This window comes from Aquarana catesbeiana, linkage group LG10, assembly GCF_042186555.1.
Source record: "Aquarana catesbeiana isolate 2022-GZ linkage group LG10, ASM4218655v1, whole genome shotgun sequence".
NCBI classification, from domain to species: Eukaryota; Metazoa; Chordata; class Amphibia; order Anura; family Ranidae; genus Aquarana; species Aquarana catesbeiana.
In genome coordinates, this window is record NC_133333.1 from 167564289 (window position 1) to 168134143 (window position 569855).

At 44.0% G+C, this 569855-nt stretch overlaps 2 protein-coding genes and 1 pseudogene across 11 annotated transcripts; 1 reads left to right on the top strand and 2 right to left on the bottom strand.

Moving 5' to 3' along the window:
• Nucleotides 1–63397: 63397 nt before the first annotated feature.
• On the bottom strand, nucleotides 63398–108437 carry LOC141111012 (taste receptor type 1 member 2-like). The gene is made up of 6 exons (XM_073602906.1): nucleotides 108135–108437; nucleotides 103034–103331; nucleotides 86922–87680; nucleotides 81419–81625; nucleotides 76388–76508; nucleotides 63398–64964 (listed from the first exon to the last, which is right to left on the bottom strand). The coding sequence occupies exons 1-6, from the start codon at nucleotides 108338–108340 to the stop codon at nucleotides 64036–64038; spliced, it is 2520 nt and encodes an 839-aa protein (XP_073459007.1). The 5' UTR covers nucleotides 108341–108437; the 3' UTR covers nucleotides 63398–64035.
• Nucleotides 108438–200186: 91749 nt separating this feature from the next.
• On the top strand, nucleotides 200187–440836 carry MIB2 (MIB E3 ubiquitin protein ligase 2). Of its 10 annotated transcripts, none has more exons than XM_073602907.1 (22): nucleotides 200187–200466; nucleotides 206088–206243; nucleotides 216012–216212; nucleotides 262780–262850; nucleotides 301199–301545; nucleotides 302735–302906; nucleotides 329642–329748; nucleotides 368776–368970; nucleotides 380652–380794; nucleotides 381229–381348; nucleotides 387552–387656; nucleotides 393580–393742; nucleotides 394176–394309; nucleotides 395333–395481; nucleotides 396116–396272; nucleotides 400233–400387; nucleotides 411293–411419; nucleotides 413620–413838; nucleotides 417285–417463; nucleotides 420200–420384; nucleotides 426865–426930; nucleotides 440401–440836. In XM_073602907.1, the coding sequence occupies exons 5-22, from the start codon at nucleotides 301299–301301 to the stop codon at nucleotides 440640–440642; spliced, it is 2865 nt and encodes a 954-aa protein (XP_073459008.1). In that variant the 5' UTR covers nucleotides 200187–200466; nucleotides 206088–206243; nucleotides 216012–216212; nucleotides 262780–262850; nucleotides 301199–301298; the 3' UTR covers nucleotides 440643–440836. The 10 variants fall into 10 exon arrangements, with proteins under 10 accessions (XP_073459008.1, XP_073459009.1, XP_073459010.1 ...); XM_073602915.1 differs by having other exon boundaries at nucleotides 200188–200466; nucleotides 381229–381336; XM_073602908.1 differs by lacking the exon at nucleotides 262780–262850.
• An 80124-nt stretch (nucleotides 440837–520960) lies between these two features.
• LOC141111589 (U2 spliceosomal RNA) lies at nucleotides 520961–521057 on the bottom strand (annotated as a pseudogene).
• Nucleotides 521058–569855: the final 48798 nt, after the last annotated feature.

Sequence of the window (569855 nt, forward strand, 5' to 3'; positions counted from 1 at the left end):
AGGAGAAGGACCAATACTGGCTGGCAACCCTCCTTGATCCAAGTTACAAGGGTAAGGTTGCGGACCTTATCTTGCCATCGCAGAGGGAGCAGAGGATGAAACATCTTCGGGAGGCCTTGCAGAAAGGTCTGTGCAACGCGTTCCCAGAGACTGGGAGGTTACAAACTCCTGTTTCTGGACAACGTGTTGCTGAGGCTTTGGTCAGTCAAAGAAGGAGCGGTGGAGAAGGTGGCCGTCTGACCGATGCGTTCAGACAATTTTTTGGTCCGCAGCCCCAAGGTATGATCGGTTCCAGCAACCATCGCCAGCGTCTGTTTTACATGGTGCAGGAATACCTAGGGGCAAGATCAGACTTGGACACCTTTCCCACCGAAAATCCTCTGGGTTACTGGGTCTTGAGGATGGATCACTGGCCAGAGCTTGCACAGTATGCAATTGAGCTACTGGCCTGTCCTGCATCCAGCGTTCTTTCGGAACGCACATTCAGTGCTGCTGGAGGCGTGGTAACCGATCACAGGGTGCGTCTGTCCACTGACTCGGTCGATCGACTGACCTTCATAAAAATGAATGAGTCTTGGATCACCACCAGCTACCAAGCACCTGATGCTGATGTAACCGAATAATTTTTTTTGAAATCTCAGATCCCTTCAAAGACTGCCTATGCTGATGCTGAGTGACTATCCCTGAGTAATTATCCTCTTCCTCCTCAATCATCACGCTGATAGCTTGTAAGAACATTTTTGGTTCTGGGTGCCACCACCAGTGCCTAAGGCACAATTTTTCAGCCCCTGTTTAACAGGGGCGTGCAATTACGATTTTTGATGTAATACTTTGCAGCAGGGCTCGTTCCTGCATTCCAACTAGAGTGTCTGTGAGGGGTTGCAGTGTTGTGGCACCAGCACCAGTGCCTAAGGCCCAATTTTTCAGCCCTTGTTTAACAGGGGCGTGTAATTACAATTTTTGATGCAATACTTTGCAGCAGGGCTCGTTCCTGCATTCCAACTAGAGTGTCTGTGAGGGGTTGCAGTGTTGTGGCACCAGCACCAGTGCCTAAGGCCTAATTTTTCAGCTCCTGTTCAACAGGGGCATGTAATTACAATTCTTGATCTAATATTTCACAGCAGAGCCCTGTGAGGGCTTACAGTGTTGTGGCCACAGCAACACCTAAGGCCCAAATTTCTCCTGAGTATATAGGGCAGAACCCTACTTTCAAACAACTAACTTACAAACGACTCCTACTTGCAAACGGAAGGAGACAACAGGAAGTGAAATCTACCCCTAGGAAGGGAAATTCTCTCCTGTAAGAGTTAATATGGGAAAAACATTTCTCCTTTCCACTGATGCTTTCCAATCCATTGGGACAAAAAGTGAGGTGAAATCTTCTGAAGAGGAGGAAAGACAGCAAAACAAATGTCACAGGGGTGATAACCCTTCCCTATGTTTTCCAAAAAGCTTAAAAAAGATTTTTTGGCTGGAGCTAAACACGTTAAAAATGTACCCGTTCAAAATTACAAAGAGATTCTACTTAACAACAAACCTACAGCCTGTATACTGCTGTTCAGAGTATATAGGGCCTGGTGGCCCCACACCTTTCCTTATTTTAATTTGGGTGCGGGGTTCCCCTTAATATCCATACAAGACCCAAAGGGCCTGGTAATGGACTGGGGGGTACCCATGCCGTTTGTCTCACTGATTTTCATCCATATTGCCAGGACCCGACATTACATTAAACCCGCAAGCAGTTTTAAATGAGATTTTTTCCTTTAAAAATGACATTTGGTGCAGGGACTGTTCTAAACACGGGAAACACGCGTCACTTTACAGGCATACTATAGACACCCCTCAGGTACGATATTTAAAGGAATATTTCACTTTTTTTTTTTTACTTTAAGCATCATTAAAATCACTGCTCCCGAAAAAACGGCCGTTTTTAAAAGTTTTTTTTGCATTGATACATGTCCCCTGGGGTAGGACCCGGGTCCCCAAACCTTTTTTAGGACAATACCATGCAAATTAGCCTTTAAAATGAGCACTTTTGATTTCGAACGTTCGAGTCCCATAGACGTCAATGGGGTTCTAACGTTCGTGCGAACTTTCGGTCCGTTCGCAGGTTCTGGTGCGAACCGAACCGGGGGGTGTTCGGCTCATCCCTAGTCATGATGTTTCACCCTATTCACTAAAATAAGGGAAATCCCTTTTGCAAAGTGAATCTGCGCTTTCAAAAGTGAATATGCTCTACTCCTTTCAGCCCCACCATCTAGAAAATACAATTGTTTTAATTCTACACTCATTTTTTAAACTTCCCAGGTAGTTGAATTATCATATATTGTGCTTATGACTTATTTAGAGAAAATCGGTAATTTCTGATTTTTCATAAATTGTTTTTTTTTTTTGTTTTTTTTTTTTATACATAGCTTTTTTATTGTTAAAAATACTTCCTACCTGTACTGCAATAATAGATCCATCTGTGAAATTTGCTGCAATTCAAAATGCTATAATTTCTAATGTACTTGATTGATAGCTAGTACGCAATTTCTCAGTAAGAGTAGAGAAGAAGTCCTACATAGCAATTCACCTTTCTTTATTTCTGGAGCTATTTTACATTTATTTGAAAAGGCAAATACTTTGTAGAAAGGACACAGCACTCACAGGATGTTTTTAACCTAGGAGGATAAAAATACACAGAGATTTATAGTTTTTCTCCTGCTGCCAAAAAAGTGACAACAAATAGGCTGGATATTACAGCTCTTAAAGAGCATCAGAGAGGGAAAATAGATTGTGAGGGTATTTACAACCTCTTTAGTTTAGTACAGCTCACTAACCACAAATCATACTAATCATTACAGAATGTTCTTAGCACAGTGTGTGATCAGTGAACCTTATCAAAATAATATGCACCACTTTATATTTGAAAGCTACTGAATTCTTTACAATTTATAGATGGCTTTCATCTTTTTTAACTCTTAAAGCAAACAATTTATTAATTTCAAAATTAATAAAATGGCCACTGAGGTAGCCTCATCAGACAGGAGGTTGATAGGGAGATAATAGTCTGGGTGCTTAACTGTAGTGATGGTAGATTTTTGCACAGACAACTTATACTGCATATACCTAAGGGTTCCAGACTGCAGCACTGTCTACCCATGCAAATGTCTGGGTCCTTATTGTTACTATTCCTAAATAGTTTGATAACATTTTTTTTGTTGAAATAGTGCACCAACTCTAGTTTTCTACACCCTGAACCAAGCTGCTAATGGAGAACTATCACAGTTTACTTTACTCTTCTAGTTGTCTATTTGGTGTGTTTTTTGTGGCGGTAACACCTGCTCTTGTTAGGCCCATTTCACACTGATGCAGTGTGATTTCCCCCCACCACAGTGCAACATCTATTGCATCAGGCAGTTTTGGTGTGTTTTGTGAAAGCGCTCCAAACTGCCTGGTGCAATAGAAGTCTACGACAAAGTAACCCGCACGAAACCCATGGGTATACTGCACAGCCTAATGCGTGTTCTTAAGAAGGTTTTAGTCCCTGTGCTTGCCTTATTACAATTTCAGGGTATCTCCATTGTGGGATATCTGGACAATCTTGTGTTCAGGGAACAGCAGCATAGGCCCTGATCAACAACCAACAATAGGACATAGATGTTTCAGACCTTGAAAAGATTTGGTTGGATCCTGCACTTTCAGAAGTCTGTGTTATATCTGACTCACTTGGAGTATCTGGGTATAACCCTAGACACAGAGGGAGATTTTTTTCCTCCCTAAACAAAAAAATTAAAACTCTCCACTCCAAGACAAAGACTGTACAGTCCAAGAGTCAACAGACTCTTTGCTTTTTAATGAGAGTCATGGGGCTGCTGGTAGCCTGATTTGAGGAAGTTGCTCATTTTCCCTCCAGACCTTTACAACTCCTGGGCAGAACTTTATGTTCCAGCCTTGTCTGTTGTTTACATCCCAGGCTTGGACAAATGGCAAGCAGACTACCTCAGCTGGCAGCACCTGGATCAGGGAGAATGTTCATTGCACACAGAAGTTTTCCAGGACAGCACACAGGGGGCGTGGCTTAGCGATGGCGCTGTGAGGTTGCCTGAATGGGAGCTCCATGCTGCGATCGGGGGAAGAACCATCCCGAGTACACAGACCTAACGGTTCTCACATGTCTGGGACAGATAAAGCCCCAGGGACACCCACAACACTCAGGGGAACGGACATAGCAGCTTATTTTTTTAAGGAATTTGGTGACTCCGCCCCAGGTCTTTGGTCACAAGATGGCGCTGCCACGCTCAAACACGGCTGGTGCGGCCGCACTAAAGAAGGCAGGCAAAAGTATACCAGGCACTGTTCAGGAGGCACAGCAACCCCTAGATCGAGCGGACTCACGATCCCTTCACCTGACCTATGTGGAACAGACATGTCTCAGCTCTCACAAAGGATGGAAATGCAGGGTCAGCCATTGGTGGACACATGGAGGGACATCATTTCACTTCTCCCTACTAAGCAGGACATAGCTGAATCAGCTGCAACAATAATGAGTACCCTTTCCAGAGAGATTCATGATCTCAAAGAATAGACACGGTAGACTCACGTGTGACCATGGTTGAGTCCGCATCAGATGCTATAGAATCTAGCATGGTGGCGTTGGAGGAGACACAATCTAATTATAAGCGTCGCCTGATTTTGTTGCAGCTTTCCGTTGATGATGGGGAAAATCGCAGTCGCAGAAACAACATTAGACTGCGCGGCTTGCCGGAAACTACCTCTGGGGGGGACCTCAGGGCTACAGTCACAACTATTTTTAATCGCCTTCTGGACAAACCGCCTACAGCAGCGTTGGAACTGGACAGGGTACACAGAGTACAGGGTCCCAGAGGAAGAGAGGCTCCTCTACCTAGAGACGTCCTGGCCAGAGTCCATTTCATTTTTATGCTGTTAAAGAGGAAATAATGCAACAGGCTTGGACCAAAGGCCCGGTGGACTTTGACGGCGCAGCTGTGCATTTATTCCCAGATTTATCACGGCTCACGCTTAGGATGAGAGGCATGTTGCTCCCCCTACTGGAAGCCATTAGGAATGCGGGAGCTACGTACAGATAGGGCCACCCTTTTCACCTTGTAGTGCTCAAAAATGGAGGTTCCTTCTGTGACAGACTCACCCGGGACAGAGGCTTTTGGAGGGGACTGAATGTGAGCCTCTTGCCTACAGATTATGGGCCCTGGCATTTGGGGTACCCTTGAGGTGTTGTTACTTTGGTTTCAGGTCCTTGTCCCCCAGGACACACAGACTCTGGGGACCCTGTATTTGCCATATTAGCAATAGTGACTGAGTCATACTGTTGGGACACATAGTGTGAGGCGATGCTAATATCAACTCCACTCACCTGTCTGATGTCTGCTATAATGTGTTTAATGTAAATGAGTCTAGTCTGGCTTACCACAGGTTTTAAGGGTATTCCACTCATTGTTGTTTGTTCTAATTAACCCTGTGTTGATGTTTATGGTAATGAGCTAGGAGACGTAGTCACCTAGTCTGGGTAAATGATTTAGTAAACTAGCTCATGTTAATTAGGTTACAGTTGTATTTGTAGCAAGGAGTTAAATTCTGTGTTACATTTATTCATAGATTCATTTATATATTTACCCTTTTAGATATGTGGTCAGTAAATGCAATGATTAAAACACACAAAACAAAGAATGTAATAAAAGAGATTTACTTAGCTTTGATTAAAGATGTATTACAGATGATACAATACAGGATAAATTCAGCATTCAATCCAGGGAACCCCTCAACTTCTGAATTTTCAGATAGTTCTGGAAGCCGACAGCCTGTTCAAGATCTGGGACCACTAACGTCCCTCCACGAAGTTCACCGGTCTGCTCTATTGTCTGACCTTTTAAAGGCTAGATGGAAGGCGCGAAAAATCTGGTTTTATCTGGTACTAACAAAGCCTATCCCAGGACAATGTGACCATCTGTGAATGACCGTCTGTGAGCTCAGAAACATACATTATACATATATAGAAATATATATATATATATATATATATATATATATATATATATATATATATATATGTGTAATCACCTTAAAACTATTACTAAGTTTCTTGTAATTCAATAACTAAAGTTATATATGACCCATACTACAGTATTGTTAGAGTAATATGAGCAGGAGGGGGCAACCTCCTCTAACAGCATATAAAGTCTTGTAAATTTGATTCTAAAAAAAACAGTCCATGTTAACATCTAAGCAAGTCTCGCCTTGTTTTATGCTTGGGAGCAGTTGGAATATCTGATATCTGTATCCAGACTGGGAGGAAGTGGTATACCGACGGAAGCACTCAAGCGGAGTGTGGGACGTTCCGTGACACCTTCATCCTGCGATGGCCGGACCAAATATCAGATTTGTTCGCCTTTCTGGACATCCCGGCGATATCCATTCCTGATTGGTTGGACTTTTAGCTCACATTTGGCATCACTCGGCCGGCGTCCCCAAGACCACAAAGACGCAGCAGAAGACAGCAACGTTCCAGATCAGAAGCTGAATCTAGGGACAATCCAATATCTCCTGAACCATAGCTGGAGATGGCATCTTAAGCAGACACCCGCAAAGAGATTCCTCCACATCTCAATATTTTTGTAATGACACGGACTGTCGGTATCCTTTTTGTCCTTTAAGTAGGCCTTAGTTTGTTAAATTTCTGGTCATTGAATTGTTTGATCAAAAACAATCCTCACTGCCCTGTCCACCCCCATTTAGGGCGGTCACCCGATTGGACTTTTTAGTGCTAATCGGAGGTCCAGAGAGTAACTGTCTTGCTAGATTGTTCTTCCCTTAACCCCCCCCCCTTCTTTCCCCCTCCCCCCTCCCTTTCTTGCTTGCTCTCCCCCTTCTCTACCCCTTCTGTTTGCTCTCCCCCTTCTCCACCCCTCTCTTGTTCCCTTTTTCTTTTCGTCGGTGGTGTTGCCCCCTGGTTGGGTGGGGACTGGGACTGGAGACGATCACTTACCTCACATTATTGTCCCTGCTTACCGGATTGATAGCTGGCGCTATGGGTCTCCTAAAGGTCACCTCCCTTAATGTACGTGGTCTCAATGTACCAGAAAAACGCTCCCAGTTACTAACTGATCTGCGTAAAGGCAAAACTCAAATTGCTTTTTTACAGGAAACACATTTCCATGGTGACCGTATTCCTAAATTGACTAATGGAGCGTTCCCGGCGGCATACCACAGCATATCGCCCATCTCCAAATCTAAGGGGGTCAGCATCCTTATAGCAAAATTGGTACCGTGGGTCTTTGAGGCGCAGCGGGTAGATCCCCAGGGTCGTTTTCTCCTCCTGAAGGGAAGGGTGTCTGATGTGCAGGTCACCTTCGCCAATGTCTACTTCCCCAATGTTGACCACCCACAATTCCTGCGGAAGCTGCTACCTCAGCTATTGGAGTTTTCGGAGGGGGTGCTTGTCTTTGGGGGGGATCTCAACTTTACAATGGATCCCTTACTAGATGCCTCACGCGGCTCGTCCCATCTCTCTTACGCACGCCTCAAGCGAATGAAAGCAGACCTCCATGCCCTACGCTTAATAGATCCCTGGCGTCTGTCACGCCCTCAGGATAGAGACTATACATATTTTTCCTCAGTTCACCACTCTTACTCGAGACTGGACTATTTGCTGATTACACACAAAGATCTAGCTAGGGTGGTGAATACCTCCATAGATGTCATTTCCTTCTCGGACCATGCACCGATTCATATGACACTTCGGCTGGGGCCGATGACCCGGACTCCACCCTCCTGGAGGCTTAATGAAGCCTTGTTGCAGTCAGAGGAGATCTGTTCAGAAATACAGGTCAAGTTGCGGGAATACTTCTCTGTCAACGAAGCCTCAGTCCCCAACCCGTTAACGGTTTGGGAGGCCCACAAGACAGTTGTTAGGGGCACTTTAATTAGCATAGGTGCCCGCCTTAAACGGGATAGAACACGCCGCATTGATGAACTCTTCGCTCAAATCCGTACCCTAGAGGGTGCCCATAAGGTCAGTCTTGCTTGTTCCACCCACCATGACCTCCTTAAAGCCCGCAAGGAGCTTCGTGAACTTCTGTTCCATAAAACGAAACAAAAACTGGCATGGGCACGCCGAACGATGTACGAGTACTCCAATAAACCTGGCTCGCTCCTAGCCAGAGCACTACGTGGCCCCCGCACCAAAACCTACATTTCCCACATCCTGTCATCCTCTGGTCGGAAGATGACTGCATCCTCCGATATCGCAGCAGAGTTTCGATCCTTCTATGAAGGCCTCTACAACCTTGACAGGCAACCACCTGAGGACCCTAATTCTGCTGGGGGATTTACCCCCCGATCTTATATAGCCTTGTCGGGTATGCCCTCACTCCCGACTGCGGTTCAGGAAGAACTAGAGGATCCCATTACCTTAGAAGAGTTAGGTGTGGCACTAGCGAACTCAAAACCTAAGAAAGCCCCAGGCCCGGACGGGTTTACACCGGCGTACTATAAGACATTCTTTGAGACGCTTTCTAAACCCCTGATATCCGCACTTAATTCGATCACTGAAGGCAACTCCTTTCCCATTGACACTTTAAGAGCCTATATTTCCCTTATCCCTAAAGAGGGGAAGGATCCCTTGCGGTGTGGAAGCTATCGGCCGATGGCTCTCCTAAACACTGATCTGAAATTGTTTGCCAAGATACTGGCCAATAGGCTAATTTTGCATATGCCAAGCCTGATCCATAAGGACCAGGCAGGTTTTGTGCCACAGCGAGAACCCCGCGATAACACCATCAGGGTAATCAATTTAATCCATGCAGCTAGGACGTCACGGTGACCCCTTCTCCTGCTGTCTACAGACGCGGAGAAGGCTTTCGACCATGTAGATTGGTCCTTCATACAGGCCACCCTGGAGCACATCGGTCTTCGCTCATCAATGCTCAGCTGGATATTGTCCCTCTACTCCCATCCTACAGCAGCAGTTAAGGTAAACGAAATAAGGTCGAGCTACTTTACCATACGCAATGGCACCCGACAGGGTTGTCCTTTGTCTCCGCTAATCTTTATACTCACTTTGGAGCCCTTCCTTTGTAGGATAAGGGCAAACTCGGGCATTATCGGTTATCACAAATCTTCCGGGGCACACAAGGTAGCCGCTTTCGCCGATGACCTCATCTTTTTCCTGGCAGACCCACTGGCCTCACTTCCTACTTTACTTCACTCCCTCCAAATTTATGGAGATCTCTCCCAGTTCCGAATTAATTTAACAAAATCCTCCTTACTTAACATCACGGTGGGCACAGACATAGTACGCCGTCTGCGCGCAGAGTACCAGTTACATTGGGCAACCGATACTATCCCATATTTGGGAGTTGACATTACCCCTGACCCTGCCAATCTATACCAAGCGAATTTCGCTCCTCTACTCCTTCGTCTCAAGACGGATTTGCTTTACTGGCATTCCCTGACCCTGACGTGGTTTGGTCGATGTAATGCCATCAAGATGACAGCCTTGCCAAGGGTGCTCTATCTGCTACAGGCCCTCCCCATTCGTCTCCCTCCTCCCTTCTTCAAGCGAATCCATTCATTGTTCCGCGATTTTATTTGGTCACACCGAAAGCCGCGTATTAAACTGCAACTTCTCCACATGGCAAAACACAAAGGTGGGGTTGGTCTTCCCGATGTGGAAGCGTACTATAGGGCAAGCCACCTCACCAGGGTAGTGGACTGGCACTGTCATGCGGAGGCAAAGCAGTGGGTGACGATGGAGTTAGAGGACTCCGAAGGCACGGCCAAGAGCTGGCCTTGGACCACCACTCCCATTCCGAAGGCCATCGCTGCCCACCCCACTCTAGGAAGCACAATTCAGGAGGCGAGAGATGCCTTCAGGCATTCCTCGATATCCCCAATACCCTCACCTATGGTGCCAATTTCGGGCAACCCTGATTTTCCACCGGTTGCGGGGGTCCTGTATTCCGTCACTTGACGAAGAAGGGCAGGTGGCCACACCTCCACGATTTCCTAGGCCCGACTGGACAGCTCATGGCGGACGCCGGGATGGCAGGTTCTGACCCTCCATTAGACTTTTTGAGCGGCCTTCAACTTCGCACCTTCCTACGCCGTTGTGCACGGACTCCGGGTATATCGCGCCAGCTTACAGAGCTGGAACAAATCTGCCATCGCAAAGAACCGACCCGCCATTGTCTATCATTGATATACTCTTCACTAATATCACCAGCAGAAGGATTCGTACCCCCTTTCTCTCTAAATGGGAAGAAGAACTAGTTGTACAATTCACTGAACCACAGAGAGAAAAGATCCTACATTTTGCCCAGAAATCATCCCTGGCCACCAGGGTTCAAGAGACATGCTATAAGATTGTGACTCGCTGGTACAGAGTGCCTTCTACTCTGCACCGTTTTTTCCCGCAGGTTTCTAGCTCATGTTGGCGGTGTGGGGAGGGAGAGGTAACGATGCTCCATGTTTTCTGGGATTGTCCCAAAATCAAACCCTACTGGTTGGAGGTGGCACGCACAGTTGAGCACTTGACTGGTGTTGCTGTGGAGGGGGACCCTGGGGCCTGCTTGCTGCATCTCTCTAAACGTCCGATCAAGAAATATAAAGCCTCTCTAACCATTCAACTATTGAATGCAGCCAAGGCATGTATACCCTTATGTTGGAGATCGGAGTCCCTACCTACAAAAACGCAGTGGTATGCTAAGGTGAACGAACTTCAAAATATGGAGGATCTAACTGCCACGCTGTACGACAGGGAGGAGGCTTTTCGGGAGACTTGGCGACCTTGGCAGACTTTATTTACTCTGAATCGTACCTCCAAGAGGTAGCTCAGGCTGAATGATTCTGGGGCCCGGGCTGCCTGCCGGACTGGGGGGCGCCACCGCCGCTGTTTTCTCTTCCTCTTCCTCATATCCCCCTCCTTCCTCCTTTTCTGCCCTCCCCCTCTGTTTCCCCCTCAATCCCTTCCAGTTGTGGGGAAAGTTTAGCCAGATACTGAGAATATCTTGATACATATTACCTATCTATGCATCCCACGACTGGACCCAGCTGGTCGCATGGGAGGTATTCCTTCCAACCAGCTGGGGAATTTTTAATTTTATTATCACTGGTCAGTCTTGGTTGCTATGCAGACTCAAACGTGTTATTAAGATGATACTTGAGAAGTTTTTTTCCTTTTTTTTTTTTTTTCTCTGTTTATCTCAGGCTGGGTTCTCAGACTGCCCCACCATAAGGTTATAACCCTCCATACGCTACACTAAACATATAATTAAGGGGCTTGTTCGTTTGCCACTTCTGACTTGGTCTGTAACCCTTTATGTGACATGCCTATGACTCAATCATCTCTGTATATGCTGTCATTTGTTACATCCGTATTTGTTAATTAACATGTGATGTCTTTGAAAGAAATAAAAGAATTACAAAAAAAAGTAGGCCTTAGTTCTACGGAACCACATGGCTGGCCTATACAGCCCTGAACTTACAGAACATAAGGTTTAGATAGTTTTAAAGTTTAGACGGAAGGACCATGTAGTATGAGCACGATCTGGAGTCGGATGGGGATGGGCCCGCGGCCTCCCCCCCCCCCCGCCACTACTTCCTAGCAGTTTTACTTTTTTGATTTTTCCTGGAATGTGGCTGGGGCGCATTGTGGGTCCTCTCCCAGAAAGACAGAGTATTGGTAACTGTAAGCTCAAGCACACAAGTCCATATATAACAGGAGATATAAAGGGCTGAGCAACTTAGTCCATAGGGGACAGGCTGGAAGTTCAAGGGTTAAGTGGTAACCGGTAATGTAATGGTTAAAGTAGGCTGGTAGGCTAGGCGGCTGCTGTCCTCAGAGAGCTGGCTCTGTGATGGATGAGAGAGGGGTAGAGAAGGAAGCGCCACCTGAGTGTAGTATTAACAAATGATGTTTAATGACACCAGGTAAAAACACACTTACAGGATAAAAACATATAAAAGGCTCATCTGTATAGGTATGTGGTCCTCGGTGTTCCCTCTGATCCTGTGGTGGTGACACTGCAGGGATGCTGGGCTGCAGAAGGTGGATTACCAGCCAGGAGCTCTTTCTGTGGCCATCAGGAAGAGACTAGGGGCCGGCGTGGACCGCACGTGGAGCGTGCCTGACGTCACAGGTCGTCCGTCCGCAAGAGGCCTATTGAAGGAGCAGTGGCTCCGGGCGCGTAGCCTTCTCTCAACCGCCCTGCAAGCCCTCCACCCTGGATGATCCCTCCCCTGGATACCAAACCCGGAAGTGGACGGATGACCTGTGACGTCACGCACGCTCCAAGTGCGCTCCACGCCGGCCCCTAGTCTCTTCCTGATGGCCACAGAAAGAGCTCCCGGCTGGTAATCCACCTTCTGCAGCCCAGCATCCCTGCAGCATCACCACCACACGACCAGAGGGAACACCGAGGACCACATACCTATACAGATGAGCCTTTTATATGTTTTTATCCTGTAAGTGTGTTTTTACCTGGTGTCATTAAACATCATTTGTTAATACTACACTCAGGTGGCGCTTCCTTCTCTACCCCTCTCTCGGTCCTCTCCCAGAAGGCTTTGGAACACAGAGCTAGCGGATTTTGAGGTTTGGTATCATAGTTTCCGTTTTGTTTGTTTAAATATGTTTATAATTTTTGTTACTAATGAATACATGTGTCCTCTCATGGTGAAGACGGGTCTCCATTCAGTTGCCTTTCAGAGCAGTTACCCTGATATGAAGGTGTTTGCTCCACTGGGCTACCTCCATATGAGGTCTCAGTTGGGTTTTAGCATAATACAGGTTTCAACCCAAGGGCACGTCTCCCACTGCTTTACAGAGTCGAGCTTCCACTCCCCGCTTATAGGCGGCGCACATTTGCGCAAGGATTTGCATAGAAAATATTAGAGCACCCTACTAACTATCTTTCTTTTTTTGGTGCGTGTTCCTTACTTAATTCTTTTTCTGATCTCGTTCCTCTCCTTTCCTCTTTTCTTCGCCCTCTTTTCCTCCCCGCCCCTCCCCCTTTTTTTTAGGTTTTTTTTTTTTTTATCATGTCAGTTTTTTATCATGTTAGTAGGGTTCCTCCGCATCAGTTGACACAAGGGATTAAATTTCAACTCCATTCCCAAATTTGTGGTGTCCCGGGAAATGTCCCGAGAAATCCGGTTCTTCACTATTTTTGCCGCCGCAGCCGCCGCTAGAGGTCCGCGGCTGGCGGAGACATTGTCTCTGCCGGCCGCCATCTTAAAGAAGTTCAGAAAGATGGCTGGGGGGGGCTAGATGGAGCTCCTGCGTCGCCGCCCACCCTCCGCCTCGCCCCGCCTACCCCCCGCCCCGCTGCCAGTCTGTTATGGAAAGGGGCGGGGATTCTAGCCATGTGGCCGGCGGACACACTAGGACACCTCTGAGGTGGGGGGGCGCACCGCTGTGGGAATCTGATGTAAGGGGGGCTCCACTGGGGACACCTGATGTAAGGGGGGCTCCACTGGGGACACCTGAAGTGAGGGGGGTTCCGCCAGGGACACCTGATGTGAGGGGGCTCCACTGGGGACACCTAATGTGAGGGGGGGCTCCACTGGGGACACCTAATGTGAGAGGGGGGCTCCACTGGGGACACCTGATGTGAGGGGGGGCTCTGCCGGGGACACCTGATGTGAGGGGGGCTCTGCCGGGGACACCTAATGTGAGGGGGGCTTCACTGGGGACACCTGATGTGAGGGGGGGCTCTGCTGGGGACACCTGATGTGAGGGGGGCTCTGTCGGGGACACCTGATGAGAGGGGGGGCTCTGCCGGGGACACCTGATGTGAGGGGGGCTCTGCCGGGGACACCTGATGTGAGGGGGGCTCTGCTGGGGACACCTGATGTGAGGGGGGCTCCACTGGGGACGCCTGATGTGAGGGGGGGCTCTGCCGGGGACACCTGATGTGAGGGGGGGCTCTGCCGGGGACACCTGATGTGAGGGGGGCTCCATTGGGGACGCCTGATATGAGGGGGGCTCTGCCGGGGACACCTGATGTGAGGGGGGGCTCTGCCGGGGACACCTGATGTGAGGGGGAGCTCCGCCGGGGACACCTGATGTCAGGGGGAGCTCCGCTGGGGACTCCTGATGTGAGGGGGAGCTCCGCTGGGGTCTCCTGATGTGAGGGGGGGGCTCTGCCGAGGACACCTGATGTGAGGGTCGGCTCCACTGGGGACACCTGATGTGAGGGGGGGGCTCTGCCGGGGACACCTGATGTGAGGGGGGCTCTGCCGGGGACACCTGATGTGAGTGGGGGCTCTGCCGGGGACACCTGATGTGAGGGGGGCTCCGCTGGGGACTCCTGATGTGAGGGGGGGCTCCACTAGGGACACCTGATGTGAGGGGGGCTCTGCCAGTGACAGCTGATGTGAGGGGGGGCTCTGCCGGGGACACCTGATGTGAGGGGGGCTCTGCCGGGGACACCTGATGTGAGGGGGGCTCCACTGGGGACACCTGATATGAGGGGGGGCTCTGCCGGGGACACCTGATGTGAGGGGGGGCTCTGCCGGGGACACCTGATGTGAGGGGGAGCTCCGCTGGGGACACCTGATGTCAGGGGGAGCTCCTCTGGGCACTCCTGATGTGAGCGGGGGCTCCACCGGGGACTCCTGATGTGTGGGGGGGCTCTGCCAGGGACACCTGATGTGAGGGGGAGCTCCGCTGGGGACACCTGATGTGAGGGGGGGCTCTGCTGAGGACACCTAATGTGGGGGGGGCTCCACCGGGGACTCCCGGTGTGAGGGGGGCTCCGCCGGGGACTACTGGTGTGAGGGGGGGCTCCGCCGGGGACTCCTGGTGTGAGGGGGGCTCCGCTGGAGACTCCTGGTGTGAGGGGGGGCTCCGCTGGGGACATCTGATGTAAGGGGGGCTCTGCTGGGGGCACCTGATGCAAGAACGGACTCTGCTGGGACATCTGACGTAAGGACGGACAGCTGGTGGCAGGCGACGTGGCTAGTGACACGCTCAGGGATCCCACTGATTCTGCATTATGGTGAGTTGAATGATTTCATTTTATATTACAATGTAATAATAGAAATAATGCACTTCAATCATCCTGACACCATAACAACCATGGTGCCGGGATGATTGAAGTGCTAACACCAGGTGCTTGGAGAATCTTTATCTGCTGATTGTTAAACTTTCTAGAATACACATATTTTTATTGTGTAGGATCTGGGGCGGCTGTCCCATCATTTCCCTCTCCCCCTTTCCCCCTCTCCCCCTCTCCCCCTTTCCCTCTCCATCCCTCATTCATCTCAGACTCTAACCACACCCTCTTGAGCCATGCCCATTTAAGCTACGCCCAGTATGTCGCGTAAACCACGCCCACTTTCGCTGCTGCGCGCTTCAGACCTTGAAAAGATTTGGTTGGATCCTGCACTTTCAGAAGTCTGTGTTAAAGCTGACTCACTTGGAGTATCTGGGTATAACCCTAGACACAGAAGGGAGATTTTTTTTCCTCTCTAAACAAAAAAATGAAAACTCTCCACTCCCAGACAAAGATTGTACAGTCCAAGAGTCAACAGACTCTTTGCTTTTTAATGAGAGTCATGGGGCTGCGGGTAGCCTGTTTTGAGGAAGTTGCTCAGTTTCCCTCCTTCCCTCTGGTAGCTGTGTGGGATCAGTATGACCTGACCTAGGCTTTTTGCGAGGTGTGTTTCTGAATTGGCAGCCCTGTCCTATAATGTTTAAATGACTATATCATATAATAAACCCCTCACATTTTTGTAAATATTTTATTATATCTTTTTACTGAAGAAATTACACTTTGCTACAATGTAACGTAGTGAGTGTACAGCTTGTATAACAGTGTTAATTTCTTGTCCCCTCAAAATAACTCCACACACAGCCATTAATGTCTAAACCACTGGCAACAAAAGTGAGTACACTCCTAAGTGAAAATTTCCAAATTGGGCCCAAAGTGTCAATATTTTGTGTGGCCACCGTTATTTTCCAGCTCACCAGAGCTTCTCAGGTTGCCACTGGAGTCCTCTTCCACGCCTTCATGATGACATCACGGAGCTGTTGGAAGTTAGAGACCTTCCGCTCCTCCACCTTCCATTTGAGGATGCCCCACAGATGCTCAAAAGGGTTTAGATCTGGAGACATGCTTGGCCAGTCCATTACCTTTACCCTCGGCTTCTTTAGCAAGGCAGTGGTCGTCTTGGAGGTGTGTTTGGGGTCGTTATCATGTTGGAATACTGCCCTGCGACGCAGTCTCTGAAGGGAGGGGATCATGTTCTGCTTCAGTATGTCACAGTACATGTTGGCATTCATGGTCCCCTCAATGAACTATAGCTCCCTAGTTCCGGCAGCACTCATGGAGTCCCAGACCATGACACTCCCACCACCATGCTTGACTGTAGGCAAGACACACTTGTCTTTGTACTCCTCACCTGGTTGCTGTGACACACACTTGACACCATCTGAACAAAATAAGTTTATCTTGGTCTCATCAGACCACAGGACATGGTTCCAGTAATCCGTGTCCTTAGTCTGCTTGTCTTCAGCTTCCTTCTGAGGCTTACTTCTGGGACGACAGCCATGCAGACCAATTTGATGCAGTGTGCGACATATGGTCTGAGTACTGACAGGCTGACCCCCCACCTCTTCAACCTCTGCAGCAATGCTGGCAGCACTCATAAGCCTATTTCCCAAAGACAACCTCTAGATATGACGTTGAGCACGTGCATTCAACTTCTTTGGTCGGCCATTGTTGAGGCCTATTCTGAGTGTAACTTGTCCTGTTAAACCGCTGTATGGTCTTGGCCACCATCCTGCAGCTCAGTTTCAGGGTCTTGGCAATCTTTTTATAGCCTAGGCCATCTTTATGTAGAGCAAGAATTCTTTTTTTCAGATCCTCAGAGAGTTCTTTGCCATGAGGTGCCATAGTTACATAGTTACATAGTAGGTGAGGTCGAAAAAAGACACAAGTCCATCAAGTCCAACCTATGTGTGTGATTTTACGTCAGTATTACCTTGCATATCCCTGTATGTTGTGGTCGTTCAGGTGCTTATCTAATAGTTTCTTGAAACTATCGATGCCCCATGCTAAGACCACCGCCTGTGGAAGGGAATACCACATCCTTGCCGCTCTTACAGTAAAGAACCCTCTACGTCAGGGATATGCAATTAGTGGACCTCCAGCTGTTGCAGAACTACAAGTCCCATCGAGCATAGCAAGATTCTGACAGCCACAAGCATGACACCCAGAGGCATGATGGGACTTGTAGTTTTGCAACAGCTGGAGGTTCGCTAATTGCATATCCCTGCTCTATGTAGTTTAAGGTTAAACCTCTTTTCTTCTAATTTTAATGAGTGGCCATGTGTCTTGTTAAACTCCCTTCTGCGAAAAAGTTTTATCCCTATTGTGGGGTCACCAGTATGGTATTTGTAAATTGAAATCATATCCCCTCTCAAGCGTCTCTTCTCCAGAAAGAATAAGTTCAGTGCTCGCAACCTTTCCTCATAACTAATATCCTCCAGACCCTTTATTAGCTTTGTTGCCCTTCTTTGTACTCGGTCCATTTCCAGTACATCCTTCCTGAGGACTGGTGCCCAGAACTGGACAGCATACTCTAGGTGCGGCCGGACCAGAGTTTTGTAGAGCGGGAGAATTATCTTTTTATCTCTGGAATTAATCACCTTTTTAATGCATGCCAATATTCTGTTTGCTTTGTTAGCAGTAGCTTGGCATTGCATGCCATTGCTGAGCCTATCATCTACTAGGGCCCCCAGGTCCTTTTCCATCCTAGATTCCCCCAGAGGTTCTCCCCCCCAGTGTATAGATTGCATTCATATTTTTGCCACCCAAATGTATTATTTTACATTTATATACATTGAACCTCATTTTCCATGTAGTTGCCCAGCCCATTAATTTGTTCAGATCTTTTTGCAAGGTTTCAACATCCTGCGGAGAAGTTAATGCCCTGCTTAGCTTAGTATTGTCCGCAAATACAGAGATTGAACTGTTTATCCCATCCTCCAGGTCGTTTATGAACAAATTAAACAGGATTGGTCTCAGCACAGAACCCTGGGGGACCCCACTACCCACCCCTGAACATTCCGAGTACTCCCCATTTATCACCACCCTCTGAACTCGCCCTTGTAGCCAGTTTTCAATCCATGTACTCACCCTATGGTCCATGCCAACGGACCTTATTTTGTATAGTAAACTTTTATGGGGAACTGTGTCAAATGCTTTTGCAAAATCCAGATACACCACATTGGCTTTTCTCCAATCAGCTGGTACCATTCCAGTCAGTAGACTGTCAGTAAAAATTAGGAACAATGGTCTGCCAATTACTTGACTGAGTTCCCTAAGTACCCTCGGTGCAAGCCATATGGTGATTTATTAATGTTAAGTTTCCTAAGTCTAATTGTAATTCTGTCCTCTGTTAACCATGGAGGTGCATTCTGTGATGTGTCATGAGGATAAACACTGCAGTTTTGGTTACTGAAGCCCCCCGATTCCCTCGTGAAGACTGAGGAGAATAATAAACTTACTACCTTCGCCATCTCCTCATCCTTTGTAACCAGATGTCCTTCCTTATTCTTTATGGGGCCAATATGGTCTGTCCTCCCTTTTTTACTGTTTACATACTTAAAGAATTTCTTGGGATTTTTTTGCTCTCCTCCGCTATATGTTTTTCATGTTCTATCTTAGCCGTCCTTATTGCACCCTTAAATTTCTTGTTGCATTCTTTATAAAGTCTGAATGATGATGATGATCCCTCAACCATGTATTTTTTGAAGGCCTTCTCCTTTGGTTTTATATGCATTTTTACATTGGAGTTAAGCCATCCAGGACTTTTGTTCGCTCTTTTAAATTTATTACCCAATGGGATGCATTGGCTAATGCCCTTATTTAATATGCTCTTAAAGCAAACCCATCTCTTCTCCATGTTCTTTGTTCCAAAGATTCTATCCCAATTTATGCCTTCTAGTAAGGTTTGTAGTTTAGGGAAGTTGTTTTTTTTTAAATTCAGTGTCTTTGTATTCCCCTTATGTTTATACTGAAGACAATTGACCTGTTACCTAAATTGCCCCGTATTTCCACATCCATGATCAGGTCTGTATTGTTGGTAATCAGTAGATCCAGTAACGCTTTATTTCTAGTTGGTGCGTCTACCACCTGACCCATAAAATTGTCCTGCAAGACATTTAGAAACTGGCGAGCCTTAGATGAATGCGTGGTTCCCTCCGACCCAGTCTTTATTTGGATAATTAAAATCCCCCATTATGAAAACACTTCCCATCCTTGCTGCTAATCCAAATTGTGATAGGAGATCTGTCCCCTCTTCTTCCCTCGGGTTAGGGGGCCTATAGCATACTCCCAGTATTATTTTCCCCTTAGCTTCATACCTTTGGAGCTCTACCCATAAGGATTCCACCTCCTCTGTAGCTCCCTTAGTAATATCATCTCTCACATTCACCAGTACGTTATTCTTGATATATAGGCATACCCCTCCCCCCCTTTTTACCTTCTCTATCCTTACGATAAAGGGTATACCCTTGAATGGTTGCCAGCCAATCATGAGAGCTGTTAAACCAGGTCTCTGAAATTGCCACAAAATCCAAATCCTCCTTGTACAACAGTTTCTCTAGTTCACCAATCTTGTCCGCCAGGCTCTTGGCATTGGTGAACATGCCATGTAGTTTAGACCGGTCGCATATTATCCTCTTATTGGGTGTTACAAGATTGCAACTAGGACTTACTACTATACTTACCTTGGGATTATGTGCTTTGGTCAACCTACCACTAATGCCCCCAATACTACCCTCTGGAATATGTTTCGCACTGACTCTCTCTACCTCTGGACCCTCCCCCCGTCGCCTAGTTTAAAAACCCCTCTAACTTTTTGGCCATCTTCATTCCCAGCTGATCTGTACCCTCCTCATTTAGGTGCAGTCCATCACTGGTTATCGACTGAGAAGTCAGCCCAGTCCTCCAGGAACCTAAACCCCTCCCTACTACACCAGCTCCTCAGCCACTTGTTTACTTCCCTAATCTCCCTCTGCCTTTCTGGTGTGGCTCGATGTACCAGTAGTATTCCTGAGAATACTGCCTTGGAGGTCCTTTTCCTCAATTTAGCTCCCAAGTCTCTAAAATCGTTTTTTAGGACACTCCATCTGCCTGTGACTTTGTCATTGGTTCCAACATGCACCATGACAGCTGGGTCTTCCCCAGCCCCTCCCAGTAATCTCTCCACCAGATCCAAGATGTGCGCACGGTAGACAACATACAGTTCGGCGTTTCAGGTCTTTGTTACAGATTGCCCTCTCTGTCCTTCTAAGAACTCTAATGCCCCGTACACACGGTCGGATTTTCCGATGGAAAATGTCCGATCGGAGCGTGTTGTCGGAAATTCCGACCGTGTGTGGGCTCCATCGGACATTTTCCATCGGATTTTCCGACACACAAAGTTTGAGAGCAGGAGATGAAATTTTCCGACAACAAAATCCGATCGCGTCAATTCCGACCGTGTGTGGCCTGTTCCGACGCACAAAGTGCCACGCATGCTCAGAAGAAATTTCGACACGGAACAGCTCGGTCATGTAAAATTTGCGTTCGCAATGGATACAGCACTTTCGTCACGGTGCAATGTTAAAAATGGTTTAATACAGCGCACTCTCTTCTTCTTTATAATGTGACAAGAATTAAGTAGTTTTGCTGCTCATATTCACACACACTTCTCACAAACTTATTTTTTTGTTTTTTTCTTGGGATTCCCTGAATATATTGTTATTTGTCACATCTGACAGAATTTTTTTTTTTTTTTTGTTTTCTTTTTTTTTGATTTAAAGACATTTTTGGTTTAGATTTTATGTTTGTATTTTTTCCAAGGCTGATCTTTGTTTAATGTTATTTTTAGTTTTACTCCAGACTATTTTTGTGTGTGTTTTGTGTGTCAAGTTACCACAACACCATTGATATCTTTTATTATTTAATCTCAAGGAGATTGTTTGGTGTTGGTGTCCCTTGTTAATTTCACATTGTATTTTTGAAATGTACCTGAATCCTCACAAACCAACTGTCCTTTTTGAAGGAAAACACACATAGGCAAGTATAATTCAAAACAAAATTCCTTTATTAAGGGCTCAGAACCAAACAAAGAGGGAGGCAACACTGGATAAACATGAGAAATTAGCGAAGCCTGGGACCCCCAGGGCAGACATCAATTCTTGAACATCAAAATTGGTGGCCTGAGGAGTCCATATGTAAGGGAGGCCAGTCTGGTCCAGAAGTCCCAGAGATCCGGAAAGCAGCAGATGACATCTGTGTCCCCAGGCTGTGGTACCACAAGAGGCTGCATATTTTGGCCGACCAGACTGGATCCAGGGTCCTCACTTTCTGGTCTTCCTTCCACGCTTCATTCCGGGCTGTGGCTGTGCTGTTGGAGATGTGGCAGGAGGAGGAGTAGGACCTGGAGGAGGAGGAGGACTGGTAGGACCTGGAGGAGAAGGAGGAGGAGGACCTGCAGGAGGAGGAGGAGGACCATCTGTGAGTTCGCAAAGGTGTGTCTGAGATGTAATTTGGCCCCTCATACCTTTATTAAGAGCCTCCAATATGAGAGATTCACACATGAGTTGTTGTCCCTCCTCCATCCTCTGCATTTTAGAGGCAATGATGGCAGCAATGTCCTCCTCCACGGTGTGTGGTGCTCCCAGGGCCTCTGTAGCCCTCCAAAAGAGGCCTATGGCAGCCTCCTCTAGGGCACTCCTCCTCCTGCCACTTTCTCTTTCCAGGTGTTGGGGAGGGACCGGCATATCAGGCAGCCGGCTCGGCCCGGCCACCTCCTGGCTGAGACTTTCCTGTGTATGAAAAAGGGACATGGTTTTAGTTTTTGCATCATCAATCACAATCCTAAATTAGTACTCCAAACTAACATCTAGTTAACATCATTGATTGGACAACCTGAACTATTTAGAGGAATGCTATACCTGGCTTAAGCTGGGCTCCTCTACATGTTGTTGCCTGGAAGGCCCAGGTTGGGCGTCAGAAGCCTCAGCTGGGAGGGAAGGAAGCGTGGAAGGAAGACTGGAGAGTGATGGCCTGGGTTCAGTCTGGCCTGCCAGAAAATGCAGCCTGTCATAGTACCACATCCTGGGGACATAGATGTCATCTGCTGCTCCGGATCTCTGCGAATCTTGGACTTTCTGGCGCTCCCTTACATATGTGCTCCTCAGGCCACCAATTAAGATCTTCAAATATGTGATGTCTGCCGTGGGGATCACCTGCTTCACAATTTCCAACAATTGATCCAGTGCTGCCTTCCTCTTTGTTTGGTTCCTGTAATGTGGGTGGTTGATCTCCCACAAACAGGGCAGCTCCCTGAACATGTCAATGAATATTGACATGAAGTCATTATCTTGTAATAAGATATCCATGTTCACTGCAAGACACAACACAAGACAAAGCCTAATGTCAGACCCAACTCTCCTAATCTTGTTACAATATAGGCCTCAATCTAGAAGCAGTATAGGCACAAGTTTGTCTCTTACCTTCGTTCTTATGATCGGCGCGTCCAATGCTCCTTCCTCCGCTCACAGATCGTACGTAATACGCACGTGTGTTACGCTTTATACACACTGCGCATGCGTGTAACTCCGCCCGCCCCTGACGTTCTTTCTAGTCTATTCCCCGCCCCTTTTCCTTCGGCGCAGTGGGTGAAGAGCACATGGCGGAGTCACAGCAGGTGCGTGCTAATTATAGCAACGAGGAGGAGGAGAAGCCCGGAGACAGAAACGTCCCGATCCAGAAGGAGAAGATTTAAGGCCACAAATATGTCCTTTGGGGAGATGGTGGGCATCCTGAAGAAGGCCGACTATGATGGAAAGTATGGGCCTTACCCCAACCCCAATATCAGAAAGGCCAAGATCATGGCGAAAGTGGTCAAAAGTCTGCACCGGAATTTTGGGGTACGACGATCGAAAGATCAGCTCAGGAAGCGGTGGTCGGACCTCAAATTAAGAGAGCCCGAGCAGTACCGAAAGATCCGGAGAGTGCTGCAAAAAAGTAAGTAGTTGTGCTGTGTTCCTATTATTTTTGTCTTTATTACGTTCGTGCTGCTCCATATGCTTTTCTTAATTGTACAGTTTAAAATGTAAATTTTAATGTTCATGGGCCCATTATTCGTTCGTATCAAACATTTTTTTTTCGCCCTCTAAAACACCATTGTTTAGGCCATATGCATTTTCCTACATTTTTTAGGGCCTACTTGGATGCAAAATATTTGGTTGTGTAGATGGGTTTGTTACTAGAATGAAATGCAAACTAGATTCTGTGTAAGGAGAGGACACTCAGCAGCTGTTTTCACATCTGGACACTGGAGCACTAGTGTGGGACACAAGAACACCATTTTTATTAGGGGCCACACAGGTGCTCCAGTGTATACTATAGGGGGGGGCTACATCTGTGAAGCTTGTACTAAACAGGTAAAGTATTGCAGGTTGACAAAGGACAATAAAAAAGCGACATCTTGGAACTCTGCTAAAATTGACAATTGTACCCCACTTCCAAGCAATGTTTCCTATTTATAGTTCTGCCATCAAATATCTGTGTGCTAATTATACCATTTTTGTTTTACATATGGGAGAAAAGATTCGGAGGACACCCCTCATCCGAGGAGACCAGAGACCCCCCACCTCTGGAAGAAGGTGAAATACCCCCAACACAAGTGGAGCAGGAGGAGGAAGAAGATGTGGTGGAAATTGGCACCACAACAGGTGAGTGTCTGCGACGACAGACTCAGGTAAGAGATGGATGCTGGCAGATTTTTGATACCTGTTTTTGTTTGTTTTCTCTCTTTTTAGGTGATCGTGAGGTTAGGGATCAAGATCCTTTCACATCAGAAAGTGCCCAGATCCTGATCGGGGAGATAATGGGGTGTAATTTAGAATTGGAAAACATCAAGAAAAAAATCAATGATGTGATTCAAAAAAATAATAACATCATTGATGTTTTGGGGCGAATTCAAAACCCCACAAAATCACTTTTGTTTTTGTGTGGTACAATGTTTTAAATTTTTTAGCAATGTTTCAAAAAGCCAAATTTGGAGGATGCACACAGTGTGCCAACATGTGCTATCTGCCATCACAGGAGATCAATGGATGTGTTTTGGGGGTGCAACCCCTTCCTCAATAATAAAGTAGTGGTGAGGAAGGGGTTGCTCCCACAAAACACGTCCCTTGATCCCCCGTGATGGCAGCTAGCACATGTGTACATTCGTAAATTGGTGTGCATCTTCCAAATTTGGCTTTTCAAGGGGTGATTTGACCCCATCTGAACGCAATATCAAACACAGTTCCTAAATACTCATGTCTGATATTGCCTTCAAGTTTTACCAAATGTGAACTTTGTAAGTTCAAGTTTTTTGTCTTTTTTGTTGGTTTTACACAGGCCTGTTTTATCGTAAATGGACATTTCTACTTTTGATAATGCCACCCCAAAAATTGTTATACAACAAACATGTTGGTTTGTTTTAAAAACCTTTTCTAAATGCACATGTGATTGTGCAGGTATTAAAAAGTTTGTTAATCAAGAATGTGTGGATTATTGTCTCAACGCTGCAACACTTTTGTGGTAATGTAATTGCTGTTTTCTGAGAAAATGGTGGTTATTTCCTAAGGGCAAATCCTCTTTGCACTACAAGAGCATTTTCATTGCAGTTTCAAGAGCACTTGTAGTATAAAAAGTGTATACGCCTTTAGTAAATAACAACCAACAGTGCTTTGTATAAGGTTACACAATCACACCATTTTCTGGACTCAACACATTTCTGTCAGGGTCAGCTAAAACAAACACAAGCAGTAAATGTCCACAAAGAATTTCTTTTTTTTGCTTTTTTATTTGAAAAAGGCTTCACAAATTTGCAGGCATATTGATGGCCCCCCTACCCGCAAAGAACTCCAGGTATCGTAACCGGACATCACGGGCACTCAGGGAGGGCAAGCCAGGAGGGCCGCTTTCAAGTGCCGTCAGTGTTGTTTCAGGTATCACTCCGGCCTCAGGCCCAACTGAGCCAGCATAGTTGGCCGAATGTTTCCGTAAAAAGTTATGGAGAATACAGCACGCCATGATTACATGATTAAGTTTATACTCCGCCATATGGATAGGTGTCAGAAATAGGCGGAACCGGCTGGCCAGGATTCCAAATGTGTTCTCGACCATTCTTCAGGCTCTGGCCAGCCGGTAATTAAAAACCCTCTGTTCCGGGGTGAGGGTCCTCATCGGGAATGGCCGCATAAGATGGTCCCCCAGCGCAAACGCTTCATCAGCAACGAACACGAATGGGAGTCCTTCCACATTGTCCTCTGGAGCTGGCAAGTCCAAGCTGCCATTCTGGAGACGCCTGTAGAACTCCGTCTGGGCGATGACTCCACCATCGGACATCCGGCCATTCTTCCCCACATCCACATACAAGAAGTCATAATTAGCCGACACCACCGCCAACATCACAATACTATTGAAAGCCTTATAGTTGAAATAGTGGGTGGTGGGATGATGTGGACGTGTTTCCCATCAATTGCCCCTCCGCAGTTAGGAAAGTCCCACCGCTGGGCAAAGTGGGAGGCCACAGTCTGCCATTCCTGTGGTGTGGAAGGAAACTGTTGAGGAAAAAAAATAAAAATTAATATTTTTGCTCAGAAACATGGCAAGCAGAATAGGCCCAAACATTCTGGGGCAACCTCCAGATAGCATTTATTAAGGGGAATTTAACAACACCAAAGTATAAGGTACACCTATCATATTCCCCCCCCCCCCTCTCATGGGCCATTTCTAACATTATGGGGGGTGGGGAAATCTTGGACAGGTAACCCTCTCCACTTCATTGAGAGATGAATGCCTAAATACAGGGTATTACTTGGAACAGCCCCTCCTTAGTTACACTATTGGCAGCCCACTGGACAGGTAAGAAGTGTCATAATACAAAGATATAAATACACACTGTACACATTTGAGCACATTTGGACATTCTGCTATTACCTATCAAGATAATAATAGGATCTAAAAAGTTTAAACAGTACCATTTGAAAGTATACAGGCAGGCTCTTGCACTACATGCTTTGGGGAATTCATCCATAAATCTGACCACAAAAGAGATGGGTATAGTGTGTATGGGTTTGGCAAAGTCAGCAGATAGATGATTGAGGATAGATAGAGAATTGGGATCAGCTGACTTAGCAGTTGGGGGAGGGAGGGTTACTAAAAATGATTTGGGGACACCACAAAAAAAAAGCCTCTGCCACTCTGCCTGAATTTAAAGCTGAAATAACATTTCAAAACATTTTAGGGGGTGTTTGGGGTAAAGCACTACTATGGAGCTGATAAAATACATTGTTTTAAGTGACTACATGAGGTGAATATAGGGCCCGTAGAGCATGCTGGGGAGGTTAGTGAAGGACAATCTGTATGAAGGACCTAAAAAATTAATTACATAAAAATCCAGCATGCATGAGGACAAAGGGGACATTCACAGCATATTACAATCATGGTAATTAGGGAATGAGGAGAGAAATACAATATATTATCAATCATTCAATACAATAAAATGTGATATTAAAGGATAAAAATCTTACCTTCATATACTCCTTCTGCAGGACCTGTATGATGGCAGAACAGGTCTCTGGGATAATGATCCCCAGAGCCTGGGGGGAGATGCCTGTCGAGAACTTCAAGTCTTGCAGGCTTCTCCCTGTCGCCAAGTACCGCAGGGTAGCGACCAGCCTCTGCTCTGGAGTGATGGGTTGCCTCATGCAGGTATCCTGCCTGCTGATATAGGGGGTCAGCGAAGCCAACAGACGGTGAAATACGGGGTCCGTCATCCTGAGAAAGTTCCTGAAATCATCAGGATTATTTTCATGGATCTCACGGAGCAAAGGCATATGAGAGAACTGGTCACGCTGAAGCAACCAATTCTTGGTCCATGAACTCCTCCCCACCCTGTTCATGGACTGGACTTGTGTCAAGGTCAGGACCCCAACACCAAGCCCCCGCACAGCACGAACTCTACGAGGAGTACGCATACGCAACATGGCTAGAAAACGGTTGGCTGCTCAGAACGAAGTAACAGGACGCACTGAAGAACAGCAAGGCCTGTGAAGAGCGACCTGAAAAACAGTAACGAACGCACAAGAACAAGTCAATGGTACTTGCTTGCACGCACTGAAGAGCAGATACAAACCCACAAGCACAAACCGAACGGCAGAAAACGATCTGAAAACCACGAGTCTGAAAAAGCGCGAATCATCTCTCACCAAACTTTTACTAACACGAGATTAGCAAAAGGAGCCCAAAGGGTGCCGCGCTTGGTTCTGAACTGGCCTTTTCTAGTCTCGTCGTACGTGATGTACGTGACCGCATGGTTGGCGATCGGAAATTCCGACAACTTTGTGCGACCATGTGTACGCAAAACAAGTTTGAGCCAACATCCGTCGGAAAAAATCCTAGGATTTTGTTGTCGGAATGTCCGAACAAAGTCCGACCATGTGAACGGGCCATAAGAGTCCCCTACCACCAGAATCCGTCTTTCCTTTCCCTTCACTCCCCCCCCCCCCCCCCCGCACTCTCACTGGAGGAGTTCTTCCCCCGGCAGCTAGGAGAGTCCCTCAGCTCCAGTAGTGCTGGTCTCTGACTGGTTTCACCAATGTCACTCAATGGAGTGTACTTATTGGGATGCTACAGCCCTGGATCGGCCTCCCTGGCACTTCCCCCTCTGTTGCCATGTTGAACTTCCAGTGACCAGTATGAGAGTGTGAGAGTAATAACACCAAATTTAACACACCTGCTCTCCATTAACACCTGAGACCTTGTAACACTAATGAGTCACATGACACCGGGGAGGGAAAATGGCTAATTTGGCCCAATTTGGCCATTTTTACTTGGGGTTGTACTCACTTTTGTTGCCAGCGGTTTAGACATTAATGGCTGTGTGTAGAGTTATTTTGAGGGGACAGTAAATTGACACTGTTATACAAGCTGTACACTCACTACTTTACATTGTAGCAAAGTGAAATTTCTTCAGTGTTGTCACATGAAAAGATATAATAAATATTTACAAAAATGTGAGGGGTGTACTCACTTTTCTGAGATACTGTACATTTAATTGATATATATTGAAGTGTTGCACTGCACTATAAGATATAGCCATTTAAATTCAGATTTGGGTGGAGTGAATACACCTGAGTAGTGTTATAGCTTGCAACACAGGACACTTTATATTTATTATTTATTTTGAATATGTTATTTATTTAAATGCTGTGTGAGTAATACACAGTGTATGATTGATAACAGATTAATAGTAAGATAGAAACACTCATTCTGTCCTATAAAGTACTCTTTATGATCTTGGTCCAGTTCCAGTTAATAAAAAGGAGATTTCCCTGCTCTGTATGGATGTAGTTCCCAGAGTGGAGCTTTAAGGATCAGATTCCACCCTTTCCTGTCAAGGCTCACTCTACTAGACACGTGAGTGCTTCTTGGGCTTTTCGGCACCAGGCAAGTGTTGCCTAGATTTGCAAGGCTGCGACCTGGTCTTCTGTTTACACATTGTTCAGGCCTCTTCTAATGTAAACTTTGGGCAAAAGGTCCCTCATGCTGTTCTTGAGCAATTTGTTTTTAGTTGAGCCTGTTCCTTAGTTGGACTGCTTTTTTGGACATCCCAATTATCTCTGAATGTTGTGTCCCTAAATAAATGAGAAGGAAAACTGAATTTTTGTTCTCACCGTAAAATCCTTTTATTGGAAGTTTATTGAGGGACTCAGGCGCCAACCCTCTGTGTTTATGGTCTTACTCTTGTAGACTGCTTTCTTATAAAACTGAGGCCACTGGTCACTATTTTTTTGTTTGCCAGTGTCCAAATCCTCATGTAGGCAGTAGTATAACCCAATTGTCTCTAAATCCTGTGCCTCTTCCAAGAAAAGAATTACAAGAATCTAATGTTAATTCAAATTTAGGTACTTACTTAATTTCTATTTAAAACACATTTATGTTTGTGTAATGAATGCACAACTGCATTTATTGGTACAATGATATTGACAGACATTGTATCACTTCTATTTCCTCTGACCTCACCTCTGTCTCTGTCAGATAACTCCATTCAGCATATGGTATTTCCTCACAATTAAATCACTCCACTGTGTCTATTTTACTATCAGGCCACTACATTCTACTATGTAAAGTCATCATCAGGAAAATTTTAGCCTTTGTAAATGTCACAAAATGCTACTTAAAACAGAACTTCCCTCTCTCAATCAACATTGACTACTTTTGATCCTTATGCTGCTAGTATTGGTAAATTGATAGAAAGGTACATTATATTTATTCGTTTTTTTGTATTTCTTCAGTTATCTCCTGGTTTCCAGGCCTGGTTTTCGTTCCACCTGCTGGTCCTCCTGGCCGACAGGTATGTGCTAGGAGTATTACCTTGTGGTCCTCCGTCCGGGAGGCCCACGTCGTTGCAGCGTGTGGGTGGGCCCAGAAGCCTGTCTGGGGCCTACCACAGCGGCAGAGGAATGGTCCTGGGCTGTCTGTCCTATGGGAAGAAGCTGAACAACTGAGAAGATCCCAGGGCAGGACCCGTCATGGAAGGATCATGCAGAGTGCTGGTCTGGAGAGGGGCCTGGTGACTCAGTTGGAGGACGCATCCTAAAGTAACCCTACCGCATAGTACTGCCGGGTCGGCTTAAAGGTTCTAGTGCTGTGTTTGCTGTTCATCGTAAACCATTACATCCTGTGGCAGAGGATCGTACGGGTTTTGCTCCAATCAAGTCTGTGGCAGAGACTTTTGTTCGTGCTGTGTACTGGCTGCTAGGTTAGTGAGAGAAACCTATCCAGGCAGGCAAAGATTCAACTATAAAGAGAAAGTACATTCTTCTACGAGTTCTCAATTCCTAATACTACACCAAAAAAAGGTATTTGAACTTCCCTGCAACTCTCCTTCTACCTCTTTCCTGCCACTTCCTTCAATTTACGTTTATTAAAGCATTGGAAAGATACTCAAGTGTCCGGCGCCTACATTGTCTGGTATTAAACCCAACGGGACCCTAGACCCGGTTCTGGTGAAATAGAGGTAACAAAGGTGACGGTAACAGCCCGCTTTAAACCAGCAGCTCCACCGAGAGTTATTGCTACAGATGGATGGGTGAGTTTGCTTTTGTAGCACCCTCTAGCTTAAAGTGGATGTAAACCCTCACATATACCCAGTGAACAGCCTTAGATGACACACAGGGAAGAAACAAATCTCCCTACAGAAGGTTTACATGCATATCTTCTGTCTTCAACTTTATATATTCTTTACAAAGTTCAGATCGTGTTAGGACACACCCCCTCTCCTCATAGGTAGAGACTTTCAGAACTGTTCGCTGAATAGTTCAGCACTCTGCTAATCGATTTATAGCATCTTCCCAAACACAAAACTCAGGCTGCTTTTATCTTAGTTGACGGAGAACTTGTCAGAAGTTATCAGGCTGATAACAGAAGTACGGAGCAGGGGAAAGGCATGGAACATAGTGCTTTAAAGAGAGATAAGAAAACACTGCAGATATATGTGCCCAGCTCAAATTTCATGAATCGGGTTTACATCCACTTTAAAGGGGATGTAAACCCTCATGTTTTTTCACCTTAATGCATCCTATGCATTAAGGTGAAAAAACTTCTGACACTGACCAGCCCCCCCCCCCCGTTTTACTCACCTGAGCCCGTTCGTTCCCTCGGCGGAGATGCAATCTACCTCTCTGCCTGTTGTCTCGGCTCTTCATTAGCTAGATTGATAGCAGCGCAGCCATTGGCTCCCACTGCTGTCAATCAAATCCAATGATGTGGGCACTGGGAGGGCAGGGCCGAGTCTGGCATTCTGTGTCTATGGACGCAAATGCTGGACCCGGGAGAGCGCCCGCACAAAAACCCCAAGGGAGAGCGCTTCTCCTAGGGGGTTTACTGATGCGGGAAGGAACTGATAGCACCACCGGGGGACCCCAGAACAGGTGGATCGGGGCCACTCTGTGCAAAACAAACTGCACAGTGGAGGTAAGTATGACATGTTTGTTATTTAAAAAAAAAAAAAAAAGGTTTACAACCCCTTTAATTCTGCTAATGTATAGATGTTGTTTTTGTTTGTAGGTGAATTGTCAGGCTTGGTTGGCAGCTAAGCATGTGTGTTTTTTCCTGGGTTGGGCAGAGATCCAGGGAGGGCTGGATGACTCACAGGCAGCATCAGTGAGACCTCACCCCTACTGCTAGAAGAATGGGAGGGGAAGTAAGGTAGAGCTGCCTGGAGTATTCATGAGGACCTGGACCAATCCCCAACAGATGGGTTGGCAGGGGCAGGCCTCCTCAAATACTCAGGGTGCTCTGCGCCCAAGCCCAGATTAGGGGGGCCCAGATTAGGAGTAGATTAGATTAGGGGCTTGGCGCATGGATTAGGGGGGCGGCACCCCTGCGCCCTGCATGAGCGACCGCCACTGTGCAACCTAGCCCGCTCCCACTCTTAGGTCAAGCTAAAAGAGCATTGCCATGTCATGACAAATCCAGTGTGGACAACGGCCCCGCAGGTCTTGCCCAGGAGGTGCAAAAAGTTATCAGTGAGTGTAAGCATTCCTCCTCCCCTGAGCGCTAACAGCGACATAAGGGTAAGAAGTGCTGGGCCTGTGGCACAGGCCTATTAACAGACTAACAAAATGAAAAAAAAATGTTGCCTTTAGTTCTATTTTAAAGGAAATTTAGAGAATATAGAGATTGTCATTGCTGATCTACTTTGCTGAAAATGCTAGTTGCTTGGCTGTCATGCTTATCCATTGCCTCAGTACTGTGGGGGACTGACCTTGCATAAGTGTACACCATTTGCAAGATTGTAAGTTCTGACAGTATGCTTTTTTGGCTCAGTAGGTCAGAAAGTAGTGAAGCCAGACAACTAGCATTTTAGAAGATAAGCAATGGAGGCTCCCTTAACGTGGCAAAACGCCGCTAAACGTGGCATTTAAACGCAACAAAACAGACATTTTAAATGCAGGTTACTATCTGTCAAGTTAAATCGTTCAGGAGAGGTTGTAAAAACGTCCCGTGTACATTAAGCCTTACTCAGGACATGTTTCCTATTACCTCGCAAATGTTAATAAATGCACGCACTTGTTATCTTTTGCAGCATTCATTTCAAAATTACTTTTGTCCAACAGTGACCAGTCCTCCACAGAAAGAGGTGCAGCATGTATAAAGATCTGGTAGGTGGTAAACATCCCTGATGCACACGAATTTGAATGAGAGGCAGGTATCTCACTGCCCACCAATGTAAGTGAAATTGTATTACTGTTCAGCCAGCCTTACATATGCCAGCATTGTATCAGAATTATAGGGAAAAAAAACACACTGCCACTTCCCTAGCATTAGGCAGGAAATAAATAGAGCATAAAATAGTCAAGAGTGCCCAAGTGACTTTGCAGCCATTTGCAGGGACTCCAAAATCTCAACATTCAATATTCCAAACATGTATCGTAAATCGTTAGAGGGCCCTGCACTCACAGTGAACAGCATTCCCTTATTACATCTTTGCTGGTTGCAAGTACAAAGATTCTCGGTTTCATTTCCAGTAGAAAGATTTAAAGATTTGGTATACAATTGTACACAAAAGTAGAAGCCACCCGCTGATTGATAAAGTATATGTGAATGAAACAAATATCAGCTTCTCAGAATGTTTGTACTTGCATTGAACATTGAGTCATAAAAGTGACTATACCCACTGTGATCACAGGAAATTCTCTGTATTACACATTTCTGAAATATACAAATAAACATACTTCCCAAGTTTTGAACTTCAGAATGAGTACATAGTGCGTTGAGGCAAAATGTTGGTGTTGCCAAACCCTTGGAAGTGGGGGGGCCTAAGGGTGAGGGGTATGCTGTGTACAAACTGCAGGGTTGAAGAGTGCACTATGTACAAATAGCAGGGTTGAGGGGTGTGCTATGTACTGAGTGCAGGGTTGAGGGGTGTGCTATGTACTGAGTGCAGGGTTGAGGGGTGTGCTATGTACTGAGTGCAGGGTTGGGGGGTGCGCTATGTACTGAGTGCAGGGTTGAGGGGTGCACTACATAAAGAGTGCAGGGTTGAGAGGTGTGCTACGTACAGTGTTAAATATATATGCTGTTGATCATATACCCCTGCGCCACACCTATGTGATTATATATTATATATTAAGGCAGCTGCTGTTATAACTAAAAAGTAATGCTTGATAAACACACTGAATAAAATCTGTGACTAAACAGCGCTTGCTATGTTGGATGCAATCTTATTATACCGTGATAATTTAATAAACCATATATTATTGAAAAGGTGTCAATTTGTGAATTTAAATAAATAAATAAATAAATATAATCCTGTGACTAATAAAATAATACAACAAGAAGTGTTCTAGTCCATGTATCAAACAAACTCTGTGTAGGGATATTGTAACCAACACTGATGGGATCTAGTATGATAAGGTAACAATGAAAAACAATGTAGGATGGGGGTTGGTTGATCAAGCTGTTTTTCTTCTCGTGTAGATGAATGCAACAGGTGTAACAGGAGTCCTGACCGCACACACCCTCAGGCTGGGTTCCCACATGTGCGGTGCGAATTGAAGCTCCGTTTTCACAGCTAATTGACAAAGGAGTTGTTCAGCATTTCATGTCAGTTTTTGATCAGGATCGGGTCAGGATTGCATCAGTATCAGGTCAGGTTTACATCAGGATCAGGTCAGGATTTTATCCTGTTCACAACAGAATGCATCTGCAAATCAGATGCGTTCCCATAGAAGATAATGTGCTTGTAATTCGCACCGCAATGCCCAGAAAACACACACGTTTTTTGGGCAATGCAGAGTGCGAATGCAACGCACATATGTGAACCAGCCTCATTCAAATGAACGTATTTTAAAATGTCATGCGAATTGGATGTAGTGTAAGCCACATCCAGTTCGCATAGGTGTGACCCCAGCCTCACCATTCACACATTTTTTTGTTGTGCATGACTTCCAAAAAAGACAAGGCAAAAAAATGGGATCTGGGTGCCTACTCACCAGACCCTTTTGACCCTCTCTGCCTTACGACAGGAGGAGTCAAATTGGGCTTGTATGGTCACCGTGATCAAATGCAGATCTTCAGCCGGGATATCTTGTCCTCCCTGCACACCAGGTTAGGTATGGGCTTCCACCAACGCTCCTTCTACTTCCTGCACCTTCCTGTACTGAGTGCAGGGCTGAGGGATGTGCTGTGTACTCCAAATTACTCCCCAAGTACAGAGCTTTCTTCCCCACACATCCTCTGAAAGAATGGGGCTGCTGCAAAAGAGCAGCTACAACCTACCCACCCCCGCCAGCAGCCTGCACGGATATTCTAAATTAAGAAGCTTTCACCGTGGAGCTGACAGTGGCCGTGGCTTGTGTAGATTCCCCGCCCCGTCCCTCCTCTGCTTTGCTATAGAAATATGCAGGGGGGGGCAGAGGGGGTTCTGTGCGGCTGTCACTTGTAAATATGGATTACAAGTGACAGTAGTAAGCAAGGAGAAAGGTGAACAGCACCGGAGGAGGCAGAACTTTCCGGCTGACAAAAAACTCTGCTGGTGCCTGCGCTAGCACGCCCCTGCAGTGCACAGTTGCTGGAGACACTTGGCTCCACTCTGGGACTCGAGCCTTGATTTGCCGGGACTTGTATCAGATCCGGGGACGGTTCCAGAAAATCTGGGCTGGTTGGGAGGTATTATAAGATGGTAAATTTAAGTAACCGTGACAGAAGTAGGCCCCATGGTGATCTGCTAACAGGGCAACAAAGTATTCCTAAAATTATTAATCTCAAAATCTTCAGAAACAGCACATTATATATACTGTATATAGTAGATATATTGTAACATGGTCAGGCTCAGCTGTAGTGGCAGCAGTAAACCATGCACAAGACAGGGACACCCAAGAACAGTCCAAGCAGAATTGTCCTGCGCTTATATCCAGCAAGGCAGCAAACAAACAAAATTCAGTGCAAGAATACACATACACATACACAACCCTGACAACCCTGCCATATAAACTGCATAAATAAATATATATGTAGCGCTACCCCCCCAGGAGCCGCTGGTATTTTGCCCCGGTCTTCCCCACTTTTCCTTTGCAGCCAGGCACAACGTAGATTTAAACAGCCGGGTGCACACACACACACATTTCCACTCATTGTCTCCAATCACCAGTCTTGGATTTTTGTTTTGTTATTTTATTGGAGAACTTGGATAGGGAAGAGATATACTGTAGTAGGATACTCCAAATTGAACTATTCACACTGAGGACTCTAACTTCCTTTTCTAGTGAAACTTAGCTTGCAGAAGGCAGATATAGACTCCTTCACGGCTGCAGCACACTGATTGTAGAGCTGAGCAATGTCCCTTAGTAAAGTAGTGGACAGTCCTTGACAAAGCTCTAAGAACTGGTTTGAACTAGAGATGCTGTTGTATGATGGGTGAACTAGAGATACTGTTGTACAAGGAGGATTTGGATTTTGTGGGAATTTCAGAGACTTGGTTCAACAGCTCTCATGATTGGCTGGCAAACATTCAAGGGTATACCCTATACCGCAAGGATAGAGAGGGTAAAAAAGGGGGAGGGGTATGCCTATATATCAAGAATAATGTACAAGCGAATGTGAGAGATGACATCACTGAGGGAGCTAGAGAGGAGGTGGAATCCTTATGGGTAGAGCTCCAAAGGGATGAAGCTAAGGGGAAAATAATACTGGGAGTATGCTATAGGCCCCCTAACCTGAGGGAGGAAGTAGAGACGGATCTCCTATCACAAATTGGATTAGCAGCAAGGATGGGAAGTGTTATCATAATGGGGGATTTTAATTATCCAGACATAGACTGGGCGGAGGGAACCGCGCATTCATTTAAGGCTCGCCAGTTCCTTAATGTCTTGCAGGACAATTTTATGGGTCAGATGGTAGACGCACCAACTAGAAATAAAACATTACTCTATCTACTGATTACCAACAATACAGACCTGATCACGGATGTGGAAATACGGGGCAATTTAGGTAACAGCGATCACAGGTCAATTAGTTTCAGTATAAATCACACAAATAGGAAACATGAAGGGAACACAAAGACACTGATTTTCAAAAGAGCCAACTTCCCTAAACTACAAACCTTGCTAAAAGGCATAAATTGGGATAAAATATTAGGAACAAAGAATACGGAGGAGAGATGGGTTTGCTTTAAGAGCATATTAAATAAGGGCATTAGCCAATGTATCCCATTGGGTAATAAATTTAAAAGAGCGAACAAAAATCCTGGATGGCTTAACTCCAATGTAAAAATGCATATAAAAGCAAAGGAGAAGGCCTTCAAAAAATACAAGGTTGAGGGATCATCCTCAGCATTCAGACTTTATAAAGAATGCAATAAGAAATGTAAGGGTGCAATTAGGACGGCTAAGATAGAACATGAAAGACACATAGCGGAGGAGAGCAAAAAAAATCCCAAGAAATTCTTTAAGTATGTAAACAGTAAAAAAGGGAGGACAGACCATATGGGCCCCATAAAGAATGAGGAAGGACATCTGGTTACAAAGGATGGGGAGATGGCGAAGGTATTGAATTTATTCTTCTCCTCAGTCTTCACGAGTGAATCGGGGGGCTTCAGTAACCAAAACTGCAGTGTTTATCCTCATGACACAACACAGGAAGCACCTCCATGGTTAACAGAGGACAGAATTAAAATTAGACTTGAGAAACTTAACATTAATAAATCACCGGGACCAGATGGCTTGCATCCGAGGGTACTTACGGAACTCAGTCAAGTGATTGCCAGACCGTTGTTCCTAATTTTTACAGACAGTCTATTGACTGGAATGGTACCAGCAGATTGGAGAAAAGCCAATATAGCACCAATATTTAAAAAGGGCCCAAAATATTCCTGGGAATTACAGACCAGTTAGCCTAACATCAATAGTATGTAAACTCTTGGAGGGGATGATAAGGGACTATATACAAGATTTTAGTAATAAGAACGATATCATTAGCAGTAATCAGCATGGATTCGTGAAGAATCGTTCTTGCCAAACCAATCTATTAACCTTCTATGAGGAGGTGAGTTGCCATCTAGATAAAGGAAGGCCCGTAGACGTGGTGTATCTAGATTTTGCAAAAGCATTTGACACAGTTCCCCATAAACGTTTACTGTACAAAATAAGGTCAGTTGGCATGGACCATAGGGTGAGTACATGGATTGAAAACTGGCTACAAGGGCGAGTTCAGAGGGTGGTGATAAATGGGGAGTACTCAGAATGGTCAGGGGTGGGTAGTGGGGTTCCCCAGGGTTCTGTGCTGGGACCAATCCTACTTAATTTGTTTATAAATGACCTGGAGGATGGGATAAACAGTTCAATCTCTGTATTTGCAGACGATACTAAGCTAAGCAGGGCAATAACTTCTCCGCAGGATGTGTAAACCTTGCAAAAAGACCTGAACAAATTAATGGGGTGGGCGACTAAATGGCAAATGAGGTTCAATGTAGAAAAATGTAAAATAATGCATTTGGGTGGCAAAAATATGAATGCAATCTATACACTGGGGGGAGAACCTCTGGGGGAATCTAGGATGGAAAAGGGGGTCCTAGTTGATAGATGATAGGCTCAGCAATGGCATGCAATGCCAAGCTGCTGCTAATAAAGCAAACAGAATATTGGCATGCATTAAAAGGGGGATCAACGCAAGAGATAAAACAATAATTCTCCCACTCTACAAGGCACTGGTCCGGCCGCACCTGGAGTATGCTGTCCAGTTCTGGGCACCATTCCTTAGGAAGGATGTACAGGAAATGGAGCGAGTACAAAGAAGGGCAACAAAGCTAATAAAGGGTCTGGAGGATCTTAGTTATGAGGAAAGGTTGCAAACACTGAACTTATTCTCTCTGGAGAAGAGACGCTTGAGAGGGGATATGATTTCAATTTACAAATACTGTACTGGTGACCCCACAATAGGGATTAAACTTTTTCGCCACTCATTAAAATTAGAAGAAAAGAGGTTTAACCTTAAACTATGTAGAGGGTTCTTTACTGTAAGAGCGGCAAGGATGTGGAATTCCCTTCCACAGGCAGTGGTCTTAGAGGGGAGCATTGATAGCTTCAAGAAACTACTAGATAATCACCTAAATGACCGCAACATACAGGGACATACAATGTAATACTGACACATAAGTTTAAGTCATAATGTACTAGTATGCAACGCCGGACGCTGAGACGTCAGAGTCACATTCCCAGTTCAGTGGTCTGAACTGCGAATGCATGGTCTCAGATCACATTCCCGCTAACAGGAAAGGGGAGATTAGGACAGAAGAGACCTCTAGGGTCTCTTATGTTATATAAACCCTGCCTGTCAGCGGATTTTAAAATTTTTACTTTACTTCCACTTTAAACAGACAGCAAATCAGACATCCCAATTCTCCCGCATTTGGCTGCAGGCTCCCGGACACCTGCAAGCGCAGGGTAATCTCCTGGCTGGGCCTGTCACTCAGCCCGAGCGGCTTAATTGGGTAACTTAAAAGGAAAAGAAAGGCACCTCTAAGTGCAGTATGCAAAATTTAATAAAGTGCACAAAGGGTTAAAAGCAGTTACAAGATTGTTGAGTGTTAAAAGACATGATAAAAATAAATAAAAGTCCTCATCTGTGGCATGTGTCCATCCTCAGCATGATGGTAGAGAGCAGTGTAGAGCCGACCAGCAGCTATAAAGCGTTCTCATGCGTGTTGGAAAGAGGAGGCAGCAGGGAAGCCTGTATTCACTGCGGGACACACAAGACTGATGGTGTCAGTGTAGAGAAGGGGGCGGTAGCGCATTTCGCAGCATGTGCGGCTCCTTCGTCAGACCTTAACACGCATAGGGGGGGGACATCCCATACTGCTGTCCCCAGCCTGCTTTGATTGCTGCATGGGTACTCTTTTTTAAGGTCAGTTCGGGTCGGTCCGGCCAATTCAGCAGGGAAGGAGGGGGTGGGCCGAGGCAGAGAGAAGACTGTGCGCCGGTCGTGATCTGCAGACTGTAGCAATTAAAAGAAAAAGAAAACTTTACCCAGTCAAGCGGACTCTTTCTCCACTTTCAGGTGCCGCCACGCAGTGATCTTCTGTGCAACAAGTACAAGACAGTCCCTTCTATATCAATCCGCCGGGCACCCGAAAGTGGAGAAAGAGTCCGCTTGACTGGGGAAAGTTTATTTTTCTTTTAATTTCTACAGCCTGCAGATCACGGTGCCCAGTCTTCTCTCTGCCTCCACCCACCCCCCCCCCCTTCTGGGAAATTCTCTGACTGGGATGGCTCACCAGTCCCATTGCAGCCAGACCCCAGGCTCCAGCTCCAGCAGTCAGACCCCCATCTCCAGCAGCCAGACCCTTGGCCCCAGCAACTGGACCCTTCGCCTCAGCAGCCCGACACTTGGCCCCAGCAGCCAGACCCCTGGCCCCAGCAGCCAGACCCCAGGACCAGCAGCCCAGTTCCAGCAGCCAGACCCTTGGCCCCAGCAGCCGGACCCTTGTCCCCAGCCCCAGCAACCAGGGCCCAGCTGCCAAACCCCTGGCTCCAGCAGCTGGACCCTTGGCCCCAGCAGCTGGACCCTTGGCCCCAGCAGCTGGACCCTTGGCCTCAGCTGCCTGACCCTTGGCCCCAGCAGCCAGACCCCTGGCTCCAGCAGCCAGACCCCAGGACCAGCAGCACAGCTCCAGCAGCCAGACCCTTGGCCCCAGCAACTGGACCCTTGGCCCCAGCAACCAGGCCCCAGCAGCAAGGGCCCAGCAGCCAGACCCCTGGTTCCAGCAGCCAGACCCTTGGCCCCGGCAGCCAGACCCTTAGCCCCAGCAGCCAGACCCTTGGCCCCAGCAGCCGGACCCCTGGTCCCAGCAGACAGACCCCAGGATCAGCAGCCCAGCTCCAGCAGCCAGACCCTTGGCCACTGTGCCCATCAAATGCTGTCACTGTGCTATCAAATGCTCCCACTGTGCCATCAAATGCTTCCACTGTGCCCATCGAATGCTGCCACTGCCACTTCTTTGAGGGACATCTTAATTTCAAGTTTGCGGTAGATAACCAGACTTTGTCCCCTGGTTCTAGACTCGTTACCCCTTTTTTTTCTTGTCAAAAAATGTTTTATTGTTTGCCTGGGCTTTAGCAATGGTGCCTTGTAGTAATTGATTATTGGAACTGAAAAAACTCAATCTGTCTTGTACAGCAGGTACGGAAGATTCTATAGACAGCTCAGGCAAAAAGGAAGGGTGATACCCATAGTTGGCAAAAAAGGGTGACTGTTTGTGCAATTTGATGCAGTGTGCGGCGTATGGTCTGAGCACTGACAGGCTGACCCTCCACCCCTTCAACCTCTGCAGCAATGCTGGCAGCACTCATACGTCTATTTCCCAAAGACAACCTCTGTATATTTCGTTGAGCATGTGCACTCAACTTATTTGGTCTACCATGGCGAGGCCTGTTGTGAGTGGAACCTGTCCTGTTAAACTGCTGTATGGTCTTGGCCACCGTACTGAATCTCAGTTTCAGGGTCTTGGCAATCTTCTTATAGCCTAGGCCAGTGATGGCGAACCTTGGCACCCCAGATGTTTTGGAACTACATTTCCCATGATTCTCATGCACTCTGCAGTGTAGTTGAGCATCATGGGAAATGTAGTTCCAAAACATCTGGGGTGCCAAGGTTCGCCATCACTGGCCTAGGCCATCTTTATGCAGAGCAACAATTCTTTTTTTCAAATCCTCAGAGAGTTCATTGCCATGAGGTGCCATGTTGAACTTTCAGTGACCAGTATGAGAGCATGAGAGCGATAACACCAAATTTAACACACCTGCTCCCCAATCACACCTGAGACCTTTTAACACTAATGCGTCACCTGACACCGGGGAGAGAAAATGGCTAATTGGTCCCAATTTGGACATTTTCACTTAGGGGTGTACTCACTTTTGTTGCCAGCGGTTTAGACATTAATGGTTGTGTGTTGAGGTATTTTAAGGGGACAGCAAATTTACACTGTTATACAAGCTGTACACTCACTACTTTTACATTGTAGCAAAGTGTCATTTCTTCAGTGTTGTCACATGAAAAGATAGAATAAAATATTTACAAAAAATGTGAGGGGTGTACTCACTTTTTTGCGATATACACTACCGTTCAAAAGTTTGGGGTCACCCAAACAATTTTGTGTTTTCCATGAAAAGTCACACTTATTCACCACCATACGTTGTGAAATGAATAGAAAATAGAGTCAAGACATTGACAAGGTTAGAAATAATTATTTGTATTTGAAATAACATTGTTTTTACATCAAACTTTGCTTTCATCAAAGAATCCTCCTTTTGCAGCAATTACAGCATTGCACACCTTTGGCATCCGTCCACAACACTTTTTTCCAGTCTTCCTCTGTCCAATGTCTGTGTTCTTTTGCCAATCTTAATCTTTTTCTTTTATTGGCCAGTCTCAGATATGGCTTTTTCTTTGCCACTCTGCCCTGAAGCCCAAAATCCCGCAGCCGCCTCTTCACTGTAGATGTTGACACTGGTGTTTTGCGGGTACTATTTAATGAAGATGCCAGTTGGGGACCTGTGAGGCGTCTGTTTCTCAAACTAGAGACTCTAATGTGCTTATCTTCTTGCTTAGTTGTGCAACGCGGCCTCCCACTTCTTTTTCTACTCTGGTTAGAGCCTGTTTGTGCTGTCCTCTGAAGGGAGTAGTACACACCGTTGTAGGAAATCTTCAATTTCTTTGCAATTTCTCGCATGGAATAGCCTTCATTTCTAAGAACAAGAATAGACTATCGAGTTTCAGATGAAAGTTCTCTTTTTCTGGCCATTTTGAGCGTTTAATTGACCCCACAAATGTGATGCTCCAGAAACTCAATCTGCTCACAGGAAGGTCAGTTTTGTAGCTTCTGGAAGGAGCTAGACTGTTTTTAGATGTGTGAACATGATTGCACAAGGGTTTGCTAATCATCAATTAGCCTTCTGAGCCAATGAGCAAACACATTGTACCATTAGAACACTGGAGTGATAGTTGCTGGAAATGGGCCTCTATACACCTATGTAGATATTGCACCAAAAACTAGACATTTGCAGTTAGAATAGTCATTTACCACATTAGCAATGTATAGAGTATATTTGTTTAAAGTTAGGACTAGTTTAAAGTTAGCTTCATTTAAAAGTACAGTGCTTTTCCTTCAAAAATAAGGACATTTCAATGTGACCCCAAACTTTTGAACGGTAGTGTATATATACACACATACAGTATATATTTGCTCATGGACTAGCAGGCTTACCATGAACAACTGATGTAGTGTTGCTTTGCAGAGCAAACAAGAGATTTAAGCTAATTTTAATAATGTACACGTGCTTATGTAAACAGTCATAATTTGCATGCTTCACTGATTCTCATTTTCCTGTATTTTCCTAATTCCTTGTAAAACATGGAACCTGAGAGTAATGTTTTTACACAAAACAAAATATCCATACTCTATATCAATGGCAATGGCATATCAATGGCATGCTTCCCCCTTGAGATTAGCCCACTTGAATTTCTGACTAATTTGCTTTTTCTTTTTTTTTTTTTTTTTTTTTTTGCCACTTCAGTTAACTTTGTCCAGGGACTATCGTCAGAATGTTATTCACGTGTGTCCCACATCCAATCACATCATTGCGGCCTTTCAATGCTTACCCTTTTTTTTTTTTTTTTTTTTTTTGAATCATTAAGCTGTGTAGATATTGAGTTACAATATAAATTTCAATATACAAAATTACAATAACACCGCCTTGCAAGATACATAGCTTGCAAAGCCGATTAACCGCCTGTTCCCATACAGCTATTATATGTATCTATATGTGCAATACTTTTCTATCTAGTGAACCCCCCCACCCACCCTCCTATGTCCCCCCCTCTATTGACCCCCTATATGCCCAAGGCACATCTGACAACCGACCTAGGTTCCATACATTATTCTTTACTCGGCTCTAACATCTGGGCTGCTCTTAGCTCGACCCGCCCCATTGGTAGAAGGCGGATAATCTCGGCTCTAGGATAAAATGGGTGACGGGCACGGCATTGTTTGAATCCACAGGTTCCACATTCTTATAAATTTATTGTAGCTACCTGACCTAGTGTGGAATGTTCTCTCACTCCACACTGTGGAGTTAACAGTTCCCAGCCAGTCTTCCAGGGTGGGAGGAGTTTTTGATTGCCAGGACTGTGCGATTAGTTTTCTGGCTTGGAACAGGCATCTTGCTACCGCAACCGCCATGTTCCTGTCTCTTGGTTCATTAGTAACGTGCCCCAACACGCAAGTCCGAGGATCTATCTCTAGGTTGGTTTTAAACGTAGTATTTATCTTCTTTACAATCTCGGACCAGTATCTCACTAGTTTTGGGCATCTCCAAAACATATGGATCAGATCTCCTGTTCCCCTGCATCTGGGGCACTCGTCATTGGTTCGACGACCAAACATAAAGAGCTTTTTTGGTGTATAGTAGGATCTATGCAATAGCATCAGATGGGAGGCCTTTTGTGAGGGAGAGACCGACACCTCCGATCCTAGTTCCAGAATCCTTTTCCACTGTATGTCAGTTATCTCCCCCACATCGGCCGCCCATCTGTCCCTACCCCCGAAAGAGCCTACATGCGTATTCATTTTCTTTGTTAATTGAGTATATATCTCTGTGATTAACCCCTTAGAGGTCTCTGATTTGATTATTGTTTGTAATAGAGGGATCTTGCACCATGTGGGGGGTAGGCTTCCAAACTGCTTGCTTAAGGCGTGTCTGATCTGTAAGTAACTATAGAATACACGGCTTGGTAGCCCGTATTCGTGCCCCAGTTCCTCAAAGGATTTCAGGGAATTCCCCTCATATATCTGAGTCAGTCGACGAATCCCGTTCCTCTCCCACAGTTTGTTCCTGTCGACGGGTAATAGTTCCTGCAGGTTCTTGTTATTCCAGATTGGTGAATATTCTGAAAATCCCTTATATCCCATTATTCGCTTAGCTGACTGCCAGACCCTGGTAATCATTTTGAGTGTCGAAGTCTCTCCCTGAAATGAATCTGCCTCCAATGCCTCAACCAGTGAGCTATGTGGGCTTCTCTGCAGAACAATCTGGGCGCTCTTACTTCCCCCCCCGTCAATGGCGCATCCCCCAAGTTGCTGTAACTGTGCTGCCAGGAAATAGGTAAACGGGTGGGGAACCCCCAGTCCCCCCTCCGTGGCGGGGCACTGTAACTTTTGTAGGCTTATCCTGGCCTGTCCTTTTTTCCAGATTAATTCCCTAAAAAGGGATTGAATTTTTTGGAACCACTTCTCCCCAATCCATACTGGAGAGTTATGGAGCAAGTACAGTAACTGGGGCAGCCATACCATCTTGATCAGGTTAACCCGGCCCGCCATAGATAGGGGGAGTCTACACCAGATGTCGCATTTTTTTTTAAGTTTTGATAGGAGGGGGACCAGGTTGTCTTCGATAAACGTGCCAGGGTCCTTGGACAGCACGACACCCAGGTACTTCATTTTCCCCGTAATTCTCAGTTGGGGTAAACTCATTGAGATAGAATTGGCCAAAGGATCTACCGGCAGGAGAGATGATTTCTCCCAATTGATAGTCAGCCCTGAGAATTTTCCAAAGTCTTCCACTAGGTGCATTACTTTCTCCAGTGAGGAGGACGTATCCCCAAGGAAGAATAGGACATCGTCCGCAAAAAGCGCTATTCTCTCTTCCTCGCCTTTTCTATGGAAACCCTGTAGTTCAGGTGATGATCTCACCGCTCCCGCCAGTGGCTCCATAGCCAGGACGAACAACAACGGGGATAGAGGACAACCCTGTCTTGTCCCTCTTTCGAGGGGGAAGCTTTCCGAATAGTCATTATTTATTTTGAGTCTTGCCGTTGGATGATTGTAAAGAATTTTTAACCAGTTAATAAATACGGGGCCGAATCCAAACTTCTCCAGCACCCACCAAAGATATTCCCACTCCAGGCTATCAAAGGCCTTGGCGGTGTCCAAAGATAGTATGGCTCTAGGCCCCGCGTTCTCCGTTGGAACCTGGAGATTCAAGTATGCCCTTCTGATATTGGTGCTGGTAGACCGACCGGAGATAAATCCCGATTGATCTGGGTGCACAAGTTTTGCGATATACTTATTTAATCTGGACGCTAGCACCTTTGCTACAATCTTGGCATCCGAACACAGTAGTGATATTGGTCTGTATGAGGAGACTTCCAGTTGGTCTCTTCCCTCTTTTGGTATCACCACTATGTCAGCCTCCAACATTGATGAGGGCAGCCTCCCATCCTTAGTCGCCTGTTCCAGTACTTTTAGCAGCTCCGGAAGTAGGACCTCCCCATACTTTCTATAAATCTCCAATGGCAGACCATCCGGGCCAGGGGATTTCTGGCCTGACAGCTCTGCAACAGCCTTTTGCAGCTCCTCCAGGGTCAGGGGAGATTCCATCTCGCTCCTGTCCCCTTCCAAAAGCACGGGCAGATCCACCCCCTCCACAAACCCCTCCATATCACGCCTGTCCGGTCTCCGGCACGACCTATACAGGTCCCTATAGAACATGGTGAAGGTCTCTAGGACCTTGGCAGGGTCAGAAGTAATCTCACCAGCCGGTGTCCTAATTGAGAGAATGGCCGTTGGGGATAGGTTAGACTTAGTTATAAGTGCCAGCATCCGACCTACTTTCTCCCCTTCGCCATAGTAATTTTGCTTTTGGAACAGTCTTTTATTTTCTGCTCTTCTATTGATTAATTCCCTGTATTCTTGTTGTTTACTGAGCCAGACCTCCTGCTTTGCGGGGGTTGGATCCGCCACATATTGTGCTTCTGACTCCATAGCCTCCCTGCTAGCCCTCACCTCCCGTTCCCTTGATTTTTTCTTTACTATGACAACCTGTTGGTGTAAAAGTCCCCTAAGGAACGCTTTTAAAGTGTCCCACACTACCCCCACAGGGGCTGTGCCTACATTGAACGTTACAAACTCTTTTAGTTTGAAAATAACTTCTACTGGGCTACTTATTAAATCCAACCATAGTGGTTTTATTGTCCACCTTTTCTGATTAGATCTAGCACTTAGATTCAGGGTCAGGATCAGGGGGGAGTGGTCTGAGATACCCCTCGGCTTGTACTCTATGTCCCCTATTATTTGCAGGGCTTCACTGTTACCTACTGCCATGTCTATTCGTGAAAGAGTAGAGTGTGATCCCGAATAACAAGAGTACTGCCGGATTTTTGGGTTATGGGATCTCCATAGGTCGCACCACCCAACTTCTACCAGAAGTTGGCCTAGGCGGCCTTCCGATAACCTTTCCGCCCGGTTTATAGGTGGAAAGCGGTCCATTTTGTTGTCCAAAACTGCATTAAAATCCCCCACCAAAATTATCGGTACGTCTAGCTTACTCTCCACAAATTACAGTAGCTCCAGAATGATCTCTGTTTTAAACGGGGGAGGGATATAAATATTTGCTATTACCAGAGGCTTGTTTTCCACGACGCAACTCAAAAAGACATAGCGACCCAACGCGTCGATTCTGGCTTCCCTGCAGGAGAACGGGATACCTCTCCCCACCAATATGCTCACACCTCTTGAGTATGAGGTGTGGACTGAATGATACTGTACTTGATATTTATGGTTCCGAACATGCAATTTGGTATCATTAGTGAGGTGAGTTTCCTGCAGGCAAGCCAGTCCAACGCCATGAGCTTCCATTGTTGCGAAAACTGCTGCCCTTTTAACTGGGTCACCCATACCCCTGATGTTCCACGAGCCTATCTTTAGCATTTTAAAAGATGTTTTGATAGAAAAGGCAAGAGCGCATCAAAGAAAAAGGGAAAAAGAAAAAAAAGAGACAAGGAAAAAAAAAAAAAAAAAGAAAGAGACAAGAACCAAAGAAAGGAAAAAAGAAAAAAATGTCCAAAAAGAGAGGGCGTTTCATTTGTGTGCTAGTAAGTGCCAAATTATTCGTGAGCACTGTGGTTGTAAAAAAAAAGACAAAGAGTAAGAAATACATAAGTTGGGGGGCGGGCGGAGGGCCCCCGCGTCCGGGGGCACCCCCCCCCATATTTCCTAGCTGCAAGTGTAAACTCCACGTGCTGATATGCTTTACATTTATTATTACAAGCCCACCCTTCGTGATTATGTGTACCTTGTATTTACCCCATTGCCTAACCCTATGTCTCGCTATAGACCCCCCTCCCCCCCCACCCCCAGCTTTGTGCATCCCCCTTGTTACCACCCTTGTTTGTGACCCCCCCCTCTGCCTAATTAGGCTAGCCCTAGGGGCTGTGCTTGTGACCTTATTCCCCCCTCCCAACCATACAGAGAATACCTCCCCACGCATATGCTGAAAAGATATATTGTGACTCGCTACCACACTCTTACCCCCCTCCCCCCCGCCTTTCACCCTCTTCCAAAACCCCGAGACAACATTTAGAGCATACAAAACTAGTGAAATCACACCCTTCCTCCGTGCTTCCATCTCACACCCCCCCCCTTCCCCCCTCCCGCGTCCCCCGTGACCATTACTGGTTGCTATGGAAAAAAAAGAAAAGAGAAAAAAAAAAAAAAAATAAAGTTCACAGTGTCCTTTTTTCCTATCCAGGTTTAGCCTTGATTGAACCCTAGCTCTGCAGGTCCGCTTTATTGTCATCTAGCCACTTTGTTGCCCCCGCTATAGTGTCAAAGAAGTGAGTGGACCCCAAGGCAGTGATGCGCAATTGTGCAGGGTACAGCAGAGCGTATTCTAGATTGAAGGACCGCAGACTGCGCTTGACGTCCCTGAATTCAGCCCTCCGTTTCTGAAGGTCTGGGGAATAGTCCGGGAAAAGTAAGATCTTGGCTCCATTGTGTAAAATATCCCCCAGCTCTCTAGCCTTACGCATCAATGTTACCTTGTCTCTATAGTTGAAGAGCTTCATTATTATTGGCCTAGGGTGTCCTCCAGGTGCTGGGGCCCTAGTTGGAACTCTGTGGGCTCTTTCAATAGCGAAGAGGTGGGAGAAGGTTTCCATCCCAAACACTCCCCTAAGCCACTTCTCCAGGAACTCCTCAGGGTGGGGACCCTCGCACCGCTCCGGCAGGCCTACCAACCTCACATTGTTCCTGCGAGACCTATTCTCCATTTCCTCTATTTTGCCTTTATGCAAGCCGATCTGTGATTTTAATAATTTGAGCTCTTGCTTCAATGGGGTTAGTTCGTCCTCAGCCTGACTAACTCTCTCCTCCAGTGCAGTTGTTCTAACAATAGTCCTTTGCAATTCTTGGTTTAGCGTAGTTATCTCTTCTTTTAATCCCATCAGCTGGTCGCACAGGTCGCTTAAGGAGGCTTTACAAGAATTCACAGCACATAGGACATCTTTTAGTGTAGGTTCGGCTTCTACTGGGGTGTCATGCGCCGAGGTCTTGCTAGCTGCTGCTCCCGTGGACTCGCCGGCGAATCTATTGCTGCTCGCCGTTTTTGTTGTGTATGATGCCGCTGGCCCTTTTCCTAGGCTCCTCCTGTCCCCTAAACCCCCTGCATGCGGCCCATCCTGCTGCTGCTGGGTGTTTTTAGATGGGGATGAGGTAGGGAGATGCGAAAATTTTTCTAGTTTAGCCGCGGCGGCGGCTGCTGCCTGGCTCGCCTTTTCCTTTGATGTGCGGGTCGTTTGGGAGCTGGCGCTGTCCTGTTGTTGCAGTTCCTCTCCCTTTTTCCTGGTCATGGCTTATTAGGTAAGTCAAGGGGGTGTGTGAAAGGATTGAACCGCTCGCGGGGTTGATGCTTTCCTTTCTCCCTCTCTTCGCCTTTACCTGTTCGCGGGTATTAGTTAGGTGGTTATCCACTATTAGGACTGGGCGATATTTCAGCTCAATTCAGTCAGTGTAGCGTGGCGAGGGGTTAGCGTCGCTCTTTTTGACGCGACCCTTCGCTAGCCACCAGGGGGTGTCCTCTTCTCTTACAGGCACAGGTCACAATGAATCAGAGTGTCAGATAACCCAAGCCTGCCTGGATGCCAAATTAATCATTGAGTGACAGTGTGTCAAGCTGCCTGGGCCCACCTGAACCGCCCCCTCCCCCTGTCCGTAGAAAGAAACTGGGGAACTGAGCCTTAAAGGAAAAAAAAAGGGAAGAGATAGTCCATCCCTGGTGTAGCTGTAAAGGATGGTACCTTGATGCTGCCAAATACCTGGGCAGCGCAGGGACGCCTCTGGGGGTTAATCCTCTTGCCGATGGTGCACGCCGTCCACGCTGCTTCTCCCCGCCGACGCCGAGGCCGTTGCCCAGGCAACTGTCACACGCAGGCAGCCAGAGCTCCTCCACGCCGCTCCATAAGCTCCGCTCTACATACTTTCCCGAGCGGCTATGTCACTACGCCGCCGGGAAGGCAGAACTAGGGGAGCCAGGCAGCCAAAAAAATGCCGAGGTCTGCAGGGTGAGGGAGGCTCCGACAGTCAGGCTGGGACGCTGACGCTGACTGGATCCAGTGGTCACGGAGGCATCGGGCTGGGGGAGGCTCGCTCGCTCGCTCTCACTCTGACATCCGGTCACGCCCCCCGAATTTCTGACTAATTTAGTTGTGTCATTTGTTGAAAGCTGAACTTCAGGAAACCAGCTAAATACACAATTGAAGTATATATCTGTAAATGTTTTACCCTATGAATACTTTGTAATTTTCTGCAGACAATCTTTTGATCTGAACACCCCTGCCAAAAGCATAGCCAGGTCCTTAACCTTACACTAAAACAACAGTGGGACAGCTTGGTCAATAATATGCCCCCATCCTGCTGACTGGACAAACAAGCTACAGCACACAGACGAAGTAACTACTGTGCTCTTTTCTTATGTTAGCAGGTTCTGTGTACATGTGCATGACAGCAAATACTTATTGGTTAAATTTAAATTAATATATAAGTGCATAAATTGTCAATTGTTGTCTTATTTTAATCAATGTATTGAGGAATTGGCAATTGGAGAGGCGATATGGACTTTCATGGTGCAGTATAGACTTACACAGTTGTAATACAAAAATATAAATTTATTAAACAACACATAATTGTTAAAAATAGGCAGATATACAGTATACAAAGGATGTTACTCATAACAGAAGCTCCCTATTCTCTCACACAATCTGGAAAAGAAAGATGGACAAATTCCCACAATGGATTTTCGGAAACAGAATTCCAGTTTCAAACTCAACATGTATCGCGTTGAACCCACTTCTTCAGGATATACTTTCAGAGAATATTTAATCTAGAAAGGAAACATATACAGTAAACCAACATATACAGTTGTGCTAATAAGTTTACATACCCTGGCAGCATTTATGATTTCTTGGCCATTTTTCAGAGAATATGAATGATAACACAAAAACATTTCTTTCACTCATGGTTAGTGTTTGGTTGAAGCCATTTACTATCAATCAACTGTGTTTACTCTTTTTAAATCATAATGACAACAGAAACTACCCAAATAAACCTAATCAAAAGTTTACGTACCCTGGTGATTTTGGTCTGATAACATGCACACAAGTTGACACAAAAGGGTTTGAATGGCTATTAAAGGTAACCATCCTCACCTGTAATCTGTTTGCTTGTAATTAGTGTGTGTGTGTATAAAAGGTTAATGAGTTTCTGGACTCCTGACAGACCCTTGCATCTTTCATCCAGTGCTGCACTGATGTTTCCAGATTCTGAGTCATGGGGAAAGCAAAATAATTGTCAAAGGATCTGCGGGAAAAGGTAGTTGAACTGTATAAAACAGGAAAGGGATATAAAAAGATATCCAAGGAATTGAGAATGCCAATCAGCAGTGTTCAAACTCTAATCAAGAAGTGGAAAATAAGGGGTTCTGTTGAAACCAAACCACGGTCAGGTAGACCAACTAAAATTTCAGCCACAACTGCCAGGAAAATTGTTCGGGATGCAAAGAAAAACCCACAAATAACTTCAGGTGAAATAGAGGACTCTCTGAAAACATGTGGTGTGGCTGTTTCAAGATGCGCAATAAGGAGGCACTTGAAGAAAGATGGGCTACATGGTCGAGTCACCAGAAGAAAGCCATTACTACGCAAATGCCACAAAGTATCTCACTTACAATATGCCAAACAGCACACAGACAAGCCTCAAACTTTCTGGCACAAAGTCATTTTGAGTGATGAGAGCAAAATTGAGCTTTTAGGCCACAACCATAAACACTACATTTGGAGAGGAGTCAACAAGGCCTATGATGAAAGGTACGAAGGTGGATCGCTGATGTTTTGGGGATGTGTGAGCTACAAAGGCACAGGAAATTTGGGCAAAATTGTTGGCAAGATGAATGCAGTATGTTATTAAAAAATACTGGAGGAACATTTGCATTCATCAGCCAGGAAGCTGCGCATGGGATGTTCTTGGACATTCCAACATGACAATGATCCAAAACACAAGGCCAAGTCGACCTGTCATTGGCTACAGCAGAATAAAGTGAAGGGTCTGGAGTGGCCATCTCAATCTTTTGACCTCAATATCATTGAGCCACTCTGGCGAGATCTCAAACATGCAGTTCATGCAAGACAGCCCAAGAATTTACAGGAACTGGAGGCTTTTTGCCAAAAGGAATAGGCGGCTTTACCATCTGAGAAGATAAAGAGCCTCATCCACAAATACCACAAAAGACTTCAAGCTGTCATTGATGTTAAAGGGGACAATAAACATTATTAAGAACTGGAGTATGTAAACTTTTGATCAGGGTCATTTGGTAGTTTCTGTTGTCATTATGATTTAAAAAGAGTAAACACAGTTAATTTATAATTAATGGCTTCAGCCAAACACTAACCATGAGTGAAAGATACAATTTTGTGTTATCATTCATGTTCTCTAAAAAAATGGCCAGGAAATTATCAATTCTGCCAGGGTATGTAAACTTATAAGCACAACTGTAAATATCAACACATAAAAACAATGTATGTATATGATCAGGCTGCAGAGGACTGAGGAAAATCACCAAAATGACTGCCATCCTGGTGAAGCACCATAAATCTACAGTCTGGATACATAGTATGTATATTCAGAGAACCCAGGGAAAGAGGTGGGGCCAAAAAGAATGTTGATGAGGCCTTGTGATGCCCAAGATTATTGATGTTGGCAGTTTTGGTGAGTATCATTTTGCTCTTGTATCAACATTCTTTTTGGCTCCAACTCTTTCCCGGGGGTTCACTAAATATACATACTATGTATCCAGACTGTAGATTTATGATGCTTCACCAGGATAGCAGTCATTTTGGTGATTTGCCTCAGTCCTCTGCAGCCTGATCATATACTGTACATACATTGTTTTTATGTGTTGATATTTATATGTTGTTTTACTGTATATGTTTCCTTTCTAGATTAAATATTCTCTGAAAGTATACTCCTGAAGAAGCGGGTCACCGGGAAACATGTAGAGTTTGCAACTGGAATTCTGTTTCCGTAAATCCATTGTGGGAATTTTTCCATCTTTCTTTTCCAGATAGTGTCAGAGAATAGGGTGCTTCTCTCATGAGTAGCATCCATTGTATACTGCATATCTGCCTTTTTTTGTTAGGACGTTACTAATTGTTTAATCAATGTATTGGTGATTTTAATAGCAAAGTAGAGTTCAGCTTTAAAGGGTAACTCCACTTTTGTGGGAAACAATTTGTAAATAAAAAAAAAAATAATAATATAGCGTATACAATTGTGACACAAGTCATATTGTAAATGAATGTTATTAAAAATTATGTGTACAGAATGCCTCCCAGAAACATAATTTCCTGCTTGTGTGATTGGCTCACTGATTTTCCCAGAAGTCTGCACTAAGATACAAGTCAGATTTCAGGCATCCCCTGCAACAAAAATGTCATTTTGGTGAGATACTCCCAATAAGGAATCACATCTAAAGGGATGCAGACCCTGCAATTTTACTCATTAGTGCCCTGCAGGCACAGCAGCTGATTGATAATTATAAAACTACTCCCATTAGATTTACTTTCCACATGGACCCAGACAAACAAACAGCTCTTTCTTCAGAATAACACAAGGTAGGAATCTGTAACAGTTTGTTCAAATCCCTACAATGTACATAGATCACCCAGAAGGAAGTGTTTTTTTTCTCAACAAAAGTGGAGTTACTCTTTACATTCTGTGTTGTGTTAAAAGCTTTTAATAAGTATTTGTGGAAAACGTATATTTTAACAACATGTAAAACATTTTTAGAGGCGAATTTTCCATAAAATTAGACATGAAAACAAGGCTAAGTGACTTGACTGTACATGAAAACATAGGAACTGAGGTTCAGAAAAATGGCAGCAGGTGTTCTGGATTGATGAGTCAAAATCTGAAATATATGGATGTAACAAAAGGCAGTTCATTTGCGAAGGGCTGGAGTGCGGCACAATTATGAGTATTTGCAGGCAACGGTGAAGCATGGTGGAGGTTCCTTGCAAGTTTGGAGCTGCATTTCTACAAGTGGAGTTGGAGATTTGGTCAGGATCAATGGTGTCCATAATGCTGAGAAATATAGGCAGATACGTATCCATCATGCCATTCCATCAGGATGGCCCCAAAGTTATTCTGCAGCAAGACAATGACCCCAAACATACAGCCAATGGCATTAAGAACTATCTTTAGGGTAAAGAAGAACAAGGAGTCCTGGAAGTAATAAACTGTACAGAGCGAGACAGAGGAATCAAATTAAACACAACATCCCAATAAACTAGAAAAGAAGAGGGGGAAATAGAGGTAACAAACCTCGGGACTTAGATAAGATAAAAAAACATGAGAACAATATTTCTTCCATATCCAAAATCAATTATTCTACAGAAAGGCACATGTACAGACACTACCACTCAACATGTTTCGCTTTAAAACAAAGTTTCTTCAGGAGATTCCGGTGTGACGTGTTATATGCTACAGACAACAAAAAGATTGGAATAAGTACTCATGTTGGTTCGATATACAAAACATATTTAACAATTGTGTTGGCATAAAATAAATATGCAAATATTCAAAGATAATATGGTCAATATCATTCAAGGGCATTGAAAATGTATAGATGTAAAGAAAAATGAACCTTACCCAGACTGCTATAGGTCAATATATAGCTTGAAAATTTAAATTTGGATAAAAGAATACATGTCCCATATATGCGCAGAACGTCCCATTAAAAAATGTCGTCCGTTGTTTGCAAAAGGAGTATAAACTAATAATGAACTATCCTGGATAGGAAACAAAAAATATGAATATAATATATAATATGGTAGATGTAAAAAGGATCAGTTTATGATGCTGAGGTAGAAAGACATCCCAGCCAAACAATTATTCATATTGAAATTGTTGGGGTGGATTACCTTGATAAAGCTGGAGAAGATTGAATCCACTTATGACTTGTTATTCCTGCTGGTGAAAGTTAATGTCCAGCATGACGTGTCAAAAATAAAAAGAATGAATATCCAGCTGGAATGCAGTTCATACACACACAGCAAGATGGACTCAAGGCAAAATGGAGTAGTTGAAAGACTGATGCTAGCAAAGGGAACCTGAAAAAAGTACATCACCATCGGGTATATAACCTCCTAAAGGCAGTATCAGAAAAACATAATATTACTGGGGGAATGAGCGCACTTACCAGCATGGGGAGGACGAAAAGAATAGAGAGGAATGAGAGAGATGTTTCCTCTCCCTCTCACTGGACGCCTCTGACAGATTGTGGCGGTGCAATGCTGCATTCATAGATTCCTTTCGACCCGGCGGTGTCTGATGTCACCGCCGGGTCGCGGATGTAAGGTGGAAATGCCCACGTTAGGAGCGCGTCATGTATACGGCAGCCATTTTGGAAGATCTTATGTCCTTAGTTTCATGGATGAATATTAGACAAAGCCTACAACAGGCAAGGGGGAGTAGCAACATTCATTTGCATATTCACATACCGCACTAATTATGACGCTTAAGCGCGTCATGTATACGGCGGCCATTTTGGAAAATCTAATGCCCTTATTTGATGGATAATTTTGGACATAGCCAACATAGGCAAAGGGAAGCAGCGACATATTTATTTTATGAGAACACAATTATTAAATATGTTTTGTGTATCAAAACAAACCAACATGAGTACTTATTCCAATCTTTCTGTTGTTTGTAGCATATAACACCAGAATCTCCTGAAGAAGCTTTGTTTTAAAGCGAAACATGTTGAGTGGTAGTGTCTGTACATGTGCCTTTCTATAGAATAATTGATTTTGGATATGGATGAAATATTGTTCTCATGTTTTTTATCTTTGTAATAAATATTAAATTTTATCTATTTTGTAATTGTTTACTACATTTTTCATACCAAGCACCTTAAAAGTCCCAAGGTTTGTTACCTCTATTTCCCCCTCTTCTTTTCTGGAAGTGATAGTTTGGCCCCCACATTGATCTCAATATCATCGAGTCTGTCTGAGATTACATGAAAAGACAGAAGGATTTGAGGCAGCCTACATCCACAGAAGATCTGTGGTTCTCCAACATGTCTGTCAGGAGCCAGGGAGCGTCTCCGCTCGCCGGGCTCCGATGCGCATGCGCGCGGGACTGGTGCTTCGCCACACACCCGTCCGCGGCCTGATGGTGACACCGACGCGCTCGCCGGGCAGGGAGACTATTTCTGACGGCTCCAGCGCCCAGTCGGGTTGCTGATTCGTCGTCAGCTCTCCCTGATTCCCTGTGCCTGTGATACCCTGATCTCTGCCTGTCTCTGTGTACTGAACCTTGGCTTGTTAAACCATTACTCTGCCGGATTGCCCCACTATCTGCCTGTCTCTGTGTACTGAACCTTGGCTTGTTAACCACTACTCTACTGGATTGCCCCATTATCTGCTTGTCTCTGTGTACTGAACCTTGGCTTGTTAACCACTACTCTACTGGATTGCCTGATACCCTGACCTCTGCCTGTGTAACGGACTTGTCTCCACCCGATTGCCTGATACCCTGACCTCTGCCTGCATTAACGGACTTCCTACTGTTTTATCTGCCTGCTACACACCTGACCCCTGCTCATAATTACAGTCCTGCCTCTGCCTATACTCAGTCCTTATCTCTGGTCCCTCCTACAGATCCCAGAGCACCCGCTTCCGATCTCCGGACCTCCTACCTCCCGGAAGCCCGTGCCTCCGCGTGCCCCCAGCTCTCTGTACCCACTTCAGGGGTCTGGGTGCGCGTGGTCGTAAGGGCGAGCCGCTCTCGGCATCTCGGCCTCGGTGAGTATTAGTCCGTGACAGTACGAACCAGCCAGATGTCCGAGGCCGACAGAGCGCGTTCTCCTCTGGAGATCCTGTGCCAACAGGTGTCTACTCTTGCTGACTCAGTACAGAAATTGCAGGAAGGTTATACCCAAATTGATAACTGTCTTCAGCAGATCACAGGGTCACTACCCCCTGCAGCCGCAGCTCCCGCACCCAGCAGTGGGGGTCCGCTCCCTCAGGCTTCCGCCAACCCTACTGTCGTCATGGCACTTCCGGAACCCAGGGTTCCTACACCTGAATGGTTCTCAGGGGACCGTAAGAAGTTTAGGGCCTTCAAAAATGCATGCTCCCTTTACTTCGCTCTCCAGCCAAGAACCTTTTCTTCAGAAATCGTTAAGGTGGGATTTGCGATTTCCCTACTATCCGAAGAACCCCAAGCTTGGGCCCACGGCTTGATGGAACAGAGCAGTCCTGTTTTGAACACCATCGAGGCCTTCTTTGAGAGTATGTCCCAGCTCTACGATGACCCGCAGCGTATGGCTACAGCTGAGGCCATCCTGCACCATCTGTCCCAAGGAAGAAGACCTATTGAGGACTATACTGTGGAATTCCGTAAGTGGGCGGCCGATACAAATTGGAACGAGCCGGCCCTACGCTATCAGTACCACCAAGGCTTGTCCGAGTTACTTAAGGACGAATTAGCTAGGATGTAAACCCCTGCTACCTTGGAAGAACTCATTCAAGCAGCCACGAAACTAGATAGGCTACTGCGGGAGCGACGCTCAGAGTGTTTCCAAGGTCCACGCCCCACCTGGGCGTTACCAAGACCCCACTCCGCACAGACCCCGACCTCAACTTCGGTTGCTGCTACACCGGTCCCTGAGGTCGAACTCATGCAGCTCGGCCTGGTCCGGGGCCCACTAACCTCCGAAGAGAAGCAACGCAGGCGACAGTCCAACCTATGTCTCTACTGCGGAGGAACCGGACATTTCCTGCGCAGCTGTCCGATCAGGCCCAGTAAGTCTCCTCAGCCAGATGTGTTAAATTATCCAAACAATAATATTCCCAAGACTTATGTGATGTTGTTTATCTCCCTACAGCTTCCGGAAGGGGAGACCCGCTTGCAGGCCATCATTGATTCCGGAGCGTGCAGTTGCTTCATAGACTCTGCCTCGGCACACAGCTTGAATATTCCCATACAAACTAAAGTTCAAGATTTACGGGTGCACCTGGCCGACGGATCCCTTCCTAGCTCAGGTCCCATCACCCAGGAAACCCAACCTATTCCGGTAACTACTGATTCCGGCCACCGGGAGTTCTTACGGCTCGACTTGATTCATTCACCTATCTTTCCCGTCATACTAGGCTTGCCCTGGTTACAGGCTCACGATCCACAGATTAAATGGAGCACCAAGGCAGTATCCTTCTCCTCTCAGTATTGCTCTCAGCATTGTCTGCTCCCGGCTCCCAAAGTTTGTGCCACAATGGCTGCGCCATTGGGCAACCTCCAACATGTTCCCTCCGAGTACCTTGAGTTTCAAGAGGTCTTCAGTAAACAGATGGCTGACCGCCTACCACCTCATCGGTCCTACGACTGTCCGATCGACCTCCTTCCCGGATCCGAGATTCCATTCGGTCGGATATTCCCTCTCTCAGAAACCGAGCTAGAAGCTCTTAAACAATATATAGACGAAAATCTCAAGAAGGGCTTCATCCGTCCTTCATCTTCACCCGCCGGAGCGGGTATCTTTTTCGTTGGGAAAAAGGACGGTTCCTTAAGACCCTGTGTAGATTATCGACAGCTCAACAACATCACGATTAAGAACCGGTACCCGCTACCACTCATTCCTGAGTTATTTCAGCGGTTCCGATCAGCTAAGGTGTTCTCTAAACTTGATCTCCGGGGGGCCCACAATCTTGTCAGGATCAGGGCTGGGGACGAATGGAAGACGGCTTTTAGGTCCAGATTCGGGCATTTCGAGTACTTAGTGATCCCATTCGGACTCTGTAATGCCCCGGCCACCTTTCAACACCTGGTGAATGACATACTCCGAGAATACCTGGATGACTTCCTTGTTGTATACCTGGACGATATTCTTATCTTCTCCCCCACACTAGAGATACACAAGAGACATGTAAAGAAGGTTCTTACCATACTTCAACAGCACAAGCTATACTTGAAAGCTGAAAAGTGCGAATTTGAAAAATCAACCATACAGTTTCTGGGATTCATGCTTTCAACCAATGGGGTCGCAATGGACCCACAGAAGATTCAGGCAATTCAAGAGTGGCCGGCTCCATCTAACAAGAAAGGGGTACAGAGGTTTATAGGGTTCGCCAACTTCTATCGAAAATTTATTGTTGGATTCTCGGCCATCGTGGCACCTATTACCCAATTAACCCGTCAGCACAGTTCTTTTCAGTGGTCCTCAGCCGCTCAAGAGGCTTTTCTAACATTGAAGAAGTTGTTCAGTTCCGCCCCGATTCTCTGTCATCCTGACCCGACTCAACCCTTCGTATTAGAGGTAGACGCATCGGAGATCGCAACTGGAGCAATTCTCTCCCAGAGACAGGGACCTAAGGCCATTTTGCATCCGGTAGCTTTCTCCTCTAGGAAACTCAGTCCACCGGAACTCAACTATGATGTGGGTGACAGGGAGCTGTTGGCTATAAAGTTCGCTTTAGAGGAGTGGAGGTATTTGCTGGAGGGTGTAATACACCCGGTCATGATCTTTACAGATCACAAGAATCTAGAGTACCTCCGAACAGCAAGATGACTAAAACCCCGCCAAGCCCGTTGGGCCCTCTTCTTTTCCCGTTTCAACTTTCATATAGCCTACAGACCTGGAGCAAAGAATGGGAAAGCCGATGCTCTCTCTCGGATGTTCTCCGCAGACTCTCAAACGTCAACGCCAAGTACGATCCTCTCTCCACAAAACTTTCTTGGACTAACTCAGGCGGATTTAATGTCATCCTTTAGATCCTCATCTAGCTCGTGCACAGAACCAGTAGTGCACTCCTTGAGGAAATATGAGGACCTTTTTTGGATTAAAGGAAAAATATTCGTTCCACAAGGGACTCGGTCCTTAGTCCTTAAGATGTGTCATGACCATAAGATGGCAGGACACTTCGGGAGTAAGAAAACGTCTGAACTGCTTTCTTGTTCTTTCTGGTGGCCAGGATGGAGACGGGATTGTAAAGAGTATGTGGCGTCCTGTTCTCTGTGCCAGTGGAACAAGGGCCAAAACACTAGGTCCTGGGGCCTGCTCAAACCTTTGCCCATCCCGGAACGGCCATGGGCTGATGTGTCCATGGATTTTATTGTCGACCTACCTACCTCGGAAAATTTTTCTACCATCCTTGTCATTGTCGATCGCTTCTCTAAGATGGCCCATTTCTTGCCCATGAGGGGCACTCCATCTGCTGTAGACACAGCCAATGTCTTCCTAAAAGAGGTCGTGAGGCTCCATGGTATACCAAGAAGCATTGTGTCGGATAGGGGCGTACAATTTACGTCCAAATTCTGGAGGGAACTCTGCAAGTCCCTGGGCATCAACGTTTGTCTCTCTTCAGCTTATCACCCCCAAAGCAACGGTCAAACGGAGAGGACAAACCAAACGTTAGAGCAATACCTCCGTTGCTTTTGCTCAGGTTCTCAGGATGATTGGGCGAGTCTTCTCCCCTACGCTGAATTTGCATACAATAATTCAATTCATGCCTCTACCAACCAGACACCCTTCTGGGCAAATTGTGGGTTCCATCCCACGTCCTTTGCTAACGACATTCCCGAAATGACAGTCCCCGCAGTTCAGGACAGGATAACCTCATTGCAATTCAACTTCCAGAAGATCCAAGATATGTTACACAAGGCGCAGGAAGACTACAAGAAACAGTATGATCGGGGCAGAAAGGCGAACCCAAAGTTTGACTTAGGAGAAGAGGTCTGGTTGTCCACCATTAATCTTAGATTACCATTGCCATCTCGAAAACTTGGACCCAAGTTCATCGGTCCTTTCCAAGTCAAGAGGATCATTAACCCTGTGGCTGTTGAGCTAGCACTCCCCAAGACATATCGGATCCATCCTGTTTTCCACGTGTCATTGTTGAAGCCTGTGGTGCCTAGCCCTTTTCCGGGAAGAAGAGAGCCTCCTCCTCCGCCAGTCAGAATCGATGGCGAGAATGAGTTCGAAGTGGAGTCCATTCTGAGCTGTAGGAAGAAGGGCAGGCAGCTACAGTATCTGATTCAGTGGAAGGGTTACCCACTTGAAGATAATTCTTGGGAACCCGCTAGGAACCTGCATGCTCCACGGCTAATCCAAACTTTCCACCAAGATCATCCGGAATTGATGGCTAGCCTAGGCTTCCAGTGTCTGCCCTTAGGAGGGGGGCACTGTCAGGAGCCAGGGAGCGTCTCCGCTCGCCGGGCTCCGGTGCGCATGCGCACGGGACTGGCGCTTCGCCGCACACCCGTCCGCGGCCTGATGGTGCGGCGTGCGCGGGTGCACGTCGGTCACCGTGTGCGCGCCGGCGCCCGTGCGGGTGCCCGGTAGCGCGTCACACTGACGCGCTCGCCGGGCAGGGAGACTATTTCTGACGGCTCCAGTGCCCAGTCGGGTTGCTGGTTCGTCGTCAGCTCTCCCTGATTCCCTGTGCCTGTGATACCCTGATCTCTGCCTGTCTCTGTGTACTGAACCTTGGCTTGTTAAACCACTACTCTGCCAGATTGCCCCACTATCTGCCTGTCTCTGTGTACTGAACCTTGGCTTCTTAACCACTACTCTGCTGGATTGCCCCATTATCTGCTTGTCTCTGTGTACTGAACCTTGGCTTGTTAACCACTACTCTACTGGATTGCCTGATACCCTGACCTCTGCCTGTGTAACGGACTTGTCTCCACCCGATTGCCTGATACCCTGACCTCTGCCTGCATTAACGGACTTCCTACTGTTTTATCTGCCTGCTACACACCTGACCACTGCTCATTATTACAGTCCTGCCTCTGCCTATACTCAGTCCTTATCTCTGGTCCCTCCTACAGATCCCAGAGCACCCACTTCCAATCTCCGGACCTCCTACCTCCCGGAAGCCCGTGCCTCCGCGTGCCCCCAGCTCTCTGTACCCACTTCAGGGGTCTGGGTGCACGTGGTCGTAAGGGCGAGCCGCTCTCAGCATCTCGGCCTCGGTGAGTATTAGTCCATGACAATGTCTGAGTTCCTTCAAAAACTGTGTGCATGTGTACCTACAAGAATTGGTGCTGTTTTGAAGGCAAAGGGTGATCACACCAAATATTGATTTGATTTTGATTTCTGTTCATTTACTTTCCATTTTGTTAATTGATTAAAAAAGAGAAACTAACACTTCTATTTTTGAAAGCATTCTTAATTTACAGCATTTTTTCACACCTACCCAAAACTTTTACATAGCACTGTATGTTAAAGCAATGTGCAAAAAAATATTCAGTGGAAACAAATTAACCAATAAAAATTATCAAAAAAGCTATAAAACAAATATTTCATGCAATAGTGAAAAATTCTATTGCATCCATTTTCCATGGCGATGTGCCAAGTCATTTGTTGTGGTGACAAATAAAAATCAATATGCAGTTCAGTGAAACTGATGCTTCTAAAAGTTTGTGATGATACAAATAAAGTATGCTGAATTAGTCTTCCATTTACTAAAACTTGCAAAATCTGGTGCAGCTCTTCATAGAAACCAATCAGCTTCCAGGTTTTATTGTTAAACCTTACTTAAATAAGCTGAAGTTAGAAACTAAATGGCTTCCATGAACAGCTGCTCCAGTTTTAGTAAATCTACCCCATAGTGTCCAATAATAAATCCACCGAAAAAGAATGCCTAGAAATGCAAGCACAGTGGACCAAAAGTGTGTATTCTACTGGGGCGGAACACTGAACCTTGGTAGTTTTGTAAAGGAGAGAGAGCTATCCTGTGGCATCTCTGCTTGAGGTTTTTAAGAAAAACAGGGGTTGATTTACTAAAACTGGAGAGTGCTAAATCTGGTGCAGCTGTGCACGGTAGCCAATCAACTTCTAATGTCAGCTTGTTACTAAACCCAGGAGCCTACATTCATTATATCTGGTCTCCCACAGTACACAAAACAAGGAAATGCAATAGTTTTGGTAAATATAAACAGCTAAATAGCTTTTTTCATCAGCAATTAGAGCAGTCTTGTGACTTCTATCAGTGTCTGGTTAAAGCTTGTAGGAGGAGTTTTCATTCTGCTCTGACTGTCCTATCAGACTACAAGACCCCTGGCCCTCTGTCTGGACAGTGCTGATTGGCCCTGTGCTGATCACATGCACTCTCCCAAGAAAAGAAAAACTCTCTAGCAATACACACCAAACTGAGCATGTATAGCTTGTCCCCTATCCTCTGTTCTATCAGCAGATAGATTGGGGACATTTGAAGAAGGGGAGGATCAGAGAAGACAGGATCAAACAGCCTTTTTACACAATGCATCGGAGTAACCTCTTAGGTTCCACAGTGAGTATAACAAACTTGCTTTACTGCATACACAGACTGATTGTACTGTTGTGGGTTTAGTAACACTTTAAGCTTTGACAAGAAAAACTGGAAGCTGATTGGTTTCTGTGCAGAGCTGCACCAGATTTTGCACTCTTCAGTTTTGGTAAATCAATCCCACAGAGAGCACTATGTTCTTTCTTTCTCTTTTCGCCTCATGCACACAGGGCGTTTGCCCAGATCTTCTGAATGCCTTTCTGCTGCCAGGAGAAAAGCAGCATTAAAAACCTGCCTAAAGCCGCATTTTTGTAAACGCATTTAAGCATGTCAAATGCTTGGGTGTTAATTCATTTTATTGGCCAGAATAATCATTTATTTTGCAAGCTCCAAGTGATAGACCGACATCACTAAAGTAGAGAACCTGATTGGCAGCTAGTTTTGGCCCTGCTTCTCCCAGTCCTGATGTGTCTGGGAATCAAGAAAGATGGAATAAAGACACACTTAGGTCCTTTTTTTAGATTCATTTTAAAATACATTTAATATATAGAAGTACGGTTATTTTTTCATACATACACAAATGCTTTTGAGCTTGGTGATATTAAAGTGGTTGTAAACCCTGTTACACCACTTGTACCTACAGGTAAGCCTATAATAAGGCTTAACTGTAGGTACTGTAAATATCTCCTAAACCTGCACGGTTTAGGAGATCATTACCATATACGCTTGCGCCGACATCATCCGTGCATGCGCACTGAAGAAACGGCTCGATCGTGACGTTTCTAAAGGGCCCATGCCGTGACCGCGGGAGTGACATCATCACAGCACCGGAGCCCACGAACCCAGAAATAACTCCAGGAGACATGTCGCCAGTCACAGCAGGGTACTGGGACCGCTGCAACAGCTTTTCTAAGGTAAGTATTTCATTATGAGCTAGTATGCGATGCATACTAGCTCATTATGCCTTTGTCTTTTTTTTATTGTAATTTTTTTCTTTTCATATGGGTTTACATTCACTTTAATATCTGCTGACAACTTGAAAGATCTTGGTGGTGTCACTATTTAAATATTCTGGATCTATTTGTACCCACACACATCCTTAGTCCCAAAGGCACATTTGCCACAGCTAATTCACCAATACACATTTCCACTTCTAGTCGGATTCCTTATGGTTTTATTATTTTCATTAGAAGAAAATACATATTTTGTTAATAATACACTTTGCACACAAACCCCCTTTTGAAATTCTTTAGTAGTCCCTGATAAAGTGGAACATGTCCCATCTAGCTTGAACAACTTAGTGTTATTTGGTGCTTCCACTTCCCCTTTTCGTGTAAGACTGGATGGTTGTTTGGAAGTACTTTGTGGTGTTAAATTTTGGATGGCAGAAAATTATGTAACATTTGGGGAAGAAATACCCACCTTTAATTCCCATCAGACTGAGCCAAGCCAGGCCTGCATTAATTGCAGTGATGTACTCCCCAACATCAATTAGTTGGGCAGTAAAGAAAGAGATACAGACCACAAAAAAAATCAACATGGCAAACGTGATACATTTGGCTTCACTGTAGTTTTTGGGTAGCTCCTTGCCCATGTAAGAAAAGGTAAAGCACAGAAGGCTTAGAATAACATTGTAGCTAAACTGGAAGATATTGTACACAGAGCCAAACTGACTGCATTCCAACAGAACTTGGTCAGAACTCAGCTCTATGGTGGTAGCAGTAGGTGGGTTGATGATGATCCAGATAATAGACATAAAAACCTGCACACCACAAAGGAAGCCCAGGCAGATGTACTGCCCATTCTGTTTTACCCAGTAATCAAAGGTTGCTGGGAGCTTAGAAGCCATCTTAAATATACAGACTATCTGAAAGGAACGTATGGAAATATAGGAGAAACTGACAGTGAGAGCAATACTGTATATGGGTAATCTAAAGATGCATTTCACCGTTCCAGGCTCACCCAGGTAGGCCAGGATGCTGAGATAGGAGACTGTCAGTGAGGAGAGCATGAGGAAACACATTCTTCCTCCTGCAGCTTTGACCACTGGGCTTGATAATTGAACAAAAAAGGTCACCATGATCACAATATTGATCAGTATCCCCAAAATTGTTATAGATAACACACTTATGGTTATAGGGTTACTCCAAGTCATAAAAATTCTAGTTTTTTCCAAGCAGACGGTGCTCCTTTCCTTGGACCATTGATCTTCTCTACAAGCCACACAGGTACCTGCAAAAGAAGATGATGATGATGTCGTACTTATGGAATTGTTTTTATGTTATACTATCTTTATATTAAAGTATTTTGTGATATAATGAATCAACTCTGATTCTGATTTCTAGGGTTCCAATTAAGGCTCTTTCCCATCAATTTATGACATGCCACTGAGCCTGCCAACGGATCTCCCTTTGGCCCTGGCACTAAGACCAAGTTTATAATATGCAACATTTTTAGATAACTAATTTGAGTATCCTCATAAGTAGGTAGCAATTAACTCATGAATGCTTTTGAGAGCCTTGGAAATGCAGACATGTTGGACAATCTCTGTAACGGGTCAGAACAGAGTGTTAAAAAAATCATTGTTTTTGTTTTAGCGGTGTAGAAACATCAGACAACACCACTGTCAGAACACTTCAATTCATAAGAACACATTTGTGGGTTGCTACCAATCCTTTAAGCCCCTTTCACACTGGTGTGCTTTTACCGCGCTTTTAAAAATTATTCCCCATTAAATCCTATGTAACCGTTTACACTGCAGGTGCACTGCACTTTGAACAGCCCTGCATGCTGCATCTTTAGTGCTGGTTTTCAAAAGCCCACCAAAAAGGCACCTTCCATTGTAAGTCAATGATAATGCAACAAAAGTGCATCAAAAGCACTTCAGTGTGAAAGGGCTCTTAAAGTGGTTGTAAACCCTTTTGTGTGACATTTACCTATAGGTAAGCCTAGAATCATGCCCTGTACACACGACTGATTTTGCTGCCGGAATAAACTCTGAAGGTTTTTCGGATAGAGTTCCGACGGAATTCCGCTCAAGCTGTCTTGCATACACACGGTCACACCAAATTCCAACCGTCCAGAACGCGGTGACGTACAACACGTAGGACGGGACTAGAAAAAGCAAGTTCAATAGCCAGTAGCCAATAGCTTCCGTCTCGTACTTGCTTCTGAGCATGCGTCGTTTTTGGTGCGTCGGAACAGCATACAGACGAGCGGTTTTCCCGATAGTAATTTGTTCCATCAGAAAAATATAGAACATGTTCTCTATCTAAGTCCGTCTGAATTTTCGACAGAAAAAGTCAGATGGGGCATACACACGGTCGGAATATACGATGAAAAGCTCCCATCGGACTCTTTCTGTCGGAAATTCCGCTCATGTGTGCGCGGCATAAGGCTTACCTATAGGTAGTGGAAATATCTCCTAAACGTTCACCCATTAGGAGTTATTTCACTTGTAGTGCGCCAATGTCATCATCGGCGCATGTGCTGTGAAGAAACGGACCACCATGCTGTTTCTTCCACCAGCGTGTGCCATGACTGACAGGTCCGTGCACATGCACAAGAGTGACGTCAGATGGCTCCGGCCAGTCACAGAGCCGGAGTCCGCGGCCTCGGAAGGAAGAGGGGCAAAGATGGAAGCGGCCTGCACAGGGGACAGAGTGGGCTTCGTTTGCAGGTAAGTGTCATATAATGGGCTAGTATGCGATGCATACTAGCCCATTATGTTTTTAATTTGCAGGACTTGCAGGGAGCAAAAGAGGAAATAAAACCCATCAGGGTTTACTTCCACTTTAACCACTTTAATACCGGGTGCTTACACCCCCTTCCTTCCCAGGCACGATTTTCAGCTTTCAGTCATGTTGCATTTTAAATAACAATTGTGTTGTCATGTAGCACTGTACCCATATGAAATTCTTTTGAGACAGATAGAGCTTTCTTTTGCTGGTGTTTAATCACCACTGGGCTTTTATTTATTTTTTGCTAAACCAACTAAAAAAAACTGAAATGTTTTTCTTAGTTTGTTATAAAATTCTTGAAAATTAGTATTTTTTCTCCTCTACTGATGTGCACTAAGGAGGCTGCACTGATGCTCACTGATGAGGTGGTACTGATGAGGATGCCCTGATGAGGCTGCACTGATAAGCGGCACTGATGGGCACTAATGGGCTGCACAGGTGGGGCTGCACAGTGTATGAGGAAAGGACTGCCAATAACCGGCAAGTTTGTCTAATCACAGCTGATCACATGGTAAAGGGCCGCTGTGATTTAGCCTTTCTGCTTATAGGTGGCTCTGTGTCATTATTACATGGGAAGGGGAGTCTCATAGGGGAACTGAGCCCTTAGAGATTCCATACAGTGCCTCGAGAGGAGAAGTAGTCTGATTGGACACTGAAATCTCGAGAGACTTTAACTGCCATTTTGAGTGAGGAAACCTATTAAATAACAGAACCCCACATCACTTTGGCGCGCTTCTGGTGAGTGAATGGTCAGGGACAGGAACCCACTTGTGAGGGAGACTGCAAAGATTAGGGAAAGGTTCTAGTGGAGGTTGGACAGCTTAGCGCAGGCTCCTTGGTTATTACTGATACTCTGGTATCTGGAACACAGGCATGGAACTAGTGTGAGATGCTATCTGGTCCCAAATACATCTTCTGCTACCCCTGTCAACCTACACGGTTTAGGAGATATTTGCAAAAAGACAGACACCGCTGTCTATGGCGCATGCGCCGTAGACAGCGGCGCGGAGGCGCACTGAGCATGCTACTACTAATGGCGATATGCTGTGTGACATCATCGCGGCTCCGGCCAATCACAGCGCCGGAGCCACGATACCCGGAAAGAAGATGGACACTCCGTAGCAGAGGGGACAGCGGTGACATTGCAGGCTCCTCTGTCAGGTAAGTGACACATAATGGGCTACTATGCGATGCATAGTAGCTCATTATGCTTTACCTTTGCAGGGAAACAAAGAAGGAAGTAAATCCATCAGGGTTTACTTCCTCTTTAAGTGAGGCCAGCCGCTGGTCACCAATGCATATTTTTGAATTTCCAAGTGACATTTACAGAAGCTGGAATGGTCCTCCCATAAAAGAAGTGTTCTCTGTACCTGCAGCGACCTTATACACTAAGGGCTTGTTCACACCAGCTACTACATTGCAGAGCAGCAGCAGGTGTGCGGTGCGATCTGGTGGAGATCAGCGCAGGAATTATTCACTGAGCTTGGCGGATAGCACTATTTCCTTTTTTTTTTTTTAAACTTTATTGAGATGTCACACACACACCTCATAAAGTTCAATTGCCAGCCTTGCACTGCATTGGCATATTCTGGGCACTGAAATTAAAGTGGTTTTAAAGGCTCAAGGTTTTTTACTTTCATGCATTCTATGCATGAAGGTAACAAAGACTTCTGTGTGCAGCAGCCTGGCCCCCCTAATACTTAACTGAGCCCCATCTTGATCCAGTGATGTGCACAATAGCAGTGACTCTCCTGGGTCTTCCCCCTCATTGGCTGAGACAGCAGCGGGAGCCATTGGCTCCCGCTACTGTCAATAACAGCCAGTGAGCTAATGAGGAGAGAGTGGAGCTGAGCTGCGCTCGGTGTGTTAATGGACACACAGAGCAGCAGCGACTTGGGAGTGAGCCAGCTTGGGTGCCCCTATAGCAACCTGCAGGGGGCAGGAGGGAGGGGCCAGGAGTGCCGGTGGGGAACCCGAGAAGAGGAGGATCTGTGCAAAACCATTGCGCAGAGCAGGTAAGTATGACATGTTTGTTATTTTTAAAAAAGTCTTCCTGTAATATCAGTTTAACGTTCAAATGCTAAACGTGCCTAGTGTTAATGCATGTTTATATGCGTTTACACGAACTAAGCATTTTTTCTGCCAAAACGCTGCTGCTCCTGAACACGCTAGTAGTGGGGTTTTTTTCTGCCTCTAAACTCCTTTAAATGCCTAAGTGTGCATGGCTAACATGCAGGGGCATTTAGAGGCAGAAAATAAAGCCAGACGCCCCTAACAGCAGCATTAAAAACATCCAGTGTGCATAAGACCTTAGGGTCCCTACACTTTGATAAAGGGGTAAGGCAGACACCTTTAACCACTTCCCGCCTGCCCTATAGCGGATTGACGTCCAGGAAGTGGTTCCGTTATCCTGACTGGGCGTCATATGACGTCCAGCAGGATAACATGCCACCGCGTGCCCCCGGGGGCGCGCATCGCGACGATCGGTGGATCGCTGTGTCAGCCTGACACACCGCTACACCGATCTTGGTAAAGTGCCTCCGGCGGAGGCTCTTTACCACGTGATCAGCCGTGTCCAATCACAGCTGATCACGCTGTCAATGGGAAGAGCCATTGAACGGCTTTTCCTCACTTGCGTCTGACAGACGCGAGTAGAGGAGAGCCGATCGGCGGTTCTCCTGACAGGGGGGGTCTGCGCTGATTGTTTATCAGCGCAGCCCCCCCTCAGATCACCACACTGGACCACCAGGGATCGCCACTAGGACCACCAGGGAAGGGGCAACATGTGGATGGCCAGATATGTACCCCATGGCCATCCACATGTGCCCAATGTGCCCAATCTGTGCCAATCAGTGCCCACAAATGGGCACTGATTGGCACCATTATGTTCCAGATCTGCCCAGCAATGCCCCCAATATGTTTGATCAGTGCCACCTGTCATTGCCCATCGGTGCCACCTGTCAGTGCCCGTCAGTGCCAACCTATCAGTGCCCATCAGTGCCACACATCAGTGCCACCCATAAGTACCCATCAGTGCCACCCATATGTACCAATCAATGCCACCTACGAGTGCCCATCAGTGCCTCCTATGAGTGCCCATCAGTGCCACCTATGAGTGCCCATCAGTGCCGCACACCAGTGCCACCTATCAGTGCCCATCAGTGCCGCCTATCAGTGCCCATCATCAGTGCCAGTCAGTGCCACCTCATCAGTGCCACCTCATTGGTGCCACCTCATCGCTGCCCATCAGTGCTGCCGTATCAGTGCCTGTCAGTGCAGCCATATCAGTGCCGTCATTGAAGGAGAAAACGTACTTATTTACAAAAAATGTTAACAGAAACAAAGAAAAACTTGTTTTTTTTCGAAATTTTCGGTCTTTTTTTATTTGTTGCGCAAAAAATAAAAACCGCAGAGGTGATCAAATACCACCAAAAGAAAGCTCTATTTGTGGGAACAAAATGATAAAAAATTTGTTTGGGTACAGTGTAGTATGACCACGCAATTGTCATTCAAATTGCAACAGCGCTGAAAGCTGAAAATTGGCCTGGGCAGGAAGGTGTCTAAGTGCCTGGTATTGAAGTGGTTAAACAGCAGCATTGTCAGTTTGAGGAGAGGGTCAGACTAGTAAATTTAGATAGACTTGACTAACAAACTAAAACTGAACTCCACCTAACACTTTATAATTAGTTACAGCATTTTTTTTTCCTTTTGGGATAAAAGTTTTACAGAAATGATTAAAAGATGACTATTGTAAGCTCCCCTGTCAGTGTTAAATGGGTTGTCTCATCCCTCCCACTGCTAATTTGTCTGGACAGCTCAGTTTGTTAAAGGAAATTGAAAAATAAACTTACTGACCGGATCACCAGGTGAAACTTTTGGAAACAATCTTAAAAATAGAAAACTAATGCAGCTATCACATCTAATGCTGCGTACACAAGATCGCACATTCCAACAACAAAATCCATGTTTTTTTTCCAACGGATGTTGGCTCAAACTTGTCTTGCATACACACGGTCACAAAAATATTGTCGGAAATTCCAAACGTCAAAAACGCAGCGATGTTTTTTTTTTTTTGCGCTTTGTTTTTTGCAGCAAGGGTTGAAGGGGGGGGTGGGTTGATGGAAGGGTGAAATGAGAGTTGGGAAGGAGTGGTGTGTTGTGGACGTCTCTTATTCGAGACCACTGAGGCATGAAACTTGGGTAGGGGCTGTGGGAGGGATGGGGGGGGGGGAGTACATTTGGATAGGGGGAGGGAATGTCGGTTTGAATATAGAGTTGGGGTTAATATGGTCACAAAGCAAGCCCCCAGGGCGTACCAAGATAGGTTTGGGGGGAGGAGGGAGGGAGTACACGAGGGCAAGGGAGCACAGGGGGTTAATTTTAAAATAACTAAAAAGAAAGTTCACATTACACAGGACCAAAAGTTGGGGAGTGAAAAGATTAATAAGATTTATAGTATGTTGAGATGCACAAATATAGTCTTGAAACACCAAGTAACGGAGTTAGAGGAGGGAACTAGTGATACAGGAACGAGTGCACAAAAAATAGACACTTTAGAGAGGGTGAATATGACAGAGGAGCTAGGAACACCTTTTTCCCTTTTTTTTTGGTTTCCTGATGGCAGGGGCTGAATTTCCTTTAAATGTCATTTAATATCGTAGGTGTTAGTTCATGGAACGTTAGGGGTATGGGCGACCCTGTTAAGAGAGCAATGCTATTTGCTGAGTTGGAGTCTCATGGTTCCGGTTGGTGTGCCTCCAGGAGACCCACCTGACCAATGAGACTATACCACTAACCAGAAATAGGAAACTTCAGGCCCAGTTCCACTCAGTATACTCGTCTTATTCAAGGGGGGTTAGTATTTTGGTCAAAAAAGGTACGACGTTTTTTTGTAAAGATGTTAAGATTGATACATTAGGCTGTTATGTGTTTTTGTATTGCCTTATAGAGGGCTACCCATTTATCATAGCCAACTTGTATATTCCTCCACCTTCCAAGCTGGAAATCCTATATCAATTATTGGAGTATGTGGAGGATAAAGCTGATGTCCCGACTATAATAGTGGGAGACTTCAACATGGTCCTTGATGGCTGCCTGGATAGGTTTCCACCTAGGCCCAGGTTGATAGGAGTGTCTGGGGGGCGGCTGGCCCAGTTTCTGGAGGAGGTTGGGTGGTGCGACCTTTGGAGAGCCCGAAACCCAGGGGCTCGGCGGTACTCTTGTTTCTCAGAGTCGCACCACACACTCTCTAGGATTGACTTAGCGATTGGTAACGGGGAGGTGCAGTCCCTCGTGACCAAGATAGAATATCAGCAGAGGGGGATCTCAGACCACTCACCTCTAACGCTGAAGATAAAGCTACACGATAGATACATCCATAGGGCTTGGGCGCTGAATCCGGCTTGGCTGGAGATTATGGGTGGAACAGAAGATATTTCTGGGAAAATAGAGGGGTTCATTGAAAAAAACCAGGGCACAGCGTCGGAGGGGGTGGTCTGGGACTCCCTAAAAGCATTCCTAAGGGGGGTGCTTATACAGCAGGTAGCATGGGCCAAGAAACAATCAAAAGCAAATAGTGAGCAAATTAGAGATGAGGCGTCAAATTTGGAGAGGCAGTATGTTAAAGACCCAAACCCGGAAAATCAGGAGCTATGGCTAAAAAAGCAACAGGAATATAGGATGGATACAACTAGAAAGGCCAAGAACAAGAGACTATTTCAGAAACAGAAGTACTTTGGAGAGGGGGAGAGAGTGGGCCGAACGTTGGCAATGTTGGTCAACACCAACACTTCCTCATCATCACTACCTATGATTAGGACTCCTAATGGAGAAAATTCATTTGACCCCCAGAAAGTCAAGGAAGCATTTTTTAACTACTATAAGGATTTATATAAATCACAGGGTAGGCTAGAACAAAAGGTAGCGGAAAGCTTCCTAGAGAATGCCAAACTGCCGATTCTCCCAGAATCAGATAGGGCTGGCCTAGAATCCCCCATAACCCTTGAAGAATTAAAGCAAGCAGTAGCAGATATGCCTAACCAAAAATCTCCAGGCCGGATGGACTGCCTTTGGAAGTCTATAAACACTTCGGGGCAGTACTGCTCCCATTTCTTTTGAAAACATTGAATTGGGCAATTATAGAGGGAAGGCTGCCCTCTTCGATGTTAGAAGCCAACATAATACTGATACCGAAAGAGGGGAAAGACCACCTTGACGTATCATCATACAGGCCAATTTCACTGCTCTGCTCTGACATCAAAATCCTGGCCAAAATAATGGCAACTAGACTAAAAAAATGCATTTCAGGCTTGGTACACCCGGACCAGTCGGGATTTATTCCGAATAGGTCTGTTAGCGTAAACATCAGACGGACGTATTTGTGTCTCCAATCTCCAACAGGGGAAAATGCCTCTAGGGCAATATTATCCTTGGATATTGCCAAGGCGTTCGACAGTATGGAATGGGACTACCTTTGGACTACTGGAGAGATTTGGGTTCGGCCCCACGTTTACAAGATGGGTGAAAACTCTATACTCCCACCCAAGAGCTAGAGTAAAGATAAACAACGAATTTTCTGAATGGATGCCTCTTGAGAGAGGGACAAGACAGGGGTGCCCATTGTCACCCCTGTTGTTTGCCCTGGCTATGGAACCGTTAGCGGAAGTAATTAGAACAGCAACTGGAGTGCAGGGGTTTAAGAGAAGCAATGGGGAAGATAGGATAGCGCTGTTTGCAGATGACGTGCTATTATTTTTGGGAGACACTGGTCCATCATTAGAAAAAGCGATTCAGCTGGTGGAAAGGTTTGGCAACCTATCGGGACTGGTAGTGAATTGGGGCAAGTCCACGCTCCTACCCATAAATTCAACTGTTAGTGTCCCGATTGGCTGTACGCCTCGGCTAAAAATGGCCGAGAAAATTAGGTATCTGGGAATAACGGTATCTAGTGACCCCCATCAATACATTGATGATAATTTGGCCCCCCTGCTGGAAAAATTCAAAAGAAAAAGTGATATTTGGGGAAAACTACCCCTATCTATGGCAGGTAGAACTAATCTAATCAAAATGATATGGTTGCCACATCTTCTGCATGTACTCCATAATTCCCCAGTCTGGATTGGGAAGAAATGGTTTCTAAAAATCAATACCTTGTTTAGAGAACTAATCTGGAGAAAAGGGCAGGCAAGGATCAGCTTGCAGACACTACAGCGTCCTACCAGGGAGGGGGGACTGGCAGTCCCCCAACCATACAACTACTTCCTGGCTGCCCAGCTGCAACATATAAGGGGATGCGAGACCAGGGGTTGGAAAGACACTAGCGGAGAAATCATGCTACAGAATTGCCCACATAAGACTCTGATAGAGGCACTGGAGGCCGGGTCATTGCAGGACGGGCCTCCAACAAGTAGACTAGTAAACAAAGTTTGGCAGTCGACTAAACAGATTATGGATTACAGAGGGTTCACTGAATTTTCACCCATATGGCAAAATAAATTTTTGCAGGAATTGATGACCCTGGGAAAAAATAGGTTTTGGGAACTCAAAGGAATTAGTAGGCTAGCTCAACTATACGGAGACAACAAAATGCTAAAATCCTTTATCGAGCTCAGGACTGAATATGGAATTCCCAAAGAAACATTCTACTATTACCTACAGGTTAGGCATGCCTTGGATAGCCAATTCAGGAATTGCCCACCTGTGTGGTGCAAGGTTTCTTTCCTTGAAAGCATTGCCAAAACAAATAGCACCAAGGGTCTGATAGCAAAGACATACGGGCAGCTGGTTGAAAAGCTACTTACCCCACAGTCGTCTATGAGAGTCAGGGCAGGGTGGGAGATAGATGTGGGGGAGATTACAGATCATCAGTGGGCAAAGATATTGAAGTATTGCCCGTTGGTGTCTGTTTCTCCATCGCAGCAGGCCTCGCACCTTCTTTTACTACATAGAGCCTATTATACCCCAAAAAGACTACATAAATTTGGTAGCAGGCTAGACGATAAATGCCCTAGGTGCCTGGACACAGGAGATCTTATCCACATGATGTGGAGATGCCCAAAACTAGCAAGGTATTGGAGAGAGATAATAAAGATCATAGAAACTAGGTGGAAAATCAAACTAGTATTGGAGGCCAGGGTATGTATCCTCGGCCTGATAAGCGAAAATATAGGGTCTATCAGTACTAATATCGCCGTGTGGAGGTGCCTCTATCAAGCAAGGAAGTTGATAGCTCAGTCCTGGCTTTCTGCTATACCCCCAACTCCGGAAGACTGGGTCGAAGTAATGAATAAATTGGTGTGGGCAGAAAAGACAACATATACTAGAAGGGGTAGCTTTGGTAAATTTGTAAAGATATGGAGCCCATGGTTAGACTGGCTTGGTGTTCCCCCTTAAAACTTAGAGGAAGCTAGACGATAAACTGCACTGACGTGAACGTGGGAATAGAATAGGAAAAATACTAGTTGGATTTAAGATACTCTGGGTATTCTTATTATTTGGGGGAGGAGGGGGGAGGGTGACTCTGGGTGGGCCAAGAGGGGGGAGAGGCGGACGATAGGGGTGGGGAGGGTTGGGGAATAGAGGGGGGGGAGAAAAAAGGGTGAAAAACTAATGTAATTGGGGTTTTATACCTAGTCACGAGGGTGCTTACTAGTTAACAATCCAAATAATTTTTGTAAAATTGTATGTCTTGGGCTCGTGTGTTGTACACCAAAATTAACTAAGAAAAAGTACAAAACCAGAAGGGGAAAATGTATACCACAATGATGTGAACTGGTGAAGGCGACAGTTAATGAACGTTAATCTGATTCAGCCCTCTAGTGATTTTCGCTGAAGTGGTAAAAAAAAAAAAAAAAAAACGCAGCGATGTAAAACAAGTACGACGAGCCGAGAAAAATGAAGTTCAATGGCCAGTGTGGCTCTTCTGCTTGATTCCGAACATGCGTGGAACTTTGTGCATCAGTATTGTGTACACTCGATCGGAATTTACGACAACAGATTTTGTTGTCGGAAAATTTGAGATCCAGATCTCAAATTTTGTTTGTCGGAAATTCCGACGGAAAAAGTCCGTTGGAGCCTACACACGGTCGGAATTTCCGATAACAAGCTCCCATCAAACATTTCCCATTGGAAAATCCGACTGTGTGTATGTGGCATAAGAATTGGTAAGCTGCAATATAATACATTTTTGTTTTGGGGTTTAATACCACTTTAAGAAGTGAATCATAAATAATTATCCATAGACAGCTCTACCAGGAGTGGTGGTCTGAGGTTGTCTATTTGCTCAAATAAAGCCTGGGTGTGCAAAAAATAGGTTCTTCCCTCCTTGCACACCCAGTGTCTAGTTGAGATGAAGAGGACAGGAATGCTGAGGGGTGAACTGAAAACACTAAGAAGTTTGGGTGCAGAAGAGAAGAACAGTGGCAGTGAGAAAGGGAAAGAAAGGGTGCCAGGGGATGGATCAGAGAACAGGAACAAAGTAAAAGTTTGGTGAAATAAAAACCACCAGTGGAAGAATGGCCACATGGCAGATAAGCTGAGATGCTAGGGAAAATAGGGACAGACAGAAGAAGACAACCAAAGGTGAAGGGCCACAGTGGAGGGGAGAACATTGTTAACTCCAGTCAAGAAAAGAGTATACCATTTGAAGCAGAATTTACAACGATGGAATGGGGCACTGAGGAGAAGAACAGAGAGGCAGAGGAGTTGCACGCATCCAAACATGTAAAGCTGAACATCTGCAAGAATCTTCTACAAACAAGCAATGCCCTTCCCTGTTTTTATATCATATGGGAAACCCTAAGGACGGTCAGATCTTGCACATGACTGCTCTTTCAAGTCCATTGTCTCTTCCAAACTAAAATGTATTCATTTTTATGTGGCTATATAACAACATGGTATATATTATGATCTACAAACCATTTGAATAGAGGAAAGTCCCAGCTGCACAGCTGATGCAGGAAAAACAACATTTATAGTATCCTTTTGGCTGTTTTTCCTGCCCAGGTAGGCATTCAGAAGAACACACTGATGATGGTACCTAATAACATAAATACAATTTTATCAAAACAGTTAAAAACCAGGCTTCATTTCATAACATGGTAGAAAGATCAGTGCAGTGCAGATTTATAGCAACCAATCAAAAAAAAAACATTTTTGAAATCTGAAAAAGCTAAATCCGGACAGACCTGGGAATTTGTCAGCATTTGATTGCAGAGACCAAATAAGCTTCCTGTATATGCCACTTTTTTACCCTGCATATGCCAGCTGTCTGCTTGTATATTCCAGTGATCTATTAGTATATACCACTAATGTACCATTATATGCCACAGATCTTCTAGTATAAATAACTGGGTTGCCTGTATATGCCACTGATCTGGCTTCACAGTGGATATAAAAAGTCTACAAACCCCTGTTAAAATGTCAGGTTTCTGTGATGTAAAAAAATTAAAACAAAAATAAATAATTTCAGAACTTTTTCCACCTTTAATGTGACCTATAAACTGTACGACTCAGCTGAACAACAAACTAAAATCTTTTAGGTGGAGGGAAGTCAAAATTAAAAATAATATGCATTAGCCCTGGTTCACACAGGGGCGGCACGACTTGCAGGTCGCCTCACCGAGGCGACCTGCACACGACTGCCACGGCGACTTGCAAAACGACTTCTGTATAGAAGTCTATGCAAGTCTATGCAAGTCGCCCCCAAAGTAGTACAGGAACCTTTTTCTAAGTCGGAGCGACTTGCGTCGCTCCTATTAGAACGGTTCCATTGTACAGAACGGGAGGCGACTTGTCAGGCGGCTAGGTCGCCTGACAAGTCGCCCTTGTGTGAACCGGCACTAAGTGTGCACACTCTTAACCTCCCTGGAGGTATGATTTTGTCTGATTTTTGATGCTGAAAGCAGTACAATTCTTTTGCATGGAAATTTGGCGTTTTATATTGTAGGCCTGTAATTCTTAGGAATAACTCACCTAAATCTGTCCAAACAAGAGTCTAGTAGATATCCCGGGTATGATAAAGTTTTAAACACAAAATCATAAATTAGAATATAATAAATAACAACAAATAATAATATAATAATAATACATTTTGTTCAATACATTTTATTCAATAATATAATCAAATCAAAACACTGAAATTTGTCCAAACAAGGGTGCAATATTACTAGTCACTGCATATTGGTTCAGTAAACATCCCGGGTATGAACATTTTTGAAACATGGGACTGCACAAAGTCGGACATCACAATCAGGACAAATCCTTTTGGATTTTCTTTCCACTGTGATCTCGCTTCGAGCAACAAACCACGCACATCCTTGTAGGTGCTGACTTTTTTCAGTTGGTGAGATGTGGTCCATGAAGTGACGACCAGTCAGGCGTTCCGGCTTGATAACGCCAGCAGCACGACGTCTAGCTCTATTCAAAGCCATTGGTGTTTGCTGGTTCATGAAGATCAGTTCGGCAACTTTCCAAATAAAGTCAGAATGGATCACAGGCTTGTCACTCTTTTTTTTTTGAGCAGAATGTAGGCATTCCACAAGCATTGCTCAAGAAGATGCCTCATTGCTGGATAGAATGTCATTGCTTGGTCGACTCTGACAACACCTCCCATGATGTTATTATAGTCTATCACTACTTGTGGCTTCATGATTTCTTTCCCACCTTTTGTGTGTACCATAACAGTGGAGGTATTATGGACTGTACTTTCTTTTTTGTCACGCCATCGCAGTGCCATCATTTTGCCTTTCTGCCAGGCAACTATTTCTCCAATCTTCAGCTTCCTACTGCCAAACATTGGCGGCATGTCGTGGCGGTTAGCCCTAACGGTTCCATAGGCATCTGTTTTGTTCTGCAGAAGAAGCTCATAAAGTTCAGGAGATGTATAAAAGTTGTCGGTAGTTACGCAATAGCCCTGATTTAGCAATGGCTCAATCAGTGAAAGAACGGAAGATGTTGCCACTCCATAGTTGCTCTATTTTGGGTTGAATTTTGTTACTTTCCCAGTGTATATGACTGAATTCCAAATGTAGCCAGTTGACGATTCACATAGCATGAAGGATTTTACGCCAAATCGTGCTCTCTTTGATGCAATGTATTGTATCCAGCTGAGCCTTCCCTTGTAAGCCATTAGACTTTCATCTTTGCTAATATCTTTATCTGGCACATAGCTCTGTTGGAAATCCTTCAGAATCATATGATATACTTCTCAAATTTTCTTGAGTTTTGGTGCTGGATGAGTAGTTTCATCAAATTCTTCGTTGTTTTCAAAGTGCAAATATTTCATCATCAGGGAAAATCTGTACTCTGACATGAACGTGCCAAAGAATGGATTGGCAAGTAATTTGTTAGTTGTCCAATACCGCTTCTGCAGGGTTTTCCCCACCACTCCCTGAAATATTATTAGGCCCAGAAATTTCCAAATGTCATCTTTGGTCACTGGTTCCCACTTTCTACTTCTTGGAAACCTCCGATGCATAGTAGCTTGTTGCTCTTGGTACAGGTTTGTCTCCGTAACTATTTTTTCAATAACCTCATCGGTCAGAAATAGTTGTAGGTATGACAGGGGGTTGTCATCTTCAACGTCCACTTTCATACCAGGTGCTCCAGTAAATGGGAATCTTGGGGGCGCTGCATGATCCGTACCACAGTCAATAGAGCACCAAGTCTGCACATCACTGAGCTCAATTGCAGAATCGTCGCTGAAATCACTTTCTGTGTCTGATGACGAATTTCCCCACAAATCACTATCACTCAATTCTGCAAGTGATTCTGAATTGTTATCGCTGTTTTCAAGCAGGTCATAAACTGCTTTTGATGTAGTGGCACGCTTTTTGGATGCCATGGATGTTCTCCAGTTTCCAGGCAGAAAGAACAGTAAAACTGCAGGCAGGGCACTGGACAAAGCACTGGGGACTAACTGAGGTCAAATGATTTGATACAGTAATTTAATCCAATGAGATTACAATGTATTGTGTATGTGTTGTGTTTTATACTTTTTTAAATTGCCACCAGTTCTGCCCCCATGCGTTGCACCGTTCACAGGGAACGGAGCCGGAACACACAGAGGAATGGGCGGAAGATCAGGCAGCTGGACACAGCGGTAGTACATCGCGGGATCATGGGGACAAGGTAAGTAACCTCTTCTAGAATTCTGCAATGCAATCCCGAGTTGCATTGGGTTACCGCTAATGGTACTGAAATTTCACCCAGAGCCACACTTGGGAATACCGCGAGGGAGGTTAAACTAATACTTTGTTGAAGCACTTTTTGATTTTATTACAACGCTCAGTCTTTTTGGGTATGAGTCTATCAGCATGGCACATCTTGACTTGGCAATTCTCTTGACTCTTCTTTACAAAAACACTCTGAATCTGTAAGATTGCAAGGGTTTCTCCTGTGCACAGCCCTCTTCAGATCACCCCACAGATTTTCAACCAGATTCAGGTCTGGGCTCTGGCTGGGCTATTCCTAAACTTTAATTTTCTTCTGGTGAAGTCATTCCTTTGTTGATTTTGATGTATTCTTTGGGTCGTTGTCATGCTGAAAGATGAAGTTTCCCTTCATGTTCAGCTTTCTAGCAGAAGCCTAAAGGTTTTGTGCCAATATTGACTGGTATTTGGAACTGTTCATAATTCCCTCTACCTTGACTAAGTCCCATGTTCCAGCTGAAGATAAATGGCCCCAAAAGCATGATGCTGCCACCACCATGCTTCACTGTGGGTAAGTTGTTTTTTTGGTGATGTGCAGTGTTTTTGCACCAAACATATCTTTTGGAATTACAGCCAAAAAGTTCAACCTTGGTTTCATGCGACCATAACACATTTTCTCACATGCTTTTGGAAGACTTCAGATGTGTTTTTGCAAAATTTAGCTGGGCTTGGACGTTTTTCTTCGTAAAAAAAGGCTTGCCACTCTACCCCATAGTTCAGACATATGAAGAATACAGGAGATTGTTTTCACATTTACCACACAGCCAGTACTTGCCAGATATTCTCCTGACTGATACCTTTTAACAATGAGATCCTTCTGATGCTTTGGAAACTCTCTGCAGACCATGGCTTTTGCTGTAAGATACAACTAAGAAAATGTCAGGAAAGACCTACATAACAGCACAAGCTTATTTGGGGTTAATCAGAGGCACTTTAAATGATGGCAGGTGTGTACTGTCTCCTATTTAACATGAGTTTGAATATGGTTGCTTAATTCTGAGCACACATACATCTCCAGAGGGTGTACACACTTATGCAACCACATTAAAAAAAAAGATTTCAGTTTGTTTTTCAACTGAGTTGTACAGTTTATAGGTCACAATAAAGGTGTAAAAAGTTCTGAAATTATTTATCTTTGTCTCATTTTTTTACATCACAGAAACCTGACATTTTAACAGGGGTGTGTAGACTTTTTATATCCACTGTATGTGTCTCAATTGCCTGTAAATTGCCACTGGGCTGTCTGTATATACTACTGTACTATTTATATATTCCACAGTTGCCCATCTATTGCCAGTGAGATACCTTTATATTGTCAAAAGATTGGCATGGCTTTTTTGCGAGAGCCCACCTTTTGCCCCCCTTGATTTCATGCCCATGAGCCAAAATTCCAAAAGCTTCCATGTATACATGCAAGATGTTGTGGGCTAACTTTGCGGTACATATAGTACACTCAGTCAGGAAATCTCTGATTCCCTTGTATAAGTTTGGCTAATGCACAAAAGCTTGATTAAAAATATGATTACCAATTTGCTAGATGATTAGTGCAGCCAGGTGAAGGGGCTTTTATACAATGCTGGCCTCTAAAAAGATGTCTGTCCAAAGCTCATTATCACATTATTTTTATTTTATTGGCTGAGGTCATTTCACCAATGCAAGTTGCTCTGTTTTTGTTTTAGCTGGATCTCTCATTGTATTTGCCTATTTAATAACACCCCCTCCCCAAATCATAACTAACCACATTGTTTGAGGTTTGCCAAATAATATTTTGGAAATTGATATCAAGTTTTCCTAAGCTGGGGTAGGACCCAACATTCAGAAATGGAGTATGACCAAACCAGTTCCAGAAGACAATATCATATCCTGTTGGAGTATCACCATGCTTGTTGAAGCTTATTTCATTGTTCAGTAGTGAAATGTTCACACGCTTGAGCGCCTCTGTGACCTGAATTGAAGAAACGAGAGGTGCATTAGTTTGACTTACTTAAGTCCCAACAGGCCCAACACAAGTGAGGTCACCAAGGGATGTAACTTGATAATGCCTTTTGTTGTGAGCCCCATGGCATTGATATAATGAGAAAACATAGGCATTGTACAACATACCAGAAAAGTTCAAAAGAAATACAAATGTAGAAAGACATCCAGCAAGGAGGTAAAACCCTTCACACATTGTAAAGGCTTGCCCACAAAACAGTGCAAGATGGAAAGAGCATGCTAAATCAAATTGGGTCATACTGTATATAATACCATTCACAATCCTAGGAATGTCTAACAGAACCTATATCAACCTATCTATCTAAAGTCCTAATAATCTAATTCCGGGGATGCGAATATCAAGTATAAAAAATAAAACAAAAAATTGCTGGGCCAGGATAGTGAAATGAACAGGATTACTACATGACATGGAACAAAATGGGTATTTCAGCAGAATAATACATCAAACCCATCCACACATACCTAAAATTGTCCTGTTTGTTTTTAACTGTGTGTATTCAGCATTCTGCTTCTATTATATCATTAGCCTTCTGTTTCCAATTGGTCAGTGAAGAACATCTAGCTTGTTTCCAAAATCTGGGGATTAAGGATTTCGCAGTGTTTAACAAATGGGCAGTGACACTCTTCTGATAGGATTTAAATGATGGGACATCATGAAACAGAAATTGTAGGAGAGGGTTCTCTATGGGCCCGAGGGTCATTTTCTAGATCCACGGAGTGATTGCTTTCCAGAAAGGTTTGACCACAGGGCGGGTGAAGGAGTGAAGGAATCTGCCTTGTTGGCCACAACCCCGGCAGCATTGAGCATGTGGGAACATCTGGGCCAGGCGGGAGGGGGTTTTATACCACTTTGTGTAAAATGTATAAGACGACTCTTATGCGAGTGCTAATGGAGGATGCATGAGTCAGTTTAATTATTTTCAGGGTTTGAGAGGGGGTTAATTCCAACCCAAGTTCCTTTTCTCATTCCCTAATGTAATACAGAATAGAGCCTGCGTGTATGCTAAGGACGAGTTTGTACATCTGGGAGAGGAGATGTAGGGACCTGACATCTTTGTGAAGAACACAGGGATATAGGGATCAAGGGTAAAGAAAGCCATTTCTTTTTTTAAACAGGTTGTAGGGACATGGGCAATTAAAGAATAACTCTATGCACATTAAAAAAAAATGATTGTAGTTATTTTTTTCTGTAACACCCTTGTCCTAAACAATGCTGCTCGTAAATTTAGTTGTGCTAGGTGGCAACTAGTCTGGCTAATTTGTAGTTTGATCAAATGGTTTTCTCCTAAGCTTGAGTTGAACTGCGATTCTCTCTCTTGTCAATAGGTGGCACTGTTACCTTTGGCATTAGTATGATAGATTACAGTTAATTCAGATTATGAGTGAATGTGCTTTCTCAGCCAATCAGTAGGAGTTTCTTTGGCCGCCGAGGCTCCTGGGATGGGCTATTTATTTGTAGAGAGTCGGGTGATCAGGCTGCGGCCTGAATGGATGTGTGTGGCGCAGCAGCAGAGGTTAGGCCTGAAGCCTGGGGCCTAACCATGTGTAAAGGGGCTCGACCCCTGGGGAGCCTGAGGCATAGAAGAAGTTGCCAGAGGGTCAACCACTCTTGTTGCCGGAGGCAAGTGTCTAAGGGATGGAGTTTTGAAGGAGTACCAGAGCAGACTCTTCATCAGCCGGGACTGTGAAGTGCTGGGAAAGCTTCAGGAAGGAACTCATCCAAGATGTACAGCGGGTAGCTGTGAGTAAAGCTTGAAGGAGTATAGTAGGTAGTTGTAAGTAAACCTTGAAGAGAAGTACAGCAAGTAGCTGTGAGTAAAGCTTGAGGGATCCAGTGGGTAGCTGTGAGTTTGAGGAACCCAGCTGGTAGTGGTGGGTGAAGCTTGAAGGACACAGCGGGTAGCTGCGAAATGAGCTCGAGGGATCCAGCAGGTAGCTGAGAGTCCAACAAGTCCAGTGATACTGTAAGTGAAGTTGTTGCTATAGGAGACAGCAGTTGCTACAAGATACAGATCGCTGCATTCAGCTTAAAGGCCCTTTTTCTGTATTGCTGTCTGCCTAGTTCTATTCTTGTCCAAGAAGTCTGCCAACTTGCTATTGCATTTGCCTAAGGGTGTCCTGTGCCCCACCTCCCTCTCCAACCGTTCCTGTTAAGAGAAATAAAAACCTCTTTGTTCATTTTTTAAAGTGACTGGCACCCATCTTTCCATCTTGCACAACACCCACCATGCCTAGTAACCTGCACCCTGAGGAGGAATATCAGCCCTCTCTGATTCTAGGGGTCACCACCAGGCCTCTGGAGGTCGGGGAGACTGCTACATTTCTAAAAAAAAAAAAAAATAGAAATCTCAAAATGTATATTTAAAGAAAAACTGTACTTTTAGTCCTTTACCTGACCCCTTTCACTTAGCACCCCCAAAATTCTATACATTCTTGTTCTTTTTGAGCTGCCTGTGAGAGATTTTGCAGTGGCAGTTGTGTGGCTCCCAATAGGTGCACAGATCTGGCCTGAGTGTGAACAGGTGTGCCAGTATTAGTACCTGAATTTGTCTTCTATCATATTTTGTGATTTGCTTTACAGGAGACTGGACCAGAAAGGGCCAATACTAAGTAACAATGCTAGCTGCTTGCTGACAGGAGGAAAAGCAGGACAGACAGAATGTTAATTTGTCAGTCTGCTGCTGCTTCTTTACACGAGGGGATGTCCTGGACCAAGCTGTACTGCATAACTTCAGTGTTGGTCCAGTAACCAGGTTATGTAGTGTAGCTAGGGTATTTAAATCTCAAGGTTAACTGAACAGAATTACAATTCCTTTGGCAGATAAAACATTTTAAAGGAGTTGTAAAGGCAGAAGGTTTTTTATCTTAATGCATTCTATGCATTAAGATAAAAAAATCTTCTGTGTATAGCAGCCTCCCCAGCACCCCCCAATTACCCCTACCTAAGGTCCTTCTCTCTCCAGCGATGTCCACGATCCAGAGGCGTAACTAGAATCTTCAGGGCCCCGGTGCAAAAAACCATGAAGGGCCCCCACCAGGGGCATTGCTAGGTCTACAAAAGATCTTGGGCTAGAGCCCATAGCAGCAAAGTAAAGAAAGGCGGGCATACACATGTATATAATATACATGTGTGTGTATATATATATATATATATATATATATATATATATATATAAAATATTGTTACATAGTATGGATCCCCCTTACATCAGGGTCCCCAGAGAGCCCCCCCCCCGTACATCAGGGTCCTCAGAGAGCCCCTCCTTACATCAGGGTCCCTAGAGAGGTCCCCCTTACATCAGGGTCCCCAGAGAGTCTCCCCTTACATTAGGGTCCCCAGAGAGCCCCTCCTTACATCAGGGTCCCCACCCCTCCTTACATCAGGCTCCCCAGAGAGCCTTCCTTACATCAGGGTCTCCAGAGAGCCCCCCCTTACATCAGGGACCCCAGAGAGCCCCCCCTTACATCAGGGTCCCCAGAGAGCCCTTCCTTACATCAGGGTCCCCAGAGAGCCTTCCTTACATCAAGGTTCCCAGAGGGTCCCCCGAGGCCCCCCCTTACTTTAGGGTCCCCAGAGAGCCCCCCTTACATCAGGGTCCCCAGACAGTCACCCCCCCTTCTAGAGGTTCCCCTGTACCTGGCTGGACTCCGCTGTGGACCTTGGACCCCCAGCATATCTCTGTACCCCCCACCTGGGAGGAGGCGGCGATCGGCAGCTCTATAGTGTCAACGGGCGGCGGGATCTCCCTGGGGCTTGTAGTTCTCTCTCCGAATGTATCTACTGGAGAGGGGAGGGGCCTCTGACCCGGCATGTATCATCAAGAGTATAGAAGCAGAGTGACTGAAGAGTGAAGCCAATGCATGCCCGGGTCAGAGGCCCCTCCCCTCTCCACTGTATACATTCAGAGAGAGAACTACAAGCCCCAGGGAGATCCTGCGGCTTTCGGGTACCATAAAGCTGCCGATCGCTGCCTCCCACCTCCCCCCCTGCATGTTAAACGGACAGCCAGGGATGCAGGGGAGATGCCGGGTCTTGGGACCCCCCACAGAGGCAGAACGACAGGGCTCAGTTGCAAGTGCGACTGCAGCGAACCCTATAGTTCTGCCACTGCCACGATCCCTTCAGCCATCCAGTACACTCCTCCTGATTGGCTGAGACAGAGCAGCGGCACTATTGGCTCCCGCGGCTGTCAATCAAAGTCAATCTGCCAATCAGGGGAGAGGGGGGGCGGGCCAGGTCAGGGCTCTGTGTCTGAATAGATATACGGAGCTCTGACCGAGCTTGCAGCAAGCTACTGGCTGAGGGGCACTCAAAGGAGGGAGGGACTAGGAGCAGCAAAGAGGGACCTGAGAAGAGGAGGATCCGGGCTTCTCTGTGCAAAACCAACTGCACAGAGGAGGTAAGTATAACATGTTTGTTATTTTAAAAAAATACAAACAAAAAAACAAGCCTTTACAATCACTTTAAATACGGTGTATGATTTTAAACATTATATTTGTTTGTCTAGAGAATAACAGATGTGTGCAGTTAGGCTTTAGGATCACACTGAACTAATGAAATGAAAATTGATATACAGTTCTTCAATTCAATTAGAGGAATTTACAGCAGTAATCTGAGATCCTTTACAAACTCACAGTCCAAGTTCATCATTTAACAGGTTTTTGGTGGGCTCTTTAACTGTGGGGTCTATAGTGATCAGTTCCAGTCTGGCACTGATGCAAGGTGGCAAATAAAATAATGTAACAGATTAGGGCTCTGCATGTGGCAATCAAATCCTATAGAGGTAAAATAGCTTATAACCTCATGTACATATCTCTAGGAATCTATGTGTCCTTCTACAGTATGTTAAACCAACCTGTATGACCTTTAACATCAGGCAAGTGTTTCAAAACAGGTATAGTTGTTGAACAAGGGAAAGGGATGGTTGCTTTATTTCCAACTCGTATCACAATGAACAGTTAAGGGGCGCAAAGGTCCCTTTTACCTGTTGTTTGGAATTCGTTAGTAGGAATCACTAATGGAAGCTGAATTACCTGCACCTCTTCCTGGGCATTGGAAGTGTGGAGGAGCTATATTTGAAGGTTTGAAGTATGAAGGTCTGGATTGGCATGCATCACACTGGGAGCCTACACACTTGCAAACCTCTTGTTATGGGTATTCCAAACTATTTTTAGCATCTTTATTTCTCAATGAGATAGCTATGATCTATGCTTACATATAAATATACAAAAGCAACACCACCTACTTGCCATGGGTAGACGTCCTTTTTGTCACAGTAGGTTTTATTACAGCCAAGTACATCATGTAATGCATTAGCCACAGCATAAACTGCAGCATAGATGCTAAAGCTGCTTCTTTGTTCTGAAAAACCCAGAAGGTTGCTTAGTGAGATGTTGTAGCAGCCATCACAGTTCTGGTTGCAGTTTTCTTCAAGCCTTGACCCTCCAGAACTGTTTCTGCTTTGATTATACACTTTTTTAAGATTTTCATCAAAGCCCGGAATCTTCACATGTTTTAGGGCAATGCCAAATATAACCCCTAGCCTGTTCATTTTAGGTAAGCCATATATGTCTGTAGACAATGACCAAGTTTCAGTTGCAAGCCAGATTTTTGAAGGAAAGTTCATATCCACCAGTTCATTAAAGAAGTCAACAAGAATGATGTCCGGTGAAAATATCAAGATCACATTAACATTGGTAAAGATGATATTGTTAGCAATCTGGCGTATTCGGCTTTTCCACATTGCTTCCTGACCAGAAACTTTAATGGGTATGACGTCTTTATAGGCAAGACAAATATTAAGATCTGAGGTGGCTTCTAAAAATTGCTCGACTCCATTCATCCCATATTCATCAAAACTTCCCAAGACAGCTATCCAAGTCCAATTAAAGTAACTTAGGATGTCTACAAATGCTTGTTGTTGCACCCTACTGCTAGGGATCGTCTGAAAACAGGCCGGCAGACTCAGTGAACTCATCCTTTTACTGGTGGCAAAAACATTGATCTGTAAACATAAAAGGACAAATATTTATATTTACTGAAAATGTTTATCTGTAAAGCCCCTCTCCAGGCAAATGTGTTCCCACCCCTAATCCCAACTTTTCGCCATCCTCCCATCCAATCCAATTTTTTTTTAAATCCCTCTAACAAAGTTTTCTACTTTGTTAGAAAACTTAAGGTGGTTGTAAACTCTGCAAAAAAAAAAAAAGCAACCTGCAATACAAAGGCATAATGAGCTAGTATGCATCGCATACTAGCTAATTATAAAATACTTACCTTAGAACGATGCTGTTGCAGCGGTCCCCGTACACCCCTGTAACGGGCAACATGTCTCCGGAATGTTACTTCCAGGTTAGCGGGCTCTGGTGCTATGATTGGACAGAGCCGCGATGATGTCACTCCCGCGCATGCATGCGGGAGCCGCCAGTCACGACACAGCAGCTAAAGGAACGGCACGTATGAGCCGTTTCTTCAGTGAGCATGTGCTGATGATGTCGGCACATTCGTATACAGTGAATATTTCCTGAACTGTGCAAGTTTAGGAGAAATTCACGGTACCTACAGGTAAGACTTATTATAGGCTTACCTGTAGGCAAAAGTGTTTGTAAAAGGGTTTACAACCACTTTAAGGGATTACCAGTGTTCCACTGCTGAAGCCTAGGCATTTCCCCAGATGGCCACTGCTCATCATAACATATCCACACCACCACTGAAGACTTCAGGACCTGCCAGGACCAATCACAGGTCCCGAAGCTAAAGGAATGCAGCCAGGTAAATATGTGGACACCTAAAAGAGGACATTCCTAATTTCAGTCTAAAAAAGAAATGGATCTCCTGTATCATGTGACCAGGATTTAGGTGAATATTTGCCCCCCTCAACTTAATTTTTTATATTGCTGTGGTGTGCCAGAGTGGGGTGTTGTTTATGTGGAGGGAGTCACCAGACAGATTTCAACTTTAACCCTGTACTCCACAATTCATCTCTTACAAATTCCATAATTACTTACAAGGCACTTTAAGACATGGGCAGCACAGTGGCTTAGCAAATCCGCCTGGCAGGACTAGTGTTGTCGGTTCAAAACCTGCCAGGAGTTTGCATATTCCTCCTATGCTTGCATTGGCTTCCTCCAGTTTCTTCCCACATTCCAAAGACATGCTGGTAGGTAAACTGGCCCCAGTATGTATATGAATGTGAGTTAGGACCTTAGATTGTAAGCTCCTTGAGGATAGGGACTATATAAATATGAAAAAAGAAGGACAACGCCCATCCAGTCTCCATGAGAAAGGTGATTAATCTGTGCTCTGGTTAATGGTCATTTTCCTAGCACCCAGGTGCAACATGAAATCAAGATGAATATCCGGCAACTTGCCAATATATAAATACTTGTAATAAAATAAAACATCTTCCTGCTCTGCCTTGCTAGAAGTCTGTAGATCTGATGGCAAAGCATAATATACAGTATCTCACAAAAGTGAGTACACCCCTCACATTTTTGTAAATATTTTATTATATCTTTTCATGTGACAACACTGAAGAAATTACACTTTACTACAATGTAAAGTAGTGAGTGGACAGCTTGTAAAACAGTGTAAATTTGCTGTCCCCTCAAAATAACTCAACACACAGCCATTAATGTCTAAACCGCTGGCAACAAAAGTGAGTACACCCCTAAGTAAAAATGTCCAAATTGGGCCCAAAGTGTCAATATTTTGTGTGGCCACCATTATTTTCCAGCACTGCCTTAACCCTCTTGGGTATGGAGTTCACCAGAGCTTCTCAGGTTGCCACTGGAGTCCTCTTCCCCTCCTCCATGATGACATCACGGAGCTGGTGGATGTTAGAGACCTTGTGCTCCTCCACCTTCCGTTTGAGGATGCCTCACAGATGCTCAATAGGGTTTAGGCCTGGAGACATGCTTGGCCAGTCCATCACCTTTACCATCAGCTTCTTTAGCAAGACAGTGGTCGTCTTGGAGGTGTGCTTGGGGTCGTTATGTTGGAATACTGCCCTGCGGCCCAGTCTCCGAAGGGAGGGGATCATGCTCTGCTTCAGTATGTCACAGTACATGTTGGCATTCATAGTTCCCTGAATGAACTGTAGCTCTTCAGTGCTGGCAGCACTCATGCAGCCCCAGACCATGATACTTCTACCACCATGCTTGACTGTAGGCAAGACACACTTGTCTTTGTACTCCTCACCTGGTTGCTGCCAAACTTGCTTGACACCATCTGAACCAAATAAGTTTATATTGGTCTCATCAGACCACAGGGCATGGTTCCAGTAATCCATGTCCCTAGTCTGTTTGTCTTCAGCAAACTGTTTGGGGGCTTTCTTGTGCATCATCTTTAGAAGAGGTTTCCTTCTGCGACAACAGCCATGCAAATCAATTTGATGCAGTGTGCGGTGTATGGTCTGAGCACTGACAGGCTGACCCCCCACCCCTTCAACCTCTGCAGCAATTCTGGCAGCACTCATACGTCTATTTCCCAAAGACAACCTCTGGATGTGATGCTGAGCACATGGACTCAACTTCTTTGGTTGACCATGCAAGGCCTGTTCTGAGTGGAACCTGTCCTGTTAAACTGCTGTATGGTCTTGGCCACCGTGCTACAGCTCAGTTTCAGGGTCTTGGCAATCTTCTTATAGCCTAGGTCATCTTTATGTAGAGCAACAATTCTTTTTTTCAGATCCTCAGAGAGTTCTTTGCCATGAGGTGCCATGTTGAACTTCCAGTGACCAGTATGAGAGAGTGAGAGTGATAACACCAAATTTAACACACCTGCTCCCCATTTACACCTGAGACCTTGTAACACTAACGAGTCACATGACACCGGGGAGGGAAAATGGCTAATTGGGCCCAATTTGGACATTTTCACTTAGGGGTGTACTCACTTTTGTTGCCAGCGGTTTAGGCATTAATGGTTGTGTGTTGAGTTATTTTGAGGGGACAGCAAATTTACACTGTTATACAAGGTGCACACGCACTACTTTACATTGTAGCAAAGTGTCATTTCTTCAGTGTTGTCACATGAAAAGATATAATAAAATATTTACAAAAATGTGAGGGGTGTACTCACTTTTGTGAGATACTGTAGCTATTTTTTATTTTTATTCTGGAAGGAGCTCTTGAAGAGCACCAAGCATTACTGCTGTCTGAAACTTTAGAATGTATTGAACAGCTGGTTTTCTGCTAGGAGCTGTAGTTCCTCCTGACAACTATATATCACTAAAAGGTACAATAGCATCGTAGAGGTCTACAACAATAACCACAGCACTCAGCAGGTAAGAAGTATTTAAACACACCCAGAGGAGACAGTTATGCCCAATATTGCCAGATACTATTTTTACTTACTTAGGTGACACAGCTTTTCTGCTGACCAACTGTTCATCTCATCATTCGTCTACTACTGCTGGTTGCTGTGCTAGTGTCATTTTTATAGAGGCCAGTGTTGAATGTTAAATGGTCCTAAACAGGGCTTTTTATTTTTCACAGAAAATAGGTGCAGGACCTCAACCACGACCCCCCAAAACCGCCCACACACACACACCCTCCAAACTGCATAAAATATGGAGTGTGATCAAATTTCCCTAACAGAAGGAGGATCTTAAAGGGGCACTAAATACCAGGAGTGCATTATTTACCAAGTTCAGAGTTTGGGGGGGGGGTTAAACACAGAGTGCGGAGTTCAGAGGTGTGCTACATGCAGAAATCGGAGGAGCTCTATGTACATAGTGTAGAGTTCAGGGGTTCACTGCATACAGAGTGCAGAGTTCAGCCTTCTTCCACAGCTGCTTTCCCCTGCATCCCCCATCCACATCTCACTTTCACCCCTCTTCAGCTCAGACATGCAACAACCCCCCCACACTGCCCTCATCTTCCCTCCCCCTCCATAAAAGCTCCACCATCTACTAGAGCTTCACGATTAATCGTCAAGAATCGTTATCTCGATTTTTTCCCCATTGTGATCTTGACAAAGGGTTTCCTGATCTTCCCAATCTTTGGCATGCAGAGAATTTGCTCTCTGCTCTCTGCTCTCAGCCCTCAAAAGTCAAAGTCTGGGCAGACTGCCAAGTTTTAAAACATTCTATCAGTGGAATGTTAAGTCTAAACATTGTATCAATTTGTCTTTTACATCAAAGGAATAGACTTCTGTATGTAAATTAGGAACGTTTAACCACTTAAACACTAAGGCCTCATGCACACAGGCTGTTAAAATAACGTTATGAAAACACCAGTATCTTTGCAGTGATTTTTTTTAAACTTTTTTCATCTTTTTTCAACGTTTTTGCAATAGCGTTTTTTACCGTTTTTGAGCGTTTTTCCGCGTTAGCGTTTTTTAGCGTTTTTTTTAATATTTTTTTTTTTCCAATGGATCAAAAACATTAAAACACGTTGGTGAATGACGTTTTTGAGCGTTTTTGAGCGTTTGAGCGTTTTTACAGCTGAAAAACATCTCTCAGAACCCACTGGTCCTGGGTTTTTTTTACAGCTTAGAAACGCCTATGCCATTTGTAGCTCAAAAACGCCTAGGTGGGCATGAAGCCATAGACTAATATAGACATGCCTTTTTAAGCTGAAAAAAAAGCTCAAAAAAGCAGTTGTAAAAACGTCCGTGTGCATGAGGCCTAAACCTTTTTCTGACAGTTGTTGTTTTCAAGTTAAAATCTTTTTTTTTTGCTAGAAATTGCTAGACATTACTAGAACCCCCAAACATTATATATATATATATATATATATATATATATATATATATATATATATATATATATATATATATATATATATATATATTTTTTTTTTTTTTTTTTTTTTTTTTGGAGAGACCCTAGATAATAAAATGGTGGTTGTTGCAATATTTTATGTCACACTGTATTTTAATGAATTAAAAAAAAAAACAACTAACCAGTAAAGTTAGCCCAATTTTTTTTTTTGTATAATGTGAAAGATTTTACACTGAGAGAATCGTGATCTTTTTATTCTAAGCATAAAAATCCTGATTCTCATTTTGGCCAGAATTGTGCAGCTCTACCATCTATACAAGTCTTACTTTTGTTGCTTTATTAAACTGAAGCACCCACCTGGTTCTAGTACCTCCCTGCACACTGTAGGTCGCTCCGCCTCTCACTTGCAGGGAGTTCATCCAATAGAGGTGTAGGCATCCATGTAAGCTGTCACTTGTAAACACAGAAGCCGGTCTTCTATGTTTACATGGGATAGTGATGAGCAGGGAGCAGAGGGCCTGAGCCAGAGGTGGTGGAACTGAGCTGCAGCAAGTTTCAGCTGAAAAAAAGCCCTGCTCCTAAATCTATTCTTGTGAAAACGCTGGTCAAGAGTGCTCCAGATTCATGCTCCATTCTCTCTCTGCACCCACCACATTCCCATCCGGAAGCATATTTTAGTATGAAAGTGAGTTTGTACTGCTCAGAATCAAGTCACAAGAAAATTGAGCAATACATTTGTAAGATAATTTCCTATTCTATACCCAAATGATTTCAGCTTTCCCACTATAGTAAACAAAATCTTGCAGTCTTCAAAATTTATCCATAATCAGTAAAAACAACAGTGACATCTGGTGGCTAAACAGAGAAAGGACGCAGCAATAATATATACTCACCGGCCACTTTATTAGGTACACCTTGCTAGTACCAGGTTGGACCCATTTTTGCCTTGAGAACTGCCTTAATTCCTCATGGCATAGATTCAACAAGGCGTTGGAAACATTCCTCAGAGATTTTGGTCCGTATTGACATAATACCATCATGTAGTTGCAGGTCAGCTGCACATCCATGATGCGAATCTCCCACTCCACCAAATCCCAAAAGTTCTCTTTTATATTGAGATCTGGTGACTGCTGGAAGTAGACATCAGAAGATGGGTACACTGTAGTCATAAAGAAATGGACATTGTCAGCAGCAATACCCAGGTAGGCCGTGGCGTTTAAACGATGCTCAATTGGTACTAAGGGGCGCAAAGAAAATATCCCCCACACTATTACACCATCACCACCACCAGCCTGAACCATTGATACAAGACAGGATGGATCCATGCTTTCATGTTGTTTACACCAAATTCTGACCCAACCATCTGAATGTCGCAGCTGAAGTTGAGACTCATCAGACCAGGCAAGGTTTTTCCAATCTTCCATTGTCCAATTTTGGTAATCCTGTGTGAATTGTAGCCTCAGTTTCCTGTTCTGAAAAAAGAGACAAAGGTTCCCCACCATGGGACTTTTTAGACCAATAAATATCAAAATCCAAGAATCTTCTGTTAAAAAGTCTTAATACAAATTTTATTGGAAACAAAAATGAAAAGAGTGATAAGGCTGATATCATACAACACGACTAGAGTACCACAGAGGACTCCCGCTTAGTATGTTATACCCACATAAACCTCCAAAACGTATGACTATAAGCACATGACGAATGACACCCATTTGGAGAAAATTTGGCCATGTTGGCCATTTATTAACAAATAAACAAATTGACATTCCTTAAACAGAAACAATAAACATGATCCAGTACCCGTAACATGAAGGTTGCCGGTCTTGGGAGGCACCAAAGAACCAAATGCAGGTTATGTATCTGCATTACTATTTAACGATCCTCAGCCGGGCAACACCGACTCGGGGACAAACACACTTCACCACAGATACCTCCTTGTTACCACTTCCCAGTTAATCCACCATTAACTGGGATCAAACAGAGGGTCACACACTGAACTGTAACAAAAATGTTAACGCCTCCAAACCGCCAAAACTTGAATGGCCACGGGTAGACCAATGTACACAGGGCGGGAACATCCAGGGTATGGTTCCAGAGGGAAAGCAGGGATGTCTGATATACCACCCACTTCCCTGGAGCTGGTATTTGGATGCACTAACCACTTGCAGATACTTTCTATGGGAAACTCGGCCTGACACCCGCCTGTTCCTGGGCTATCCCTGCTATGTTTTTCCCAGATATGGATACAGGGTTATACCGTCCCCCTGGTTTTTGGATGGATACTGCTACAAGTTTTTCATTTCTCTGGCTGCTATTACTTGTACACTGAACAGTATAAGTGTCTCTGGTCCAACCTGCTCCATACCCCTGATGAAAAAAGGTAATCCTGAACGTGTCGGGTGCCTGTAGGGGACTACTATTGGACAGATCTCTGTTGATCATACTTTGTCATGAATTGACAGTGTACAGTATTGTCCATGTATACTATTGGTTATTGTGAATGTTGTATGATATCAGCCTTTTCACTCTTTTAATTTTTGTTTTCAATAAAATTTGTATTAAGACATTTTAACAGAAGATTCTTGGATTTTGATATTTATAGGCCTAAAAAGTCCAACAGAGGGGAACCTTTGTCTCTTTTTTCTGTCTATATTGGGATGTTGGCCTATTCCCTCACTGACCTGACCATAATCTTACAATTCATATATAACAGTTTCCTGTGCTTAGCTGACAGAAGTGACGCCCAATGTAGTCTTCTACTGCTGTAGCCCATCTGCTTCAAGGATCAATGTGATGTGCGTTCAGAGATGATGCTCGGCATACCTTGGTTGTAACGAATGGTTATGAGTTACTGTTGCCTTTGTATCATCTCAAACCATCTACCATTCTCCTCTGACATCAAAAAGGCATGTTTGTCCACACAACTACCGCTCACTGGATATTCTCTCTTTTTCAGACCATTCTCTTTAAACCCTAGAGATGGTTGTGCATGAAAATCGCAGTAGATCAGCAATTTTTTAAATACTCAGACCAGCCCATCTGGCACCAACAACCATGCCAAGTACATAGTCACTTAAATCTCTTTCCTTTCCCATTCTGATGCTCAGTTGGAACTTCAGCAATTCGTCTTCACCACATCTAGATGCCTAAATGCATTGAGTGGCTGCCACGTGATTGGCTGATTAGCAATTTGTGCTGCCAAGCAATTGAACAGGTGTACCCAATAAAGTTGTCGGTGAGTGTATATAGTAACCTACTTCAGAGTATTGAGGCGAAGATGAACCCTGACTGTTAAGAGTTATTACATTTTATATGACTGTTTTTTTCCAGGATTTCCAGGATTTGCATGTCTTTAAAACACTGAGCCCGGGTTCACACCATAATGCGCTGCGGACCGCACAGGAGCGCTGTGCGTCCCTGTTCACCTTTTCAGGGACGAATCAGGGCCGATTCTATGCCTGAATTCGGCCCTGAAACGCAGCCAAAGACGCACAGCGTTTTTGTGCAGTGCGCACCGCAGCCGCCCCGGAGATATGTGAACCGGCTCCATAGGGAGCCAGTCACATTCTCCTGCTATGCGAATTAGATGTGTGGAAACGCACATCTAATTCGCATAGGTGTGAACCCGGGCTGAAAGTACAGAAAGATACCTTATTTATCTGCTAGAAATTTAGTGTGCTTCTAACTTCTTTTTTGAGCAGACAACACAGTGTGTTTACTGCCGTGTTGTCAGCCCTGCCTGCTAGACTACAGATTTCCACCAATCCCCGTCCCTCTGTGTCCTCTCTCACATGTATATACAAAAAAGAAATCTTCTATGGGACTTTGAAAGGCAGAAACTCCTTAGTGATCACGCAGTATAGAAAACATGTTTATACTTTCTTTGTAAAGTTAAAAACATTGATTGTAACATATCAAATAAAAAACTGGATGCATATACAGCTGAGGTGCGATATCAAAGATTATACAACCAATGGACTCTTTTGATGGAGAATGCCCCCTTTCACATGCATACATTGATTTTTTCCTATCAATACAATGGTGTTGCCTTGATTCCTAACAAACTGTTCACTTACTATGTGTAGGGAAAGGGCACTTGGGAGATATAATTCTCGGGACATGCCTATGGTCAATATACAGTAGCAGCCAGCCCTGCAATAATTTTGCAAGAATGACATTGCAGGGACTAATAAAAGCGGTTTCTTCCTACAGGAACAAGGTAAAAGGAAACAATAATGCTGTGACAGGGGATAAAATGGTGTAGGGTTGAATATGGGTAATATCTGCACATACACCACTTGCCAACTGCCCCGTAGCACATTTACTGCTACAGCAGGGTGACCAGATGTCCCCGGGTTCCAGGAACAGTCCCTGGAATGAAGACACTGTCCCTGGACCAAGTCTGTCCCTGGTTTTGTCCCCGGATTGGATTTGAACAGGGACCCGAGCAATTTCAAAGACAGTTAGTGCTGAATAAAAAAAAAAAAAATTACAAACCCCCGCTCCGCAGATCCTACTAGCTTAGGGGGGTGTATTTTTTCCATTATCTGTGCCCCTTTCTGATGATCATGTGCTGGTCGGAGCGGAGGGACCATTTCTTCAGTTTCGGGTGCATGACCATTCCGCTCCCGCTTGCATGTTCTTCTGCCTTGGCTCAAGTCCCGGCCAGCCGCCTGCCTATCTCCTTGCCTTCCCCGGTGGAGTGATCTTCCTCTGCTCAGCTCCGCTCCCCACCCAGTAGTAGCCGGGGCCCGGAGAGTGAGATTTGAGAGGCTGTGAGGTGGGCAGGGGGCGGCGTCAGGCAGAGAGGCAGCTGGAACTCTATCATGGCCCTGGCTGGCAGTGCACTGTCACAGTGTGACATGGCTACTGGGTGCTGATTTTGTTAACGTATTGGTCATATGTATCAGCACCCAGCAGCCATGTCATGTGACACACTGTGGCAGAGCCAGCCAGAGCCATGATAGAGTGCCTGTTGCCTGCGAGTTATCATGATGCTGATGATATTAACCAGTTGCCGACCACCCCATAGCAAATTTACTGCGCTGCATGGGATCATGTATATATACGTGATCTTGTATTTCTAGGTATCGGAGCTGATCAGCAGGTCCAGCAGACTCGACATCCACTGGTGCCCACCGATCGTTCTGTACACAGGCAGAAGGGCGGGCTGCCTATGTAAACAAGGCAGATCGCCGTTCTGTCAGTATGGAAGACATTGATCCTGTGTCCCTGCAAAGCAGAGATAGGGATCTATGCTTTCCCCTAGTGAAAGAGCCTCCCCATAGTGAGAAAACACCTGTTAGGCACATATTTCACCCTTTGGTTGCCCTAGATGTTAACCCCTTCCCAGCCAGTGTCATTAGTACAGTGACAGTGCATATTTTTAGCACTGATCACTGGTTCCCACAAAGTGTCAAATGTGTCACTTGTTGTCTGGTTTGTCCACCGCAATAGCACAGTCCCGCTATAAGTGATTGATTGCCGCCATTACTAGTAAAAAACAAGTATGTCCCCGGATTTAATTTTTAAAAAATCTGGTCACCTTATGCTACAGGGCGGCTGCGCTGCGCAGGATTATGTAAATATACATATCCTGTACTTCTGGCTATCAGGCATGAGGGCGCACCGCCGTCAGATCGCTCCTCCTGTGATTTTACACAGAGGGAGCTGATCAGCGGGTCCCGCAGACCCAATCTCTGCCGGCACCCGCTGATTGTTCAGTACATAGACAGAACGGCAGTATGCCTATGTAAACAAGCAGATTGTCATTCTGTCAGTACAGAAGGCGTGGATCCTGTGTTCCCATATAGCAGGAACACCGATCAATGCCTTCCACTAGTAAAAGCACCTCCCCCACAGTTAGAAAACACATTTTAGGCACACATTTAACCCTTTGATCGCCTCCGATGTTAACCCCTTTCCTGCCAGTGTCATTAGTACAGTGACAGTGCATATTTTTTAGCACTGATCACTGTATTAGTGTCACTGGTTTCAAAAAAGGTGTCAAAAGTGTCAGTTAGGTGTCTGAATTGTCCGCCGCAATATCGCAGTCCTGCTATAAGTCCCTTGTCGCCACCATTACTAGTAAAAATAAATAAATAAAAATTCAATAAACATATCCCATAGTTTGTAAAGATGCAACCCAATCAACATATGCTTATTGGGATTTTTTACCAAAAATATATAGCATATTGTCCTAAATAAGTAAAAAATTTTTTTTTTTTCAAAATTGCCGGGCGTTTTTTGTTTATAGCGCAAAAAAATTATTTGGATACAGTGTCGCACGACCGTGCAATTGTCAGTTTAACCACTTAAGGACCGAGCCCATTTTTCAGACTAGATGTTTACAAGTTAAAATCTATTTTTTTAAATAGAAAATTACTTAGATGAGTAGAGTTACAGAGGAGTTCTAGAGCTAGAATTATTGCTCTCGCTCTAATGATCGCGGTGATGCCTCACATGTGTGGTTCGAACACTGTTTTCATATGCGGGCGCTACTCACGTATCCGTTCGCTTCTGCGCATGAGTTCATCAGTACGGGGCAGTTTAAAACATTTTTGGGTCACTTTTATTCCTATTACAAGGGATGTAAACATCCTTTGTAATAGAAAAAAAGCATGGCAGGTCCTCTTAAATATGTGATCTGGGGTCAAAAAGACCTCAGATCTCATATTTACACTAAAATGCAATAATAAATAAAAAAATATAATTTGAAAAAATACATTTTCTCCTTTAAAGCGGTTGTACACCCGCACAACATTTTTAATTTTTTTTTAACACCTGTCAGGCAAAAGGGATAATGAGCTAGTATGCACCGCATACTAGCTCATTATGAAATACTTACCTTAAAATGCGGTGTCGGCAGCTGATCCCAGTCACCGCCAAGTGAGCTGACATTTGCCCTTGGCGGTTCGTGGCTCCGGCGCTGTGAGTGGCCGGAGCCACGATGTCGTCACTCCCGCTTATGCACGTGGGAGACTTCTTTCCGGACCTTCAGCGACCTTCACAGCGCATGACGTCAGCGGCTGCATGCAAAGTGAATATCTCCTAAACTGTGCAGGTTTAGGAGATATTCATTTTACCTACAGGTAAGCCTTATTATTATCTCACTCGGCATCCAGGCAGTGGGGTGACAGGATGCGATCGTCTCCGCCGGCGGGTCCGGTAAGCAGCAGATACGACCGGAGCGCGGTGGGAGGGGGGTGGGCACCTCTCCTGCCACCAATAAAAGTGATCTGGCGGTGAATCTGCTGCGGAGACCACTTTTATCCTAAAGAGAGACACACGGCGTTCCCGAAAATACCGAGGTTATGGCAGCTAGTTCTCCCATTGGAAGATTCCCCCTCTTTTACTTTTCTGGGGAAAAAAATTTGAGGTTTTCTTTTACTTTCACTTTCAATGATAATGGTAAACAGGACAAATAGAGAGGGTGAATCTCCTTAACGGGGGCACAGACAGCAATAAAAACTGAAAGGTGTTCTAATCCCTCTCCACTCTATCCAAAACTAAAGAAAAAGTTTTGCCTTTAGTTATACTTTAGGTGACAATTTTTCAATACAGACATGCATAGCATGCCACAAAAATGTTGTACTGTTATGACTAGCAGATCACATTCTATGGTTTAACCATTTGCCACCGAGCGTACACATATATGAGGCCTCACTGAAGTGGGTCTTCTACTGTGAGGCCGCACATATGTGTACATGTATATGTGCTGGGAGCGCTGCATATCGAGAGCTCCGATCTTGTACTAATGATCAGAAATTGAGAGTCCCAGTTCCCAATCAATCACTGTGGTTTTTTTTCTACTTTGAATAGAGAAAAAGACACATCCTGTTTGTTAGAGGAGAAAAATGTAAACAAATGAAAGTGCGAGTAAAAAACTAAAAATAAAGAAAAAATAGCTACATCGGGGTTTGATTAAGGTCAGTGCCAGGTTTAGGATCAAGGTCTGAGGCAAGGTCAGTGTCAAAGGCTGGGGTCAAAGGTCAGGGTCAGTGTATTTTAGGTAGAATAAAAAAAAAAGCATTTTTAAAATAGTATCAGGGCCAGTTAGTGTTAGGTAGGATAAAAAAAAAAAGAAAAATGCACATTGTTGTTTCTGGGCCCTACTACAAGTACAAACACATACTGTATGTGGTATCACTGCGATCATGAGGGCAGTATAATTTATTTTTGATTGTTCTTTGGTGGTAGATTATTGTAATAGCAAGAAATACACAGCTACATTAAAAAAACGATTTTGTTTTTACTATTTTGGCCTAGTTTTTCTTTGATAATAATAAAAAAAAAAAAAATCAGGAGATATCCATTAACAATTACCAAATGAAAGCCGATTTGTCCGGAGAAGAACAAGGTATAATTCACCTAGATACTCAAAGTAGTTGCGATGATATGTACAGTTTTACTAACACATGTCAAAGTTGCAAAATTGTGTTCAGGCATTAGGATTTGTTGTTCTCTCCATCATGAAGGGGTTAATACACTTAAGAATTGGCATATCTAAAAAGTAGTTAGTCACATTCAATTGAACTTGTTCAGTTCACTGAAAAAGCTAAACTGAAGAAGTGGTTTATAGAAGCTACGAAGCGTCTTCATCATTACAGAACAAGTCCAGTTGAATGAGACTGAATGTGACTACTACTGGATACACCATGACCTCGATAAATGAGAACCTTAGATAAGAGATTTACTTTAAAGCGGTAGTAAAGCCCGCTTTGTGATTGTTACCTACAGTGAGGGGAAAAAAGTTTTTGATCCCCTGCTGATTTTGTACGTTTGCCCACTGACAAAGAAATGATAAGTCTATAATTTTAACAGTAGGTTTGTTTTAACAGTGAGAGACAAAATAACAACAAAAAAATCCAGAAAAACGCATTTCAAAAAAACTAAAAATTGATTTGCATTTTAATGAGTGAAATAAGTATTTGACCCCTATGCAAAACATGACTACTTGGTGGCAAATCTCTTGTTGGCAATCACAGAGGTCAGACGTTTCTTGTAGTTGGCCACCAGGTTTGCACACATCTCAGGAGGGATTTTGTCCCACTCCTCTTTGTAGATCTTCTCAAATTCATTAAGGTTTCGAGGATGACGTTTGGTAACTCGAACCTTCAGCTCTTTCCACGTATTTTCTATGGGTTTAAGGTCTGGAGATTGGCTAGGCCACTCCAGGACCATAATGTGCTTCTTATGGAGCCACTCCTTTGTTGCCTTGGCCATGTGTTTTGGGTGATTGTCATACTGGAATACCCATCCATGACCCATTTTCAATTCCATGGCTGAGGGAAGGAGGTTCTCACCCAAGATTTGATGATACATGGCCCCGTCCATTGTCCCTTTGATGCGGTGAAGTTGTCCTGTCCCCTCAGCAGAAAAATACCCCCAAAGCATATTGTTTCCACCTCCATGTTTGACAGTGGGGATGGAGTTCTTGGGGTCATGGGCAGCATTTCTCCTTTTCCAAACACGGCGAGTTGAGTTGATGCCAAAGAGCTTGATTTTGGTCTCATCTGACCACAACACTTTCACCCAGTTCTCCTCTGAATCCTTCAGATGTTCATTAGCAAACTTCAGACAGGCCTGTTTATGTGCTTTTTTGAGCACTGCAGGATTTCAGTCCTTCACGGTGTAGTGTGTTACCAATTGTTTTCTTGGTGACTATGGTCCCAGCTGCCTTGAGATCATTGACAAGATTCTCCCTTGTAGTTCTGGGCTGATTCCTCACCGTTCTCTTGATGGGCTGATTCCTCACTGTTCTCTTGATCATTGAAACTCCACAAGGTGAGATCTTGCATGGAGCCCCAGACTGAGGGAGATTGACAGTTTTTGTGTATTTCTTCCATTTGTGAATAATCACACCAACTGTTGTCACCCTCTTACCAGGCTGCTATGTGATGGTCTTGTAGCCCATTTCAGCCTTGTGTAGGTCTACAATCTTGTCACCGACATCCTTGGACAGCTCTTTGGTCTTTGCCATGGTGGAGAGTTTGGAATCTGATTGATTGCTTCTGTGGACAGGTGAGTGTGCTCTTAATCTCAGCTCGTTACCTGTATAGAACACACCTGGGAGCAGAAATCTTGCTGATTGATAGGGGATCAAATAATTATTTCACTCATTGAAATTCAAATCAATTTATAACTTTTTTAGAAATGCGTTTTTCTGGATATTTTTGTTGTTCTGTCTCTCACTGTTAAAATAAACCTACCACGACCTACCTATAATAAGGCTTACCTGTAGGTAAAATTAATATCTCCTAAACGTGCACTGTTTAGGAGGTATTCACCCTGGGTGCAGCCAGTGACATGCGCTCTGAGGCTCACGCGTGCATGCATGGGAGTGATGTCATCGCAGCTTTGGCCAATTTCACAGCCGGAGCACGCAAAGAAAGACTGGGGGAAGATGTCTGCCCTCTCAGCAGTGACATTGCGACGCTGAAAGGCTTTGTTGTAAGGTAGGTATTTAATAATGTGCTAGTATGCAATGCATACTAGCCCGCTATGTCATTGTCTTGCTGGTAATTTTTTATTTTTTTTAAACCAGCTGCGGTTTACAACCACTTTAAAGGGTTTAAAATGAATGTTTACGTTTTTATACTTATATTAAACCACTGTCTTAGATGGCTACTTACCTGTGGAAGATGCAGCAGGTTGAAAATGTCAGCAGTAGTTTCTGCCGCATCGCTGTTGTCTGGGCCAATCACAGCAGACACAGTGGGGATGTAGCTAGTATAACTTTTGTCAGTGTCAATAACATCATCTCTTGATATGAATTTCAAAGCTGGCTGAATGTTGTTATGTACGTAGCAGGTATCAAAGATGTTATACCCCAGAGTAACGTTCGGTAGTAGGGAGCTGCTGTTGTTGATCTCTTCCACTGCAAACTTCATGACTTGAAAATAGAGATACCCTGCCAGGCTGATATTAAAACTGAAAGGAGAGAGAAAAACAGATACATTTAATGTCTTTAAAGCTGAGCATCAGACAAATATAAAGCCATCATTTAATATAGTTATTTATTCATTACAATATAATTAGTGACATGTTTTCTGTTTTTTTTTTTTTAACTAGGATAAATATCTGAAATTGTTCAGATATTAGCCTGCTGCAGAGTATCACTTACACTGGGAGAAGGGGAAACACTATATAGCACTCAGGTCTTTTTTACTTTGCATTCTGCCATTCATCAACAGTTTGCACATGTACAGGGGATGTGAGAAAAGTGATGCTTCTCCTTCATTTTTCAAGTTCAACTATAGTGTGAAAAATGTGGGTGTCTGATCTTGCTATGCTGTCTGGCAGGAGTGCCTGGATCACAAGACTTGTTTAACATATTTACCAATCATTTGGCACTTAAAGAATATGTAAACCCAACATTTCATATTCCTGATATGTGCCTGCACTACCGTATACTTGTATGAAAAAGTCTCCTGTTCTCTTTGTAGTGTTTCCTAGTAGTGCCCCCTTCACCCTCCAGTAATGTCCACCTCTGCCCCCTTCACTCCCCCCTCCACCATAAATGTCATCCTCTGCCCCATCACCCCCCCCCCCCACAGTAATGTCCTCCCCTGCCCCCTTTACTCCCCCCCTGTAATGTCCTCCTCTGCCTCCCTTAACATCTGTGTCCTCATCTCTGCTGTGGTGAGACGCTGCCACCGAAACACCCACATCAGTGTACTGCTACTGTCCTTCTGCTCTCTGCTGTGGCGAGGCTCCCCGGCCACCAAGACCCGAGACTGAGAATTACAGCCTTTCATTCAAAAACGGTGCGAGGCGCCATTACATCACTGCGCATGCGCCCGCCCGGCCCAAAATGGGCACTCATGTACAAGCTTTGCAGGCTTCAGAACAATGCATGCGCGTGTAAGCAGCTGTGTGCAGGGCAGCCTAGCTGGCTGCAGGAGGTAGTGGGTTAACAAGTGTATATTCTCACTTCCAGCCTCTTTGATATGTTTATTATGTGTACATAGGTTCAGAGCTGTTTGGCCTCTATATTGTCTTCAGCACCATTTTGGAGAAGTCTGGTATCCTGATAGGACAAGCAAATCTCGAGAGATTTGGTTGGCCATTTTTGGGTGGATATCTTATATAGGAAAGCTCAGCCATGTTTAGTGTAGTTCACGTGTGTATACAGACAGGGTGAGTGAAGCTGCTTGTCAGGGAGAGTTAGGAGAAGTTAGGGAGAGTGTTCCGGCCTGTGAGGGATAGCTCAGGGTTCCTCCAGAGTCCTGTATCAACAATCCTGGTCGGATGAAAGACTCCCCATTGTGGATAATAAATCCGGTGCCCTCGCTGTGAGGGAGGGACAAGTGTATCAGATGCCTATATCCATCTGCTGAAGGAATAGCGCTGTTACCGGGTAACGTGTGTGAAAATCAGCCCCTACAGATACGCATTGTGTACTTGGGTTTATACTGTGTCAGTCAGTGAGAAGTGACTATAGTGCTGACGAACACAATTACCGCTTACATCAGAAGTGACTGTGCTGTGTATCTATGCCTCCATGTCTGGAGTGAAACTACTTGCGTTACTGCTGTAAATACTCTTTCTACCACCACCTCTCCGGTAATAAATGTTGCCTGGTTATAAAGTCAGTACGTGTGATTACCTCTGTGAAGCCATTATACCCTACACCCGCTTACACGCGGTTGTGCTGTCGACCCGCAGCCATGTTTTTTATGGGCGCCCTAGCGGACATTTACGGGCAGCCTGAAAATGGGTGGAAATTTACAGGCTGCCTGTAAATTAACCGGGCGGTTGGCAACACTGACCTCAATCAGTGTACGGCACTCACTATTGCGAGCTGTGTCAGCGGCTGCTGGTGAAGGGCCTGCCACACAGCTCGCATACTACAAAGGCCAGTCCTGCAGGACATGGCTGCTAATGGGAACAGCATTCCTGCTGTGGAAAAAGTACAGGAACGCCGTTCCTGCAGGACTTGAGCCCTGCAAATCTCCCTATATAAATTTTACTTATATCTGCTGTCTTCAGCTTTCTATATTCTTGAGAATGTGAACATCGTGTTGGAATTTTTACTTCCTCTTCCAGCACTGGGAGGGGAGGCTGGGCATACACTGTGTGACAGATGATTGGGAAAAAGGCATACCCCTCCCACCCCCCTCCACGTAGGCAGAGGAAGAAAGAAACATGCAGAGTTGTGCTATGAATAGACCAGCTCTCTGCTAATCTATTTATAGCAACCTCCCCAACACAAATTTTCAGCTGCTTTTATCTCCTGTGTTGGAGAACTTGTCAGAAGTTATCATGCTTATAACAGAGGAATGAAGCAGCAGAAAGACACGGGCCTTAGGGCTTTGGAGAGAGCTAAGTAAACACTACAGATATATGTGCCCAGGTCAAATTTTAAGAATCGGGTTTATATCCACTTTCAGGCTGCTTTCACACTGAGAAGTTTTCAAGCGCTTTTGTATTAAAAAAAGCACCTGAAAAGCTCAAGAAAAATTATTCCTTTTAAAATTAACCAATATGTTCACACTGGGGCGATGTGCATCCGTTGCGGTGAAAAGAATCCTGACTGCAGCATTTTTGAAGCATGTTTGAAGAGTTTAAAAAAAAACGCCCCAAAAACGCTCCTGCCCATTGAAATGAATGGACACCACATCAAAACCACCTCAAAAATGCCCCCACTAAGCGTTTTTGGTGCAGTTTTTGAGTCACATGTCCACGGCAAATACTGCAAAAGCGCAACAAAAATGCTCCATACTGGCAGTTTTGAAGCAATCCAGTGAAAATTTATGTGAAATCTCTGGTGTTCCTGCCAGTCCCTCTGCTTTTTTTAAAAAAAACTGACCACACTAAGCAGGAGACCACACCATGGTCAGCTCTCTATCTCTGCTGGGAACTCAGCCTGCTCTCCTCCAATGATCAAACTTGTCTTGACACCCCCCCCCCCCGCGCAGCCTTTTACTGGGAAGCTCAATGTACTGCTGTTTCTCCTCTCCCAGCTCTTATGCAGCTGAGAACAGAGGGAATGTGAATCTTTATCAAAAAGGGGGGGGGGGAGTAATTATAATGTTTTTTTTCTTTAAACATTTAATACATTATGCATCATAGTCACCCAATTTGCAAAGCATGCTGGGCTTTTAAATAAGAAAGCAGCACTGCTTAAACAGTTGTTAGCATCCTCTATATACCTGACTAAGCCAGTTATCCCGTTTAGGAGAATCGGGGTGTGTGTCTGAATTTTGTGTTATATGATCTCTTATATTGTTTAGATCATTTTCCTCATAGCAAAGATTCTCCAGAATACTGCTTTGCGCTCACCACATACTTACTGAAAGTGGCAATCAGTAAAGTGGACCTTCAAAAAGTGAAGATTTGCTTTGTTAAAAGGTACATTTAGAAACGGTAATTGTATGTAAGCAGATAATGGCTTTTTCATACTGGCATACTGGAATGTGAGGGTGCCTCTTCATTCCTGTGCCTACAGCCTTGTAGCTGTATATCTGCCATATGAGATGTAAGGCACTACTGCCTCTGACTGCTAGTCCCAGGCGATTTGGTGATGTCATTAGTTTGCTGCATACTGTTTTACATGCTAAAGGCTCCGACATGAGGAAGTAAAGCCCTGCCTCTACCAAGATGGCCACTTCCACACAGAAACACAGCGCAGATCAAGGCATGGTAAGTCAGTAATAGGTAAAAGATTAGCTGCAAGGAGACAACAGGCAATACTGGTGCCTAGCCCTTCATCCTCTAGATGTTTTTTTTTTTTCTGGGGGGAGCACAGCTTTTAGAGTTCAGTTCCACCTTAAAGTGTTACTAAACCCAGTAATATGAAAATAGTTCATCCACCCTCCCCCGCAGTGCCCACAGCATATGAATCTTCTTTTTACATAAAAATCCTGCCACTATATACCTTTTTGGCTGATCTGTATACCACGGTCACGTGATAAACTGCAGGGTCCACCTGAGTGCTAAGTGTTCGGGTAGGAGGAGATTTCCACTACAGCCTGTGTCCTCATGCTGTTATGGGAGGCGGATCATCCATGAATCAAGATGTGACATTCCACCCACTGTGTTCTTTTCTAGTTACTGGCCATGGAGGAGGAGGGGATGGACTGGGCTGTCATTTAGGATCTGTATACACACCAACATGTGTAATGTCATACCATGTGACCTGAAAAGCTCAGCTCTACAAGGAAATGTTCTCTCCAGCAATAGAGACCAAACTGAGCATGTGCAGCAGTACTACCCTCACTGTGTCTTATCTGGCCTTGCCAAGAGAGACCCTGCAGGAGGGGAGGATCTGTCTATACAGGATCAAAGAGCCTTTTTACACAATACAGAGGATTAACCCCTTAAGTTCCACAGTGACTATAACAAGCATGCAATTCTGCATATACAGACAGATTTTACTGTTGTGGGTTTAGTAACACTTTAAACGTTCATATGCAATATTTCATATTTGCCTGAAAACATGTTTTACAAAGATATACTGTATATAAGGAATAAATATATCTGTACACTCTATATTACTGACCAAACTTTACCCCAATATATTCAACCACATTTAGTAATTTATTGACCTTGCCCAAAAAATGACAAGCAAAAATTCCACATTTTTGAGAATCTGAGAATCTTGAAACAATGTAAACCGGAAGAAGAGAACAATTGTAACTTTGCTCAAAGCAACCATGAATGTTGTTATGGACAATACCAATACATTCCTGCAAGGGTTGCTGTGCCCATTGAATAGAAGATATATCTCACCTGGGACAGCTGTCTACCACTGGGGTATAGCGAGGAGAGCGATCAGCTCCAGACGCATGAAGACTGAACAGACCACCAAGATTGTAATCTCCTTCATAAAAATATTCTGAGTGAAAATCATCATGACAGCTGGATCCAATATGGGCAAAAATTACAACCAGACCAAGAACAAACATGTGATGCCTCATCCTTGTACTTTTATCCATCTGTGTTCATTATCAGAGCTATCCCTGCTCCATGTACTCTAGTAATGCTGTAGTATGAAAATGTTTCCCCATTCTGAATGAAGCTCTGCGTTTTTGCATGTTTACTTGAGTAATGTTTATTGTATACTCATGGGAGCTTAAATATGTAAAAATAATTGGTTAGTAAAATCTTTTGTTGATGAAACCATTCATTTGCATGATAAGAGAAAACAGCTGCAAAAGAATCTTTAGTTCTATAACATTCTAAGTAACTAAAACTACTTTTTTTTTCTATATTTGAAAACCTTAATAAAACAAAATTGAAATAAAAAAATAAATTAAAATAAAAATACAATCAAGGGTTTGTGGAGACTGGGGACCCTAATTAGCCCCAGTGGTAGGAATCGGCTTCCATGAGAAATGGAGTCTAAAGAGAGTTTGGTCTTCACCAGAGACTCCAGACGGGGGATTCGATTTTACTAAGTGACGCTCCCAGGTGGCAAATCTTGGGTCTATCTCAGTGAAAACAGATGAGGTTCTGACAGGCAACTGATTGAACTACTGAGGGAAAACCATAACTTGTAAGCAGGTGGGGGTCAAGTTGCTTCAAGCTACAGCTGGCTATACCATTAGATGTTTTTGTTTAGCCTGCAGGCTGAACAAAAAAAAAATATATTTTCACAGAGTCGTCCATCTATGCTAAACAGAGTGGATGGATGTATCTCCCTTGCTGGGCTTTTGTATTCTGACAGTCCCCAGTTATCAGAATAACCAAACAATGGCTGCATCTGATCTGTACTGCTGACAAATTTCTGCCCTGCTTTGTTGATTGAAAATTGTCAGGCAGGAGGGGCCAACAGGGCCACCCATTAAGCGAATCATTAGGAATCAGACAAAATTCAAACCGTGTGTTGGGAGGTAGAACAGGTATATTGCCTCTAGGGGCATCTCAAGTACACTTACTCTACAAAAGCTCCCAATAGACACTTACGTCAAGTGGCATTGACATTTTTAGGCCAGGTGCCCTAATACAGTTACCATAGTACACTCTACAGAAGGACCTGGACTTCTTTCTTTGTCCAGCTAATAAATATCTGGCTCCTACCTGTTCCTGCCTGGCCCAACATGTGACTCTGAAGCATTTTGAGAAAGTATTACTGAGCAAGTACTTCACCAGCCTGTCTCACATCTTAACTCTGCACCATTTACTTTATTTCATCCTTGGGTATACAGGGATGCCACTATAATTCACTTTGCAAGGCCTTGCAGACTGTGACTCCAGGCTCTGTTCCTAGGTAGGCCCTGTACTGCAGCAGGCTCCAATATGGAAGCCCTGCCACTAACTGGGGAACATGAAGCACTAAGTTGTTCCTTCACTACCAGGACCCCCATCCATCACTACTTCCTCTGTCAGTTGGCTGCTTCTTCTTCTGGAAATCTTCCACTACCATAGTACATAACCTTAATGGTTGGCTAGGACAGTGTTTCTCAACCTTCTTTCAGTCAAGGCACCCTTTAAATTATGGACAGTCTTGAGGCGCCCCATTCTAAAATGTAAAAACTATTCTAATAGTTTTACATAATGCAGCTACATCAATAGACGTAGGAGACCCAACTTTAGAGGTAATTTATTCTTCCAAAGCAAATACACTTTTGCAAACTGGTACTGACTGATATTACAATGTTTCTTTTCTCCTTCAGTTTTTCTCCATCAATTAGCTAATGAGACCCCAAAGCTGATAGAGAGAGGCAAGGGTGGGTCAAACAAGGATGATATGCAGGCAACTGACATCCTCCTTATCAACTGATGATGTCATTGGTCGTTAGAAAGTTGGCAGCTAGAAGGTTGTAATGGTGTACAATGAAAACCTGTGGCTTTGTGTAACTAAAAGGCAGGTTTCATCCACCTACTGGCTTGTTACAATTTTCGGGCAATTTTGTCGAGGCGCCCCTGAAGAAACCTCAAGGCACCTGGGCACTCTGGTTGAAATAGGCTGCCATAGCAAAAGAAGTCCATGCAACAAGTCCATACACGTAGTTGCCCTAAAGAACTTGTCCCATTGGAGGGGAATGTGGCCAGAAAAGCAGATCACATGGCTTATTGGCCCTCACTATGCAGCTTCTACACCAGACTCCTCAGCCACAAGGCCGATTCCCCTGTATACAGTATCTCACAAAAGTGAGTAGACCCCTCACATTTTTGTAAATATTTTATTATATCTTTTCATGTGACAACACTGAAGAAATTACACTTTGCTACAATATAATTTCCCAATTTGGACATTTTCACTTAGGGATGTACTCACTTTTGTTGCCAGCGGTTTAGACATTAATGGCTGTGTGTTGAGTTATTTTGACGGGACAGCAAATTTACACTGTAATGCCCCGCACACACAGATGGATTTTACGACAGAAAATGTTCGATGGGAGCTTGTTGTCGGAAATTCCGAGCATGTGTAGGCTCCATCGGACATTTGTCATTGGAATTTCCGTCACACAAAATTTGAGATCTGGATCTCAAATTTTCCGACAACAAATTCCGATCGTGTGTACACAATTCCAACGCACAAAGTCCCACGCATGCTCGGAATCAAGCAGAAGAGCCGCACTGGCTATTGAACTTCATTTTTCTCGGCTCGTCGTACGTGTTGTACGTCACCGCGTTCTTGACGTTCGGAATTTCCTACAAGATTTGTGTAACCGTGTTTATGCAAGACACGTTTGAGCCAACATCCGTCTGAAAAAATCCATGGATTTTGTTGTCGGAATGTCCGATCGCGTGTACGGGGCATTATACAAGCTGTACACACACTACTTTACATTGTAGCAAAGTGTCATTTCTTCAGTGTTGTCACATGAAAAAATATAATAAAATATTTACAAAAATGTGACGGGTGTACTCACTTTTGTGAGATACTGTATATGCCCTAAAAACAGAAAGTGACACACATGCAGGGGAAACCATGTCACAAAGCACATTAACCCCCTACGTGCATCAGCCCAATATTTAAAGGTGCACATACAGCACAAAAAATGCATAATAAAGTAGGCATCTGCCAACAAGTATATGGCCAGCTTTAACTGAATCACAGGTAGAACGAAAAAACAATGGCTGAGGCAAGAGACATAAAGACAAACAACAGGAACCAAATGGCAGGTCATGCTCAGAACCAGAATAGCAGTCGTAATGAGCTGGAGTGTGCCTGCCCTGCAATGCAACATTTTAACCTACATAGCAAACTAGAGAAAACCTATAGCACACCAAGTCACAGAGGAGGAAGAATAATAGCTACCAACATGAGATGGGCTAATGCTTCCAGTTTCTTTTGACCACATCTCGCAATGTGACCTTACTGCTGAACACGATCATTATACAGTTCAGTAATATGTGTGACAGTATGCGAGGTGAGATACACGATAATAGGTACATTTCACCTCACATTCGTTCCATTGTAAGGGACTGAACCGAAATCCGCCCCGGTTTTTCCAGCCTCTGTGGCAGGCTGGGTTCCGGTCCGAATGTTCGGGTCCACTGGAGTTCACAGTCAGCTGGACTTTAACCACTTCAGCCCCGGAAGGTTTTACCCCTTCCTGACTAGAGCACTTTTTACAATTTGGCACTGCGTCGCTTTAACTGCTAATTGCGCGGTCATGCAATGTTGTACCCAAATGAAATTTGCGTCCTTTTAAACTCCATTTTAGTCATACATTTAGGCCAAAATGTATTCAGCCACATGTCTTTGGTAAAAAAAAAGTTAATAAGTGTATATTTATTGGTTTGCGCAAAAATTATAGCGTCTACAAACTAGGGTACATTGTCTGGAATTTACACAGCTTTTAGTTTATGACTGCCTCATTTCTTGAGGTGCTAAAATGGCAAGGCAGTACAACCCCCCCCCCCCCCAATGACCTCATTTTGGAAAGTAGACACCCCAAGGAAATTGCTGAGAGGCATGTTGAGGCAATTGAATATTTTATTTTTTTGTCCCAAGTGATTGAATAATGACCAAAAAAAAAAAAATATTTTACAAAATGTTGTCACTAAATAATATATTGCTCACACATGCCATGGTTATATGCGGAATTGCACCCCAAAATACATTTTGCTGCTTCTCCTGGGGATACCACATGTGTGGGACTTTTTGGGATCCTAGGGGCCCCCGAAAACCAATCACCGCCTTCAGGATTTCTAAGGACGTAAATTTTTTATTTCACTCCTCACTACTTATTACAGTTTTGAAGGCCATAAAATGCCAAGATGGCACAAACCCCCCCAAATGACCCCATTTTGGAAAATAGACACCCCTGGCTATTTGCTGAGTGGCATGTTGAGTCCATGTAATATTTTATATTTTGCCACAAGTTGCGGGAAAATGACAAACTTTTTTTTTTTTTGCACAAAGTTGTCACTAAATGATATATTGCTCAAACATGCCATGGGCATATGTGGAATTGCACCCCAAAATACATTCTGCTGCTTCTCCTGAGTATAAGGATACCACATGTGTGGGACTTCTTGGGAGCCTAGCCACGTACGGGGCCCAAAAACCAAGCACCGCCTTCAGGATTTCTAAGGGCGTAAATTTTTGATTTCACTCCTCACTACCTATCACAGTTTTGAAGGCCATAAAATGCTAAGATGGCACAAAAACTCCCCAAATTACCCAATTTTGGAAAGTAGACACCCCAAGCTATTTTCTGAGAGGCATGTTAAGTCCATGGAATATTTTATATTTTGCCACAAGTTGCGGGAAAATGACAAACTTTTTTTTTTTTTGCACAAAGTTGTCACTAAATGATATATTGCTCAAACATGCCATGGGCATATGTGAAATTACACCCCAAAATACATTCTGCTGCTTCTCCTGAGTATGGGGATACCACATGTGTGGGACTTTTTGGGAGCCCAGCTGCGTACGGGACCCCGAAAACCAATCACCCGCTTCAGGATTTCTAAGGGCGTAAATTTTTGATTTCACTCCTCACTACCTATCACAGTTTCGAAGGCCATAAAATGCCAGGATGGCACAAACCCCCCCAAATGACCCCATTTTGGAAAGTAGACACCCAGAGCGATTTGCTGAGAGGCATGGTGAGTATTTTTCAGCTTTCATTTGTTTTTGAAAATGAAGACAGGAAAGAAAAATGTTTTTTTTTTTTCTTTTTTCAATTTTCAAAACTTTGTGACAAAAAGCGAGGTCTGCAAAATACTCACCATACCTCTCAGCAAATAGCCTGGGGTGTCTACTTTCCAAAATGGGGTCATTTGGGGGGGGGGGGGTTGTGCCATCTGGGCATTCCATGGCCTTCGAAACTGTGATAGGCAGTGAGGAGTGAAATCAAAAATTTACACCCTTAGAAACCTTGAAGGTGGTGCTTGGTTTTTGGGGTCCTGTACGCGGCTAGGCTCCCAAAAAGTATCACATTTGTGGTATCTCTGTACTCAGGAGAAACAACAGAATGTATTTTGGGGTGTAATTTCACATATGTCCATGGCATGTTTGAGCAATATATCATTTAGTGACAACTTTGTGCAAAAAAAAAAAAAAAAATTGTTTTTTTCACGCAACTTGTCACAAAATAAAATATTCCATGGACTCAACATGCCTCTCAGCAAATAGCTTGGGGTGTCTATTTTCCACAATGGGGTCATTTGGGGGGTTTTGAACTGTCCTGGCATTTTATGCACAACATTTAGAAGCTTATGTCACACATCACCCACTCTTCTATCCACTTGAAGACAAAGCCCTTTCTGACACTTTTTTTTTTACATGAAAAAATATTTTTTTTTTTTTGCAAGAAAATTACATTGAACCCCCAAACATTATATATTTTTTTAAAGCAAAGGCCCTACAGATTAAAATGGTGGGTGTTTCTTTTTTTTTTTTTTTTACACAGTATTTGCGCAGCGATTTTTCGGGAAAAAACACACTTTTTTTAATTTTAATGCACTAAAACACACTATATTGCCCAAATGTTTGATATAATAAAAAAGATGATCTTAGGCCGAGTACATGGATACCAAACACGACATGCTTTAAAATTGCGCACAAATGTGCAGTGGCAATACACTACATACATTTTTAAAAGCCTTTACAGGTTACCACTTTAGATTTACATAGGGGGTCTACTGCTAAAACTACTGCCCTCAATCTGACCTTCGCGGTGATACTTCACATGTATGGTGCAATTGCTGTTTACATTTGACGCCAGACCGACGCTTGCGTTCGCCTTTGTGCGAGAGCAGGGGGGGACAGGGGTGCTGTTTTTTTTTCTTTTTTATCTTATTTTTAAACTGTTCCTTTCATTTTTTTTTTTTTTAATGATTTTTATTGTTATCTCAGGGAATATAAATACCCCCTATGATAGCAATAGGTAGTGACAAGTACTCTTTTTTGAAAAAATTGGGGTCTATTAGACCCTAGATCTCTCCTCTGCCCTCAAAGCATCTGACCACACCAAGATCGGTGTGATAAAATGCTTTCCCAATTTCCCATTGGCGCTGTTTACATCTGGCGAAATCTAAGTCATGAAATGCTCATAGCTTCCGGTTTCTTAGGCCATAGAGATGATTGGAGCTATTCTGATCTCTGATCAGCTCTATGGTCGAATCACCGGCTGCATTCTCGGGTTCCCTGTTGGGATAGGAGAGCCAGAGAAAACCATAAAAGATGGTGGGAGGGGGGGGGTCATTCCCTCCCACTGCTTGTAAAAGCAGTCTAGAGGCTAATTAGCTGCTAGGATTGCTTTTACATGAAAGCTGCCCGCTGGCTGAATAGAATGATACCAAGATGATACCTAAACCTGCAGGCATCATTCTGGTATAACCACTCAAAGTCTAGCAACATACCAGTACGTTGCTGGTCCTTGTTGGGCATATATTGTAATCTTTTTTTCATGCAGCCTGTGGGCTGAACGAAAAAAGAGATTGATCGGTGGGTATGCCCACCAATCGAATACCTCCCTTGATCCACCCACTTCTAATGATGGGCATACATGCACCATTTATATATGCCGAAGCATGGGGGCATCTGCCCCAAAAGTTAGGAGCAAATCGCTCCTCCGCCCCTGCTGCCCCTATGCTTCTGCATATATGCTCTTTTTTTTAACTCTGGTGGTGAAATCACCCCCTACAGCACTAGAGTCATGGCTTTATGTATCGTGGGAGCAAACGCTGTTGCTGTCAAGATAAATAAATCCGCGCTGCAACTGAATGGTGTACCTGCTAAGCAAATGATGGTTAACAATAAAAAAAAGTAACATTACAGTATAACAGTAAGACATACCATACCTGCAAAGCAAATACAAAAAAAGACATAGTAAAAAATAAAACATTTTTTAACGCAACCTGTGCCTAAAATATATATATGCCAAAGCATGGGGGCATCCACCCGCAAAAGGTAGGAGCAAATCGCTCCTCCGCCCCTCCTGCCCCCATGCTTCGGCATATATGCTCTTTTTTTAACTGTGGTGGTGAAATCACCTCCGACAGCGCTGGAGTCACGGCTTTATGTATCGTGGGCGCAAAACGCTGTTGCTGTCAAGATAAATAAATCCGCGCTGCAGCTGAATGGCGTACCTGAAAACAAAAAAATGGTTAACAATAAAACACAGTAAACAGTAAAGTATAAAAAAATTACATACCTGAAAAGCAAACATGATAAAACGTAATAACAATAAAACATTGCAGAATAGAATACAGTAAAAAAAAGAGCAGAACAATAGAGAGAGAGAGAACAATAAAACGACAACTATTTTTGTTTTTTTTATTTTATATTTTTTTTGTGTATTTTTTTTTTTAATAACTGTAACTTTTGTAACTGTAACCGGTTCCAGGTTTGGGTCTCTCAAAATGCGATGGCACCTTGGGAGACCCTGTAAAAGTGTGCCTAGTCTGTGCAATGTTGTACCCTATGCTAAAACTTAACTAGTGAATGGTAGCGCTCAAAACATTCACCAATGCAAAGACCAGGATTGTCAGGACAGGAGGGACAATAATAGCGGGTGTCACGCCTATATCCGCGCTTTCTACAGACACAACATTTTCTTTGGGGGGCTCGTTGGGGGTACACGGGAGGACATAAGGAAAATGCCTCTCATGCAGCCGGCTTACTGCATTTGGTTGGGGAAGGTGAGGTGGAGGACCGTCTGGAAACAGAAGGGCTCTGACGATCTCTTCCTGGAATTCTGGAATTTAAGGAAGGATCCAGTCCGTCCTGAAGCTCTGTATAGCACATGAGCGTTCAGCAAAGCCAATAGAAATAAGTATACAGACACTTTTTTATACCAGCGTCTGGCCCTTACGGGCAACTAGGTACGGCGCCAACAACTGGTCGTTGAGTTCCACCCCTCCCATATTTTGGTTATATTCGTGGACACAGAGGGGTTTCTCCACAACACCAGTTGCCGTAGTAATTTGGACAGTCGTGTCTGCATGAAGGGAGGCAAGAACGAAAACATTCTTATTATCCCTCCACTTCATAGCGAGCAAGTTATTACACTTCAAGCAGGCTCTCTCCCCCAGCCTAAGACGGGAATCTACAAGCCGCTGGGGAAAGCCCCGGCGATTAGATCGCACGGTGCCACATGCTCCAATCTGATGATCAAACAAGTGACTAAAAAGTGGCACGCTCGTGTAATAATTGTCCACCTACAAGTGGTACCCCTTTCCGAATAAGGGTCACACCAAGTCCCACACAATCTTGCCAGCGCTTTCTATGTAGTCAGGGCAGTTTGTGGGCTCTACGTGACTATCTCTTCCCTCGTAAACCATAAAACTACATCATGTATAGCCTGTGGCCCTGTCACAGAGCTTATACATCTTGACCCCGTACCTGGCACGTTTGCTGGGAAGGTACTGTTATGCCCTGTACACACGGTCGGACATTGATCGGACATTCCAACAACAAAATCCATGGATTTTTTCCAACTTGTCTTGCATACACATGGTCACACAAAGTTGTCGGAAAATCCGATCGTTCTAAACGCGGTGACGTAAAACACGTACGTCGGGACTATAAACGGGGCAGTAGCCAATAGCTTTCGTCTCTTAATTTATTCTGAGCATGCGTGGCACTTTGTGCGTCGGATTTGTGTACACACGATCGCAATTTCCGACAACGGATTTTGAATGACAAGCGGACAGAAAACTTAATCAGGGACTCATCAACGCAGACAACTTGATGGGGAGTAAAAAGTCTGCAAAACGTTGGTCGAAGTGGTATACGAGGGGTCGAATTTTGTAGAGCCGATTGTATCCAGGGTCTCCACGAGGATGACAGAGTTCATTATTGTTGAAGTGCATGAACCGCAAAATCTGCTCGTATAGTGCCCTGGCCATGGAAGCAGAGAACACAGGCATATGGTGAATTGGGTCAGTGGACCAATATGACCGCAACTTACTCTTTTTGGTTATGCCCATGAGAAGGGATAGGCCCAGAAAGATCTTAAATTTGGAAATCGTAATTGGCCTCCAATCTCTGGCAAGGGAGGACTGGGTAATAGTGGTGTTGACCAGCGTACAAATTGCTTTGGTCCACAATAGATCTATAGAGATCTTGGGTGAAAAACAGCGAATAAAAATCAAGTGATGTAAAATCAACTGTTTCCACCTGAATGCCGGGTTGGCCAGTGAATGAGGAAAGTACGGGTGCTGCAGAAGTGGTGGGTTCCCAATTCAGATTGGCGAATGCAGCAGATAGGGCACTATGGGCACGACGGGCCTGTGTTCGTCTTCTTCTTGGTGGCAGCGGGACACTACTAGTGCTTGCCACCTCGCCAGCTTGAACTGCACTTATGGGACTCGCCACGTCACCAAGTGTTACTGCAGTGCTGGATGTACGACCAGGGTGTACAGTTCACCAGAAGGAATAGCGGCGCTAGTACTTCTCTGCTCCATACGAGAGCCCTGCGGTTCTTGCACCTCAACAGCAGAAGAAGAAGATTGGGGTCTGGTTCGCCTGAGCTTGGCAGGGACCACAACTCCGTCATCAGAGCTATCTGTCATGCTGTCTACAGGTTCGTATTCAGAGCCTGAATCTGACAGATGAGTGACTTCCTCTTCACTATCTGTCATACTCAGAAACGTGTAGGCCTCTTCACTACTGTACCTTCAATTTGACATTTTGGGCTCTAAATTTAGTGGTACAGTAGTGAGACTCACAGGTAAAAAAGCTCCTGACTGTTAGCGATTGTATCAAAACGCTACCAAAAAACTGTTATGCCCCGTACACACGGTCGGACTTTGTTCGGACATTCCGACAACAAAATCCTAGGATTTTTTCCGACGGATGTTGGCTCAAACTTGTTTTGCCTACACACGGTCGCACAAAGTTGTCGGAATTTCCGATCGACAACCACGCGGTCACGTACACCACGTACGACGAGACTAGAAAAGGCCGGTTCAGAACCAAGCGCGGCACCCTTTGGGCTCCTTTTGCTAATCTCGTGTTAGTAAAAGTTTGGTGAGAGACGATTCGCGCTTTTTCAGACTCGTGGCTTTCAGATCGTTTTCTGACGTTCAGTTTGTGCTTGTGGGTTTGTATTTGCTCTTCAGTGCGTGCAGTCAGTTCATATCGGAGTTTTCTGTGCGATCTTGTCCGCTCGTTGCTGTTTTTCAGGTCGCTCTTCACAGGCCTTGCTGTTCTTCAGTGCGTTCTGTTACTTCGTTCTGAGCAGCCGACCGTTTTCTAGCCATGTTTCGTATGCGTACTCCTCGTACAGTTCGTGCTGTGCGGCGGCTTGGTGTTGGGGTCCTGACCTTGACACAAGTCCAGTCCATGAACAGGGCGAGGAGGAGTTCATGGACCAAGAATTGGTTGCTTCAGCGTGACCAGTTCTGTCATATGCCTTTGCTCCGTGAGATCCGTGAGAATAATCCTGGTGATTTCAGGAATTTTCTCAGGATGACTGACCCCGTATTTCACCGTTTGTTGGCTTCGCTGACCCCCTATATCAGCAGGCAGGATACCTGCATGAGGCAAGCCATCACTCCGGAGCAGAGGTTGGTCGCTACCCTGCGGTATTTGGCGACAGGGAGAAGCCTGCAGGACCTCAAGTTCTCGACAGGCATCTCCCCCCAGGCTCTTCTTTGTGGACATTTACTGCTTGTGTTTGTTTTAGCTGACCCTGACAGAAATGTGTGGAGTGCAGAAAATGTCGTGATTGTGTAACCTTATACAAAGCACTGTTGGCTGTTATTTACTAAATGCAAAGACACTTTTCACTACAAGTGCATTTGCAACTGCACTGAAACTGCACTTGTAGTGCAAAGTGGATTTCCCCTTAGGAAATTACCCCCATTTTCTCATCAAACAACAATTACATCACCCCAAAAGTGTAGTAGCGTTGGGACAATAATCCACACATTCTTGATGAACAATCTTTTTAATACCTGCACAATCACATGTGCATTTACCAAAGGTTTTTCTGACAAACCAACATGTTTGTTGTATAACAATTTTTGTGGTGTTATTATCCAAAATCAAAATGTGCATGTTATAGAAAACAGGCCTGTGTAAAACCCACAAGAAAGACACAAATCTTGATCTTACAAAGTTCACATTTGGTAGAACTGGAAGGCAATATCAGACATGAGTATTTAGGAACTGTGTTTGATATAGCGTTCAGATGGGGGGAAATCACCCCTGGAAAAGCCAAATTTGGAAGATGCACACAAATTTCCCAATGTCAACATGTGCTAGCTGCCATCACGGGGGATCAAGGGACGTGTTTTGGGGGAGAAAGCCCTTCCTCACCGCTACTTTATTATTGAGGAAGGGGTTGCACCCCCAAAACGCGTCCATTGATCTCCCGTGATGGCAGATAGCACATGTTGGCACACTGTGTGCATCCTCCAAATTTGGCTTTGGGAAAAATCACAAAAACATTTCGCACATTGTAGCAGACAAAAGAAGAAAGTGATTTTGAGGGGCTTTAAACTCGCCCCAAAACATCAATGATGTTTTTATATTTTGGAATAACATCATTGATGTTTTGCTGGATGTTTTCCAATTGTAAATTACACCCCATGATCTCCCCGATCAGGATCTGGGCACTTTCGGATGTGAAAGGATCTGGATCCACAACCTCACGATCACCTAAAAAGAGAGGAAACCCAAAATAAATTAGGTCTAAAAAAAATGCCGCCATCCATCTCTTATCTGAGCCTGTGGTCGCAGACACTCACCTGTTGTGGTGACTACTTCCACCACGTCTTCTTCCTCCTGCTCATCTTGTGTTGGGGGGATTTCCCCTTCTTCCAGAGGGGGGGGGCTCTGGTCTCCTCGGATGAGGGGTGTCCCCCAAGTCTTTTCTCCCCTATGTAAAACAAAAATGGTATAATTAGCACACAGATATTTGATGGCAGAACTCTAAAGATGAAACATTGCTTGGAAGTGGGGTACAATTGTCTATTTTAGCAGAGTTCCAAGATGTAGCTTTTTTAGTGCCCTTTGTCAAGCTGCAATACTTTACCTGTTTTGTACAAGCTTCACAGATGGAGACCCCCCTATAGTATACACTGGAGCACCTGTGTGGCCCCCCTAATAAAAAGGGTGTTCTGGGGTCCCACACTAGTGCTCCAGTGTCCAGATGTGAAAACAGCTGCTCAGTGTCCTCTCCTTACACACAATCTAGTTTGCATTTCATTCTAGTAACAAAGCCATCTACACAACCCAATTCTTTGAAGACAAGTATAGGGCCTCAAAATGGTGGCCAAATGCATATGGGCTAAACAATGGTATTTTATAGTCCGAAAAAAAAATGTGTGATCCGAATGAATAATGTGCCCATGAACATGAAAGTTGCCATTTTAAACTGTACAACAGTTCCTAAAAGCACATGGAGCAGCACGAACGTAATAAACACAAGAACAATAGGAACACAGCACAACTACTTACTTTTTTGCAGCACTCTCCGGATCTTTCTGTACTGCTCGTGTTCTCGTAATTTCAGGTCCGACCACCGCTTCCTGAGCTGATCTTTCGATCGTCGTACCCCGAATTTCGGGTGCAGACTCCTGACCACTTTCGCCATGATCTTGGCCTTTCGGACATTGGGGTTGGGGTAAGGCCCATACTTTCCATCATAGTCGGCCTTCTTCAGGATGTCCACCATTTCCAACATCTCCCCAAAGGACATATTTGAGTCCTTTAATCTCCTTCTGGATCGGGACGTTTCAGGCTCCGGCCTTTCCTCCTCCTCCTCGTTGCTGTAATTAGCACGATCCTGCTGTCTATCCGCCATGTGCTCTTTCTCCACTGCGCCGAACAAAAAGGGGCGGGGAATAGAATAGAAAGAACGTCAGGGGCGGGTGGAGTTATACGCATGCGCAGTGTGTATAAATCGTAACGCGCGCGTCTTACGTACGATCTGTGAGCGGAGGAAGGAGCATCGGAGACGCCGATCGTGCTAACGAAGGTAGGATCTAAACTTGGGCCTATACTGCTTCGAAATTGAAGCCTATATTGTAACAAGATTAGGGGAGTTTGGCCTGACATTAGGGTTTGTCTTGTGTTGTGTCTTGCAGAGAAAATGGATGGGTTCAACGACCACAATTTCCTGCCCCTGTTTATTGACAAGTACAGAGAGCTGCCCTGTCTGTGGCAGGTCAGACACTCCCACTATAACCACAAACAGAAGAGGCAGGCAGCGCTGGAGAAACTGCTGGAGTTGGTGAAGCCGGTGGTCCCCACAGCAACCATCTCTTATTTAAAAGCTAAAATTGGTGGCCTGAGGAGCACATATCTGAGGGAGCGCAAGAAGGTCACAGATTCCCAGAGATCCGGAGCTGCAGCAGATGACATTTATGTCCCCAGGCTGTGGTACTATGAGAGACTGCGATTTCTGTCAGACCACACTGAAGTCAGGGAATCCCTCTCTACTCTTCCTTCCACTCTTCCTTCCACACCAGCTGAGGCTTCCAATGTCCAACCTGGGCCTTCCAGCCAGGAAGAAGTGGAGGAGCCCAGCTTGAGTCAGGTATAGCATTCTTCTACAGATTTCTGGTCAATAAATAAATGATGTTTACTAGATGTTATTATTGATCACTAATTGCTGCTTGAAAGTGTTTTACATATCAATAGACAGTAGTGGGCATCCAAAATTGGGACAAGAATGCAAAATGCTGGGCTCAGAAGGATAGTCTGTTATATTTGTTAACATTGAATTTGCAGCAGTCAGGAGGTGAAAATTGTGTGTGATTGATGAAAACAATACTAAAACTATGTCCCTTTTTCATACACAGGAAGACCTCAGCCAGGAGGAGGCTGTGGAATGTGGCAGTCAGGAGGAGGCGGGGATTATTAGTGTCAGCCAGGAGGAGGCGGGGATTAGTGGCAGCCAGGAGGAGGCGGGGCTAAGTGTCAGCCAAGAGAAGCCAGGGACAAGTCGCAGCCTGACTGAGTCTCAGGTCCCTCCCCTCCGCCTGCCATAAAAAAAGGGCTAGGAAGGCCACTCCCAGTCCTGTGCAGGATTCAGCGTACAGGCTGATCCAGGAGGCTTCGGCGTCCCTCAGAGCCTTCCCCAGTCCTGAAGAGGCCTTTGCCTGCATGGCTGCCACCAAATTGCAGGGCATGCAGGAGGGCCAACGCAAGATTTCTGAGGACCTGATTTATAAAGTCCTTCGTAAGGGGGAGAGTGGGGAACTGACACCCAAGACGGATGTCATTGAGATGGACCATCATCCTCCTCCTCCTCCTCCTCCTGCTGCCACAACTCCACCACCACAGCCAAAGGCTGGAAGGAAGCGGGGAAGGAAGACCAAAGAGTGATTGCCCTGGGTTCAGTCTGGTCTGACAGAAGCTGCAGTCTCTCGTATGACCACAGCCTGGGGACACAGATGTCATCTGCTGCTTTCCAGATCTCTGGGACTTCTGGACCAGACTGCCCTCCCTTAGATATGGACTCCTCAGGCCACCAATTTTGCTTTTAAATAATTGATGTGTGCCCTGGGAGTCCAAGGCTTCGCCCACTTCTGCAGTTTCTCCAGCGTTGCCTCCCTCTTTGTTTATAGTTGTGACCCCTTAATAAAATATTTTTAGGTAAATTCTACTCTCCTGTGTGTGTTTTCATCCAAAAAGGACAGTTTGTTGGTGAGTATTCAGGTACATTTCTAAAGTACAATGTGAAATTAACAAGGGACAACAACACCAAACAATCTCCTCCTACAGATTAAATAGAACAACATATCAATGGTGTTGTGGGAACTTGTCACAAAAAACACACAAACATTTTCGGGAGTACAAATCAAAATCACCAAAAAAATAAAAATAAAAAGAGAAACACAAAAAAAGATTCTACATTAAAGTAAAAAAAAAAAAAAAAAAAAATATGTTGTCAGATGTGAGAAATCAAAATATATTGAGGGAATCCTGATAAATAGTAACGAAAAAAGTTTGTGAGAAGTGTGTGTGAATATGAGCATCAAAACGACTTAATTCTTGTCACATTATAAAGAAGAAGAGAGTGCGCTGTATTAAACCATTTTGAACATTGCAGCGTGACGAAAGTGCTTTATCCATTACGAACGCTAAGTTTACCAGAACGAGCTGTCCCGTGTCGGAATTTCTTCTGAGCATGCGTGGCACTTTGTGCGTCGGAACAGGCCACACACGGTCGGAATTGACGCGATCGGATTTTGTTGTCGGAAAATTTTATCTCCTGCTGTCCAACTTTGTGTGTCGGAAAATCCGATGGAAAATGTCCGATGGCGCCCACACACGGTCGGAATTTCCGACAACACGCTCCGATCGGACATTGTCCATCGGAAAATCCGACCGTGTGTACGGGGCATTAGCGATCGCAGGGATCAGGCCTGACTCTGCGAACGCTGCAGTTATGTGCTTAGTGTTTTGTAAGTGACAGTGATAGATCGATACAGCACTTGGGTGGGCTGAGGGGCAAAACGCAGGTGCTAGCAGGTATCTGGGCTGATCCCACTAACACTGCGTTTTTGGGAACCCTAAACTGCTGGGGATGCTAGTATAGATCTGATCGGATCAGATATTGAACCGTTCAGATACTATACCACTAAGGGAGGTGTATGTTGCGTGCATGGGTGTTAGCGGTACTGGCACTAACCTGACACTGCCTGGGGCGACGCAGACCCTATCTGATCTTAAAACCTAACTTATATCACCCGCCGGGCGATTAGGGGGTTAAAACTTTATTAGGTAATAAATGGCGGGTGCCCTGACACTATAAAACACTAACTAACCAGCGTCACCCGTAACAGTTATACGGTGATCACTGGTGAAAGGGTTAACTAGGGGGCAATCAGGGGGTTATTAGGTAGTATATGGGGGTACCTGACCCTATAAAACACCTGACGGCGAACCTAAATACTTACCTGCCAAACTAGCATCACCTGTGACACTAATACAGCGATCAGATAGACGATCGCTTAGTGACACTGGCGACGGGAGGTAATTAAGGGGTTAAAACTTTATTGGGGGGGGGTTAGGGGGGTAACCTAGACCTAAAGGGGCCTACCACTAACTGCCCTACTACTTATAACTGTCACAAATGACCCCAATGCAATAATCAGAAAAAAAACAAACTGCTATTGGTGTCACTGTGACATGGGGATGATCGGGGGGTGATTGGGGGGTGAAAAGTGTGCCTGCATAATCTGCTGGAAGTGTAAACTTACTTGATGTCTTCTCTCCTCGGAAGCCGGAACAAAAAGGCTTCACGAGGAGCGATGACATCACTTCCTCCTCTTCTGTTTACATTACAGAAGCCGAGGAAGCTTGTCATTCGACAGGAGCGATCGCGAGGGGGTGGCTATGAATCAGTGGCCACCCCCTCAGCTCGGATCGCTTCTGACGCTAATACGACCGCCGCAGGCACTGGGGGGGGGGTCCGATCGGCCCCCCTGCCCGCGTGTAGGCAGGGACGTACATGTAAGCCCTTATGCCTGCCCGTGCCATTGTGCCGACGTACATCGGTGTGCGGTGGTTGGCAACTGGTTAAATATCCAGGAAGAGAGCACAGCAGGTCTTTCTGGTTTTTGAGGCTCAGGAAGGAACCTGAGTGAGAGGAGCTCTGGGAGTTGGACTAAAAGGTTTGCTTTTCCGCATGTTTTGTGGGTGATGGGGACCAGCCCCGCACTGTATAGAGAGGAGACTATTTGTTGAGTTAGCGCAGGATGGCAAGGATTTCATTTACTGTTTGTTTGTTTTTTCATTTTGCAAACCTCCTGCAAATAAACCTGGCATCCGCCAGATTTTTAAGAAAGTGCCCGTTTGCTGACTGTCATTCAGAAGAGGGTGATCCCCACAAGCTAATTCCCCACACGTGGTGGATTCAGCGGGCAACTTCTGAAGATGGAGGAAATGATAAAGTCCCTGCTACAGGCCAATGCAGCTCAGCGGGAAACCAACCGCCAAGTTGCAGAGGCCACTGCAGCACAACAGGCGGTCGCTACAGCACAACATGCCGCCCAGTAGGAGATGAACCGCCAAGTCGCAGAGGCCGCTGCAGCACAACAGGTGTTGGATGCAGCACAACAGGCGACCCAGCAGGAGATGAACCGGCAGTTCGCAGAAGCTCTAGTGGAACTGAAAAAGGGGTCCCCACCTCCTGTGCCAGTGGAACCAAAGATGGTACGTGCCGCCTATAACCTACAGAAAATGACACCTGCCGATGATGTCGAGGCATACCTTGCGACTTTTGGGAGAGTTGCTGTCCACGAGGGATGGCCAAAAGAGCAGTGGGCGGGTGTGTTGGCCCCATTTCTAACAGGAGAACCCCAAAAGGCCTATTTTGATCTAGAACCAGATAAGGCCCAGGACTATGAGACTCTAAAGACAGAGATACTTGCACGCTTGGGTGTCACCATGGCAGTCCGGACCCAGCATCAGTGGTCCTACTCCAGCAACAAGCCACCCAGTTCACAAATGTTTGACCTGGTCCACCTCACCAGGAAGTGGTTGCAGCCAGAGACCTTGACAAGCCCTCAGATCATGGAGCTCGTGGTAATGGACCGGAACCTGCGTGCGCTCCCTGCTGCCCTGAGGAAGTGAGTCGGATAGGGGGACCCCAAAACTGCAACCCAGTTGGTGGACCTAGTGGAGAGGTACACTGCCACTGAGGACTTGGTGAAACCATCTACGCCCCACTCTGGTGTCTCTAGGGGTACAAGATCACCCAGCGGTTCTGGTAAGACTGTTCCGGGGTTCAAGAGCATGGGGAAGGTGGATAAGACTGTTGTTACAGCTGATGAGACTGTGAGTCCTAGACCTGGAGACTGGCCAAAGAAGCCAGGAAGGTCTTTGGGGCCATTAAGAGGACTGGGGGTAGGCCACATACCGTGTTTTCGTTGCTATGCATTAGGGCATATTGCTGCAAACTGTCCTATAGATGATGAACCTATGCAATGTGATTATGCTTTAATGAAAAGACGCATTTCTCTGTTTGCACAGGTCGCATGTACTGCATCATGTTGCATTGAAAAACAGATGTGTGTTATTTCAGTGGATGGAAAGCCACTCACAGCCTTGCTAGACTCTGGTAGTGTGGTGCCCCTAGTCAGGAATGATTGTGTGAACCACACAAAACTACACCCCAGTACTATTGGGGTAATTTGCATCCATGGGGACACTCGGGACTACCAGACAGACAGCGGTGGTTGAGGTTGATACCCCCTGGGGCAGTGTAACACATTCAGTGGGGGTGGTACCTTCACTGCTTCATGAAGCTTTAGTGGGGAGAGGATTTTCCCCACTTTTGGAATTTATGGGAGAGCAAAGGGAGGCTGATAGATAGAGCTCCCCCTGTTGGGGAAGCACGGGAACTCTCACCAGACCCTTTTTTTTCCAAAGGGAAGGGGATGCCGTTGGTGGGATTGAGGAAGCCAGAGATCCCCTTCCTTTCCCTGTCATGGCTGGGGAGCTGGAGGACCTAGAAGCTAGCTCTCAGCCTGAGGGTAACGAACAGGAGACCCCCTCTGATCCTGACATTGAGAGTAGCCAAAATGTCATACCCGAGTACACATGGTCGGACTTTTCGACCGGATTGGTCCGATGGAGCCGATGGACAAAATCCGGCGGACAATCCGATCGTGTGTGGGCTGCACCGGACCGTTAGCGGACTTTTCCAGTCGCAAATCTGACGGACTTTAGATTTGGAACTTGCTTCAAATCTTTACGTCGTAACTCCGCCAGACCCAGAAATCCGCTCGTCTGTATGCTAGTTCGACGGACAAAAAACGATGCTAGGGCAGCTATTGGCTACTGGCTATCAACTTCCTTATTTTAGTCCGGTGTACGTCATCACGTACAAATCCGTCGGACTTTTGTGTGATCGTATGTAGTTAAGGCCGTTCGTTAGAAAGTCCGCCGCAAGTCAGCCAAAAGTACGTCGAAAGTCTGTCGAAAGTCTGTCGGACGGGCTGTCGGACTTTTGTAGCCGAAAAGTCCGACCGTGTGTACGCGGCATTAGAGGTCAGGAGAGAGGATTTCTGTACAGAGCAACTGTGAGAGACCACCCTCATGAGAGTCAGGGAAAATGTTAAGATATTGGACGGGGAACCGGTGGATCCTGATTGGGTGGTGTCTTTCCCCTACATGGCCATTAAAAACAATTTATTGTATCGAGTGATAAAACATGGAGAGGACGAGGTAGAACAGCTACTGGTTCCCAAACCCTTCTGTAGGGTGGGGCTAGACTTGGCCCATGGTCATGTAATGGGGGGACATCTCTGTATCGAAAAAACCAGGGAGAGAATCGCCCAGAGGTTTTTCTGGCCCGGGTTGCCTGCAGATGTCAAGGAGTACTGTGAATCATGCCCCGAGTGCCAAATGTCGGCACCGTCGCCCCAGTTTCGCAGCCCTCTTGTCTCTCTACCAATAATCGAGGTCCCCTTTGAGAGGATTGCCATGGACCTGGTGGGGCCGGTTGTGAAATCTGCCCGGGGTCACCAGCATATTCTGGTGATCCTAGACTATGCAACGCGCTATCGTGAGGCCATACCCTTGCGCAATACCTCCGCTAAGGCTATCGCCAAGGAATTGGTTCAGGTGTTTAGTCAAGTGGGGAACCCAAAAGAAGTCTTAACCGATCAAGGCACCTCATTTATGTCTAGGGTTACCAAGGAACTGTGTAGACTATACAAAAGCTCCCATCTCTGTACCTCTGTCTACCACCCCCAAACGGATGGTCTGGTTGAAAGATTTAATAAAACTTTGAAAAGTATGCTGAAAAAGGTGGTCGACAAAGATGGGAGAAACTAGGATTTTTTGCTACCATATCTCATGTTTGCCATACGTGAGGTTCCGGAGGCATCCATAGGCTATTCCCCCTTTGAGCTTTTGTATGGTAGATATCCCAGGGGGCTGCTAGATGTTGCCAAAGAAACGTGGGAAGGGGAGGCCACCCCATATAGAAGCATTATAGAGAATGTCTCCTTGATGCAGGATCGAATCACAGCTGTTCTGCCCCTGGTGCGAGGACATATGGAGCGAGCCCAGGAGGCCCAGAGGAGGATCTATGACCGGAGTGCCAAGGTCCGTACTTTCAGCCCCGGGGACAGAGTGTTAGTACTGTTTCCCACAGTGGAAAGTAAGTTCCTAGCCAAGTGGCAGGGTCCCTTTGAGGTGGTCGAAAGGGTGGGGGAGGTATACTACAAAGTCTACCAGCCAGGGAAAAGGAAACCACACCAAATTTACCATGTGAATCTCTTAAAGCCCTGGAAGGACAGAGAGACTTTACTGGCCACGTCCACGCCTCTAACAGACCGGGTACCGGTGACACCTGACATCCCAATAACAGATACCCTGTCTGTGGCTACAACAAAGTGACGTTAGGGCGTTTGTGCATAAAAATAGAGACTTTTTCTCCCCCTTACCCGGACTGACCAACATGATCCAACATGACATAGTGACGGAACCAGGGGTTCGCGTAAATGTAAAACCGTATAGAATCCCAGAGGCCAGACGAGAGGCAGTGGCAAAGGAAATAAAAAAATGTTAGAGTTGGACGTGATAGAGTCCCACAGTGAGTGGTCGAGCCCCATAGTGCTGGTCCCAAAACCTGATGGTACTATCAGGTTTTGTAACGACTTCAGGAAACTCAACAGTGTGTCCAAGTTCGATGCGCACCCGATGCCCCGGGTCGACGAACTCGTGGACAGGTTAGGACAGGCTCGCTACATAACGACCCTAGACCTAACGAAAGGCTATTGGCAAATACCGCTAACTGAATCGGCCAAGGAGAAGACTGCCTTTTCCACTCCAGAGGGCTCTTTTCAGTATAATGCCTTTTGGTCTGCACGGAGCCCCTGCTTCATTCCAGAGAATGATGGACAAAGCCTTGAGACCACATCGCCCCTATGAAGCTGCATATTTGGACGATGTGGTCATCCACATCCCAGATTTTGAATTGCACCTGCTCCATTTACAAGCGGTGATAGATTCCCTTAGGGAAGCAGGTCTTACAGCTAACCCAAAAAAAATGTGCCATAGACCCGAAGGAGGCCAAATACCTTGGGAACATTATTGGCCGGGGAGTGGTCAAGCTGCAGACCAATAAGGTTGAGGCAATTCAAAAATGGCTCCAACCAATCAATAAAAAACAAGTGAGGGCCTTCCTGGGCATTACAGATGGTGCATACCCAACTTTGCCACCATGGCCGCCCCTCTGACCGACCTGAAGGGTAGAGGGTCGGTCATGGTCAGGTGGAATCCCGAAGCCGAGGAGGCATTTCAGAATTTAAAGCAGACCCTTTGTGGGTTACCAGTACTAGTGACCCCGGACTTCAGCAAGGAGTTTGTCATACAGACGGACGCTTCTGGGGTGGGCCTAGGGGCTGTACTGTCACAGAATAGAGATGGTGAGGAGCACCCAGTTGTATACCTGAGCCGGAAGCTGAACAAGCACGAAAAGAACTATGCCATCGTAGAAAAGGAGTGTCTCGCCATTAAATGGGCCTTAGACTCCCTAAGGTATTACCTACTGGGGAGGTCGTTTAAACTGGTCACCGCCCATGCTCCCCTAAAGTGGATGTGTGGCAACAGTGAGAAAAATGGCTGTGTGACAAGGTGGTTCCTGGCTTTACAGCCCTACGGTGGAGCACAGGCTGGGAAGATTCCAAAATAACGCAGATGCCCTGGCTTGCGTGCACTGTATGGTTGGGTCAAGTGCTCAGCCACAGGGGCTTGAGCAGAGGGGGAGGATATGTGATGGTATGCAAGGTGAGATACACGATAATAGGTACATTTCACCTCGCATTCGTTCCATTGTAAGGAACTGAACTGGAATCCGGGCCGGTTTTTCCAGCCTCTGTGGCAGGCTGGGTTCTGGTCTGGATGTTCAGGTCCACTGGAGTTCACAGTCAGCTGGACTTTAAATATCCAGGAAGAGAGCACAGCAGGTCTCTATGGTTTTTGAGACTCGGGAAGGAACCGGAGTGAGAGGAGCTCTGGGAGTTGGACTAAAAGGTTTGCTTTTCCACATGTTTTGTGGGTGACGGGGATCAGCCCCGCACTGTATAGAGAGGAGACTATTTGTTTAGTTAGCGCAGGATGGCAAGGATTTAATTTACTGTTTGTTTTTATTTTGCAAACCTCCTGCAAATAAACCTGGCATCCGCCAGATTTTTAAGAAAGTGCCCGTTTGCTGACTCATTTAGAAAAAGGTGATCCCCACGAGCTAATTCCCCACATATGCTATACAGACATACTCATCCAATATGACTGACCTCTGGATGTAATAAAACTACAATAATATTGCAACATGGAATGGTACACCTATGAACATAATATGACCCTGGACATTATCATAATAGCATTCTGTTACACAAAACACTTTCAAAATGACCTGATCACTGAACATGGCTATAGTACAATTTCATTACATTCTACGCAAACATATGTTATGCCATATTTTATGCTGGCCATACACTAGAAAAATTTCTTTCGAATGATTAATGGGGTCAAATGGACATTTGTTTTTGCATCAACGAAAAACCTGATTTCTTTTTATGGGGAGGTAAGTAAAACCTTGGACAGAGGGGTGGCTGTGGACGTGGTATACAGTACTTAGATTTTGCAAAGGTGCTGCTTGACACAGTTCCCCACACACAACTAATGTGTAAGGTACCGTGAGCGTGCCCATGGGTCCCGCGGACTTGATGTCCACCGGCGGTCTACTGCTCCCAATGATCGGCAGGAATGATCTCTGTCATGTTTCAGCAAGCCCATCCCCCCTACAGTTAGAACACACTTAACCCCTTGATCGCCCCCTAGTTTTAACTCCTTTCCTGGCAGTGTAATTTTTACATTGATCAATTCATTTTTATAGCACTGATCAATGTAATAATGTCACTGGTCCCCAAAAAGAGTAATTTGGGGTCAGATTTGTCCGCTGCAATGTCGCAGTCCTGCTAAAAACTGGAGATCGCTGCCATTACCAGTAAAAACATCTATCCCATAGTTTGTATACGTGATAACTTTTGCGCAAACCAATCAATATACGCCTATTGCGATTTTTTATTTTTTTTTTATACCAAAAATATGTAGAAGAATATATATCAGCCTAGACTGATGAATAAATGTGTTTTTTTTTTTTTATAAAAGTTTGGGATTGGTATTATAGCAGAAAGTGAACTTTTTTTTCTTTTTTTTCAAAATTGACGGTCTTTTTTTGTTTATAGCGCAAAAAATAAAAACCGCTGAGGTGATCAAATACCACCAAAAGAAAGATCTACTTGTGGGGAAAAAAGGACATCAATTATGTTTAGGTACAACGTCACACAACCGCGCAATTGTCAGTTAAAGCAACGCAGTGCCATATCGCAAAAAATGCTCTGGTCATTAAGGGGGCAAATCCTTTCCGGGGCTGAAGTGGTTAAGAGAGGTATGGACTCCAGAGAGAGAGATATCATTTTGCCCCTGTACAAATCAATAAGACCTCATCTGAAATATGCAGTTCTCAAAAAGGATACTAGAGAAAGTGCAGAGAAGGGCAACCAAACTGATAAGAGGCATGGAGGAGCTCAGCTATGAGGAGAGATTAGAGGAACTGAATTTATTCTCAGTTAAAGAAGAGGAACTGGAGTCTGCTCACATAATTTGTAATAAAACATCGTTGCCATTCTGAAGCTTCCCTCCAACCACTTTGCATATTATTTTATATATACTGTGATTCTGTACTTGCCAAATATGCTACAGAAAACACCCTCCACTGAGTCTGGCTGCAACCATTTTAACTGTGGGCAGCTGAAGCTGCTGCCTGTTCACTTCCTGGATTTACACAGACACACAGAAGCACACCTCCAGCCCTGCAGCTCTCATTGGCCCTCTTATGACTCATCCCCCTCCCTTCCTGGCATACTCTCAGGAGAGTGAGAGAGAGAGAGCTGTGCATGAGGTAATAAGCCTAGGCTTTTTATCAGACAAGAAACAGGAAGTGGGCTGTATAAGGTATTTACTGGCAGAAAAAAAATGTTTTACTATCCATAGTTAAAACAACAAGGGCAGAAGATTTAATAGATGGAAAGTTGAAAAAAAATTACTGAAGTTCCGCTTTAAGGGGGGATTTGATCAACATGTACAAATACATAAGGGGTCCATATAGTGAACTTGGTGTTGAGATATTCACCTTACCCACTTTAACCACTTGCCGTCAAATGACAGAGGGGCAGTGCGGCTCTTGTTCTGGGACGACGTCATATGACGTCGTCCCAGAACGGCTGCTCTCGCACACCTTGTCCAATCACAGCTTTGTCCAATCGGCATTGTCCAATCACAGCCAGTAAACACGGAGATGCCGGTAATAGGCTCTCCTCGCCTCACACTGACAGAGTGTGTGGCGAGGAGAGCCAATCAGCAGCATCTCCTCGCAGGGGACATCCAGACATGTAATCAGGCCACTGATCAGTGCCCTGATTACAATACAGCGCCACCAGGGCCAGCAATCAGTGCCCACCAGTGTCAGCAATCAGTGCCCACCAGTGCCAGAAATCAGCGCCCACAAGTGCCACCAATCAGTGCCCATAAGTGATGCCAGTCAGTGCTGGCTATCAGTGCTGCCCATCAATGCCCATCATTGCTTCCCATCAATGCCCATCAGTGCCACCCATCAGTGTCGCCCATCAGTGCCCATCAGTGTCGCCTATCAGTGCCACCCATCAGTGCGGCATATTAGTGCCTTCTAATCAGTGCCACATAATCAGTGCCCACAATTGCCTCCTCATAAGTGCCCATAAGTGCCACCGAATAAGTGTCCATCAGTGCAGCCTATCAATGCCACCTCATCAGCGCACATCAGTGAAGGAGAAAAATTACTTATTTAAAAAATTTACTTACAGAAACTAAGTAAAAACAATTTTTTTTTCAAAATTTCCAGTCTTTTTCTTTTTTTGTAAAAAATAAAAAACCCAGCAGTGATTAACCACTTCAGCCCCGGTAGATTTGGCTGCTGAATGAGCAGGCTATTTTTTGCAATTCGTCACTGCGTCGCTTTAACTGACAATTGCACGGTCGTGCGGCGCTTCTTTTGGTGGTATTTGATCATCTCTGCGGTTTTTATTTTTTGCGCTATAAACAAAAAAAGAGCGACAATTTTGAAAAAAAACCCCACAATATTTTTTACTTTTTTGCTATAATAAATATCCCCATTTTTTTTAAAAAAAGCTAATTTTTTTCTCAGTTTAGGCCAATATGAATTCTTCTACATATTTTTGGTAATAAAAATCGCAAAAAGGGTATATAGATTGGTTTGCGCAAAAGTTATAGCATCTACAAAGATAGAGGATAGATTTACAGCATTTTTATTATTTTTTTTTTTTTTTACTAGTAATGGCGGCGATTTTTTTTTTTTAGGGACTGCAACTTTACTGCAGACACATCGGACACTTTTGACAAATTTTTGGGACCATTGGCATTTATTTTTGGTAATAAAAATCGCAAAAAGGGTATATAGATTGGTTTGCGCAAAAGTTATAGCATCTACAAAGATAGAGGATAGATTTACAGCATTTTTATTATTATTTTTTTTTTTTACTAGTAATGGTGGCGATTTTTTTTTTTAGGGACTGCAACTTTACTGCAGACACATCGGACACTTTTGACAAATTTTTGGGACCATTGGCATTTATTTTTGGTAATAAAAATCGCAAAAAGGGTATATAGATTGGTTTGCGCAAAAGTTATAGCATCTACAAAGATAGAGGATAGATTTACAGCATTTTTATTATTATTTTTTTTTTTTTTACTAGTAATGGCGGCGATTTTTTTTTTTTAGGGACTGCAACATTACTGCAGACACATCGGACACTTTTGACAAATTTTTGGGACCATTGGCATTTATACAACGATCAGTGCTATAAAAATGCACTGATCACTGTAAAAACAGTGTTGCATGACCGGGCAATTGTCATTCAAAATGCGACAGCGTTGAAAGCTGAAAATTGGCCTTGGCAGGAAGGGGGTGAAAGTGCGTTGTAGGCAAGTGGTTAAGTTTATCACAGAGGACAAGGGGGCACTCTTTATGTCTAGTGAAAAAGAGATTTCATCTCCAAATACGAAAAGGTTTCTTCACAGTAAGAGCTGTGAAAATGTGAATTAGACTCCCTCCAGAGGTGGTTCTGGTCTGCTCAGTAGATTTCTTCAAAAAAAGCCTGGATCCTTTCCTAAATGTACAGTACATAATATAACTGGGTACTAACATTTATAGGTAAAGTTGATCCAGGGAATATCCGATTGCCTCTCGGGGATCAGGAAGGAATTTTTTCACCTGCTGTAGCAAATTGGATCAAGCTTTGCTGGGGTTTTTCACCTTCCTCTGGATCAACTGTGGGTATAGGATTGTGTATATGAGATTGTATGATTTTTTTTTATTTAGATTTTTTTATTTGCTGAACTAGATGGACTTGTGTCTTTTTTCGACCTGACTAACTATGTAACATGGACAGTAGTAAATACAATGTTGTTTGCCATCATTGTTGACTACTATGTGATCTCTGTGATCAGTCACAGAGATCACATAGTAAAGGGCCATTCACAGCAGCCCTGTAACATGTGATAGCTGTGACCAATCACTGATAGCTGTGACCAAGCAGAAATGCAGCTGGAGAGAGTGAGAAATTGTTGTTTTTACAGCCATCATGGAACAACTCTATGAAATTAAATAATAGGTGTCCTCTTCTGCTCAGAGATTGATTGAGATTGATTGTCTGCAAAGAAATCAATTTGCAAATCTCCTGCAAACTTCCCTCAATCCCAGCCCAATCAGTTAATTTGAAGACATTTTGTGATAGAGCTTAGAATAGAGCATCATTTTAGTATACAGATAAGCTCAAGGACACATGTTCTGCTCCTAGGAGTTTTGTTACGTAATATTATGCTAAAAGTCATAAGTCCTTAAACTCAAATATTTCCCTAACTAAATCAACATTTCCTGAAATAAACTTTGTTAAGTTCAGTACTGGATATATGGGAAGCAACTAGGGCTGAATGTTATGATTCAAAGTTTGGCTCATCTTCTAAATAGAGACCATAGTGGTGGAAATCTTTTTTGTCTGCAATTCTGTTTTGTCACATTACTTTATGTGCAAGCCTGCCTGCCTCTCTGTGTGATTGCTGACTCACAACTAATATTGTTATATTTGTCATTATTAGGCTAGTAGGAAGATGGATTGGAAAACCTAGAGTGGCCCTTGGTGCTCACCAAGATGATTTTTTGCTACCATATAATTGCCAACATATTAAAATTGTTTGCAAACACTCTGTACTGGTGAGTTTACATCTTATGCCCCGTACACACGGTCGGATTTTCCGATGGAAAATGTCCGATCGGAGCGTGTTGTCGGAAATTCCGACCGTGTGTGGATTTTCCGACACACAAAGTTGGAGAGCAGAAAATAAAATTTTCCGACGACAAAATCCGATCGTGTCAATTCCGACCGTGTGTGGCCTGTTCCGACGCACAAAGTGCCACGCATGCTCAGAAGAAATTCCAAGACGGAACAGCTCAGTCTGGTAAACTTAGCGTTCGCAATGGATACAGCACTTTCGTCACGCTGCAATGTTAAAAATGGTTTAATACAGCGCACTCTCTTCTTCTTTATAATGTGACAAGAATTAAGTAGTTTTGCTGCTCATATTCACACACACTTCTCACAAAGTTTTATTTTTGTTTTTTTTATTGGGATTCCCTGAATATATTGTTATTAGTTGTCACATCTGACAGTATTTTTTTTTTTTTATTTAATTTTTTTGGGGATTTTAAGCCTTTTTTTTGGATTTAATGTTTGTATTTTTTCAAAGGCTGATCTTTGTTCAATGTTATTTTTATTTTTCCTCCAGAATATTTTTGTGTGTGTTTTGTGTGTCAAGTTACCCCAACACCATTGATATCTTTTATTATTTAATCTCAAGGAGATTGTTTGTTGTTGGTGTCCCTTGTTCATTTCACATTGTATATTTGAAATGTACCTGAATCCTCACAAAAATACTGTCCTTTTTGAAGTAAAACACATAGGAGAGTATAATTCAAAACAAAAATCCTTTATTAAGGGATCAGAACCAAACAAAGAGGAAGGCAACACTGGTTCAACATGAGAAATTAGCGAAGCCTGGGACCCCCAAGGCAGACAACAATTCTTGAACATCAAAATTGGTGGCCTGAGGAGTCCATATGTAAGGGAGGCCAGTCTGGTCCAGAATTCGCAGAGATCCGGAAAGCAGCAGATGACATCTGTGTCCCCAGGCTGTGGTACCACAAGAGGCTGCATCTTTTGGCCGACCAGACTGGATCCAGGGTCCTCACTTTCTGGTCTTCCTTTCACGCTTCATTCCCGGCTGTGGCTGTGCAGTTGCAGATGTGGCAGGAGGAGGAGTAGGACCTGGAGGAGGACTGGGAGGACCTGGAGGAGAGGGAGGACGAGGAGGAGGACCTGCAGGAGGAGGAGGAGGACCATCGCAAAGGTGTGTCTGAGCTGTCATTTGGCCCCTCATACCTTTGTTAAGAGCCTCCAATATGAGCGCCTCACACATGACTTGTTGGCCCTCCTCCATCCTCTGCATTTTATAGGCAATGATGGCAGCAATGTCCTCCTCCACGGTCTGTCATGCTCCCAGGACCTCTGTAGCCCTCCAAAAGAGTCCTCCGGTAGCCTCCTCTAGGGCACTCCTCCTACTGCCACTTTCTCTTTTCAGGGGGGGTGGAGGGACCTGCAGATCAGCCAGCCGGCTCGGCCTGGCCACCTCCTGGCTGAGACTTCCCTGTGTATGAAAAAGGGACATGGTTGTAATGTTTTGCTTCATCAATCACAATCCTAAATTAGTACTCCAAACTAACATCTAGTTAACATCATTGATTGGACAAGCAGAAATATTTCGAGAAATGCTATACCTGGCTCAATCTGGGCTCCTCCACATGTGGCCTGGAAGGCCCAGGTTGGGCGTCAGAAGCCTCAGCCGGGGGGGAAGGAAGCGTGGAAGGAAGACTGGAGAGGGATGGCCTGGGTTCAGTCTGGCCTGCCAGAAAATGCAGCCTGTCGTAGTACAACATCCTGGGGTCATAGATGTCATCTGCTGCTCCGGATCTCTATGAATCCAGGACTTTCTTGCGCTCTCTTAGATATGTGCTCCTCAGGCCACCAATTAATATCTTTAAATAGGTGATGTCTGCCGTGGGGATCACCTGCTTCACAATTTCACACAATTGCACCAGTGCTGCCTTCCTCTTTGTTTGGTTCTTGAAATGGGGGTGGTTAATCTCCCACAGACAGGGCAGCTCCCTTAAAATATCTATGAATACTGACATGAAGTCATTGTCTTTCACTAAGATATCCATGTTCACTGCAAGACACAACACAAGACAAAGCCTAATGTCAGACAAAACTCTCCTAATCTTGTTACAATATAGGCTTCAATGTAGAAGCAGTATAGGCACAAGTTTGTCTCTTACCTTCGTTCTTACGATCGGCGCGTCCAATGCTCCTTCCTCCACTCACAGATCGTACGTAATACACACGCGTGTTACGCTTTATACACACTGCACATGCGTGTAACTCCGCCCGCCCCTGACGTTCTTTCTAGTCTATTCCCCGCCCCTTTTCGTTCGGCGCAGTGGGGGAAGAGCACATGGCGGAGTTAGAGCAGGTGTGTGCTAATTATAGCAACGAGGAGGAGGAGGAGGAAAGCCCGGATCCGGACACGTCCCGATCCAGAAGGAGACGTTTTAAGGCCACAAATATGTCCTTTGGGGAGATGTTGGAGATGGTCGACATCATGAAGAAGTCCGACTATGACGGAAAGTATGGGCCTTACCCCAACCCCAACATCAGAAAGGCAAAGATCATGGCGAAAGTGGTCAAAAGCCTTCACAAGAATTTCGGGGTACGAAGATCGAAAGATCAACTCAGGAAGCGGTGGTCGGACCTGAAGTTAAGAGAGCCAGAGCAGTACCGAAAGATCCGGAGAGTGCTGCAAAAAAGTAAGTAGTTGTGCTGTGTTCCTATTCTTTCTGTCTTTATTGCGTTCGTGCTGCTCCATATGCTTTTCTTAATTGTACAGTTTAAAAGGGCAACTTTAATGTTCATGGGCCCATTATTCGTTCGTATCAAACATTTTTCTTTCGGCCTCTAAAACACCATTGTTTAGGCCATATGCATTTTCCCACATTTTTTTTCGGCCTACTTGGATGCCAAATATTTGTTTGTGTAGATGGGTTTGTTACTAGAATGAAATGCCAACTAGATTCTTTGTAAGGAGCGGACACTGAGCAGTTGTTTTCACATCTGGACACTGGAGCACTAGTGTGGGACACCAGAACACCATTTTTATTAGGGGGCCACACAGGTGCTCCAGTGTATACTATAGGGGGGTCTCCATCTGTGAAGCTTGTACTAAACAGGTAAAGTATTGCAGCTTGACAAAGGCCAATAAAAAAAATACATCTTGGAACTCAGTTAAAATAGACAATTATACCCCACTTCCAAGCAATGTTTCCTATTTCTAGTTCTGCCATCAAATATCTGTGTGCTAATTATACCATTTTTGTTTTACATAGGGGAGAAAAGACTCGGAGGACACCCCTCATCCGAGGAGACCAGAGACCCCCCATCTCTGGAGGAAGGTGAAATACCACCAACCCAAGCTGAGCAGGAGGAAGAAGAAGATATGGTGGAGATTGGCACCACAACAGGTGAGTGTCTGCGACCACAGGCTCAGGTAAACGAGATGGATGGCAGATTTTTGAGACCTGTTTTTGTTTTGTTTCTCTCTTTTTAGGTGATCGTGATGTTGTGGATCCAGAACGTTTCACATCAGAAAGTGCCCAGATCCTGATCGGGGAGATCATGGGGTGTAATGTCGAAGTGCAAAACATACAGCAAAAAATCAATGATGTTATTAAAAAAAATAATAACATCATTGATGTTTTGGGGCGAATTTAAAACCCCACAAAATCACTTTTTGGATTGTGGTCCAATCTTTTAAATTTTTTTGCAATGTTTTGAAAAGCTAAATTTGGAGGATGCACACAGTGTGTCAACATGTGCTATCTGCCATCACGGGAGATCAATGGACGCGTTTTAGGGGTGCAACCCCTTCCTCAATTATAAAGTAGCGTTGAGGAAGGGCTTGCCCCCCCAAAACACGTCCCTTGATCCCCCCTGATGGCAGCTAGCACATGTTGACATTCGTAAATTGGTGTGCATCTTCCAAATTTGGCTTTTCCAGGGGTGATTTCCCCCCATCTGAACGCTATATCAAACACAGTTCCTAAATACTGATGTCTGATATAGCCTTCAGGTTTTACCTAATGTGAACTTTGTAAGTTCAAGTTTTTTGGCTTTCTTGTTGGTTTTACACAGGCCTGTTTTATCTGAAATGGACATTTCGATTTTTGATAATGCTACTGCAAAAATTGTTATACAACAAACATGTTGGTTTGTTTTAAAAACCTTTGGTAAATGCACATGTGATTGTGCAGGTATAAAAAAGTTGCTTACTCAAGAATGTGTGGATTATTGTCTCAACACTACAATACAACACTTTTGGGGTGATGTAATTGCTGTTTTCTGCAAAAATGGGTGTTATTTCCTAAGGGCAAATCCTCTTGGCACTACAAGTGCAGTTTCAGTGCAGTTGCAAGTGCGCTTGTAGTGAAATGTGTTTTTGCATTTAGGAAATAACAGCCAACAGTGCTTTGTATAAGGTTACACAATCACGACATTTTCTGGACTCAACACATTTCTGTCAGGGTCAGCTAAAACAAACACAAGCAGTAAATGTCCACCAAGAATTTTTTTTTTTTTATTATAAAAAAAAAGGCTTCACAGATTTGCTGGCATATTGATAGCCCCCCTACCCGCAAAGAACTCCAGGTAGCGTAACCGGACATCACGGGCACTCAGGGAGGGCAAGCCAGGACGGCCACTTTCAAGCGCCGTCAGTGTGGTTTGATGTAGGATTCCGGCCTCAGGCCCAACTGAGCCAGCATAGTTGGCCGAATGTTTCCTTAAAAAGTTATGGAGAACACAGCACGCCAGTATAATATGGTTCCGTTTATACTCCGCCATATGGATGGGTGTCAGAAATAGTCGGAACCGGCTGGCCAGGATTCCAAATGTGTTCTCCACCACTCTTCGGGCTCTGGCCAGCCGGTAATTAAAAACCCTCTGTTCCGGGGTGAGGGTCCTCATTGGGAATGGCCGCATCAGGTGGTCCCCCAAAGCAAACGCTTCATCAGCAACGAACACAAATGGGAGTCCTTCCACATTGTCCTCTGGAGCTGGCAAGTCCAAGCTGCCATTCTGGAGATGCCTGTAGAACTCCGTCTGGGCGATGACTCCACCATCTGACATCCGGCCATTCTTCCCCACATCCACATACAAGAAGTCGTAATTAGCCGACACCACCGCCAACATCACTATACTATTAAACCCCTTGTAATTATAATAGTATGACCCCGAGTTGGGTGGTGGGACGATGTGGACGTGTTTCCCATCAATTGCCCCTCCGCAGTTAGGAAAGTCCCACCGCTCGGCAAAGTGGGAGGCCACAGTCTGCCATTCCTGTGGCATGGAAGGAAACTGTTGATGAAAAAACAATAAACATTACTATTTTTACTCTGAAACATGGCAAGCAGATTATACACATACATTATGGGGCAACCTCCAGATAGCATTTACTAAGGGGAATTTAACAACGCCAAAGTATAAGGTACACCTATCATATTCCCCCTCCCCCCTCTCATGGGCCATTTCTAACATTATAGGGGGTGTGTGTAAATCTTGGACAGGTAACCCTCTTCACTTCATTGAGAGCTGAATGCCTAAATAATGGGTATTACTTTGAACAGCCCCTCCTTAGTTACACTATTGGCAGACCACTGGACAGGTAAGAAGTGTCATAATACAAAGATATAAATACACACTGTACACATTTGAGGACATTTGGACATTCTGCTATTACCTATCAAGATAATAATAGGATACAAAAACTTTAAACAGTACCATTGGAAAGTATACAGGCAGGCCCTTGCACTACATGCTTTGGGGAATTCATCCATAAATCTGACCACAAAAGAGATGGGTATAGTGTGTATGGGTTTGGCAAAGTCAGCAGATAGATGATTGAGGATACATAGAGAATTGGGATCAGCTGACTTAGCAGTTGGGGGAGGGAGGGTAACTAAAAATGATTTGGGGACACCACAAAAAAAAGCCTCTGGCACTCTGCCTGAATTTAAATCAAAAATAACATTTCCAAACATTTTAGGGGGTGTTTGAGGTAAAGCACTACTATGGAGCAGATAAAATACATTGTTAAGTGACTACATGAGGTGAATATAGGCCAGGAGACACCATGCTGGGGAGGTTAGTGAAGGGCAAATATGTATGAAGGACCTAAAATAATAATTACATAAAAATCCAGCATGCATGAGGACAAAGGGGACATTCACAGCATATTACAATCATGGTAATTAGGGAATGAGGAAAGAAATACAAGATATTAGCAAACATTCAATACAATAAAATGTGATATAAAAGGATAAAAATCTTACCTTCATATACTCCTTCTGCAGGACCTGGATGATGGCAGAACAGGTCTCTGGGATGATGATACCCAAAGCCTGGGGGGAGATGCCTGTCGAGAACTTCAAGTCCTGCAGACTTCTCCCTGTCGCCAAATATCGCAGGGTAGCGACCAACCTCTGCTCCGGAGTGATGGCTTGCCTCATGCAGGTATCCTGCCTGCTGATATAGGGGGTCAGCGAAGCCAACAAACGGTGAAACACGGGGTCCGTCATCCTGAGAAAGTTCCTGAAATCATCAGGATTATTCTCATGGATCTCACGGAGCAAAGGCATATGAGAGAACTGGTCACGCTGAAGCAACCAATTCTTGGTCCATGAACTCCTCCCCACCCTGTTCATGGACTGGACTTGTGTCAAGGTCAGGACCCCAACACCAAGCCCCCGCACAGCACGAACTCTACGAACCATACGAAACATGGCTAGAAAACGGTCGGCTGCTCAGAACGAAGTAACAGAACGCACTGAAGAACAGCAAGGCCTGTGAAGAGCGACCTGAAAAACAGCAACGAGCGGGCAAGATCGCACAGAAAACTCCGATACGAACTGACTGCATGCACTGAAGAGCAGATACAAACCCACAAGCACAAACTGAACGGCAGAAAACGATCTGAAAGCCACGAGTCTGAAAAAGCGCAAATCGTCTCTCACCAAACTTTTACTAACACGAGATTAGCAAAAGGAGCCCAAAGGGTGCCGCGCCTGGTTCTGAACCGGCCTTTTCTAGTCTCGTCGTACGTGGTGTACGTGACCGCGTGGTTGGCGATCGGAAATTTCGACAACTTTGTGCGACCATGTGTAGACAAAAAAAGTTTGAGCCAACATCCGTCAGAAAAAATCCTAGGATTTTGTTGTCGGAATGTCCGAACAAAGTCCGACCGTGTGTACGCCCTATTAGAGTTTACAGTTCTGTCTCTGAGGACCACGTTGCTTTAAGTGGCCAATGATTACTTTCTTTCTGTCTTTAATTTCTACCTATCTGGCAACTTCGTAATTGTAGAGAAACATTTGTGGTTGAGACCAGAAGTAGACGCAATGGGGTTGATTTACTAAAACTGGAGAATGCAAAATTTGGTGCAGCTGTGTATGGTAGCGAATCAGATTCTAACTTCAAATTGTTCAATTAAAAAGGAACTGCAATCTGCTCACATAATTTGTAAAAAAACCTCTTTGCCATTCTGAAGCTTCCCTCGAACCACTTTGCATATTATTTTATATATACTGTGATGCTGTACTTGCCAAATATGCTGCAGAAATCTCCACTGAGTCTGGCTGCAGCCATTTTAACTGTGGGCAGCTGAAGCTGCTGCCTGTTCACTTTCTGGATTTACACAGACACACATAGACACACCTCCAGCTCTGCAGCCTTCATTGGCCCTCTTATGACTCACCCCCTCCCCTCCTGGCAAACGCTCACAAGAGTGAGAGAGAGAGCTGTGCATGATGTCATAAGCCTAGGCTAATGACAGACAAGAAATAGGAAGTGGGCTGTATAAGCTATTTACTGGCAGCAAAAAAAAAAAATGTTTTACTATTCAAAGTTAAAACAGGGGCAGAAGATTTAATAGATAGAAAGTTAGAAAGTTGAAAAAATGAGTGAAGGTGTGCTTTAAGTGTTGATATAGGATTATACAGTGAGACATATAACACATCTGGTGGGGTTATTGAAAGTTCATTCTCCCAAAGTCGCAAATCTGTAATCCTTGAAGTTAGTTAAATCTTATTAAGATGAGGAGGGTTGATTTAACACAGCTGGGTGCCATACTGTCTCTACACAGGTGTTTTTAATTGGACAAAACCAGTTATAAATCATTTTAATGAACATATAGGAATTCTGGGAATGAGTAAGTTTGTCTGGTTGTAGAACAGGTGTCTGATTTATGGATAGTTACATTGACGTCGATTTTAGCAACCAATCATATCTAGGAGAGATGGCTAGATAAGGCTTGTAAAAGGGTATATAAATGCAAGTTCTACAATTGTTAGACAGACAAATCAGATAGGAACTCATAAGGCTGAACTCTATTTATGCTGCCCTATTGCATGGGTCAGAGAGGTCAGAACCAGTGGGCAATTATCTGTTCAGATAGGCATCTATCAGGCTGACTGTTTGTCTATGCAGCCCTATTGTACGGGTGGCAGGCAGTCAGAACCAATAGGCAAATATCTGTCCTTTTGTTCTAACTTGTCTCCTCGTACGAGTCAAATAAAGAAAACTTCTTAACTTGATCCAGAGTGTGGTCTCAGGTGAATTTCGCTCACAGTAATCCTTGACTCTGACCTCTCCTTCAGCCCCTACATCCAATCACTGGCTAAATCCTGCCGCCTTAACCTCCGCAACATCTCCAGAATTCAACCCTTCCTGACTAATGACACCACAAAGCAACTTATTCACTCCTTGATTATTTCCCGCCTTGACTACTGCAACTCTCTCCTTAATGGCCTACCCTTACTCAGGCTATCCCCCCTTCAGTCTATTATAAATTCTGCTGCTAGACTAATACACTTCACTAACTGATCCGTGACTGCTGCCCCTCTCTGCCAATCCCTTCACTGGCTTCCCCTACCCCACTGTATAAAATTCAAAATGCTGCAACAGGCACTACAAACAATTTATAAAGCAACTAAATGCTCTGCCTTATGGGAACTAGCCCAAAAACTATCTCTCTGATGGTACTTAACCCCAGCAAAAATGGCCTTGTTTAATAAAAAATTCCCCAAACTTAATGTTGGAGATGCAATTTAACTAAAGGCGACATACTGCACATTTTCTGGCAGCCGTCTCAAAAATTACTGGAAAAATAACGGACATCACGACACAACACATCCCTCTGACACCCGACTTGGCGATCTCAAACCTGAATATAGATTCTATACCACAAACCTTCAGACATGTAACAACACACATCCTACTAGCAGCAAGACTAAGTATAACAAGACTTTGGAAATCTGATAAGATTCCTTCAGTGGAACACACACTCGAACTGGTAAACATACATTATAGCTATGAACTAATCATGGCTTCCAGTGGAAACCGATTAATGAAAGAAAAAAAGCTGTGGTTACCATGGGAACAATGGGTAGGTGCTGAAAAATTCCTATGATGAAAAATTTCTGTGATGAAAAATTTCTGTGATGTAAGAACACTAATAACTAAATTAGTCATGATATAGTACCGAGTCAATACGGTAAACTCGAATATTTACTCATCCTAATATATGATTACTGTAAAACATTTACTTTGGTTACCCAATACCAACAGGTTTAACCCTTTCCCCCTAGGAGACAAAAGAGGTCCCAGTAGGGGTCACCTAGGGGGGTAAACATCAAAAATCACTATTCTAGAGTAACCATCTAACTAATCATTTCAGTATACCAGATGTATAAGTTTCTGCTTCTCATTATCATTCGTTATCTATTATATGTTAACACAAGTTATACAATATATCTTTATGTATTTTCATGTACACAATTCCTTGTACAACGTCTTACAATGTCCACATTGTATTATTTTCCCTAAAACAATAAAATTTATTGAATCAAAAAAAAAATTAAAAATGCTAACCACAACATACGAGGCCATCTACAACATCGCCCCCAGCTACATCACTAACCTCATCTGCAGATATCGCCCTAATCGTCCCCTCTGCTCCTCCCAGGACCTCCTGCTCTCTAGCTCCCTTGTTACCTCCTTTCATGCTCGCCTTCAGGACTTCTCCAGAGCCTCTCCCATCCTCTGGAACTCCCTTCCCCCCCCCGGTATATCAGATCAGCCCCTAACCTGTCCACCTTTAGGAGATCCCTGAAAACTCATTTATTCAGGGAAGCCCATCCCACACCCACTTAACAAATGTCCCGAGCCACCCCATCAAATCATTCCCCGCATCTATTACCTTTTGTACCACCACTCCTCTCCTTTTAGAATTTAAGCTCTATGAGCAGGGCTCTCCTGTCCCTTCTGTATTGTACTGTAATTGTGCTGTCCCCCCTCTACATTGTAAAGAGCTGCATAAACTGTTGGTGCTATATAAATCGTGCATAATAATAATACTTCCAAATTGAACTATTCACACCGAGGGCTCTAACTTCCTTTCCTAGTGACACTTGACTTAAGTCCTTGCAGAGGGCAGATAAAGAAATCTTCACAGCAGCAGCAAACTGACTGCAGAACAGAGCAATGTCCCTTAGTAAAATAGTGGACAGTCCTGGACAAAGCTCTTAGAACACTAGCTAGTGTTTTTCTTTGTGTGGTCCCTCAGGTGAGCACAAGAGGGGATAACTGTTTAAGGATCCTTAGGATGTCTGTACTCACAAGGCTCCTGAAGCACCACCGGCAGCCTTCTCTCTCTGTGATACCAGATCAGATGCACTGTAGATTCTCCCACTGTCAGCTATAGTACACACTTATTGTACAATTATATGTACACTTAGCACTGTATGTGAGCGAAATGGTATTATATATCTTTGGATATACATACTGCAGCAGGTGGAAAGAGGGAGCAGATTAATAATATACACAATTGCCTATTAAATTGAATGGGGCTAAATTTACTTTAGAGTGCCAAAGCAAGCGAAGCAGAGGGCATATTTGTACAGCATAACACTTTACTTTATAAATGTCTTTTTTTTTTTCAACTTTAGTACAGTCACTGTATCCTTCAAATGGATCTCAGAGTTTGTGAACCAGAGTTTAAAAGACACCCTGTTCTGATAAAAGAGTCAGTACTACCACCAATGGTTGTGGGGTTCTCATGTTATTATCAATTAGAGAGCTTTGTGTCTACACTAGTAGAATTTGCTTAGAAAACGTTGTTTTTTACTGAAAGTTAATTTCTCTAATGGTAAGTGGGGTCAAAATTTTTTGACTGTAGTGACAAGAAAATCTGAAGGAGTGGTATAGAGCATTTTTCTTGATTGAACAAAATTTTAACCATGCTATTAAACAATATCCAAGGGCTATACCATGCACCACAACCCCAACGCTCAATAGAAAAATAGTGTCATAGTACTATGGGACTTTTTAGGTGCAAAAATATTCAGGAATGGACACACACAACCAATAAAATCACCCCATTTTATTATGTATAAGCATTAAAAACACATAAACAACGGCTACTGTGTCATCAAACGCATATGTAATTTTGGACATCATAACACATCCAGTACTCTATGTATGACAAATTAAAGACTTCCAGAATTGGAGAGGTAAAGATGAATCTTTAACACAGTTCTTTTATCTGGATGTGAACTCTCAACACTTTTTTTCAAATAGTGAACATTAGGAGAAATTCTGGTGCTGATAATATAGAAAGAATGAATCATTGAATGATTATTAAAATATACATATTTAGATCCAAACATAAATCTTCATTCTTCCTTACTGCTGATACATACAGTGCCTTGAAAAAGTGTTCTTACCCCTTTAAATTATCCACATTTTGTCATGTTACAACCAAAAACGTAAATGTATTTTATTGGGATTTTATCTGATAGACCAACATAAAGTGGCACATAATTGTGAAGTGGAAGGAAAATGGTAAATGTTTTTTAAATTAAAAAAAAAAAAAAATATCTAAAAAGTGTGGCGTGCATTTGTATTCAGCCCCCTTTACTCTGATACCCCTAACTAAAATCTAGTGTAACCAATTGCCTTCAGAAGTCACCTAATTAGTAAATAGAGACCACCTGTGTGTAATTTAATCTCAGTATAAATACATCTGTTCTGTGAAGCCCTCGGAGGTTTGTTAGAGAACCTTAGTGAACAAACAGCATCATGAAGGCCAAGGAACACACCAGGCAGGTCAGGGATAAAGTTGTGGAGAAATATCCTAAGCTTTGAACATCTCACAGAGCACTGTTCAATCCATCATCTGATAATGGAAAGAGTATGGCACAACTACAAACCTACCAAGACATGGCTGTCCACCTAAACTGACAGGCCAGCCAAGGAGAGCATTATTCAGAGAAGCAGCCAAAAGGACCATGGTAACTCTGGAGGAGCTGCAGAGCTCCACAGCTCCGCTGGGAGAATCTGTCAACAGGACAACTATATTAGTCATGCACTCCACAAATCTGGCCTTTATGGAAGAGTGGCAAGAAGAAAGCCATTATTGAAAGAAAGACATAAGAATTCCCGTCTACAGTTTGCAAAAAGCCACGTGGGGGACACAGCAAACATATAGAAGAAGGAGCTCTGGTCAGATGAGACCAAAATTGAACTTTTTAGCCTAAAAGAATAATACTATGTGTGGTGGAAAACTAACACTGCATATCACCCTGAACACACCATCCCCACCGTGAATCATGGTGGTGGCAGCATCATGTGGGCATGTTTTTCTTCAGCATGGACAGGTAAGCTGGTCAGAGTTGATGGGAAGATAGATGGAGCCAAATACAGGATGATCTTAGAAGAAAACCTGTTATGCCCTGTACACACGATAGGATTTTCCGACAACAAAACCGTGGATTTTTTTCCGAAGGATGTTGGCTCAAACTTGTCTTGCATACACACGGCCGCACAAATGTTGTCGGAAATTCCGAACATGAAGAACGCGGTGACGTACAACACGTACGACGAGCTCAGAAAAATGAAGTTCAATAGCCAGTGCGACTCTTCTGCTTGATTCCGAGCATGCATGGACTTCTGTGCGTCAGACTTATGTATACACGATCGGAATTTCCAACAACAAGTTTTGTTGTCGGAAAATTTGAGAACCTCCTCTCAAACAATTGTTGGTGGAAATTCCAACAACAAACGTTCTATGGAGCATACACACGGTCAGACTTTCCGACAACAAGCTCACATCCAACTTTTGTTGTCGGGAAATCCTATCGCGTGTACACGGCATTAGGGTCTGCAAAAGACTTGAGACTGGGGTGGAGGTTCACCTTCCAGCAGGACAATGATCCTAAACATACAGCCAGAGCTCCAATGGAATGGTGTAGATCAAAGCATATTCATGTGTTAGAATGGCCCAGTCAAAGTACAGACCCAAATCCAATTGAGAATCTGTGGCAAGACTTGAAAACTGCTGTTCAGACGTTCTCCATCCAATCTGACGGAGCTTGAGTGTCAGGGCTGGGCTCAGCCCTTCCTTCTCAAAGCTAGCTGCTCAGCTGTCGGCTAATTGCCAGCTCCTTTCTCTCCACAGTGACTCATCTGTTGATATCCTGCTTGTCAGTCCTGCCTACTTAAGCCATCCATCCCAGATGATCTTTGCCTTAGCCTTGGTCCCATCTCTAGAGACGCTCTCCTATGTTCCTGTTAAAGACTTGCTTGGCTGACATTCCTTCTTGCTCCAGATCCTGCTTGCTGTTCTACTGTGCTCATCTCTGGCTCCCTGACGTTTTGGCTTGTCTGACTATGTGTTCCGGTTCCTGAACTCTGGCTATGTTTTGACTACGTTTACTCTGTTTACCTTTTTATTATTATTATTCTCTCTCCTTGACTACTGCAACTCCCTCCTCATTGGCTTACCTTTAAATATCCCCCCTTCAGTCCATCATGAATGCTGCTGCCAGACTCATCCACCTAACAAACCGCACAGTGTCTGCTACCTCTCTGCCAATCCCTCCATTGGCTGCCTCTTGCCCAACAAATTAAATTCAAAATACTAACATTAAGTTACAAAGCCATCCACAACTCTGCCCCCAGCTACATGACTAGCCTAGTCTCAAAATACCAACCTAATCGCCCTCTTTGTTCCTCCCAAGACCTCCTGCTCTCTAGCTCCCTAATCACCTCCTCCCATATCCGCCTCCAGGACTTCTCCCGAGCCTCGCCCATCCTCTGGAATTCAAATTAATAAATTGGGGTGAATGGCGCTACCTATTCATAATTGATATCAAGACATGAACACAGAAAGGGTGGGGGGGGGGTTGAATGCTGCACCACTAGTATGTGTGCTACACCTGTACCTAATGTATATAATCCCACCTCATGTGTAATACCAGTGAGTTAGATATAGGTGTGTCTATGATCTGTCACTGAGTGTTAGGTCAGCATCCGGTGTAATAAATGTAAACCCAAACTCAATTATACCACCATTATTTCAAGAATAGATAAATCTGTGATATATATTACCAATCCATGCCCCATAAGGGTATGTGCATGTGTGATCTTGCAAAAGTGTTCAAACTCTTAGAGCAAATAAAGTGAACTGAGCTAAACGTGATCCGTGACAAATGTGTCCCAAAAGATTATTTTTAGGGAACATACATACATTAGCCTATTATTGATTTCCTAGTGGTTCCCTGGTACTAATAGCCAGAGTGTAAGACCTGATACTAAAAAATAAATAAATTCATTAAATTATAAACCACACTCATAAACATATCACCATGTGTGTATCCAAAGTCCAAATAGCAAAAAGGATGAAACCGCACTAAGCGGACACACTATACTTCCGTGACAAGTATAGAAAAAGTTAATATATAGATGTGCAAATAACAGCCCATAAAAAATGTGCATTTAGTATTCTTCAAACAATGTGACAAAAATCAGATGGTGACTTGGGTGCTTGCAGTATCCTCTGGTGACTTTGTGCTCCCCCTCAAGTTACAAAGCCATCCACAACTCTGACCCCAGCTACATCACTAGCCTAGTCTCAAAATACCAACCTAATCGCCCTCTTCGTTCCTCCCAAGACCTCCTGCTCTCTAGCTCCCTCATCACCTCCTCCCATATCCGCCTCCAGGACTTCCCCCGAGCCTCGCCCATCCTCTGGAATTCCCTACCCCAATCTGTCAGAAGGTCTCCAAATTTTTCCACTTTTAGGCGATCCCTGAAAACTTTCCTCTTCAGAGAAGCCTATCCTGCCTCCATCTAACAACTGCACTATTTTCTCCATTAGCTCATCCCCCACAGCTATTACCTTTTTGTATAACTTGACCCTCACTCCTAGATTGTAAGCGCTAAAGAGAAGGGCTCTGATTCCTCCCTGTATTGAATTGTATTGTAATTGTACTGTCTGCCCTAATGTTGTAAAGCGCTGCGTAAACTGTAGGCGCTATATAAATCCTGTATAATTAACCACTTCCTTACCAGGCCAATTCTGACATTTCTCTCCTACATGTAAAAATCATCATTTTTTTGCTAGAAAATTACATAGAACCCCCAAACATTATATATGTTTTTTTAGCAAAGACCCTAGAGAATACAATGGCGGTTGTTGCAACTTTTTATCTTACACGGTATTTGCGCAGGAATATTTCGAACGCGTTTTTTTGGGAAAAAAACAGTTTTGTGTTTTAAAAAGAAAAGAAAACAGTAAAGTTAGCCCAATGTTTTTGCATATTGTGAAAGATGAAGTTATGCCGAGTAAATAGATACCTAACATGTCATGCTTCAAAATTGCACACGCTCGTAAAGGGGCCAATGTTCGGTACTTAAAAATCCCCATAGGCGACGCTTGAAATTTTTTTACTGGTTACATGTTTTGAGTTACAGAGGAGGTCTAGTGACAAAATGATTGCTCTCGCTCCAACGTTCGTGGCGATACCTCACATGTATGGTTTGAACACCGTTTTCATATGTGGGTGGGACTTGCGTATTCGTTCGCTTCTGCGTGCGAGCACACGGGGACAGCGGTGCTTTAAAAAATTATTTTTTTTTTTTATTGATAATTATATATTTTTTTGACACTTTTTTGAAAAAAAACCCATTTTTGATCACTTTTATTCCTATTACAAGGAATGTAAACATCCCTTGTAATAGGAATATAACATGACAGGTCCTCTTAATAGTGAGATATGGGGTCGCCTCCCATAGGAACGATCAAGCGGCAGAACGGCCGCTATGATCGTTCCTATGGTGTAGAGATTCGCCGGCTGAAACCGGCAATATCTGAATGATGTCTGTAACTACAGGCATCATTCAGATATACCCGCCCAAAGCCAAGGACGTCATATGACGTGGGCGGGCGGGAAGTGGTTAATAATAATTATTATTATTAAACAAGTGTGATTTAACTGTACTTCTGTCTCAGTCTGATTCATGGTTCCTGACATTGAGCTATTTTGCAAAGAAGAATGTGGAAAATGTCACACTCTAGATATGCAAAGCTGGTAAAGACATACCCAAAAAGACTTGCAGCTGTAATTGTTGGTAATATTTTTTCCAGATTGGATGAGCAGGATCACCGCATGGATCAGTTTGCCATGGTGTTACATGGTGTTGCTCCTGAGTCGCACGGCTCACCTGGAATCTCCCACTGTGGCTGCTCCGGTACAACCTGTGTTGCAGGCTGTCCCTGCTGCTGCTCCAGTCTCTGTGCAGGCACCTGCCTCGAGTATTACCTCTATAAGAGGTATGTCTGGTTCCACTCTGCTTCCCCAGCGATTTAGGGCCGATCCAGTCCAATGCAGAGGGTTTCTCAACCAGGTTGAGGTATACTTTGAGATGCTGCCCCAGGCATTTCCCACGGACAGAAGCAAAGTACGTTTCGTGATATATTTGCTTTCTGAGAGAGCCTTGTCCTGGGCAAATCCTGGGAGATGCAAAAACTGGTTGTCTTGAGTTACCCAGAGTTTGTGGCTTCTTTTAAAAGGGTATTTGACGTTCCGCTTCTGCTGCCAAGTGCCTCATGTCCATCAAACAGAATACGAGAACTGTTGAATTCCGCATTCTGGTAGCAGAGGTTGCTTGGAACAATGAGGCCCTTGTGGCTTCTTTTTCTCATGGTATCACAGATACCATCAGGGATGAGTTAGCAGCCTGAGATATAACCACTGAGCTGGAGAAGTTGATCACGTTTGCCATCCTCATTGACTCCAGACTCAGAGAAAGACTTCCTTTTAAGGAGCGCTTGCGGAAGCCTCCTGTACATTTGTCTCAGAACTTTGCAGTCCCACCCTTGCCTCCCTCACCTCCTAGTACCGAGTCAGTCTGTGAACATGAACCCATGCACTCGGGCTTCACGCGTCTCTCTGCGGATGAGAGAACCCTTAGGGGGAGGGAGAGATTATGCCTTTATTGTGGCCAGGCAGGTCACTTTTTGAAGTCTTGTCCTACCCGTCCAGGGAACGCCCAAATCTTGAGGTCCTGTCACGGACAGACCTTAGGTGGCGTTGTTTCGTCCCCAGTTATCCAGAAGGATAAGCCCCTGGTTTTGGTTACCCTTTCTTGGGCTGAGATACAGGCTCTAATCGACTCTGGGGCTGCAGGTCTGTTCATTGATGTTGCCTTTGTATCGAAGCAATCGATTCCGCTGCAGCTGCGTGACACTCCACTTGCCAGTGAGGCTCTTGACGGGAGACCTCTACATCCTGCCCATGTGACTCATGAGACTGTTCCGTTGTCCATGGCCGTAGGGGCTCTTCACCATGAGATAATCCAATTCTAAGTTATTTCCTCACCTAAGTTTCCACTGGTTATTGGTTGTCATTGGTTACAGAGGCACAACCCTTCTTTTGATTGGCTACGTGCTGAGGTTCTCCCTGGTCGCCACTATGCAGTAAGACATGCTTCTAGAAGGTATCCAAGGTCCTGTGCACCTCTTCACTCTCCTCCCTGCCAGAGGAGTATCGCGATTTTAGCGATGTCTTTGACAAAGGTCAAGCCAGTGGTTTGCCTCCACACCGGTCGTATGATTGCTCAATTGACCTTGAACCTGGTGCCATACCCCCTTGTGGCCGGGTTTACCCTTTGTTGGTCTTGGAGGATAGGGCCATGGAAGAGTATGTTGCAGACGCACTTTCTCGAGGTTTCATCCGCAAATCCTCGTCTCCTGCTGGTGCTGGTTTCTTCTTTGTGCAGAAGAAGAGTGGTGAACTGAGACCTTGTATTGATTATAGGGGTCTCAATCGTTGATCCATTGATTACTGAGTTATTTGACCGCCTCAAGGGAGCAATTGTTTTCACAAAGCTTGATTTGAGAGGGGCATACAATCTCGTGTGGATTAAGGAGGGCGACGAGTGGAAAAATGCGTTTAACACCAGAACAGGCCATTATGAGTACCTTGTAATGCCTTTTGGTCTTTGTAATGCCCCGGCAGTTTTCCAGGAATTTATTAACGATCTCCTCTGAGATTTGTTGCAGTTATGTGTGGTGGTTTATCTCGACGATATCCTCATATCTTCCGAGTCTCTGGAGAGCCACCACACAGGTGTCTGTTGTGTGCTTCAGAAACTAAGAGAGAACAATCTCTATTGTAAATTGGAGAAGTGCGAATTCTATCGTGAACAGGTTACATTCCTGGGTTATGTCATTTCCACTGCTGTTTTTTTCGATGGACCCAGAGAAACTTTCAGCAGTCCTACAGTGGCCCAGACCCGTGGGTTAACGTCCTCTGCAGCGTTTTCTTGGCTTTGCCAACTATTATCTGAAGTTTATTCGTAACTTCTCGTCTCTGGTCAAGCCCCTGTCTGATATGACCAGAAAGGACGGTAACCCACAGAGTTGGTCTCCGGATTCCATTAAGGCCTTTGAGAGTCTCAAGGCTGCCTTTGTTTCTGCTCCTGTGTTGGCACATCCTAATCCTATGTTACCTTTTATCCTTGAGGTTGATGCTTCTGAGACTGGAGTTGGTGCCCTTCTGTCTCAACGTCCTACCTCTGAGAGCGCTATGCATCCTTGTGTCTACTTTTCCAAGAAATTGTCACCTGTGGAGTGCAATTACGAGATTGGTGACAGAGAGCTGTTAGCGATCATTTTAGCCCTGAAAGAATGGAGACATCCCCTCAAAGGTACCACTGTGCTGTTTCTCATTCTTACTCACTATTATGCCCTGTACACACGGTCGGACATTGATCGGAGATTCCGACAACAAAATCCATGGATTTTTTCCGACGGATGTTGGCTCAAACTTGTCTTGCATGCACACAGTCACACAAAGTTGTCGGAAAATCTGATCGTTCTGAACACGGTGACGTAAAACACGTGCGTCGGGACTATAAACGGGGCAGTAGCCAATTGCTTTCATCTCTTAATTTATTCTGAGCATGCGTGGCACTTTGTGTGTCGGATATGTGTACACACGATCGGAATTTCCGACAACAGATTTTGTTGTTGGAAAATTTTATAGCAAGCTCTCAAACTTTGTGTGTCGGAAATTCCTATAGAAAATGCATGATGGAGCCTACACATGGTCGGAATTTCCGACAACAAGGTCCTATTACACATTTTCCAATGGAAAATCCTATCGTGTATACAGGGCATAAGAATCTCACATTCTTGTCTGAGGCTAAACGCCTCTCTTCCAGAAGGGCGTGATGGGCTCTTTTCTTGTCGAGTTTCAATTACATTGTCTCATTCTTACCCGGTACTAAGAATGTAAGGGCTGACGCTTTGTCACAACAATTTTCCTCCACTTCCAAGATGGAGTCGGTTCTGATTCCTGTGATTCGCACCAGTCTCACTTCTCCTTTGGGTGACAAATATCTTGCCGCTCAGGTCCATGCTCCTCCTGAGAAACCTTGTGACTGCTGCTTTGTCCCAGATAGTCTCCGTACTGCCATGCTCCAGACTTACCATTCTCCCAAGGCTGCTGGCCACCCTGGGAAGAATCAACTCTTTTGGGCCATTTCCCAACAATTCTGGTGGCCTAGTCTATGTGCTGATGTGACCACCTTCGTAGCTGCCTGTTCCGGTTGTGCTCAAAGACTCCACAACACCTTCCAGTGGGCCTCCTACATCCCATACCCATTGGAGAGAGGCCCTGGACCCACCTGTCTATGGATTTCATTGTGGAGTTACCCAACTCCCAGGGCAACACAGTTATCCTTATGGTGGTTGACCGGTTTTTGAAAATGTCCCATTGTATTCCACTTAAGAAGTTGCCCACTTCTAAGGAACTGGCTTCAATTTTTGCTCGGGAGATCTTTCACTCGCTTACATGAGCTACCCAAAGTGATTGTCTTGGACAGGGGTAGTCAGTTTGTGTCCCAGTTCTGGCGAGCCTTTTGTGCACAGTTAGGAATCCAGCTTGCTTTCTCCTCTGCGTATCATCAGTCTAATGGGGCTGCAGAATGAGCCAATCAGTCTATGGAGCAATTCCTACATTGCTATATTTCTGAACATCATAATAACTGGTCAGACCTCTTACCGTGGGCGGAGTTTGCTCACAATAGTGCCTTGAATCCTGCTTCCCGATTGTCTCCGTTTATGGCGAACTATGGTTTCCAACCTTCCATGTTGCCTGACTCTTTTGTTCCGCAGAGTATTCCTGCATTAAAGGAGCATCTTGGTGGTCTTCGTTCCACTTGGGCACATATCCAGGAGGCTTTGCGACATGCTAATGATAGGTACAGACTTCACGCTGACAGCAGACGCCTGCCTGCGCCTTCCTACCACGTTGGGTCTGGCTGTCATCTCGCAACCTCTGACTTCCTGTGGAGATGCTTTTCCTCAGCAGGGACAGGAAAGCTGGTTAGAGTTGATGGGAAGATGGATGGAGCCAAATACAGGGCAATCTTAGAAGAAAACCTGTTAGAGTCTGCAAAGACTTGCAACTGGGGCGGAGGTTCACCAAGACAGCAGGACAACAATTCTAAACATACAGCCAGAGCTACAATAGTTTAGATTAAAGCATATTCATGAGTTAGAATGGTCCAGTCAAAGTCCAGGCCTAAATCCAATTGAGAATCTGTGGCAAGACTTAAAAATTGCTGTTCACAGATGCGCTCCATCTAATCTGACAGAGCTTGAGCTATTTTGCAAAGAAGAATGGGCAAAAATGTCACTCTCTAGATGTTCAAAGCTGGTAGAGACATACCCAAAAAGACTTGCAGCTGTAATTGCAGCAAAAGGAGGTTCTACAAAGTATTGACTCAGGAGGGCTGAATACTAATGCACGCCACACTTCACATATTTATTTAAAAAAAAAATTGAGAACCATTTATCATTTTATGTGCCCCTTTGTGCTGGTCCATCATAGGAGTCGGCAACCCGTGGCCCGCCACCACTAAATCTCCGGCCCGTCAGTGCCCATGATTAATTCACGGGCACCCGGCCCATGGAGAAGTGATTGTATGTTTAACCACTTGCCGACTGCCTCACGACGATATACGTCGGCAGAATGGCACGGGCAGGCAGAATCACGTACCTGTACGTGATCTGCCTCCCGCGGGCTTGGTGTCTGATCGGATCCCCCCCCCCCGGTGCCCGAGGCAGTCGGCGTTTGTCCCCCGGCGATCGGAGGTGAGGGGGAGGCCATCCATTCGTGGCCCCCCCTCCCGATCACTCCCAGCCAATGGGATCATTCCCCTGCCTCTGTATAGTACACAGAGGCAGAGGAAATTATGTCATCTCTCCTCGGCTCGGTATTTTCCGTTCCGGCACCAAGGAGAGAAGACTGCAATGTGAGTGCACAAACACAACACATCACAGTAGAACATGCCAGGCACACAATACACCCCCCTTTACCCCCCCCCCCCCGTCACACTGACACCAAGCAGTTTTTTTTTTTAGGTCTAGGATACCCCCCTAACCCCCCAATAAAGTTTTAACCCCTTCATCACCCCCCGTCGCCAGTGTCGCTAAGCGATCATTTTTCTGATCGCTGTATTAGTGTCACTGGTTACGCTAGTTAGGGAGGTAAATATTTAGGTTCGCCGTCAGCGTTTTATAGCATCAGGGACCCCCATATACTACCTAATAAATGTTTTAACCCCTTGATTGCCCCCTAATTAACCCTTTCACCACTGATCACCGTATAACCGTTACGGGTGACGCTGGTTAGTTTGTTTATTTTTTATAGTGTCAGGGCACCCGCCGTTTATTACCTAAGGTTTAGCCCCCTGATATGCGTTGCCCCAGGCAGCATCAGGTTAGCGCCAGTACCGCTAACACCCACGCATGCAGCATACGCCTCCCTTAGTGGTATAGTATCTGAACGGATCAATATCTGATCCGATCAGATCTATACTAGCGTCCCCAGCAGTTTAGGGTTCCTAAAAACGCAGTGTTAGCAGGATCAGCCCAGATACCTGCTAGCACCTGCGTTTTGCCCCTCCGCCCGGCCCAGCCCAGCCCACCCAAGTGCAGTATCGATCGATCACTGACACTTACAAAACACTAAACGCATAACTGCAGCGTTTGCAGAGTCAGGCCTGATCCCTGCGATCGCTAACAGTTTTTTTGGTGAACTGGCAAGCACCAGCGGCCTAGTACACCCCGGTCGTAGTCAAACTTCAGTAACACTTGGTGACGTGGCGAGTCCCATAAATGCAGTTCAAGCTGGTGAGGTGGCAAGCACAAGTAGTGTCCCGCTGCCACCGAGAAGAAGACAAACACAGGCCCGTCGTGCCCATAATGCCCTTCCTGCTGCATTCGCCAATCCTAATTGGGAACCCACCACTTCTGCAGCGCCCGTACTTCCCCCATTCACATCCCCAACCAAATGCAGTCGGCTGCATGAGAGGCATTTTCATTATGTCCTCCCGAGTACCCCTACCCAACGAACCCCACAAAAAAAGATGTCGTGTCTGCAGCAAGCGCGGATATAGGCATGACACCCGCTATTATTGTCCCTTCTGTCCTGACAATCCTGGTCTTTGCATTGGTGAATGTTTTGAACGCTACCATTCACTAGTTGAGTATTAGCGTAGGGTACAGCATTGCACAGACTAGGACACACTTTCACAGGGTCTCCCAAGATGCCATCGCATTTTGAGAGACCCGAACCTGAAACCGGTTACAGTTATAAAAGTTAGTAACAAAAATAGTGTAAAAAAACAAAAAAATATATAAAATTAAAAAAAATAGTTGTCGTTTTATAGTTCTCTCTCTCTCTATTCTCTCTCTATTGTTCTGCTCTTTTTTACTGTATTCTATTCTGCAATGTTTTATTGTTATTATGTTTTATCATGTTTGCTTTTCAGGTATGCAATTTTTTATACTTTACCATTTACTGTGTTTTATTGTTAACCATTTTTTTGTCTTCAGGTACACCATTCACGACTTTGAGTAGTTATACCAGAATGATGCCTGCAGGTTTAGGTATCATCTTGGTATCATTCTTTTCAGCCAGCGGTCGGCTTTCATGTAAAAGCAATCCTAGCAGCTAATTAGCCTCTAGACTGCTTTTACAAGCAGTGGGAGGGAATGCCCCCCCCCCACCGTCTTCCGTGTTTTTCTCTGGCTCTCCTGTCTCAACAGGGAACCTGAGAATGCAGCCGGTGATTCAGCCAGCTGACCATAGAGCTGATCAGAGACCAGAGTGGCTCCAAGAAACCAGAAGCTACGAGCATTTCATGACTTAGATTTCGCCGGATGTAAACAGCGCCATTGGGAAATTGGGAAAGCATTTTATCACACCAATCTTGGTGTGGTCAGATGCTTTGAGGACAGAGGAGAGATCTAGGGTCTAATAGACCCTAATTTTTTCAAAAAAGAGTACCTGTCACTACCTATTGCTATCATAGGGGATATTTACATTCCCTGAGATAACAATAAAAATGATTACAAAAAAAAAAATGAAAGGAACAGTTTAAAAATAAGATAAAAAAGAAAGAAAAAAAAAAAAGCACCCCTGTCCCCCCCTGCTCTCACGCTAAGGCGAACGCAAGCGTCGGTCTGGCGTCAAATGTAAACAGCAATTGCACCATGCATGTGAGGTATCACCACGAAGGTCAGATCGAGGGCAGTAATTTTAGCAGTAGACCTCCTCTGTAAATCTAAAGTGGTAACCTATAAAGGCTTTTAAAGGCTTTTAAAAATGTATTTATTTTGTTGCCACTGCACGTTTGTGCGCAATTTTAAAGCATGTCATGTTTGGTATCCATGTACTCGGCCTAAGATCATCTTTTTTACTTCATCAAACATTTGGGCAATATAGTATGTTTTAGTGCATTAAAATTTAAAAAAGTGTGTTTTTTCCCCCAAAAATGCGTTTGAAAAATCGCTGCGCAAATACTGTGTGAAAAAAAAAATGAAACACCCACCATTTTAATCTGTAGGGCATTTGCTTTAAAAAAATATATAATGTTTGGGGGTTCAGAGTAATTTTCTTGCAAAAAAAAATAATTTTTTCATGTAAACAAAAAGTGTCAGAAAGGGCTTTGTCTTCAAGTGGTTAGAAGAGTGGGTGATGTGTGACATAAGCTTCTAAATGTTGTACATAAAATGCCAGGACAGTTCAAAACCCCCCCAAATGACCCCATTTTGGAAAATAGACACCCCAAGCTATTTGCTAAGAGGCATGTTGAGTCCATGGAATATTTTATATTGTGACACAAGTTGCGGGAAAGAGACAAATTTTTTATTTTTTTGCACAAAGTTGTCACTAAATGATATATTGCTCAAACATGCCATGGGAATATGTGAAATTACACCCCAAAATACATTCTGTTGCTTCTCCTGAGTACGGGGATACCACATGTGTGAGACTTTTTGGGAGCCTAGCTGCGTACGGGACCCAGAAAACCAAGCACCGCCTTCAGGCTTTCTAAGGGCGTAAATTTTTGATTTCACTGCCTATCACAGTTTCGGAGGCCATGGAATGCCCAGATGGCACAAAACCCCCCCAAATGACCCTATTTTGGAAAGTAGACACCCCAAGCTATTTGCTGAGAGGTATAGTGAGTATTTTGCAGACCTTACTTTTTGTCACAAAGTTTTGAAAATTGAAAAAAGAAAAAAAAATTTTTTTCTTGTCTTTCTTCATTTTCAAAAACAAATGAGAGCTGCAAAATACTCACCATGCCTCTCAGCAAATAGCTTGGGCCTCCGAAACTGTGATAGGCAGTGAAGAGTGAAATAAAAAATTTACACCCTTAGAAATCCTGAAGGCGGTGATTGGTTTTCGGGGCCCCGTATGCGGCTAGGCTCCAAAAAAGTCCCACACATGTGGTATCCCCATACTCAGGAGAAGCAGCTAAATGTATTTTGGGGGTGCAATTCCACATATGCCCATGGCCTGTGTAAGCAATATATCATTTAGTGACAACTTTGTGCAAAAAAAAAAAAAAAAAAATTTGTCACATTCTCGCAACTTGTGTCAAAATATAAAATGTTCCATGGACTCAACATGCCTCTTAGCAAATAGCTTGGCATGTCTACTTTCCAAAATGGGGTCATTTGGGGGGGGGGGGGTTGTGCCATCTGGGCATTTTATGGCCTTCAAAACTGTGATAGGTAGTGAGGAGTGAAATCAAAAATTTACGCCCTTAGAAATCCTGAAGGCTGTGATTGGTTTTCGGGGCCCCGTACGCGGCTAGGCTCCCAAAAAGTCTCACATATGTGGTATCCCCTTACTCAGGAGATGCAGCTGAATGTATTTTGGGGTGCAATTCCACATATGCCCATGGCCTGTGTGAGCAATATATCATTTAGTGACAACTTTTTGTAATTTTTTTTTTTTTGTCATTATTCAATCACTTGGGACAAAAAAAATAATATTCAATGGGCTCAACATGCCTCTCAGCAATTTACTTGGGGTGTCTACTTTCCAAAATGGGGTAATTTGGGGGGGGGGGTTGTACCACCCTGCCATTTTAGCACCTCAAGAAATGACATAGACAGTCATAAACTAAAAGCTGTGTAAATTCCAGAAAATGTACCCTAGCTTGTAGACGCTATAAGGTTTGCGCAAACCAATAAATATACGCTTATTGACATTTTTTTACAAAAGACATGTGGCCGAATACATTTTGGCCTAAATGTATGACTAAAATTGAGTTGATTGGATTTTTTTTATAACAAAAAGTAGAAAATATCATTTTTTTTCAAAATTTTCGGTCTTTTTCGGTTTATAACGCAAAAAATAAAAACCGCAGAGGTGATCAAATACCATCAAAAGAAAGCTCTATTTGTGGGAAGAAAAGGACGCAAATTTCGTTTAGGTACAGCATTGCATGACCGCGCAATTAGCAGTTAAAGCGACGCAGTGCCAAATTGTAAAAAGTGCTCTGGTCAGGAAGGGGGTAAATCCTTCCGGGGCTGAAGTGGTTAATAGTGTCTGCATTATAAGTGACTGCGTTATATAACAAAACTGCAGCTATATTACCTCATTAAGCGCTCCACTCGGCGCTCCGATTACTCGCCGCCTTTCTCCTCCCCTCTTAACTGACGTCATTCTTGGTTTTGCCCGCTGAATTGTCAGACAAGGAGAAGAGAGAAGCGGCGAGTAATCTGAGCGCCGAGTGGCGCTCTTGATGAGGTAATATAGCTGCAGTTCTGTTTTATAACGCAGACACTTTGGCAGATAACACTATTAAACATCTTTAATTGTTTGGACCCAGTCCACAGCCCCCACTGTCCCCCCCATCCACAGCCACCACTGTACCCCCCCATCCACAGCCACCTTTGTACCCCCCCATCCACAGCCACCACTGTACCCCCCCAGTGCAACACCTCTGTATACCCCAGTCCACAGCCCCCACTCTACAGCCACCTCTGTATCCCCCAGTCCCCAGCCACCTCTGTACCCCCCAGTCCACAGTCACCACTGTACCCCCCCAGTCCACAGCCACCTCTGTACCCCCAGTCCACAGCCACCACTGTACCCCCCCGTCCACAGCCACCTCTGTACCACCCAGTCCACAGCCACCTCTGTGTTCCCCCCCCTGTCCACAGCCACCTCTGTATTCCCCCCTGTCCACAGCCACCTCTGTATCCCCCCGTCCACATTCACCAATGTATCCCCTCCCCCCTGTCCACAGTTACCACTGTATCCCTTCCCCCCTATCCACAGCCACCTCTGCATCCCCTCCCCCTGTCAACTACCAACTCTGTATTCCCCCCCTCTGTCCACAGCCAGTCAGCCACCTCTGTATCCCCCCCCTGTCCACAGTCACCTCGGCATCCCCCCCCCCCCGTGTCCATAACCACCTCTGTACCCTCTGTCCTAATCCACCTCTGTATCCCCCCCTGTCCACAGCAACCTCTGTATCCCCCCCAGTCCACAGCCACCTCTGTAGCCCCCAGTCTACAGCCACCTCTGTATCCCCCCCTGTCCACAACCAACTCTGTATCCCCCCTGTCCACAGCTACCTCTGTATCCCCCCCCAGTCCACAGCCACCTCTGTACCCCTAAGTCCACAGCCACCTCTGTACCCCCCAGTACACAGACCTTCTGTACCCCCCAGTCCACAGCCACCTCGTCCATCGGATCAGGTGCCGGCGACGCCATTGCAACTAAGGGAAACCAGCAGTGGAGCCTTGCAGCCACCTTTGTACCCCCCCATCCACAGCCACCACTGTACCCCCCCCCCCCCAGTGCACAGTCACCTCTGTATACCCCAGTCCACAGCCCCCAGTCTACAGCCACCTCTGTATCCCCCAGTCCACAGCCACCTCTGTACCCCCCAGTCCACAGTCACCACTGTACCCCCCAGTCCACAGCCACCTCTGTACCCCCAGTCCACAGCCACCACTGTACCCCCCCCGTCCACAGCCACCTCTGTACCACCCAGTCCACAGCCACCTCTGTTCCCCCAGTCCACAGCCACCACTGTACCCCCCCCTGTCCACAGCCACCTCTGTACCACCCAGTCCACAGCCACCTCTGTGTTCTCCCCCCTGTCCACAGCCACCTCTGTATTCCCCCCTGTCCACAGCCACCTCTGTATTCCCCCTGTCCACAGCCACCTCTGTATCCCCCCGTCCACAGTCACCAATGTATCCCCTCCCCCCTGTCCACAGTCACCACTGTATCCCTTCCCCCCTATCCACAGCCACCTCTGCATCCTCTCCCCCTGTCAACTACCAACTCTGTATCCCCCTCCTCCGTCCACAGCCAGTCAGCCACCTCTGTACCCCCCCCTGTCCACAGCCACCTCGGCATCCCCCCTCCCCCGTGTCCATAACCACCTCTGTATCCTCTGTCCTAATCCACCTCTGTATCCCCCCCTGTCCACAGCAACCTCTGTATCCCCCCCAGTCCACAGCCACCTCTGTAGCCCCCAGTCTACAGCCACCTCTGTACCCCCCCCTGTCCACAACCACCTCTGTATCCCCCCTGTCCACAGCTACCTCTGTATCCCCCCCCAGTCCACAGCCACCTCTGTACCCCTAAGTCCATAGCCACCTCTGTACCCCCCAGTACACAGCCACCTCTGTACGCCCCAGTCCACAGCCACCTCGTCCATCGGATCAGGTGCCGGCGCCGCCGTTGCAACTAAGGGAAACCAGCAGTGGAGCCTTGCAGCTTCACTGCCTGTTTCCTACTGCGCATGCACGAAACGCGCAGTGCTTTGTGAATGGCCTCGTCATCAAGACAACAAGAGAGCTCGCCGAAGAGGAGGAAGTGACGGAACAACTCCGTGGACTAGGAAGAGGCAGATTAGGAAGACTGCCTAGCAACAAGGGTTTCTGGTAAGTAAAAAAAAAATTTTTTCTATGTTTTTTAATTTATTTCAAAAGAAAATTTTAATATATAAATGTTTTTTAGGGTGGACCTGCACTTTAAGTGGAAAAAGGTTGCTGGCCCCTGGTCTATCACATAAAATCGTATGGATAAATAAAAAACAAGTGAGCATCCACTACTATTCAGTTAAAAAAAAGTGAATAAGTGAACAATTGAAAAAGTAATATAAAAAAAAGTGTTGCAAGTCTCAAACCAAAAGACATTCAACAACAAAACAAAAAAAAAATACATATAAAACAATTAGTGAACTGATCAGTATAAAAAGTGATCAAAGAAAATATAGCATATGCTCAAAAGAAATAGCCCATATAAGTGTAATGACCGTGATATGAGACAACGTATATCTTCCAATATTCTGAAGTCAGGAAATAATATCAATGCCTATTACCAGATTCGTAGGATCTCAAATCATGGAGATCAAAGACGCCTGTGCACAAGCCTGCTGGCTACGATCCTCCTGTGGTTCTTTTCAGAGGAAAATACTCCTTCTGTTACAGCAAGATATCCAATTTAGAGAGAAGGCTTCCAGATGAGAATCATCCTATATTTTCAAGTAATCCTGGATGATCTCATTAAATAGAGGATAGAAGAAAGGTCTTCATTATTTTATTTAAAAAGGTAGCAACGCTTACATCCAAGAACATGGTAAGAAGATTTAAAAACAGCCGTGGCTAAAGCCAGCTGACTGTTAGCGTGATGACATCAAGGGCTAGTGCTCCACCTGACGCGTTTCCCCATACAAGGCATCGACTGGGAACGGAGGCTCTTTAATGTAATGCATTTTTACACAGGGGGAGGGGCAGGATCTGGGGCCCCCTTATCAAAGGGGGCTTTCAGATTCCGATAAGCCCCCCGCCCGCATACCCCCACAACCATCAGCCACGGTTGTGGGGATGAGGCCCTTGTCCATCAATGTGGGGACAAGATACTTTAGGGTGGGGGGGCTGGGCAAAGCACCCCCCCATGTTGAGGGCATATGGCCTAGTATGGTTCAGGAGAGGTGGCGCTTGCTCACCCCTTCCCCTTTCCTGATCTGCCATGCCTGGATAAGGGTCTGGTATGGATTTTGGGGAGACCTCACGCCATTTTTTAAAAAGATTTTGGCATGGGGTTCCCCTTCAAACCCATTCCAGGCCTGTCATGGACTGGGGGAGGGGGGGAATGACACCCACGCCGTTTTTTACTTTATTTTTATTTTTAAATAGCCAACCGTGAGTCAATTTAAATGTGATTTGACTCATTTTTTTTTCTTTAGAAATGTCATTTTTTGCTGCAGCGTGTTCTATACATACTACAGATGCGCCACTTTACAGACAGACTAAGGGACCCCCCCAGGCACTTTATTTAAATGAATTTTTCATTTTTTATTGTTTCCCTTAAAATTCCCGCTTTAAGCAAAAAAATGCATGAAATTACATTTAGATTGCCGGCAATAGAATACCATTTCCGCCAATAGAAACATTTTTTAAAAATGGGGAGGGGTTCCCCCCTAGTCCATACCAGGCCCTCGAGTCTAGTATGGATTTGAAGAGGAACCCAATGCCAAGATAAAAAGAAAAACAGCGTGGGGGCCCCCCCAAAATCCATAACAGACCCTTATCTGAGCATGCAGCCCGGCAGGTCAGGAAACGGGGGGGCCGAGGACGAGCAAGCGCCCCCTCCCCCAATCCAAAACACATTCTCCCCATGTTGATACATATTTTTTTTTAAATAAAAGATTTGTCAAAAACTTGTCTCTTGTTTTTTGTTACTTTTTGTACACTTTTTTGGTGAATGGGTAGGGATACTATGCACCTGATACACATTCACATGGGGGGGTGGGATCTGGGGGCTTCCAGATTCTGATAAGCCCCCGCAGACCCCCACAACCCCTGGCCATGTGGGGATGAAGCCCATGTCCCCATCAACATGGGGACAAGGTGCTTTTGGATGGAGGGGGCCCCAAAGCACCCACCCCCCCATGTTGAGGGCATGTGGCCTAGTATGGTTAAGGAGGGAGGGGGCGCTCACTCATCCCCCCCCTTTCCTGACCTGCTGGGCTGCATGCTTGGATAATGGGTCTGGTATGGATTTTAGGGGGACCCCACACCGTTTTTTAAAATATTTTGTCGTGGGGTTCCCTTTAAAATCCATACCAGACCCGAAGGACCCACATGCTGGGTTTTTTTTACATTTTTTATTGCCGGGCAATGCCAGCATTCTTTTCTTTACATATATCTGCCAGTGGGGAAGCCAGCTGAAAGCTGATGAGTCATCAGTTGTTAAGGACGCGGAGGTCGGCTTCTCGGCCCGCTGCTTAACAACCAGCTATTCTTCACACGGAATTTTAATCGGTTAATCGTTTTTCAAACGATCCAAATTCTAATCGTTCTGAAAAGTTGAAATTCGTTAGAAAATTTATAATAAACGAAATGAATTTTAATGAAAACAAAACTAAATTGGTAACATAACGAATCTATGCGAAACAAACAAATTTTTCCGTTCTGCATGTCTAATTGGGCTCCATTCATATTCAGGACCTCTTCTTTTTAGTATTCTTCACACAAAATTCTAATTGGTCAATAGTTTTTTGACCAATCCAAATTAATCATTCTGAATCATCTGAATCATCAAAGTTGGAATTCATTAAAAAACGAATAAATTAAACAAATTTTAATGTATTTCAACGAAATTCGTTACTATTTCATTCGGAGATTTGGAACCAAAAATTTGTCCGAATTTGTATTCGGACCGAAAACGAATTGCACATGTCTAATGCCAACTACATCCACCATTACAATAGGTAATACATACTGTAGTATAATATTCTATTCATGAACAGTGGCAGCCTGTCCCCCTATATGCAGTGGATAGATTCACGCATAGCATGAATCTATCCACAGCTGCCGCGGCCAACCCCTTTTCATGTGTCCGGCCCCTTTTGGGTCACCGAGCACATGAATTACAGCGGCCAGGGTTTTTTTTAAAGCACCTGATTATAGCCATAGGCTCTAATAGGCTTCAAAATAGCTTGAGCTATGATCACAGAGCATGCGTCCTGAGCCCACCCATGTGTGTTGCAACAGAGAATGAATAATCACTGTTGCAACACTGATCCTCCTCCCGGCCAATCGGGAAGCAGGCATGAAACCCGTTTCCCGATTGGCCAAAACGTTAGGCAATCCTATTGGATGCCTAGCGCCAGGAGGAGCAGAGAGGAGAGGGCTCCAGGAGAGGACACCGGAGCCTGCCACGCTGGAAGGTGGCCACAGCAGCTCCGACCACTGCCCGCATCCACAGAAAGGACAGCGGTGGTGGAGGGGGGTATTAGTGCCAGCAGTCCGGGGGGGTTATTTACTGCCCCCCCCCCCAAAAAAAAAAACCCACCAGCCGCCACTGACAATGAATGTGGTTTTCTTTTGGGAAAAATTTTACATACTGTAGTACGCATTTACCAGACAAAAAAAGAAACCTGTTTAATACTTTTGGGATTCTATTCATGTAAAAGGTTAGACAAAATGTGAAGGGCTTTTAAACAAAATTAGTTGACCCATCGATGGCAAGATCAAATGCTCTAATGAACAATGTTTCAGAATTTCCATAGGAATTCTTGAGGTGATGGTAGCCGTATTAGTGTAATTGTGACAGAGAAAATTGAGTACTATCCGTGATACTTTTTTAATTTGCACTAACATATCATTTTTCATGGATGAGCTTTCGGGGTATGTCCCCTCCTTCAAGGTCCAAGCAGTATCTTATGTATGACACTTTGCTACAATGTAAAGTAGTGAGTGCACAGCTTGTATAACAGTGTAAATTTGCTGTCCCCTCAAAATAACTCAACACACAGCCATTGATGTCTAAACTGCTGGCAACAAAAGTGAGTACACCCCTAAGTGAAAATATCCAAATTGGGCCCAAGGTGTCAACATTTTGTGTGGCCACCATTACTTTCCAGCACTGCCTTAACCCTCTTGGGCATGGAGTTCACCGGAGCTTTACAGGTTGCCACTGGAGTCCTCTTCCACTCCTCCATGACAATATCACGGAGCTGATGGATGTGATAGACCTTGCGCTCCTCCACCTTCCATTTGAGGATGCCCCACAGATGATCAATAGGGTCTAGGTCTGGAAACAAGCTTGGCCAGTCCACCACCTTTACCCTCAGCTTCTTTAGCAAGGCAGTGGTCATCTTGGAGGGGTGTTTGTGGTGATTATGTTGGAATACTGCCCTGTGGCCCAGTCTCCGAAGGGAGCTGATCATGCTCTGCTTTAGTATGTCACAGTACACGTTGGCATTCATGGTTCCCTCAATGAACTGTAGCTCCCCAGTGCCGGCAGCACTCATGCAGCCATAGACCATGACCCTCCCACCACCATGCTTGACTGTAGGCAAGACACACTTGTCTTTGTACTCCTCACCTGGTTGCCACCACACATGCTTGAAACTATCTGAACCAAATCAGTTTATCTTGGTCTCATCAGACCACAAGACATGGTTCCAGCACATGCACTCAACTTCTTTGGTCGACCGTGGCGAGGCCTGTTCTGAGTGGAACCTGTCCTGTTTAACCACTGTATGGTCTTGGCCACCATGCTGCAGCTCAGTTTCAGGGGCTTGGCAATCTTATTATAGCCTAGGCCATCTTTATGTACAGCAAAAAACATTTTCAGATCCTCAGAGTTCTTTGCCTTGAGGTGCCATGTTGAACTTCCAGTGACCATTATGAGAAAGTGAGAGCGATAACACCAAATTTAACACACCTGCCCCCCATTCCTACCTGAGACCCTGTAGCACTAAAGAGTCACATGACATCGGGGAGGGAAAATGGCTAATTCGATCCAATTTGGATATTTTCAATTAGGGGTGTACTCACTTTTGTTGCCAAAAGTTTAGACATTAATGGCTGGTTGTTGGGGACAGCAAATTTACACTGTTATACAAGCTGTACACTCACTACTTTACATTGTAGAAAAGTGTCATTTGTTCAGTGTTGTCACATGAAAAGATATAATAAAATATTTACAAAAACGTGAGGGGTGTACTCACTTTTGTGAGATACTGTATGTATGCTATCATGTAGTTGCCAGGAAAGTCAATTGAGCGGGAAGAATTTTCCTGGATAGTCACTATTGTTTGCCCTTTGACAGGCCACACCTTTATCCCTTCCTCCTCTATAGGCAAAAACAAGAACCTTTACCCAATACAAATTTGTATGTTTGCAGAAACATTCAGCTACCGGGTCATGCATGCATGGCAGGCCAGCAGCATGTAATGCTTCTAGGCAGCTTTGATGCTGGGTTAGTTGTAAAAACAAGCCTTTGTTTGAGCAATACTCCACAGACCCCAATGCTTTAAAAAACTGTGAAAGCGTGACCTAGTTTGAAAACAAATGGTATATGAGAGATAAGTGTTCAGTAACAACATAGTATTTCTTTTATTTGCACTACAGATAATCCTCGTTTAACGACTTACCTGTTTAACGACCACTTGGACTTCCAACCAGCTCTCCCCACCCGAACGACGCGCTGTAATCATTGTATTGTACAGTACAGTGCAGAATTTTCATTTGTGTTCTGTACTTATGCAAATTAAAACAAGGTTATTGAGCTGGAGTTTGGTGTTTAGACCTTTTTTTCACAATACAGTACAGTACAGTAATTTGGAATTAAGGACGGAGCCTCTGAGATTTGGTGTTTACAAGTTAAAAACTGTTTTTTTTTTTTTGCTAGAAAATTACTTAGAACCCCCAAACATTATATATATATATATATATATATATATATATATATATATATATCGAGATATATATATATATATATATATATATTTTTTTTTTTTTTTATTTTTTTCCTAACACCCTAGAGAATAAAATGGTGGTTGTTACAATACTTTCTGTCACACCGAATTTGCGCAGCGGTCTTACAAGCGCACTTTTTTGGAGAAAAATACACTTTTTTGCATTAAAAAATAAGACAACAGTAAAGTTAGCCCAATTTTTTTTTTTATATTGTGAAAGAAAATGTTACGCTGGGTAAATTGATACCCAACATGTCACGCTTCAAAACTGCGCTCGCTCGTGAAATGGCGATAAACATTTACCCTTAAAAAATCTCCATAGGCAACGTTTAAAAAATTCTACAGGTTGCATGTTTTGAGTTACAGAGGAAGTCTAGGGCTAGAATTATTGCTCTTGCTCTACCGATCGCGGCAATACCTCACATGTGTGGTTTGAACACCGTTTTCATATGCGGACACTACTCACATATGCGTTCGCTTCTGCACGCGAGCTCGGCATCGGGGCGCGTTAAAATTTTTTATTTCTTATTTATTTTACTTTTTATTTATTTTTTTTACACTGTTTTTAAAAAAAAAAATGTGTCACTTTTATTCCTATTACAAGGAATGTAAACATCCCTTGTAATAAAAAAAAGCATGACAGGACCTCTTAAATATGAGATCTGGGGTCAAAAAGTCCTCAGATCTCATATTTACACTAAAATGCAATAAAAAAATAAATAAATAATGTTGTCGTTTGAAAAAAAAAAAAAAAAGTCCCTTTAAGAGCTATGGGCGGAAGTGACGTTTTGACGTCGCTACCGCCCTGCAAAGGTATGGAGATGAGTGGGGGCCATTTTCCCCTCACTCGTCTCCATACCCAACACTTAGAAGGATCCGATAGCCTCTGCCGGCGGCTCCGGTAAGCAGTGGAGGGCACCAGAGAGCGGTGGGAGGGGGGGATTGCTGCGATTCTGCCGCAGAGACCACTTTTATCGGAAACCGGACCGCTCACTGAAGAAGAGGTAGATAGCTGCTGAAGATATCCCTCTTTAAAGTGCCGATGTATATCGGTGTGAGCCGGTCCGGAAGTGGTTAAAATATTGATTACTTGTGGCTCCTCGTTTAACAACCAATTTGTTTAATGACCTGATCGTTGGAATGGAACCTGGTCGTTAAGTGAGGAGTACCTGTATCTGGATCTGTCCAATCAAAAAACAAGCTCTGCTTCACTTGTCTACTTTCCACAGCTCAAAGGCTATGGTTTGCCCTGTACACTACTTTGTATGTTGTAATGCAGAAGAAATCTGCATGAACCAGGCCGTTTGGGATACTGTTGCACATTACATTTAATCCTGATCACCAGGGGAAAGCTTGGATCACTTTTTCATTACATACATACTGTAGCTCAGGCACATCAACAGTTTAGTATGCTGGCCGTTAGGGATGAGCTCAGGCACTAGTCTGCTCTCGTGCCAGGAAGCTTTTCTAAAGGACCGCCAATCATAGGTGTCCAAGGCATTCCCTGCAGCCGCATGTATACAAGGAATATGTATGCACTTGACTGTGGCATGTGGAATGCCTGTGTCGCTTATGATTGTCAGTCTTCCTGGTAGGATGGTTCAGACAGGATGGGGATTGACTGCCGCTTTAATGAAAGCTGCGAATTTAAACATATTTTGAACATAATTGTTAAAATTACACGCTAGAGTTTACAGTATATATTTTTAGTCAGCTTACCAATTCTTAGATGTGATGGCAGCATTCATTTTCTTTTTTAGGATTTCTTTCTTCTATTTTCATCTGGTGATCTGCCCAGTAAGTCTGTTGTTTTTCCAAAGAACAAGCTCTCTTGTAGATTGTATCAGTTACAGGGACGAGAGAAACTATTTAACACTCACATGGGTGCATACAATTATCAGATTTTATTTATTTATGTAAAACCTTTATCCCAAGGAGGAAAAAAATGTTTCTGTAACTGCTTACAAAGTGTTAGCAGGAGTAATGCCGCGTACACACGGTCGGACTTTCTATCCTACTTGGTCCGGCACACTTTCCGACGGACTTTGTCCGCCAGGTGCGCCGGACTTTAAAACGGACGGACTTGCCCACACATGACCGGACTTTCCGGCGGGCTAAGTCCGCCCGTCTTTCCGACGGACTTTCGCCGGAGTTACGGCGGACTTTCAGAATGAACGGACTTGCCCACACACGGACAAGTCCGTTCATTTTGAACGTGACTCAGGTGTGACGGGACTAGAAAAGGAAGTCAATCTTGCCGCTTTTATCGGTGAGATTGACACCTTGCGAGCCCCGTCGCGGGGCATACCAGGCCCTTAGGTCTGGTATGGATTATAAAGGGAACCCCCTACGCCGAAAAAACGGCGTGGGGTCCCCCCTAAAATCCATACCAGACCCCGATCCGAGCATGCAGCCTGGCCGGTCAGGAAAGGGGGTGGGGACGAGCGAGCACCCCCCCTCCTGAACCGTACCAGGCCGCATCCCCTCAACATGGGGGGTGGGTGCTTTGGGGGAGGGGGGCGCCCTGCGGGGCCCCCCACCCCAAAGCACCTTGTCCCCATGTTGATGAGGACAGGGGCCTCTTCCCGACAACCCTGGCCGTTGGTTGTCGGGGTCTGCGGGCGGGGGCTTATCGGAATCTGGGAGCCCCTTTAATAAGGGGGCCCCCAGATCCCGGCCCCCCACCCTATGTGAATGAGTATGGGGTACATGGTACCCCTACCCATTCACCTAGGGAAAAAGTGTAAGTAATAAAACACACTACACAAGTTTTTAAAATAGTTTATTAAACAGCTCCGGGGGGGATCTTCCTCTGGCTTCGGGGGTCCCTCCGCTTCATCTTCTCCCGGCGTCCGGTTGGTTCTTCTCCCGGTGTTCCAGTTCTTCGGCCGGCTCCTCTGCTGTCTTCAGGTAGCTCTCTTGCCAGCAGAGGTCCGGACTCCTGGGCTTCTGGGCTTCTGGGCTTCTTCTCTTCTCTTCTCTTCTCCAGATGTTGACACGACGCTCTCTCCGGCTGGACTGCTCTCCGAGGGCTGCGTTGTGACTTATATAGGCGGAGACCCCGCCCCCTTTTGATGTCACAGTCCCTGGGCATGCTGGGACTGTGACGTTTTAGGGGGCGTGGTCAACATCACCCAGTGACCACGCCCCCTAAAACGTCACAGTCCCAGCATGCCCAGGGACTGTGACATCAAAAGGGGGCGGGGTCTCCGCCTATATAAGTCACAACGCAGCCCTCGGAGAGCAGTCCAGCCGGAGAGAGCGTCGTGTCAACATCTGGAGAAGAGAAGAGAAGAGAAGAAGCCCAGAAGCCCAGAAGCCCAGGAGTCCGGACCTCTGCTGGCAAGAGAGCTACCTGAAGACAGCAGAGGAGCCGGCCGAAGAACTGGAACACCGGGAGAAGAACCAACCGGACGCCGGGAGAAGATGAAGCGGAGGGACCCCCGAAGCCGGAGGAAGATCCCCCCCCCGGAGCTGTTTAATAAACTATTTTAAAAACCTGTGTAGTGTGTTTTATTACTTACACTTTTTCCCTAGGTGAATGGGTAGGGGTACCATGTACCCCATACTCATTCACATAGGGTGGGGGGCCGGGATCTGGGGGCCCCCTTATTAAAGGGGCTCCCAGATTCCGATAAGCCCCCGCCCGCAGACCCCGACAACCAACGGCCAGGGTTGTCGGGAAGAGGCCCTTGTCCTCATCAACATGGGGACAAGGTGCTTTGGGGTGGGGGGCCCCGCAGGGCGCCCCCCTCCCCAAAGCACCCACCCCCCATGTTGAGGGCATGCGGCCTGGTACGGTTCAGGAGGGGGGGGGGGCGCTCGCTCGTCCCCACCCCCTTTCCTGACCGGCCAGGCTGCGTGCTCGGATCGGGGTCTGGTATGGATTTTAGGGGGGACCCCACGCCGTTTTTTCGGCGTAGGGGGTTCCCTTTATAATCCATACCAGACCTAAGGGCCTGGTATGCCCCGCGCTCGCCGCAATAGGAAAATGTGTTTTTCCTATTGCAGCGAGCGCGAGATGCAATACCCTGCCCTCGTGTCGTATCTGGTCCGTCGGACCAGCATACACACGAGCGGGCTTTCCGTCGGACCAGCACACACACGAGCGGACTTTCCGCCCGAAACTGAGTCCGGCGGAAAGATTTAAAACTTTCTTCAAATCTAGGTCCGGCGGGCTTTTGGGAAAAAGTCCGCCGGAAAAGTCCGCCGGCGCCTACACACGGGCGGATTGTCCGGCACACTCTGGTCCGCCGGACTAAGTATGCCGGAAAGTCCGACCGTGTGTACGCGGCATTAGGCTTCGATTTTTTAGTGTATTAAAATCTGCTAGTACATCTAGCATTTCTCTACCCCCAGATTGACAATTCTGCAGGCCAAAGGTGCCCCCTGTGATCCTTCACCCAGAGTAGGGGCACTCTAAGACAGGAAGTGTTTTACTGGCCAGATCACCAGGTGAAATGAGAGGGAAAAAAAACAAATGCAGCCACCACATCTAATTGGTAAGCTGCAATATTTTTGGTTTTAATACTTAACTTTGCTATAAGACACACGCAGATACACTCCCGCCTTGGACCATGCATCTCACATAGAGGAGAAACTGCTGACGTGACACATTTTTCTGGACAGGCTGGTCAGCATAGTGTCAGAAGAGCAAGAAACAAATCAGGATGACATGATGCAGCATTCCTCTGCCCTTGTGCTTGTGTGCAAGGTGATCCCCACATTTCCATAGTTATAGTGCTCTTGTCAAAGTTTGTTTGCTGGCCCGAAGAAATATTAGTATTGATGTTATATGTTGTAGACTTGGCTTTAGCCCAACAGGAATGGATGGCCCCATCTCAATCTTATTGCAAGTTAAAGAGAAATTATGGTGTATTTTCAATGAGAATATAAAGCAGGTTTTGGGGTAACGCTTTTTTTTTCATTTTTGCTGTGCTAAGTTTTGATTAATGTATTACATGCACAGGTTTCTCGATCTAGTATATATATATATATATACACTGTATATATATATTTTTTTTTTTCTTTCAACATGAGGAGAATAATCCTGAGTTAAGGAGGCAGCTTCCCAAGATAGAGATAGAGAAAGTACTTACTAAGACTAAGGCAGAGCAAGATCTTTCACCAATGCTCTAGATGCTCTTCGATAGCACCCCAAGGCACTACAAGTTCCTAGACCGCACACAGAGGCGGCTCTCTAATTAGGCAAATTAGGCGGTCGCCTTAGGCCTCGCCCCCCAGAGGGGCCTCGCAGCCACCTAATTTGCCCATACCGCAGCCTCGATGATTCGCCGGGACCGTGCTGCAGTATGATCCGTTCTCGACCCGGAGTCCCGTCGAATTAGAGTACTGCAATGCCCGCGGCTTGTGCGGGGTGTCTTCGATCCTGCACGCCATGAGCTCCACTCCACTGTGCCTTGCAGCTGGCCCGGCATCTCTCCCCAGCTGCCTGACACACACACACAGTACAGTGAGTGTACTGTGGAGCAGAGCGAACTGAACCCGCCCATCCTCCTCCTGTGCTGTAATGTTTTCCTGTGCACAGAGGTCAGAGGAGGAGGAGGAGGAGGGAAGGAGGCACACCACCTGTACCGTGAGGTGAGCGCGCTGGTCTGAGGTCTGTGTAATCTAAAAGTCAGTCTTATGCCGCGTACACACGGTCGGACTTTCTATCCTACTTGGTCCGGCACACTTTCCGACGGACTTTGTCCGCCAGGTGCGCCGGACTTTAAAACGGACGGACTTGCCCACACACGCCCGGACTTTCCGGCGGGCTAAGTCCGCCCGTCTTTCCGACGGACTTTCGCCGGACTTTCAGAATGAACGGACTTGCCCACACACGGACAAGTCCGTTCATTTTGAACGTGACTCAGGTGCGACGGGACTAGAAAAGGATGTCAATCTTGCCGCTTTTATCGGTGAGATTGACACCTTGCGAGCCCCGTCGCGGGGCATACCAGGCCCTTAGGTCTGGTATGGATTATAAAGGGAACCCCCTACGCCGAAAAAACGGCGTGGGGTCCCCCCTAAAATCCATACCAGACCCCGATCCGAGCACGCAGCCTGGCCGATCAGGAAAGGGGGTGGGGACGAGCGAGCGCCCCCCCCCCCTCCTGAACCGTACCAGGCCACATGCCCTCAACATGGGGGGTGGGTGCTTTGGGGGAGGGGGGCCGCCCTGCGGGCCCCCCCCACCCCAAAGCACCTTGTCCCCATGTTGATGAGGACAAGGGCCTCTTCCCGACAACCCTGGCCGTTGGTTGTCGGGGTCTGCGGGCGGGGGCTTATCGGAATCTGGGAGCCCCCTTTAATAAGGGGGCCCCCAGATCCCGGCCCCCCACCCTATGTGAATGAGTATGGGGTACATGGTACCCCTACCCATTCACCTAGGGAAAAAGTGTAAGTAATAAAACACACTACACAGGTTTTTAAAATATTTTATTAAACAGCTCCGGGGGGGGATCTTCCTCCGGCTTCGGGGGTCTTCTTCCGGCTTCGGGGGTCCCTCCGCTTCATCTTCTCCCGGCGTCCGGTTGGTTCTTCTCCGCTCTCTTCTCTCCAGTTCTTCGGCCGGCTCCTCTGCTGTCTTCAGGTAGCTCTCTTGCCAGCAGAGGTCCGGACTTCTTGTCTTCTTCTCTTCTCCAGATGTTGACACGACGCTCTCTCCGGCTGGACTGCTCTCCGAGGGCTGCGTTGTGACTTATATAGGCGGAGACCCCGCCCCCTTTTGATGTCACAGTCCCTGGGCATGCTGGGACTGTGACGTTTTAGGGGGCGTGGTCAACATCACCCAGTGATGCTTTGGGGCCCCCCTCCCCCAAAGCACCCACCCCCCATGTTGAGGGCATGTGGCCTGGTACGGTTCAGGAGGGGGGGGGGCGCTCGCTCGTCCCCACCCCCTTTCCTGACCGGCCAGGCTGCGTGCTCGGATCGGGGTCTGGTATGGATTTTAGGGGGGACCCCACGCCGTTTTTTCGGCGTAGGGGGTTCCCTTTATAATCCATACCAGAACTAAGGGCCTGGTATGCCCCGCGCTCGCCGCAATAGGAAAATTTGTTTTTCCTATTGCAGCGAGCGCGAGATGCAATACCCTGCCCTCGTGTCGTATCTGGTCCGTCGGACGAGCGGGCTTTCCGTCGGACCAGCACACACACGAGCGGACTTTCCGCCCGAAACTGAGTCCGGCGGAAAGATTTAAAACTTTCTTCAAATCTAGGTCCGGCGGGCTTTTGGGAAAAAGTCCGCCGGAAAAGTCCGCCGGCGCCCACACACGGGCGGATTGTCCGGCACACTCTGGTCCGCCGGACCAAGTATGCCGGAAAGTCCGACCGTGTGTACGCGGCATTACAGAGGAGGGGAGGGGGGCATGAAGAAGTGGGTGGGTGAGGGAGGGGGGACAAGCAAATAGTTCACTTGGAGTGATTTGGGGGAGAGGATATCCATCCATCCCCCCGATCCAATCCCAGCTCCACCCCCATTCCATCCCAGCTCCACCCCCATCCCATCCCATCTCCATCCACCCCCCATCCCATCCCGACTCCATCCACTTCACCCCAATCTCATCCCAGCTCTATTCATCCCCCTGATCCAATACCAGCTACATCCATCCCCCATACCAACCCAGCTCCATCCACCCCTCATCCCACCCCGGCTCTATCCACCCCACCCCAATCCCATCCCGGCTTCATCCATTTCCCCAATCCCAACCCGGCTCCATCTACCCCACCCCAATCTCATCCTGGCTCCATCCATCCCCCGATCCAATCCCAGCTCCATCCACCCCCATACCATCACGGCTCCATCCACCACCCATCCAACCCCGAATCCATCCACCCCACCCCAATCCCATCCCGGCTCCATCCATTCCCCTCGATCCTATCCCGGCTCCATCCACCCCACCCCAATCCCATCCCGGCTCCAGCCATCCACCTGATCCAATCCCAGCTCCATCCATTCCCCCATACCATCCTGGCTCCATCCACCCCACCCCGATCCATTCCCAGCTTCATCCATTCCCCCATCCCATCCTGGCTCCATCCATCCCCCTGATCCCATCCCGGCTCCCTCCATCCCCCCGATTCTATCCCGGCTCCCTCCATCCCCCGAATCCATCCCGGCTCCCTCCATCCCCCCGATTCCATCCTGGCTCACTTCATCCCCCCGATTCCATCCCGGCTCCATCCATCCCCCGATTCCATCCCGGGTCCATCCATCCCCCCGATCCCACCCCGGCTCCCTAGATTCCCCCCGATCCCATCCCGGCTCCCTCCATTCCCTTCAATCCCATCCAAGCTCCATCTACCACCCTGATCCCATCCCAGCTCTATCCATCCCCCGATTCCATCTGGCTCCATCCATTCCCCCGATCCCATTCCAGCTCTATTTCCCTTCTCCCTCAATCCCATCCCTGCTCCATCCATTGTGGCAGGTTAAGGGGGGAGAGCCACACCAACGCACTAACCTGCTAAGTGCCGGGGGTGATACCACGTTCTGCCGCACCAGGTGACACCCACCCTAGTGACGCCACTGTGTGCTAGAGGGAACTTTAGGACTTGTGCTACAAGAGGGCTTGGATATGAAATCCACCCCCCAGCACATGTCTTCTCCCTTCCCAAAGCCGCCCTAGAACATATCCCCCCCCCCCCCCCAATGAAACAGATGCTGTCTGCCACAAAGGGGATGGCTCTAGGCACCCCACAAGAGATGTGGCTGTATTTGATGGGCACAGTGGCTGCATTTGATGGGCACAGTGGCTGCATTTTATGGGAAAAGGGCTGCACTTGATAGCACAGTGGCTGCATTTGATGGGAACAGTGGCTGCAACTGATGGCACAGCGGCTGCATTTGATGGGCACAGTGGCTGCTATTGAGGACACAGTGGCTGCATTTGATGTGCACAGTGGCTGCATTTGATGTGCACAGTGGCTGCACTTGATGGGCACAGTGGCTGCACTTGATGGGCGCAGTGGCTGCATTTGATGGGCACAGTGGCTGCAATTTATGGGTTTTTTAAAAGAATTTTTCAGTTTGTTTGCACCCCATCCCCCCCCCCCAAGAATTGTGAGCACCAGTTGCCACTGACCATCTCCTGTATCAAGTCTGCAGTCTCTGATCATCTCTTTTACTATGTCTACAGTCTCTGATCATCTCCTGTAGTATGTCAAAAATAAAAAGAAAAACTGCGCTGCAGAGCAAAAAAGGTCAAAGGTAAAAGCTGCACACAAAATACACCAATATCTGTGTATACCATGAAAAATAAAAAATAAATAAAGTGCGCTAATTATATGAAAATACACACATAGATGTGAATACATGTGGGTGGTAGTAAAAACCCCAATCTACTGAGAGCAAGTAAATGACTCCATGAGTGGTAGAAATATATAAGTGCAAAACATAAAAACTCAAAGAAGAAACAAAAAATGTGTACATGTGAAGTACAATGATATTAATAGCGTGAAAATCTGAAAATCAAACAAACTCAGTCCATGGGTTCAAACATAAAAAGTTCATCAGTGAAAAAAAGCTTCCATCCACTATACAGCTCAGCAGCAACTAATCCCCCTATGAGTGGATTGACAAAGGAGAGAGATGTGCAGGATGGTGCAAATCCACTGACGGTGACTCCAATAAGTGAGAAAGTGATAAAGGTGGACTCTTACCCTCCGTGTTGGACCCCCTCCTTGGCAGGGTCTATCAGGCATGCAGATTTTTGCCCTCTGCAGGGACCGTGTAATGAGAAGATCTCCCCAGCAGCTGTCAGGAATGTTGTCTCCGATCCGGGCTGGTCCAAGTGAAACGCCTGTGCCCTGCTACATGTGGCTTGTAGCTGCATCCATGAAACAGGAAGTACGTCAGCATAGACTCTGCCCATCTCTTGTATCGTGTCTGCAGTCTCTGACCATCTCTTGTATCATGTCTGCAGTCTCTGATCATCTCTTGTATCATGTCTGCAGTCTCTGATCATCTCTTGTATCATGTCTACAGTCTCTGACCATCTACTTTATCATGTCTGCGACTCTCTCACTCTGCGGAAGGTGCTCCAGAGCCCCCTCCACATTAGAGTTCCCATTTTAAATGCAAGTTGGAACTCTGTGATGTAAAGGGGAATACAGTGGACTCTGATATAAAGGTAATCTTTGGTCACCAGAGCCCCCCTTCCCTTACATTAGAGTTCCCCTTTACACCAAAGTCTGCAGGTTCCCCCTTAGATCAGAGTTCCTTTGCACTGTAAGGGGGAATCCTGCAGACTCTGATATATGGGGAAACTCTGTGCTGGCTGGGTTATATTAACCTGACCTTCATGTAAATGGAGAAATATGCGTGTAATATATAATATATATGTAATATATATATTTCATTAAATAATTGGTTTAGACAATTATATAAACGTTGAATTCATAGTTCATAGAATTTAAAACTCTTAATATATACAATTTATACAGTTAATTTTAATCGCTTGAATTTATTTTTCCCATTATGGATGTGAGTGGGGCCTCATGTCTCATATTTGCCTAAGGCCTCACAAAGCCTAGAGCCGCCTCTGACCGCACATTAGACAGTGTACCCTTGCAGAAAGCCTTCCTCTGCCGTCTTGGAAAAAACCTCAGTTTTAAGCTTGCCATGCACTAGTATATTTTTTAAAATATTGTTCATATGACTGTGCGTATAAAAATTCTCATAACTACAATCGATCACTTGACAAAGATCATGCAAAGTACTTTAAAAAAGTTTGCTTTTAACATTTAATTTTGGATTAACCTTAACTAGTAGAAATTTGTTCATCCTGCTCCTTTAAAATTTTCTTGTCAATGCAGTCACAAATGAACGTCAATTTGACCCCACTATTATAATATCGAAACTAGATTTTTCTAGTGAAATTTTACTAGTGTGTGACCAGCTTTTGGCTTATCACAACCCAATTTGTGCCTCTCCAGTTGTTGACAAGGTGGAGAAGAGGGGCAATGTCGTCATGATCTCCATATCGTCAGAGAACATCTTGTATTCACTGAAAAAAAAACATGTCAATGGCAGTGACCCCATGTCAGGGCCATCTTTAATATTTGCAAACAAAGCCTGGGGAATGCCCAGGAAAAAACCAAAGCCTACTTACCACCAACTCGCAGACAACCAAATTGACCTGTCTAACAGTACGCGTTAAAAACAGGGGTTTAGTCCGCACGCATTTGCAAATGCATGCGTAAGCCACAGAGCCTCGTCACGGCACCCTGATATCTGTGGTCCTAACACTAAAATATGAGTGTCCCCACAGTGGAGGCACATGCATTCTGATGGATAAATGCTGGCAGGTGGACTGAAGGGCAGCCCATCCCTTCTTAAAGGTACAGAAGCACACCAGACACCCAGCAAATAGCACCATGGCTGCAAAGGTGCTGGTGCGTTTCTGGACCAATAAACACACCAAGGTGTTCTCAAAAAACTTGCCACCGCCTACATTTATAGCTGGCTATACCGTCTTTAATATTGATTGGACCCTGGGAAAACATTTTCTTGGGCCCTCCCAAATCCACTTATAAACTATTTGCAGGCAGTGCAGGCTCAAGGGGAAGGTGCCTTGGGCCCCACAACAATGACTGGGCCCAGGGTAGCTGCCCATTTTGCTCTGTGTTAAAGACAGCTCTGCCCCAAGTGGTCAGTGTGCAGAGGGGAAGCTGCTCAGCACAAGAAATAAAAGATTGCGGCTATCACTGTATAGGCACAGACAACGATAGTGATTGTCAGCTTCCCCAGCGGCCCCTCAGATATGAGATATACATATTTACATTGTGCCAAGCCGGACCATGCAATACTTATGCAATACAGATCCTACCTGATGTTTAGATTTATACTTACTGAATATTATGTGCGGCCCTGTGGTGATGTCAGGGCCACACTTGAGGCTCCCTGTTTTAGGTAAGTTGACCACCGCTGTCATTGACAGAAACCAGGACGTTCAGGTTTTAGCAGAACCTTGGCATATATGGCACAGACATAAGATCACAGACAGAAATGTAGATCTTAAAAAAATGCACACTGTTGTGATTTAGGTCCACAGTCCATCGTTCTTTCAGTTTTTCTTTTAGTTTACACAATCTTATCTTTTTTTGGTATAAAATATCACATCATTACAGGCTAATTAGCACCAACAGTTATACAAATATGTTTATAATTAATACCCATAGGATTGTTTCATGAGGCTTCAATCACCACAAAACAAGGACTCATATGGAAGGGGAGAAAATTAATTATCTGTTTATTAATCTACATTACTTCAAATGTGTTCCCTTCTCACAACCTCTTCACACATGTTAATGAGGATGTTTAAAATGTAAATAGAATTTTTTGTGTTTTGTGTATATTCTGTGTATTTATTATGTTCATGGCTAAAGAAATACATTTACAAAAATGTTTTTCAATTTAGTTTTTAATCAGGTAAATGTGAAATATGTCATATTTTAAATGTATCATGTGCAGGCTGTGTTGTAAAATAGACCTGAATAGTAGGTGAGATCAGATTCCACTCACTGCAAAAAGAGTATGAGGATAGAAACACCCTTCTTTTCTCACATAGCAGAGATAGAACTATCTGGTCTAGTCCATTATACACAGGCTGCCAGCTCCCATGCAGATTTTTGTGGGATGAAAAGTAAATGGTCTTAGTCCTTTTTGTAATAATCATATTTTGTTTTATTGCAAACCTTCTAGCTGCAATCAACAACGATTTTCAGGTGCCAGTTTTTGTAATGGTACAGAAGCCATTTCCCAGTTTTTTTGTAGTTGCTTTAGCATGGTCTGAGATTGCTCACTGGAAGGTCTTGCAGGATGTCCAGGATAAAGCAAATGTAAAGGAGGCAAGTTGCACCTTGACTATATATATCAGGATATTTTAGATGACATGATTGGAGTGGTGGTTTAACAAAGACAGCTCGCAATGTAACACTCTCCAGCTGGGGCTCAGAGATGCCTGGTCTAGTAGTGATGGTTGGGAACTCTGTAGCGAGAATAGGCAGTGTAGGTGCCTATGTAGTCACTAGAAGTCTCAAGAGTAGTGAGTGGGGTGCTTCATAAATAATACGGAAGTGCCAGCCCTGCTCCTGCCAGTGTGAGGCACCTTGGGTAAAGGGCTCTGAATACTGTATATAGCCAGATGGGAGTCCACCTGTGGTCGGTTGGTTATGAGAAGCAGTATAAGGACCACAACAACAGAGATGTAATCAAAGAGTGGGAAGCAAATAAGATCTGCAGGAAAAATGGAAATACTCACATCCCTTGGATATGGGATGTAGGACTTTGACAAAATTCTGTAAAGGCGTGGATTGCATCTTTAGTTGGCTCTCTGCTCTGTTATCTGTTTGTAAATTGTTGAACCATTGTGTCATCAACATATTTGATGACTGAAGCATATAACTATATAATCAATTGTGTTTCAGTAAAGTGTTAAAAGGCTGTTGTTGTTTTTCCCACTCCAAACCTCTGATGGAAACGTCTTCTGGAAACAAAACCTATTCTGGAGTAGCTGCTGCTGGGGTCCATCGCCATAAAGCCTAATGAAGTAAAGAATAGGCTACTGGGTGGTGCTGGTCAGCCTAGGCTGGAGGGGCTTTTGGGAGATGCCTTTGTCATGGTATTCAGGGGAGGATCCTGTGCCCATAGTGCCTCAGGTAGCCTAGAGGGCCAACCTATGCTGGGCTGGAATGGGTTAAAGAATACAGGTGCTTCCTCACTATGAAGGCTTACACATTGAGAATATGCAGCCAGCGTGGCTACACAATACTGGTAAATTATTTTGACTAAACAAGAACTTGACACTTCAGCGCTCAGAAATAATTGAGACACCTACCATGAAGACCATCTTTAACAGAACCACTGAGCAACCCAGACTGCAAGAGACAAGCAATGCAGCCCTCCTCATAGCAGGGAAATCAACGCTGCACAAAAACAAGAAAAAAAGAGGGCGCAAACACCTAGTGCATTATAAGCCAAGTAGACTGATAGCAATGACATAGGAGTAGTAGCTATGAACATGATGATACGGTGGGGCAAAAAAGCATTTAGTCAGCCACCAATTGTGCAAGTTCTCCCACTTAAAAAGATGAGAGAAGCCTATAACTGTCATCATAGGTATACCTCAACTATGAGAGACAAAATGTGGAAACAAATCCAGACAATCAAATTGTCTGATTTTTGAAAGAATGTATTTGCAAATTATGGTGGAAAATAAGTATTTGGTCAATATCAAAAGTTCATCTCAATACTTTGTTATATATCCTTTGTTGGCAATGACAGAGGTCAAACGTTTTCTGTAAGTCTTCACAAGGTTGTCACACACTGTTGCTGGTATGTTGGCCCATTCCTCCATGCAGGTCTCTCTAGATCAGTGATATTTTGGGGCTGTCGCTGGGCAACACGGACTTTCAACTCCCTCCAAAGGTTTTCTATGGGGTTGAGATCTGGAGACTGGCTAGGCCACTCCAGGATCTGAAAATGCTTCTTATGAAGCCACTCCTTCGTTGCCTGAGCGGTGTGTTTGGGATCATTGTCATGCTGAAAGACCCAGCCACGTTTCATCTTCAATGCCCTTGCTGATGGGAGGAGGTTTGCACTCAAAATCTCACGATACATGGCCCCATTAATTCTTTCATGTACACGGATCAGTCGTCCTGTTCTCTGTGCAGAGAAACTGCCCCAAAGCATGATGTTGCCACCCCCATGCTTCACAGTAGGTATAGTGTTCTTTGGTTGCAACTCAGCATTCTCTCTCCTCCAAACACGACGAGTTGTGTTTCTACCAAACAGTTCTACTTTGGTTTCATCTGACCATATGACATTCTCCCAATCTTCTTCTGGATCATCCAAATGCTCTCTAGCAAACCTCAGATGGGCCCGGACATGTACTGGCTTAAGCAGGAGGACACGTCTGGCACTGCAGGATCTGAGTCCCTGGTGGTGTAGTGTGTTACTGATGGTAGCCTTTGTTACGTTGGTCCCAGTTCTCTGCAGGTCATTCACTAGGTCCCCCCCCGTGTGGTTCTGGGATTTTGCTCACCGTTCTTGTGATCATTTTGACCCCACGGGGTGAGATCTTGCGTGGAGCCCCACATCGAGGGAGATTATCAGTGGTCTTGTATGTCTTCCATTTTCTAATTATTGCTCCCACAGTTGATTTCTTCACACCAAGCTGCTTGCCTATTGCAGATTCAGTCTTCCCAGCCTGGTGCAGGTCTACAATTCTGTTTCTGGTGTCTTTCGACAGCTCTTTGGTCTTCACCATAGTGGAGTTTGGAGTGTGACTGAGGTTGTGGACAGGTGTCTTTTGTACTGATAACAAGTTCAAACAGGTGCCATTAATACAGGTAATGAGTGGAGGACAGAGGAGCCTCTTAAAGAAGAAGATACAGGTCTGTGAGAGCCAGAAGAGGGAGGAGCTTGAGGGTGTACTAGCCACTGCTCCGACGAAGCGTACAAGCTCCCCGAAATGCGTAAGCTGGGATTTTCATTCGCATGTTCATGAGATCAGAAAGCAGACTTCTGGATTCTGTGTTTTATATGCTATCAGTCTACTTGGTTTATAATGTGCTAGATGTTTGCGCCCTCTTTCTTTCTTGTTTTTATAGGAGGTAAAATAACTTCTGGTGGCTATATTCTTATCACATTGAGAACAATGTCTTATAACTCACCTAAACATTACCACAGTAGAGATGAGAAACAAAGGCGCCACTCCAAGTGAAGTATGTAGCATAAAGTTTAATAAATCAGTAAAGGTGGTACACAAGGGTACAAAGTATACAAGCATGTGTGGCAAGAATCTGCCGTATATCCTGGAAGGTTCAGTCCATTTTAATTGACATCGACACTCACTATGTAATCTATTCGCTTTGGTATCTGATATATTTGTACCAGTGAGTTACGGTAGCATCTGATGGTAGCATCAAGCACCAATCAGCGTCACTCACTGGCTGTATAAGGTTTGTCCAATCCCAGTTCACGTTAGGCCTGAGGAAGGAGCGTAGCTCCGCAAACACGTCGCCTATTTGTTGCCGATCCCGGAAGTGACCTCATCTCCCTGGTTGTCTACGTGCGCTCCAACGATGGGAAGTGTCGGCATATATCGGAGATCAGCGCCATCCAGCATCCAGATCAGTCCAACCTTCCACGATATCCGGCAGATTCTTGCCACACATGCTTGTATACTTTGTACCCTTGTGAGTACCACCTTACCACTGATTTATTAAACTTTATGCTACATACTGCACTTAGAGTGGCGCCTTTGTTTCTCATCTCTACAGTGCCCAGAGGATTCCTTCTTTTCCTTGAACGGGGCTGCCTTCTACAGTTGCTTTACTTATATGAACATCATGGACATTATGATTATAGCCCATATGGACACTATTATAGTTCCATTTTTATGTCAATGCCTGTTTTAAATCCATTCCTCTTAGCCTCTTGTTTTATCATTTTAATTTTCTATATGACTTCGGTTTCCATACAGTTCCCTACAGGGAGCAGTAAGGTTGGGGGTTATAATTGTGTTGGGCTCAGCGCTCACTCTCCCATGTTGCTAAACATTACCACAGCCAAAATTAAAGGTAAAGCAACACACAATATGTCCAGACCCTGTGAAGCTGAAGACGTATCATGGGCATGCAGCAAACACCACAGCATCCTGCAGAGAAAAAAAAATAATAAGAGGGTATAGTGGCCCTTAAAACATAGAAGCATTTTTGTACACTTATTCTTTTCAACATCCCCTCCATAACATTAATGCTGCAAACATGTATTTGGCATCAAGGTGTATGATCTTTTACCTGGATACATACAGCTATAATCACATCAAGACAACAAATCGTCCTTATAACAATGGTAAACAGAACCAGGGTTTGTATAGATATCAGTGTATGTTTCCTGTGGTCTTTGATCAATTAAAATGTTCCTGTGAATAGTACTTGCATAAAGTAGTGCTTATATAACATTCTTCAAACACATTCAATGCCCTCTTGTGGAGAACATGAAAAATACTTCAATAAGGCCGCTTTACATTGAAATTACTTACAAGTTACATCAGCCTGTAATGCATTTTTTCACCCAGCTTTATCTATTTGCGTAGTTACTGGAGCGGGTGAAACAAATTTGAATCTAAGTGCCATAAAATTCAATTCTATAGTACTATTATAAAATGCAAGTAAAGTACTAGCATACTCCACTGAATCAAGAATAATGTTTATAATTTATTTTAGAACACTATCAGTTTGCAGTAATCTTCATATAGATGTGTAAATGAGACACTTAATTGAATTATGTATATCTATTGTTGCTAAATTGACATCCCACTCAATAAATTCTTCTCCTAAGCGTCTTTAATAGTCACAGCCTCTGTAGCTGGTCTTGTTTGGGTGGCTGGCAAAGGAGAGAAGTGGACAAATAGCCCTTTGGGCCATTCTTGCATTTATAAATGAAGGTAGGTGTGGGGGGATTGAGACTGGAGAAGGGTGTATTCATTTTTGTTAATACTTAAGGGCCGTACACATGGGCCAAATATCATGTGGCATCGGCCGGTTCAATATAAAGCCTGTGTTTGGCCCGTGTATTCGCTCCGTGTGTTTGGCCAGCTTATGTCAAAGGAGCATGACTGAAAAAGATCTGCCAATCGGTGCCCGATCAGTGCTTTCAGTCAATGGATGAGAGCGCTGACTGGTGTGTTCTGGTGGCTGGCACCCCCTTCTCAGAACACACCAGCTCAGCAGGGGAGATTGCTGTACTAACATTGGATAGTTAGTACAGTGGTTCCTCCTCAGCTCAGTCTGCTGGGTTGAACGAAAAAAAAAACTGTTTGTGTTTACCAGGCTTTAGACAAAAGAACAGTAAACAGCCATTGTAGGTGTCATTAATATGCGCTAATTGATGTAATTGACTATGTGTAGGATGCTGAACCATTATGCTTGCTAATCTTGTAATTTTCCCATTATTCCCTTATACTGTAAGATAGTAGCTCGCACTGCAATAATGTGGGTTTCTGAACTCTTGTTTCCTGTGCCACAAAAAGCTAGCCCTCCACTGAGCTGGTCCTTGTTTTAGCCACCATGCTCTGCCCTGATGTCTGAGACTCCCATTCTCCCAGGCTATAATTATTCAGGAATGGGAAACCCTGGAGAGATAGAGATGTATCTGACTAACCTGGAAGTAATCAAAGATCACCATGGTGCAACATGCCATTTTCAACGTAGCTAGGTCCCATTAAAAAGTAAGGAAGGTTCTAAGAGTCCAGGGGTCAGTAGTAAGTAAAGTAGATGTCAGGGACATGGCATGCGCAGACGTGCATTAGCAGGTGCCCGTCTTGGCTCAAGCCTATGCGCAGGAACATTAGCGCTAACAGGCAAATGCACATTAGCGCTAACAGGCGAGCGCATATGCACATGTGCAAAAGTATGCACACATGTTAGCCATTAATGCTGGCGCCAAATGGCCTATATAAAGACAGCAGGTGCACTAGTGCAGTGCTGTCTGATCTGCAGCTTTACCTTGTGTTCTGATTCTGTGCCTGTATCTGATCCAGTATTTGACCCGGCTTTCTGACCATGCTGCTGTCTCCAGTCCTGACCTTTGGCTTGCCTTGACCCTGATTATTCCTGCCTGTCTGCCTGATTTCCTGTTGTCAAACCCAGCTTGAACTCTGACCATTCTTTGCCTGCTGTTTATGATAGACTGTTCCTCCATGTATGACCTGGCTTGTCTGACTCTGCTCCAGTCTTTCTGCTTCCAGCCTGCGTGGCTCCAGTACTGCCATCCTGCATCTACACCTTACTTGCATCCGCTGTTCCTGCTACCTTCTGCTGCTCAGCAATCCAGTCTGATCCTGCTACTCATCAGCTGCCACTACTACTACCAATGGAGGACTTTTCAGGCGCTCTTATCTCACCATGCTCTCGTGGCCACTGTTGCAACTCCAGTGGTCCTTGAGCCGGGGCTGTACGAGAGGTCTCCCTTTACTCGACAGGCTCTCCCAGACGGTACGTAACAGTAGAGTTCAGCAATCAGTAGTATATAACGCAGAGTGCAAAGCTCAGTTTTATGTAACACACAGGGTAGTGGTCAGTAGTATATAAGGTAGAGTGCAGGAGTCAGGAGTAATGAACAGTGCAGGGGTCAGTAGTTTATAATGCAAGGTGCAGGGGCAGGAGTGGGTAAAGCAAAGTGCACAGGACCCTAGTATACAATGCGGAGTGCAGGTGTCAGTAGTTTGTAATGCACAGTGCAGGGATTAGAAGTAATGCTGAGTGCAGGGGTCAAATGTATATAATGCAAAGTTCAGAGGTCAAGAGTAAGCAAAGCAGAGTGCAGGGGTCAGCTCAGTAGCAAGTAACATAGAGCTTAGAGGTCAGTAGTATGTTGTAGTGAAAGGTCATTAGTATTTAAAGCACAGTGCAGTAGTCAGTAGTATGTAACAAGCAGTGCCGTTTTTGCAGAGTTAAGTAATGAGTAACACACAGTGCAGAGGTCAGGAGTAACCAACACACCCCCTATCAACAAACAAAAATACTCTTCTTTCAGTACAAATATCTACACCCCCAAAGCTAAAATTGCTTAGAGCACAAATTGCCCTCTCCCTCTGTAAAATTCACCCACCAGACCTCAGGTGCAGCCATGCCTAGCAGAGTGAGGGACATCCTGCCAGGTCTCTGCTCTGTGTGTTATATGACAAGTCAGAGCTAGGACCTGCCTCAGCCTACTGGAGCCCTGATCTGAGGTCTGAGAGACAGAATGGCCACTTCTGATAGTAGGGCGGCATGGCAGGATCGCAATCTACCTGTCATATGGGCGCAATCAACAGATAGATCGCAGTCATCTTGCTGCTAGCCCCATTCTTGGGGGGTATTAGCCAAGCCCACTGAAACCCACTAAGTATAAGTGCATGAAAGATTATTCTCCCTGCTTTGTGTATTTGCAAATATAGCTCATATTTATATATGAGTGTCAAACACACAAGCATGCACTGTGTGCGTGTCTAGGTTAATCAGTAACACAAACTATTTGTTTTTGATGCAACAGTTAAAAGTACAAAACGGTACAAAAATTATAGCTTTGTGTACTGTGTATACAGATACAACAATATATAAAGCTCAAAGTGGGAGGAGCAGACATTATTAAAAACATGACAGCTTACACCGTAGCCAGGGCTTTATCCCATTCCTCCCTCCCTACACCCTCCTTTTCTTTTCTTTTTGCTATTGCTTTTCTCTTCCAACGTTTGTATACCCAAATACACCAATGCAGCACCCCTGTAATAACTATGCGAATCCTCATCTTTATATTTACACTAAAAGGTAATTCTGGTTTTCACATACAGAATGCCAAGTCTCCCCCCTCACAAAAAAGAGAGACTCTGACAGAGAGTAGTAAAAAAGGGGTGTGCCACATCCCATGAGTCTAAAAGAGACCAAAGCATTCCCCTATGACGGGATTTTTAAGGCACTACCATGAATGATACAATATAAATACAAAAATAAATTTTATTACAAAAATCGAAAAAAGACAATAAATTAACAAAATATATAAATCAAATACAAACAATATGTACAATTGGATACATCAAAAGCAAAAACATGTAGTTAGAGAGAGAGAGAGAGAGAGAGAGAGAGAGAGATTTTAGCAGAGGCCCTATAGAATAAATTGATGGGTGTTGCAATTTTTTTGTCACATGATATTTGCACAGTAATTTTCCAAACTCAATTGTTTGGGAGAAAATACAGGCACACAAACACAATATAATACCATTTTTTTTTTTGCTAAAATATAAAATATGATCTTATGCCAAGTAATTTGATACCTATCATGTCACGCTTTAAAATTGCGTATTCCTGTTGAATGACACCAAAATACGGTACTTAAAATTCTCCATAGGTGACGCTTTAATCGCCTTTCAGGTTACAAGTTTAGAGTTACACAGAAGGTCTGGCACTAGAATTATAAGGATGGGCTCAGGCTTGTTCGCAACTCCACGTGCCCGCACCTGCCAGGAAGCTGACACTCTGCAGCGCTAATCACAGGTAGTGAGACATTTCCCGATCTGTGCAGCCGCAAATCTGGAAATGTCTCACTGCCTGTGATTAGCCATGCGGAGTGTCAGCATCCTGCCAGGCGCGGGCACGTGGAGTCAGGGCCGTTTTTAAGGCAGGGCAAAAGGGGCAGCTGCCCTGGGCCCTGTCATTGTTGTGGGGCCCAAAGCAGCTGCCTCATCTTTGCCAACTAACATCCTGGTTTAAATTCCCTCGTCCCTTGAGGTTTTAGTCCTGTGTTGTGTCCCAATATCTCAGTGTGAAGTGCTGCTACTAATGCTGCCCAGCTCTGCCCTATTGTTGTGTTCAGATGACTCACCTGCAGACCCTGTGTTTACATGTAAATTACCGGCATTCATATGTAAATAGCGGCGGCATTCATATTTAAATAGCAGCGGCCGGCGGCATTGATATGTATATCATGCTCCCCTGAGATCATATCCACAGTAATCTCTAGCAACCAATCAACAAGCAGAAATTATGTGCTGTAACCTCTAGCAACTAATCAGTGAGCCGTAATGTGTGCTGTAACCTCTAGCAACCAGTCAGTGAGCGGTAATGATACACTGTAACCTCCAGCAACCAAACGCAGTAGCTGCCTGATTCAGTAAACTGATTTTGAGTCTAGCTGCTATTTATTGTATGTCTCAGAGCAGGTGGAGAGCAAAACTGCATTGGGGGGCCCCCAAGAAAAGTTTTGCCCGGGGTCCAATCAATATTAAAGATGGCCCTGCGTGGAGTTGCGAACAAGCCTGAGCCCATCATATAAAATTATTGCTCTCACTCTGATGTTTGTGACAATACCTCACAAGTGTGGTGTGATCACCGTTTACATATGCATGTGGGACTTGATTATGTATTAACTTTATTGCTATCACAAGTGATGAACATCCCTTGTGACAGCATGGGCTGTGACAGGTCCTCTTTGTGGAGAGATCTGGGGTCTATTAGACCTTTTATCTTTTATTGTTAACTTTGACACTCTGCCGAGCTCAGTGAGAGCTGACTGGAGGGAAGATGCACACTCCTTTCACACAACACACAGGAACAGAGCTAAGGCTGTCAATAACAACTGTGGCTATCCTGCATTTTTCAGTGTTTCTGAACCATAAGCTTTTGTGGGAGTGTAATTGTGCTAAAAAACACTACAGCTAAAAAAACACTACTGCAAAACTTATTCTACAGCGAACGCTACTGGTGTTTTTATAACATCCACTGTGCATGAGGCCAGTGCTCTGGATTGAGACAAGTACACACTATAGAGCAGTGATGGCGAACCTTGGCACCCCAGATGTTTTGGAACTACATTTCCCATGATGCTCATGCACTTTGCAGTGTAGTTGAGCATCATGGGAAATGTAGTTCCAAAACATCTGTGGCGCCAAGGTTCGCCATCACTGCTATAGAGGGATATGCTTTGTTCATATAAGAGGCAGTTTGACTGGCTTCTATTGAACAGTCCTGCTGGAAAACTAGCATTTGAGCAGTGCATGTAGACAATCAGCTGCAGCGCTCACTTTAGGCCTCATTCCCACAAGGCGGATCTGTTTGGCGGAGTTCCCCATCTCAGCAGGAGATCACTCCGTTGATCTCTGCTGAGCCAGCGGATGACAGGTCCGTCTCTGCTCACCGAGCAGGGAGGGGCCCTGTCAGAGCGCCGCTGATTCCTATGGAGAGATCGGACGATTTCCATTTGCATCAGAACTCATCCGATCCGATAAGACAGATGGCGAGCGTACCGCCATACATCTGATTTTAGTGGTTGGGATGGCAGACGGGTGTCAGCAGACACATCTCTGCTGACATCCGTCTCCCCATAGGAGTCAATGGATGGCCCGCTCGGATCTGCCTGAAAAACGGACAGGTGGATCCGAGCGGGCTTGCCATGTGAAAGGGGCCTAAGGGGTTTATTTATAAAGCAGTGACATTCACCAAACATAATCTGGTGGTGAATCAATAACTGTCATTTAAAACACATGGACCTGAAATATTCTCCACCAGAGAACATTTGCTGAAAGTCACATTCACTTCTCCCTACATAGCCCCCCAGGCCTCATTCACATGGGCGATTAACTTCTCTGCCAGCAAGAATCTGCAGTGGAGAAACTCTGATCCAATGCACACATTGCACACAGCAGCTGCGCACCCAGATTTGTACCAATCCATGATTGGAGGTGCTGCTGTAACCACCCAGTAGGCAAGTGGTTAAACTGATTGTAAACCATCAACTTGTAAAACAACCCATTCAGTTTAACCACGTGACGACCACCCACAGTACATTTACTGTGGGCAGTAAGCACGGGCAGGCTGGATGACATACATGTACATCATCCAGCCTGGTCCAGGTTAGGGGTGCACTGTGGGGGACTTCGGCAGCTGGGGGATCATGTGATCGCTATGGGATCACATAATCACGTGTCAACAGAGCTGTTATGAATGACTTTTATTAATAACAGCTGTGTTTCCTGCAGAGTGATGCTGTGATTGGCCCACAACTACCACAGCCAATCGCAGCACCCTGATCCATGTGACTAGCTGTAGCCAATCACATATCACTAGTAATCACAGCTGTCATAAATGTACAGCATTCATGACAGTTGAAAACATTGCTGTTATAATAATTGTCATTGTAACAGCAATCAAAGTGTGTAAAAAAATAAATAAATACCTGATACCCCCCAACATACTGCAGTGTTACTATGGTGACTCTGATGAGGAGTATGTAAAGAAATTTAAAAAAAAATTAAATGTCTAAAAATTTTAATAATAAATAGGGGGAGCATGTCAGCTGTGCTATGATTCGTCAAAGTAGATGCCGATCAGTGGGTGTCGGCCAATGGATGTCTGCCGGAACCCGCTGATCGGTGAGGCGAGACACAGTGAGGTGAGACACAGGAGGGAGCTCTGCCTATGTAAAAAAGGCAGAGCTTCATCCTGACAACAGGGATGTGGTGGATTTTCTTTCCCTGCAAAGCAAGGAATAAAAATCCATCACATCCCTTAGCAAAAACACCACACTGTGTACACATAAACACTGGTTAGGCACACATTTAGTCTAGGTTCACATCTATGTGGCTGTGCTTCATGCATTTTTTAGGCTCGTTTTGCAGTGCATTTTGCGTTTTTAAACCCTCTTTTTTTAATGCATTTTTGCATGCAGTTTTTTTTTTGGGGCCCCCCCTCCCGCCACGCTCCTGTACCCTTCGATGCGTAGCAGCGGAGGCGATCAGGTCCTGTTAAGCATGGAGATGAGTGAGGGGAAGATGGCCAGGCCCGGATTTACTCCCTTTGCCGCCCCAAGGCCGGGCCCTTCAATGCCGCCGCCCCCCCCCCCCCCCACACACACACACACACACACACAACACGTCCTGATGACTTCTACACTAGATCAATTAAAAACATATCTCCACACACGAGAACACTGAAAATAACTGGCTTTAATTGTACAGACTAAAAATACTTCAGGGTAAGCGCGCGAGGGGTAAGGATTTTTCGCAGGCAAATTTTCAAGGCAATGGCTTCAATCATCCCCGGCACCATGGTTGTTATGGTGTCAGGATGATTGAAACACATTATTTCTATCATTACATTGTAATATAAACTGAAATAGTTCAACTCACCATAATGCAGAATCATTGGGAGCCCTGAGCGTGTCACTTGCCACCATCTCTTGTCACTTGCCACTATGCCTGCCACCAGATGGGGATGTCACCTGCCACTATGCCTGCCACCAGATGGGGATGTCACTTGCCACCATGCCTGCCACCAGATGGGGATGTCACTTGCCACGCTGCCTGCCACCAGATGGGGATGTCACTTGCCACCATGCCTGCCACCAGATGGGGATGTCACTTGCCACGCTGCCTGCCACCAGATGGGGATGTCACTTGCCACCATGCCTGCCACCAGATGGGGATGTCACTTGTCACGCTGCCTGCCACCAGATGGGGATGTCACTTGCCACGCTGCCTGCCACCAGATGGGGATGTCACTTGCCACGCTGCCTGCCACCAGATGGGGATGTCACTTGCCACCATGCCTGCCACCAGATGAGGATGTCACTTGCCACTCTGCCTGCCACCAGATGGGGACGTCACTTGCAACGCTGCCTGCCACCAGATGGGGATGTCACTTGCCACGCTGCCTGCCACCAGATGGGGATGTCACTTGCCACCATGCCTGCCACCAGATGGGGATGTCACTTGCCACTCTGCCTGCCACCAGATGGGGTGTCACTTGCTACGCTGCCTGCCACCAGATGGGGATGTCACTTGCCACGCTGCCTGCCACCAGATGTGGATGTCACTTGCCACCATGCCTGCCACCAGATGAGGATGTCACTTGCCACGCTGCCTGCCACCAGATGGGGACGTCACTTGCAACGCTGCCTGCCACCAGATGGGGATGTCACTTGCCACGCTGCCTGCCACCAGATGGGGATGTCACTTGCCACGCTGCCTGCCACCAGATGGGGATGTCGCTTGCCACGCTGCCTGCCACCAGATTGGGGATGTCACTTGCCACGCTGCCTGCCACCAGATGGGGATGTCACTTGCCACGCTGCCTGCCACCAGATGGGGATGTCACTTGCCACGCTGCCTGCCACCAGATGGGGATGTCACTTGCCACGCTGCCTGCCACTAGATGGGGATGTCACTTGCCACGCTGCCTGCCACCAGATGGGGATGTCTCTTGCCACGCTGCCTGCTACCAGATGGGGATGTCACTTGCCACGCTGCCTGCCACCAGATGGGGATGTCACTTGCCACGCTGCCTGCCACCAGATGGGGATGTTACTTGCCACCAGATGGGGATGTCTCTTGCCACGCTGCCTGCCACCAGATGGGGATGTCACTTGCCACCATGCCTGCCACCAGATGGGGATGTCACTTGCCACTATGCCTGCCACCAGATGGGGATGTCACTTGCCACCATGCCTGCCACCAGATGGGGATGTCACTTGCCACTATGCCTGCCACCAGATGGGGATGTCACTTGCCACCATGCCTGCCACCAGATGGGGATGTCACCTGCCACCAGATGGGGATGTCACTTGCCACCAGATCGGGATGTCCCTTGCCATGCTGCCTGCCATCAGAAGGAGGAGGGCGGAACAGCGGATGTCATCTCTCTCTCCCGCCGCCGCACCGCTGACATTACTACCTACTCTCGATTTTTTCAAAAATGGCGCCGGGTGGCGCAATCATGCTACTGCGCATGCGCCGCTCGGCCAAGCGCTTACGAGCTTTCCAGAGCCCGGCCGGCTTCGGAACGGCGCATGCGCAGTTGCGTGGTCGGCTCGCAGCCATCTTTTCTATGGGCACTGGTGCCCATAATAGACTTTCATGGGCAGCACGAAAGGGGGGGGCGGCCGCGAAGTCGCTGCAGGAGTGGCGCCGCCCCTACACCACTGCCGCCCCGAGGCCTGGCCTCGGTGGCCTTGTGGCAAATCCGGCCCTGAAGATGGCCCCCACCCGTCTCCATACCACTGCAGGGTAGAAGCGTCAAAACGTCACTTCCGCCCTTAGCTCTTAAAGGGACTTTTTTTTTTTTTTCAAATGATATTTAAATTTTTTTTTTTTATTGCATTTTAGTGTAAATATGAAATTCTTTTTTACCCCAGATCTCATATTTAAGAGGTCCTGTCATGCTTTTTTTCTATTACAAAGGATGCTTACATTCCTTGTAATAGGAATAAAAGTGACACATTTTTTTTTTTTTTAAAGAACAGTGTAAAAATAAAAAATAAACGGTAAAATAAATAAGAAAAAAAATGTTTTAAATGCGCCCCGTCCTGCCGAGCTCGTGCACAGAAGCAAATGCATACGTGAGTAGTGCCCGGATAGGAAAACTGTGTGCACACCACACATGTGAGGTATCAATGCGATCAGTAGAGCGAGAGCAATAATTCTAGCCCTAGACCTCCTCTGTAACTCAAAACTGGTAACCTGTAGAAATTTTTGAACTTCGCATATGGAGATTTTTATGGGTAAAAGTTTGTCGCCATTCCACGAGCGGGCGCAATTTTTAAGGGTGACATGTTGGGTATCCATTTACTCGGCGTAACATAATCTTTCACAATTGAAAAAAAAATTGGGCTTACTTTACTGATGTCTTATTTTTTTATTCAAGAAAAAGTGTATTTTTTCCAAAAACAGTGCGCTTGTAAGACCGCTGCACAAATATGGTGTGACAGAAAGTATTGCAACGACCGCCATTTTATTCTGTAAGGCGTTAGAAAAAAAAAAAATAATGTTTGGGGGTTCTAAGTTATTTTCTAGCAAAAAAAAAAACTGTTTTTAACTTGTAAACACCAAATCTCAGAAAGAGGCTCGGTCCTTAAAGTGGTGCTCCGGCCGAAATTATACATTTTAAATAAAAATACCCCTATAATACACAAGCTTAATGTATTCTAGTAAAGTTAGTCTGTAAACTAAAGGTCTGTTTTGTTAGTTTATAGCAGTAGTTTGTTATTTTATAAACTTACAGCAGGCCGTGGCCATCTTAAGTGTGGGCATCTGAAGCCAGACTGTATTTCTTCCTGGATCTCATCCTTGCAGATCTCGCACATGCTCAGTGCAGCACAAGCAGTGTAATAGGTTTCAGGTCAGGTTTCCATAGCAACGGCAGTGTCAGAGGAAGTTGCTGCCCCTTCCCAGAAGGCATTGCAAACAGGAAATGATGCTATGGGCCGCGGCCAGGGAGGAGGAAGTGAAAAATGAATACAGCAGATATATAGTAGGTGCTGAGAAAAAATGTTTTAAAATATCCAATTCGTTTACAGTGCACAGTTTAGTAAGGGATGCTGAAGAAGTGTAAAAGTGGGTAGAACTCCACTTTAAATGGTTAAATGTACTGTAGAGAGAGTGCTGGGAAGTTGGCCGCCAGTTCCTTAACATCCGATGAGTCATCAGCTGTCAGCGGAATTCCTCGCTGACAGCTGGATGTAGAAAAAAAATAAATTGTGAAATCAGCGTGGGGCCCCCTCCCCCCCAATTTTTTTTTTTTTTTTTAATCCCCCCGAAATCCATACCAAACCCTTATCGGAGCATGCAGCCCGGCAGGTCAGGAAAGGGAGGAAGGGGTGGGTATCAATGCAAAGTTAATGTCACCAACAGATCGGTTCACAGGTTGCAGTGCGAACTGTCAAATGGTGCAGAACGCGGATCACATGGGTGTAAAGACCGATGCGATCCGATTCCAGTGCAGACCAAAAAAAAAGGGTCCTGTATTATTTTGGTGGATGTGATTTCAGCCATATATTTTGTATAGCTGAATTCGCAAGACATCGCATGTGATCTGCAAAGCAATTCGGTGAGAATCACATGCGATGTCTGTGATTGCACTAGTGTGAACCCAACCTTTGTCATAAATTCCTGCAACTGCTTCAGAGTTTCTGTAGGCCTCTTTGCTCAGTTTCCTCCTGGCTCATTCATCCAGTTTGGAGCGACGTTCTGATCCAGGGAGGGTCTGTGTTGTACCAAATACCTTCCACTTCTTAATAATAGATTTCACTGTGCTTCTAGGCATTGATAAAGTCTTTGTATCCACCTCCTGACTTGTGCCTGTCCACAACTTTATCCCGGAGACGATGCCTTGTCACCCATAGCTGATTGTTTGCTTCAGTTGCACTACCAGGGACTGAAATGCTCCAGGAAAGCTCTTTTCCTGCTGAGCTAATCAAAATGACCACATCTGATCACAATTAAGGTTTGGCTCACACTGGTGCGATGTGGGAATCCAGTGTGGGTTCCCACATCGCACCTGAATCGACTGTGGGTGTCACTATAAAGTTAATGACCCCCCCAGATTGGTTTGTAGTGTGAACTGTGAATTCGGAGAGGAATCGGATCGTATAGGTGTGAAAACCTGTGCAATTTTATTCTGGAGCGGACCAAAAAAAAATAAAAAAGGGTCCTGAATGATTTTGGTGTGAATGCGATGCGAATTGAGCCATACAATCTGTATGTATGTGATCTGCACAGCAGTGCGAATCACATGTGAGGTCAGACATCACACGAATGTGTGAACCGGCACTGAAAGTCACACGGCCTTGTGTGCTATTGAGAAGAGGATTAACTACACCTGATTGAGTTTACAAGTCATTTTTAGGAGGGGGTGATCCTTTTTCCAACTCGGTGATTCTGTTTTTGAATTTTTTTGGTTGTCTGACGTGTTGGTGTTCTATCTTTCACTTGGATGTTATAAGTAGCACTAATAAATACAGCTGGATAAAACAAAAACTGTGTCTGTCTTCATATAAGGCTGCAAAAACAACAAAATGTGATTATTTTAAAGGGGGGGGGGGGTGTGGGGTGATTCTCCAGGTGTGTTATCCCTCCTCTCACTTCCTGTTATGTAAGAAACACCGGAAGTGGAAGGAAATCTCCCCAATGGGACAGAGACAGCAAGAATACAACCCTGGCAGGGCTCCTGACCTACACTCCAGCCCCTGACATGGAGATGTATGTACAATGTATGGGGCCCTATAGAGGAGCTCAGTCCCAGCATTGCCAGGCTTGTTTGGTGTCACAACAATCCCTGTGACTGAGATAACCCCGGAGAGTGTGTACATAATATACACTGTGTGCTCCCCCCTCCTCCCTTCTTATCTCCTCCATACACATCATAGTACACCCCACCGAGGGAGCTCCTCTATGGGATTCTCCGTCCTCCCCTCACACACATCAGTCCGGACTTCTCCGCCACCGCACACTGCAGAGCTCCGGGGGGCCCCGACCCTGAGCGCTACTAAAGCCTGGCCGGCCGCACTGCATGCCGGGATTCGTAGTCCTCCCCCCACCTCCGACCAGCAACCTTCGCAGGAGAAAACTACAATCCCAGCAGGCTGTGCGGGACCGGGGCTCAGCCGCCTCTACTGTCACTGAGATGGGAGAGGGAAGGGAAATGCGGCTGTGAGGAGGATACGTACCGGGAATACACGTCTCCCCTCCCCCACCGAGCCGGTAAGTGCTCTCTACGTTCTACAACTACGGTGTATACTATGTGTATGGGGGAGGGGGGACATCTACTGACCTGGGGATACATACTGCCAGGTCACTGACACACTACACATATCTTACTGACACCTTCCACACCTCTCATACCTTACTGACACCTTCCACACCTCTCATACTTTACTGACACCTTCCACACCTCTCATACCTTACTGACACCTTCCACACCGCACACACCTTACTGACACCTTCCATACCTCTCATACCTTACTGACACCTTCCACACCTCTCATACCTTACTGACACCTTCCACACCGCACACACCTTACTGACACCTTCCACACCTCTCATACCTTACTGACACCTTCCATACCTCTCATACCTTACTGACACCTTCCACACCGCACACACCTTACTGACACCTTCCACACCTCTCATACCTTACTGACACCTTCCACACCTCTCATACCTTACTGACACCTTCCACACCTCTCATACTTTACTGACACCTTCCACACCTCTCATACCTTACTGACACCTTCCACACCGCACACACCTTACTGACACCTTCCATACCTCTCATACCTTACTGACACCTTCCACACCTCTCATACCTTACTGACACCTTCCACACCGCACACACCTTACTGACACCTTCCACACCTCTCATACCTTACTGACACCTTCCACACCGCACACACCTTACTGACACCTTCCACACCGCACACACCTTACTGACACCTTCCACACCGCACACACCTTACTGACACCTTCCACACCTCTCATACCTTACTGACACCTTCCACACCGCACACACCTTACTGACACCTTCCATACCTCTCATACCTTACTGACACCTTCCACACCGCACACACCTTACTGACACCTTCCACACCGCACACACCTTACTGACACCTTCCACACCTCTCATACCTTACTGACACCTTCCACACCGCACACACCTTACTGACACCTTCCACACCGCACACACCTTACTGACACCTTCCATACCTCTCATACCTTACTGACACCTTCCATACCTCTCATACCTTACTGACACCTTCCACACCTCTCATACCTTACTGACACCTTCCACACCTCTCATACCTTAATGACACCTTCCACACCGCACACACTTTACTGACACCTTCCACACCGCACACACTTTACTGACACCTTCCACACCGCACACACCTTACTGACACCTTCCACACTGCTCCATCCTTACTGACACTTTCCACACACACCTTACTTACGCCTTCCACACCACTGCATCCTTACTGACACCTTCCACACCGTACACACCTTACTGACATCTTCCACACCGCGCACACCTTACTGACGTCTTCCACACTGCTCCAACCTTACTGACACCTTCCACACAGCTCCAACCTTACTGACACCTTCCACACAGCTCCAACCTTACTGACACCTTCCACACCGCACACACCTTACTGACACTTTCCACACCACTCACACCTTCCACACCACTCACACCTTACTGACACCTTCCACACTGCTCCATCCTTACTGACACTTTCCACACACACCTTACTTACGCCTTCCACACCTTACTTACGCCTTCCACACCGCGCACACCTTACTGACGTCTTCCACACTGCTCCAACCTTACTGACACTTTCCACACTACTCCAACCTTACTGACACCTTCCACACCGCTCATACCACTGACTGACACCTTCCACACCGCTGCATCCTTACTGACACCTTCCACACCACACACACCTTACTGACGCCTTCCACACCGCACACACCTTATTGACACCTTCCACACCGCACACACCTTACTGACGCCTTCCACACTGCTGCATCCTTACTGACACATTCCACACTGCTCCAACCTTACTGACACCTTCCACACCGCACACACCTTACTGACACCTTCCACACCACACACACCTTACTGACGCCTTCCACAACGCTCCAACCTTACTGACACCTTCCACGACGCTCCAACCTTACTGACGCCTTCCACGACACTCCAACCTTACTGACGCCTTCCACGACGCTCCAACCTTACTGACGCCTTCCACAACGCTCCAACCTTACTGACGCCTTCCACACTGCTGCATCCTTACTGACACGTTCCACACTGCTCCAACCTTACTGACACCTTCCACACTGCTCATACCACTGACTGACACCTTCCACACTGCTCCAACCTTACTGACACCTTCCACACCGCACACACCTTACTGACACCTTCCATGCCGCACACACCTTACTGACACCTTCCATGCCGCACACACCTTACTGACACCTTCCACAACGCTTTAACCTTACTGACGCCTTCCACACTGCTCTAACCTTACTGACGCCTTCCACACCGCTCCAGCCTTACTGGCACCATCCACACCACTCATACCACTGACTGACACCTTCCACACCTCACTGACATCTTCCACACCGCTCATACTTTACTGATACCTTCCACACCTCACTGACATCTTCCACACTTCACTGACACCTTTCACACCGCTCCAACCTTACTGACACCTTCCACACAGCTCCAACCTTACTGACACCTTCCACACCACACACACTTTACTGACATCTTCCACGCTGCACACACTTTACTGACACCTTCCACACCGCACACACCTTACTGACACCTTCCACACCGCACACACCTTACTGACACTTTCCACACCACTCACACCTTACTGACACCTTCCACACTGTTCCAACTTTAATGACACCTTCCACACCACTCACAGCTTACCGACGTCTTCCACACTGCTGCATCCTTACTGACACTTTCCTCACACACCTTACTCACTTACTCATGCCTTCCACACCACTGCATCCTTACTGACACCTTCCACACCGCACACACCTTACTGACATCTTCCACACAGCACACACCTTACTGATGTCTGCCACACTGCTCCAACCTTACTGATACCTTCCACACCGCTCATACCACCGACTGACACCTTCCACACCGCTGCATCCTTACTGACACCTTCCACACCACACACACCTTACTGACACCTTCCACACTGCTCCAACCTTACTGACAGCTTCCACACCGCACACACCTTACTGACACCTTCCACACCACTCATACCCTACCGATGCATTCCACACTGCTGCATCCTTACTGACATGTTCCACACTGCTCCAACCTTACTGACACCTTCCACACTGATCCAACCTTACTGACAACCTCCACCCCGCTCCAACCTTACTGACAACCTCCACCCCGCTCCAACCTTACTGACGCCTTCCACAACGCTCCAACCTTACTGACGCCTTCCACAACGCTCCAACCTTACTGACGCCTTCCACAACGCTCCAACCTTACTGACGCCTTCCACAATGCTCTAACCTTACTGACGCCTTCCACAACGCTCTAACCTTACTGACGCCTTCCACAACGCTCCAACCTTACTGACGCCTTCCACAATGCTCTAACCTTACTGACGCCTTCCACAATGCTCTAACCTTACTGACGCCTTCCACAACGCTCTAACCTTACTGACGCCTTCCACAACGCTCTAACCTTACTGACGCCTTCCACAACGCTCTAACCTTACTGACGCCTTCCACAACGCTCTAACCTTACTGACGCCTTCCACAACGCTCTAACCTTACTGACGCCTTCCACAACGCTCTAACCTTACTGACGCCTTCCACAACGCTTTAACCTTACTGACGCCTTCCACACCACTCATACCACCTCACTGACATCTTCCACACCGCTCATACTTTACTGACACCTTCCACACCTCACTGACACCTTCCACACCGCTCATACTACTGACTGACACCTTCCACACCTCACTGACACCTTCCACACAGCTCCAACCTCACTGACACCTTTCACACCACTCCAACCTTGCTGACACCTTCCACACAGCTCCAACCTTACTGACACCTTCCACACAGCTCCAACCTTACTGACACCTTCCACAAGTCACTGACACCTTCTACACTGCTCCAACCTTACTGACACCTTCCACACCGCTCATACTACTGGCTGACACCTTCCACACCGCTCATACCAGTAGGGCTCCACTCCTCCCCTCACCGCCTGAACCATACCAGGTCACATGTCCTCAAAACGGGGGGGGGGGGGGGTGCTTTGAGGCAGGGGGGCTCTGCCCCACCCCCAAACCACCTTGCCCCCATATTGAGGGCTTCTTCCCCACAACCCTAATTGTGGGTGTCAGCAGACGGGGGGCTTATCAGAATCCAGAAGACCCCCCCCCATGTAAATAAGTATGGGGTACTCATTCACCCCAAAAAAATAAAAACACAGACCGTTTTTTACAATTCCTTTACAATGGATCCCCAGGGTGGATCCATCATCGATCAAGATGAACGCCGATCGGACAAAAAGAAAAGAGGTCGGCTCCCGCAGTCATATAGGATTAACATCAGGGGTGATCAAGGGGTTAACTGTGTGCCCAGTTGTTTTTTTACTGTGGTGAGGGAGGTGCTTGTACTAGGGGAAGGCATAGATCCGTGCCCCTGCCTTGCAGCAACACAGGACCCATGCCTTCCTTACTGACAGAATGGTGATCTGCATTGTTTTACATCGGGAGATCGCCGTTCTGCCTGTGTCCTGAGCAATTAGCGGGTACCGGCGGAATGTAGTGTAGAATCACAGCGGGGACGAGCTTTCGGCGGCACGCACTCGCTGATGGCTCCATAGGACCCTGCAAGACATTGGAGCCACCCTAACACAGGAAACCTGCAGTTGGGACCTTTGGATGTCCTCATTTAGGAAATAGTGCAAGATTTTAAAGCAGATGAAGCCGCAGATAAGGTAACATCAGCTGCTGTAATCGTTTGAAAAATTTGGGGTTTATTAACACTTTATCACCTGAATGCCTTTTATACGTTCTGTCAGTAAAACTATATATATCTGTGCTACTACTTGCTGCATCCAGATAGATTACCTAATTGGGCCTTTATTTGGTGGCACGTTATTTGTACCCACAGTAGGGCCCAGGAGCAATAGTGGGCATTTTCCTTTTTTATCTTACCTAAAAAAAACACTGACACTAAATAATGAACCTTTTTTCTATGCTGCCTAAAACACATTGAAATCAAGCCCTGGTCAAACTATTTTATTTCAACTATTTATTTTCAGGGACACACAATCACACCCATACAGAGGTCAGATTGGGAGCGGCTGCATTGTCTGTGAAGCTGCTGCATCCCAATTGACACGAATGGGATTACCTGAACATGGATGCATGGAACGCCTGTGCATTCAGTGCAGGCAAAACATGGACCTCACAGGAGTGGACAGGCGGGTAAGTAACTTTATAGCAGTATTAAACCCAAAAGTCCAACTTCTCAATTCTTAGATGTGATGGCTGCATTCGTTTTCTTTCTTTTTATTTTCATGTGGGGACCTAGCCAGTAAGTCTGTCGTTTTTCAAGCTCTTTTCCAGATGTATCAGTTTACATGGATGAGACAAGCCATTTAGCACTGACAGGGGTGCATACAATCAGCTTTTATTTCTGTAAAACTTTTATCCCAAAGGAAAAAAACAGTTTTCTGCAACTAATTATAAAGTGTTAACTGGAATTTGGCTTCAGTTTTGTTAGTGTATCTAAGTGTGCTAATACATCTAACGCTCCTCTCCCCACAGACTGACAATGCTGCTGTCCAAAGGTGCCCCTGTGCTCCTTCATCCAGAGTGTAGCCACTCTAATACAGGAGATGTGTTACTGGCCAGATCACCAGGTGAAAACAGAGGAGAAACCCTAAAAAAGAAAACTAATGCAGCCACCACATCTAATGATTGGTAAGCTGCAATATATAAAATTTTTGGTTTGGGGTTTAATACCACTTTAAAGCTTCATTACAAATTCTGCCAGTTCACAGTTTTTTTAATTTTAAGTTAAAAGTTTCACTTTAAGCCCTGGTTGACACTATGAATCGCACGGGAATCGCACTGCATTCCTGTGAATTATCATGTGATTAATTACAGTGCGATTTGGACCCATGCATTTTGAATGGGTTCTCATCGCACCAGAGTAGTACATGCACCAGTTTTGGAAACAAACTGCAACCGGATCACATGGTTGTTTTGTACCATGCAGTCCGATGCAGGCAAAAACACTGCGTTTTGGGTGTCGTTAACATTGCAATGACCCCCGCTGCAGATCGGAAAGGGCAGTGTGGGAAAGGTGCAGGGATTGCGAGTTTCCAGCACCGTGTTCTAGTGTGAACTGGGGTTAAGTACGCCCCTGTGAAAGGGGCCTTACTCTACTAGTGAGCCTCCACAAGGATATAATGGGGTTGGTTTACTAAAGGCAAATGTTCGTTTCACTGCAAGTTCTCCTGCAAATACAGTTGCTCTAGATCTGAGGGGAAGCTCTAAAATTAGAGAAAGCTCTGCTGATTTCTATTATCAAATCATGTGCAAGCAAAAATACGGTTTTCATTATTTTCCTTGCATGTTCCCCTCAGTTCTAGAACAACTGCACTTGCAGTGCACAGACTGTTCGCCTTTAGTAAATCAACCCAATGTATCTTTATTTCCCCAGAGAGGAGAGGAGAATAAAATACAGGAGGCTTCTAAAACAAGTAATCGCTGTGATTGGCTGTCACAGCTATCACATGAACAACTGGCTCCTGATTGCTACTCTGAGACCAGGATCTGTCAGTGACAGCTCAGTCTCCATGTTAGGGGCGCACAGTTGCGCACACCCCCCAGTACAAACACGGGTAGTCATATACAGTGCCTTGAAAAAGTATTCATACCCCTTGAAATTGTCCACATTTTGTCATATTACAACCAGAAATGTAAATGTATTTTATTGGGATTTTATGTGATAGACCAACACAAAGTGACACATAATTGTGAAGTGGAAGGAAAATTTTATAAATATTTTTCCAAATTTTTTACAAATAAATATGTGAATAGTGTGGCGTGCATTTGTATTCTGCCCCCCGAGTCAATACTTTGTAGAACCGCCTTTCACTGCAATTACAGCTGCAAGTCTTTTTGGAGATGTCTCTACCAGCTTTTCACATCTAGAGAGTGACATTTATGCCCATTCTTCTTTGCAAAATATCTCAAGCTCAAGCACATATAGCATTTTGCTTTTAGGCCAAAAAGTTAAATTTTGCTCTAATCTGACCAGAGCACCTTCTTACACATGTTTGCTGTGTCTCTCACATGGCTTTTTGCAAACTGTAGACGGGACTTTATATGGCTTTCTTTCAACAATGACTTTCTTCTTAAAACTCTTCCATAATGGACAGATTTGTAGAGTGCACGACTAATACCCCATACACACGATCAGAAATTCCGTCTGAAAAAACTTGGATGGTTTTTCCGACGGAATTCTGCTCAAGCTTGCCTTGCATACACACGGTCACACAAAAGTTCTCTTAACTTTTGATCGTTAAGAACGCGGTGACGTACAACACTACGACGAGCCGAGAAAATGAAGTTCAATGCTTCTGAGCATGTGTTGAATTGTTTCTGAGCATGCGTGATTTTTTGCGCGTCCAAATTGCATACAGACGATCGCATTTTTGGATAGGAACTTTTTCCGACCAAAAAATAGAGAGCATGCTCCCAGTCTTTTGCTGGCTGGAATTCTGCCAGCAAAAGTCCGATGGAGCATACACACGGTCGGAATTTCTGACCAAAAGCTCACATCCGACTTTTGCTGGCGGAATTTCTGATCGTGTGTATGGGGCATAATAGTTGTCCTGTGGACAGATTCTCCCACCTGAGCTGTGGATCTCTGCAGCTCCTCCAGGGTTACCATGGGCCTCTTGGCTGCTTCTCTGAAAAATGCTCTCCTTGCCCGGCCTGTCAGTTTAGGTGGACGGCCATGTCTTGGTAGGTTTGAAGTTGTGACATACTCTTTCCATTTTCGGATGATGGATTGAACAGTGCTCTGTGAGATGTTCAAAGTGTGGGATATTTTTTTATAACCTAACCCTGCTTTAAACTTCTCGGCACAGTGGTGTAGTGGATGGGCAGCACAGTGGTGTAGTGGTAGCACTTTCACCTAGCAGTAAGAAGGGTTGCTGGTTTGTATCCCAACCATGACACTACCTGCCTGGAGTTTGCATGTCCCCCTGTGTCTGCGTGGGTTTCCTCCGGGTACTCCGGTTTCCTCCCACACTCCAAAGACATGCTGGTAGGTTAATTGTCTTCTGTCTAAATTGTCCCTAGTATGTATGAATGTGAGTTAGGGACCTTAGATTGTAAGCTACTTAAGGGTAGGGTCTGATGTGAATGTACAATGTATATGTAAAGCGCTGCGTAAATTGACGGCGCTATATAAGTACCTGAAATAAATAAAAATAAAAAATATCCCTGACCTGCCTGTTGTGTTCCTTGGCCATCATGATGCTGTTTGTTAACTAAGGTTCTCTAACAAACCTCGGAGGGCTTCACAGAGCAGCTGTATTTATACTGAGGTTAAATTACACACAGGTGGACTCTATTAATTAGGTGACTTCTGAAGGCGATTGGTTCTACTAGATTTTAGTTAGGGGTATCAGAGTAAAGGGGGCTGAATACAAATGCACTCCACACTCTTCAGATACTTATTCGTAAAAGAAATTGAAAACCATATAAAATTTTCCTTCCAAGGAAAATGTCAAGGGGGTATGAATACTTTTTCAAAGCTCTGTATGTGACAGCACGGCATAAGGCCCAGTAGTATTTTTTTAGTACTTGTAAAAACACAACCAAAATAAAACCCACTTAACACTATTCTAGTTTTCCTTTAAAATCCCTCCAACGATGGCAGCCAGCCATATGTCTGACGTGAGTTCTTTTCATTTTGACCTTGATGTAAGTTTGCCACATTAAATCTTACTGTAGCCAAGCAGGAGAGATTGGATGGATATTTGGCATCATCATTGCCTGCTGTACATGGGTCATTTTGTTACTACGTAAACAGCAAAAGCTAGGCTTCCTAGATAGATAGCATCAATGAGAAGTTTGTACATTAACCAGGGTAACCCGATCCGTTCTGTACGGCCGTTATCACAATGATCTCTCAGTAATCATATCCATAGTGATGTACTGTATGATCAGTATGCTGATAGTGATTAAATGGCAGTTTATTTCTGTGGAAGAATAAGATATGAAGTACTGAGGGGCTTAAAAATGTTAACTGATTTTGTTTTCTGTTTAAAAAAGAAAAAAAAAAAAGCTTCCTTTCTAGCAAAATTATTTTAAAGAATAGTAAAATGATCAACTTGGCGACTAGTGAACTAGACCCTCCTATCTTTTACTGCCAAGGAAGCTGCCATCTTGGCCTCTGTTTGATCTGCCATGGTACTGCACATGTGATCAGCTGTGACACCAACCATTTGATGGGCTGACAGTTTAATTAAGTGCTAACATAAGCACAGTATAGTAACTGTAAGAACCTAGTCACACTATGTAGCGCATTGCCCATTAGCATGTTTCACACATAGGGCAGCCTATTCATTTCAATGGGCTACCCCACACAACTCAAAAGCAACAAAAAAAGTTTGTCTCTTTTTGCACAGATTTTGGATGCACTTTTTTACTTGCAAATTTGTGTCTTACTTTCCGTGTTTGGGGTGCCATGAACAAGAATAAAGACTGATGTCTTTATTCAACCTTACCAGCTATGTAACAAGAAACAACGCTGCAGACATGACACTATTTTTTATTTTTTGTTTGCAAATGCAAGCAAACACACAATTTTGTGCACATTCACACACACACACCTATGTAAATGCAACTTAAAGCAGATCTACACTGTATCTGAACACCACAAAACAAAAACACTATTCATAATTCATTGTTAGTAATCAAAGAAAACTCCCCCCATCCATTCATCTATGTCTCTATGCTTTATTTTGCTGAGAAATCATTTTGAGAAACACTCCCTAGCTTTTCTAGCCATAACCATCTTGAGTAAGGGTAAATGATTCATGTAGCATTTACTTCCTGGAATCCATATGCCTTTAGCTCAGGCATACAGGCAGGAGGGTGTGCTTAGCTGAGAGCCCCTCCGCCCCTCCTTGAAGATTCCTGGGATGGATAACATAATTTTAACCACTTGCCATCCGGGCCGATTCTGGCACTCCGCTCCTACATGTAAAAAAAATCATTTTTTTTTTTTTTGCTAGAAAATTTCTCAGAACCTCCAAACGAATGAGTTATTATTTTTTTTTTTAAATCAGAGACCCTAGGGAATAAAATGGCGGTTGTTGCAACTTTTTATGTCACATGGTATTTGCGCAGCAATTTTTTCAAATGTGTTTTTAGAAAAAAAAAGTTTTATGAATAAAAAAACTCACTAAAGTTAGCCCAATTTTTTTGTATAATGTGAAAGATGATGTTACGCTGAGTAAATGGATACCTAACATGTCACGCTTTAAAACTGCGCATGCTTGTGGAATGGCGCCAAACTTCGGTACTTAAAATTTCCATAGGCAACGCTTTGACATTTTTTACAGGTTACCTGTTTTGAGGTACAGAGGAGGTCTTGGGCTAGAATTCTTGCTCTTGCTCTAATGTTCATGGCACATATGTGGGTCGAACACCGTTTACATATGTGGGTGCGACATGCATATGCGTTCGCTTCTGTGTACGGGGGCACTTTAAATTATTATAATTTTTTTTTTTTTGTTCTATTTTCATTTTTTTATTTTTACAATTTCCCTTGAAAAATGTTTGATCACTTTTATTCCTATTACAAGGAATGTAAACGTCCCTCGTAATAGGAATAGGGCATTACAGGTCCTCTTTATGAAGAGATGTGGGGTCATTAAGACCCCACATCTCTCCTCCAGGCTGGAAAGCCTGAGAAAAAAAAAAATATTTTGGCTTTTCAGCTGAGTACACGGAAATATTTACAACTGCCAGGCCGGACCCCTGATGTCATAAAGTCACGCCCGGGCCTCCGAGAGTCATAGAGACTGCCGGGGACCATGTGATCACCGGTATTCTTTATGGTGAATTTCCGCCGGTGGCGGATTCCTTCTCTGGCTCGCCGATCGGACGGGCTTGCTGGTAGAAGCACCGGAGGGCAGCAGGAGGGGGTGACGTCCCCTCCCTCCGCCTGCTAGAACAATCAAGCGGCTGAACAGCCGCTATGATTGTTCTTACGGTGCAGGGAATCGCCGACTGAAAAGATCATTACCGATTGATGCCTGTAGGTGCAGGCATCAACCTGATATAACCACTGAAATGGGAGGACGTCCATTGATGCCCTCCCGGCGGGAAGTGGTTAATAATCTTCCTATCTATTTATGAATTATAGCAGCATAAGGATTAAAAATAGTCAATGTTGATTGAGAGCGCAAATTTCCAATTTATGTTTTGGGAAAAAGCTAAATAGGTGGGTTTAGTTACACTTTAACTGCTATTCAGACTATCTGAGTTCTGATATCCATGTAGAGCAGCATCAAACCTGAAAGCAGAAGGTCAATGGAATGAGTGCAGACCATGTCACTATGACAGCTCATCAGGTTTAATCTCACATGTGTGGGACGATTGCTGTATGCATGCATGTGGGACCAACAAGTGCGTTCACCTTTGCACGGGGGGACTGGGCACTTTTTTTTTTTTTTTTTTTTTTAATACTGTTGCTTTAAAAAAAAGTTTTTTATTTTTTTTAAACACTTTTATTGCTGTCATAGGGAATGTAACCATCTCTTGTGACAGCAATAGGCATATGGCAGGTACTCTTTATAAAGCAATCTAGGGTCTATAAGACACCAAATCCCTCCTCTGCCCTTAAAAGCATTTGATCACACAAAGATTGTGTTTTTCTAATGCTTTTGATTTCTGAAAATGGCGCCGTTTTACATCTAGGTTAACCAGAAGTGATGTCAGGTCATCGCATCTGGGTTACCGTAGCCGAGAGCCAAACAAAGCCGATCCCGGTCTTTGTTTGGCTCTTTGATCAGCCAGAGGAAGCACTGGCTGGTCGCTCGGGTCACCCAATGGGATGGGAGAGCCAGAGAAAGCTGTGAAAAGCGACAGGAGGGTGGGGGGGACATCCAGAGGCTAGTCAGCTGCTAGGATTTCTTTGACAAGAGAGCCGACTGTTGTCTCAAAATGGTACTGTCTAGCGATGTACGGTTATGTTACTGGTCAGCAAGTGGTTAAAAGATGTCTGTTATGTGTAATCTGCATAGATGGTAGCTAAGAGCAATTTGAATGGTATTATCCAGTGGGATCCTATTTAACATTTGTAACATTGATGGCAGAATGAAGCCTTGTGGCACCTCATAATGTAATAGAAGTGAGGAAGTGTGTATTCCTGCTGTGATCCTTTGTGATTTATGAAATTTGCAAAAAACACGCGTTGCACTTAAAAATGCATACAAATGTTGCAAAAAGATGCAATTTTTGTGCAAAAAAGAAAAAGCATACCTAATATGACAAACCACGCAATACTCAATGAAGAGGAGGAATTGCTAGTTTACAGATGATCGCCTATAAGGAACATATTCTTCTGTGCAGTTTACAGAAAGTGACAAGGACACTGCATGTCTTGCAAGATCGAGTATTTTCTGTATTTGCTGAAAATATTTTTGACTTGGGAAAAAAATCGAAGGCAGTCAATATATTACACATTTGTTCTTATGCTATCATTTAAACTGTGAGCTTCATCAGGAGCATGAATTGATTTTAATAATTCCATATAATAATAACTTGAAAATGATTACTGCATTATTACTGAATCACATCCCTACATCCCTACTGACTGATATAAATACTGGGACTTTTCAGGTGCTAGTTGATATGCAACATGTACACAAATATTTTTTTTTCTATTACTTTAACAGAATTTATAAAACTATATTAAACATAGCCCAGCGTAATCCATATACTGTATATTGAACTACAAAGATCTTCCCTTTGAATAAATGTTGATATGGTAAGGGTAGGGTTGTCCCGATACCAATACTAGTATCGATATCGGTACCGATAGCGAGCATTTGCCCGAGTACTTGTACTCGGGCAAATGCTCCGATGCTTCACCCGATACCTGGACAGTCAGGGTGATCGGTGCGGAGGGGGAGTTACAAGCACCAATTTCAGTAAAACCTGACAGCCGTTTCTCCACTTCTCCCCCCCCCCCCCATCAGCTGTTTTAGTGAAATCTACACAGCGGTAATCAGTGCTTGTAACTGCCCCCAAAGCTGCACCGATCACCGCTGACTGTCCCTGTATTGTCCCTTCAGTCCCCCTCTGTTCTGCTGCTGTCCCCCTCAATGTCCCCCTCTGTGCTGCTGTCCCCCTCCGTTCTCCTCTGTGTCCCCCTCCCCCCCTCCGTTCTGCTGTCCCCCTCTGTTCTCCTCCATTCTCCTCCTCTGCCCCCTCCGATCTGCTGTCCCTCTCCGTTCTCCTCCTCTGCCCACACCGTTCTCCTCCGTTCTGCTGTCCCCAACCTTTCTCCTCTGTGCTGCTGTCCCCCTCCGTTCTCCTCCTCTGCACCCTCCATGCTGCTGTCCCCCTCCGTTCTCCTCCTCTGCTCCCTCCACTCTCCTCCGTGCTGCTGTCCCCCCTCCGTTCTCCTCCTCTGCCCGCTCCGTTCTCCTCCATGCTGCTGTCCCCCTCCGTTCTCCTCTGCCCCCTCCATGCTGCTGTCCCCCTCCGTTCTCCTCCTCTGCCCCCTCCGTTCTCCTCCGTGTTGTTGTCCCCCTCCGTTCTCCTCCTCTGCCACCTCCATGCTGCTATCCCCTTCCCGTTCTCCTCCTCTGCCCCCTCCGTTCTCCTCTGTGCTGCTGTCCCCCTCCGTTCTCCTCCTCTGCCCCCTCCATGCTGCTATCCCCCTCCGTTCTCCTCCTCTGCCCCCTCCGTTCTCCTCTGTGCTGCTGTCCCCCTCCATTCTCCTCTGTGCTGCTGTCCCCCTCCGTTCTCCTCCTCTGCCCCCTCCATTCTCCTCTGTGCTGCTGTCCCCCTCTGTTCTCCTCCTCTGCCCCCTCCATTCTCCTCTGTGCTGCTGTCCCCCTCCGTTCTCCTCCTCTGCCCCCTCCATGCTGCTGTCCCCCTCCGTTCTTCTCCTCTGCCCCCTCGATCTTTCAGGATGGAGAGCGGAGATAGGAGCCAGTAAATCTGGCTCCTTCTTTTCCGAATGAACAGTCAGTGATAACTGACTCTGTCCATTCACATAACTGAAACATCATAACCTATGTTTACGATGCTTCCGTCTATGAATGGAGAGGAGCTTCTGTCTCCTCTCCATTCATTTTCAGTGCAGCTGAGAAGGGGACTGGGAAACGTGTCCTCAGTCCCTTTCCCTGTCTCAAAGGGGAGATGTCAGGGGTCTATTAAGACCCCTGATATCTTACCAAAGCCCCCCAACAGGGCTAATAATAATTAAAAAAAAAGTATTGCAATAAATAATAAAAAGAAATTAATTGTAAATAAAAAAAAAAATAAAATAAAAAAACACACTGACACTGTCCACTCCCCCCCCCCCTTTAAAAAAAAGAAAGCATTGTAAAAAAAAAACATAACAAAATAAATTGTAAAAAATAATTAAAAAAATTAATTGTAAAAAATTAAATTGTAAAAACAAAAAACTACTGAGACACGTGCCACTGTCACATGACATTAAAAAAACTATCAGTAATCGGTATCGGCGAGTACTTGAAAAAAGTATCGGTACTTGTATTCGGTCTTAAAAAAGTGGTATCTGGACAACCCTAGGTAAGGGTGATGTTGGACCTTTCTCCCAAACTGATGATTCAGCTTTCTCAGGAAACTGTTTTGTATGTTTTAACTAATATTATTAAAACAGGGACATTTTTAAAGAAAAGTATTGTTTTACGTGTGGTTTATCATTTTAGTAGCGCATGAAATGTCACAATGTCCTGGTGTTTAAAACAGTAACTTGAGGTATTTAAAGTACAGAGTCAGCAGGTCAGCCAGGCAGTTAGCATTTTCAAGATGAGAGGCAGCCTTCACTTTACTTTCATTACAGTTTTACTTTAATTGCATTTGTTTTGTTTTTTGTTTTTCATGACAAAGCAGAACTATAGGCAAAACTTTTTTTTTTTTTTTCCGTTTTGGATAGAGTAAGGGAGACCCGTCAGATTTATTTTTAATTTTTTTCCCCATATGTGTCTAATTTCAGAGATTTCCCTTCACTTTGTGTCCCATAGCCAAACAGGAAGTGAGAGGAAATTCCTCAGAATAAAGGAATTCCTTGGGGACTCCCAGGTCACCAGAACTAGTGTCCCCATTGGAAGATTTCCCCTCTACAACCTTTCTGGGGACACCCCAAAATTTGATTTTCTTTTACTTTTGCTGTCAATGATAATGGTAAACAGGACAACGAGGGGGAATCTCCCTAAAATCTGACAGGAGTTCTAATCCATCTTCCCTCTATCCAAAACGGAAAAAAAAAGTTTTTGCCTTTTAGTTATACAAAATAAAAAGTTCATAAATGTAGCTTATTGTGGATGAGAAGTTCCAATGAACCATCAGTCACTGAAAGTGACTACTGGAGCTATTCAAGGTAATCTTGAATTAAAAAAAAAAAAAAAAAACTTTTCACACGGATACATATTCATTTTTCTTCATTTTTATTTATTTTAGGGGCATAAATCCATTTCACTGACAGGGGATCCCATACCTGAGAAACCTGAGCAGAAGACTGTATAGTTCAGACAATATATTCCTATTTCTGATGGTAACCGTTGGCTGATGTGAACGCCAGTTATCAGGCCAACGCCTTAGGGACTTTCCTTACCAGCTACAAGCCTCTTGCCAAGGGCAGCATCGGGTTTATAAATAAAAGTGAGTTCCTTGTTTTATTTGAATCTTTCCTTCCACTGCAGATTTATTGTCTTCCATATTGAAAAACGGGTTGAAATGTAATTCAGATTCAGCTGTAATTCAGCTCTTTGAGCTAAAAGGACAGCATGCATGCTGACTATGACCTTAAAGAGATGTTATGATTCTTGTTATATAGTATAAGGATAGAAGACAATTTATGGATTTCAGCTAAGATGCTGCTACCAGTGATGACCATAGCCCAGACACTGGTGAGCTTGTCCCCAAACCTGACTTCCTGCAGAGTTTGACAATCCAGCTTTAGTTTATATCGGATATTTGCCTGAAAGTCCATTTGCGTCCCTTTCAGGTCCTGTCAGGGGGTATCTTCTCTCTTCCAGTTTGTGTGTACACCAACTCCCCTCTCTGCTCTCAAATCTTTATCCATGATTCTCCTCTGTATAGATTATTCCACTTCTATGACCTACTGCCTAGTGTGTGTCTTCACTTCTACTTGCTGGAGCTTTGTCTCCACTTTGCCCCCCTCCATTGCCTAATATTTCTCCCCTGCTCAGTTCACTTTCATCTCTTTCTACCCATGAACCTTTTTCCTGAGGCTGACCATCTGCTCTCTTTCCTTCAGTTCATTGAGTTGCTTCCTATTATTATCCACTTACTGCAGTTATAAATCTCTATCATCTATCCCTGTTTGTCACTAAATTCACATTTGTGTGTGAGTTAGGTCCATGTCGCACTAGCAACACTTCTCACTACCGGTGGGATGACTAAAAACTGCAGAGAAAATACTTGCCTACCTCTATGTGTCATTCACCATCTCGGTGAGCAAGGCATTCCACCCTCGTAGACAGCAGAAACACTCCAGAATAAAGCAAGGGAGCATCCTCTCACTTATCCAGCTGGCGAGGGAATGACAAATGGAGGAAGTAGGTGAGTACTTCTTCTACCCTTTTGACCTTTTGCATAGTGAACCTTATTGGCAAATTCTGGAGTTTTGATAAGATTGCTAGTGTGGCCTGGCTCCTATCCAGACAGTATTGAAAAACTCTAGAACAAAAATATTGCAAATTAATATATAAAATATATTAATATAAATAAATTGTATAATAAAACAAATAAATAAAAAATAAAATAAACTCAGAACGAGTACTCGCAGCGCGGTCACAAGGCGCGCTGCGGCTCGATCCTGTGATCATTATGATCACAGGATCCAGCTGAGCGGAGATCAGGATATGGGTGCTATGGTTGGCCCTCCCGATCACCTGACGGCTGTGTCCAATCACAGCCGTCACAATGTAAACAGAGACGCGTGTCTGTGACAGTTCTCAGTGGGGGGGGGGAGAATCTGCAGATCTGTGACAGCTCTCTTTGTGAGGATGATTTTACACAGAGAGCTGTTACAGATCACCCCACAAAGTACACCAAGCACCACTGATATACCCCTGTCCCTACACATTTCAGTGTCCCCATAAAAAATATGTCTGTCCCCCATCAATGCCAACACCCAATAAACACTGATTTGGGTTATTTTTTTTACCAAAGAAATGTAGCAGCATCATTTTTGGTCAAAATTTATCAAGAGAAATTACTTATTTGCAAAATTTTATAACAGAAACTAAGAAAAATGCATTTTTATTTTACATTTTTGGTCTTTTTTTATTTGTAGCGTAAAAAATAAAAACCCCAGTGGTGATTAAATACCACCAAAAAAAAATGTGTGAAAAAAATGATAAAAATGTAATTTGGGTACAGTGTTACATGACCGCACAATTCTCATTCAAAGTGAAAGCTGAAAATTGGTCTGGGAAGAAGGGGTGTGAAAGTGCCCAGTATTGAAGTGGTTAATATAACATACGGGGTTGTGTTCTGTAGTACACAGAGAGACATGATAATACTGCTGTTTTCAGTACAGCATGGGTACAGTTCAGGATCTTACAAGATGACTGAATTTTTGGCAGAATGAACAGATTTTTGTTGCACTAATTGAACTTGTATAAGAAAACATAAATATAGATAGTACGTTTATTTAACAGACCAACTTCACCATTCACAGTGCTTCTATTGAGAGAAAGGCATACATTTGTGGCCAAATAAAGCTTAAAGCGTTTGTAAACCCTAAAATGAAAAACCCATATATGCTTTCTATTATGCCTACTGATTAATGAGTGTTGTCTAACTTTTTTTTTATTGAGCAGGTTGCTGAAAAATACCTGCTCATTCTGACAGTTTCCTGAATTCCTGTTTCAAACTTACCATGTTAGCCATGATGGCAGATCCCTCATAGCGTGGTCAGTTTGCGTTCCTTGTGTGCCAGCTAGGAGATAGAGAGGCCAAACCTATGCTCGGCATCCTCTAGTTACTGTAGTCTGTGTAGTGCCGCGCCCCCTCCCAGCCCTGCTCTTCTTCTCATAGACAGCAGAGACTCACCAAAGTGCTTATGCATACACTGGAAATGTTCTTCTCCTGTGTCTGAGTTGTCAGTCCATAATCACACATCTCCCCTCTAGATGGATTAGGATGAGTTAGAAGCAGTTGTAAAGTGTAGAAAGTGTGTTTTATACTGTGTGTGAGAACCACTACAGGAAGCGATTGAAGCAGTTGTGACAGATAAGGAAGGACTGCAGACTGGCCAGACTCTCTCTGAAGTGAGTGTAATTAGGATGTAACAACATATTCGGCGACCCATCGCAGTTTGCTACAGAAGTGACGTTCCGTCGCCGCCATCTTGCTACACCCCACACTCGTCCACAGTAACGATACACTAAGAAGGGGGAAAGCGGACATGTTGTTACACCCACCAGAGTTTTGCATTTTGCAGGTATTTATAACAGTAAAGTGAGTTTCTATAGTGAAATACAGTACTTACAACTCCGTCTGACTGCTTACATGTTGAATTTTAAAAGCAGCGAACTTCTGTCAGATTAGCAAACCTGTGAGATGAGCAGGGTTGCCGCATCTTTTTAAAATTCCAGATCTAAGTAGTCAGACGGATGTGTAAGTACTGTATTTCACTATATAAACTGACTTTACTGGTATAAATACGTGTAAAAGGCAAAACTCCGCAGGGTGTAACAACATGTCCACTTTCTCCCTTCTTAGTGTATCCTTACTGTGGACGAGTGTGGGGTGTAGCAAGATGGTGGCGAAGGAACGTCACTTCCATAGCAAACTGCGATGGGTCGCTGAATATGTCGTTACATGGGCACTGTGTGAGGAGGAGATCGTCTGCAGGAGTTGAAGAAAGAGCTGGATTGCAAGTGATTGGAGATAGGGGAGGGCTGCAGACTATCAGAATACAGTGTATATTGGGGCACTGTGTGAAATGGGGTGGAGATTGGCTGCAGGACAGGAGAGAGGAGCTGGCCAGCAATTGATTACAGAGGGGGTATACATACAGTGGGGACGGAAAGTATTCAGACCCCCTTACATTTTTCACTCTTTGTTATATTGCAGCCATTTGCTAAAATCATTTAAGTTCATTTTTTTCCTCATTAATGTACACACTGCACCCCATATTGACAGAAAAACACAGAATTGTTGACATTTTTGCAGATTTATTAAAAAAGAAAAACTAAAATATCACATGGTCCTAAGTATTCAGACCCTTTGCTGTGACACGCATATATTTAACTCAGGTGCTGTCCATTTCTTCTGATCATCCTTGAGATGGTTCTACACCTTCATTTGAGTCCAGCTGTGTTTGAGTATACTGATTGGACTTGATTAGGAAAACTACACACCTGTCTATATAAGACCTTACAGCTCACAGTGCATGTCAGAGCAAATGAGAATCATGAGGTCAAAGGAACTGTCTGAAGAGCTCAGAGACAGAATTGTGGCAAGGCACAGATCTGGCCAAGGTTACAAAAAATTTCTGCTGCACTTAAGGTTCCTAAGAGCACAGTGGCCTCCATAATCCTTAAATGGAAGACGTTTGGGATGACCAGAACCCTTCCTAGAGCTGGCCATCTGGCCAAACTGAGCTATCGGGGGAGAAGAGCCTTGGTGAGAGAGGTAAAGAAGAACCCAAATACCACTGTGGCTGAGCTCCAGAGATGCAATCGGGACATGGAAGAAAGTTGTAGAAAGTCAACCATCACTACAGCCCTCCACCAGTCGGGGCTTTATGGCAGAGTGGCCCGACGGAAGCCTCTCCTCAGTGCAAGACACTTGAAAGCCTGCATGGAGTTTGCTAAAAAACACCTGAACGACTCCAAGATGGTGAGAAATAAGATTCTCTGGTCTGATGAGACCAAGAGAGAACTTTTTGGCCTTAATTCTAAGCGCTATGTGTGGAGAAAACCAGGCACTGCTCATCACCTGTCCAATACAGTCCCAACAGTGAAGCATGGTGGTGGCAGAATCATGCTGTGGGGGTGTTTTTCAGCTGCAGGGACAGGAAGACTGGTTGCAATCGAGGGAAAGATGAATGCGGCCAAGTACAGGGATATCCTGGACGAAAACCTTCTCCAGAGTGCTCAGGACCTCAGACTGGGCCGAAGGTTTACCTTCCAACAAGACAATGACCCTAAGCACACAGCTAAAATAACGAAGGAGTGGCTTCACAACAACTCCGTGACTGTTCTTGAATGGCCCAGCCAGAGCCCTGACTTAAACCCAATTGAGCATCTCTGGAGAGACCTACAAATGGCTGTCCACCAACGTTTACCATCCAACCTGACAGAACTGGAGAGGATCTGCAAGGAGGAATGGCAGAGGATCCCCAAATCCAGGTGTGAAAAACTTGTTGCATCTTTCCCAAAAAGACTCATGGCTGGATTAGATCAAAAGGGTGCTTCTACTAAATACTGAGCAAAGGGTCTGAATACTTAGGACCATGTGATATTTCAGTTTTTCTTTTTTAATAAATCTGCAAAATGCCAACAATTCTGTGTTTTCTGTCAATATGGGGTGCTGTGTGTACATTAATGAGGAAAAAAAAATGAACTTAAATGATTTTAGCAAATGGCTGCAATATAACAAAGAGTGAAAAATTTAAGAGGGTCTGAATACTTTCCGTCCCCACTGTATATGAGACTGTTATGCAGACAGACAGGGAATGTATGTCCCTGTTGTGTGTAACATCAGACGTTGCCTGTCCACCCACTTACTAGTGGGACACCCCCCCTCTAGAGGGAGAGAGAACTGAAGGCGGACGATGCAGACACATGATCACAGGATAAAACCTCATAAAAAGGTACAAAACATTTATCTTTCACACAGCTACATTTAAACAAACAAAGAGCAACAAATTTGAAAAAAAACACAATATTTTGAACTTTTTGTTATAATAAATATCCCAAATTAAAAAAAAAAAAAAGTCAGTTTAGGCCAATATGTATTCTTCTACATATTTTTGGTAAAAAAAATTGCAATAAGCGTATATTAAATGGTTTGCGTAAAAGTTATAGCGTCTACAAAATAGGGGATAGATTTATGGCATTTTTATTATAATATATATATATATATATTTTTTTTTACTAGTAGTGGCGGCAACCTGCAATTTTTATCGTGACGGCGGAGGACAGATCAGACATTTTTGACACTTTTTTGGAACCATTGACATTTATACAGCATCAGAGCTAAAAATAGCCACTGATTACTGTATAAATGTCATTGGCAGGGAAGGGGTTAATACTAGGGGGCGATCAAGGGGTTAAATGTGTTCCCTCAGTGTGTTCTTACTGTGGGGGGATGGGACTGACTAGGGAAGGAGACCGATCAGTGTTCCTACTTAGTAGGAGCACTCGATCTGTCTCCTCTCCCCTGAGAGAACCGGGATTTGTGTGTTTACACACACAGATCCCGGATCTCGCACTGTCATGAGCGATCGCAGGTACCCGGCGGTCATCGCACCCGCCATGCACGTGCCTTGGTTTTGGGCTTTAAGCGTCTTAAAGAGCCAACGTACAGCTACGTCGGCTCGCGCAGGGGAGCCAACCTACCGCAGTATAACTGCGGCGGCTGGTCGGGAAGGGGTTAATTGAACAAGCTGAAGTTAGAAGCTGCAACAAAAGTGACTAAATGGAATGAATAGTATCCTATGGATGGTATCTGTGGGAGAAATAGTGTCCCACTGTTGGTATCAATGGGAGTAATAATGCTACATCGTTGGTGTCAGTCGGAGGAATAGTGCCCCAGGGGCTAGTAAGCAATATGCTGCATGCGACCTGCAGGCTTCAGTTTGGGGACTCGTTAAAGAGACCATTAGGATGACATAAACTAGTTTAATTTGAGGGATTCCCTATATACTATATAACACTGGTCTTTAAAAATGTCCTGTAAAATGTAGCAGTTGGGCAAAAAGCGTTTTGCAGATCATTCCTTACAACGTATTGTTTGCTATAAAAATATTGGTTGACTACAAAATCGGTCCATTCATCAGATTTGCATGTTCTGTTCTGTATTGCTGTTTCTTGGCAAGAATTGAAGAGCGTTTTGTAAGACAGATTCACGTTCAGTTGTTGAAAGTCAAGTTTAATGCCTGGGCAGACAGAACATAACTAATGCATCTAATTTGACGTGAAACACTAGACACAGCATTCTTTGCATTGAAATACTCTGGAGCTACATTCCGAACATTGTTTGGGGCTTTTGAAAGACAACAGCAATGTCATTCTTCCATGCTGTCTGCTTACTGCATTGAAATAATCGTCTCTAATGTAAACAGGCTACTGCTTAGTCACACAAATAATTTCATTTTATTACCTGCAAGCCATTAAGATTGACCTAAAAGGGAACAGCTGGGGAAAAAAATTATAAAGCACATTGTACAATACCAACAATATGGGCTTTATTTTAAGAATGTCAGTCTTCTCTCCATGAAGTCACCACATAAAATAAATAACACCATATTTGTTTAAAGTGGATCACAAAGCATAGTTTTGTCACTTTCCTGACACCTGCAGGTCATCCTTTAGACTACATCTCCCATCATTTCTTTCTGCTGCCGATATTGTAGGAGGTAAGGTCTCATACCACTCAGTACAGAACCGGGGCAATGCTGGGTGGGTCCAAACTATGGTGGATGGATCCAAGCTGAGGTAGGTGAGGTGGTGGTTCTGATTTGTAGCGATAAGGCTGGGCAGGTCCAAGCTACTGTTACAATGCTGCCCAAAACAGTACAGGTGGCTTGGTGATGTTGCTTTGTATTCAAGCACAGATACGCTTGAAGGATGAGTGACAGTGCTGGAAGAAATTGGGAAGCTGTTTTCCAGTGTTGTCACCTATCTGTCTATATTGGGTTGAATATGTGCATATTGATTTTGAAAAACAATACGATGGCTTAGAAAATGTCATAATAGACATAATAAAATGAATGGCTCCACATTAAATAAGTATATCTTAATACAAATGTAAAGAAGTAAAAAATAGGCATGCAGTGAATGCTAGTACAAAAAATTATTTTCAAATGTAACTAGGTCCTCAGGGACTGCAAGGAAACAGCAGCCAATATAAACCGATAATAGACAACGGGTCCTCCTGGAGCCCAGCTTGGAGCTGGGGGAAGCAATACTAAACACCGAAAAAAGAAGGAAAAGAGAGAGAAGGAAAATATGAAAAGAATAAGAGTAATAGAAAAGGAGAGGGAAGAAGGAAAAGGGAGGGGAGGGATGAAGGGAACTGGACTGGCAAGCAATGATCTAGTACATGACATACAGTGCCCTGAAAAAGTATACATACCCCTTGAAATCAGCCCCCCTGAGTCAATACTGTGTAGGACCACCTTTCTCTGCAAGTCTTTTTGGGAATGTCTCTACCAGCTATACACATCTAGAGAGTGAAATTTTTGCCCATTCTTTGCAAAATGGCTCACGCTCTGTCAGATTGGATGGAGAGATGTCTGTGAACAGCAATGTTCAAGTCTTGACGTAGCTTCTCAATTGAATTTAGGTCTGGACTTTGACTGGGCAGTTCTAGCATGTGTTAATGCTTTGATCTAAAGTACCATTCCATTGTAGCTTTGGCTGTATGTTTAGGGTCATTGTCCTTCTGGAAGCTGAACCTCCACCCCAGCCTCAAGTCTTTTGCAGGCTCTAACATGTTTTCTTCTAAGATTGCCCTGTATTTGGCTCCATCCATCTTCCTATCAACTCTGACCAGCTTCCCTGTCCCTCCTGAAAAAAAGCACCCCCACAACATGATGCTGCCACCACCATGTTTCATGGTGGGGATGGTGTGTCCCCCACATGGCTTCTCGCCAACTGAAAACGGGACTTCTTATGGCTTTCTTTCAACAATGGCTTTCCTCTTGTCACTCTTCCATAAAGGCCAGATTTGTGGAGTGCAGGACTAATAGTTGTCCTGTGGACAGATTCTCCCACCTGAGCTGTGGATCTCTGCAGCTCCTCCAGAGTTACCATGGTCCTCTTGGCTGCTTCTCTTGTCTTGGTAGGTTTGCAGTTGTGCCATACTCTTTCCGTTTTCGGATGATGGATTGAACAGTGCTCCATGAGATATTCAAAGCTTGGGATATTTTTTCATAATCTAACCCTGCTTTAAACTTATCCACAACTTTATCCCTGACCTGTCTGGTGTGTTTCATGACCTTCATGATGCTGTTTGTTCACTAAGGTTCTCTAGCAAACCTCTGAGGACTTCACAGAACAGCTGTGTATATATATATATACTGAGATTAAATTAAACACAAGTGGACTCTATTTACTAATTAGGTGACTTCTGAAGGCAGTTAGTTCCACTAGATTTTGGTTAGGGTTATCAGAGTAAAGGGGGCTGAAAACAGATGCACGCCACACGTTTCAGATATTTATTTGTAAAAAAATTTGAAAACCATTTATCATTTTCCTTCCACTTCACAATTATGTGCCACTTTGTGTTTGATCTATCACATAAAATCCCAATAAAACACATTTGTTTTTGGTTGTAACATGACAAAGCGTGGAAAATTTCAAGGGGTATGTATCATTTTTCAAGGAACTGTACATGATCACTGATAGTCAAAACAAAAAATGAAATGAGAAGGTGCCAAGTGGGCCCACCCGCAAACAGCGTGTGGTCCTAAGCCCAACAAAAATAGTGTGCAAAAGCCAGTGTCCAATGCTCAACAACAGAGGAGAAGCCAAGGGAGTTGGCCCACACAGGAGCTGACTACAGGAGAGGCAAGTTTTTTGAGTTTATTAGAGGCTGAGTAGTGAATCCATATGTACCACAAAGTGGTAAATTTATCCCCAGTGTCAGTTTCTCGTGCCTGCATCTACTCTATCAACATGGTGTTAATAACTATGCCCACCCACAGGGATAGGGGAGGTGTGGTACCGGACTTCCAGAATCTGGAAATCCGTTGCTGTGCGGCAGAAAGAAAAAAAAAAAGCAGCAAACTTTTTTTTTTTTTTTTGTGGGATGTAACCAAGCACCTGTCTGTCTATATTAAAGATGTCAATTTATTATACAGTTTCAATTTCACAATAGACCATATTCTGGTAGTTGATTAAACCTGTGGTTGGTAGATTGTGGTTGTTTGAAATTTACTAAAAATCAGTGTTCCTGAGCAGCTAAAATCTTGTTAATGAATTGTAGAGTTGGTTGAGTTCCTGCACCCATTCTGGAAAAATGTATATAGTCTTAAAGATACAACCGGCCCTTTGAGGGTAACCATAATGCTGATGCGGCCCACTGTGAAATTGAGTCTGACACCCCTGATCTACTGCTTTGTAAATCAACCTCAGTGTTTTTTTAGTGACTGTGGTAAAGAAAAGGTTGTCTGTGTATGCCTAGATGCTGCATGCAGTAGTCTGAGAGCACAATATCATAACTACAGATATCTGTACTGTACTATTACCCGAAATGGTGCAGAATAGTGGACTCCTTATACATGTAGAGTGCAGGTGTGGAAAAACTGCACTACAACTCTGATATATTAATCAAGCCCTCAAAGTTTATCTTTAGTAAACATTATAAAATACTTATTAATTTCTGCATCATATTTTTTATTATGTCTACCCAACACCTATTAATCTTAATAATCTTGAAATTTGTAAACTTACTTGAACTTACTGCACTTACTACTTTGAATTCTGTTACACGTATTCACAATGCCCTGTGAGTAGACACAACTGTGTCACGCATCTCACAGAGCCTGCCTTCGAAGAGGAGGAGTTTCAGGAGGCGGAGGCGGTACAGAAATCACGGCTAGTAGACAGCAAGGTACCATGGGATATGTAGTCCTTAGACATTGAACGTAAACAGCAAAGGAGAAGCTGCAAAGTATGCAGAGAATCCGGGAGGTTGTTGAGAAAGATCGTCAGCAGGCAAAACTCGCAACATGAAAGGAGATTTTTCAAGTAAGCTTATATTGGATTGTCAATAATGACAATTCTTTGTATTGCCGTTACGATGCTGATGTTTATAAAATGAAAGTTATGCTGTGACCATAGATCTCCTTTAATGAGCCTCTGGCTTGGAGCAAGTACAGTATGCATGCTGGTTCTGAATCCACTGGCTACGTGTTTATAGTCCATAACTCACCGAGTCGACAATAGCATAACACATACAGTATATCTTTTATGACAGGAGCCCTCTAAGGACAGGTGCCGTTTTATATTTAGGATAGTTTTGTTGCACATAAAAATGTTCAGATGGGATCAAGCAATCTTTTTAATTTTTGAAATGATTTCTTTCTTTGGAGATGACTGCCAGCTTAGGTTTGAACTTTATTTCAGTTACCGTAATTGCAAAAACTTTGTTTTATGGAGTTAGTGCATTTGGGCAGAAAGTTTGATCAAAATATGTTTTGACTATTTGTAATTCATGAGGGGGATGGAACGTGATGCTGTGTGTGTGTGTGTGTGTGTGTATATTTGTGATCTTGGGGAATTTTTTGCTCAATGGTAGTAGCAATTTTAGTGAGATCCTGCCAGTCCAAATTTCATTTTAGGGCTTGTTGGCTCTACTGGCTTGTTGATCCTGACACTAAAGACAATATCAAAACAAGCAACAAAATAATGCCAAGGCACCTGGCTCCCTCTTCAGAAGCACCGCTGCTCTTTTCAGTGGTCCTTCAGACGGTCACACCCAGCTCTCCGGGCATACTCAGCCTGTAGTTGCAGCACCCTGCTGCATGGGCCTATCGAAAGGGGATTTCCTGGCACCCTGGGCTTTCATACTCCTCCAAGACCTCCAGATTCCCACAGTCCCCTGGACTCACTTAGTCCCCCAGACTTAATCAGTCTCCTGGACCTGCTTAGCCCCCTCTACCCTCTGTCATGTGGGTAGGGAGTCTCTCCTCCAGCCTGGAGTGCTATCTCTCGAGTGGAGCATCTCTCGGAAGCCCAAGCCTGCCCCTTGACAGGAGTATGCCTGTCTCCTAGATGGAGTACACATTTGTCTCTAGAAGATAGTCCTATGGCCAGCCTCGCTTTAAACAAATGTGCACACATGTGCAGTCACACAGCTTGCAGGTCTTCAATAAGACTTGGACACAGGATTGAAGACTTTGTTTTTACCCAAGACTCTTTGAAGCATTTGAACTCCAGACCGTGGTTCGGGATGAGAAAAAGTGAAAGCTCAGGCTTCTCCGCTCAGACACAACACTCCGGAGCCCCTGAAGCCGTATTCTTGATAACCTTATGTGTCTTCTGCTTATACTCACACGGCGGCAGGGCCTAGTTCTGCCACAGTGTAAATATAAAATATACAAATTATATATATATATAAACCTTTCATATAAAATAGAATAATTTTGACCCTTAATATTAAATATATAAACCATTATAGTTTTCCTTAAGGTCACATGCACACTGAACGTTATAAAAATGCCAGTAGCTTTACCTGTAGAAAGCTGTAGCTGTAGAATGAGTTTTGCAGTAGCGTTTTTCCAGCTAATTTTTTTTTTTTTTTTTTTTTTTATTGCTAAACTATATGCCCACAAAAGCTTATGGCTCAAACGCTGACACCGAATAGCTGTGTTTTTCAGCTTTTGTAAGCTGTTATCAGATTTAGAGAATTTTTTACAGCTGAAAAAACACTAGTTCTGGGTTTTTTTCCAGCCAGAAAACGCCCCTACCAAAAAACGCTCATAACAGCCCATGTGTGCATGGACACAGGATAACATGCTGGGGAGTTTACTGGCTGCAGAAAAAAACACCTGAAGCCAAAAACAGCAGCTGTAAAAATGTCCAGTGTGCATGAGGCCTAAGGATGACTGAATGGTTATACACAATATGCATGCATGGTTCCTGCGGTTAATTCAGTATCATATGTCTATTGTCTATTTTTTGGAAGAAGTACCATTACGGTTCCTGGGAAGTTCTTTCATAGGAAAGATTGTTCATAGAAAAGATCCTTCCCAAATAGACTGTACACCCCCTAGTGCCTGTGCTAGTCATAAGCAGACAGGCAGATCTGATGGGTAGCTGCACATCCTCAAAACAGTCACACTCTGGTATCGTTGAGTTGTAAGGACAGAGTTGTAAAGACAGAAGGTTTTTTTTATCTTAAAGCATTCCATGCATTAAGATAAAAAAACCTTCTGTGTGTAGCAGCCCCCCTAATACTTACACTGATCCCCTTCTCTATCCAGCAATGTCCACGATTCCCTTGGCCGTCTGGGACTCTCCTCCTGATTGGCTGGGGCACAGCCGCTGCGCCATTGGCTCCTGTGGCGGTCAATCAAAGTCAGTTAGCCAATTAGGGGATAGAGGGGGCGAGGCCGGGTTGGGGCCCCGTGTCTGAATGGTTACACAGAGCTCTGACTGAGCTCGGTTGCCCCCATAGCAAGCTATGGGGGCACGCGTCAGGAGTGAAGGGCCAGGAGCAATGAAGAGTGATCTGAGGAGGAGGATCCGGGCTGCTCTGTGCAAATCCACTGCAACAGTTGCAGGTAAGTATAACGTGTGTGTGTGTTTTTGTTTTTCTTTAAAGCGATACTTTTCAATCACTTTAAAGTGTTACTCAACCCAGGAGCCTGCATTCACTATATCAATATATCTCTCAAGGAAAAAACACACTCCAGCAATACACACCAAATTGAGCATGTGCAGAGTGCCCCCAAGGCTCTGTTCTATCAGAAGATAGATTGGGGACTGTGGAAGAAGGGGAGGACCAATGAAGACAGGATCGAACAACCTTTTTAAACAATGCAGATGATTAACCCCTTAGGTTCCACAGTGAGTATAACAAGCATGCTTTACTGTATATACAGACTGATTTTACTGTTGCGGGTTTAGTAACACTTTAACATTGACATCATACCTGTAAATGTGCATTTCAGCATCTTTCTTCTCTGTCGCTATTCAGTCTTTCCTGAAGTTCCAACCCCCCGCCCTTGCCCTTGTGACATTACATATTATCTGAGTACAAAAAAAAGGGGGAAAATGTCTCCTAGAAATCTTGCAAGATCTCCAAATGTGTACACACAATTTCCCAGGAAGGCACTGGGGGGGGGGGGTGGGGGGTCAATTCCTCCTGTATTGAATCGTATTGTAATTGTACTGTCTGCCCTAATGTTGTAAAGCGCTGCGCAAACTGTCTGCGCTATATAAATCTTGTATAATAATAATAACTAAGAGATAAATACAGCATGAATTTTTGAGTTAAACTCACTCATGCTGTATTTATCTCAAAAGTAGTCAATTCACTAAAAAACATTAGTTATTTACTGAATGCGTTTAAATATTTGTTTTGTGATATTTATCACTTACATTTTGTGTTATTTTTGACATTTGTTTTTTCACAATTTTTTTTTTTTTTTTTAACATGCTAACACTGCACCAGAGGAAGAAATACATGCACACTGAAATACTATGAAACTGTGAAACCATTCTAGTGTACTTTCATTTATAAAGGATCTCCCTCTGGTGAAATTTTACAATTTATTTTCAATTATGAGCTCAGGGCAAAACATTTTCACATTGATACATTTTATACTTTTAATTTAGTGGCCACTGCAGAGTTCCTCTCATTGTTTTTTTGTACTTTTTAAAAAAAAAATACTGACTGCCTACTGGCAGGTGATAAATTACAAATGTGTGTGTTCTTTTGTGAATTGACTTTAAGCCCCCATTCACACCAAATCTGACTTTGCCAACAATAGGGTGCGACTTGTCATGCAATTTGAGGTAGCCTTTCCCAGGATGCATCTGTGAGGCCCTGGCTACATCACCAGTGCCTATAGAGGCCAAGGTGTTGATTTACTGATGACAAGTGGGCTGTTGCATGGAAATGTTTACCAGAGCTTAGTGAATGTGGTGAAATTTCACTTTGCAAAGAATACCCAATCACGTGCAAGGCAATTAAAAAAGACAGCGTTTTTGCTTAAACATTATTGAATAATGGAAGTCAGCGGAGCTTCACCGTATTACAGTGGGGATCGTAAGTTTGGGCACCCCAGGTAAAAATGTGTATTAATGTGCATAACGAAGCCAAGGAAAGATGGAAAAATCTCCAAATGGCATCAAATTACAGATTAGACATTCTTATAATATGTCAAAAAAAGTTAGATTTTATTTCCATCATTTACACTTTCAAAATTACAGAAAACAAAAAAATGGCGTCTGCAAAAGTTTGGGCACCCTGCAGAATTTATAGCATGCACCGCCCCCCTTTGCAAAGCTGAGACCTGCCAGTGTCATGGATTGTTCTTAATAATCGTCTGGGAAGACCAGGTGATGTCAATCTCAAAGGTTTTAAATGGCCAGACTCATCTGACCTTGCCCCAACAATCAGCACCATGGGTTCTTCTAAGCAGTTGTCTAGAAAACTGAAACTGAAAATAGTTGACGCTCGCAAAGCTGGAGAAGGCTATAAGAAGATAGCAAAGCGTTTTCAGATGTCATTATCCTCTGTTCGGAATGTAATTAAGAAATGGCAGTCATCAGGAACAGTGGAAGTTAAAGCAAGATCTGGAAGACCAAGAAAAATATCAGACAGAACAGCTCGCAGGATTGTGAGAAAAGCAATTCAAAACCCACGTTTGACTGCACGATCCCTCCAGAAAGATCTGGCATACACTGGAGTTGTGGTACACTATTCCACTATAAAGAGATACTTGTACAAATATGGTCTTCATGGAAGAGTCATCAGAAGAAAGCCTCTTCTACGTCCTCACCACAAAAATCAGCATTTGAACCTTGCAAATGAACATATAGACAAGCCTGAGGCATTTTGGAAACAAGTTCTGTGGACCGATGAGGTTAAAATAGAACTTTTTGGCCGGAATGAGCAAAGGTACGTTTGGAGAAGAAAGGGCACAGAATTTAATGAAAAGAACCTCTGTCCAACTGTTAAGCATGGGGGTGGATCAATCATGCTTTGGGTTTGTATTGCAGCCAGTGGCACAGGGAACATTTCACGAGTAGAAGGAAAAATGGATTCAATAAAATTTCAGCAAATTTTGGATGGTAACTTGATGCCATCTGTGAAAAAGCTGAAGTTAAAGAGGATGGCTTCTACAAATGGATAATGATCCTAAACACACCTCAAAACCCACGAGGGATTACATCAAGAGGCGTAAACTGAAGGTTTTGCCATGGCCTTCACAATCTCCTGACCTTAACATTATTGAAAATCTATGGATAGACCTTAAAAGAGCAGTGCGTGACAGACAGCCCAGAGATCTCAAAGAACTGGAAGACTTTTGTAAGGAAGAATGGGCAAAGATACCTCAAACAAGAATTGAAAGACTCTTGGCTGGCTACAAAAAGCGTTTACAAGCTGCGATACTTGCCAAAGGGGGCAGTACAAGATATTAACTCTGCAGGGTGCCCAAACTTTTGCAGACGCCATTTTTTTGTTTTCTGTAATTTTGAAAGTGTAAATGATGGAAATAAAATCTAACTTTTTTTGATATATTAGAAGAATGTCTAATCTGTAATTTGATGCCATTTGGAGATTTTTCCATCTTTCCTTGGCTTCGTTATGCACATTAATACACATTTTTACCTGGGGTGCCCAAACTTTCGATCCCCACTGTATGCAGATATAGGAACATAATGACATACTAAGTGGTAGGTGAGGAAAGCCTGACCTCTGAACTGGGAAGCTTGCAGAGCTGAAGCAAATAGGTCATAGAGAATCCCATAGCAGTACTGTACAGCAGCTGGGAGACCTGGAGAAGCCTCAAGACACCTATCCGTCTATCTATTACCAAAGCTTTCACTCACAGTTCATTCAACACAAAATTTTGCACATTTTTCTAATTCAGGACAGAAACAGAATTTTCTGTGTGGTATTGCTGCAAAGTGCATTGCCTTTGTTAATGTTTTGCAGTACTATCAGTTTTTAATGGCACCCCAATACACTAATGCAATGCAGCTCCAACGCACATGCATGGCAGTGCACTGCAACACACAATAATACACTACTGCCCAATCTGGTGTGCTGGGTTGCCAAAAATATCTGCAGATCTGTTTAATTGGTTTTGGTGCATTGTGGCCAATTCATTTGAATAGGCTGCCTAAATGCAACGCACAGTGTGTAAAAAAAAAAAAACACTTGATAATGCAAGAGGACATCTAGAAACCTGCAGTTTCAGAGTGTTTGCTTGAAAAAAAAAACAATTTTAGTGTTGCTTGAAATTGTTTGGTTACTCTTCAAAGCTTGGCTTTTACTTTTTATACATTTGTTGAAAATACCAGTTCTAACAGAGGTGTCCCTTTTTCAGTGTAACTTGTGTTTTTTTAGATTGTTTCCCCGAGTAGTATATGTGTGAGGAGACTCAGATAATATACTTAAATAAAGCTTATTGTTCTGCACTATTTATAGAACGTGTACTCTCTTAATCATTTCACCAAGACATTTGCTTGCAGTCACTCTTAATTCTCTTATGGCCACTTGAATCCTGATTTAGCCAATAGACAGACAGCAGATTTTTCTATCCTGTTAAATCCTATAGAGGGATTTAATAATCTATGTGAAGGATTATAGACATGCTCTGTCTAGAATAAGACCCAACTCAGCACAGTGTACCATTTGTGTCTGTGGTAGAAAGTCTCAAGCCGCTTATAATGTATGTGACTGGACAACCGAGACAGAGGGAAGAGCAGGTTACCTGCCTGTTCAGCTGTGTGCGTGTGGTGAAGGCATTTACATATTATGCAACCATTCTGCTGGCCTGTGTTACTGAAAACCATTGCAGTGACCATTCTAAAGTCTAAGGTCACCTGTTTACTTTTCCACCTGTAACTTAATTGCTCTTTGTTTTCTCAGTTTTCTTTAAAGCGGAGCTCCTCCTTAAAAAAAAATGATTAAAAGCCAGCAGCTACAAATACTGCAGCTGCTGACTTTTAATAAATGGACACTTACCCGTCCCAGGGTCCAGCGATGTCGGCAGCCGAAACCGATCGATCGCTCGTCTCTCAGCTGCCCCTGCTGTCATCCTTGGTCAGGGAATCAGGAAGTGAATCGTTGCGGCTTCTCTGCCCGGTTCCCTACTGCACATGCGCGAGTCGCGCTGCACGTCACAGGTCCCCGTTGTGGGAACTGTGTGTTTCCTAGAACACAACGGGGGGGGGGCGGGTATTTGCGGCTATCTGCGGCTAGGTATTCCCGGAAGTGGGTGCAGATACCTGTAATATACAGGTATCTGCACCCTCCTCCCCCCTGAAAGGTACCAATTGTGGCACCGGAAGGGGGGAGGAATCCGATGAGCAGAAGTTCCACTTTAGGATGGAACTCTGCTTTAATTACCTTTCTTCTCCTCCCCTTCCTTTTTTTTTTTTTTTTTTTTTTTTGCATTGTTGAACGGATATAACAAACAATTTACATACACCTATGCTCCCTTTCACGCCAGTTGCACTGGGACTGCGCTGGGAACCCCCAGCCCAGTGCAGCCCCAATGCAAGGCAGGACAAAAAGCATTGTTCCCTAATGCAGGGCTTGACAAATTTGCTTTGAATCTAGCAGTCAGCTAAAAAGGTTAGGAGCCAGTTTGTGAGAGTGCATGGCAATATGTATCTTAATCAATGTTTTCATGCGTAGGCGCTCCAACATGTGTGTTTACATATATGTGGGGGGATGTTATGTGCTTAGGTGTAACTTAAATTTTTTACAATTAAAACAAAAAAAAAAACTTTTTTTATCACATAGGGGACAAAACGTCCCCTATGTGGTGATTTTTTTTTGGTGACAGATTCTCTTTTAATGAGACATGCACTCTCTAAAAGACCCTGCATGTCTCCCGTGTTCCACTGTATGTAATACAGTGCAGATCGCACTGCATTACATTCTTTCCCAGCCATGCTGGGCAACTAAATGGTCAACAGGGACCCGGAAGTGACATCATACACGTCGCTACCGGGTCGGGAACAAGATGGGAAGGAGAGTGAACACACTGCCCTCTACCCTGCGACACCCACTTTGCCGGTCCCGCAGATGGGCAAGCGTAGCCTGGGATACATAGTGTGGGGGGCACTTTACCCGCATGTGTGGAAGCAATTAGGCAGCAGCGGAACCACCCGAATGCTTCCACCTGACAAGTGAGCCCTGCTGTTTGTCCACAGCAGGGCCAAATGTAGAAAAAAACGATCTGTGTAGGGCAATAAAATTGTGCATCCCTGCAACAGTGATTGGGCTGACAAAAGCCCAGGTGCCAGAATGCAATTTCTAGTCACCATGGAAACCTGGCACCTGGGATTTTTCCAGCCCTGCCCTATTGACTAGTTCGCACCACTGTGCTGTGGTGTTGTGGGCAGAAAACAAGCACAGCATGTAGTACTTTTTTCCGTGCGATTAAGTACAACCAGGGCTTTTTTTCTCAGAAAATGGGTGCAGGAACTCAACCACAACTTCTCAAAAAACCCTCCCCCACCCCACACAAACCCTTCAAACCACATCAAATAGTGAGTGTGGTCAGATTTCCACAGCTGGTTACCTCTGCATCCCCTATCCTCCTCACTTTCACCACTCTTCAACTCTGCATGCAACCCCCCTTACACTGTCTCCATCTTCTCCTTCCTTCCTTAAAAGGTCTGCCATGTTCCACATGTCTTACTTGTGTTGGTGTATTAAGCTGAAGAACCTAGCCAGCTCTAGTACCTCCCCGCACACTATAGGTGGCTCTGCCTCTCTCACTTGCAGGGGGATCATTCAGTTGGGGTGTTGGGATCTGCACCTGCATCTCCCTTGTCCCCATCCTGCACTTAGTGGCAGTCACTCAGGAGATCAGATCTATGGGAGCCGTTGGGAGACGAGCTTTCACTTGTAAACACAGAAGCCGGACTTCTGTGTTTGCAAGAAATAATGGTGAGCAGGGAGCAGAGGGCCTGAGCCAAAAGTGGTGGAACTGAGTTCCACCAAGTTCCAGCCGAAAAAAAGCCCTGAGTACAACACAATACACGGCATTACACCATGCTGCGGCCAGAGGAACTGCGAACAGCTGCGAACAGAGGAATGTATTTTCACTTCCAGCATACACCAGTGGCCATGTGTTCAGTGCAGCTGCTGGTATTAAAGTGCCCATAATCATAGACAAAATGATGTTTCCTGCTGCACTGCATTTTTGCCAGCACCCCGGTACAGCTCCATATTGACAGTGCTTAGTTTCCGCTATGGTTCTAGACTGCAAAATTCAATGATGTACAACCTGCTGAGCAGTGCTCTGAGCTGTGCCATAGCTTATGCTGAGATTTGTGTTGTGTGCAATTTACACATTTAGAGGAAGTGTATGAACTGTCATGGCTGCCTACAGAAGGGAGGAACGGTAGTTTAGCCATGAGCCATGATTTATTTGCTAGAGATCATATTGACCTCATAGAAAATTTAATTCACCTCTGAGATTTACAAACTGCCAAATTATTGTTTCATTCACCTGGTTTCTCCAAGTATGTGCCCAGTTATGCCCATTTCCTGACTTATTTCAGGCAAACCCATAGCAGTTGGATATAAAATTTGCGTCTTTGTAAGTAACCCTGTAATGCTGACTTGCTTGCTTGTCCTGTTGCTTTTTAAGATCAACCTCATATGGTCACCTGTAGATGGATGTCAACTGCTAATCATACATGCATCTTCCTGCAAAGTTAGTATTTTACTTTTAATATTCTATAACTAACTCTCGGACTTCCAATTCCCAATACACATGACCTGGTTATCTCTGAACATCTGGAATCTCTTCTCCAGCATTATGCATACATTTCCTTGTAAATACTTGAAAATTTCTGTAGCACCAAATAATTTTTTTTTTTCGCAAAGCCAGAGCTACAAAGTAGGTCTTGCCAAATAACATCTATGAAATTCCTATAGAGATGCGTATTCCTAATATAGCTAGGAAGACATCAGTGGAAATTGAAAAGCAATAATGTTTTTGCACCACACGTTTCCAGAGGTGCCATAGGTCTGTTTTTTTTTTTTTTTAACTGGACGATCATCTTTAGGCCTTGTTGCTTATTTTTCTAATCTTTGTTAAGCTCTTTCTATTTGTAGACTTGACATGGGGAGGGACCCAGGTGTTTGTGCCTGCTTTTTCCTTTCTTCATAAAAACAGCAGTGCCATTGTTTAAAATGTGGTGAGAGGCCAAGCACTGTATGGTGGCAAAGCAAGGCTATTCTTGATTGAAAGCAATGTATGCACAGTGATGATAACTTCTGTCTGGCAGCACAGAGTCCAGAGTGTGCCCTGGAGGAAGGAGAAAGATGTTTTTGGGAAGGGGTTCTGGCTTTTATATTTGGCACAACATGATATGAAATCATTAAGACATGGTATAAAGACTTCATTCAGATTCTGGCAATCAAGCACAGTTCAGAAGTTTGGTAGAATGGCATCATTCAGACACTGGTAAAATGCCCATGCCTGGCGTCAATCAGTATGAGCCATACATTATCTCTCCTGTCTACGTTATTTCCTGTAGGTGTCTGGTTTTGGCCATGATAAAATATAGCACTTCAGACTTGCTAGAATGCCACAGAGATTTGACAGGAGCATGTTGAATAGTATAAATGTAAAGCCTCAGGAAAAGGTTAGATAATCAGTTTTTACATCCATGGTAAATTGGCTAACTTTCCAGAAAAAATAGGACAGACAGTAGAGCTTGTTCATACCAAATGCAGCTAAAAATATATACATTATTGCATGTAAGCAACATGTGTTGGCATGCTTTTTAAACTGGACTTTCTTTTGCTAAATCACTGTGAATCATAAGCCATTGCTATGCTTTTTTCTTTTGGAAAATACTGCTGCTTTTAGCTCAGTGCTGCTGATCTCTTGCAGCTCCTTTTGCAGCTACTTTGTGTCTCCCCAGCATGGGTTTCCTTTTGGTGACAATGGTGGAACATGCCTGTGCAATGAGCATCAGCACTGCGACTTATAGTATCCACCAGAAGCACGTTTGACAGGGTAGCAACTGACAACAGCAATTGAGAGATAGGGACAGAGAGTTGCCATCCCATAACAGGAATTGCCTGCACAAAAGCCTTCCTTACAGGATTACCAGCAATTATTTTAATGGAAGCAGATGATTTAAAAAGATTGAAAAAACTATGTATTGCCTACATCCTACACCTCCAAATTTTGCGCATTAATATCAAAACATACATATGTCCAATTAAATCAGGCACTTACAGGTCATTTTCAGAAGAATTTGGAATCGTATAACTTTTATTAGTATTACTACATTTATTATAAATAGGTAAAACAGTACAGCAGTGCAATGTGATACATACAGTTATCTTCAAAGTGGTCTAAAGGTCCAGTGCAGTGGTGATCTGAATTCTGCTAGTTCCAGTCCTTGAAGACCCTCTCTATGGAGGGGAGCGTATGCCCTCCTGAAGTGGGTAAAGCTGGGAGTTTCCACCTAGTGGGTTTTATTTTGGGAAGATGCCTGTAACCTGGAGGGGTGAGTGGAGGTGTGTGCCCTTCCACTGTGGGATCCCCCCCCCCCCAACTTTTCTCACTGTCCAGCCCAACTCCCTTAACTTAGTAAATAAGGTGAAACTTTGTTTACTTTAAATACCCAATCAGCTGCAAAGTGATTACATAAAAAATACAGATTACAGATGCTCCCATTTTATGTTAATTTTTATTTACTTATATACAACATAAGTTACCGCCCTAAATAATTTAAGTGAAACAAGTATAAAATCAATGCGCAAACAAACAGTTCATGTGATGCTCCAAAAAAGTTGCAATATTGATAATAAGCAAAAAGTCTCTTGCTGGGTGTTCAAATGAGTGAATGGGATACTGTATAAAACTTCACCCAAGTGCACCTCCACCATGGATTATACGAAGTTCTTGCTTACCAGATCACTAGACTCCAAATTATAAGAGTCTAGACATGCAGTAGATGGTAAACCAATGATCAGAGCAATTCCTTCTGCTTTAAGTTGAAGAGACCTGCAGTAGATGGTAAACCAGCAATTACCTCTGCTTTAGAGGATGGTGTCATGGTTGACAGTGTAAATCGCTCCAATTCACATAAAGAAATTGCCCACATAGTGTAAAACTGTATGATGTTTACTGAGACAAAGTGATGCTAAGAACTTATAGAAATTCAGGGTAAAAGTCAAACATTCCTGGGAACTGGTCTGCTAGTCAACAGGTTCGACTTGCGTAGTCACATTAGACATGGACTTCGCCCTACATGTTTCGTCAGTGATGTCATTGGGAGCATGGAGTCCATGTCTGTCACCACGCAGATATATATATTGTCCGGAGCAGAAAGCGCGCAGCTGTCCCCACTAATGCAGTCAAGCAGCCAATCAATATGGCAGCCTTATTGGCTGGTCTAGATGGCCAAGCCTCATTCTGAGAGTAATAAATGGCTGCCATTATAGCAAGCCAAATAGCCAAGCCTCGTTTTGCAAACAAGATGGCCGCCGTTATATCGGAATGGATGGCCAAGGTTCGTCTTGGAAACAAGATGGCCACCGTTATATCGGGATAGGTGGCCAAGCCTCGTTCTAAAAGTTAAAAATGGCCGCCTTTTTATAGCAAGCCAAATAGCCAAGCCTCGCTCTGAAAACAAGATGGCCGCTTATGCACCGAGATAGATACCCAAACCTTGGTGTCAAAATATGGAAACAGTCGGACCTCATTCTTAATGGAGATACCAAAGTGTCACCCCAGGACACAAATCCCGCTAGATAGGTGCTCTAAAATGGACAAAAAGCAAACATAAATAAACTAATTGGTCCAAATAAGTATTATGGCCAATAAGGTAATCATAATGATTTATTATTGTTTTTATTATTATGTCCCAAATAGACTGGAAGATATCGAGTATGGTTGGATGTAATATCTATGAAAAAAAAGTTAACAAAAAAGGGGAAATAATAAAAAAAATATATATATATATATATATATATTAAAATGTTATTGTATAAAAATTATAAAAATATGCATGAAAAAAATATTAAACAGTATATTTAAGAAAGGCAAGGGGAGGTGACAGTCCTCTTTCTGCAAGGAACTCCAACATAGTTGATGGAAATATTGTCCAAAACAAAATATTAATAAACAACGCAGATACATTTCTGTAGTATGTGGAACTAAGCCATACATGAGACCTATCAAGAGTTATTGATGAAAGCATTCATGTCTCAATCCACGTTCATACCATGGGGAACACAAGACTTTAGTGAATAAATCCACCTGACCTCCATCTGAGACACACCCCTTTTGGTGGATCCACCTCTCTAAGGTGGCATGTATTTATCTATCGCCACAAAGGAGGTTCCCCTGGGGTTTCTGTTGAGACAATGTGTGAAGTGTTTGGGTACCGTATGTTCCTTTTTTCCTTTTCTGATATTGTTGATATGCTCGTTCACCCATATTGAAAAGGTTCTGGTTGTTTTCCCCACATATTGCTTACCACATTGACGTGATAAGATATACCACATTTTTTGTTGTACATGTAATAAAATGCTTGATAGGATGACATTTGGCTGTTATAGTGGGGGGGGGGGGAGGTGCATGTTTTATGTTTACCACTGATTTTGACTTGGCATACTGCACATTTTTTGTAAGGGTAGTATCCTGTAAGGGTAGTATCCCATTAAATTGTGAAAAAAAGTTGTCTGTTTTAGGGGGCTCCATAATGTTGGGAGCTATGCTTGCCTGTAGGGAGCGCAGTCCCCTAAAGACAAACCCTGGTTTGTCTGGGAGTATTGGACCCAAAATCCGATAATTTTTCAAAACGGACCAATGTTTCTTAAAAATCTTTTTTAGTTGATAGGGTTGCCTGGAAAAGGTTGTAAGGAAAGACCATTTACATTTCTGAGTTCCATTGGGTTTTACCTTGTCTGCCTTTAGAGAATTCCTATCAAGACTTCTAACTTGGCTAATTTATTGGTCCAAAATTGCTACATTGTAGCCCTTTTCAATAAGTCTATTCTTTAAAAGGGGTACTTGTGTGTCAAAGTCACTGACCATGGTGCAGTCACGTCTCAGTCTGATGAACTGACTTTGAGGTACTGATTCAAGCCAAGTTTTATGATGGCAAATATCTGTAGGTATATAGGAATTCCGGTCCGTGGTTTTTAAAAAAGTACTGGTGACCAATTTACTATCCTCTACTCGAATCTCAAGGTCTAGAAAATGAATACTCTCCCTATCGGCTTCATAAGGGGGGGGGAAATGCTTCACTCATTTGTGTTGAAAAAAATCATCATTTGTTCTAGGGAGTCCGGACTGCCCTTCCAGAGGAGGAAGACATTGCCTATGTACCAGAGCGAGCTCTGGTCGGGCATAGCCATAGACCACATCCTCCACCCACTTGGCCATGAACAAGTTGGCCAGGCTGGGGGCGATCTTAGCCCTTATGGACACATGTAATATTGATGATTGAACCAAAAGTAGTTGTGAGTTGTGGCAAATGTAAGCAAGTCAATGATAAAATCCTTTTCAATTTGTGGTATATCTAATTCCTTGGACAAGTAATATTTAAATGCTTCAGATCCCAAACTATGCAATATACATGTGTTAACTTAGCTTAGTAAATGAGGTGAAGCTGTGCTGACTATAATTATCCAGCCATGTGCAAACAAAAAATGAATGAGTATTCTTTGCAAAATGGCTTGGCTTTAGCTCATTCACTAAGCTAAGCTTATTTTACAATGAATATTGCTTTTCAATGAGTTTGTATTTCCTTTCTGTTTTGGACCGTACAGAACCGCTCGGTATTATACATATTCATTATTGTGACGAAATATAAGCTTTGCTGGTTTATATTTGTATAAGGGAATAGCAGACTATTATAGCTAAATATGGTGTCTTATTTTCAGTTCCTGTTTCTCTTGAGTGTAGTCTCATAGGACTGAAAATAGGTGCAATCTTCTTCTTCTTAACTTTGTTCTTTAACTCTTGCAGATCTGTTCCACATGAAGGGAGAAACTGGCAGACATCTAATTGAGCATGGTTAAGGCTAATAGCTGGTTATATAAGATAAGCACTTATATCTATATCTTATTTCCGATTATATTAGAAATAGGCATTTCACCATAACACTCATAATTACATTCCATTAAGGACTTTTTCACACCACAAAAACCCACTCCAGATCCGTTCCGGATGCGTTTCTGCATGCATGATTTTAACACGTTTTGGTGTGTTCTGATGCGTTTTACCGCGTCACAGAACAGTCCAGTGCAGGAAAAATGCAACATGTTCTACTTTTTTTTCTGGAACTGGAAAACCCTGGAACTGACTGCACTGGTATGAACTTTGCCATTGGTAACCATACAACCTACTTTCCATGCATTTTTGATGCAGAAAAAAAACCCCCACTGGACTGCATTTGGTGTGAACTAGCTGAAAAAGAAATCTGTACCAAGAGAATTGTACAGGCTGCCGTTGCTGAATTTCTGAAAATGCTAGTTGCCTGGCTGCCTCAGCCTTTAATACTTTGAGTCACTGACCCAGTGACTCAAGTGAAATAAAAAATCCTGCACACTTGTTCTGGGTCAGTGACTCAAAGCATTGAAGCTAGAGGATCGGTATGGTTGTTCAAGTAACCAGCATTTGCAAAAAGAGACGCCAGCAGTGGCAGCGTACATATTTTTTTAGTACAGGTTTCCTTTAAGTTTGCTGATTTAGATTATGTGGGCCTTGCTGACTGTGGGTTCACATGGAGCAGTTGCATTGACATATGGAAGCATTTTATATTCATGAGCACAACCGCCCACATCTTGATCTGAAATTAGACCACAGTGTACCAGGAAAAGCGGTAAAGATAGGCACAGACACTCATACAGAGCCTTAGGACAGTTATCTATTAGCTTCCTGCAAGGGGAAACAAATGCTGAACAGTAGTGCCAAGGTTCTCGTTTTGTAAGAGGCAGACACAGTACATGGGATTTTTACTTCTGCAATATGGTTGTACTACTCTGTCATAACCGACAGCGATCCTATCCCAATGGTAACTGCGGTGGAGACAATGTATTTTTTTCCTTTGCTCCAAAACAAAGAGGATGATTGGTGATGGTCATAAGGTATCTTCTTGCATGTTGGCAGATCACCCTAGGCCAGGGGTCGCCAAACTGTGGCCCGGGGGCCATATGCGGCCCTTTGCTTGCTTTTATGCGGTCCTTGGGGGAATGTTTCATCCACTGATACTAACAAAGGGACATAATCCCCCCACTCACACCAATGAAGGGACACAATTTCTCCCAATTACACCAAAGATGGGGCACTTTTCCCCCAATGACACAAACAATGGGGAACAATTTCTTCCAATGACACCAATGATAGGGGACAATTCCTCCAAGTGATTCCAACAATGGGGCACAATTCCTCCCATTGACACTAATGATGGGGCACAATTCCTCCCAGTGACACAAATGATGGGACACAATTTCCCATATTGACACCAATGATGGGGCACAATTCCTCCCAATGACACCAACAATGGGGAACAATTTCTTCCAATTACACCACTAATGGGAGCCAATGACACCAATGATAGGGGACAATTCCTCCAAGTGATTCCAACAATGGGGCACAATTCTTTCCACTGAAACTAATGATGGGGCACAATTCCTCCCACTGAGACAAACAACCTTTTCTACTCCCAATGGCCACAGTCCGGCCCCTCTAAAATCTGAAGGACAGTGAACCAGCCCTTTGTTTAGAAAGTTTGGAGACCCCTGCCCTAGGCGATAGTGATCATTTCCAAAGGCCTGGGGCCCTTATCGCCCTCTTCAGTCCAAAATAGCCTGATAACAAGCATTTCTGCTAACCAGGAGCAAATCTTGTAGTTATTAAAGGGTAACTCCACTTTTGTGGGGAAAAAAAATAGCAAATAAAGAAAAAATAATATAGCACATATAATTGCGACACTAATCATGTTGTAATTGAATGTTATGACCTTTCCTTTTCAATCTGCAGCCACTGTAATTTTTTGAGAATGCATTGCAATATGGCTACCTGGAGGTTAAGGATGAGCTCCGGCGTGTTCGCACAGCCCACGTGCAGAGCCTGCCAGGAAGTCGGCACTGCGCTGCTCTAATCACAGGCAGTGAGACATTGTCCCGATGCGTGGCTGCAGAGATCTGGAAATGTCTCAATGCCTGTGATTAGCGCAGTGCCGTCTTCCTGGCGGGCTCTGCACGTGCGCTGTGCAAACACGCCAGGGCTCATCCTTACTGGAGGTGTTCTGTACACAGAGTGTGTACTGACCACTTCCCAGAAAAATCATTTCCTGCGTGTGTGATTGGCTCCCCAATTTTCCCAGAAGTCTGCCTAAGATACAAGTCAGATTTCAGGCATCCCCTGCAACAAAAATGTCATTTTCGGAGAGATACTTTCAATAGGAGCACGTCAAAAGGGATGCAGGCCCAGCATATTTCCTCATTAGTGCCCAGCAGCTGCACACCTGACAGTTAATTATGAAACCACTCCCATTATACCCACTCAGTACAGAGGCACAGAGAAACACTCATGGATTACTTCAGAATAACAAAAGGTAGGAATCTGCAACAAAGGTTGTTATAATCCTTTATGTATTACTAATATGGTACACAGGTAATTCGCCCCTTCCTGTGTGCCAAACACTGCGCTCATGGGACTAAAGCCTCGCTCTCAGCAGCCACTTAAATACTCAAAACTGTGCAAAATAATAAATGATTCACTATAAACCCGCCCTCACCAATAGTGAAATCAAATAGCGGCGCTAAAAAAACTTAAATTGCCTAAAAAAAATGTGTATGGACAATTAAATGTGACTAACTAATTAACAGCTATTTTTTAACAACACAATATGATCTTGTGTTTATAATAAACAGACATTATGTGAACCATCTGTGTAATAAACTTATATCAAAAACTAATAGCAAACATATAAAGTCCAATAATCAGTGAGACGTAGTGATGTAAGTGATGGTACATAACATCATATGATATGATATAAATCTTCAGTGATAATATCTTCCACCACACCGCTGTGTTTTGTGACTTCCACTCCCCTTCAGCGAGCACACTCACCAGCTCTTTTTGCCTTACACTCTTGTGTTCGGCTCACAGGCTTTTCCCACACAGTAGGGGGCAAAGTAATAACCTCCAATCAATCCCCGTTTAGTATCCAGAGTATATATGCAAGCGCTCTCTCCACATGAAAAAAAGGAAAAGCGATCCAATAGTGCAGTAACGCAATAAACTTTAATAAAAATAACACTCTCCTCCACCATTGAACTCACATTTCACAAATTTCAATCAAGCAAAAAGGCACAGCAATCACGGTCATCACCAATAAAACTCTCCAAACGATAAAATGGACGTATGGTGGTCACGGCGGACCCAGGTAGCCTGATAGTCGATGACACTCTCACCCGTTCCCTGGAGTCTGCTAAAGCCGCTCCCCGCTTACTCGTATGGCGCTCCCTGTCACAGCGTCCTACGTCAAGCACGTTCGATTGCCGTATAGCCACGCCCCGACATGTTTCGTCACGGAGGACTTATTCATGGGATTATAATCCTTGTTATAATCCTTGCAATATACATAGATCACCCAGGGGGGAATGTTTTTTTTCTCAATAAAAGTGGAGTTACGCTTTTAAGCCATCTATGGCTAGAATATGGCTAGTATAATCTTGGATAGACTGTAATATTTGGCCTAGTACAACTGAAATCAGCAGATTACAGTAACTCTCTCAGGTATGGTGGGCCAGGAGATGTCTGTGCTAGTCATGTAATTGTATCATCTCCTGATCTGACCCCAACTTGCTTGTTTGAGCAGTGACCTTTGCATGACTATAGCCTACTTTGTGTCCTATTTTATATCTATTCCCTTTTTAGAAATAGGAAACAAAAAAGAGAGTAATACTGCTGAAATAACAGTGGAGTGCTAACATACACTATATTTCTGCTGCTTGTTCCTGTTTCATGAAATTAATTGTATGTATATATTTGAACAAATTTACTATTAGAATCTATAGAAAAAATACAGTGCTTTTAGTCTTGCATAAAGACAATCACAGGAACCCTCAGTGGGTATGTGTCACTTTAGATTGACATGTACCATACCAGGTGAAACGTTTCCAATTGCATGATCTCCTAACACACGGTTTAGTATTGGACATTCCTCAGTGTGTTGCTTTCTTTCTTCTAAAGCAGTGGTTCTCAACTCCTGTCCTCAGGACCCACTAACAGGCCAGGTTTGCAAGATAACTAAAATACATCACAGGTGATATAATTTGCTGCTCAGTGATTGCAGTATTCTAGTCTGTATCTCCCCAAGGTAATACTTAAAATCTGGCCTGTTAGTGGGTCCCGAGGACAGGAGTTGAGAACCACTGTTCTAAAGGCTGAAGTTTTTTACCTTCATGCATTCTATGCATGAAGGTAAAAAACCTTCTGTGTGCAGCACCCCCAGCCCTCCCAATCCTTACCTGAGCTCCCTCCAATCCAGCGATGTTTACGATGGCCTCGGCTGTCTCGGGTCCCTCCCTCATTGGCTGAGACAGAAACGGGAACCCATTGGCTCACAGACAGTGAACCAATGAGGAGAAAGTGGGGGGGGCGGGGTCGAGCCACAGGCTCTATGTGTCTTATTGACGCAGAGAGCCGCGGTTTGGGAGCAAGCATGCAGCTGTGCCATCAGGGCAAGTGGCTTTCACTGGAGGCACTGCTCGAGGGGGAGGAGCCAGGAGCGCCAGCAGGAGACCCAAAGAAAAGAGGATCAGAGCTGCTCTGTGCAAAACCACTGCATAGAGCAGGTAAGTATAACATGTTTGTTAAAAAACAAAAAAACAAAACCAAAAACAAAGCTTTAATACCACTTTAAGACCATACATGGAGTTTAAAAATGGCATGCTAAGACAATGTTTTATGGAGCTTTCTTACACCGTTTCCCTCTTCTTTGCCTGTAGATATGGAACACATTAATATTAATGAAAAGCCAAAAGCAAAATGACATGCTAATTCTTTTTTACAATGTGAGACTGCTCTGCTTGCAGAAAGAGATGGGCTATGGAACATCTATATAAGCCACAGTTATCTATTAATTACTCAGGTGACTGGGTAAACTATTCCTAGAAGATTGTTTGCAATCAGGGGGATTAATAAAGATTGACATAGAGAAAAATGCACACATTTTTATATCGTGTACATTTTATAATAATTTTTAATGTAGAACATTTGTGCAAGTGCTTGATCATTTTGATGAACACTATGGGGCAATAATACAGTGCCTTTAAAAAAGTATGCATACCCCTTGAAACTTTCCACATTTTGTCATGTTACAACCAAAACATAAATGTATTTTATTGGGATGTGATAGACCAACACAAAGTGGCACATAATTGTGAAGAGGAAGGAAAATGATAAATGGCTTTCAGGTTTTTTTTTTTACAAATACCACATATAGGAAAAAAAAAGGGGGTATGTGAAAGGCCTGCAGTGCCCCTACTCAGCGCCAGATCAATCCTACAGCTCTGATAGCAGTACACACACTGAAAAAAAATGTATATAAAAATAATACTTTGAAATATGTTATGAAAAATATTCAAAAGTACTCAAAAGATACTGAGCAGCTGTTAAGATAAAATAAAATGGAGGCAAGTAGTATAGATATAAAAACAGTCCAATCCCTGAATCATATAAATACTAAAACAGCGCTGGAAATAAAATGATAATATAATAATATTATAGACCAGTGGCAAAACACTCCAGTTGTAAACAGATTTGTAGCACATGGTCGTGGTGAGTAGTCCAAAGCATTTAAAGCATTCAAGGTGTTAGGAACAGTTCAAAGTATTCAAGGTGTTCAAGGTTTTCAACAGTAGTTATCATCCTAGCATGCACCTTCCACCAGAAAACAGTAAAATCTGTATTCCACCACGTGTAACACACTCCCATAGGTGGTCAAACTCACCAGACGCCTCTAATGCCAGGTATCAGCTGCTTTGATACCTGGTCCTCAACATCCCAGAGATCCACTGTTGCAGGGGCTCAAACACGCATCATAAAACACAAGAATGGTAGTACATAGCGTAATCCTGTTTATTATGACACAATTCCCCATACATCAGAAGCCCCCTTAATACTAGCTACGTACATTAAAATAAGCATCAACAAGCGAAAAAAAATCACCCAGAGGGCGCTATCACCATGTCCGGCCGTCAGAGGAAAGCGTGCATTTCTTTGCAGACACTGCAGATACTTCCGGGTAGAGGGCAGTTGATGGTGGAGCGCACGTGTCACTTCTGGGTTATCGTGCTGGTCACCTGACCGGTTTTATCATTACCGACTTCTACGGAGGGAGTCAAATACCGTATATACTGGAGTTTAAGCCAAGGCACCTAATTTTACCACAAAAAACTGGGAAAACGTATTGACTCGAGTATAAGACTAGGGTGGGAAATGCAGCAGCTACTGGTAAATTTTCAGAATGCGGTGCGGCATGGAGAATACAGAGGCTGCCGGCGTCACTGTGCCCATCAATGCAGCCTCACTGCTTATCATTGCAGCCTTACCGTGCTCATCATTGTAGCCTCACTGTGCCCATCACCGCAGCCTCACCATGCCCATCAGTGCAGCCTTACCATGCCCATCATTCTAGCCTCACTGTGCCCATCAACGCAGCCTCACCTTGCCCATCGTAGCCTCACCATGCCCATCACCGCAGCCTCACCATGCCCATCATTGCAGCCTTACCGTGCCCATCATTGTAGCCTCACTGTGCTCATCACCGCAGCCTCACCATGCCCATCATTGCAGCCTTATCGTGCCCATCATTGTAGCCTCACTGTGCCCATCACCGCAGCCTCACCATGCCTATCATTGCAGCCTTACCGTGCCCATCATTGTAGCCTCACTTTGCCCATCACTGCAGCCTCACCATGCCCATCATTGTAGTCCATTGTGCTCGTCATTGCAGCCTCACTAGTAGTGACTGTGTGTCAGTACCTGTATTGCACAGCGGGCATCTCCAGATGTGTCTCGGAGCTCAGTGTGGAATGTTCGGCCGCGCTGTGGCAAAAGTCCCGCCCTCCTCCCAGACCAGCTCGTGTGATAGACGCAGTGTTCTGTCTATCACACGAGCCGGTCTAGGAGGAGGGCGGGACTTTTGTCACAGCGCAGAGAGGGGAGCGCTGCAGCCACAGTTCAGTGCAGCCCCAGGACAAGTAGCCTAATGCCCGGTATCACTGCCATGACTCGAGTATAAGCCGGGGGGGGGGGGTTTCAGCATAAAAAATGTGCTGAAAAACTCGGCTTATACTCGAATATCTGAACAGTGTGGCGTGCATTTGTATTGCTCCTCTGAGTCAATATTTTGTAGAACCACCTTTCACTGCAGTTACAGCTGCAAGTCTTTTGGGGTATGTGTCTACCAGCTTTTCACATCTAGAGAGTGATATTTTTGCCCATTCGTCTTTGCAAAATAGCTCAAGCTCTGTCAGACTGGATGGAGAGCATCTGTAAACCGTAATTTTCAAATCTTGCCACAGATTCTCAATTTGATTTAGGTCTGAACTTTGACTGAGCCATTCTAACACATGAACATGCTTTGATTTAAACCATTTAATTGTAGTTCTGGCTGAATGTTTAAGGTCCTGCTGGAAGGTGCCTCTGCCCTAGTCGCAAGTCTTTTGTAGACTCTAACAGGTTTTCTTCTAAGATTGCCCTGTATTTGGCTCAGTCCATATTCCCATCAACTCTGACCAGCTTCCCTGTCCCTGCTGAAGTAAAGCATCCACACGACATCATTCTGCCACCACCATGTTTCATGGTGGGGATGGTGTGTTCAAGGTGATGTGCATTGATAGTTTTCTGCAATCCATAGCGTTTTGCTTTTAGGCCAAAAGGTTTAATTTTTGGTCTCATCCGTCCAGAGCACCTTTTTCCGCATGTTTTCTGTATCCCGCAAATGGCTTTTTGCAAACGGTAAACAGGACTTCTTATGCCTTTCTTTCAACAATGTAATGACTTATGCCCCGTACACATGAGCGGATTTTCCGGCGGAAAAAATTTGGATGGTTTTTCCGACTGAATTCCGCTCAAGCTTGGCTTGCATACACATGGTCACACAAAAGTTCTCTGAACTTTCGACCGTCAAGAACGTGGTGACGTACAACACTACGATGTGCCGAGAAAATGAAGTTCAATGCTTCTGAGCATGCGTCGAATTTTGCGCATGTACAGACGATCGGAAATTCCGATCGGAACTTTTTCCGAATGAAAAATTGAGAACATGCTCTCAAACTTTGCTGGCCGAAATTCCGCCAGAAAAAGTCCGATGGAGCATACACACAATCGCATTTTCCGACCAAAAGCTCACATTGGACTTTTGCTGGCGGAATTTCCGATCGTGTGTATGGGGCATAATAGTTGTCCTGTGGACAGATTTTCCCACCTGAGCTGTGGATCTTTGCTGCTCCTCCAGAGTTGCCATGGGCCTCTTGGCTGCTTTAGTGCTCTCCTTGCTCAGCCTGTACATTTAGGTGGACAGCCATGTCTTGGTAGGTTTGCAGTTGTGCCATACTCTTTTTCATTTTCAGATGATGGATTGAACAGTGCTCTGTGAGATGTTCAAAGCTTGGAATATTTTTTTATAACCTAACCCTGCTTTTAACTTCTCCACAACTTTATACCTGACCTGTCTGGTGTTTTCATTGGCCTTCATGATGCTGTTTGTTCACTAAGGTCCTCTAACAAACCTCTTAGAGTGCTTTCACACTGAAAGCGCCCAGGCGTCAGGGGTAAAGCGGTGCTATTTTTAGCAGCGCTTTACTGTCGTTTTAGCTGCGGTTAAAACCGCCCCCCGCTGGCGGCCGAAAAAGGGTTAAATCCACCCGCAAAACGCTGCTGCAGCGTCGCTTTGCCGTCGGTATAGCAGCGCTGCCCCATTGTTTTTAATGGGCAGGAGCGGTGTATTCACCGCTCCTCCACCGCTGCAAAGAAGCTACTGGCAGGACTTTTTGTGACGCCGTGCCAGCGCAGCGCCCCAGTGTGAAAGTACTCGGGATTTCACACTGGGTTTGCAGCTGAGGCTTTTTTCAGGCGCTATGCAGGTGCTATTTTTAGCGCTGTAGCACCTGAAAAACACCTCCAGTGTGAAAGGGGTCTTAGGATTTCACAGAACAGCTGTATGTATACTGAGAATAAATTACAATATAATTTCAAGGGGTGTGAATACTTTTTCAAAGCATTGTAGATGCAGTCTAATGCCCCATACACACAGTCGGATTTTCCGACGGAAAATGTGTGATAGGACCCTGTTGTCGGAAATTCCGACCGTGTGTGGGCTCCATCACACATTTTCCATCGGAATTTCCCACACACAAAGTTTGAGAGCTTGCTATAAAATTTTCCAACAACAAAATCCGTTGTCGGAAATTCCAATCGTGTGTACACAAATCCGACGCACAAAGTGCCACGCATGCTCAGAATAAATTAAGAGAGGAAAGCCATTGGCTACTGCCCCATTTATAGTACTGACGTACGTGTTTTACGTCACCGCGTTCAGAACGATCGGATTTTCCGACAACTTTGTGCGACCGTGTGTATGCAAAACAAGTTTGAGCCAACATCCGTCGGAAAAAATCCATGAATTTTGTTGTCGGAATGTCCAATCAAAGTCCGACCGTGTGTACGGGCATTATAGAAAATAATTTGGTGCAGCTGGCGTGACAACACATAGCAGTTACATTGAGGGAAAAAAAGTATTTAATCCCTTTTTTTAAATCAGGCAAAGGTTTATTGAGATGTCACAAATTTGTACTACCAGACATTAAAAGTACATGTAGTTCACATCAGATATCGATTCAGCATACTAGTATTGTAGTTCATGTCATGGGAATGCTTTAAGCGCCCTTTAGAGCCATATCTAGGGTCGTACACAACCGGGACATTAGGGCCACCATATCAAAGCAGCTAGACAAGCATTAAACATTTGGAAAGCAAGGGCATGCAAATTGCAGCCATAACATTACCAGCTAAATTAAACATATCCATTTTTGTGATAAATTTCACAATAACCTGCCCATTACTAAATCTGCTGGGGCCAAACCAGAAGAAGCCTACCAACTACCCCATACCTTCTCAAATTTGGAAAAGCTGCATGTTGATATATCAGCTTTTCTAACCTCAATGTTGTGCAAATCTGTGCAAGTCACATTTGAGATGAAGGGGGAGTACTGGAAGTCCAAATGAAGTAAAATGAGCCTGCGAGCCTGAAACAATGCTCCGTATGCAGCCTCTTTAACATACCTATCTGGTTTTACAGCTTCAAGCAAACCTACTAGTTTACAGTTTAATCTATAATTTTAATGGTAGGTTTATTTTAACAGTGAGAGACAGAATGCCAACAAAAATATCCAGAAAAATGCATTTCAAAAGAGTTATAAGTTGATTTGCATTTTAATGAGTGTAATAAGTATTTGATCCCCTGTAAATCAGCAAGATTTCTGGCTCCCAGGTACCTTCTATACAGGTAACAAGCTGAGATTAGGAGCATTCTCTTTAAAGGGAGTGCTCCTTATCTCAGTTTGTTACCTGTATAAAGGATACCTATCCACAGAAGAAATCAATCAGATTCCAACCTCTCCACCATGGCCAAGACCAAAGGGCTGTCCAAGGATGTCAAGGACAAGATTGTAAACCTACACAAGGCTGGAATGGGCTACAAGACCATCGCCAAGCAGTTTGGTGAGAGGGTGACAACAGTTGGTGCGATTATTCTCAAATGGAAGAAACACAAAATAACTGTCAATCTTCCTCGGTCTGTAGCTCCATGCAAGATATCACCTTGTGGAGTTTCAATGATCATGAGAACTGTGAGGAATCAGAAGTCAGCTGGGACCATAGCCACCAAGAAAACAAATGGTAACACACTACGCCTTGAAGGACTGACATCCTGCAGCATCCGCAAGGTCCCCCTGCTCAAGAAAGCACATGTGCACATGTACAGGCCCGTCTGAAGTTCGCTAATGAACATCTGAATGATTCAGAGGAGAACTGGGTGAAAGTGTTGTGATCAGATGAAACCAAAATCGAGCTCTTTGGCATCAACTCAAATTGCTGTGTTTGGAGGAGGAGGAATGCTGCCTATGACCCCAAGAACACCATCCCCACCATCAAACATGGAGGTGGAAACATTATGCTTTGGGGGTGTTTTTCTGCTAAGAGGACAGGACAACTTCACTGCTTCAAAGGGATGATGGACGGGGCCATGTACCGTCAAATCTTTGGTGAGAACCTTCTTCCCTCAGCCAGGTCATTGAAAATGGATCGTGGATGGATATTCCAGCATGACGATGACCCCAAAACACACGGCCAGGGCAACAAAGGAGTGGCTCAAGAAGAAGCACATTAAGGTCCTGGAGTTGCCTAGCGAGTCTCCAGACCTTAATTCCATAAAAAATATGTGGAGGGAGCTGAAGGTTCAAGTTACCAAATGTCAGCCTCGAAACATGGAGAGGATCTGCAAAGAGGAGTGGGACAAAATCCCTCCTGATATGTGTGCAAACCTGGTGGCCAGCTACAAGAAACGTCGGACCTCTGTGGTCGCCAACAAGAGTTTTTCCACTAAGTACTAAGTCACGTTTTGCGAAGGGATCAAATACTTATTTCTCTCATTATAACGCACATAAATTTATAACTTTTTTGAAATGCGTTTTTCTGGATTTTTTTAGTTATTATTCTGTCTCTCACTGTTAAAAAAAAACCTACCATTAAAATTATAGACTGATCATTTCTTTGTCAGTTGGCAAACATACAACATCAGCAGGGGATCAAATACTTTTTTCCCTCGCTGTATGTAATGATTTTGTCTTTGCCTTTATACCTTCTTTTTTGCAGGACAATGGTAAAGTCTGATCCTATTGGTTGCTATAACATACTATACTTTACAAAGTCATTCTCTTGAGAGTGGCTCAAGTGTTAAATCAACTGTATACTCTACATAAGCTGTTAGTTCATGCCTTATTTATTACAAGTTCCTCCCATGCAGAGCCTTTTCTGATTCGGTTACTCTTCCTACAACAACTACTGAAGGCAATAATTTGAATTTATTTAACCACTTCCCATCTGGACTAATTCTGGCACTACATGTAAAAATCATAATTTTTTTGGTAGAAAATTACTCAGAACCCCCCGACATTATATCATTATATATTATTAGCAGAGACCCTAAGGAATAAAATGGCAGTCGTTGCAACTTTTTATGTCACATGGTATTTGCGCAGCAATTTTTCAAATGCTTTTTTTTGTGAAAAAAACTGTTTAATGAATTAACAAAAAAAAAAACACTAAAGTTAGCCTAATTTTTTTGTATAATGTGAAAGATGATGTTATGCCAAGTAAACATATACCTAACATGTCACGCTTGAAAATTGCGCACGCTCGTGGAATGGCGCCAAACTTTGGTACTCAAAAATCTCTATGGGCAACGCTTTAAAAAATTTACAGGTTACCTGTTTAGAGTTACAGAGGAGGTCTTGGGATAGAATTGCTGCTCTCGCTCTAACATTTGCAGCGATACCTCACATGTGTGGATTAAATGGCACTTACATATGTGGGTGCGATGTATATATACATTCGCTTCTGCGTGCGAGCTCGCAGGGACGGGGGCGCTTTACTTTTTTTTTTTTTGTTTTATATTGTTTATTTAAATTTTTGGGTTTTTACACTTTCCCTTTTAAAAAAAATGTTTTGATCACTTTTATTCCTATTACAAGGAATGTAAACATCCCTTGTAATAGGAATAATGCGTGACAGGTCCTCTTTATGGAGAGGTCTGGGGTCAATAAGACCCCACATCTCTCCTACAAGCTGGAAAGCCTGAAATGAAAAAAAAAATCAGGACAATCTCGGCTTTCCAGACGAGTATATGGCAGTATTTACAACTGCCAGGCCGGGCGTGACGTCATAACATCGCGCCCGGGCCTCCAAGTCATAGAGATGACCGGGGACCATCTGTTCCTCGGAAATCTCTATGGTCAACTTCCAGTGCTGGTGGATTCCTTCTCTGGCTCGCCGATCGCATGGGCGAGCCGGTAGAAGCACCAGAGGGCAGCGGGAGGGAGGGACATCCCCTCCCGCCACCTGTAAGAACAATCAAGCAGCTGAACTGCTTCTGTGATTGTTCTTATGGTGCAGGGAATCACTCGCTGAAGAGAACGATACCAGGTTGATCCCTGTGGGTGCAGGCATCAGCCCAGTATAACCACTGAAACGAGAGGACGTCCATGAACACCCTCCCGGCAGGAAGTGGTAATGAAAAAAATCACATGTACTGTACATAAGTATTCTCAGCCTTTGCTCAGTACTTTGTTGAAGCACCTTTGGCACCAATTACAGCCTCAAGTCTTTTTGAGTGTGATGCTACAAGCTTGGGACACCTATTTTTGGGTAGCTTCTCCCATTCTTCTTTGCAGGACCTCTCCAGTGCCATCAGGTTAGATGGGGAGTGTCGGTGCACAGCCATTTTCAGATCTCTCCAGAGATGTTCAAAAGGGTGCACCTTGCTGTCTTATCTTGAGCAGTATTATTAGCCCTGCCTAGTACACCTTTGTGAACTAAATAATACCCCCCCCCCCCCTGTATTATAGTGATAGTGGGTGTGTTCTGTAGTCATACTAAACTTACAAGGTGACCGTGATACAGTACAATGAGGGGCCATTTGTCACCCTAGGCCCAGAAGTGTGTTACTGGCTGGATCACCATGTGAAAAAAGGGAAGAGGAAATGTTTGCAGCCACCACATCTATAGACTTAAAGAGGAGCTCCAGTCGTTTTTCTGAAAATTAAAAGTCAACCGCTACAAAAACTGGGCGAAGTTCCGCTTTAAGCTGCAATATATTACATTTTTGTTCTTTTGTTTAGACACGCTTTAACCTCCCTGGCGGTTTTCCCGAGTGTGGCTCGGGGTTAAAAATCAGGACCATTAGCGGTAACCCCGAGCCACACTCGGGATTACATCGCAGGATTCTGGTGTGGCATTACTTACCTTGTCCCCGGGATCCTGCGATGTCCCCCGCTGTGTCTGCGGGCTCCGTCCTCTGCCCGAAGCCTCTCTGTGCCAGGCTCCGTTCCCTGCGAGCGTCGCGACGCACAGGGGCGGAGCCTGGCGGCAAATTCAAAAAAATGTCAAAATCATAACACATACAGTACTGTAATCTTACAGATTACAGTACTGTATGAAATGATTTCACATCCCTTTTGTCCCCAGTGCTTTGGCCAATGCCCTGCATGCAGTTTTATGTGATATATACTGTTCTTTCTGCCTGGAAACTGGAGATTGTCCATAGCAACCAAAAAGTGTCCCTTTACGTCAAAAATGGCTTTAGACCAGCTAGAAAACAGCGATAGTAAATTAGAACACTTGCAGAATTGAGCAATAGTGAATCGTGGGGAAATTTACTTTATTACTATTTATTTTTATTTTTTTTAATTATTTATTTTTATTTATTATATTATAATTTATGTTTTATGTTTCAAACTTTATCATACCCGGGATATCTACTAGACTCTTGTTTGGACAGATTTAAGTGTGTTATTGTTAAGAATTACAGACCTTCAATATAAAACACCAAATTTCCATGCAAAATAATGGTACCGCTTTCAGCACCTAAAATCCGAAATAATCATACCGCCAGGGAGGTTAACAAACACTGGCAGGATTATTTACATTACTTGCCAGTAGGGATGGGCAAATGGTTCGGCCCGAGCATAAGTTCGGGCCAAACAATAAGTTTCCCCCGAACAATATGCGGTGTTCGGGGAAAAAATCGAAAGCCGCCAGAACACCGTTAAAGTCTATGGGACAAGAACATGAAAAATCAAAGGTGCTCATTTTAAAGGCTTATATGCAAGTTATTGTCCTAAAAAGTGTTTGGGGACCTGGGTCCTGCCCCAGGGGACATGTATCAATGCAAACATTTTTTTTAAAAACAACCGTTTTTTTCGGGAGCAGTGATTTTTTTTTAATGCTTAAAGTGAAACAATAAAAATGAAATATTCCTTTAAATATCGTGCCGGGGGGGGGTTCTATAGTATGCCTGTAAAGTGGCGCATTTTTCCCATTTTTAGAACAGTACCACAGCAAAATGAAATTTCTAAAGGAAAAATTGTCATTAAGGGGAAAAAATTGCGTGGGGGTCCCCCTGAAATACATACCAGGCCCTTCGGGTCTGATATGAAAATTAAGGGGAACCCTGCGCCAAATTTTTTTTAAAAATGGTGTAGGGGTCCTCCCCAAAATCCATACCAGACCTGAAATATGGTTTTTAAGGGGAACCCTGCACCAAAAAAAAAATGGCGTGGGGGTCCCCCCAAAATCCATACCAGATCCTTATCAGAGCACGCAACCTGGCAGGCCGCAGGAAAAGAGGGGGGGGACGAGAGAGCTGATGGGGTTCACGATGAATGGACATCGTGGGACATTTCTATTTTTTTAATAAAGGACTTGTCCCCAAGCTGTGTCTTGTTGTTTTTAACATTATGACACTTTTTTGTGAAATGGTAGGGGTACATTTGTACCCCGTTACCATTTCACACAGGGGGGGGGCGGGATCTGGGGGTTCCCTTGCTAAAGGGGGCTTCCAGATTCTGATAAGCCCTCTGCCTGCAGACCCCCACAACCACTGGGCAAGGGTTGTGGGAATGAGGCCAGTGTTAATTTCGTCCACTAAAATGACTAAAACATTTTAGTCGACTAAATGAATATTATTTTAGTCGACTAAAACAACTGAAATGACTAAACTACGACTAAAACTAAAATGGCATTTTAGTCAAGACTAAAATGGGACTAAAACTAAAATGCCATTTTAGTCAAAAAACTAAATTGAAATTTGACTTCAAAATTAACACTGGTCTGTAGTGCATGTTCATACCTCAATGTAATAATAAATAAAATATTAGATTTTTCACTTCATGCATTACAATTGAATTACACCTATTAGATTTTAGACGACTAAAATGAGTTTTAGTCGACTAAAATATACTGGAGATTTTAGTAGACTAAAATGTAGGACATTTTAGTCGACTAAAATGTACTGGAGATTTAGTCGACTAAATACGACTAAAACTAAAACAATTGCAGAAGACTAAAATGGGACTAAAACTAAAATACCATTTTAGTCCTAAGACTAAAACTAAATTGAAATTTGCTGCCAAAATTAACACTGGAGGAGGCCTATGTCCCCATCAACATGGGGACAAGGTGCTTTGGGGGGCTACCACAAAGCACCCTCCCCATGTTGAGGGCATGTGGCCTGGTGTGGTTGAGCGTAGGGGCCACCTCCCAAATCCATACCAGACCCTTATCTGAGCACGCAACCTGGCAGGCCGCAGGAAAAGAAAAGAGGGGGAGGACGAGAGAGCGCCCCCCCCTCTTTTCTTTTCCTGCAGCCTGCCAGGTTACGTGCTCGGATAAGGGTCTGGTATGGATTTGGGGGGGCCCCTACGCCATTTTTTTTTAAAATTTGGCATAGGGTTCCCCTTAATATTCATACCAGACCCAAAGGGTCTGGTAATGGACTGGGGGGGGGGGGCATCCCATGCTCTTTTTTTCAATGAGTTTTATCTATATTGCCGAGATTCGACAATTCATTACAGCTGCGATCAGTTTTACATGAAAATTTTTGCTTTAGAAATGTCCTTTTGCTGTGGTACTGTTCTAAACACAGGAAAAATGTGCCACTTTACAAACACCCCCCAAGCACAATATTTAAAGGAATATTTCATTTTTATTGTTTCACTTTAAGCATTAAAACAATCACTGCGGCCAAAAAAATCCGTAAAAAAAAAAAATTTGCATTGATACATGTCCCCTGGGGCAGGACCCAGGTCCCCAAACACTTTTTATGACAATAACTTGCATATAAGCCTTTAAAATGAGCACTTTTGATTATTCATGTTCGTGTCCCATAGACTGATGTTCTGGTGCGAACTGAACTGGGGGGGTATTCGGCCCATCCCTACTTGCCAACTGTAATAAAGGTGCAGTGCCTTAATATAGCAATATAAATCATGTGCATAAAAACTGGATGTACAGCACACTTCTCAAACATGCATTCTGCACATGGTGCACCCCTCAATTCTGCACATGGCCCACCTCTCAATTCTGCACTCTGCACATAGTGCACCCTTCAATCCTGCACGTAGTGCACCCCCCAACTCTGTACATAGCTCATCCCTCAACTCTGCACATTGCGCACCCCTCAATCCTGCACTCTGCACATAGCGCACCCCTCAATCCTGCACTCTGCACATAGCGCACCCCTCAATCCTGCACTCTGCACATAGCGCACCCCTCAATCCTGCACTCTGCACATAGCGCATTCCTCAATCCTGCATTCTGCACATAGCGCATTCCTCAATCCTGCATTCTGCACATAGCGCACTCCTCAATCCTGCACTCTGCACATAGCGCACTCCTCAATCCTGCACTCTGCACATAGCGCACTCCTCAATCCTGCTCTCTGCACATAGCGCACTCCTCAACCCTGCACTCTGCACATAGCGCACTCCTGAACCTTGCACTCTGCATAGCACACTCCTGAACCCTGCACTCTGCACATAGCGCACCCCTCAACCCTGCACTCTGCACATAAGCGCACCCCTCAACCCTGCACTCTGCACATGGTGCACCCCTCAACCCTGTACTCTGTACGTAGCACATTCTTCTGTATATAGTTTACTCCTGAACTCCTGGTATGTAACAATGCCTCAATGTTAGTGCAGTATGACCACACCCACAATTTGATGCATGGGTAATGATGTGCAGTAACCTCTAGCAACCAATCATGAACAGTAATGATCTGCTGTAATCTCTAGCAATCAGTGAGCAAGAATGATTTGCAGTAACCTCTAGAAACCAGTTAGCAGTAATGATGTACGGTAACCTCTAGCAACCAATCAGTGAGCAGTAATGATGTTCTGTAACCTCTAACAACCAATCAGTGAGCAGTAATGATGCGCAGTTACCTCTAGAAACCAGTCAGCAGTAATGATGTGCAGTAATCAATAGCAACCGGTGGAGAAGCAGTAATGATGTGCAGTAACCTCTATCAACCAATCGGCAAGCAGAAATGATGTGCTGTAACCACTAGCAACTAATCAGAGTGGGAGGGGGGCAAGAGAATGTTTGCCCAGGGTCCAATTAAAGATGGCCCTGTTTACCAGTATATTTAGCGATTTGCTTGGAGTTGGGCTTTAAAACAATTCATTATTAGTTAATTCCTGTGATTTGTGCTGTTTATCATGATATAGAGCCATACGATTCTAGATAAAGTGAGAATCAACATTTTTTTGGTTAGAATAAAGATCATGATTCTGAAGAACTTTTTTATTTTAAAGATTTACAACCCCTGAACATTAGGTTATCAAACAAGATAGTTAAATGGAGTGCCAAAAAAGGTAATGGAGAATAAAGAGGGGTACCTCGTTCTATCAATATAGAAGTGATTTGTGCTTTGAGGCTATAGTGGACTTTAATAGTACCAAAACAGTTGGGATAAACAGATAGATAAAACAAATTAGGTTTTATTAAATTTACAAAATCGTATTAAAACATACAGATTTAAAAAAAAAAAACATGTAGGGGCAACTGAGAGAAATAGTGATACCAGTTCACCCTGTAACAGTCATATTGGCATGCTCAACATGTTTCGCGGTAGTTCGCTTCTTCAGGAGCTTTATTTGCATATATATATATATATATATATGATGTTTATGAGACAGAGATAATGTATAATACTACTAAATAGAAAAAGAATATTGTATTAGTCAGAATAATAACAAAAAACGTTGTATAAAATGACCAGATAAAGACATTATAGTGGTAAGTGCGGAGTTGTTTGAATTGACAGAGCTTTTTTAAATCTGTATGTTTTAATATGATGTAAATTTATTAAAACCTAATTTGTTTTATTTATCTGTGTATCCCAAGTGTTATGGTACCATTAAAGTCCACTATAGCCTCAAACCACAAATAGCTTCTAGGTTATCAAACAAGATGGCAATAAAATAAGACCTGAAACTCTTTGCTTCAATCAAATTTAAAGAAATGTAATGAAAAATAATGTAATTTGTAAAGAAATAAAAAAATAACCATTAAGTTATATTTGCTTGCCTGCAAGAGACCTGCGATGCGGGAACCCGCACAGGAATCGAGCTGGTTCCCACATCGCATATGTGTGAACCCAGCCTGAAAGTGTAAAAATATATAACAAAGCAAACAAAAAAAATATTTTAATTATTAATAGTTTATAAAATAGAAGTGAGTAAAAAAAAAAACAGCAGGAAAATAATAATTAAATGGAGAAGGAGAATATGGAGTTAATAAGGCTGATTAGAGTAAATTTAAAGGTTAATCAGGGGTTTAACAGAGGAGCAATTTAATAAAAAAATAAATCTGATCTGTAAATGAACGGAAAGATACAATGTTTCTTTTTATCTCTCTTTCAAGGGCCAATTCACACCAGATGCAGTTCCGTGCGTTTTTTTCTGCACTAAAAATGCATGCACAGTGTTTTCCATTTATTTCAATGGCTCTAGTTCACAACTGACCAGAAACTGTCTGGAACTGACTGCAGTGGTGTGAACTAGAGCCGTTGGAAAACATGGAAAACACTGCATGCATTTTTAGTGCAGAAAAAAAAGTGCGCGGAACTGCATCTGGTGTGAACTAGCACTCAGTAATAAACATTGCAGGGTTTTTTTGACAGCTGTGAGCAAGAAACTGCTCTGCATTTGTTACATGAATTGTGGAAATGCTGGAATAAGATCGTGTAGGGGGTTCGAGATCACAGTTTTTAACAATTAATCGTGCAGCTCTATCATGATAGCAAAATGATTCACTTATAATATGTAAAGAATACTTTCATGTGGGAATTGAGCGTAGGTGGTTGGGAAATGTAACCCTTTTTTCATGTTATACCCTAAATTTGGGAATAACGTGAAACATGGTCTTAAAGATGGACTAAGACCCCATACACACTATTAGATTTTCTGCAGATTTTTGTCTTCAGATTTACTAAAACTTGTAGTGCAAGGGCCTGCCAGATTGCATACAAATTGAAACTTAAGGTTTGTCCTCATATTATATGGTTTGGGTAAATCTGAAGATAAAAATCTGCAGAAAATCTAATAGTGTGTATGGGGTATGAGACTTTAGGTACATCTGTAAACTGGTGTTTTTAGCATGTGCTACTCATGTAGTAATATTGTTCAGTTTCTGTTGTATGCTATTCATTTAAGTGCATGTAGAGAGTTTTATTAAATGTCTGTTATCACATTAGATGTGACTTGCAGCCTCCGTCTGTCACACACGTCTGTTCATGCTGCAGATTTGCACTGACAATGAGAGGAGGCGCCAGTGTGTGTCAAATGAACGTCCCTTTCTCAAGTCTGGCTTCCCAGATCCCTTCTACTGTGACATCTGTGTGTTGAGCATGCCTTGTGTGCCGTGCCCGGCTCTCTCGCAAGGGGTAGCCAAGACTACCACAGTCTATTGCTCCTTCTTTATTTTCCCAGCTACAGGATAAAAGAATGAAAAGCCCTGGGGTTATAACACTTCTGTCCTCACTATCTGTTCATTCACAGCCTGATTCAAAGCTCTGCTAGCTTCACTGTGGCTCATGTCTTCCTTGCCCAGAAGGGATTTTTTTGGCTCTTATGTTTTGCCCCACAACAATCAGCTAATGGTGCTATACCATGGTGGAATTATAGGACTTAATCTGGCCAAGGGGATCATATCTCTCTGCTGTGTCCTCATCCAATCTCTAGGAAATCCAATGACAGCACAAAAGCCTATCCTCGTCATGACACCTTAGGAAACCCTCAGCAACAGCACAGCATTATTGGTGTTCTTTTTTCCTATTCGCTCGTGTAGTTCCTGGGAGACATCAAATGGGCGAAAAGGTAAGAACAGGAAATTGCAGGCAGCTGTAGCTAATAGTAGGCACTTTACCAGCTGTTTGTAGGAACTGTAACTGTCAGGTTTTTTTTTTTTTTTTTGTTTTGTTTTTTTTTTGCTAGGTGTTAGGCTAAATATGCAAATATCTATTCAAAAACAAAGGAGATTTAGCGACCTTCCCTCCAGCATCGGTGCACAGGGGCTCTTTCCATTCTCTCAGGACAATCTCTGCAAGGCATTCAGGCACTTCCTGAAAATTGTGCATGCTTGTTGTTTGCTTGCCAACCACGGTACTTCTCAATGTTGTGATCTAAAATGTTATTTTTCTTATAGATGCCAGGTTGTCCAAGCAAGCATATTTGTGAGGGTCGTTTTGCTTTTGGTGTGTCTTAAACTGGTGAAAGGTCAGTCTCTATTGTCAGTTAACCCACTGCACACCGTCATACGCTTTAGGGGTAATTCTGCCTTTCTATACCTCACTGTCCAGTTGCAGTTGAAAATAACTAGCTTTGTAAATTACAGTCATTACCTGTTTGTTCTCCTTTATTTATCTGTGGTCTTAAGGTTTCCACTGGAACCAAACTACAGTGTTCACATTTTGATTGTTTATGACATTAACTGTAGTTATCTAATGAAATGTGTACAGCATCATGTTATAAAGTGTATGTCAGGGTAAAAAATAAAACACGAGTACATCTCTGCAATACATGCATACTTCTCCATGTTCTATCCCTGTTAGCCACTTAAAGACCAGGCCTTTTTCTGACATTTGTTGTTTACAAGTTATCATTTTTTGCTATAAATTTACTTAGAACCCCCAAACATATATATATATAATTTTTAGCAGAGACCCTAGAGAATAAAATGGCGGTCGTTGCAATATTTGCCACACTGTACTTGTACAGCGGTCTTCCAAATGCAACTTTTTTGGAAAAAAAATACTAAGGGGGTTATTTACTAAAGGAAAATCCACTTTGCACCGCAAGTGCACTTGAAAGTGCACTTGGAAGTAAAGTCGCTGTAGATCCGAGGGGGACATGCAAGGAAAATAAAAAACAGCATTTTAGCTTGTACATGATTGGATGATAAAATCAGCATAGCTTCCACTCATTTCAGATCTACCCCTCAGATTTACAGCAACTGCACTTCCAAGTGCACTTACAGTGCAAAGTGGATTTGCCTTTCGTAAATAACCCTCTAAGGCCTCTTTCGCACGGACTGTCCGTTCAGGTCCGCCTGTCAGTTTTTTAGGCGGACCTGAACGGACACTCCATGGAGGTCTATGGAGCGTCGGATGTCAGCTGTGACATGTCCGCTGACATCCGACCCGCTCCGATCCGAAAAAGTGTAACGGAGGAAAAACCTACTTTTTCATCCATTATCGGATCGGTGACGACGGACTCTACGGTCCATCATCACCCGATCCCCCATAGGGGAGAGCGGCGCTCTGACAGGTCCGTCGCTGCACACTGTGCAGCGACGGACCTGTCATTTTCCTGCACAGCGGGGATCGGCGGAGCAATCCCCGCTGAGCAATCGGATGTTCACAGGGCAGATCATCACTGATCCGCCCCATGTGAAAGAGCCCTAAGTGTTTTTACAAATGAATTTAAATGAAAACAAAACCGTAACGTTAGCCCAATTTTTTTTGTGTACAATTTAATGTGAAAGATGATGTTACGCTGAGTAGATACATAACATGCCATGCTTTATAATTGCGCATGCTCGTGGAATGACGACAAACTACAGTACTTAAAAATCTCCATAGGCGACGCTTTAAAAATTTTTACGGGTTACCTGTTTAGCATTACAGAGGAGGTGCTAGAATTTTGGCTCTTGCTGTCATGATCACGGCGGTACCTGACATGTGTGGTTTGATGATGTCAGACGTCGCGAGCCGCCGACACGCTAGGTGGGGTGGTACGTCTCAGGTCAGATGGAGAAGACCATATTTCTCACATAGCGTAGCGGAAAAGACTGAGCCCAGAGGGATGCCCCGAGATGCAAAAAGCACCAGGGTGGCCCCGTGTGTCGGGGAGCCCGTGTATCCAAAGGCAGCGGAGATGATGGGAAGAAGTCAATATACAGAAATCTCCAAAGCATGTGTGTTAGGGCAGGGGTGGAGAAGGTGAAGCCCAACCTGAACAGCAGAAATATAAAAAACACAGATATGTTAACAGTATAAATGACAGATGCGTGACTTAATGGGAAATCACTGTTATCATTTATATTGAGCATAAATAGTTTGAGAAATGGACATTCAAGGAGCAAGAATAGCCAAAATTAGTACAGGAGAGCCCATAACAGTGGTGCATAGGGATAGCCTGGATGGATGGGCGGGAAAGAGAAAGGTGAAGGGGGGGGGGGGAGGGGAGAAAAGGTTGGGGGCAGAAAGAGAGAAGGGAGGGGAGGGAAAGAGAGATGGGAAGACGGAGAAAGGACGGTGAGGAAAAAGGGGAGGATGGGTGGGAGTATTCCCCTGTCACCCATTAGCGAAGCTTGTTACTGTTCCCAATCACATAGATAAGTGGGTGGGTTGGCAGTATGTCTACAGGAATAGGTCTGCCCAGTGACATTTGGGTCATGGGTTCACAAGTCCCTCTCGAAAACCTCCAGAAGAGAAGCCCTGTAAGAAGGGCTTCAAATTGATGGCTTCATTAAGGCCTGGTGGGGAGGTCGCATTCAAATCCGAGATCCACCTCAACTCACGTTGTAGGAGGAGCTTGTTGAGATCTCCTCCTCGTGAACTGGGATGCATTCGGTCCAACACCAGAATGATATCAGATGGCCTTGCAACGTGTGACATCATCGCGCCATAATGTGCAGTTAGGCTGGATGTCGCTTGTGCCGGGGGTATACAGGTGATCGGTAAGGCTTATCACTTGTGCTGGGCCCCCCGTTCACCCGATACCTACCAGGCCGATCCATTGGACCATGTCCACATTTTGGGCATACACCATTCGATCCCTCCACCTTTATAAGCCAGGTAAGCTCAGTCCTCCATTGCTGCACAGCCAGGACCACTTAATGTCCCAGATTTGGGATATTTGCATTAAACGGCAACCTTAGGTGCTTTTATGGATCTTGTGTCCTTCTGCCTTCTCGCTGCCTCTATATCCTGCTGCACAGGCCACCTGACCCCTTGGGAGTGGCAGGCTTGCATCATGATACCCCTTATGATGACACACCCCCATGCATGCATCTGTATGACATGGCGATGCATTTATACACCTTATATTACTATATATCCTTTTGGGTTTATTATGCCATGTTTTTTACATAGACACATTTTTTGTGCCAGATCCGTCTCCAAAATATTGGTCGATCCTTGTGGGTCCCGGTGTTCTTTGTCGGCAGGGATGCTTCATGTTCCACTCACTCCACACAATATACGCTAACCGGTTTAGCATGAGCAACCGTGTATTATTGGCGCTGTGGGGATGCATACTCCCCCAGCCAAAGGGTGTCAAACTCCATTTCATCGTGGGCCGCATCAGCATTATGATTGTCCTCAAAAGGGCTGGTTGTATCTGTAAGATTAGATGTTCAGTGCATCCCCTCCCCTTACATTAGATGTCAAGAGCCACCTCACCACCAGAAGTTGAGTCCTCTACTCTCCCTAACATCAAAGTGCACCCCCTTTCCTGATGCTGCTGGTGGGAAGAAGCTGGATGCATTGCTTGAAAGCATAAACTAGGGGTCTGGAGGAGGAACAGGGGAGGGCTGGAGCTCTCCTGCAGTTGCAGGAGAGGTGTGAGGGCCACATGAAATGGCCTGGAGGGCCGGATTCGGCCCGCGGGCCTTGTGTTTGACACTTGTGATCTAGAGCATTTCACTGTGCGATGGAACAGCTTAGAGATGGAAGCCCCTTCTCTGTGTAAACCCTAATGTGTACTTTAAACCACAAAAGTTAGTTATACTGTGAGTATTACCTGTTTTTATTACCTGCCATCTCTATATGCCATGCTATTACCTACTGTGTTCTTACATTTGCATATTTGTTTATTCCTATACTTTTTTTGATATTTTTGCTGTTTTATTACCAGACAAAACAGCTTGTCTCAAACCAGCCCTTGAAGAAGGAATTAATTATTTATATTCCGCAACATGTTGGGACTCCTGTGTACACGCACATTGTTTGGCCTCTCATTATGAGATCAACTGTGTGCCTCAGAATCTAGCTGTTATGTAACTATTCAGTCTGACTAATTTGTTTTTAGGTTTATATACCTTGTGTACCAATTCTGTTATTGCTTTGTACTCAATAAATTTTGTATATTTTTATACGCTTGTTACTCCCCTTTCTGGTTACTACCCTTTGCCCAAAAAATCCCTGGGGCACCCCCTTTTGCAATTTTCTCTTTTGTTTTGGGATGTGGCGAAGGTTTCCAGTACCATATCTATAGGTGGTTTTCTTCCATATATATTTTTCAGGATAAGAACTAGGAGGGCTAATTAGACTTTTTAACATAACAGAGAGTGAGCACTGGACACAGGACCGCTTTGATTTTCAGACATGATAAACACGTTTTTTATACTTATCCAACAGATAATAACAAAAATCTTAAAAATTTATATTTATCAGAGCAAAAGGTAGAAAATAAAAGTTTATTGCTAGGGTTTACATGACGGAGCGATCACAACAACAGACCGGCGTCACATCCGGTTCCTCCCTCCCCTCTCTGAAGGGAAAGGTATAGTGTGAGGGGAGAGTGGGAGAGATCGTTTGCAGCAGGGCTGTGGGCTGGATGTGTAGTGCAAACAGCGCTGCTCAGTGCCCATTCGAGCCACATCCATACTCTGCAATACTCTGCCCATACTCTGCCATACCCTGAAATACTTTGCAATACTCTGCCATATCCTGCAATACTCTGCAATACTCTGCCATACCCTGAAATACTCTGCAATACTCTGCCATACCCTGCAATACTCTGCTCAGTGCCCATTCCAGCCACATCCATACTCTGCCATACCCTGCCCATACTCTGCCATACCCTGAAATACTCTGCCATACCCTGCAATACTCTGCCATACCCTGCAATACTCTGCCATACCCTGGAATACTCTGCAATACTCTGCCATACATTACTCTGCAATACTCTGACATACCCTGCAATACTCTGCAATACTCTGCCATACCCTGAAATACTCTGCCATACTCTGCCATGCTCTGCCATCCTCTGCCATACTCTGCAATACTCATCCATACTCTGCAATACTCATCCATCCATCCATACTCTGCAATACTCATCCATCCATCCATACTCTGCAATACTCATCCATCCATCCATACTCTGCAATACTCATCCATCCATCCATACTCTGCAATACTCATCCATCCATACTCAACCATACCCAGCTATACTCAGCCATACCCACCCAGCCATACCCAGCCATCCACATCCACGGCTCATCCATGCCACATCAGTTTGCATCCATGCTACTACAGTGCCTCAAAGTGTAATTAGATAGTCAAATTAGACTTGAAATTTATGCCCCTAGAAAGCCTGCTGGTGCTCCCTGCATGTTGGGCCTCTGTATGTGGCCACGCTGTGTGAAAGTCTCACAAATGTGGTATTGCCATACTCAGGAGGAGTAGCAGAATGTATTTTGGGGTGTAATTTATGGTATGCATATGCTGTGTGTGATAACCTGATAATATGACAATTTTGTAAAAAAAAAAGAAAATAACTTGATTTTGCAAAGAATTGTGGGAAAAAATTACAACTTTAAAAACCTCACTGTGCCTCTTTCTAAATACCTTGGAATGTCTACTTTCCAAAAAGGGGTCATTTGGGGGGTATTTGTACTGTCCTGGCTTGTTAGGGTCTCAAGAAATGAGATTGGCCATCAGTACTTCAGGTGTGATCAATTTTCAGAGATTGGCACCATAGCTTGTGGACTCTATAACTTTCTCACCGACCAAATAATATACACCAAATTTGATTATTTTTACCAAAGATATGTAGCAGTATACATTTTGGCCAAAATTTATGAAGAAAAATTACTAATTTACTAAATTTTAACAGAAACAGACATTTTTTTTTCTTACAGAATTTTCAGTATTTTTTGATTTAAAGATTTAAAGGCGAAAAAAATAAAAAACTTAGCGGTGATTAAATACCACCAAAAGAAAGCTCTATTTGTGTGAAAAAAAGGACACAACTTTCATATGGGTACAGTGTTGCATGACTGAGTAATTGTTATTCAAAGTGTGAGAGCACCGAAAGCTGAAAATTGGTCTGGTTAGGAAGGGGGTTTAAGCGCCCAGTGATTAAGTGTCAAGTGGTTAAAGTGGAGGTCCACCCAAAGGGGAAAGTTCCACTTTAAGCACTCCCCCCCCCCCCCCCCCCCCCCGCCACATTAGGCATATTATTTGTTTTGAGGGGGAGCAGGTACTTGGTTTTAACAGGCACCCACTCCCACTTCCACTTGGATCTCCTAGGTGATTCGAGCGGAAGTTCTCCTCTCCCCCTCCCTCCCTTCTAGACTGCTGGACCATTCAGTAGTCGCAAGCTGTCACAACTGGGTGCCCACAGTAGAAATGCCAGCTCCAGGGCGAGGAGAGAGAGAGAGAAGCGACGGTTCAGGTGACCACATCGCTTTTTGTAGCTACTGGCTTTTAATAAACACAAAAATGATTGAAGCTCCACATTAGGCACTTATGTCAAGTTATGTTATGTCCTGCAGACATCTTGGCTCTCCCTTTTCGGCCAATGAATCTGAAATTCGTTGCTTACCACTTCTTTCCATCTACAGCTCAGTGATTATCTCTCCATCCCATACCCATGTATCCTGCTATCCTCTTACCTATCTTTGCAACTAAACCTCCACGCTCCCTCAACCATTCTCCTTATGTTTAGTCCCATGACCTCTCTCCACTTCCACTAACCCCCCCCCCCCAATATCACACACTTTCTTTTTTTTTTTTGGCACTACATTGACATGACCTGCTTAGTTCCTTCATACATGCACTCCTATATCTCAAACGTTTTTGCATTCTCCAGGCCTACAAAGCATCTGTCATGTTGTCATCACTGATGATGTAATTACACACTACAGCCCCTCCTCCCCCCAACTCTTGTGATTGTTTTCCTTCTGTGTAGTGATGTACATTAATAGAGTATGATCTACTCAGTCAAACCCAAAAATGATTTACCCGTTTTGTTTTTCTTCCAAGATTACTCCCTTCATAGTTGCTTGCATGGGTTTTCCTTTGCACGTTACTGTATGTATATGTATACTAAAGACAAATTCCACTCAAAGACCTTCCTGCATTGGATCTCAGAGTATTATCTAGTGAGACCAGATTGCTTGGTCTACACGGTGTTTGGGGATTACAGGCCTGCACATGGACACCGGTATTTGGATATTATGTTTTACGTGATGTAACAAGGCAACACGTGGCAGAAGCCTGTGCATCACAGACCATTACCGGAATTCGGCCTAATCTTAAGGTCATCGTCTTACTGTAGTTTACAGTGATTTTATGGGGTCTGTTTCTCTGTAGTGATTGGCAACTGACATCTAAAAGCTGGTAGAATATGCCTACTGAGCATCTTTTGTATCCCTCCTATTGGATCTGTAAGATGTGAATGTAAACCTTCTCATCATCTTTTTCAAATATTTGAAGATTCTTTGTTAAAGATTAATGAGAATCATTAGTAATGTTATACTTTATTGCAATCTCATTTCTTGGAGGTTGAAAAGGAGGTGTGTGTGTGTGTGTGTTATAGGGTATATACTATACTGTAGGAGAATTTCGGAGGATATACCATACAGAAGACTGTATAATATAAAGCTGAGTGGTGTGGTGAGGAGTATGTAATGTACAGCACAATATACAGAGCAGAGCTGGGTATCATATACTGTATACTGCACAGCACATATATAGAGGGAAGTGGTGAGGAGTATATAATGTACAGCACGGTATACAGAGTAGAGCTGGGTGAAGTATAAGTATACTGTATTTAAATCACAATGAGACAAACTTAGCAGGGTTTGGTAAGCATGGCTAAAATTCAGGTGGTGAATCCGAACCCCATTGAAGTCAATGTGACCCCCGCAGGGTTGCATGAAAAAAAAAACTGTAGTGTGTACCTGGCTTTAGACTGCTGTTTCTATACTAGATGATCAGAAAATAATATAATGCAAAATACAGTAGTACATAAGGTTTAGTTGTTACACATACTAAACAAGGGCACATTTTGACATTTAACTGAAATTCTGCTTTAAATAACACGCTTGGGGGGGGGGGGGGGTGAAGCGGAACATCTGTGCAATGTATACCGTTTTCGGCAGCAAAACTGGCATATACAAAGAAAAAGGTGTGTTTAAATCACTGGTAAAATGATGACTGCTCCGGGCCACTTCCTTCTGTCATCTCCACCAACCACCTTCTTAAATGGGGGCCTGTATTGATGTCAATGGGGGACCTCCACATGTAACAAAAACAGCATGGGGTCCTCTGCAATTCCTACCAGGCCCTTTAGGTCTGGTGTGCATTTTCATGGGAACCCCGTGTTAAAACAAACAGCATGAGGTCCCTTTTGGGTCTGGCATGCATTTTAAGAAGGAACCCCACACAAAATGAAGAAATAAAAAAACTCATGGGATCCCCTTCCCTCTGCTGAACCATACCAGATCACATGCCTTCAACAGGGGGCAGGGTAGTTGGTGGGGGACTTATTGAAATCTGGAAGACAGATAAGTATGCCCCCATGATGTCATTGACCATATATATATATATATATATATATATATATATATATATATATATATATATATATATATATATATATAGTCCTCGTATGAATATTTTTTTCTTAAACTACCCCCACCCCATTGCTTACATGGACAGGGATTCCTGGTCATGTAAAAGGATAAGAGCCAATGATATCACTGGTTGTTAAGGCCTTTTAATAACAATTGACAGAAGTAATACTGCTACAGTGCCTTGAAAAAATATTCATACCCCTTGATATTTTCCACATTTTGTCATGTTACAACCAAAAACATACGTGTATTTTAATGGGATTTTATGTGACAGACCAACATAAAGTGGCACATAATTGTGAAGTGGAGGGAAAATGATAAATGTTTTTCAGTTATTTTTACAAATAAATGTGTGAAAAGTGTGGCGTGCATTTGTATTCAGCCCCCTTTAGTCTGCTACCCCTAACTCAAATCTAGTGCAACCAATTGCCTTCAGAAGTCACCTAATTAGTAAATAGAGTCCACCTATGTGTAATTTAATCTCAGTATACATACAGTTGTTCTGTGAAGTCCTCAGAGGTTTGTTAGAGAACCTTAGTGAACAAACAACATCATGAAAGCCAAGGAACACACCAGACAGGTCAGGGATAAAGTTGTGGAGAAGTTCAAAGCAGGGTTAGGTTATAAAAAAAATATCCCAATCTTTGAACATCTCACGGAGCACTGTTCAATCTATCATCTGAAAATGGAAAGAGTATGGCACAACTGCAAACCTACCAAGACATGGCCGTCCACCTAAACTGACAGGCCGGTTAAGGAAAGCATTAATCAAGAAGCGGCCAAGAGGCCCATGTTAACTCTGGAGAAGCTGCAGAGATCCACAGCTCAGGTGGGAGAATCTGTCCACAGAACAACTATTAGTCGTGCACTCTACAAATCTGGTCTTTATGGAAGAGTGGCAAGAGGAAAGTCATTGTTGAAAGAAAGCCATAAGAAGTCCCATTTGCAGTTTGCGAGAAGCCATGTGGGGACACAGCAAACATGTGGAAGAAGGTGTTCTGGTCAGATGAGACCAAAATTGAACTTTTTGGCCTAAAAGCAAAATGCTTTTTGTGTGGCAGAAAACTAACACTACACATCACCCTGAACACTCCATCCTCACCGTAAAACATGGTGGTGGCAGCATCATGTTGTGGGGATGCTTTGCTTCAGCAGGGACAGGGAAGCTGGTCAGAGTTGATGGGAAGATGGATGGAGCCAAATACAGGACAATCTTAAGAGAAAACCTGTTAGAGTTTGCAAAAAGACTTGACTGTTGTGGAGGTTCACCTTCCAGCAGGACAACGACCCTAAAAATACAGCCAAAGCTGCAAAGGAATGGTTTAGATCAGAGCATATTCATTTGTTAGAATGGCCCAGTCAAAGTCCAGACCTAAATCCAATTGAGAATCTGTGGCAAGACTTGAAAATTGCTGTTCACAGACGCTCTCCATCCAATCTGACAGAGCTTGAGCTATTTTGCAAAGAAGAATGGGTAAAAATGTCACTCTTCTAGATGTGCAAAGCTGGTAGGGACATCCCCAAAAAAGACTTGCAGCTGTAATTGCAGTGAAAGGTGGTTCTACAAAGTTATGACTCAGGAGGGCTGAATACAAATGCACACCACACTTTTCAGATATTTATTTGTAAAACATTTTTAAAAACCATTTATCATTTTCCTTCCACTTCACAATTACCGAGTATAGGCCAACTTTTTCAGCACATTTTTTATGCTGAAAAAGCCCCCCTCAGCTTATACTCAAGTGAGTGTCTCGAGTGAGGGTGCAGCCTCACTTTGCCCATCTGCAGCTGTACCTTTTGATAACCAAAACAGCGGGTGTCTCCCGCTGTGTCATGCAGTCTTAACTGTTCGGCGGCTGTCCACTGTAACAAAGCCCCGCCTGCTCCTCGTCCGTGATAGACGGAACACTGATACAATGCTGGGAAACTGAATCAGTGTTCCGTCTATCACGGACAAGAAGGAGGCAGGGCTTTGTTACAGTGTTCGGCCGCCAAACAGACTGCATGACACAGCGGGAGACACCCGTTGTTTTGGTTATCAAGGGTACAGCTACAGATGGTCAGTGAGGCTGCAGATGGGCACAATGAGGCTGCAGATGGGCATTGTTAACCCAGTAGCTGCTGCATTTCCCACCCTAGACTTATACTCGAGTCAATAAGTTTTTCCAGTTTTTTGTGGTAAAATTAGGTCCCCCGGCTTATATTCGGGTCGGCTTATACTCGAGTATATGCGGTATGTGCCACTCTGTGTTGGTCTATAACATAGCATCCCAATAAAATACATTTTAAGGTTTTTTTTTTTGGTAACATGACAAAATGTGCAAAATGTAAAGGGGTATAAATACTTTTTCAAGGCACTGTATTATACATGATGTACGGCTCCCGCTGAATGGGTGAATGTTCGTCTTATGTTAAGCTCCGCCATAATCACAATCCACAGAGTGGAGGATACTGTAAGTTGTACTGCACTGTATACAACGTGGAACTGTTTCAACTACATAATGCACAGAACAATATAAAGAGTGGAGTATATCATATACTGTACAGTAGAACAGTAAAAAACTGTTTGAAATATATAATGCACAGCACAATATACAGAGCAGGCTATATATTGTGCAGCACAGTTTTAACATGTTACTGCATATCAGGATTTGTCATAGTAATAAATAGCCATTGTGTTGTTGCTTCAGGCATTGTGTCGACAGTTATAATTTTGATGTCACAGTCAATACCATGGTGCCAGTCAGTATTATGATGGCAGTGTGAACTCTAAATAGTATTTTTGATGTTACAGACACCTTTAGGAGGTGTAATTTGTTGTCGGTCGCAATTGCAATATTACAAGTAACAGTATCATGATGTCATTGTGGCTACCATCATTTTCAGAAGCAAATCGGCAATCGCAACTTTGCTGACAGGGTTCTATTAAAGAGCAGATATACCTTAAAACCTAAGCCACAAATATTGTAATACATGATTTCCAGTCCTTTGGATGCCTTGAGCATGTCTTGTAATTTTTTTATACAGTATGCAAGTGTTAAACTTCTGTCAGGTTTTTATTGCTGCCTGTGCTCCTCTCACTTCTGTCCCAGGGACCATACAGGAGGTGGGAAGGATGTCCTCAACCGGTACACAGACAGCAATAAAAAAAAACGAGAGGAATTCTAGCCCTTCACCATTCTATTCAAAACTAGTAATAAAGTTTTGTTTGTTAAACAATTTTAATATGTCTGATCTCAATATGATTTAATATCTAATATTTTTTCTGCATCGGCTAGGGCAAAGCCTTATTTACAAAGCATGTGTCTCTTGGCTAAGCCAAAAGAGTGTTATCATAATTATATGGTAGCTTTGCAAGGGATAAATAGATAAAAAAAAATTTTCTCCCAAATTGTGTCATTGTGAAAGATACTGTCATAAACACCATTTTTATATAGGTGTTGTCTTAGTTTAACCTACAACTCATTTAATAGGTTTAGTAAATATGTTTGTATAGAAGATAACAAAATTGCATTACAGTTAGATTTCTTGGCCAGATCATGTTGGAGATGGATAGCTCTCTGTATAGACTGTATTAGAATTACATTATGGTCGCAGGATGCAGACGTGAGACGTCTGAGTGGGGGGAGGGGCCCGTGGGCAGCGCTGGAGTGAGGGATTGGAGGCAGGCTGGACGGCCCAGGCAGCTTAAGTGTGGCGCAGGGTGAGAGCCCGATGCCGCTCCATGGATAGGAGCCTGAAAGATGCCCCGGGTCCCCCTGCTTCTGTGCCTCCGCGAAAAAGAAGAGTACCCCCCCCCCGGTGCGGATTTCGAGGCGAGCGTGGGCTAGAGCGAACGAAGTCTGTCTGCATAAGAAGCGCGAGCCACCTCGCATCACACCGGTATTAGGCTGTACTGGCCCTGGGCTCGGAGCGATACTCAGATCTCTCCTAGATACAGGGTGGAGCGCCCCCCCTCGGCTGACCCCCCTTCCAGCGGTTCTTCATATATTACAGCAGGATCCACCTGGGTGGACTGGAGGTTGAAGCAACAAGACAGCAACAGCCCAGGACCTGCAGGTTATCAGACAAACCTCTCGATAGATAGAGCCGCATGAAGACACCCCCATCAGGTATGAACTACACTTTTTTCTTATTCTATTTTTGAAGAACTGCGGGGACAGGAGCCAATAAATGATGTTATAGAGATTTGCCTACAAAGGAAGAGGGAGAGAAAGGAAAAAAGGGAAAAAGGAAAAGAAAACTGAGGTACTGAGTGCCCAGGGGAGAGCTTGCGTTATCCCCGTTGGCGTGCTGTCTGAGGGGCTCACTCCCCGCCTGTCAAGCAAAGCTTAGCATCCCCGGGAACAGGACAGCCACGGTATTGCTCTTGAAACCCTCTTGGTGGGATACATGAGGACTGGACTACAAGCCAATTATTACACACTTAAGCATAAAATTAGCAAGCCCAGAGTTCACCCGTTTTGGGCTGCGGTTTTTGAGGGTCGCAGGAGCCCGGATGCTCTGCGAACCTGAGGGACTGATCTGGTAGGCTTAGGCATTTTTTTTTTTTTTTTTTTACAACAGGCGGCGCGAAATTTTGGTATGAGCATGAGAGGTCGCACCCACAAATCAGCCAAACCCAAGACCCCTAGGGAGAGTCTAAACTCGAGTTCAATTAAAAAATACCTCAAGGAGACGAGGTCAAAGAGCCCTGGTACAGATACGAAACAAGTGGGAACGAAAGACAAAAAGAAAGATCAGTCGAAACAAAAGGGGGATCAGGGGGAGAGGTCCAGAGAAGACCCGGAGCTTGAAGGAGGTCCTGCTACTAGTGAGATGGAGGGCCAAAGAAATATTGTCTCACTCCCCACTAAGGTAGAAATGCTGGAGATGTTTTCAAATCTTGAAACCGCTATAAAGTCAGAAATGCTAAACGTGTGGACGGATATGGGTCTTCTGTTGCGCAAAGTTGAGGAGGTGGAGGAGACGTCAGGTAATCAGGCTAAGGAGATATCGGAGCTTAAATTGCTGATGAGTAAATTGCAGAGCGACTATCGCACACTGTCTTACAAGCTGGAAGAACAGGAAAATCAAAGCCGCCGTCAGAATCTGCGCATCAGATCTCTCCCTGAACAACAAAATGAGGACTTGGTGATCAAGATGAAAAAAAATTTCAACCCGATCTTGGGTCGAGAGGATGAAGCGACGCTAAGGATTAACAGGGTACATAGGATCAGAAAACCTCCTAATTTGAGGGAAGATGTTCCTCGAGACGTGATAGTTAAATTCCATTCATATGAGGACAAGAAGAAGATTTGGAACAACTTACGAGTATCCCTCCAGTCCGCTTTGAAAACAAAGACCTACAGATTTTTCCAGATCTTTCAGCAGGCACCCTGGCTCGGAGAAGGCAATTTAGACCGCTACTGGAACAACTAAGAAGGGCCAATATAAAATATAGTTGGGGGTTTCCAACATCCCTGCTAGTAATGAAGGAGGGTAGATCACTTAGGATGAGGTTCCCGGAGGAGATTCAGGACTTCTGTGAAAAGCTAGGCATTCCCACCCTGGTCATTACACATTAAGAGGGGCCTCCGAGAAGATATCAAGGAACTGTGTATGTCGAACGAAATAAGGGACTGTTTTTTTTTTCCCCCAGATGGGGAGTTTACTATGGGGGTTATTTATTGTTTATATTGAAAGATCAAAGGGGTGTGTAGGGGGGAGGGGGGTTTTCAATTATTAGGTATATAAACGTATGGCGGGTGCAGTTCTTTGAGTGGGGGGAGCTGGGGAGGGCATAATATAGGGCTGGGTGGTCTGTCTCCGTCACTCCTGTCTCCCCTGTCTCCGTTTTAGGAGGTAGGCGGGACACTAGTGGCTGTCTTTGGAGTCTCACCCCTAAAAAATAAAAAAGAAGCTTGCAGTAGGGATTCGGTATGTTCCATACTAGCTGGCTTAAGGCCGTTGTTTGGCCGAGGGGGAGGGGCGGGGGAGTGGGGGGAGAAGGGAGGGGGGGAGTTAAACCTGCAGGGGAGGTTACAGCTGTGCAGTGGATGACTGATGAGTTTGAATAAATGTTTCCGGAATTATAATGTCAGAGTTAAAGTTTTTATCTTACAATGTGAAGGGCCTGAACTTGCCGAGTAAAAGACATAAAATTATAAAGGAACTCCATTGCTATCAAGCAGATATAATATTTCTCCAGGAGACCCATTTGACCCTGGATTCAAATATTAAGCTTTATTCTCCAAAATTGCCCTTTTGGTTTTATAGCGACACTCTCCTCAGGAGAGCTAAGGGAGTAGCAATTGGATTTTCCAAAACATCAAAATTTTCTTTGTTAAATAGGTTATCAGACCCAGAAGGGCGCTATCTCTTCCTCAAGGGCAATGTGGGAAGTAAAACGCTCACTTTAGCGAACATGTACTGCCCGAACAGAAATCCGACTGCCTTTTTAGAACAGGTTCTGGTTAAATTAACGGAGTTTAAAGAGGGGGAGGTGGTTCTGGCGGGAGATTTTAATTTCTGTCTGGAACCCCCTGTAGACAGTACATCCTGGGCACAGGGGACAAGTAGGGTTCAATTAGGAAGGATAAGGAGACGGTTGCACCAATGCCATCTGATGGATGTGTGGCGGTTGCAGCATGTAAAAGTAAAATATTTCACCACCTTCTCCCCTGTGCACGGGACGTACACAAGACTGGACTACATTATGATAGATCACAGTTTATTGGACTATGTAGTGGATACCAGAATAGAGATTACATCGCTATCAGATCACTCCCCTGTCACAATGCAGGTCAGGTTCCCCGAGTTGCAAAGACAACCATTTTCTTGGAAGCTGAATGAAAATCTTCTTAAAATTCCCCAAGTTTCAGACAAGGTGCAGGAAGAAACTGATTTCTTCTTTAAGGTCAACGACACAGGAGATATCTCTCCATCTACCCTTTGGGAAGCGCATAAAGCGTATATTAGGGGGCTCCTTATCTCCATTGGGGCAGGGGAGAAAAAAAAGAGAAAAGAAAAAAGGGTAAAACTTCTCGATGAAATCACCTCGTTAGAAGTGAACCATAAAAAGTTCAAGGGACAAAATCAGGACAGGACAGGAGGGTATTTACTAAAATAACGAGAGAGATACTATTATGGTAATAAATCAAGTAAACATCTGGCAAGGTTATTGAGAAAGAAAAGAGATTGGAATTTCATAGAGAAAATACAAAATAAAAAAGGTGAAATAGTGGCTGCCACCAATGGGATAGCAGAAGAGTTCAGGATGTTTTTTGAAGCCCTGTACGCCATTAGACAAAAGGGAGGGGGCGACCAAATAGATAGTATGAAGGTGGAGGAATTCTGTCAATGGACACAGAAAAAGCGTTTGACAGGGTAGACTGGGGGTTCATGGTTAAAACTCTGAAAGCGATGGGGATTGGCCCTAGGTTCATTGCCTGGGTAAAAATATGTAACCACCCCTCGGCCTCCGTTAAGGTAAATGGGGTCTTATCCAGGTCGTTTAGGATGGAGAATGGCACGAGGCAGGGGTGTCCCCTGTCCCCCTTATTATTTATTTTGTCCTTGGAGCCCTTATTGGCGACCATACGTAACAATTTAGATTGCAGAGGGGTGACGGTAGGGCAAGAAGAACATAAATTAGCGGCATTTGCCGATGATGTGATGTTCTACATTACGAACCCCAGGATTACAATCCCGAATCTGCTCGGGATCCTGAGGAGGTATGGAGATATTTCAAACTTCAAAATAAACCTGAGCAAATCGGAGGTCCTTAATATAAATGTGGGCAAACAAGAAGAAGAGAGTCTGTCAAAGGCCCTCCCCTTCCCCTGGAGGAAGGAAATTAACTATTTAGGTATTAAATTGGCTAACACACTGAAAACGATGTACCTGATTAATTATATTCCCATGTTAGATGAAATTAGACAGGAAACAAGTAGTTTGTCACTGCGGCCCCTTTCTTGGTTTGGCCGCATTAACGCAGCTAAAATGATGCTAATTCCTAAAATATTATATAAGTTCCAGATGCTGCCAATTCCCCTTCCACACTACTTTTTGAGAGCCTTACGAGGATTAATATCAAGGTTTGTCTGGCGAGGCAAAAAGCCACGAATAGCTCACTCAGTTTTGATTAGAGAAAAAAAAAAGGAGGACTGGCTCTTCCAGACCTCAACAGATAGGAGGTGGATTAACATCGAACACAGTTTAAGTAGCACTGATTTAGGCCACATTATTTGGAACCCGCCAAAATATAGGACACTTAGCACTCAGACAGCTTCACTCACGTAACACGCTTAAATTATGGGATCAGGCACACGCACATAATAAATGGAGTTACAATTCGCCTTTGATATATATCAAGGACAACAAATTCTTTGAACCAGGGATGAGGGAGGTGGGAGGGAACTGGATAAAAAATAGTAGCACGCAATTAAAAGACATAACTATAGAGGGGAAATTACGCCCCTATCTGGATTTGAAAGCGGAGACAGACCTTATGGTGGTCAATGTTTGGAGGTACACGCAGTTATCGCTCTTTATTGAGAAACTTCCGAAACCAATTAGAGGAGAGGATGAGTATAGGCCATTAGAGCAGTTATGCAAGAGAGATAAACCAGGTAATATCTCTCATCTTTACAAAATCCTGTCCTCGAAGGAAGAACTGGATGTACCTCCATATATTAAGGAATGGGAAAGGGAGTTGGGGTCACAATGCATTAATTTCACAGTGGAGAGGATTTTGAAAATGTTACACGGTTCTTCGGTCGATATTATGCAGTCGGAGACCAATTTTAAATGCCTAGCAAGATGGTATGCCACGCCAGACAGACTCAGTAAATTCTATCCAGATAAAACGGACAGATGTTGGAGGGGGTGTACAAATTTAGGTACGATGGCTCACATATGGTGGGAGTGCCCGGTTATTAAAGCATATTGCATATTGAAAGAAAATTATACAATTAATCAATGAAATAACTAAGGAATCTTTAGTAGAAGATCCATGGATATGTTTATTCCATGGAACCGAGAAGCCGATTAAGCAGTACCAATCATCCATCCTCCCAATATTATTAGATGCAGCTAAAAAACAGATATCAAGGAAATGGTTGCTGTCGGAGAGTCCAAACCCCCACGACTGGCTCCTTTTCATAAATGAAATTAACAATATAGAATACATGGATTATTCTGTAGACGAGTCAGATGAGGGGGTTGTTGGAAAGGATAAATGGGCAGGGTGGAGGAACTTCAAGAGATCATGGAGTTACCTAGTGGAGATCACTAGTTAAATTTATGAGTTTGGGTTTCGGGAAAGTAAGGAAGGAGATATAGAACCTGGCTAGCTCAACTGTAACTACCTGCAGGAAGGGGGAGGGGTGGGGGGATCGGGAGGTGGGAGGGTAATAATATCGGAAGGGGATTTTTGTATTTTTTCTATGATAATATTTTGTAATCATACTTTCAAATAATGTATGACCTTTGTTTTTGTATTTAAAAAATATAAATAAAGAATTAAAAAAAAAAAAAGAATTACATTATGATCATAAGCAATGGCCAGGTTATGAAGAATGGTTGTCATATTGGTGGAGTTGTATACTCTAGTCTTATCTGAATAGGGTATGAGGGCATTGTATTATGATCTTGTCCAATAGTCATGTCAAAATGAATGGATAATATTCTCAGTCTGTGTATAGCCCTGTTTCCCAACATGTGGCCCTTTGGTTCTTATTGTGTGGTTCTCAGACTTTAATAGTCAGTAGTGGAAATGGTACTATTGAATTGCAAAGGGCTTGACAAATTCCCTGGTGGCATGTTACAGACACAACTATTGTAATTTTCCCTTGTGGTTGGCAGGTTTGCTGGACCCACTTCTCAGTTGCAATTTACACTTTATCATTGGCGTTAATGTCTATTCACCACTGTGAGAGATGTTCTGTATTTATACTAAATTGGCTGTTTTTTACCTAGAGGATTTACGATACAACAGATCCTATAGCATGCATATGATTAGATGTTTTGTGAAAGATCTAGTGCATGAACTTTTTGATAGATGTCCTGTTTATGCATTTTAACAAGGATGGACAATAAAACTGGATTTAGCATGTAATAGCATGGATGATATAGCCACAAATTAATGAGATTAAAAATCAATTCAATCAAAAATCAATTGTCATATGAATGCAAAATAACTTAAATTTACACCTGGGTTACAGTGCATCCAGAAAGCATTTACAGTGCTTCACTTTTTCCACATTTTGTTTTACAGCCTTCTTCCATAATGGATTAAATTCATTATTTTCCTCAAAATTCTATAAACAATACCCCTTAATGACAACGTGAAAGAAGTTTGTTTGAAATCTTTGCAAATTTATTACAAATAAAAAATGAAAAAAAATCACATGTACATAAGTATTCACAGCCTTTGCCGTGACACTCAAAATTAAGCTCAGGTGCATCCTGTTTCCACTGATCATCCTTGAGATGTTTCTACAGCTTGATTGGAGTCCACCTGTGGTAAATTCAGTTGATTTGACATGATTTGGAAAGGCACACACCTGTCTATATAAGATCCCACAGTTAACAGTGCATGTCAGAGCACAAACAAAGCCATGAAGTCCAAGGAATTGTCTGTAGACCCCCGACACAGGATTGTATCGAGGCACAGATCTGGGGAAGGGTACAGAAAAATTTCTGCAGCATTGAAGATCCCAATGAACACATCCATTCCATCATCCATTAATGAAAGAAGTTTGGAACCACCAGGACTCTTCCTAGAGTGGGCCACCCAGCCAAACTGAGCAATCAGTGGGGAGGGGCCTCAGTCAGGGAGGTGACCGAGAACCCGATGGTCGCTCTGACAGAGCTCCAGCATTTCTCTGTGGGGAGAGGAGAACCTTCCAGAAGAACAACCATCTTTGCAGCACTCCACCAATCAGGCCTGTATGGTAGAGTGGCCAGACAGAAGCCTCTCCTCAGGAAAAGGCACATGATAGCCCACCTGGAGTTTGCCAAAAGGCACCTGAAGGACTTTCAGACCATGAGAAATAAAAAATTCTCTGGTCTAATGAAACAAAGATTGAACTCTTTGGCCTGAATGGCCAGCGTCATGTCTGTAGGAAACCAGGCACCGCTCATCACCTGGCCAATACCATCCCTACAGTGAAGCATGGTGGTGGCAGCATCATGCTGTGGGGATGTTTTTCAGCAGCAGGAACTGGGATACTAGTCAGAATCTAGGGAAAGATGAATGCAGCAATGTACAGAGACATCTTTGATGAAAACATGCTCCAGAGCACTCTGGACTTCAGACTGGGGCAAATGTTAATCTTTCAACAGGACAATGACCCTAAGCACACAGCCAAGATAACAAAGGAGTGGCTACGGACAATTCTATGAATGTCCTTGAGAGACCCAGCCAGAGCCCAGACTTGAACCTGATTGAACATCTCTGGAGAAATCTGAAAATGGCTGTGCACCGACGCTCCCATCCAAGTTCCAACGTGATGGAGCTTGAGAGGTCCTGCACAGAATAATGGCAGAAACTGACCAAAATTAGGTGTTCCAAGCTTGTAGCATCATACTCAAAAAGACTTGAGGCTGTAATTGGTGCCAAAGGTGCTTCAACAAAGTATTGAGCAAAGGCTGTGATTATTTATGTACGTGTGTTTTTTTTTTTCCGTTTTTTTATCTGTGTTATAAATTTGCAAAGATTTCAAACAAACTTCTTTCACATTGTCATTTAGGGGTATTGCTTGTAGAATTTTGAGGAACATAATTAATTTGATCCAATTTGGAATAAGGCTGTAACATAACAAAATGTGGAAAAAGTGAGGCGCTGTGGATACTTTCCAGATGCACTGTATGTCACCTCCTATGTGACACGTTGTGGGCCGAGCCTTTTTAAGGCAACTTTTGGATGAGCTGGCCTAGTGCAAGTACTTGGTGGTGCTTTGTAAAGTGCTGAGTAAATTGACGGCGCTATACAAGTACCTAAAAATAAAAAAATAAAATTTCCTGGCGTTATTTCTTCATAAAATGTTTCAAAATCCTGATTGGAAGCGACTGTGCTGATAAACAAAAATGCTTATAAAAACACTTGGCTTGTAAAGAAAAGTGTTAATACTTGCCTGCTCAGCAAATCTTCACTATGTTGCAGGGCAAAGCTTGATGGACAGGAATTGTCTGATGCCTGGTCCTCCTCTGCTTTGTTGTTCCTTTTGACAGTCCATATTTCGCTATAAGACACATTAGGGATGTAGGGGACAGCAAATGAAACCAGTGTGTAGTAGGGGACCAGGTATCCTACACACTCGGGGGTGTGTCAGATTCAATTGACTTGATATTAGTAAAGAGGATGTACAATAAGCTAGACCCTGCATAGTGGAATCCTGGACATTACAGAGCTAAGGCATTCCTGCAGAGTGCTGTACGGGTCAAAGGGAGCGGACCCTAAAACATGAAAACGGTACCTAGTCCTTGAAGGTCCCCAAGTGATGGAACCTGCTGTTAAGGGTGAAGATTGGGCTTTTAGTTTCTAAGGTTGCCCTGCACCTGGATGGGTAAGTGAAACCCCCTTATTTACTTATTGTGGGGTGCCTCATGTGTGTAACAATCTGTCAAATGAGCTAGAGGCTGGACACCTGTGTGGCAGTGACCACAGGGGGAGTTTGGGCTAGCTGCTGGTGTTTGGGTAGGAGTACCTTTTCTTGTTGTCTTGGCTGCCGCGCACAGGGGTTCGCCATTGCACATGATGGTTCGCCATAGTGCATGCGAGTTCGCAGCTGTGTTGGTGGGCCATGGCGCACGCGGCTTCGCCACACAGAACGTTGTGCACACAGAGCCACACATGCTCTGTAGCTCTAAAGGATAGCGCACAAAGATTAGCTTTGTGCGTGTACACAGCTGCGCACGTCCGCCGTGCATGTGCATGCACAGAGCATCCCAGCGCACAGCCATTTTTTTAAGCAGAGGGTGGCTCACATGCAGCGCTTCCAAGGGACAGCTGTGGGACACAGAGCAGGCTCTGAGTCATTCACTTTCAGCAGTTCATTCCTCCTTACCCGGGTCACGTATGTCACCAGGTGTTGGTTGGCAGGCTAAGGTGCTTAGCAGGATTGTTGCATAGGGGCTTGGTGAGTGCTTTTAAAGGGTCTCCCTTCTGGGGTGGTGTAAATACTAAACCCAGGTACTCCCTTTTTGTGGCTTGCAATGTCTTCAAAAAATACATGCAGGGCTTGCCCTGCAGGGAAGGCCACATCTGTGTCGTCAGTAGCTCCTGAGGAGCCTAGTCAAAACCCTAGTGTTGTATCCCCTGAGAGACCAGAGGCTTCCAGGCAATCTGAGCCACTGCGCCTGTCTGGTATTGTGCCTACTGCCAACACTGCTGCTGCCGGGTTAGGGGACAGGATTGCTGGCATGATTCCCTCCATCTCGCAGGGTGGCAAGAAGCATGACAGATCCCACTCCCCTGGTCCTCGTAATTTGAAACAGGAATGGGTTGATGAAGGAGAAGCGCTAAAAGCTAAGGATTCTGTGGAGGGCCAGGCAGATGAGTCTGCTTCTGAGTAATTTGGGCCAGAAGATGTCCAGTTGGTATCAGCCCCTCAGTCCCAGAGGCTTTTGATCCAGACTCTTACTGAGATGGTTCATTCTGCCTTTTACATCTCTTGTATCATGTCTACAGTCTCTGACTATCTCTTGTATCATGTCTGCAGTCTCTGACCATCTCCTGTATCATGTCTGCAGTCTCTGACCATCTCTTGTACCATGTCTGCAGTCTCTGACCATTCCTTGCATCATGTCTGCAGTCTCTGACCATTTCCTGTATCATGTCCGCAGCCTCTAACCATCTCTTTTATCATGTCCGCAACCTCTAACCATCTCTTGTCTTATATCATGTCTGAAGTCTCTGAGGGAGTATGGAGAGGAGACAAGAGTGGGAGTGTCACTGGGATGGGGGTCATGAAAGAAGTCAGATGTGTGTGGACTGTGGAGAGGAGACTATAGTATAAAACCAAGCTGAAGCCGACTGACTGAGCCCTGCATGGTGCACCTGAGAGGAGTTCAGCGACAGTGCCGCCAGCCCAGTCTGGGGGGGGGTCTAAAAACAAGAAAATAATGACGTTATGATGTTGGGCTGGTATAATAATGCTATAGGGCTGGTATGACATTTTTTCCAGGGCTGGTTTTTACTCCCAGTCCGGCCCTGGCTGCCACTGACATCACCAGTGACACTAATACAGTGATCAGTGATAAAAATATACACTCGCTGTACTAAAGACACTGGCTGGAAGGGGTTAGCATCTAGGGCAATTAAGAGGTTAAATGTGTGCCTAAAAATGTGTAATATGTGCTGCTTTTATGAACAGATCTCTTTGTTTCTTATCCCTGCTTCGCAGAGATAAAAAGCAGGGAAATCATTCCCCCTGTACCGAGCCCTCTGGGTTGTGATTGGACACAGCCGATCAGCATGTCCCGGCCAAGAAATCATTGGTCGGGACTTTCTGACAGACCCCTGCTGTGTATAAGCATAGCGGGTGTCAGCGGGGGTTTGTCCTAAACCTGGAGGCTGGTAGCAACATACGGTCTTTTGCTTTTCTAGCATGGGGCTGGCTGTCCGCAAGTGGTTAATGAAGGAATATAAAACATAGCAAGCAGTATATCATGCAGGACAAACAATCCAAATCACTGTCAAACTAGCTGGCCATAGATGGATCACAATTTGGCTGGTTCAGCAGGGATAATTTGAATATTTGAATTTCAATCCATGTGTAGCCGTAACTGTTCAAAAGGCGTTGATCGTTAGAATTTGATGTTGGCTGCAGCTGCTGATCTGTGTATTCTGACAACGGAGAGTCCTCCTGTCGGAATACAATATGCCGGCAGGGGGATCCCTTCATATGCCTCACTTGTGTGGATGGAGGAATCTGTGGCCTATTTAGGCTACTTTCACACTGAGGCGCTTTGCAGGCGCTATAGCGCTAAAAATAGCGCCTGCAAAGCGCCCTGAAAGAGCCGCTCAATTGACTCCAATGTGAAAGTCCGAGGGCTTTCACACTGGAGCAGTGCGCATGCAGGACGGTCAAAAAAGTCCTGCAAGCTGCATCTTCACCGCTCCTAAAGCGCCCCTTCCTATTGAAAACAATGGGGCAGCGCCGCAAACCCGCTGGGAAAGCGTCGCTGCAGCGGGGCTTTGCGGGCAGTTTTAACCCTTTTTCAGCCACTAGCGGGGGTTAAAACTTCCCCGCTAGCGGCCTAATATCGACGCTAAAACGACGGTAAAGCGGCGCTAAAAATAGCGCCGCTTTACCACCGGCGGCCGCCCGCCCCAGTGTGAAAGTAGCCTTGTGGCCAGCTTTTGGGATCAGTGTTTATATGTTTACTATTACTGCCAATTTTTGTTGTTGTTTGGTTTACCGCTTTTCTCTTAGGGCCGGTTCCCATTGGTGCGATGTCCAACATCGGATGTGATTTGCACTGCACTGCTGTGTGATGCGATTTCAGCCATACAGATAGCATGGCTGAATTTGCATCGCATTCGGACAAAACTTGCACAGGACCCTTTTTTTGGTCCGCAGCAGAATCGGATCCATTGGGTGTTCACATCCATGCAATCTGATTCCTGTCTGAATTTGCAGATCGCACTGCAATATGTGAATTGATTTGGGAGTATCATTAACTTTCAATTGACACTCCCAGCAGTTCACATAGGGCAGTGGGGACTGCCGGCGGGAGAAATGCGATGTGGGAACCCGCAGTGGATTTGCAGGGTTCCCGCATCACTGCAGTGTGAACCGAGCCTTATATTTTATGTGTTTAGGTAAAGTATGATATGCCTCTTGTAAAACCACACCCAGTTTAAAATGTATGCCCCCCCAATTTAAAGTATATTCTCCAACTGCAACAGTTTGCTGGATACAGTTAGGAAAAAAAAAAGTGCCTCTGGAATTTTTTTTTTACATTTTGGTAACTACTGTATGTAGAATAAAATAAATAACACCATATAAACAACCCTTACACCTTAGTAAAGCCTTCAACTGTGAAAAGTGTAATTGCATAATGATCAGCATTTGTTTACAGTGGGCCTCTACATTTCCCATTCAGTGTAAAATAGCAGGCATGCTTGATAAGTATAGGGATTCCAAGTATAGGGAAGATGTAACTTTCTCGTCATTCTCCCAGAATGCAATGCTCAAAGTATGGCTGGCATTTACTTGGACTAACTGCTGTCATGTCAGAACAGGTGTAGAGATCTTAACCACATGTAATCCTTGAACCAGATATTCCACTGGGCTTCACTCAGGGCTCTAGAGGGCAAATAGGGCCGTAGGGAAGGTAACTAGCAGCAGGGCAGGGGATCGGCTATCAAGTGAACTTGTTACTTACCTGTGAATGGTTAAAGTACAGGTTCACCTTAATGCTGGTTTGTTTTTAAATGATCTGCAGTAGTATGTTTAACCACCGCAGTGTCTATGATCGTATATAACAAGCAGCTTAGTGTTTTGACCAGTTTTCTCTTGGGCCGGACCATGGTTTAGGTTTCCAGTTTTTGTTCATATAAAAATACACTTCCATGTCCCAGGCTCGGGGAAATTTCCTTGTATTGTTTATTGATTGCAAGATTACAAGCCAAATGAAGTTTGGCATTTTTCTTCTACGCCTGTAGGCGTTGTTTGGCTCCTGCCATGGTTCTATTTTAGCTACAAGTCTTTGTTTTCAATAGATAAATGTATTGTGTACAGAGCACTGATTTTTTATTTCATCCCATAGGCTAGTAGGTCAGCCGCCTTTCTTTCCAGTGAAATTCAGCTGTGTTTGTTAGAACTAAAGTGGCCTAAAATTGCTTACTTTTTCCATATAAATGCAGCTGTAAACCTACAATTACCTACGGTAATCCTAAAATGTTGTAACTACAAAGCCACAGTACAATCATTTTCTGACATTGTCCTTCACAAGAAAAAACTAGACATTCCCTCTGTACATGTATTTTAGCATGTCTGTTAAAAGTGGACAATAATCATTGAAAAGCAGTCAAGTTAGAAAATAAAGGGCTAATAAATTTTTTTTTTAAATATAAGTAAGGGATCATCCTTCTGTAAATTTGGTCCCCCAATGTCACAGTGATTGTCTGTACTGAATTCACTCTGCTGCCTCTGTACCAGCATTAAAGTACAGGACTATTGTTGCCATTAACATAAACCTCAGGAAGAAACATGCGGTGGTAAACTCCATCCTAGATTGGCATCCTATATCAATACAGGAGTCTTTCTATGTGCAAGCAACTCTTTATTAAAACGGAGTTCCGCCTTCCCCTCAAAAAAATAAAAATGCAGAAGCTACACAGTCAGCTGCACTCTCCTACTGGCCCGACAGTATGAGAAGGAGGAGGAGGGGGCCGGACTTCTGACGTACCTCGCCGCGGCGATCTCCGATGGAAGTGGGGACAGGGTACCTGTCAAAAACAGGTACCCACTCCCCCCCCCCCTCAAAAGGTGCCAAATGTGGCACCAGAGGGGGGGGGAGACAGATAAGCGGAAGTTCCACTTTTAGGTGGAACTCCGCTTTAAGCCATGGTAAGACACTGGGTCCTTGGAATACAGTCTTCAAGTTAAAAAGAATCAACAAGGTTTCAACAGTCCAGATTTTTTTTTTTTTTTTTTTTAGGGATACACAACTGCCCTCGGCGTATAAGTTCCCCCCCTGTACTGCGCAGGCGCAGCGCCTGCGCAGTGCGAACTACTAACAGCCGCCGGAGATAGCCGAAGCTCAAGATCGACAATCAGCTGTACACGGCGCCTGCGCCCTGGGTCCAGGTTCCTTCCCTACCATCCAAGTGGACCTAGAGGGGGAATCTAAAAGAGCCGAGCGAAGCGAAGCCATGCCCGAAGCGTGGCGAGCCCGCGAGGGGCCCTCTTACAGGCGCCGTCTACAGTTTATTTGGACCTATTCCCCTTCGGCTATTTCTGCCGGATCCTACTGCGCAGACACAGCGCCTGCGCAGTAAAGGGGGGTCCTTATCCGCCGAGTGGAACTTTCTCGGCAGAACACCGGACGTTTTTTATTTTAAACCTGCCGATGTCTCCCAGCATTTGGCCAGTGTGTACGGGGGCTTAATTCTGAAAATGCTAGTTGCCTGGCTGGCATGTTAAAGCCAAATTATACTCAAAATCTAAAATGTGGCTGTCTTTAATGGATTGATTTGCAAAATTTAATTGGATAAAGCAAGTCAGTAACAAGTTGTTCTTTTAGTTCAGAATTGCTGATTAAAGCAGCAGAGCACTAATGACTGTCTCTAGGTACACAATGGGGTTTATTTGCTAAAGTCGGAGAGTGCAAAATCAGGCTCACTTCTGCATACTAACCAATCATCTTCCAGGTTTTATTGTCAAAGCTTAATTGAACAAGTTGAGATTAAAAGCTGATTGGTTACCATGCAGAGCTGTACCAGATTCTAAGTGCTCCAGTTTTAGTAAATCCCCCCCCCCCCATGTTCCTGTAACCTCACAGTAACCTATCAGGAGTAATGCATCAATGGTACATGACCTGGATTACACTGTGTAATGCATAAGGTTTCCTGAGTCCAGGTCTGCATTTTGTTCTTGCTCTAGTGCTTTTGGAGTCCCTAACCATGAGCAAGCAGGAAGCAAGTAAAGTCAGGATGAAGTTTTTAGTTCTAGGCTGTTGGCTGAAAAAGTGTTGAATCCAGAGACATGACATCTGAACAGCAAGTATTTCCAAAAGGAACTCAGTAATGGCGGCTTCCATATTTCTTTCATAACAGGTTTGTTTTTGGTCCTATTAACACTTCTGTGTTGCAGTGTTAATTTTGATGTCAAATGGCCTTGAAATCACGCTGAAGCAGCGTGATTTCAAAGCCGCATCGGTGTGAATGAGGGCTTAGCTGTTGTGATATATAACGTCTTTACAAATAAAACTAAGATCCATAAACAAACAAATATATTGATTTTTGACCAACAGAAGTGCAACTTTAAAATATATATTAAAAAAAAAAAATGTAAAAAACCTTTAAACTTGATTGGTTGTTATGCCATTGCAAATATTACCAAGATAAAATATTATAAAAAATAAGAAAAGCCTTTTTCTTAATGTTTTCTTCTTTCTGCAGCTTAGTAGATTCCCTCTACTTATTCTTATGTGATAGTGTTAATTTTGACGTCAAATTTCGATTATGTTTTGAGTCTTTTGACTAAAATGCCAATATAGTTTTAATCCTATTTTAGTCGACCAAAAATAGTGTTTTTTTCATGGAAATCACAAAATTAACACTGCTGTGCTGCACACTAACACTGTATTTAACTTCAGTAGAGAAAACTTAAGTCACCAACCGGACTATGCTGTCAGACAGGGCTGTGTAGGTCCTAAAACTGACAAAATTACATATCCTTTGGTAGGTAAAAGCGCTCCTGTATTCAGTGCCTTGAAAAAGTATTTATACCCCTTGAAATTTTCCACTTTTTGTCATGTTACAACCAAAAACGTAAGTGTATTTTTTGGGGATTTTATGTGAAAGATCAACACAAAGTGGCACATAGTTGTGAAGTGGAAGGAAAATGATAAATGTTTTCAAAATTGTTTTACAACTAAATATCTGAAAAGTGTGGTGTGCATTTGTATTCAGCCCCCTTTACTCTGATACCCCTAACTAAAATCTAGTGGAAACAATTGCCTTCAGAAGTCACCTAATTGGTAAATAGAGTCCACCTGTGTGTAATTAAATCTCAGTTTATAAATACAGCTGTCCTGAGAAGCCCTCAGAGGTTTGTTAGAGAACCTCAGTGAACAAACAGCATCATGAAGGCCAAGGAACACACCAGACAGGTCAGGAAAAAAGTTGTAGAGAAGTTTAAAGCAGAGTTAGGTTATAAAAAAAATATTCCAAGCTTTAAACATCTCACGGAGCACTGTTCAATCCATCATCCGAAAAAGGAAAGAGTATTTCACAACTGCAGACCTACCAAGACATGGTCGTCCTTCTAAATTGACAGGTCGGGCAAGGAGAGTATTATTCAGAGAAGCAGGCAAGAGGCCCATGGGAACTCTGGAGGAGCTGCAGAGATCCACAGCTCAGATGAGAAAATCTGTCCACAGAACAACTATTGGTCGTGTACTCCACAAATCTGGCCTTTATGGAAGATCGCCAAAAAGAAAGCCATTGTTGAAAGCAAGCCATAAGAAGTCCCATTTGCAGCTTGCGAGAAGCCATGTGGGGAGACACAGCAAACATGTGGAAGAAGGTGCTCTGGTCAGATGAGACCAAAATTGATCATGTTGTGGGGATGCTTTGCTTCAGCAGGGACAGAGAAGCTGGTCAGAGTTGATGGGAAGATGGATGGAGCCAAATACAGGGCAATCTTAGAAGAAAACCTGTTATGCCGCGTACACACGACCGGACTTTCCGGCAGAAAAGGTCAGACGGAACATTCCGATCGTGTGTGGGCTTCATCTGACTTTTTCTTTCTAAAATTCTGACAGACCTAGAAATAGAACATGTTTCAAATCTTTCCGACGGAATCATTTCCTATCGGGAAAACCGTTCATCTGTATGCTGTTCCGACGCACCAAAAACGACGCAAGGGCAGCTGTTGGCTACTGGCTATTGAACTTCCTTTTTCTAGTCCTGTCGTATGTCATCGCGTTCTAAGCGATCGGACTTTGGTGTGATCGTGTGTAGGCAAGTCCGTTTCAGCGGAACTCCGTCGGAAAGACCTCGGAGTCTATTCTGACGGAAAGTCATGTATGCGGCATTACTCTGCAAAAAACTTTAGACTGGGGCGGAGGTTTCCAGCATGACAACGACCCTAAACATACAGCCAGAGCTACGATGGAATGGTTTGGATCAAAGCATATTCATGTGTTAGACTGGCCCAGTGAAAGTCCAGACCTAAATCTAATTGAAAATATATAAATGCAATGAAAGGTGGTTCTACAAAGTATTCACTCAGGGGGGCTGAAAACAAATGCACACCACACCTTTCAGATATTTGTTTGTAAAAAAATTTGAAAGCCGTTTATCATTTTCCTTCCACTTCACAATTATGTGCCAATTTGTGTTGGTCTATCACATAAAATACATTTACGTTTTTGGTTGTGACATGACAAAATGTGGAAAATGTTAAGGGGTATGAATACTTTTTCAAGGCACTGTATCTATTGTATGTCTGTATGTAGCTTTTTACCTGCAGCTCAGCTTTGAATACAATATATAGTGTAGCATTACATTGGGCTCCATCCATAATTGCTATGCCTGAAAATATTGTTGCAGGGAACTGTTTAGAAGAGTGGTTATTCACACCACATTTGCCAAAACTACCTAACCAGAAATTCACAAGGGCAACAAATGGTTTCATTTTTAATTTGTGAATTTTTCAATCTACTTTTTGTTTTTCCCTTAAATGAACACCCCTCAACCACAGACAGGGACTATATGATGTTCTGCTCTGCCACAGATTACATACAGGAAGACACTCTGAAATGACATTCCTGGTATTGGTCTGCCTGTGTGTATTTAAGCCTTATTGCTTCAGTGAACTGTATATTATTTAATCTATCTCTGCCTATCTGTGTCTGTTGTTTGCAGAGATGCTGATGTCATGTGAAGTGTTGCAGTGTTTGCAGGGCACAGTACAGAAGAGGAAAAATCGTGGCAGTTTTTGTACACTGTAGTGTCTGCTGTAGAGTACTGTACAGTATGTTTTTTTTATTTATATATACCTATGTGGATACAGCATCGCTCCGATGCTGCATCTGTCCCCCGTCGCATCTACACTGAGAACCGAGCGATCGAACACTGACGGTCACTCGGTTGTCAGTCATAGCTCTGTGCTCTGCTCCCTCCTCACTCACTGGAGCGATGGCCTGTGGAGGGGGTGGGAGCGACCGTCTCAGACTCTCAGTGGCTCGCTGAGAGGCAGAGCCGGGTATCGGTCCAGGGATGTAGGCGATCCCGACTCCGTGGTCATGATGGCGCTGTGCCTAGACCGACTCTGTGACGTCAGCAGAGAGCGGACTTCAGCCGGCTGTCTGCTGAAAACGTTTTTTTTTTTACATTACAAAACTTAAAAACGATAGCAAATGATGAAAAGACACTAAATTTTTTTTTTTTTAAACTTGTAATTTCTTGCAATGCTTCATAGACCATTTATATACCCCTAATGAGCCCATAATCCAATCCAATACACCACTAGCTGTACATACATGTTGGAAAAATATCCTACAGACATGCACTGTACAATCAATGGATGAGTCCAGTAGCGACAAACTCTGGTCCTCGCACACAATTTCCAACGTCTTTCCAGCCTCATCAACAGCAACGTCAGGAGCATTTCCTCACATATGCTCATTATGGGATCCATAGTAAAAACACCGAAATTAAGGTAGATACAAGTACACTGCTGCTCTCTCAGCTGCTGCTACGCACTCTGGTCTCAAAGAATGGCTGAAATAGTTAAATAATACTGTTTTTTGTGCTTTGGGAGGGCCTTATGATGTTATCTTAAATAAATGCTTCAGATGCGAACACGGCATGCAAACATGGCTTAACGGCGTTATTAAACGCCGGTTTGAAACTGTCAAAAAAAATCGTTCAGAAGAGGTTGCCTCAGCGTTCCATGTACATTAGGCCTTATCATACCCTAGTTGAAGTACCATAGGACGAAACGTGTTGGTTTCTTGCCTGCTAAGCTCTGCACACTGCGCCTGTTTTATGAATTTTTCGTGATCACATTATAAATGCACACATCTTGAAGGATGTTTGTACTTTTTAACAAATCATTAAATCCATACATTTGATCTACGCCATGTGGAAGCCTTCCTTTTTTTTGTATGATCACCTTTTACCTACTGCTGGAGGAAATCCTTAAAGATATCATATAGATCAGGAGGTTGTGATCGCTTTCCTGCTTCCGGTTCACCTGTTTATTCCATTGCTGAGAATACCTTTTCAACTATTGGAGTTCGTGACCTGAGATCTGGGTTTCCATACATGCCTGTTTGACCCACCGCCGCTGGTGTGTGTGTCCACGTTTTATGGTAAGTGTACCTACCCCTTCTTTGGATGGTGGAAGCACAGTCCTGGGTGTTTTAGGAATATTGGAAGATTACCACCTATGTTTTTGAGATCCATTTGATTCTTATGTCATCATGGGCCATTCCTGAGGAGTACATGACACTCATTATTGATGGACTTTATATTGTGTTAATATGTATTAAGGTTGATTTAACTATCTACTGACACGTAATTTTTTGTATATTCATATATATATTTCTTTTTTTTTTATATTATTTCATATGGAGTCACTTGACCCTTAGGTGTTATTTGGATTAAGGTTACCATTAATAGTACTGAATTTAAGGATCAATGCAAGTTTTTTCCCAAAAATATTACAGTATAACTGCTGTTGCGCATGTTGACTCATTACTCAGCTTATACCTTGGGTATACAGGTATATACACTCATCGGACACTTTATTAGGTACACCTGTTCAATTGCTTGGTAACACAAATTGCTAATCAGCCAATCACATGGCAGCAACTTAATGCATTTAGGCATCTGGACGTGGTGAAGACGACTTGCTGAAGTTCAAACCGAGCATCAGACTGAAGAAAGGGGATTTAAGTGACTTTGAACATGGCATGGTCGTTGGTGCCAGATGGTCTGAGTATTTCAAAAACTGCTGATCTACTGGGATTTTCATGCACAACCATCTCTAGGGTTTACAGAGAATGGTCCGAAAAAAGACAAAATATCCAGTGAGTAGCAGTTGTGTATAGGAAAATGCTGAATTGAAAATTAATTGTTCGTGTCGGAGGTCAGAGGAGGATGGACAGACTGATTTGAGATGATAGAAAGGCAACAGTAACTCAAATAACCACTCGTTACAACCAAAGTATGCAGAATACCATCTCTGAATACACAACACATCGAACCTTGAAGCAGCTGGGCTACAGCAGCAGAAGACCACGCCGGGTTCCACTCCTGTCAGCTAAGAACAGGAAACTGAGGCTACAATTTGCACAGGCGCACCAAAATTGGACAATAGAAAATTGGAAAAACATTGACTGGTCTCATAGGTGTGCATTAGGGTGCCCCCCCCCTCCCCCACTGTAAAAACACATTCCTGTGTGTGTGTATATGTGCGCATATATATATATATATATATATATATATATATATATATATATATATATACATATACAGACAATCTTATAAATTAAAGTAAACAAACATTTTATAACATGGATGTTATCAGTAGAGCAGTGGATGGTATCAGTTGCGTGGTGGACTTTAGGGAAATCTAAGCAAGGCACACCCCCTGCGCACACACCTATGCCTGGTCTGATGAGTCTCGATTTCAGCTGCAACATTCAGATAGTAGGGTCAGAATTTGGAGTAAACAACATGAAAGCATGGATCCATCCTGCCTTGTATCAACGGTTCAGGCTGGTGATGGTGGTGTAATGGTGTGGGGGGTATTTTCTTGGCACACTTTGGGCCCCTTAGTACCAATTGAGCATCGTTTAAACTCCATGGCCTACCTGAGTATTGTTGTTGACCATGTCCATCCCTTTATGACTACAGTGTACCCATCTTCTGATGTCTACTTCCAGCAGGATAATGCACCATGTCACAAAACTCAAATCATCTCACCTCTGGATTCTTGAACATGACAATGAGGTCACTGTACTCCAATGGCCTCCACAGTCACCAGATCTCAATCCAATAGAGCACCTTTGGGATGTGGTGGAATGGGAAATTCAACAAATCTGCAACAACTGCTTGATGCTATCATGTTAATATGGACCAAAATCTCTCAGGAATGTTTCCAATACCTTTCTTAATCTACGGCATGAAGAAATAAGGCAATTCTGAAGGCAAAAGGGGGTCCAAGCCGGTACTAGCAGGGTGTACCTAATAAAGTGGTCAGTGTGTATATGTGTGTGTATATATATATATATATATATGTGTATATATAAGTATGTATGTATGTATGTATATATATATATATATATATATATATATATATATATATATATATATATATATGTATGTGTATATATATATATATAGTGTATGCGTAGATATAGATCACACACACACTCACATATAATAATATATATCTTACAATGAAATATGTATTTTATGTTGCCTGCTTCTACTTAAGATGGCCTATTTTTACAGAACTGCTCCAGACATGTATACTAATTACATTGATATTTTTCTTTTGCTTCGCTGATATATCTTTAAACCACTGACAGCAAGCATAGCCCCGATGTAATGCATTTAAATGAATGAATTATCTGTGCAGCCAGTAGTCCTGATAGGAATAAGCTATCAGCTTTATTTTAGTCCCCAGGCTTGTCTATGTCTAATCAGATGAAAACAGCACAAGTATTTCTGCACGTAGGAAATAGAAATGGAAGCCTTTCTACAAATGCACTTCAGATTCCCATCCACTATTCTGTTGTTGCGGTCCCCCATTTGTATGTAGTGTAAAGCCTCATGTACACGGGACGGGACGTTTTTACAACCTCTCCTGAATGATTTAACTTGACAGATAGTAACCCACATTTAAAACCTCTTATAAGAGGCATAATTACACCTCCTCCACTGTAGTTTCCCAATTTACCCTGTCAGCTACTTTAAAAATTTTCAGGTCAAAATCAGAGCGTTTTCAATGCTTGCTAGCAGTGTTTTTCCTTTCCATAACTTTTTTTATACGCATTTGCAATGTGCCTTTGAACTTGCTAAGGAGCTTGACTACTCCAGGAAGAGTCAATTCATTAGCGCAGCCTCCTCTCTCCTGGCATGTCCTAGCTCCCTCCTTTTCTGGGAGCACCTAATTTCTCTCTGTGTTGGCTCAGCTCCACTGCCTACCTTCCTGCATAAACTTTTGTGCAGTTGCCAGGGGAAGAGCGAAGGTGAATGCTATAGAGCTCTGGTGCCCAACATACAGCCCTTTGGCACTTTTTAGCAGCCCTCGGAGCCCCTGCCGACACTAATTTTGTGTTTCTCTATTGCCCTGTTATAGCATTGATTTCTAGTTGTCTCATATAATGTCTCCAGTCAGTGACTGTCTCCTGAAGCATGTCTGCATTCTCTTACCACTCCTATAGCATGTCCACAGTCTGTCAATCTCCCTCAATATGTCCGTAGTCTCTGATCATCTCTTGTATCCATAGGTGTGCGCAGCCTATTGCATTAGGGTGTGCACCCTTAAGCTCTAACACACATGCATGTGTCTACATATATATGAACCCAGCACATTGATCTCCCTTCCGGCACAGTGAAAGAGAAGAGCATAAACACTTTTGTTTTGGCAGAGCAGGTAACAGGAAGATCTTAACCATGTTCCTGCTGCTACACAGAGTGATAACACTAATGTGCATGGGGTGATTAGGGTGTGCCTGGGCACACCCGGCACACCCTGTACGCACGCCTATGCTTGTATCATGTCTGAAGTCTCTGTATCCTCATTCTCTTACCATCTCTTGTATCATGTCTGAAATCTCTGTATCATCATTCTCTTACCATCTCTTGTATCATGTCTGAAGTCTCCATATCCTCATTCTCTTACCATCTCTTGTATCATGTCTGAAGTCTCCATATCCTCATTCTCTTACCATCTCTTGTATCATGTCCGAAGTCTCTGTATCCTCATTCTCTTACCATCTCTTGTATCATGTCTGAAGTCTCTGTATCCTCATTCTCTTACCATCTCTTGTATCATGTCTGAAGTCTCGGCTTCCCTCCAGACGACCGGCTTCTATATCTCCTCTCCTCGCATCTCCTCCAGTGGCGGGTCTCCTCCCTCCTCCTCCTCCTCCTGGTGGCCAGCGTAGCTTCCCTCTGGGTGACAGAAGGGGGGCCCTCTAGCTTCCCCTGCATCTCCTCTCCTTGCAGCTCTTCCCTCCTCCTCCCGGTGGCCAGCGTAGCTTCTTTCAGCCAATTGGGAAACGGGTTTCAAGACCCGCTTCCTGATTGGCTGGGAGGAGAATCAGTGTGGAAATAGTGAATATTCATTCCCTAATGTCACACATCTGGGTGGGCTCGGAGCACAGTGCTCTGCGCCCCAAGCCCAACCTATTTTAAAGCCTTTTAGAGCCTCAGGCTCTAATCACATGCTTCAACGCAAAACACCTCCCCCCCCCATTTTAATCCATGGCCTGCCTTCCCTGTATGTAGATCAGGGGGCCGGACGCATGGATGGGGGGGAGGCTTCCGTGCGCCCCTATGGATGGGCCGCCACTGCTTGTATCATGTCTGAAGTCTCTGTATCCTCATTCTCTTACTATCTCTTGTATCATGTCTGAAGTCTCCGTATCCTCATTCTCTTACTATATCTTGTATCCTGCTCATAGTCTTTGACTATATCTTATTGTGTTTCTACTGTGACAGTGACTATTCACTGAATTTTATGTGTGGTCCTTTGATGATGTTGAGGACCATACTCAAGGCCCCCCATATCAAGGAAGTTGTATGTGAGTGACAACTCTGAGTTTGATGGCACCCAACAACAGTCTCAGAGCTTTTAGAAGTCTGCACAAGGGAGGCTTTTACAGGTAAATAACATCCATAAAACACATTAAGCCCCAGTTCACACATATGCAATGCAGGAACCAGCACGATTCCAGTGCCAGTTCCTGCTTTGCATCTCCCTATCAGGCATTTCACACTGAACAGCTGCAGGTGTCAATACAAAATTAATGACACCCCCAGATCGGTTCGCAGATCGCAGTGTGAACTGTGAATTCGGACAGGAAATGGAGTGTGGGAAAAAAAAGGTTCCTGCACTATTTTCGTGTGAATCCAATGCATATATACTGTATTTCATGTGGACACTTGCTGAAATAGGTTACAGAAAACTGAGACTGGGGTAAAATGAGTAAGCTTTATATTAGCACAGCTGCAGTTTTTGCTGGATAATGTTAACTGCTCAAAAATTGTAAGTGATATTAAACCCAAAAGCAAAATAATATATTGCAATATACCCAAGTAATATATTGCAGCTTACCAATCATTAGATGTGGTGGCTGCATTGCTTTTTTTTAGGCTTTTTTTCCCTCTGTTTTCATCTTGTGATCTGGCCAGTAACACATCTCCTTTATTACCTTTATTAGAGTGCCCCACTCTGGATGAAGGGGCACACTTCAGGGAGTGTTAGATATACTAGCACATATACTGATACATTGAAGCCAAACTCTAGCTAACACTTTATATGCAGTTACAGCAAGTTTTTTTTTTCCTTTTGGGATAAAGGTGTTACATGAATTTCAAAAAGGTCATTGTAAGCACCCCTGCCAGTGGTAAATGGTTTGTCTCAGCGCTCTAGCTCAGCGGTCCCCAACCTTTTCGGTGCCAGGGACCGGTATCACGTGGCCAGTTTTTCCAGGGGTGGTGGTGTTTCTCGCGGCGTATCATCTTTTACATTATACAAAAAAATGTAAGTGTATTTTTTTCCCAAAAAATTGCGTTTGAAAGACCGCTGCATAAATACAGTATGACATAAAATATTGAAACAACCACCATTTTATTCTCTAGGGTCTCTGCAAAAAAAAAAAAATATATAACGTTTGGAGGTTCTAAGTAATTTTCTAGCAAAAAATACTGATTTTAACTTGTAAGCAACAAGTGTCAGAAAAAGGCTTAGTCTTTAAGTGGTTAAACTGCCCTCATTTACAGACCGAACTTCGTCCCTTTTGATCTAAAAGAACCATAATATAATTTTATAGTTATTTCTTTCAGCGCATGTTGTTGGTAAACATTTGCCTTTTTTTTTTTTTTGACAGCTCTTAGCAGAGAACGGCTCTGCACTTGTTACTTAGAATTGAGGAAATGCCGGATTAAGATCGCGAGGGGGGTTGAATCGAGACCGCAATGTTTTAAAATGATTAATCGTGCAGTTTTTGCTGTGCTGCGGGGCGTCAGAAGGAGGAGAGCAGCCACCACTTATTGACAGGGGGCGGAGCTGCGCTCGCCTGTCGCTCACCCCCTGCTGGCTACAATAAAGGACTATTATATTAAACTGCCGTACAGGAAGGGGTAAGCAACAGGTGAGAAAGTGAAGCTCCACCCCCTGTCAATAAGTGCAGGTTGCTCTCTTTCTGACACCCCAAGGCACAGCAAACACATAGAGGTCCCCTGCTGCCAACTAACAACAGCTGAGTCCCGCCTGGGTCTTAATTTGGCCGGGCTCTGAGTGGATGATGTGGAGTGGCCTGACTGCAGGGTGTCTCCTGCATAGCCCATTATGAGACCTCTGTGCTGCTGCTGTATCGCCAGAGCAGCCACTAGAGGTCCGGGGTTGACACTGGTGATTTAGTCTTTGCTGTAATTTTGGAGAAGACCAGTTCTTGTGGAGGGGAAGAGGGAAAGAAACAACAAGAGGCGGAGCCCGGGCAGCAATAAAAGCAGCTGTCAATAAAGATGGAGCTGCCGTCAGCCCCCAACCCCCAACAGTTCACGGACTGGCACTGGGCCATGGCCTGGGGGCCCCTGCTCTAACTAATGCATTTTCAGGAGAGCTTGTTCTGTTGAAAAAATAACAGACTTGCTGGCAGGATCAACAGGTAAAAATCGAAGAAAGAAAGCCTAAAAAAGAAAACGAATGCAGCCTTCACATCTGAGGATTGATAAGCTGCAATATAATAAATGTTTACTTTTGTGTTTAATACCATCTTAATTTGTTACTTGGAATTGCTATATAACTAGTTAAGGACCTAGGCTAGGGTGAAATTCTTACAGCAAAGTGTTCTTCTCCATGGGGGACACATCCACAGGTGTAGCGGCCAGAACCTGCTTTCATTGTCGCAGCGCAGGTCTCTGTAGCAGAGTTGTTGTGGGCACAGATTAGCTTACACATGTCTCATTGTCGGTGTGTTTTTGTAAATTGTAGGTGGTTTATGTACCTTTCCAAAATATGTACAAATGCATTAAAAGTGCACTTATTTAAAATATTTGTTTTTTCAGGGCTAAATAGACACTTCTACGCTGGAATTTTGTCCTGGCCGTCGGCTTGAGGGACAAACGTTTTTCCTAATGTGCTCTACACTTACCCTGGAGGGATAATATGGACTGGGACTGTACTGCAGCCATGCAGGTGGGAATGCGTGTGGTTCGAGGCATTGACTGGAAATGGGTTAACCAGGACAATGGCGAGGGCAGCGTGGGTACTGTGGTAGAAATTGGACGCCAAGGCAGCCCTACAACACCTGATAAAACTGTAGTGGTTCAGTGGGATCATGGCACAAGAACAAACTACCGCACTGGATTCCAAGGCTCCTACGATCTGTTGCTGTATGATAATGCTCAGACAGGTATGTAATGATAATGCTCGTTGGGTCATATTAATAGCCTAAATAAGATCTCCACTTTATATCAGATGTACACTGTGGAGTTAGTTCCAGTTAAATGAAAGAGACAGAGATGTAGCACTCATGGGGAGATGTAGCGTACCGGTTCAGATCATGTGGCCTATCTTTAACATGAATGACAAATCTGCTGACGTTGGTTCCCACCATGCAGAACTGCTGCAGGTTGTGTGACCAATCGTAGCAGCTTTGGGTCAACTGACGTGTCATGACAGCTTTAGGTTGCCTAAACTAAATAGCTTTGGCATCTGTGGTGGTTGGATTTCTTTATGTACAGCACTGGGGTCTTGATTTTAAGGTCTACCAAGTACACTATCCGCATGGATTTTGTATGTTCTTTAAGTTTGCATTGGCTTCCACCCAAAAACTTAAAACATGCTGGTTGGTTAATTAGCTTAAGCTGGCCATACATTATACAATTTTCTTTTTCAATTTCTTTTTAACAAGGCATACACAATGCAAATTTCTTTGCATTCGCACGCAATTCACATGATTCCTCCATCAACACAGACAGATCTGATAGGGGAATCCCTCCCACTGAGACAGTGAATATTGCTAGTGGCTGTAGCAGCCACTAGCAATAATCACAAGTAAAATCCAGCAGGCTGGTTGTACCCAAGTATATATATCGATCAACTTGGTACATTCAGCCTGCCCATGCTTGGTTCGAATCTTAAACCGTCTATGACCGGCCTTAGATTTACCTTCAGCTATGTAGTGTAAGGGCCTGCCTCATTGCATACAAATTGAACGTGTTTAGGTTTGACCCCATTTGATATGGTTTTGGTAATTGTAAAGGAAAATTGTATAATGTATGGCTAGCCTAACCTTTAAAAGTATATCCATAAGGAACATGAGGAGCATTTCTTGGTCAGTATGTCTTAGAATCTTATCAGATTAGAAGATCTATAGAATGAAAGAGGTTTAGTAAAGAAGGATGGTTTCCATCACATATCTTACATCCTGCCCAGTAATCCCATCCAAGATTTCTGCCATCTGTTCTTTTTAAACCATTTTTAAGCTAAAGGTACAGGGATATTGGCCTTCGAAGAAGATTGTGTTGTTATTGTCCACTATTTTGTATGGTGCCACCAGTAACCATGTCCCAGCTGTAACAGGTTTTCCTGTTCCTCAGGTGTCCGCCATCCAAATATCATCTGTGACTGCTGTAAGAAGCATGGAATTCGTGGCATGCGCTGGAAGTGTAAAGTCTGCTTTGACTATGATCTGTGCACGCAGTGTTACATGAACAACAAGCACGACCTTTCCCATGCCTTTGAGAGATACGAAACTGCCCATTCCAGGCCGTAAGTACAGCACCACAAACACTGCCTCAAAGAACACCTTCAGATGGCCACAGTACTGAGTTTAGTTCACGTGTTTATTCACTGAAAGGATTGCTAAACTTATTCCTAAAGCAGAACTCAGGGCAATTTTTTTTTTTTTTACCATGCAGTAGAGAGCCAAGATATACTCACCTAATCCTCCAATCCTCCCAGTGCAACAGCAATCCCTTCAGTTCCTGCCCTCTACGGTCCAGCGGTCTTATGCGGTGGACTGTTCCTGGCATCATCACTCCCTGAGACCAGCTCTGGACGTGAAGACATCAGGAACAGTCCACTTCTGGAGGTGATGGAGCACCATTTTCCAGAGGATTGAAGGAGTATTGGGTGAGTATAGGTGCTGTGTTCACTCACTAGACAAAATGAGCAGTTACCCATAGAGTGTGGGCACAGCCCCATTGTATGGGGAAAAAAAATTCTGCCTGGAGGGCTTTAAAATCTCAACCCACCAAACACAGTTCAGATTTTGAGCAGATGTGACAGGTTTAATTAGCTGTATGGGGACTATAACAGAAATATCTATCTCTTTTCTTGCATTCCCAGCACAGTTCACCTGTCACTACCATTTTTACAAGTGCCACTATCAATGTTTGATTTCAGAATCATTTTAAAATGAACATGACATTACAAACAAATGCATAAATATTTTCATAGAAGCAGTCACTATAAGTTACCAGTGCGCTCCTTGTTTTTCATACCATATCTACAGCTTTGTGGAAGCCCTCAGAGACTTTCCATACAAAAAGCAACTTTAATAAAGTTGATTCATAGATATCCCAGATGGTAATTTTTGGCTTTACAGTAGGTGACTGGCACTGGCTATTTCATAGTAGGATACGGAGGGGTCTAATGTGCTGACTTTTAGGGAGTTGGTGGCTGCCTTCTAATTTAGAAGGGCTCCCGGGGAAATCTGTGTGGGTGTGGGTGTGTCTTGTTCTTAATTACTCTGTGGGCACCATCCCTTCATAAAAATTGGATCACAGAAAATGGGACTTTAATGTGCCAACCAGAGAGAACAAACACATATGTATAAAATCAGTAACATCTTCATTATACAATTAAAAACAAAATCTGTTACAGATTCTTAAAATGTAAACATCTTTAGATTAATTGTGCTAAGATTCATTAGAAACAACATGTGAAACAATCCCTTGTATGGTGTCTAAAATCAATGCGTTTCGCAATTAAATTGCTTTTTCAGGATCTACGCCTTTCGTTAGTTCTCAAGTTTGTTCCAGTTAAAGTTTACCAGGGGTATTCCATACTCCCCATCCCTATCCAAGTTCCTTTCTCCAATACAAAAAAAACTCTTAAAAAGAACCTCTAGATTGTTTCCTGAGCCAATGAAAAAACTAGCTGTGTGTGCAACAAAGGGGGGAAGAGGACCAAATTCACCAACAGCTCTTTAGGGGGTGTGCTACACCTATAACAAATGAGTCAGACATCTCAACATGTACACAATGCCCACAGTCTGGCAGTTCACAAAATGCCGTAATGTAAATTGTTTCACATTTGATAGAATATATGGAGTGGTTCTCTCCCACAGGGAAACTTACCCAGAGGGAGAGAGCCACATGGATCCCCCTTCAAATTTGGTTGAAAATGACTAGACACTAATAAGTGTATTAGTGTACCACGCCCCCTAAAACGTCACAGTCCCAGCATGCCCAAGGACTGTGACATCATATGGGGGCGGGGTCTCCGCCTATATAAGTCACAACGCAGCCCTCAGAGACCAGTCCAGCCGGAGAGAGCGTCGTGTCAACATCTGGGGGAAGAGAAGAGAAGCCAAGAAGCCCAGAAGCCCAGAAGCCCAGAAGCCCAGAAGTCCGGACCTCCGCTCGCAATAGAGCTACATGAAGAGAGCGGAGGGGCCGGCCGAAGACCTGCGACACCGGGAGAAGAGGCCGGAGAGCGGAGAAGAACCAACCGGACGCCGGGAGAAGATGAAGCGGAGGGACCCCCGAAGCCGGAAGAAGACCCCCGAAGCCGGAGGAAGATCCCCCCCCCGGAGCTGTTTAATAAAATATTTTAAAAACCTGTGTAGTGTGTTTTATTACTTACACTTTTTTCCTAGGTAAATGGGTAGGGGTACCATGTACCCCATACTCATTTACATAGGGTGGGGGGCCGGGATCTGGGGGCCCCCTTATTAAAGGGGGCTCCCAGATTCCGATAAGCCCCCGCCCGCAGACCCCGACAACCAACGGCCAGGGTTGTCGGGAAGAGGCCCTTGTCCTCATCAACATGGGGACAAGGTGCTTTGGGGGGGGGGCGCAGGGCGCCCCCCTCCCCCAAAGCACCCACCCCCCATGTTGAGGGCATGCGGCCTGGTACGGTTCAGGAGGGGGGGGGGGCGCTCGCTCGTCCCCACCCCCTTTCCTGACCGGCCAGGCTGCGTGCTCGGATCGGGGTCTGGTATGGATTTTAGGGGGACCCCACGCCGTTTTTTCGGCGTAGCGGGGTTCCCCTTTATAATCCATACCAGACCTAAGGGCCTGGTATGCCCCGCGACGGGGCTAGCAAGGTGTCAATCTCGCCGATAAAAGCGGCAAGATTGACATCCTTTTCTAGTCCCGTCGCACCTGAGTCACGTTCAAAATGAACGGACTTGTCCGTGTGTGGGCAAGTCCGTTCATTCTGAAAGTCCGCCGGAACTCCGGCGAAAGTCCGTCGGAAAGACGGGCGGACTTAGCCCGCCGGAAAGTCCCGGCGTGTGTGGGCAAGTCCGTCCGTTTTAAAGTCCGGCGCACCTGGCGGACAAAGTCCGTCGGAAAGTGTGCCGGACCAAGTAGGATAGAAAGTCCGCTCGTGTGTACGCGGCATAAGGATTCAATCCTTCCGCATGGAATCAATTCGAACAGTAGTTCCCACCCTGCAGGGAGGAGAATTTCTGGCATCAATAGACATCAGAGATGCATATCTGCATGTGCCCATTTTTCCTGCTCATCAGAAGTTTCTGCGCTTCGAGGTAGGAGGGCGCCATTTCCAGTTTGTGGCTCTGCCTTTCGGGATAGCCACTGCACCTCGAGTGTTCACAAAGATCTTGGCTCCTCCTCTGGCCAGATTAAGGGCTCAGGGTATAGCTGTCATAGCATACCTAGACGACCTGCTTTTGATAGACCGGTCGGTAGCCTCTTTGAATGGAAACTTGAGGACCACGGTCAGGTATCTAGAACACCTGGGTTGGATCCTCAACTTAGAAAAGTCTTTCCTAAAACCAGTAAGAAGACTGGAGTATTTAGGTCTGATTATAGATACAAGCCAGGAGAAAATATTTCTACCCCAGGCAAAGATCACTGCTTTGAGAGAGCTGATTCTGACAGTAAGGACCAAGAAGGGTCCCTCAGTCCGCCTTTGTATGAGGCTACTAGGGAAGATGGTGTCTTCATTCGAAGCAGTTCCCTATGCTCAGTTTCACTCAAGAATGCTGCAACACAGTATTCTGTCGACCTGGAACAAGAAGGTTCAGGCATTAGACTTTCCGATGCACCTGTCGCATGCGGTGCGTCAGAGCCTCAATTGGTGGCTCATACCCGAAAACCTGCAGAAGGGGAAATCCTTTCTACCGGTTACCTGGACGGTGGTAACAACAGATGCCAGTCTGTCAGGTTGGGGAGCAGTTCTGGAACAGGCTGCGGTCCAAGGGGTATGGTCCAAGACAGAGGACCTTACCCATCAACATTCTGGAGATCCGGGCGATACATCTAGCTCTAAAAGCCTGGACTATCAGGCTACAGGGTTGTCCGGTCAGGATCCAGTCCGACAATGCCACAGCAGTGGCTTATGTCAATCATCAGGGAGGCACCCGGAGCCGAGCTGCTCAGAAAGAGGTGAACCAGATCTTAGTCTGGGCAGAGATGCATGTGCCATGCATATCGGCAGTTTTCATCCCGGGAATAGAGAATTGGCAGGCGGACTATCTAAGTCGCCAGCAGTTACTTCCAGGGGAATGGTCTCTGCATCCCGACGTCTTTTGGGCCATATGCCAAAGATGGGGGGTTCCAGATGTAGATCTCTTTGCATCCCGATTCAACAAAAAGATAGACAGATTTGTGGCAAGGACAAAAGATCCTCTTGCATGCGGGACGGATGCGTTGGTGATTCCGTGGCATCGGTTCTCACTGATTTACGCATTCCCGCCTATTCTGCTACTACCACGACTCCTTCGCAGGATCAGGCAGGAAAGGAAGTCGGTACTTCTGGTGGCCCCCGCTTGGCCCAGAAGGACTTGGTATGCAGAAATAGTAAGGATGACGGTGGGTTCCCCGTGGACCCTACCGGTACGCCCAGACCTGTTATCTCAGGGTCCAGTGTTCCATCCTGCCTTACAAACGCTAAATTTGACGGTTTGGCTATTGAGACCCACGTTCTGAAGAGTCGTGGGCTCTCAGGTCCTGTCATATCTACCTTGATTAATGCAAGGAAGCCAGCTTCCAGGATGATTTATCATAGAGTCTGGAAGGCTTATATAACCTGGTGTGAATCCAGAGGTTGGCATCCCAGGAAATATGTCATAGGTAGAATCCTTGATTTTCTACAGATGGGATTAGAGATGAAGCTGGCCTTGAGTACCATCAAGGGCCAGGTTTCTGCTTTATCAGTATTATTTCAGCGGCCACTTGCTTCGCATTCTTTGGTCCGAAACTTTATGCAGGGGGTGATGCGTCTTAATCCTCCGGTTAAAGCGCCCCTAAACCCCTGGGACTTGAATTTGGTCCTGGCTGTGTTACAGAAACAGCCTTTTGAACCAATAAGTCAGATTCCTTTGGTCTTGTTGACAAGGAAATTAATTTTTCTGGTGGCCATCTCTTCTGCTAGAAGAGTATCAGAATTAGCAGCTCTTTCCTGTAAGGAGCCTTATTTGATTATACACAAGGATAGAGTGGTACTACGCCCTCATCCTAGTTTTTTACCGAAGGTGGTTTCTGATTTTCATTTAAACCAAGACATTGTTCTACCTTCCTTTTTTCCAGATCCCTGTTCTCCGGAAGAGAGATCTCTACATTCGTTGGATGTAGTAAGAGCAGTTAAGGCCTATCTAGGGGCAACTACTCAGATCCGCAAGACGGATGTTTTGTTTGTGCTGCCAGAGGGTCCCAATAGAGGACAGGCAGCGTCAAAAGCTACCATTTCTAAATGGATTCGACAGTTGATCATTCAAGCTTACGGTTTGAAACAGAAGATTCCTCCGTTTCAGATCAGGGCACATTCCACAAGGGCTATTGGTGCTTCTTGGGCAGTGCATCACCGGGCCTCTATGGCTCAAATCTGCAAGGCCGCAACCTGGTCTTCAGTTCATACATTCACCAGATTCTATCAGGTGGATGTGAGAAGGCATGAGGATATCGCCTTTGGGCGTAATGTGCTGCAGGCAGCGGTACAGGGTCCTCAGGTCTGATTGCACCCTACTTGGTCGTGGTTCCCCCCCCCTCAGGTAGCATTGCTCTGGGACATCCCATCAGTAATTACTGTGGCTCTGTGTCCCGTGATGTTCAAGAAAGAAAATAGGATTTTTTAAAACAGCTTACCTGTAAAATCCTTTTCTTTCGAAGGACATCACGGGACACAGAGGTCCCGCCCCTCTTCTAATACACTATATTGCTTGGCTACAAAACTGAGGTATCCCTGCAAGGGGGAGGGATTATATAGGGGGTTGAACTTCCTGATAGGGTGTGCCAGTGTCCAATCACCAGTGATACCTATATAACCCATCAGTAATTACTGTGGCTCTGTGTCCCGTGATGTCCTTCGAAAGAAAAGGATTTTACAGGTAAGCTGTTTTAAAAAATCCTATTTTTTTTCCCCTCACCCTGTGGGGGTAGATGTTTATGGTCCTAGGTTCTTTTACCTTTTTTTTTTTTTCTTTTTTAGCCACTTGCGTACCAGGCCAATTTTGACATTTCTCTCCTACATGTAAAAATCATCATTTTTTTTGCTAGAAAATTACACCAAACATTATATATGTTTTTTTAGCAAAGACCCTAGAGAATACAATGGCGGTCATTGCAACTTTTTATCTCTCATGGTATTTGTGCAGCAATTTTTCGAATGCATTTTTTTTGGAAAAAAAAACAAAACAGTAAAGTTAGCCCAATGATTTTGCATCATGTGAAAGATGAAGTTACGCCGAGTAAATAGATACCTAACATGTCACGCTTCAAAATTGCACACGCTTGTGGAATGGTGCCAAACTTTGCTACTTAAAAATCCTCTTAGGCGACGCTTGAAAAATTTTTACTGGTTACATGTTTTGAGTTACAGAGGAGGTCTAGGACCAAAATTATTGCTCTCGCTCTAACGTTCGAGGTGATACCTCACATGTGTGGTTTGACCATTTTCATATGTGGGCGGGACTTACGTATGTGTTCGCTTCTGCGTGCGAGCTCACAGGGACAGGCGCTCTTTAACCACTTGACGACCACCTCACGCCGATTTACGTCGGCAAGGTGGCACGGACAGGCAAAATCACGTACATATACGTGATTTGCCTTCCGCGGGTGGGGGGTCCTACCGGACCCCCCCCCGGTGCCCGAGGCGGTCGTCTTTTGTCCCCCGGCGATCGGAGGTGAGGGGGAGGCCATCCGTTCGTGGCCCCCCCCTCGCGATCGCCGCCGGCCAATGAGAACATTCCTTTGCTGCTGTATGCTAAACAGCAGCAAAGGAAATGATGTCATCTCTCCTCGGCTCGGTAATTTCCGTTCCGGCCCGAGGAGAGAAGACAGGTATGTGAGTGCACAACACACACACACAGTAGAACATGCCAGGCACACTAAACACCCCGATCCCCCCCCCCCCCCCTGTCACAAACTGACACCAGCAGTTTTTTTTTTTTTTTTTTTGTTTCTGATTACTGCATTGGTGTCAGTTTGTGACAGTTACAGTGTTGGGACAGTTAGTATTACCCCCCTTTAGGTCTAGGATACCCCCCTAACCCCCCCTAATAAAGTTTTAACCCCTTGATCACCCCCTGTCACCAGTGTCGCTAAGCGATCATTTTTCTGATCGCTGTATTAGTGTCGCTGGTGACGCTAGTTAGTGAGGTAAATATTTAGGTTCGCCGTCAGCGTTTTATAGCGTCAGGGACCCCCATATACTATCTAATAAATGTTTTAACCCCTTGATTGCCCCCTAGTTAACCCTTTCACCACTGATCACCGTATAACTGTTACGGGTGACGCTGGTTAGTTTGTTTATTTTTTATAGTGTCAGGGCACCCGCCGTTTATTACCGAATAAAGGTTTAGCCCCCTGATCGCCCGGCGGTGATATGCGTCGCCCCAGGCAGCGTCAGATTAGCGCCAGTACCGCTAACACCCACGCACGCAGCATACGCCTCCCTTAGTGGTATAGTATCTGATCGGATCAATATCTGATCCGATCAGATCTATACTAGCGTCCCCAGCAGTTTAGGGTTCCCAAAAACACAGTGTTAGCGGGATCAGCCCAGATACCTGCTAGCACCTGCGTTTTGCCCCTCCGCCCGGCCCAGCCCAAGTGCAGTATCAATCGATCACTGTCACTTACAAAACACTAAACGCATAACTGCAGCTTTCGCAGAGTCAGGCCTGATCCCTGCGATCGCTAACAGTTTTTTTGGTAGCATTTTGGTGAACTGGCAAGCACCAGCCCCAGGCAGCGTCAGATTAGCGCCAGTACCGCTAACACCCACGCACGCACCGTACACCTCCCTTAGTGGTATAGTATCTGATCGGATCAATATCTGATCCGATCAGATCTATACTAGCGTCCCCAGCAGTTTAGGGTTCCCAAAAACGCAGTGTTAGCGGGATCAGTACAGATACCTGCTAGCACCTGCATTTTGCCCCTCCGCCCGGCCCAGCCCAGCCCACCCAAGTGCAGTATCGATCGATCACTGACACTTACAAAACACTAAACGCATAAGTGCAGCGTTCGCAGAGTCAGGCCTGATCCCTGCGATCGCTAACAGTTTTTTTGGTAGTATTTTGGTGAACTGGCAAGCACCAGCCCCAAGCAGCGTCAGATTAGCGCCAGTACCGCTAACACCCACGCACGCACCGTACACCTCCCTTAGTGGTATAGTATCTGAACGGATCAATATCTGATCCGATCAGATCTATACTGGCGTCCCCAGCAGTTTAGGGTTCCCAAAAATGCAGTGTTAGCGGGATCAGCCCAGATACCTGCTAGCACCTGCATTTTGCCCCTTCGCCCGGCCCAGCCCACCCAAGTGCAGTATCGATCGATCACTGTCACTTACAAAACACTTAACGCATAACTGCAGCGTTCACAGAGTCAGGCCTGATCCCTGCGATCGCTAACAGTTTTTTTGGTAGCTTTTTATTGAACTGTCAAGCACCAGCAGCCTAGTACACCCCGGTCGTAGTCAAACCAGCACTGCAGTAACACTTGGTGACGTGGCGAGTCCCATAAGTGCAGTTCAAGCTGGTGAGGTGGCAAGCACAAGTAGTGTCCCGCTGCCACCAAGAAGACAAACACAGGCCCGTCGTGCCCATAGTGCCCTTCCTGCTGCATTCGCCAATCCTAATTGGGAACCCACCACTTCTGCAGCGCCCGTACTTCCCCCATTCACATCCCCAACCAAATGCAGTCGGCTGCATGAGAGGCATTTTCTTTATGTCCTCCCGAGTACCCCTACCCAACGAACCCCCCCAAAAAAGATGTTGTGTCTGCAGCAAGCGCGAATATAGGCGTGACACCCGCTATTATTGTCCCTCCTGTCCTGACAATCCTGGTCTTTGCATTGGTGAATGTTTTGAACGCTACCATTCATTAGTTGAGTATTAGCGTAGGGTACAGCATTGCACAGACTAGGCACACTTTCACAGGGTCTCCCAAGATGCCATCGCATTTTGAGAGACCCGAACCTGGAACCGGTTACCGTTTATAAAAGTTAGTTACAAAAAAAGTGTAAAAAAAAAAAATATATATATATATATAAAATAAAAAAAAATAGTTGTCGTTTTATTGTTCTCTCTCTCTTGTTCTGCTCTTTTTTACTGTATTCTATTCTGCAATGTTTTATTGTTATTATGTTTTATCATGTTTGCTTTTCAGGTATGCAATTTTTTATACTTTACCGTTTACTGTACTTTATTGTTAACCATTTTTTTGTCTTCAGGTACGCCATTCACGACTTTGAATGGTTATACCAGAATGATGCCTGCAGGTTTAGGTATCATCTTGGTATCATTCTTTTCAGCCAGCGGTCGGCTTTCATGTAAAAGCAATCCTAGTGGCTAATTAGCCTCTAGACTGCTTTTACAAGCCGTGGGAGGGAATGACCCCCCCCACCGTCTTCCGTGTTTTTCTCTGGCTCTCCTGTCTCAACAGGGAACCTGAGAATGCAGCCGGTGATTCAGCCAGCTGACCATAGAGCTGATCAGAGACCAGAGTGGCTCCAAACATCTCTATGGCCTAAGAAACCGGAAGCTACGAGCATTTTATGACTTAGATTTCGCCGGATGTAAATAGCGCCATTGGGAAATTGGGAAAGCATTTTATCACACCGATCTTGGTGTGGTCAGATGCTTTGAGTGCAGAGGAGAGATCTAAGGTCTAATAGACCCCAATTTTTTCAAAAAAGAGTACCTGTCACTACCTATTGCTATCATAGGGGATATTTACATTCCCCGAGATAACAATAAAAATGATTAAAAAAAAAAAAAATGAAAGGAACAGTTTAAAAATAAGATAAAAAAGCAAAAAAATAATAAAGAAAAAAAAAAAAAGCACCCCTGTCGCCCCCTGCTCTCGCGCTAAGGCGAACGCAAACGGCGGTCTGTCGTCAAACGTAAACAGCAATTGCACCATGCATGTGAGGTATCGCCGCGAAGGTCAGATCGAGGGCAGTAATTTTTGCAGTAGACCTCCTCTGTAAATCTAAAGTGGTAACCTGTAAAGGCTTTTAAAGGCTTTTAAAAATGCATTTACTTTGTTGCCACTGCACGTTTGTGCGCAATTTTAAAGCATGTCATGTTTGGTATCCATGTACTCGGCCTAAGATCATCTTTTTTATTTCATCAAACATTTGGGCAATATAGTGTGTTTTAGTGCATTAAAATTTAAAAAAGTGTGTTTTTTCCCCAAAAAATGCGTTTGAAAAATCGCTGCGCAAATACTGTGTGAAAAAAATAAATGAAACACCCACCATTTTAATCTGTAGGGCATTTGCTTTAAAAAAATATATAATGTTTGGGGGTTCAAAGTAATTTTTTTGCAAAAAAAAAATAACTTTTTCATGTAAACAATGAGTGTCAGAAAGGGCTTTGTCTTCAAGTGGTTAGAAGAGTTGGTGATGTGTGACATAAGCTTCAAAATGTTGTGCATAAAATGCCAGGACAGTTCAAAACCCCCCCAAATGACCCCATTTTGGAAAGTAGACACCCCAAGCTATTTGCTGAGAGGCATGTCGAGTCCATGGAATATTTTATATTGCGACACAAGTTGCGGGAAAGAGACAAATTTTTTTATTTTTTTTTTTTTTGCACAAAGTTGTCACTAAATGATATATTGCTCAAACATGCCATGGGAATATGTGAAATTACACCCCAAAATACATTCTGCTGCTTCTCCTGAGTACGGGGATACCACATGTGTGAGACTTTTTGGGAGCCTAGCCGCGTACGGGACCCCGAAAACCAAGCACCGCCTTCAGGCTTTCTAAGGGCGTGAATTTTTGATTTCACTCTTCACTGCCTATCACAGTTTCGGAGGCCATGGAAAGCCCAGGTGGCACAAAACCCCCCCAAATGACCCCATTTTGGAAAGTAGACACCCAAAGCTATTTGCTGAGAGGTATAGTGAGTATTTTGCAGACCTCACTTTTTGTCACAAAGTTTTGAAAATTGAAAAAAGAAAAAAAAAAAAGTTTTTTCTTGTCTTTCTTCATTTTCAAAAACAAATGAGAGCTGCAAAATACTCACCATGCCTCTCAGCAAATAGCTTGGGGTGTCTACTTTCCAAAATGGGGTCATTTGGGGGGGTTTTGTGCCACCTCGGCATTCCATGGCCTCCGAAACTGTGATAGGCAGTGAAGAGTGAAATCAAAAATTTTCACCCTTAGAAATCCTGAAGGCGGTGCTTGGTTTTCGGGGCCCCGTACGCGGCTAGGCTCCCAAAAAGTCCCACACATGTGGTATCCCCATACTCAGGAGAAGCAGCTAAATGTATTTTGGGGTGCAATTCCACATATGCCCATGCCCTGTGTGAGCAATATATCATTTAGTGACAACTTTGTGCAAAAAAAAAAAAAGTGTCACTTTCCCGCAACTTGTTTTAAAAATATAAAATATTCCATGGACTCAATATGCCTCTCAGCAAATAGCTTGGGGTGTCTACTTTCCAAAATGGGGTCATTTTGGGGGGGTTTTGTGCCACCTGGGCATTCCATGGCCTCCGAAACTGTGATAGGCAGTGAAGAGTGAAATCAAAAATTTACACCCTTAGAAATCCTGAAGGCGGTGCTTGGTTTTCGGGGCCCCGTACGCGGCTCAGCTCCCAAAAAGTCCCACACATGTGGTATCCCCATACTCAGGAGAAGCAGCTGAATGTATTTTGGGGTGCAATTCCACATAGGCCCATGGCCTGTGTGAGCAATATATCATTTAGTGACAACTTTTTGTAAATATTTTTTTTTTTTTTTTTTTTGTCATTATTCAATCACTTGGGACAAAAAAAATAAATATTCAATGGGTTCAACATGCCTCTCAGCAATTTCCTTGGGGTGTCTACTTTCCAAAATGGGGTCATTTGGGGGGGTTTTGTACTGCCCTGCCATTTTAGCACCTCAAGAAATGACATAGGCAGTCATAAACTAAAAGCTGTGTAAATTACAGAAAATGTACCCTAGTTTGTAGATGCTATAACTTTTGCGCAAACCAATAAATATATGCTTATTGACATTTTTTTTACCAAAGACATGTGGCCGAATACATTTTGGCCTAAATGTATGACTAAAATTTAGTTTATTGGATTTTTTTTATAACAAAAAGTAGAAAATATCATTTTTTTTCAAAATTTTCAGTCTTTTTCCGTTTATAGCGCAAAAAATAAAAACTGCAGAGGTGATCAAATACCATCAAAAGAAAGCTCTATTTGTGGGAAGAAAAGGACGCAAATTTCGTTTGGGTACAGCATTGCATGACCGCGCAATTAGCAGTTAAAGCGACGCAGTGCCAAATTGGAAAAAGACCTCTGGTCCTTAGGCAGCATAATGGTCCGGGGCTCAAGTGGTTAAAAAAAAAATTTTTTTTTATTGTTAATTTTACTTTATTTATTCTAGCTTGACACTTTTTTTCCCAAAAACATTTTTTTGATCACTTTTATTTCTATTACAAGGAATGTAAACATCCCTTGTAATAGGAATATGGCATGACAGGTGCTCTTTACAGTGTGATATTGGGTCAATATGACCCCATATCTCACCTCTAGGCTGGGAAGCCTGAAATGAAAAAAAAAGCGGCGCCATTTTTTTGAATACAGAGGCTGGCAGTGATGTCATAACATTGCGCCCAGCCTCCGAACGATCGTAGAGACTCTGGCAACTATCTGGCCCACCGGAAATCTCTATTCTGAACATCCAGGGCCGGCGGATCCTGTGTCCGACTCACTGATCGTAGCGGTAGAAGCACTGGAGGGCGGCGGAAGGGGGGGGGTCCCCTCTCACCTCCCGTAAGAACGATTAAGCGGCGGAACAGCCGCTATGATCATTCTTATGGTGCACAGATTCGCCGGCTCTAAAAGACAACATCTGAATGATGCCTGTAGCTACAGACATCATTCAGCTATCCCCGCTCAAAGCCGAGGACGTCATTTGGCGTACGGCGGGCGGGAAGCGTTTAAAAGACGTGTTCTTTGCAAACCATAATAGATAAGGGTACATTAAAAAAAAAGAAAAAATATATATGTATATCATTTGGTGGACGGGAGATTATGGTGTGGGGTTGTTTTGCAAGGGTTGGGCTCGGAAAATTTCATGCTCACAATTTTGTGGGAACAGTTTGGGGATAGCCCCTTCCTGTTCCAACATGACTGCGCACCAGTGCACAAAACAAGGTCCATAAAGACATGGATGAGCAAGTTTGGGGTAGAGGAACTTCACTGGCCTACACAGAGTCCTGACCTCAACCCGATAGAACACCTTTTGGATGAATTAGAGCGAAGACTGTAAGCCAGGCCTTCTCGTCCAACAACAGTGCCTGACCTCACAAATGTGCTTCTGGAAGAATGGTCAAACATTCCCATAGACACACTCCTAAACCTTGTTTACCGCCTTCCCAGAAGAGTTGAGGCTGTTATAGCTGCAAAGGGCGGGCCAACTCCATATTAGGGGTGTACTCACTTTTGTTGTCAGCGGTTTAGACATTAATGGCTGTGTGTTGAGTTATTTTTAGAGGACAGCAAATTTACACTGTTATACAAGCTGTACACTCACTACTTTCTATTGTTACAAAATGTAATTTCCTCAGTGTTATCACATGAAAAGATATAATAATATATTTACAAAAATGTGAGGGGTGTACTTACTTTTGTGAGATACTTACATAGTTACATAGTAGGTGAGGTTGAAAAAAAAAAAGGTCCATCAAGTCCAACCTGTGTGTGTGATTATATATCAGTATTACATTGTATATCCCTGTATGTTGTGGTCGTTCAGTTGTCTATCTAATAGATTTTTGAAATTATCGATGCTCCCTGCTGAAACCACTGCCTGTGGAAGTGAATTCCACATCCTTACCACTCTTACAGTAGAGAACCCTATACACAGTTTAAGGTTAAACCGCTTCTCTTCTAATTTTAGGGAATGGCCGCTCGTCTTTTTTTAATTCCCTTTTGCGGAAAAGTTTTATCCCTATTGTGGGGTCACCAGTACGGTATTTGTACATTGAAATCGATCCCGTCTCAAGCGTCTCTTCTCCAGAGAGAATAAATTTATTGCTCGTAACCTTTCCTCATAACTAAGGTCCTTCAGTCCCTTTATTAGCTTTGTTGCCCTTCTCTGGACTTTCTCCAGTTCCAGCACATCCTTCCTGAGGACGGAGCCCAGAACTGGATAGCATACTCCAGGGGCAGCCGGACCAGAGTCTTGAAGAGTGGGAGAATTATTTTATCGCTGGAGTTAATTCCCTTTTTAATGCATTCCGATATTCTGTTTGCTTTGCTTGCAGCAGCTTGGCATTGCATGCCACCGCTGAGCCTATTAGGACCCCCAGGTCCTTCTCCATCCTAGATTCCCCCAGAGGTTCAACCCCTAGTGAGTAGATTGCATTCATATTTTTGCCACTAAAATGCATTATTTTACATTTTTCTACATTAAACCTCATGCCATGTTAGTTGCCTACCACATTCATTTGTTCAGATCTTCTTGCAAGGTTTCCACATCCAGCGGAGAAGTTATTGCCCTGTTAGCTTAGTATCATCTGCAAATACTAAGATTGAGCCGTTAATGAATAAATTAAATAGGATTGGTCCCAGGACAGAACCCTGGGGGACCCCGCTTTCCACATCAGACCATTCCAAGTACTCCTCATTTATCACTACCCTCTGAACTTGCCCCTGTAGTTTTCAATCCATGTACTCACCCTATGGACCATGCCAACAGATCTTAGTTTGTATAGTAAGCGTTTATGGAGAACTGTATCAAATGCCTTTGCAAAATCCAGATACACCACATCTACGGGGCTTCCTTTATCTAGCTTGCAACTCACCTCCTCATAGAAGGTTAATAGATTTGTTTGGCAAGAACGAATCTTCATGAATCCATGCTGATTACTGCTAATGATACAATTTTCACTACTAAAATCTTGTATATAGCCCCTTATCATTCCCTCCAAGAACTTGCATACTATTGACTTTAGGCTAACTGGTCTGTAATTCCCAGGGATGTATCTTGGCCCTTTTTTAAATATTGGTGCTACATTGGCTTTTCTCCAATCAGCTGGTACCATTCCAGTCAGTAGACTGTTCGTAAAAATTAGGAAGAATGGTCTGGCACTTACTTGACTTCCTTAAAGACCTTCGGGTGCAAGCCATTTGGTCCGGTGCCTTATTAATGTTAAGTTTTTCAGGTCTATTTCTATTTCTATCCTCTGTTAGCCATGAGGGTGCTTCCTGTGACATCATGAGGATAAACATTGCAGTCTTGGTTACTGAAGCCCCCCGTTTCCCTCGTGAACACTGAGGAGAAGAATAATTTAATACCTTCGCCATCCTTAGTAACCAGATTCCCTTCATCATTCTTTATGGGACCAATATGATCTGACCTCCCTTTATTACTATTTATATACTTAAAGAATTTCTTGGGATTTTTTTTACTCTCTTCTGCCTTTCGTGTTCTATCTTAGCCGCCCTGATTGCACCCTTACATTTATTGTTGCATTCTTTGTAAAGTTAGAAAGCTGATGATGATCCCTCAGCCTTGTATTTTTCTTTTTCATACATCATGGGACAGAGTTAGGCTTATATTCATTACCTGCTGGGTTATACTTCATCTCCAGGGGAATGAACACTGGTAGACCAAAGGTCTTTAGACAGGAAGTGATCCCCATATAACCCCTCTGATACAGGAAGTACTTCAGTTTTTTAGCAGTGTCTGCAAGGTGGATGGCATGGTTGTTTGATCTCTCTGAGCGCCAGGTCTCTAGTCCCACAAACGGTTCAAGTGACAGGAACCCATCGTGAAGGGTGAAGATTGGGCTCTTAGTTTCTAAGCTGCCCTGTGCCTGGACCGGTAAGTGAAACTTCTTTATTTATTGTGGGGTGTCCCAGTGATTGTAACAATCAGTCAATCTAGCTAGAGACTGGACACCTGTGTGCGGTTACCATACGGGGGAGTTTGGGCTAGCTGTGGGTGTTTGCAAAGTGTAATTTTTTGCTTTTGCCTGGCTGTTTTTTACCTGTTTGATGGCGCACAATTGTGCGCCATTTCGCCTTGGTTCACCATGGCGCATGTGCGTTCGCAAGAGCACCGCTGGGCTTAGCGGTTTGTTTGGCGGCCATGGTGCACACGGCTTCCCCACACATGCGCCGTAGCCTTTATCTGGGCATACGAAGTTTTGCATCATACATGAATCCAGCCTAGCCCGTTCGCTGGGACCACTCGTGTGTCCGCACGCATGCACAGAACCTTCCGGTGCACAGCCAGCTTATTTAAGCTGTGTATGCCAAGCATGCAGTGCTTCCAGAAAGCAGCTGTGGGATACAGCGCAGGCTCTGAACCAGGCATTTGCAGCGGTGCATTTCTCCTTACCCGGGTCACGTGAGTCACCAGGTGTTGCTGGGCAGGCTAAAGGTGCTTAGCAGGATTGTTGCATGGGGGCTTGGTGAGTCCTATTAAAGGATCTCCCTTCTGAGGTGTGTTAATACTACACCCAGATACTCTCTATTTTTGTGGCTAGTAAATGTCCTCAAAAAAAAGGAGCGGGACTAACACTACAGGGAAGGTCATACCTATGTCATCAGTAGTTCCTGATGAACCTAGTCGTATCCCTAGTGTTGTATCCCCTGAAAGACCAAGGGCTTCTGAGCAATCTGAGCCGCTGCGCCTATCTGGTATTGTGCCTACAGTCAAGGCTGCTGCTTCACCCTTTATCACCAAGGATGAACTGTCCTTGGCCCTAGCTGGGTTAGAGCACAGGATTGCTGGCATGATGGCCTCCATTCCGCAAGGTGGTAAGAAGCCTGACAGATCCCCCTCTCCGGAGCCTGCTAGTTTGGAGCAGGAATGGGTTGAGGATGGGGAAGAGCTAAAAAGCTCAGGATTCTGTGGAGGGCTTGGTGGATGAGTCTGCTTCTGAGAAATCTGTACAAGAAGATATCCAGTTGACATCTGCCTCTCAGTTGCAGAGGCTTTTGATCCTGACTCTTACCGAAATGGTTCGTTCTGCCTTTGTTGCCTCTTGCAGAGGTTACTGAGCCCCCCTGGTCCTCTTTGGGGTCCCTGAGGCCTATTCAGGCCGCTTTCCCCTTACACCCTCTGTTGGAACAGGCGGTGTATACTGATTGGGAACATTCTGACAGGATTTTTGTTCCTCTTTAAGAGGTTTTCCCTTTTATATCCCATGGATAAAACATTTGTTAAGAAGTGGAGCATGCAAGCCGTAGATGCAGCAGTCTCTTCCTTTAAACAAGAACTTAACTTGTCCGGTAGATAACGCACAGGGCTTGAAAGACCCTGTTGACAAGAAATTGGAGTCATTATGAAAAGCTTCCTTTTGTTTGGCCAGTTCAGCTATTCAGCCAGCTGTTGCAGCAATTGGTATTGCCAGTCTGTAAAGGATCAGATCAGACGGCCTTACGGGCCTAACCGGGAGGATGATCTGGCTGAAAATAAGACTGATATTCCTTGAGCGCTGTGTTTTTGTTGTTGACGCCTTAAAAGGATTCAATACAGCAGGTTTCTCATTTGGCTCTCTTGTCTGTACATATGCACAGACTTTTGTGGCTTAAGAACTGGTCAGCCGAGCTTACTTGTAAAAAGTTATTGGCAGGTTTCCCCTTTCATAGGGGAACGTTTATTTGGTGATCATTTGGACAAATATATCCAAGGGAAGAGTTCTCTACTTCCTGTGGAGAAAAGCACTCAGGGACTGCTTCCTCAAATGTCTCAGCGCCAAGGCATTTCCTCCACCAACAGGGCGCTAAGGCCAAGGGCAAGATGCAAGGCCAGGGCCAGAAAAAGCCCTGGGTCCAGAAAAAGCCCTGGGTTCTAAACCCAGCACCAAGCCCTCCTTTTGAGGGGAAGACCCCACTCTAACGGGTGGGGGGAAGGCTGCTGCACTTTGCGGACATTTGGAGAACAGTAGTTCAAGACGAGTGTATCACCTCAACTATATCCTGCAGTTACAAGCTGGAGTTGCGGGGGGTTCTCCCTCAGAGGTTTCTAAGATCCAGCTTTCCCTCGGATCCTCCAAAAAGAGACTTATGATTTCAGGCACTACATCATTTAGTGCATCAAGGAGTGATTGTACAGGTTCCTGTATCCGAAAGAGCGAACCTGTTTACGGTTCAAAAACCAAACAGGGACACAAGGCCCATTTTTGGACCTAAGATCCCTGAACCAGTATCTACTAATCCAGTCCTTTAGGATGGAGTCTTTCCGCTCAATTGTAGCCTCCCTCCAGATGGGAGACTTTTTAGCCTCCATCGATATAAAAGACGCGTATTTACATGTACCTATCTTTCAGCCTCATCAGAGGTTCCTGCGATTTGCAGTAGAGGAATGTCATTTTCTGTTTGTGTCTCTACCCTTCGGGCTTGCTACAGCCCCCTGGGTGTTCACAAAGGTCCTAGCACTAGTACTGGGTCTTTTAAGGGCCCAAGGGATCCTGGTGCTCAGGTATCTGAACGACCTCCGGCTCAGAGATCACTCATTACAGGCTCTAGAACAGAGCATAGCATGAACAGTGCGGTATTTGAAAAGCTTAGGCTGGATCATAAATACCTTGAAACCAGCTCAAAGTCTAAAGTATTTAGGTCTGATCCTAGATACGGTCCAAGCAAGAGTATACTTGCCACCTGCAAGGATCTGTGTCCTGAAGGATCAGGTGCATCAAATAAGGGGCATCAGACAACCCTCCATTCGGCTCTGTATGAGTCTTCTAGGGAGGATGGTATCCTCCATCGAGGCAGTGCCCTATGCCCAGTTCCATTCCAGACCTTTTCAACAAGACAGCTTGTTGGCTTGGAACAGAAGAGGACAAGCCCTGGATTATCCAATGTTCTTATCTCCAAGGGCACGCTTAAGTCTAAACTGGTGGTTGCAGGTTCAGAACCTGCGAAAGGGAAAATCCTTCCTCCCGGTAACTTGGAGAGTACTGACTACAAATGCCAGTCTCTCAGGCTGGGGAGCAACCCTAGAGGGGCTGATAGCTCAAGGGAAATGGTCAAGGACAGAACAGATCCTGCCCATCAACGTCCTGAAATTACAGGCAGAACCTCTGGCCCTGCAGTCCTGGACGGTGGAGCTTCAGGGCTGCCCTGTCTGGGTTCAGCCCGACAATGCCATTGCAGTGGCTTATATAAACCACCAAGGCGGTACCAGGAGTCGTTCAGCTCTGAAGGAGGTGAACCACATACTAGCCTTGGCAGAGGGACATGTGCAGTTTCTATTGGCAGTCAATTTCCCAGGAGTAGAGAACCGGAAGGCAGATTATCTCAGCCGTCAGCAGATCTGCCCGGGAAAATGGTCCCTACACCCAGGGGTGTTCCAATAAATTTGCCAACGTTGGGGATGGCCAGAAGTCGACCTACTGGCATCCAGGTTCAACAAGCTAAAGCAGTTTGTGTCCCGAATAAGAAATCCTCTGGCAATCGGAGAAGATGCTCTGGTAGTTCCATGGAGCCAGTACTCCCTGGTTTATGCTTTCCCTACGATCCCTCTCCTTCCACATTTGTTGCGCAGGATTCGAAGAAAGGGGGTTCCAGTCATTCTGGTGGCACCAGCCTGGCCCAGAAGGCCCTGGTTTCCGGAGATTGTGAGACTGACAATAGACTGGCCATGGACGCTTCCACGTCGCCCCGATCTACTGTCTCAAGGTCCTATATTCCACCCCAATTTACAGTCTCTAAATTTGACGGTATGGCTATTGAAGCCAGAATGTTAAAGGACCGTGGCATCTTGGGACCAGTGGTGTCTACCCTAGTGCATGCAAGAAAAGCTGTCATTGGGAAGATCTATCATAAGGTCTGGAAGACTTATATTGCTTGGTGTGAAGCCAAAAAATGGCATCCTCGGAAATATGTGATTGGGAGAATTCTCTTTTTTCTACAGTCAGCTGTGGAAATCATATTGGCTTTGAGTACAATCAGAGGTCAAGTTTCGGCCCTAGCAGTATTCTTCCAAAGGCCTTTAGCCTCCCATTCACTGGCCCAAACATTTATGTAGGGGGCAACTCGCTTGATTCCCCCCATTAGGTCACCTATGTGTCCTTGGGACTTGAACGTGGTGCTGTCTGTGTTACAGAAACAACCATTTGAACATATCAAAGAAATTCCATTAGACTTGCTGTCACACAAGCTAGCCTTCCTGATGGCCATCACTTCGGCTAGAAGGGTGTCGGAGTTGGCAGCCCTTTCATGCAGGGAACCATAATTGAGCCTTCACCACTACAGGGTCGAGTTACGACCTGTTCCATCCTTTTTGCCAAAAGTGGTGTCAGCCTTTCATTTAAATCAGGACATTATTTTGCCTTCTTCTTTCTCTCAGCCTCATGCGGCGGAAGAGAGACAACTGCATTCCTTGGACGTTGTCCGGGCAGTCAAGGTTTATTTGTCTAGATCTGTGGAGATCTGAGGATCAGACTCCTTTTTTGTTTTACCAAAATGACCCAAGAAGGGGCAGGCAGGTTCCAAGGCTTCCATTGCCAATGGGTCCGTCAATTGGTCATTCAGGCTTATGGTCTGAAACTTAAAGCTCCTCCCTTTAGGGTGAGAGCTCAGTTTACCAGGGGTGTAGAAACCTCCTGGGCTTTTCACCATCAGGTATCTGTGGCTCAGATTTGTAAGGCTGCTACCTGGTCTTCAGTGCATACGTTCACAAAAGTTTATCAAGTGGATGTTCGAGCAGCCGAGGATTTGGCTTTCGGCTGCGGTGTACTGCCGCCTGCCGTATAAGGTCTGATGGCTATTGTTTGGCAGGGTGTCTCCCTCCCCTCAAGGCTATTGCTCTGGGACGTCCCAGCGGGTAATGAATATTAGCCTAATTCTGTGTCCCATGATGTATGAAAAAGAAAATAGGATTTTTTCGTCATACACCTGTACATCATGGGACACCGAGATCACTCCACTTTTTTTGAGGATTCAGTGCTTGCTACAAAACTGAAGTACTTCCTGTATGGGAGGGGTTATATAGGGGATCACTTCCTGTCTAAAGACCTTTGGTCTACCAGTGTCCATTCACCTGGAGATGAAGTGTAACCCAGCAGGTAATGAATATTAGCCTAACTCTGTGTCCCATGATGTACTCAAAGAAAAGCATTTTACAGGTAAGTATGACGGAAAAATTATATTTTTGAAGGCCTTCTCTTTTGCTTTTATATGCATTTTTACATTGGAGTTAAGCCACCCAGGACTTTTAGCTCTTTTAAATGTATTTCCCATTGGGATGCACTGACTAATACCCTTATTTAATATGCTCTTAAAGCATATCCATTTTTCCTTTGTGTTCTGTGTTTCTAAGATTTTATCCCATTTAGTACCTTCTAGCAGGGATCGTAGTTTAGGGATGTTGGCTCTTTTGAAATTCAGTGTCTTTGTATTCTCCTTATGTTTCCTATCATCTGTGTGATTTATACTGAAGCGATTTGACCTGTGGTCACTGTTTTCTAAATTGCCCTGTATTTGCACATCCGTGATCAGGTCTGTATTGGTAATCAGTAAGTCTAGTAACGCTTTGTTTCTAGTTGGTGCATTTATCATCTGACCCACTGACCCATGAAATTGTCCTGACGTTTAGGAAATGGTGAGCTTTAGATGAATGCGCGGTTCCCTCTACCCAGTCTATGTTTATGTGTGTGCATATATATATATATATATATATATATATATATATATATATATATATATATATATATATATATATATATATTCTACTTTTTAAAAGGGTTATTCTAGTTTTGTATCCAAAAATGCTATCTATCAACACCCTTCCCACTCCTCTATTCCCCATTGCACTTACCTCCTCTTTATCAAGTCCTCCACTGCCCACGTTTGCCCATTTACTGAATAATGCCATCATTGGTGTGTGGTCATGAGAATCACTTCTCCTGTCCCTGACGTAAGAAATCATTCTCATTGGTCAGCACTCACGTAATTCTGATGCACAGCCTCATGGGCTGTGTGCGGAGTGAGAGGTGTACGGGTTAGCAAGTGGACAGATGTAGGCGGCAAAGAAATTTCTAAGTGTAACAGTGACCAAAAGAGTGGGGAGGGTGTTCATAGGTAACATTTTAATTTTGGATGCAAAAGTAGAATTATTCTTTAAGATTATACATTTTTTACATTGTGGGTATGCATTTCCAGGGGTGGGCAAACTACAGTCCTCCAACTGTTGTGCAACTGCATGTCCCATTGGACCTTGGAAGACTGACCATAACTAGCATGACTCCCAGAGCTACTGAGCTTTGTAATCATTTTTTTTCCAACAGAGCAGCTTAGATAGGTTATCGTGTGAAAATAGCCTGCTGACTGGAAATAGACAAACACAAAATATTAAAAAGCAGAATTTCCTGTTTGACTGACTAGAAAAATAAATACACTTTTTTTTAGCAATGAATATTAAAGAGATTACATACGAACACACAACACATTCCTTTTAAAATATAGGGAATGCTGTTTCCTTGGAGTTCATCTTTAATTGTACTGTCAGACATGGTGCAAAAATGTCTTAAGAGGCTAGTGGGTAAGCTGAGTACCATTCATCTGTTGCTAATGTATTGATTTTCGCTGTGCTGTGCTTAGAACTATAAGAATTAGGTTGACTGGTTTACTATGAAATACTGCTTTTCAGAATTACAGATGACTTCCTGAGCTCTGGTGATGTGCTCATTTCTGTGCTGTCTTTGGTGACACTAGAAATCGGAGGTGATTAGTGTAACAGCCAAACCAGGCTACCACCTGCATGGAGTGTTACTGCTGCCACCTCAGACAGCCAGTCAATTGATAGATATCACTGTGGGATGGAGAGAATCTTGGCTGCACATCAAATCCTATTGCTGAAATTGACAGCACTAGTGGAGCTAATGAAACCGCTAATGAAAGAGCAACACTCTCTTAAGCAGAAGTCAGTTAATTGTATTAATGTAGTGTGATCATTCTTCTTGGAAGGGGCTTCATTCACAGATGGCAGGCTTGGTGGACCCTGTTTCCAGTCTCTTCATTTTCAGTTCAGATGGCAAAGAAGAGAAACTCATAATGCAGTACCCTGCAGGAATTGCCTAACATATTTAACAAACTGTCAATGCAGACTTGCTTTTGAAGTTGTAAGTTCGGGAACTGTCAGTCCTATCGTTTATTACATTGCAAGTTACAGACCAGGGGCCAGAATACAGCCAGCAAAGTGTCTGGACATCTGATGTACTCATGCTTGTTTGAGTTAGGGATTTGGCAAGTAGTAAAGAAACAGTCAGGATCACAGCCCCAGAGCTTGCTGCCTCAAAAACAAATCTGCAGTGACAGCTTCAATGTTTCTGTCTGCTCTTGACTTGCACACTGGCCCTAACTGTATCTAATGCTAACCTGACTAGTCAATTATTATAAACAATTGCAGCAGATGAACACCAACCATGAGGAGGCCAATTGGAAATTCCAATTTTAATATGACCCTTGGTTATAACAAAAATAGGAGATTTCTGCTCTCATATAGTCATATACCTGGTCTGATGCCTACTTGACGTGGAGGCTTCCCTTGCGGCTGAGCACCAAGCAAAGAAGTACGGGTGCATTTTAAGTAGCTCTGCTTGCAGTCCACTGGACTGTTGCCCTTGTAAATGCAGCAGTACCAGGGCAGCGGCCACAAGCAGGATGGCACCCAAGGTAGAAGCGTGGTCAGACTGACAGGGCCGGGCTAAAGAGGCATAGTCAGGAAAGAAGCCGCGGTCATACACAGAGAGGCAAGCTAGAGAGAGTGCTGAAGCATGGTTAGGAACAGTAGCCAAGGTCATACACAGGAATCAGCTGGAGCAGGCAGAAAAGTAGTTGGATAACAGGCCAGAGTCATACACGGTAAGACAGGAGAAGCAGAGTCTTTCCGAGCAAGTCGGGGTCAAAACCAGGAGTCAGGCAGCAGGAAAATCCAGAGACAAGCCAGATTGGTAACAGGAGGTCCAAGAAATGCAGGATACACAGGAGCAAGGAGTACTGGTACCTGAGGATCATCCAGCACACTGAGTGCAGCCACTGTCCTTTTATAGGGCCTTATGGTACCAGTCTTGGCAGCAGGTGTGTGTGAACATGCACCAGTGTGAATGTTGGCGCCAACACATGCAGTCATGTGTATGAGCACATTTCTTTGCAAACGAACATGACCATGTATAGCATTGGCAACTATGCCGGTCTTTTCCTTAACGCATGCACATTTTTGTTCTGCTGTCTTCTTCTCAGCACATGCTAATGTTTGTTCTGAATAGTTCCCTGACGCATATATTGATTTCCACATTCTATTTCAGTAATTTCAAGCCTGCTCCTATTAATCTGAGTGATCTTGAAGTTTTTAAACTTGCTTTGTGAAAAATCCCACACATCTGTTTCTTAGAATTGTATTCACTATGGCCTGTGAAACACATTGCACAGAGCCTTTCCTCTGAACTACAGATGTGCTAAGAGGAGCCATTTCAAGAGGCGGAATCAATACAGGAATCGTACCACATCATTACTGATTGCAGGCAGTGAGGTACCATGGGATATGTAGTTCTTAGAAATCGAAAGTAGACCAAAGGAATAAGCAGAGGAGAAGCTGCAAAGCATGCAGAGAATCCAGGAAGATGTTGAAAGAGATGGACAGCACACAGGCAGCACACAGAACAAGAAAGGAGATTTTTCAACTTGGCTTATGTTGGATTGTCAAAATGAACTTATTGTTTGCATTGCTATTACAATGTGGATGTTATTCCTCGAAAGTGTATGTTGTGATCATATAACTCTGCCTACTGTGCTGCCTACAAAGATTAAATGCCAGGTGGATATATGGGAAGCAGTCGGCAACAAAACACATTTTCGAAAAAAAGATATTTTTACAAACTTGAAAGTTTGGGCTACTGTGCACATAGGTGAAGGCAGGGTAGGCCTGTGGCTATAGTGCTTGTTAAGTGAGAAACAATAGTAATCCTGGCAAACTACTTTTCCCTTACAAAGTATCATATATACTGGAAGCACAAGTATAGCAAGTAATGTCATTTACATAGTTACATTGTGCCAATATAAGTATGCATATGCTATTGCTTTGGGATCCCTGCAGAAGCTGAACATCACTGTAGTAGTAACTATGCTAAAATACCTGGAATTCTTCAACAGGTTTTACAGTACTTCCTCCATTACATTCCCTTCATCTCTGAATTCCTCACTGTTCTCTGGCATGCGTCTCCTTCCCAGATATCTTTTCTGACCATCGACAAGTGTGTTAGTGGTCATATGACCCATAGATACCGTAATAGAGAAAAAAAAAACTTCTTTGGGTAATTAAAAAAAAAAAAAACACATTAAAAATAATTTAAAAAACAAATCAAGCTCATCTCTGTTTTTGCCCAGTCAGCCATTGGCAAGGTGACATCACTTAACATTCACTGTCAGCGCTTGTCCACCCTCAACCACCAACTTGTTTGGCTGGACTTATAGTTAGGAATGTTTAGCTTCCCTCCCCTCCTCCACAGTTATCCAAAACCAAAGAAATTGTTTTGGCCGAAGTTCTATTTTTAAAAAAATAGGCGATGGGCTTTGCCCTTTCTTATCGAAGACCATTTGAAAATCAGTGATTACACATGCCAGTTTTTTTGTTTTTTTTTTAACTACTGTACAACACTTTTCTAGTTCTAAATCTGCATATACAGATCTTACCAGTAGAGGGAGACATGCTTCTAGATTAATGTAATAGGAAATGCTGCCAAACTGCACTATGAACTAATAGGTTCCCTGCAGGTATCTAGAAAAAAAAAATATTGTAATGTTTGGCAACCAATCTGTTCTTAAATGTATCTAGTCCCAGCTAGCAACATGTAGAGATACCTGAAAGACCTGGATGTCCTAGTTTCTGGGCAATGGACAGGACGTGCAATAATTGAAACAAAGCTGACCTTTTATTATATAAAAACTAACCATGTTTTTTTTTTTTTTTTTTAATTTAAACTGTTCTTTATTTGTTTGTTAAATGCTTTTGGCAGACGGATAATTGTTGCAGTTTGTAACTGATACATTTTGTCCTTCAGTAATTGGCATGTTGTAAAATGAGCAGTGGAGACAATCCCAGAGCTAATTAACATTGCTTGGCAAAAGATAATCTACTGTAAAAACTGTAAATGGGCATTGCTGAGAGTGACCTGTAGCGCTCTTTCTGTTTCTGTTTTTTTTTCATTTGATTAAATGCACAGATTTGAAGCTGAAACTTGGCCATATGTGAAGGGTGTACATGATTTGCAATGGTGGGTGTTCTCACCCACCGTTGCATGTCTCAATCACTTTTTTGCATTCCATATATTAAGTAAATGCCATCATGGAGATTTTAAACCTCTTTTAATATATGCAGCAAACCCAGGAACTTAGAGATCTCGCCACCAGAGTTACTGACTGATTTGGTGGTTTAACTCTTGAGCATGACCCGGTATTCAAAATTTTGAGTGGATTAATCCCTTAACTGTAGGGCTGTGTTGTTTAATGCTATTATGCTGCCTTATCTTTAATAAAGTTTACTGTTTTATGCTGTTTTATTTTAAGAAAACCTGTGAGGGCAGCTATTGCATGTCTCAGCAGGGTCTTCCACCCAGCTCTGGAAGTTGCTTCATTGTGCTAGTTCCAGTGCCAGGTACAACCATTTAGGTTGTACTAGGATGTGTCTTTCACACAATTTACACCACTTCATAGCGTAGGGCAGTGTGGAACTGCAGCTCTGGAAAAAAGTCGCTTCTTAGACAAGTAACATCCACCCTGGCAGGTTTTCTTTAAATTTGTTAATACTCTGAAATCCTGTTTTTTATTTTTTTCCCTCTGCAGAGTCTCATTGACACCTCGCCAAGGCTTGCCACGCTTAGTGCTTAAAGGAATCTTCCAGGGTGCCAAAGTGGTGCGAGGACCTGACTGGGAATGGGGGAACCAAGATGGTAAGTGGTCAGATCTAATAGTTTGCAGAGCCTTTAGACCACAATAAAGGCAAAACTCAGTAATTTTTCTTTTTTTCTTCTAAGTTGATTTGTTACCCTAATACCCTAATAGAACCCTAATGTTTTAATACTGATTAATGGGAAACATATATATTTATTGTGAAAGCATTTGTAAGAATTAGTACGGTGAGATGTGTAGAGATTGTCAGCTTGGTTAGTCAGAGGTTAGCACTGTTGTCTTGCAGTGTTGGGGCCCTGGGTTAGGGACACTTTCTCCTGGAGAGCTTGTATGTTCACCCATGTTTAACATTAATGATAAGGATGATAAATTTAGTGTTCACAGGATGGATATTAGTCAGCCAGAATTTTTTAATCCATGTTCCAATGAAGAACACAATCTGATTGGTTGTTTGGAACCTACACAGTTTTCTTGATCTTTCCAGTTTGTGTGCCTTTGTTATCCCTTCTTTCTTTTCTTTCCACTATGGCATAGGATTGGTAGGAGGCTTTTTCCACTAACAATGACCAATCGGCCAAGGATTTCCAACTTTTTGAAAAAATGCCTGTATTCTACTACAAATACTGATGCATGCAAGTACTTCCTATTTCTGTGTTTAAACTTTGCACCCCAAGATTGTAGCAATGGCGTGTTAATCACTCACATCACTTGTTATTGTTGTGCATCATGTGCTAAGGCTTAAAGTATATGGGAATTACATCACAAGTACATAGTTATACATGAAATTGTAATAAAGTACCATAATTGTATAGATTTAAAAAAATATTTAAACATTTAATACCTCTTTTTGAGCTTTATATGGAAGTAACGTGACTAAAAGACTTTCATATGGTCCCTCTTCCGCACAAAGTGGGTGTATCTATGTGCTAAGGCAACATAAATTTATAGCATCATACAGAGAGTGTAATATTGATGTAAATGATAACAAAGGGAAGACATTAGTCAGATACATGGCATTGGCTGCCGGTCATTGGGGTATTTTCATCTCTTGGCACGTCTGCACATTGCGGTTCCCCTTGCGGTGTGTGGAAATGGCCCCTGCCACTTGTACATTAAACAATTGCCTTGCTCACACTGAAATTCCATTACAGCAATAAGGAAAAGGTCATTCCTTTGGGTGCTGCTCCTGATCTCTGTGTCCTTATGGCTATCATTGTCACATTATTGCACACCCAGCCACATGTAACTCTTCCCTCTCCGGAGCTCTGGAACTCAGAAGAGGGACCAAGATCAAGGCAGCATGGATCTGCTAGTGTGCTTGTCATGGTCAGAAGGGGAACTGGCAGGATCACCGGGTAAATTTGTGAATTGAAAACTACCAAAGAAACCATCTAGATTTAACTTAAACAAAGCCTATCACATTCCATCTATTTTAATTCCATTCATCCTGTAAAAGGCAAAACTACAATCTCAGTATGAAGGCTGCCACTGTATTCCCATGCTACCAATACATGGCCCCTGAATGGCTAGCATAAAATCAGTCGATTCCCCCATCCACACTAAACTGCATGGATGGAGAAATGTCCACTGCCAGTTTTTCTATTTAGGCAGCTGCAGCATCCATGACTGCCTGGATACAATGGCACTGCCGAACAGTGCATCTAAATGAAGGCCATTGTTAGCAGTAATGTAGTGAGGAATATACTAGCACAGAATAATGATGATGCAGCAATGTTTCTGTTATGGTATAGGCATACATTTATATTTTCACAACACTGCAGTCAAAAATAGGACATTGTTAAACTTTCAAATCAAACAAATCTCGGGGTCCAGACGGGCTTCCCAAAAACTACTATAAGAAATTCTCTGAACACCTAGACCCCCACTTGGTATACCATTTTAACTATTTACAAGATGGAGGCTCCATTCCTCTGGACAAGAATATAGCCTTCATCAGTGTCATTCCTAAAAACCACAAAGATGTCACTAACTACCTCCCGGCGCCCGATTTTTTATTTTTTATTTTTGATCAACTGCAACTTCAAAATACTCACTAAAATATCTGCCCTGTGCCTTAATTCTTTCCCAGAAAAATACATACACAGCGACCAATAAGGGTTCATTCGATACTGCCAGACACTGGATCAAGTATGCAGGACACTAGCTCTCATTTCCGCACTTCATTCTTGATGGGACACTCCTATCCATAGGGAAATCATGCTTCTGCCACCAGACTTGCACAAAGCTTTCACCTTCCAAGGGCATACAATTCCATCAGAGAACAAACGTAAATCTTCCTTCATCTCCATTCAGCGAGTCACCAGACAGGGCTGTCTGTTATCTCTACTACTTTTTGCAGTAGTCATGAAGCCCCTGGCTGTCACTATCCTCTCTCACTCAGATATTCGAGGGATAACTTGCAGTCGACACAAGCACAAATGTGCCCAGTTTGCCTACAACATCCTCCTGTATATCTCTTCTCCCCATATTACATTACCTAATCTGTTACCTTTACTACTACTGAACCAAACTAAAATTATAGCCCTGAATGTCAATCTACTTTTTTTTTTTTTTTTTAATAACTGACAATTTTTATTGATTTTTAAGAAAAAAGAAAAATAAAAACAAAAATTGACAACATAAAATACAGGAGAATACAATATGTAGTAGAACAGGTACGTCTGGTATACCATCAGCAGACAGATGAATAAAGGTACAGATCAATGTATAACTAGCTTTACTTATTACCGTAGGATGCATACAAAATCATAATGTTATCCAGACAGCACAGCATTGTGAACTCCGAATAAAGAAACAAAATTGAATAGGAGAGGGGTAGGGTAGAGTAGAAAAATAGAGAAGAGTAGGATAGTAATAGAAGGTAGAGAGGAAGAAAGGACAACCAACCGCCTCCAGAGCCCGGACCCCCCCCAACAAGGACCCACCAGAAGTGGTCAAGGGGGACATATCATTAGGATATGGGGTTCTCCAAGAGGACCCAGGGTTCCCATATTCGGTTATGCTTTTCAAGTGCGTCATTTAGAGAGGCTGTCAGGTACTCCATTCTCTGACATCTCTGATTCTGGAGTGCAGTTCGGATATCGAGGGGGGTTCTCTCTGTTTCCACTTTAGGGCCGCCAAACATTGTGCTGCTGTTAAGATATGTGACATGAGTTTTTTTGACACTTTAGAGAGAGAGATCGGTGGGAGACCCAAAAGGAAGGCCTTCGGATCCAAGGGCAAATCAGTATCAAAGATGGACTGGAGCAAGGAGTGTACCATATGCCAATAGGGAATATTAGAGGCTAGGTCCAATAACTATGAAATAGCATCCCCCTATCTTTACAGCATCGCCAGCATGGGGGATCAGCTGAGGGGTATATGGAGCGGAGCAAGTCCGGGGTCTGATACCAATGAAATAAAATTTTGTATTGGTTCTCTTTATAGAGCGTACATATGGAGCTCTTAGAGGCCTGAGACCATATGAGCATACCAGAGGTATGTCTACACCCAGGGCTCGCTCCCATTTATCCATGTAGGCATGTCGCGGTCCGATCGGCGATAGATCCGTGGTCAAAAGCTGATAGGTGCGCAAAATCATACCCTTAGGGGACGAGCCCTCCACGCATAATTTTTCAAATTCAGTTAGTGGGGAGAATTTAAGATTCATTACTAGAGATTGAGCATAATGTCGTATTTGCAAGTAGCTGAAAAAAGCCTGTCTAGGGATATCAAAGGTGTTTTGCAGGTCTTGAAAAGATCTTAGTAATCTGGTTCTAGGGTCTATTAACTGGCCGTAGCGGAATAGGGCTCTGTCAGTCCAAAAGTGAGACATCTGCGAGGTCAAGCAGTCTGGAATGTTGGGTGTGAATAAGAAGGAGGTGACTGGGGAAGAGGTGGTGGTTAGCGGATATATCGATTTGGCTTTTCGCCACAGCGAGCGTAGAAGGATCATTGGCCCTAGTAATTGTAAGCTATTAGGGGCTACATCTGAGCTCCATAACATGGAGTTCGGGTGGGCCGGGGCCATCCATAATTTCTCAATTTATGTCCATCGATTAAAGGCGTGAAGAGTGCACCAAGAGGCTACAGGGCGTAACTGGGCGACCAGGTAATACTTGGCTATGTTAGGAAATGCCAGGCCGCCTTGATTGCGGGGGGGCATACAAGACCGATCTAGTGATCCGATGTCTCTTATAATTCCAGAAGAAATTTATCAGGTTGCCCTGGAGTCTCTTAAGGTGCGGGGATGGGTTGGGGATGCATAGCGTCTCAAAAAGATATAAAAGTTGAGGTAGGATTGTCATCTATAAGGCCGCAAGGCGGCCAAAGAGAGACAACTTTAGGGGTTTCCACTTGGCTAGGGAAGCTCTGATGGAAGTGTATAATCGGGGAAAGTTGGCCTTGTAAAGAGTATCGTATGTAGGAGTAAGGTGGACTCCAAGGTATTTTAAAGAGGAGGTAAAAGTTTGCAAGAGGGTCGCAAGTGTCTGGTTGGGTATATTAAGGGGGAGGGCTTCCGTTTTTGAGTTATTGATTTTATACCCTGAAAGGGCGCTATATCTGTCTAGTTCTACATGTAGGTTCGGGAGAGAGACATGGGGTTGTGTGAGGGTAAGGAGAACATCATCTGCGTATAGGGAGATCTTAAAGTCTCTGATACGAACTGGAATACCATGAATATTTGGGTTCTTTCTAATATGGGCTGCTAGGGGTTCAATACATAGGGTATAAAGAAGAGGAGAAAGTGGGCATCCCTGTCGTGTCCCATTGGATATCGGGAAGGTGGAGGAAGAGGCAAATTGGGTACGGACCTGTGCTGAGGGGGACGAATATAAGTGGGAGATGGCTCTGAGAAAAGAGCCCTCAATCCCGGCCGGGGAGAGAGTTGCAAACAGGAATGACCAGCTCAGCCTATCGAATGCTTTTTCGGCGTTGAGACTGAGCAGTATTGCCTCTAATTTGGTCCTGTTGGCAACCTTGACGAGATCAATAACCCTCCAAGTGTTGTCCCCGGCATGGCGAAAGGGAATAAAGCCCACTTGGTCCTTATGGATCAGTGACGGCATAAAGTTGTTTAATCTATTTGCTAATAATTTCGTAAAAATTTTGTATTGAGGAGTGCTATAGGTCTATAGTTAGATGGTAAAGTGTGGTCTTTACCCGGTTTGGGAATCAACGTGAGGAAGGAGTTTTGCATGTCCCTCGGGACAGGTGTGTCGTATAGAAATTAATTAAACAGAGTGGTCATATGGGGGAAGTAAATGTGGTAAAAAGGTTTCTTTCTCGAACATCACGGGACACAGAGCCTCAGTAATTACTGATGGGTTATATAGGTATCACTGGTGATTGGACACTGGCACACCCTATCAGGAAGTTCAACCCCCTATATAATCCCTCCCCCTTGCAGGGATACCTCAGTTTTTACGCCAGTGTCTTAGGTGATGGACGTGTAAAGATGTCCTGTGCTGAGCTCCAAAGGGAATATCCTAAGATCCTATACTGGGGCAAGCCAGGCGAACCGGATCCATTCAAAGTGTCTTTTCATGGCCGAATTGAATGGTACCCGGGCCTCGTGTCTGAAGAAACGAGGTTTTACCCGTAACGCTTCTCTTTTTAGAGAGCTGGACCCCGCAGATCAGAAAATGGCTTTAAACTTCCTAATTTCTGGCGAGGTCCCAGAACTGTTGGATCCCCCTATTCGTAGGGGGCCCCAGTCTCTGACGGTTTTTTCAAACGGAGCCCACCGTGAGAGGTGAATTTGGGTCTGTGTAAACAGCACCCTGCAGCTGGATAAGGTAAGAGGAGATTCCACAGAATTTTTGAGTTCTAGTGGCTTTTCTCCTTTAAGGTAAATGCATGCTATGCCTATTGTGACCACCGGGGGCTGCCAAGAGCACAAACCTGCACATGCTGACTGTTTGTCTCAGTGTTTTCATCACTGTTCATGTCCCAGCGTCTCAAGCCGGCTGCAAAAAGGTAAGATGGAAGGGGGGATTTCTCATGTTTGAATGTTCCCCCCCAGGCTAGAGAGGGGCCACAGGGGTCTAGAAAGTGGTTATACCACCCGGGCTCTGCTGCCTAATGGCCACCATCTCTGAAGATAGCCGTTTAGGCAGATCTTGTTACCAGCCTCCCTCCCTCCCCCCCCCCCCCATCCCCAGCTTTTCTCCAGAAGCATGACAGGAGAGTCGGCCAGCGCGGGAAGCACTCGTTTTTTTCAAAACTCGAGGGGGGGGGGGCGGTAGAGGAGGGGGTGGGACGTCAGCACAGGTGCTTAGACTCCCACTCAGGCCAGCTGCAGGCTATTAAAGGCACTCTGTACAGGTGCACACAGCCTTCTGAGAGACACAGAGCTGACGGTCGCATGTAAGGTGGGACACAGGCATTCTCCTAGGCAGCATTTACTGAAGTAACACCAGACTGAGCATTGGGTAGCAAGGCTTTTAGCCAGACTACATCGCTCAGCGGGCAGTGTTCATTTGTATACCTCACACCTTGTTGCTTTGCACTATGGGTAGAAGAGGTTCAAGCACCCCAGGAACCAGAGACACTAGGGGATCTCGTTCAAGTTCTGAGGGCCCCCTGTCGGCAGCATCCTCCCCCCCTAAAGATGGGCCAGGGACGGCTAGCCAGGGAGAGCCATCGGGGTCAGGGGCTACACCTGCTTCTTGCACTTCAGCCCCTGTATATATTACACAAGAGGTTTTTTCCTCAACCATTAATGGTCTAGAGGAAAGATTAATGGCCGTGATTACGTCTTCACTCAGTGGAAGAAAACGCACTAGGCTTTCCTCTGTTCCCCAAGACCCTCAGACAGAGGAGCTCTGGGATAAAGGAGATGAATCCCTTTCAGAGGATCGGGATGGGACGGATGATTTCTCTTCGGAGGAATCAGGTGGAGAGGGACTCTCTGCGACTTCCCAAGAGGAGAAAGTCTTAGTGCAGATCCTTACTGGATTGGTCCGCTCCACATTTAAGTTGCCCATACCTGAAAAGAATCCTCTTCTGCTTTGGGGTCACTGAAACCTTTCCAAGCAGCACATGCTTTTCCTGTTCATGCTTTACTTGAAAAGCTCATTTATTCTGAGTGGGATCACCCAGACAAACGTTTTTTTCTGCCGAGAAAGTTTTCAACACTTTATCCGATGGAAGAAAAGTTTATTAAAATGTGGGGAATACCGGCTATTGATGCCGCCATTTCCTCCGTAAATAATAGCCTGACTTGTCCTGTAGACAATGCTCAGGGATCCTGTAGATAAAAGGATGGAATCTCTATTGAAGGATGTTTTCTCCTTAGCAGGATCAGTGGCCCAACCTGCAGTAGCAGCGATTGGAGTCTGTCAATACTTAAGAGACCATGTTAAGCAGGTCATCAAAGTATTACCTGAACAGCAGGCCCAGGGGTTAGCTAACCTTCCACCGGCCTTATGCTTTGTGGTTGACGCCATTAGAGATTCTATCGTGCAAACCTCCCGTCTTTCACTGGGGTTGGTGCATATACGTAGAATCCTATGGTTGAAAAATTGGTCAGCTGAAGCACCATGTAAGAAGCTACTGGCTGGGTTTCTATTTCGTGGTGCAAGGTTGTTTGGAGAGGACTTGGATAACTATATCAAGAGACTCTCTTGTGGGAAAAGCACTCTCTTACCTGTCAAGAAGAAGAGTAAGCGTCCCTCTTTCAAACGGACTCTTTCCCCAGCGCCGGGGGCTTCAGCCTCCAGGCAGTCTCGACGGCCGCCTCCATCGGGGTCCAGAGACAAGAGTCAACCCCAGGGACAAAAGAAGTCCTGGGGAAAGAAGCCTACTAGGCAAAACACTAAGACCTCTGCATGAGGGGGCGCCCCCGCTCACTCGAGTGGGGGGAAGACTGCAACAGTTCTCAGAGCTCTGGCAGGAGGACTTCCAGGACAGATGGGTAATCTCCACGGTAAACTTAGGGTACAAGCTGGAGTTTCAGGAATTCCCCTCTCCTCGGTTCCTCAGATCATGTGTTCCCAGAGACCCAGAGAAAAAGCAGTCGCTCCTTCTAGCGTTAGAGCCACTTTTGTCGCAGGAGGTCATTATGATAGTTCCCGCAAAGGACCAGGGATTGGGCTTCTATTCCAACCTTTTTACGGTCCAAAAGCCAAATGGGGATGTCAGGCCCATTCTGGACTTAAGGGATCTGAACCGATTCCTAAGGATTCAATCCTTCCGCATGGAATCAATTCGAACAGTAGTTCCCACCCTGCAGGGAGGAGAATTTCTGGCATCAATAGACATCAGAGATGCATTTCTGCATGTGCCCATTTTTCCTGCTCATCAGAAGTTTCTGCGCTTCGAGGTAGGAGGGCGCCATTTCCAGTTTGTGGCTCTGCCTTTCGGGATAGCCACTGCACCTCGAGTGTTCACAAAGATCTTGGCTCCTCCTCTGGCCAGATTAAGGGCTCAGGGTATAGCTGTCATAGCATACCTAGACGACCTGCTCTTGATAGACCGGTCGGTAGCCTCTTTGAATGGAAACTTGAGGACCACAGTCAGGTATCTAGAATACCTGGGTTGGATCCTCAACTTAGAAAAGTCTTTCCTAAAACCAGTAAGAAGACTGGAGTATTTAGGTCTGATTATAGATACAGGCCAGGAGAAAATATTTCTACCCCAGGCAAAGATCACTGCTTTGAGAGAGCTGATTCTGACAGTAAGGACCAAGAAGGGTCCCTCAGTCCGCCTTTGTATGAGGCTACTAGGGAAGATGGTGTCTTCGTTCGAAGCAGTTCCCTATGCTCAGTTTCACTCAAGAATGCTGCAAGACCGTATTCTGTCGACCTGGAACAGGAAAGTTCAGGCATTAGACTTTCCGATGCACCTGTCGCATGCGGTGCGTCAGAGCCTCAATTGGTGGCTCATACCCGAAAACCTGCAGAAGGGGAAATCCTTTCTACCGGTTACCTGGACGGTGGTAACAACAGATGCCAGTCTGTCAGGTTGGGGAGCAGTTCTGGAACAGGCTGCGGTCCAAGGGGTATGGTCCAAGACAGAGAGGACCTTACCCATCAACATTCTGGAGATCCGGGCGATACACCTAGGTCTAAAGGCCTGGACTATCAGTCTACAGGGTTGTCCGGTCAGGATCCAGTCCGACAATGCCACAGCAGTGGCTTATGTCAATCATCAGGGAGGCACCCGGAGCCGAGCTGCTCAAAAAGAGGTGAACCAGATCTTAGTCTGGGCAGAGATGCATGTGCCATGCATATCGGCACTTTTCATCCCGGGAATAGAGAATTGGCAGGCGGACTATCTAAGTCGCCAGCAGTTACTTCCAGGGGAATGGTCTCTGCATCCCAACGTCTTTTGGGCCATATGCCAAAGATGGGGGGTTCCAGATGTAGATCTCTTTGCATCCCGATTCAACAAAAAGATAGACAGATTTGTGGCAAGGACAAAGGATCCTCTTGCATGCGGGACGGATGCGTTGGTGATTCCGTGGCATCGGTTCTCACTGATTTACGCATTCCCGCCTATTCTGCTATTACCACGACTCCTTCGCAGGATCAGGCAGGAAAGGAAGTCGGTACTTCTGGTGGCCCCGAAGGACTTGGTATGCAGAAATAGTAAGGATGACAGTAGGTTCCCCGTGGACACTACCGGAACGCCCAGACCTGTTATCTCAAGGTCCAGTGTTCCATCCTGCCTTACAAACGCTAAATTTGACGGTTTGGCTATTGAGACCCATGTTCTGAAGAGTCGTGGGCTCTCAGGTCCTGTCATATCTACCTTGATTAATGCAAGGAAGCCAGCTTCCAGGATGATTTATCATAGAGTCTGGAAAGCTTATATAACCTGGTGTGAATCCAGAGGTTGGCATCCCAGGAAATATGTCATAGGTAGAATTCTTGATTTTCCACAATTAGGATTAGAGATGAAGCTGGCCTTGAGTACCATCAAGGGCCAGGTCTCTGCTTTATCAGTATTATTTCAGCAGCCACTTGCTTTGCATTCTTTGGTCCGAAACTTTATGCAGGGGGTGATGCGTCTTAATCCTCCGGTTAAAGCGCCCCTAAACCCCTGGGACTTGAACTTGGTCCTGGCTGTGTTACAGAAACAGCCTTTTGAACCAATAAGTCAGATTCCTTTGGTCTTGTTGACAAGGAAGTTAATTTTTCTGGTGGCCATCTGCTATAAGAGTATCAGAATTAGCAGCTCTTTCCTGTAAGGAGCCTTATTTGATTATACACAAGGATAGAGTGGTACTACGCCCTCATCCTAGTTTTTTACCGAAGGTGGTTTCTGATTTTCATTTAAACCAAGACATTGTTCTACCTTCCTTTTTTCCAGATCCCTGTTCTCCGGAAGAGAGATCTCTACATTCGTTGGATGTAGTAAGAGCAGTTAAGGCCTATCTAGGGACAACTGCTCAGATCCGCAGGACGGATGTTTTGTTTGTGCTGCCAGAGGGTCCCAATAGAGGACAGGCAGCGTCAAAAGCTACCATTTCTAAATGGATTCGACAGTTGATCATTCAAGCTTAGGGTTTGAAACAGAAGATTCCTCCGTTTCAGATCAGGGCACATTCCACAAGGGCTATTGGTGCTTCTTGGGCAGTGCATCACCAGGCCTCTATGGCTCAAATCTGCAAGGCCGCAACCTGGTCTTCAGTTCATACATTCACCAGATTCTATCAGGTGGATGTGAGAAGGCATGAGGATATCGCCTTTGGGCGTAGTGTGCTGCAGGCAGCGGTGCAGGGTCCTCAGGTCTGATTGCACCCTACTTGGTCGTGGTTCCCCCCCCTCAGGTAGCATTGCTCTGGGACATCCCATCAGTAATTACTGAGGCTCTGTGTCCCGTGATGTTCGAGAAAGAAAATAGGATTTTTTAAAACAGCTTACCTGTAAAATCCTTTTCTTTCGAAGGACATCACGGGACACAGAGGTCCCGCCCCTCTTCTAATACACTATATTGCTTGGCTACAAAACTGAGGTATCCCTGCAAGGGGGAGGGATTATATAGGGGGTTGAACTTCCTGATAGGGTGTGCCAGTGTCCAATCACCAGTGATACCTATATAACCCATCAGTAATTACTGAGGCTCTGTGTCCCGTGATGTCCTTCGAAAGAAAAGGATTTTACAGGTAAGCTGTTTTAAAAAATCCTATTTTTATAGTAGAGGTACAGGAGTCCGTCGGGTCCTGGGGCTTTGTTATTTGACAGAGATTTAATCGTAGCAGTGACTTCCTCCTCTGTAATGGAGGAATTGAGGGTCGTTAGGGCAGAAGGGGAGAGCTTACCTGTAAAATCCTTTTCTTTCGAAGGACATCACGGGACACAGAGGTCCCGCCCCTCTTCTAATACACTATATTGCTTGGCTACAAAACTGAGGTATCCCTGCAAGGGGGAGGGATTATATAGGGGGTTGAACTTCCTGATAGGGTGTGCCAGTGTCCAATCACCAGTGATACCTATATAACCCATCAGTAATTACTGAGGCTCTGTGTCCCGTGATGTCCTTCGAAAGAAAAGGATTTTACAGGTAAGCTGTTTTAAAAAATCCTATTTTTATAGTAGAGGTACAGGAGTCCGTCGGGTCCTGGGGCTTTGTTATTTGACAGAGATTTAATCGTAGCAGTGACTTCCTCCTCTGTAATGGAGGAATTGAGGGTCGTTAGGGCAGAAGGGGAGAGCTTGGGTAGATCACAGTCCGCAAGATAGGAGTGGATCGCTTGGGATAAATCAAGCGAAGGAGGGTTATGTGGAACAGTCGGGTCATTATACAAAGTTGAATAGAAGTCATGGAAGATTTGAGCAATTTTGGTGGGATGGGATTAAAGGACACTTCTCTCATCTTTGAGGTGAGACGATGAGGCGGTCGCCACTCGCTCATGAAGTTGTCTTGCTAAGAGCGTATGTGGTTTATTGGCCTTGTCATAATAGGTCTGTCTTAACCTAATTAACGCTTTCTCTATTTTACCCAGGTCTATGTCCCTTAGACAAGCCCTAACGCTTATTAGTTCCCTAAGTGTAGTTAGGGACGGGGAGGAGAGTAATCGTGCTTCCAAGTGCTGGAGCTTATCTAATAGGGCTCGGCGGGTTGCATTTGCGTTCCTTTTTAGAGCACAGGAGAGTGAGATACACTGGCCTCTAAACACTGCCTTATGACCCTCCCGTAGGGAAGATGTAGAGACCTCAGGAGAACTGTTTTCTGCAAAATATAGTTTAAGGGATTGTTCCAGATCCAATCTGGAGGGGTCATGTTTGAGCAGAAAGTCATTTAAGCGCCAGTGACATGTGCGAAAGGTTCCCGGGGAAAGTGCGATAGGAAGTTTGATCGGGGCATGGTCCAACCATGAGATGGCCTGAATGTCTGAGCCTGTGCAAGCTCTCAGGGTCGGAGCATTGACAAAAAAATAATCCAAACGCGAATGGGATTTGTGGGGATGAGAGTAGAAGGTAAATTGTTTAGCCGATGGATAGGTAGTACGCCAGTGGTCAAACAGGGCATATTTCCTAGTTATTTGACGAAAGAGAGTGGATTTTCTATCAAGGGCCTTTTGAGTTTTCCCCTGCCCCATGGAGTGTTTGTCAAGGTTTGGGGAATAGGTCAGATTAAAGTCCCCTCCGATGACCAAATATTGGTGGGGGGTTGCAAATAATCGTTTGTACACCTTGGATAAAAAGGAGTTTTGGTTGGTGTTCGGAGCATAGATGTTACATAGAATAATACCAGTTCCTCTCCATGAGCCTCTAAGAATGAGATAGTGTCCTAAGGGGTCTGGGTATAGGGATTGTAACTGGAAGGGAGAACCCTGCTTGAAAAGAATTGCTACTCCTGCTCGTTTATGGGGATTAGAGGCCTGGTATATTTGGGGGAAATGTTTGGATGCAAATGCCATAGTGCCAGTTTTAGTGAGATGTGTCTCCTGGATAAAAAGTATGTCAGCTTTGGACCGCTTAAATTCACGAAATACTGCTTAATGTTGGTGTTAAAGCCTTTCACATTTAGTGATAGTATGTCAATCATGGTGGTAGGGTTGGAAGGGGAGATAGTAGCTTACCTAGCCGGCTTGGCGGAATCCTGATGTGTGGGGGGTTGATTGGTCGAATCCCCGGGGGTGCTTCACGTCGGAGATTCACGGCAGTATGAACAAGGTCCGGGCTCCAGAGGCAGGGGGCACTCAGGAAATTGAAAAGATGAAAAAAGAGGAGAGGAAAGGTGCTAGTAGAAGAGAGAAAAAGATAGAAGTAGAAAAGAACATAAAATTTAGTACAAAATCAGGTATTAACCATATATAGTTAGATCCACCTAAAACAGGTGGTGGGTTGGGGATCTTCGAAGGGCCCCCCCTTACAGAGGAGGTAGAGGGGCCACCGCCACAAAAAATGGCGTAGGGAATCATTCGAAGATCCCCTGAGGGAGGATAGGATAGACCCAGGATGGGTACAACCCTTTCCCAGGCCTGCCTGCATTTGCAAATGAGTGTGATACATAAAAAAGTAGAACAAAGAACTTGCTTTTATCAGCTGATAACCGGCACATCTATAACCATAACTCTAACCCCGGTGGAGAAGAAAATAAAAAACTGATATAACTATTTGCTCAAAATAGAAGAATAATCTAGAGGTCCCATATCATAAGAGAAGCATATCACCCATCCTAGCGTCCCGTAAAGGGGCACCTGAGGGGTAGAGGGGTCCTCACAAGCTTCGTGCCATATCCTCCTGGATAAGAGGAAGGGGGGGGAGGAAAGGGGGGAGGGAAAGGGGAGAGGGAGGGGGGGAGGGAAAGGGGAGAGGGAGGGGGGGAGGGAAAGGGGAGAGGGAGGAGGGGAGGGAAAGGGGAGAGGGAGAGGGGGGGGAATGGGAGGGAGGGAAAATAGGGAGGGGGGATGGGGGGGAAGATGGTTGGAGGAGGGTAGGGAGATACCCCAGCAAAGGACTGTTTAGTAGGAAGTGGATGGAAGGCGCGTGATCAGACGCTTACATCAAGAAATGTATGGTTTATTTATGTAAAAGAATACAGACATATAGTCATATAGATATAAAATCATACAAATACTACATAATATTATTAAAAAAAAAGGAAAAACAGGTAACAAAATAAGTACTAGGAAGTTAAAATTGGGGTGTGCCCATATTGAGGCAGGTATTTAAGAAATGCTGACGCGTTTCGAGGAAAACCTCTTCATCAGAGCCAGGAGAACTGGAGCACAGTCTGTATGGGCCAGTAGGTCGACATGTGTACATGGGGAGAGGTGGTGTGGCTAGTAGGAGGATGTGTCCTGTGATGGACAATTGATTATTCCAAGTTCCATACCCAGGTGTTCTAGATGGGGTATAAATAAGAACAATATATACCGTACACTACAGACTGGAGACGTAAGATAAGTTTACATTGAAAAATGCATTCATAAAATGATAAAAAGTATATAATATAAATATATTAGAAATAAAAATTACCATATCAGTACAAAGAATTAATGATAGGTAGTGGGATTTTGAAGCACAGAACATGAGATTGTAGTCTAAATACATACAAATGAAAAAATCTACGCATACATAAGTGTACACACACATACTCGTGTACACATACATGCATATACATACACGTGCATAATACAAACGCATGTAAATGCATTAAAAAAAAAAAACATATATGCATATGGGGGGGGGGGGGGGGGCGATGGTAAATGAAGTAGAAAGTGCACTGAGACACATTGAGAGATATTGTCTCTCCACATGGTAAAACCGGTTGTGCTTTTGTCCAAAGGACATGCGTGTAAAAACTCTGCCTGCACGTAAAACGCTGTGCTGGAACAGATATGTGGAGGTATGCCCCTGTTCACGGAAAGCACAAATGGGGGCACAAAGATGGCCATGTGGTTTGTGCAAAAACAGAAATGTGTTCATTCAAATGGAAATCCACAAAAATATATACAAAAATGCATATATCAAATGTACATAAAAATCTAAAACGCATATGTATATATATATATATATATATATATATATATATATATATATATATATATAGATAAAGAAACAATATGCACAAAATAAATATATGTATATATTCACATAAATCTGTACACATATATATATACATGCACACATATACATGTCCACATGCATACACACACATGTGGAGACCACCCCTACACAGCATGTATTGTGCCTATGTAGAACCAGTGTCATGGCGGTAGGGTGGGAATGTGTAGTTTGTGCAACGCAATAGCGGAGAGTGGCGGGAGTGGATACGTTAGGGGGATAATCTGGTGTTGGTGACCAAATATTGGAGGTGGCAGACAGGTGGGCTGATGACAGAACGCACCTACCTATGGATGAAATTAGAATGTAAATAGATTGTATTTTCTTTTTGTGGTCCTGTTAGGCTGTCAGATGTGCCTGTAGTGAAACATAAGTTAAGCAGGGAAAGTAAGCAAGCTCTTATGGACACTGCTGGGTTTAACAGGATAAGGAAGTTACAAAGACCATTGTGGCTAACCTGTCTCAGGATAAGTGTGTAGACACAGCTGTAAACTGTAGAGATCCTTTGGAGTGGAGAGCCGTGTGATCCTGGCAGCAGAAGGGGGGGGAGGAGGAGGGAGGAGGTGTCCTTGAGGCAGCTGATGGCTGGATAGAAAGCGTCTTGCTGCCTAGGGATAGGAAAGGTTTTGTGATGAGGTTGTGCTGGGGGTTTAAAAGACTCTGGGGGGCGGGTCCGAGGGCATGAATGAAAAGGCTATTATTGAATCCAATTAAGCCATATAAAGTAATGTGATATGAAAAGTGTGACTATGATTTGAATAGTGAACCGGAGGTATTTCGTGCAGAACATGTACATATATATACACACACACACACACACACACACATATATATATATATATATATATACATACATATATACACATATATACATACACATACACACACATGTACACACACAGGTTTATATGGGTTGTATAACAGCAGAGGTGGATAATATGAGGAGAAATGGTGTACATGAAACTGCGGGGACAGGAGAGGGTATACAGGGTTTACCGTATGGTGGAATGATGGTGATGATATGAAGGGGATCACAGGTAATAAGGGGGGGGGGCTGGGGATGGCTAGGATAGAGGGGGGGGGCAAAGCATGATGGTGATATTCTGTATCTAGATGGCACCGTGGATATCTAGATCTTCATTCATTCCATCGGGAACCAATGACCCAAGAGTGAAAATCCAGAATGATTCTTGTTTACAGAGTCTTCTGAATCTCCTCCTATTGTCAGCATCTTTTTTGATAGCTTCAATGCCAAACACTTTGATGCCTGTTGGATTGTTGTTATGACATTCTCTGAAATGCCTAGGTACTGAATAGCTGTGGCATTTTTTATTTTTACTCTGATGGTACGTGTTACTATTGATTATGCTTCATTTGTGTTCGCTAAATCTTGTCCTGAGTGGACGTATTGTGCGCCCAACATACAGAAGACCGCATGGACAGATAAGACCATAGACTACATAGGAGGTACCGCAATTGATGAACTGTTTGATTTTGTGGTACTGGCCGTCGGACCCCATGATTTCTTTTTTGCGGTGTGCCATGAAGGCACAGGCTCCACAGTTTTTGGTTCCACACTTGTAGTTGCCTTTCTGGTCGAAGATGGATGCCCAATTGCCAGTGGGGGTCTTGGTTTGGTTCTGAGGTTTTCGTACTCTACTCTGAGCTATTAGGCTTCTAAGATCTTTTTCGAAACACAACTACTGGTTTGGGTGGTAGAACTGGATTGAGGATGGGATCCTGCTTGAGAATGTTCCAATTTTTCTCGATGGCTCTCTGTATGTCGAATGCTTTGGTGTTATATTGTGTACTGAATCTGATGGGGTTGGAGATATTGCTGTCGGTGGTCCTTTTATTGCCGCTTGTTTTGTTAGCCTCCATTGCCATAGTGACAGAGGGATGTTCGTCATACTGGGTCCAATATTTGTAAAAGGCCTGTTTGATGAGTGATTCTTCATAACCCTTCTCAAGAAATTTCTTTTTTAAGATGGATCCCTGTTTTTCATAGTCACTTTTCTTAGTGCAGGTTTTCTTCAGCCTGCAGAATTGCCCGTGGGGTATGTTACGGATCCATTTGGGATGGTGGTGACTTTTGGCGTGGAGGTAGGAATTTCCAGCACTAGGTTTGAAATGGGTTTTGGATATAATGCTGCCTTCCTCGATTTGCAGGTCTAAATCCAGAAAGACGAGTGATGTGTTGTCGACCACATGGGTAAAAGAGATACCATAAGGATTGGAGTTGCAGTATTCCAGAAATTTGTTTAGATCCATATGTGATCCGTTCCAAATGATCAGGATGTCATCAATGTATCGGGTGTAGAGGGCGAGCTGATCTTTAAAAGGATTGTTGGCCCAGATGAACAGATCTTCCCACATGCCCATGAAGAGGTTTGCGTAGCTAGGTGCAAATTTTGCTCCCATGGCAGTTCCCTTGGTTTGGCGAAAATACTCGCCCACGAAGGAGAAGTAGTTGTGAGTGAGGCAGAATTCGATGGAGTCGAGGAGGAATTTGGTCTGTAGAGGGTGTATGTTACTCTTGGAGAGAAAGTGTTTGGCTGCTTCTATGCCATATTTGTGTTCGATGGAGGTATAGAGAGAAGAGACATCCAATGAGAGCCATTTGAAATGCGGTTGCCAAGAAAATGATGAAAGGATGTCGAGCATGTGTCCGGAATCTTTTACGTATGATGGTAGTTGTATTACTTAGTCTTGTAGGAAGTGGTCGATATAACAACCTAGATTGCTGGTTAAGCTGTCGATCCCAGCAATAATAGGTCTGCCCGGTGGATTTGTCTGATTCTTGTGAATTTTGGGGATATGGTAGAAATGGGGAGTCAGTGGATGCTGTTTGTTAAGGAAAAGGAGTTCGCTTTTCGTGATGACTCCATTATCCTTAGTTTGATTTAATAGGACTTCGAGGGAGGTTGCAAAAGATGGTAGTGGGTCAGCAGGGAGTTTCTCATATGTGTCGGTATCTCCAAGGAGTCTCAGGGCCTCTGCCAGATAGTCAGCTTGATTTTGAATTACTAGACCACCACCTTTATCAGCTTGCCTAATAATGATGTCTTCTCTATTCTGGAATTTCTTAAGGATCTCTTTGGGGACTTTGTGGTCTTTGTTCTTAATGTTTATGGACAAATCCACCGGGCAGACCTATTATTGCTGGGATCGACAGCTTAACCAGCAATCTAGGTTGTTATATCGACCACTTCCTACAAGACTTAGTAATACAACTACCATCATACGTAAAAGATTCCGGACACATGCTCGACATCCTTTCATCATTTTCTTGGCAACCGCATTTCAAATGGCTCTCATTGGATGTCTCTTCTCTCTATACCTCCATCGAACACAAATATGGCATAGAAGCAGCCAAACACTTTCTCTCTAAGAGTAACATACACCCTCTACAGACCAAATTCCTCCTCGACTCCATCGAATTCTGCCTCACTCACAACTACTTCTCCTTCGTGGGTGAGTATTTTCGCCAAACCAAGGGAACTGCCATGGGAGCAAAATTTGCACCTAGCTACGCAAACCTCTTCATGGGCATGTGGGAAGATCTGTTCATTTGGGCCAACAATCCTTTTAAAGATCAGCTCGCCCTCTACGCCCGATACATTGATGACATCCTGATCATTTGGAACGGATCACATATGGATCTAAACAAATTTCTGGAATACTGCAACTCCAATCCTTATGGTATCTCTTTTACCCATGTGGTCGACAACACATCACTCGTCTTTCTGGATTTAGACCTGCAAATCGAGGAAGGCAGCATTATATCCAAAACCCATTTCAAACCTAGTGATGGAAATTCCTACCTCCACGCCAAAAGTCACCACCATCCCAAATGGATCCGTAACATACCCCACGGGCAATTCTGCAGGCTGAAGAAAACCTGCACTAAGAAAAGTGACTATGAAAAACAGGGATCCATCTTAAAAAAGAAATTTCTTGAGAAGGGTTATGAAGAATCACTCATCAAACAGGCCTTTTACAAATATTGGACCCAGTATGACGAACATCCCTCTGTCACTATGGCAATGGAGGCTAACAAAACAAGCGGCAATAAAAGGACCACCGACAGCAATATCTCCAACCCCATCAGATTCAGTACACAATATAACACCAAAGCATTCGACATACAGAGAGCCATCGAGAAAAATTGGAACATTCTCAAGCAGGATCCCATCCTCAATCCAGTTCTACCACCCAAACCAGTAGTTGTGTTTCGAAAATCCAAAGATCTTAGAAGCCTAATAGCTCCGAGTAGAGTACGAAAACCTCAGAACCAAACCAAGAGCCCCACTGGCAATTGGGCACCCATCTTCGACCAGAAAGGCAACTACAAGTGTGGAACCAAAAACTGTGGAGCCTGTGCCTTCATGGCACACCGCAAAAAAGAAATCATGGGGTCCGACGGCCAGTACCACAAAATCAAACAGTTCATCAATTGCGGTACCTCCTATGTAGTCTATGGTCTTATCTGTCCATGCGGTCTTCTGTATGTTGGGCGCACAATACGTTCACTCAGGACAAGATTTAGCGAACACAAATGCAGCATAATCAATAGTAACACGTACCATCAGAGTAAAAATAAAAAATGCCACAGCTATTCAGTACCTAGGCATTTCAGAGAATGTCATAACAGCAATCCAACAGGCATCAAAGTGTTTGGCATTGAAGCTATCAAAAAAGACGCTGACAATGGGAGGAGATTCAGAAGACTCTGTAAACAAGAATCATTCTGGATTTTCACTCTTGGGTCATTGGTTCCCGATGGAATGAATGAAGATCTAGATATCCACGGTGCCATCTAGATACAGAATATCACCATCATGCTTTGCCCCCCCCCTCTATCCTAGCCATCCCTAGCCCCCCCCCCCCCCTTATTACCTATGATCCCCTTCATATCATCACCATCATTCCACCATACGGTAAACCCTGTATACCCTCTCCTGTCCCCGCAGTTTCATGTACACCATTTCTCCTCATATTATCCACCTCTGCTGTTATACAACCCATATAAACCTATGTGTGTGTATGTGTATGTATATCTGTGTATATATATATATATATATATATATATATATATATATATATATATATATATATATATATATATATATATATATATATATATATATATATATGTATATATATGTACATGTTCTGCACGAAATACCTCCGGTTCACTATTCAAATCATAGTCACACTTTTCATATCACATTACTTTATATGGCTTAATTGGATTCAATAATAGCCTTTTCATTCATGCCCTCGGACCCGCCCCCCAGAGTCTTTTAAACCCCCAGCACAACCTCATCACAAAACCTTTCCTATCCCTAGGCAGCAAGACGCTTTCTATCCAGCCATCAGCTGCCTCAAGGACACCTCCTCCCTCCTCCTCCCCCCCCCTTCTGCTGCCAGGATCACACGGCTCTCCACTCCAAAGGATCTCTACAGTTTACAGCTGTGTCTACACACTTATCCTGAGACAGGTTAGCCACAATGGTCTTTGTAACTTCCTTATCCTGTTAAACCCAGCAGTGTCCATAAGAGCTTGCTTACTTTCCCTGCTCAACTTATGTTTCACTACAGGCACATCTGACAGCCTAACAGGACCGCAAAAAGAAAATACAATCTATTTACATTCTAATTTCATCCATAGGTAGGTGCGTTCTGTCATCAGCCCACCTGTCTGCCACCTCCAATATTTGGTCACCAACACCAGATTATCCCCCTAACGTATCCACTCCCGCCACTCTCTGCTATTGCGTTGCACAAACTACACATTCCCACCCTACCGCCATGACACTGGTTCTACATAGGCACAATACATGCTGTGTAGGGGTGGTCTCCACATGTGTGTATGCATGTGGACATGTATATGTGTGCATGTATATATATATGTGTGTATATATATATATATATATATATATGTGTACAGATTTATGTGAATATATACATATATTTATTTTGTGCATATTGTTTCTTTATCTATATATATATAAATATATATATATATGCATATGCGTTTTAGATTTTTATGTACATTTGATATATGCATTTTTGTATATATTTTTGTGGATTTCCATTTGAATGAACACATTTCTGTTTTTGCACAAACCACATGGCCATCTTTGTGCCCCCATTTGTGCTTTCCGTGAACAGGGGCATACCTCCACATATCTGTTCCAGCACAGCGTTTTACGTGCAGGCAGAGTTTTTACACGCATGCGCATGTCCTTTGGACAAAAGCACAACCGGTTTTACCATGCGGAGAGACAATATCTCTCAATGTGTCTCAGTGCACTTTCTACTTCATTTACCATCGCCCCCCCTCATATGCATATATGTTTTTTTTTTTTTTTTTTAAATGCATTTACATGCGTTTGTATTATGCACGTGTATGTATATGCATGTATGTGTACACGAGTATGTGTGTGTACACTTATGTATGCGTAGATTTTTTCATTTGTATGTATTTAGACTACAATCTCATGTTCTGTGCTTCAAAATCCCACTACCTATCATTAATTCTTTGTACTGATATGGTAATTTTTATTTCTAATATATTTATATTATATACTTTTTATCATTTTATGAATGCATTTTTCAATGTAAACTTATTTTACGTCTCCAGTCTGTAGTGTACGGTATATATTGTTCTTATTTATACCCCATCTAGAACACCTGGGTATGGAACTTGGAATAATCAATTGTCCATCACAGGACACATCCTCCTACTAGCCACACCACCTCTCCCCATGTACACATGTCGGCCTACCGGCCCATACAGACTGTGCTCCAGTTCTCCTGGCTCTGATGAAGAGGTTTTCCTCGAAATGCGTCAGCATTTCTTAAATACCTGCCTCAATATGGGCACACCCCAATTTTAACTTCCTAGTACTTATTTTGTTACCTGTTTTTCCTTTTTTTTAATAATATTATGTAGTATTTGTATGATTTTATATCTATATGACTATATGTCTGTATTCTTTTACATAAATAAACCATACATTTCTTGATGTAAGCGTCTGATCACGCGCCTTCCATCCACTTCCTACTAAACAGTCCTTTGCAGACCACCCCTGGTCAGCTAAGGCAGCGGGACACGATCCATCATCTCCCCCAGTCCTATCTCTGACTACAATACTACCTTTGTTTTACAGCAAACAATCTCACAAGCGCAGGAGTATTTTTCACCATATCTTGTTCACACTTTGGCTCAGATACCCCAGCAGCCTGCAGAAATGCTGTCTAATGGCATTACTCAAGACAGTGTACAAGTTGGAACTATAAGCCTACAGTCTCATTAAGCGTATTCAGGCAAGTGAAGGAACTAGAAAGATCCGTCCAGAAAACCCACACAGGGAATTGGGTGGGAGGAACCAATAAACTGAAGAGCACTGTAGTACAAGACTTCAAGAAGTAGATATTCATCTCTGGTGGGATGATGAAGGCGGACCAGTAGGACGCGGCCTTGGTCTCTTTCTTCCATTCACTTGAATCCAGGTTTCTGGGCGAGGTGGAGGGGTCGGAAGAGGGTCCCATCCAGGGGTGGGTGGAACCGGGATATCCAGCTCTCTACAGAAAGACTGGAGGTCTTCATGATACCGTAGGGTGGTGGACCTTCCATCTTTCTTTGCGGTTAAACTGAAGGGAAAACCCCAATGGTAGCGGAAGTCGTGTTCCCTCAGGGAGGTGAGAAGTGGTTGTAGTGAGCGCCGTTGCTGGAGGGTAATCCACGACAAATCCAGAAAGAGCTGTATGGAGGCGCCATCAAAGTCAATGGTGTGCATATTATGTGCTTTTCTCATTATGTCTTCTTTAAGGGCATAGTTGTGGACCCTGCAAATCACATCACGCGTTCTGGGCCCCGGTCCACGGGAGCAGAGAGCTCGGTGGGCACTGTCAAGTTTGATTCTCTGGTTTTCCGGGCGGCCCAGGATATTGTTGAAAATAGCTTGTAGAGTTACGTGCAAATCTTCATCCTGGGTAGCCTCTGGGAGGCCGCGGACCCTGATATTGTTACGCCTGCCTCTGTTGTCAAGGTCTTCAAGATGGCGTTAAGTCTCTGAGAGTAGAGGCTTGTGAAGTCAGGCGGTCATGTATTTGCGAGATTTCAAGCTTGGTGTCGTCTGCGTCCTCTTCCAGAGATGCGACTTTGGTAGATAGTTGATGGAGGTCAGTGCGTAGCATGTTGATCTCAGATCTGCATGTTTTGCGGACTTCTTGGATAAGCATGCGGAAATCCTGCTTTGTGGGCATACAGCGGACATAGTCTCACCAGGATGTGCACGCCTCTGGTTCAGGATCAGAGTCCATAGCAATATGATCATGAGAGTCCTACAATGTGACCGAGTAGGCGGTTAATGGGGATAGCCTCCTTGAGATGTTTGTGGGAGAGTAATGGTTTTAAGCCCCATTGTCATGGTCGCTGCTTGCGGGTGGTCATTATGTGGATGAGCCCCCTGCGGTTGTGATAGCTGTGGAGCTTGGGGAGGTGCTGGAGCTTGGTGTGAAGCTCTGTGTTGTGGGGGGAGAGAGGGGAGTCTGTCCCTGGGTCGCTGTGGAAGTGAGCGGGGGTCCCAATCAGAGGCAGATGAATCCCATGAGGGAGATGCCTGACCGGTGAGCACTGATGGTGGGGGTTCCACAAGGCAAGGGGGGAATGGCTGTGACAAGCTCCCCAGCATGTATCCCCCAGAGGGAGCGGGGGGACCAAGCAGAGCGGCAGCTGGTGGGTCTGGGGTATGAGCGGCTAGCAGGTCCCCCTTGGAGGCATACCTGTTCTGAGTCCAGAAGAAGCCCGCTGTGAAGGAGATGAGAGGACTGCAGGGCCCAGGGCTGGAGCTGGAGCCGACGCGGCCGCCATCTTGGCCTCGTGCTGTCCCGCCGGAGCTCCATGCCCAAAATATTCCGTTATGAGCGGTGCGGGAGCCGAGGAAGACCTCGTAGCATGTCCACTGGGGTCTACCTCCTTGTTTTTGCGGGGTTTGCCCATGTTGCCGGCGTTATCTTGCAGATTGTAGGAGTATGCAGGCAGGCCTGGCCGGGAGCTTCAGGGAGAGCAGACCGATCCGGAAGCCATCCAAGCCACGCCCCTGTCAATCTACTTTTTAAGTTTACATACCCAGGCAGAATTTATGATTTCTTGGTCATTTTTCAGAGAATATGAATGATAACACAAAAACTTTTCTTTCACTGATGGTTAATGTTTGGCTGATCAATAAACTGTGTTTACTCTTTTTAAATCGTAATGACAACAGAAACTACTCAAATGACCCTGATCATAAGTTTACATACCCTGGTGATTTTGGCCTGATAACACAAGTTGACACAAAGGGGTTTGAATGGCTGTTAAAGGTAGCCATCCTCACCTGTGATCTGTTTCCCAGTTTAATGTGTGTGTGTGTGTGTGTATAAAAGGTCAACGAGTTTCTGCACTGACAGACCCTTGCATCTTTCATCCAGTGCTCCACTGACATTTCTGGATTCTGAGTCATGGGGAAAGCAAAAGCATTGTCAAAGGATCTGTGGGAAAAGGTACTGTATAAAACAGTAAAATAAAATAAATGCGTTTGCGCTAGAGAATTTATAATAATAAAAATAAAAATCATGTAAAAAAAAAAAATATATATATATATATATATATATATATATATATATATATATATAAATATCAAAGAATATAACCTAATATATCTAAAACAATAGTTTGTAACTTTCAATCTGTGATAAATTGTTTAGTGATACAATAAACAAAGTGCACTGTGCATAGAGTATTAGAAATCCAAGTGCAAACTCAGGTTTGAAAGAGTGTTCACTCTTTCAATAAAGTGATAAGTAAAGTTCATAGAGTTCATAAATGATAAATGCAAAGTGCGTAAATACAGTGTCCATCAACAGTGATATCCATCGTGCTCATCCAAGTAGTGTAAAAAATATAACATGCTTCAGTGCTCTCCGGTGACCCCCAAAAGCATATGCGCTCACCTCAGAGCGTGTGACACAGTACCCAAACTATGTCAAATCACGCTTGGGAGCCACTCCTGGGCTCTAAAAGGTATGCAGGTGTTGACCTCCAACTTGCTCAATTAATTGCGCCCTGATTCATAAATGAAAGAGAAGAAACTCCATAGTGTAACATTGTAAAGGAATTTATTCTAAAAACAAATACTCCCCTCCTAGGGTTACTCACATTGTATGGGTGCGTGAGTGCACCATCCTATTCAGGGCTTTACATAAGAGAAACAAATCGCTGGTATGGAAGTATTAAGGTACTCAAGCGCTAAAGTGAATATATAAAACTGTAAAATAGTGTACAAAGTAGTGTAAAAAATAAATAAACTAATATATAAAAAAGAGTTCAAATATCCAGATACTGCAGCTGCAATCATTCAGTGACACCCCACTTATAAATAGTTAAATAGATAAAGTGATGCGCTCGTAATATCTATAGGATATCCTACTATTCAATGTGCTGACAGGTCACATTCTACTTGTGGATACTTTGTTACAAACTATACAAAAACTTGAACAGTGATTAGCATAATATAAATAAATATAAATACAATGTGTTGAAAAGTCTGCTGTGAAAGTCTAATTGGAGACCTCCCGGAATACAAATCCAAAAGTTAGTTCACCATTTGTTCTTGTGAAATAACAAACAAACAAAAATATGTGGAAAAAAGTGGTGAAAAAATAGAGTGAAAAATATATTAAAACAGATATATTAAATAAATATGTAGTTGGTAACAATTATAAAAGGATTACAATTGTGTGGATTCCCATACACCTTACTTGAAAAGGTGATTCCTTTGCAGGTTAGAAGAAAAATGATGATGATACCTCTTATCTGTGTTTAAACAAGGCTTACTGAGTCTGGGTTAATCAGCAGAGGATAGGCTTACATCCTCCGGCTAGGATCATCTAATCTCCACTTCTCCTGTTCATATGCTTTCCCCCACATGAAATACAAAAGTGGGATAAGACCATTGCGCACATAACTTCTACTAAATAAAGTTAGTGATGTCTAGTCTAGTCTAGTGACGATACGCGTGAGGGAGAAGGAGCCTGTTAGCTCTTGTCAGTGTGCAGCCTGCAGTGATCCTGAATAGCAGCAGTATGGAGGAACACGGAGGCAGTGATTTCTACTGACCATACATCAGTGAAATGTGATCTAGATCTTTTACATCATGTGAGTGGATCTATTGGGCTCTTTGTTAACTTTATTTAGTAGAAGTTATGTGCGCAATGGTCTTCTTGTTTTGAAAAAGTCACATGTCTAGTGACGATACGCGTGAGGGAGAAGGAGCCTGTCAGCTCTTGTCAGTGTGCAGCCTGCAGTGATCCTGAATAGCAGCAGTACAGAGGAACATGGAGGCAGTGATTTCTACTGACCATACATCAGTGAAATGCGATCTAGATCTTTTACATCATGTGAGTGGATCTATTGGGCTCTTTGTTAACTTTATTTAGTAGAAGTTATGTGCGCAATGGTCTTGTCCCACTTTTGTATTTCATGTGGGGGAAAGCATATGAACAGGAGAAGTGGAGATTAGATGATCCTAGCCGGAGGATGTAAGCCTATCCTCTGCTGATTAACCCAGACTCAGTAAGCCTTGTTTAAACACAGATAAGAGGTATCATCATCATTTTTCTTCTAACCTGCAAAGGAATCACCTTTTCAAGTAAGGTGTATGGGAATCCACACAATTGTAATCCTTTTATAATTGTTACCAACTACATATTTATTTAATATATCTGTTTTAATATATTTTTCACTCTATTTTTTCACCACTTTTTTCCACATATTTTTGTTTGTTTGTTATTTCACAAGAACAAATGGTGAACTAACTTTTGGATTTGTATTCCGGGAGGTCTCCAATTAGACTTTCACAGCAGACTTTTCAACACATTGTATTTATATTATGCTAATCACTGTTCAAGTTTTTGTATAGTTTGTAACAAAGTATCCACAAGTAGAATGTGACCTGTCAGCACATTGAATAGTAGGATATCCTATAGATATTCCGAGCGCATCACTTTATTTAAATCGCTGGTATGGCGTGTGCTATGGTGTACTCGTCTCGTCTCTTCCTCCGTGCTGACAGCTCCGTCCTGGCCCCTCCCCTACGCGTGTTCGGCACAGGGATCACGTACCTTCATCAGGGGGATCTGATTGGACGGCGCTCTATGGTCAAGATATACTAACAGCGGCCATTTTGCCTTAGACCGCAGACAGACTAGTAATAGGCTACAGCCGTTTTTATCCCATTCTAATACATTGACCCCTACAATCAGCGGTGAGCCTCGTACCTGATGACCGAGGGATCAAAAACGCCTAGCTATCATAGCTAGATGTGAAAGTATATTTCAAACATATAATTAAACATATCTTATATAATGTAACCCAGAGCGGAGCTGAGCTGTGTGTTTCCAAGGATACCATACCGCACCTCATACATATACATGTCACCTCATAACAGGGATCACGTACCTTCATCAGGGGGATCTGATTGGACGGGCGCTCTATGGTCAAGATATATTAACAGCGGCCATTTTGCCTTAGACCGCAGACAGACTAGTAATAGGCTACAGCCGTTTTTATCCCATTCTAATACATTGACCCCTACAATCAGCGGTGAGCCTCGTACCTGATGACCGAGGGATCAAAAACGCCTAGCTATCATAGCTAGATGTGAAAGTATATTTCAAACATATAATTAAACATATCTTATATAATGTAACCCAGAGCGGAGCTGTGTGTTTCCAAGGATACCATACCGCACCTCATACATATACGTGCCACCTCATAACAACAATTTAATGAAGCATATTATACTTATTGTATTAACCACATATAAAAGAACAAAGCAACTATATTCTAAAAATAAAATCAGAAAAAAAAAAAAAAAAAAAAAAAATATATATATATATATATATATAAAGGGATATATATATGCATCCCTATATATCTCACAATTCCTTTAAAAAAGTCCTAGCTTAGTGACAGATCATACCTCATAATTCATATATGTCGTCCCACTGGGGTACAAAATATTATATAAGCTTTATTAAACCTAGTCAGCCCCCATTGTGTGGTCAGGACCATATATGATTTGAATCCATATAAAATGTAGATAAACGATCTACATAAATAAAAAATAAAATTAAAAGAATTTTGGGGTGCGTGACCGCATGCGGATGCGGCTGTGAGCAGAGGGATGTGAGCTCCCTCCCCACCCAGCCCTTTGCTGCAACCCCCAGCTATACCTAGCGAGGAGACCTAGTGCTATGTAGCCACTACCCTCCTTTTCTTCTCCTTTGGCTTACTATACCTCCTGCTCCTCTGCTCAAAGGCTTCCACACAATTCATGGTCCGTCTGGGACTCGGAAGTGAACGAGCCGGCATCGTACCGAGGAGGGCGTGAAGCGGACCGGCGCTGGAAGGGGCTGGATACCTGACCCTGAGTGACGGGACTCCAGGCTCCACGCGCCAGCGGGTTGCCTGGCAACGGCCCTGCACTCTCGCGAGAGAGCTCACGAGAGGGAATGCCGACGGCAGCAGCTGGGCTAACCAGACGCCCCGAGTGACGAACGCGCGGTGAAGGCTCCAGGTGCCAAGTGCCGGGTTCCGTGAGTAATTCATTGTGGGCTGCCCGGTTTAAGTCGCCGGACAGCTACACTGTATTGCTGGGTAGACACAACGGAGAGTCGGTTAATGAATGCCTTTTTCCCCACCTCCTTACTTTATATTGTATGGTGCTCTATGCTGTAGGATAGCGTATAGAGGAAAGCCTTGGACATTTTTAGTGAAACTCGAGGAGAGAGGGTAACCGTGGAGTAGTGATAATCTGATTTTGTTAAAGTCTGGATTTTTCCTAAAAATCAAGTACCTAAGCTGTACCTTTCTCTGGAAGGAAAGCCGTGTCTGGAAATTACTTTTGTTGTTTTTTTTTTTTTTTTTTTTTTTTTTTTTTTTTTTTTTATTCCCAATACCTCTCACATTATCTCTGAATTTTTTCCTTGTTACCGTTACTGTTACGGCTACTATTGTAATATATTACTGTTGTAATATGGCTAGAAAGAAGGGGGAGGAGCAGGCTCAACATACACAGGAAAGCTCGGTGGCCAAAGCTACTCGCTCACTTAAAGAAAAGAGGAGTCAGGTGTCATCTGCAACAACAGCAGCAGCAAAATTAGAAAAGTTCGCGCACACCCCCCAGCGCTCTCCAGCTAAAAGCAATTTGGTACCCCAAGAAAAAACGCAGACGGGAGGTATGAGTGACAGGAAAAGCACAGGAAAAACCCTATCCGCACCATCGATTCCTGCTAAAGGGGCGAATAAAAAAAGCCCTGAGAAGTGCCCATTGGAAAAGACACCAAAGGACACTCCTGCCTCTAATGAATTAGCCGAGCCCGAGCCCACACTAAAAGAGGTGTTGAAAGCAGTAAACTCCTGTAGGGGCTCATTAACTAGTCTAAATGATGAACTAAGGGGCCTTAAAGAAGAGCTGCGCTCCATGAGCCATGAATTAAATTTTTTGTTTTGTTTTTTTTTTTGTTTTTTTTTTGTTTTGTTTTTTTTTTGTTTTTTTTTCTTCTTCTTTGCAGCAAGGGTTGAAGGGAGAGGGGTGGGTTGATGGAAGTGGGAAATGAGAGTTGGGAAGGAGTGGTGTGTTGGGGGTGTTTTTTATTTGAGAACACTGAGGTATGAAATTCGGGTAGGGGTCGTGGGAGGGATAGGGGGGGGAGTACATTTGGATAGGGGGAGGGAATGTCGGTTTGAATATAGAGTTGGGGTCAGTATGGTCACAAAGCAAGCCCCCAGGGCGTACCAAGATAGGTTTGGGGGGAGGAGGGGGGGAACACACGAGGGCAAGGGAGCACAGGGAGTTAAAATAATTAAAAAAAAAAAAGTTCACATTGCACAAGACCAAAAGTTGGGGAGTGAAAAGATTAATAGGACTTATAGTATATTGAGATGCACATATATAGTTTGGAAACGCCAAGTAATGGAGCCAGAGGAGGGAACTAGCGATATAGGAACGAGTGCACAAAAATATAGACACTTTAGAGAGGGTGAACATGGCAGAGGGGTTAGGAACACCTTTAGTTATTTGGATCAGTCTTGCTGTCTGCTCTTTTTCTTTTTTCCTTTTTGGTTTTCTGATGGCACGGGCGGTACTTTCCTTAAATGTCATTTCGTGACGTAGGTGTTAGCTCATGGAACGTTAGGGGTATGGGAGATCCTGTTAAGAGGGCAATGGTATTTGCCGAGTTGGAGTCGCACGACTTGGGTCTGGTGTGCCTCCAGGAGACCCACCTGACCAACGAGACCATACCGTTGACCAGAAATAGGAAATTCCAGGCCCAGTTCCATTCAGTATATTCGTCTTATTCAAGGGGGGTTAGTATTTGGGTTAAAAAAGGTGTGACTTTTTTTGCAGAGATGTTAAGATTGATACATTGGGCTGCTATGTGTTTTTATATTGTCTCATAGAAAGCCATCCATTTATCATAGCCAACCTGTATATTCCTCCGCCTTCCAAGTTGGAAATTTTATATCAGTTATTGGAGTATGTGGAGGATAAAGCTGACGTCCCGACTATAATAGTGGGTGACTTCAACATGGTCCTCGACGGCCGCCTGGATAGGTTTCCACCTGGGACTAGGTTTGCAGGAGTGACTGGGGGGTGGTTGGCCCAGTTTCTGGAGGAGGTTGGGTGGTGCGACCTTTGGAGAGCCCGAAACCCAGGGGCTCGGCGGTACTCTTGTTTTTCGGAGTCGCACCACACACTTTCTAGGATCGACTTAGCGATCGGTAATGGGGTGGTGCAGTCCCTCGTGGCCAGGATAGAATACCAGCAGAGGGGGATCTCAGACCACTCACCTCTAACGCTGAAGATAAAGCTACACGATAGACGCATCCGTAGGGCTTGGGGACTGAATCCGGCTTGGTTGGAGATTATGGGTGGAACAGAAGATATCTCTGGGAAAATAGAGCAGTTCATTGGAAATAATTAGGGTACAGCGTCGGAGGGGGTAGTCTGGGATTCCCTAAAAGCATTTCTTAGGGGGGTGCTTATACAGCAGGTAGCGTGGGCCAAGAAAAAATCACAAGCGAATAGCGAGCGAATTAGGGACGAGGCGTCAAAATTGGAGAGGCAGTATGTTAAAGACCCAAACCCGGAAAACCAGGCGTTATGGTTAAAAAAGCAACAGGAGTACAGGATGGATACAATTAAAAAGGCCGAGAATAGGAGACTGTTTCAGAAGCAGAAATACTTTGGAGAGGGGGAGAGAGTGGGCCGAACGTTGGCAATGTTGGTCAACACCAACTCTTCCTCCTCATCACTGCCCATGATTAGGACTCCTAATGGAGAAAATTCATTTGACCCCCAGAAAGTCAAGGAAACATTCTTTAATTACTACAAGGATTTATATAAATCACAGGGTAGGCTAGAACAAAAGGTGGCGGAAAGCTTCCTGGAGAATGCTAATCTGCCGATTCTCCCTGATGCAGATAGGGCTGGCCTGGAATCCCCTATAACCCTTGAAGAATTAAAGCAAGCAGTAGCAGATATGCCTAATCAAAAATCTCCAGGCCCGGATGGATTGCCTTTGGAAGTCTATAAACACTTTGGGGCGGTACTACTCCCATTTCTTCTGAAAACATTGAACTGGGCAATAACAGAGGGAAGGCTGCCCTCTTCGATGTTAGAGGCCAATATAATACTGATACCGAAAGAGGGGAAAGACCACCTTGATGTATCCTGATATAGGCCAATTTCACTGCTCTGCACAGACATCAAAATTCTGGCTAAAATAATGGCAACTAGACTAAATAAATGCATCTCGGGCTTGGTACACCCGGACCAGTCGGGATTTATTCCGAATAGGTCTGTTAGTGTAAACATCAGACGGACCTACCTGTGCCTTCAATCTCCAATAGGGGAAAGCGCCTCTAGAGCAATATTGTCCTTGGATATCGCCAAGGCGTTCGACAGTATGGAGTGGGACTATCTTTGGTGGGTACTGGAGAGATTTGGGTTTGGCCCCACGTTTATAAGATGGGTGAAAATTCTATATTCCCACCCAAGAGCTAGATTAAAGATAAATAACAAATTCTCTGAATGGATGCCTCTCGAGAGAGAGACAAGACAGGGGTGCCCATTGTCACCCCTGTTGTTTGCCCTGGCTATGGAGCCGCTAGCGGAAGTAGTTAGAACAGCAACCTGAGTGCAGGGGTTTAGGAGAAGCAACGGGGAGGATAAGATAGCGCTTTTTGCAGATGACGTGCTATTATTTTTGGGCAACACTGGACCATCACTAGAAAAAGCGATCCAGCTGGTGGAAAGGTACCGGGACTTGTCGTGAATTGGGGCAAGTCCACGCTCCTACCCATAGATTTAACTGTTAGTGCCCCGATTGGTTGTATGTCCCGGCTAAAGACGACCGAGAAAATGAGGTATTCGTGAATAACGGTATCCAGTGACCCCCATCATTATATTGAAGATAACCTAGCCCCCCTGTTGGAAAAATTTAAAAGAAAAAGCGACATCTGGGGAAAGCTCCCTCTATCAATGGCAGGTAGAACCAACCTAGTCAAAATGATATGGTTGCCACAGCTTTTGTACATACTCCATAACTCCCCAGTCTGGATTGGGAAGAAATGGTTTTCAAAAATAAACACCTTGTTTAGAGAACTAATCTGGAGGAAAGGACAGGCAAGGATTAGCTTGCAGACACTACAGCGTCCTACCAGAGAGGGGGGACTGGCAGTGCCTCATCCATATAACTACTTCCTGGCTGCCCAGTTGCAGCATATAGGGGGATGCGAGACCCGGGGGTGGAAGAACACTAGCGGGGAAATTATGCTACAGAATAGCCCCCATAAGTCTCTGATAGAGGCATTGGAGGCCGGGTCATTGCAGGACGGGCCTCCAACAAGTAGATTAGTAAAGAAAGTTTGGCAGTTGACCAAACGGATTATGGATTACAGAGGGTTCACCGAATTTTCACCCATATGGCAAAATAAATTTCTGCAGGAATCGATGACCTTGGAAAAAAATAGGTTTTGGGAACTCAAAGGAATTAGTAGGCTAGCCCAATTATATGGAGACAATAAAACACTAAAATCTTTTATTGAGCTTAGGACTGAATATGGTATTCCCAAAAAAACATTCTACTATTACCTACAGGTTAGGCATGCCTTGGATAGCCAATTCAGGAATTGCCCGCCTGTGTGGTGTAAGGTTCCTCTCCTTGAAAGCATTGTAAAAACAAATAGCACCAAGGGTCTGATAGCAAAGGCATACGGGCAGCTGGTTGAAAAGCTACTTGCCCCACAGTCGTCTATGGGAGTTAGGGCAAGGTGGGAGATAGATGTGGGGGAGATTGCGGACCATCAGTGGACGAAGATTCTGGAGTATTGCCCGTTGGTGTCTGTTTCTCCATCACAGCAGGCCTCGCACCTTTTTCTATTGCATAGAGCCTATTATACCCCAAAAAGACTACATAAATTTGGTAGCAGGCTGGATGATAAATGCCCTAGGTGCCTGGACACAGGAGACCTTATCCATATGATGTGGAGATGCCCAAAACTAGCAAGGTACTGGAGAGAAATAATAAAAATCATAGAAACTAGGTGGAAGATCAAACTAGCACTAGAGGCCAAGGTATGTATTCTTGGCCTGATAAGCGAAAATATAGGGTCTACTAGTACTAATATCGCCGTGTGGAGGTGCCTCTACCAGGCAAGGAAGTTGATAGCCCAGTCCTGGAAGTTGATAGCCTAGTCCTGGAAGTTGATAGCCTAGCCCTAGTGTGGTGAACCTTTATATGGATAAATGGGAAGAGGAGGGTATTTTAAGTGAGGATTGTGGCAATATTTTATTATATAAGAGGTTTATTGATGACCTTTTGGTCATCTGGAAAGGAAATATGGAAACGTTAATGGGGTTATTGGATTCCATGAACATTAATGATCATAACATCTCTTTAACCTGGGATATTAATAAAGAATGTATACATTTCTTGGATTTGGAAATTTTTAATACCAGTGAAGGTATTGTTACCAAATCCTTTTTTAACGTAACAGACCGCAATTCCTACATTCTGACTACCAGTTGCCATTATAAACCGTGGCTTGATAACATACCCAGAGGCCAATTTACAAGGATGGGGAGAAACTGCACGAGGGCTGAGGATTATGAGCTTCAATCCGACATGTTAAGTAACATGTTTTTGGATAAAGGGTACCATAAAGAATTTCTGGAGAAAAAAAAGGTTGAAGTTGGATGTCTAAACAGGGATGATCTACTAAAGGAAAAAAATTGGAACCATGGTAAGTGATGGAAATTACGGCATTAGTATTATCTTGAATTACTCCTTGCAGAGCAACGAAGTAAAAAGAATCATACGGAAATATTGGAGTGTACTTAAGCAGGATATTTATCTTAAAGAGATACTTCCAGAGAGACCCAAAATTATCTTTAAAAAGGCACCGAACTTACGAGATAAACTAGTACACAACGTAGTAGAACCACAATTGGGGTTGTTTATGCGTTAAAATGCCCATGCAATTTTATTTATATTGGTCGTACCACTAGGGCTTTGAAAGACCGTTTAGAAGAGCATGTGAGAAACATACATAAGGGGTCAGATAAGCATCATTTGTCTGTACATTTCAAAAAAATGCATAACCAGAGCACTGCTGGAATGAAGTTTTGGGGAATAGAAGCACCCAAACGCTACTGGAGAGGCTCTAACTTTGTTAGAGAAATCAGTAAGCGTGAATCCTGGTGGATACACCAGCTTGGCTCTCTATCGCCTGGTGGACTAAATAAAGAATTTGATTTGAAATACTTTCTTAGTAATTTTTAATTTGTATTTTACTGCTTGGTCCCACCAGTACGTTTTTTAGTTCGATCTATTCTAGCTAGGTCTGCATGAACAATAGGAGGGAATTAGATAATAGATATTCATTCTTCCTTACGCCTATTATAATTCGATCTATATTATTAATAGGAGGTGATTATGCATCTTATTGGTGTTTGTAGATGCGATTGGGGGTTACAGGGTCCCACATATTCTTCCTTACATAGAGTTACATCTTCTCACTTTTTGTTCTCATTTCTATTTTAGTTTTCTAACATTACTGTTAATGCTCCCTCACAGATAATTAGTTTTAACGTATATATTTTATAATAAGGTTTTAAATTCTTTTAATTTTTATTTTTTATTTATGTAGATCGTTTATCTACATTTTATATGGATTCAAATCATATATGGTCCTGACCACACAATGGAGGCTGACTAGGTTTATTAAAGCTTATATACCGTATTTATCCGCGTATAACACGCACTTTTTTCCCCTTAAAATCAGGGGAAAATCGTGGGTGCGTGTTATACGCCGATCCCCGCTAATTGTGAGCTATCGGCGGCGATCGCCGCCGACATTCACATAGCGAGTAGTTTTAAATATGGCGCTGCGGAGTTCGGAGGGACTCGGCGGAGCTGAACAAGCGCCGCCGAAATCACAGAGCCAAGATACACATAGCCTAGTGTATTCGGCTCTTTCCGGCGCCGCTCACAGTCACGCCCAGTCCCGCCATTGGACCTGTGTTATGTCCATCATTGGGCGGGACTGTGAGCGGCAACGAGAAGAGCCGAATACACTCGACTATGTGTATCTCGGCGGCGTTCGTTCAGTTCCGCCGGCGCCGAGTCCCTCCGAACTCCACAGCGCCGTATTTAAAACATGCAGCTATGTGTATGTCGGTGGCGATCAAGCATGGACACTGGGGGCAAGGCTGCACTGACCACTGGGGCAAAGCTGCACTGACAAGACTGCACTGGGGCAAAGCTGCACTGACAAGACTGCACTGGGGCAAAGCTGCACTGACAAGACTGCACTGGGGCAAAGCTGCACTGACAAGGCTGCACTGGGGCAAAGCTGCACTGGGTCAAGGCTGCACTGACAAGGCTGCACGGACACTGAAAAGGCTGCAATGACACTAACAAGGCTGAGGATGAACACTGATGAGGCTGCATTGATGGGCATTTAAATGTAAGTTTTTTTCCTTAAACTTCCCTCCTAAAAGTTTTTTTCCTTAAAATTCTCTCCTAAACTTGGGGTGCGTGTTATACGCCAATAAATACGGTAATATTTTGTACCCCAGTGGGACGACATATATGAATTATGAGGTATGATCTGTCACTAAGCTAGGAATTTTTTAAAGGAATTGTGAGATATATAGGGATGCATATATATATATATCATATCTATCTATATATATATAAACACGCGTAGGGGAGGGGCCAGGACGGAGCTGTCAGCACGGAGGAAGAGACGAGACGAGTACACCATACCGCACGCCATACCGGCGATTTGTTTCTCTTATGTAAAGCCCTGAATAGGATGATGCACTCACGCACCCATACAATGTGAGTACCCCTAGGAGGGGAGTGTTTGTTTTTAGAATAAATTCCTTTACAATGTTACACTATGGAGTTTCTTCTCTTTCATTTATAAATCAGGACGCAATTAATTGAGCAAGTTGGAGGTCAACACCTGCATACCTTTTAGAGCCCAGGAGTGGCTCTCAAGCGTGATTTGACATAGTTTGGGTACTGTGTCACACGCTCTGAGGTGAGCGCATATGCTTTTGGGGGTCACCGGAGAGCACTGAAGAATGTTATATTTTTTACACTACTTGGATGAGCACGATGGATATCACTGTTGATGGACACTGTATTTACGCACTTTGCATTTATCATTTATGAACTCTATGAACTTTATTTATCACTTTATTGAAAGAGTGAACACTCTTTCAAACCTGAGTTTGCACTTGGATTTCTAATACTCTATGCACGTTGCACTTTGTTTATTGTATCACTAAACAATTTATCACAGATTTAAAGTTACAAACTATTGTTTTAGATATACTAGGTTATATTCTTTGATATTTATATATATATTTTTTTTTTTTACGCTGATTTTTATTTTTATTATTATAAATTCTCTAGCGCAAACGCATTTATTTTATTGCTATTTACACGGGTATGAAACGTGATTAGTGTTTGCAGCTTGCTACCACCAGTGACTGACTATAGAGGCTTTAACCCATCTGTGGCTCGCAAGATCTTTCTATATTACTGTATAAAACAGGAAAGGGATATAAAAAGATATCCAAGGAATTCAGAATGCCAATCAGCAGTGTTCAAACTCTAATCAAGAAGTGGAACCTGAGGGGTTCTGTTGAAACCAAACCACGGTCAGGTAGACCAACTACACTTTCAGCCACAACTGCCAGGAAAATTGTTCGGAATGCAAAGAAAAACCCTCAAGTAACTTCAGGGGAAATACAGGACTCTCTGAAAACATGGTGTGGCTGTTTCAAGATGCACAATAAGGAGGCACTTGAAGAAAGATGGACTGCATGGTCGAGTCGCCAGAAGAAAGCCATTACTACGCAAATGCCACAAAGTATCCTGCTTACAATGTGCCAAACAGCATAGAGACAAGCCTCAAACCATCTGGCACAAAGTCATTTGGAGTGATGAGACCAGAATTGAGCTTTTTGCCCACAACCATAAACTCTTCATTTGGAGAGGAGTCAACAAGGCCTATGATGAAAGGTACACCATTCCTACTGTGAAACACAGAGGTAGATCACTGATGTTTTGGGGATGTGAGAGCTACAAAGGAACAGGAAATTCTGTCAAAATTGTTGGCAAGATGAATACAGTATGTTATCAAAAAATACTGGAGGAACATTTGTATTCATCAGCCAGGAAGCTGCACATGGAACGTACTTGGACATTTCAACATGATAATGATCCAAAACACAAGGCCAAGTCGACCTGTCATTTGCTACAGTGGAATAAAGTAAAGGTTCTGGAGTGGCCATCTCAGTCTCCTGACCTCAATATCATTGAGCGACTCTGTGGAGATCTCAAACGTGCAGTTCATGCAAGAACGCCCAAGAATTTACAGGAACTAGAGGCTTTTTTCCAAGAGGAATGGGCAGCTTTACCATCTGAGAAGATAAAGAGCCTAATCCACAAATACCACAAAAGACTTCAAGCTGCTGTCATTGATGTTAAAGGGGGCAATACACGGTATTAGGAACTGGGGTATGTAAACTTTTGATCAGGGTCATTTGGGTCATTTCTGTTGTTTTTATGATGAGTGGTCAGATCTAATAGTTTGCAGAGCCTTTAGACCACAATAAAGACAAAACTGGTTCGACAGACTTTCCAGCGGACTTCCGACGGACTTTTTACTGAACTGACTTGCCTACACATGATCACACCAAAGTCCGACGGATTCGTACGTGATGACGTACACCGGACTAAAATAAGGAAGTTGATAGCCAGTAGCCAATAGCTGCCCTAGTGTTGGTTTTTGTCCGTCGGACTAGCATACAGACGAGCAGATTTCTAGGTCCGGCGGAGTTACGACGTAAAGATTTGAAGCATGTTCCAAATCTAAAGTCTGTCAGATTTGCGACTGGAAAAGTCCGCTGAAGGTCCGGTGAAGCCCACACACGATCGGATTGTCCGTCGGATTTGGTCTGTCGGCGTCTGTTTGACCGGTCGAAAAGTCCGACCATGTGTACGCTGCATAATAGAACCCTAATGTTCTAATACTGCTGGTATGTAAACTTATGAGCACAACTGTATGTACTATACTGCAAAATCCAACAGTCAGCAAACTATTGACCTCCACCAGGGTAATTTTATTACTGGAAATAAAATAAGGGGGTTCCCTATTTTTTTTTTTTTTTTTTATACCAGCCATGAATTTATTGCCCTAGAGTAACTACCTCTACTAACCTTGTACCCTTGAATGCCTGGTTTAACTGTTTCTGCTCAAAAACAATATGATTTTGCCAAACTTAAGAGCCTTCGCTTCCTTATTGTGCTCTTGTACTTCTTTTGTAAAACAGAATAAATAGATTGAACTATAAAATAGGACATTGTTTTAATGTAAAACATTTTTCTTTGTTCTGTGTTACCTAGGTGGGGAATCTAAAGTTGGCCGGGTTGTGGATATTCGCGGATGGGATGTGGAAACAGGACGCAGCGTGGCAAGTGTAACTTGGGCTGATGGCACCACTAATGTTTACAGAGTTGGGCACAAGGGCAAAGTAGATCTAAAGTGCATCGCAGATGCTCAAGGAGGACATTACTACAAAGATCACTTACCTAAGCTTGGTAAGACAGACAGACAGTTTGCATTAACATTAGTGTGTCAGTTTTATTTATTTTTAAATTTATTATGTCAGTCAGCCTCTTACTAAATAACTGTCATTCTTAATTAACATGGCTTGCTTTGTATTTATGGACAGATTACCACCTCCTTTTGTGGGAACAAGATGACAACATCTTAATATTTTCCTAGGCTGATCAGTGTTAACCTCCAGCAAAATTCCCTTTTTTGGGGGGTTAAAGTGGGAAGTGGTTTAATACTTTGTCTGATTTTATTGCTTTCTCTGTGCCCATTGGAGAGATTCCCCCTCATATCCTACCCCAGTGACCACACAAGATGTAAGAAAATCTTTATAACGGAGACAAATAACCATGAAAACCTGACAGAGGTTCTACCCCTCCTCACTCAATTTATCCTTTTTATTTTTAGAGCCTTTTTTTGTATTGTTTTTCATATGTGCTAAAATGCACTTTTTTTTTTCATGAAAGCACACTTAAAACCCAAAAATATTATATGTTGTCGAAAATCAGAGGAACCATAGAATAAAATGATGGTAATTGCAATATCTTGATTTGTACAATGCAAGACACAGGCAGAGTATTCTTAGACCTTGGGTACATATATTCAGGTGATTGGAACGAGACTAGCAAAACTTTCGGGGAGACACCTACTGGACACCTCCCCTAATACTCTACCTAGTCCGTGAGCCCTCCGATTTTTGCTGGTGTCCTAATGTGATGGACTTCTTCTCATTTACAGAGAAATCACTCTTCATTTTACTTAGCTGAACTCCTTCACTGTCTTCCAGCATACCATTAAAAGCAGCGCATCCAGATCAGTTCAACCTCTGTAAAACCTTGAGAGCTGTACCCAGACCCCAACATTGTGGGGACAGCCTACAGTGTTGCTTTGGGCATTGAATCCTGCATGATCACTCACTTTGGCACTCTGTGCAACGCATGTGGTTAGCCACAGGGCCTTATATAGGTCCAGGGCGGTGGTTTATGCCTTTGGAACCCAGACCCTGAAGATCCCTCCAGGGGTATGCCTAATGTGATGTGCGAAGCCTGGACCCAATATAGGGACCTAATAAATAAATAAATATGTATAATGGTTGCACTTAGGGCAAAGAATTGAGGTATGCAGCCCCCCTGAAAGGAGCTTCCCTAAGGATCCTCCAAAAGAGTTAAAGATTATTCACAATGGGGTATGGCGCTCCCTATAGGATTATATGGGATGAGCAGCTACAGCGAAGGGGGAGGTGGGGGGGGGGTGTTATCCCTTGGTGTCCTGATGTGTGATAGTGTAAGCTGTACCAAATATCTAAATGAAGTTTACAAAAAACACCATAACCCCTAGTGGTGGTTTACGGTACCACCAGTAAATTGTGCCAATATAAGCAATCTTAAGTGATAAAAAATCATAAAAAAGTGAACACAAGAATATAGAAGGTGTAAACTAAACACCTACAATTGTGATGGGATTTCAAAGAAAAACCACCATATAGTATAGTGGTTTAGCATTGAACAAAGACATAAAAGTGCACCTCTGCCTAATAGTACAAATAACACCAAACAAATTGTAAATAGTGATCATAGTCCATAGGGTGATAAATTTCTGCAAAAAAAGGTTTTCAAATTTTCTTTAAGCAAAACCATGACTGGGGTGCTTTGAGATGTTCTTAGTGACTTTTGTGCTCCCCCTCAAGGGTCCCTAATCACCGGATCCAACAACCCCAAAGGGGCAAACAGCATATGATTATCTCCTTCACGATCTCCTCACCACCGCGATCATATAAGGCGCCCAGGGTAGTCTCCGCTCTCCGTATTGGTGATTAGATTATATTCATGGTAGCTCCCTCTCCACACAATTCCTCTTCTTGTATTTTCCCCCCAAACACTAGAGGGCCAAGGAGTTTTATCTGAGGCTCCTTTTCCTTTTCAATTGGCTTAACTGCTGACCGTGAGGCATTCAGGGAAGACTAAAGAGGAGGAGAGGTGCCATTTGGTGGATAAACACAGATATAAGCCTAAAGCAGATGTGATCTCCTTAAAAAAGAGATCAGAGCAGCTGGTAAGCGGCAGTCATTTTCCAGGTGGAAGAACTTTCCTATCTCAAATCACTTTTCTCTACGGTGTTATCCTGTTTGAAGTCACAATTATCTGTGAAGGAGAGATATTCCTAGAATGTGAACACTCAGCAACCAGCAACTATATCTGTATAGAGAATCTGTGTTAATAATAATGTATCCAATTACTTCTTTTTGACCTTATTATGTGGATAATTTCTCATAATTACCGGTTTAATTACTGTGATGCAAGTTGTTTATCTATAGGTCCCAGAACTTTCCTATAGATTGGGAGTAATTATGTCCCTTATAAGATGGGACATCCCACCACTCGTGGTTAATTATCATCATTTACATGTTGTTTTTTTGCACAGATTTTTTCTTTGACATGTATTTATTGTGTTTATCTCACAATTAAACTGCAGCAGGACCTTAATCGTTGTGTCTTATAGAAGGGCTATCTAGACAGCGCTGTATTTCTATTTGATATAATATGATCACTGCTACTGTACGCAAAAGCCTTGGAATAGTCACACTTGAGCCTCCTTCTGTCTCACCATGCCCCTTTTGGTACAAAGAGATCTGCTAAGCCTAAAAAAAATTTGCTCTTCAGGAATAAATAGGATGGGAATTTTATGATCACTGGGTCAATCCTGAAAAGTTTTTCACTCCTCTGAAAATGATTGCCGAACTCGCTGTTCTGGTTATAGATCTTGCCTTCTCAGCCTTAAAACAACACCTCACTGTTTTCAACTGATGTTCCTACATTCAAAGATTTTCTGTATAATAGGTTTTAGGCCTCTATCACACGAGCGTTTACCCATATACATCTCAGCGGATACTTGCAGCTGGAATGACAGGTGCATGCGAATAGCAACGGGCATTCAGCCTGTATCACCTAATGAGGGGCTGACAAAAGCTGTCATTGTTCGCATGTAGCTGCACACCACGGGGTTACCTGTGGTTAGGGTTAGATGTTCAAGCCTGGACGCAGACATCTGTCCCTAACCACAGGAGGCCCAAGAGGCTCTTAAAAGCTCTCTTTACACTTGCAGGCCCAGCACTGCAACCAGCTATTCCTGCTATTTGTCTGTCAGACCACAGGCAACTGGAATTGATCAGTGTACAACTATCTTAATCTTATTTTCCTACCTTAAAGTGGTTGTAAACCTTTACACACCACTTTTACCTAGAGGTAAGCCTATAATAAGGCTTACCTGTAGGTACTGGAAATATCTCCTAAACCTACACAGTTTAGGAGACCTTTACCATATATGCTTGGGCCGGCATCGGTGCATGTGCACTGAAGAAAGGTCATGCCATTTCTATAGGGCCCGCACCGTGACCATCAGCTCGACTCCGGCCAGTCACAGAGCCGGAGTCCACGGCCCCGGAAGGAAGAGGGGTGAAGGTGGACGCGGGGACCTCGGAGACATAGCGGGCTTCGTTTGCAGGTAAGTTCAACATAATGGGCTAGTATGTGATGCATACTAGCCCATTATGCTTTTACTTTGGAATAAAGAGGAAGAAAAACCCATCAGAGTTTACTTCCTCTTTAACAGAACAGTTGCCGCATTTAACTTCTGCCTTGTACGTTTGTGCTGATGCCCTATAACTGGTCATGACACAAATTTCTGGAATGGCTTTGATTTCTATTCACACACACAGAGAATCTTGTAGCTCAAAGCCTGGTCAGTTAACATTGTCTGTAAAAGACGCTCATATGTTTGCCCTTTAAAGGAGGACGTTTTTTTTGGTTAGGCACTTAACAAATTCAGGATGTCACAGGAGGGAAGGTTCTACTTCCACAGTGAATAATTTGAATAACGCCCTCCTCAGGAGCCTCTACCTCTTCAAAACACAGAGCACTTAATTGCTCTACCCTGGTATCAACTTCAAAAACGAAGTTCAGCCCTTTCTTTCAGCGTAAGACTTGGCCCACAAAGCCTATTAAAGTGATTGTAAAGGCCTTTTTTTTTTAAAATAACAAACATGGTGTACTCACCTCCACTGTGCAGCTCGTTTTGCACAGAGTGGCCCTGAACCTGCTCTTCTGGGGTCCCGCGGTGGCTCTCGCGGCTCCTCCACACATCCGATAACCCCCTAGGATTACCCGGGGGATTACCTTGCGGGCGTGCTCCCGAGTCCAGCATTTGGCGTCCATAGCTGCCGAATGCAGGACTTGGCCCCAGCGCTCGCATCATTGGATTTGATTGACAGCAGCGCTGCTATCAATCTATCCAATCAAGAGCCGAGAACCACGGGCAGTGAGACGGTGCGTCCCCGTGGGTGTGGTTCGAGGGCTCAGGTAAGTAAAACGGGGGGGGGGGGGGGCTGGGGGGCCAGTCACTGACAGGTGTTTTTTCACCTTAATGCATCGGATGCATTAAGGTGAAAAAACACGTAGGTTTACAACCCCTTTAAGCCTCCTAAGAAAAAAAAAGGAATGTCTGTTACAGTTTGCCCATTTCTGTGTCACAAATGTCCCAGACTTGTGGGATCAATCAGTGGTTTCAAGGGGATACAAAATAGAGTTCAAAACACTATCCCCTCACCACTTTCCTTTATCAAATCAACAAAAATCTGTCCAAGTCATTCAGATTTGCAGAATTCCATGAAGCATCTCTTGTCTCAGGTTGTAGCTTTGCCAGTGCTGCCACAAGACCGGTTCCAAGGATTTTATTCAAACCAGTTTACAATATCAAAGCCCAGTGGGAATATTCATCTTTTCTGGACCTAAAGTACTTTCTATTTCCAAAATTTTGCATGGAATCTTTAGTGATTTTTGCCTATCTGAAATAAAGGGAATACCTAGAAACCTTCAACGTCCAAGATGCCAATCTTCAGTGAAAGTTTCTAAATTCCAGTTTGTCGCACTGCCTTTTGACCTATCCTCTGCTTCCAGAGTATTCCTAGCACCTCTTCTAGCCCTTCTAACAATTCAGAGAATCCAGGTCACAGGTTATCTGGACAACCTTCTCCTGAAGGGCTCCTTTCTCTTCTGACTGTCTGCAAATGTTCACAGGACAAGTCAGAGGCTCCAAGCTTTCATTGGATAATCAATTTCTAAAGAACTGCTCCTCATCCTTCTCTTCGCCTGGAATACTTGTGTCTAGTCTTAGACACATCCAAAGCCAAAGGTTATCCTTCAAGAGAAGAAAATGCTTTCCCACAATGAGATTCTCCAGGAGAGTTCTAGGCCTGATGGTAACTTCTTTGAAGACTGTGTCATTTGCCCAATTTAATTTGATACCTCTCAAGTGCAGCATTTTGTCTGGAACAAGCATGCTCCTTTGTTTGACCTACTCATGCTCCTGTTTAGCCAAGCAAGGAAATCACTAACTTGGTGGATCTCCACCCCAGTTTCAACCATAGAGAAGTCTTTTCTTCCCTATCCCTGGAAAGTGATAAAACAGGCCAGTCTTTTAGGCTGTGGAAGAGTGTTCCTCATGGTCTTGAGAACATGGTCATTGGTGGAAGCCGCACTCCCTATAAACATCTTAGAGCTCAGAGCAAAAAGATGGCTCTTAAACCCTAGACCCCCCCTTCTGCAAGGAAACCCAATCGGGATGTAGTCAAACAATGCCATAGCCATGGCCTACATCAACCACTAAGGGGGCACCAGGAGTCATGCAGCCTCGAAGGAAGCAATCCAGATCATCTTATGTCCAGCAATCTCTGCGGTCCTGCCTGGACCAAGGGGTAAGGATCCTTCAACCTATGTCAGACATGAGGGACCACGGCTGTGGATATGCTGGCCTCCAGGCTCAACAAATAACTACTTCTGATTATGGTGTGGCCCAAGGAATGGCACAGCCATTCGATGCCTTGATTAATCCCCTGGTCTCAGTTTGGGCTGATCTATGCCTTCCCTCCAGTGTAAATTCCACCCCATCTGCTGCATAAAATAGAATAAGAAAAGAAGCTGGTGATTCCCCTTGCACCAAATTGTTTCATAAGAACAGTCACTGGCTTTAATGGCATACCTGTTGAAATCCACACCTTTAGAGAATCTCATCTTTCTTTGCCTGGGGTATACACATGCACTTCAATATCTGGCTATTCTCCCCAGGGCTGGTACAAGGGGTGGGCGGGAGGGGCACCTACCCTGGGCGGTGTCTTAATCTGTGGTGAGGGGGGCGCGCTGAGAGCTTCTACCGCTTCTCCTGCCTGACAGGAGTGCCTCTCTGTCATTCTCCTTCCTGTTACTGCACAATGTATGGATTCCCGACTCCTCCGTTCCAGGTCTTCAACTCTGCCTTATCTCTCCTGCACCAATTAATCATTCCTCTCCTTCAAAGCTCCCCTCCCCCTGTCAGCTTGTTCTCTTTCCCAGGTCACTTCAGTCTTCCTTGTAGGTCACGTTCACTTTGTCTGGTGTCCTGCAATTACTGCCTCCTGTCAAAAAGTGCCTCAGATGGGTCTGCACATTCACAGTACCAAACGTCACTTCAGCTGATAGGTTGATCAGCTGACGTGACGTCAACACAGCACATGCGCAGATCGTCAGAGGCATTTTTCGACAGGAGGCAGTTTTCGTTGCTATGAAAACAGCGGAGGGAGACGCTATTCAAACAGCACTTGTCAGATAATACCTTGCTTTTGCAGGGCGAGTTTTCCATGGGCGTGTTTTGTGTGTGTTGCAGGGCAGGTTTAATGTGTTGAACGGTGGGTTTTGCCTATCTGTAAGGGCGGGTTGCAACTCGCACAAAACCTGCCCTTCAACACACCCAGAACCCGCCCTGCAACAGCAAGGCTTAATCCGACAAGTACCTTCTCCCTCCGCTGTTTGAATAGCGTAGGATAATGCCTCAGACGATCTTCGCATGCGCTGTGTTGACGTCACACCAGCTGATCAACATATCAGCTGGAGTGTCGATTGGTACTGCTCATGCACAGAACCATTGGAGGCATGTTTCAACGGGAGGCATTTCTCAATAGAACACCAGCTCATCTCACCAGCATGTCTCTATCTTCCTTGCACAACCATAAGTCGGAACAGATTCTCCTGTTCACATCAACTTTTCACCTTCTTCTTTTGGCTGTCTCGTCCAAAAAGGGGAACTGCACATCCTGCAGCCTCTGGTCTCAGCTCTGGGCATTCCACACAGCCATTTGGCTGACACCCTTTTTATTCCAGTTTACTCCTCTACTATCTGTCCTGTCTATAAAATGCAATCTTAGCAGTTTCCCTGCAGTCCTTCGCTATGCTCTTCATTAAAACATACTCTTACTACCCTTACTACTACCCCACTTTTTCACTCTTTCCTATCCCTAATAACCAGACTGCTGTGGTTTGGTCGCAGTGTGATTGTATGTGCAGTTTTAGGTGTGCTCCCAATGAATTTTATTACACAATGCGTTTTCATGAAAGCGCATCAAAGTCATGCATGCCGCATCTTTGATGCGCATTCAGAAAACACACTGTGCAGTAAAATTCATTGGGAATGCACCTAAAACCACACATACAATCACACTGTGGCCAAACCACAGTGCACTGGTGCGAGCCCACTAAAAGGCTAGGTTCACACCTTTCCATGTCAGCCACAAAATTGTGGCTTTCCTGACATACACAAACACACTAATCATTAGTAGATGTGTGGCAGTGCCATTAATTATTAATGGCACCCCCACACATCTGCTAACACATGCATTTTCACATGCACCAAACCACATGGTGTCTCTGTCTCAAAAGTGAAACAACAGGGGTCTGTTTAGAGCCCTAATATTTCACCAAAGCCCCCCAACAATGCTGGTAAAAAAAAAAAAAAAAAATTTAATTCTAAAAATGATTTAAAAAATGTTTTTAAAAATAAATATTTAAGGGCTTGTTCATACGTTTTGGTCTCTAAAGAGCGATCAGCACTCAGATTGCTCTTCAGAGAGCATTTGACAGGTGGTAACGAGCCCTTGTATTGCCTCCTTACTGCCTGCTTTAATCCCTCCAGCCCTGCACTAGCATGTCACAGCCATGGGTCAAGTTCTGCAAGTGATACCATTTGTACTGCAGCAGTGAAGCAAAACATCACAGCCGCAACATGTGTACATCCCCAGGCACTGCCTCTGCATCTAAAGGGTGTATCGGTTAAGGCACCCAGGGGGTGCCAGTATGCCCTCTCCCAGTAATCATAATTTAACCTCACCCACTCATTGCTGCGGCGCTATGCGCACCACATGCCACTTTCTCCCTGAAATGTTCCTCATTCAATTTCAAAAGTTGCACGATGTGTAATGGGGCGTACACACGGTCGGACTTTTTGGCTACAAAAATCCGACGGACCAAATCCGGCAGACAATCCGATCTTGTGTGGGCTTCCCCGGACTTTCAGCGGACTTTTCCAGTCGCAAATCTGACAGACTTTAGATTTGGAACTTGCTTCAAATCTTTACGTCGTAACTCTGCCGGACCCAGAAATCCGCTCGTCTGTATGCTAGTCCGACGGACAAAAACCCACGCTAGGGCAGCTATTGGCTACTGGCTATCAACTTCCTTATTTTAGTCCGATGTACGTCATCACGTACGAATCCGTCGGACTTTTGTGCGATCGTATGTAGGCAAGTCCGTTCGTTAGAACATCCGCCGCAAGTCCGCCAAAAGTCCGTCGAAAGTTTGTCGGACGGGCTGTCAGACTTTTGTAGCCGAAAAGTCCGCCCGTGTGTACGCCCCATTAGTACTATTTCAGTGCATGTCACAAACATTACATGCATTACAAACCTTACACCATTATTAGCCCTATCCGAGCGGGGGGGCAGTTTGCCATGTTCACCCTGGGCACCGGATGACCTTGTCCCAGCACTGATTCTCCCCTTTAGACCTTTCACATTAATAAAGTGTTTTCACACACAGAACGCTATAAACTGTAGAGACTGTTGTGTAAAAAAATCCCAAGCATTAAGCAGTTTTAGATGCAGCCACCATGCCTGGCACCAGTGTTAATTTTGACATTAAATTTAGATTTAGTCTTAGTTATAGTCTTTTTGACTAAAATACCATTTTAGTTTCAGTCGTATTTTAGTCATCTTAATTGTTTTCGTTTTAATTGTATTTTAGTCGACTAAAATCAAATGGGTTTACATCAATTTTAAAGCATTAGCTCTTTAGAATTGCCAAACATTATATACTCATGGAGTAAAAATCTAATAACGTTATTATTTATGGTGTTCAGGTTTGAACATGCACTACAGACACAGATTTGTGTCATTGTGATATATTAAGTCTTTATAAATAAAACCAAATTTCATGAACAAACAAAAATATTGCTTTTTGACAAGCAGGAATACAACTTAAAAATATATTTTAAAAAAATGTAAACACTATTGGCTGTAATGTCATTGCACATATTACCTGAATATATTACAAACATTTAAATTTCATGAAAAAAACTAAGAAAAGCCTTTTTCTTATTTTTTTTTTTTCTTTCAACAGCTTAGTAGATACCCCCTACATATTCTTATGTGGTAGTGCAGTGTTAATTTTGACTTCTAATTTCAATAGTCATAGTCTTACATAAAATACCATTTTGATTTAAGTCGTACTTTAGTCATCTGAATTGTTATAGTCTTATTGTAGTCATCTGAATTGTTTTAGTTTTAGTCATATTTTAGTCAATAAAATAGTATTATATTATTAGTCAACAAAAACATTTTAGTCAACTAAATTAACACTGCTTGGCACCAATAATACTACCACAATCAAAGCTGCTTACATTTTGTACCTCTTCTCATTTTCATGTTTTGAAAACAACTCAACTCATTTCTGCATGCTGTACGTTTTGTGTTGCAGCCCTGCTATTCTCGTTAAGACTATACTTAGTGACCACAATTATATATTGGATTCTGGAGTTTAAAGACATGTTGCTGTCATTTTAGCGGCACTTTTAACCCCCGCTAGTGGCCAAAGAAAGGGTTAAAACCACTTGTGTTGCAGTGCTTTCAAAGCACTTTACAGGTGCTTCGGAAGCACTGTGCATTCATTCAGAACTTTTTTTCCCGTACTGCAAGCACATCCCCCCCAGTGTGAAAGCACTCGGGCTTTCACACTGGGGAGGCGTGACAGACAGTTTTCAGGTGCTATTTTTAGTGCTAAAATGCATGAAAACTACCTCAGTGTGAAAGGGGTCTAAAGGCAAAAACTTTTTTTTTGTTTTGGATACAGTGGAAAGGGATTAGAACACCTGCCAGGTTTTTATTGCTGCCTGTGCCCTGATTACCACTTGACCTCCGGAAGATTTACACCGCTTCATGACCAGGCCATTTTTTGCACTGGGGCACTGCGTTACTCTACCTGATAATTGCACGGTCTTGCGACACTGTAGCCACACAAAATTAATGTCATTTTTTCCCCATTCATTCATTGGTTTACGCTAACGTTATAGGGAATTTTTATTTATTTATTTTATACTAGTAACAGCGGCGATCAGTGATATTGCGGTGGACAATCGGACACCATTCACACTGGAGGTGTTTTTCAGGAGCTATATTACTAAAAATAGCGCATGTAAAGCGCCTGAAAAATGCCTCATCTGCAATCCCAGTGTGAAAGCACTCAAAAAAAGTCCTGCAAGCAGTTTCTTTGAGGCGCTTTAGGCCCCTGCCCCCACCCCCGCCCTTTGAAATCAATGGGCAGGGCCGCCAAAACGCACGCAAAGTGCCTCGGTAGCAGAGCTTTGCAGGCGCTTTTAACCCTACATTCGGCCGCTAGCGGGGGTTAAAAGCGCCCCGCTAGCGGACGAAAAGTGCCTCTAACATGACTAGTTTTAGCGGCGCTTTACAGCTGACACCCCCCACGCTTTCAATGTGAAAGGGCTCTAACTGATACTTTGCGGGAACCAGTGACACTAATACAGAGATCAGTGCTAAAAATATGCACTGTCACTGTACTAATGACACTGGCTGATAAGGGATTAAACATCTAGGGGCAATCAAAGGGTTAACTGTGTGCCTAGCCAGTGTTTATATGTGTACTCTGAGGTGCCCTTACTAAGGGAAGTAATGGATTTTGTTCCCTGCTTTGCTGATGATCAGCGGGTGCCGGAGGACATCCAATGCCCAGCAACCGCAGATCGGCTTCTGCTGTGAAAAAAAAAAAAAAAAAAATTATATATATATATATATATATATATATATATATATATATATATATATATATATATATATATATATATATATATATATAAAATATATATATATATATATATATATATATACATACATACATACACACACATACATAGACATGATTTTGCACAGGAGAGCCACCCTGTAGCAGTAGAACTGCTATGGGGCGGACGTTAGGGGCTAGGGAGATTCAGCATCTCTATTTGTCCTGTTTACTGTTATCACTGAACAGTAATAGAGGGGAAACCTTCCAATGGGGACACTAGTTCTGGTGACCTGGAGGACCCCAAGGGATTCCCTTAGTTTGCAGGGATTTCCTCTCACTTTCTGGCTATGGAACAGGAAGTGAAGGTATATCTCCCCAATGGGACACCGATGGTTAAAAAAAAAAAAAAAACCTGACATGGGTTCTAACCCTTCCTAACTGTATACAACATTTAAAAAAAAAAAAGTTTTTCCTATAGTTGTACTTTAAATGTTATGCCTTTTGTTGTTTTTCAGGAAAACCAGCAGAGATTCAGAGGAAAGAGAGTTCAGAACGGCATCCATTCCAGCATGGTGACAAAGTAAAGTGTCTCTTAGATATTGAAATTTTGCGGGAAATGCAAGAGGGGCATGGAGGATGGAATCCAAAAATGGCAGAGGTAATTGTCACTGTAATGTTTCAGCCATTAATTCATTCAAGCAAACTTTTTTCATTCGCAGTGTCTACAGTGGCCATTAGATTTGTTTTTTAACCTTACATAAAATTAGTCTTTTCCCCCGGCTGAGAGACAGCTGAACAGAAAGCTTGAGTGGGAATGTTTGAAACCATGTTTGAAATCAAATGACACTAGTAATGACAACTCAGCAACAGCTCTTTGTTTGAGTTTAAGTTATGATTGTATACACTATCCATCCCAAAAAACTTCTGTTTTACTATTTGTGCATTCACCTACTCCTACATTGTGAGGCAATGTGACGAGATAAATTTCAAACCAAACCAAAGTTTTGTTTTTACATAATGTGATTTGACATTTTGATGTCATTGTATTGCGTGCTTCTTAATTCATTTTTTAAGCTTGTTTTGGCTGTGCAGTTTATAGGTCAAACCGGAACAGTTCACAGAATCACAGAGCGGGGAGATGTCAGAGTGCAGTACAACAGTGAAACACGCTGGACCTTCCACCCTGGTGCTCTGACAAAGGTACCGCAAGATGTATGTAGCACACAACATAGTAAAATATATATAAAATTGATTTGGAAAGAATAAGCAAGCATTTTATTACTCTTATTTATTCATCTCTTCTTATCTGAGCTAGGTCCATTCTCATCTAAATTTTGTTTTAGAGTTTTCCACTCTAAAACAAAATGAATCCACCCCTGGATTAATCATTAGACTCCAGCACTTCCTAACAATGAGTTGCCTAGGACTTCCGCATGTATCCTGGAAGGTTGGTGTCATTAGCCTCCCTAATCCTAAACTGTACAGCCTAATAAAACTTAGATAGAATTAGCCCTGGTTCAAACTGGAGCGTTTTGACATGCGATTTGACATGTCAAATCGGCAGAAATTGCTGTTAATGGCACCGTCCTAATCGGTGCGACGCCGCATCTGCAGCGCTGCACCGATTTCAAAAAACAGTTTCTGTACTACTTTTTGCGATTTCGTGCTGCGATTTACATTGACATCTTTGCAGAAACCTGCACAGATGTCTCTGAAATCGGGACTGACATGCGGGAGTGAAATCGTGCTGAACTCGCAGCTCAGTGTGAACCTGGGCTAAGGGGCAGAAGTTTAGGGATTGATATTCATACGCTTTCTCCCCCTATTTTTTTCTAGGTCATCTGGAAATTCTAGGAATACAAATTTATATATATTTATTTTCATAATATAAGGTTCCTTTCGCTGAATCTGTTGCATTTTGGCCATGTTGTTGCTACCACCTCTTTAAAGTGTATTCTGAAGATGGTGAGGTAGTAAAGTCTTATTAATAGGCAAAAGGTGAGGCTAAATGGTGTGATGGATATGGGAAAAAAACTTTACCTGTGTCAGCTCTGCCTTTCCTGATTTGTTATAAAATTAAGCCACAGATGGTCTTTTTTTTACATTTGTATAATAATCTGACCCTGTACATGCACATTAGTAGTAACGTATATACTCGAGTATAGGCCGACCCGAATATAAGCCGAGGAACCTAATTTTACCACAAAAAAACAGGGAAAACATATTGACTCGAGTATAAGCCTAGGGTGGGAAAATGCAGCAGCTACTGGGTAAACAATGCCCATCTGTAGCCTCACTGTGCCCATTTGTAGTCTCACTGTGACCATATGCAGTCTAATTGTGCCCGTTTGCAGTCTAATTGTCATCATTTGCAGCCTTATTGTGCCCATTAGTAGTCCCACTGTGCCCATCTGCAACTGTACCTTTGATTACTAAAACAGCGTGTGTCTCCCGCTGTGTTATGCAGTCTGTTCGGCCGTTCCATTGTATCAAAGCCCCGCCTTCTCCTAGTCTGTGATAGATGGAACGGTGATACAGTTTACCAGCATTGTATCAGAGTTCCTCTATCACTGATGAGGAGGAGGCGGGGCTTTGTTACAATGGATGGCTGAACAGACTGCATAACACAGCGGGAGAAACACGCTGTTTTATTAATGAAAGATACGGTTCACTTAAGTATAAGCCAAGGAGGGGGGGGGGTTTCAACCTAAAAAATGGGCTGGAAAAACTCGGCTTATACTCAAGTATATATGGTAATTAGTAGAGAAGTGTGTAATCACGCGGTCCTGACCAGACACTAAACCATATCTGATATGCAATGACCCAGCTGGTGAGATCTTGTAGTATTACACTACATGGAAAAAGTAAAAGAGTAATTTGATCCTTTTTTTGTGAAGTTGAAAGATCCATTTCACATTTTATTATACCTGTTAATACTTGACAGAGATTCACCATATTGCATAATTGAAGAGAAGCAGGTAAATTTCACCATATTCGATAGCTGAAGAGTACCAGAAAAAACATATTTGACAGCTAGGGAGCAGTAGTGAGAGCTCACAAATTTACAAGGCTACTATATATCGTGTATACACACACACACGTACAGTACAGGACAGGACACAGGGCTTGTATTCATAGACCATGGGTTATATGCAGGCTACCCTCAGGTGATTGGACACAGGCAAAAACTTTGCTAGGGCTACTCGTAGTGCATACTCATATAACCCACCCACTCCATGAGACTCAATTTTTTATGTTTTGTTTTTTTTTTACTACTGTCATTAGGTAAAGTTTTTTCTTCTTTCTTCGGATACTTCTATCAAGATTTAACTGCTTATTGCCCTAGGCCAGTGATGGCGAACCTTGGCACCCCAGATGTTTTGGAACTACATTTTCCATGATGCTCATGCACTCTGCATTGTAGTTAAGCATCATGGGAAATATAGTTCCAAAGCATCTGGGGTGCCAAGGTTTGCCATCACTGCCCTAGGCTATCTAGCAGTTTCCAGATCAGTAATCTTTGGCGTTTACCTTGGGGACCCTACCCAAACCCCACTATGGGCTGATCTGTAATGTTGCTTCAGGCACTGGATACCTCATAAAGCTGGCCATATACTGACCAAAACTGTCTGAATTTCGATCAGTGTTGGGCCATCCCTGTTTGATCTTCTGTTGAAGGGATATGCTGGAAAACTTTTGTTGATCAATGTAATGTGACCGCAAGCAAACTTACTGGCTACCTTGCTCCAACTTCAGTCACAAAGGGTGGTGGTACCTATTCCTTTAGAGGAAAGTTTCTGAGGTTTTTATTCAAAATGGTTTGCAGTTCCCAAACCAAATGGGGGCATCTATCATTGCTTCAATTAGACAAAGGGAATATCTCGAATCGGAAGACACACAAGATATCCATCTACATACAGTGCCTTGAAAAAGTATTCATACCCCTCGAAATTTTCCACATTTTGTCATGTTATAATCAAAAACGCAAATGTATTTTTTGGGGATTTTATGTGATAAACCAACACACAGTGGCATAATTGTGAAGTGGAAGGAAAATGATAAATGGTTTTCAAAATTTTTTACAAATAAATATCTGAAAAGTGTGGCGTACATTTGTATTTGGCCCTCTTGAGTCTATACTTTGTAGAACCACCTTTTGCTGCAATTACAGATTCTTCCTCAAATGTTGCTCAATATAGAGATAGCAAGGCTTCCGGTGATCCTCATTGCACCCAACTGGTCCAGAAGAATGTGGTACAGACTCCTGGCAGATGAGCTTTGGGCACTTCCAAAAAGATCAGACTTACTGACAGAAGAACCCCTATTCCACCCTGTTTCTTAGTCACTTTCTTTAGCAGCATAGCTGTTAAAACCCAGGTTTTGAAGGATAGAGTTCTCTCTGTCTTAATTATCCCCACATTACTCAGAACAAGAAGATCTGCCTCTCATAGATCTACCACTGCACACGAAAGGCTTACTTTGCCTGGTGCGAGGACAGACAACTAAGTCCCATGGAATACCCTGTTTTTCATATTTTGCCTTTTCTTCAGTCTGGTTTTGACCAATGTCTGGCCATGTGAATCCCTTTTCAGAAACCTCTTGCTTCACAGTCCTTAAGACTTTTCTTCAGGGAGCTGCTCACTTAAATCCCCCAGTTCGACTTGCTCTGTGATCCGAACCTGGTGCTGTCTGTACTCTGGATAAGAGATAGAGTATATGTTTGGGAGACCTCAACTGTTAATTTCCAATCCTGGTGATCATTACATCTGTAAGGTATGTTTCTGAGCTTGTGCTTTGTGCACACATTCTCCAGGTTCTACCAGGTGGATGTTCAGGCCTTAGCTGATACAAGCTTTGGTTGCAAGGTGCATCAAACTGAGTGTTTTTTGGATTTCTAGACCCTTGTTATTGTTGACCTGTTGGCAGTTCTGTTTACTTGCTGCTATGTTGCTGCACACCCTTCAGGGTATTGTTTGGGGGGCATGCCATGATCAGTGGGATTAAGATAAAGGGAATTATTATGTTCTCATAAAGTCCCTTATCTTGAAGCACAATACAGATCCCGTTTCCTGTGGTCTCTCATTATTGCTTGCTAAAAATATAAGTTCGCTGAAGTGGGTGAGGTTTTATGAGCATACACAAAGTTATGGCCATTGGCCAATCACCTAACGGTAGCCTGGATATACTGTACAACTTAAAACAATGTGGAACCGCGCTAATGATAAAAAAAAAAAAAAAAAAAAAAAGCATAGATTCCTATGGCTATAGTGTCAACAAAAACAAGTGCTGCTCTAATCGGAGAAATACCTAACACATGAACCATCAAACAATCACAACCTCAGGAATGACCGCAGGAGTGTAACCAATTCATACAAAAATACCATACATATAAAACTAAAATTAAAAAAATAAACATTTAAGTTATTCTAAAGGATATCTTTTTTTTAAATACAAAACATGTTGTACTTACCTGCTCTGTGCATTGGTTTTGCCTCTTCTGGGGTCCCCTGATGACAGTCTCTGCTCCCCCCCCCCCCCCCCACTTGCTATGGCGGCACTTATGCAGGCCTGCTCCCTGTGTGTCCTTTGACATTTGTGAAAGGGTTTTTACTTTTAAACGTGATTCACACCTACACCTATATGGTGTCTTTTAACACTAAAGAATTTTCTCACCATGCCCTTTGCTCAGCTTTTCACAAGCTTGATATTCACAAGGAAGATTTTTTTCAGCTACTGTGATTTGTACAGTGTGGACAATTTTTTTGGATGCATTCTGGATAAATTGATTACACTCTTGGGGTTATTCCTGAGGTTGTGATTATTTGGTGGTCAAATCTTTAGGTGTTTCTCTAATTAGCTCAGCACTTGTTTGATTTTTCTTGGTATACTGTAACCCAAGGTCTGTGAATACAAACCCTGTTGTGCCGTACTGTTCTCCAAGATAAGGAATTTACAGTTGAGTAGAAATTCCCTATCCTAATCTTACAACACAGGATGTATAGCTTACAGTACAGGACACAGGATATGTAGTCATAGACCATGGGTTATATTCTGCTACATTCAGGTGATGGTACACTAGCAAAGCTTTGCTGAGAATGCTCCCATTGCACCCTCTTATAACCCCACCCACTCTGGGACTCCAGTTTTCGGGCTTTTTTTTTTTTTTTCTATGCTTCTACTTGCACTTCTGTCACAATCCAGCTGCTAATTGCCTCAGAGCAACAATTAACAATTTCAGGATCAGTTGCCCTCTATGTATATCTTTGGAACCGTACCTGCAACCACATCAGGGGGCCAGCCTGTTCTCTTTGCGTTGCTTCCTTTGTGTGAAATAACTGCTGATCCCGCAAGTCCTATTGCTTTCCTATTACAATCTGACCATGCCAGGTTATGAAAGCACATCCATCCCAGCATGATCACTTTTCTTCTTTGCATTTTTCTTTTGAACACAGCCTGTATGTAATCCAATGATCAGACTTTTTGCTGACACACACACACACACACCTAATCACTGGGAAGATCAGTGTACTGCTCTCCCTCTGCCTTGCGCTGTCTGCAGTCCAGATGTCCTAAAACTGAAAAACATTTTTTTTTTTTAGCTTTATGGCATGTGAAGGGTGTGCTCCCCCTCTCCTTTGTATTTAGGTTTTGGATTTTGTTGCTTAATTCTTGCATTTACCTTGTGCAGGTGGAAGGGAGCTGTAAATCTTCTAAACTCCAACAGTGCAGATTTGCGTTTTGTGTGTCTTTCACCCTCCCCACTGTTCTCTGATTTTCCTTATTGCATGCTACAAAACTGGGGTTCCACATGGGGGAGGAGTTATATAAAGGTTCACTGGGGGCTGTTCCCTAGCAAAGCTTTGATGCACAATAAATTCTATAACAGACACATACAATCTATCAGAGAGGGACCACTACTGAGTCAACAGGGAGTTAGATTGTTTGATGAATTTTTTTTAGAAATCCAACAGGGGACTTGCTCCACAGCCGGCAATTTTTAACGAGCTGCACCCTTAACTCACAGTTAATTCATTTAGTGTAAATCCTGAAAATATAACCATGAGAAGAAAGTTTTTGTAGCCTTAACAGATTAGTTCTCATGTAACAAATGATACATATGTTATTACTCACTAAAAACAAATTATTTAGTTCACTGGTGACTCCTTGACTTATCCATGAGTGTATCTGGTGGTTGGAAGGAATGAGTGTCACAAGATCACTTCAATGCTGCTGCATCCCTTTACAGTGATATGGTGTATATTTATTTGCGTAGTATTGCCACTTAGTGTCAGATTGTGGAGTTGTGCTTTACAATATCTTGATTGCAGTGTTTGTTTTTTATTAGTTGCTCCCTTTTCCTTTTTTTGCATACGATGGAAAATGCTTTTTTTTTATTTTGTTTCTTTCCTTTTTAGCACAACAGCATTTGGGTTGGTGATGTTGTGCGTGTGATGGATGACATGGATACAGTCAAGAAGCTACAAGTTGGTCACGGGGAGTGGACAGATGATATGGCCCCTGTGAGTGCCTAAATTTATGAGTGCCATTTTCAGCACTGGAAAACTTTCTTCTTCTGGAACTTTTCCAACTATTCATCTGTCTGCTCATTTCTCTGTGTTAACTCCCATTTTGAACAAATAGCCATGGTATTGGTAACAGTACAGTAACAGAATTTACCCCAGGTAACCCCATAGGGCCAAAGAGATTACGTTACAGGTTTTATATGTATATATAAAAGTGGGAAGTAGGGTGAGCTGGCCTGAATCACTGCCAGGGAGGGGGAGCAGAGCTGCTCAGTCACTCCTGGGAAGGTAAAGCATGGGGTAGTTGAACTGCTGAGTCACTGCCATAAGGGGAAGAGCAGGGGGAGTTGAGCTGCTGAGTCACTTATGGGAGAAAAAACAGCCATACATGGATCAAAATTCGTCATTCTCTGCTGAACCAGCCAAATTTAAATCTATGTATGGGAATAGTCTACCAATCGACTTCTGTACAACCAGCCTGTCAGATAAATGCAGCTTGATCAGCACTGCTAGCTATAGCCGGAAGCGCTGATCAGTGTATTCTGACAGGATAAAGGAATGATTTCCATTGCTCAGCCCACTATCCCAAAAGTAAGGAATTAACCCCATCATTTTTAGGATCTGGGACAGAAATGAGACCAGCAAATACTGTCTGCTTAAGAGGGCTTTGATGTACATTGATACTTTCTGAAAGTATCAGAAACCTCTCTTTGCATTTTATTTCAAAATATACATTTATAATCTTTTCTGCATCTCAGGAGAACACCCTGCCCTCACATTTTGTATACAAGATAGCGGGTGGATCAAGCCTGCTTTTTAGTACCACAAAGCCACAAGTTTTCATCGTGCACTATACAACCTTCTAGCTGCCGGCATCCTAACAACTGCTGATGTCATTGGTTGATCAGGAGGCTGTTGGGTTTCTGCATAGCAACCTTGTTTACCCCCCCCCCTGCCCCTCTCCATCAGTCACATTAGCTAAGTGAGGAAGACGAACTGAGGGAGAAGAGAAACATTGTAATGCTAGTCAGTACCAGTTAGCAAAGATGTATTTGCTTTTGAAAGAATACAGTAATGGCCAAAAATATTGGCACCCCTGCATTTCTGTCAGATAATGCACCACTTCACCCAGAAAATTGTTGCAATTGCAAATGTTTAGGCATTCTCATGTTTATTTCTTTTGTTTGTATTGGTATGACACAAAAAAGTGGAAAAGCAAAAAGCCAAATCTGACACATTCCAAGCAAAACTCCAAAATGGACTGGAAAAAATTATTGGCACCTTCTCAAAGTTGTAAGAAATAATTCCACGTTTGTGATGCTCCTGTAATTTGTAATCAAAGTCACCTGTATCCGGTAACACGTGCTGACAATATAGAAATCACACCGGCAACCAGTTAAAATGGTGAAAAATTCACTCAACCTTTCTGTTGTGTGTCTCTGTGTGCCAAACGAAGAATGGAGAAGAGAAAGAGCAGCAAAGAATTGTCTTGAGGATTTGAGCTCAAAAAATGTGGAAAAGCATGGAAAATCTCAAGGTAAAAAGTCCATCTCCAGAGATCCTAATGTTCCTGCGTCCACTGGGCGCACCATTGTGAAAAAGTTTACAGCCCATGGCACTGTAGCTAATCTCCCTGGATGTGGACGAAAGAGAAAAATTGATCAAAGATTGCAACAAAGGATTGTTCGAATGGTGGATAAAGAACCTTGACCACTTTCCAGACAAATTCAAGCTGACCTTTAGTCACAGGGTACAACTGTGTCAGCTCACACTCAGGGCCGGATTTCCCACAAGGCCACCGAAGCCAGGCCTCGGGGCGGCAGTGGTGCAGGGGCGGCGCCACTCCTGCGGCGACTTCTTGCCCGGCTCCCCCCCTGCACTAACCTAGCAGCATGGCAGGTGCGGAAGGTCCGTGCCTTGTCTAATATCACTGCACTACCCCCTCCCCACACTGCCTGTCTTATTCACACAAAACATGAAGCGCAGCCGCTTAAGTTAAGAAGTGGGTGATTGGTTGTTAGGCAGCGGGGAGGTCCCAGCAATAAATCATTCACTTTTAACGTGAAAAGTCCCGCCCGTTGTCCAGAGCGGCCAGGCTCCATGTCTTGTGTGAATAAGGTAGGGTTCTTTGGGGAGGAGGGAGTGCTGTGCTGTAAAGGAGTTTGATATTGAGAGAGGACTATGATGGGGGCTCAGTCTGTGATTGGGGGGGGGGGTCAGTCTGTGATTTGGGGGGTCAGTCTGCGATGGGGGTCTGTGATGGGTCAGGACCAGTTTGCGATGGGGGGTCAGTCTGTGATGGGGGGCAGTCTATAATGGGGGGGGGCTGCTATGGGTCAGGTCAGTCTGTAATGGGGGTCTGTGATGGGGGGTCAGTCTGTAATGAGGGGTCTGTGATTTGGGGGTTCAGTCTGTGATGGAAGGGTCTGTGATGGGCAGTCTGTGATGGGGGGGTCAGTCTGTGATGGGTCAGTCTGTAATGGGGGGTCTGTGATGGGGGTTTGTGATGAGGCAGGGGGGGATGTGACGTAAGGGGGAGGGCTAAGGACACTGATGTAAAAGGGGGTTGTGATGTAAAAGGAGGTATGTGATGTAAAGGGGAGACTGAAGACACTGATGTAAAAGGGGGTCTGTGATGTGATGTGAAGGGGGGGGACTGAAGACACTGATGTAAAAGGGGGTCTGTGATTTCTGCACTAGCAAAACACAGGTCTCTGCAAAACAATAGAAAACAATTGTTTTCTATGCGTCCTGAATGAAGTGTATTTGCATAAAGAACTATTTACGATCATCTTTGGGTCAAGAAAGACTGAACAGTTTAGCTTTATTTGCCATTGAGTCAGAATTTTTAAATACTTTGCCCTACGAAGATATTATCGATGAGTTTGCCAAAAGAAAAGTTAGAACTAAAAAATTGTAGGGAGTTTCTTACTGCTATAATCCTTAAAAGGTATTTTCTGCATTACAGAGTATTTTCAGTCTGTACAATTAAAGCCAGTTATTTTCAGTGTTATCGTGTGTGGAGATATGTTTTAATAGATCTATTGTTGCAGTCATCGATAAAGGATGAGAATAGTGGTGTGTGTGTGTGGGGGGGGGGCGGCATTGAAGGACCCAGCCTTGGGGCGGCAAAGGGAGTAAATCCGGGCCTGCTCGCACTATACGTCTCCATCTGAATGAAAAGGGAAAGTATGGTAGGAGACTCAGGAAGACCCCACTGCTACACAGAAACATAAAAAGCCAGATTTAGAGTTTGCCAAAACTTAACTGAGGAAGATAAAATCCTTTTGGGAGTATGTGCTGTGGACAGACGAAACAAAATTTACAGCTTTTGGTAAAGCCTGTCAGTCTAGTGTTTTCAGAAAAAAATGAGGCCTTCAAAGAAAAGAATACAGTCCCTACAGTAAAACATGGTAGAGGTTCACTGATGTTTTGGGGTTGCTTTGCTGCTGCAGGCACTGAATGTCTTGACCGTGTGCATGGCTTTATGAAATCTGAAAACTACCAAAGAATTCTGGGGTGCAGTGTAGGGCCCAGTATCAGAAAGTTGGGACTCTGTCAGAGGTCATGAGTCTTACAGCAGGACAATGACCCAAAGCACATGTCAAAAAGCACCCAGAAATGGTTTAAGACAAAGTGCTGGAGAGTACTGAACTGGCCAGCAATGAGTCCAGATCTAAATCTCATAGTGCACCTGCGGAGAGATCTCAAAACAGCAGTTGGGATAAGGAACCCTTCCAATCTGAGAGACCTGGAGCAGTTGGTTAAAGAAGAGTGGTCCAAAATTCCAGTAAAGAGGTGTAAGAAACTCACTGATGTTTACAGGAAGTGATTGATTTCAGCTTTTTTTCTCCAGGGCGTGTGATACCAACTATTAAATTGAGGGTGGCAATAATTTTGTCCAGTCCATTTTTGGAGTTTTGCGTGGAATGTGTCAGATTTAGCTTTTTGTTTCTCACTTTTTTTGTGTCATACCAATACAAACAAAAGAAATAAACATGAGAATGCCCAAACTTTTGTAATTGCAACAATTTTTTTGGGTGAAGTGGTGCATTATCTGACAGAAATGCAGGGGTGCCAATATATTTGGCCATGACTGTATATCGCCTTCGATGTTGGGCGTCCTATGTGTGTGGATGTTGCTACATTATGTAAAACTATTCATTTAGTTTGTTACATTTTAGAATGGCATACCTCAATATTGTGCATAGTTTTAAAGGGTGCCTTGGCTGAAGAAAGGTTGAGAAACACTGTCCTAGACTATGGTGTGGAAATAGGTACAAGGGCAAATTTGTTCAAAATGTTGTGCGTGTTAATGTCACAAGTTATCTAAAAATCTTCCTCTTGTTTTGTGTATTGTCTTCATGGTTTTTGCTTCCGACATTAGTCATGAACTCCTAGTTTCTAGGTTCACTAACTTTCTGTTAAAATTAATGTATGATTCCTCTTCAGACTTTGCTGAATCTCTGGTCCCACTTGACCAGGCATTTTGTATTTGACACAAGACTCTTCTAATTTGAATTGTAATACCAGGTCAGTGTTTTTGACAGAAGACCCAACTGTTCCTGTAGTCTTCCTGCAACAATATCTAAAGGCAATTTTTATCTTTAGCGCTGTCAAAATTGTATAGATGTTTTACTCCTTCATAGCTATTTTTTTCCTTCCACACAGTAAAATAACCAAAATATTATAGTAATTATAATTTCTAGTCTACACCACATGTCAATACTATATCTCATACATTCGAGTATCTCATACATCTGCAGACTTGCTTATGAAAGATTTATATTTTCCCTCTTCTCTAGTTTAAAACAGACTTTCAATGCCAAACGGAGGGTGGTTTTTTGCAAGCCCTATGTTCTCCAATACAAATGGCTTTAAACAAGCAGATGACCTAGAAAAACTTACCCCAGCCTACAACATTTCTGGGAGGTACAAGTTTTGTCACCATGCTTTACCGCTGCCTCCTGGGATAGCTGGGTGACTGAAATCTTGCAAGAATGCACCCTTGCAATGGGCTTGAGTGCATTCTTGTGGGTTTTTGAGCTCCCAGCTTTGCAGCAGGGAATGATGACCTCACTCGTGCTTCCCAAAAACTGGAGACTGGGGCCAAGGTAAGTAAATTTTTTTTCTGGGTAATCTGTTAGTATACAGATGAAACAGGGGGCTTGCAAAAAAGCAGACCTTATGTTTGCTGTTGAAGGTCCGCTTTCAATTTGCGTGCCAGTGGCTAGATGTCGCCTAAAGCTTCACAGTTACTATCCTGCTAATTGGCTTACCTTACACTCTGCCTACCAACTCCTCAGAGTGTGTAACAGTGTAAAATAACAGAACCCTGTAGTCAGGAGGAATATAAAAAACTATAGAGTAGTGTAGCTTGACACCATTATGTACTCTCCTGGGTTGGTAGACAGCATGTGAGTTTAGGCAATTGAACAGGGCTGTAATTGTCAAACTTTGGGTGATAAAGCTGAAATGTCAGGCTCAAACAAAATTAGAAGAGCAGCCAATGTAGGTTTTTATAGACAGCATTCTGGCTGGACTTTCCTTCTGTTGGGACAGCCTGAAGAAGCCAAATAAGTAGTCATGGTCTGAACTCTGAAGATGGCGTTCAGCCCAGAACTTCCCCCACACTCTTAGAATCTGAGTTTTTCAGGGGTGGTAGCAGTCAAAACTGCTTGCTAAGTTCTCAAAAAATGGCATGAAAGCCCACTGTGTGAACAAACCCTGGATCTAATGATCATTTTAGCATGTATTTTACTCTGACAGTAACCTTTGCTTATTCATGTTTTTTTCATATGCTAAGTTTCAAGTTGGCCAGGTTTTTGACAAAAGAAAAACAGTAACTCTTTCCTGTACTTGTCACTTGTGCTTTACCTGAAATGAATCCCCATTTTACATGTCCACTTTATTTTGTTAGGCTCTGGGTCAAATCGGCAAAGTTATCAAAGTGTTTGGAGATGGAGATATGAGAGTGTCAGTTGGTGGCCAGTCCTGGACATTTAACCCTGCTTGCCTCACTTCCTATCAGAGAGACAATGATGCCAATCTCATGACAACAGAAAATGCCAAGGAGTCCAAAAGTAAGCCAATTGCACAGCTATGATTAAAGAAGAAGAACTTGTCAGCCACTTATGTGTGTTATACCTGGTGCGTTTCTATAAATCTAATATTTACCCGTCGCCCTGGGTGAGTTGGCTGTGCCAACAGATTGAGGGCGCTGTGTTGCATGGTAGAGGTAGGGAGTGGCTTTCCCAACTCACTTTACTTGGCAATTGCAATTCTTGGCATTGGTCCCACTCCCTACCATATGGTGATTTGATTACAAATCTGCATTCAGTGGGTGGGCGCTCAATTGTAACCTTCAAAGTAGACATCAAAAAGAAGCGCCAACTGCACATAACCTGATATAAGTCAAGTTCAATGGTGAATTTTTTTTTATCAGAGTGAGGTTTTTTTGTTAATAACATGTTTAATTAAAAATGCATTTCACATAGTAAACGTTTCCATTGGCAGGTACACTGGTCTCCATTTTAGAAAAGATTCTGGCTCAGAAGACAGATTGTGAAAGTCCCTGTTCCCTGGTGATAGAAGCGGCCCAGGGAAACACTGGCAAAGTGAGGGAGATGCTCCAGAAGCACCCAGACAAGGTACCCCATACCTGAAAAGGCCCCTACTCCTTCCTTCATTATTCACACAGTCAGGAATGTCATTCATTGGAAGCAACCATGAAATCTTAGCTTTGAGTAGTGAGTTTAATGGTGTGCCACCTTTTTATACTCGTCATAACAATAGTGAGATTTCAGCCCCAAGGTTCCCAGTCTCGCCCCTCTACCCCCACCATTTTAAGGAGTTCTCACTTGTTGGTGTTTTCATTTATTTTATGTAATGGAACATGTATTAAGAGTAAAGCTGTGTGAATTTGATCTATTTGCCATCCCATGTTTTCAGCATAAAATATTTTTGCTTAGGTATGTGCATGCAATCATGTTCATTCTGTGAGGAATCCCTCAGTTTATGAATTCAAGCTATTGGGATTTGTAATTGCCAAGATTTTCTTTAGATCGACAAATTTCCATGTCCTCATATTTCATGTTTTGGCATAAAAAAGTGTGAACTAGTTTTCTGTTCTTCAATCAGCACACAGGAACCTCTTGACACATTAGGTGTAAAATTTCATGGTGTTGTGAGGGTTCAGATATTAAACAAGCATTAGAAAAAAAGAGAATGGTTCACGTCATCAATATCTACCAATTTTTAAAATTTTAGTTTTGAATGGGCTAGTCTTTCACATGTGGTGACTCATAATAGTGTGCACCCAGCAGATTCCTAGTTTATCCCTTTTGCTTGATTATCCAAAATTTAGTTTAGTGGGATTTGGCTGCCATCCAAGCAGGATTCCTCCCTTTGACTTGAGGCAAACCAGAACCTGGGCTGCTTTGCATCACCATCAGTCTGGCTTATTAAAAACCATGTAACCTTCCAGTGTATAATTTCCTTAACTCGTACTTTAGAATAAATGACTGCATCACCACTGGCAGGTGTTCCCACCAGCTGTCACAGATAAAATGAAAGTGCTCCGTTCACTTCTCAGTTCAAAGGCTCCATTTTCACCTTGCAGTACAAGGCCTCTGCTTGTGTGTTTGATGGTTGATGCTGTTTTTCCATGGTAGGTGGATATACGGAATCAGGGCAGGACAGCTCTACAGGTGGCTTCCCACTTGGGACACGTGGAGGTGGTGAAGATCTTGATTCAAGCCAATGCAAACATCGACCTTAAGGATGATGAAGGAGATTCTGCATTACATTATGCTGCTTATGGGTAAGAGCTGTACAGCTATGAAAATAAAAAATAGGACCAGTGAGCTAACAGTTTCAGGCTGCAGACAGGTAGGGAGGCCCAGAAGACTCAAAACCAGAGGTGCTTTTTATGTAAATATTGAGCAGGTCCTTACAAACAACCTCCATGTTTGACTATGATAAGGAGCTTCACTGATCAGTAAAGAAGGGATGTAAGGGCAACCTAAAGCTGAACTCCATGACAAAAAAACTATATTGGGCCTTTTGATGTGCAAAAAATATTACCTCTATTGATGCCTATCCCACGCTTCACTGCTGCTTTGTTTGGTAAAACTGTTTTTCATTCAGCCCCCACACACAGTACTGCAAGTGCTGAACATCCAGCGCTGAGACTTGTAGTTCCAGTTGAAGCACGTGGATTATAGCAGGATGCTTGTTGTACACCTCCTCCATTCAGGAAAACCTTCTAATATTTTCACTGAATGCAAAGCTTTCTGTGACTGGAGAAGGAGAGATCATGACAACCACCCAGTCGCATAAAGCCTTGCCCAGTTGATTCTGTATTATTGTATTAGACTTCGTTGTGATAATGCATTGCAGCTTTTATTTCTCCAGCTTTCTCAGAACGTTCCTCTAATTTATTGTTTTGTTCTCAGTAACCAGGGTGCTATCATCCGACTGTTGCTGGCAAAAGGAGCCAACGCCGAGTTACTTAATAATGCCAAGTGTACTGCTCTGTACATAGCTGTCAATAAAGGCTTCACAGAGGTGGTGCAAATACTCTGTATGCCCAACTGTGCCATCAATGTCCAGGTGAGCTGTGGGAGAATTACAGATGTACAGTAGGTGACAAGATGCCACCCATTCTATTCTATTCCAAGAATATTCTGTGTTACTATTTACTTTATATTGTATTTGGTAAAAATATGAATTCTGGTTAGACAAATTAAACTGTTTCACTGGTGCTCCTTTTCAGAATAAAGAAAATAGTGGGTTGATCACTGTGCTTCCTTTCACGTGCAAGAGTGCGCGTCAGACTAGAGCATTCCAGAGCTCACACAGGGCTGTCTGTCTTTGCTTTTAGCAGTTGAACAGGCTAAGGAGAGAGAGACACAAGAGAAATACTATATATACTGCTGGGAAAGGGGGCATTAAAGTGAAATTGTTGCATTGCCTTGCTTTTGCAAAGCACAGGATTGCTGTGATGTGGTTTGTGTTTTTATTATTATTATTTTTATTGCATTCAGTGCTATTTTAAAATTCTTACTTAGGAGTTGTAGCAGCAGATGAAGCTCTAGGCCAGGGATATGCAATTAGCGGACCTCCAGCTGTTGCAGAACTACAAGTACCATGAGGCATTGCAAGAGTCTGACAGCCACAAGCATGACACTCAGAGGCAGAGGCATGATGGGACTTGTAGTTTTGCAACAGCTGGAGGTCCGCTAATTGCATATCCCTGCTCTAGGCTATCTCCATTACTTCTGTTTAGCCATTCCACTACCATATCCTCAGTATCTGAAGCATTGTGAACGTCTGTTATTCATGGTTAATTATGGAGGTGGCACACTTCCTTCTCACTTTGATAGCACGTAGGGAGCCATGTGGATTTTCAGTTACACGGAGTATATTAAAAAGTGAGGAGTGCTGTGCTATATTAGAAAGCCCTGTATGCGCTGCGTGATAAACATCCTTCATTTTTTGTGGTAAAATAAAGATTTAATAACAAGAAGTAATGAAAATCTATATGAAAGGTCATTTTGTGTACTTAAATACATTAGATGAGCGTCTACTATTGCATTAACTTACTCAAAAGCAGAAATGGGTATTCATATTTTCTTTTATCTTACAGTACAGCACATAAGCTTTCAGTCTAAACTGATGGGTTATATGCTGCCTTCAGGTGATTAGACACTGACCCCCCCACCATGCAATCGGCAGTTTTGTGTTGGTGTTCTTAGGTGATTGATGTATCTGGTGTGAGAGAATATAGATAACTAGTAGGCCACTGCGCAGAGGGTATCAGCGTTCCTGGTCAGTGCTCCTATGCTTTGTGCTGTGGGGACTGTATGCAGACCCTGCACAAAGAAGGGAGCAGGGTTGGTCTCTAATGTTGCGACTGAACTGGATCCACAGTACAGGTGACGCGCCTAGGTACCTGGTACAGCATGTGCATGCCCACTAGGTGATCTCCAGGTCCAAGGTTGTGGTCCACCAATGAGGGAACCCAGTCCTTGAGGACTCCCTCACCTTTCCCCTATTCCCTCTTGGGGAGATGGGCCCGACCAAAGTGAGCGAAGTTACCAATCATTGGCCCTGGGGATACTTTTCAGGGTGTGTCAAGTCAGCCTGTTTAAAAGTTGCTCTATGTGGTTGGTAGTCTGTCACCAACCAATTACCGGTGCAGGCAGATTGGAGTTACAGGCCCTTTAAAATGATCTTACCTCACTCCTTATGACTGCTGGTCGCATTCGGCTGGGCAGGCCCTCAGAAGTCTGTACATGCGGCGGACAGGCACCACTTTGGGCACTACGACACATGTGCAACAGCCATATTGGCATTCCCAACCTGGTAAGGCCAATATGCATAGACCATCTTGGTGCTCCTGCTTTCCCATGGCGTATGTGCAGGCACCATTCTGTCCTCTGAATGACAGGTACGGATGCCATAAACAATGAGCGGGTGTATGTGCGGATGCCCTTTCCTGTCAGAGTGTGTTTCAGCAGGACACGCGAAGCAAGCGGCTTCGTACTCAGGTTCCCACTGCTAGCCAGCCTGACAGTTCAAATGGAGGGGTTATTGGCTGAGGCGGGTTATACAGTACCTTCAGTTGAGTGTACGTGCTCAGCGTCATATCCAGAGGTTGTCTTTGGGAAATAGACATATGAGTGCTGCCAGCATTGCTGCAGAGGTTGAAGGGGTGGGGGAGTCAGCCTGTCAGTGTTCAGACCGTACGCCGCACACTGCATCAAAATGGACTGCTTGGCTGTCATCCCAGAAGGAAGCCTCTTCTAAAGATGATGCACAAAAAAGCCTGCAAACAGTTTGCTGAAGACAAGCAGACTAAGAATATGGATTACAGGAACCATGTCCTGTGGTCTGATGTGACCAAGATATACTTATTTGGTTCAGATGGTGTCAAGCGTGTGTGGCGGCAACTAGGTGAGGAGTACAAAGCCAAGTATGTCTTGACTACAGTCAAGCATGGTGGTGGGAGTGTCATGGTCTGGGGCTGCATGAGTGCTGCCAGCACTGGGGAGCTACAGTTCATTGAGGGAATAATAAATGCCAACATGTACTGTGACGTACTGAGGCAGAGCATGATCCCCTACCTTCAGGGACTAGGCCGCAGGGCAGTATTCCAACATAACGACCCCAAACACACCTCCAAGACGACCACTGCCTTGCTAAAGAAGCTGAAGGTAAAGGTGATGGACTGGCCAAATATGTCTCCAGACCTAAACCCTATTGAGCATCTGTGGGGCATCCTCAAACAGAAGGTGGAAGAGCGTACGGTCTCTAACATCCACCAGCTCCGTGATGTCATCATGGAGTAGTGGAAGAGGACTCCAGTGGCAACCTGTGAAGCTCTGGTGAACTCCATGTCCAAGAGGGTTAAGGCAGTGCTGGAAAATAATGGTGGCCACACAAAATATTGACACTTTGGGCCCAATTTGGACATTTTCACTTAGGGGTGTACTCACTTTTGTTGCCAGTGGTTTAGACATTAATGGCTGTGTGTTGAGTTATTTTGAGGGGGCAGCAAATTTACACTGTTATACAAGCTGTACATTCACTATTTTACATTGTAGCAAAGTGTCATTTCTTCAGTGTTGTCACATGAAAAGATATAATAAAATATTTCCAAAAATGTGAGGGTGTACTCACTTTTGTGAGATACTGTATATATACACACACAGTATACTAAAAATCCAAATGGCTGCCTCTATGCTACCAAAGGGAGAGGGAAGTGTGCCACCTCCATGATAGACGGAAGTGAAAATCACAAGTGCACGGTAGTGGAATGGCTAAACAGAAGTAGTGTAGAGTAGCCTATAGCGCCACCTGCTGGCTACAACTGCTAAATATCAAATTTTCATAAGCAATATAGTTTTATATTAATGCAACTATAGTTAAGACTCATCGCTTTTTATTAGCCCTGAATGTAATAAAAAAGAAGATAAATACAAAATTGAAAGCCTGTGTCCTGTACTGTCCTCCAAGAAAATACATTTACCAGTAAGTAAAGAATACAGTTTTTGCATAGTTACATTGGTCTAGTTTGTGCGAATGTAAGTGTCACCCTTGTGGGATCCCCTTGGAAGCTCAAAATCATTGTGGTAGGCATTGCTACCACAGTGATTGCCGCTAGCCTCTGGGTCCTTTACTCAGCGGCTGTTCTCCTGCTTAGTGAACACAGGAGGTCGCTTGATGGTTTGGCACGGGGACCGTTCAGAGAAAACATTGCATTTTTTCAAAGGATGCAAAGTGTTTTCTGAATGGTACCAGTGCTAAGCAAGTAACCTCCTGTGTTCACTTAGCAGATGGGTAGCTGCTCTGCACAGAACCCGGAATCTAGTAGCGGTACCTACTACAGTGATTTCCAGCTTCTACGGGAATCAGCCAGGTATGACACATGCATACTTACACTGGTCCAAGCTGGACCAATGTAACGATGTAAAAATAAGCATGCCTGGAATTCGGCTTTAAGAAGAGTCACTATTTTATCGTTAACTAAGCAGAAAGTAAAGCCTACGTTTGTATATCTCCTCTTAGGACTTACATGGAGACACACCGCTGCATTATGCTATCACAGCAGACTACAGAAGTATCATAGAGATCCTTACTGAAGTACCAAATATTGATTTCACTGTGCAGAATCAGCAAGGCTTCAATCTGCTTCATCACTCAGCTCTGAAAGGGAATGTTTTGTAAGTTAATGCTTTTGGAATTCCTTATCAGTCGACCCTCAGCCATGTTGTTGTCACTGGTCTCTGCTCCAACAGAATATCTCTACAGAGCATGCTTGTACATTTTGGTGTATGTTCCATTAGAACAGGCTAAGAAACACTCATCTGATCATTGCACTAGCATTACTTTTCAGCCCAGTGTTGAGGCAGATCTTCTGTCTGGGCCCTTGGCTGTCACGGAATAAGCATTTGGGGGTCAAATCCTGTCCAACTTGGCCCATAATGGAAAAAGGTGTGGCACAGTGCAACACTACCTGGCACTTGTGGGATTGGGGGAGCATGCAACCAGCCTCCCTGTGACAGTGCCAGGTAATAACAAGGACCTGGGGAAGGATGTGACCATATCCTTGGGTTGATGACACAGTTGACTTAAAGGCCAGCTGCAGAGGAGTAAGGGGCTGCGAGGGAGCATAGGTAATGTATGGCGGTTGGGTCCTGCATGGGCAAGGTGACGATGTCTCTTTAAATTAAGTGTTGCTGCAACATTTTTTGTGTCAGGGGTGGTTTGCTGCAGTGCAGAGACCCTGATATGCATGAAGTATGGTCTCTCTAATGGAAATTCTGGCTGCAACACTATCATACACCTGCCCTACTGATCATTGGATGACTGCTGCATTAACAAACAAATTAATTATCTAAAACTTCAGATCTGAAGCATTTTCTTTGTGTCAGACCACTTTATTCTGGTTGTAATGACAGGTCTACTCAGATTCATCATTTTATTGTTTATTGTTTAAAAAAGAATAGAAACCCTTGAAAATGACTGCATGGTTTGATATGCAAACACATTTTGCTGTTTGCATGTTCCTAATAAAGTAGCCATTGAGTGCAGACTTATTTCACGCTGAGATTATATACAGTATCATTTTTGGTGGGCTATTCCTGCTACCCATCTCAGTCTAATTTTACATTAATCTCTGTGTAAAGTTGAATTTTTGGGACTGATGTTTGAGTGTTACAAGCGTTTGTCTAAAGTGGAATGACGGGTTTAAATTCAATACATTTTGCACTCACAGCAGAAACTAAAAGGCAATGTATAGTTTAAAGTAGTATATAGTAATTAATGTATAGTGGACAAAATCATGATTTTTTTTTTTTTTTGTACAGCCATTCTAAGTGCCTAAATTTGTCCTTATATCAACTTCCTGTGATCCTCTGCACAGCAGAGATTGATTGGTAGAGGGAGGGCGAACACTGCAAGATACTCAAAAATCTACTGCAATGCAAAGTACACAGCTTTGTCAGTAAACCTAGCAGATTACAACAAACTGTAAAAATGTCTGTGAGCTATACTTGTCTGGTCAGTCTGTCAGTCATTAGGTCTTTCATGCAGCATTCTTCCACTGGAGGGGGCTGTGACTCATACGGGTTTCCTAATAGGGCAAAGTGACATCTCTGTTGCACAGATGAAGACAAACTAGGCAAATGAACCATTGACTTGACATGTTCCTCTGACTAATAGCTGTGTTGTGAAATATAATTTTATGTCATCAACATTTTCACCGCATATTTTGGAATTTAGCTCAAAAGGTTTAGCAGCTGCCCTTAATCATCAAGTGAATAGCAGAAATATTTAGAGTTATTTCTAATTATGGAAAGATTGCTAAAGAGAACCTATATTCAAATGTTAACTGGAAGCTATGTTAACAGTCTTAGCAGGTTGGCAAAATAAAGGGTATTAGAAGGACTGCAATGCTTAACTTTTGTGGAGAAAATGCAGCTCCAGGCTGGCATTTGGTGAAATGTGAAGGGTCAGCCAATCTGAACTCTAATTTTCCCTTTCAATACACTTTAGATCACATGACCAAATACTTAGGTTTTGGACATGTAACCTGCATTAGTGGCATTTATACCATTGCAGAACATACATGCAGATCAATAGCACTTATTTCACTGACTGCATGCTTGTTCAGGGTGGTGCAATTGGCATTTTCAAAAGGTGAGCAATGTTAAACTCCATGTGATAGATAACAAGGTGTTAAATTGAGCCTAACATTAAATAAGCATGGAGTCTTCTGTTGCTGATCTCTCTTTTTAAAAATGCTGTCTGGCTATCAGGCTGACTCTTTAAGAACCACATCATACTTTTATCCTGTTTCTGGTAAAAACTCACCAGTGGCAAGATTGCTTACAAGGAAGAGACATACCTGCTTAAACATTGCCTCTCCCTCTTTGGTCAGATGGGACAGACAACACTGACATGTGACATTCTGCAGTGTTTCCCTCAGTGAGGGAGCAACACCTCATTCATCTGACCGGTGAGGGAGCGACACCATCAAAGCACTTGAATACTTTCTCTACATTTTGTAGCAGTCCTGACACTGGAGAGTTCTCTTTAGTGATAAGATTGCATGTGTGCCATGGGTTCCAATTTAATACTGTTAATCATGGACCTGGGACAACTATGCAGATATTGGACCTGTCACTTTTCCTCTGAACTACCTGATCTACAGGGTTGTTCTGAGTCAGTAACACAGAAAGTATTATAGCCAGTGGGTAAAACAATTACAGTCATGTTGTTAACATTTTCAGAAAGAGGTCATTCATAGCAGCCCCCGAGTTCCCAAGGTCTGCACGTGCGTTGCAGCAGTTGTGAGGAGTTTCTACATGCTTTGTTGGATTTTCAATTAATGTAATCACTGGAGTTCCCAAGAGACATGGGAAGGGGGTGACCCAGCTGATAAGACTCCACCAATACCTATAATATGACTTTCTTTATCGTACATCATGGGACACAGAGCCTTAAGTAATTACTTAATGGGTTATAGCCTACCGTCAGGTGTTGACACTGGTAAACCCTAATTAAGGAAGTTTACTCCCCTATATAACCCCTCCTCCTTTCAGGAGCACATCAGTTTTTTCGCCAGTGTCTAAGGTGTTGGTCACGAGTGAAGAAGTGCTCTGAGGAGCTCCAGGAGGGATCCATGCTGGATTTAAATTCCTCCATAAAAAGAAACCAGATCCATCCAGAAGTGCCCCTGAGGCTTAAAATGGATGATACCTGGGACCTCGTATCTGAAGCACGAGGTTTTGCCTGTATTGCCTATCTTAGTAGGGCTGGACCCCAGGAACCCAGGGCTTAGGTCTTGTTACATTACCTCAAGCTTCCTGATGTGGGGTGCTATACAAGGCCCAAGGCAGTTGGACCCCGTTTTTAATGGACCCAGTTCTTGAAGGTTTGTTAAACATAACCCGCCGTGATGGGTGAAAGCTGGATTTTCTGTTAAATCAGCAAAATCTTGTGGCGAGGACAAGGTAAGGAAAGAGAGACCTGGATATTAAAAACATCTATACATTTCTTTCATTGAAGGAAAAATGTTGTCATGCCTTAAAATTTCCACTAGATGGAGTCTATGCACATGCCTTACTCTGTTGTTTCACTGTTTGCTCAGTTCCGTGCCTGGCTGTACAGTGTGTGGAAGCAGATTTTTGCAAGGTAGGAAAAGCTGCAAAAAATGTCTTCTTTCTTCCCCTGATGGGACCAGAGGGTTAGGGGACAGCAGCGCTGTACCCCCTCTCCCCCCGCCGTGGAGGAGACGGAGGGTCCCACTATTATACCACTGAAAGTTTGTTACTGTGGCTGTATTTTTTACACAGGTCAGTGCCTCACTGCAGGAGGCTCTGCCGCCCCTCCCCCCCTTATGTTGGGTGTGGGGAGGGGGCGGGGCCTAACGCCGGTGCTGTGAAATGTCCACTGATGAACGGCATGCTAATAGCAGATAAATACAGCTGTGTCAGTCTCTCCTCTGCTGATGAGGAGGAAACAAGTTGCCTGCACACAGGGACACACAAACTGTGGGACACGTATGGGTTGCAAAACTGGCATTTCCTGATTCAGGAAGGACACCCTTTTCCAGCACTAAGCTGATCTATATAGCAATTTTAGAAGTATTGACTATTTTCAGCGATTTAATGCAATGTGTATAGCACCTCTGTTTTTGTACTTAGGACTATGCCTGCCAAAAAAGACACCACAGAAGCCAAAAGAGTAAAGGTTTCACCCCCAGGCATTGGAATTTCAAGCTGTATTTCCACGCTATCTTCCTCGCCTGAATTACCAATCATGGCAACTCAGGGTGAGCCATTAGAGCAAATTGTTGGTGCAGCTGCCTCTCACATCTCAGCACCTGCACACATGACTGAAGAAACCCTTTCCTCCTCACTCCAGGGTCTGGAAGAAAGACTAGCGGCTTTAATTGCATCCTCCGTTCAAATGGATAGGAAACGTACTAGGTCCCCCGCTTCAGCTTTACAAAGGGAACAGTGGGCACACAATGAGGTTCTACCCTCAATCAATCAAGAAGAGCTTACTAATGATTCTTCTACTGAGGAAACAACGGTAGATGAACCTTTTTCAGCGTCTCAATATGAAAAATTGCTGATACAAACTCTTACAGAAATGGTTTGTTCCTCTTTCATGCTGCCTCTAACAGAGTCTCCTGAAAACGTGGCCTCTTCCTTAAGTTTCTTAAAACCTTCCCATCCTTTGTATGCATTTCCTGCGCACGCATTACTTGAACAGCTTATTTTTTTTTCAGAATGGGATAAACATTTTCTCCCTCCTAAGAGGTTCTCAATTCTCTATCCTCTGGAGGAGAAATTCTCCAAAAAATGGAAAGTACCAGCAATTGACGCTGCAATTTCCAATGTGAAAAAAAACTTAACTTGTCCTGTAGACAATGCACAGATGCGTAAAGATCCAACAGATAAGAAGTTGGAATCCCCGCTAAAATCTGCTTTTTCCATAGCAGGTGCAGTCACCCAGCCCACAGCCGCGATAGGTGTCTGCCAATCCCTAAAGGACCAATTCAAACAGGCCCTTAGAGAGCTTCCTACACAACAAGCTCAAAATTTGGCTGAACTACCTAAGGCATTATGTTTTGTCATAGATGCCATCAAAGACTTTATTCACCAGGCATCCCGCCTCACGCTTATGCTTGTACATATGCGCAGAATCCTGTGGTTGAAAAATTGGTCAGCTGAAACACCATGTAAAAACCTCCTAACTGGGTTCCCCTTTCATGGGGAGCGACTATTTGGAGAAGACTTGGATAAATATATCAAGACAATTTCTGCTGGGAAAAGTACCTTTTTACCAGTCAAAAGAAAATATAAACACCCTGCATTTAAACGGACTCTTTCCCCTGCGCCAGCGGCTTCCGCCTCTAGGCAGTGGCGACGGCCTCTGCCATCAGACTCTAGAGGAAGGACTCAGGGTCAGACCCAGGCTCAAAAGAAGCCCTGGGGTAGGAAATCTGCAAAACAGAATCCTAAAGCCTCATCATGAAGAGGCAAACCCCCTCACCAAGGTGGGGGGAAGACTTCTGCAATTTTCAGAAGTCTGGAAAAAGGAAATTCAGGACAGATGGGTCATTTCCACGGTAACGCTGGGTACAAGCTGGAATTCCGGGACTTTCCAGCATCTCGGTTCTTGAGGTCAAGCGTTCCCAAAGATTCAGAGAAAAAACAGTCTCTGGTTTAGGCACTAGACCGATTAATATCTCAAGGGGTGATCATACAGATACCCACAAAAGAGCAAGGTCTGGGATTTTATTCAAACCTTTTTATGGTACCAAAGCCAAGTGGAGATGTCAGACCCATTCTAGATCTAAGAAAGCTAAATCAATTCCTGAAGATCCGCTCCTTTCGCATGGAGACAATCGGGTCCTTCTGAGAAGAGAACTTCTGGCATTAATCAACATCAGGGATGCATATCTGCATGTCCCTGTATTTCCTGCTCGTCAAAAGTATCTGCGGTTCGAATTAGAACAGCAGCATTTTAAATTTGTAGCCCTGCCCTTCGGGCTAGCCACAGCACCTCAGGTGTTTACCAAGGTGCTGGCCCCACCTCTAGCCAGGTTAAGGGCACAGGGCATAACAGTCGTAGCGTACCTAGATGATCTATTACCTATAGATCAATCAGCGACTATCTGGAGCAAAGCGTACGCACTACAACCAACTATCTGAAAAGTTTGGGTTGGATTCTCAACCTACCGCTAAGAAGGCTGGAGTACTTGGGTCTGATCATAGATACAGCCCAGGAAAGGGTGTTCTTGCCTCAGGCAAAAATCAATTCCATAGGAGAACTGGTGCGGAGGGTCAGGTCAAATGACAATTCGCCACTGCATGAGGTTGTTAGGAACCATGGTAGCTTCATTCGAAGCAGTTCCCTATGCCCAGCTCCATTCAAGACTGTTGCAAAACAGTATCCTGTCTGCTTGGAACAAAACAATTCAAGCTTTAGATTTGCCAATGCGGCTGTCCCCAAGAGTGGCCCAAAGCCTCACTTGGTGGTTATTAACCCAGAATCTGCTGAAGGGAAGATCCTTCAGACCAGTCATCTGGAAAAGTGGTAACAACGGATGCAAGCCTTTCAGGCTGGGGAGCAGTACTAGAAAAGACAACTGTCCAAAGACAGTGGTCAAGTAACGAAAGAAGCTTGCCCATCAATATCCTAGAGATTCAGGCAGTACGCCTGACTCTAAAGCCTAGACTTTCAGGTTACGGGATTGTCCTGTCAAGATTCAATCCGACAATGCCACAGCTGTGGCCTATATCAATCACCAAGGGGGCACCAAAAGTCTCTCAGCGCAGAGAGAGGTGAACCATATTCTAACTTGGACAAAAAGGAATGTTCCATGCCTTTCTGCAATCTTCATTCCGGGAGTAGAGAATTGGCAGGCAGATTAATTAAGTCATCAGCAGTTATTCCCAGGGGAATGGTCTCTTCACCCCGACATATTTCGGGCTGTTTGTCAAAGATGGGGGACTCCGGACGTGGATCTTCTAGCATCCAGGTTCAACACGAAGTTGGTCAACTTTGTGGCCAGAACAAGGGATCCATTTGCATGCGGAACGGATGTATTAGTGACCCCATGGAAATAGTTTTCACTGATCTATGCATTCCCCCCTATTCAGTTGCTGCCTCGACTTCTTTGCAGGATCAAGCTGGAAAGAAAGCCGACAGTTCTTGTAGCACCAGCATGGCCCAGAGGGTCGAAAATCATAGAGATGGCAGTGGAGGGCCCATGGTCCCTCCCACTAAGGCCAGATCTGCTCTCTCAGGGACCGATATTCCATCCTTCCTTACGGTTTCTAAATTTAACGGCTTGGCTATTGAAACCAACATTCTAAAGAAACGCGTGCTTTCCGGGTCAGTTATCTCTACCCTGATTAATGCTAGAAAGCCAGCTTCCAGAACTATATATTATAGAGTCTGGAAGGCTTACGTTTCCTGGTGTGAATCCAGGGGTTGGCACCCTCGGAGATATATCATAGGCAGAATTCTTGCCTTTCTACAATTAGGGGTAGAAATGAAATTGGCCTTAAGTACTATTAGAGGCCAAGTCTCCGCTTTATCGGTCTTATTCCAAAGACCACTTGCTACTCATTCTTTAGTCCGGGGCTTTATACAAGGGGTGGCGCGGCTTAATCCGCTCTTCAAACCTCCCTTGAACCCTTGGGACTTAAACTTAGTTTTGTCTGTGTTACAAAAACAGCCATTTGAACCAATACAACAGATTCCCCTAGTCCTTCTGACAAGGAAGTTGGTATTTTTGGTTGCTATATCCTCAGCAAGGAGGGTTTCAGAATTGGCTGCTCTTTCTTGTAAAGAGCCATATTTGATTTTTCAAGAGGACAGAGTGGTGTTACGTCCTCGTCCAGGCTTTTTTGCCAAAAGTCATTTCAGGTTTTCACCTGAACCAGGATATTGTCCTGCCATCGTTTTTTCCAAAACCATGTTCCAGGGAAGAAAAGTCACTACATTGTCTTGATGTGGTGAGAGCAGTGAAAATCTATTTAAAGAAAACTGCTCAGATTCGTAAGACTGATGTCTTATTTATTCTGCCGGAGGGTCCTAAGAAGGGACAGGCAGCGTCGAAATCCACTGTTGCTAAGTGGATTCGGCAAGTGATACCGTATTTATCGGCGTATAACACGCACCCCAAGTTTAGGAGGGCATTTTAAGGAAAAGAACTTTTAGGAGGGAAGTTTAAAGAAAAAAACTTACATTTAAATGTCCATCAATGCAGCCTTATTAGTGTCCATCTGCAGCCTTGTCCATCATTGCAGAATGATCAGTGTCCATTTGCAGCCTTGCCCAGTGCCATTTGCAGCCTTGCTAAGTGCCATTTGCAGCCTTGCCCATTGTCATATGCAGCCTTGCCCAGTGCAGCCTTGCCCATTGTCATATGCAGCTTTGCCCAGTGCTGTGTGCCGTTTGCAGTATTTAATTGTTTAAATTTGCCGCCAAGATAGAGCCTGTGTACTCGGCTCGTCACACCGCCCCGCCTCCCTGCTGTCTCAGAGGATGAGGAGCGAGCTCTGCCGAAAAAGACCGAGTGTACTGTGTGCTTGGCTCGGCTCGGCTCACAGTACTGCCCAGTCCCGCCATTGGACGGAGTGTTATGTCCATCATAGGAGCAGGGCGGGACTGCGAGCGGAGCCGAGCACTCACTCCTCATCCTCTCAGAGACAGCAGGGAGGCGGGACTGCGAGCCGAGCCGACCACTCGGCTCGGTCATTTTCAGCGGTGTTCTTTTTTTATGGCGCCGTTCAGTCTTTTGCAGTGGCGCTCGCTCTTTTTTGGCACACAGACAGTGGGGATCGGCGTATAACACGCACTAACGATTTTCCCCTGATTTTAAGGGGAAAAAAGTGCGTGTTATACGCCGATAAATACGGTAATTCGAACTTATGATTTTTTTTTTTTTTTATAATCAAAATTTTATTTTCCATTTTTATAGATACAACATATCCATTCCTAATTATACAGTTTTACATTCCATAAACAAAAACTATACAGTTACATTACATCCATTCCACAATCTTACATACATAACCCTTCCTCACACAAAACAAAAAAAAACAAACAAAAAAAACCCTGGGGAGGGGGGGGGGGGGAATCTCCCCTTGCCCCAAGTTCTTTCATTGTTGATCAAAAGCCTGCTAATTACTTCCTTCCATACCCCCTGTGAATGTGCCCTGTTCTCCACTCCTCTTACAAAGATAGAGAGGAAAAAAAATTTTTTTTTTTTTTTTTTTTTATGTGACCATCATCAAATAATTATCAAATTGTGTAAGAGGCCCTACTTAGCCTTATATTACAAAAACACAAAAAAAAAATTTTTTTTTTTATAGGAAGAAAAGGTGTCCTTATTAAATAATAATAAAATTGTGTAAGAGGCCGTTATTAGCCATATATTACCCAAACTTAACCATTTAGTGTAAAAAAAACAAGCAAAAAAAAAAAGTGAACACGGGTAAAACATGAAAACCTGACACTGTGAATATAATGTACGTCCCCCCTACCCTTATCCCCCCCCCACCCCCACCCTATCTCCTTAACATAATATACCCACCCCGCCCAAGTCCTTTCAAATTTATCTTGTTGGTCCTTCGCTACATGTACCCATCTCTCAGCTTCCATTATTAGGTTGACTTCATTCTTCCATTCTATTAGTGTGGGACATCGGGTCTGTCTCCAATATTTAGGTATAACTAATTTCGCTGCATTTAATAAATGCGGAGTTAAACTTTTCCGATAAAATTTAATAGACCCAGGCATCCCATGAAATAAATAATGTAGAGGTTTAAACTCCAGGGGTCCGAGGGTCAATTTCTCAATCAATGGGGCAACTGACTCCCAAAATGGTTTAATTACGCGACATGTCCACCACAGATGGAGAAATGTGCCCTTCTGCCCACAACCTCTCCAGCACCGATCATCTGTTGTTGAAAACATCTGTGATAGTTTAACTGGGGTCCTGTACAATCTCGTTAGAAATTTATAGGCCATTTCCTGCACCCTTGAGCCTATATATGTGGAATAAGTTAGTCTAATCATCTTTTTAATTTGCGTATTTGTCAACACCTGGTCCAGTTCCCTTTCCCATTCTCTAACAAAATAGGGAACTGTTCCATCCTGCCCGCTAAGTATCACTCTATACATTTGTGACAGCAAATGTCTAGCGTCCGACAGTTGTACACACTGCTTTTCAAATATGCTCGGTGCTCCTTTTTTTTTTTGGCGGCGTTCGGTCTTTTGCAGCGGCGCTCGCTCTTTTTTTGGCACACAGACAGTGGGGATCGGCATATAACACGCACCCACGATTTTCCCCTGATTTTAAGGGGAAAAAAGTGCGTGTTATACGCCGATAAATAATCAATTCAAACTTATAATTTAAGGGGTAAAATTCCCCCTTTTCAAGTTAAGGCACATTCTACCAGGTTGGTTAGTGCTTCTTGGGCAGTGCGTCATCAGGCCTCCATGGCTCAAATCTGTAAGGCTGCAACATGGTCTTCAGTGCATACATTCACAAAATGTTATCACGTGGATGTAAGGAGGTATGAGGATATCACCTTCGGGCGCAGTGTGCTGCAAGCAGCAGTATAAATCCTCAAGTCTGGGTGTACCTTGCGGGTTATTTTCTCCCACCCCTCATGTGGCATTGCTATGGGACGTCACCATTAAAGTAATTACTTAGGATTTTTATAACCGCTTACCTGTAAAATCCTTTTCTTGGAGTACATCATGGGACACAAGTCCCTCCCCTCTTTTTTTGGGATACAAGTATATTGCTTTGCTACAAAAACTGATGTGCTCCTGGAAGGAGGAGGGGTTATATAGGGGAGTAAACTTCTTTAATTAGGGTTTACCAGTGTCAACACCTGACGGTAGGCTATAACCCATTAAGTAATTACTTAAGGCTCTGTGTCCCATGATGTACTCCAAGAAAAGGATTTTACAGGTAAGCTGTTATAAAAATCCTATTTTTTGGGTGAACTGACCACTATGTTTTATTTCTCTATGGTTGCAGTATTTTTAGCCGAGTCTAGAAATCTTGTGTTGCTTTATGTCCTCAGAGCTGTCCAGAAGATTCTGGAAAGAGCACGGCAGTTGGTAGACTCCAAGAAAGAAGATGGCTTCACCGCCCTGCACCTGGCCACACTGAACAACCATCAGGAAGTGGTTGAGATCTTAGTCAAAGAGGTACACACAGCGTGGCAGATGTCCAACAGCAGTATGTAAAATAAGGGGAACATTTTGGTCAGGCATCTCAAACTTTATGTAAACCTGTAATAGGGTAAAAGGTTTGAGGGCTGCCACTGCTGACCTTTCCTTCTCAAAATACTTGTTCCCTGGTTGTCACATCTAATCCAACAGCTTTAGCACTGCCTAAGTCACTGAGCTGGAACAAGTATGCAGATTGCTCTATCTGCCCGTTGCGGGTCAGTGCCTCAGCGTATCAAGGCTGGGGACAGTCAGGTAAGTAGCATTTTCATCAGCAATGGCAACCCCCCATATTCTTTGCATTACAGGTTTTCTTTATTTATTGTAACTATGCAGACTTTGGGGTTGATTTACTAAAGACAAATCCACTTTGCACTAAAAGTGCACTGCAAGTGCACTTGGAAGTGCAGTTGCTGTAGATCTGAGGCGTAGATCTGAAATAAGGGGAAACTCTGCTGATTTTATCATCCAATCATGTGCAAACAAAAATGCTGTTTTTTTATTTTCCTTGAATGCCCCCTCAGATCTACAGCGACTGCACTTCCAAGTGCATTTGTAGTGCAAAGTGGATTTTCCTTTAGTAAATAAACCCCTGAGTCTTCATTTGCCTCTGCATTGACTTTACTTGTGAGGAGCTTGAGAGTCGAGGGATCAGCAGGACTGTAGCAGAGGCCTTGTTGGCACTGTGTTATTTAAAATGTTTCCTATGCCAGTCATACGTTTAATTTTTTTTAATAACGGCCCTGTATTTTTTTACATTTTAGGTCTCTTGCACATGATACTCCTGTTTGAGCATCTACTTTTTCCAGACATTTTTCTTTGTGTGTATTTATGCGCATTTTAGATTATATACGTTTGTGTATTTTCATGCAAACTTATTCTCGCGTTCTCGTTCTGCACAATATGTAAATGAGCATTTGCACGCATGAGGCATAAATTACTGACCAAAAAAGCAGATTTTTCTATTTTTACTGAAGAATGCACAGCGCTTGTTTACGCTCCTGTGTGCATAGGCACATTACAATTGTTGGGCTGTATTTTAGCTCAGTAAAAAAAAAAAAGCTGTACTGAGCTTTTTCAAGTTGCAGTGTGCAAGAGGTCTTACTGAAATATTTAAAGTGACATTTACTTATACTATACAGTAAAACCTTGGTTTGCGAGCATAATTCGTTCCAGAAACATGCTTGTAATCCAAAGCACTTGTATATCAAAGCATTTTTTTTACAGGGTATAAAAGAGAAGAGAGGCACCTCTAAGTGTAGCAATAAGTTGCTAAATGTTGTTGTACCTTCTTTAAATGTAACCATATTGCTACACTTAGAGGCGCCTCTCTTCTTTTTTATACTCACATGACGCTACTCTTATATCAAGACATTGCTTGTATATCAAGGCAAAATTTATTAAAACATTTTGCTTGTCTTGCAAAACGCTCTCAAACTAAGTTACTCTCAAACCAAAGTTTTACTGTATTAGCAAAGTCCCATTCATGTCTTTGAACCATTAGGGCACAGGCAACCCAGCACTACATTTTTACTAGCCAGGCTGCAGACAGCACAGGAGACCACAGCAGCCAGAAGAGGTGTGTAGGGACCTGGGGGGGGGGGGCTGTTTTTTTTTTCTAATTTGCTTCCTTTAGTGAGCAGTGTCATCCAATGCACGTCTAAAGACAGTCATAGATGGTTTGAATCTTGGCTGGTTTAGCAGGGACTGGCGGAGATTTGAACCATCTATGGGCAGGCTGATTGTACCCAAACCGATTCATCGATGGACTTGGGTACAAGCAGCATGTCAGATTTTCACATGCAATTATTGCCAGCAGCTATAGCCGCTAGCAATACTCACTATGTTCTCCCGGCAGCGATGGCTCCTTGCAGCTCTATAGGCAGGAGAGTGTACACAGACTTGTGTCCTTTTACATCTGCTTTTTTACAATATTTTTGCAGCCCCATTCATTGGGAATAAGCTACTTTAACATGCAATGAAGAAGGTGTAAGCTGGTAGAGATGACCAATAATCCTTCTGGATTCCCCTGTAGCAGAGGCCTTCATGGCACTGTGTTATTTAAAACGTTTCCTATGCCAGTCATACGTTAATATTTTTTTAATAGGATACCAACTTTAAAAGCCACCCCTGGACCCTGAAACCATCTTACATGTTTTCCGTTTGTCTCACTTTGCAGGGACGGTGTGATGTCAATCTCAGGAACAACAGAAACCAAACTCCTCTACACCTGGCAGTGACTCATGGGCACATTAACCTTGTGCAACTTCTTGCGACAGAGGGAGGCGATGTAAATGCGGAAGACGAGGATGGGGATACTCCTATGCACATAGTACTAGTACAGCAGCATCTCACCTCTCTGGAGCCTGAAGGAGTTGGCTCAACTATGCTCAACAAGGTAACACCAGATGATACTGCATGCATTGCAGGAATAATTTTGTTAGTATTAATTAAACCAGTAGGTGTGGTGGGACCAAGTTGATCATAGAAAACATAGAAGAGTGACAACAGAAAAATGATCAAGTGGTCTATTAGATAGACACACACACACATATATATACCCTGGCAGAATTTATGATTTCTTGGCCATTTTTCAGAGAATATGAATGCATAACACAAAAAAAATTATTTCACTCAGTGTTTATCTGACGGCATTTATTATCAATCAACTGTGTTTACTCTTTTTAAATCATAATCATAACAGAAACTACCCAAATGACCCTGATCAAAAGTTTACATAACCTGGTGATTTTGGCCTGATAACATGCACACAAGTTGACACAAAGGGGTTTGAATGGCTATTAAAGGTAACCATCCTCACCTGTGATCTGTTTGCTTGTAATTAGTGTGTATAAAAGGTCAATGAGTTTCTGGACTCCTGACAGGCCTTTGCATCTTTCATCCAGTACTGCACTGACGTTTCTGGATTTTGAGTCATGGAAAAAGCAAAAGAATTGTCAAAGGATTTGTAGGAAAAGGTAGTTGAACTGTATAAAACAGGAAAGGGATATAAAAAGATATCCAAGGAAATAAGAATGCCAATCAGCAGTGTTCAAACTCTGATCAAGAAGTGGAAAATGAGAGGTTCTGTTGAAACCAAACCACGGTCAGGTAGACCAACTAAGATTTCAGCCACAACTGCCAGGAAAATTGTTCCGGATGCAAAGAAAAACCCACAAATAACTTCAGGTGAAATACAGGACTCTCTGAAAACATGTGGTGTGGCTGCATGGTCGAGTCGCCAGAAGAAAGCCATTACTACGCAAATGCCACAAAGTATCCCGCTTACAATACGCCAAACAGCACAGAGAAAAGCCTCAAACTTTCTGGCACAAAGTCATTTGGAGTGATGAGACCAAAATTGAGCTTTTTGGCCACAACCATAAACACTACATTTGGGGAGGAGTCAACAAGGCCTGTGATGAAAGGTACACCATTCCTACTGTGAAACACAGAGGTGGATCACTGATGTTTTGGGGATGTGTGAGCTACAAAGGCACAGGACATTTGGCCAAAATTGATGGCAAGATGAATGCAGTATGTTATCAAAAAATACTGGAGGATTTGCGTTCATCAGCCAGGAAGCTGCGCATGGGACGTACTTGGACATTTCAACATGACAATGATCCAAAACACAAGGCCGGGTCAACCTGTCATTGGCTACAGCAGAATAAAATGAAGGTTCTGGAGTAGCCATCTCAGTCTCCTGACCTCAATATCATTGAGCCACTCTGTGGAGATCTCAAACATGAAGTTCATGCAGGGCAGCCCAAGAATTTACAGGAACTGGAGGCTTTTTGTTAAGAGGAATGGGCAGCTTTACCATCTGAGAAGATAAAGAGCCTCATCCACGAATACCACAAAAGACTTCAAGCTGTCATTGATGTTAAAGGGGGCAATACATGGTATTAAGAACTGGGGTATGTAAACTTTTGATCAGGGTCATTTGGGTAGTTTTTGTTGTCATTATGATTTAAAAAAGAGTAAACACAGTTGATTGATAATAAATGGCTTCAACTAAACACTAACCATGAGTGAAAGAAAAGTTTTTGTGTTATTCATATTCTCTGAAAAATGGCCAAGAAATCATAAATTCTGCCAGGGTATGTAAACTTATGAGCACAACTGTAGATGCGTTACACATGGAGTGATATATTTCAAGCATTTCTTTTAATTTTGATGATTTTGGCTTAAAGCTAGTGAAAACCCAAAATTCAGTATCTCAGAAAATCAGAATATTACATAAGACCAATAAAAAAAGGATTTTTAATACAGAAATGTTGGCTTACTGAACACTTATGTCCATGTACAGTATAGTATGCACTCAATACATGGTCGGGCTCCTTTTGCATGAATTACTGCATCAATGCCATGTGGCATGGAGGCAATCAGCCTGTGGCACTGCTGAGGTGTTATGGAAGCCCAGGTTTCTTTGATAGTGGCCTTCAGCTCATCTGCATTGTTGGATCCTCATGTCTCTCATCTTCCTCTTGACAATACCCCACAGATTCTCTATAGGGGTTTAGGTCAGGCGAGTTTGCTGGCCAATCAAGCACAGTGATACCATGAAACCAGGTATTGGTACTTCTGGCAGTGTGGGCAGGTGCCAAGTCCTGCTGGAAAATGAAATGAGCATCTCCATAAAGCTGGTCAGCAGAGGGAAGCATTAGAGAGAGGAGAGAGACCACGATACGTGCCTTGTACAGCTCAAATAAAAGTTTATCCCTTATAGCAAGTGAGATGGCTTTCAGCTCATTTAGCCAGTCAGACCTTCTACACAGGGGCAGACCCCCTAAACTGGTAAACATGTTACTATTTTAAACCTGTGTAATGGATAATATGAGTGAAAAGTAGGCACCTGATCACTGTTCCATACTGTTTGATACCCTACGGGTACGGGCACTACAGCCCTCAAATTTTCTATTAGCATTTTGCGAGTGGAAAATGAGGGCTGGCTAGCGTGGGCTGCCTCGAAGTGGGGGGCGAGCACCGCCGGCAGGCGGGATTAAATGGGAGCCCTTCTCCCAGAGATCGTCCCTGGGGAAGAGAGAGGAGAGCAAGTAACTGGATCATAAGAGCGCCGAGGAACATCGCTGTAACAGCTTTCATTAGAATTGCCGAGTGTTTCCCGCACTTGCTGTCACACACAGCCTCACCTCCTGACCCGGGTACTTTGATAGACAGATCACCCATCCAATGCCAGGATGTGTTTCTAAGTACTGGGGCCAGAAGACGGGGCTGTATGTGACTGCGGCAATGGAAACACTCGGTAATTCACATGAAACCTGTTACAGCGATGTTCCTCGGCGCTCTGATGATCCGGCCGGCAATCCTCTTCCTCTCCTCGCTCCTCTCTCGTCACCTGCACAGGCAGGCTGCATTGATGGGCACAGGTTAGGCTGCACTGATGGGCACTGATAAAGTTGTTGTTAATATTTATTTTTGTAATTTAAATCTGCATAAAACATTTAAGTGTAATTTCATGAGATAATTTATGAGAGCATGTTTAGGGGCGGAATAGGGTAGGGGTTGGGTGGAGCAACTGGTGGCGAGTAACTCTTAAGGCCTGGCTAGTAGCTCAGGACTTGAAATTTTGAGCCTTGGATTAATATATATATATGTTAAGTATTCATATGATACCAAAATAATTCTGGCTTAATCCAATTCTCATAGGTTATCCAGCCTGTCTCTGACTCTCGCATGGTTTATTTAGAGCTTAATCATGTATAGGATGAGCTTTTGTTTCATTGAAAAAAAAAAAAAAATCATTGATGACCCCCTGCTGGGAATCGGAGCTAGAATGTGTATGTGTATTTTTTATACTTTATGTATTCTCTTTTCCAGCTGCAAGCTACTGGGTTGCTTGGGAACATAGAATTAAATGTTGGAACGGCAATTGCTTGCTTCTTGGCTTTGTCAGGGGCAGACATTACCTATGCCAATCACAGAGGAAAATCTCCTTTGGACCTGATAACCGATGGGAGGATAGCGCACCTTGTGAAAAACTTTGCTCAGAGATTCAGGTACATATGTCTCTTAAATGTTCCCAGGTGATCCCAGGGACCCTTCACCTACTTGTACCTAATCAATTGTACCAGCAACAATGTCATGTATTGAGCCGAAGAATAAGTGTCTCCAATAATTAAAATAGACAGCAGGGGCAAATTGTTTTCTGACATGCTTCATACTAGGCTCAGCGCTTTCTCAACGAATGAAAGAGTTATTCTTTTTGAGAACGTGCCATGCTTAGTGCAAAACATGTCATAATTAAAATTGTCCTTGCTGGCTATTTAATAAAGGAAGAATATTATTTTGCATTTCGGTGTGCAGCATTCCTATTGCTGGTACAATTAATGGCTTCGGTGGAGATGAGCCAAGCCAGCGTCTGACATGTGATTGTGAAGTGTGTAGCCTGATTTTGCCTGGAGTGACATATGAAATATTTGATTTATACTTGATGAGATGGTTTTTATGCCAATTAATAACTACCACACAGGTGCCTTTTCAGCTGTTCTGCACAAAAGAACGAGATGTGTCATTGTGACTTCTGCCTTTTAGCCAGGCTAGCCCTTTTGATTCAGTGCTTTCAATCATTGGACTGCCACAAATATGCAGATGAAGGCTTCTGGTTGTTCTCAGACTTTCCTGATCTGTATGTTTGTTTCAGTGCTGGAGTTAATAGGTTAGCTCAACAGCCAAGCAACTACAATTTTCAGTAGAAGGTCCGCAATGGCAGCCCATTTGTTTCTGTCAGATTTAAAGTTTCACTGTACTATATTATCTCCTAAATTACTCCCCTGTCCTTAGGATCTTATTTTCCTGTTCATGCTGTGTGGCTCATGGAGGACTGCAAAGTTGCTACTGGAAACTTCCAACTGGCCCCAAAGTGTGCACAGACAACATCCCATGTTATTATTTGGAGAGGTTGTCTATTATGTGATGCAATGCCTGGGATTTGTCTATGCATGAATATAAGACCTCTAGACCAATGTCAACTCAAGTCCTCAAGTACCCCCAACAAGGCATGTTTTCAGGCTTACCATTATTTTGCACAGGTGATTTGATCAGTTTCACTGCCTTAGTAATTACCACAGCTGTTTCATCTAGGGGAAATCCCCAAAACATGACCTGTTGGGGGTACTTGAGGACTGGCATTGAGAAACATTGATCTAGACCAGTGGTTCTCAACCTGGGGGTCCGGGACCCCCTCAGGGGTTGGATGACAATTTGCCAGGGGTCACTGAAGCCTGCACTGTTCTCCTAGCCTTTTGCCAGCCACCCAGCTGGGCTGTGTTCCTGGAGCCCACAGTCGCCCACTCAGCTTCTTCGCAGCCACCCATTCAGTTCACGGCATGGCTGGGGGGCAGAGACTAGAGGTCAGCTGACTGGTGAGGAATATGAAGTGGGAGGGCTGGAGGAGACCCTATCTCCTGATTTCAGCATAGGTGTCACTGCTGCGAGACATTACAGAGCTGGAGACACAGTGAGTAACACTACCTGTGATTATATTTGCCATTAAAAGTGCCCACTACAGTTCTCAGATCAGCAGATGACCTTGATCAAAAGCACCTAAGTTGGCTGATCAGAACCCCCCCCCAGCATTGCCACTCATCCCAACTCCCCGCCAGCACTGCCACCTATCCCATTCCCCCTAGCCAGGAGTAATAGGGAGGAATACAAATAGGGAATACATGGAAGGGAGAGGAAAAGAGGGGGAGGAACAAAGAAAAAGGAAGAGAAAGAAAAAGAAAGACGGCTAGAGAGAGGGATGGGAGAAAAAAACAAGAAATTAGGATAGAGAGGGATAAAAGGGAAAGAAAGGAGAACAAAGAGAAAGAGTGGTACATCCTAAAATGTACCATAAGGGGTTTTAATATTGTATGAGTGGAAGGGACATAGGGAACGCTATATGTCCGTGGGTTAGGGGCGCAAATTACTTGTCTTAACTAGGGTGCTGACTACCCACGCTACAAAAATAATTTTACTGTTAGGGTTCACCACAACTTGGAAAATTTTATCAAGGGGTCACGGCACTAGAGCGGTTGAGAACCACTGCTCTAGACCATCCAAGAGAGTTTCTATTGGCTGCTGCACAGTTTTCTGTGGGCCACACATTGTGAATCGGCTAGAATCATGGACAGGTGAGAATAAAACCTTGGGAGTAGGGCCACATTTACAGTTCTTTTTTCTTCCCTAGGCCAACTATCTCGTGCCTCACTCCCAACATACACACACACACAGAATCAAAAAAATTTACCCCGATTTACAATATTGTAACAATAGGTAACAAGTTTACAATTGTAGAATTTGAATCAAAATCAAACTCAGTCACAACTTGATACATATCTGCAGAAACAAAATAAGTACCATATTGACACAACCAGCAAGATGTCTACAAACACAGTCAGTACCATACTGATGCAACCAGGAACATGACCTCAGACAAAATTGGTATTGGATGTGCATCTAGTGAGAACACAGACAGATATTAAAACCTGACAAGGATTCTAACCTTATCACACTATCCAAAACACAAGGAAAAATGACTAGGATATAAATATACTGCAGTGTTCTTTGATGAATTTGCAATGTTTTCTTTGCCTCCTTCTCCCTTTCCTGTAGTTTTAACTTTATAGATTCCCCTGAAAAACAAAGATTTTGTCATATTATTTATGCTTTGTTACATTCTTGCTCATCTTTTGGGGGTAGTGCGTTGTTACATTTAAAATAACATGCTATTTTGCCTCTTGTTATTACAGGGAGCAACAAGCTGAGTCAGATTCCTCTACCATCAGCTGCACCCTTCGCAGGGTACACACCACCCCTAATACCATGACCAACCTAAGCCTGCCCACTTCTACCAGTCCTGCCGAGTGCCTGGTGTGCTCAGAGCTTGCAGTGCTCATCAGCTTCTTTCCTTGCCATCACAGCATAGTGTGTGAAGGTAAGCTCACCTGTCATATCAACAAAGACCCCTTTGCTTTACAAATTTCTCACATCTCTTATTATACATAAATGTGCTGTATAAAATCACTATGCCATTCATTGATAAGGTATATTTTTACTAGCAAAAAACATTTTGTACTACAGTTTTTGGAACTTCTTAATTGGGCTTAGCTATAACAATAGCTAACAAGGGGCGGGGTGTCTGTAACCATGTAGGCAATGGTGCTAGGAAGAGATAATGTTACTAGTTTGTGATTTTTAAAGCAACCTTGTAACTAGAGAGTATATAATTCTAACCAACTTTAAAAGTTGTTCAGTTCAGTGCATTTTTTTTCTTTCTGTTATGTCCAAAGCTCTTTTGGTGTCTTCTATATTTACTGCATATGAAGCTCTTTCTGGAGATCATGCTAAAGCTGCAGGGCAGTTCTCTAATAGAGTAGTTATTTGACTCTTACCCACCACCATGGACATTGCTTTTACAGGGGAGGGAGGGTATCAAAAATTGCTATGGACCCACTTGATTTGTAGTAACCGTACACCCAATATCCATCCTCTACAACACAGCAGTGGTCCGCCCCAATTCTGGAAACCCCATTATTTTAGTACCATGGTATTCATTGTGGTCGTGTCACCCCTAGAGGGCACTGTCAAAAGCCTATGAATGAACACAGCTCAATTATGACAAGGCTGACAGACTTTAACCCTTTCATGACTAAGCCTATTTTTGAAATTTGGTGTTTACAAGTTAAAATCCGTATTTTTTGCTAGAAAATGACTTAGAACCCCCAAACATTATATATATATTTTTTAGCAGAGAATCTAGAGAATAAAATGGCGATTGTTGCAATATTTTTTATCACACGGTATTTGTGCAGCGGTGTTTTAAACGCAAATTTTTGGAAAAGTGACACTTTCATGAATTTTAAAAAATCCAAACAGTAAAGATACCCCAATTTTTTTGTATAATGTGAAAGATGATGTTACGCCGAGTATATAGATACCAAACATGTCACCCTTTATAATTGCACGCACTCGTGGAATGGCGACGAACTACGGTACCTTTGAATTTCCATAGGCGACGATTTAAAAAATGTTTACGGTTACCAGGTTTGAGCTACAGAGATGGTCTAGGGCTAGAATTATTGCTCTCGCTCTGACGATCGCGGCGATACCTCACATGTGTGGTTTGAACACCGTTTACATATGCGGGCGCGACTTCCGTATGCGTTTTCTTCGCTGCGCGAGCTCGCGGGGACAGGGGCACTTTAAACATTTTTTTTTTTTTTTTTAATTTATTTATTTTTGTACTTTATAAATTGTGTTTTAAAATTTTTTTTTTTTTTTTTTTTTTTACTTTTATTGCTGTCACAAGCAATGTAAACATCCCTTGTGACAGTAATATGTGGTGACAGGTACTCTTTATGGAGGGATCGGGGGTCTAAAAGACCCCCCCATCCCTCCTTTACTCTTCAAAGTATTCAGATCGCCGAAAACGGCGATTCTGAATACTGTGTACTTTTTTAAATTCGGCGCCATTGGCAGCCGAGTAAACGGGAAGTGACGTCATGACGTCGCTTCTGCATTTACAACAAGAAGGCTGGAACGAAGCCGCTCGCAGCTTCGTTCCAGCCCGCCCCCAGCCGCCGAAGGCAGCCGAACGGACACCGGGCCTCCCGATCGCACGGGAGGCCCGGTAACAGCGGCGGGAGGCGGCGGGAGGGGGGGGATGTCCCCTCCCGCTCCTCCGGTATAACAGCCGAGCGGCTTTTAGCCGCATCGGTTGTTATACACGGGTAGCCGATCGCCCGCTGTAAACAACGGTACCGGGATGATGCCTGCAGCTGCGGTACAACCCCGGAAAGCCGAGTACGCATATATGCGTTCGGTCGGCGGGAAGGGGTTAAATTATTGTAAATTATTATTTTAATCATGCAGTACAGGACACAGGTGTTGATTCTTACACCATGGGTTATGGGGCCTCTGTTTTCAGGTGATTAGGCACTAGCAGAAGCTTTGCTGGAAACTGGCCCACAGTGTAGCCATATAACCCCCATCTACTCCATGATGGTCCAGTTTTATTAGCAAGCAGTATGGAGAACACAGAGAAAGCGGGGAGAAACCTGTGTCTCCTGTGTCACTCTGTGAGGATATAGTTTTTTGCTAGTATCTTTAGGTGATGTACCCCTCTTCCTGTCAGAGAAGACATTTTTTTTTTTACCTACGTTTCACCAGGTTTCCTTATCTTTGACTGACACTTTCAGGATCAAGATCTGACTGCTTATCCCCTTATGGCTCACTAGCAGTTTCCAGATTGGTTATCATGAATGTACATCTTGGGATCTGTACCCAGGACTCACAAAATCTTGCGTTTGGTGCTCACCTTGCTATGTGGTGCAATGAGTGGATTAGCCTCAGGGTGCTATACAGGTCCAGGGCCATGGTCCATTCTTGTGGCACCCAGACTCTAAAGACCCCTTTCAGGATATGCCCACTGTTATCGGCGAAGCCTGAACCAGTGACATGGACAAGGCAAGACAGGGTTTTTGATTGAGGGTTTGAAGATTTTTGATCTTTTTGATTTATTTCCTAGATAGGTAATAGATACTACACTTTATCCTTTTATCCAACAAGAGGCACCGCAGTGCTAAACATGTGGCGAAACAAGCGGTTTGGAGGGCACAGGGTATGCATTTACCTACTTAAAAATTGGTGGTCTTTTCCTCCACCTCAGTACCAGAAGTTCTTCTGTGATGTTAGTACTCATAAGAGGGCAATTCCTTCATGCCAGACACACTGAACCCCCTCAGTTTGCATATATTCTGATTACCCTGCAGGTAAAGAGCATCACTTAGCAATGACAGATTATTGGCACTTGGGAATGGAAAGAAGAGAGGAAAGATTCCCCCACACCCCCCCCCCACCCCCGCCCCCCCAGAGCTTAGTTATGGGGAACAGAATGGGAATGGAATCACATGGGAAGAATAAAAGGGAATTTTGCTGCAGGACCTTAAGAAAGTCCTAGTACCTCTCAAACTGATAGCATTTCCCGTATTCTGGAGCAAGGTCTTATACTGCTCAAGCCCTCTTATTCTGCTCACTGACAGACATGCAACATGCGGCCTGTCTAACTAATGCTGAATTTTCTGCCAAGTACGAGAAAAGCATCTATTCCTAGAGAGCCTTTGCCTATTCTGGATCAGGTCGACTTTGCCCTATATAATAATTGGCCCATCTCAGGGAGGCTATTACCTTCTCTTAATAATTTTGATGCTTTGTACCCTATGGAAGCGAAGCTCAATATAGAGATGGACTGTTCCCACTGTGGATCCAGCCCTTCTTGTGTTAAATATTCAATCCACGGTTTCCTCTTTCCAGTCAGCTATTGCCACCCTGTCGATTTCTCTAGTCCAATTTTCCATGGTATGAGCAATCAATAGTGAACTTTCTCTGATTATAGAGAAACTGATGGCTGATCGAATGCTGGTTTTCCAGCAGGAATGTTCGACAGAAACCAGTCTAACGATCGCCTTCTGTTGAACAGAGAGGATTACACACAAATCGAAATTCAGTCGGTTCCTGCTGAATGATCCATGTGTACCCAGCTGAAGTCTACCTCAGCAGAGTGATTTTTGCCAAAGCTTCTACAAACCTTCATATTTCCTGTATGAGAAATCCTCTGTTATGCCGTGTACACACGGGCGGACTTTTCAACCAGACTGGTCCGACGAAACGAATCCGTCGGACAATCCGACCGTGTGTGGGCTTCATTGGACCTGCAGCGGACTTTTTCGGTCAAAAATCAGACGGACTTTAGATTTGGAACATGTTTCAAATCTTTCTGCCAGACCCAGTTCCTATTGAGAAATCCGCTTGTCTGTATGCTAGTCCGACGGACGAATACCGACGCTAGGGCAGCTATTGGCTACTGGCTATGAACTTCCTTATTTTAGTCCGGTCGTACGTCATCACGTACGAATGCATCGGACTTTGGTGTGATCGTGTGTAGCCAAGTCCGTTCATTTGAAAGTCCGTAGGAAAGACCGTCGGACCTTTGATGCCGAAAAGTCCACCCGTGTATACACGGTATAATAGCAACCATAATGTGATGACGTTTTACTCCCCATACTTCAGCAATGTAAAACTAAACTTAACTCACCACATCTTGTGATGCTATATCAATAGACCGTTCACTAGACCCCGAGTCTTCATGTACTAGGGTGCCTTTGAGCTTTTTTCTAAAAAAAGCTCCTAAGCAAAATCACTGACCATATTCCCAAATGCTGATGCTCTCATTTTACCCTGCCTTTGACACCCTTGGATCTCCATGTGAATTTCCCTCAGTTCTGCTGGCTGACTCCTTTGGAAAAGCCAGTGACTGGTTTCTCCACTCCTCACTATGTGTGTATATTTTCTCCATTACATGGACAAACTTTTCTACACAGGCCTCCCTGGTCTGCAACCCTCAGACTCTACTATGAGTCTTGATCATAGGTGTGCGCAGCCTCTTGCATTAGGGTGTGCACCCCAAAGCTCAAATACATATGCATGTGTATATGTACTGATGGTGTCAGTAGGGCAGTGGACAGTGTCAGTAGTTTTATTAGATTATTTTTTAAATTATTTTATTTTGTAACATTTATTTTTGGAATGAAATATCAGTGGTCTAAACAGGGGGGAATATGCACCACACAAGGCGATTAGGGTGTGCCCAGGCACACCTGGCACACCCTGTGCGCACGCCTATGGTCTTGATATGTCCTCCCTCCCTGTATCAAGGTCAGGGATCACTGGGGCCACTTCTCCTGTAAATCACAGGTGTGCAGTTTGTTCTGCATGCCTGTGAACTATTTGCAGCCGACAATGGTCTAAAGTCCACTGCCAGCTGACGTCACCCAGCCGGTCAACGACCCACTGAGAGCCTGAGCCAGCTCCTCCTGTCCCCTCCACAGCCCAGCGCTCCAGTGAGCGCTGGAGGGAAGAGCCGTTGACTGACAGTGAGGGCTCGCTGAACTAAGGGATCAGTGGTGTTTGATAGCTTAGTTCTTACTGCATTCACCTAGGTGTGCATTATTGTTTTTTTTTTTTTTTAAAGTCCATATTTCTCTTAGCCTTGTAATTGGCCTCAACACTGGTTGACACTTCTATGCTGACCGAGTGCTAGAAAAGTATGCATTGCCCCAACCTCAGTAACAAATTATTGTCTGCCCATTTCATCAACCACATTCAATTGTGTGAAAGCTCTATTGACTCTTGCTTAGATATCTCCCAGCATCTCTAATCCGCTAATATTCATTAGTTAGGCACATTCCAACCTCTGGATTGAGTCTTCATCCTTCTCGGGAACATTCAGATTGCTTCCCCCCATACTCTTTAATCTGTTGTGTGGGTTAGCTCTCACCTAGTCCAATAAGGGAACCCTACCCTAGAACCTCACACACAACTTCTTCCATACTCACAATACACCTAGCCCTTGCAATCTGGAAGGTTTTGGTTATATCCTCTTCATATATTACTTTGGTTCTGCATTTTTTTTGCACCACCGTTTGCAAGAAGTTGTCCTTCTGTGTCATCACTAGGACTTTACCTTCTGTCCCCCTCTGGTGCCTTCCTCAGGTGCTTCTGCCCACACAGACATCTCCCCTTGTGTAAAAGGAGCTACAGGTACTCCTTTTATAAAAGGGCCTTTGAAAGAACAAAACCCTCTTCTCTCTATTACCCCTAAAAGCAATAGTTCTGTTTTTGATTCACCTGCATTCTACCTGGGAGGCCACCTCCTTTTCTTACACTACATAGAAATGTTTCATGGAAGCCTATCCTTGATTCCCATGGGCTTTTTTTTTTAATCACTTTCAGTGGGAATGTTATATCCAACCCCCCCCCCCATTGTGCCTTGAGGACACACTAACCATATGTCTTATGGATGGGATCAGGACTGTCATTTTTGGCAACCTGCCATGTATTAGCTTGCTAACTGACCCATCTTCTGTTTCTTAGATCCCTCCAGTTCCCTTTCCATCTCACTGGGCCATTAATGTACTTTTCTATAGGGCTTCTGCCTTCAGGAAGAAGTACCTTTTTCCTTATCTGCACCCATTCCCCCTGGAGTTTAGGGTTCATGAGTTCTCTACAGCATCTAGCATTGGTCCTTTCAAGGGTCGCAGAGCCAATGCCTGTTCTTAATACCTATTCTTCACAGTTGGTTGTTTGAACCTCTGCTGATCATGCCTGAGTTATAACGTGCTTCTGCTGTTGTCAGTCTGTTCGGGTCTTTTGACCCTTGTTATTTCTTTGCACCTGTTGCTGCAGTTTTGTCTGTTTTGTTGCCCGCCCCTTGATTTGGGTACCTCCTGTGGCCTAAGAATCAATTCCTGTACTGTACTCCCAAGATATGGAATTTACAGGTATGTCAAAATTCCTATTTTCTTGTGAACAAAGGTGACATACCAGTTACCAACATGATATATTTTTGTTTTCTCAGAATGTTCCAGAAGAATGAAGAAATGCATAAAATGTCAGGTGACAATCACCAAAAAGCTTAGGCAAGGTGAGTATTTATCACTGGGCCATGTTACAGTATATGTAAATGAGTTTTCTGAAAATGGAGGTTCTTACTTATTAAACACAAAACATGTTATATATTGAAGCTTACTTTTCCCTCTGTTTTCACCCGGTGATCTGGCCAGTAACACAACTCTTGTATTGGTGAGACACAATTCTCAATGAATGAGCACAGCAGACAGCAGCATTGTCCGTCTATGGCGAGGGGCAGTGTTGAATGTGTTAGCAGATTTAGATACACTAACAAATTGAAGCCAAACTTCAGCTCACATTTCAATTACAGCAAACGATGGTTTTCTTTTTCCTTTTGGGATAAAGGTTTTGCACAAATAAATAAAAGCTCATCATTTTAATCACCCCTACCAGTGCTGAGCGGTTTGTTTCATCCATGTAAACTGATGCATTCTGCTAGAGAGCTTGTTTTTGAAAAAGAATATAGCTGCTGGATCACCAGATGGAATGAAAAACCATAAAAAAGGAAACCAATACAGCCATCACATTTTACGAATTAGTAAGCTGCAAAATAATAAATATTTGCTTTTGGATTTAATGCTGCTGTAAAGTAGAAGTAAAATTTTATATTTTGGACTGTGTGGGAAGGGTTAGAACCCTAGTCAAGCTGATTTAATGTTTAGGTATCCATGAAGATCTTCTAAAGTAATATTGTGTAATGACCATTGGGACATAAAATAAAGGTGGTGGTAGTTTCGGTCACAGGACTTTGTCCCCGACAGTCAACTCCTAGTAGTTCGTGGTGCATGGCTTGTGCTAGGATCTACCTTGTAGTAATATAAAGTGATTTAAGAGGATATAATAGAGTACACAGAGATAAGCATCCACTGTCCATCTGCCAAAGCTGAATTTTTGGTGCTTTGTAGTTCCTTTTTCAGCAAAGAGGTTGAACATTGGCCACACCCTACCACCCCTAAATAAATGCCCTGAGCCTTTCTAGCCAACTGGAAAACTCACATTGTTGGTAAGGGGGTACTAAGCAGGTACACTTTAATTTGTGCGTAGATGGGTTTCCAGAATTTCACTGTAGGTGAGGAGATTGTTGGGCAGAGCTAGCAGCTCTGATTGAATGACCTCCAAACCCAAGCAGCCAAACATTGATGCAACTCATAATGGAAAAACTGCTTTTGGATGAACTTTGCCTTTTAAATAGTGTGGCTGTCTGTCAGCAGCTTACCATGCTGTCATCTGTTTGGTAATACAGACAGGGGTTGTAGAAATGAAAGACACAGGGAAATAGCAATGTGTTTTTTCTGGGTAGACAGACATTCCAGCTTACATGAGGGAGAAAATAAACAGCACACATGTCCTTGCATACCTCATTAGCAACATAATATGTTTGTAATGTGCTCCTTCTAATCTACCACTTTAGAATGGTCTAACTCTGTTCTTAAAATCGTAAAACCCAATTTCAGGGATGTTTATAGTTTTTAACCACTTGAAGACTGGCATGTTAAACCCTCTTCCAGTCCAGGACAGTTTTCAGCACTGTAATACTTTGACTGACAATTACTCAATTATGCAACACTGTCCCCAAATTAATTTTATGGGGTTTTTTGTTTGTTTAAAAAAAAAAAAAAAAAACAGGACATTCTTTTGGTGGTATTTAATCAGCACTGTTTTTTTTAAATATACTGTATAATGGGAAAAAAAACTTTGAAAATAATCTTTCTTTAAAAATTTAGACAAAAATGTAATCTGCTACATTTCTTTGGTAAAAAAAATGGTATATATTTGAAAATTGCTCAATCCTGATGTTCTGACTGTTGTCATTTTAACAAGTTTCTACACACATAGTATTGGCATGCTTACAATTACACCCCAAAACACATTCTCCTACTCCTCCTGATACCACATCTGTGAGACTTTTCCACTACGGAGGCCCAAAGGGAGCACCTTCAGGCTCTCAAGGGCATAAATCATGCATTTGCTCTTCTAACTACTTATCACATTTCTCGAGGCCCTGAAGTGCCAGGACAGGAGAAACACACACACACACACACACACACACAAAATGACCACATTTTGCAAAGTAGACCCCCCCCCCCATTTATTTATTTAATTAGAGGCATAAGGAGTGTTTTGAAGATCGCATATTTTGCCACAATTTTTTTGGAAAATTAAAATGTATTTTTTTTATACTCAGCTGTCAATTAAGAAAATATTTGTTGCATGCAGCATGGGCATGCTTAGAATTACACCCCAAACCACTACTATATAGTAACTTTATGGGTGTTTCTACTTGCCTGGCACTCCAGGGCCTCCAAACATGATAGGTAGCAGTGGTGGTAGAGGCAGCCATTTTAGGTCTCTATGAGGCACTACAATCTCTCATTTACAGGGGCTTCCAAGCCCCATAGCCTTTTCACCCGTACAAGGAGAGTGACTACTAAAGCTTGGAATAGGTGTAAGGTACTCTCAGCTGCTGATTCTGGCCGGTGGTCTCCAAATATACCCCTGTGGAACAATCTGAATGTCTCTAATTTTTTCCAGTTGCTGTAATAATCTATCAGGGGATCAAGATTTTAATGGACTTGTTTGTTGATAACAAACTGCTATCATGGAGGTTGATTTACTAAAGACATATATACTGTGCACTGCAAGTGCAGTTGCACTAGATCTGAGGGAAAGCTCTGGTGCTTGTTATCATCCAATCATGTGCAAGCAAAAATGTTGTTGTTTTTTCCTTGCATGTACCCCTCAGATCTAGAGCAGCTGCACTTGCAGTGCACAAATTATTTGCCTTTGGTAAATCGGAAACCCCATGGTGTTACAATCTAAATATTCTCTACCTAGCTGGTATTTTTTTTCATTCTCTTCAACTGTTTCCTGCAGGTGCTTCTCAATTCAATTTGACTAACAACACCCTATTCACATCTAGTATGGAATCTCTCATGCGAGCTGAGCCCTTGCCCAAGGCCAACTCTACTTAACTATATACAAGGCCCTCGAACTTGACTCACATGCTCTGGACCTGTGCAGCAATATGCAGTTATTGGTCCCAGGTTACGCAAGAAATTCCATGTGTCCCTAGTATCCAGATACCTCTGGCGTTGTATATCTGTTTACTTGGTCTTGGCCCACAGAAAAGCCACTAGAACATAACTAAGCTTACTATTATTCTATGCCAGCAAAGTGATTGTGATTCATTGATGGTCCCCGAAGCCTTTTATAATATCTGCCCTACCATTGTACAAGGCCACTTATAACAGCAAAGTCTGCCTGACTAAATTTGACAAAGTCTGGTCTCTCTAGATGGAGAACCCCAACACAGCAATCCAGGTTTAACCTCTCTGGTACTCTCCTGTGGAACCAGCCATGTAATACACTGGCTTTTTTTACTAGACCCACTCATGTTATCTGTACAAGTGCTCCTTCTGTTTCTTATCTTTCATCTTTGAATCACACCCTCTGCTATTAGGTGACAACACTACTCGAGCTTCTGCTGGTCTTGTAAATGTTGGGATCTTGGGCTATAGTTGAAACGGGCCCCTTTCTGGCATGATACACTATAGTAACAAAAGTTTTGGGATGCCTGCCTTTACACGCACATGAACTTTAATGGCATCCCAGTCTTAGTCCATAGGGCTCAATATTGAGTTGGCCCACCCTTTGCAGTTATAACAGCTTCAACTCTTCTGGGAAGGCTGTACACAAAATTTAGGAGTGTGTCTATGGGAATATTTGACCATTCTTCCAGAAGTGCAGCATTTGTGAGGTCAGGCACTGATGTTGGATGAGAAGGCCTGGCTCGCAGTCCATAAAGACATGGATGAGTGAATTTGGGGTGGAGAAACTTGACTGGTCTGCACAGAGTCCTGACCTCAACCCAATAAAATACCTTTGGGATTAATTAGAGCGGAGACTGCGAGAAATTCTGATGTGGAAGTCCTTCTTGTCCACATCAGATCCTCACCTCACAAATGTGCTTCTAGAAGAATGGTCAAACATTCCCATAGACACACTCCTAAACCTTGTGGACAGCCTTCCCACAAGAGTTGAAGATGTTATAGCTGCAAAGGGTGGGCCAACGCAATATTGAACCCTACAGACTAACCACAACTTGTCTACCACCAGTTCCCTGGTTGAACTGTGAATAGTTTTTTTTTTGTTTTACTATACTGTATTTTGTACATGTATTTTAGCACCAATATGCCTTAAAATTTATAAACAGAATTTGTTAAAAAAAAATAAATGAACATGATAGGTAGTCAGGAAATTACCCCTTGAAAGCCTGAAGGTGCCTAAGCTGCATACAAGTCTCACACATATGTGGTTTTTGGAAAGCAGACACCCCAAGGTTTTTTTTTTTTTGTTGTTATTTTTTTTTAAGAAGCAAGACTAGTATTTTGAATACCTCATTTTTTTGCTATACGTTATAGGATTTTTTTTTTTTTAAACACAAAGTTGTGTTTAAAGTGGCTACCTGATACCACCTATGTGGGAATTTTTCAGTGACTGAACTGATTATGTACCAAACATTGTATCCTCTGTATTACAAAAGTCAACCAACATTGTATCAAAAACAATGTACTGTAACGCTCACCTCTGTATGTGTGGTCATAGAATATAGCTTAGTATAGTGTTACCTATAGGTAGCCCCTGTTCCTATAAGCCAAGCAAGCCTAGCTTACTGGTACATGGCTGCCCCCAGGAATGTCATGTTCACTGTCCAGGAAGCTGAACAAAGGGTGAATAAGGAGTTCCTATGGTTCCAGGAGTGCAGTTGCAGGGGATGGCTGGGACTGGAGTCTTGCACTACACAACACTACACTGGTGTAGCGAGGATCAGGAACACTGTTGCTGGCTGCACTGGCGCCAATGGCAGTAGCGTGGCCAGTGATCAGAAACATTGTTGGTGGCTGCACTGGTCTGGCAATACAGGGACTTGTGTGGCTATCGATCAGGAACACTGTTGCTGGCTGCCATGGTCACATGACACTGGGACTGGTGTGGCTACAATCAGGAACACTGTAAGCTGGCTTACATTGGTATGGTGACACTGGGACTCATGTGACCGTGATCAGGAACACTGTTCCATGCTGTACTGGTCTGGTGACACTAGAAAAAAAAAACTGTTGCCAATCACAGGGGAAACACGCTGTTTCCTTTCAAATGCCAATCAATCAGTGTGAGTGGAAATAGAGCACTGGATGCAACATACAGTCTTTGTTTACATTTGTGATCACTGTGATTAATCACAGTGATCATATGGTACAGGGCCAACTTCATTGGCCCTGTACCCCGCTCTGATCTGCTATGTTCGATGGTCACAGAAATCACAGGACACAACACTGGACACCAGAGGGCACAAATGAGCAGCGCAAGGGGAAGGATATTTTAAAACACCCTCAGGAGTGAGCTGTCCAGCTGTTTATGTACAATAGATATAATAATATCAATAAGAATATCAATTTAATGCATAAGGCAGTAAGTGTTTTCTTATGTTAAGAGTTCTTATGTTAAGAGCCCCATTTAACTGCTGCTGGAAATTACATCAGGAGCCCCACTTCCAGCTCCCCAGCACATCACACAGTGGTCATGACAGACACTGGATGGGGCATGGTTTCGGCTTGAAGCAGTGAGGATGCTTCTCCTGTGGGCTTCGGCACTGCCACCCGTGTTAACAGCATTACTTCGATATTTAGCAGCATCTACCATATGGACAGTATGGGCACGAGAACAGGTAAGACCCTCCCTTAGAAAAACACCTCTATGGGCTCCATTAAACGATACCTGGCCACGGAACCGGATGATTTCACTGAGACAGGCGGCCTAGGTCACACTCCTCCTGGCTCAGGCTCTGCCTCCTGACACAGGCCTAAATCCAGACACCGTTCTCCAGCTTCCTCTGTCGGCTCGGACTAGGATAGGAGCTCTCCCAGGTGCTCAGAAGTTGCAGCACTAGTGAGCGGACTTCCCACCAAGTCGGAGTGAGCCTCCATGCTACTCAGCCTAGAGAGAGCCATAAAGAAAGAGGTCTCCGCGGTCTGAGCTGACCTCTCACAAGTAATGGTGCGAGTGGAGGTATCTGAGCTGCGCCTGGATCGCCACACGGCAGCCATTAAAGACCTGCAGACTACCACGGCAATCTCTTCATCGCTCACAGAATGGCCCTGTACAAAGTCGAAGACCAAGAGAACAACAACAGGCGGAACAATATATGGATCAGAGGCCTGCCTGAGGTGACCAGAGATAATGATCTCCCCACCTCGCCTCTATCCGTGGCATTTTTAACAGCCCACTGGGCAACCAGGCAGGCCATTCTTTAAAACTGGATAGAGTTCACCGGGCCCTTCGCCCCACGCAACTTGGTCTTCAGATACACCAAGAGACGTCATCTGCAGGGTCCACCACTTCCAGGAGAAGGAGCTCCTCATGCGAAAGGCAAGGGAGACAGCCATCCTAGAATTTGATGGAGTTACCCTGTCTGTCTTCCCTGATCTGGCCAGGGAAACCCTGGAGCGTCGTAGGGCTCTTAAACCCCTGGCGGATAAGCTGCGCTCTGCTTCTATCAATTACTGATGGGGCTTCCTGGCTGCCCTGATCGAGATGGCAAAACCGCTGTCCTTCACTTTCCAGAGGACTTAGACAAGTTCTGCATGGATCTCAATATCAATCCTCCGGAACTCCCTGGTTGGCAGGATGCCATCCCTCCGCTTCCTACTATATCTGAGGTACACGGGCAGAAAGTGTCCGAGAAATGCTGCTCTGCCACTCCGGGCTCTTCACCACAGATGGGGTAAATCCCCTATGATGCTGACTTGTTGCCCTTGTGCAGGGGTCTCACCCTTGATTACCACACGCAAGTATCATATCAGTGGATATGTTTGTTTTTTCTGTCCCTACTGTTCTGTTGGACATTAAATCACTGCTCACCAGTGGTTTGTTATGACTTTTGTTGTTGTTTACTAAGAGGGTATGCGCTTTAGCTACTATGCCTAAAGTTATGTTTTATGACCATATAATTGTTTTACGCACAGTGCCCACGCCGGAGCATGCAGATGGTGCACACACCCGTTTGGTATACGCTATCTGATGTCCGGGACTGCACAACCCCCCCAATACAGGGCACCGTGTGACCCTGTGCCCCCGTGTTTTTGCCCTTCTTTGGGTAACATGCTCAGAGGTGTTGGGTCCCGCACCTGTCCTGTCTACTCACCACAAGATTTTGCGTGCCTATCCTAGGTAATCATATATGTTAGTTGAAGTTTTCAATTTGCTCTTTTTGGACTTTGCTCTTTCTGCCTCTCTCACTTCTCTGATCCCTCTCTCCTCCTCCCTCCTCCTGCCTGGGTAATATGCCTTGCACTTTAGCAAATATATACGCCCCCAACCATGATTAAGCAGGTTTCATAGCTGCTACTCTTACCAAATTGAGGGACTTTGCTTGCGGGTGCATTCTCCTAGCAGGGGATTTTAGTACTCCCCTGCAACCAGCCATAGACACCTCACAGGGCAGATCTAGTATTCCCCACAAACGTTTGACTTTCATCCGCAAACGGTTTCATGGTGCTCAATTTATGGATGTTTGGAGGGTGATGCATCCGCGAACAAAGGACTATACCCACTACTCGCACCTTCATTGTTCCTACTCGAGGATAGATTTTTTTTTATCGATTATCACTCCCCTTTAATCTCGACAATATCAGATCATGCAGTCTCAAATTGAAAATTCCCTCCTTACCCTTAAAAACTACAAACTGGAAACTAAATGACGCCCATATCTCCGAAGACATTGATAAAAAGCAGATTGGAGATGACCTCTCTCTTTATTTCAAAGACAATATGACCCCAGATGTTTCACCTGGTGTACTCTGGGAGGCACACATTCGTGAAAAGCTCATAGAACTTGCTTCTAGGAAAAAAGAGAGAACACATCTACAATCAAAGCTAATCCGGGAAATTGGATCATTAGAGAAAAATCACAAAACATTACATTCTCAGACACTATATCATTCTCTGACTTTGAAGAGAGAAGAATTAAATCCCTCTTCCACTTGGAACAAAAGAATCTATTCTGCATAGTTTCCCAAAACTTATACGAATGGGATAATAAACCCGGTCGGCTCCTTGCTCACTCGCTACAACAGAAAAAAATTAGCCTCATTTATAGGTAAAATTAAGACACCCTCGGATACCCTGGTACATGAGACTACTGCCATAGTTAAAGAATTCCGCTCCTTCTATCAGCAACTCTATCACATGAACCATACTACAGTAGATAGGGGGACCAGAGAAGCCCTTATCCAAGAGTATCTTGCACAAGCTAACCTACCAAAACTACCCACTTCTGCTCTTGAAGCACTGGAGGGGAACTCACTACCTCAGAATTAAGAGTAGTGCTTAAGACCATGGCTAATGGCAAGGCCCCGGGACCAGATGGTCTGACAATAGCTTATTACCACGCTTTCATGGATACATTACTTCCTCGTTTAACGTCATATGCTAACTGTTTATGAAGGTAATGCTCTCCGACCAGAAACTCTCCACGCCCACATCACTATTCTCCCTAAACCTGGTAAAGACCCCAGCATTTGTGGCAGTTATAGACCAATTTCCTTATTGAACTTAGACGCTAAATTGTATGCTAAAGCCATCACGAATAGGCTTCTGCCCCTGATACCTCAATGGATATCTAGAGACCAAACTGGATTCATCTCGGGTAGAAAGGCCCGTGACAACTCCCAAGAACCTTGATCTCTTATGTTCGTAGATCTTCCCAGTCCACCCTTCTCCTATCCACAGATGCTGAAAAAGAATTTAATAGGGTGGACTGGGAATATCTGATGTTGACATTATCTCACCTGGGCATTGGCTTGTCCATGTTATCCCGGACCTCAGCACTTTATAATTCCCCTTCAGCACAATTGCAAATTAATGGCACTTTAAGTGAACCTTTCGCTTTACACAATGGCACTCGTCAGGGCTGTCCCCTCTCCCCTATCTTATTCGCCCTCTGGTTAGAACCCTTCCTCTTGATGGTACGGAACAATCTAAGCATCCACGGAATTAAAACAGGCACCACAGAGCATAAATATACGGCATACACAGACAACATATTATTTTATGTTCAGCGGCCCATTATTTCACTCCCTAACCTGATGTCAGCCTTTACAATGTTCGGAGCCATTTCCGATTTTAAAATGAACCTGTCCAAATCCGAAATATTAAACCTCTAGACCCCACATAAAACTGAGGCTCAATTAAAACCATCCTTTCCCTTTAGTTGGCAACCGCACGCAATGAAATATCTTGGCATATTTCTTCCGCCTAACCCAGCTTCTCTGTTTCGTGTAAACTTTATCCCATTACTGAACTCGATTAGATCAGACCTGCAAAAATGTACCCAGCTAGCACACTCATGGTTGGGGAGAATCAGCGTTGCGAAGATGAAAATCTTGCCCGGGCTGCTCTTCCTGTTCCAAATGATCCCTTACAAGATTCCTTTGGGTTTCTTTAATATCGGACTGGAAATACCATAGAGAATCTAAGCTTTGGGTACAACTAGAATTAGAGTGATGTGGACTTGTTGCCTCAGACATGGATACCCAGGAAATTTCGGAAGCTATCCTCGAACACTTCACCACTTTGTCTACCTTCGCAATCTGGGACTCATTATGTAAAACGCACAAATGGCTGTATAACTCTCTTTTAATGCAATTAACGGGACATGCCTATTTCCCTTCAGGGAACCTTGACCATAAGTTTCACACTTGGATCTTTGAGACACCAATTCTACTCCACGAAGTAACATCCACCACTGGTATTCTACCTTTCTCTACACTCTTACCATCTTCCACGGTGTCATTCATGGACCAGTGGAGATACCAACAGCTCTCCATGTTCAAATCACTATCAAAGCCATTACGTTCACTAGCAGACCTAACTCTGCTAGAAACACCATCCTTGTCAATGATCAACCACCTAAGAAACCCATCTTCTACTTCTACCAGGCACTATTGTCACTAACCTCAAAGGAATGGCCTTCCTTCTTATCCAAATGGGAACAAGACCTACAAATTCCTCTCTCGAAAACACAACGATCAAAATTCTCCAATTAGCCCATACCTAATCAATGTCCTCCAAAACTGCAGCGGTTAATTGCAAATTGCTGATGAGGTCGCATTATACCCTGGTGATGCTAAAGTCTTTCCGTCCATATCAGCACTCTGCTGGTGGGGATGCGGAGAGCAGGCAACCCACGCTCATGTTTGGTGGTTGTGCCTTAATATCTTTACCAGGCCCTTTGGGTGAGGTATGGATATTAAGGGGAACCCTGCACCAAAATTAAAAATAAAAATTGCGTAGGGGTCCCCCCTAAAATCCAATGATTTTTATCTATATTGCTGGGACCCGACAATACACTTGAGCCACGAGCAGTTTTAAATTACATTTTTTCCTTTAGAGACATTTTGCTGTGGTATTGTTCTAAACACGGGAAAGATGCGCTACTTTACAGGCATACTAAGGACACCCCCCGGCACGATATTTAAAGGAATATTTCATTTTTAGTGTTTCACTTTAAGCATTATTAAAATCACTGCTCCTGAAAACTTTTTTTTGCATTGATACATGTCCCCTGGGGCAGGGCTCGGACTTTTGATTTTTCATGTTCGTGTCCCATAGACTTTAACGGTGTTCGCACAAATTTTTTGCCTGTTCGCAAGTTCTGGTGCAAACCGAACCAGGGTTGTTCAGCTCATCCCTAGTAGGAAACGTAAAACTGGGTGAATAACAGCCAAACTTTCCTACTAAGGTGAGGTTGTAGAAGACAATTTCATGTCACAGATCATACACCATGGCAATACTGAGCAAAGCACCCGAACGACCACAACATACAGGGATATACAATGTAATACTGACATAAAAGCGCACACACAGGTTGGACTTGATGGACTTGTGTCTTTTTTCAGTCTTACCTGCTATATAACTATGTAACATAAGGTAGTTATACTGCATCAGAAAGGTCTCTCCCAGACAAAGATTTTAAAGCAGATTGGGGTTTCAGTATGTGCTGTTCAGGCTCTTTTGAAGAAGCAAAAAGAAATGGGCAATGTTGAGAACTGTAGACACAGCCAGTGTAGAGATTGGCAGAGAGGGGTGGCAGACACTTAGCGGTTGGTAAGGTAGATGAGTCTGGCAGCAGAATTCATGATAGACTGCAGAGGGGATAGCTTATGCAGAGGTAGGCCTATGAGGAGGGAGTTGCAATAGTCAAGGCGAGAGATAACGAGGGAGTGAATGAGTAACTTGGTGGTTTCATTCGTTTAAAAGGGGCGAATTTTAGAGATGTTACGGAGGTGTAGTCTACATGCATTTGACAACAAATGGATTTGGGGCTGAAAGGGCAGGTCAGAGTGTAGCATTACACCTAGTGCCATTGGCGTGAGGGGAGGGATTGATGATTGCATTATTGATTTTGATGGAAAAATCATGACGGGGACATGGGCAGGAGGGAATATTATCAGCTCAATTTTAGAGATATTTAGTTTAAGAAAGTGGTGCGACATCCATGCTTATATGTAAGTTAGTAATGCGAGAGGAGACTGAAGGAGTGAGGAGTAGACAGATAGATTTGGGGCTAAGAAAAGAAACGCGCTGAACAGGTTGATCCAAAAACAGACATGTAGTATATTAAGCAGCAACCCTCCTGTGTGATAATTGCACAGAATATGGCATATATAAAAAAAAGTCACGCTATCAGTTTAAACACACATTTACATAAAAAGTTCAAAGGGGGATCAAAGAGGAGAGTAGCCAATGTGGTTAAAAAAAGTTGAAGATAAAACTTGTGGCCACTTTAGCACACTTGAATCCCAGCCATAATCACACGCAGTCAGTTCATAATTCCATGTGCAGCTGACCACCAGAGACACTGCCACCAAAAATAGTACAAATGCCTGCTTACCAGCAGTACTGGACCTCTTATTACAAAAGGCCAGTAACGCTTTTGGCTGATTGCCCTGCAAGAGCGTTTGCATGGTGTTCCTGCAGACTTTCACTGAGTCGTAGATGGGTTCGTCCAGATGGAGTATTTGTGATATCTGGCTGGAGTGTATGACAGGCTGATAGCCGCTCAGCAGGACAGATAGACACAATCTACAGGTTGGTATTAAACAAGGTAGTCCCCTAATTACATCACAGCGCCGCACTGTAGTCCTTTGAATAACGGCATAACACAAAAGGGGACAACAGAACTATTTAGAAAATGAGGAAGCTATGTTGTCCCCACAATCAATGAAGCTGACATGCTGGAGGGGGGGGCAGGTAAATTTCTCCAAATACTTGCATTTACATGACAAACAAAGACAGACATATTTCACATTCTACTTAGTTTTATCGATTTTTAGATTTTGATCTTAGTTCTACTTTAATGCCGCTTTGAAGTAAAAGGGTGGTCACACAAAAAATTGATGTGATTTGGATTTCTCTTCTGTTTATTAACTTGCCATTTTGTTCATTGATAAAGGTAAACTTAACAGTTCTGTTGCGGAAAGCATTCTTAATTTACAGCATATTTTTTTACACCTACTTAAAACTTTTGCACAATACTGTACATATGAAATTGATGATCATTAGCACCTTGGGGATATAAATAATTCAACAGGGAGATTGAGCACCTTCAAAGTGGCTAGACTGGGAATTGAAGCATAGATATCTTTTGGCTGGATCTCCAAGAGAGTCAGCGTCTTTCAATTCAACGTAGCTTTGTAAAAAGAACAATCTGAAACATAAATTCTGGACAGATTAAAGTCATGTATTCAGCTCTTTGCGCCTAACCACCTTATGGTGTTTCTATTCTTGCTGATTTATCCTTCAAAATATAACTTGAATATTTAGGTGGAATATAGGATAACTACCACAGTAATGCCCCGTACACACGGTCGGATTTTCCGACGGAAAATGTGTGATAGGACCTTGTTGTCAGAAATTCTGACCGTGTGTAGGCTCCATCACACATTTTCCATCGGATTTTCCGACACACAAAGTTTGAGAGCAGGATATAAAATTTTCCGACAACAAAATCCGTTGTCGCAAATTCCGATCGTGTGTACACAAATCCGACGGACAAAGTGCCACGCATGCTCAGAATAAATAAAGAGATGAAAGCTATTGGCCACTGCCCCGTTTATAGTCCCGACGTATGTGTTTTACGTCACTGCGTTTAGAACGATCGGATTTTCCGACAACTTTGTGTAACCGTGTGTATACAAGACAAGTTTAAGCCAACATCCGTCGGAAAAAATCCATGGATTTTGTTGTCGGAATGTCCGAACAAAGTCCAACCGTGTGTACGGGGCATAAGAGTGTGCAAGCATGGACATTTTACCATAAAAATCCTGAGAATTAGTAATTCTCTGTTGATAATGTTCAACATTTAAACCAGCGACCTCCAGCGCTAATTGCAGGTAATGATTTTGTTTTGTGAACTGTTTTTCAGACAGCACAGAGGTGGACGGCATTCCCAGCCAAGAAGCATCAGATACACGAAAGATGATGGAAGAGCTTCAGAACAGATATCGTCAGATGGAGGAACGGATCACCTGTCCTATCTGCATCGACAGTCACATCAAGCTTGTGTTTCAGTGTGGTCATGGTTCCTGCACAGAATGCAGTACATCCCTCACTTCATGCCCTATCTGTAGGCAAGCTATCCGGGAACGAATACAGATATTTGTTTGAAACAGGCTTGTTGGTGTGACTGCAGTGTTGTGCACCGCTGTATACCCTAAGGACACTATATACGCCTGAGCAAAGCATGATAGGGTTGACCCTCTTAAGGCAAGGTGTTCGGAGACAAGAGAGAGGTCCAACTCTGCTCAAGACGAAAACGTGGCTGCTGTGTATGTGTGTTCTGAACACTAAAAAAAAAACAATATCTATCAATATCCACACTGGAAGGGCTAATATAGTGCAGTCTTCCTAAAACCACATTTTTCAGAGGGACAGAAAAAGCCTACAACATTACCCATTCAAATTTGCCATGTACCAGTCAATCCCATTATCGGTTTTATTTTGTATGTTTCTCTACAATGAACCCAAATCAAAGCCTTCCAACAACAAACTATATTGCATATATTTTCATCATACTTGACCCACGAGATGTAGCATCACAGCAATAACAATAGGTAGACATCCATTGTTGGCCAAGGAATGTCGAACTGTAAAGTTGATCTGTGACTAATGTTCGAGATACGAGAATCCATAACTGACAGGGGTGGCTCGTTCCAGTTTACAAAGGATGTCATTTGCAAGAAAAATTATTTTAAAAAAAGGATGGACTGTCACGTTAGATTCTGCCCATCATTAAGTTACATAGGAGTCATACCAGTAGGCAGTAAAGGAGACATCTTAAAGGAAATAAATTATTTAATTATATTTAGGATTCTTCATTGTGAAAACCACACCATGAATTGTCAGGTGACAGGGCTGAGTAGCAAATTAAAAGATCACTCATTTTTTTGTGTACAATGTATGAAAATGTGTATAAAACCAAAATAAAATCTGGCTTGTTAATATTACAAACTTTGTAGTTTTTTATTCTTCATCTGACAGGAAAGTAAAATATTTTGCTGAACTCCAAAACTATAAGTTATTTCAGCTGCAATTTTGTTATTCTGTACATTTAGTCTTATGTGCAAGATACCATGGGTATATACTGTATTATCTGTTTATAAATTAGATTTTTGTATTGTCCTTAAAATAATCTTTTTTTTCTTTTTGAAGGACACAGGAATAATAGATAATGGGTATATTGCCTTCAGGAGGTTTGAACACTGGGATAATACGAATATTAAGCCAGCCCACCGCATACAACCGGCACCAAACATCCTGCCTCAGTTTTTTGACCATGAACTCCGGGGGGGGTGCGGGACCTGTGTCCTTCTATTGATTTCTTAATTTATCTTCCATTGAGGGACACAGAAATCGAAAATTATAGATAATTGGGATGTCTAAATGCAGTCCAGCTGAGAGGTGAGTAATATCCATTTAGAGATCTTACAATGTGGAATCAATATATAGGAAATCAGTGCCCGCAAGAAGGTTAGATAAAAAAAAAGGAGCCAATCAGAAGTAACCGCCCACTAAAAATTTTAGGTGGAACAAAATAACGCCTGAAAAGCAGGTTAACTAGGTAGACAATTAGAAAAATAAAATATGTCTGAAGAACAATGTTCTATAATTGGTTATAAAAGAAAATGCAGTGCTGATCCACCGTTAATTGGTCAATGGATAGCTGTGGTAAACCAGATTCATGACATGAAATGTTTGACAGCAGCTATGAAATGCAGGGAAGAACAGTTCCAGTAAACGTGGTATTATGGTATTTCACAGAACTATGCGTTTAAAGATGAGATCTTTAATGGCTACAGTTTTTGGTGAACGCTAGTCTCAGTCCCTTCCTCAGTCCCCATCAGTCCTTCTTTTTCCCCTCTCTCTTTCCTCCTTTTCTCTCTGCCCTCTTCCTTCTTAGAGGAAGCTTAAAAATAAGCTCTTTTGGCTTAAGCACTACTTTACCTGGACACCTGCTATCTATCAGTTGGGAGTGCTTAAGAATACTTATTTATAGGGGATTACTCTATGTAGCAGCACTGCAGGCGATTAGAAAGAAATGGTTTAGTGCGTTTTGGTTCTTATTGTAATGACACATATGAATGTTTCTGTCCTTTTTATTAGGAATGCTATTTTTTTCTGTTATGTGTGCTTTGCTGAAGAGCGTAATAAGACTATAAATGAAGATTTTTTTTAAAAGATTGCACCCCAAAGTATAATAAATGAATAGCTGCTAGCACGCCAACAGATATATATTGGTAGAAAGAATTATAAAATAAGTGCTGCTGTGAAATAAAAAGATTGGAGTATCTCTTCCTTTCACTAGAGTGAAGATCATCCCCATTTAGAAAACCACACCACAGTGTTCCTTCACTGCATGCTTAGTAAACACGTTTACCAGAATATTTTGACCCTCTTAAAGCGGACGTCCGCACACCACTGCAAAAATTAAAAGCCAGCAGCTGCACATACTGCAGCTACTGATTTTTAATAAATCGGACACTTACCTGTCATGGCGTCCAGCGATGTCAGCACCGCAGCTGATGTTTCCATCAGCTGACGGGTGCATGCCGCCTCCATTGCGAGTAAGGGAACCCGGCAGTGAAGCCTCGCGGCTTCACACTGGGAACCCTACTGCTCATGCGTGAGTCTCCGTTCCTCTCTCCTACTTGCCAGGCGGCCAGGGAAGGAGGAGAGAGCCCGGGCATTGACGTCAATACCCACGGCTGAGGCTCCCGGAAATAGGAACCGGATACCTGTGGTAGACAGGTACCCCCCCCCAAAAGGTGCCAAATGTGACACCTGAGGGGGAAGGAGTACAACGAGCGAAAGTTCCACTTTTGGGTGGAACTCCGCTTTAAGAGATGGCAATTACTGCCTTTGTATAAAAGATCTTCTGTGGTACAATGCAATCATCCTCCTATCCAGGTCTCTGTTAATTATCCTCCCTGGTACTACAATATCCATAACAAGAAAGCCAAGGAATCCACATAGTGCAAAACCGTGTATTAAAATGATCAAAGTACTCACAAGCATAAAAAAATCAAAGCCTATAGCCGTATTAAGCTACTCCTGGAACTCAGATGGGCTGCTTCTGGACTCCAGGATATGTGATGATTTAATATCACACTTGGTGATTTATGTTTAAATTATTTTTAGGCGCAGCACTTATTTTACTAGTTTAAGTTCTAACCCTTGGCTTGAAGGGAAGTGTCAGTGGGATATCTCCGACCTTGACATCAGAGAGAGGACATGCATAATACTAAAGACAAAAAAAAAAATGATTTAGTTATTAAAGGAAGAGGACGTTCAAAGTATCACCCCAGAGCCCTAAAAAGGGAGAAGGTAGAGAGATCATCAACCCCTGTGTAAAAAGGGGTTAAGCAGTAACTAAAAGGGAAAAAAAAAAAGGAAATCTCTGCACAAAGGACTGAGTACTAAATAGAGAGTTGGAGGGGGTTAATAGAACTGCTGCCTCTACTAATTACTACCACTAAGTGGAGCAATGTCAATGTTAGGAAACCAAAGTAGATATGGCGCTGTTCTACTGCTAACACATAATGGTGTGAAATACTTAAGCTGCTTCCTTTGGAAAAATCCTGAAGACTAAGAAGATTTTACACCCTGTAAATTATAAGTGTATAATGCAAAATAAACTAAACCAAAAATTACTTATACAGTGTGGTCTTGCATTGAAACTAAAATCAACCAAAGTGTGTGATCCTTGGTGTGGAAAATCAATATATATGATAACCGTTAAAAAATAAAGTACTGTAAAAACTGTTGTGCGTGCTGAAACACTCTAAGGTGCAATTGTAATTAATATTCTTATATCTGATACCCGTTAGGATAAAAGAAAGAAAAGATAAAACACTAAATAAATTATTGTGCATACTGAAAACAATTTAAGGTGCAATATATTTAATATGCTTACTAAAGTGCTATTAGTGTTATTAAACCTACAACAAGCAGATTTTCTATGTCTGCATTTCCATATTGTCCATTTCAAATAAACTGATAAAAATCATAAAAAAAAAAACAAAATTACTAAAAATAAATACATTATGAATTATAAAGTGCTCTTGTGCCCGTGAAGAAAATCCTCTTTCTAGTCTGATGGACTTTTTAGTGAGTGAACACACCGTGCATATCTTAGTTCATGTTCCTATTGCGGCTGCACTCACCAGATTCTTCTCCCCCTCCTGGGGTTAAAAGCATCCACAGTATATGCCACTGTGTAGCAATACAGGAAGAAGACTGTCCTTAGACCTGGACAGTGAATGAGCTTGTACCGCCATGAGTCAAGTTCCTGCCGAAATCCGCGCCTCTTGATCGAGCATAATCGATTTACAATCGATAATCGATCGATTTACAGGGTGTAATATCTTCTTAGTCTTCAGGATTTTTCCAAAGGAAGTAGCTTAAGTTTTGTTTACACCACTATGTGTTAGCAGTAGAACAGCGCCATAGCTACTTTGGTTTCCTAACAGTAACTAAAAGGGACAAAAAAAAAAAATACACCACAATCTGCATTTGGATAACATGGTGGGACTCCGAAAATCCACAGGTTAAAATTAGTATCAAACTTTCGCTGAGGAGTGAAGAGTAGGGAATGTAGAGTTAACCTAGAAAAATTCCTCAAGAAAGAAAGAGGAAACTTCACTGAGCTGTGATGAACACTTCTCAGGCTAAGAACAAAAAATGTCCATCTTCTTTTCCAATATTTTTATTCAGAATTTTTTCCAAAAGATATAAAATCCAGTTTGACATGTCTTTTGTTTAAAGTATTGGAACAAATAACAAGTTATTTATAAAAAAAGGGTTACACAACATATTATCACGTATTATTATGAAGTTTAACATTTCCTAGTCCTTACTATAACACTATATAGCAAGAAGTCCAACCTAAATAATAGAAATATAAAACTTTTACTCAAAGTAGAACATATAAAAGAGAAGCTTTTCTACGATAAATTCCTTAACGTACTTCATGTGTAGTGTAGGGAGTCGCAGGAGGAGGGTTCTCTCTCCCCAACCCCTCTACTTGGTGTAACCTTCTAATTTGACCTCAAGATGAGCCCTGGGGCCTCAATTGGCCCATGAGGCCTCCGAGACTGTTTTGTAGGTAAAAGGAAAGGAAGAGAGAGGAATAAGAGGGTGAATAAGTAGAAAATAGGAAAGAGAGAGAGGTGCGCTCTGGTCCCGGAAAGAGGGATTCCTGGATCATTCCCAGCTCATTATGTGTTTGAAATATATTTTATCCATGGGTCCCATATTCTTTCAAACAGAACAATTTTATCATTTAAGATTGCAGAAAGGCGTTCGTTTACCATGATCCATGACAATTTAGATTTTAGTAAATGAAAGGGAATCGTTGAAGATTTCCAAGATTTTGCCATCGCTATTCTTGCTGCTACAAATATGAAAGTTATGAGTTTCCGCATATGTTTCGATGTTCCTTCTACCGGGCGTCCCAGCAGTGCCTGTAGGGGTGACTTGATAAGGTTCACTTGAGTTAATGAATAGATAAAGTTGTATGTGCAAATCCAAAACCTACGCACTTTTGGGCAAGTCCACCATGTATGTAGCATGGTGCCTTCAGTGCTACATCCCCTGAAGCACCGCGGGGAGGCCCCCAGAACAAAGGCTGCCACTCTCGCTGGGACCAAATACCATCTCATCAGGACTTTGTAATTTGCCTCTATCAATGATGTATTGATGTATGATTTGGACGCCTGCAGTGACAGTTTGCTCCAATCTTCAGCTTCTAGACTGATTTCTATATCTTGTTCCCATTTTTGCATGTAAAACAGTTTCTGAGCAGTTGATGTCAAAATACTATATATCTGTGAAATATGACCTGAGTGTTTGACGATGGTTCTACAGAAATTTTCCATTTGGGTGGATGTGGTTAAATCAGAGGTACGATTCAATGCTGTTAAAAAATGCGCTATCTGGGAGTAGCGATATAGTTCTGAATTCGGAAATTGGTACTTTTCCTGGAGAACCTGTTTCGACATGACCCCTCTGTGGTCGCATAAATCAGCTATACATAGTAATCCCTTGTTAGTCCACCATTTAAATTCATGGGGGCGGAGCCCCGGGGTGAAGAGGATTATTGAGTAATGGAGCCAATGGGGCATGTGGAGATTTAAATTTGTAGGTAGCGGCCAGTCTGTCCCATAAGTTTAATGAGAAAGACAAAGTCGGGCACATTATTGTCGGCCTATCTTTCACTTTCATCCACATTAGGTGACTGATCTCCTTATTTGGAAATAGCGCCGTTTCCATCGTCATCCAGAATGGATTTGATTGTCGGGTGTAAAATTGAACTAGCTGGGACAATTGCGCTGCATGATAATATTTTATCAGGTCTGGTACCCCTAAACCGCCTTTCAATTTAGGAGTAAATAATGTTCGTCTATTCACCCTGGGTCTTTTGTTCCCCCATATAAATTCCAGAAGTTTATTCTGAAATTTCCCCAAATCAGCTCTATCTATTGCTATAGGAAGAGTTCTAAACAAGTATAGTACCTTCGGTAGAATAGTCATTTTAACTGAGTACAATTGACCGAACCAGGATGGGGGATTGTTTGACCATCTATTGAGATCCTCTAATAGTTTTTTAAACAGTGGGGGGTAATTGTGTTTGTATAGTGTGGCTAATGATGAGGTTAAGAAGATACCCAGGTAGGGGAGAGCTGTGTCTTGCCATTTAAATGTGTATGAGCTTCGTAGAGCTCGAATTATATGTGTTGGTAATAATACATTAAGAGCTTGGGATTAAAAAATGTCCATCTTCAATAAGCAGGATCCACAAGGTGCATTCCAAATTTATTTATTTTTGTAGAGAAAATACATCAAAGCAATAGAATGACAAGTTTTCAATGCTTTTTTTTTTTGTATTTTATAGTATTTTTTTTTTGCTTGTGATCAATGACAAGTTTTTGAACTTTAGAAAAGTATAAGGTTTGTACTAGCAGTATGATGTCATACAAAATAGCAGCTGTAAATATAGGGGAAATGTAAAGGAGTAAAACCGGGAGAATTTAAAATCCTCTAGGGAGGAAGCACTGGCAGTTGAGTTGCAGTGTAACAGAGGGCAGCTACAAAAGAACAACCAAAGTCCTGGACTCCTTTTATAACTAATTTGAATAATCATTTGAAGGAAATTAACAACCAAGAGAAGAGTACAAAAGGAACAGTTAGTTGTTTGGTAATAAATCCAGACTTTTTACCCAGGGCTAGAACAAGGCAAGGGGAGCAAAAAGGGTGGCTTCTCTAGATACAGGGTTTTGATGTAGGAAGGGGGGACCATGTGGCATCACATGCAGGAGAAACTGTCCTGGTTACCAGTATATTTGCTGCAGCCCACAGCACTGATCACCGTCTCCCCACAGCAGTCTATACAGCTTGCCCCAGGGCAGTATAAACCGTGTAGATGACTAACTGCTTCGCTTCCCGACCTCTATCAATGCCTTGCTGTGAACCTGCCCCACATCCAGCAGGATTGAATGAGAATGTTGGCTAGGTACTATGAATGTATAGTTTTAGAAGATGCTATATGCATGTATGTATGTACTGTATGTATGTGAGTGTGTGCATGTGGGTAGCTGTTTGTATGTGTCTGTGTGTTCATTGCCAAAATGCGCTTTAGGGGGTACTGCTGTTCTATGAATAAAGGGGGTGGAATGAAGCAAACGGGGCGCTGTGCACTAAGGTGTATATACTCCTGATGCCTGCACTACTCACGTTACACACCTGGTCCCACCACACTGTGCGTTACACACTCCTGACTCCTGCACACTGTTTGTAAAACACTCCTGGAGGGGGTTGTACAAATAACTGTGGCTGCAATCCTTTGTGCAGGAAGTAGAAATGTTGCTTCCTAGTCATGGGGCTTTCATTTCTAAACACTCTATAGTTGTCAGTGGGATTCCGTTTTAAATGGTTTATAGTATTCAGTGGGATTTGAAAGTGAAGAAAAGATAGATAGATCTGAGCAATACTGGCTGGACGCAGGGCCGAGGGTCCAGCACTCTCTAATTTTGTAGGCCTGGATGTGACTGAAGGGCTTAATAACTACAAGGCAAAAATTTTTGGGACATTTCCTGGATGAGCAAACTGTCAAACTGAATAGAGTTACCCCTCATGCATACCAAAAGTGGGCTATAGGCAGCCAAATTGGTTGCCCTTAGAAATGAGGAGCAGTTAGTTACAGTAGAGCTGAGCCCCAAACAACAAATAGGGGTGGAATATCTAATTGCCTCTTGAGTAGGGATGGGCTGAACAGACCCCTGTTCGGTTCGCACCAGAACTTCCGAACACTGCGAAAATTTGGACCCAAATAACAAACCCCATTAAAGTCAATGGGACACAAACATCAAAAATCAAAAGTGCCCATTTTGAAGGCTTATTTGCAAGTAATTGGGCATACAGTGGTTATAGGGGTCTGGGTTCTGTCCTGGGGGACACGTATCAATAAAAAAAAAAGTTTGTAAAAAACATTTTTAAATGAGCAGTGATTTTTTGATTTTTAAAGTGAAAGCATAAAAATAAAAAATTCCTTCCAATATAGGGCCTGAGGGGTCCCCTTAGTCTACCTGTAAAGTGGCAGATCTGTACTATGTCTAGAATCTGCTGCAGCAATAATTGCATTTATAAAGCCCAAAAAAATTACATTTTCCCTGCAAGCTGCCTTTATTTTGCTCAGCAACAGCTGGGGAGCCAGTGTGAATGATGAGGCCACAATGTAGTGCACTGGGAACAAGGTTAGAGATTGTTTGGATACATTCTGGTGTCACTTTGACTTTGGATAGAAGTAAGGGGTGCATAAAAATTGGTCTTTGGGTGTCGTGGCGCCTTCCCACCGTAACCCTATAGAGGTACTCTTGATAAAAGCAAGAATTGGCCTTGCTGTAAAAAAACTGCAATGATTTGCACCTGTCAAACAGGTGCTGAAAAATTGGTCTTTGGGTGTCGGTGGTGCCTTCCCACCATAACCCTATAGAGGTACTCTTGATGAAAGCAAGAATTGGCCTTGCTGTAAAAATTACAATGATATGCACCTGTCAAACAGGTGCAGAAAAATTGGTCTTTGGGCGTTAATTGTGCCCATGAAACCTATACCAAAAACATTCTTCCAGATGAAATGATTGAACACTCTCAAAGCTAGGCAGCCTCAAAGTCCTGCAGAGATTCCACGTCCCAAAAAGACTTAATCAGTGACATCGGCATCAGGGGCTTTATTGATGGTAATCCAGGACTGATTCATTTTTATAAAAGTCAAAAGGTCCACGGAGTCTGTAGACAGACGCGTTCTATGATCAGTAACGAAACCTCCTGCAGCACTGAACGCCCATTCTGAAAGCCCGCTGGATGCAGGGCAGCCAAACAACTCAATAGCGTATTTGGCAAGTTCTGACCAGTGGTCTATTCTCATGACCCAGTAAGTCAGTGGATCGTCAGCCGAGGTAATCGTCCACCATGTGATTCAGACGCTGCCGATGGGATTTGGAAGCTGACAGCCCTGGGCGGCGAGGACTAAAATAATTCCAAAATGCCTCACTTAGACGGATGCCTTCTCCAACGCTCCTCTCTTGACCAACAGAAGACTCAAAACAACATTTTCCACCACACTGTAAACCTACTGGAGTCAGGAAAAATGTTCAATACAATCCTCTTTAACGTGTCCTCAGGAGATTTTATCTTCTGCACTCTCTGTGGGGACGGATGAGTTCTGAGTCCTTACTCTTATAACGGTGGTCAAGGAGGGTTGCCATGTGGTACCCAAATGGTTAGTGCTTTTGCCATGTTTGATGTGCCTGAGACACAGTTTGCAGATGGCAACAGTGCGATCTGCTGCATATGTGCTGAAGAAGGTCCAGACAGCTGAGCTTTGGGGAGTGGGCCAGAGATAACAGCTGCAGAATGTGATGGAATAGGGTGGCTGCTCTCTACTCTTTCTTGATGTCGACCTCCATGGTTTTGTGTTGCCTCACCTTCAGTTTCCTCCTCTGCTCTATCTGGCACCCAAGTTGCATCAGTGACCTCATCATCATCATCATCTCCATCTGGGCTGGGCATCATCAAGAAGCAAGTGGCTGACGCTGTGGTCAAATAACTCAGCTGACTCAATGGCTGATGTTGGGGCTATGGCAGGAATAGATGTGGACAAGGAGGCAGGTTTATCCACTCTGGCAACTGCAGGGGACTGCACACTTGTCTCTGCTTGCATGACAGAGGATGAGGAAGGTTTAGTAAGCCAGTCCACCACCTCCTCTGCATGCTGTGGATAGCACGGACAAACTCACTAAACAGAGGAAATGATGACCACCATGTCCATCTTTGCCTGTGGACACATTTGTTGCTGGCCCCCTTAGAGTGCCAAGCGAACGTCTGCCTCTCCTTGTCCTCCCAGACATTATTGGGATGGAGGGGCGGTGCTAATAAGCAAAATGTAAAGAAGAAGTTGAAATCTGCACGTAGATGCACTTTAATTAATGTAAAGAGATGTTTGGTGCACTTTAATTTGAGTATTCAAGCTACACAGACACACTCCATGGATACACTATAATATACTGCAATATAATGCGGCAAACGTACAGAACTATATGGCGGTAAACTGGCAGTAACGCACGCAAAATGATATGGCGTTTGGGGGGGGTTACTGCCAGTTTAACGCCATAGCGTTTTGTGTGCGTTACTGCCAGTTTAACACCATTTAATTCTGTGTGCGTTACTGCCAGTTTAACGCCATATCGTTTTGCGTGTATTACTGTCAGTTTAACTTAAATGGGCAGTAACGCATGCAAAATGATATGGTGTTAAACTGGCAGTAACGCACACAGAAGTAAATGGCATTAACCTGGCAGTAACGCACACAAAACGATATGGCGTTAACCTGGCAGTAACGCACACAAAACGATATGGCATTAAACTGGTAGTAACGCACACAGAACTATATGGCATTAAACAGGCAGTAATGCACACAGAACTATATGGCATTAAACTGGCAGTAACGCACAAAACTATATGGCGTTAAATGGGCAGTAACGCACGCAAAACAATATGGTGTTAAACTGACAGTAACGCATACAGAAGTAAATGGCGTTAAACTGGCAGTAACGCACACAAAACGATATGGTGTTAAACTGGCAGTAACGCACCCAGAAGTAAATGGCGTTAAACTGGCAGTAACACACAGAACGATATGGCATTAAACTGGCAGCAATGCATGCAAAACGTTATGGCGTTAAACTAGCATTAACGTACACAAAAATAGATGCGTTCAACTACACTGACGCTACCTGAACTGCCCCTACTCTAGCTATACACGACTGTCAAGATTACTGACACGGTCTCACTACACTACACTGAAACTACCTGAGCTGTCCCTACCCCACACTAATATATGTATGAATGACACGGTCTCACTACACTACGGTGAAACTATCTGAGCTGTCCCTACTCTAGCTGCAAACTATGCAAAGCTAAATGATGGTCCTCCTCTCTACACTCACACTATCCCTAGACTGACACTAAACTAATATTCTACACTGACAATTGAAGCAAAATAGCACAGTATAGCACACGAACTAACTAATAACACTGAACAGAGCCCTGTTCTATTTCTCTCCACACCAAAATCACACTAAAAATGACTGCCATTGAAAGAATACTTTTATACTGTGGGGCGGGAATGAGCCATGATTGGATAAAGTCATGTCATGACAGTGTCCAATCATGACTCTGACAGTGCTCTGTGCCCTGATTGGCTGAAGCTTTCACTGCTTCAGCCAATCAGGGCTTGCAATGCACTGTTCAGCACCGCAATGCATTGTGGTCGGTTCGGGGGGGAGAACAAACCAACTACCCGTTTGTTCAGCTGTTCGTCGAACGTCTAATAGCTAAAGTTCGGCCCAAACTTATGCTCGGGCTGAACCGTTCGCCCATCCCTACTCTTGGGGGATGAGGGAGGATTTTTTTCCCCTGCTGTAGCAAATTGGATCATGCTTTGCTGGGGTTTTTCGCCTTCCTCTGAATCAACTGTGGGTATAGGATTGTGTATATGGGATTTTATGATTTTTTAATTTTTTTTATTATTGGTTGAAGTATATGGACTTGTGTCTTTTTTTTAAACCTAACTATGTAACTATAAGTAATAACCAGGATGGCTGTGAGGCCAAAGAAATCCAGTAGTGGCACCTACACATTTTCAACCAAGAAGTTGCAAGATCACATTGCATGTGCAGGAGACTAGAAATGATGATTTTTGATATATAAAATCAAATAAAAATTAGAGATGTTACTATAAAAACAAAAAAACACATATGAACTTTTCAGTAAGGGCTCATTCAGGCCAGAAGGTGGGAAAAATAGGCGGTTGAGCCTGTACTGCCCTATCCTTAACCCAAGGCTGAGATATGAGGGGGTTGTACGCATGCTGTAGACACTTCTCAGCCTCCTATCAACTGCCTATTTAAAAGTGTTGTACTGGAAGAACACAGGTCACTCCTAAGGCACATGGCAAACAATTGTTTTCTTTGTACCCTGTTCTCATTGCAACTCAGCCTGCACATGCTGTGCATTAAGCTGCATTTTCCTGCAGCTCACAGGAAGGAACTGCATTTCATGACATGACTTCAAATACCGTTGACAAAAAATCAAGCAGCTGAAATATATTGTTGGTAGCGGGCATCAGCATACATTTAATGAACTTAAAGGGGTTGTAAACCCTCAAGTTTTTTCACCTTAATGCATCCTATTTTTTCACCTTAATGCATTTGCTACTGTCCATCAAATCCAATGACTCGGGCACCGGGGGGCGGAGCCGAGTCCTGCATTCTGTGTGAATGTACACAGATGCAGGACTCGGGAGCAAGCCCACACTAGTGTCCACCTTAGGAGAGCCTTCTCCAACGTGGACACTTGATGCGGGGGAGGAGCTACCAGCTCTGCCAGGGGACCCCAGAAGTCGAGGAACAGGGCCACTCTGTGCAAAACAAACTGCACAGTGGAGGTAAGTATGACAGGTTTGTTATTTTTTTTTTTAAAAAGAGGGTTTACAACCCCTTTAAATAAAAAAGTCAACTGCATAACTGGTATTTTTTCCGATACCTGCAACTGTGTCATACTTTTTGTTCCCAGTTTGGAAGCACCGCTCTACAGATCCAATCCTCAGACCTGGAACAGTTGCTGGCATCAGAATAACTTCCGAAGATGCGGTCCGCAGTCTATAAAGAATTATTTCCTTGTCAAAAGAAGTTTATTGAGTATACAATGTTATAAAGATACATAAAGTAAGTTTACAAGGATCTATAAAGTAAGCTCATTGTTTTACAGTAGGGTTTATATAGGTAAATATCATGAAATTTCAAATATTAAACATTGGGTTCACGTAAACCTAAATTAAAGATATATATAATTTCCTTAGTTACTTTTGTAGGTATTTAAATGATTTATACCTACTATACATATTGTTTACAAGTAGAGTGTATATAGGTCAAATAAATTCTGATAATAAGCTTTAATCGTAAATAAAGAATTATTTCCAGTCACACCTAAATCTCTTGAAAAGTGTAGGGAGTGGTGGATGTCTGTGACACCCAAGGTGACGATTGGGATGATGTGGGATTGCCCCTTTAAATATTTGGTGTCTTCCAGGGATCGCCTCATTCAATATAAAATTCTTCATCGGGTTTATTACACTCCGGCCAGGCTTGCCAGGATTCTGATTTCACAGACTGTTGGCGTTGCCGGCATTCCCCAGCAGACTTTGAGCAAATATTTTGGCTATACCCACTCATACAGCTCTTTTAAGAGGCCGTGGCCTGGGCTCTTGAGGATATTACAGCTCTTAAAGTGCCCTTGACTAATGCTGTGTGTGTGGTCTGGTGGAGGAATTGGCACCCCTTAGGGTACAGAGGACTCTATCATGCTGTTTTACGCACGTAAAGCGATTCTTTTATATTGGAACAAAGTTGAGGCACCCTCATTGACCTTTTGGAAGACCCTAATCAATAAAGTATGGCTCTAAAATGAATAATTCACCAATAATTCATCAACAATGTGGACCACAGTGTTGCCACCATCCCTTGTACAAAATTGTAAAGTAGGGGTCCCCCACAAGAGGGTTGGGATTATAAATGTAAAAATAGACATATTTTATTAATGTATCAAGCTTAAAAGAGTTAGTGCATATGACTATTGCAACTGACTCATTAATAACAACAATGACATATAATAGGGTATCAGTGTACAAACAGATATAGTCTCCTATTTTTAGAGATAAGAAACCAACGCGTTTCAGAAGCTTGTCCTTTCTTCAGGGGCTTGTCACATATGGAGACAGGTGTGCATCTATAAGAAAAACGCATCCATCAGAGTTGACACATATGGGGACAGGAGGTAAGAGGAGCATCGATGAAGAAAAAAAAGGCAAGTCAACCATAAACAAGCCCGAAAAAAAAAAAAAAAAAGGGGGGGGGGGGATGATTAATGCAAAAAACGGAATAACAGTGAAGAAATTAATCAAAATAATAACCTAATGCAAGGAATGGACGTATTTGCTGATAAATGTTCGATGGAATAAAATGGACAGGAAACAAGTCCAAAAAAGAAAATTGAAGTAATTGACTATGATCAAGCAGTATAAAGCAGCACTCAGTTGATGTGTGTTGTATGCGGCCACAGCTATACGGTGTAGCACTAAGCAGTGCCATACCATATTTCAAATTAACATATGGTATACCTGTTTGATCAAAAAAGCAAAAAAAAGAGATTGTATAATACACAAGCTTGCCTTCAAAAAGAAAACTATTCATCTTAAGTAGACAAGTATGTTTAATCTAAATGTCAGAATGTATATTGAATTGATCTTTATGTATGAGTTCTAAATTTCCAATCAAAGGAAAAATAATCTATAAAGCTTTAATATATTTTATAAAATTGTGCTTGTAGAACAAAAAATCTCTATATAGGAAAAATTGTTCCTTGAATATGTTATAAAAAAGACCTTTAAGGGGTTTAGAAAGCACCATAATGGTATGTCCAATAAATATTGATAATACCTAAAATATCAAGTGCCAGTAAGTTTAAACCTATCAGACAATGTAATGATCAAGGTACATACTATAGGTGAAAGTCGAGGCAAGTGTCCACAGTGTTAAGGATTAAATACAAAGCCAACATCCCATCAGCAAACAGCCTCGATAGTGACCGTGCCGGTGCCTGGCTTTATAAGTGTGCAAGAGGTCCACTGCATCTGCGTGGAGGTGGATGAACAGCTGATTCATATCAGCCTCGGATCCATGGAGATGTGTGACGCCATACGTCACATCAGGGGCTGTGCCGGTCTAACACCAATGCGTGTGTGTTACTACGCGGGCGCACGTCGTACTGGATGGATATGTTGTATGCACGCGCACAGTAGAAAATGCACGCGCATACAACATATCCATCCAGTACGTCGTGTGCCCGCGTAGTAACACACACACATTGGTGTTAGACCGGCACCGCCCCTGATGTGACGTATGGCGTCATTGATACATTAATAAAATATGTCTATTTTTACATTTATTGCCTTTTCTATCATACCTAGTTGCCTTTAAACTCCCAACCCTCTTGTGGGGGACCCCTACTTTACTAATCAATAAAGTATTGCCATTCTATAAAGTCGCATACCAAAATAGAGGTGGTCCCAAAAAATTTCAGAAGGTATGGCATGCTTGGATTTCTGACCCATCTACACTTTACTTGAGGCCATCATAGTTAATCATAAGTCGATTTGATTCCTTATAGTGAGGAACATAGATGATATCCGACTGTGCTGGCAACCATGTTGGATGCTCCGACATCAATCCAGCTAGTATGTTAACATCGCCGAGGGACTCCTGTAAGGATGGTATTGTCATGCTGAATTATCCTAGGTTGTTTCTCAATTGTTCATTTGCACACGTATTGCACTTGAGGGGGAGGTGGAGGATGTTAAAAGCTGTTTTTGTAGCCTTAAAGTGGATGTAAACCCAATGTCATCCTTTCTAAACTACTGCCATAGGGGTTATCTATAAGGATATACTTGCCTCCTGCATGTATCTTTAACTGTCAAATGTCTCCCCTCTGTCTGTTATGAGACCCGAAAAACTGCAGATTCTGTGGGTGGGTCTGTTGTCTGGAGCTCGGTGGGTGGAGTCCTGATGTCTGTAGACTCCCCGCCCACCTCTACACTCCCCTTGTCAATATGCATTTTCTCCTGTGTATTTCTAACACTGAATTTCTGCTATGATCTCTAACATCCAGTGAAAAGACAGGAAAGTAACCACATGACTTCAGCATGCCAAATTATGCTGAGGTGTGGAACAGCCAATCCTTGCAGAGCTGCTGAAGAAAGGAGTGGGGGTGGGAAATAAAAAAAAATGCATGTCTTATGCTAGTGCACGAGATATGTAAATCACCTGTCACTCACAGCAAGGGGGAGGATTTGACAAAGTTTTTCTGTTTGTCAAGTTTTATCTCACTGAACAATAAAAGAGGATTGCTCAGAGCTGGATTAACTCTTTGTGGCAAGACTGGGCTCAAATGATAGGAAATCTTATACTCTACATTATGACATAAAATAATAATAATAATTTTGGGTTTACATCTGCTTTAATGTTTCCTCAGTATCCGGCTGTGCCAGTAAAGTTATTGTATTTTTCTGGTATCTTGGATACCCCACTTTGTATGTTTTTCTATGTGAAAAAATTTATAAAAATACACTTTCCCCCAAAAATACCATTGACAAAAAAATAGAAAACTATGTGATGCATTAAAGCGTGCATCACACCGCCATCTGCTGTACCTCACTGCTGCCCAAAACGGACAGCTGCCCACGATGACAAGGGTCCAACACTCTCTAATTTAGTAGTCCAGGATATGACTAATGGGAACAGAGGGTCTATAAACTACAAGGTAAGGTTCACGGGGACGTCCCTCGAGTGCGCAAACAATTGAGTTGACTAGGGTTGGCCACCATACCTATCTTAGGCTGCTTTCACGCTGCTCAGTTGCAAAATTGCGGTACAAACGCATAGGCATTTTTGCCACATTTCTGGTGCGTTTTTCACCTGTGAAAAAAGAACGTGACAAAAAATGCACCAAAAACGCAACCATGGGTGTGGTTTTGATGCGTTTTTGCCATATATGTATTTTCAATTCATTTCAATGGGGAGTTGTATTTTTGGTGCGTTTTTTTTACCACGCCAAAAAAGGGCACTTTCCTGCCACAGCCTTAGCTATGCAGATCGCAAAGACCTAATATGCAGAAAATGTTCGACTAAAAACAACCAAATGTCCTTTTTTGACCTCTATTTTATTTTTCCTTTATATTGGTCCTTCAAAATAACAAATGCAGTATTATAGAGGTGGGAGGGAGTAGGGCCAAAACAACTAATCGATTGACAACTAATTTATTATGAAAATAGTTGTCAAGTATTGCTATTACTATTGCGCAACAAACCCTGAGCCAGGGTTTTAAATAGGCTCTGCCTGACTCATGATGTCTGCCAAGATGCCAGCACCCCATCTGATGCTGCCACTATCGAGGAGATAGAGAAACAAGGCTGCTCTCGACTTCCTACACCACCTGCATTGCCCTTACGGATGAACGCCACCTCCAGTGGATAAAATATAGTGCACCTGCCTACAAATGCAGAGCAGTTAAAATGGATGGCTCAGTCCTGCAGAATACACAGGGAGAATGCAGCTTTCTCTGTGTAACCATCAGAGCACTGAGCAGGCAGACACTGTGCTTTGTTTACAGAGCAGGCAGCGAAGAAGAGTGCCGCTGATTATACAGGGAGACCAACAATCTCCTGTTGTAATCTATAGGACTGATCAGCCAGTTTGACCGCTCAGACCTGCACAGTGTAGAACACAGCTGGGTTATGCAGAGGTAGGAGAGGTTCCTACTTCAGCTACGCCCCCTGCAGCACAGTGACCAAGGTGGTTGCCTTTTCAACTCTGCTCTGTCCCTGATAATATGTATTAGCCTACTCATGAGCTCCTCCTTGTGTACCCAGAAGTACTGTGCCTTGTACCTAGAAGTACTGGGCTATTTTCAGGATAACTGTAGAACTTCAGTGCAAACAAGGCAAGCATTGGCAGTTTGTTGCCTCTTGCAGTAAACCTTTGCAGTAAAAGACTATAGACTCTCTTTTTGTTGGTGTTCCATTTTAACTACAGATAACCCAGCAAACCATAGCAATTTTTTTCTTGCTTCAAAGTTGTCCTTTAGCAAACGATCAGTTTTGCATAGACTGTAGCTAAAGAGATTGTATTTCTAAAAGGAATGGCTGAGGCTTCCCACATCCCATCCTCCTTCCTTCCCCTTAAACAGTGTAAGAATGTTGGATCGGTTATCTAAAAGAAAATAAGCAGAGGAATTTCTAGAGAAACCTCACAATGTCAAACTTTCTGTCCATGCCAAAACTTTCATCTTCAGGAAAATTGCAGGCCACTAACACTGGACTGTAGGACTGGCTATTGGGCCAAATGCACTTGACTGCCCCTCACTGTGTCTACTTACAAACATAGGAGAAGGTTTCCTCAGTCTAGCTACTTACTGCTGAAAAAGTTCAGATGTCAGTCTTCCCAAATGTTCCCTGGCTTGTTAAAGGTAAAAAAAAAAAGAAATCAGCTAGTATGACTTCTCCCAGACCATGAAAATTGTCCTACCCTGAAACAAGCTGTGGCCTGCATTTTTTTCTCTCCCCACAATATAGAACCTGTATGTTTGTAGACTGACTGCACAAAAGGAATGATCTAAAGAGCAAGATTGTGCATGCATGCCTGGCTGCGGTCTAAAGTCTATAGGTGCCTTGGCAGTACAGCGCCACAACTGTGACTTTCTGGATCATCATAATTGCAAAGTTTTGAAAATGTGGTTCAAGTTGTAATAGACACTATCATGTACTAGTGTTAATAATTGCAATAATCCCTTGCTATATTAATTTCAACCATTTAATATCTAAGTATAGTTCTGTAACTGGTGTACAGGACACTGGGAGTGTATCCTGAACAGCAGGTATATTTCCCCAATATTTGAGTTGACGTCCCTTTAGTAGGCCAGTTTGAAGACTTGGTTTAGTACTCAGGGGTTCTCACCCATGTAGGGTGAGAGGTTTCATGGTAGTCTGGTTGCAAAGAGAGGACTGATGGTTAGTACTCTCTGAATTAGTAAGTTCCTATCAGGGACCTGGAATTTAAGGTTTGAAGAGTTTTGGGAGGGAACCTCCAAACCCTGACTACAAGGACTCTGGTCCTGAAGGGGTTAAACCTCAGCAAAGGGAGTCTTGAAAGGCAGTAGGAAGGGGCACCTGTATCAATGAGGCAGAGTGGAATGGTTCACAGGTTGTGATCAAGGTGAACCCTTTGGCAACGGAGACTCTGGTTGCTGAACCCCTCAGACTGCCTGTCACCCTGTTATGCAGAGGAACACTAACCCAGTAGTCATTCCATATATTTATGCTATTAAAAAAAATAACCAATGCCCCGAATGTCTGACAGCTTGGGTTCCTGTCTAGAGTTTATGCCCGTCTTTTTTGGTCAGACCATGAATTTCTGGTTGTGGGGGTGACGTTAACCTAAACCATTCTGCGGCTTCTGATCGCCATGTGGTGAACCCCAGGGGCACCCAAACTCAAGTCCTTAGAGACTTGAAGCCCTTCTGACAAATTACTAGACGTTATGCTCTTTTCAATGTCTAGCAAGTTTTCCACCCTGAAGATCGACTGTACACGTTTTACTATACCCCCATCATACACACTCCCGTATAGACTACTTCTTTGTTAATAACTCCACTCTTCGCATTGCCCAATCAGCACAAATATTTCCGATCTCTTGGTCTGACCTATCTTGCTTACACTTGACCTAGGTCTCTTAACCGTAGGCCCTACAACTGGCAGTTGAATTAATTAATTAATTCTTCCTCCAACACCTCCCCTCGCGAACAGAATTGGGAACCACCCTAAAATTTTATTTTGCGGAAAACACCCCTGACATTTCCCTCCCCACTCTTTGGGAAGCCCATAAGGCAGTCCCCTTGCATTATCTTCCGCCATGAAAAAAGATGCTTGGGCCACAAAACAGCAAACTGAAAGAGAACTTAAGGTTCTGGAGCGCTGGTTTCAATTTTCCCCTTCTTTATCCTTACTCAAGAAAATAACCATGTGAAAAAACAATCCCCTGTGCTAAAGATACTAATTAGTGATTAGGCCTAATGGAAAAAAGGGTACCACAGCGCTGACAGCCTGAATAAATACAATGAAGTGCAACTGTAGTGCATACAAAATTAAGTGCAAAATTATAATCCAAAAAAACAAAACAAAAAATATATCAAGCATGTAGCCATTGAAAGCTTAAAAAACACATGCAATCGGGCGTGGCTTGACCTCGCGGGAAGATGGACACCTTAGAAAAAAGCTCCCGCCGCTATCCAGCCTCTCCGCTCTTACGGAAGCTCCACAACACTCGCCCCGCTTTCTAAATATGAGCACAGCATCGTGGAACTCCCCGCCTCCTGATCCCGCTCTCCACGGAGATAGCAGGGCAACCTCAGCCAAAATCTTCCTGAGCTGTTCCGCACTCAGAGAAGCAACATGGCGGCCTCCCGCCAGAACCCGACACAGACCCCAGCGCCATCACCGCTGACTGCGCCACCTGCTATCCCCTTGCCTGAGTCAGGGGATCAGGCCACCTTCCATCAGCAGCATCCTAGCCTCCTGGATCTGAGAGCAGTGGCAGCGGACATCAAGCAGACCCTGTCTGCAGCCATAGCCGACCTGAGGTTAGACATCCGCGCCATTGCTAACAGGGTGCAAGACGTGGAAAAGGTGACAGCACAGCATGGAACGATCCTCCGCCGAGTGACCCAAAAGGTAGACACTCACACCCTGCAATTGAGAGACCTCCAGCGTCATGTGGAGGACTTAGATAACAGAGGCAGACGTCATAATCTGCATGTCAGAGGTTTTCCAGAATCATTTGATTCAGAACAGCTTGCTGCTACTGTTACTGGCCTTTTTGCATTGCAGACACCAGTGGAAATGGAGTGTATCCATCGTGCGCTCAGGCCCAAAGGGAGAGAAACTAACCCCCCCCTACAGATGTGGTGTGCTGTATAGTGGATTACAAGCTAAAGGAGGAAATACTCTGCAAAGCGTGAAATAGAATACAACTCTCACATGGGGGCGCCAACATCCACATATATCAGGACCTCTCTGGTATTACGCTGCAGCACAGGAGAGATCTGAAGCCGTTGCTGGACACCCTGTGCGCCAAGGGCATACAGTATAGGTGGAAGCTCCCGTTTGGCCTCTCTGCCACCTACCACAGTGTTGCTACGAGTACCTGAAGAGCTACAATCCTTTTCCGAAACCCTGGAAATCCTGATGATGGAGGTTCTGAATTGGTATGCTGAATTCCGTCACCGCCAACCGCCCAGTAGAAAACGACGACAAGAGGAACCGATGGAAACCCAAAGCACCAGGTACCGCAGACACAGGTCCACCTCAGGCTCCAGGTCTCACGCATCCACCAGAAGTTCCTACAATGGCAGCAGCCGACTGACTTCCAAGACGAGCCAGACGGGACTTCGGATCATACCAAAGTCAATCTCCTGGAAACTGAATAGAATACACAGATAAGTCCGTGACTTCGCCTGTTTTTTTATTTTTATTTTTTCGTTCGCTTTTGGTCCTTTCTTTTGTTCTCCTGTTTCTCTGGCTTGAACCCAATTGGTCCTCCTGCATATAACTGCTCCCTCTGCTCTTTAAGACCCTTGTTTCTCTCCTCCTCTCCTCAGCACAAGGGATAACATCCTGTATGTATAGATGCATCCACTACAGTGTGCCAAGGTTACGGGGGGGCGCTGACTCTATTGAGGCTTTTTGCAGAGGCAAACGCCACATACATTCAATGACTGGGAATTGATCCCACCGCCTTTCTAAGGTGGTGCGCCCTGCAGCGCTTTATCACACCACCCCACAGGTTACGAGCAGGTGTGCCCTTGGTGATACCAGTACGGAATGTGTAAATGTTTAACGGCTTTTGTTTATAGGTCTCCAGGTCATGTGCAGACTTGACTTTATTTGCTCTGTAGGTATGGGTCACACGAGTCACACAAACGGTTAAGGGCATGCTGGATTCCTCTCGTTCTTATTGTACCCTGTAACCGGGCCCAGGGTACCTCATATATTGAGAGGACCCTCCCCACCTACACGCACAACGTTACGGGCTCTGTATCATCCCACCTAGCCTCCAGCAATGCGGCTCTGATTGCCTAGGGACATCCCACCCCCCCCCCCCCTTTTTTTTTTTTTTTGGTCCCCAGCATCCCCACGCAGATATATTGATAGCTTGACATACCCTTTTTTAATTTTCTCCAAATTAGACACTTCTTGTTCAGCTCCTCTACGACCCTCCACTGGAGCAGAGATCTAACACCATTTGAAAACCTTTGTACTAGGTCTGAACCCCAAAGGCATCTCATTTCTGAGATGTACGCATTACTATTCACTAAGATCTCGACTAAAGATGATCTGACCAGCCAAAAATGGGCGGAGGAGCTGGACATTAACCTGTCTCAGGAAGACTGGGATCATATTCTTTCACACATCCACATGGGCTCTCTAAATGCGTCCGCACAGCAAAACGGATACAAAATTTATTCAAGGGGGTACAGGACTCCCGATAAAATACACAAATTCCACGCCAGTGTCCCCCCACTATGTTGGAGATGCAACAGGCCTAAGGGAACACTACTACATATATGGTGGGACTGCCCCCTAATCCAACCCTACTAGACAGAGATACACCGCCTCACTTCAAAAATCACGACCTACACTCCAGATTTTAACCCTGCCCAATACTTACTCCACCACACATCCATCCCCCAAGGGGTATACAGAAAATCCCTTATACTACATATGATTAATGCAGCAAAACTATGCATACCCACCCACTGGAAGGCTACCTCCCCCCCAGCATACCAGAATGGCTCCGTTGAGTGGGAAGGATAGCTGAGATGGAGGATTTAATACACCAGGCAAAAGACAGCTCATCCAAATTCCATAAAATATGGGCTTGCTGGCTTCATTTTAAAGAATCCGCGGAATATAGCTCACTACTTGAGACTCCATAGCTTGACCTGAGGGGTTGAATCTGCCACCTACCTCATGAGCCCAAAAATGGTTAACACTCCCACCCCTCATATCCTCCCTACCCCTCACCTTTCCCTACAACCCCATGTAGCACTGACCCCCGAAGGAGCTACTGATTTATTTGGGCCTGTACTCTGCTTTGTTTTTCCTTTGACTATCTCAGTCCCCCTGACACAGCTGTGGTGTAATAGTGTGCAGTCAAAACTAAATCATAAAGGCAAGTTCACAATAGACATGTGCATTCGTTTTCGTCCGAATGCATTTTCGTCCGAATGTCAGGTATTTTCGTTATCATTTTAACAAACGATAACGAAAGTGCAGAATCTGAAAAAACGAAAGATCCGTCATAAACAAATGCTTTATTTTCGTTTTCGTTGCTACAACAGTTCGATATAGATAGGAGATTCGACATGATGATGACAATAACAATCTGTGTCCATCAAACCTGTGGTCGAATGTGCGTAACCTTAACTCTATTAGTCCAAGATTATTCTACATAGAGAGAAAAGATTCTACGTAGGGGAGAAAAGATTTGACGTAGGGGAGAAAAGATAAATAAAAATAATGATAAATGTTATTGGCTGATTGTAAAAAAAAAAAATACTGCGCTACCTATAGAAAAAATCCCCCCAAAAAGCAGCAGTTAAACAGTGAGATGTGCACTAAAATAACTAATAAAAAAGAAATAACCGCGCTAAATATAAGTGAAACACGTGAAGCAATCTCAAAGACTTCAGTGAGGAAGTACATATATAAATACAAAAATGTTGAAAAATATTAAAAATTAAATTATGAAAAGTACATGGGTCAACACATGTATGTATGAATCAAACATGAGTGTCCATATGTAATATTTGCGAATAAAAATAAGTGTCCATATATAGTAACAGAAAATAAAAATGTGAAGTAATGATCTGAAAACAGTCCAAGAAAGACCCCTTGGGTGAATCCAACCAGAGTCAATGGTGTAAAAAAATATGAGTGACAACCCATACAGTATCTGCAAATACCCAATAATTGCGCTTACCGCAAGGCAAGCGTACACCAGCCTGTATCACGTCTTGGTGTGGAGAATCCAGATGGTGCTCTTAGACTGTATACATCATAGCTGAAAGGATGTAATGAGGACACCAAACTTCCATCTCATGGACATGTAAATAAAAGGAAACTGGCCATAGTGTAATACTGCCAAACTAATTAAAGTTTAGAAAAGGTAGAAAATTTACACTAGTGCATAAAGATACAGCAGGAAAAAAAAAAGGGAACTTAGACTGAACACTAGCAAACTCAGTAGTGAAGATGAGACCCCACACTCCGTGCAAATATTGCGCTTACCACAAGGCAAGTCAACAACAGCTTGTGTTCAGTATTGACAGTATAACCAATACTGAACACGAGCTGTTGTTGGCTTGCCTTGTGGTAAGCGCAATATTTGCACGGAGTGTGGGGTCTCATCTTCACTACTGAGTTTGCTAGTGTTCACTCTAAGTTCCCTTTTTTTTTTCCTGCTGTATCTTTATGCACTAGTGTAAGTTTTCTACCTTTTCTAAACTTTAATTAGTTTTCACATTTTTATTTTCTGTTACTATATATGGACACTTATTTTTATTCGCAAATATTACATATGGACACTCATGTTTGATTCATACATACATGTGTTGACCCATGTACTTTTCATAATTAAATTTTTAATATTTTTCAACATTTTTGTATTTATATATGTACTTCCTCATGGAAGTCTTTGAGATTGCTTCACGTGTTTCACTTATATTTAGCGCGGTTATTTCTTTTTTATTGGCTGATTGTAACCAAAGAGGAGGAGCTGTAAAATAGCTAGAACTAAGTACTCACGTACTTTGGCTTATGGTGTCTGTTGAAAGTTCTAAGAAGATTCGACGGAGCAGGTAAACTATACGGCGTCGTACAGTTTAGCTGCTCCGTCGAATCTTCTTTGAACATTCGACAGACACCATAAGCCTTCAATGACAGATTCGACCTTAATTTGGATTTTCGGGCAAATGCAATTTTTAACGAAAAACAAAATAAATAAAAACGAATTTTGGGAGTAACTAAATAAATTTATTTTTCGGACGAAAACGAAATTCCAAAACGAAATATTTCAGTGTGCACATGTCTAGTTCACAATACTCAATATAATATACCTGTCTGTAGTTACCTTACCCTCCTCTTGGCTGGTGATGAAGAGGAAAACAACACTCACACAGTTATACTTGAATAGTAACCTTGCTTACTGTAATTGTTTTAGAAGGTTTAAACTACAATGGTTGTACTGTCAGACCAACATAGTCTGACAGTCAACTGAACTTTATATTACAGAGATGCAATACAGGTATAAAATGTCTGAAAACAATATATGAGTGGTGTAGCAAAGTAAATAGGATAACCGTCAGAGTGAATTTATCTCACTATGAGCACTATCCTATTTCCTGCACGCTTTATTACTATACTAGATCAAAGACTAACTTGATAAAGTGTAGTACAAGAATTAGAGAGCTCCCTCATTTAATATCACACTACCCCAATATAGTAAAGGGACACAAGGCCTTGTGTTTTACTAGTCAGTCCTTCTTTTCTTCTGCTAGCAAAATAGAGTAGATTTGTAATCCAAGGGGTTAATGACTCCTAGTCAAAGTAGGCTGAAAATGTTAAAGTTCTGGTGCAGCAGCACTATAACTAACTTTGATGCCAGTGACTCAGTACTAAACTCTCAATGACTTTGCTTGTGGGACTATGGGTCCCAGCAACTCTGTCTTGTGTAGACGGATGTATGAAAGTGTATCAAGAACTTTTGGGCAACAGCCCTCTCACTCAAACAGGACAGTGTTGTCAGAAGACTCCGTTCTGATGTACAGGGTTCTGTCTCCGACTCACAAGTTCTCAGTCTGTTCACTGTGGCCACACCGTCACGCTGTATCACCTCACAGACGACCAGGAGTCCTCAGTTACCTCCTTCAAGGGTCTCTGGAACAATCACTCTGCTGCTCCAACACACTGTGATCTAAGGCAGGATCGCTGGCTGCTGTTCCGCTCCACACAGGGTAGGCCGCAACTCTGTGGGACACACACAGAGTCCTGCTGGCAGGCCATGCATCCCAGGAACAAGAGACCTAAGATGGCCACTCCCAGCCCTTTTATAGTCTTCCCACAATGCAGTTCTGTTCCCTGAGATTTGTGGGAGTTACTGAGCATTGTGGGTAGGTCAAGTTATAGTCTAAATGTAAACAAACAGAACACTTCCATGTCAACTTGAATAATAAAAGAAATAAAGAGGCAGTCCATTTATATTTTGGCCACTAGATGGCGCCAGATGATAAAATATAACATAATTAAACTACATCAAAATGTGTCCCGCTACACCCACATACAGCCATACATTGGCTTCACAGACGCTGTTTTAGTACACTACCGTCACACCAAGAACGTTCAATAACATCTACATGGATCCATATTCAATTACCTTTTTTTGTATAAAAGAGATCACAATCAAGAGACAAGTAGTTTGGTCACTCAAATCAGGTAGGCAAACCCTCCACCCACACACAGTTAGATTCCGACAGGGTGTGGGGGTGATGTGGTTGACTACAGGCTCTCACTGAAACACTCTTGACATGACTCAACACAGAGCCCCCACAAGAAACACTAAAGCACCTTCTCAGCTCTAATTACCTAATGTAGGTTTATGGGCTATAGTTGAGATTTATGGTTGGTAATTGATTATTTGTATATCTTTTACACTTTATAGGTATACTGTTGATAATCTTGTTGTTCAAAAGTGCATTTCAAGACTGAATGAGCTGTAATAATACCTTGATCCATGCCTGCTTGTCTGTACTGTAAAACTCTTCAATAAAAACATTGAAACAAAAAAAAACAAAAAACACGTGCAAATGTGTATAAACTTCTAGTCGGAAGGTTCCTTTCACAGGTGCCCTCCACAGGTGCTGCTGTGCTAGAAATAGTGCAAATCAATATTAAGCATGTGTCCAGTGAAAGTCCAAAAGAGACGTGCACATAAACATATAGCAGTTCTCAGTTGATAAGTTTCTTTCCCAAGTTCTTTTGAAAAGTGCTGCTGTGATAAAAAAAAAACATATGATGCTGTAAATAGGTGCATACGGGATCCACACCCCCCTTTTGGTTGAACTCACCAGATCCAATGGACCCCCAAGCAGTACTGCGTTGTGGGTCAGGTAGGCTTAGTATGGTGAGCGGGGGGGCATGTCCAAGATGGCGACTGGTATGCCCAGCAAGCACAAATCTATCATGCACAAGAAACCCTCCCAGCCCACTTTCCTCCTTGTGGCGGAAAGGCTGGACCCAGCAAAGTCTCCAACCTGGCATCCCAAACTGAAGAAGCGGACCCGGTGATCCAGGACCAGGATCATTTCACCGCTCTGATGCAGGCAATAAATACCTGCCAAACCACACTAACCGGAAAGATTGATACCATGCAGGTGGAGATGGGTCTTATCCGGAAAGACATGGACAAGTTCAGGGTCCGACTGATGGAGGTCGAGCGCCGGGTAGGAGATACTGAAGATGTACTAAGAGATCACACATCCTCCCCCCCGCACCCTCACTACCAAAGTCAAAGCCCTTGAATACCGTGCTGAGGACGTGGAGAACCGCAACCAGGGGAATACAACCCCGCCGCATTCACTGAACGCCTGCTCCACCAGTTGTTCCCCAGGCGCGTTTTCCCCGTTCTTCACGGTGGAACGGGCCCATAGGATGCCGGCTGCCAGAGGTGCCACAAAAACAGCGCAAGTCATTTGATCAAGTGATACTGGCCCTACACCAAAAAGGCTTGAAATACAGCATGCTTTTTCCTGCCCTGCTACGGGTTCAAGACGGGGAGTCTTACCGCTTTTTTACAGTCCCTGAAGAAGCTGCCAATTGGCTGGAGGCCCTCCCACAGCGCTGAGTCTATGGAAGCCAAGCCGCCTTGCTTTCCTTTCTCCGGTGGGTGAGTCCCTATGTGGTACAATGCACTCCGGCTTACACCTACTGACTACTAGACATCAAAGTGGAGTTCCACCCACTTTTACAACTCTTCAGCATCCCTCACTAAACTGTGCACTGTAAACGAATTGGATATTTTAAAAAATTTTCTAAGCACCTACTGTATATCTGCTGTATTCATTTTTCACTTCCTCCTCCCTGGCCGTGGCCCATTGCATCATTTCCTGTTTTCAATGCCTTTTGGGAAGGGGCGGCACCTTCCTCTGACACTGCCGTTGCTATGGAAACCTGACCTGAAACCTATTACACTGCTTGTGCTGCACTGAGCATGTGCGAGATCTGCAAGGATGAGATCCAGGAAGAAATACAGTCTGGCTTCAGATGCCCACACTTAAGATGGCCACAGCCTGCTGTAAGTTTATAAAATAACAAACTACTGCTATAAACTAACAAAACAGACCTTAGTTTACAGATGAACTTTACTAGAATACATTAAGCTTGTGTATTATAGGGGTATTTTTATTTTAAAAGTACAATTTCGGCCGGAACACCACTTTAATTACTGCATTGTTACCCCCTTTCCTACTGGCGGGAGATACTGCCTCCTCTCCTTGCTGACTCTGCAGTACGGAATCTAATACTGCATTTTACCCTGCCACTGCTAGTACCGATGTACACATCAACTAGACATACTCCTGAGCAGGGGGCCTCTCCCCTCTGTACGGGGGAGTTCTTCTACATGCTGTCAATTGTTGATCCTCCATTATGAGGCAAGGAGAGAGCGAGAGGCTGCTGTTACAATACAGCCTTTCCCTTTTTCCCCTTTTCTTTGTTTGGTTTTTATTATCCACATTCAGTTTTACATACCTTTTTTCTATTTTATAAGTGCCTTTTTATGGTTCACTGCAAAAGAATGTGCCTCCAGTACTATCAGGGTGAATAACTCTTCCCACAGGGAGAACAATTTTTTTTTTTCTGATCTCAAATCAGATACTGTTTGAAGAGCAGGCAGCATAGCTGCTGACTAGTTTACGAGCACTCCCTATTGTGCCTCCTAGGTGTCCTGTTGGTGCATTGCCTCCCAGAGACTAACAGTCTTGCCTTGTTTGGGTTATCAAATGCACCCAAGTTTTGGGGGTTGCGTGGGGTGGGGGGGAATGGGTTTTATTCAAAAGGTACAGTCTTGGTTATTTTGTGATGCTTATGGTTATATTTTAAGTTTATTCCTGACATATCTGGCAGGGGTAGTGACACTGCTGGATGAAATGCTTTTGTATTTGCTCTTGCTCATGGGTCTAGGTGGAGATCCAGACGGGGATAGAGGTGTAAATAATGTTCCCTTACCACTATGGCCCCCCGAAGGTGATATCCTGAAATGTGCGGGGGTTAAACTCCAAATTCAAAAGATCCCTGGTATTCTCATACCTGAAGAAATACCACCCGCACATATGTATACTCCAGGAGACCCACCTCATGGGGTCCAGAATTCTCTCTCTTAAAAAGCCCTGGGTGGGATCCTATTTTCACTTGACTTATTCCTCTCACTCCCGTGGGGTTAGTGTTTTAATTCACAAGGCGCTTCCCTTTGTGCTGATGGATCTCCCCCTGGACCCCGACGGACAATATGTAATTATTCATGCTATATGTGATAGGTTGGATGTGGTGGTCGTTGGCCTATATGTACCCCCACCGGCAAATATGACAGTTCTACATAAAATACAGGCTATTTTTGCTAGCTACCCCACATCTAACATAATCTTAGCAGGTGACTTTAATATGGCCCCCAATCCCAGTACTGACAAGTTTAACCCTGGCCAGACGACCGACTCGGCGTTGTCCCGCTGGGCGGAGCTATATGGTCTACATGACACGTGGAGATGGAAATACCTGCATGGCAAACAATTTACATGTCATTCTGCAACTCATGTGACACTGTCTCGCATAGATTTAGTTTATGTTAGCGACCCTTTGCTGTCCAGGGTAACACGTGGCATATCAGACCATGCTCCAGTCATGCTGGACCTAAATACGGACTCGGTGGCTGGAATGGGACTTTGGAGACTTTCCAGGTACTGGATCACAAACGAAAAGATGGAACCACTAATGCTATCTGAACTTGGGGGCTACTGGACCCATAATGACCAATCAGGTCCCCCAGCCGTGATATGGGACGCGTTTAAAGCGTATGCCAGAGGTAGATATCAGTTCAATATCTCCAAAGTTAGGAAAGACTCCAGATTAGAACTGTCAGAGGCTGAGAGACGGGCTTTGAGAATGGAGACTCGGTATGCTGAATCCCCTGACCAAGGATCACACGCTGACATGCTTACCGCCTACAGAGAACTGGCGCTTCTATGCGCTGCTTCTTGCCATCGCTTCCTCCTCGCTCAGACCCAGCGCATCTTTGAGCAGGGCGAGCGATCGGGTAGAATACTGGCCTGGCTGGCAACTGAATGGTTGGGGAGTTCCTGCATAGCAAACATTAGGGATGAGGATGGTACTTTGCTCTCAGAGCTTATAACAATTAATATCAGATTTGAGCAGTACTATGGGCATCTCTACACATCCAGAGTAACACACTCCCCAGAAGAGTTATGCCCCGTACACACGGTCGGATTTTCCGACGGAAAATGCTCGATGGGAGCTTGTTATCGGAAATTCCGACCATGTGACCATGCAAGTATGTGGAGCGCACGGACGTGTTCACTGGTTCTGATGGTGAGAAACAGTTTAAAATTTATAACTTTATTAATTGCAATACCACACGAGTGGTCTACATGCTCACATGCCCATGTGGCAAAAAATATGTGGGGAAAACTAAAAGGAAACTCAGGATCAGAATCAGTGAACACGTACAGAGCATCCTCAGTAAGGATGACGAACGCCCTATTCCCCTACACTTCCTTAATCATCATGGTGGGGACCCTACGGGACTTACTGTCAAGGGTATCTACAAGCTAAATCTCCCCCTTAGAAGGGGTGACTTCGACAGGATTCTCTGCCAGAAAGAAAAAATGTGGATATATACCCTTGACAGTATGTCCCCACATGGGTTAAACAACGAATGTAATTTATCAGTATTCCTCACACCATAGATGCCGGGGGAGAGTCCTCATACTTTTCTGCATTTGCCCTGCCCATTTTGACATTTAGCTGACCAGACTGTGATTTTTTACTTTTTTCCCCCCCTTCCCCTCCCCCCCCCCCCCCCCCCTTTTTTTCAAAAAAAATTTTTCCCTCCCCCCTCCCCCCCCATTTTTTTACCTTCCTAGTCTTATTTAACATCTCCACTGGGGGCACTGCACCCATGGACGGGCCCAACCTACTATTTGTTGTTGTCTTTAGATTTGAATGGCCGTCTATCTGTTGCGCTGTTGCCTAGACAACGGCTAGTTGACGTACTAACGTCTTCAATTGGAATTACTATATAAGCCGCTCCCTGCAACTATTGCGCATGCTCTGAAGAAATCCTTGACGGATGAAACGCGTCAGCATGACGCCATTACGTTCGACGTAGTACCCATACAGACCCACCCACCAGCCTTTGGGATCTGATTTGCTACTCCGCTGAAAGCCGCTCAAGCCCTGCCGAAAGCCCGCTGAAGCCCGCTGAAAGTTCTACAGCACGGAACCCGGAAGTTATTGTGGCTCACACCGCATCTTGGCGGTACGCTACCACGTCCCCTCATTTCCATTACCCTGGTGGGCATCTACCTAAACGGACTTTCCAGTTACTCTGACATGATCAGAGGATGATTCAGCTGCTTTGCTTACATTGAGGAGGCCTGGAGTGTTCAACGTGCCTGCTGTATCTGGATGTCTATGGTCTGGTGAGATCGCTTCATTATATCCAGCTCAGACGCTGTCTTCATACACCAATAGTTACACAGGCACATACCCCCTCCTGCACCTCTGCCCAGCACTCACACAGCCGTTCATGCATGGTTATCAGCTGTGGCTGAGCATTCATCTGCAAGTGCTACTATCAGCCTCTGCTGTCTGTAAAGTCACATTCAAGTTTGCCAACGGCAGTGTGCACAGCGGAATTCCCATACCCACGGCTGCATACCGTCACCTCCTGGCTTCCAACCTTTACTTAGAGACACTATATATGGGATGATGCAAGTCCAACTAGCTAATTAGATGTGATTGTATGTGTAGTGGTGGCCATCTGTATGTTGTTCTCTGTTTTTAGACAACGTTGTCTATTTTATTGTTAGTGGTGGTTATTGGTCTATTTACAGTCAACTTATTTTCTTGTTGACACTATCTGGTGTATATGTGGTATTATTTTTTCTACAATAAATATTTATATTTTTGCTAAACTTGCTGGTTCCTCACTGAAGAATTCTTTTTGCTTTCCTCCCCTTTGTTTTTTGATATGTATTATAATTCAGAGGTACACACCCACTTATGACCCTCCTGTTGGGTGTTAGCAAGTATTAGCATCATTAGGCAGATCTCCTATGGGTATTATTCCCATCTGTCTATAGCTATATGATATCCAAGCAAAGTGTCTGATTCATAAATTTTCTTCTGTTTATTCATATTTGCTCTGTGGGATTAGACTTCCCTTCCTCTATGAAACTCACCTTGCTACCACGCACACCAGACTGTACCCTGACCACACACTTTGTATAGGTGGGCCCGTCCTTGGGTGCACTCCACCCCCCTTCTTCCCTCCCCTTCCCCTCTTGCCCCTCCTTTCTCCCTCCCCCTCCCTCTCCACACCTGGTCATCTAAATTTCCCCTCTACATGCTATGGCCTATCTCCTGGATGAAGATATTGATCGAGAAATTCAGTCTGCCTTTTCCTCTCAACAGTCGGCTCCAAACTCATGTGAGGAGTCTCTCCAGACCCTTTTCAGGAACCATAAAAAATTGACAATTAAATTCCTGAATAGGAAGTGGGACATTTCTTCATTAAAATCTCATATTGAAAACGGCATTGTCCCCAGAGGTCTGAGAGAACGGGTGACCCCAGCCGGACATCTTCACACACCACGCTTCATACAGGCATGGAAGGCTAGCTGTATGAGGCGAGGTCTGGAAATTATGCAGCTGATTGTAGATGAGGAACATGCTCAACTTGCTGAAATTCAAACTGAGATAGATAATAGTGTCAGTTTACTCGAACCTTTCAAAACAGACCCCTCATTTGAAAAACATAATGAGCTCCTTAAAAAAGAAGTAGAGAAAACCCAGAGAAACCTAAAAATCCACAAACAAGAAAAATTTAAACAAAATTTACTTGATCTTGAAAGTGGTGATCTGTTTGATCCCACAATTCATAAAGGAAGGAGCCGTTCACGAAAAAATAGAGGGAGGAGTAACAGCTCAGCCAATACTAAGGCTATTCGTAAACAATATTCCTCGACGGATAGTGACAGTGAACGCAGAGACCTCTCTGTGACTTTTTTAGAGAGGGACCAGTCACCAACAGACAACCCCCCAACTACTACAGGGAAGAACAAAGCAACAGGAAAAGGGAAAATACCCCCAGACTCACCCCCAGGTCATCAGGGAAGACAAAGGGAAATCCGCAAAAGCCAAAGACAGGTGAGGAAGAAAACATACAGGACATAAGTACACAGAAATTATCAGTGGATTTTTCCACAGATATGAAGGTAGTTAACCTCACCAATTTCCCCCTAAACCAACATCATCTTTCTCTACTCAGCAGGGGCCTCTCTTTCTCCCCTAAATCAGGGATGAATGAGTTTGAAGTATATAAGGACATCTCTCTCTATCTAAGAAAAGTCCTCTTTAGATACTGGCATCTATCTAAACACACCGAAATCAATCAGGACACTCAGAATAGAGAGGAAAGGGAGGCTCTGGACGCACTTGTTTCACTTTTATTAGAAAATGAGGACTCTGACTCTGATTCTGAGATGCCATCTGTGCAGGCTGTCCTGACCCGTCCGGCTAACCTACCCATCAAATCAGACAAAATGCCTCCGTTGTCTAAACACAGGGCCATTGAATTCTTCCTGGCACAAGTTAAAAGAGACCTATCTAAAGTCAACTGGACATATAAGGGTATAGATAATCTTACCAGAGATGAGAGAAAGGCCCTAAAAGAACTAGAGGAGACCCCCCATATTGTAATTAAGGGCAGTGATAAGGGGGGTAACTTGGTCCTCCTCACAGAGGATCAATATGAAAATGAAGTACTTAGACTCTTGGGTGACCAACTTACCTACCTTAAACTTGATATAAACCCCTTTCCTGACATTATCAATGAACTGAATTATCAGCTCAGTCTAGCATTGGAGGAAAAATTAATCAATAAAAAGGAGTTCAATTTTCTCAAAGTGTCTCAGTTTAACATACCCACCTTCTACATTATACCGAAGCTCCATAAGTCCCTAACCAACCCCCCCGGTAGGCCCATAGTATCTGCAGTGAATGGCCCCCTCGAAAAAACGGGTAAATTCATTGATGCATTAATTAAAGAATTGGTAATTGACCTGCCCTCGTATGTGCAAGACACTGGGCATGTACTATCCCATCTAGAAAACGTGGTCCTACCGGAGGGATCTTTCCTGGTTGGTGTTGATGTCGAATCTTTATATACATCAATTCCCCATACTTGGGGACTGAAGGCAATTCAATTCTTTCTTCAAAAGAAATTCCCAGACTTAGGACATCAAAATGAGTTCATCTGTGACATACTCAAATTCCTATTGGAGCATAATTGCTTCCAGTTCATGGGGACCTACTATCGACAAATCAGAGGCACCTCAATGGGGGCACCGTGGGCTCCCTCCTATGCATGCCTCCATCTTGGCATGTGGGAGGAGGAGTGTGTCTACCATTCATCGATGTACCTCAGCCACAGTCGCCTCTGGCTGAGGTACATCGATGACGTACTCATGATCTGGGGGGGTACAGAACAGGAACTGGTGTCGTTCATTGATGAACTTAACACCAACGATCGGAACATTAGGCTCACTTACACAGCCCACCAGCATACCCTCCCCTTCCTGGATCTTACCCTTGTTGCCAACAATGGGAGGATCAGTACTAAAACGTACAGAAAACCTACGGCAGCGAATACGCTCCTCCAGGCAACAAGTGACCATCCCAGATCATTGATTAGAGGCATTCCTGTAGGTCAGTTTCTCCGTGTTCGCAGAAACTGTTCCACACAACAGGACTTCAACACAGAGGCCAGGGACTTATATGGCAGATTCCGAGATAGGGGCTACTCCCATGGGTCCATCAGAGCAGCCAAAAAAAGAGCTGTCCAGACTGATCGACAGCAACTTCTTGTTAGGAAAAAGCCCAAGGCCTCCCAAGATAACTTTGGGCCCCCCAGGATTATCACCAAATATGGTTCCCAATGGAAACAAATCAGGACCATTCTTGGTAATCATTGGCATATCCTTTCAGACTCCCCTGTACTTGGCGAAATAGTAGGGGAACGTCCTCTCCTCACTGCCCGACGCTCTCGGAATCTCAGGGATCACCTGATTCATTCAGAATACCATAGGTCACATAGTAAAAACTGGCTTACACAACTTCCACCTTTAAAGGGTATGTTTAAATGTGGCAGATGCAATATATGCAAGTATGTGGAGCGCACGGACGTGTTCACTGGTTCTGATGGTGAGAAACAGTTTAAAATTTATAACTTTATTAATTGCAATACCACACGAGTGGTCTACATGCTCACATGCCCATGTGGCAAAAAATATGTGGGGAAAACTAAAAGGAAACTCAGGATCAGAATCAGTGAACACGTACAGAGCATCCTCAGTAAGGATGACGAACGCCCTATTCCCCTACACTTCCTTAATCATCATGGTGGGGACCCTACGGGACTTACTGTCAAGGGTATCTACAAGCTAAATCTCCCCCTTAGAAGGGGTGACTTCGACAGGATTCTCTGCCAGAAAGAAAAAATGTGGATATATACCCTTGACAGTATGTCCCCACATGGGTTAAACAACGAATGTAATTTATCAGTATTCCTCACACCATAGATGCCGGGGGAGAGTCCTCATACTTTTCTGCATTTGCCCTGCCCATTTTGACATTTAGCTGACCAGACTGTGATTTTTTACTTTTTTCCCCCCCCTTCCCCTCCCCCCCCCCCTTTTTTTCAAAAAAAATTTTTCCCTCCCCCCTCCCCCCCCATTTTTTACCTTCCTAGTCTTATTTAACATCTCCACTGGGGGCACTGCACCCATGGACGGGCCCAACCTACTATTTGTTGTTGTCTTTAGATTTGAATGGCCGTCTATCTGTTGCGCTGTTGCCTAGACAACGGCTAGTTGACGTACTAACGTCTTCAATTGGAATTACTATATAAGCCGCTCCCTGCAACTATTGCGCATGCTCTGAAGAAATCCTTGACGGATGAAACGCGTCAGCATGACGCCATTACGTTCGACGTAGTACCCATACAGACCCACCCACCAGCCTTTGGGATCTGATTTGCTACTCCGCTGAAAGCCGCTCAAGCCCTGCCGAAAGCCCGCTGAAGCCCGCTGAAAGTTCTACAGCACGGAACCCGGAAGTTATTGTGGCTCACACCGCATCTTGGCGGTACGCTACCACGTCCCCTCATTTCCATTACCCTGGTGGGCATCTACCTAAACGGACTTTCCAGTTACTCTGACATGATCAGAGGATGATTCAGCTGCTTTGCTTACATTGAGGAGGCCTGGAGTGTTCAACGTGCCTGCTGTATCTGGATGTCTATGGTCTGGTGAGATCGCTTCATTATATCCAGCTCAGACGCTGTCTTCATACACCAATAGTTACACAGGCACATACCCCCTCCTGCACCTCTGCCCAGCACTCACACAGCCGTTCATGCATGGTTATCAGCTGTGGCTGAGCATTCATCTGCAAGTGCTACTATCAGCCTCTGCTGTCTGTAAAGTCACATTCAAGTTTGCCAACGGCAGTGTGCACAGCGGAATTCCCATACCCACGGCTGCATACCGTCACCTCCTGGCTTCCAACCTTTACTTAGAGACACTATATATGGGATGATGCAAGTCCAACTAGCTAATTAGATGTGATTGTATGTGTAGTGGTGGCCATCTGTATGTTGTTCTCTGTTTTTAGACAACGTTGTCTATTTTATTGTTAGTGGTGGTTATTGGTCTATTTACAGTCAACTTATTTTCTTGTTGACACTATCTGGTGTATATGTGGTATTATTTTTTCTACAATAAATATTTATATTTTTGCTAAACTTGCTGGTTCCTCACTGAAGAATTCTTTTTGCTTTCCTCCCCTTTGTTTTTTGACATGTGTTGGCTCCATCGGACATTTTCCATCGGAATTTCCGTCACACAAAATTTGAGATCTGGATCGTAAATTTTCCGACAACAAAATCTGTTGTCCTAAATTCCGATCGTGTGTACACAAATCCGACGCACAAAGTTCCACACATGCTCAGAATCAAGCAGAAGAGCCGCACTGGCTATTGAACTTAGTTTTTCTACGGGTCGTCGTACGTGCTGTACGTCACTGCGTTCTTGGCGTTCAGAATTTGACAAGATATGTGTGACCGTGTGTATGCAAGACAAGTTTGAGCTAACATCCGTTGGAAAAAATCCATGGATTTTGTTGTTGGAATGTCCGATCGGGTGTACAGGGCATTAGAGTCATTTCTCCACACAATGGAATTCCCAACCCTAACAAATACGGCTAGTCAGACTCTCGAGAATCCCATTACACTGAAAGAGGTCCAAGGAGCTATTAAATCTCTACAGGCAGGCAAGACCCCAGGCCCCAATGGACTCCCTACGGAGTTTTACAAGACTAACCTAGAAGTAGTGGGCCCATACTATCACTTCACGCTCACTTAACCATTGGAGGGACAGTGCCTTCCGGCTTCCATGATGGAGGCTGTGATTGTCATGATACCTAAACCTGGGAAGGATCCAGAACTGTGTTCATCCTATCAGCCCATATCCTTGCTCGATGTGGACGCCAAAATCCTGACTAAGATTTTGGCCAATAGATTGAACGCAGTGATACTCTCCCTAATTCATGGCGACCAGACAGGGTTTAGGCCGGGCAAGGGTACAGATATAAATATTCGTAGGCTCCACACCAATATAGCAACCTTTCGAGACCAAAACATTAGTGGGGCAGTGGCCTCATTGGACGCAGAGAAGGCCTTTGATTCAGTAGAGCGGGACTTCTTATGGCAGGTAATGGCCAAATTCGGGTTTGGATCTAAATTTGTTAGCTTAATCAAGCTGATGTATAGATCACCTATGACTCGAGATGCGCGCTGGTGGTATCCTCCCCCCCCCCCCCCCTTTCAACTATGTAGAGGGACAAGACAAGGATGCCCATTGTCCCCGAGGCTTTTTGCCCTGGCTATCAAGCCCATGGCTATACTACTACATTCGGCAAATGAGGTGAAGGGACTAGAGGTGCGTCCATTGATAGAGCGGATATCACTATACGCAGACGACACTCTTTTCGATCTTGGCGATGACTCTCACTCCCTTGTAGCGGCCCTGGCGATTATAGATACATTTGGTTTAGTTTCTCTGCGGTAAAAATTAACTGGAGTAAATCCAGCCTATTTCGCCTGTCTGACCTTGCCCCCCTACGTCGAACTTGACTCCCCTAAAAAGAGTCTTTAAGTTTAGAGATCTTGGTATTGAAATCAGTAACGACCTGACTCAATACCTAACAGATAACCTGTACCCGGTCTTGCAAACCTTGATCTTAAAATGCTAAGCCTGGAAAACACTCCCCTTAAAGCGGAGTTCCACACAAAAATGGAACTTCCGCTTTTCGGAACCCTCCCCCCCTCCGGTGTCACATTTGGCACCTTTCAGGGGGGAGGGGGGTGCAGATACCTGTCTAAGACAGCTATTTGCACCCACTTCCGGCATAGACTCCCATGGGAGTCTACGCCTCTTCCCGTCCCCACCGCGCTGTCTCCTGGGAAACACACAGCTCTCAGGAGAGAGCGGGGACCACTTGGGACGCGCAGCGCGACTCGCGCATGCACAGTAGGGAACCGGGAAGTGAAGCCGCAACGCTTCACTTCCTGATTCCCTCACCTAGGATGGCGGCGGCAGCTGCCGAGAACCGAGCGGGTTCTCGGCGTCGCCTGCGGACATCGCTGGACCCTGGGACAGGTAAGTGGCCATGTATTAAAAGTCAGCAGCTGCAGTATTTGTACCTGCTGGCTTTTAATATTTTTTTTTTTGGCGGTGTGGGTGGACCCCCGCTTTAACACTGGTGGGGAGGGTGAACCTATTAAAAATGACGTTTCTCCCTAAATTTCTATACATTTTTAGAAACACCCCAGTCCCCATCCCTACCTCCTTCTTTCAAAGACTGGATGGAATAGTATCTTCCTTTATTTGGGGGGAAAAAAAAACCCAGAATAGCGAAATGCAAACTATCCTCTGGTGGTCTAGCTTTACCATGCTTTATGAAATACTACTGGGCAGCAGTGCTGGTCACTGTTCTCTGGTGGTTTAAACAGACCAGATCCAACCCCGCGGTAAATCTTGAAGCTGCTATTATGGGCTCCTACTCTGCTCTAACCAATCTAGTTTACAGAGGAACTAAAGCTAGCCTGCAAGCAACACTCCCAATAAGTACAACGGTCCAGCTTTGGGAGAAAGTCACTGCGACCATTGCCACGCCTGACTCCATCTCCCCTCATACCCCACTATGGGGTAACCCCAAACTTTCACATTTCAGATCTATCCCAGACCCCAGTGTCTGGGCCAGGTTTGGGATAGTGAACATACAGCAGATTATGCCAGCCAGGAAGCTACTTCCCTTTCCTTATCCTCCGTATACCTCCGCCTCACCTGTGGAGATGCAGGAGGAGAATCCCCCTTACACCGGGTCTAGAGGATGGACATCCCCGACCGATCGGAGGATTGGGAATTGACACTACAACAGTATATATCGACAGTAATCTCTGCTAGAGATAGAGTTATTCAACTGAAGTTTCTGCACATGGCCTATTATACCCCTCAAAGACCAGACCGGATATATCCTACGCAATCAGAACTGTGCCCTAAATGCCAACAAGAGGAACATTTTACCATGTTATCTAGGACTGCCCCATCATCCATGAATACTGAATACTTTCAGTATCAATGGACCCTAAGGTTCTTCTTCTGGGCATCACAGAATTGGTGACACATTCAACACATGCTAAACTGCAACTGTTTTATCTGCGTTTCTATGCCAGGAAAGTTTTACTACGAAACTGGAAATTAACAACCCCCCCCCCTCACGATGACCCAGTGGTGAACAATGGTGGACTCTGTGCTACCACTATACAAATTAACGTATATGGGCCAAAAATGTCCTAAAAAAATTTGATAAAGTCTGGAAATCATGGGTAACTGCTAGATCGCTCACTGTATAGGGATATAAATGATAATAGATTAGATGACAGGGACCTTCCATGACTGTGCTATTCCAAAGTCTCTGCTACTTTGCAGCAAATCAAGAAATGCCGATTGGTCTTAGCCTACTTTGACCCCCTAAAGCAGTGATGGCAAACCTATGGCACGTGTGCCACAGCTGGCACGCAGAGCCATCTCTGTGGGCACGCGAGAGGGTCCAGGTTCATGGCGGTGGGAGAACACGGCAACAAGCAGCGGCGCGGTACAGGAAATTATCTGCACGAGTGAGTGGGCGGCTCCGCAGCCTCTGCGTGGTAGGTTACAGGCCTGACAGCGCGGGAGGGAGAGAAGAGCTTCACTGCTTAATTTTATGGCCGAAGTGGGGTGCAGCATCCCTGGCGCCTTCCGGAGCTTGGACTCCTCAAACCTCCTTCAACAGTGAAGCCCAGAGAACAGACTGACTGTGGACCTGGAAGATGAGGAGAGGCGAGAGCCGCAGGCTGTGAGGGAGCCGCTGGATGGAACAGAGCAGAGGGCTCTCCCGGGTCAAGGATGGAGACAGGTACCGGGCACAATTATACACTGAATACCTGCAGACAAAGACTGGGGCAGGGAGGCAGAGCAGGGATTGCAGATAGGGACAGAGCTAGAGGTCTCTCTTTCTCTCAGCTCCCCTCTTTTTCAGTCCCCCTCCTCTGTGTCCCCCTCTTTCTGCTCCCTCTCTCTGTGTCACCTCTCTCTGTGTCCCCTCTTTATCTCACCCTCTCCCCCTCTCTCTCTGTGTCCCCTCTCTCTCTCTGTGTGTCTGTCCCCTCTCTATCTTTCTGTGTCCCCCTCTCTCTCTCTGCCCCCTCCCTCTCTCTGTGCCCCCTTTCTCTCTCTCTGTGTCCCCTCTCTCTCTCTGTGCCCCCCCTCACTCTCTGTGCCCTCTCTGTGTCCTCTCTCTCTCTGTGTCCCCCCCTCTCTCTCTCTCTCTCTGTCCCCTCTCTCTCTGTGTCTCCCTCTCTCTCTGTGTCCCCCCTCTTCTATTTCTGTGCCCCCCTCTTCTCTCTGTCTCCCCCCTCTCTCTCTCTCTCTCTGCCCCCTCTCTCTCTCTGCCCCCCTCTCTCTCTGTCCCCCCTCTCTCTCTCTGCCCCCTCTCTCTCTCTCTGCCCCCCCTCTCTCTGTCCCCCCTCTCTCTCTCTCTCTGCCCCCCCTCTCTCTCTCTGCCCCCCCTCTCTCTCTGTCCCCCCTCTCTCTCTGTCCCCCCTCTCTCTCTCTCCCTCACACACACTCTCTCTCTCTTTTGCACACCCCCCCATCTATCGCACACACCCCCTCTCTTTCAAATTGCCGTGTTGGCACTTTGCAACACGAAACCAACTTATTTATTTCAGTTTGGGCACTCAGGCTCAAAAAGGTTCGCCATCACTGCCCTAAAGACTATTGACACACTCCTGTTTATATAGTCGAGACTCACATACCCTCTCCTATTAGTCTCCTTACCTTCCCCTGCTCTCAAGAGCTGATACCGCTTCCTATCAACCTCCTCTCACCCCAAGGTGTTAAGGGCCAACTGCCATTGACACAGGACAAAGTGAATGGTGATCTCGGCACCTCTTAGACCAGTGGTTCTCAACCTGGGGGTCGGGACCCCCTCGGGGGTCGAATGACGATTTTCCAGGGGTCACGAATCCTGGGCTGTTCCTGAAGCCCGCACCACTCTCCCAGCTATTTCGCGGCCGCCCAGCAGGGCTGTCCCTGGAGCCCGCAGCCGCCCACTCAGCCTCTTCGCCGCCACCCATTCAGTTCACGGCATGACTGGGGGCAGAGACTAGAGGTCAGCTGACTGGTGAGGAATGTGAAGTGGGACGGGCTGGAGGAGACCCCATATCCTGATTTCAGCATAGGTGTCACTGCTGCGAGACACCACAAAGTATGAGACGCAGTGAAGCCAGAGACACAGTGAGTAACACTACCTGTGATTATAGTAGTCATTAAAAGTCCCCACTACAGTTCTGCAGATGACCTAAGTTGCCTGATCAGAACTCCTCCTAGCACTGCCAGTCATTCCACCCCCCACCAGCACTGCCACTCATCCCACCCCCCCCCCCCACTAAGGAGTAAGAGAAGGAATAAAAATAGAGAATACATGGAAGGGAGAGGAAAAGAGGGGGAGGAACAAAGAAAAATGGAGAGAAGGAATAAGTGAAAGAACAAGAAAGATGGCAAAAGAGGAATGGGGGAATAAAAACAAGAAATTAGGATAGAGAGAAATAAAAGGGAAAGAAAGGATAACAAAAGAGAGGAGTGGCACATCCTAAAATATACCATAAGGGGTTTTAAAATTGTACGAGCAGAAGGGACTCAGGTAAATGTCCGTGGGTTTGGGGCGCAAATTACTTTTCTTGGAGGCTGACAACCCACGCTATGAAAATAATTTTACTGTTAGGGGTCCCCACAGCTTGGGATATTTTATCAAGGGGTCACAGCACTAGTAGGGTTGAGAACCACTGTCTTAGACCCTCATGGAACCTCCCCCCCATCACGGTTTGCACCTCCCAAACTGAACTATTTACATATTGGAATCACCTCACTCTGATGCCCATCCTAGATTTTACAATGACTAGCATCACCAAATACTCTATGACTATTCCTGTAATCTAAATGTCTTGAATACCTCCCTAATGTATGCTTATGCTGTACCGCTGTTCTGTTGTACTTTTTGTCTTGTTTTGTTTTTGTTACAATAAAAAAACATTTCTGTTAAAAAAAAAAAAAAAAAAGTATGGTGAGCGGGGTGATAAAAAAAGGCCAACTCCCCAATGCGATCCTTTCTGGGGTGTTTTCAGGAACAAACATATGGAGAAAGAGCCCGCATAGTAAAGTATGTCTTGTTTAATTCATCAAAATCAATCTTTACAAAGTTCCAATCATAAAATCAATCTTTACAAGGTTCCAAGGTGGAGGGCTGTTGCTGTAAATTTTATGAAGATGTATTTTAATATGTATTGTCATAGTGTCTCCCAGTGTTAGTACTCCCGCAGCCCGCTCTAAAGAGCTGACTGGGGCAGACTGACGCTGGTTGAGATCCGTTTGGTAGTGGAAAGCTCTCTGGGGATGTAGAGAAGGGTTTGCGGAGTGGGGATATGTCCACCAGCGAAGGGCCCCTGCGCGATGCACAGAATGATCATCTGGGGGGACGTGTTCACTCTGCAAAGACATTATCGGTTTAGCGGATGTGCGCTCATGTCACCCCTGTCGGTAAAAACGGGAGCCTTTGAATTGTTGTGGTCGGAAGAAGCATTCATAATCTTAGGCTTCCTCTGATACAGAGACAGGGGGCTGGAGATCGTACACACTGCCCCCGCCCAGACACACCCGTAAGACTCCCCTAGTCATTATGCATTGGTTGTTGTATAAATTCATCTTCTTTGAAAGGATTTCCTGTGTTGACATTCATATCCTGCAAGGTCATATCCTGTGGAGGAAGCGATTGGCTGTTAGGGCCAGGACTTCCTGTTTGTGACTTCCTGTTTGTGTGTGTGAATAAAAGCCAAGAGCCTCTGCCCAGCAGGGCAGATGAAGGAACGATGGAGCTAAGATGGTGATTATGTCTGTTTACTGGGGAAATGCGGGAGACATGGACTGTTTAAAGATGCATTATACCATTAGACTGCGAGGGCGCGTATTAGCGCAGGTGAGATTGATTACGTATAGCATATAGCGAAATCTCCACGTCAGGGCAAATGGATAAACATCAATTACCAGTCCATTAATCAATAGGCCCTCTCACAACCTATCTGCAATTGAGCGGGCATTGGCCTTGATGTCACCACGGTGCCGCAAGCTGCGTTTGATGCTGCGTTTCTCCCTTCCCACAGGGCATTATCAAAGACCACGGTCTTTGATAAAGCCCTGTGGGAAGGGAGAAATGCAGCGTCAGGCGCAGCTTGCGGCACGTGGTGACATCACGTCTGATGCACGTCCGATGCCTTCTGGCGAAGAAACTGCGTGACAGCTCCCATAGGACAACCCCGCATCAGATTAAGAATAAATCTGGTTGTTTACTATCTCACCCCCGAGAGGTTGTTCATTCCTTTGCAGAATTCTACACTGATCTCTATAACGATCCCGGGATCCCTTGCAATCCTCCCTCTCATGGCCTAGCACATTGCATGCAACAATATCTTGAGCAGAGTGGGATCTCTCAACTCCAACCCTCAGACCTCTCATCCCTAAAACGCACCTATTATTGAAGAAGAAATCCCTACAATCCCATAAAGCAGTGATGGCAAACCTATGGCACGTGTGCCACAGCTGGCACGCAGAGCCATCTCTGTGGGCACGCGAGAGGGTCCAGGTTCATGGCGGGGAGAACACGGCAGCAAGCAGCGGCGCGGTGCAGGAAATTATCTGCACGAGTGAGTGGGCGGCTCCGCAGCCTCCGCGTGGTAGGTTACAGGCCTGACAGCGCGGGAGGGAGAGAAGAGCTTCACTGCTTAATTTTATGGCCGAAGTGGGGTGCAGCATCCCTGGTGCCTTCCGGAGCCTGGACTCCTCAAACCTCCTTCAACAGTGAAGCCCAGAGAACAGACTGACTGTGGGCCTGGAAGATGAGGAGAGGCGAGAGCCGCAGGCTGTGAGGGAGCCGCTGGATGGAACAGAGCAGAGGGCTCTCCCGGGTCAAGGATGGAGACAGGTACCGGGCACAATTATACACTGAATACCTGCAGACAAAGACTGGGGCAGGGAGGCAGAGCAGGGATTGCAGATAGGGACAGAGCTAGAGGTCTCTCTTTCTCTCAGCTCCCCTCTTTTTCAGCCCCCCTCCTCTGTGTCCCCCTCTTTCTGCTCCCTCTCTCTGTGTCACCTCTCTCTCTGTGTCCCCTCTCTATTTCCCCCTCTCTCTCTGTCTGTCCCCTCTCTATCTTTATGTGTCCCCCTCTCTCTCTCTGTGCCCCCTCCCTGTCTCTGTGTCCCCTCTCTCTCGCTCTCAGTGTCCCCTCTCTCTCTCTGTGCCCCCCCTCTCTCTCTGTCCCCTCTCTGTGTCCTCTCTCTCTCTCTCTCTCTGTCCCCCCTCTCTCTCTCTCTCTCTCTGTCCCCTCTCTCTCTGTCTCCCCTCTCTCTTTCTGTCCCCTCTCTCTGTGTCCCCCCTCTCTCTCTATCCCCCCTCTCTCTCTCTGTCCCCCCTCTCTCTCTGTGCCCCCCCTCTCTCTGTGTCCCCCCTCTCTCTCTCTGTGTCCCCCCTCTCTCTCTCTGTGTCCCCCCTCTCTCTCTCTGTGTCCCCCCTCTCTCTCTGCCCCCTCTCTCTCTGTCCCATCTCTGTCCCCTCTCTCTCTCCCTCTCTCTCTCTCCCTCACACACACACACACTCTCCCTCTCTCTCTCTCTTTTGCACACCCCCCATCTCTCGCACACACCCCCTCTCTTTCAAATTTCCGTGTTGGCACTTTGCAACACGAAACCAACTTATTTATTTCAGTTTGGGCACTCAGGCTCAAAAAGGTTCACCATCACTGCCATAAAGTCCCAGGCCAAGATGGCCTACCTTATGAGTATTACAAATCCTTTTCTCCCTCTGTTAATCCCTTACCATGTGTAAACTTTTCAATGCCTTCCTCCAGGACACCCCCATTCTGCCATATATGTAGTGATCCTTTATCACCTTGATCCCAAAACCAGATAAGGATCCCTCCCTGTGTGCAAGCTACAGACCCATTGCCCTTATGAATTCAGACATCCACATTTTCACCAAACTTCTCTCGGTCCGCTTGAACAGTGTCCTTCCCTCTTTAATTCACAAAGACCAGGCGGGCTTTGTCCCCCTCCGCCAGGCGGGTGACAATCCTAGAAAGGTCATAGATCTGATTGATGTGGCGAACAGGGATGGCTCAGCATCCTTGGTACTCAGGCGTTCCCCACCTTCCCCTGATGCCCTATATGCTAGGGTCAAAGATGTGGAACTGATGGAGAAAATGACTGCCAGGATTCAGGACAGAATGGAGGCCCATGATAAACTGTGGGAGTTGTGGCACCTCTGGGAGGATCCACCTTGAGCATGTGGGTGAGTTGATATGATGACCAATTACTTTCTTCTCCAAAAACCAAAAAAAATTGTTATTTTACAAAGAAAAAAAAAAATCATCAAAAAAGCCATATTAACACATATACCCAAATTTTTTCAGTATGTTTGCAATGATTTGCTTTGGCATCAACATATACAGTAATGCCAAAGTTTCCTAACAGAAGATCCTGCCAGTAACAGTACTTCTTATTGCAAGCTGACAACACTAAAACTGGCCATAGATGAATTCGGCCGGTTCACCAGGGACTGGCCAAATTTGGATCCATCTATGGCTATTTGAAGGGGCTTGTTGTAAAATTTTGCTATAATCAGCGTGCAGGGTTGTATTCTGATGGTAGGAGAGCATTAACTGGGAGGATTCCCTCATTCACCTAAAATGTGTGGATGGGGGAATCTGTTCAGATTTTTTTTTTTTTTTTTTGATCAGCCGGTTGGCTAATCAGAAAAAAACGATCCATCGATGGCCAGAAAATATCAAGGTTTTGATTTCATTTATATAGCAACAAAAATTTAAATCCAGTCATGATCAAATACCACCAAAAGAAAGCTCTATTTATGTGAAAAAAATTATATATATTTCATTTGTGTACAGTGTCATTTGTGACTGCGCAATTGCCAGTTAAAGTAGCGCAGCACTGAATAGCAAAAAATGGCCTGATCATGAAGTGGGCAAGATCCTCCGGAGGTCAAGTGACTGTCTTATGCCCCGTACACACGGTCGGATTTTCCAACAGAAAATGTGTGATAGGACCTTGTTGTCGGAAATTCCTACCGTGTGTAGGCTCCATCACACATTTTCCATCGGATTTTCCGACACACAAAGTTTGAGAGCAGGATATAACATTTTCCGACAACAAAATCCATTGTCGGAAATTCCGATCGTGTGTACACAAATCCGACGGACAAAGTGCCACACATGCTCAGAATAAATAAAGAGATGAAAGCTATTGGCCACTGCCCCGTTTATAGTCCCGACGTACGTGTTTTACGTCACCACGTTCAGAACGATCGGATTTTCCGACAACTTTGTGTGACCGTGTGTATGCAAAACAAGTTTGAGCCAACATCCGTCTGAAAAAATCCTAGGATTTTGTTGTCAGAATGTCCGAACAAAGTCCGACCGTGTGTACAGGGCATTACAATTCGTGGCAGTGAACCAAATCCCCCTGTCTCTCTTTACTCATTAGTCATTCCTCTTCTTAGTGCATTACAGTAAAACCTTGGATTGCAATCATAATTTGTTCTGGAAACATGCTTGTAATCCAAAGCACTCGTATATCAAAGCAAATTTCCCCATAAGAAATAATTGAAGCTCAGATGATTCCTTCCACAACCATTTATTCATAAGTCCTTAAGTTTATAGTCCATATAAAAAGATTATAGCAATGCGATAGGTTGTGTAACCATAAAATGTCCAGCTACAAATGGCAGCCTCCACAAGGGGATTAGAAGAAAAATCCAGCAGGAGTATAAAAGAGAAGAGAGGCGCCTAAGTGTAGCAATATGGTTATATTTATGTAATGTAATTTATGTAGTTAATCAATGTACAACATTGATTAACTACTTCTGGACCGCCCACCGCACATACACTACCGTTCAAAAGTTTGGGGTCACATTGAAATGTCCTTATTTTTGAAGGAAAAGCACTGTACTTTTAAATGAAGCTAACTTTAAACTAGTCCTAACTTTAAACAAATATACTCTATACATTGCTAATGTGGTAAATGACTATTCTAACTGCAAATGTCTAGTTTTTGGTGCAATATCTACATAGGTGTATAGAGGCCCATTTCCAGCAACTATCACTCCAGTGTTCTAATGGTACAATGTGTTTGCTCATTGGCTCAGAAGGCTAATTGATGATTAGCAAACCCTTGTGCAATCATGTTCACACATCTAAAAACAGTCTAGCTCCTTCCAGAAGCTACAAAACTGACCTTCCTGTGAGCAGATTGAGTTTCTGGAGCATCACATTTGTGGGGTCAATTAAACGCTCAAAATGGCCAGAAAAAGAAAACTTTCATCTGAAACTCGACAGTCTATTCTTGTTCTTAGAAATGAAGGCTATTCCATGCGAGAAATTGCAAAGAAATTGAAGATTTCCTACAACGGTGTGTACTACTCCCTTCAGAGGACAGCACAAACAGGCTCTAACCAGAGTAGAAAAAGAAGTGGGAGGCCGCGTTGCACAACTAAGCAAGAAGATAAGCACATTAGAGTCTCTAGTTTGAGAAACAGACGCCTCACAGGTCCCCAACTGGCATCTTCATTAAATAGTACCCGCAAAACACCAGTGTCAACATCTACAGTGAAGAGGCAGCTGCGGGATTTTGGGCTTCAGGGCAGAGTGGCAAAGAAAAAGCCATATCTGAGACTGGCCAATAAAAGAAAAAGATTAAGATGGGCAAAAGAACACAGACATTGGACAGAGGAAGACTGGAAAAAAGTGTTGTGGACGGATGCCAAAGGTGTGCAATGCTGTAATTGCTGCAAAAGGAGGATTCTTTGATGAAAGCAAAGTTTGATGTAAAAACAATGTTATTTCAAATACAAATCATTATTTCTAACCTTGTCAATGTCTTGACTCTATTTTCTATTCATTTCACAACGTATGGTGATGAATAAGTGTGACTTTTCATGGAAAACAAAATTGTTTGGGTGACCCCAAACTTTTGAACGGTAGTGTATACTGTGGCAGGGCGGCCTGGCTGCGTGAAACAACGTACTTGCTGTGATTGGACACAGCGGGAGCCAATTAGCGGGTCTGGCGGAGAGGAAGAACCGCCGTTTTGTCAGAGAGTAAGAGAGAGATCTTGTGTTTCTGCTAAACAGGAACACAAATCTCTCTCTACCTCCAGTTAACCCATCCCACACACAGTTAGAAAGCATTCCCTAGGAGCACACTTATCCCTTTGATCGCCCTTGATGTTAACCCCTTCCCTGTTGGCGTCATTTATATAGCTATTTTTTTTTTTTTTTAGCACTGATCACTGTATTGGTGTTACTGATCCCAAAAAAGTGTCACTTAGTGTCCGATTTGTCTGCTGCAATGTCGCAGTCCCGCTAAAAATTGCTCACATGCCTGATGAAGGTATCCTGCGTGACTCCAAAATGTTGTACCTTTGTGTTCTGATCATGCAATAAACTACCCGTTTGGATGCCACTTTGTGCCGATCCTTGATGTGCTGGCAAATATCTACGCTAAAAATTGCTGATCGCCACCATTATTAGTAAAAATAAAAATGCCATAAAAATTATCCCATAGTTTGTAGACACAATAACTTTTGCGCAAACCAATCAATATACGCTTTTTTTATTTTATTTATTTATTATTGAGATTTTTTTTTTACCAAAAACATGTAGCTGAATACATATTGGCCTAAATTGATGACTACATTTGTTTTACATTTTTTTATTGGGTATATTTTATAGCAAAAAATGTAAAAAATATTGTTTTTTTTTTTGTTTTTTTTTTTTAAATTGTCGCTCTTTTTTCAAAAATCAAAAAAAGAGGCAGAGGTAATCATAGACCACCTAAAGAAAGCTCTATTTGTGGGGAACAAAAAAGGACATACCGTATTTTCCTCACCATAAGAAGCACTTTTTTCCCCCAGAAATATGGGGGAAAATGTCTGTGTCTTATGGTGCAACTATACGACAGGCACCGCCTCCAGCTGCCGCTGGCACCACCACTGGCAACGCCCCCTGCCGCCACCGCCGGAAGAGAGGCTGCTCTGTCTTCTGTCAGGCAGGTGGGATGACAGGTAAGGCTGTGTTTATGGCACTAGTAAGGATGGATTTATGACAATGGTCAGGCTGCGTTTATGGCAATGGTCAGGCTGCGTTTATGTCAATGGTCAGGCTGTGTTTATGGCAATGGTAAGGCTGCACTTCATGGGCACTGGAAAATATTTTAATACACCATTTGGTTCAGAATATTTTTTTTCTTGTTTTCCTCCTCTAAAACCTAGGTGCGTCTTATGGTCAGGAGTGTCTTATGGAGGAAAGAGTACAGTAAATTTTGTTTGGGTACAATGTCGCATGAACGCGCAATTGTCAGTTAAAGCAACGCAGTGCCCTATCGCAAAAATAGCCTGGTCATAAAGGGGGTAAATCCTTCTGGGGCTGAAGTGGTTAAAAGAGGCAGGCATCTGGGGTAAAGATGTCCACATAGACCATCCCCCGCACCGCCGGCTATCACCGATGTCAGTAGAGCGATCTGAAAGCGAGGTTTGAAGCTCTCGTGGAGCGCAGTGTGGAAGGGATGACGTCGATGGCGGTGAGGAGGATGGTCCATGTCAGTGGTTCTCAACTCTAGTCCTCAGGACCCACCAGCAGGCCAGATTTTAAGTATTACCTTGGGGAGTTGCACACTAGAATACTGCAATCACTGAGAAGCAAGTGATATCACCTGTGATGTATTTCAGCTATCTTGCAAACCTGGCCTGTTGGTGGGTCCTGAGGACTGGAGTTGAGAACCACTGGACTCTATGTGGACAGCTTTAACCCGGATGCTTGCATAGATGTGACTGATTTAATCATCAACCATGCGAGTTGCTAAATGTTGTACCTTCATTAAATGTAACCATATTGCTACACTTAGAGGCACCTCTCTTCTCTTTTATACTCAGTCGTGACGTGACGCCACTAGTATATCAAGACATATACTAGTATATCAAGACATCGCTTATTATTATTCGCTTATATTCAAAATTTATTTTAAAAAATTTGCTTGACTTGCAAATCACTCTCAGATCAAGTTACTCTCAATCCAAGGTTTTACTGTATATACAAATGTACTTTAGATTAATTGCTATACTGGACCTTTTCTCTAACTTCCATATTTTTTAACAAATTTGTTTGAAAGCCTGAATAAAAAGAAAAATTACATTTACAAAACCCTTGTTGGTTTAACCATTTAATTATTGTGTATTTTTTCTTTGTGGTCCACATAACTGGGGACATGGCATTTTGGATCTATAATTTGTGTTAAACCGAGTTCCTCCTTCTCATCTCAGAAAGTTGGGAGGTATGTCTGTTTGCACTCTAAGCAATCATTTAGTTTTGGGTTTTTGTACAAACACAAAGGCTAAGTTGGCCATACGCTATTTTTTTGGTTTACAATTTTGCTAAAAATTTGTTTTTGTTTTTTTGTTTATAACATTTTCTAATCGCTAGTGGGGTCAAATCGACATTTTTAACCACAGTGATGATAAAATTCGAAGGAGCTAGATGAACAATTTTTAACCAAGTCCATTTGTTCCAAAATCAAATGTTAAAACAAAACACAATTTTGAAGTACTTTCAAAAGAACTTTAGTCAAGTCCTTGAATGCATTGAGAATTATTGTACGATTATCATGCGAACGATCATTAGAAAATCCACTAGTGTATACCTGACTTTAGTCTGAAAAAAGGCAAAACATTCCAGCTTTCCAGACCTTTTATTTTCAGTGGGTGTCAGTTGACTTGGAAGAACAGCTAGTTTGCAAAGCATCAAATATTTTACATGGCGCTCCAGGCAAGATTAGGCTCCACGATCACATCTCAAATAGTGGCTCGGCTTCAGGGCCGTCTTTAATATTGATTGGACCCTGAGCAAAAATTTTCTTGGGCTCCCCCCCCCCCCCCCATGCAATTTCACCCTCCACCTGCTCTAAGACATACAATAAATAGCAGCTAGACTTAAAATCAGTTTACTCTATCAGTAATTGCAATTGGTTGCCAGCAAATACAGCATATAATTACTGCTTACTGACTGGTTGCTAGAGGTTACAGCACACATTACGGCTTACTGATTAGTTGCTAGAGGTTACAGCACATCATCTCCTCACTGCAGGGGGGCTTGATATACATATGAATGCCGCCTTTATTTACATATCAATGCTGCCGGCCGCAGCTATTTACTTATCAATGTTGCCGCTATTTACATATGAATGCTGGTTATTTACATGTAAACACAGGATCTGCAGGTGAGTCATCTGTACACAACAATGGGGCAGAGCTTGGCAGCATTAGTACCATCACTTCACACTGAGATATCGAGGACACAGCACGGGACTAAATCTTCAAGGAAAAGGGAATTTAAACTGGGATAGTTGGCAAGTATGAGGCAGGGCCCTGGGCAGCTGCCCCTTTTGCCCTGCCTTAAAGACGGTCCTGCTCGGCTTGTCCCAACTGAAGCAAGCATGTGGACCAGCAACAGGAATACCGTGCATGGGAATGCAAAAAATTATATTATTCCTATACTAAAATAGCCAGCAGAACAAATACTATTCTGACATGTTGTAGGCTATGCACAGCATCATTTTCTCAGGAATAGATGGCAGAGTGGTTGAATCTGAGGAAGAAATTTTTTTTTTTTAAATGCAAGATTGCAAGAACATATAATCCCCCCCCCCCCAAATCACAGTTATTTTGGGGTAAAATAACAATAACAATGAATAGTATACTACTTTTAATGTGGCCAACACCCTAAAAAAAACAGCTCCATTAAATTAAAAACATATTTACAGATATTGTTTCGTAATGGGTGGTAAGAGGATACTTTGAAGGAAAAATCCTAACTTAAAATTCCAAAACACACCAATACATCATGAATGTACCCACAGAGCTGATGTCACAGCAGCTGCCAATGCCTATAGCAGCCATGGAGGAGCAGGCATAGATCATTAATAAAGAAATATACATCCCACATCAGTTTTGCTCAATGCACACAAGAAGGGGAGTTAAAAGGAGGTGATTTGTACGGGACAAGGAGGCAGCAGCATGAGTCAATGGAAATTCACCCTCAGTTATTCTCTGACCTAGTTCTGTGACTGCAGCCCTCCCTTTCTCTGGCACACTACCACCAAACGCTGGATTTGTCTTATTTTGGAACGGCTTGTGCAAAATATTCCACATTCCCCGCCAGCTGGAAAACCTTCTGTTTATAGAGTGCTCCTCATTAAAAGTTGAAGTTCTGTTTAAAGAAGAGGTGTGTAGGGTACTTGACAGAATGACATTATACCTAGAAGTCAGAATGAAATGTCAGTTTAAGGGCCTGTGTCAATGGACTTTGGGCTTGTGTTGATGGCATCAGTTTTTGCAGCTTCTGGGATCATTCAGAATTCATCCACAGGTCCATTTCACCTGCAGTTGACCTTCTGTCCAGCTTCAAATGGGTTTTCGCATTCCCTTAGACTTGTATGTGAATACAAAACCCGCTTGAAGCAAACAAAAGCCTGCTGACACAGGTTCTAAAGGGGAAAAGCCCTACATGCACCAAATGAACCCTGTATAGCCAAGAGCATAGGCATGCGCAGGGGGCACACCTTCATCACCCCAGGCACCAGTGTATTATCCAGTGTACAGAACTGTGCGGAGGCACATGACCCCGATGGAAGGAGGACCCACTGTGGCTGTGCCCTGTCATGCACCACACACTGCAAGTAATTACCGTATTTATAGGCCTTAAAATCAGGGGAAAATGGCGGGTGCGTGTTATACGCCGATCCCCTGCGATCCTGAGCTGCCAGATCTTCAAAATCGCCGACCGCGATTTGAAAATGGCGCCGCCGGCGCCGAAATACACAGAGCCGGTCCTCGGCTCTTCTTGGCCACTTTCGGCTTCACTCGAGCGCCGCCCGAACCTAGCCGAGTGTACTCGGCTAGGTTCGGATAGCTCCGCTCACAGTCACGCCCATCCCGGGCGGGACTACGAGTGGAGCCGAAAGTGAACGAGAGCCGCCGAGAAGAGCCGAGGACCGGCTCTGTGTATTTCGGCGCCGGCAGCGCCATTTTCAAATCGCGGTCGGCGATTTTGAAGCCCAGGATGGCAGGAGATCACAGGATCGAAGGCTGCACTGGGGCAAGGCTGCACTGGGGAAGGCTGCACTGGGGAAGGCTGCACTGACAAGGCTGCACTAACAAGGCTGCACTGACAAGGCTGCACTGAGAAGGCTGCAATGATGGGCATTTAAATGTAAGTTTTTTTCAACTTCCCTCCTAAAAGTTTTTTTCCTTAAAATTCCCTCCTAAACTTGGGGTGCGTGTTATACGCCGGTGCGTGTTATACGCCGATAAATACGGTATATTTTACTAACAGCACTGGATCCGCTGCATCATCTCCTCACCTACCTTCCCGGGTGGGGGGTGCCTCTCACCCCTTCCTCTCTTTCTCACCCCATCTTTCTCTCTTTCTCTCACTGTGCCTCTCTCTCACCCCCCCCCCCCCCCCCCATCCTCTTTTTCTCTCTCACTCCCTCTCTCTCCCCCTCTGACCAGCTCTGCCATAAGATGTAAAATCTAAAAGAGTGTGTGTGTGTGTGTGTGTGTGTGTGTGTGTGTGTGTGTATATATGTATATGTATATACAGTGTATATATATATTACACACACACACTATACAATTTTCTTTAGATTTACCAAAACCATATAACATGAGGTCAAACCTAAACACTTTCAATTTGTAGGCAATCAGGCAGGCCCTTGCACTACATAGTTGAAGGTAAATCTAAAGTAAAATCAAACAAAAAGATGTATAGCATGTATCCAGCTTAAGAGTACTTTTTTTTTTTCTTTTTTTTTTTAAAGCCCCATACACACCCCACCCCTCCCTCTCCACACACCATCAGCCTGTATTCCTGAAACATGCGTATTTGCCTATTATGTTTACTTGAATAAAAACTTTTCCTGCATTGGACTGATGGTGTGCTCGCCATTCTCTACTATTTCTGTCTGCTGTACATCCAGGGACTGTGTGCCTGACTATGTTCTAGCATTGAAGGTATATTTGCAAAAATTCAAATGCATTTCAAAATGTGGTACACGAGTTGGGCCTGGAGACTTGGCCAAAAAGATCAATCGCTGTCTACAAACTAAGCTTCAGACTCCTTTCACACTCCTTTCGTGGTAAAGCGCTGCTTGTTTTAGGCTGCTTTCACACTGGGGCGGTAGGGGGCGTCGGCGGTAAAACAGCGCTATTTTTAGCGCTGTTTTACCGCGGTATGCGGCCGCTAGCGGTGCGGTTTTAACCCCCCATCTGGCGGCCGAAAAAGGGTTAAAACCACTCGTATAGCGCGGTTATAGCCGCGGTATAGCCGCGCTGTCCCATTGATTTCAATGGGCAGGAGCGGTTTAGGAGCAGTGAGCACACCGCTCCTTCACCGCTCCAAAGATGCGGCTTGCAGGAGATTTTTTTGTTCTCCTGCCAGCGCACCGATTCAGTGTGAAAGCCCTCGGGCTTTCACACTCAACAAACAGCGGAGGCTGTTTTGGGGCGGTTTGCACGCGGTATTTTTAGCGCAATAACGCCTGTAAACCGCCCCAGTGTGAAAGGGGTCTTAGAGGCACTAGCGGGGAGCTTTTAACCCCAAAGAAGGGGTTAAAAACTCCCAGGTTGCATTGCTTCCGAAGCGCTGCCCATTCATTGCAATGGGCAGTGGCGTTTTGGGAGGGCTGTATACAGTGCTCCCAACCCGCCCCAAAGATGCCGCTTGAAGGACTTTTCCGAACATCCCGCAAGCGCACCACCCGAGTGTGAAAGCACCCATTGTAGGGCATGGGAGGCAGTTTTCACTTCAGACGCTTTACAGTCAACCATATTGCTACACTTAGAGGTACCTCTCTTCTCTTTTATACTCAGTCATGACGATACTTGTATATCAAGACATCGCTCATTTATCAAAATTTATAAAAAAAATTTGCATTGTCTTGCAAAACACTCTCAAATATAACATATCCCCCATCACAAACCTGGTTTCTTAGATTGAGTATACCAATGGTGGACAAAACACTCTTTAGCTCCCTCTAGTGGGGGAATTAAAATACTATATGTTGGATTTCCAAGTAGTAATGGTGATGGTATTACGGTACAATAGCAAAAAAAAAAGTTTAACAAAATTAAAAATAGTCATTTATGAAAAGGAAGGAAATTAAGGTAGATCTAACCCCATTTAACCACATAGGGTAATGCTACATGTGACAAACCAAAAAGGAGGAAATTAGAATTGAGATTTGTCGTACATGGTAGGCCCATTACATAATGGCAAGTATATGACATATCCACGAGGTCCCCTCCCCCCCCCATCTCCCATGAAGCCTTAACTCGTTTAATAATCTGTAATAAAGCATTTGAGATCTAAGTTTAGGCTCCGGGGATATAGAGACTGGCGCCTATATATCCACCAGGTCTCCATTTGGGAGACTCCCTTATGCTCCGTACACACTGTCGGATTTTCCGACGGAAAATGTGTGATAGGACCTTGTTGGAAATTCCGACCGTGTGTAGGCTCCATCACACATTTTCCATCGGATTTTCCGACACACAAAGTTTGAGAGCAGGATATAACATTTTCCGACAACAAAATCCGTTGTCGGAAATTCCGATCGTGTGTACACAAATCCGACGGACAAAGTGCCACGCATGCTCAGAATAAATAAAGAGATGAAAGCTATTGGCCACTGCCCCGTTTATAGTCCCGACGTACGTGTTTTATGTCACCGCGTTCAGAACGATCGGATTTTCCGACAACTTTGTGTGACCGTGTGTATGCAAGACAAGTTTGAGCCAACATCCGTCGGAAAAAATCCTAGGATTTTGTTGTCGGAATGTCCGAACAAAGTCCGACCGTGTGTACGGGGCATTAGTCATATCTTGACCCCTCCAAAAGGGATGGACATTGTCTATCCCCCAAAATCTAAGTAAAGAGGGATCTCTGTTATGCACTAATCTGAAGTGGTTGGAGACACTGTACTTTTTAAACCCTTTTTTGGAGGTTATCTATGTGTTCTCCAACCCTTTTGGCCAAGGTCCTGGTAGTTCAACCTATACATTGAAGATTGCAAGGACACATGAGAAGATATGTGACATACCTACTGTCACCGGTAAGTAGTTGTTTAATATCATACTCCTACCTGTGACCAAAGGAAATTTGTCTGTTTTCCTGGTTCTGTCTCTCACTGTTTTACATGTATTGTACCTTCTGCATTTATAAAAACCTGTGGGGTCTAAAAAAGTGAGGGTTTTTTGGGGGGGGATGGGTGACGTTTGGCCAACATCACCCTAAGTCCCGGTGATCTTCTGTAAATAAATTTAAGTTTTGGTAGAAGAATTTTTTTCAAAGTGTGATTTCCCAATAATATAGGCCACCGTTTCCGGATGTCTTGTTCTACTTCCCTATACTGTGAATTAAATCCTGTAACAAATGCAAGATTAAACTGATAAGCTGACAACAGAGAATGCATATAGCGCCTTGAGGCGATTCAGTTCGCATTTGCAGCGCTTTACAAATCATTCATTCATTCATTCATTCCTCCTTGATCCCTAGATTTTGGTACCAATAGGGTGTTTCTACCCATCTGTCTCACCTGTTCCCTAGTATTAAGCAGGGATGTACTGGCCATCAGGACTACCGGGTGTTTCCAGGTGGGCCCATGGCTTAGTGGGCCGGTTTCTGTGACAAAAGGACTCAGAGCTGGGCTGCCATGGAGGAAGAGGAGAGCCATGGGATCACAGAGCGGGATAGCCCGCTGTTACAGCTTACAAAAGGTCACTTTTAGGGGAGTCCCTTCTTTACAAAGCAAAATTGCTCCCAACATTATCAATTCACCTCTCCGTCCCTCATTTTTACACAATTTAGTGGGTTATTACCCCTGTAAGGAGTGCGTTGTGTGTGTACACAACACACGAAGTCGATGTAAATCCCTGGAGTTCAAATCTAACCATGTATAGTCGATAAAAGAATTTTGCACATGTGCCACCAGACATGTTGTCTATACGATAACGTTCCCTTGTGGCAAACAATATGTGGGTCGAACTATTCAAACATTTATGATTAGAGTAAGTGAACATATTGCCAAAATAAAGAATGGTGATACTAAACATGGTGTACCTAGGCATTATAGAGAACACCATAATTGTGACCCTAAAAGGTACAGAGTTTCTCATTATCGATAGATACTGTATATCCCTCCTTGGAGAGGTGAAGCCATGACAAGGGGTGTTTCCCGTCTTGAAACGTACTGGATATAGGAGTTACAGTCCCACTCCCCACTAGGAATGAATGTAGAGTGAGACATTAATGCCTTTCTTAATAAAGCCTAGGAGAATTAGTGGTTTCTAATTTCTTTGGACTTCTATGTGTACTACATATTCATATGGCCTGTTTGATTTTTATATCATAACTGTATGAGTTTCAAATGAGGATGTTGGATTTATTTAATTTGAATTTTTATTTTGTTTATCCATTTTCTGTTATAATTGGTATATTCATTTATTCAATTTTCGTTTATTGTTAGCCCCTGATTGAATGTCGGCTCTTTGGTTTACAGTGAATTACAGTTAAAATTTACATTCACATTTTTCGATATCAGGCTCACATTTGGCAATCACTAAACACACAGGTCAATGTCACTGATCCTGGGTTTGTAGTTCTATTCTCAAGTTTGCATATACGTTTTTTCGGGGTTTTTGATGTTGTATTATTGTGGACCGGCGCTGACTCTGATTACATACAGGGCACCATTTATTTTCATTATAGACCATGTCAAGTTCTAGAACGAGTCTAGAGCCTTGTTTCCGGTATTTGACTGTGAGGTTTGGCTCGATGCTATGTCTAGTTTAGCTTCTCGATTCCAATACATGCGGTGACGTCATCTCCGCTGCTTTCTGAGGACATTTTCTCTCAGAATGAGGCTTGAATACATTTCCCTTGAATCCATTGCATTCCGGAGCAAGGCTTGGATTGCATAGTTCCACTCCATTTTGGCTAGGACCAGAAGTGGCCATATATAATTTTGAATACTAGTGAGCTTCATCCAATGCCATTTTGCAATCTCTATATACGCGGTGACATTATTTCCGCCACTTTCCGAGGGTATTTCCCCTCAGAACGAGGCTTGAGCCACACATCTGAGGTTATTACATTTCAGAACGAGGCTTGAATCGCATGCTTCCACACCATCTTTGTTACGACTGGAAGCAAGTACTAATACATTAAATTACCAGGATACTGTGTCTCATTATGGGGTAAGTTTTACTGTATAAAAAGGCAGTGGCTGCAGTGGACAATCACCCCAGATGACGTCTTATCAGACAAAACGTGTCGGGACGGGCTCTGCTGATGCCACTGCGTCACAATCCATATTTTATAACAAGCACTTTTTTATCTTCACAAATGTGAGTGTTCCTTTTTTATATAATAAATACCTTTTTACTGAGATGGAATTACACTATGTGGCCTCTCTCCTTTTCTTCCCATAAATAACACTACACGGGAGAGATAATTTATCCAGCCCACAGCATCACCTTTGAGGGTTATTCATTGGAAGCATTGCTGTGAAGGACCACAGAAGCATATATCCTCAACCGGAGATGGCGTGTGTGGTTGCTGGTTCTCCCTTGATGTATTACACCACAAGCTTGATTGACTCATTAGGCGTAGGCCTTTTTGAGTTCACTCCCTCTGGTAAGCCTCATACTTATTGGTGGTGGATCGTCTACTGACAAATCTTGTCTACACAAATTTATATTTCAAGTCACCATGTTACTATGTTCATTCACTCATGGACTTTGAATTATTTAACTTTTTGGACTTTTGCTTTATTTACTATTTTTTACTTTTCACCTTAGTGTTTTTTTTACACATTATAGTCACATTTACTCAAATACCTATATTGATTATTAGGTTTTCTCATGTTTTTCTCAACAGTCTATATGAGCACTGTTTCATTCAATTTTTGATATAGTATACATTTATTTTTGTATACACTTAAAGTATATTAATTCTTTCAAGGTGTTCATTTATAATATGCACCGTGTTTAAATACTCTGTCTTAGTTCATTGTAAAGACAGCACATTAATGCTGCACTTCTATTTATCTGTTTTTCACTTTGAAAACTGATCTTTTGCTGTGCTGGCTGCTAGTTTAACATTTAAAGAGACAGCACGATATATTTGTTTTAATTTTGCACTACAGGTTACATTACAATTGACTCCGCTCTGCTCGCCATCATACACAGCCTCCTGGCCCCACGCCTGTGATAGACAGAACGTGGGTCCAATGCTGGGATGTGTTCTGTCGATTACAGGCGTGGGGTCAGAAGAAGGCGGGTCTTTGTATGACGGCGAGCAGAGCAGAGTCAATTGTAATGTAAGCTGTTCTGGCATGCTATACTGCTCTGTGATCCCGTGGCTCTCCTCTTCCCCCAGTAATGATCCAGCCGCCCTCTCTCTTCCTCTGCCCAGGTGAGGCCGCAATGATGGACACAATGAGGCTGCAATGGTGGGCACAGCGAGGCTGCAATGGTGGGCACAGCGAGGCTGCAATGGTGGACACAGCGAGGCTGCAATGGTGGACACAGCGAGGCTGCAATGGTGGACACAGCGAGGCTGCAATGGTGGACACAGCGAGGCTGCAATGGTGGACACAGCGAGGCTGCAATGGTGGACACAGCGAGGCTGCAATGGTGGACACAGCGAGGCTGCAATGGTGGACACAGCGAGGCTGCAATGGTGGACACAGCGAGGCTGCAATGGTGGACACAGCGAGGCTGCAATGGTGGACACAGCGAGGCTGCAATGGTGGACACAGCGAGGCTGCAATGGTGGACACAGCGAGGCTGCAATGGTGGACACAGCGAGGCTGCAATGGTGGGCACAGCGAGGCTGCAATGGTGAGCACAGTGAGGCTGCAACGGTGGACACATTGAGGCTGCAATGGTGGGCGCAGGTCACGCTGCATTGATGGGCACTGACAAGGCTGCATTGATGGGCACAGGTGAGGCTGTGCTGAGGGGCACTGATAAAGTTGTTGTTAATATTTATTTTTGGAACTTAATTCTGCATAAAACATTTAAGTGTCATTTCATGAGATAATTTATGAGAGCCTGTTTAGGGGTGGAATTAGGGGCAGGGCAGGGCAGGGTAGGGGTTGAGTGGGGCAACTGGTGGCGAGTAACCCTTGAGGCCTGGCTAGTAGCTCAAGACTTGAAATTTTGAGCCCTGAGGAACTCGTCCAGGTAACCGGCCAGCCTGGCACAGCCACATAATGCAGAACCATTGAATATATAGCAAAGCATGTGGCGCTGACTAAAATGACATCAAAATAACATCAAAAATCCATTTGGTGCGAACAATATGCAAAATCCATCGTAGCTAAAAGTTCATCAAAAGTTTCAATTTGATATTGAAATGTGCAAAAAATAAGTGCATAAAAATATTTTCAGCAAAAAATTCATATATAAACCATGCTAAAGTGCAAAAAAAAAAAAAAAAAAATGTACAAATTAGTCTCTTCGAATGTGCAGAAAAAAACTGTGCAAAACATGCAATCAAAGCAGTAAGAGTAAAGTGTCCCAGTGCAAGAAAAAAAAAAACTCTGGGTAGTGGGATCCCACTTGTGAAAGGTGGAAGGAAGTGGTATCACACTATCCAGAGAAGTGAAGCCCTCCAGTAGCGTGCTGTCACTGCTGCCGGGGGCTTTCCCCTTCACCCGGTCTTCCTTCTGGGTTTGCGTGCTCCTGCTGTGTGGACAGTTGGACCGTGATGATGTCACGCTTGCGCAAGTGTACAGGATACTGTTTATGTGCCCGTTTGCAAAATTAAAGTGGGCTGGTCTGGATGAAGACCAGGGCCAAATTTTTGTCCCAGTCCAGTCCTGGTATTAAGCAGTTGTTTGCTATAACCTTTTTCTAGGAACCTATCAACATTTCTGTTTGGGCTTGATAATCTTTTTACAATCAATTTTATTCTTAAAAACTGTCCTTTTGGTATTGCTTACCCAATTGGGGTGGTGGCAACTTCGGGCCGAGATGTACCCATTGCGATCGGTTTCTTTGAAATGTGTGACTCCCCAGGGAGTTCCCTGATTTCTATATTTCTACATCCAGAAAATGTATGAACGACTTATGCCAAGAACTGGTGAATTTGAAGCTATACTTGTTCGCATTCATATAGGTCAGAAACTCTTTGAGTCCCTCTTGTGAACCCTCCCAGATGATAAATATATCATCTATATACCTTGTGCATGTTTTAAGTTGTGGCCACTGATTAGAAAAGATTTTTTCCTCCTCCCACTTGTTCAAAAAGATATTGGTGATGCTGGGGGCATATCTAGCCCCCATTGGCGCACCTTTAATTTGGTTAAAAAAACTCCCCTGAATACCAAAAATAGTTATTCATCATTTGAAGAGTTTCCACCAAATTATTTATTTGTGTAGTGGTCAGTGTTGAATATTTATTAAGAGCCAGGGTGGCAGCCAAAGCATGCTGTTTAATATTGGTGTAGAGGGATTCCACATCTACTGTAGCCAGCAATGTGTGTTCCCCTACCTCTACATCCTTTATTGCATTGATGAGTTGCCTACTGTCTTTTACATAAGCTTTACCTTGTGTTAACCGGCTGCAAGAAAGTATCTATGTATTGCCCTAGTCTGGAATAGGGGGAACCTATCCCACTGACTATGGGCCTACCTGGTGGTATGTTCTTATTTTTGTGAATATTTGGGACCTGATAAATCATTGGAATTTTGGGAACTTTTGGAAGGAGGTATTTGGCCTCATTTTTGTTCAATATTCCTATCTTGGACCCTTTGTCAATCAATTGACTAAGTGCAGATTTTAACTTAATAGTGGGACCCCTGGTAATTTTTTGTAAGTGGTTGGATCCTGGATCAGTGTATGTGGAGGGTAACCTCCAGACTCAATCTAAACCAGCAATGGGGGTGGGCGGCCCATCCAAACCCCAGGGTAAAAAAAAAAAAAAATCAAGAAACCATCCAAAGGGGGTTACTCCCATACACCCATCTTATTAGGAGGGGGAGGATCCTCCATTTTGGGGTGACATTTCACCAAGAACCCCACTATAGTGTACCAGTTCATAATTATTATGCCCCCCTTAGGGACCAGTCACCTATGACCCCGCCCACACCAGGTATGGGAACCAATTACCGTTTAGACCACCCAGGGGGAACTTTAGGGGAAACCCTAGAGGTAGGGGGAGGGGAAGAGAGACCTTATAATACACCTTATCACTCAAAAGGGGGGAATGGAGGGAATAGAGGGAACCATTCAAAATTGCCTCATGGATTACCAACAAAGGGGGGTCATCAACAACCCAATTGGAGGGGGAAACATGCTTACCCCAAACCTGCTACCCACCCTCAAGGAGGAAACGGAGGAGGGGATGCAGAGTGGGTAGACAAAAAAGAAAAAGAGAGACCTAATGAAAGGCATATTCAACCTCACTGAGATCTCTTTCTCTAAGGAAGAGCTCTTCATTTTAAGCAAAGGTTTGAAAATTTGCCCCTGTTAAATTCCAGGACAAGTTTGAAACTTATATTGATTTGGAAAAATTTGCTAGGAAGATTAATGTAAAAAGGTTCTTTGAGGAGCATCCAAGTAGAACTGATACAGCTAATCAATCTACTTACTCTCATACAGGACTACAAAATAAATCAGCTTTTAACCCCAAAGATTCTTCCCACTACTTTATTGAAGTTTTTAAACATATGGTACAGGAGAACATTCAAGATATCAAATTCAAAAATAAAAGAAATACGAAACAAATTAGGGAGGCTATTAAACAAATAGAACAAAATAAGGGGATGATGATTAGAACCGTGGATAAAGGGGGGGGGGTTGCTGATCCTTACTCAAGAGGCAGTCACTGCAGAAATGCAGAGAATTCTCCAGGACCCAACCACTTACAAAAAAAATTATCGGGGGTTCCCAAAATCCCAGTGATTTATCAGGTCACAAAGATTCACAAAAATAAGAACACCCCACCAGGTAGGCCCATAGTCAGTGGGATAGGTTCTCGCTATTCCAGACTAGGGGAATATATAGATACTGTTTTGCAGCCGGTTTCCACACAAGGTAAAGCTTATCTAAAATACAGTAGGCAACTCAATGTAATACAGGATGTAGAGGTAGGGGAACACACATTGCTGGCTACAGTAGCTGTGGAATCCCTCTACACCAATATTAAACAGCATGCTTTGGATGCCACCCTATGGGCTCTTAATAAATATTCAACACTGATGACTACACAAATAAATTTTTTGGTGCAAACTCTTCAAATGGCATTTAGGGGAGTTTTTCAACCAAATTAAAAGGTGTGGCGATGGGGGCTAGATATGCCCTCAGCATCGCCAATATCTTTTTGCACAAGTGGGAGGAGGAAAAAATCTTTTCTAATCAGTGGCCACAACTTAAAATGTACACAAGGTATATAGATGATATATTTATCATCTGGGAGGGTTCACAGGAGGGACTAGAAACGTTTCTGACCTATATGAATGCGAACAAGTATAGCATCAAATTCACCAGCTCTTGGCATAAGTCGCTCATACATTTTCTGGATTTAGAAATATAGTCAGGGAACTCCCTGGGGACTCACACTTATTTCAAAGAAACCAATCGCAATGGGTATATCTCAACCCAAAGTTTCCACCAGACCAACTGGGTAAGAGCAATACCAAAAGGACAGTTTCTAAGGATAAAACGGAATTGTAAAAAAGAGAGAAGATTATCAAGCCCAAACAGACAAGTTCATAGGTTCCTAGAAAAAGGTTATAGCAAACAACAACAACTGCTTAATACTAGGGAACAGGTGGGACAGATGGATAGGAAAACCCTATTGGTACCAAAATCTAGGGGTCAAGGAGGAGATCAGTTTATTCTTGCATTTGTTACAGTATTTTTATTCACAATATAGGGAAGTAGAACAAGCCATCAGGAAAAAGGTGGCCTATATTACGGAGAGATCACACTTTGAAAAAAAGTCTTCCACCAAAAGCTAAATTTATTTACAGAAGAGCAACGGGACTTAGGGTAATGTTGGCCAAAAATGTCACCCATTCCCCCCCCCCAGAAAAAAAAAAACTCACTTTTTTAGACCCCACAGGTTTTATAAATGCAGAAGGTGCAAGGCACATAAAACAGTGAGAGACAGAACCAGGAAAACAGATACAATTTCTTCTGTGGTTACAGGTAGGGAGTATGATATTAAACTCATTACTTGTGACAGTAGATATGTCACATATCTTCATGTGTCCTTGCAATCTTCAATATATAGGTCAAACTACCAGGACCTTGGCCAAAAGGGTCGGAGAACACATAGAGAACATCAAAAAAGGGTTTAAAAAGCACATGGTCTCCAACCACTTCAGATTAGTGCATAACAGAGATCCCTCTTTACTTAGATTTTGGCGGATAGACAAAGTCCATCCCTATTGGAGGGGTCAAAATATGACTAAGGAAGTCTCCCAAATGGAGACCTGGTGGATATATAGGCTCTAGTCTCTATATCCCTGGGGCCTAAACTTATATATAGATCTCAAATGCACTATTACAGATTATTAAATAAGTTAGGGCCTCATGGATATGTCATATATTTGCCATTATGTAATGGGCCTATCATGTACAACAAATCTCATCTCTAAATTTCCTCCTTTTTGGTTCGTCACAGGTAGCATTACCCTATGTGGTTAAATGGGGTTAGATCCCACCTTAATTCCCTTCCTTTTCATAAATGACTATTTTTTCGTTTTTTTAAAACTTTTTTTTGCTATTTTACCGTAATACCACCACCATTACTACTTCGAAATCCAACATATGGCATTTTAATTCCCCCACTAAAGGGAGCCAAAGAGTGTTTTGTCCACACATGGTGTACTCAATCTAGGAAACCAGGTTTGTGATGGGGGATGTTGTATTTGATATCTATGTCTTTTTAAACTAGTTTTATTTTTAAGAATTTATAGCCATCATTGTTCGTTGCAAATTTTTCAAATACACCACTTTGTGCTTTATAAAAGCAAACAGGAAATGGGAATTTGTCACTTCCTGATGACGCTAGTACGGTGAAACGTACGTATAAGCGCGCACTCGTCACTTCCGGGTCCTCTAAGTGACATCCTTTTGGTATATACAGAACGAGGCGTGGACCGCACACCACCGCGATTCCGATATATCCACCTGCACATGCCGTAGACACCTTAGAGCTGGGTATAGCACAGTTACATGTGAGTACAAAATCTTTTGTTACTTTTTCAAACATTTTTTATTAACACTTTCATGACTAAGACTATTTTTGAAATTTGGTGTTTACAAGTTAAAATCTGTATTTTTTGCTAGAAAATTACTTAGAGTTCCCAAACATTATATATATATATTTTTTAGCAGAGAATCTAGAGAATAAAATGGAGATTGTTGCAATAGTTTATATCACACGGTATTTGTGCAGCGGTGTTTTAAACGCAAATTTTTGGAAAAGGGACACTTTCATGAATTTTAAAAAATCCAAACAGTAAAGTTACCCCAATTTTTTGTATAATGTGAAAGATGATGTTACGCCGAGTAAATAGATACCAAACATGTCACCCTTTATAATTGCACGCACTCGTGGAATGGCGACAAACTACCGTACCTATGAATTTCCATAGGCGACCCTTTAAATTTTTTTTTACGGTTACTAGGTTAGAGTTACAGAGGAGGTCTAGGGCTAGAATTATTGCTCTCACTCTGACGATCGTGGCGATACCTCACATGTGTGAGTTGAACACCGTCTACATATACGGGCGCGACTTCCGTATGCGTTTTCTTCGTTGCGCGAGCTCGCGGGGACGGGGGCACTTTAAAAAAAATTTTTTTTTTTTTTATTTTATTTATTTTTTTACTTTATAAATTGTGTTTAAAAAAAATTTTTTTTTTTTTTTACTTTTATTGCTGTCACAAGGCATGTAAACATCCCTTGTGACAGTAATAGGTGGTGACAGGTACTCTTTATGGAGGGATCGGGGGTCTAAAAGACCCCCGATCCCTCCTTTGCACTTCAAAGTATTCAGATCGCCGAAAACGGCGATTCTGAATACTGTATTTTTTTTTAAAACCGGCGCCATTGGCAGCCGAGTAAACGGGAAGTGACGGCATGACGTCGCTTCCGCGTTTACAACGAGAAGGCTGGAACAAAGCCGCCCACAGCTTTGTTCCAGCCCACCCCCAGCCGCCGAAGGCACACGATTGGACACCGGGCCTCCCGATCGCACAGGAGGCCCGGTAAGAGCGGCGGGAGGGGGGATGCCCCCTCCCGCTCCTCCGGTATAACAGCCGAGCGGCTTTTAGCCGCATCGGTTGTTATACTCGGGTAGCCGGTCGCCTGCTGTGAACAACGGTACCGGGATGATGCCTGCAGCTGCGGGCATCATCCCGGTATAGTCCCGGAAAGCCGAGTACGCATATCTGCGTACAGTCAGTGGGAAGGGGTTAAAACTTATTACACCATAATAGATTTTTTTTGTGAGGGAGTCACTCAGTGGAGAGATGCATACAGTGCCTTGTAAAAGTATTCACTCCCCTTGGCATTTTTCGTGTTTTGTTGCCTCAGAACCTGGAATTAACATGGATTGTTTGAGGATTTGCATCATTTAATTTACAGAGCATGCCCACAACTTTGAAGATTTTTTTTTTTTATTGTGAAGCAAACAACAAATAGGACAAAATAACAGAAAAAGTCAATGTGCATAACTATTCACCCCACTAAAGTCAATACTTTGTAGAGCCACCTTTTGCGGCTATCACAGCTCCAAGTCGCTTTGGATAAGTCTCTATGAGCTTGCCACATCTTACCACTGGGATTTTTGCCCATTCCTCCTTGCAAAACTGCTCCAGCTCCTTCAAGTTGGATGGCTTGCGAACAGCAATCTTTATGTCTGACTACAGATTTTCTATTGGATTGAGGTCTGAGCCATTCCAACACATTTACATGTTTCCCCTTAAACCACTCAAGAGTTGCTTTAACAGTGTGTTTGGGGTCATAAGAGTGTATGAGAGGGATTCCCAGATACGGGGAGGGAATAAGGTCTCAACAAAGTCCCGAGATCTAGTCGGATACCTGGCCACTTAAAGGAATGCTTGTATATGTTGTAGCCGCATTTTTGTATATGTTGTAGCCGCATTCTGGTTTGTTATTGGGCTAGCATATAAAGTAATTATTTATTATTGGGCTAGCATATAAAGTAATTCGGTTTCAGAAATCTCATTCCGGAGAGGTTTCTAGAATTCTAGCACCCTAGGAGGAAGGCAACGAGGAACTAGTGTAACTTAGCTGGTTTGCTATTGGGCTAGCATATAAAGTAATTATTCATTCTTGTATATGTTGTAGCCGCATTATATTGTACACTAAGTGTCCCACACGCTACCTAGGCAGGACTGTTAGAATGGGCCAGAGGAACACAAAACCCCGTCAGGGAATTGTGGCGCACTATACGGTGCCACAGATAATTAAGAACATTTATGGGAAAACCGAAGCACAGGACTTAAAGGATGTCCTTCGTAAATTTAAGGTGAAAGGAGCAGCGGGCTTAGACCCGGATGTATGGAGTGAAATAAAAAGGGACAGACAAGGAGAGGTGTTAGAGAAGCAATGGATGCGTCAGGTTCAATGCTTAATTAAGGTCTCAAATAGAGCGAAAGAAGAGGGGTGGAAGTATAATCCAGATTGTGATGGTTGGGATATGAAAGATAGAAGAACAAAAAATGTCGAGGCTCCCAGCTCAGCCATCCCACCCCCATACACTGACGTAGAACGCAAACCACACAAGATATATCCGGTACTTGAGGGGAGAGGATGGGTTTGTCAGGATTGTGGAGCACAAAACCCAGAATGGGCAGTAGAATGTGTGCATTGTGGGGCACAAAAACCTCATCCAGAAACTGTAGCTCCCGTACGCACTGATACACGCATTGTTCAGGTAAACAATCCAGAATTTGGACAAGCAGCCCATCCAAATGCCCCGCCTACTGTCACTCGTAGAATGCAAATAAGGACTTGGGCACCATGGTCGGCAGACACCCTTATGGCATTAATACAGAGCGCCCCAGACCCGGTAGCAAAGCCAGCTGCTTTTTGTAGATTTGTGACACAGTTAATGAATACACATGAAGCGACCTGGCAGGATGGGGAGGATCTATGCAGACACAAAATGACTCTGACCCTGTTTAACCAGTTTATGACAGAAATAGGTCCACACAGACCTGCAGGACAAGTTGATGGGGATGGCAATTTAGAGACAGGACATGTCAGACATATAGACTCAAGGGCCCCTTTTATTGCTAGATTAGAAGCTTTTTGTCAGGCAAAACAACAGGAGAGGGGGTCCATATCACCCATGAAGCAAATGCCAGGACAGACTGTATCGGAATTTTACTTATCTATGGAAAGTATGATGGCAGATGAGGGATTGGACTTGGCCCTGCCAGTCACAATCCGAGCCTTCAATAGACAATTTATGGAGGGATTAATTCCACAGATAAGTGAGAGACTGAAAGCCTGCACACCAGAGTGGAGGGCAACTAGAGATAGAGGGACGTTGTTACAAAAAGCGCAAGGCATAGAGGCGGACTTAGCAGAAACCAAAGGGAGGAAATCTCATGCTATCAACGCACTCGGGGGTCCCCAAGAGCAAGGTAGAGGTTCTTTTCGCAAACCCCTTACCTGTCACTACTGTAACAAGATTGGTCACATCAGACGCAACTGTAAGAAAAGAATAAGGGATGAAGGAGAGGAAGGTGTTGATTCTCCAGTTAATCAGAGAAGGAACCAGCCCAGGGACAACAAAAATAGTCATATCAGGCAGCAGGGAGATGGTCCACGAGCATGACTCACCCCGGTTTTAGAAAAATCCAAAACAACAATGCTTAAGACAAATATAACGGTTGGTAATAAGAAAATCTCTTGTTTAGTCGATACAGGAGCTTCACGCTCGTTACTTTCTGACTCTGAACTACTCCCTGGCCAAAAATCACCTGACACTTTACTAATAACTGGATATGATGGCATTTTAGCCGACGCCCCGCTTACAAAACCTCTGAAAGTTAAAGTAGGAAACCACATGTTCCTTTCACGCTTTCTGGTATCCAGAGGAGCCCCCACTAATTTGTTAGGAGCTGACATTTTGCAGAAAATAGGAGCTAACATTACCTATCACCCAGATGGCACTGTCACCTTAGCTATAGGGGATAATCAAGAACACATGGAGATGTGTAACCTGATACAATACCTAGAGGAGGAATCGGAATTGTCCGGCACACCTCCTTCAGACTTAGATCAGATTTTGTCGTCCCTTCCAGGAGAACTATGGGAAAAACATCCAGCTGATGTTGGACTTTTGCCCATACCTCCGGTTACCCTACAGCTGATTCCAGGAGCAGTGCTTCCCCAACAAAAGCAGTATCCACTTAGTGCACCCCAAGAGACGGCCATAGAAATGCAGGTCCAATCCTTCTTAAAAAGTGGAGTTCTAAAAGAGGTAAAATCACCGGCAAACACTCCCTTGTACCCGGTTAAAAAGAAATCAGTAGCCGGTAGTCCGGTTAAGTATAGAATGGTCCAAGACCTTAGAGCGGTCAACAAAATACTAGCCCCGATGACACCTTTAGTACCCAATCCACATACATTACTGTCACAAATACCATCAACCAGTATGTACTTTACGGTTATAGATTTAGCGAATGCTTTCTTTTCCGTCCCGCTTGCTGAAGAATGCCAACTTTGGTTCGCATTTTCAATAAAAAATCGGCAACTAACCTGGACACGCCTACCTCAGGGTATGGCGCATTCACCTACCTTGTATTCGCAAGCATTGCAAACGGTGTTGGGAGAATGGGTACCACCAGATTCCTGTGTATTGTTACAATATGTGGATGATTTATTGTTATGCTGCCCTGACAAAGAAACTTGTTTGGCCACCACCCTTAATTTGTTGCGATTTTTGGCAGAAAAAGGTTGCAAGGTTAATAAGAAAAAGTTACAAGTGTGTCAGGAAAAAGTTATCTTTTTGGGACATTGTATATCACAGGGTACGAGACATCTCACTGAGGAGAGGGTTCAAGTGATAAAGGGAATGTTACCCCCACGGAATTTCAAACAATTGCGTATGTTTTTAGGTATCGTGTCATATTGTAGACAGTGGATACCACATGCTAGCGCTTTGATGCAGCCATTATACGATTGTTTGAAAATTGTACCGTATGTGCTTACAGAAGTAGCTTATGAGTCGTTTATCACTTTGAAAAAGTTGTTGATTTCTGCCCCGGCTATTGGTATACCAGATTACACCAAGATATTTAATCTGTACATTGCTGAGATCACTGGACACGCCACAGGTGTTCTGACACAGGCACATGTAAAACAAAGACCAGTCGCTTACTTTTCAGCAGCATTAGATCCAATATCTAGAGGTTCACCGTCTTGTGTACGGGCGGTAGCTGCAGTGTCAATTATCATAGATAAGTCATCAGAGATTGTTCTAGACAATCCAGTCGTAGTGCATACCACACATGACATACATGCAATCTTGTCTCAGGTACAGCCCAAACACATTTCAATGGCTAGGCAATTAAGATTACAGTGTACTTTACTCTTACCTCCAAATGTTACTTTTCAGCGCTGTACAACCTTAAATTTGGCCACCTTTTTGCCTCTTCAGTCACCAGATTTGGCAAGGGGGAATGATAGTACTAATAGTACTAGTGAGAAAAGAAATGAGGACACTGACACTCTTTTGTTTAAAGAAGTAGATCAGCACGATTGTTTTCAGCTCATGGAACAGGAGACAATGGGATTCCCACATGTTACAGATACACCGATTTTAAATGCTGAGCACACCTTGTATATAGATGGTAGTAGGTTTGCTGATGACAAGGGTAAATATCACACAGGGTATGCTGTAGTGACTGATACGCAGGTAATTGAAGCACAGGCCTTACCAGCCCACATGTCAGCACAGGAAGCAGAATTAAAAGCTTTAGAACAAGCCCTAGAATACTTAAAAGAACGAGAAGGGAATATTTACACTGACTCTGCCTACGCTTATGGCGTAGCGCACGATTATGGCCACATATGGAGGGCTAGAGGTTATCTGACAGCAGCAGGTACACCTGTAAAACATGGAGAAGGGATTAAGAGAGTCCTGAACAATCTTCAAAAGGTTAAACGAGTAGCCATTATGAAGATAGCGGCACACACGAGCGCAAAAACAATTGAGGCAAAAGGAAATGCATTTGCAGATTTGACTGCAAAACAGGCAGCTCTAGGGGAAGGAAGCCCTGAGACCTTAGCAGTGGTAGAGGTGAGTATCCCAGAACCAACATGGCAGCAGCTGAGTAAATTACAGGAGCAAGCAGGGGAGAGCGAGAAAGATAAGTGGGTCAGGATGGGAGCAGCACCAGACCTTGACAATGTATGGAGGGAAGGAGGCAAAATATGCCTGCCTGCCTCTCTGTACCCAGAAATGGCAGCGGCAGTTCACCTACCCACACACGTCAGTTCCAATTCCATGTATAGGATTGTGAACCAAGGATGGCTCGCCCCTGGATTCAGTAGCACTGCAAGAAACTACTGTGCAGCCTGCCAAATCTGTCTCCTGAATAACCCAGGACAGAGAGTAAAAACCCCACGAAAACACCAGGTCCGGGCCCAATACCCCTTCCAGAGACTGCAGATTGATTACATACAAATGCCTAAGAGCGGCCCTTTTGAATTTGTCCTCGTGTGTATCGATTTATTCTCAGGTTGGCCCGAAAGTTATCCAGTAAAATCGGCTACAGCTAAAGCCACAGCTAAGAAACTGATCACTGAGTTAATACCTAGGTTTGGTCTTCCTGAAACCATAGAATCAGATAGGGGGACACACTTTACAGGAGAAATCATGCAGAATGTGATGACCATGTTAGGGGTTCAACAAAGTTTTCACACCCCTTACCACCCACAGAGTTCAGGATCAGTGGAGAGAGTAAATGGGACAATAAAGTTAAAAATACAAAAAGCCATGCAAGAGTTAAACAAGCCTTGGCCAGAATGCCTGCCTTTGGCTTTGTTCTCTATAAGGTACACTCCAACAGGAAAGACAGGATTATCCCCATATGAGATACTTTTTGGGAATGCACCTAGATTGGGTTTATACTTTCCACAGAGTATGCAATTGCAATGTGATAGTTTGACTGCATATGTGATACAATTACAACAACGTCTAACTAAGATCCACAAAAGTGTGTATTCTTCTCTTCCAGACCCTAATTCAATAACAGGTACACATACTCTGCTACCAGGGGATTATGTATATGTGAAGAAACACACCAGAAAGACATTGGAACCCAGGTTTGAAGGTCCTTACCAAGTACTCTTGACCACAGCCACCTCAGTAAAGCTGGAAGGAAAACCTACCTGGATACACGCATCACATTGCAAGAAACAACCCGAGAAAACAACATGATGAAATATCTACTTACAGATTTTTTGTTGAAGATTGTTGTTTTACAAATATATGCATGGACTCCTGGTATTAATGTACTTGAAGTAGAGGAAACAACAACTTTCGAATGGGCTATAGATGATCCTAAAGTAGCAAATTATTATTGACAAAGGTAGACTAGTACATCTTTCCTCACAGATACAACAGGATACTGCACCACATTGGTGGGATATATTTAGTGGAATGTCTTCTACAGCAACCAATACCTTTCACTGGTTGTTAAGTCCAATGGTAATTATTATTCTAATGTTAATATCACTTACAATCACGAATATATGTGTATACAGGAAAATAAATAGGAAAATTAGGAGAATAGACAGGGTATACTGATAAGTGTGTATTGACATTACCCTACTCCTATAAAACTCCTCTTCTTGAATTTTAAGATGTTGGTAATACCTAGGGGGATGGGTTCTACCCCTCTGACAACTCGCGGTCAGGGAAAGGACTCTGGGGAAAAACTGACTAGAACTTATTCATGAGGACCCAGGGGGAAGGAGAGGATGATGTCAAAGGGGGAAATTGATAGGGTTGAAATAATGACTTAGAGTTCCACTTTAATTGTTTCTGTTTTTTCTTACCTGTGTACGTATCAATTGTTCTATTTAAATTGTTTGTGCTCCTTTCTTACCTGTGTACGTATCAATTGTTCTATTTAAATTGTTTGTGCTCCTTTCTTACCTGTGTACGTATCAATTGTTCTATCAATCTGTATCTAGATGGAATTTGGAACTGCTGAATAATCATTACATGTTCGCTGATGAGAAACTCTTTGTACCTTAACCTCATTTGGTAATGCCGATAAGATTACTGCTTTTGGAACTGCCTATAAAAGAAGTAAAGGGAGCAGTCCTTTTTGGGGGATGCTCAGAACTTTGATACAGACATACCTGACTCTGTGTCTTAATTCCTATATGAAGCAATAATTAGACAAAGCAATATAAACTATAAGCAACTTATTTAAAAGTTGCCCCTAACATGACCTACTGTAAAAAGTGGTCAGACACCTTCGGTGAGTTGCCATCTACCTCATGAGCACTTGTGGTGAAGCTTTAATTTGAAGGAACATCAAACCAGATGATTTCATTTATGGCGTTGGGATTGTCACTTTTGACTTTATTTGCTTTTTCAATCACCATATGCTTTTTCTGAATATTGTTCACATTCATTTTGCATGTGTTTAGCGCCAACACCTTTACAATTGATTTTTTATATGGTTCAGGGTTTACACTTTCTTAAAGGGACAGCTATTTTTTAAAACAATACTAGGTGCCATTTTCAAGCCACTCTTTATCACATTGTTGTTAATGTTTGGGTTTTTATCCTTGCCACAGGTAATTATGGACTGGACAGACTAGTGTTGACAGTGCACTGACTTATACTTTGTATATGGTCAATCAAGCTTAACCTCAGAAGCAGAGTGTTGGTTATGTCAGCTGCAACCACCATAGAAGCTTAAGCCACACTCCGTTTTTTTCTGTTTTCCTTATTCTGGGATCTTTAAAAGAGGACTATAGGAATAAAAAAAAAAACAAACATTCATACTCCCCTAGATGGCTGCAGCATTGATTCGATGCTTCCACAGTCCCTCGTTGGCTCTACACCGAGAACTAAGCAATCAAAGACCGCTGATCTCTCCGCTCTCGGTCTATAGTGAGCAGAGTGGGCTCTCTGCTCTGCCCCTCCAGCACTCACTGGAGCACCGTACTGTGGAGTTGGTGGGGGCAGCTGGCAACCGTGCGAATCCTGACATTGTTGGGATCCCTGTAGATCCTGGACCGGCTCTGTGATGTATATATGGGTCACAGGAGTGCAGAACTAAGTGCACTCCTGTGATCCATAGGAAAAGTATAACCAAAAGAGCTTTGGCCATACTTCTCCTTTAAAGTGGTAGTAAACAGAACATTTTTGATTGATACCTACTGGTAAGCCTATAATAAGGCTTACCTGTAGGTAGAGTAAAGCAGCGGTGAGGTCACTGTAGCATGCGCACTGCAATTTGAATGGACGGTGCCATCCATTCAGAGTTCTGTGCCACAGCCATGACTCCTGTGCACATGCACGGGACTGACATCATTGTGGTGCAGCCAAACAGTCAAAGCCTGTGAGCCGGAAGGAAGACTGGGTTTTGTTTTAAGATAAGTCTGCCATAAATGTGCTAGTATGCGGTGCATCTATATCAGGGGTCTCAAACGGGCGGCCCTCCAGCTGTTGTAAAACTACCCATGAGGCATTGCAAGGCTGACAGTTACAAGCATGACTCCCGTTAGGCAGAGGCATGATGGAACCTATAGTTCTGCAACAGCTGGAGGGCCGCCAGTTTGAGACCCCTGATCTATATGCTTTTATATTTTGTGCAATAAAGGATTTTTTTGAGGGGATATGGCTGGTGATAGTGTTTGTTTTATCAATTTTTTTGGGTTGTTCTTGGTAACTAGATTATTTCTTTTATATATTCTACATAATATATTCTATTCTATTATATTCTATATATTCTACATAATTATGGTTCATTGCAGTCCATTAATAGCAGTAGTTTGTGGATTTTGGTTCAAATATAAAAAGGCAAACTAATTGAATTCTATGGTCATTAATAAATAATTAAATGTATTTTTTTATATTCATGCAAGCAGTGTTAAGTACCAGAATTTGACTGGTACTTTTTACATTTTAGAACTGAATTGGCAGAAATACATGTAGCAAGGTCCCAGGCCTCCTTTGATCTAATGAGAACCTCCAGGGCCAGGAATAGCTGACATGTATGTAGTGGGTTGTGAGGCATGGTGGGTGTAGAGTAGTTAAAGTTATTGGGCGCCAGACACTTCTTGAATGCAAAAGAAAGTTTATTTCTCTTAACAAACTTTTTGGGGGAGAGAGAGAGATGGGGCCAGGACACCCTTAGGTAGTTGCAAAATTAATTGGCAGTATCCAAGACAATAGGAGGACAGCTATGCAGGGGAAGTCAGCAAGATGCCACATCTGCATGTGCAGGAATGCTGTCTCCTAAGGCAACAGTCTTTAACAGTTCCTAACACAAAGCGTAACAGTTCTTTCACTACAATCGCTCCTTGTAGTTCTTCAGCCCACTGAGCTCCCGGTCTTTCACTAGACCCACTGTTTCACTGTCACTAAATCCCTTGAGCTCCTTCAATCTTCACGGCAGTATCTTCCTCAACAAGCGTAACCCCCGCTTCTCTGCTGGGTCCCTAGCTTGGCACTCAAGATACGTAATACCCCACTGACATGCTCGGTCCCTGGCTTGATACTCAAGGCTGCTCTGCAAGCGTCTCCTCCAATGGCTGGGTCCCTGGCTTGATACCCACTGAAGTTTCCCGATTCTTCACCATCCCCGCTTGGTGTGAATGCTGCTCCGGTACTTGCTTCAGTTACTCACTGTGGTCCCTTGGTCCCTGGTAATAAGGCGGATAGTCCCCTACTGGCGACAGCCTCCCCTCTACCTACGACCACGACAGGTTCTCCGTCCAGCAAAAACGTCACTTCTGGTTGGACTGCAAGCTGCAGTCCCAACCCTGCGCCGCTCTCTTACTTCTGGATAGGCCCTCAGACAGCCTATGGAAATAAAAAGTGGTCTAGGGCGCACAGGACTGTTGTAGTCCAAATAATGTCTCTATAAAGGATCGACAGTCCAAAATGAGCAGGAGAAATGTTGGTGGATAGGGATGAGAGGATGGTAATCTTCAGCAAAAAGGGCTGCAACTTTAAAAGACTTGAAGCAGGGTCTAAAATGACATGAAAAACAAACAAAGGCGCCTCTAAGTGCAGAAGGTAAACAATTTTAATACCCCAACTGGGTTAAAAACACTTACAAAATAGGAGTGGTTAACAGGCACATCGTGGGTAAGGCTGCATAGGAAGGGGTCACGATCAGAGGAAGCCTTCATCCATCCTCCTGAAGGCTTCCTCTGATCGTGACCCCTTCCTATGCAGCCTTACCCACGATGTGCCTGTTAACCACTCCTATTTTGTAAGTGGTTTTAACCCAGTTGGGGTATTAAAATTGTTTACCCTCAGACAGCCTAGCAGCCAGATATGCCCAGGATAGGCCCAATCTCCTGCCTAGCAGCCCGGGCAATACAACACACGTCCACCCAGAAAGCCATCCAGGTGGCACAGAACATAGATCACCTGACTCCACCCAAATATATAGGCTCTCCCAGCAGGCCAAGGGATTCAAGAAAACTCCTTGGCTGAGATACCCCATATACCCATAACCTGACTTTGCATTGCCCTTCTCGTATCTAGTGCCACCAAGTACCAGGCTACCTAGTGGTAGAAGAGAAAAGTGCAACAAGGCCAAACTTGGGGAGAAATCAATAGATCTCCAACGATTAACCAGGATAATTATTACTGGCAAGTAACTTTGTGAGGAGCAACCCTGCCTAAACTCCAGGGTGCTACATCCAGTATCTCACAAAAGTGAGTACACCCCATCACATTTTTGTAAATAATATTATATCTTTTCTTTCCATGGCGTGTAAACACACTCCAAAAACTTCACCCAGTGGCAAAAAAAAAAAAAAAAATGTGCATACATATAAAGAGTGAAACACAAAAATGTGCAACGGGTGTACACAGGTCCTCCAAAATCAGAGGACCTTGCCCTGATCCCCCGGAGCGTTAGGCTCCAGACGGCGACTGGGGTACTTTACTTGGTCCATCTGGCCAAAACCAGACGGACCCCACCCTTTGGAGGATCTGCCGAAACAGACCCACCCAGGAGTGAAGGGAGACCCCATGAGAGAGGGCGAACTAAGCCAGAAGGCCATGTCCACCCCCTCCCAAGACTTTCAGGGCAGGCCCGAGGACCTACACCCTACCAGTCACACGTGCAAAAACCGTGTACAAACATAAAAATACAAAAAGTGACAAACATAAAGGAAAGTGGGGGAGAAGGAAGTGGAGAGAGTGAAAAGTGACCATTGTGAAATACAATGGCTGGCCCTCCGGCCAGGAATCAAAAATTCCTCCGGTCTCGGTCACCTCACAGGTGTTTCCCTGGAGGGGAACCCTGCAGCCTGCCTGCTCCATCTGTCAGATCGACCCATTAAAAAATACAAGACCTCTCTCACCATTCAACTTTTGAATGCCGCAAAGGCATGCATTCCCCTGTGTTGGAAATCGGAGAGACCACCGGCGAAATCCTTGTGGTTTACTAAAGTAAATGAATTAAGGGATATGGAGGATCTCACGGCTACCCTACACAATAGGGAGGAGACCTTTCGGGAAACCTGGAGACCCTGGCAGCACTTTATATACACGGAAGCATATCTTCAGGAAATGGCGCAATCCAGTAATCCAGCTAACTGAATGAACATGCTCCACACTTCAGGCGGAGGTCAATTCACCTCATATTTCATATTCTCATATTTTCTGTACTCTTCTTCTCTAATATCTTAACCTCCCAGCTTCTACTCCCCTTTCTGTTCCCCTTCCCTTCCTTGCCATCCCTCCCCCTTTTATCCTGATATATTTCTCACCTATCCCCGGGGATATTAGTCTCTGTTTAACGCATTCTCATGCATGGGTTTCTCTAGGGCCAGATACAAAGAAAATCTTAAAATCAAATACCTTCTCATTTGGTCCCATGTCTGGGCTTCATAGCCTTTTAGATCCCCACCTTTACCATCCTTACGAAAAAACATCATCTATCACTGAGTGATGCAATCTACCACTTAAGGAAATCAGTATTGAACCAAGCAACTAAGACCCCAGAGCACCTTCAAGGTCCTATTCTTAGGCAGTAGTGTTATGTTGGGGTATAATCCCCACAAACTGTGATTATGGTGCTAATCTAAGTAATCAGATATTCTGACCCTGCTGTTTCTGATATCTCGGGTTATAAACTTACTTCTGTATTCCATATGCTTGATTCTGACACTGTTGTATAAATGAATATGTAACTGGTTGTACCTACTCAGTGTGAAAATAAAGGAATTTAAAAAAAAAAAATTCCTCCGGTCCCAGCCAAAAGGCCCGGCCCAGGAGGCAGGTGAGAATAAAAAGTGTGAATGGTGGAGTGACTGTGGTGCCATAAATCAAAGTGACCCTCAAACACAGTGATATTACGGCACCCCTTAACTGCCACTCCAGGGGCACATACACCATGGGCTTCTTTTCGGGCCCGACCCTCAGCCGGACCAGTGCAGTCCTCCGTTCCTGCCAGATAGTGAGCCCTTCAAGGTTTTCTCAGGAAGAACCATGGACATCAAACGCACCTTTCACCAGTACTAGCTTTTCCAGGCACACATCATTCCAGTGGATTTGCATGGCAACGCCCAGATCCACTCAGTCAGGGTGACAGCTCCTCCACCGGACGCTGACAGGAACAGCGACCACACCAATCCTAGCCAGAAGGCCGGGATGACCCAGCCCTTCGGCCAGACCAGTGCAGCACCCATCCCTACCAGGAGTGCCCTTCTTGCCTGCTCAGACTTGACCGAGTACAATTAAATTCTCCTTAAATTCCTAGGAGCGCCAGCCTGGCCCCTGCTGAGATGGACCATCCAGATTACATCACGCCAAAGGATTTTCCCCGTTGGGAGCAGCACAGCGCCTCCTCTGGCAACTGATAAGAACAGATACTACACTTGATCTTAGCCAAAAGGCCGAGAAGGGATTTTATTATATTTTTTCATGTGACAACACTGAAGAAATGACACTTTGCTACAATGTAAAGTAGTGAGTTAACAGCTTGTATAACAGTGTAAATTTGCTGTCCCCTAAAAATAACTCAACACACAGCCATTAATGTCTAAACCACTGGCAACAAAAGTGAACACACCCCTAAGTGAAAATGTCCAAATTGGGCCCAAAGTGTCAATAATTTGTGTGACCACCATTATTTTCCAGCACTGCCTTAACCCCCTTGGGCATGGAGTTCACCAGTGCTTCACAGGTTGCGCACTGGAGTCCTCTTCCACTCCTCCATGACCACATCACGGAACAGTGGATGTTAGAGACTTTGTGCTCCTCCACCTTCCATTTGAGGATGCCCCACAGATGCTCAATAGGGTTTAGGTCTGGAGACATGCTTGGCCAGTCCATCACCTTTATCCTCAGCTTCTTTAGCAAGGCAGTGATAGACCAATTTGATGCAGTGTGCGGCGTATGGTTTGAGCACTGACAGGCTGATCCTCCACCCCTTAAACCTCTGCAGCAATGCTGGCAGCACTAATACTTCTATTTCCCAAAGACAGCCTCTAAATATTCAACTTCTTTGGTCGACCATGGTGAGGCCTGTTCTGAGTGGAACCTGTCCTGATAAACCGCTGTATGGTCTTGGTCACCGTGCTGCAGCTCAGTTTCAGGGTCTTGACAATCTTCTTATAGCCTAGGCCATCTTTATGTAGAGCAACAATTCTTTTTTTCAGATCCTCAGAGCTTTCTTTGCCATGAGGTGCCATGTTGAACTTCCAGTGACCAGTATGAGAGAGTGAGAGCAATAACACCAAATTTAACAAACCTGCTCCCCATTCACACCTGAAACCTTGTAACACTAACAAGTCACATGACACCGGGGAGGGAAAATGGCTAATTGGGCCCAATTTTGACATTTTCACTTAGGGGTGTACTCACTTTTGTTGCCAGCGGTTTCGATTTTAATGGCTGTGTGTTGAGTTATTTTGAGGGGGCAGCAAATGTACACTGTTATACAAGCTGTACACACACTACATTGTAGCAAAGTATAATTTATTCAGTGTTGTCCCATGAAAAGCTATAATAAAATATTTTCAAAAATGTGAGGGGTGTACTCACTTTTGTGAGATATTGTACATACCTTTTAAGAGGTAAAACAGCTTTCATATACTGTAAGTATTTAATCTCTGTATTTACCTGTTAGCTTGGGGTTCAGCTTTAAAGTGGGTCTAAAAGATAGGCATGCGCAGGGGGTGTGCCTGGACACACCCAATCACTATGTGTGGTGCCGGTTCCCCCTACTGTCCAGGCCCCCCCCTACTGTTCTACCAGCTTCCCTCCTCTCCCCCTGGCTGCTGCAGGGATGTTTCAGGATAGAGGGGGGAGAGAGGCTAGTAAATATGTAATTTACCAGCCCCTTCCTTTTCTAAATGAACACAGTGAACACACTGGCTCACAGTGTCCATTCATAACAGAAGCATGGTAAACTGTGTTTACTATGCTTCACTTTGTGAATGAACATGAAGCCCCTAAGCACAAAGTACTTCCCATTCACTTACTGCCCTGTGCAGCTGAGGCAGAGAAAGGCATGTGTTTGAGCTTTGGGGTGCACACCCTAATGCAATAGGCTGCGCACACCTATGTTCTAAGGCAGGAGTCTCCAAACCTAAACAAAGGGCAAGTTTAGGGGGACTAGACAGTGGCTATTCGGAGTAAAAGGTCTCGATATCAGGGAGAAAAAAAATAATGCCTCCTGATTTGTTTCAATGGGAGTAATTGAGATAAATTGTCCTCCATCGTTGGTGTCATTGGGAGGAATTGCGCCCTATATTTGTTGTCATTGGGAGGAATTGTGCCCCATTGTTGGTGTCATTGGGAGGAATTGTGCCCCGTTGTTGATATCAGCAAAGGGCTGAATCTGGCCCCCCTGGGACACAGTTTGGAGACTACTGTTCTAAAGGCAGAAGGTTTATTTACCTCAATGCATTCTGTGCAGTAAGGTAAACAACAATCTGTGCGCAGCTCCCTCCCCCAGCCTCCCATTATACTTACCTGAGCCTAATCTCGATCCAGCAATGTGCATGAGAGCAGTGGCCCTATCAGCTCTCTCAATCCTCATTGGCTCAGAGACAGCAGCAGGAGCCATTGGCTCCTGCTGCTGTCAATCACAGCAAGTGAGGGATCGGGGCAGGCCAAACCATGCTCTGTGGGTCAATGGACAACATACAGAGCCAGCTCGGGAGCAAGCCCACACAAGTGCAACCATAGCAAGCGATTTGCTATGGTGGGCACTAGGCAGGGGGGGAGAGGCGAGGAGTCCTGGCAGGGGAACCCCAGAAGAGGAGGATTGGGGCTTCCTTGTGCAAAACCATTGCACAAAGCAAGTACGTATAACATGTTTGTCATTTAAAAAAAAAATCGAATGTTTACAATCACTTAAGCAGAATGGTCCCAACATACAAGAAAAACATTAGGAGGATTGTGATTTTAAAAAATCATGACAGATTAAATATTTATCTCCTTTAACCACTTCCGGACCACCGCACGCCGTTATACGTCCTTTCTTTGAGGACGGATATCGTTGTTATGGCAGTAGCTAGCGGGCGGTCCACTACAAGATAAAAGTGGTCTCTGCTGCGGATTCGCGGATTCGTTCAAACCACACATGTGCGCGATTGGTAGAGCAAGCGCAATAATTCTAGCCCTAGACCTCCTCTGTAACTCAAAACATGCAACCTGTAGAATTTTTTAAACGTCGCCTATGGAGATTTTTAAGGGTAAAAGTTTGTCGCCATTCCACGAGCAGGCGCAATTTTGAAGCGTGACATGTTGTGTATCAATTTACTCGGGGTAACATTACCCTTTCACGATATAAAAAATAAATTGGGCTAACTTTACTGTTGTCTTATTTTTTAATTCAAAAAAGTGTATTTTTTCCAAAAAAAATGGTAAGATCACTGCGCAAATACGGTGTGACAGAAAGTAATGTACAGACTGCCATTTTATTCTCCAGGGTGTTTGAAAAAAAAATTATAATGTTTGGGGGTTCCAAGTAATTTTCTAGCCATTTTTTAACTTGTAAACAACACGTCTAAAAAAGAGGCATTTCTACATATACGCTGCATATCAAGTTAGAATCAATGGGAAGCAGTAGAGCAAAAACAAAGAGATTGTGAGAATGGTGGTAACATTAGCCCAGACAGAGATATTATGAGAACACAGAGCCTCTTTCACTATGATCTCAGTACAGTACGGGTTGTCACAGGAGAATTTCTAATACACAAGAAATGGGAGTTCTTACACAGTATTCCTTTATACTGAATGCACCGGACGGGTCAGCTTGCCAAATGTACGCTCTCCACTTACATATGTTAACCTCATTGGCTTTGTTACGTTACTTTACAGACATTGCAGCGGCAGACTAAAGTCCACTGAAAATTTGTCTGTCTCCTGAGTAGCAGTGTATAATATCTCAGTATTCATTTTGATCAGAAACCTTTTGTATTTGAAGTTTTTTTTTTAATTTTTTTTTTTTTTTTTTATAAGCACTAGAAAACTGGAGTGCCAGTGAACAAATGGCACATTGTAAACATATAGTTCGTTTTCAATTTTTGCACTCATAGTTATATACCTTCCAAAAGTCATGGATTCCACAAGACTGCCCTGGGATTTTAACAAAATCCAGACATTCCATCAATCGGGGCTGTGTCCCACTGCCAAGCGTAGGGGCCCAGGCGATTGCATACATCGCTACAGTGCAGCTATAAAATGGCAGGCCTATCCAGCAAGTGGAGCCCCTTGGGAATTGTACTTTGAGTCCCTCATAAAGCAGCTTTCCATGCATGAAGACTACAATATCCAGCATGCACTGTGGCCCAGGCACCCCTGGATAAATGGCAGTAAATGTGGTGTGTACCCCCCTCATGCCTAGACTGCGCACACAGTCTTGTCAGGGACAGCGCTGGCGCTCTGCACAGGGAAGCACATTGTCTGGGGCCCAGAGAGGAGGGGGCAGGACTGGTGGAAATCAAAGTAATTTCTTGTGGGGGCAACAGGGGTTCTAGCATCTAATAACTGAATATTCTGTTTTTAATCACACATGCACACAGGCTTATTCAGATATTTCATCCTCAGAATATCAAATATACGGACATAAAGAAAACCAACAGGCTTGAAATATAGTTGCGTTTTAATGTGTTATGTGGGGGGGGGGGGGGGTTGACTAGAGTTCCCACCTCATCCCTTTAAAACTGAACACATATTCATTACACAGGTTCTGTGGCTGATTAAGGTAGTAATTAAACTCACTTGGTGCCTCATCTGCATTAAATTAGCCTCAGAACCTGTGTAATTAATATGAGATTGGGTTTAAAGGGATAAGGTGGCAACCCTATGGTTGACCAGAGGTACCCTGTCAGGTATGCTATCTCATGATTTTGAAATTGTGGCCCTAGCTTATTCCTGGCCCTGCCATTGTTGGGCAGATTGATTTCCTGCTTGACGTGCATTATAGTTCTGGCAGAGGGAGCTAGAGACTTGGGACACAGAGCATGGGCAGGTAAATAATTCATTGAACATCTGCGCTTCTTCTTTCCTCCCACTGGGCTTTTTTTTTTCTCCTACTGACCACTGTCTACAGGTTTCTGTTGCTACTGTTCAGATGAAAAAAACATCAATACCAGGCATTCGTTCCTACCATTGCCCGCCAACACTGGCCTTTTTTTCTCTGACTTTCACCATCAACACTAGGCATTTTTTTCCTCCCCCTTCTGAGCACTGACACAAGACCTTTTTCCTTCCCTGGACCATCAATGCTAGGAACTTTTTTCTCCTGCTAACTACCAACGCAACCATCTTTTCTCCATACTAGCCAGCAATTTAAGGGATACGTTTACATATACTGCCAACCACTGCTTTTCATGCTGACCAAAACTTTAATTGCCTCAAAAGTTGCTATGTAGTTTGTAAGTATTTTAATGATATAAATTTAAAGTGATAGCTCTTTGTCCATATCCCATATTTTTTAAAGATGATCCTTTTTTATATGTGTGTCTGTGAAAATCTCACTTTTAGTACAGTAGTTAAGAAGAGTTTTATGAGACCAAGGGCTGTGGCATATGTGTGCATTGTATACCAAGAATAGGCTTAGGTTATATTTAGTCATGCCACACCCGATATCTAGCCCAATTTAGCTACTTTTTGCCATGGCGCACTACGCAATGCTGCATGTTTGCTACTTCCAGGTTGTCTCGCTTTCTGACGTTGGGGAGGTATGATAGTTTTACTGCTAATAATTCCGTTTAATTTGCCATTATATTCATTGGTGCACACAAAAATCATAATATTCAACCCTCAGATCAGTCCCAATTCATGCACCATCAGACCTTAGATCAGGATGCCACCGAAAAAGACATCATGTGCTCGCCTGGGCATGCATGCTGGAGGTTGTTGACCCTTGATCTATACAGTTTATGAGAACTTGCAGGAGCTTAAAATGCATCTAACCCATACATAAAAATCCAGTCCTAGGAAGAGAGCACTTATTTGCACTTTGGTATCAGGACAACAGAAACAAGGTAGGCTTACAGAACCCTGCCTTTCACCAAATGTCCACAACTGAGGAGCATAGCTCTGTTGTCCTCAGAGAACAATGCAATTGATAATGGTCAGAGCAGGCAAAGAGCACAAAAAAAGTTATCAACTAACAAGGATTCTGGCAAGATCAAAAGGCATTTTTTTTTTACTTATCAAACAGATGTAAAAAACTTTCAATGTTATGTAGTAGCTGAGGAACTCGGCTAGAAGGAAAGATTAGAGGAACTGAACGTATGCTCTCTTGAGAAGAGGAGATTAAGGGGGGGACATGATCAGAGTGTATACAGTAAATACATAAGTGGTCCTTATTGTGAACATGGCGTTGAGTTCAATTTAAGGTCATCACAGAGCACAAGGGGCACTCTTTACATCTATAGGAAAAGAGATTTCATCTCCCTACTGTGAAGAAACTTTTACGTATGTGAGCTGTGAAAATGTGGAATAGGCTCCTTTAAGAGCTAGTTCTGTCCAGCTCAGTAGATTGCTCTAAAAAAAGGCCAGGATTCTTTCCTAAATGTACATAATACAGACATCCCAAGTCTCCCACAAGGTGCAGGAGTCTCCCGCATTTGACTGCGGGCTCCCGGACACCCGCGAGTGCTGCATGATATCCCGGCTAAGCCTGTCACTCAGCTACAGCAGCCCGAGTGGCCACCGCGACCATACTCTATTCACTCAGCTGAGCGGTGGGTCCAGATCCCCAAATCATCATGCGGTGCCAGCCATGGTGTCAGACACAGTCAATGTGTAAGCTGGCAGACAGACTGTGCAACAGTCTGCAGCTGCCAGCAGCGTAAACCCGCCCGGTGGCTGGATATGATGACACACGTCCTCGCCAGAAAGACCAGTCTGTGTGAAGAGGGAGGGGTCACACTGACTCTGGTGCGCACAGGCTGGTCCTCCAGAGTGTGCGAGTTCTGCAGAGTGTGAATAGAGTGACACAATGATGCTGAGCATCACTGTGTGTCGCTCTCTCAGCACATCTCAGCTCATTCACTCATGTGTCACTCAGGAGGATTGGATGATCCCAGAGAGCAGTGAGTCACAGCATGCCAAGTCTGAGCAGTGGCCATTTTAGGACACTGAGCCAGCACTGCAGGGGCCAGATTCTCTCCACAGGGGCCATTCAGCATCTTTTATATAGTTGTGTAAAATAGGGGGGGTTGTCAGCATGGAGTGCCACCTCCATGAAATTTGTTTTTGCAGGTTGGGATGTCTGCATAATATAACTGGATACTAACATTTATAGGTGAAGTTAATCCAGGGAATATCTGATTGCCTCTTGGGGGATCAGGAAGGAAATTCTTTCCCTGCTGGAGAAAATTGGATCATGTTTTGCTGGGGTTTTTTTTGCCTTCCTCTGGATCAACTGTCCAGGATCAAAGATCTGACATTTACCATGATGTGCCTGCTTTTATCCGTTTTCGAGTGAGTGCATTACTTCTTAGTTAAATATGTCACAATATTGCTGCACTTAGATTGGCGCCGCTTGTGTGTTTTTCTTTTTTATCGTGGATATTTGATTGCATTTTTCCCTCCTTTTATTGGTTGAACTAGATGTACTTTTTTTTTTCCCAACCAGACCAACTATGTAGCGGTGATTCCCTAGGGCCAACTGGAAAAAAAATGTTCTCCTACCTGTCCCGAGGCTACCTGCCCTGTAGCTGAATCCAACAGTTCACCAACAAACCTCTGACAATTATGCTTCAGCCACTTGAGTCTTTTTACTAGTTATTGTAGTTCTCAAACAGAGAGGGCTTTGAGGGGAAGGATAACCAAAAATCGCAAAATAGAGGGACAGATACACTGAATCAACAGTATGTAGTATAAGAGCAACTTCTATAAAATGGAGAACAGTTACAGTGTTTTAGTGCTCCTAAATTAGACTTCTGTCCTTCTGTAAGCAGACAGAAATAACTGAGCGCCAGGCAAAAATCCCTCTTCCAACGTCCAGATGGCAGCTTCTTCCCTAATTCTGTGGGACTCTCTTCAAGCAATGCTGAGGCCAGTCCTGCCAGCAGTGTTTCACACATGCCTCCTCCCAGGAAGAAACTGCAAGGGAGAGATGGTTTTGATAAAGTGCTCCCAAACCTTTATCTTGCCAGACCAAACCACTGAACACCATCAGGGATGGACGGAGTCATAAATATTCATGAACTAGTGGTTAATCCTTCCCACACTCAATTACTGGGGCCTCCTTCCAGCAACAGGCTGAAGCAATCAACCCTATAGGCTTACGAAAAAAAACTACAGAACCCAGAAAAGGTAAATATCATCTCAGGATAGATACAGCCTAACAGAAATACATTCTAAATCTAGAACAACTGCATAGGGCAGGGTTGCTAAAGGTATATTTAACACACCAAACGAGATCAAATAAGAAGCCTATTATTAGGGTTTAAATACAATTTAAAAAGATAAAATTGGACCTTTGCTTGGGTCTTTGCTAACTTGGTCTCTGTGACCAAACAGATTGTGGTTACTGTTGTAGCACTGACCCCCGAAGGAGCTGCTGATTTATTTGGGCCTGTACTCTGCTTTGTTTCCCATCTGAATATCTCAGTCCCCCTGACACAGCTGTGGTGTAATAGTGTGCAGTCAAAACGAAATTATAAAGCAAGTTGACAATATTCAATATAATATACCTGTCTGCAGTTAAATTACCCTCCTCTAGGCTGGTGATGAAGAGACAAACAACACTCACACAGCTATACTTGAATAACAACCTTATTTACTGTAGTTGTATTAGAAAGGGTTAAACTACAATGGTTGTACTGTCTGACTAACATAGTCTGACAGACAACTAAACTTTAGATTACGAAGGTACAATACAGGTATAAAATGTCTGAAATAATATATGAGAAGTATAGCAAAGTATATAGGATAACCGTCAGAGTGAATGTATCTCACTATGAGCACAGTCCTATTTCCTGAGCACTTACTGCTATACTAAAACAAATGTTGACTCAATTAAGTATAATACAACACTAGGGAGCTCCCTCCTTTAGTATCACACTACCCCAATATAGTAAAGGTACACAAGGCCTTATGTTTTACTAAGCGGTCCTTCTTTATCTTCTTTTCTTCTGCTAGCAAACAAAATAGATTTGTAATCCAAAGGGTTAGAAAGAAACTTGTGGGCAACAGCCCTCTCACCCAACCAGGACAGTGTCGTCAGAAAACTCCGTTCTGGGGCATATGGTTCTGTCTCCGGCCGGCACTGCTGCGATGCTCCGCTCCACACCACGAGACGCTCCGGAACTCCCAGATGACTCTGACAGGCTCCTCTGGCTCCTTTCCAGTCTTGCCCCGCCGTCAGTCCAGCTCTCTGGTATATCACAATACCGCTGTTCGGATCGCTGTTCCGTGGAGGTAGGCCGCGCTGTGCTGGAGACCTCATATAGATCCTCCCAGGCTGGCCATGCGTGTCCAAGAGAGCTAAGATGGCCGCTCCCAGCCCTTTTATAATCTTCCCACAATGCAGTTCTGTTCCCTGAGGTTTGTGGGAGTTACTGAGCATTGTGGGTAGGTCAAGTTAATGTCCCAATGTAAACAAGCAAAATACTTCCATGTCAAACTTCTGAACAATAAAAGAAATAAAGATGCAGTACTTTTATATTTTGGCCGCTAGATGGTGCCAGAGGATAAGATACAACATTACCTTAAAGTTATACATACTGTATATTATGACCGCTACACTATGTTTTTGCCCACTAAAAGTGTATCATGGCAAAAAAGTGGAGAGATTTGTTTTCTCTGCTTTAATCACAGAAAATGGCTTGGAGCAGGGCCGAGACAAGGAGGAAGTGTGTGTACGGGAGGAGGAGAAGGGGCACATACCCCAGGTTCAGCAGCTTAGTAGTAGTGAAGGGACCACACTGGGAGTTCCAGCTGCTCCCTTCTCCCTGCCTCTCACTGACAGGAGTGACTGCAGTGTCAGCAGGACTTTTTTTTTTACCTTGGCGCACAGAAGTACCGCCACCTCAGGCACTAGCCCTGTGCTCCCCATGGTGACTTTTTGTAAACACAAAAGCCATCTTCCTGTGCCGGCTTCTGTGTTTACAAATGACAGCACTCCCTCTCAGTGCAGGAGGAGCAGCTGCTAGGAGACTGGGCTGTCATGCTGCAGAACAGAGAGCAGTTACACAGCCTTCTAGCAGACGCTCCTCCTGCATTGGCTGAAGCTTTGTAGTGTGGGATGGGGAAAGGAGTTGGGAAGGAGGAGTTTTGTAGTGGCATTTCTTCCAGTGACACCACCGACATGAGACATTTTTGCCTTTTAGTGACATCACCAATGCACAGACATTTTCTCTTTTCAGTTACACCGACGCAGGGACATTTTTTCTATTTAGTGACACCATTCATGCAAGGACATATTTCTTTTCAGTGATACCACCAACACAGAAGCATTTCTTCCTTCCACTGGCACCACCAACTAATTTTTTTTCCATTTCACTGACAACTGTTATGGAAATGATTAAGAGCTCCAATCGAGCTCAAGGTTATCTGCTGCTGTCTCTAATTTGAAAAGTGTTGATATGCATGCATATAAAAGTAAACACACTGAGACACGCTCAGTTTCGTTACTGTTACACTTCTAATTTATTCAAGGCGGTGTTAATGTTTTATACACACAAATACGTCATTGCTATGTCAGTCTAATAGGTACATCTCATTGGTTAAGATAGAAAAGAAGATGGATAATTTTCATAACGAGGTTTGGCTCTCTCTGGTCTTATCTCCAGTTCCGCATTCTTTTGATGTGTGGGAGGTAGGGGGTAATCGCCATCTTGAGAAAATATAGGAACAGAGCAAATCTGTATACTTATATAATGAGTAAGGAGAAAAATATGTATGCACATAAGAAAATAGACATTTTCAGATTACTATTATTATTATTATCTACATCACATTCCTTCACAATCCCCCCTAAAATGACTATTTTCTCTTTTCTGTCCCTAATACTAAAGGTCCTACTTTTTAGCCTGGCCCTTCTCCTCAGCAACTCTTTTAGGCTGTATATAGAATTGGGCAGCAACTGTTCACTTCCCTCCTCGATACAGCTGGAGAGGTGCAGTCAGGCGCTATCTATCCCTATAACCCTATAGGATTGTGAGATTATGGGCAGGGAGTGATTGTAGAGGAGTGAAGGGTTTGTCATCTTCCATCATAAGGGGGTCCTCTTCTTCTTGGTGGAGAAATGTAGGTGTGCTATTGTCTACAGCCTTGCTCATTAACTTTTTTACAAAAGGTAGAATACAGCATATAATCAGGGCTAAAAGATCCAGGATTATTAATACCGTTACCCGTATCTGGGCGAACACCTTCTGCCACCCACTCATCCAGCTAAAATATTGATCCCATGGGTCTGTGATACCTGAGTTCTTCTTCAACTCTAGTGACAGATCTTCTAATTTCTTTATAGCTAAAGTAACCTTACCATTTGGGCCAATATTATCAGGAATGTATGTACAACAGGTTCCCGTTTTTTCCTATGATTTTACAAAACACCTCCTTTCCCAGATAACACCATGTCTAAGGCCATCCGGTCCTGGAATGTCATGTAGGAAGTGGGGGCTAACTGATCAGAAATTCCCTGGAGGGCATCTTTAGAGTAATTTACAAATCTCTGTTGGTTATAATATGTATAGTGTCAGGTCACCTAGAGGCTGGGTGACAGATGCACACCGTTGGGATCAGGAGTGCACTGCAAGGTAGTGGACCCTACGGGTGACTGCTGCGGATTGTACCTTGGGAGGTTCAGGAAGCAGGTCTACTGGATCACTGACACAGATCCCACTGGGAGCTAGAGCATAGATTCCCCAGGGCGCGGAGTCTAAGAGCCAGCAGGTGTTCACCAGAGCCTCTAGTGGTGAGGATGGACTGCGCTGCAGTCTGGCTCCAGGTCGCGGCCCCCAGGGTCTCACAGCTCACGCTCACGGTAGACTACAGGAGCAGAGGAAGGAGGGAGCTGGCTGGAACATCAGGGTCACAGGCAAACAGGGATGGCCGGGAACAGGCCAAAGTCGGTAACAGAAATCAGATGTAGGAAACATAGCAAGTACACACATAGGCTAACACACAGTGGTTGATCAGCACTGCTGGCTTGCAGTGCACAGGTTAATATAGGGTTCCCTGATAGGGCCTGGGGTGGGGCCATGCTTAGAGGGGAGGTTACAAAAGCAGTCAGGTGAGGGTCAGCTGGTCTCTAGAGATGAACACATGGAGACAGGTAAGCTGATCGACAAACTCTATTGCATAACCATGACATGTAGTTAATTCAATCTACATTCTTGCTGACAGTTGTTATGGGGATCAAAGACTCAAAACCAGCTTTTACCTGATCCCTGCCTTTAAACTCATCAGGGACCCCCCTTGTAACCCCTATGACATGTATGTATACATGAGGATCAAAGCTTCCGGAGAGAGCTGCTCGCTTCCTCCTCTGACTGTGTGCTGGGTCAGTGTATGTATCAGGGGTATCTTTGGTTAGGATATGGGGGCTTTCTATTTTCATCTTTTTTGTCTAATGCACTCTGTGGTCGCCCAGTCTGGCCCTGTGTTCCAACCCACTGGCCCCCACAGAAACCACAACTCTGTCCCCAGTAACTGTATGTATGGCATACATATATGTCCTTACCGTCAGGGATATCACTGTACCAATGGCATCACCATGAAGGGTCAAACGGACAAGGTACTATGTCACCGTAATCTAAGGTAAAGGTGGTCACATGTGTACCTGAAGAGTTACACCAAAACGTAATTATGTTATCATTTTTGTGATGGCCACCTCCTGGGCCCCTCCCCCCTAGATCAAACAGAAAAAGGATATGCAGCACCCGAAAACACGCTCTCCTGCAGTGATAAGCGTGCATTCAGGTGTTCTTCCTGGCCAACTTGACTGAGGTGGCTGTGGTCAGCAAAACTTGGAATGGACCATCATAACTTGGCTCAAGGATCTCCAGACAGTAGTTGGTGTGTTCCTGTATCTAATTCAGGATCTGGAATGGAAGAAAACACCTGGACATGCATTCAGGTTAATTCTCGTGATAATGTGGTTACATAATTAGTCAACACATCAGACTGTAACTGTAACTGTTGTGGAAAGTAACAACCAAGTCTGGGAGCTGAACCAAACAAAATTTCATAAGGGGATAGGGCATGTTTCCCCTGGGGGTGTGTCTGACACTGAACAGGGCAATGGGCTAACTGTCTGGCCAACTCATGTTAGTCTCTTGGGCCATCTTTAACATCCTGTTTTTAGTGTCCCATTCATCCTTTCTACCTTCCCGCTACTTTGAGGGTGGTATGGGATGTGTAGTGCCAACTGAACCCCCAGTGCTGCCCAAATCTCTTTAGTAAGGGTTGTTGTTAGGGCTGGTCCCTGATCTCTCAATATCACCTCTGGGACCCCAAATCTACATACTATCTCACTCAGTAATTTCTTAGCTGTGGTCCTGGCAGTCATGACCACTTCCACTAGGGCGTATTCGAATCTGCCACTTCTTGGCACTTGAGAATGATCAATTTGCATCCTCTGGAATGGGGTATAGGGCTTTTGCCAGGTGCTTCTTCTGTGCATTCTGGGTTACATTTGGTGCAGATAATGCATGATCTGCAGAAGCTGTCGGTCAGTGGAGTAACTCTTGGTGCAACACTTGTTGATAAGAGAGTTCATAAAAGTCTTTGTCAAGTGGGCAGCTCCATGTGCCCATTGCACCACGGCTGGGTACATACTCCTGGGTAGACAAGGCTTCTTGTTGCACTCGAATAGTCCATTTCTGAGAGTTGTTCCTCTCCGTTTCCAGCTTTCCTTCTTATCCGGACTTGCTGTTTCCTGTAGTTCTTTTAGATAAACTCTGTCCACTGGGAAAGTCTGTAAGGTAAGCACGGGGTGGTCTTCTTCTACCACCCTGCTGTCCACTTCCCGCGGACCACCAGCTGTCTGTTTGGCAGCTGTATTGGCTCGATGATTGCCTTAAGCTTCTTTTGAGTTCATTTTGTCGTGTGCTTTTACTCAGAATAGTCACTTGGGTTGGGAGAAGCAAGGCATCAATCAATTTTTCACAGGTGTTCCTGCAGCCATCAGGAATCCTCTGTCCTAGATAACACCATAATCATGGGCAATGCTGAAAGCATATCTTGAGTCCATGAATGTTGGTTTCAGTGGTGACCGCGTGTCCTGTGCGGTCACGGGGGTAACAAGTCAAGACTCTACTCCTCCTCCTCCTTTCCCCCCTCGAGAAGTGGAAGAAGGGTGGTAGGGTTCAGTGTTTGACAACTTAATAGAGTAATGCTGTCCAGTAGGAGGGAACACAGGAGTCTCAAGTGTCTGGTAGTGGACAAGTGTTTCGGCTGGATCTTGGTTGAATATGGCAACAACGTCATGGGGAACAAGCAGAACGAGGCAGTGTCCGAGGACCAAGTTCAAAGTTTTGTCAAGCAAGTCTTGTGTAGCAAATCCAGCTCGCAGACACAATAGGCCTCCTCTTGCTACCGCATCCAGCCGACAGGAATAATATCCTATGGGGCGTAGGCTGATGCCGTGTGATTGGGTGAGTACACCTGCAGCATGTCCCAGACGTTCGGATACAAAGAGCTTGAGCGTTTTGTCGTAGGCTGGGAGCCCTAGCGCCGGGGGTGGCGCACTCAAGGGTTTCAAACTTTAGATATTTCTTCAGGAGACATCTGGAAGGGTCTGATTGCAGAGCATCAGTAGGAAGGCTTCTGGAATCCATGCTCTGCACTAGGAAATTAGTCCAAGGAAAATGACAGGTGTTGAGCACCACTGCAATTTGGGCTTTGAGGCTCTGCAGCCCTGGTTGGCAAGATAGCACAACAGGCTTTCTGAGGTGACTTCAACAGGGGGTAAGTCAGCTACACAAAGGAGAAGGTCATCAACATGTTGGAAGAGAATCACTTCCGGGTGTTCCTCTTGTCATGTGTCAAGGATGATAGCCATAGCTTTTGCAAACTGGCTTGGAAAGTTCTGTGCCCCTTGTGGCACAACGGTTTAGGTATGTTGCCGTTTCTTTCCGTGGATGAATGCGAAAAGGTACCAGCAGGAGGGGTGAGGGTGGACACTGAAGAAAACGTTTGTAAGGTCCACCTCTGTGAGGTACTTTGCAGTCAAAGGCATCCACAGTAGGTACCTGGTTCTCTTTTTAGGATTCTCTTCTTGGGGTTATTGTGGTTTCCGGGGCAATGAAGCGCCCTCTTTTAGCTTGACTGAAACTGGTGGCACCTTTTAAGTGACCGTTGTCTTCCGGTCCTGTGGACCATAGGCACGCAGGGATTCTGTCAAGTACTTCCTGCAGTATTGAACCTGAAGTTTTTGCTTCATTAAGTGTCATCAGGAGAGGCTGAGAACACAAAGCAGATGAGTCTTCTAAAAATAGGGGAGTATGTAACTTCACCCCCCCTTCAGGCGTGTCCTGATTGAGGCCTGTAGTCTGGACAACACATCAGCTCCTAGTAGATTCAAGGGACATGTAGAGGACACCACAAATTTGGCAAGCAAATCAGGAAGTGGACTGGAGCGGGGCACCCCATCCATTCCTACGCAGGAAACATCAATAGTGGAAAGGAAAGAATTATCAGGCAGGTCCACAGCCCTCAACACGCTTCTGGCTGTACCCGTAGAAAGGTGGTAGGTTTTCCTTGTATGGGTAACGTGACTTTTGCTAAGGGTCCCCCGGTTCCACTTGAGGACACTGCCATAAGGGGTGACACGGGTTTGCCCATTTCCTAGTGAGAGTTGGGGCGTGGTGGTGGTGGTTCATGTCCCCGTTGCCCTGCATAGGGTTCCCTGCCTCGTCTGGGACATCTTGGGGCTCTGCATTCTTTCTTTATGTGGCCCCGTTTCCCACAGTTGTAACAGGTGATCCTTTCCCTGGTATTGGGCAGTGGTGGTGGACGAGTGTAGGTGGGATCTTCGTCATGGGTTACCATGAGGGGCGTTGGTTTTTTACCTTTTTGATTTTCTATACCTCTGGCCACCAACAATAAATCAGACATTTTCATTGAATAGTATTCAGGGCGGGCCACCATCAGGCCTTTTCTGATATCCTCTCTGAGCCCTGAAACAAAAGCAGTTGATAACATGTGTGTGTGTGCCTTTATGAGTCTAGCATGATACTTCTTCACAGACTCCCCTTTATCTTGGGTAATATCTTGGATTGTGGTCTTCTGATCCGTCAACTTCTCCTTTGCCCAGTCGTGGAGTTGTGCACAGAACTCCACGCCTGAGGTGTAGGAAGTGGCACTTGTCAGGCAGGCATCATTGAAGGCCATCTGCATGACTGGCCAAAAGACATATCCTGCTTTGATTTGGCATAGGCTGATCAAGTCTCTCCAGGCAGCTGAGTAAGTTTCTTGTATTTGCACTATCCTGTGGTAGAAGGGAATTGGCTGCTTCTCTGGGTCAGGCAGACTTGTCACTAAGGCCGCTGCTTGTGATAGAGTAAAAGCGACATACATCACTGGTGCCCCTTCTGGTAACCGAGACTGTTGTTGGGGCGGGGGCTGACAAGAGGCACTGTTCTTTACGGTTGCCAGCATGTGTTTGAGATCCTCTCGGAACTGAGAGTCTGGAGCCGGATTGGGGGTTAAATCAGTGGGTGGCCTTGCTGCCTGCTGTCGGGCTTCCCACTCAGATGCTTCTTCATCATTAACATATCCAGCCTGGGAATGTGATGCTCCCGTATTGGGGAAGACAGGTGTGTGGTATGAACCATCTTGGTCTAAAACAGGGAGGGCTGGGTACAGGCTGTTTAAGCTTACTGGGTGTACCAAGATGGCCGCCGGCAGGAAGTGCACTGGACTGGGTAGAAAGTGAAGGCATGGGTGCACTAAGATGGCCGCCGGGCTGAGTTGTCACAGTGGGTTGTGCTTGGGTGGTGAGAAAGGAGTGGTTGTTAGACGGAGGGCAGTGCTGTCCCTCCCCTCCTTTGTTTAAAGTTCCAACATATCATCAGCTATACATACATAATACAATCGCCATCTTTCTTAACTTCCTTTATCCAATTTTCTTTATCACACAGGATTTTTCTCCCTGTTTCTTCTGCAACATAACTTTCGTCACTTCTTTCAACTTTGTTAACTATTTCAACATCTTCTTCTCTCCTTCTTTACAATATCACTTTCATTACAATATCACTTTCTGTTTCTCGGCTAACGGCTTGAGAGGGGAATACATACAACCAAGGAGTTAATATTTTTCTCAGCGTTCTTATCAGCAAATTCCTTCGGTGTGGGCACATAAGACTAATGTACAGTTAATCTCAGAACAAGAACAAACACATCAGGGGTAGTGAGGAGCAACGGCCCGCGACCCAACAGATCCCCCGGGCAGCCCCCCTCCCCCTCTCGTGTATATCAAACAATAAACCACAAATACAATCACGACAGGACATTACACCTGCCACTCTTCGAACTGCAAAATTTCAGCAGGCTAAAATAACCACAAGGGCAGACCACCCTGCAAAATAAACACGTTTATAGACGTTTGCCACAAGGGAAACAATCTCATGCCAGAGGCCAAAAGCTCATCTGGAGATGAGACTACCCATTCACACATGTAGCACTCTTAGACTGCTGAGTTTCGTAGCCCAAAGAATGGCAGACAGTGAACAAAGAATACAGTCAGCAGAAACCCATTGGCAGGTTCGTTAAAACAACCTCAGGCGAGGAAATACCTGCCTCTAAAACAGTCTCAGCATACCGACAGAATCCAGCCGTCAACCGAAAGATAAGAGAGTCGTACAGTGGTAAGAATATCAATCAACTCACCGGTACTGTTAGGGCTGCGCAAACCCCACTCTCATTAATCAGTTAACGCCCGAATGCTTGTCGCGGTATAACTTCGACCGTAGCCTGAGATCCCGGGTTTCGGCACCATCTGTTATGGAAATGATTAAGAGCTCCAATCGAGCTCAAGGTTATCTGCTGCTGTCTCTAATTTGAAAAGTGTTGATATGCATGCATATAAAAGTAAACACACTGAGACACGCTCAGTTTCGTTACTGTTACACTTCTAATTTATTCAAGGCGGTGTTAATGTTTTATACACACAAATACGTCATTGCTATGTCAGTCTAATAGGTACATCTCATTGGTTAAGATAGAAAAGAAGATGGATAATTTTCATAACGAGGTTTGGCTCTCTCTGGTCTTATCTCCAGTTCCGCATTCTTTTGATGTGTGGGAGGTAGGGGGTAATCGCCATCTTGAGAAAATATAGGAACAGAGCAAATCTGTATACTTATATAATGAGTAAGGAGAAAAATATGTATGCACATAAGAAAATAGACATTTTCAGATTACTATTATTATTATTATCTACATCACATTCCTTCACACAACCATAGACGCATTTCTTCTTTCAGCGACACCGCTGTCTATAGAACATTTTTTAAATTTCTTTGACACCACTGACTCAGAGGCCTTTTTTTAGTGCAGTGACACCTCCAACCCAGGGACATTTTTTCCTCTGCCACTGTTTGCCCCATATTTGTGCACGGCTTATAAACTTTTCACTGGTACTATTTTATTGCATGCCAGAAACATCTTGGCACTTCTCACTATTGACCCCATCCTCTTCCCCACTTGGGAGTGTTGGGAGGTGTTCAAGAGGTGGGCGCAGTTTTCCGCCTTCGCTGATTTTGTATCGGCACTGGGTTAGAGTCAAACTTTGACAGCACTGTCCAGTAAAAGTGGCCACCAGCTGGGGATTATTATTTACAACTGTTCTTCAGGAGTAGTTGTTACTGACAATCTGATCACAGCGCCAATGAGATCACAAGAACAATTTCCTTATCTATGGGGACTGACTTACTTTTAAAGGTTCTCATCCTTGCTTTATTACTTGTTGCTACTGACCCAAAAACTAGCGTACCCCTAATGATACTAATCGTCAAGGAATATAACTAAATATTGATTTTCAGCTTCCAAACTACTTCATAAAAAATGTCATGTCATAGGCGCCATTCTGGATGGAAAGGTCCCTGTGTCCCTGTCCCCTCTCACTCACCCAGTCACTGACCCCATAAGTGGAGGACTATAGCAACTTGCTTACTCTAGGCTATACACACACACACACACTTGTCTCCAGGAGCCAAAACCTGCAGGGGTTCTTGCCAGGAGGGCAGATCCCTGCATGTTTTCATAGCTTGGCCTAAAACCTAAAAGCAGACTGAACTTCTAAGGCGACATCCTCACAAGGAAAAAGCCCAGGAGGGAATAGACAGAACAGGAAGGGTCTCAATTTTTAATTGTTCTTCCAGTATGCATCAGTAGGGTCCCCAGTCCGACTGATTCATCCATGAAACATCCATGACACAGAATGATACCTCTCTAGAACATCCTGCTGGAGCAAGTTCAAACAACATATGGCAGAGAAAATACACTTTAGCTTAGAGGATCACTGATGAAATCACCATATAGTGTTGCTTTCGTTTAGATAAAGAACTACTTTTTTAATTGAGGCTCTCATTTTCCAATCTATGTTGAATTGGAGTTCAGGCTAAAAATAACTGCCAGAAAACACTTCTTTTTTAAGTCCACAGATGGAGTGTTAATAGGCATACACTGAACGCCTGGCTTGCATAGAACTTGGGAAGCTCTATGTATACCACATGGCCACCAACAGAGAGAGCTGTATGGATGCCTGGATTCCACCTCTCTGTTCTACACACTGCATTAACAACGTTAAGCAAATGTTTCCTTACTGGCTCTAGTATCAGACCTTCAGTCTGTTTCGAATGATTATGGAGGGAGTTATCCCGTCAGTCTGCCCACTGTGTGGCTAGCCATTTAAACAGACCTGGATCATTAGACAAGGGAAAAAATGGGTCTGCTCACCACTCCTTAAAGTTCTTTTCTGTCTGAAGTCCTGACACTGAAATGTTTTCAGCATCAGTTACCTAAACAATTAGGATTTGGGCACATTCTGGGCAGTATAAATCACCCATTCTCTGGTTTTCTGATAGGTCTTGTTTTTCCTGTTGGATTTTTGTGTTTAAAGCTGAACTCTGGGTATAAAAGACACAAAGTAATGCAACTCTGTATTCATGAAAACATCATTAAATGCATTTTTTTACATGCAAGCAGTCTTTTATCAGTCTCTTGCAGTCTCTAATTAGTGCTGACAAGGGGTATGCTGAAAAAAGCACACTCACAGGGAGATGAGCCAATTAAATCTTTTGCTTCTCTGTCATTGTGTTGTCATAGGCAGGGGGCAGATCCTTGCCTTGATGAAATCTCCTCCGTACGTGCTGGTGTGCAGTGTGATCTGGCTGAGATCAGCGCAGTGATGATACCTTAAGCTTGGCGGATCAAACGGTTTCTTTTTTTTGAAAAAACAAACTTTTTCAGATGTCACACAGACATCTTTAATTGCTGGTCATTCACCACGAGGCAGTGGATTACCTTGCACCACGCTGTGCTGAAAAAACGTACTGCATGCAGTATGTTTTTTCCAACGCATTGTGCCAGCACACCACCGCAATGCAGAGATGAGAACTGGGCACATAGGAGACAAAACGTTTTCCCTGGAATAGCCACCCAACGCAATCCCACCACATCTGGTGTGAACCAGCCATAAAAGTGAAAACAGTAAGGAAAACCTAATGTAAATAAATAGCCAGAATACCAAATACCGAACCTTCAAAAAGGTTTGTGCATTTCATAATGGAACCTCAATACACTTTTTAAATTTTGAGATTCAATATTTGGTGTGTTGGCTATTTATCTAAATGAACTATAATGCAGAATCAGCGTTGACTATGCACCACCAATAAGGCAAATAGGGTGTGGTCCTAGTGGATTGGACTGTGCAGCAATATAAATCTGACAGAGGCTCTAACCCTTCCCTGCTATGTCCAAAACCCCTTCGTGTCCAGGCCATTTTTAAGTTTTCAGCACTGTGACAGTTTGACTGGCAATTACTCAACACTGTACCCAGATTAATTTTCATATTTTTTAGGCTTTCCTTTGGTGGTAATAAATTTTTTTTTTTTTTTTAAATGATAGATTTTATATATATATATATATATATATATATATATATATATATATATATATATATATATATATACACATACACACGTGAAAAAGTATTTGCACCTTTCTAATTCTTTTGCATATTTGTCACACTTAAATGACTCAGATCAAAAGATCAAACTAATTTTATTACTACACAAAGATAACCCGAGTAAATACAGAATGCAGTTTTTAAATTATGGTTTCATTTATTAAGGCGAAAAAATCTGTCCAAACCTGCCTGGCTTTATGTGAAAAAGTAATTGCCCCCAAACCTAATAACTGGTTGTGCCACCCTTGGCGGCAACAACTGCAATGAAGCGTTTGCGATAACTGGCAATGAGTCTTTCACATTGCTGTGGATCAATTTTGGCTCACTCTTCTTTGCAGAATTGTTTTAATTCAGCCACATTGGAGGGTTTTCCAGCATGAACAGCCTGTGTAAGGTCATGATACAGAATCTCAATTGGATTTAAGTCCGGCTTTGACTAGGTCACTCCAAAACCTAAATTTTGCTTTGTTTGAACCATTTGAAGGTGGACTTGCTGTTGCGTTTCAGATCATTGTCCTGCTGCATAACCCAAGTGCACTTGAGCTTGAGGTCACAAACTGATGGCTGGACGTTCACCTTTAGGATTTTCTGGTAGAGCTCAGAATTCTTGGTTCCATCAATTATGGTAAGTCGTGCAGGTCCTGAAGCTGCAAAGCAGCCCCAGACCATCACACTACCACCCCCATGTCTGACTGTTGGTATGATGTTCTTGTTATGAAATGCTGTATTAGTTTTATGCCAGATGTAATGGGATGCACACCTTCCAAAGAGTTAACATTTTTGTCTCATCAGTCCACAGAACATTTGCCTAAAAGTCTTGGGGATAATCAAGATGTTTTTTGGTAAATGTGAGATGAGCCTTTGTGTTATTTTTGGTCAGCAGTGGCTTTGACCTTGGAACTCTCCCATGGATGCCATTTTTGCCCAGTCCCTTTCTTATTGTTGAATCATGAACACTGATCTTATCTGAGGCAAGTGAGGCCTGCAGTTCTTTAGATGTTGTTCTGGGTTCTTTTGTGACCTCCTGGATGAGTCATCTTTGTGCTCTTGGAGTCATTTTGGTTGGCCGGCCACTCCTGGTAAGGTTCAACACTGCTCCAAGTTATCTCCATTCGTGGATAATGGCTCTCACCGTGATTCGCTGGCGTCCCAAAGCCTTATTATAGGCTTTGTAATCCTTTCCAGACTGATGCACGTCAATGACTTTGTTTCTCATCTGTTCTCGAATTTCTTTAGATCACTGCATGATGTGTTGCTTTTTGAGATCTTTTAGTGTGCTTCACTTTGTCAGACAGCTTCTATTTAAGTGATTTTTTTTATTTAACAGGTCTGGCAGTAATCAGGCCTGGGTGTGGCAAGTGAAATTTAACTCAGCTTTCCAAAAAATAGTGGTTAATCACAGTTCATTAATGATTCAGTATGGGGGGGGGGGGGGGGGGCAATTACTTTTCACAGCACTGTACACACACACACACACACTATATTGTCAAAAGTATTTGGACGTCTGCCTTCACAAGCACAAGAACTTTTATAGCATTCCAGTCTTAGTCTGTAGGGTTCAATTTTGAGTTGGCCCACCCTTTGCAGCTATAACTGCTTCAACTCTTCTGGGAAGGCTATCTATAAGGTTTAGGAGTGTGTCTATGCGAATGTTTGACCATTCTTCCAGAAGCGCATTTGTGAGGTCAGGCACTGATGTTGGATGAGAATGCCTGGCTCGCAGTCTGCGATCCAATTCATCCCAAAGGTGTTCTGTTGGGTTCAGGTCAGGACTCTGTGCAGGCCAGTCAAGCTTCTCCACCCCAAACTCGCTCATTCATGTCTTTATGGACCTTGATTTGCACTGGTGCGCAGTCATGTTGGAACAGGAAGGGGCATTCCCCAAACTGTTCCCACAAGTTTGGGAGCATGAAATTGTCCAAAATGTCTTGGTATGCTACTAAGCTGATGCCTTGGGAGTTCCCTTCAATGGAACTGAGGGGTCAAGCCCAACCTCAACTTGATAGAACACCTTTGGGATGAATTAGAGCAGAGACTGCGAGCCAGGCCTTCTCATCCAACATCAGTGCCTGACCTCACAAATGCACTTCTAGAAGAATGGTCAAACCTTCTCATATACACACACTTCTAAACCTTGTGGACAGCGTTCTCAGAAGAGTTGAAGCTGTTATAGCTGCAGAGGGTGGGCCAACTCAATATTGAATCCTATGGACTAAGACTGGAATGCCATTAAAGTTCATGTGCGTGTAAAGGCAGTCTTCCTGTTACTTTTTAAGACTGGGATGCCATTAAAGAGGAAGTAAACTTATTTTACTGACTTTTACCTTCAATAAGGCTTAGCCGATAGGTAGTGTAAATATCTCCTAAACGTGCACCATTTAGGAGATATTTACTGTACATGTAGCCAGTGACATTACTGGTGCATGCGCTCTGAAGGAACAACCACCCGTGCCATTCCTTCCGAGCCCTGTGCCAAGAACAGTGGCTCCCACGCGCATGTGCGGGCAGCGACATCATCGCGGCTTCAGCTACTCAGAGCCGGAGCCCGCGAACCCAGAAGCAAGACAGGTGAAGATGGAAGCAGCTGCGGCACTGCAACAGCTTTGTTTTAAAGGCAAGTTTCACATAATGTGCTAGTAGGCGATACCTACTAGCACATTATGACTTTACCTTGTAGGGAAAAAAAAAGGGCCAGCAGTATACACCCGCTTTAAAGTTCATGTGCGTGAAAAGGCAGGGGCGTCCAAATACAGGCAGTTTGAGAAGTTCCAGCAGAAGATTTGTGAGCAGAGAAAGCGAAGCTTTAAGTTTTTTCTGGATTTTGTAAGTCTGGATTGGAGCTGGACTTGCAGACTTCAAAGAGCATTGGGAGGGATGGAGTCTTCAGTCCTGTGTCCGGGCTTTCCAGAAGTTCTGCAGGTTGTGTGTGTGTGTCCAGGTGCACACACTCATTAAATGGCAGATCTGAGCATAGCTCAGGAGAGTTGGTGTTGGAGCAGTTGCTGCAGCCAGGAGGGAGGTGTGCTACCGTTTAAGAACCCAGGCAATATCCTTGAGATGGCACCCCATATGGGGGAGGTTCCAGGTCAGTGGACTGAGAGCTGGGCCAGCTGAGAGAGTCGGGGAGACCATAGCTGAGACAACTGGAAGAGATAGTCCTGGGGACCAGAGGGGACCGTGATTCTTGGAGTGTGAAAGCCTGGAGTGTCAGGAGAGCCCCTTCCTAGAGGCCAGGAGTGGGCCTGCGACCAAGGCTGAGTGAGCCTTGAGAGCCATGTGGCTTGGAATTTTTGTTTTGTTGTAATTTTTGGGAGAAGAACCCTCGTGTGGGCAACCTGTGCATGTATGAACTTTCATTTTTGTTACTATTCAATAAAAGTGGGCTACCACGCCCTTAAACTGAAGTTTCTGTTGGCTGTGAACTCACTGAAAACGCATCTACCACTGAGTTAGACATCCCCAATATCACTATATACACACACACAGTGTCTCACAAAAGTGTGTACTCCCCTCACATTTTTGTAAATATTTTATTATATCTTTTCATGTGACAACACTGAAGAAATGACACTTTGCTACAATGTAAAGTAGTGAGTGTACAGCTTGTATAACAGTGTAAATTTGCTGTCCTCTCAAAATAACACAACACAGCCATTAATGTCTAAACCGCTGGCAATAAAAGTGAATACATCCCTAAGTGAAAATGTCCAAATTGGGCCCAAAGTTTCACAGGTTGCCACTGGAGTCCTCTTCCACTCCACTGAGCTGCACCTTCCGTTTGAGGATGCCCCACAGATGCGCAGTAGGGTTTAGGTCTGGAGACATCCATCACCTTTACTCTCAGCATCTAGAGCAAGGCAGTGGTCATCTTGGAGGTGTGTTTGGGGTCATTATATTGGAATACTGCCCTGTGACCCAGCCTCCAAAAGGAAGGGGATCATGCTCTGTTTCAGTATGTCACAGTACATGTTGGCATTCATGGTTACCTTAATGAACTGTAGCTCCCCAGTGCTGGCAGCACTCATACAGCCCCAGACCATGACACTCCCACCACCATGCTTGACTGTAGGTAAGAAACATTGGCTTTGTACTCCTCACCTGGTTGCCACTACACACACTTGATACCATCTGAACTAAATAAGTTTATCTTGGTCTCATCAGACCACAGGACACGGTTCCAGTAATCCATGTCCTTAGTCTGCTTGTCCTTAGCAAACTGCGGGCTTTCTTGTGCATCATCTTTAGAAGACGCTTCCTTCTAGGATGACAGCAATGCAGACCAATTTGATGCAGTGTGCAGCGTATGGTCTGAGCACTGACAGGCTGACCCCCCCACCCCTTCAACCTTTGCAGCAATGCTGGCAGCACTCATACGTCTATTTCCCAAAGACAACCTCTGGATATGATGCTGAGCATATGGATGTGCACTATGACGCTGACCACTTCTTTGATCGACCATGACAAGGCCTGTTCTGAGTGGACCCTGTCCTGTTAAACCGCTGTATGGTCTTGGCCACTGTGCTGCAGCTCAGTTTCAGGGTCTTGGCAATCTTCTTATAGCCTAGGCCAGTGAATGGCGAATATTGGCACCCCAGATGTTTTGGAACTACATTTCCCATGATGCTTATCCACTCTGCAGTGTAGTTGAGTATCATGGGAAATGTAGTTCCAAAACCTCTGGGGTGCCAAGGTTCGCCATCACTGGCCTAGGCCATCTTTATGTAGAAGCAACAATTCTTTTTTTCAGATCCTCAGAGTCCTTTGTAATGAGGTGCCATGTTGAACTTCTAGTGACCAGTATGAGAGAGTGAGAGCGATAACACCAAATTTAACTCACCTGCTCCCCATTCACACCTGAGACATTGTAACACTAATGAGTCACATGACACCAGGAGGAAAAATGGCTAATTTGGACATTTTCACTTAGGGGTGTACTCACTTTTGTTGCCAGCAGTTTAGACATTAATGGCTGTGTGTTGAGTTATTTTGAGGGGACAGCAAATTTACACTGTTATACAAGCTGTACACTCACTACTTTACATTGTAGCAAAGTGTCATTTCTTCAGTGTTGTCACATGAAAAGATAGAATAAAATATTTACAAAAATGTGAGGGGTGTACTCACTTTTGTGAGATTCTGTATATGTCTTAAAAACAAAAATTTTGCAATAACATTTTACTTGGTGTATGTCCAACTTATACATCAAGTGGCATTAATCTTTAGAGAACTCAAGCAGCTTTGGTCTGAAAATATGGGCATTTTGAATATTTGTAAGCCGCTGACCTAACTGTCTGGGTCAATGCCATTACTGTTTGGCCTTAGTCGCCCTCTTTGCTTCTGTGCAAACGTTTAGCTTAGAAGAAGTTCCACTCTGTGCCCCTGCCAAGGCTGTGCCCAGTTACATAAGGACTTGGGTTTTTGACTTTGAGCAAATATTAATTCGGCAGAGTGAAAAAGCTAAATGTAACATTTCCAGTAATATGGCAGTCAGGGGATTGGGTTTGATGTGGAGTTTAAAGGAGACGTGTCATCTTTTTAACATCTCTTAAATTTGTGTGTGAAAAGATCAGCTTAACAAAAGTTATCAGTGCTTGGCAATAATTTAAAAATGTAGTTTATCTGGTAAATCAGTAATCATATATGTACATGGGGTGATAGTTTTATCAATACATATCACAGACCTGCTCTTTGGTTGTTTCTTGCTATTCCTTCCTTACTGCAGATCTACTAGACAGCCTTTGTCCGATTGAAGACCGTAGGCTCTTCCTTGTCCTCCCTAGATTTATTTTTTTTTTTTTTAACCAGGCGGGATTAAAGAGTAGCTGCTCTCTATCCTAAATTCCCCTTCAACGGTCCCAGACAGGCATTTCAAGGATGGGGGGGGGGGGGGGGGGAGAGATATCTGGATAAAGAAAAATCGGGCGAACATTTTTGTCCGAGGAACGATCGTATGATAGTGTGTACAAAACTTTCAACAGCCGATTTCGACCTACAGAACAAAAAATTTCCGAAGGGACAAACCTCCAAAACATTTCTCGCACGGGAACCAAACGATTTTCATTTAATGTGTACTATTTTTAAGAAAGAAAGAAAGAAAGAAAGAAAGAAAGAAAGAAAGAAAGAAAGAAAGAAAGAAAGAAAGAAAGAAAGAAAGAAAGAAAGAAAGAAAGAAAGAAAGAAAGAAAGAAAGAAAGAAAGAAAGAAAGAAAGAAAGAAAGAAAGAAAGAAAGAAAGAAAGAAAGAAAGAAAGAAAGAAAGAAAGAAAGAAAGAAAGAAAGAAAGAAAGAAAGAAAGAAAGAAAGAAAGGAAAAGAAAAATGAGAAACTAAAGACTGCGAATGATCAGAAACAATAAATAACAAAAAAGAAGCATTTGTCGTATGAGAATTTTCATACATTATTTCCTTCCTTGGTTCCGACTTGATGTGAAATGAGGGGAAAAAAAAAAAAATGGGACGATCGTTCCGATTTTCTCATAGTGTGTGCCCCAGTTAAGTTTGGTAGCCACCAAAAGCCACTGGGAAGATTGCCTGGCAAGAATGCCCTGGCGGGAGCAAGCACTCCTCTCTCAATTCTCTAATGAAGTCGAAGTAAAGCACTCACAATTCACAGAGATTATGTGATCTATGGATAGACTTGAGGTCCCAGAAAACAAAAATTAATGGTGCGTTTATAATGGCTAGGAAGACACTTTTTCTTTCAGAGAAAGAGGATTTGATATGACATGCCCCTAGCTTACTCATGTGAAGAATGAATTTTAATGAAAAAGATCACACATACACACACACAATCACCTTTAGATATATCACCTTCTCCCTGTATAGTAAGACTCTAATGGGGTTATTTAGTCTACAAGGTATGGAACATTACATTTAGTCGCTCCTACAGGCTTCCCACCTTGGACGATTAGTTCCATAAAGCTGCGCCACCTTGCCAATCCCTTGGCCACCCATGGCACATCCAAGTCTTTCGATACTAGAATATTCACTTCCCCTTTGGTACATAATTGTGCTGGAAGCCAGAGGATTAGCATGACAGCCAACTAACAAATTTCAAGAGATCAATAGCAACCACTCAAATTTCTCTTGTGACAGTTCTTTATTGAATAGAACAGAAGTTCTCAGACATTGTGGTATATTTGTTTTGGTTAAAGTGATTGACTATTTTAAAGAAAAAATAGCAAAGTTTTACAAAACAGGTTTATACTTACCTACTCTGTGTGAAGCAGTCCTGAACCTCCTCTTCTCAGGTCCCCCGCTGCTACTCTTAGCTCCTTCTTCCAGAGAGTGCCCAAATAGAAAGCCGCTGTCTATGGTGGCACTCGTGCGGGCTCGCTCCCAAGCTTTGCTGTCTGCATTTGTAGACACAGACAGCGGGAGTCTGTCTGCAGGTCTCGACCACTGATTCATGCCCGGGACCTGCTCTTCGGCTGTGTACAATCACAGCCCAGAGCCCTGTGTTGACAATTAACACAGGGCTCTGTACAGTGGGGGAGCAATCTCTCGGTTTCTTATCTCTGCAAAGCAGGGATAAAAAAAAAGAAAGAAAAATTTAGTAAAAATCAGCACATATTACACAGTGTTAGGCATACATTTAACCCCTTGATTACCCAAGATGTTAACCCCATCCTAGCCAGTGTCATTAGTACACTGACAGTGTATATTATTAGCATTGATCACTGTATTAGTGTCACTGGTGATGTCAGTTCTCACTCAGTGTCAGATTGTCCACCATACTATCGCAGTCCCATTATAAGTCTCCGATTACTGCCATTAGTAGTATGAGTTAAATAAAATAACAAAAATTCCATTATATATACACACCATTGTTTGTAGATGCTATAACTTTCATGTAAAGCAATCCATATACACTTATTGGGATTTTGTTTTTACCAAAGACATGTAGCAGAATACATTTTGGCCAAAATTTTTGAAGAAATTAGATTTAAAAAAAAAATTTTTTTTTTTTTTTATTGGATAGTTTTTAATAACAGAAAGTAAAAAATATTTTTTTTTTCAAACTGTTTGGTCTTTTTTCGTTTATATGATAAAAACCCAGTGGTGATTAAATCCCACCAAAAGAAAGCTCTATTTGTGTGAAAAAAAAAAATTATATAAAATTTAGTTTGGGTGCAGTGTTGCATTACCGCACAATTACCAATTAAAGTATCGCAGTGTTAAAGAGCGAAAAATGGCCTGCTCAAGAAAGGGGGTAAAACTGCCGAACAGGAGGTGGTTAATGCAAGGAATGCATTAAAACAGGGGTCTCAAACTGGCGGCCCTCCAGCTGTTGCAAAACTACAAGTCCCATGAGGCATTGCAAGACTGACAGTTACAAGCATGACTCCCACAGGCAGAGGCATGATGGGACTTGTAGTTCCGCAACAGCTGGAGGGCTGCCAGTTTGAGAACCCTGCATTAAAAAGGTATAATATTTAGGCTTTAGAACTACTTTAAATTCGGACTTGGAGCTCAGATTGATTAAAAGATGCCCATGAGTTCAGGGTTTTATAGCAGAACTAAACTCTCTCAATCAACATTGACTATTTTTAATCCATATGTTGATAGCATTAATAAATAGATAGTAAAGTATATCATATTTGCCTCTTTTAAACAGTTTTTTTTTCACATTTCTTCAGTTGCTTCCTGGTTTCCAGGCCTGGGCAAATGATGTCTTACATCCCAGAAGTCTTCAGAAGGAGAGGAGGGGTTTTCTCAGCTAAGCACATTCACCTGCACTTATACCTGAGCTAAGAATAGATGGATTCCAGGAATAGGTGCTACAATCATCTGCCCTCACTCAAGATGGCAGCTGCTAGAAACGCTATTGGGTGTTTTTCAAAATGATTTCTCAACAAAATAAAGCATGAAGACATGGATGGATGGATGGGTTTGCTTTAAATATTAAAAATGAATTGCATTTCGTTTTCAGTTTTTGGTGCTCAGATAAGGTTTAGTTCCGCTTTAAGAGAGCACAGAAGATGGTTGCAAAAAAAGATGCAGGTAAACACTAGGGGTGGGTGAACGGTTCGGCCTGAGCATAAGCTCGGGCCGAACTTTCGTTGTTCGGACGTTCGGCGAACAACCGAACAAACGTGTCGTTCGACCGTTTGTTCGCCCCCTGAACCGACTACAATGCATTGCAAGCCCTGATAGGCTGAAGCAGTGAAAGCTTCAGCCAATCAGGGCACATAGCACTGTCAGAGTCATGATTAGTAAGTATTCTTTCAATGGCAGCCATTTTCAGTGTGATTTTAGCTTGGGGAGAGATAGAACAAGGCTCTGTTCAGTGCTATTAGTTAGTTAGTGTGCTATACTGTGCTATTTTGCTTCAATTGTCAGTGTAGAATATTAGTTTAGTGTCAGTCTAGGGATAGTGTGAGTGTAGTGAGGAGGACCATCATTCAGCTTTGCATAGTGTGCAGCTAGAGTAGGGACAGCTCAGATAGTTTCAGTGTAGTGTAGTGTAGTGAGACCATGTCAGTAATCTTTACATTAATGTATAGCTAGAGTAGGGACAGTTCAGATAGGGTCAGTGTAGTGACTGTTGAACACGGTCTATTTGATTGTGTTACTGCCAGTTTAACGCCATTTACTTCTGTGTGCATTACTGTCAGTTTAACGCCATATAGTTCTGTGTGTGTTACTGCCAGTTTAACGCCATATAGTTTTGTGTGTCACTGCAAATTTAATGCCATATAGTTCTGTGTGTCACTGTATGTTTAGCGCATTATATTGCAGTATATTATAGTGTATCCGTGGAGTGTGTCTGTGTAGTGCAAGTACTCAAATTAAAGTGCACCAAACACCGCTTTACATTGATTAAAGTGCATCTACGTACAGATTTCCACTTCTTTACATTTGCTTATAAGCATCGCCCCCTCAATAATGTCTGGGAGGACAACAAGGAGAGGCAGACGTTCCCTTGGTACTAAGGGGGCCAGCAACAAATGTGTCGACAGCCAAAGGTGGACGTGGAGGTCAGTCCTCAGGCAGGGCCAGTAGTGTATTTAGGTTTTGTGCTGCCCTAGGCCTGACTAAACTTATGCACCCCCTAATTTAAATATGACCCACCCTTCCTGTCAAGGCCACACCCCTTGCTGTTTAAGACCCACCTTAAAATTTTGTGGGGACACTAGTCCTGAGGGGGCAATGGATTCCCTTAATTTGCATAGATTTCCTCTCACTTCCTGTTTGGCTATGGGGCAGGACGTGAAGGGAAATCTCTGCAATGTGACAGGGATGGTAAAAAATAAACCGACAGGGGCTATAACCCTCCCTTATTCTAGCCAAAATTTAAAAAAAAAAAAAAAAATGTTGCCTATAGTTCTACTTTAAGCACAAATTTCTGATAATTTTATGGAGAGGACTAAGAAGATATAACTATGCCAATGGTGCAGCAGAAAACAGCACAGTGAGGAAGGTTTGTGATCCAGGATGAGAGGACAGTCAAAATTAGAAGCGCCCCCCCCAGTTGCGGAATGCTGGCAGCCCGCATACCGGAAGCAGTGTGGCCGCTTTATGGGGGCGCTAGACTAATTTGCCTCTCTGCTCAGTCCGCCCCATAAAACTGGCGCTATACTTATGCCCCACACACAGATAGATTAGATTTTCCGATGGAAAGTGTTCGATGGGAGCTTGTCGTCGAAAATTTCGACCGTGTGTAGGCTCCATCGGATATTTTCCATCTGAATTTCCGTCGCACAAAATTTGAGATCTGGATCTCAAATTTTCCAACAACAAAATCCGTTGTCATAAATTCCAACGCACAAAGTTCCATGCATGCTCGGAATTGAGCAGAAGTGCTGCACTTGCTATTGAACTTCATTTTTCTCGGCTCGTTGTACGTCACTGCGTTCTTGACGGAGGAAGAGGAAGAGGAAGAGGAAGAGGAAGAGGAGGAGGAGGAGGAGGAGGAGGAGGAGGAGGACGAGGACAAGGAGGACGAGGACGAGGACTATTCCATTACATTCTGCAGCTGTTATCTCCCGGGCCACTCCCCAAAGCTCAGCTATCGGGGCCTTTTTCAGCACGTCTGCAGCAGATCAAGGCATTTAACGTCCAACCACTCAGCCCGTTGGCAAGAGCACCTAAAAACCACATAAAAGGGGCACAAATCTGGCCTCCTCCTCCTTACCCACTTCAGTCTGCCCCTGCTTTACCGAGTCATTACCTCTCAGCAGTCTCCACTGACAGGGATGATGGTATAGCACAGGGTGTCCCAGGTCCTAGCAGCACACCACCAGCTGTAGACTATAGCCTGCACATTTTTCTGCCCCATCTGCTGCAGCAGGAAAAAAAAAAAAAATACAGTCCCTGACAACCACATGCCCAGCGTCTAAATGCAAGCTTGACAAAGCTGTCGGCTCTCCAACTTCTGCCTTTCAGCCTGGTGGATTTTACCCCCTTTCGTGAATTTGCACAATGTGCTGTACCACAATGGCAGGCTCCCAGTCGCTACTACTTTTCACGTAAGGCCGCTCCATCTCTCTACCACGTGGAAGGGAATGTTCTGGCAGTGTTGGGCAAGGCAATCAGCTGTAAAATCCACCTTACTGCTGACACATGGTCCAGCAAGCATGGGCAGGGATGATATATCTAGTTCACAGCACACTGGGTAATGCTGCTTGCAACTCGAAAGGATGCAGGACAGGGCTCAGTGTTGCAGCTTTTTGTGCCCCCACGTCTCCATACAGCTGATGGTGATGATGCCAGACCTGTGAGCTCTACCCCCTCCTGTTCCCCCGCCACCACCATGCACTCCTCTGCAGAATTGTCCTATGAACATCAGGTACCCCCTAAGCGTTCAAAGGGCTATTCCATGAGTCAGGCTAAAAGTTGCCATGCAGTGCTTCAGCTGGTGTGTTTAGGGGACAGGAACCACACCGGAGCAGAGATTCAAATCAGAGACCCAGCTCTGCAGGGACAGGCCCAGAGGTTGTTCATACCATGCCAGCTGGAGCCAGGAATGGTGGTGTGCAATAATGGCTCAAACTTCCTGTCCGCCCTTAGACAGGGAAAGTTGACACATGTGCCATGCCTGGCACATGTCCTCAATTTGGTGCAGTGTTTCCTAAATACGTACCCAGGGTTGCTAGATGTGCTAAAGCTGGCCAGAAGAGTTTGTAGTCATTTCAGGCGGTCGTACACAGCCAGTGCTCGGTTGGCTGAAATTCAGAGGGAATTCCACACGCCCGTAAACCGCCTGATTTGTGACATGCCCACCAGGTGGAACTCCACTTTGGCAATGCTGCAGTGGCTATACATGCAGCAGAGGGCCGTCAATGAGTACCTGTGCGAATACGGCACGACAACAGGCTCAGGCCACCTCGGCTTTTTTTCCCTGCGCCAATGGCTGATCATTAATGATGCATGCACTGTATTGTTACCATTTGAGGAGGCCACAAGGATGGTGAGCCGTGACAGTGCATGCATCAGTGACACAATCCCTGTTGTGTTCCTGCTGGAGCAGACTCTGCGTGGCATTATGGACAGGGCACTGGAGGCAGAGCAGCAGGAGGAAGTGCAGGACTTCCTTTCCTCTCAAACCCACTTTATCCAGGCACCATCATTCCTATGTCACAGAACACACAGGAGGAGAGAGGGGAGGAGGATGAGGAGGAGGATTCTGGCACTTTCATGGGCTTCGAAGAAGAGGAAGACATGCATCAATCTGTAAGCGATGGCTTTCCAACCCCAGGACCCTTGGGAGTAGTACGTGGCTGAGAGGAGGAAGTTCCAGATGCTGTCATCCTGAGTGACCCCGAGGCGTCTGCTTCTCAAGCCTCGGCAAATTTATGGCACATGGGTAACCACCTGCTTCAAAGCCTGCGAAAGGACCCAAGAATACGTGGCATAAAGCAGAAGGATGATTACTGGTTGGCAACCCTCCTTGACCACCGTTATAAGGGGAAGGTCTCAGAACTCATCCCGTTCCCACAGAGAGTGCAGAAGATAAAATCTCTTGAGCACGCTAAAGAGGATATTATTGAACGTTTTTCCTAAAACCAGTAGGTTACAGTGTCATGGAAAACTTAGTTTTGAGTCTTCTGTTGGTCAAGAGAGGAGCATTGGAGAAGGCGTTCGCCTAAGTGAGGCATTTCGCAATTTTTTTAGTCCTCACCACCCAGGGCTGTCATCTTCCATATCCCGTCGGCAGCGTCTGCATCACATGGTGGAGGATTACCTCAGGGCCAAAACAGAGATGGAGAGCTTTCCAGCTGATGATCCACTGACTTACTGGGTCATGAGAATAGACCACTGGCCAGAACTTGCACCAGTATGCTATTGAGATGTTGGGCTGCTCTGCATCCAGCGTGCTTTCAAAACTGGCATTCAGTGCTGCAGGAGGTTTTGTTACTGATCATAGAACACATCTGTCCACAGACTCCGTGGACCGCTTGATTTGTATAAAAATGAATCAGTCCTGGATTGCCAGCTATGAAGCCCCTAATGCCGATTTCGCTGATTAAGCCTTTTTGGGATATGGAATCTCTGCAGAACTTCAAGGCTGCCTAGCTTTGAGGGTGTTCATTTCATCTGGAAGAATGTTTTTGGTATAGGTTTCATGGGCACAATTAACACCCAAAGACCAATTTTTCAGCACCTGTTTGACAGGTGCATATCATTGCAAATTTTTTTGCCTTCATCAAGAGCACCTCTATAGTGTTACTGTGCGAGGCGCCCATGACACCCAAAGAATAATTTTTCTGCACCCGTTTGACAGGTGCATATCATTGCAATTTTTTACAGCAAGGCCAATTCTTGCTTTCATCAAGAGTACCTCTATAGGGTTACGATGGGAAGGCGCCACTGACACCCAAAGACCAATTTTTCTGCACTTGTTGCTTCTAATCCAAAATCAAAGTGACACCATAATGTATCCAAAAATTCTCTAGTCTTGTTCCTAGTGTACTACATGTGGCTCTTTATAGACACTGGGCTCCTCAGCTGTTTCTGAGCAAAATAAAGGCAGCTTGCAGGGAAAATTTAATTTTTGTTTGGCTTTATAAATGCAATTATTGCTGCAGCAGATTTTAGACATGGTACAGGTCTGCCACTTTACAGGTAGACTAATGGGACCCCCCAGGCACTATATTGGAAGGAATTTAATTTTTTATGCTTTCACTTTAAAAAAAATAAATAAATAAATAAAATATCACTGCTCATTTAAAAATGATGTTTTTTACAAACTTTTTTTTTTTTAATTGATACATGTCCCCCAGGGCAGGACCCGGACACCAATAACCATTGTATGCCCAATTACTTGCATATAAGCCTTCAAAATGGGCACTTTTGATTTTTGACGTTCGGGTCCCATTGACTTTAATGGGGTTCTTTATTCGGGTCTGAACTTTCGGAGTGTTCGAAAGTTCTGGTGCAAACCGAACAGGGGTCCATTCAGCCCATCCCTAGTAAACACCAACACCCTGTGTCCTATACAAGTAACATTGTATATTGTTATATGTTGCTGTATATTGTTAGAATCATACCAGGTTTAGTTAAAGTGAACCAGTGTTTTCTCCATGTAAGAGAAAGTAGCATGTTTACTGTAATGCTGGCAGTTTATACTAATGTAGCCAGGAGCAGGCTATTATGCCTGCAATTCAGAGACATTTTGCCGTATTATTAATGTGGGGTTGGCTCCCTCTAGTGTTGGCTGGACTCTGTGTCATTTACTTTTTCTTTTGACAAAACTCAAAGCAAAGCATCGTGGGATGTGTAGTTCAGAATGCTGAAGTTTCTATTCCAGCGGGACTGGCTTAAACTACAACATCCAGAGTGCTGGGAATAGAAGAACAGACTGCTGGGAGAGGGTACAAAAAGGGCTGCAGCAGAATGCATCGCTCTCTTGGGACGCTGGTATGAAGCTGCCAGCAGGGAGCTCTGTGTCTTTGTGAGCTGCTGCTAATTTGTGGCCTACACAGCGGGAGCCGTTCAGCTGTACCCAGAGGGACCTCTGCGGACAGCATAGTTTCTCTTCTCCAGCAGACCGGAGGCTGTTCCAGGTTATCCACCATCACCTGCACTTCAGATCCGGGTAGGCCGCAGGATGGTGTGTTGGACGCCAGATGCCATTTCCCAGAGCCAGAATCCAGAGGGAGTTCCTGAGAGAGTCTCATCTATCGCCTGCATTGCTCCAGCAGCTTCTTTATCCAGGGTGGTGAATGGGCATAGCCCAATTAGATTATTAAGAACACCGCATACAGACATCTATTTGCTCTGCCCAGTCTGCTGGTACTTGTGGTGCCACTGGAAGCTAGTTCATATATTTTTCAGGACACTGTATGCAGACATCTATGCCTGTTCACATCTTTGCTACTAAATCTGATCAGATACCACACAGTTAAAATCATACAGGAAGAGTTTAAAGTAAAATAAGGATACACTCCAGATCTGCTAAATCTGTTATACCCTATTGCCAAGGATCTCTTTGATCACATCCTTACAAAGCTAGCTGAAGACTTCTGGATTTCAAGGAGTAGCACTTTAACCTTTTTTTTTTACCCTCTCTTCATCTACTCAAGTGACTAAAGTTGTTTTAGCACAGAGGGACTGTTCTTATTTCTCTGAAACTTAACAGGAGCCAGCCATTTCTAACACAATTGTTTGCATATTGTTTGTCAGGTTGTAATACTGTTAATAGCCTCTGGGTTGAGGAAGCAGAAGAGAGCAAGTCTGAGATAGGAAATAAAGTGCCAGTCCCCCCCCCCCTTCTGCTGACCTGTTCACAAAGGTTTCTGTGATTTGGGTAAGGTCTAATTGTATTTGAATCATGTTGCGTACTCTGTGTTTTATTATCCACTGGAGGGTTTGAATCACTAAGTTTGACTTTCACAAATAGAGTAACAGTGTTCAGATAAAAATACCTTTTGCCATTTGAAGTGTGTGTGGTCACATTTTTCTGTGTTCTCATTAATACAGTACATAATTTGAACTGTTTCAGTGTGTGAGTCTGATATTATTGATATAGTTGGTAAGATGACTGAACCCAGGGTGTCAGAGGTGATGGAGGACTTGCAGAGTCGGGGAAACCAGTGGGGTACAGAGTCTATTAGCAGCCCTTACAAGGGTACCGCTGCACTAACCTTTCCTTTGTTACCCACTGTTCCATTTGGTCACTGGGAGCAAAAAAAAAAAAAATGGTACGGTAGAGCATGCGATTCACCCTCTTTCTTCCCATGTGACCATGCTGGCACCCATCATTGTCACATGGGGCAAGGAGAGAGTCCTTAGCCTTGTGTATACTATGATTGGTAATCAACTCAGAGCTTACATAGGGATTCTCCTAAAGCTGGTCATACACTGATTGAAATGATAATCAGTGTATGGTTATACCCACTGAATAGAAGTAACATTTTGATCGACTTCTGTCCAAGGGATCTGTTGGAAATTTTTTCTTGATCAACAGCTGCAGCTGCTGATCAGTGTATTTTACTCAAAGACCCCTTTCACACTGAGGCGCTTTACAGGCGCGCTATAAGCGCTAAAAATAGCGCCTGCAAAGCACCTGTAAAGCGACTCTCCTCTCACTTCAGTGTGAAAGCCTGAGGTGCGCTGGCAGGATGCTTAAAAAAGTCCTGCAAGCAGCATCTTTGAGGCGCTGTAGGAGTGGTGTATACACCGCTCCTAAAGTGCCCCTGCCCATTGAAATCAGTGGGCAGCGTCGCCGAAGCTGCAGCTTTTAACCCCCGCTAGCAGCCGAAAAGTGCCGCTAAAATGATGGTAAAGCACGGCTAAAAATAGCCGTGCTTTACCGCCAATGCCCCCAACGCCAGAGGCGGCTCTCTAATTAGGTGAAATAGGCGGTAGCCTCAGGCCTCGCAGTCACAGGGGCCTCGCACAGCTGGCTAGTTTACCTAATTAGAGAGCCGCCTCTTCCAGCAGCAGAGATCTCCGCCATCACACAGTCCCGAGTCCCCTCGTTCTGCTACAGGGGGAGATAACAGGCTGCGAGTGAGATGTGTGATCGGAGCTCACGTACATCTCCGGATCACAGATAGGGAGAGCCACTCAGTAGAGCCTGCTCTGACAGATCTCCCCCCACCCCCTGCTGCCCGCACAGTCAGACAGAAGAGGAGAGAGAGCTTCTGCTCCTCCTCCTCCCGCCCTCTCCTCCTGTGTCTGCCCCGCCCACTCTCCTCGGCAGTGTTCTCTGTTCTGCCTCAGTGAAGGAGATGTGTGGGCGGGAAGATTCAAGATGAAGCCCAGCAAACAGAAAAGGAAAAGGGGAGTCTGATCCATCCATCCATCCATACAGTCCCTCCTGCCTCCCAGTGAGTACACTGATGTAGGGGATGCTCTTCCTTCCCTTCTTCCTCCATCCCCCTCGCTTTCTTTCCTTCCTTCCTTCTCTCTTTCTCTTTCTCTCGTTTCTTTTCTTCCATCTTTCTTTCTCTTTCTTTCCTTCCATCCTTCTCTTTTTTTTTCTCTTTCTTTCTTTCCTTCCATCTTTCTTTCTTTCCATCCTTTCTTTTTTTCTTTCCTTCCATCCATCTTTCTCTTTCTTTCTTTCCTTCCATCTGTCTTTCCTTCCATCCATCTTTCTCTTTCATCTTTCTCTTTCTTTCTCTTTCTTTCCTTCCATCCTTCCTTCCTCTTTCTTTCTTTCTTTCTTTCCATCCTTCCTCTTTCTTTCTCTCCTTCCATCCTTCTCTCTTTCTTTCTCCCCTTCCATCCTTCTCTCTTTTTCTTTCTTTCTATCCTTCTCTCTTTTTTTCCATCCTTCTCTCTTTCTCTTTCGTTCCATCATCCCATCCCCTTTTATCTCTCTCTCTCTCTCTTTCTCCACCCATCCTTCCTTCCTCTTTCTTTCTCTCCTTCCATCCTTCTCTCTCTTTCTTTCTTTCTTTCTTTCCATCTTTCTTTCTTTCCTTCCATCTTTCTTTCTTTCTTTCTTTCTTTCCCCATCCCCCTTTATTTCTCTCTTTCTCCACCCACCCCCCTTTATTTCTCTCTCTTTCTCCACCCACCCCCCTTTATTTCTCTCTCTTTCTCCACCCACCCCCCTTTATTTCTCTCTTTCTCCACCCATCCCCCTTTATTTTTGTGACAGCCTACCAGAATAGGTAGGATCTGTGAGAGCAGCCTCCCTGTGCAGCTCTGCTTGAGGAAAAATATATCTTTATTATGCCCATTTACCTACCCCCCGTACTGTCCACTCCCCTATACTGTACCCTCCTAATACAGTTCATTTTCATCCCTTGAATTATTTTTCCCATTATGGGAGTGAGTGGGGCCTCATTTCTAAGTTTTGCCTAAGGCCTCACAAAGTCTAGAGCCGCCTCTGCCCAACGCCCCAGTGTGAAAGTGCCCTAAGATTGGCAGGAGCTGCTGTCAGAATATATTCTCCCAGCGCGAGGGGTTCCTTCATCCACCTTGTCTGAATGGATGGAAGAATCTGTTTTTTCTCATCAGCGCACTGGCTGAACAAAAGAAAACTACAGCCAGTTTTTTTTTCTCAATGGTGAAGGAAGTGTTGGGAGAACAAAAAGAAGGCAAGTATGTGCTGCTGTGGGGGTTGGCTTTAAAGTAAACCTGTTGCTGTACCTTACATTGACAAAGCATAGGTTCAATTTAAATGGATGCAAGTTGTATTACAGATGCACTGTAAATATTAGCAGAATAGTTTACACAATAAACGAAAGTGAGAGCAAACGGGGGTTTAAAAAGCAATTTGCCAAACCACTTTCCATGATCAGTAACAAATCTGACACTATCGTAATATACATATGTAGCGCTGGTAGATTTGCGATCTACCATCTGATAGGTAAATTTAGTAACTTGTTCGTTAGGAAGGATAGATTTGCCTTTGTTCCAGCTTGGCTGACGTTGCGTGTGTTTCCATACTGAGCCGTGGGTGTCACTGTTACTATTGGCTAGTGTAGGAAAGGCAGCGTGTCGAAGCGTATGGATGCTCTTCTGTCCCAGAGACAACTCGGTGGAGGTGGTCCTCCGAGTTGCATTCTGGGCGAGGGTATTTATGGGCAGACGCCATATTTTGGGGTTCGTTTTACAGCCACCTGCTGGCCCTCCTGGCCGACAGGTATGCATTAGAGAGCTATCTTGTGGTCCTCCGTTCCGGAGGCCCACGTCACTGCGGCGAGTGGGTGGGCCCAGAAGCTTGTCTGGGGCCTACCACAGCGGCCGAGGAATGGTCCTGAGTTGTCTATCCAGAGTGAAGAAGCTGGACAACCGAGGAGATCCCAGGGGAGGATCTGTCATGGAAGGATCATGCAACGTGCTGGTCTGGAGAGGGGCCTGGTGACTCGGTTGGAGGACGTATCCTAAAGTAGTTATACAGCATAGTGTTGCCGGGTTTGGCTTAAAGGTTCAAGCACTGTGACTGACATTCATCGCAGGAAAAACCAATACATCCTGTGGCAGAGACTTTTGTTCGTGCTACGTGCTGGCTGCTAGGCAAGTGAGAGAGGCCTATCCAGGCGAGCAAAGAGTGTGTCCCACCAAGGGAGTGCATTCTACTGAAATATCCAACCCCAAAGGACATTTGTCAAGAATCTTACTAAAAAGGTATTTGAGTTTTCCTCTGAAGTTTTCCTTCTGCCGGTGCCAGTGAAACAGAGGGAAGGAGACAAGGTAACAAGCCCGCTTAAACCAGCAGCTCCACCAAGAGTTATTGCTACACATAGGCATGTGCAGGGAGTGTGCCAGGTGTGCCTGGGCACAACCTAATCACCCCAAGTGCATTAGCATCATCGCTCTGTGTGCTGGCGGGTAGATGGGAAATATCTCCCCCTGACCAGTTTTGCCATTAATGAAGTGCTACCGCACTTCTCTTTCACTGTACCAGCTCTGCCATAAGAGTGTGTGTGTGTGTGTGTGTATATATATATATATATATATATACACACACACACACATATACATATACATATACACACACACACCACTATGGGGGGGGTGGTACGTACCCAGGTACACCAGGGCTTTATTCAGCTGGAATATGGCAGGAGAGAGTTCCGCCATCTCCTGCGCTGCCCTGTACAGAAGCCAGGCTTCTGTATTTAGAAGTGACACAGCGCTGTGCTCCTGTCCTGCACACCCTAATGCAATAGGCTGCGCATACCCATGATAATATAGTAAAAGGTGTGGACACTACAGCAAACACAAGGTAATCCATCAACGAAATCTTTCCTGTTTGAGTAAATCTATCAAGCTCTGCTGCTAAGGTAAATTCAACCTCCCTTTTCTTAGAGCCTCAATATTGACTCTCCAGGGTCATGTCAGGCGAATGCAGTTCTATAAATTGGGGAATTCCATACTTCTGCATCCTGTTGGACTGTCGTATTTAGAGGTTGCATTGCATGTCGTAATGTACATACACCAGCCACAAATGACTAGGCAAATAGACTTTTCAGTAATGAGGCAGCATATAGGCACTATTGGTGCACCTTATCATCAGGAAACCTTTGGTTATACTTAGTATAGTCAGAGTAAGGTTATTTTGATTATGAACATAGTGTGACCGCATAAGGCTTGGAGGTGTATAGTGATTAGTTAACAGGTCTGCAACAAATGCTGTGAAGTGGAGATTTTTTTTTACCTGTTAAAGGGGTGCTTTGGACAACATACAGAGTGTACAGAAGCTCTCCAACACCATGGGGGTTCCCATCTGGCAATGGACCAATAGGCATATATAGTTGCATCATCAGCAGCACAAAGCTTGATGGCCTATTGGTCCATTGCCAGATGGGAACCCCCATGGTGTTGGAGAGCTGCTGTACACTCTGTATGTTGTCCAAAATACCCCTTTAACAGGTAAAAAAAATCTCCACTTCACAGCATTTGTTGCAGACCTGTTAACTAATCACTATACACCTCCAATCCTGAGTATAAAAGATACGGGTCTCCTAAGATACAGAGATCTTATTTATGATTTAAAAAAAAAAAAAAGAGGATATAGAGATCCTATTCTCAAGAAACAATCATGATTATCTGATAATTTGCTACTGTTCATATAGTTGCGCCCTTTAGAAGCGTATTCAGGAACGCAGGGAGTGGATCTGACATACCTTTAATTCTTCAAATGCTGACTGTAGCTGTATTTTTGCAGAAAAGCAACGTTGCTCCCTAGTTCAAAGATTTTCTCAGTCCTGTCTTCTCTCAGCAGTGAGTGTTGTGTAGATCTCCTATGTTAACACAGGTGGAATCATCAATGTTAAATCAAATTGGGACATCCAGCTGTGCTTCTAAAGTTGATCAGAAACTTGCAAGTTGCAACACATGATACAGTCTCAGCATATAGTCTCCCTCTACCCCCACCTTTTTTATGTGGATGCGGTGCAATCTGAGCCTTTCAAAATGAATGGGCTCAAATCACACCGCACAGAATCGCATGTGATTTGCACAGGAATTTGGAGCGATTCCTGTGCGAATCACATGCGGTGTGCAGTTTAAAACCAGAGCTAAATCCACCAAGTGTAGTGTAATGGCCTACCTAACCACTTCCCGCCCAATGACGTCATATGATGTCCTGCAGCTACAGGCATCATTCAGATATCCTTGTTTTCCTCCAGTGATTCTGTGCACCATAAGGACGATCATAGTGGCAGTTCCACCGCCTGATCTTTCTTACAGGCGACAGGAGGGGACATCCCCCCTTCCTGCCGCCATCCGGTGCTTCTCCGGGCTCTCCCGTGCCATCGGGGACCCAGAGAAAGAATCGCCTGCCGCCGGATTACGAGAATAGAGATTTCCGGTGACCAGATGGTCATCGGCAGGGGCGTTGCTAGGTCTACAAACGATCTGGGGCTAGAGCCCATAGCAGCGTAGTAAAGAAAGTAAAGAAAGTCATATGCTTGGGCGAGCATACACATGTATATACAGTAATATACGTGTGTGTGTGTATATATATCCCCAGAGAGCCTCCCACTTACATCAGGGTCCCCAGAGAGCCCCCTTACATCAGGGTCCCCAGAGAGCCCCCCTATATCAGGTTCCCCAGAGAGCCTCCTCCTTACATCAGAGTTCGCAGAGAGCCTCCCTCTTTCATCAGGGTACCCAGAGGGCCCCCCACTTACATCAGGGTTCCCAGAGAGCCCCCTTACATTAGGGTCCCCAGAGAGCCTCTCCCTTGCATCAGGGTCCCCAGAGAGCCTCCCCTCCCCTTGGGGACCCCTGCAGAGACTCGGGGCTATTGGCCCCAGATTCCGGGCTATAGCCCCAAAAGCCACCCCCTAGTGACGCCCCTGGTCATCGGTGATCTCTATGACCGTCGGATGCCCGGACGTGATGTTATGACATCACGTCCGGGCCGTGGTTGTAAACAAAGCCACGATCACGGCTGGTAAGCATGAGATTGTAGATTTTTTTTCCTGATTTCATGCTTTCCAGCCTGGAGGAGAGATGCGGGGTCTTATTGACTGTAATTCCTGTAATAGGAATAAAAGTGATAAAAAAACTGTAAAAGAAAGTAAAAATAAAAAAAAATAAAGCAAAATAAAAAAAATAATTTAAAATGACCCTGTCCCCGGTAGCTCGCGCTCAGAAGCGAATGCACACATTAGTCCCGCCCACATATGTAAACGCCATTCTAACCACACATGTGAGGTATTGCCGCGTGCGTTAGAGCGCAAGCAACAATTCCAGCACTAGCCCTCCTCTGTAACTCTAAACATGTAACCTGTAAAAAATTTAAAGCGTCGCCTATGGAGATTTTTAAGTACTGAAGTTTGCCGTTATTCCATGAGTGTGCACAATTTTAAAGCGTGACATGTTGGGTATCTATTTACTCGGCGTAACATCATCTGTCACATTATATTTAAAAAATTGGGCTAACTCTACTGTTTTGTTATTTTTTAAATCATGAAACTGTTTTTAAAAAAAAAAAAAAACCACGTTTGAAAAATTGTTGCGCAAATACCGTGCGAGATTAAAAGTTGCAATGACCACCATTTTATTCCCTAGGGTGTCTGCTAAAAAATATATATATATATATATATATATATATATATATATATATATATATATATAATGTTAGGGGGTTCTGAGTAAATTTTCTAGCAAAAAAATTATGATTTTTACATGTAGGAGAAGAGTGCCAGAATAGGCCCCGTGTGGAAGTGGTTAAAGCTGTATTAACCATTTGCTGCCCAAGCCTTCTCTGACACTTGTCACATAAATGTAAAACACAGCTTTTTTCCTCTTTTTTTTGCTAAAAAATTACTTTTAACCCCCAAACATTAGCCACTTCACCTCCAGAAGATCTACCCCCCCTCCCTGACAGGCCATTTTTTGCAATACAGCACTACGTTACTGACAATTGTGCGGACGTGCAACACTGTACCCAAATAAAATTGATGTCCTTTTTTCCCCATAAATAGAGCTTTCTTTTGGCGGCATTTGATCACCGCGGTTTTTAATTTTTTCGTTTTAAACAAAGAATGACTGACAATTTTGAAAAAAAAAATTTTTTTACTTTTTGCTTTAAAACATATACAATAAAAAAATGTAAAAAATCAAATGTCTTCAATTTAGGCCAATATGTATTCTGCTACATATTTTTGGTAAAAAAAATCCCAATAAGCGTATATTGATTGGTTTTATAAGTTATAGCATCTACAAACTATGGGATATTTTTATTTATTTAATTCATTTTTTTTTTTCATTTATTTTTTTTATTTTACTAGTAATAGCAGTGATCAGCGACTTATAGTGGGACTGCGATATTGCGGCAGACAAATCGGACACCTAATGGGGCGTACACACGGTCGGACTTTTCGTCTACAAAAGACCAACGGACGCCGACGGACTAAAGCTGGCTGGTAATCCGATCGTGTGTGGGCTTCTCCGGACTTTCAGCAGACTTTTTCAGCCTCAAATCCGACGGACTTTAGATTTGAAACATGCTTCAAATCTTTACGTCGTAACTACGACGGACCCCGAAATCCGCTCGTCTGTGTGCTAGTCCGACGGACAAAAACCCACGCTAGGGCAGCTATTGGCTACTGGCTATGAACTTCCTTATTTTAGTCCGGTGTACATCATCACGTACGAATCCGTCTGACTTTTGTGTGGTCGTGTGTAGGCAAGTCCGTTCGTTAGAAAGTCTGCTGCAAGTCCGCCGAAAGTCCGCCGGAAGTCTGTCGGACAGGCTGTCGGACTTTTGTAGACGAAAAGTCCGACCGTGTGTACGCCCCATAACTGACACTTTTTTGGTAACCAGTGACACTAATACAGTGATCAGTGCTAAAAATATGCACTGTCACTGTACTAATGACACTGGCAGGGAAGGGGTTAACATTAGGGGCGATCAAAGGATTAAATGTGTACCTAGCTAATGTTTCAGTGTAGTGGGGAGGTGCTTTTACCAGTGGAAGGCATGGATCAGTGTTCATGCTTTACAGAAACACAGGATCCATGCCTTCTGTACTGACAGAACAGCAATCTGCCTTGTTTAAATATGCAGACTGCCATTCTGCCTGTGTATAGTATGATCAGCGGGTGCCAGCGGGTGCCAGCGGCCATCGGGTTCGCAGGACCTGCCGATCAGCTCCCGCTGCATAAAATCACAGCGAGAGCGAGCCGCCAGAAGTGCGCACCCGCGACCAATACCTGGAAGTTTAGGATTACACATTTATACGTTATTCTGCATATCGCAGCCACCCTGTAGCAGTAAATTTGCTATGGGGCGGTCGGCAAGTGGTTGTATATTTTTTTAAGTAGAGGCCTTAGAGAATAAAATGGTGGTTGTTACAAATTTTTATGTCACATAGTATTTGCGCAGAGGTTTTTCAAAGGTATTCTTTTTATAAAATACACACTTGATTAATTTTTATGCACAAAAACACAACATAATACCCAATTGTTTGGTATAATAAAATAGAGTAAATAGATACCTAACAACTGGGGGAATCAATGGTGGAGAAGGATCTGGGTGTTTTGGTAGACTCAACTCAACTATGGAGATTAGGGGGTGTATGATCAACATGTATAAAAGCATAAGTGATCCATATAGTGAACTTGGTGTTGAGTTATTCACTTTAAAGTGATTGTAAAGTTTTTTTCCCTATAAAAATAGCAAACAGGTTATACCTACCTGCTCTGTTGCAGTGGTTTAGCAAAGAGCAGCCCCCATCCTCCTCTTTACGGGTCCCTCTTTGGCGATCCTGGCCCCTCCCTCCTGTTCAGTGCCCCCACAGCAAGCAGCTTGCTATGGGGGCACCCAAGCCGAGTCACAGCTCCATGTGTCCATTCAGACATGGAGCCCCGACTTGGCCCCCCCCTCTCCTGATTGGCTATCTGACTTTGATTGACAGCAGCAGCAGCCAATGGCACAGGGGGGAGAATCTCAGACAGCTGAGACACAAAGAAGGCTTTTAATCTTAATGCATAGAATGAACCTTCTAAATTTACAATCCCTTTAAGGTCGTCACCAAAAATCTGATTTGCATCTTAATGCAGACTTCTGGGAAAATCGGCTGAGTCAATCACTGAAGCAGGAAATAACATTTTTAGTGGGTGTTCTGTACACCATCTGTGTACAGAATGCCTGTAGGGAGCCATATTGTATTGCATTTTACAGAAAATTCCAATGCGCAGATTGAAAAGGAAAGTAAATTTTTAATAACATACAATTACAATATGACTTACGGTTTTATTCATTTGCTAATTTTTTTCCCGCGAAAGTGGAGTTACCCTTTAATTTTGAATTTTTTTTTTCCAAGGGGATGGGTGTTTGAACAACATCCCTTTTGATAGCATAGGCAGCAACAGGTTCACTTTACTGAGATATCTGGGGTCTATTAGACCACAGATCTCTCCTCTGCCCTTAAAAGCATCTGATCAAACCAAGATCAGCTTGATCAGATGCTTTCACAGGCCGGTGGGGCAAGAGAGCCAGCAAAGGCAGAAAAAGGCAGCTGGAGGGGGAATCCCCTTCTGCCACCTGTAAAAGCGATCCAGCAGATTTAGCTGCTCAAATCGCTTTTATTTTATTCAGCATTGCCGACTAAAAAAAAAAAAAAAAAACGGGGTCATGACTGCAGCTGCAGCCATGGCTCCGATATAACCACTTCATTTAGGGGACGTACGGGTATGTCATTTTGAAAAATTAGGTTAAACTCAAAGCTAAAAATGTACTATATTGCAGTTTACCAATCATTAGATGTGATGGCTGCATTAGTGTTCTTTTCTTTGGCTTTTTTCCCCGTTTCACCTGCTGACCTGGCCAGTAACACACCTCCTGTATTAGTGAGACACTACTCTGGATGAATGAGAACAGGAGGCACAGCAGACAGCAGCATTGTCATGGGGGAAGGGTAGTGTTATATATATTAGCAGATTTGAACACACTAACAAATTAAGGTTGTTGTGGATTTATTAAAGCTTCTCCTATAAACAAATAATTTCATGCGCTAATAAGCACAATCATAGCTCTCTTGTATAATGCCGGGAAAACGCGCTTGTTTATCTCCAAGTAACACAGACAGACGCTGGTATCACGTTGAGCTTAGCAAAATCCTCTCTACCATGATATGTTGCTTTTATTTACTGTATACTGTAAACATGAATAACAAAAGAAGGTGGTGGCTTCAGAATCAGCCAATCAGACACTTGTATTCTTTCAAAAGAACCAATCACACACATGTATATATTCAAATAGAATTCCAATAGTGACGTGTGCAGACGGTCGTGTGCAGAGCCATGCAGCAAGCTTCTTGTGAGACACAAAGTGAACATGATCGGGTGCACATTCCCACTGCTACCAATTATGTGAGCCGTACTCTATCATGGCTCAGTGGGCCATGATTTTTGTATGGTTATGCTATGGTTCCCATGTACGCAAATCTGTTTGCTAGGAGCGTTAATGCAGTCGCCATGAGGTGGCCAGTCTCTTGGTGAGGCATAAACGAACATCCCTAAAAGAGCAAACAGATCTGCCGTGTCCACAGGAAGTTTTCCGCAGCCAATGGTCTTCCACCAATGTCTGTATGTGCGAATATGCTCGCATACAACATACATTAATAAAAATTTCCACAACCAGGTTTAACTCCAGCAAACCGTTTTTTTTTTTTTTTGGATAAAAGTTTTACATGAATGAATAAATCCGATAATTTTAAACATCCCTGCTAGTGTTAATGGAGAAATATAGCCAAAGCTTTTTTGGCTATACTTCTTCTATGGATCACAGGAGTGCAGTTAGTGGTTCGGGATCCACCCAGAACCCTGGACCAGCACCTGGCTCAGCATCTCAGTGATCCGCCGAGAGCCTGAGCCAGCTCCTCCCACCCCTCTACAGCCCGGTGCTCCAGTAAGCGCTGGAGGGGAGAGCAGAGAGCCGCTGACTGACAGTCACTAGATCTCTGCTCAGAGTGGAGGGGGAGAACTGAGCAATCAGCGGTGTTTGATCACTCAGTTCTCACTGCAGAGCCGGCGGAGGAGAGATGCAGCATCGGATCATTGCTGCATCCACCTAGGTGAGTATAAATGTTGTTTTTTTCATAAAGCCATACTTCTCTTTTAAATGGCTTGTCTCATCCATGTAAACCGATACATTCTGCTGGAGAGCTTGTTTGAAAAATAACAGATTTGCTGGCTGCATCACCAGATGAAAATAGAAGAAAGAAAGCCTAAAAAAGAAAATGAATGCAGCCATCACATCTAGGAATTGATAGGCTGCAAAATAATAAAGGTTTGCTTTTAAGTTTACTACTGCTTTAAAGAAGATCTAAAGTCACAGCATACACTTTCATTTTATAAGCAATACAAACAATGGTTATTTTTAACAGTCCAATATAGACTTGAAAAATCTCCTTTCACGCTGTGAGTTCTGGCTGTCTGCTGGTCATCTCTTTCAACATCTTCTTGTATTACCTACATGCTTTGCCACATCTCCTCTTCTCATTCCTTTGGTTTACTTTCAATTCCTAAGGACTACAAATCCCAAGTGGCATATTTCCTATACTCCTCCTCTTCAACACCTCTGCAATATATTTGTAGTTCAGGCAAAAGGCTCTGTGAAATGTGTGGCAGTGTATTACTGCATTCAAGTAAATGTGTCGGAGTCTTCAAAAAGTAGGTTTTCAAACTTCAAGATGATTTATTATTATTATTATACAGGATTTATATAGCGCC

Coding starts and splice junctions, on each gene's coding strand:
- LOC141111012 (XM_073602906.1), bottom strand. CDS start 108,340: ATGGATAAAAGTACAAGGATGAGGCATCACATGTTTGTTCTTGGTCTG. Junction 87,681..103,033: donor ACCTGCTGCATCTTCCACAG/GTAAGTAGCCAT, acceptor TTATGTTTACAG/ATCAATGTTTTTGCCACCAG. Junction 81,626..86,921: donor AGGACGTCTACCCATGGCAA/GTAGGTGGTGTT, acceptor TCTTCAATTCAG/GTCACAGAGGCGCTCAAGCG.
- MIB2 (XM_073602907.1), top strand. CDS start 301,299: ATGGACTGGGACTGTACTGCAGCCATGCAGGTGGGAATGCGTGTGGTT. Junction 380,795..381,228: donor GGAATCCAAAAATGGCAGAG/GTAATTGTCACT, acceptor TTGGCTGTGCAG/TTTATAGGTCAAACCGGAAC. Junction 396,273..400,232: donor ACTGTGCCATCAATGTCCAG/GTGAGCTGTGGG, acceptor ATCTCCTCTTAG/GACTTACATGGAGACACACC.